Consider the following 576,716-nt stretch of genomic DNA (forward strand, 5'->3'; position numbering starts at 1 on the left):
CACTCCACACGGAAAGAATTGTGTCTTCTTTAGAAGTGTGGTTTCCCATTGCAGAAACACTGGCACCCAACCCAAGAAAAGCACGGACTGTCTGCTGCGCTGGGGGATTCGCCCCAGCCCACTGGTCTTAGCTATCAGGGCAAAACTGCGGACACAGTCCCTCTGGGAAGGACATGGGGAAAGGTCGTTACCTCTCCAGGGAAACAGAGGATGTCCGGACGCAGTCAGACTGTGTGGATGCCGTGGGATCCTGGCAGAGGTCCCCGGTGTCAACGTCTGTCCCACAATCCATGAGGGGCCGATCAGTGCAAATCACATCGGGTTCACCAGATGTCACTGTTGAGTAAGAAAGCAGCACGGACTCTAAGAAGGCTGGTTTGCACAACAGCAGCTTTAATGCGAAAACTCTTTTATAGACAGTTCAGATACATTCCACTTGATTGGCTAATTAACAAAACCACCTTTCTCACAAACAATCCTTGAGAAGAACAGAGAAACAGAGAATAGGAAAAGACCACCTGCAGGTTGTTTATAATAGCAAGTTATTATAATTTCTCAACAACTCCCTAAAAGTCTCACAAGTCTGCTGTGAAAAAACTTGTTTTCACATCCACAGAGGAGTTGGGGGGGGGGCAGCTGGGCCCCCCTCCCTGAAGGGGCTGGCCAGGGCCTCTTGTGGGAACGAGCGGCTGGATCCTGTGTTGGCGTGTCCGCCAGGCCATGTTGTTGGGGGCCATCCTGGCACCGCGTCCACCCATGAGGCCAGGACCAGTGCCAGGAGCCGCCCTGACACCATCTGGTTCAGGAGCAGCCACAGTTGTCTAGGCATGGTGTTGTAGTGCGTTTTTATATTTTGTAATACTTTGAAGTAGTTTTGCTTTGTATCCCCATATTTTTCCCAAATGGTTTATCCCAGACTGTACCCCCCTCCCTTTACCTGTGCTATCCCTCTCCCTGGATGAGATCATCCCCAAACCCCCACCCTGCCTCTCTGTCAATCACTCAGCATCCCATCCCCTACATCTAGAAGTTTCGGTCCAAGTTGTTGAGTGATTAGCCAGAGGCTAGGGGTCAGCCCCCCCAAGCCTTGCCCCACACGCTGTCCTAAATGTCTATCCCCCAGTACCCATCCCTTAGGGTCACTTATTGGTTGGTAAAATGTTATCTACTTTTGGTTTCCACCTCCCTTTAAATGTAACCTTGGCACGTCTCCCGGGGCTCTCGGCAGGAGGCCCCCTGAGGTGCAGGAGCTCCTTTGGGACTCCTAGAATAAAATCTTGGATTAACCCCTGCTAAGAGTCGGCCCTTTATCTTCTACCAATGTCCCTGGTGTCTCTTCTGCTGCAAAGGCAACCAGCCTAGGTGCCCTCAGTACCCTCAGGGCACGGGAGAGTGTCTCCCTGCTGTCAGCCGTGTCGGGCTGCCCCCCTGGTGTCTGCCGACTCGGGACTGGCTGAGGGTTCCTGAGATGCTCACAGAGGGACCAAGACAGCATGGTTCGCAATGGACTTTATTTACTTAGCTGCTTTTAACCAGCCATGCTGGGGACAGAAAGACAGAAGTGGCAGCGGCAGCTTTTCTTTTTTCAGCTTTTTTCACTATTTGCACCTAGCTTGTAGCTGCCAAATGAATCAGACCTTCAGCCTCGTCCAGCCCAGAGGTAAAATAGGTCCTCAGATGAGGCAGGGATAAGTTGGATTTAAATCTATACAGGGACTTCTTCCAGTCACATTCTATTACAGTAGAATCCGTGATGTTTGTATGTCTGAGACGTAACACACAACAGAACTCCCTTGGTCATCAGAAAACAGAGTGCTTTAGTGTTCAGAGCTTACTTTTAAAGGCAATTCAAAACTCCCGGGTTGAGACAGCTCATTGGTCTCTCTCTGTGCCCCCAGACTCTGAACCAATACAATGTCTGCATCTTAGGAGAGCTCCCATTGGTTGTGAGCTTCTGTCAGTCAGCCCAGAGGCTGCTCCATGAAGCTGAGCTGAGCTGCTTATTATAACTTGATTAATACTTATGCAACAATGTTCCATCTTGAGCTGCAGACATCTCACTGGTCAGGAGCTGGGCTGTGTGGGAATCAGACCAATCAGCAGTTGAGACCTGGGAGTTTTGAACTCCCTATAAAAGAAAACTCTCAACAATAAAACATGCTGGTTTTCGCATGAAGCTTTGGTGTGTGCGTGTCATCCCTGTCTCTGACCACCGACTCCATGAAACACGTGGATATTAAATATAATAGGCGTCCCGCATGAAGAAAAGGCACGGAGAAGAGCCGGCAGCTTGCACAGTTCCAGCAGAGACCATGTGACCAATAGAGAGAAAAGCACGGCAAGCAATTTCCCAATTGCATAGCTGAGACAAGATTAACCTTTCAGTGCTGCAGAGCTCTATAAAAACTGTTTCAATTGATAAACTTGAGAACAAATGAACCTACTAACACCAATTCTCTCCCAAGTCAGAGAAAAGGAAAAAGTGAGGACATGTGAGGAGAAAAATATGGCGACACTAAGGTCAGTGCAAGGTAGAGGGGGAGGAGGAGGTGCTCTGAGCATTGGAGCTGAGATTCTTCTGCAAGCCATGGTGAGGACTATAATACAACAGTTTCCCTGTAAGTCAGGAAGTGCATGGGGGGATGCAGCATTCACCGGCAGCTCATAAGAAAAAGGCACTCATGCTGGAGCATGTGGATGCTGAAGAGCTGTGATCTGCTGAGAGGCTTAAACAGAAAGAGAGACAACCCTTGCTTTCAGAAATGGAGGAAGAGGACCCTTGCTTTTATACTAGAACAACTCATCCTTAAAAACTGCACCCCATAAACTAAATGGCCCACAAAAAGCAGTTGTGGGAAGACTGCAGTCCATGGGAGGGACTTCATGTTGCAAGCAGGTTCTGGGTGGACTGTTAGCCATGAAAATTAAAACCACGTTGGAAAAGTTTACAGAGAACTGTTTCCTGTAGGAAAGACCCCATGACATAGCAAAAGAGACTCCTCTCCCTATGCAAACTGAAGAAAGATCTTGAAAAATTGATGCCTATATAACTTTGGTCAAAGATACCAGGTGCTTATATAACTTGAGTTATAAGATATCAATATAACTTGGATCATGACTTTTATGTATCTATATAACCTAATATCAGTATAACCTGAATCATAGCTTTTTATACCTATAGAACCTGATATAAATTTCTGTACAATGTAATGGCTAGTATATGATTAGCTAGTTGCCTAATGTTGAATAGACAAAAAAAAAAAGAAAAAACCTCACCAGGTGGATAGTTTCAGAGATAGATAAGTATAGTGTTAATGAGAAATGGGCAAATGTAAAGCCAATTAGACACAAAATAAAGAATTTAGACAGATTAGGACCAGACAGACCAAGGAACACTGTAACTGCGCATGCTCCAAAGACAAAGTATAAAAGTTCAGATGTGAAGAAGACTCTGGAAGCCTTCATCAAAGACCCCCAATGATCCCCAAATTGGGGAGGTGCAAAAGAACTATTAAATAACCATGAGATCATACTATGTAAATTAGTTCTGGAGAGTATATGATGATGTTATAATGACATAGTAACACTAAGCAATATTTACTGTATAAATATACCACAGCACCTGACAAAGGTGGGTGAGTTAGGAGAAAAAATCCCCCTCACCACCAGTGCTGTAAGAAACAAATACCTGCTCTATGGACACTGGTCTATGGGGTTTTATTTCCAGCCTATCTTTCGGGCCTCAAAATAACAAATGAATAAAAATCCCATATTTTGTCTCCCTGCACTGTTGGTGGGAAGGGAAGAAGGGCTGGGGTGGGGTGGGGGAAAGGTGTTCTAAAGGTTTACTTTAATTCTCATTATCGTCTCTTAATTCTGTTAATAAATCTTTTTTTCTTTATACCTTTTAAAGTTTTGAGCCTGCTTTGCCCTTAAAGTGTTTTCTCCTAATCCTTATCTCACCCCATGAGTTTTCTTTTCCCCCTCTTCTGCTTAACTATAGCCAAAGAGAATGAATAAATTATTTTTGTAGGTGCACTGGCGTTTGGCCAGTTTAAGCCCATCACAACAGGTTGGTAATTACCGGGACTATAGCCTTAAGGAGCCAGGTGATAGAGTCAAAATAGGAAACGTGCTTTAAAGGATGCAAAGGAGTTTTCATGGGAAGCATTTACTGCTCAAAAGGAGCTATTCTGTGAGCAGCAATGCACTATAGAACGGCTGGTGGCATGCATTGCTAACAAAGGCAAAAATATAGGAAAATGTGTGGACTTTCCAAGTTCGTGCTCCTATTAAAAACTCTTTGTGAGATCCTGAGGAACAAAATGGACATATTTGGACAGAATCCTCAGACTCTGAGACTGAGTTGGAGCCAGACTTGGCAGATAAAGAGCTGGTAGAGGCATGACCCTTCATATAAATGGAGGGGCAGCAGGATCTGATGGATGGAGGGGTACAGGTCACATGGACCTATATCCCAAAAGAGTTATGGGAATTTTTAGAGACCTATTGGCAGAAGAGCAGAGACAGCATACTGGCATGGATTTTACGAGCTTGGGATGGTGGTGCTGCATCTAGTCATCTATTAGTGGGTGAAAAGGATCTGTTAACTTCTATAGCCACTGATAATAAAATCCAACAGGAGTAGGCTCAGCTATGGAATATCAGGGGTCCTGATGGGATATTGTTGCACCTACACTGTATCACTGGCTGTGTGCAGCAGCTTTAATGGCACACACAGATACTGATGAGTTAGTGTCATCCCTCAGGAACTGGTGCACAATTGAAGAAGGCATTTCTTTACTGTGGCAGATGAAGATGGCTCATGCCCTAACCAGAGGATCCAATCCTGACAAAGCAGTAGTAATGAAAAGTATTGAAATGCAGTTTCTAAAAGGGGCACCTGATTAATTGAAACCCCTGATTATATTAAGAGTCATGAATGCTACTGGTAACATAAGTGCTTTAACAAACATCTTGAGGGATATTGGAGCTATGGCCTCAGAGCCAGCTGTGTGAGTAGTGAGAGAAAATAAGCCAGCAAAGCTGAAGAGAGTCACTGCACAGGTGACCAGGAAACAAACATGGAACAATCTTGTGCAAGCTAGTGTTCCACAGTCAGAAGTAGATGGAATTACAACATCAGAAACATTTTGCTATTGGCAAAAGCTAGTGCCTATGAAAAAACAATCCTCCCACCACCTCGCCTGCTGCTTCAAAACACTGCAACTCCTGGCAAATGCCAAAAGAGTGGGAGCAGTGGGGTGGTGAGTTGCCCCAAATTGCCCCAGCTAAAGAAAATATCTTGGGCATTGATATGCTGGCAGGGTGAACAGTTGAAACACTGTATGGTCACTTTTATTTTGGGACTCCACAAGCAGGATTTGTCATTCAATCTATGACTGTTTAGTGTAGGTTCTCGAAGTGGGATCCTGTTGTGCTGCCAGCGCCTGCAGAGGTGGTAAATGTAGAGCAGTATCACATTCCAGGGGGTGAAGAAGAAATTACTCAAATGAATCAGGCACTCTAATGACTGGAAATCACTCCATGCACCATAACTGCTTTTAACAACCCTATTTGGCCTGTTTGAAAATTGGATGGCACTTGAAGAGTGACTATTGATTTCAGAGAATTGAATAAAATCAACAATGGTGTGGGCCAGTGTCAAACCAGGACACCCTCCCACTTGCAGTTACAGTACCAAACATGGTTACCCTCATGGGAAAAATCAGCAAAAATTTACAACCTCAGAAGGTGGTAATGGATCTTGCTAATGCTTTGTCTTTACACACAGAATCACTAGGTTGGAAGAGACCTTCAAGATCATGGAGTCCAACCCATGCCTTAACACCTCAACTAAACCATGGCACCAAGTGCCACATCCAGCCTTTTTTTAAACACATCCAAGGGTAGTGACTCCACCACCTCCCTGTGCAGGCCATTCCAGTACTTTATCACTCTTTCCATTAAAAACTTTTTCCTAATATCCAACCTATATTTCCCTTGGTGAAGCTTAAGACTGTGTCCTCTCATTCTGTCAATTGCTGCTTGGAGAAAGAGACCAACCCCCACCTGACTACAACCACCTTTCAGGAAGTTGTAGAGAGCGATAAGGTCACCTCCGAGTCTCCTTCTCTCCAGGCAAAACAACCCCACCTCTCTCAGTCGTTCCTCATAAGGCTTGTGTTCCAAGCCCTTCACCAGCCTTGTTGCCCTCCTCTGGACGCATTCAAGCTCCTTAATGCCCTTCCAAAACTGAGGGGCCCAGAACTGGACACAGTACTCAAGGTGCAGCCTCACCAGTGCCGAGTATAGGGGAAGAATGACATCCCTGTTCTTGATGGCCACACTATTCCTGATACAGGCCAGGATGCCGCTGGCCTTCTTGGCCACCAGGGCACACTGCTGGCTCATGTTCAGTTGGCTGTCAATCAGTACTCCCAGGTCCCTTTCTGCCTGGACACTGTCCAGCCACACTGTCTCCAGCTTATAACGTTGCAGGGGGTTATTGTGGCCAAAATGCAGGACTCAGCACTTGAATTTATTAAATGTCATCCTATTCGACTCTGCCCATCTATCCAATTGTTCCCGGTCTCTCTGCAGAGCCCTCCTACCTTCCAACAGTTTGACACATGCTCCCAGAACAGTGTTGGGTCCTTTTTCGTGGAACTTCCTCTCTGAGTCTTGCTGTCTTTCAATTCAAGCACCTGTTATGTCAGAGCAGCAGTAGATTTTCCATACCATCTCCTCATGTTTTCTCCACAATCATGCAGGAAGAACCACATCTCAGCTCATAGGGTGTACCTTCTCTCCCTATCTGGGGGACATCTGCGTCTTGTACCAGAACTTCCAATCTGTACTGCTGAGATTTGGAGAAAGCGCTCTTTCATCTCCTCTCTAATCTCCTCTCTGAGTTTCTTGTGATTCTCCTCTATATTATCTTCTAATTTCTGCAGACGTGTTTCCACAGCTGTGATTCTTGCATGTGTTGGGCCATGCACAACATCTGCATATGTTCAGAGCTTCTTCACCATATCAAGCATGGTCTCTTCCCTGTCCACCTTCTTCATTATTGTTAAAGCAGAAGCGTATTCTTGTGGACCAAGTAGTACAAGTTTTCGCTACGTCACGGATGTACATGATACTGAGTCTAGATTTATAGTGTTTAGGTCATCTGAGAAGACAATCTCTGCCACTGCCATTTCTCTCAAGCGTTGAATCCCTTGTTCTATGGTCTTCCACTGGGTTTGGTGCATATAGAGATCGTCTGCACACAGATATCTTTGTGCCACACTTCCCAGGACCTATGCCCAGAGACTGTGAGGGTTAGCCCCCCTCATAATTCCTTGGTCAATGACAGGATCATGTGACAGGGATCCCAAATACCTCACTTCAGTACCATCCAGAATTGTAGCCTCACCGGCAGCATCCCAAAGATGGACTAACCAAGTAATTATAGATTCATCAGGTCTTTGAGTGTAATCCTTTCTTAGGCCACAAAGGTCCTTGAGGGAAAAGGGCTCAATAGTGACTTCTGATCTTGTGTCTGTTACTTTGACTTCTGATTTTGAGTCAGTTGCTTTGACTTTGAATTTTGTGTCAGGAATTGGCATTGAGGGTCCTTCCCACAAATCATCAACGTTGATCACTGGCCAATCTGTTTTGCTTGTCTACTTCTTTCCCACAGCGAGTGCCAGTGGCTTAGGCTCACTGTCTGGTTTAGCTACAACCTGAGAGACTGGGGTGTTGGCTGCAGCCTGAGTGACTAGGGTAGATGCTGATTTATCTATCTCCCTGCCCCCCTGCCTCTATCTGCTGCCCTACAGTATCTAGCAGTGTGCAATAAGCATATGCCAGGGCCCAGCATATTGCAATGATCTTTTTCTCCTTAGAGTCATCATAGCAGTTCTCTTCCAGATATTTCCCCACCTCATCTGGGTTCTGAATTTGTTCACATGAAAATTCCCAGGCTGGGGGACCAGAAAATCAAAAAAAGGTGGTAAGCCTGAGTTAGGGGTGAAATCAGTAGCCCAGCTGAGGTGCATGTATACCAATGCATGCAGCATGGGTAACAATCAAGAAGAGCTGGAGGCCATGGTGAAACAGCAAAGCTATGATGTAATTGCCACCACAGAAATGTGGTGGGATGACTCACATAGCTGGAGCACTGCACTGGATGGCTACAAGCTCTTCAGAAGAGATAGGAAAGGAGAAGAGGTGGAGGGGTAGTGTTGAGGAAGATGAAACAGGAAAGACTTATAAATATGATTGCCTGGCAAAAGATTTTGAGAATATAGAAACTATAAGCGAGACTGAAATGAAAGCAAGCTTTGAGATACCTTAGTTACTGAACATCTGGAAAACAATGGTGTGGCCAGCTGAAGGTAATCCCCTTTTGATGAAACAATACCCTCTGCTTGCAGACAGGTCCAAGGGTCAGAGCAGACCCTACTAGCTTGGCAGAAGGGGTCCAAAGAGTAGTTTTTAGGGTTTAAAATGTAACACAGTATGGTAATGTAGTGATTCTTATAGGCTGTATGTAAACGCTATAGGATTTGTATATTGTACTAGATTGGTTAGTGAGAATTAGAATATTCTAACACAGAAGAAGATTTATTGTATTGTAACAGGAACCTTGCTCTCTTACCCCATTTACACTCTCACGCTTCTGCTCTCTTACGCTTTTGCTCTCTTACCCTTTTACGCTCTTTCCCTCTCATCCTCTCTACCCCTCTCTTCTCTCGTGACTGCTTTGAGCTGCGGCTGGCAGCTCCCAGCAGGGCCCTGCACGCACGCCCTTTGCAATAAACTGCAAGTTCCACAACCTGGCTTCAGAGATCTCTCGTCTCTGTCCGTCCCGACCATCCTACCCCCTGTTGCTCCTACAGGGTGGCCCTTAATATTACAGAGGCTTTTGATACCATGGGTATTGAAACTAATGATGATGAAGTTGAATGCCTGTGGGTAAGAATTAAGGGGAAGGCCAACAAGGCTGACATCCTACTGGGAGTCTATTATCTTCCACCCAACCAGGAAGAAGTGGTGGACAACTTATTCTATAAGCAGCTGGAGAATGTTTCAGGTTCATCAGCCCTTATTTTTGTAGGTGACTTCAACTTGAGAGATATCTGCTGAGAACTTAATACAGCAGAAAAAAGGCAGTCCAGGAAATTTTTAGAGTGTGTGGAGAACAACATTTTGTTGTAGCTGGTGGGTAAGCCCCCCAGGGGAGGGACTATATTAGACCTGTTGTTTTCAAATAGAGATGGGCTGGTGGGAGATGTGGTGGTTGAAGGTCACTTGGGGTATAGTGATCATGAAATTATAGAAGTCTCAATATTTGGCGAAATCAGGAGGAACATCAATAAGACTTTTACATTGGACTTCCAGAGGGCAGACTTTGGCCTATTTAGGAGACTTATTCAGAGAGTTCCTTGGGAAGCAGCCCTTAAAAACAAAGGAGTTCAGGAAAGGTGGGCATGCTTCAAAACAGAGATCTTGAGGGCACAGGAACAGACTGTCCCTGTGTGCCAAAAGACGAGTCAACAAGGCAAATGTCCAGCCTGGATGGGCAAGGAGGTTTTGGAGGAACTTAGGAATAAAAAGAGGATGTATCATCTTTGGAAGGAGGGTCAGGTCTCTCAGGAAGTATTTAAGGGGGCTGCTAGATCATGTAGGGAAAAAATTAGGGAGGCCAACGCTCAGTTTGAACTTAAAATGGCGACTTCTGTAATGTCACCATTGAGTCAGAAATGACACAGACTCTAGGTCAGAAGGCTAAGAGGCTAAAAGCCCCACATTTATTGAAACCTCTTCTTTTATACCCTGGTCCACTACAGGTGGACCTGATTGTTCATTTAATCAACACATTTCACATGATTGGCTAATTAAGAAGACACCCTTCCGCAAACATTTTTATGAGAAAAACAACTTATTACAAACACCACTTGCAGATAGCTTACCATTTGTTTATCATTCTTCCTCTCTGCCTCCCTAAAGCTTCCCAGAACAATTAATGGGAAAGCTTATCTAGCTTTCTCTCTCTCTGATCAGACTGTCATATCCACACTGTAAAGGATAATAAAAAATGTTCTTACAAATATATTAATGGTAAAAGGAAGGGTAAGATCAACCTTTGTTCTTTATTAGATGTGGAAGGGAACTTAACTGCAGATGAAGAGAAGGCAGAGGTGCTTAACCCCTTCTTTGCCTCAGTTTTTAGTGAGAAGACAACTTGCCTTCAGGACAACTGTTCTCTTGGGTGGGTTGATGGTATCAAGGGGCAGAATGGTCCCTCCATTATCCAAGAGGAGGCAGTTAGAGAACTTCTGAGATGCTTAGATATTCATAAATCTATGGGACCAGATGGGATTCATCCCAGGGTGATGAGGGAGCTGGCAGATGAGCTTGCAAAACTACTCTCCATCATTTACCAGCAATCCTGGCTCACTGGTGAGGTTCCAGATGACTGGAAGCTGGCCACTGTGACGCCCATTCACAAAAAGGGTGGGAAGGAAGATTCTGGTAATTATACACCAGTCAGCCTGACCTCAGTACCCGGTAAGGTTATGGAACAGTTTATATTGAGTGTCATCACGCAGTACTTACAGGATGGCCAGGGTATCAAACCCAGCCAGCACGGGTTTAGGAGGGGCGGTCATGTTTGACCAACTGTGGGATTCACATTCTCTGAACCTGAGAGAAGCAGTGAGAGAAGCAGAGAAAAGAATGATCAAAACAATTCTTATCTCATTCGCTGCTCCTGTGTTGTGCCAAAATAGAATGTATTATGGAGATTGTTTACCCAGAGTGATGGTGTTTTGTTTCCTTGGCCTATCAGGGCCAAGCGCGTGTGTGTGTGTCGGGACTGTTGGCTGACAGTCACGAGATTCTGTGCAGTTGAGTTAGGTGCTTTGTGCAGATTCAGTTTAGATGTTATGTAATATAGTGTAATATAATATAAAATAATATAGTATAATAAAGTAATTAATTAGCCTTCTGATATCCATGGAGTTCTCCTCATCATTTCTCCCGGACATCAGGCAAAAATATCACAAATAACCAACCTGATCCCCTTTTATGACCAAGTGACCTGCCTCATGGATGCAGGAAAGGCTGTTGATGTTGTGTACCTAGACTTCAGCAAGGGCTTTCACATTGTCTCCCAGAGCATACTCCTGGAAAAGCTGGCAACCCACGGCTTGGACAGGAGCACTCTTTGCTGGGTTCAGAACTGGCTGGATGGCAGGGCCCAGGGAGTGGTGGTGAACAGTGCTGCATCCAGCTGGTGGCCAGTCACCAGTGGTGTCCCTCAGGGGTCTGTGCTGGGACCAGTCCTGTTCAATATTTTTATTGATGACATGTATGAGGGTACAGAGTCTTTCATTAGTAAATTTGCAGACGACACTAAGATGGGAGCGTATGTCGATCTGTTGGAAGGTAGGAGGGCTCTGCAGAGAGACCGGGAACAATTGGATAGATGGGCAGAGTCGAATAGGATGACATTTAATAAATTCAAGTGCTGAGTCCTGCATTTTGGCCACAATAACCCCCTGCAACGTTATAAGCTGGAGACAGTGTGGCTGGACAGTGTCCAGGCAGAAAGGGACCTGGGAGTACTGATTGACAGCCAACTGAACATGAGCCAGCAGTGTGCCCTGGTGGCCAAGAAGGCCAGCGGCATCCTGGCCTGTATCAGGAATAGTGTGGCCATCAAGAACAGGGATGTCATTCTTCCCCTATACTCGGCACTGGTGAGGCTGCACCTTGAGTACTGTGTCCAGTTCTGGGCCCCTCAGTTTTGGAAGGGCATTAAGGAGCTTGAATGCGTCCAGAGGAGGGCAACAAGGCTGGTGAAGGGCTTGGAACACAAGCCTTATGAGGAACGACTGAGAGAGGTGGGGTTGTTTTGCCTGGAGAGAAGGAGACTCGGAGGTGACCTTATCGCTCTCTACAACTTCCTGAAAGGTGGTTGTAGTCAGGTGGGGGTTGGTCTCTTTCTCCAAGCAGCAATTGACAGAATGAGAGGACACAGTCTTAAGCTTCACCAAGGGAAATATAGGTTGGATATTAGGAAAAAGTTTTTAATGGAAAGAGTGATAAAGTACTGGAATGGCCTGCACAGGGAGGTGGTGGAGTCACTACCCTTGGATGTGTTTAAAAAAAGGCTGGATGTGGCACTTGGTGCCATGGTTTAGTTGAGGTGTTAAGGCATGGGTTGGACTCCATGATCTTGAAGGTCTCTTCCAACCTAGTGATTCTGTGTGTGAATTCTGTGAATTCTGTGAAAATTCCTTCAAGGTTCGACCCATTCTCTCCCATTCTTCATGCCACTCAGGATTTTCCACACATCGGTCTACTTCTGGGTCAGGGGACTCATCAGTTCCTCTGGACATCTCAGCCCTCATTCTAGAGAAGTTGCAGTTCATATAGAGGAAGCTTACCTGATTAAATACCAGGATAGTTGTCTCTAACATTCAGGGGAAACTGAACATTTTCAAAGACTGACATAACAGATTCAAAGGAGAAGAAGGAAAGGAAAGGCTGAAAAGCCTCATCCCTTGGTCCTCCTCTAACAAACTGGGTGCAATTATTAACAAACCCCCAAAACATGCTACTGGAACTGGGATGCAGGTTAGGAGGAAGAAACTATAAATCATGCATATATGGAGCAAACTCCAGTACCTTTATAAACTTTCTATAAATCATTATCACCAAGCCCAGCCTAATGGCTATTCTAATCCATGCCCCTCTACTGTAAAAACAGTGTGTTAGGGACAAAACTGTAGCTATCTCCAGATAAGAATATAGGCCTAGGGACCATGAAGTTATTAAAGTCTCAAAAACTACAAGGGACCAGAAACATATGAAGACCTCCACCCTGAGAGACATTATGAATTCAAGCAACATGGCTACTGACTGCTTTATCCCAATACAGAGTAAGTACAACCAAAATGCAATCTGTACAGGTTTTTTCCACTTTCTCGAACCACACGTTGGGCGCCAAAAAATGTATTTGGCCTAGTTTAGGGCAAATTTTGGAGGAAACCTCCGAATTGGGATGCCTCTAGAAAGCAAATTCAAGTGGAAGTGGCCCTTCCCCATCTGGTTCAGGGACAATATTTCCTTGGAGAAAAGTGGAAAAAACTTGTTTATTTAACAGGCAAAGCATTCCCTAGCACAAAAAAATTGGACAATATTCAACAATAAAACCTCTTGCTACTCAAAAGAGATGACAAACTCATAAAGTCCCCTTCATGGTCTGTAGCTCAACTCAGTCTATTATCAGTCCCTCTGGCATTGGAAATGCCATGGCCCAGGCCAGGCCCAGTGGGCCACAGGTGCAAGATGCTGGTGCTCTTCTGAGTTTTCAGTCCAGAGCACGTTTAAACAGTTCCAAGAAGAAAGAAAAAACACAGTCTAGGGAACTTCTCTTCCTCAGCTAGATAAAAACTAACTAAAAAGCAAAGGAGAGCTCTATCCTGCTGTCTGTTTGTGCTGCAGACAACACAGTCCAGGGAGAGAAAGATGCGGGGGAGCAAGTGCAGTTTCTGATAAGAAGCTGCAAGCTTCTTCTCTCCCCCCTTCTCTCATGGAACCAGTCTTAAAGGTGCAAAACTTATTTCTGGGCTAAACAGACTAATGGGGATACAAACATCATAGAGTCACCTCGGGACATGTCATCTGCAAATTTACTAATGTGTGAAAAATGCATATTTTATGATTGGCTTTTTGCAAATATTAAAATGAATATTATATGTGTTATGTTAGAAAGTGAGGCTGTATTAATTTTCTTAAGTAGTGTGTTAAATACAGTTTTAGGTTATAACACAATGTTAAAATAAAAACTATGCTATGTAAGATACTTTTTTAAAGAGAGGACTTGCACCCAGATAGCAGCCACAGGACACAAATCTTTCAGAGAAAGAGAATTTATTGCTCTCTTATCAGAAGGAACTAACTTCTTCCCGCCTCGCTCAGCCATGAAGATGTCGTCAGGATTCAGAGGAAGAGCTGACACTGACCAGACACAATCCTTTGTTTGAATGGAATTTATGCATCATGTCTGAGATGTATGAATATGCAACAGGCTATTGCTTTTAAGGGTTAATCCTCTGTTAACGTGTGTTCTTTTTTGGGCTTATTTTGCCCAGAAAGAGGTACCTGGACATCCGTAACTCTTTGTTTTTATTGTCTCATATTGTCCTAAATCCTACTTGTCCAAATTTTAATTACTCTAATTATATTACTATTTTTATAACCATTTTATTATCATTAAACTGTTAAAATTTTAAAAACAAGTGATTGGCATTTTTCACATAATGGAAGACTCAATACCCTCATCCATGTCATCAATAAAAATATTGAACAGAACTGGTCCCAGCACAGACCCCTGAGGGACACCACTGGTGACTGGCCGCCAGCTAGATGCAGCACTGTTCACCACCATTCTCTGGGCTCAGACATCCAGCTAGTTCTTTACCTGGCAGCAAAATGTGGTAGTCTGTTATTTTACAGTTTGTTCTTCTGTAATATTCCTTGTTATAAGTTTGCAATGGTTCCTTCCATGTACCCCATTTGGCTTCCTTGATGGTTCAATCCTGAGTTGTTTACCCCAAGATTTTCCCGCCAAGTGTATGTCAATCCCCCTGTCAGTCTCCTTGTACCTCCCTTGTTCCCTTGTCTGTCAAAGATTCCACACCCTTTTTGCTCTGGAATGTTGCCTGTCCTTCATGCCTTCCTCGAAGTAAGATTGGATTGTAAGGTTTGCTCCTTCCCCTTGTTGGCTTCTACTGGATAGCCCTTACCCTGTACCCCTGCCCTAATGCCTTCCTATTGGTGAAAAGTTGTGTCATCCCCTTATTCCCTCCCTTCCTTAAAAGCAGTTCTTTTGCCTTTAGTTGAGGTCACTTGTCCCCGACTCCCCTGGGGAAATAAATTTCCTTGGAACTCAAACAAGTGATCACTCCCTATTCCTTTGCCTTGGTTCTTCATACTGTGCTGCTACTGTGCTACCCACACCACAGCCAACAGCTGCAAGGACCTGCGAGCGCCTTGTATGCACCACCACCTGAGAGTCTCCACACTGATCCAGCAGCAGCCCCTCTCAAGACTGTGTTGGTCTCGGGGAGTGAGCAGCCGGACAACATTTCCCTGTGACCGCAGCAATGCAGTGTCAGCAAAAGCTGTATATCTTTCAGGTATTGCCTCAGGGATGTAACCACTGTCCCTCTGTTTGCCACCAAATGGTGGTGTGAAAAACGCCAATCACTTGTTTTTAAAATTTTAACAGTTTAATGATAATAAAGTGGTTATAAAAATAGTAATATAATTAGAGTAATTAAAATTTGGACAAGTAGGATTTAGGACAATATGAGACAATAAAAACAAAGAGTTACGGATGTCCAGGTACCTCTTTCTGGGCAAAATAAGCCCAAAAAAGAACACACGTTAACAGAGGATTAACCCTTAAAAGCAATAGCCTGTTGCATATTCATACATCTCAGACATGATGCATAAATTCCATTCAAACAAAGGATTGTGTCTGGTCAGTGTCAGCTCTTCCTCTGAATCCTGACGACATCTTCATGGCTGAGCGAGGCGGGAAGAAGTTAGTTCCTTCTGATAAGAGAGCAATAAATTCATTTTCTCTGAAAGATTTGTGTCCTGTGGCTGCTATCTGGGTGCAAGTCCTCTCTTTAAAAAAGTATCTTACATAGCATAGTTTTTATTTTAACATTGTGTTATAACCTAAAACTGTATTTAACACACTACTTAAGAAAATTAATACAGCCTCACTTTCTAACATAACACATATAATATTCATTTTAATATTTGCAAAAAGCCAATCATAAAATACGCATTTTTCACAGTGGCATCTGATGTAGCATTGTGGTCAGGTGCTATCATTGTTCACCATTATACTGGTGATGTATTGATTATGGCGGAGTCACAGCTAGAAATTGAGGCAGCTGCAGAATCACTGAAAGCCCACTTACAGGACTGAGGCTAGGCAATTAATCCAGAGAAAATAGGGGGCCCTAGTATTACTGTGAATTGTTGGGGGATAGTTTGGCAAGGGCAGCTTAGAGAAATACTGAACATGGTGCAGCAAACAGTCCAGCAATTCTCTGTATCAACCATGGTGATACAACTGCAAACTATCCTGGGGCTGTCAGGGTGCTGAAGAACTTTCATTCCACAGCTGGTGGTACTAATGCGCTCTGCAGAAAACGACAGAAGAAAGTTGTTTGGCAATGGGCCAAGCAAAAACCAGAAGCCTTTGATAACTGCAAGAATGCTTTGATTGATTATACCCAATTGTACACTCCTAGGCAGATATCCTTTCAAAGTAGAAGAATTCTAGATGAGAGTCTTGTGGGGATTGTGGCAGACAACTGGACCAGAAAATCATAAAGAACCTATAGGATTTTGGTCCAAAGCATTACAAGGTTCTGCTACACATTATACCCAGATGGAAAAGCAAATTCTAGCTGTGGTTTAGGCACTGCAAGAAACTGAATCACAGGTCAAGATAACATGGCTGTCCACACCCCCATCCCCTCTAATGGGTGTGTAACTGATAATTCTATCAGGGCTCAAACTGGGGTGGCCCAGGCAGCCAAATATTGGAAATAGAAACATTATTTACAGCAATGATTTTTACTGAGAAAACCGCATGTAACTACTCCACATGCTACTCTTTTGGGAACTGTGTCCTTTAATCATGAGCCCATGCTGGGGAAAGCTTGTCCTCCCTTCAGATATCTCTGCATCTCCTGTGGAGGAGGCACCCCCTTATGACGAATTAACAGAAGAGCACAGGAAAGATGCCTGTTTTACTGATTGTTATAGATGGATAATAAGATGATTTGCTCTCACAATTAAAAGATAACTATTGTGTGAATATTAATAAAAGCTTTAGTGATGTACAGTTATGTTATTGTAGTTTAGATGTCCTCTGTTCTCCCCATAGTTCCCTTTTCCCCCCTGTATTGTGACCATCATGTAGAGAGCTTTTTAGATAATTGGTTAGCTGAGAAAGGACATTTCGATGTGATACCGATAGATAAAGATAGGAGAAACAAGCTGGGAACTAAGCAACCAGTGTCCAATCACTGACAAAGGTCACAGTGACCTTCTCTGAAACGGGAAGACGGGAGAGAAAATCGCTTGCCAGAAAATGTAGATATCTTAAGTAGAGAAGTTAGAAGAATGCAAACATAGAAGCAAAACAATTACTAGAAGATAGAAGTAGGTGTGGTTGATCCAAGTGTGCTTTAACCAATAATGAGCTCAGCTTTTGCAATATGTATAAGCTTCATTAACACCAATATAAATATGTGTGAGTTTTCAATAAACTTCGAGATTTGCTATTCACGCATATAGTGTGTCGCATTTCTCCCGCCGTTCACGACACCATCAGACAGCCAGGGTTGTCTAGGACAAGTAAAAAGAAGGCGTTGCACATGTGCCCCTTGCATGGGGCAGTTGGGAATGGAAAAGCTTGTTGCTTAGGGGGTGCAGTGTGGCAACACCTGACCTCCAATCAAATGACAAGAAAGCAGTCTCCACCGATAAATGGCAAAGAAGAGCTGACTGATAGACTTTGGGAAGGGCAAGGGCTGGCTGATGCAACCCCCGGGGGTATAAAAGACTGAGCATCCATCTTTAAGATCAACTGGCCACATGGTATGCACGAGGGGCAGTTCCCAGCGCTGCAGCTTTTTCCTTATGTAGTCCTCTGTTGTATTTTTGTTAAGGCTTAATAAACCTTTTTAAATTTTCAAAGTAAGCAGTTGTGTCTCACCCTGATGCCCAGAGGATTCGCTGCCACTACAGAGCTTCTGTCCTCACATTGCTTCTCCTACTGTGGGTGAGCCTTTGCTCGTTAGAGCAGCCATTGAACTGGGACCTGATCTGACTAGAAGGGACCATTACCATCTATTCGGGTGCCTCAGGGGAAAAACTGAGACCCCAACCCCCTTCTCCTTCCCGGAGGACACATCTCAGCTGCATGCGGCAGCTGCTATGGAAAGCCCGGCTGCTGCTGCCAAGCCCCACTGATTTCTGCTGCTGCCTTGGGCTTTTTTGCTACACTCTAACCCAGCACCTCATGTCCACCCAATCCCTGCAGCTCCTGCTACAGCTGTGGAGTTTCTGATTAATTTTGTTTGCTATTCTGGGGTCTGCTTGTCCTTGCTGTCTAAGCTGCCGCTCTGAAGTTCCTGCTGCAGCCCATTTTCGCCATCCAGCCCGCTGGCCACTCCCACTGTAATCGCACCAGAGTGCCCCCTGCAGCCATGAGGGAATCATCGTACTTGCCCTGCATGGCTGGGAGCTACAGTGCCCCTGCTGGCTGTGACCATAACTTCCCCCAAGGGGAAGGTGCCTGACAGAGGAGAGAAGGCTGTTACTGGGTTTCTGGTTTTGGTCATTGTTGCTGCCATTGTTGTTTGTTTGCCTTGTTATACATATACATACTAGTAAAGAACTGTTCTTCCTTTTCCCATATCTTTGTCTGAAAGCCCCTTAACTTCAAAGTTATAATAATTCAGAGGGAAGGTGATCATATTCTTCATTCCAAGGGAGGTTCCTGCCTTCCTTGGCAGACACCTGTTGTCCTGGTTTAGGGCAAATTTGGGAGAAAACCTCCAAAGGGGGCCCCTCCAGAAAGCAAACCCACACGGCCCCTCCCCCCAACCAGTTCAGGAAGGATTCCTCAGAGAGAAGTGGAAAGAACCTGTTTATTTTACAGGCAAAGCACCCCCAGCACACAAAATGAACAATACCAGATGACAACACTCTTTCACCGCTCTGAAAAAGATGACAAATTCAGAAAGTCTCTCCTGGGAGTGGTCGCTCTGTTATCAGTCCCTCCGGAGCTGGGAATAGCTGCTGCAGGCCACAAGGTGCAAACTCTCAGTGTTTTCCAGGTCCCAGTCCAGAGCAGGTTCGAGTGGTTCCAAAAAAAGAGAATGAAAAAAGCAGTTCAGGGAAAAATTCGGACTGCTTAGCTAAACTAACTAACGAGCAGAAGCAAAAAGCAAGAGCAAAGCAGGAGCAAAGCAGAAGCAAGAGCAAGAGCAAAGCAAAAAGCAAAAGCAGCACTATGTACTGCCCCGTCTCTGTGTCCTGCCAGCTGTGGGGGAGCAGGCTGATAACAAAACAAAACAAAACTTCGCTCTTCAGAGCCAGTCTTGAAGGCACAGAACATAATATCCAGCATAAACAAAACAGACGACTGGGGATACAGGCATCATAACGTCACCCTAGGACACCTGTCTTTCAAACCAAGACAATAAGACATTTGCACATAATTGTACTATTTGTACACAGCTGCATTTAATGGCATTATATAGGCCCTGGGGGAAAATAAAGTGGAGACAGTGAGCTTTGACTACCTGAGACAATAACATAACTATACATCAATAAAGCTTCTCTTAATATTTACACAATATTCATCCTTTAATTGCAAGAGCCAATCATCTCATTATCCATCTATAACATTCCTTAACTGAAACCCAAACTATGTTAAACCAGGACACCCCCATACGTGTTGCTAGGAGACAATGACGACTGGATACTTAACAGAGACAAAAGAAGTCAGCTCGGGAGGGGAGGAGAGGAGTGGAGTGGAGTGGAGTGGAGTGCAGTGCAGTGCAGTGCAGTGCAGTGCAGTGCAGCTGGCTACTCTCTCTTTACCTGAGGTATTCCCATGTAGGGCAGAGATACTGTGAGATTTGGGACTGGGAAAATGGGGTTGGGTGCAGATGCTAGCTCTCTTGTGCTCTTGGCATTCGGAAGGGAGAGGCTGCAGCGCTGTGGGGAGAATTCATTACCACTGCGGGGTTCTGTCTCCTGCTGCCTTTCTTCTACTGTGAGTGGAGTTCTGCTCATAAGACCGGCCGTGTCACTGGGACAAACCTACCTTTCCCTGCCTGCTGGCAACCAGGTCGCCACTGTCCCACCCCGCCACTTCTTCAGCACTGCTCCAAGCTTTTGCTACACTGTAGCCCTGTGTCACGATCCGTCCTTACGAATGGGGTTCGTGATAGTTCGTGGATTGATTTCAGGGTGCAAAAAGAACCAACACGGCACAGGGGGTTTGCAGTAATAATCAAAACAAATGCAACTTTATTGAATAATAACCACAGCAAAAATGCGATAGAGGGATTAAGAGGGGGGGGATATAGCTACCAAATGTAGAGACGAAGTCCTTTGGTCCAGTCTAGTCGAGGATCTGCCTGTTACTTCGGGGAGATCTCAGAGGCACAGTTCATCTGGACCCCAATTATACTCTTTTTCGATGAGGGGAAGTGGGATGGATTTTGCAACTGAAAAAAAAGGTATTGTATCTTCAGGGGGGGAAAAATAAGGGTACACACAGTCCAAGTTTGGCAGCAGGTGAGAACCATTGTTTTCATGGTCCACTGCCTACACCTGCAACATCCATCTTGCTTTGGGCGGCTTTCCTTCCCCCCCGTACACCTCTCCCGAGTTGAGGGTTTCAGTCCCAGTCTCTGGAAGAAGGTGAGAGGGGGCCTTCTCACATAGGGATTTTCATGTCTCAGTCTCTTGATGAGGCTTCTTACATCTCTACTTGTCTGTCACAATGGTTAAGGACGGGCGAGAGGGGTCTTCTCTTGGAGGGGGGGGACCACCCTAAAGCTCAGAGGGAGACCAGCCAGGCCAAGAGGTGGGGAGGATTCCAGAGCTATTGTGCAAAAAGGGCAGGGTGCCCTGTGAGCTCAGTGTAGCAAACAACACCTGTAGAAACAGTAGGTTAGCAAAGCTTTCAGGCCTCAGACACATGACTTTCCCCCCCACAGGATCAGCAGACAGGGGTTTTGTTTTTTCGGTGGTCCCTCTCCATGACGATCGTGAGGCAGATGAGGGATATTTTGGACAGACTCTCACACCCTGCACCCCCTGCCTGCCGAGACACCCCTTGGTTCCAGCTACAGCTGTGGAGCTTCTGATACATCTTGTCCACCACCCTGGGATTTTTGCTCATTCCTGCTGTTCCAGCTAACTGCTTCCAAGGGGTCCTGCTGGGGCCCCGGGGGGTTTGTGAAGCAAGCAATTCCTCCATTCCTTCCCATCTCAGCCAAGTCACCATTACCACATGCTCCCCAAGCTCGCACCAGAGCGCCCCTTGCAGCCATGAGGGAATCATCACACCTGCTCTGCCCACTGTGAGCCACCAGCACCCCTGCCAGCTGTGACTATCACTACATCAAAGGTGAAAGCACCTGCGGCTGAGAAGGCTGTTACTGTATTTCTGGTTTTGCTTGTTGTTGCTGCCATAGTTATTGTTGTTTGTTTGCCTTGTTATACATACTAATAAAGAACTGTTATTCCTATTCTCATATCTTTGTCTGAGAGCCCCTTATTTTCAAAATTATAATAATGCGGAGGGAAGGGGGCTACATTTTTCATTCCAAGGGAGGCTTCTGCCTTCCCTAGCAAGCACCTGTCTTTCAAACTAACAGTGGTGCCTTGCTAGCTGAGTGGTTTAATGCCTTGACAAGAAGACTAGGACATTTACCTTAGGGCATTGCATGTTGTGCTGGTTTAAAAGCAAATCAGTGGCGGAAATGAACCCTACACAAATACCTTGAGAGAGGTTTCAGGTCAGAGATAAAATTTAATAGAAAGATTACAATAAATGCAATGATACAGAAAAACTGGTTTAAACCCTCAGAGTCAGAGTACAACCTGGCACCCTGTTGCTCAGGGTGGTGCAGTCTTATCAAGTAGTGATTGCAGTCCTGTTGAAATTATGGTTGCAGTTGAAAGCAGTGGTCCTGTGGAAGGTCTGGTCTTCCTGTGGAAGTTTGGGTCTGACTCTGGATCTGTCCAGTGGTGGTGGTGTCCCAAGTCCCCAAAGCACCCAGATTATATATGGTCAGATTCAGACAGAAATGTTCAATACCTCCCCCAGGGCAGGGAATTTCACAATGGAATGATGTAATCCTATAAGTCATAGTGATGCCTTGAGAGGCTGAACCTGAAACAGAGACTAGACAGAGCTGAGAGAATAAAGTAGGTGTTTATTAAAAGGCCTTAAAAGGATACGTCTTGGGCAATACAAGAGCCTGGCCAGGGCTACACCCAAGATGGTCACAAAATGGTCACAAAATGGATGCCTGGTCATGAGGTTTCACACTTTTATAAGTTTTTGGTCCATTTGCCTATTGGGGCTAATTGTCCAATTATAGCTTCAGATGATGAAGTCCCATCCTTCCTGTTTTCTCCCCTCAGTTCTTTGTTGCTTATACTTTTCGACCTGAAGCTCATAATAGCTGTCCTTGGTCTCAAGCTGGAAAAGGATTGTTTTGTTTAACTACCCTGTGAAGAGCACTTACTGACACTTAATATGAAGCTCAGAGCTACACACCTAGGCAGCACAGAATCTGAGAAATATGAAAGTTAAAACCCAAGGCATCAATAGGATATTTTGGGGAGTCCTTGATGGCCTAGGTCGTTTCAGCTGCCCATTGACAGAGATGATCCCCTTGGACTGGGTATAGTTATCATGGCTGAGTCAATTTGTGAAGACAAAGAAACACTACCCTGCGGTGCAGAGTTTGCCTCTTTCCCTTATCTAACACCCAGTCTAACACCCAGCTTGCAGCCTGGGGGATCAGGTGTGCACTGGGCAACTGTTGCAAATGACCCACCATTAATGGTTCATCAAGAATAATGTAGATGGGAGTAGAAGACATAGTTTGGTTACAACCCACATTGTAACCCAAGATCTATGTTTATTCCTTTTTTTCTATATACTCCATTAAGTGCGTTTGCAAATTCCTGTCCAACACTTCCAGCCCCAGACTGCTTTCCCTCTCCTCATTTAACGGATGCAGCAATCCTTTCACCAAATCTTGCAGAGATCCAATCATCAGAGATCATTTCCCCTTTCATACCTTTTGTTTGCTTAACACCATATTTATCTGTTTAACTGCAGCTGCAGGGCTATACCAATTTCCATTTGCCCATTCCATGCCCAGTGGAGTCAGGTAGGCATTATATTCTCTCAATTTCTCCAAAATGGGGGAGAGTCAAGTACTGACATTTTCCAGACAGTCGTGATTTGCAGCTGCATGGATCCCTCCCAGCTGTTAACAGCCAAAGGATCACTTCCCAGCACTCCCTTCCTGAAACTCATGCGTAAAGTGATGGTATCCTGTACAGACACCTTCAACCATGGCCCCCTATCCATGGCACCAATAAAAAATATGGTGTCCCCTTCTTATGGGTGTGAAAAATGCTTATTATATGATTGGCTTTTTGCAAATATTAAAATGAATATTATATGTGTTATGTTAGAAAGTTATGCTATATTAATTTTCCTAAGTAGTGTGTTAAATACAGTTTTAGGTTTGTGTTAAATATAGTTTTAGGTTATAATATAATGTTAAAATAGAAACTATGCTAGGTAAGATACTTTTTTTAAAAAAAGGACTCACACTGAGATAGCAGCCACAGGACACAAATCTTTCAGAGAAAAAGAATTTATTGCTCCCTTATCAGAAGAAACTAACTTCTTCCTGCCTTGCTCAGCCCTGAAGACGGCATCAGGATTCAGAGGAAGAAGTTGACATTGACTAGACAGAATCCTTTGTTTGAATGGAATTTATGCATCATGTCTGAGATGTATGAATATGCAATGGGCTATTGCTTTTAAGGGTTAATCCTCTGTTAACGTTTGTCCTTTTTCAGGCTTATTTTGCCCAGAAAGAGGTACCTGGACTGTCTGTAACTCTTTGTTTTTATTGTCTCATATTGTCCTAATCCTACTTGTCCAAATTTTAATTACTCTAATTATATTACTATTTTTATAACCATTTTATTACTACTAAACTTTTAAAATTTTAAAAACAAGTGATTGGCGTTTTTCACACCCTGGTACCTTTTTAATAGTTGGTAATGATCTGGGTTTTTATAGTCCCATCTAGGTTTCACCATGGGCACATAGTCATCTACAGTGCCCTGCAAAGTCTGGGCAGCAATCTATGCCTGAACATGTGTTCTGGCTGACTTTAAAACCAATTCTTTTTTGGTATCAGTTAATGCATCCAACATTAAATCAATATCTTCCCAGTCCGGGTCCAATGCTTTTATAAAACCTCTGTTATAAATGCATATTATAATATTGGCTTTTGCAAATATTAAAATGAATTTTATATGTGTAGTATTGTGAGAAACGACAACTCACTTTTAAATTTTTAAAGGTTTATTTAACCTTAACAAAAATTACAACCAAAGAAAGAATAAGGAAAAATCACAGCGCTTGGAGCTCCCTCTTGTGGCTACTAGCAACGTGGCTCACTCACAAAATGGCTGTTCTGCCTTTTATACCCGTGAGGTTTGCATCAGGCAACCCTGGCCCTTTCCAAAGTCTGTCAGTCAACTCTTCTTTGCCATTTACTCGTGGAGACTACTTTCTTGCAACTTGATTGGAGGGCTAGGTGTTGTCATGCTGCGCCCCCCTAGCGACAAGCTTTTCCATTCCGAACTTCCCAATGCAAAAGGTATATGTACATGCCTTCTTTCTACCTGTCCTAGACAACCCAGGCTGTCCGGTAGCAACAATAAGGGGGCGGGGGGGTATTATGGGGAGAACAGAACACATCTGAACAACAAACCACAATAACATAACTATACATCAATAAAGTTTCTCTTAATATACACACAATATTCATCCCTTAATTGCAAGACCCAATCATCTCATTATTTATCTATAGCAGTATTTAAGTAACTTTTTAATAAAGATATAGTTTTTGTTTCTGTTGTTAATTAAGCTTGGACATAGTAGTGAAATAGCTGCTATAAGTATGCTTGTGTTAAAATACCTGCTTGGATGGGATAACATTCAGTGAACATATGATGAGGACTCCTGCTACTGATATGCTAACTATCAACACTTACCATCCATAGAAAGTATGGACCAAAGCTCAGAAACTGGAGGTGATGATAAGAATGGACTAAAACCACAGCTGAGAAATGCACATGCTCTAAAAAGGCGGACTCAAGGAGGAGCCATGCTAAACAGTTCTTGGAACATGTAAACTAGTTTGGGGAAAAGTTTGCATAATTGTTTATGAATATGTAACAGGCTGATGCAATAGAAATGGTATATAAAGGGTGTTTCCGAAATAGCCGGTGTGCTCTTGGCGGAATGCCGTAAATCTTTGCTTTATTGTCTTTGTCTCTTATTGTCCTTTATTAAACTTTTAAATTTTTACTGGAGAGTGTAACTTGTTTTTCATAGTAGCTCCCCCACTTCTTACAATTCCCTTCCCTTTACTAAACACCTTTTCCCCATTTGTCAGAGGGGTCCTGTAAATCTTTCCTAGCTCGAGTCTGGAGATCTGTGTTTTGTGGAGATAAACAAAACTCCACAGCTTTTGTGAAAGTTGTAAAGCCGGTATGATTATTACAGCGCTGGACGCTGGACACATGTGGGAATTGTTCCCCTAAAATGACATGCGCACCTCTGGGAACTCCAGATCTCCTTTTATCTCTCTCTCAAATACATATGCATGCAATTTCACAATAGGTTCATACATATTCATTCTACTGATTTCGTGTGACACTTGCCACTAATTCTTCAGAAGGAACTCCTGGGTCAGGTTGCCCTGCTCTGTCTGCTCTCTTCCTCCCCCCTTATCTCTTGTCCTTTGGCTGAAGCAGTCCTTCCAAGCACAGGCCTTTCAAGAGAACAGGCAGTCAGACTAAACAGCAAGCTACAGAGTTAACTCAAAGATGTACATTTCACTTAAATCAAAATGGATTTCTACCCTGGAAAATTTCCACTCTGCCTTATCTGTTACCTGGATAGAGTCACAAGTCTCCTTTACGGCTCCTTTTTCAGGACCAGCTAAACAGGAGGCTGGCTTCCCAACTCCAAATCCTCCTGTTCCATTTCACACTATAACAGCCTAGTACCGGTCATCCATTTAGAAGCTGGTGCCAGACTTTAACAATCCTGCCATCAGTTATCATCAAAGCCATGGCTACACAATTCTGCAGACAACAGAGCCTCAGCTATTGCCAGAGCAAACAATGGGGCCATCCCCTAGCTTTACAAACATCCCAGCCCCAGAATTCCCCCCCGGCACAGCCCCATATCAGAAGACCGTGCTGCTCACTACAATTCTGGGTACCTTCAGCACAACCCAAAGTTAGTAGAAATAACCCATGCATTCTTTCTGCTCAGCAATTTCTCCCACCATTCCAAGCCTGGGCATGGGATCACCAGAAAAGCAGTATTTCCAAAGAGTATTTCCACATTCATGAATGATTCACACAGGAGAAATTAGTCTTGGCAACCAGTCCACATACACTTCCAATTCCTTTTCTGGGCCTGGGAGAGCTAAAGATGGGGCATTATTCAACCTTTCCCCTAATTTTCTCAAGTTATGCTTTCCTACTGGTGTCTATTTAACAACATTGGGACTATTCTGGGTTTAAAAGCCACAGAATAAAAAGTCCTGAATCCAGGTCTTGTAATACCCTATTGTTATAAATGGGTAATGCGATGGTTGGATCTCACAATTAAGAGATGAATATTAGGTGTATGTTAAGAGAAGTTTTAGTGATGTATAGTTATGTTATTGTGATATGTTCTCTCCATAGCCCTCTTTCCCCTCTCCCTTGTATTGTTGTCACTAGACAGCCTGGCTAGTTGGGGCATTTGGGAGGAGGGCAGGCTTGTTACTAGGAGGTACAGCATGGCAACACCTCACCTCCAACCAAGTTGCAAAAAAGTAGTCTCCACCAATGGATGGCAAAGGAGAGTTGACTGGCAGACTTTGGGAGGGGTTAGGGTTACCTGATGCAACACCAGGGGGTATAAAAGGTGGAGCAGCCATTTTGTGGTTGAGCACATGGCAGTTTAGTCCCATGCTCCCAGTGCTGTAATTTTTCCCTATTCAGTCCTTTGTTGTATTTTGTAAGGTTTAATAAACCTTCTAAAATTTTAAAGTGAGTGTCATTTCTCACATGATTAATCCTAAAAATTGTTACAGCTCCCTTTCAGTCCTGGGCAACAGCACCTCCAAGATTCCCTGGACCGCCTCTGGGCCAACACACCCCTAGCCTTAAGTCAAAATGTGCCCCAAACATTCAACCCTTCTCTCCCCCACCTGCACCTTCCCTTCAGACACTCCAAGCCTCCCCTCCAGCCAGAAAACTGAATAATTTCACAGTGGCTTCCCTTACCACCTCCTCCCATTTTCTCGATAGGAGCAAGTCTTTCACATATTGCAATAACCTCATTCCTAGGGATGGAGTAAATTAACATCTTCTCCCTTTTGTTCCCACTGAAAGGCAAAATACTGTTTACTATGCTCTGTAAGAGGGCATCCCCAGAAAGCATCCCTTAAATCAAGTACTGAATAGCACTAGTGTGAGAAGGGAACCCGGCTCAAGACGGTACAAGGATCTGGGACCATGGAGTGCCTGGATTTAATAGTTTCATCTACTATTTTCAGGTCCCGCACTATAACTGGCAGGATAGGAGTGTTATAGGAGGACATACACGGTTTGAAAGACTTGCCTTTAATTCAGCATCAGGCTGCAACCCCTGCCTTCTGTGAGAAAAGATCACTCACTTTTAAAATTTCAAAGATTTACTAAACCTTTACAAATACAACACAGGACTGAATAAGGAAAAAGAGCAGTGCTGGGAGTGTGACTAACTGCCACAAGCTTGTCCACAAAATGGCTGCTCCTCCTTTTATACCCCTGATGTTGCATCAGCCAACCCTGGCCCCTCCCAAAGTCTGACAGTCAACTCTTCTTCGCCGTCCATTGGTGGAGACTTCCTTGCAACTTGATAGGAGGTGAGGTGTTGTCATGCCACACCCCCCCAGCAACAGGCTTTCCCCATTCCCAGCTGCCCCAATCAAGGTGCATACGTACACACCCTCCCTCCACATGTTCCTGACAACCAAGGCTGTCTGGTGGGAACAATACAGAGTGGGAGAAAGGGGACTATGGTGAGAACAAAGGGTGTCCAAACCACAAACTAAAATAACATAACCATGCATCAATAAAACTTCTCATAACATACACACAGTATTCATCCCTTAATTGCAAGACCCAAGCATCACATTGCCCATTTATAACCCTTCCTTCTGTCCTTGCTTCCTTCCTTCCCTTGAAAGATGGTATTGCTTTTTAAACACCAGTTGTCCAGGTTGCCTCAAAGTAATGCAGAGAGGCTCCATATCCAGTTTTCCATATTCCCCTGGGACTGCCTATGTCTCTGGATTCACTCCAGCATTCACAACAGTGTTAGCCTCCCCATTACTCCCACAACACCAACTTACATTCCCAACTCTAGCCATCAAATCTCCTCCCAGCAAACCACAATCACAACTAGGAATAATCAGAAACTCGCTTTTCAAACCCAACTCACACATTCAGCAATCTCTCATGGGCGTCCCTGTGTTACTTTTATGTGCCAGCAAAACTCAATACACACATCTTTCCTGTTCTGAGTCAGGAATGAATAAATAAGTGAAACATAACTCCAACTCTCTTCAGGAGGCTAATAATAATTTTATTAGGAAATCCATTCTTTTTATACACGGTTCTGATACAGGTGGACCTGATTGGTCATTTAATCAAAACACCATCACCAATGGCTAATTAAGAAACCACCCTTTGGTAAGCATCTAATGAGAAACAACTGTTCAAAACACCAGCTGCAGAGCCTTAATGTGAAAAACGCCAACCACTTGTTTTTAAAATTTTAAAAGTTTAATAGTAATAAAATGGTTATAAAAAATAGTAATATAATTAGAGTAATTAAAATTTGGACAAGTAGGATTTAGGACAATATGAGACAATAAAAACAAAGAGTTACAGACAGTCCGGGTACCTCTTTCTGGGCAAAATAAGCCTGAAGAAGGACAAACGTTAACAGAGGATTAACCCTTAAAAGCAATAGCCCATTGCATATTCATACATCTCAGACATGATGCATAACTTCCATTCAAACAAAGGATTCTGTCTGGTCAGTGTCAACTTCTTCCTCTGAATCCTGATGCTGTCTTCAGGGCTGAGCAAGGCAGGAAGAAGTTAGTTTCTTCTGATAAGGGAGCAATAAATTCTTTTTCTCTGAAAGATTTAGGTGTCCTGTGGCTGCTATCTCGATGCAAGTACCTCATTCCTCTCTTTAAAAAAATATCCCACATACGTAGTTTCTATTTTAACTACAAAAGCTACATTTTAACTACAAAACTACATTTACCATACTATTAAAATGTTAATACGGCACTACTAATCAATACAACATAATACATATAGTAAATAGCTGCATAGAGCCATATAATATGCACTTTTCACACTTAAGATAAGAATTTTTTAAATTATTTTCTTTGAGCTTCTCACAGCTTTTCCCAGAATGATGCCTGGGAAACTATCTGTTTCTCTCTCTCAGCATCCAGGCTGTCTCAACCACACTTTCCCACTTATGAAAAGAATATTTGAACAACTGTTCCCCCTTTAGCATAAAATTCAAATTACGATAGCAGATCCCGAAACCTTGAACAACTAATTTTTAATGTTTCATTCCTTCTCAATTGCTGTCCTGCTGGCCGTCCCCTTCCCTGTGGTCTTGGGGCTCCCTGCACTTTTTCCCTTTGGGAGTTGTAAAAACTGCCATTATTCTTGCCTGTACCTTTACCTTTTCCTCACCCCTTCTTTCATATCTTTCTAGCCCCCCCACTACTGCCTGTGGGTACTCATTCTCCCAAAGCTCAAAATTGCTCGTTTCTCCAGTGACCCAAACAAAATCCCTTTGTGTATCAGGCCATGCTTTGGTGACACATTGTCTCTTATACCGTATATGAAAGCCAGTTGCTGTACCTTACATTGCACTTCAAAGCTGCTCCCCGTCCAGTCGCAGTGTCCAGACACCCCCGAGCACACCTGTCTGGGCCCCTGGGCCACTCTCCCAGCACCACAAGCCCTGTAAAGCACCAGGTGCTGGCACAGCTTGGCGGGTGGGCAGGCACAGCTGACAGTGCTACAGGGACAGGCAGGCGGCTGGGGCATCCTGTAGCCTCATGGGGCCGACAGGCCACTGCAGCCCCTGCCCGCGGGGGTGGCAGTGTTGGGCACCTACCGGAGCTGAGCCTCGGCTGTCCCACAGCCTCAGCTCAGTCCCGCATCTCCCCCACAGGTCCCCAGCTTGTGCTACCTGTCCCACACTCTCCCTCTCAACCTTGGCACTCCTCACTATAGAGGAACCTTCTTACAAAACCCAAATCCTCCACCCTGGTTCCACAATGACCCAGGGAGGAGTGGGGGTGTAGGACCAATACCTCCCTGTTTTCCCTCTCCTAGAAGCCGGGAATACAAAAGACTTGCAGCCAGCCCTGCATTAGACTGCAAATTTTGAAGATAAGGTAGAGAACTTCCCAGTCTTTCCTTATCACATAACCTCCTGCGGCTATTTGCCGTAACCATTTTTTTCCACACTCGCCTTCAACCAATCATTTCCCAAACCAACACCATATTGCATCCTCTGGGTGTAGGTTGCTGAGACCCTTTCTCGGTGCCTTTTATTGCCACCTTTGAGCGTCCACATTCCCCATAATGCCTGCTCTGGGGCCCCATGTCCTTTAACTACTGCTATTGTAGTGCGGTAATGACTCCACAACCAAAGGTTGTTAAGTAAGTATGTATTTTATTCAGCGCTGGATGCAGGGGGAGAGCATCTTCCCAAATCCTATGTACCCCAACATTCACAAATCCTCTATTTATTCACAAAAATCATGCATATTCTATAACACCTATACATATTCAGTATCTATCCCCGCCCATTCTCTGCATGGTATGGAAATTAGCTGCGAATGCACAGTTTATCCTTTTTATTGAGTTGGTGGTCTTTAAATGAGTCTGGGGGCCTGAAAAGATGAAGACTCAAAGTCTTCATAGTTGAACTCTTGAACTCAAGTGCTTTCGCATGTGCAATCTCTCTTTGCTTCGAATTTTCTGGCAAACTCATCAGTTTTTACCAGGGGCCTCTCTTATTTGCGAGCTCAGCAGAATTTTAATAGGTAACAGGTATCCTTCAGAGGGTCGCCTATTGCAGTCCCATACGAGTAGAATAATGAATACCATATGTTCACATATATATTGCCTAAACGATCCTAAATTCCCTATTAACCCTTAAATCCCTTGTTTCACTATAAGAATGTGCAAACAATCTCAAAATTTTTCTAAAGGACCCTTCGAAGGTATTTTGGGATCATCATCCCTATAGTCAAGACCCTTTTTCAATTTTCCTTTGTTGCCCACCCTGGGTGTCCTGCCATGTTTTACTCCCCGAAGCTGTACTCACCAGTGAGATTTGCCAAGACCCTTCCTGACTTTCCCTTAGTGCCCCCTCTAGGCAGCCATGTCCGGTGGTACTTTCCTATGGACTCTTCACAGACCCCCCAGTCTGCCTCTCGCCTGTCTCCTGGACACCCTCAGGTACCCCATCAATTGCCCAGTGCCAGCCAGCGTCAAAGGGAGCTGGTCATCTAAAATCTGGGTGAGGTGTGCCTCCTCCAGCTCCTCTTGCCCTTTGCCAGTCCCAGACAGTGGAAGTATCACGGACAAGAGCCCCATTTTGCATGAAAAATCACACTATGAAAAGACAGTGTCCATAAAGGACACAGAAGCGCCCTGCAACTTTATTCAAATAAAAGGAGAGAGTTAACTGGGGCACATGCCCGCAGGGGTTTTCTCTCTCGAGGTTTTGCAGGATGCAGCCTCCATTTATCCTAAACTCCTGGTCTCATGTTGCCCTCTTCCTTTCCCCATTGGCTGAAGTACTAGGAAGGTACAGCCTTCCTTAACTGCCTACCACATGTCCACCCTTGAACCTACTATTTTACCCCAAAGTTCAGAAGTTCAGGCTTGTGCAGACCCTTGTCTGTTTCAGGAGCCAACCTGTCTGGGCTCTGCAACAAACCTACTGCTTGAAGTTAATAGAGACATTAAGACCCTTTTCAGATATGTAAACACCCATCAAATTGTTTGTAAAGACATTAGTACACATCTTTCCTCTGAAAAGTCTTCATCAAAAGACCACCAGAAGACTGACCACAAAAGGATCACCATAGAAGGAACTGACACATGGGCAAAAGCAACAAACTGTTGTAAAGCCATTGTGGAAGAGGTTTTACAGTGATTTCTGTGAGCCAGAGAGAAGTTTGATGAGAGGATCCATGTTTATCCCTGAAAGAATTTTCTACCAAAGTCATTGACATAGAAACCAAGGAAGAGAGAAGGATAAATAAGAGAAACCTGCAACTGTCTATTCCAATAAGCACTTTGTCTTTCCTGACCAATGAGTAAACTTACGAGTTTTGTAAGAATGTATAAAAAGCATGCATACTATAATAAAACCAGGTTTGAAGCCTTCTGAAAATGGAGTGTGTTGTTTTGTATTGTCTCTGTCTCAGCTACGACAATTGGGCTGTGGGGCGAGGTGCAGCCAGATGACAGGGCCCAGTGTGTCAGAATATAGAAGACAGAACAAGAAATGGGAGTTGATGGGGAACAGCAGAAAGATGGGATTCAGCTTGAGAATGTGTTTTTTCCTGAGGAGTCTGCTGGAGTTGCTTTTGCGGGGATTTCTCCAGGGTCTGTTATTGTGGGACAAAGGCTGGTGGTGCTCTTCGGTGTGTTTCTGAAGGACCGTGTTAAGCCTATGAGGCTTTCTTTGGCACAGCAATTAATCAAACTGAATGCTAAGTTAAAATATGTTACTTCTGCTGAAATGCATTCATGGAAGAGACAAATTGAAGGACAAACCGAGATGTTTGTACCCCCACTCCCCCCCCAGTCATCTGTCCCTCCACTCGCTCCTGAAGTGAACAGACGAATGGATTCATTAACTCTGTATTCTACGTTGCCTGAAAAGCCAGTGATAATGAACCATAGCATTTTGTTAAAGCCTAGAGAATTTGATGTTGGGAAACAAGTTACAGGACTTTTTTTAGAAAGCTTAGAAGCTAAGAGTTAGGAATGTAACCAATAAAGGTAGATAGTTTAGTAGAAGGATTAGAAATTGACCAAGACTGATTGTTTACATTTGGTAACACTCAGAGCCAGCCAAAGCAGTGTGGTGGTAGCTCTCTGGTCACAGAGAGAAACAGATAACTTTTCCAGGCATCATTCTATGGAAGTGTGGGAAAGCTCAGAGAAAGAATCCAAACAATCCTTTATCTCTGCAGCTGTGATCATGTTAACGTGTGCTACATGATGTTTACAGTAAGGTTGTTTACAAAAGGGTGATTTCTTAATTAGCCAATGGTGATGCTGTTTTGATTAAAGGACCAATCAGATCCACATGTAGCAAACTAGAGTATAAAAATGAATGGGTTCTTAATAAAATGGAATTAGCCTTCTGATCCGACTACATGTCATCTCTGACTCAACGGTGACAAAAGCAGGACCAATACACATCTGGTAACATTCAAGTGAAATTGATATACATTGGATAACAGACTCATATGTTATGAATTTTGACACCGAAGCTAATCAAGACCAGAATGAAGAGGCCAGCAGGTCAGGTAGTCCTAGCAACAAGGTGAAGGTGAAAAGTTTAGGGAACAGGACGACTTCCTCCTCCTTCATCCTCCGGGGCATGTCCGCCCAGCACTGAAATAAACATCCCCTTTTAACCAAATCGGTCGAAAGGTATTTTGTCCTTGCCTTTTCATGCATCATTCTGGCGACCACAGCAGGACGTACTCTATCTGCCTGCAGGAACAGACAGGAGTGTGACAGCTCCTGTCGTGCCAATCCGAGTCCCTCTTGGACAGAGACCACCACTCCCACCTGCTTCTGTGCAGGAGATAGACAAGACTGCTGACAACAGACAAAAGGGTATGTTTATAATTTTAAAATCACACCAGGGTTACAAGACTAATTGGTAAGACATAGAAGACGTTCTATGCGCAATGTGGGCCAAAAGGTGCTGCTTGCAAGCAGAGAGGACTGTTTAAATTACTGGAGAAGGGATTCTGCTGTGCCGTGGAGGGGCACTGCTAGCAAGTTCTGGGGGTGAACTTAAGCGAATCCTGGTGTTTAAATTGCTGGTGGAGGGATTTGTTGTGCATTCTCTAGATGGTTTGGGCTTTAACCAGATGAATTTTTTGCTATAGGGGGAGATTGGGCTATTGTCAAACAAGAGGGTGTTTTTAGGAGGATTGTATTTGAATTGAATAAGTAATTATTTGGCTTTTGACTGGGAACTACCCCCGTTGAGAACAACCTCAGAAATCCACAGCGGTGAGGACTAATAGGGGTGACTCCTTGCTTTGTGTGTGGGCTGACGACCTTTTGCTGGGAACCAGGGTGGCATCCAAGTTGGGTCCTTCTCTGCTGTAGAGGATGAAAAGGAGATGGTATTATATATCCTATAGAAGGAGACCCAGGTGCACTGGGTGTACCCCAGAGCTCGCGAGATACTATAATTGGGAAAGTAGCACACAATCAGTGTGAGATAGTGAGTTTAGTCTGTGGAAAAGGTTTGGAGCCAGAGAATTTGGATATTTTTGAAAAAGACTGGTAAAACTAATTAGACAATTCCCCCTTGTGATTTAGCTTTGCTATTTGAGATACGGGGCTGTGTTTATGGAATTTCTGCCTGTAGCAAGAGCAGTGTTGTGTACAGGGAGAGAACAAAAGGCTACTCGTAAAGTTAAAGATCAGTTAAATAGGAGAAGGAAGCAGCCAGTTATTTGAGCTATTGGAAAATGGGGTTTTGAATAACTTAGAGGAGAGGGCAGAGATAATCAGAATTGAGTGTGCCCAGGATATTTTCATACACTGAGACTGCCACGTCAAGTCAAAGAGTTGGGATAAAATAAAGGAGCATTGGGAAAAAAGAGAGGACAATGGGTACTGGCCAGAGCAAGGAGATTTCTAAAGCTAGCTCTTTGGGCTGCACTTTGGCACACTGGAGAGAACTAGTGGGGTACAAGGGTATTGAGAATAAAAGAAATCTTGTGAAATTTTGTGCACAGTGGTGGCTGCTTTATAAATTGGGAGAATGCATCCAGTGGCCACCCACTGGTTCTTTGGACTATGAAACCTTATTGCAGTTGATGTTATTTTTAAGAAGGGAAGAAAAATGGGAGGAGGTGACATACGCTGATCTGTTTTTCTCTCTCCAAAACCATCCTGAATGGCAGAGAAGTTGTGGGATTAAACCTCCCTCTGACCCCTTCGTACTAGCTCTAGAAAAAACAAGGCAAATAGAGGGAAACCCAAGAATTGCTGTGATGCCTGCTCTATAAACCAAAGGTGCACACAGCCTGATTAAACTTTATCATGCAGAAAAACAAGAACAGGAGTTAACAGACTTGCTCAGGCCACCCCCTAAAAGGCAGGGCAGACAAATAGAAGAAACGGGTTTAAGGGAATTGCCACACTTAACCCCTACTTCAGCACCCTTAGAAAAGAAAGAGACTGAGCAGCCTACTCCCTCACCTGCCAAATCACCATACCCATGTAGTAGTGATAGTGATGATGAGTGGTCTTCCCCTGGTAGCCCACCTCCCCAAAGTAGTCCCGTAGCAACCCGAATTAGAAGCCGAACAAAAGAGATAATACAAGCACCCTTACATGAGGCAGTGGGACCAGAGGGAACGAGGATGTTAGTTAAAGTACCCTTGTCTACACTTGATCTAGAGGCATGCAAGAAAGTTGCCAAGAACTATCGAGGTGATCCAATAGGCACCGCCAAGAAATTCAAGTTTATGATTAAACAACGCAATCCAGACTGGGCAGACATCCAGCTAATGATGGAAGCCTTAACTGAAACAGAAAAGCAATTAGTTTTGAAGACAGCAGGGGATTTAGCAGAAGATTTTCTTAAGGAAACAAATCAGGATGTTAAAGAATTTTTCCTTCTCCAGGATCCGAATTGGGATCCAAACAGTCAACTTCATAAAGACATATTAGAGAATTATCAAGAATTTTTATTAAAAGGAATGGAGAGGTGGAGGGGTCTCTCCCCAAGCCCCAGCCCACAGATCAGGCTTAGCCCCTGAGCAAGGCAGTCCTATCCGGATAACTCAGTCCCTCTTGGAGACAGAGTGCCCGAATATCCAGTCAGCTCGTAGCCGCTGGCTACCCTAAGCAAGCTTAGTGGATTTCAGCTCTTTAGTGATTATCAGCTCTCTTATGATTTCAGCTCTTTGCTTGCTTGCTAGGGCGCCGGAGGGCTGGGGGAAAAGCAGATGAGAGAGAGGAGAAGAAGGGTCCTGGCATTCCACAGCGATGGTTTATTGAGGGGTCTGTGAAGAGTTCCAGAGACAGCTCTTCTTCTGCCAAATGGGCTAAAACAGCCCCTTTTTATAGGGTACAGAGGGATCCAAACTTGTCCAATAGTAAGGGTTAGGGGAAAGTGACCTATGGGGTTACAGAGATAAGCTAGGGTCCGAGCGGTGGAAGACAGGAGATTATTTTGCTATCTCATCATGACTCAGCAATTCCTACTGTTAAGTCTCAGCCCTCCACAGGGTATCAGACAATTCAATGGGGTCTGCTACAGAGAGGGTGATACCTAAAACCATAAATTGGTCAGCCCTTTATGCAGTTAAGCAAGGCCCTTCAGAAAGCCCTTCTGAATTTTTAGATAAATTGCAAGACACAATGTGACATCATACGTCCCTACATCCTGCATCTGAAGAAGGGATACAACAATTGGTGAATTTATTTTTAGGACAATCCATGGGGGACATTAGGTGTAAACTCCAGAAGATTAAGGGGCCAATGGGACAGAACTTAGAAAACTTACTAGATGAAGCATGGAGAGTTTGTAGCAATCGAGAAGAAAAATATAAACAAGGGATGAGAAACTTAGTAACAGTAGCAAGAGAAGAAGGAAAAGGGAGACGTGGGCAGGGGCCACCTAAACAAAGTCCACCTCAGCTTGGGAAAGACCAATGTGCTCTGTGCAGGAAATTTGGTCACTGGAAAAAACAATGTCCTGAGCGAAGAGAAGGTGATGAACAAAGAAGAGGGAACCCCAAAAGGGAGGGGGTGGTCACTCACATCAAAGAAGACTGAGGAGGACTGGAGGGTCTCACCCTAGTGGACCCTCTGGTTATAATTAAGCTAGGGAATAAAGGAAGATAAATGGAATTTTTAGTAGACACGGCAGCAACATATTCAGTGTTGAATAGGGGATCTAATGCCTATAACAGATGATTATGTTATGGTAAGAGGGGCAACTGGCCAAACTGAGAAAATGTACTTTTGCAAACCATTAAAATACAAACTTGGGAAGCAATGGAGGATCCATAAATTTTTATATATGCCCAATGCCCCAAAAGCACTTTTGGGCAGAGATTTATTGGAACAGCTACAAGCAAAGACCATATTTAAGAACAGGGATATTCTTTTGGAAGTGAAAGATCAATAGTATGTGGAAATATTAGGCCTAATATTAACAATTAATGAGGCAATTAATGAGATTAAAACTAAAGATGAAGAAAAGATTTACAAGGAAATAATGGATCAGGTATTTCCTGGTGTATGGGCCTCTAATACACTGGGAAGAGCAAAGAATGCATCATCTGTGCAGGTTAAGCTTAAGGAAGGAAAGCAACCAGCTAGGGTCAAACAGTATTACCTAAAAAAGGAAGATAGGAGAGGGATCAGACCGATAATTGAAACATTTTTGCAGATAGGGTTATTAAAAGAATGTCAATCTGATTTTAACACTTCCATTTTACCAGTTAAAAAGCCTGATGGATCATATAGATTAGTACAGGATTTGCGAGCTGTTAACAAAATAACTGAGGATTTATACTCAGTGGTTGCAAACCCTTATATACTATTAACATGTTTGACACCTGAACTAACCTGGTTCACTGTTTTAGATTTGAAGGATGCTTTCTTTTGCCTCACTCTCCACAGAGATAGCCAGAAAATCTTAGCATTTGAATGGGAAAACCCAAAGACAGGTTGTAAGACTCAGCTCACATGGACGGCTTTGCCCCAAGGTTTCAAAAATAGTCCCATGATATTCAAAGAACCACTTGCAAGGGACCTAGAATCCTGGGAAGCTTCATCAGAAGAAGGGAAGCTGTTGCAGTATGTGGACGACCTCTTGATAGCTACTCAAACCCAAGAGGCGTCTATAAACTGGACGGTAAGCTTCCTGAACTTTTTAGGTTTACAAGTGTATCAAGTATCTCAAAAGAAGGCTCACATGGTGAAACAAACAGTTATCTATCTGGGCTATGAGATCAGTGCTGGACAAAGGACTTTAGGGCAAGGTCGTAAAGACACAATATGCCAGACTCCAAAACCCTAATCAGTAAAAGAACTGAGAACCTCTTTGGGGATGACAGGGTGCTGCAGATTGTGGATTTACAATTATGGACTGTTGGTTAAACCCTTGTATGCCCTAATCACAGAAGAAAATAGAGATCTTCAATGGACAGAAGAAGCTACCTGTGCCTTCAACCAATTAAAGAAAGCCGTGAGTAAACAATTTCTCCTGTTTTCTCACAAGAAGCAGGGGATCACCCTAGGAATACTGGCACAGGACCTGGGCCCATATCGGAGGGTAGTTGCTTACTTTTCTAAACAACTAGATGCAGCAGCAAAAGGGTGGCCAAGGTGTCTTAGAGTTGTTGCTGCAGTAGTGCTGAACATCCAGGAAGCATGCAAATTCATCCTGGGCCAGAAGATGACTGTGATAGTGTCCCATAGAGTATCTGCAGTGCTTTAAGTAAAAGGGGGACATTGGGTCTCCCCACAGAGATTCCTGAAGTACCAAACTATAATGGTAGAGCAAGATGATGTTGAAATTAACGTCACTAACCTTGTGAATCCAGCTTCCTTTCTCAGTGGGAAGACAGGAGAACCAGTGATTCATGATTGTCTGGAGACCATTGAGGCCACCTACTGCAGTCTCCTGGATCTGAAAGACACTTCTCTTGAGGACACTGATTACTGGTTCACTGATGGGAGCAGTTATGTCATCAGTGGGAAGAGGCATGCTAGGTATGCAGTCACCACTTGCAGAGAGGTGATAGAGTCTGGACTATTGTCAACAAACACCTCTGCACAAAAGGCTGAAATAATTGCTTTAACCCATGCCTTAAAATTGGCAAAGGGAAAAGAAAGTAACATCTATACAGATTCAAGATATGCATTTGGGGTTGTGCATGCACACGGAGGTATTTGGAAAGAAAGAGGATTGTTAAATTCACAAGGAAAGAGCATTAAACATGCACAGGAAATAATAAGATTGTTAGATGCAGTCCAACTACGTGCAAAGGTAGCTATCATGCATATCAGGGCACACCAGAAAGTGAGCTCTGAATTGGAAGAAGGACATGAACTGGCAGACAGAGGGGTAAAAGAAGCATCCAAAGGTGAGGTATCCATCGAATCACCTTTAATTACAGACAGACAGATTTCCCTAGAAGGTAAGCCAAATTATAACAAAAAAGATAAGAAGCTCATAAAACCAGAAAATGGAAGTTATAACAAATAAGGATAGGCCATTGCCCAAAAAGGGAAAGGAAAGCGCATGGTTCCCTCTTATATGTTATGGTCATTAGTAAAAGAGGAACATCAGAAAACCCACTGAGGGGTAGATGCCCTGTATAATTATTTAAAAGACAGGATTTTTGCCAGAAATTTACAAGGCACAGTTATCCAAGTGACCCGAGAATATAGCCTTTGCCTCCAAACCAATCCCAAAAATACCCCCAAACTAAAACTTGGAAAAATTGGAAGAGGCTATGGGCCTGGCCAACAGTGGCAAATTGATTTTTTGGAACTTCCAAGAAAAGGGGGGTATCCATATTTATTAGTGTTAACAGATACCTTCTTGGGGTGGCCAGAAGCCTTTCCTACCAGAACAGCCAAAGCATGGGAGGTCACCAAAGTACCGTTACAAGAAATAATACCATGCTTTGGAGTTCCAGCCACAATCTCCTCAGACAGAGGACCACATTTTATTTCAAGGGTTGTACAGCACATTAGACGCCTGTTGGGCATAGATTGGGAACTTCACACCCCTTATCACCCCCAGTCAAGTGGCCAAGTAAAGTAAATGAATCATTTGATTAAACAGCAAATTGTGAGATTAGGACAAGAAGCCAAATTACCTTGGACCCAGGCTCTTCCATTAGCATTGTTGTGGATTCAGACTAAACTGAGGACAAAAGAGAAATTGAGTCCTTTTGAGATCCTCTATAGAAGGCCATATGGGGTACAAGAGGGAACACCAGCCCAAGTGGGGGAAGAAACCCTACACAGGTACATGGTGGTCCTGAATAAACAACTCAGAGAAATTGAAAAGCATGTGGCTGGAGCTTGAAGCAGAGAATTAGACAGCCCAGTACATGACATACAACCTGGAGATTAGGTGTATGTTAAGTCTTTTACAGAAAAGACCTTGGAACCTCAGTGGGAAGGACCATTCCAGGTGCTTCTCACCACCAATACTGCAGTCAAGATTAAGGAACAGAATGCTTGGATTCATCACAGACGAGTGAAGAAGGCTCCAGAAGCTCTTTGGAAAGCAACACTGGGTGATAATGAACTGAAATTGAAACTTACTCAGGAAAGATGAATAGATTTTGGGTAGAAATGCTAGCCTGGAAAGTTGTATCTCTCATGACTATAGCCATGGCCGTAACCAAAGTTAATGCAACACCATGTGTATATAATGTGATTGGGAGATATTTTTTGGCAAGGAAAGGCTTATGATGCTTACTTCTGTAAAATGCTGTCTCAGATGATGAAGGTTATAAATGCAACTGTCTGGGAAGGGAGAAATGTTTGGGGCCACAAATATGCGTTCGTTCAGACTGGATTCCATTGGTACCACCAAAAACCTATGGAGCTAATTCAGATTGATTCTGGATGTTGTGACCAATGCTTATTGACCTGTCCTGAATTAAGACTGAAGATAGAGGGGTGTGCAGTTAAGGGTTATAACTTCGATTATAATATTATTCAAGAATGTGTTGATCCGCAACAATTCATCCAATTATTGTTTTATTATTTTTGGTTAGTATAAGTTTGATTATGTCTATTATAATGTTTGTTTGGAAATGGAAAATATTATGACAAGTAGCAATTCTAACTTCATTATCAAAAGCATATAGTATGGCCTTAAGAGATACTTTAACTTGGTATGAAGATGAGGAATCTGGGTATTAGCAAAAAATTTACTAACCTTATAGAAAGCAGGGGAATAAACCATAGATTCTGATAAAGCCTAGAGAATTAGATATTGGGAAACAAGTTATGGGACTTTTTTTAGAAAGCTTAGAAGCTAGGAGCTAGGAATGTAACCAATAGAGGTAGATAGTTTAGTAGAAGGATTAGAAATTGACCAAGATTGATTGTTCACATTTGGTAACATGCAGAGCCAGACAAAGGGGGACCAATACACATCTGGTAACATTCAAGTGAAATTGATATACATTGGATAACACTCAGAGCTAGCCCAGAGAGACCCATATGTTATGAATTTTGACACCGAAGCTAATCAAGACCAGAATGAAGACACCAGCAGGTCAGGTAGCCCTAGCAACAAGGTGAAGGTGAAAAGTTTAGGGGAGAGGGTAGAGAGCTTTTTGGATAATTAGCTAGCTGAGAAAAGCCACTTCGATGTGATACCGTTAGATAAAGATAGGGGAAACAAGCTGGGAATTATGTAACCAGTGTCCAATCACTGACAAAGGTCATAGTGACCTTTGCTGAAACGGGAAGACGGGGGAGAAAATCGCTTGCCAGAAAATGTAGATATCCTAGGTAGAGAAGCTAGAAGAATGCAAACATAGAAACAAAATAATCATTAGAGCATAGAAGTAGGTGTGGTTGATCTAAGTGTGCTTTAACCAATAATGAGCTCAGCTTTTGCAATATGTATAAGCTTCATTAAGACCAATATAAATATGTGTGAGCTTTCAATAAACTTTGGGATTTGCCATTCACGCATATTGTGTGAGGCATTTCTTCCGCCGTTCACAACAGGAGAGGAAGTCTTCCTCCTCCTTCATCTTTTAAGCCCACAGACCCATTTTATGACCCCTGACTCAATAAAGAAAAAGGACTACGCAGCTGCAATGAACATGCAAAGTCATTATAATACCGAGCAGGGAATGGGCAGTGACAGGTAATAAATATGTATAGACATCTTAGAATATGCATGACTTTTGTGAATAGAGGGCTAAAAGCTGTGGAGAGGTGCCCACTCCTTTGGGAGCAATCCCACATGTCCCCCCAGCGTTGAAATAAATATCCCCTTTTAACCAAACTGTTTGAAAGGTATTTTGTCCTTGCCTTTCATGCATCAATAAGATCGCCTGGAGGAGCCTCTGCCCTTCCCCTTCTCCACCCTGCGCCGAACGGCTGCTGGCACCCAGGACAGGGTGCTGCGGGTGTGGGGAAGGGACGCGATTGTTTTGGGCCCCCTCGAACCCCCCGGAAACCTCTCCACCCTTGCTGCCTTTTCTGAAGCTGTGCAAGGAGGGCTCGAGCTGTGCCCACACGATGGGGGCTGTGTCTGCTGCAGTAGGAGGAACTCCGTGGGGGCACGGCTGGAGCTGTCCTGTGCCGTTTCCCTACCTCCCTTCGGCTGATGGCTGCCTTAGGCCCCTCTCAGGACTTTCGAAAATGTTGGGAGCTGCTCAGAGCTCTGTGTTGCCACTCCACCTAGACGAACCTGGACCCCTCCCTCACTGAGGCCCTGATGTGGCCCTATGGCACCCTGGGGCCACAGGTTTGATGGGACATAAATATTTTGACAAATACCAGTCTTAACAATTATGTGTAATTAAGGACCCAGTGTTATGCAGTGCTGAATATCTATGATATAAAGCTGATAAGGATTTAATGTAAATAATAATTTTTATAAATGTTGTTGATTGCTATATCTATAGTTGACATAGTAATTATTTTGACAAGATATATATGTTAAGTGCTTCTTGATGCATATGGTCCCATAGGACAGGGTTTGAATTCTTTTGTGAAAATCACGTTCACTCTCCTGTGAAAATTAAAAAAGTTTAATAAAGGACAATAAGAGACAAAGACAGTAAAGCAAAGATTATGGCCCTGTGCATCTTGGCACTCAGCCAAGAGCATACCATAACCTTTAGGAATATCCCTTAAATACCTTTTCCATTACATCAGCACATTGCATATTCATAGACCCTTATACATATCCATATTTTTTCATAAACTATTTTACATATTCTAGGAACTATTTTACATGGCACCTCCTTGGGTCCACCTTTTTAGAACATGCATGTTTCTTGGCTGTGGTTTTGGTATGTTCTCTTTATCACTTCCAGTTTGGGCCTTGGTCTATACTTTCTTCAGGCAGCAGATGCTGATAGTTGGCATATCAATAGCAGGGTCCTCATTACATGTTCACTGGATGTTATCCTGACCAAACAGACAGTTCACTCATAACTATATCAGCTACCACTACTATTATGTCTAAGTTTTTGTTAATAGTAGAAATAAAAGCAAAGTTATTTTACCATTATACATATAGCATTCATCTTAATATTTGTGAAAAGCCAACAACATAATGTGTTTATAACATGCCTATTATAAATAACAAATATAGTTATTGGATTTTTCATTTATGTATTAGCTTTTGCAAGTTATTATTGATCACAAAGATTCTAATATAGTACAATTTGTAATTCCTTTTAACTGCTTATTGGTATAGTATAAACTATGAACTTCTATATGCACAGTATAACATATAAATAATAGTGAGATAAATATATATCTTAAACCATAACATAATATTAAAATAAAGACTATCTGATGTTAAAATGCTTTTATTCATGTAACTAACTCAGAGAACAGTGACACCTGGAAATTGAGACTCCAGAATCAGCGGGTTTGTGAAGTAGGTATGTTTACTCAGTGCTGGGCACATGGGGGACTAGTTCCACCAAAAATGTGTGCACCAGAACAGAGTAGATGCTCTGTTTATATACTTGAGATCATACATATTTATGTAAGTTTCAACATCGCCTATACATATTCATGACCTATCCCCCCCCTTGACTCTTGCTTCGTATGTTAATCAGCCTTTCAGCGTTCTGCACTTGCCCACTATCTTCTGCTATCTTATGGTGGTCTCAGGCAGAGGTGGCTGGATGAAGTAGTCATCTTCACAATGTCCTCTGGATGAACCTGGTCCTTATGCAGGCTCTCTTGGTGTCTGTTCCTCCTTCAAGGCTTCTGGCCACAGTCCAAACTAAAGATTCAGCTTTTACCAGTTTTTAGAGCACTAGTTCCTACTTTATCAGTCTTAAACTATAGCTGTAATTGTGTTGTTGCATAGCAAAGGATTATCTGTTCTTAACACACTTGATTACACAGCAAATTGTAGTTGCATAAGTTTAGTTATAGGTTCCCTATATCAATCCCTCCTTTTCTATACCATGGGCAAATTCTCTATACCATAGGCAAATTCTTTTGCCTTCTAGGCAATACTGGATTACTTCTTATTGCATTTTCATGTGCTTCAAGCATGGTGATAATTACATTTATATATTTCATTATCCTGAAAATCCAAATAAGCATAAACAAGAATAAAATGAAACTTATGCAAACTAAAATCAAAAGCACTATTATAGGATGACACAACATATTTAAGATTCCAGTGGCAGTAGTGGACCATCCAAAGAGCACATCCCACCAATGGTGAGTCGTGCCATCCCTTACTCGTTTTAAAACTTTCCTTATTTCCTCAGCATCGTGGTGGACTGTGATTCAAGTTTTCTTTCCAGTCTCCTTCACTTCTTTGAGAATCTTCTCTAGGTCGTCATGTCTTAATAATTGTTTTACTAAAGTAAGGTTCATCCTGATGGGTGTGGGTAATATCTCCTGAACCATACTAAAATTAATTTTTATATACTGGTATGGCAAAACTGGTGTCTGATAAGAAAAATCACACCCGTCTAATTTGACAAAATTGCTGATACAAAAATTAGAATGGTTATTGTTCATAGTCGAATTATATACTACTATGGTGGGGCAGACTGTTCTTAGACATATACAGCCTTGGCCTATATACACAAGCATAGTTGTCTGGTTAACCGGATGAACCTCAAAATGATAGCTACTCTGTTCAGTATCCAGACAGATATCTTGTTCATCTATCATGTTACTTTCACAAATGAATCCTAGTTGTTCCCTCGCAATACAAGATTCTATATTTACAGTTTGCCACTTCTCCTCAGTCTTTCGTGCCCAAGTTCTATGTTCAGAAGGATATAACAGCTTTGTCATGGTTCAATCCTAAGGCAATGATGGGGTGGATCATGTGTATTGAAGCATTATATATGGTCAACACGAAAGCAGTCACTGTGCTAGTAACAGGCTTATAAGTGAAATTTACTAAAGTCCACCAGGATTGAAACTCTCTAACTCAGTAGCATTATCCCAAACAACCCTTTGAATCTCAGTGGGGAAGGTGCCCTCCCCTCCTTCTTGTGTAATTGAGGCAGCCACTGATTGCATCCATAATTGTGCCTGTATACAGCTAAGGGCTAAAGAAACGTTGTCTTGAACTGCAGTTAGTGCCGGTATTGTTAATTCATGATCCTGTTCCTCCGTATTTTCCCATCCTGGTAACACTTTAGATAGTTTCCATTGACTAGCGCCTAATGCTAGTAAGAAAGACTGTAGAGGTTTCTGTAATTTAGCTAGATTGCTGCCTGTCACAGCTAATCTGTTCATTAGTACTTCTGAATCTACTGAGTTTAAAACTCCCAGTCCTGTTCCCAGTGCTCCTGTAAGATCTCTCTTCCTTAGAGTTGTGTGGGGCATAAGTTTCTGTAGCAAATTAGTCCATTCCATGAAGGAAGTCTTAGGGAATGGAACACATTCTGACAGGATATTCAAAGCATTCATGTGCATTGCCATTTCTGTTTGCTGCAGGGACCATTCTGGGTTAATCAATAGCTTTTGAATTCCCATATTTTTAATGGCATATGGCCCTTTTTTGATAATTACAGTTTGGAGCTCCTCCTTATGTTGGGGCTTTTCTTTTTTTTGTTATGTTTTTATCAAGATTCTTGCCTTTATTTAAACAAATTTGTGTTATTGTATAGGAACTGCATTGCCCTTTGTTCTCTGCTTTCCATGAGATTTCAGAAACTGTACAGTTAATTAAGCATTTGTTGCCAATCTCTGTCGAACGTATGGGCCCATATTTTGTGGTATTGTATAACACTTTCCCTGACCAGTTTGTTGTGTTCCCAGTAATACCCATATGTATAGACTTGTACAAGTCTGCCCACAACTTATCAACAGTGGCAGTGCCATTGTAGGTGCATGTGGGAATTACATTTTTTGTTTCTCCCATATTCTCGTATCATTTGAATAAAATTAAGAATGTGAAAAGAGTAACTTTCCAGGATGAACTTGCTTGACCTTCCAGGAAGACTGTGGAGCCTTTTTGATTCTGGTGTGATTTATCCATGATGCTTATTCCTTCATCTTGACTGCTGTGAAAGAAGTGAGGAGTACTTGGAATGGTCCCTCCCGCTTTGGCTTCAGAGTTTTTCTGCAAAAGACTTTACATACACATAATCTCCAGGTTGGATATTATGCACAGGCCCATCCAAACCCTTATTTCGAGTCCCAATCACGTTTCTCAATTTTGCTGAGTTCTTTGACTAATGCCACCATGTAGGAGGTCATAATTTCATCCCCAGATTCTGTGGACATCCTTTTTTGTATTCCATAAGGTCTCCCATACAAGATTTCAAAAGGGCTCAGTCCTTCTTTTACCCTTGGCCTAGTTCGTATGCACAAAAGTGCAAGAGGAAGACTGAGACCAGGCCAAGTTAGTTTCTTGTCCTAATTTCACAATCTGCTGTTTGATCAAGTGGTTCATCTTTTCTACCTGTCCACTTGATTGAGGGCAACATGGGGGAAGGTGCTAATCAATACCCAAATGGCAGCTGATTTGCTGCACTATTTTTGAGGTATAATGTGGTCCTCTGTGAAATAGGTTTTATAGTGACTTCTGTGAGCCAGAGAGAAGTTTGATAAGAGGATCCATGTTTACCCCTGAAAGAATTTTCTACCAAGGTCATTGACATAGAAACCAAGAAAGAAAGAAGGATAAATAAGAGAAACCTGTAACTGTCTATTCCAATAAGCACTTTGTCTTTCCTGACCAACGAGGAAAGTGTAAACTTACGAGTTTTGTAAGACTCTATAAAAAGCATGCATGCTATAATAAAACCAGGTTTGAAGCCTTCTAAAAACAGAGTGTGTTGCTTTGTATTGTGACCCTCTCAATTATCACAGTCATCTGTCAGAAGACAGTTGCTGGAACTCCAAAGCGCCGTATTATTTCTTTTATTAGTATTCTAGTTACCTCCCAAGCCTTGGCTGTTCTGGTAGGGAATGCTTCTGGTCAACCTGAAAAGGTATCAGTTAGTACCAGTAAATATCTGTACCCCACTTTTCTTGGGAGTTCTGTAAAATCAATCTGCCACTGGTGCCCAGGCCCATTGCCTTTTCCAATTTGGCCCAATTTTGGTTTTAGGGTATTTTTGGGATTAGTCTGGAGGCAAAGTTCACATTGCCAAGTCACCTGTTGCCCAGTGGCATATAAATTTTTAGCTATAATTTCTCTAAGTAGGTGCTGGTATAGGACTTCTGCCCCCAAGTGCCTTTTCTTGTGTTCTTCCCTAACCAAAGGCCATACTAAATAGGAGGAAATGATCAGTTGCCCTTGTGGGGTGAGAGCCCACCCTTCTTTATTATATGACCCATTGTCCTGGGTTGGCTATATGATGCTTGTATCCCAAATCGTCTCTTCTGTTTATGCTAGTGTGTCAGTTTCAGTTTAAAACTGGGCAGAAACACCAATTTCGTGTAGTGGTTTTGGTTTGCCAATTTAAGATTTTCCCCCAATTTTAAAATTTCCCGGCCAATGTACCAAAGAGTGTGGTGGGTTTCAGTGCTGGCCAATCACCAGTGCACTCACTTCCTGCTGTGAGATAGGATTAGGAGAAAGGCAAAGCAGGCTCAAAACTTTAAAAGGGCATAAAAAAATTTATTAAGAGTAACTAAAAGAAAAAAAGTAGTAAGAATCAAAACAAACGCTTCACAAATCTTCTTCTCCCCCCACAACCTTTTCTTTTCCACTGACAATGTAAAGAAGCAAAACCTAAAATTTCCAGTAAGTTTACCACCTCTAAAATAGTCTTTCTTCAGTTCACTTAAGGAGAGAAGTCCCTCCTATTAAGTTTATGGACACTTCTCCACAAGAGGAAAAAAAACCAGTTCCCTAGTGGCTCTCAATTTCATCACAAATAGCAGCCGCCCAGGGAAATCTGCTATTGTGAAGCCCCTCCCATTTTCCACAAGCTTTCCCACAGTTTGTCTATGGGCCATGTCGACTTATGAGGTATTGTTTCAAAGAAAAATTGTTCAAAGGCAAAAGTGCTCATTATCATCTCTAAAATCATCTTCATCCCTGGGAACAGAGATTTTCTTCTCCTGGGGGCACAGGACTACTCTTCTCTCCTTCTCTGTTCAAACTTCTCATGGGATCACAGCTACTTTAATATCTGCTTACTTTAACATGGAGGCCTTTGCTCGATATCAATTTGAACAGTTTCATCTTCCCATAGTTTCATGCGTTATAGGGAAAAAGAATCTTTTCTCCATAGCTTACTGTAATATATGGTAGGGATAATTCATGCTATTAATGTACGGTATAAAAGATTGTAAAAATCCAAACCTATGTCTCTGACCACCTCGGCCCAAGAGCAGCTGTCTATTCAGATTACAATGAATTCCCGGACACAAGTTAAACTATCGATTGTGGGGAACCACCTAAGAGCGATCATCGATCATCGCCTTGCCGATTGCATCAATCAAGATAGTCAGCGGTGCCAAACTAATACATCTGAATACATGGCTTCCCCGGAGCCCATCAACACTGACTGCACACCTGGAACCAGCCTTTGTCCAGCTCTGCACCTTGAAAAGAGCAGCGATGAATGTGAAGAGTTGCAAAAGAAATTGGGACTCCTTCTCCTCGGGCACAATAAACTGTATAAAACCTCGCCGCAAGAAGCAGCATTCGTGAATAGGGGAGACTCTGACAGTATAGGGGTTGGGTCCAGGTTCACCCAGCTCCAATTCTGGGCTCGACGCTGTCTCTTTGGCTGTGGTGGTTTCGGAGACCGAAATTCAGTCGCGCAGATAGATTATTAAATCTTTCCAAAATTTTTGATAATTTGGCTCACAATTGATCATTTATAACAATCTGGTGACAACCCAACGTAATTTTAATTTTGGGTTTGGGACCCATTCCCAGTCAGAAGGCACCCCGCTGATTTCAGTGGTCTGAACAGGATCTGGACTTCGCGAGACCAATCAAAAATCACCGAACCGAAACCAGAGCCACAGCCAAAGAGGGATAAAAACGGGCCCAGTTCTCAGAATATCGGCAAGATCCAGGGGATCTCCGAGCCCGAGGTGCTTTTTCCACTCGGAAATTGACGTGCATGAAGAATCCACGCGGGAAAGGAACCGTGAGTATCACGTGGTTGAGTGGGGTGTGACTGAGCGTGTCTGTGAGACGTGAATCTGTCATGAAGCGAGTGTGGACCCCACGATCGCATTTCCACCATCCCGTGAGGGACATGGTCGGTCAAGGGGGAAGCAGACGCTTTTTCTTAACATGCGTGGGACCCGGGACTCGTAGGGAGTTCGAGGGGGAATCAGTCATGGTTGGGTCAGAAAGGGGAGAAAAGGCGGTCCTGGAAAATTCTAGGAGCCCGTCTGCCTTCTGATCTGGAGAAAACAGGTAAGAAAACCGGCAATCAGACGAAAAGTCCAAGGAACAGTTCTCCGTGTGACTGAGTAAGACTGGAGGCATTTCGCAAGCTCAAGAAATCGACATTGGACAAGAATTTGGGACTCGCGACAAGCGTCCCAGCCAGAGGAGACAAGGTGAGAAAATTCGCAGGCGGGATTTTTGGAAAAATGGTGTTGGGAAAAAGCAGGTTCCAGGAAAAGCCCCAGGAAAAATCTCCCCAGGGTCCCGAGAAAGTTCTGCCAGAAATCCCAAGGGAGAGTCTGTTGGGGTAGATGCTAGAACATTGGGACAACAGCCCCAGGAGAGCAGGCAGGCCCAAGGAGAAAATGATACATTTATTGCATGGAAAAATGGGGAGGGAAGGAGATCGGAAAATACGTGGTCTGGCTGGTGTTCGGCACGTTTGAGGCATGGACATGCGAGTCCCTGTATGACCATGTATTCGATCGCCACCCGCAGGATTTTGAGGAAATTGAGTATGCCGAAATGTGGAGATACACTTGTACGAGTTTATACCCAGTACGAGCTCTCCGACATGTGGCAAACAGGGGAAAGGAATGGGAACCCTTGAACAATCTTCCACCTCCCTACCTTGTTCCTCCGCCCCAGCCCGGACCAGTCCAGGCACCACCGGTGCCCGCGTGGCCTCTTGAGGTGGCAATCCCGCTGGGCCACGTCTTGGCACCGCCACTCCCACCAGAGCAGGCCATGGCGCCTCCCCTCCCACGTGAACAAGCGGCGGCACCTCCGCTCCCATGTGAGCAGCTACTGCCACCGACCCTTCCCAAAACCGAAGAAAAACAGGTAATTTTCCCCAAAGTCAGCTCTCCCCTGGCCCATCGAACAAGGCGGCGAACGAGGAGGGCAACCACGGGAGACAGTGAGGATGAGGAGGAGAAGCCCAGCATCTTTCCTTTATGGGAGGTGCCAACGGCTCCGGGAGTTGTCGGCTTCGTACACACGCCAATTGATACTGGAGATGTGAGGGCGTTCAAGAAAGAGATGGGAAAATTGATGGATGATCCTTTGGGGGTGGCTGAAAGACTGGATGAATTTCTAGGGACCAGCATCTACACCTACGAGGATCTCAACGCGATCCTGAGATCGCTGTTCAACAATGAGGAGAGGGAGATGATCAGACAAGCCGCAATCAAAGATTGGAACAGAGAAACTCCAATGGGGAAAGCGGAGACCAGAGGTGGCCAAACCAGAAACCATCCTGGAGTGCCCAGATGGAGGAGGGGAGGCAGAAAATGTAAAATCTAAGGAACATGATAATTCAGGGTATCAGAGAAGTGGTACCCAAGGGGCAGAACATGAGTAAGGTACTCAGAGAATGCCAGGGAAAGGATGAAACACCCACGGAGTGGTTGGAGAGGCTCCAAAAGAGCCTGAGAATGTATTTGGGGACGGATCCTGATTCTCAGATTGGGGTGGTTTTGTTGAAAACTCACTTTGTGGCAAAATCTTGGGAGGACATACAGAAAAAGTTTGGATAGACGGATGGCAGGACAAGGGATTGCAGGAATTGCTCCGAGAAGCCCAGAAGGTCTACATGAGAAGAGATGAAGAAAAACAGAAGATTCGAGCTAAGGTATTGGTAGCTGCAGAAAGGGAAGCACAGAAACAGGAACAGGTCAGAGACACGGCGAAAGTGGCGCCGACAAAGAAGCAAAACTCTTCCCAAGGAAAAGGATTGAACAACCAAAAGAAGGACTTTGAGTGCTATTACTGCAAGCAAAAGGGACACATCTGAAGGAATTGTCCCAACAAAGCCAAGGACCAGGCAATGTTTCAGGAAGATTAGGGGTGTCAGGGACTTTTCAGTTTGGGGTCCGGAACACCGAGGGAGCCCTTGATAAAATGAAAAATAGGACCCCACAGGAAAGAGATGTGGTTTTTAGTAGACACTGGGGCGGAACGAACCGCGGTGCAGCAGCTACCACAAGAGTGCTCTCTAAGCGACGATTCCATGATGGTAATCGGGGCAAAAGGGGAACCTTTCAAGGTTCCGATCATAAAATATGTTGAGATAGAGACAGAAAACAAAAGATGTACAGGAAATATATTATTGATAAGGGACGCGGACTTTAATTTACTAGGGCGGGACTTGATGATAGCCCTAGAAATCGGCTTGGCAGTGGAAAATTCCTGGCTCAGGATGAGGCTGTATAAACTCACCGTCCAGGACGAGGAGAAAATAGATACGAAGGTTTGGTATGTCCAAGGGGAGGCCGGGAGGTTGGACATAGAGCCGATTCGTGTTGAAAATGAGAGACCAGAGGACCCCATTTGGGTCAAACAGTACCCCATCTCCATGGAAGGGAAGAAGGGATTGAAACCGGTGATTGATGAATTAATAAAGAAAGAAACGTTGGAGCCGTGCATGTCTTGGCACAACACCCCAATTCTGGCTGTGAAAAAGACGGATGGTAGCTACAGGCTAGTGCAAGATTTAAGGGCTGTGAATCAGAGAACTAAGACTTTGTTCCCCACAGTCTTGCTGAACCCTTACACCTTGCTGAATAACCTTTCTCCTGAGGACACGTGGTACAGCGTGATTGGCTTGAAAGATGCTTTCTGGACCTGTCCTTTAGCAGAGGGCAGCAGAGATTATTTTGTGTTTCAGTGGGAAGACCTGGAGACGAACAGAAAGCAGCAGCTCAGATGGACATCAATGCCTCAGGGCTTCATTGATTCCCCGAACTTATTTGGGCAAGCACTTGAGCAGGTGCGGAGTCACTTTGTACCAACGGAGGGGACAAAATTGCTACAATACGTAGATGATTTGTTGGTTGCAGGTCTGAGGGAGGAGGTTGTGAGGGCGAGCACCATTGAACTTTTTAGGGGAAAAGGGGTTGAAGGTGTCAAAGTCGAAGTTGCAATTCACAGAGCCTGAGGTCAGGTACTTGGGACATTGGTTAACCAAGGGGAAAAAGAAATTGGATCCAGAGAGGGTTGCAGGGATTATTGCCTTACCACCCCCACAAAAAAAGAGGGAAGTCAGACAACTTTTGGGATTGTTGGGATATTGCCGGCAGTGGATTGAAGGGTACAGCGAGAAGGTGAAGTTTCTATACAAGAAACTCACCACGGACAGAGTCAAATGGATGGAAAAAGACAAGGACGAATTCAGGGGAGTCAAGGAAGCACTCACAGCGGCACCAGTGCTGAGCCTCCCTGATGTGAAGCGACCATTCCAGTTGTTCGTGGACATGAGCAATCACACAACGCATGGGGTGCTGACACAGGACTGGGCAGGGGTCAGGAAACCAGTAGGTTACTTGTCTAGGCTTTTGGACCTGGTCAGCAGAGGCTGGCCCACCTGCTTGCAAGCGATGGTTGCTGTAGCATTGTTGGTGGAGGAAGCTAAGAAAGTAACCTTCGGGGCACCTTTGGTAGTATTTGCATTGCACAATGTGTGGGGCATACTACAACAGAAAGCAGATAAATGGCTCACTGATGCTAGATTGCTAAAGTATGAGGCCATTTTGATTCACTCACAGGATTTGGAATTGCGGACAACAACCGTGCAAAACCCTGAGCAGTTTTTGTTTGGGGAAGCTTCAGAGGAACTCGTTCACGATTGCATGGAAGTGGTTGAGTTGCAGACGAAAACCAGTCAGGATTTGGAGGAGGAAGAATTAGATGAAGGGGAAAAATGGTTTGTAAATGGGTCAAGCAGGGTGATTGATGGGAAAAGAAAGTCGGGTATGTTGGGGAAGATGAAACAGGAAAGCCTTATAAATATGATTGTCTGCCAAAAGATTTTGAGAATATAGAAACTGTCGCAGATATCTTTCATGAAAAATCCTTTCTTAGGATTTTTCCTTGTGAGAAGCTGCAGTTTCAGCAACCAAAAGTAAACAATAGTTATCTGCTGCTGTAAAATGCAACAGGTAGACCCGTGATTGGTCTCCTGTAGATGTTTAGATTTACTGACCACTCATGACAGAGCTGGCTCTTGCTCTCTGTCTGAGACACAGATCTTTGTTATTCATTCTTTTCTATTCTTAGCTTAGCTAGCTTCTGAAGAAACCTTTTCCTTTCTATTTCTTTTTAGTATAGTCTTAATGTAACATATATCATAAAATAATAAATCAAGCCTTCTGATCATGGAGTCAACATTCTTGTCTCTTCTTCATCCTGAAAACCCTTGTGACCACAGTCACAATAAACTATAAGCGAGATTGAAATGAAAGCAAGCTTTGAGATCCCTTAGTTACTGAACAATGGGAAAACAACGGTGTGGCTGACTGAAGGTAATCCCGTTTTGATGAAACAAGACCCTCTGCTTGCAGGCGGGTCCAAGGGTCCGAGCAGACCCTGCCAGCTTGGCAGAAGGGGTCCAAAGAGTAGTTTTTAGGGTTTAAAATGTAGCACAGTATGGTAATGTAGTGATTCTTACAGGCTATATGTAAATGCTATAGGATTTGTATATTGTACTAGATTGGTTAGTGAGAATCAGAATATTCAACACAGAAGATGATTTATTGTATTGTAAGGGGAACTTCGCTCTCTTAGCTCTTAGCTCTTGCCCCTCTTGCCTCTTAGCTCTTACCCTGTGTTAAAAATACCAATCACTTGTTTTCAAAATTTTAAAAGTTTAATAGTAATAAAATGGTTATAAAAATAGTAATACAATTAGAGTAATAATAATTTGGACAAACTGAATTAGGACAATATGAGACAATAAAGACAAAGAGTTACGGACATCCGGGTACCTTTTTTCTGGGCAGCACACCCGACAAAAGGACACCTGTTAACAAAGGATTAACCCTTAAAAAAAATAGCCTGTTGCATATTCATACACTTCATACATGATGCATAAATTCTATTCAAATACAGGATTCTGTCTGGTTATCGTCAACTTCTTCCTCTAAATCTTAACAGCGCCTTCAAGGCGGGAAGAAGTTCCTTTCTTCTGATAAGAGGGCCATAAATTCTTCTTCTTTGAAAGATTTAGGTGTCTTGTGGCTGCTATCTTGCTGCGAGTCCTTTCTTTTTAAAAAAGTATCTTACATAGCATCGCTTCTATTTTAACAATTTTTATAACCTAAAACTATACTTAACACAGTACTTAAGAAAACTAATACAGCATTACTTTCTAACACAACACATATAATATTCATTTTAATATTTGCAAAAAGCCAATCATAAAATACATGCATTTTTCACAATCTCCACTCTTATTCTTTGTAAATCATTTGGCTTGAGCAATATTTCTTATCTACTTGCATCTTCTGGACTATGCTGGCAAAATAAAACAGGGGATTACACAAGGAAGATGTATAAAAACAGTTGTAACACATAAAATGAAAGATCTTAATTTCTTCTAATACATTACCCCACCATCTAGGTTTTAACATTGTTTTCTAATTATTTTGGACTGGTACTTGGGTTATTATATTCATATATATATTTTTCTTCTTTGATTTCTTTCGCTTTTGCTAGAATGACTTTTCTGTGGTCATCAATCTTCAACAATCTGACATATTAAACTTTCTACAAACACCCCCTTCTTTTGCCAATAAATAGTCTAAAGCCAACCTATTCTGATACACTACAGGTTTTGTTTGGCTTAGCTGACTTGAGATTAATGCCTGGGCGGCTTTATTTGCTATCATTTCTATAACTGCTTGGAGTCTTGTAATACGACTCAATAGATACTTTGGGGTCAATACAGAGTTAAATTGCTGTGCTGGTTTTACCTTTTCATTTACTATTTGGTTTTTTACTAAATCTTGAACTGTCTCTTCAAGATTAAATGTAAAACAAATCCATCTCTCTCTTTTTGGACATTTAATTCCAAATCTATTACCACTTTTTCTTAGGTTTCTTGTAATCTAATAATTTTCTCTTTTTTGCCTACAGGTTCTTAATTTGGATGGGTTATAACAGTGGTTGTTGACATAGGTGTGTGTAATAAAAGAGGAACTTTGGTTTCTTTCTATGTGATGCTTTCTGTAGCATTTGTGACACAATCTTGCTCGTATCCTGAAAGGGAAAAGACAACAAATGAGTGCCAGAAACAGGAATAACAGAGGTCCAGTATGGCTTATACTCCCACCTCCCATGCCTGTGAGGTTGCAACCCACAGCAGGTGTATTTGATCTTCTCAGTGGCGAAATACAGAGGCCAATCTGGTCTTGCCTTCTATTTCCTTGTCACTTTCTCTTAACTATTTTCTAGGCAAATTGTTTTTGACACTCTTTAACTGTGGTCTCTTACCGTTCCTCAGGTATCTCTCATTCAACAGGCACTAATAATTCCCATCTACAAAACAAAGTTATTACTTTAACACTTTTTGCAATAAGAGCATAAATTTTGTGAACTACAATACTAATTATTCCCACAATTCAAGCATTTACTTATAACCCAGCTAGCATGTCCAGTATTGGAATGAATCAAATAAAGTTTACTAATGGAAATAGTAATTCCCCTTCTCCCCTGTACAATTCACAGGCTAAGGTCAGAATACAAAAACAGTCTTGATCTTTTTATCTGAAGTATTCCTCTCCAAAGGAGATGTTTTATTCAGGCAGTGTTTGAAACTAGTGATATAAGCATTGTCTTACTTCTTACTTCAGTGTTATTCTTTGTACATTTCTTGGATCATTTGGGTTTTTTTAAACTATTACCATTCAGTCCCTATTGGAAAGTCAGTTTGGTATCACTCGGTTTAAATGTGATAGTCTATTTTTCAGGTTTCTTCACAAGTCTTTTGATTCTGTCGGCATTAATTCACCCTCTTTCCATGATTCCGATTGTTGTTTCAGTAGTACCTGGAAAGGACTTCTTAATAGCATAGTAATAAAAGAAAGACAATACTGCATTAACTTCTACTATTCGCTTTTCTTCTAAACTTTCTGGGTTTAGCTAAAAGCTTTCTCTACAGCAGCCTCTTCTTCTTCTATCCAGCTGTGCTAATAGCTGCAGGGGCAAATTTTTCTTTCTGTGAGTTACAGAGTAGTTAAATAAGAAAAGCCTGACCAATTTCAACACGAGATGTATCACATCTATTGCTTTTTACTTTTCGGGCAACATTTAATTGTTTTAGCTTTACAAACCCATTCTTCAGGAAAAAAAACAACATCTTTTTAACAGCAAACAAAACACACAAAAGAAAAGAAAACACTTAAGAAAAACAAACCACTTTGTGAGGTTTGGAGAGTCATCAATTTCTGCTTTGATTTTATCTTTTAGTGCTAGCCCCTCCCCCTCTCTTCACAGCCTTGCTGTCAATGCTGTTCTTCGCCCTTCCCCCGGTGCTGCCACTTCGCTGCAGGGCTGAAGCAGGGGAGAACAGCCACGGGCATGGGGACCCTGGGGGCATGCCTTGGGTCTCTTTCGCCTTCTCTCTCTCTTCTTCTCTCTCTTTCTCTTTCCTTCTCTCTCGCGGCCTACTTACCGGGGCCGACTCTGCCATCTTCGACTCGGGACCCTGGCAGTCTGGGAGCCACCCCGGCAGTTCCGCCACGGAGCCAGCCTGCTCCTGGCCGGCAAACCTGTGTCTTCTGCTCCGAGGGCCGCCGCCGGGTCACCTCCATGGATCGGTCTCTGCCGCAGCCTCCGAGATCCCGCCGCTCATGGGGAGCGATCAGACACCTCCCAACTTTGACAACCCCAAACTTGGCGTCCTCAGGTGCTCCTGACATTCTTTTTCTTTCTCTAGTCAACTTATCCTCTTTTCTCTTCAAGGAGGGCCCGTTCTGCTATACTCTTTCTGGACCCCAGTTCGGCACTGAATAACCTCCTAACAACCATGTGTTAAGACACTTCCCTGCCTTTCATGCAAAAAACCCGCATTCACACTCCTGCTCTCTTCAAGCACCAAGATGTCATCACATTCTAACATCTCAGAGTTTGCGAACTACCTCCCTACTTCAACTTCTCTCTTTCTTTCCTTCTTACCTGTTTTTTGTTGGTTTTTTTTTTTTTTGATTCAACACACCTCAGACGGTACGAGGCGAACTTAACTAATTTACTTCTAAAAGTAAGCTTAGAACTTTCTTTTACTAGGATTGCTGTAGCTGTTATAACTTAAATACATACTGGCTAGCTGTGGCTTACTGGGTCTAACATCTTTTGATATAAGCTACTAGATATTTTTTACTCTTCTTCACTCCTGAATTAAAATTTTATGAGCTACTCCATTTTCTGTATTTATGTATAAATGATAAAGGATTTTTCAAACAAGGGTAAGCTTAAAGCTAGTACTTAGGCTGGTTTTAACCTAACTCTTTTAATTTAACAATATCTTCTTTGGTCTGTTTTATATCATCTCTTTCTGTCAATTTTTTTTCATACACAAATTTTGCTACCTGTGTGTACCCCTCAATCTATAATCTATAATATTTCAATAATCTAGGTAATTTTCTGATCTCCCTCTTTGAAGAGGGAGGGAGAAGGAATAAAATTCTTGCAATTTTCTCGTGGTTGGGTTTCCAGCTACTTTTATTTATTAAGTGTCTAAGATATTTTACCACTGGGTAGAGAGTCCGAGTTCTTTTATTAACCTCCCTTAAATCCTGTACTAGTCTATAACTCCCATCAGACTTTACTGGGGGCATAGGGATATTATGAGGAGACATACAAGGTTCTAATGCCCCATCCTTTATTAGTCCTTCTATTACTGGCTTCAAACTTTCTTGTCCTTCTAAAGATACAGGATACTGACGTACACGTATGGGACAATCTTCTCTCTCAATTGTAACCCTTATGGGGTTGATATTTAATCCTCTCTTATTTCCTTCTCCAGCCCAAACTTCTTTGTTGATTTTTTTTTTCCTTCATCTTCTTGGCCTAATTTTAAAACTCTAGCTGTCATTTTCCCATTTTCTGATATAACTCCTATTCTTAATTGCACTTGTAAGACTTCCTAATTAATTGCTACCTGCCTCTGGGACCAATAAGACATCTCCCATCCAAATTCTAGTTTCTTCTCTCAATTACCACATCTTTAATGACCAGAAATGTAAAACTTTCTCTTTTTGCCTCTGTTACTTTCACTATATGTTTGCTTACACTATAACTTTTGTAACATATAACAGGCAGGTTCTCTCTGCCCCTGTGTCTATTACAAATTCTAATTCTTCTTCTTGGGGACCCACTTTTAAAGTTATCACAGGCTCCAGATGGTATTTGTCCCCCCAAAAAAAATTCGAGCCTATGACCTCCCTATTCCTCCTATGTGCCCATCTCTTTAAAGATTTTCAGATCTTCTGCTTACTTAGGACCATTTTCCTATTTCTCTTAAGTTTGTTTATCTATTTAGTTGGAGTTTCTTCTTTCTCTTCTAAAAGCTGTCTCTCAAAAACCTTTTGTTTTTGCATTTCGCCTTTGATATGTTGTCTCATTTATTCTCTTGGTTATGCAATTACGAGAATTATTCATGTGTTTATTCTCCTCCTCAATATTTTAACTTTATTTAGGAGGTACAATTGACATTTTGTCTTCTCTGGGGGTCCCCGTGGATTATCTTTTTCCTAAGCTTTTATTTCAGTTGCTCTGATTAATTACCTTTCTTCTTGAGAAAAATATTATTTTCATTACAGACCGCATCTCTTCTCAAGTATAAATGTTTGGACCTAAAAATTGGTCTAATTGTTCAGCTATGCCTATGGAATCCTCTAAATATCCCTTTTATTTATTTCTTAAAATTTCAGACCTCAGACGAAGTCAAAGGAGCGTTTACAAACTCTGGTCCGTCCCTTCCTATGAGAACCTCTCTTAATGGAAATAGACTAATCCCTTTATCCCATTCTTTTTGGATTTTTATCTTCTATAGCCTTTCTCCCATATTTCTAGGAAGAATCAGGAGAGGGCTTTCTTTTAACTGAACTTTTAGTGTTTCGATAAGGTGATTCCTTTAGAGAGTTCCCCTGAGCAGCCGGAGCTGTGGTTACTAAGGGAACGGAGCTCAGGACAGGACGGGGGAACTCGGCACAGCTCAGGGTCTGGATCTTCCAAAGGCAGGGTCTGCAGCCGGGATCGCCCGAGGGGCTGTTCTGGTGCAGACCGAGCTGGAGCGTGAATCACCGCCACATGGCTGATCCGGCAGAGACAAAGCAGGGGACTGACCCCGACTGCAGCGGCGGGAGCCGACCAGAGTCAGGGCACCTGGAGATGGGACAGACGGGACAGACGGGACCCCCCCTCGGTGCAGTCAGCGCGGTAACCACGGTCCACACGGCAGGACAGACCCCCATCCCCCGGCACGGCCAGCGGAGCGGCCGCAGGCCAGGCGGCCGGACTGGGACAGACGGACTGGGACAGACGGACTGTGCCGGAGCCGGCACAGGGGCTGGGGGGGCTGGTGCAGCTGCGAACGAGTGGGGGAACAGACGGGAATGGATGAGGTAATATTTTTGTTCTTAACTTTATACTTTCCCTGTTTTTTTTTGTTTTTTTTTTTTTTTTGCTTTTCAAAAATGTTATTTTCTTACAACCTCCCCCCTCCCCAGCACGTGGTGTACTCTTTTTCTTCTGGATTAAACGGTTTTTACAAATAAATCCAGAGCTTAACAAATCCAAACTTCTGCTTGATTACTTTGAAATGGTCGACGAGCTAAGTCACGACCTTCTCATGTTGTTTTTCTCATCACCCTTTTATTTATCTTTTGGCAAATTATACATCTTTCAGTTACTTGCTTTTCTACTCCAAAAATCTCAATGCACCTATAGTTCCTTAATAAAACGATCGCACAAAGCCCGAGTATCCCACAGGGCTTTTTGATACATGTCCTCTGCTATTCCCTAGTAAGCATTTTATTATCTAATTGTCTTTCATCAAGAGGTCTCTATTTCCCCAATTTATCTTGTTCCCCACCTGTCTTGTTTAAATTCCCCTTTTTTGCTTCCTTAAACTTTGGAATTTCCAATTTTTCCTCATTTGGATTTAATATTAACTCTTTCAGCTCCATTTTCTGCTGCATCTTTAGCTTCTTGATCTGCCACATTATTTCCCCTTATTTCTGGGGTCTTTACCTTTTGGTGTCCCTTAATATGCACTATAGCTATCTCTCTTAGGTAATTTTAATGCCTCTAAAACCTCTAAGATAAGTTTCTCATGTACTAATCCTTTTCCTCTTGAATTAAGCAATCTCCCTTTTAAAATTTTTCTTAAGGTATGTGCTACTCTAAAGGCATACCTTGAATCAATATATAACTCCTTTCTTTTGTGTTAAATATTCTAATGCTCTTTTTAGAGTATGTAATTCACAAGTTTGCATGTTTTTTCTCATCAACATCTACATACCCTGTATTTTGCAAGGAGTTGTATTTCTGTTTGCTAACATAACTCCCAAAGGGCTATCTTGGGGTATTTCTGTTGGTATTTTTTTCTCGCTTTTCTTTCTCGTATCCACCTTACTGGATTTCTGCCCCATTTCTCAATATTCTATCTATTCGTCCCCTGCTCCTGTTTTCCACTTTTTACTAACAACTTAAATACCACTTTTCTTTCAACTACTTACACTCAAAAAACCCCAACTTTTTCTAACACTGCTTTTCAATACAATACACCTCCCTCCAAGGAGATATGGTAAGGCTTAAAATGCACAATCCACATTACCTATACTGTCATTCGTCTACATTCACTCACTTCTATTTCTCATTCACTTTTACACATTCCTTCATACCCTCAAGACACAAAGTGGATCCCTGTCGCCAGAAAATCACGGGTCCCTGTGGCACCCCTCGCCCTGGGGTTGGCCTCTAGGTCTCAGTATCTCTGGGCCTCCAGGAAGGGCCCTGACTCTTGCTGCCTCCAGTGCCCGTTCACCTGTGAGTCTGTCTGTGCGTCACTCACACTCTTCAGCTATGGCCCCCTCACACACCCGGGGAAAACTAGCTTGGTTTGCAGGTCACTTACTCTCTTCGGCCTAAAAGTTCCCACCTACCCGGGAACAATAGCCTGGTGTGCAGGTCACTCATACCCTTCGGCCCAAAAGTTCCCACCTACCCGGGAACAATAGCCTGGTGTGCAGGTCACTCACTCCCTTCGGCCCAAAAGTTCCCACCTACCCGGGAACAATAGCCTGGTTTGCGGGTCACTCACTCTTCTTTCCACTGCCTCCCCCTTCCCACCCGCCCAGAAAGTTGAGGCTGACTTTGTGTGTGACTCACTCTCACACACCACAAAACAACAATAAGGTACCTTTTACATACACATCACCTATTACAGGTTTAGGTGTTACTGGCCAGTCCCGGTGCTATTGGATATCCCTCAACCCAGCTGTGTTGTCCCACCCTGAGTGTTCTCGGGCATATCCTCACTCCAACAGAATTCTGCTCAACCCTGCTCTTGGATGCTCTTGGAATATAAATCCCTCAACCCAGCAGGTTTTTAGGGGCCCCTCCTGTCCTGTTTCCTAGTGGATTGGGCTAGGAAACCTTGCTCCCTACCTCCAAGGGGTCCAACCCCTCCCTGAGACCCAGTCCCAGTAACCCCGGGGGATTCTTTCACTCTCTTATCACTCGATTCGTCTCTTTACTGGCCGCTTTTCTCACGATAAGACAGAAACGCAGCATGGGAGACTTCCACACTCACTTGGCAGGTCTGGGACAACCAGCCCACCTCTCATTCATACACATTCATCCCCCCCGTACCTGCCCCCCCGAGAAATACTTACCAATCCTTTTTCCTTCCCGGGTTCTTCGTGCGCACTACTAGTCTTAGGGGGCCAATTACCGCGGTTGTAGGGAGCCTTTTTCCCTTCTCTTTGTTATATTGCCTCCTTTTGTCCACAGATCGTAACCTGCATCTGTCGGTCACTTCAGGGGAGACAGATCGAGGCTGCCAAATAGGGCAGGGCGCGCCTTCCCCACTCTGACTCTCCTAAAGCACCGGCAGCGAGGTGTTAACCATCCTCTGCTACCAAATTGTGAAAAACGCCAATCACTTGTTTTCAAAATTTTAAAAGTTTAATAGTAATAAAATGGTTATAAAAATAGTAATACAATTAGAGTAATAATAATTTGGACAAACTGAATTAGGACAATATGAGACAATAAAGACAAAGAGTTACGGACGTCCGGGTACCTTTTTCTGGGCAGCACGAGCCCAAAAAAGGACCCCCGTTAACAAAGGATTAACCCTTAAAAAAAATAGCCTGTTGCATATTCATACACTTCATACATGATGCATAAATTCCATTCAAATACAGGATTCTGTCTGGTCATCGTCAACTTCTTCCTCCAAATCTTAACAGCGCCTTCGAGGCGGCAAGAAGTTCATTTCTTCTGATAAGAGGGCCATAAATTCTTCTTCTCTGAAAGATTTAGGTGTCCTGTGGCTGCTATCTCGCTGCGAGTCCTTTTTTTAAAAAAAAAAGTATCCTACATAGCATCGTTTCTATTTTAACAATTTTTATAACCTAAAACTATATTTAACACAGTACTTGAGAGAATTAATACAGCATTACTTTCTAACACAACACATATAATATTCATTTTAATATTTGCAAAAAGCCAATCATAAAATACATGCATTTTTCACACCCTGTTTATTCTCTTACCCCCTTTTACTCTCTTATGCTTTTACGCTCTTACCCTCTCATCCTCTCTACCCCTCTCTTCTCTCGGGCCTGCTCCGAGCTGCGGCTGGCAGCTCCCAGCAGGGCCCTGCACCCCTGCCCTTTGCAATAAACCGCAAGTTCCACGACCTGGCTTCAGAGATCTCTCGTCTCCGTCTGTCCCGATTGTGCAACCCCCGACGCACCAACAGACTGGCGCCCAGACGTGTTTAAAGGGCCAGTTCAGCTTTTCCACCTGTGGGAGACTTCTCCATGCACGGTAACTAAAAGACCAGTTATAGCCGCCTTAAAGGTGTCGTGAGCACGGCATACCGTTGCTGCGCAGCGTGAAAGCCGGAGCTCCTTAATTTTGCCAAGGCACACCTCGAGCACAGGGAGTCGTTACTACGTAGCGACTGCCTGGAGCTCTCAGAGGAAATTGCCTGGCGGTGCTCGAGCATGGGTGGCCGCTGCCGTGCAGCAGCTACCTGGAACTCTTTGAGGAAGTTTGCCATGGCATCCCTCGAGCACGGACACGTTGCTGAGCAGCGCTGACCGGAGCTCTAAGGAGGGACTCTGCCACGCGCCCCGAGCACCAGGCGAGCGCTGGAAAGCACCGCCCGCACTGGAGCTCTTGAGTGCAGACCTACCTGCGAGGTCCCGAGCACGGAAAGTCATTGCCAAGCGACGCCTAAAACCGGAGCTCTGAGGAGGGACCTGAACGCAGCTTCCTGAGCCCCAACTGGAGTGTCTGGCCAGCCCCCGCGACGGAGCTCTGATTGAGGACACTGCTTCTGCGACATCGAGGTTGGTAACACACTGGTCTAATAATGGGACAAACTCACTCTGCCCACGACAGATATCTCTATAAGCAACTAAAGCATTTATTAAGTTCTATGCTAAGTCAATTACCGAAACAGGAGTTAAAAAAACTCTTAGAATGGACTTTAATTAAGTTCCCAAATGCTGACCGTTCAGCCGTCTTTACCAGAGACTTTTGGGACCCAGTTGGAATTAGGCTCTTTAATAGTATCTCCCGGAGGGATATGGCTGCCGAAGAGCTGGTCCCAGCTTGCAGGGCGCTGGTTGAGCTGTTTGCTGCAAGGGGGATGCCCGCAGCAGTCGCCCCGCCGAACTCCGCTCCTGCTGGGAGTCCGCCCCTTGCCGCCGCGAGTCTAGAACGGGACACGACCCCCACCTCCCTATCGGACCTCACGACTCCGGTACCCGCAGTCCTGCTCACTCTTGCCGCCCCGACCCCCGCCCTCGCGGTCCCGACACCTGTCCCCTCGGCCCCAGCCACCCCACCGGACCCCACAGCCCCTCCCACTGCTCCCGCCATCCCCGCCTTTGCCATCCCCGCCTTTGCCATCCCGTTGGTCCCTGCTGTCCCGGCTACCGCGGTCCCCGCCTCCGGTTTCGCCATCCTCGCGGCCCCGCCCCTCAATCCCGCCTCTACGAGCCCGCCCACCAGCGTCACCGCGGCCCCGCTCCCCCCCCCCCCCCCGCGCCCACCGCTTCCCCCCCGCTACCCGTGAGGGCGGCCGCTCCTCCCGCCCCCCAAGTCCCCCTCACCCCCGCCGACACAGCGCCGGTGGTGCCTGAAGTCCTGTCCGCATCCGTCGCTGCTGCGTCTTTGCAGTCCCCTGCCGCTTCCGGATCTGCGGTGCCGAGAACGCCTGTCGCGGCCGCGCTGGCGTCCCCAGCCACCGACTAGCCTACCGCTTGCCATGGCCCCCCCGCAGCAGACTCCCGCCGCCTCCACGCCGCTCCTCCTGCCTCCCGCCACCCCGGGATCATCTCCCGCTGACGAGACTGCCCCGCCGCCGCCCGTGGTCGCTTTCCCGCTCCTGCTGTGATAAATGAATTCACTGGATTCAAGGATCATACAATTATAAATTTATTATTATTATTATGCAAGCAAGAATAAGCAAAGTTCAGCGCTGGGCGGCCGGGAGTCTCCACTCCTCTAGGCTCGCACCGTTCCTATCCCCAAAGTCCACCTTTTATTGCCTTTTTCTCCCGGGTCCAGGGATGACGTGGTCTGTCTTTTGCGCTTGCTCGTTCAGTTGCTAGGGGGTCTTTTTCTGCCTTCTGGTGGTCGTGGGATGAAGGCTCCAAGTCTTCCTCTTTTAACCGCTGAGTTAACTTTTCCTTATAAGGCATACCTATACAGTGGAATTTTCAGAACACTATACGATTCCTGCAAGCCTAAGCAATTCTTGTGAGTTTAGGGATTGTTATTACAGCTCTCCTCTGTGACCTCTTAGGTGAACTTTTCTTTACCATGGAATTCCCAAAGCACTATACGATTCCTGCAAGCCAAGCAACCATATGTGAACCATATGTGGCTATACATTTAAAATCAAGCGGTTTTAGCTATTTAGTTATTGCTTTGATATTGTATAATTATTTAGCTATTGATTAAATTAATGAATAAACGTATTGCTACTTATTACACTGCCGCCGCTGCTCGCCACCGCGGCCCCGGGCCGAGCCGTGCCTTCTCCACTGCAGCCTCCCGCTTCCGAGCTGCTGGATGGCGCGGCTCCGCCGCCTCCTGCAACCACGGACGTCCCATTGTTCCCTTCCACGGCCGCAGCCACAGCCCTGTCTCTCATTTCCGCAGCTCCGCCACCTCCCGCACTCCCCGGCCCGCCCGCCATGCAGCCAACCGCCATCATGACGCCCCACGTTGACATAGTGATGCAAGTCACGCATGCGCAATTGCTACAACGCCCCGCACCAGCAATATCACTCCACGCCGACTCATCCAACCACAGCACTGCTTTCGGGATCAGCCACACGCAGCAGTTCTCTCTCCACGACCCCGCCGCCACCCCCCACTGCTTTCGCCGCAGCTTTGGTACAGCCTCCCGATTCCGACCCGCTGCATGCCGCTGTCCAGCCACAGCCGGCATCCCTGTGCCCTGTAACGCCACTTCCGCCGCCACCGGGTCTTCACACGGCACCACAGCAGTCGAATCCTGCAGCGCCTTGGATGTATCCTTCCGCGTCTCTCTCTCTGCCGGACCTTGCGATCCCGGGCATGCCACATCACTGAGAGATCCCTCCGCAACGCGCAACCCTGCACAACCGATACCGAATATGCCTCCGCTGCCACGTCCTGTACCTCCGCCGCCTGCTTCCGTGCCTCCGCCGCCGCATCCCGCAGCCGACCCAAGCAGCACTGGATCACGTTCGCATCTCCTCGAACACCCAACCGCGTTTTCGCCTTCCACACTCCTGGAGCCGAGTGTGACTACTTTGTGTCACGATACGTCCGCACAGCCACATCCATGCACACAAACCGTGCAACGAGGAGGGGGAGGGTGGAATATGACAGCTGCTTTAATAAATACAGGACAGACAGAGAATTATTTTGCCCCTGCAAATGCCAACCCTTTGATCCCAACACAAAAGAATTTAGAAAAAGAACTGTTCCCAAGTAGCTCCAGAGTCCCCCTAGTGTTTGGGACTGACTTCTCAACCCAAAATGAGACACTAAACCCTGAAAATTTGCCAGCATTAATCCAAAAATTAGAAAACCCACAAAAATATTTTTATAATATTCAACTAACTGACTGGCATGAAGTCAGACGCCAGATTTGCAAAGAAGAAAGTCTAAATCCTTTAGCTATGCCTGTGCTATTCAGCCAGCAAGCTGGTGGTCCTAGAACATGGGTGGCTATCCCACCTCATGAGATAAAAGAATTGTGAAAAGCAATAAGGGACAGTGCTATCTGCTCCCCATATTTTAAGCAACTGCTGAAAAGTACCCTGGAAGGACATACACTCACACCAAATGACTGTAAAAATCTTGCTAGTATAATTCTCACAGATTCACAATATATGCTATGTGTGAAAAATGCATGTATTTTATGATTGGCTTTTTGCAAATATTAAAATGAATATTATATGTGTTGTGTTAGAAAGTAATGCTGTATTAATTCTCTCAAGTACTGTGTTAAATATAGTTTTAGGTTATAAAAATTGTTAAAATAGAAACGATGCTATGTAGGATACTTTTTTTTTAAAAAAAGGACTCGCAGCAAGATAGCAGCCACAGGACACCTAAATCTTTCAGAGAAGAAGAATTTATGGCCCTCTTATCAGAAGAAATGAACTTCTTGCCGCCTCGAAGGCGCTGTTAGGATTTGGAGGAAGAAGTTGACGATGACCAGACAGAATCCTGTATTTGAATGGAATTTATGCATCATGTATGAAGTGTATGAATATGTAACAGGCTATTTTTTTTAAGGGTTAATCCTTTGTTAACGGGGGTCCTTTTTTGGGCTCGTGCTGCCCAGAAAAAGGTACCCGGACGTCCCTAACTCTTTGTCTTTATTGTCTCATATTGTCCTAATTCAGTTTGTCCAAATTATTATTACTCTAATTGTATTACTATTTTTATAACCATTTTATTACTATTAAACTTTTAAAATTTTGAAAACAAGTGATTGGCGTTTTTCACACTATGGGAACTCAAATGGAAAAGACTGCTTACAGGGGTACTAGCCATTTATAGACAAAGTACTGATGCAGACCTTCGTACCCTTGCCATATCTAAGCTGACTGGTGATCCTCCTGATGATCAAAATGATAATCAAGTGAATTTACCCAAAACAGCGTTAGATGACATTAAAAAGATGGCTTGCAGAGCCTTTTAGCAAATTCAGCCTGCAGGAAGTTTTGAAAAAGCCTATAATCTGATTAGCCAAGAGTTGTCTGAACCATTTACCACATTTGTGGACCAGGTAATCCAAGCAGCAGAAAGACAATGTGGCGATGATATCGTTCGCCCAATAATGATACGGGACATAATTGAAAATAATGTCAATGCAGAATGTAAAAGAGTTATCAAAGCCCTAGGAAAAGAAAAACCCACAGTGCCTGAAATGATTGATGCCTGTAGCAAAATTGGGAGTCCACAGCAAGTGGCAACTACCCAGGCAAATGAACTTGGAAAAACTCTAGGAGAAAAAATTGAAAGGGCTCTTACAGCTCAAACAGCGCAAGCAGCTGCACAGGCAGCACAAGCAGAAGCTTTACCTGTAAATCAACCAAAGACGAATGTCTGGGTTGCTTTAGCGAAGTCTGCAGGCTCCGATACCATCTGTCTATCTGACACAAGCCCTGACAAACCTTTTTCAACCTGTTTAGTTGGAGTACCTTTTCCAAAAGGTTTTGATAATGTTACTCTTGACAAATACTGGCCTTATGATGATCATCATGTATCTCCAACTCCCAGCCAGAAACACCAAACTTATATTGATAATTCTAAAGCTGATAAATCTGACCTTCGAGAGCTAGTAATCCTAGGCTCGTTAACTATGGATACCTGTTACTTCTTTCATTTCCTAGGAGAAGACAGCCCTCATTTAAACGTTACCCCATATCACCCAGCTTATAGCAATATGACTTTTTGGTTTAATCAAACTAAGTTTCTTACATATGACGAACCTCATGCAGATCGTTTTAACAAACTTCCTATTCGATTCCCTAGAGGAGTTTGGCTCATCTGTGGAGACAGGGCCTGGCGAGGTATACCCTCAAAAATAGATGGTGGCCCTTGTGCCTTGGGACAACTTACAATAATTGCTCTCAGTGTCAAAGAGGTAGTCAAAAAGAAAAGCAGAAAGATTAGATCCTCATGGGGACATCAATATGAAAGCAACTGTGATAGTGAGTTTCACCCTTGGAACTCTGGAAAATCAATTGTTGCAAGCATTTTTCTACCTCAGTGGGGTTCCTCAGCTGCACTGACACAATTAAACAAGTTAGGGTGCTGGCTCAGCAAAGAAGTAAATGCCACCTCTACTGTAATCAGTGATTTGTTGACAGATGAAGAAGCGGTCAGACATGCCACTTTACAAAACAGACCTGCCATTGATTTTCTTTTACTAGTACATGGGCATGGTTGTGAAGATTTTGAAAGATTATGTTGTATGAACTTATCTGATCATTCTGTTTCTATTCATAAACAGCTACAAAACCTAAAGGATTTAGCTAACAAAATTACAGTAGATGACCCATCTTGGCTAGACTGTTTGATGGTTGGAGCTTTGCACCTTGCCTAAAGGAACTCTGTAAAATAGGCTCGATTATTCTAATAGTAATAATTGTAGTTTTAGTAGCACTACCCTGTATACTTCAGTGTGTGCAAAGAATTATGAGTAAGACAGTGTCTAATATCTTAGTTGTTCATCAGAACGGGGGAGATGTTGGGGAAGATGAAACAGGAAAGCCTTATAAATATGATTGTCTGCCAAAAGATTTTGAGAATATAGAAACTATAAGCGAGATTGAAATGAAAGCAAGCTTTGAGATCCCTTAGTTACTGAACAATGGGAAAACAACGGTGTGGCTGACTGAAGGTAATCCCGTTTTGATGAAACAAGACCCTCTGCTTGCAGGCGGGTCCAAGGGTCCGAGCAGACCCTGCCAGCTTGGCAGAAGGGGTCCAAAGAGTAGTTTTTAGGGTTTAAAATGTAGCACAGTATGGTAATGTAGTGATTCTTACAGGCTATATGTAAATGCTATAGGATTTGTATATTGTACTAGATTGGTTAGTGAGAATCAGAATATTCAACACAGAAGATGATTTATTGTATTGTAAGGGGAACTTCGCTCTCTTAGCTCTTAGCTCTTGCCCCTTGTCATGGTTTGACACTGGCACAATGCCAGTGCCTCCATGAAGATACCTTCTCCCTGGTTTCTGCTGTGAGATGTGACCAGGAATAAGCAAAGCAGGCTCCTACTTAGGAAAGAAAAGAAAACAGAACTTTATTAACTACACTACAGCTATAAATAAAAGGAACACACACAGGGAAAATGAAAACCTTACAAATACATTTCCTCCTCCCCCCACCAAATTTCCAACACAATACATCTATTCCTCAAATCACCAACTCTTAGTCCAGCACCACTCTTCAAACAATCAATCCTCAGTTCATCAAGAGGAGAGGAGTCCTTCTTGTACCATGGGCTTCCCCTGGAAACACAGCTGAAGCCTCGTGTGTTTCTGTGTCACTCGTGGCGCTGCCCGGAGTACATCTGCCACTCCATCATCTCTTCCCACTAGGATTCTTCTCTATTCTTCTACTATCTCTCACTCGCCCAGACCTCTCTCACACTTGCACATTTCCTTCCTCATCTTCCACTCTATCTTCTAGGAAAGGTCAATGATCTGTAAAGTTCTCATTCTCCGAAAAGGGGTTAAAAGCTCCTACAAGCGGCCGGCTGCACCCCCCGCTTCTTCTCCGTCCCAGCTGTGCTGCTGGCACAGGCCCATGTTTATCAAGTTTCAAGGTTACACTCTCAGGCAGCGGCTCTCTTTCTCTCTCTCTCTGTGTCTCTCAGGGGGGGCTGCCCGATGGCTCCCAGTCTCTCTCTCTCTCTCTTCCACCCTTCCACCCCTGGGGTCAGGCCTACCTCTCCCGGCCACATGGCTTTTCCCCTCCCCCTGCCCAGCCAGCAGCTGGGTCGGGGGAGAGACCCGAACTCTCTCCCGCCGGAAAACCCAAGAGGACCCTCCCAGGGGAGAGCTCTGCTTTTAACCCCGTGTTCTCAGAGGCGTGTCCAATGTCCCAATGGCCAGGTTAAATGCCAATATTAAAGTCTGAATATCCATTGGCCCAAAACACAGCATCCCAAAAAACACATTTCCTGTCAAACCACCACACCCCTCTTGCCTCTTAGCTCTTACCCTATTTATTCTCTTACCCCCTTTTACTCTCTTATGCTTTTATGCTCTTACCCTCTCATCCTCTCTACCCCTCTCTTCTCTCGGGCCTGCTCCGAGCTGCAGCTGACAGGTCCCAGCAGGGCCCTGCACCCACGCCCTTTGCAATAAACCGCAAGTTCCACGACCTGGCTTCAGAGATCTCTCGTCTCCGTCTGTCCCGACTTTGCAATCCCCCGATGCTCTGACAGGGGTATGCAGTCGTGGACGGACAAATGGGAAAAGTGATTGAAGCAGGTCCCCTGAGCACAGGTTGGTTGGCACAGGCTTGCAAACTGTACGCAGTTCTGAGAGCCTTGAAAGGACTGAAAGGGGAGAAGGGAACAATTTTTACAGACTCTAGGTATGCCTTTGGAGTGGTTCACACCTTTGGGAAAATCTGGGAAGAAAGGGGGTTGATCAACTCCAGGGGAAAGGGACTGATGCATGGGGAATTGATCCAGCAAATCTTGGAAGCTCTAAGGGGGCCGGAGGAAATTGCGGTGGTCCATGTGAAGGGACACCAGGCAGGGATTCAGTTCCGGACCAGGGGAAACAATTTGGCAGACCAGGAAGCCAAGACCGCAGCACTGATGACAGTAAGTACCCTGGAGATTGAAGGGATCGAGTTCCCAGATGACCCTCCTCAACCCTCCCAAAAGGAGATTGAAAGCTATGAGAAGACTGGGGGGAAATTGGAAGAAGGTAAGTGGAAATTGCCGGATGGGAGAGAACTAGTCTCTAAAGGTTTTACCAGGAGGATTTTGAGGAAACTGCACCAGCAAACACACTGGGGGGCACAGGCCCTGGCAGAACAATTTTTGAAATTTTTCAGGTGCAGGGGAATTTACGAATTGGCAAAAGAAGAGGTACAAGGATGCCTGATTTGTCAATAAATTAACAAGACTAAGGCAAGACAAGCCATCCTGGGGACTCGCCCCATTGCGTACCGACCCTTTGAAAAGATTCAAGTCGATTTCACTGAATTGCCCAAAGTGGGGAGGTTCAAATTTGTGCTGGTGATCATGGACAAACTGACCCATTGGGTGGAGGCTTTCCCCAGTCCACGGGTAACGGCTCAGACAGTGTCCAGAAAATTACTGGAGGAAATTGTGCCCCGATATGGGGTGGTGAACTACATTGATTCGGACCAAGGAACTCATTTTACGTCAAAAATTATTAAGCAGATGGCAGAGGCACTAGGCCTTTGGTGGGAATACCACACTCCGTGGCATCCCCAGAGCTCAGGACAGGTGGAAAGGATGAATCAGACTTTGAAAGCACAGTTATCTAAATTAATTTTAGAAACTCGGATGTCTTGGTTGAAATGCCTACCTTTAGCCTTGCTTAATATCAGGACAATGCCTCATTCAGAGATGGGGCTGTCACCATTCGAGATGCTATATGGAATGCCATATAAGCATGGGATGCCAGTGGGACATCCCAGACTTGAGGACAGCCAGATTCAACCATATTTGGTTGCAATCAACAAAAATTTACAGGAACTTAGGAAACAAGGGATAGTATCTCAGAGCTCTCCTCTGGGATTTGCTATCCACAAAATTCAACCGGGTGACAGAGTTCTTGTGAAAGTGTGGAAAGATGTACCCCTCTCCCCTCACTGGGAAGGCCCCTTTTCTTGTGCTCCTGACAACAGACACGGCCATTCGGACAGCAGAGAAAGGCTGGACACACGCGTCTAGGGTGAAGAAAGTTGAACACCAGGAGGAAGCACCCGAGTGGAGGGTCACTTCTTCCCCAGGCGACTTGAAAATCAAAATCCAACGTCCTTGTAAATGACCGACAGCGAACAGATAGGTTGTATACTGTCTGACTGTGTATGCTATCTGTTTGTACATTTAAAGTGTGAATATTATCAGGGTGTTTTTGTTGTGCACTGCAGAAGGGGGCAGAGGCCAAAGGGATTGTGCACTCAGTGTCTGGAAGAGGAGCTTGAGCTGACTGACCATATTCTAACCCTAGCCACAAATTTAGGAATCATTGAATTGGACTCGCAGGAGTGGTTTCACATTTTTCAGAACGGGGTGTGTGGAAAGCTCAGGCCTAAGGCAGAGGTTCTGGATGTGGAGTGCCGGAAATCAATCAAGGTACCGGGCAGCTCAGATGCCGTCAAAGTTTCACGGTGGGGCGCCTTCAAAAGGAGGTATGCGGCAAGGCCAGAAAATGTATCCCCTGAAGAATACTCCTGCTGCCGCCAAGATGGTCTTCCTCACCACTGGTAGCACCCCAGGGGGTGGAGGCAAAGGCAGAGGAGTATGCCTGGTGGGAATCCTGATTGGCCTGAGCCTAGCCAAGTGCAGGATGCAGAGTCTGCACATTGAGGTCCCGATGAGAGGCGGAAATGAGAGCTCCGCAGAAGAGTGCAATAAATGCACTCAGGTGGTCCCGATTGAATGAAGGGACAGGGAAACCTCAGCATACCAAGCCCCGGAGGAGCGCATCAGGGAGCCTGGCAGGTACTGTTGGGTGAATGGCACAAGGGTCATATTATGTAAATTGGACAAAGGGATGTGGTGTATGGATCCAGAGGCAGGGACACAGAAAGGGCAGTCAGGCAAGCACCAACATCAGATACGGAAAAGTAATGCAGAAATAATGTCAATCCCTGTTTGCAATCAATGTAATCGAACAATGTGGGTTGGGGGAAAAACGGAAACGATTTTTGTGGCATATCACCAGGTGAATCCATCGTGTTATGACAATGAGAGGCTGGGGATGCGTGTGATGAATGGGAAAATGTACTGGGTGGGAAGAAATGTCAAATTTGACAGCAAATTTACCCTAAGCAGGGAACCAATCATATTGGATTTGGCACAGGCAAATGATGATAGAGTGTGCCTGCAATATGACAGGGTTGTCTGCTTTGCGAAAAACAAAGATGGTGAGGATCCTGAGGGAAGAATGAGGGAATATACTCAGGAATTGAAAAGAAGGGAGTCAGAATTGAGGAAGAAAAGAATTGAGCAAGAGAGATTGAAAACTTTGGGAGAGCAGTATGAACTGCTTGAAAAACAATATGCTGACGGGGAACTACCTTCCCCGGATCAAAACTTATTTATTGATTTAATGCAAGAAATTGCAACTGAACTGGGATTGTCAAATTGCTGGATTTGCGGGGAGCTGAAGTCAGCAGAAAAGTGGCCATGGAAAGGGGAAGGTTTGGCTCCAGAACAGCTTCTGAAATGGGACAATCTGAGGGTCTCAAAATTGGCACAGAGGCCTGAGGGGTGGATTTTGGACCAAAGGGTGATCGGAACCATTTGCATCAGTCTGGAAGGAAAGAAATATACCGAAATGGTGGGATACACTCCATGGATAACGACCTTGACAGTAAATTCGAACAATAAGGGCAAGGTCTGGCAGCCAGAACCCCCTACGGGGTATTGGAGCCGGAAAAATGAGACAAATTGTGAATGGAACAAAAAGATAGGACTTTGCTGGATCAAAAGTCCTCAAGCCAACCCTTACCAATTCTTGGAGGGCCTGAGAGAATACTGGGGAGACCCAGGGAGAACAAACATTAGATGGAAAGCCCCGGATGGAATCTATTTGATTTGTGGGAAAAAGGCATACAGTGAGTTACCCCCGAGGTGGAAGGGATCATGCACTCTGGGCATGATCTAGATGGTCTTCTTCACTCTCCCTCGAACGAAAAGTAACCTACTAGGGGCTCCTTTGTACGAGACCCTGAGGAGGGAGACAAGAAGTCTGAAAAAGATGATACCTGTCATAAATGGTAGGCAAACTTGGGGGGAGGAAGAGTGGCCAGCTGCGAGAATAATTGATTATTATGGACCGGCCATGTGGGCTCAAGATTGAAGCTACGGATATAGGACTCCGATTTATCTACTGAACCGGCTGATCAGGCTGCAGGCAGTGGTAGAAATTGTATCAAATCACACCTCAGAGGCCCTGGATTTACTAAGTCGGCAGCACACCCAGGTACGGGCATTTGTGTACCAAAATCGGATAGCTTCAGACTATTTGCTGGCCGAAGAAGGGGGAGTGTGTGGAAAGTTCAATGAATCAGAATGTTGTATTGAGATTGATGATTATGGGGAAACCATAAGAGGATTGGTAGCCGAGATCAAGAAAGTGGCCCATGTCCCAGTTCAGAAATGGAATTTGATTTTACAATCATCATGGTAGGACAGATTGTTTGATGGGGCCTGGTGGAACAAAATAATGTTCTTTGTGCTGTGTTCAGTAGCCAGAATCTTATTTCTTCCATGTCTAATTCCTTGTTTTATTAGACTGATTCATTCCGTGGTACAGGGGATGCAGATAGCAATAGTACCCATGGACCTGGAATTGGCTTCCGGAAGCAACGCATCTAAGATCATGAGCCTGGGGGAGAGAATGTATGCGAGCAATGCTTCCGAAGAATTGGCAAAGTTTGAGAAATTAGTCAAAACGAGTGTAAACAATACTGAGTATCAGGGGATTCCACAAGGAGGGCATGGAATGATTTAATAAAGTTTTGTTCTCTTTGTGAAAGACCCTTAAAGGTGGCGGGTAGAAGTAGAAATAAATAGTTTTTAGCAATTTGGGTTATAGAGGGAGCATGAATTAAATTGGTAATATTAAAGGGGAGGGATTGTAATATATGGTAGAAATAATTCATACTACTAAAGAATGTATGTTATAAAGATTGTAAAATCCAAAAACGTGTCTCTGACCACCCCGGCCTGAGAGCAGATGTCTGTTCAGATTCCAACGAATTCCCAGACACAGCTAAGATAACGATATACACGCTTTCAGGGCGATGATCACCGGTATTTCGAGTCATCGAAACGGCCTAAGAGCGATCATCGATCACCGCCTTGCTGATTGCATCAGTCAAGATAGCCAGCACGCCAGAATTATACATCTGAATACATGGCTTCCCCGGAGCCCATCAATGCTGACTACGCACCTGGAGCCGATCTTTCTCCAGCTCTGCACACTGAAAAGAACAGCGATGAATGTGAAGAGTTACAAAAGAAATTGGGACTCCTTCGCCTCGGGAACAATAAACTGTATAAAACCTCGCCGCAAGAAGCAGCATTCGTGAACGAGGGGGATTCTCATGCGGTAGAGGTCAGGTCCAGGTTCACCCAGCGCCGATCCTGGGCTCGATGCTGCCTCTTTGGCTGTGGTGGTTTCAGAGACCATAATTTGGTCGCGCAGAAAGATTAATAAATCTTTTCAGAATTTTTGATAATTTGGCTCATGATTGATCATTTATAACAGTTTTGTGAGAAAAACAGGATTTTTTTATTTTTTTGTGTGTGTGTAGTTAGAAGAAAGTGGTGTGAAAAATGCATGTATTTTATGATTGGCTTTTTGCAAATATTAAAATGAATATTATATGTGTTGTGTTAGAAAGTAATGCTGTATTAGTTTTCTTAAGTACTGTGTTAAATATAGTTTTAGGTTATAAAAATTGTTAAAATAGAAATGATGCTATGTAGGATACTTTTTTTTTAAAAAAAGGACTCGCAGCGAGATAGCAGCCACAGGACACCTAAATCTTTCAGAGAAGAAGAATTTATGGCCCTCTTATCAGAAGAAATGAACTTCTTGCCGCCTCGAAGGCGCTGTTAAGATTTGGAGGAAGAAGTTGACGATGACCAGACAGAATCCTGTATTTGAATAGAATTTATGCATCATGTATGAAGTGTATGAATATGCAACAGGCTTTTTTTTTAAGGGTTAATCCTTTGTTAACGGGTGTCCTTTTTTGGGCTCGTGCTGCCCAGAAAAAGGTACCTGGACATCCGTAACTCTTTGTCTTTATTGTCTCATATTGTCCTAATTCAGTTTGTCCAGATTATTATTACTCTAATTGTATTACTATTTTTATAATCATTTTATTACTATTAAACTTTTAAAATTTTGAAAACAAGTGATTGGCGTTTTTAACAGTGGTATTTTGGTTGTTAGAGAAAGTGAAAAACAGAGGCGGGGGACGAATAGATAAGATCTTGAAAAATGGGACAGAAAACCAGTAAGTTGGATACAGAAAAAAAGGGGAGGGGAACAAAAGAAAAGAAAAAGAAAAAGAGTGGGATCCTTTGCAGGTCTTGCCCCCTCCATTCCCGCTTGCGTCCCTGCTGTTCACGGCCGAGCTGCCTGTCCCGGGTCCCAGCTTGCCACCTTCTTCAGCCCCACCAGTCCCCGTCCCAAGGGCGGGCTCGCTGCTCGTGGCAGCTCCGCCTGCCCCGGTCCCCGTCCCAACTGTGGGCTCACTGCCCGCGGCATCTCTGCTGATCCCCGCCCACACCCCAGCCCCGGCCCCGCCGGTGAATTTGTCTGCCCCGGTCCCGGCCGCCTGGTCCGCAGCCGCCCTATTGGCCATGCCAGGAGTCCCTCTTGCCGCATGGTCTATGACCACCGCCCCGACCGCGTCAAGGGTCCCATCAGTCCCAGCCGTCCCATCTCCGATCGCTTCCCCCACTGCCCAATCCCCGGAAGCCCAGCCCGTACTGGCTGAGCTGGGCGCCGCCGCTACTGCTTTGCCTCTGCTGGGAGCCGCTGACTCAGCCGCCATTAGCCACATGCAGGCTGTCCGCGCTCCCATCTGGTATCTCCTGGAAATACTCCCTCCTCTGGTGGTTCCGGCAGCAGACCCTGCCCACGCTCCGCCCTTGGAGGACCGAGACTCGGCGCTATGCCCTCCCCTCACCTCCCGTCCTGCCCTGAACTCTGTTCCCTTGGTAATCACAGCTCCGGCTCAAAGAAATTCTCTCTCCCTGGAGGAGGCACCTTACCAAAGCACTAGAAGTTCAATTAAAAGACAGCCCTCTCCTGATTCTTCCTCAAAACATGGGAAAAAGGCTATAGAGTATAAAAATCAAAAAGAATGGAATAAAGAGATTGGTCTATTTCCACTAAGAGAGGTCCCAATGGAAGGGGGTGGAACAGGGTTTGTAAATTCCCCTTTGACTTCTTCTGAGGTCAGAAATTTAAAAAAAGAAATCAAGAGGGTTTTGGAGGATCCCATAGGCACAGCTGAACAATTGGACCAATATTTAGGTCTGAACATTTATACTTGGGAAGAGACGCAGTCTATAATGAAAATAATTTTTCTCAGGAAGAGAGGCAATTAATCAGAGCAGCTGCAATAAAAGCTTGGGAAAAAGATAATCCGCAGGACCCCCTCCGGAGAAGACAAAATGCCAACTACACCTCCTGAGTGGGGTCAAAATAATGAGGAGGGGAGGAAACAAATGAATGACTATCGTAATTTAATAACCAAGGGAATAAAAGAGGCAGTGCCCCGAGGGCAAAATGCTAAAAAAGCTTTTGGGGCACGGCAGGGGAAAGAAGAAACTCCAACTGAATGGTTAGACAGACTTAAGAGAAATATTAAACAATGTTCTGGAATAGACCCTGAAACTGATGTGGGAAAAGCTTTGTTAAGGATTAACTTTGTTACTAATGCTAGGCCAGATATCAGAAAAATATTAGAAAAAATTGAGGATTGGCATTATAGATCATTAGATGATTTATTAAAAGAAGCTCCAAAAGTTTATGTCCGGAGAGATGAAGAAAAAGCTAAACTGAAAGCAAAACTTGTGGGAGCCACCATGCAAGAAAACAATTTCCAGAAAAATCAAAACCACCCAGGCACTACTCTTAGATATGAAGGTCGTAGAGACAGGGGAAAGGAAAAGAATAGAACCCCAATACAAACCAGGTCTCAGGAGCATTCCAGGAATGTTTGTTTTTACTGTGGGTGCGAAGGACATTATAGGAGAAATTGTCCTAAGCAGGTAAAAGATCTGAAAATCTTCAAAGAGATGGGCACATAGGAAGAATAGGGAGGTCATAGGCTCTATTTTTAAGGGGAAAAATACCATCTGGAGCCTGTGATAACTTTAAAAGTGAGTCCCCAAGAAGAAGAATTGGAATTTGTAGTAGACACAGGGGCAGAAAGAACCTGCCTGTTAAATATTCCAAAAGGTTATAGTGTGAGCAAAGATACTGTAAAAGTAACAGGGGAAAAAGTAGAAAGTTTTACAGTTCCTGTCATTAAAGATATGGTAATTGAGAGGGAAACTAAAATTTGGATGGGGGATGTCTTATTGGTCCCAGGGGCAGGTAGCAACTTATTGGGAAGAGACATACAAGTGCAATTAGGAATAGGAGTTATACCAGAAAATGGGAAAATGACAGCTAGAGTTTAAAAATTAGGCCAAGAGGATGAAGAAAAAATTAACAAGGACGTTTGGGCTGGGGAACGAAATAGGAGAGGATTAAATATTAACCCCATAAGGGTTACAGTTTAGAGAGAAGATTGTCCCATACGTGTACATCAGTATCCTATATCTTTAGAAGGATGGGAAGATTTGAAGCCAGTAATAGAAGGACTAATAAAGGATGGGACATTAGAACCTTGTATGTCTCCTCATAATACCCCTATTCTCCCAGTAAAGAAGTCCGATTGAAGTTATAGACTAGTACAAGATTTAAGGGAGGTTAATAAAAGAACTTGGACTCTCTACCCAGTGGTACCAAATCCTTATACTCTTCTAAGTAAAGTCCCACCCCAGAATCAGTGGTTTAGTGTGGTGGATCTTAAAGATGCTGTTTGGGCTTGCCCACTAGCCAAGGAAAGCCAAGATATTTTTGCCTTCAAATGGGAGGATCCAAAAACTGGGAGAAAGCAGCAATTAAGATGGAGAAAATTACCACAGGGGTTTACGGAATCTCCAAACTTATTTGGGCAAGTGTTAGAAACAATACTGCAAGCTTTCCTGACTCCTCCTGGAATACAAATTATCCAATATGTGGATGATCTTTCACTATCTGGGGAAGCTGAAGTTGGAGAGGCTACTATACAACTTTTGAATTTTCTCAGGGAAAAAGGATTAAGGGTATCAAAAGGGAAGCTGCAATTTGTGGAACCAGAGGTAAAATATCTTGGACACTTGATTAGTAAGGGTACTCGGAAGCTCAATCCAAAGAGAATTGTAGGAATTTTATCCCTTCCCCCTCCCTCTTGAAAGAGGGAAATCAGAAAACTACTTGGATTATTGGGATATTGCAGATTATGGATTGAGGGGTACATACAGGCAGTAAAATTTGTGTATGTAAAATTAACAGAGGGAGATGATATAAAATGGACCAAGGAAGATGATAAATTAGGAGAACTGAAGTTAAAACTGGCCTCAATACCAGCTTTAAACTTACCCTCACTAGAAAAATCCTTTCATCTGTACGTGAATGTAGAAAAGGCGGTAGCTCATGGAGTTCTGGTTCAGGAGTGGGGAGGACTAAAGAGACCAGTAGCTTATTTATCAAAGATGTTGAACCCAGTGAGCCACGGATGGGGATGGCCAGTATGTATTCAAACTATGGCAGCTACTGCAATCCTGGTAGCAGAAAGTCATAACCTTACTTTTGGAGATAAACTAACTGTGTGCACACCTCATGCAGTTCGAAATGTGGTAAATCACAAGGCTGAAAAATGGTTGACAGTCTCTAGAATGTTAAAATATGAAGCAATCTTAATAGACAGTGACGACCTGACTATAGAAGTAAACAGAGGTTTAAATCCAGCTCAATTCTTATATAGAGAACCAGCAGATAACCTAATACATAATTGTCCAGAAATTATCCAATACCAAACAGAAGTTCAAGAAGATCTTGAAGAACAAGCCCCTTCAGAAGGGGAAATAATCTATGTGGATGGTTCCTCCAGATGTCTACAAGGAAAAAGAATGTCAGGGTATGCAGTAGTTGATGGAAAAAACATGCAAACTATTGAAAAAGGAAAATTACCTTCAAACTGGTCAGCTCAAACTTGTGAATTATATGCTCTAAAAAGAGCACTGGAATATTTAGCACACAAGAAAGGAACTATATATACTGATTCAAGGTATGCCTTTGTAGTAGTACATAGCTTTGGAAAAATTTGGGAAGAAAGAGGACTACTAAATTCAAGAGGAAAAGGATTGGTACACGAGGGGCTCATTTTAGAAGTTTTAGAGGCACTAAAATTACCTGAAAGAGATAGCTATAGTACACATCAAGGGACACCAAAAGGGAGTGACCCCAGAAATAAGAGGAAATAACTTGGCAGATCAGGAAGCTAAGGATGCAGCAGAAAATGGAGCTGAAAGAGTTATGTTAATATTAACTCCTAATGAGGAAAAATTGGAAATTATAAAGTTTAGGGAACCAGATAAAAATAATTAAACAAGATAGGAAGAGAACAAGATGAATCAGGGAAATGGACACTTCCTGATGGAAGACAATTACTTAATAAGATGCTTACTAGGAAAATATTAGAAGATATGCATCAGAAAACCCACTGGGGTACCCAGGCTTTGTGTGATCATTTTTTAAGGAATTATGGGTTCATTGGGATTTTTGGAGTAGCAAAGCAAGTAACTGAAAGATGTATAATTTGCCAAAGGATAAATAAAAAGGTAATGAGAAAAACAACATTAGGAGGTGGTTAGTTAGCTCTTCGACCATTTCAAAGTATCCAAGTAGATTTTACTGAACTTTATCAAGTACAGAGATGGAAGTATTTATTAGTAATGACAGACCATCTAACTCATTGGGTGGAAGCAGTTCCCACTGTCAAGGCCACAGCCAACATGGTAAGTAAAACCCTTTTGGAACAGATCATTCCCAGATATGGAATGGTTAATAGGATAGACTCGGACAGAGGAACACATTTTATGTCAAAAGTGTTACAACAAATAACTCAAGCCTTAGGGATAAAATGGGAGTTACACACCCCATGGCATCCACAGAGTTCGGGCCGGGTAGAGAGGATGAACCAGACTTTAAAGAGAATTAATAGTTGAAACCTGAATGTCATGGGTACAATGCCTACCTTTAGCCTTACTGAGAATCCGAATCCAACCCAGGTCAGACCTGGGGGTGTCACCTTATGAAATGATGTTTGGGTTACCTTTTCTAACCACTCAATATGAAAATGCCACCTTTGAGGTAGGGGTAATGAGTGTCAAAGGATATGTTAACACCATTGCAAAAACTCTTGAAAACTTACGGTTAAAAGGAATAATCCCTCAAACCACACCTTTAGATTTTAAAATCCATAATATTCATCCAGGGGAATGGGTGCTAGTAAAAACATGGAAAGAACAGTCTTTAACTCCACAATGGGAAGGTCCTTTTCATGTATTGCTGACAACCAAGGCTGCGATCTGGACCAGGGAACGAGGGTGGATCCATGCCAGCAGAATCAAAGGACCCGTGGAAGAACCTAAGGAGTGGACGATAACATCAATGCTGGGTGATACCAAATTGACTCTTAAACAGGGAATGGGTGGTAATGAACTGGGAAGACCCAAATAATCCAAGAAACATACACAGGATCACACCTAACTGGGAAATAAGACGGAGCTTATATCAGTGGTTTCAAGTACCATCTATACAAGCTTTGAGACGCCTTCGATACCCTCCTTGGGGAGGAATACTTCCACTCCAAAGAGGAGGATCAGGACTGTTTCAGACAGCAAACTCTTGTATTCAGGCCTTAGCCTGTGACCTATACAAAGAGGAGGAGGAGTTGCAACTTCCGTCAGTGCCATATCAAATACCCTGTTTGATTCACCCAAATAGCAGACATGCTAGCTGGGTTAAATGTAAATGTTTAAATTGTGGGAAGAATTGGTATTGTAGTTCACATAATCGATGCTCTCGTTGCAGGAAGTGTCAAGTGCCAAATCAATCTCCTATCCAGGTAGAACCCAAAGCAACTGAAATAATAACTTTGTTTTGTGGATGGGAATTATTAGTGCCTGTTGAATGGGAAATATCTGAGGAATGGTGGGAAACCACAGTTAAGGAGTGTCAAAAACTATTTGCCTGGAAATTAACTAAGAGAAAGTTTAAAGGAAATAGAGGGTAAGACAAGATTGGCCTCTATATTCACTACCAAGAAGATCAAATACACCTGCTGTGGGTTGCAACCCCATAGGCATGGGAGGTAGGAGTATAAGCCATACTGGACCTCTGTTATTCCTTCTTCTGTCACTGTTGCCGTTATGGCCTAGCGACCTGGTTCGGGAGGTCCGGCACGGTGACTCAAGGCCCAGGGTCACTCAGTCCAATGCTATATACACCAATGTGGTGGACAGCAAAATGGCGTTTATTGAGGGGTCTCAGGGGTATTTATGGCTTGGGCAGTCTGTGTCATTTCCCTCTGCTCATGTCCGGCCGGGTGTGGCCGGGTACAGAGCAAAGGTCAGACTGCAGGGTGAGGGGGAGCTTCTTATTTACCCGTACAGCCCGAGATCTTCCGCACGCAGATCCCTAGCTCTCCACATTTCCCCCCCCTCATGATTAGTAAAAATCTTATAAAATGTAAAGGTTACAAAATTTCATGGGTTAGTAGAATTAGCGTAAAATCCTAAGTGTGTTAGTAAGTGGCACGCCTTAAAGTAATTGTCGGCGCTCGAGAAACAAAATGTTAGCCGTTTCCAAACGCCTTTTAACAAGTAGCACCAGTTTGTTTAATATGCAAGGCCCGAAGATTAGGGTTAGTAAGATTATAATGACTGGGCCTATTAGGGTAGAAATCAGGGTGGTGAGCCATGGAGACCGGTTGAACCACGACTCGAACCAGCCCTGTTGAGCTTCTCTATCTGCTTTCCATAGGTTTAGACGATTTCTCAGTTCGGCCATGGAGTCTCTGACGACTCCGGTGTGGTCTGCATAAAAGCAGCATTCCTCTTTCAAGGCAGCACACAGGCCTCCTTGCTGCATGAACAAGAGGTCCAGTCCTCTCCTGTTTTGGAGGACAACCTCCGAGAGTGAGGAAAGGGATTTTTCCAGGGAAGAGATGGATTTCTCGATCCTTTGCAAGTCCTCATCAACTGTCATCTGCAGTTGTGCCAGTCCCTGATGTTGTGTTGCAAGGGCCGAGATGCCTGTGGCAGCGCCGGTAGCTCCTAAACCGAGGAGCATTGCGATGGTGATGCCTGTTATCACCTCTCGTTTGTAGAGCCGGTTGGGTTCCTCGAACAAGCGGTACACCTCTTCTTCTTGGCGATACAGGACTCTGGGGACAATTAGAACTTGGACACAAATGTCAGTAGAACACGCTTAAGAATGGACTGGAGAGGGTTGGTTTGGTTAAGAGATCGGATGGGGAGGCTAGTTTCGACCTCTGTGTTTCGCGGCTAGAACTACTGTTAGCTGCGATCTCTTCCCTGGGTCTACTTACTACTAGAACCGGGTTGGGTCCGACTGATTGGGATACTGAAGCTGGGAGTCTGATAATTTGTATGTTCGCCCGGATGCTGCGGTTAGGGAGATGAGCATACGCTGTCCACACTTTACCTGTGGCCCAGGCATCATGGGTGGGCTGCAGGATTGTCATTATATAACCTGTGCAAGTGTGCTGTTTCAAGCCTCCGGGCATAAGCGCATACCCATCTCCATCATATTTTGGTTCGATACAGCCGTGTGGAGTGTACTTAATTTGCAGGAACTTATCCGGCTGTTGAGGCATCCATCTATTGCTTATCACAATAGTTTCACACCCCCAATATCCATGCCCTGGGTAATTACAATAACTTTTTCCTGGGTTGGAAGCAGGGCACCAGTACATCCCAAATACTGTTGTCTCCTGAAATCTGGGGTGCCCTGTATGCATGGGAAAAATGTCTTTTAACCTGAACTCGAAAGATGGGATGTCGGCTGTAACAATTTCTTTGATGACCCCCTCACCTGAGAGATGGCGTAGAACCCACCTGAATGGCTGGTGAGGGTAATGTTTTGTGTCTGCTTGTCCTCCGCCTACTAACCCTAGAAACAAGATTACACAGAGATACCGTTGCTGCTTTAACTTTGATGGCGCGAGCTTCTCAGGTGATGTCGGGTTCCTCGATGGCCTCTCTCTCTTTCCCAGTAGTGGGGCATTTGAGTTTCGGGGACGTCCAATGATCCAGTCCTGCAAACAAAGTCTCACAATTCTCATGAGTTTCCCTTTGAAGGTCTGGTTTGATAGATTTGAGTGGACACCATTTAATGTCCCCGTCTTTTTTAACGGCCACATATCCCCGCCCCGTGAGCACCAATTTCCAACCCTGTTCCCACTCCCCTAGTTCATTTTTGATCACCACCCGTGGGCCTTCTTCTAGTGCCCGAGTGGCCCAGTGTCTCTGAGCAGGACTGTTTGTTTCGTCCCCCCAGGGAATTGATTTAACGCTAGCAGCGCAGTTGCCAGCATGCGCGCCTGGTCACCCGGGGGAATGGCATTGGTGAAGCCTTCTGCCTTTGCTAGCACTTCCAGCTTAGTTTTCAGAGTCTGGTTTGCTCTTTCGACGATGGCTTGCCCGGTGCTGTTGTATGGGATGCCATGCACCAAGGCGATGTTCCATTTCGAGGCGAATGCTTGGACTACCTTTGAGATGAAGTTTGGGCCGTTATCTGTTTTGATCTGTTTTGGAACTCCAAGCCATGCCATGGCTGTTAGCCAATGTTGGATGGTCGCTTTGGAATCGGTCTTGAGATGCTGTGTGGCCACAATCATGCTGCTGTATGTATCTACGGTAACCGCGAGCCACGCTCGGGGTTTCAACAGCTGGCATTGTGTAAAGTCTGTTTGCCATATTTCTGAGGCTTTGAGGCCTCTGGGGTTGACGCCACTCGACCACAGTGGCGACTTCTGGCAGTGGGGGCACGTAGCGACGATGTGCTTTGCGTCCGCAGTAGAAATCCCGCACCTTTTCGCAAGCGCTTTAGCTCCGATGTGAAGGGATTCGTGCAACTGATGAGCTTCTTTCAGTGTCCATACGCCCTTTGCGGCGGTGTCAGCCTTGTCGTTGCCTATTTGGTAGAATCCTTTGACCGGGCCGTGGCTGTTGACGTGGATGACTGATATGGTGCCTTTCCGTGAATAGAGTGCTTCCTCCAGCATCGTTGCCACTGTGGACACTGACACACCTGGTCCGGACATGGCTAGGCAGAGCTTGGCCACAAATATGGAATCAGTCACAATGTTAAGGTGTTCTTCTGGGAACAGTCCGCACGCTAGCACTACAGCTGCTGCTTCAAGCTGTTGGACTGAAAGCGTGGGGTCGGTTGCCTTGACACATTGCCACTGTTCTCCTGACTGCCATACTGCCACCGCGGTGGAGGTCTGCGATGATGTGTCCGTGAAGATGGTTGGTCCCGCCCGCGGTCGGTCAAGTACTTTTGGTGGGAGGTCGATATCGATGACCGTGAGCAGCCGAGTCCAAGGGGGTTTTTCCACGTAGCGAATCTCTCCTCCAAAGCCTGTAAGGGCCATGGCTAAATATTCCGATATTGTTGTTGACTGCGCAGAGAGCTGTTTGCGGAGAGGCAAGCTTATCCTGGAAGGTTCGATGCCCAGATGTCTTAGGGCAAGTTTCCTGCCTTTCATGATGAGGCTGCAGAGGCGCTCGACTCCCGGGGAAAAGGCACGCGACGGTTTCCCCAAGACCACCCATAGTATTGGTTGGGCCTTGTCGGGGGGTCCTTGGGCTAAGGCTCCCACTCCCCCCTTTTTTGTGAAGTGGACATACAGATCGACTGGAGCACTTGAGTCCCATCTGGTGAGCATGCTCTCTGACATCTGACGTTCGATGAAGTTGAGCGAGCTTACCGCTTCCAGTGTCAGGGTTTTTTGCTCCCATGGGTTCTTCCCTTTCAAGAGGTCATTCAGAGGGTCCATGACCTCGGGAGGAATCAGGACAATGTTGCGGAGCCACTGTAAGGACCCTACCAGCTGTTGCATGTCGTGGAGCGTCTTGATGTCTCGGCGGATTTTCATCTGGGGAGGAGTTATGTAGGAGCTTGTGATTCCCACTCCTAGGAAGGTCACGCACGGTCCCTTTTTTATTTTTGCACTCGCTACCTCAAAGCCATTTGTCCTTAAGGTCTCGGAGATGGTAGACACCAGCTGGTCCACTTGTCTCGTGGATGGTGCGGCGATCAGGATGTCGTCCATGTACTGCACGATGGTTACAGTTGGATTGCTCTGCCGGACTGGTGCTAGCGCTCGGTCCACGGTGATCTGGCAGATGGTCGGAGAGTTGAGCATTCCTTGTGGAAGCATCCTCCATTGGAAGCGTAGGTTGGGCTGCTGGCTGTTTGGGAAGACGATGGAGAAGGCGAAACGCTCCTTGTCGTCTTCGTGCAGGGGAATAGAAAAGAAGCAGTCTTTGATGTCGAGCACTGCACAGGGTTGTCCTTTTGGTATCACAGAGTTCATGGGCAGCGAAGTATGCACAGGGCCCATAGGCTGGATTCTCTTGTTCACTTCTCGCAAGTCGTGCAGGAGTCGAAAGCCTTCACCAGACCGCTTAGGTATTACGAAGATCGGAGTGTTCCATGGACTCGTGGAGGGTTCTATATGATTCTTGTGTAATTCACGGCTAACTAACTCAATGAGGGCAGTCATTCGAGGCGTTGACAAGGGCCACTGTTCGACCCACACTGGGTCGGCTGATTTCCAAGTCAGCTTGATGGGCAATGGCGGGTACGCGACAGTGGCCCTTAGAATAAATTTGTCACCCTAACATCCAGCAGGGCTAGGGCATCCCTCCCTAGCAAGGGTGGGCAGTCCGACATCACATATACAGTGAGGGTGATAGTTCTTCCCGGTCCTCTCTCGGTGCAGAGGGTTATTGCCACTGGTTGGGTGCTCTTGTGGGCTCGGGACAGCCCTCCAACTCCGCCCACCATGGAGGCTACTTCTAGCTTCCATGGTCGAGGCCAATGTATGTCTGGGATGACGGTGACATCTGACCCTGTGTCCACCCAAAAGGGAAGGCAGATGGCCGAGTCATCGGAGCTGTTGTGGAGACGACACACTGCCCACACGATCAGTGGGTGTTTCCCCACCTTCACGGCGAAGGCCACCCATGGGTCCCGTTCCCATGCTTTCATGGCCAAAGCCACCCAGGGGCCTCGGCCCCAGGGAGCTGTTCTTGGAATTCCTGAGGTGCAGATGGGTTCGATTGAGCCATTGGCTGGGCGACAAAGTTGGTCATTCCCTGAGAGGGTGGTGGTGGTGGGCATGAAAGCCGTGTGCCCCATTGGGGGTTGCTGTAGCTGGGCCGCTGCATGTTCCAGGTGGGAGGAGGCTGGATACGGCCCGGCTGCCCCCTCCCTCTCCCCTCCCGTTTCCCTGATGCCTGGATCTGCATTCCTTAGCTAAATGCCCTTTCCACATGCCCAGCATGGTCCCCTAGGTCTCCCCTGGCGTGGTGGAGCAGCTGCTGGTGGGCGTCCTGACTGGGGGCAGTTTGTTGCCACGTGCCCAGCTTGGCCACACTTAAAGCATGCCATGACACTCGTTATTGCAGTGTGAACTGCTGCTTGAATGGGAGCTAGGTGTTCTTCTTTTGCAACGTGTCTGATCATGGCAGCTATATTAGACCCCTGCGGCAGTGATCTTAAAATGTCCTTGGTGGCTGAGTTGCATTGCTGGCGTAGGCACTCTGCCAGCACAGGACCCTTTGCCTCTGAGGGTAATGTTGAGGAGTCCAAGGCAGCCTGTAAACGATCCACAAACTGAGTGAAGCTTTCACTCTCACTCTGCTTTATTGTGGACCAAGGCGACGGTTTGGCTATTACTTTGGAAGCAACACGGATGGCTTCTCAGGCAGCACGGGTTGTTGTCATAACCTCATGTGCCCGCAAGCCCTCAGCCTGTGCCTGAGGGGTGATCATTGTAGGATCTGTGCCCATTAGCCTCTGTATGCTGGAGCCGTGCAGTGGATGATCTGCCCCTGTTACCAGGGCCAGCTGCTTAATACAGTTATCCTCCCATTCCTGCTTAAAAACGATCATCCCTGCCCCATCAAAAATCATTCTGCAAGTCTGCTTAATATCAAAAGGTAACATGTCATCCCCTCCAAAAACGCTGTCAATGAGTGTGGAAACCATGGCAGAATTAATTCCCCTATCTGCAATTGCTTTAATAATTGCCTGCACGTCTTTCGGGTTTACCGGGGAATAGGTCCTTTGATTCCCGCCGGCTCCCCCCACCAGAACCGGGAACACCAGTTTTGCCGACGGAGTCCATTCAGCACACGCTATTTTTATTTTCCGCCAGTCTGTAAGCGGAGTTCGATCTTTCTCCGATATATCCTTCACCCATGCAGGAGCGCTGTGGCTAGTGACCTTGTATGCCGCTGCTCTCCTTCTGTTAAAACCCGAATCCGAGTCGGAACTCCCCGATCCCCTCTCGAGCTCGGAGCTCGAGTCCGAGTCCAAGCCGGAAGTCGACTGCCCGGACGTTTCCGGGCTGCTCTGCCTTTTTCTCGGGCTCCGACCCCGCCCCTTCTTGCGGGGGTCGGGCCGTTCCCTCCCCCTGGGGTCCCCCCGCCTCCTACTGGGGGAGGTCCTTGCCCTATAAGGACCTAAAGTGAACTGAGCGCTCTGATTGGCCTTACGCTCCTCCGCGGGGGCCGCCCCGTCCCCCCGCTCGCCCGCGCATGCGTTGTTAAGCAGGCTGACTGCATTTCCGCCCGCCGTGTTTCCCTTTCCGCCCTGAACACGCGGTTCGGCGCCATTTTCAAATGCATACAGAGGGGGTGGGCTTTTATCCACCCCTTTGAGGTCCGGCAATTTCACCACCTCCCGCGCTTCCTCCGTTAACCCCCGCCGAAACGTCCGCGCGCGTTCCCCCCCCCTCTGATGGTGAAGCGGTCTGCTCGGGGGAATCCAGCGTTCGCGGTTCCGCGGTGCCGATCTGATCGAAGCCCTCCGCGGTCTGCGTTGCCGCGCCCACCCCCAACTGCGGCGTGGCTAATAACCGAGCCTGCGCGGCTTTCCAGGTCTCCTGCTCTTCTCTAGCTTTCTGCAGAGCCTGCACGACTCTGCCCCATGACTTTAGAGCTTTCCCTGAGCCTGAGGACATAGTCTCCTCAGCTAAAACCTTTGTACAAGTATCCCATATCTCCGGATGGAGAATATCCACTGGGCTGTCTATCGCCCCCAGCTTAATAAGTCTCGGTATAGCAAGACATAAATCTTTTAGCTTACAATCAATCCCCCATTGAGCATGCATCTGAGTTACGACCTTCGCTATGGCTTCCATGGTCCACGCTGGTCCGGGGGCGTCCCCCCCGCTGCACTAGGCCTGCTGTGCAGCCGCCGGTCCCCTGTCCAGGCGAAATCCCGAACTCCGGGCGCTGCGATTCCCGGGTGTCGGCACCAGATGTTGCCGTTACGGCGTGGCGACCTGGTTCGGGAGGTCCGGCACGGTGACCCAAGGCCCAGGGTCACTCGGTCCAATGCTATATACACCAATGTGGTGGACAGCAAAATGGCGTTTATTGAGGGGTCTCAGGGGTATTTATGGTTTGGGCAGTCTGTGTCATTTCCCTCTGCTCATGTCCGGCCGGGTGTGGCCGGGTACGGAGCAAAGGTCAGACTGCAGGGTGAGGGGGAGCTTCTTATCTACCCGTACAGCCCGAGATCTTCCGCACGCAGATCCCTAGCTCTCCACAGTCACTCAATTTTTGTCTTTTCCTTTTTGGGATATCGACAAGGCCATGCCACAGGTGTTACCAAAAGCTGTATATGGGAAGACATTGAGGTTCCTTTTTTATTTCTCACGCTCATGTCAACAGTCACTGTTATAACCCGTCCAAATTAGGTAATTGCATGCACAATGGGAAAAAGTACTGGATTGCAGAGAACTTAGGAACAAGTGGCAACAGGATGGGAAGTCAATGCCCAAAAGGGGAGAGATTGATTTGTTTCACCTACGTTATTGGGAACAAAGCACAAGATTTAGCAATTGATAAACACAAAGACTAAGCCAGTACAACCACCTAAACCTGTGACAATCTCAACTGACAATTTGTAAACGAAACTTGAACAGCAATTAGAAAAAGAAATAGGTATCTCAAGGATGGGTAAAAACCAGTTTTTGGAATGGGGGGAAAGAATAAGTTGAGAACTTAACATAACCAATTGTTGGGTCTGTGGAGGGGCTTTGATGGCAGAAGAATGGCCACGGAAAGGCAGAAGCTTAGGCCCAATTGAGCTCCTTAAGTGGAACCAAACAAGTATAAGTGGAGAAAATTGACCAGAGGGGTGGATTTTGAGTTCAATAGTCATAGGGGAAGAATGTCTCTGGCGCACTGGGAAAAAGTTCATTCATGAAGTAGGAAAAACTCCCTGTAAAAGATGCAAGGTTAGTAACAGAACTTCTGTATGGTGAGTCCCAGAATAACCATGTACTGGACCCAGGAAAAAGTAAAAAAAGGAAATTGTAAGTATGATAATAAAATCAGACTTTTCCAATATAATGATACAGGCAAAAATCCTTACTTTGGCATCCCAGAAATTTCCAAATTTTGGGAGAATATAGATCAGCAAAAGTTTGACTATTGGAAAGCTCCAGATGGCTTATTTTGGATATGTGGAAAAAGAGCATACCCAAAACTCCCCTCTCAGTGGAAAGGGAGCTGCACTCTGGGAATCATACAGCCAGGATTTTTTCTTTTGCCAGGACCTGATGGGGATCAATTAGGGATAGCAGTTTATGAGGATCTAAAGAGAAACAAAAGAGATTTGATTGGAGGATTCCAAAAATGGGGAGATGAGGAATGGTCCCCATAATGCATATTGGAAACATATGGGCCAGTCACCTGGGCACAAGATGGGAGTTGGGGAAATCGGACCCCAATTTAAATGCTAAATCATATTATAAGACTGCAAGCCGCTGTAGAGATAATAACAAACAGAACTGGTCGGGCAATGGAATTAATAACAAGGCAACAAACCCAAATAAGAGTGACCGTGTATCAGAATAGGTTGGCTTTAGACTATCTATTAGATGAAGAAGGGGGTGTTTGTAGAAAATTCAATACATCAGATTGTTGTTTAAAAATAGATGACAATGGGGATGTTGTCCTGGATATAGTCAATGATATCAGAAAAATCACCCATGTACCGGTTCAAAAGTGGGAATCAGTGCTAAATACTAACTGGTGGGATAACATGTTGGGAATAGAATGATGGAAAAAGTTAGTCTTCTTCCTTTTATGCACTACAGCTGGTCTAATATTTCTTGCTTGTTTGATCCCCTGTTTCATTCGGCTCATCACCAGTGTAGTCCAAGGTATGCAATTAGTGACCATGGATCAAAAGTTGGCTACGACAAACACGGTGCAAAGGATTATGGTGTTAAAGAAACAAAATAATATAGAAGACCCCTTCAGAGAAGTGAGATTGATTTGTGAAGAAAATGAGTGACTAATGAAGGCTAGAAAACCATGAATACTGCTCAAGCCAAATTAATTATAAAAGAGGGAGGATTGTGAAAATTGCATATAATATGGCTCTATGCAGATATTTACTATATGTATTATGTTGTATTGATTAGTAGAGCTGTATTAACATTTTAATAGCATGGTAAATGTAGTTTTGTAGTTAAAATCTAACTTTTGTAGTTAAAATATAAACTATGTATGTGGGATTTTTTTTAAAGACAGGAATGAGGTACTCGCACCAGATAGCAGCCACGGGACACCTAAATGTTTCAGAGAAAAAGCATTTTTTGCTCCATTATCAGAAGAAACTTCTTGCCGCCTCACTCAGTCCTGGAGACGGCATCAGGATTCAGAGGAAGAAGTTGACACTTACCAGACAGAATCCTTTGTTTGAATGGAAGTTATGCATCATGTCTGAGATGTATGAATATGCAATGGGCTATTGCTTTTAAGAGTTAATCCTCTGTTAATGTGTGTCCTTTTTCGGGCTTGTTTTGCCCAGAAAAAGGTACCCGGACTGTCCGTAACTCTTTGGTTTTATTGTCTCATGTTGTCCTAATCCTAATTGTCCAAATTTTTATTACTCTAATTATATTACTATTTTTATAACCATTTTATTACTATTAAACTTTTAAAAATTTAAAAACAAGTGATTGGCGTTTTTCACACAGAGCCTAGGCGAGATGCCAGCACTTCTCTACCACATTTTTCTTCTACTGCGCAGCAGCTGCTACATTGAGACGGGCGGTCAGGAGTGCAAGCACTCACAGCTCGCATAAAGGGGTGGAGAGGTCACTGCCCCAACTACCCCCGGCCCGGCCCACCACCACTCTCCGCCTTTTCCGCCCGCCGAGGGACATTTCAAGGGCGCATATATATATATATAAAAGTATGCATCTGTTCCCCCATTGCTCAGAGGCGCGAAAGGCAAAAGACGCCGGGACACTTGAGAAGACCGGCGGGGGAAGCAATTCCCGGCCTCGCCCCGCTCCGCCTCCTGGGCGGGGATCGTCGTAATAAGAGGCGGAGCGAGCTGCCGCCATTTTGGGCTGGTAGTGGTGGCTTGTGTCTTGTCTTCTGTCTGCTTCGGTCTTGCCTGGAGGCGTTGTCGCTGCTATCGTCATGTTCTCCACCAGCGTGGCTGCCTCCCTTGCCCGCTCCCTGCCTCGGCAGGCCGGCCTGGTGAGCGCATTCTCCCCTTCCTGCAGTGAGCGAAGGTGGTGGGTGGGAGGCGGCCGCCGCCGCCATCTTGGAGGCAGCGGTGACTTTGAGAGGCTGCGGCCTCCCGCTCTCGGGAGTTTGGGATGGGGGGGCTCACCTTAGCGCTGGGTGTCAGCGGGGCCAGACCTGCTGAGAGAGCGAGGGTGCCCTTACTTTGGAGGTGGAGGTGGAGGTGGAGGCGGGGGATGGGGGATGGGGGGGGGGGGAGGTGTCTAGGGGACGGCCTGTCCTTCCCCGGTGATGTCGCTTGATGCTGTTGGGGTTCAGATTAATGTCTGAAAGCTGCCCGATCCCAATCAAAGTGAGGGATTTGCACTGCAAAACTTTCCCAGGTAGTGGGTTTCCCCCCCCCATCCCCGTGTTGGTGGGGAAGAGTGAGGGTGTGAAGATCTGTCCCGACCTGTTCCCGCTGGTGTCCCTTGAGAAGGTGAACGGAGGAGACGCCTGCCCAGGCGTTCAGAGAAATAGCATTAACGGTGCCTGGAGCTGCACTGGGAGCTTTACTTAGGACATAAGATTCTAACATTTTATTGCATTTGTTATCACAGATTTATTTTGGTTTTTTGGTCATTATTTTTGCTCTCGTCTATGTTCTAGCCATACCAGCAATTTTGCCGATTATTTTTTTTTTTTTTTAGGAAGGCCAACCCTTAGAAAACACAGTGTTATTTCTCTCTTGTGGAGAACCGTGAGGGTTGTGGTGATTTCTTTCTGCCCCAAGCATTTGGTGTTCAGCACAAAGTTGGCAAGCGAGAAGAGGTGTTGCTTTGGGATCTGCTGTGGTACTGTGGTGGTGACAGCAGTGCAATGCAGAAAAATGCGGCGAATAACTTAGAGCAATCTCTTTTACCAGCTGTCCTTGCTTAGTAGTGCTGGATTTGGTTCCATAATTAAAACTTGTGATTGGAGCGCTGTGGAGCTAAACTCAAAACTGAGAGATGTTAAATTTATAAGCTCATGATCAAAAATGTCATGATCAAAAATGTCTTTCAACCTTTTTTTTTTTAATGAATGAGGAAATTTTACTATTACTGAAGCAATTGCCTGTTTTAGATTTCCAGAAACACCCTGGGTGCAGCGTTTGTTGCTACAAGAAACCTCCATGCCTCCAAAACATGCTTTCAGAAAACTGGTGAGTCTGAGGAAGGTCTTCATATAACAGTGTGGTTTAAGAACTTGGTCTGGCAGACAAAAGGAAATTTGAATATGGTGCGTGTATCAGTTGACAGAATGCTTGAGGACATTTATGTATTGACAGTATTTAACTGAACTTTTGCATAGTCACATGCAGCAGACTTCACTTTAATAACTCTTTAGATTATGCCCAAACCAAGGAGTGGTCACGTCAGTTTACACAGTTTACCTGCTTTGTGAGGATTCCATTCAGAATTATTTTATTCTGATATTCAGAACTCTTGCAGAATTATTTGGGAAAATAAAAAGCCTCAAGTTCTAGTTTTCTGTCTTGTTTGTAAAAGTATGAAGGAACAGATGACTCCCAGACCTGTCAGTGTTTTATCCTTTAGCATAACTTTTTGCTGCTAGCATTTTGGTGTTTAGAGAAAACAGTGGCCTTGCATAGCTGTGTTTTTGATAGTGGTTCATATACAATTTTCAAAGTGGCTTGGGGTTATTAAATGTATTAGGAAATAAAAATTTCACAATTTTATTTACTGTTTCCTGGCTGGGGAAATAAAGAGTTGTTGGAGGTACACTGCCAAACAAGTTTGAGGAATATAGAGAATACATTTTTACAGCTTATATTGAACAATTTGCTTCTTAAATGTATCAAGTTCCTTTAAATATATTTGGATCTTGGATTGCAAATCACAGGGTGTTTGATGCCTCCAGTTTAAGTAGCCTCTCTGCAAGTGGAGTGAGAATGTCTGTTCTTAGCCTATGACTAATTATTTAATTTCTTTTTAGAGCGAGAGATTGTTAATAGTGTAAGACATGAAGGAAACTGGTAACTAAACAGTCATCAATGTTTTAATTGGAGCTGTCATGTAATGATGTGTTGAAGCTGCTTTTCTTAGCTGGGAATACAGAAGCTGTTATTTATCTTATGCATCTAGCATGTTGCTTGCTAGACTTCATGGCATACCAGAGAGAGCACCTTGGCCTGTGAATTCAAGACAAGCTTACTGAATTCATATCTTGCCTTAATGTGCTTAGTCAGGTGTGAAATGTCTCTTTTCAGGTACTGCTGAGGTATCCTCTATTCTTGAGGAACGTATTTTGGGAGCTGACACCTCTGCTGAACTTGAGGAGACTGGCCGTGTGCTCTCAATTGGTGATGGTATTGCCCGCGTGTATGGCCTAAGAAATGTCCAAGCAGAAGAAATGGTTGAATTCTCTTCTGGATTGAAGGTAAGCTTTCACTAAAGCAGTTTGTTTAGCCTAGAAATATATTGTTTTTAAAATAAAGACTTTAAAAGGAGAATGAGACTGTTCTTGGAGGTACCCATATGAACCTCTTGCAAACTTCATTTCAACTTTAATAAGTAGTAACTAATTAATGTAATGCTACAAAAAGCAAATATTCTTTGAATTCATAACACTTTGCTTTCAGTGTCTGGTTCTTGGCTAACACTTAAATTTTGTGTGTCTTCATCTAGGAAGTAGAAGAACTAATCTTCTATTGGATTTTGTTTTCTTTGGTTTCATGCTGGCTTTTTTGTTTACTGTTGAATAACAACCTTGTCTTATATTAGAATAAAAAAGCTGTCTGACTATTCTGAGAGTACTGCAACAGCTCTTATAATTTTTATAACCTAACTCGCCTTGGCCAGAGAAATAAGCTAGCGTTTTTCCCTCACAATTCCTAGGCAAGAGATAAATGTTGTATTTGAATCCTGCTTATCCTTTCTGTTCTTTTTAGAGATAAATGACAATGCTAGACTGCTGCAGTATAATTATGTGGTAAGTTGAAGGCTTAGGCAGGCAGGTTCTCTAACCAATATGGAAATAGATGCATTGTTCATAAAAGCAGCACATCGACTATTGTTACAAATAAGATTGAGGTAGATTATGTGGCATACTCTACACTGTAGAATGATCACATTGATATTAAACTGTGTTTTTGTAGATATTGGTATGGGTTTTCTCAGGATTATGTGACCTTTGTCCTAGGGTATGTCCTTGAATTTGGAGCCCGACAACGTTGGTGTTGTTGTGTTTGGTAATGACAGACTGATCAAGGAGGGGGATGTTGTGAAGAGGACTGGTGCCATTGTGGATGTTCCAGTTGGGGAAGAGCTGCTGGGCCGTGTTGTAGATGCCCTGGGTAATCCAATTGATGGGAAGGTAAGTGTAACTAGGTGTTTATTACCTCTGCTTGTATCTATGTGATACAGACTGCAACAGTTTCTTTCTTCTTTTTAAGGGTTCTGTTGCATCTAAGATGCGTAGGAGAGTTGGGTTAAAGGCCCCTGGGATAATTCCCAGAATCTCTGTGCGTGAACCTATGCAGACTGGGATTAAGGCTGTAGACAGCTTGGTGCCAATTGGTCGTGGCCAGCGTGAACTGATAATTGGTGACAGGCAGACCGGGTAAGTTAAAAGCCCAAGCCAAAAAAGTTTCCTTAAAGAGAGACTTGAGTGCAGTGTGCACCAATGTACAGAACTAAATACAAAACTGTGTAGAGGTTGGGAGAACTGCAGGCAGCTTAACTTACCAGCCTCTGTGTTACCCAGGAAAACTTCAATTGCAATTGACACAATAATCAACCAGAAACGTTTTAATGATGGGACAGATGAGAAGAAGAAGCTGTACTGTATCTATGTTGCAATTGGCCAGAAGAGATCTACTGTTGCTCAGCTGGTGAAGAGGCTCACTGATGCAGGTACAGATTTTTGAAGGTGGTTGAGCCTGGTAACTAGTAACATCCTGTTCTCATTATAATGCTGAATACTGCTGTGACTTCTCCTAGCTGCAAGTATAGACAGAATTACTTTTTTGATTAAATGAATGAACTACTTTTGTGGACAAGAAATCTTTCTCGATATCTGGGGGGAAAACAACCCCTTATTTTTGCTACATCACATTAGAAGACTATTTTGAGGTCCCAAAACTGCTGAGTTTTTTCTGGAAAAGTCAGCCTATTTTTTTTTTTTTCCTAGCAGAGTTGAGAGGTTCCTCTTGGCAGGCCTGGTGACAAGCTATGGCCTACAAGTATTTATATGGACTTGATGTGTTTCATATGTATGTACATGTGAATGGCAGTTAAAAATTTAAGTGGAGAGACTTGACTGCCCAAACATAAGGGATTAAATGGTAGCATCTTTTCAGGAACAGTTGACCAAGGCTGCATATGTAATAGAGCAACAAACATGTTAATTTAGTACAGTGGGCTTTCCTGTAACAATGTAGTGGTGCTGCCTGGGCTTGCTTTAGCAACTTATTATTTCACATGTTTGTTGCATTTGCTGATTACAGGCATGGTGAGGTAATATACTCAGTGGTGTGTTTCTCCAATTCTTTACAGATGCCATGAAGTACACTATTGTGGTGTCTGCCACAGCATCTGATGCAGCACCCCTTCAGTATCTGGCTCCCTATTCAGGCTGCTCCATGGGTGAATACTTCAGAGACAATGGAAAACATGCATTAATCATCTATGATGACTTGTCCAAGCAGGTCAGGAAACATTGTTTATAGGCCTCATAGTCTAACATTGGTGTTTATAGCTGTAACATCACCTCAAGTTTAGAAATCCAAAATGTTAAATGAGCTTCTGAGGTCTGAAAGCTTTCTTTATACCATGCAGGCTGTTGCCTATCGTCAGATGTCTCTGCTGCTGCGTCGTCCACCTGGCCGTGAAGCCTACCCAGGTGATGTGTTCTACCTGCACTCTCGACTGCTGGAAAGAGCAGCCAAAATGAATGACTCCTTTGGAGGTGGCTCTCTGACCGCCTTGCCTGTCATTGAAACTCAGGCTGGTGATGTGTCTGCTTACATTCCAACCAATGTCATCTCCATCACTGATGGACAGGTAGGACTTTTCACCTCCCAGTGCACATCTTTGTTATTTACTGCCAGGTCTCTGAGGAGGCTTCCAGGCTTCTGACCAAGATAATAAAACAATTCTCTCTCTTGCAGATCTTCTTGGAAACTGAGTTGTTCTACAAAGGTATCCGTCCAGCCATCAATGTTGGTCTGTCTGTGTCCCGTGTAGGCTCTGCTGCTCAGACCAGGGCTATGAAGCAGGTAAGCATGAAACTACTGCTTCTCTTGCTAGAGATGAGTAGTGTGTAGGCCTTCCAACCCATTTCACTCCAAAGAGCTGTGACTAGAGAGGGGATAAAGCTTTGGATTCCTTAGTGTTATGAAACTATAAAAGAACAAACTTTGGGGATCTCTTTGATGTTTTCATTACTTCTAAATGAGGTGGGGGAGAAAGGAAAATAGTATCTGCATAAAGATGTAGGATTATGTTTCTGTATGCTGAGCCTGAGCTGGGTACTGATCTAACTAGAAATAGAGAATGCTCTCTTAACCATGTGCTTTTAGTCCATATATGGAATTAGGGGTTTAATATCAATGGTTACTGTTTTAAGGAGGCATGCTTATATTAAAAAGTGGAATATTTAGAAATGCAAATAATCATCTGTCAGAATCTTGAGATTCACTTTTCTGGGATAGAAAGTAAAGCTGTCTTGTGACAACTGTCATCTGAAGATAACCTGCAAACTCCTAGATACTTTTAAAAGGTGATCAAACTCAGTCTCATCTGTATCTTGTGTTGTAGGTGGCAGGTACCATGAAGCTGGAATTGGCTCAGTATCGTGAAGTAGCTGCCTTTGCCCAGTTTGGCTCTGATCTGGATGCTGCTACACAACAGCTGCTGAACCGTGGCGTACGTCTGACAGAGCTTCTCAAACAAGGACAGTATGGTGAGTGTCTTGAACTTAAAAAGTCTGCATTTCACATTAGTCTCTTGTGCTAACAAGATTGGTCTTTGTGGCAGCATTTACCATGTCCATTCTGTGCACATGGTCAATGCAGGCTTGCTTGAACCATGTTGTATATATGCAGTTGATCTTCAAAGGAAGGATTGCATAGTACTGGTGTGTCCTGATGTGAGAGTTACTGGTGGCATGAGTGCTCTCTTTTCTGCAGTTCCCATGGCTATCGAGGAACAGGTTGCAGTCATCTATGCTGGTGTAAGAGGTCACTTGGACAAGCTGGAGCCCAGCAAAATTACTAAATTTGAGAGTGCTTTCCTAGCTCATGTACTGAGCCAGCACCAGGCCCTCCTATCCACAATCAGGTATGATTTATCCTGCTTCATCCCAAGGATATTGATTTGATGGCTGGAGTGCAGATAATGGTCCCTGAACTGTTAATTTAGTGTATCCCAGAACATCAGGCCTTAAGCTGCCTGTACCAGAACTGGAAATTAAATCAGCCTTACAGTTGTCCAGAGCACATCTTCATGACTTTAGTTCTCAGGAAATCCAGTTGATGCTTAAAATGGAGAAATGGTCTTATGTTAGTAGTACAAATTCATGCATCAAACAGAAATGTTTTAATTCATCTAATTTTGTTAGAAACTGGAAGGTTTGCTGTGAAGCCTTTTTTCTTTGTCTTAGGGATTGACCATCTGTCTATTTCTGTGTCAGAAGTTTAACTAAACTCTTTCAACAGGACTGAAGGGAAGATCTCTGACCAGACAGAAGCTAAGTTGAAGGAAATAGTCACAAGTTTCCTGGCTACTTTTGAGGCATAAACATAAAACTGTTCCAAACAGACCAGGCTCTTGTGATCCAGTGCTCCAGTTCAGTCGAAGAAGATTTGAAAGTATGTGCAACTTGAATGTACAGATCTCAATGAGAATAAAAGTTCCTATGTAAAAAGGCTTGTATATTCTGATTGCCTTCTGGTTAGCTGCTTTCACCTTTAAAACTGTGGAGGACTCCCTGTGACATGTGCTTGCTTAAAAGAACTCTGAAAAATTGGGGGCATCTTAACTCCCCAGCTGGATCAAACTCCCCTTACATGAATGAGGAGGTGTAGTGGTTAATTTCTGGAGCTATGACCACAGTTCTCATTGTGACAGCTGAAGATTGCTCTTGCAGTTTTCATACTTTTTGCCAGACAGCTGATCTCTGAGAAAGGCATTCAGCTTGGGAAACAAGTTATGTTTTCTTGTCATAGGTGGTAACTAGTTGGACCTCACAGGAATCTCTAACAACCTGATACTGTTACAGAGTATTTCTTAGAATTGCTGTCAAACCTATCCTGGGGCCTGGCTTTTGCAAGATGGGTTCTCTTGGAACTGAGGTCCTTGTGTCTCAGGACAACTGTAGTTGATTCTAATTCTGTCAGTGAACTGTCAGCAATTATAAGTGGGTGGGAGGGAGGTTATAATACCAGAACATTTCTTTAATTTCCCAACTTCTGCATGCCATGTGAGGTATTAGATTCCAGTGTTAGACCTATCTGGGATGTAGAAAAGTTAAAAGTTGCTCTGTCGCAGACATCTTTCATGAAAAATCCTTTCTTAGGATTTTTCCTTGTGAGAAGCTGCAGTTTCAGCAACCAAAAGTAAACAATGGTTATCTGCTGCTGTGGAATGCAACAGGTAGACCCGTGATTGGTCTCCTGTGGATGTTGGGATTTCCTGACCACTCATGGCAGAGCTGGCTCTTGCTCTGTCTGAGACACAGATCTTTGTTATTCATTCTTTTCTATTCTTAGCTTAGCTAGCTTCTGAAGAAACCTTTTCCTTTCTATTTCTTTTAGTATAGTCTTAATGTAACATATATCATAAAATAATAAATCAAGCCTTCTGATCATGGAGTCAACATTCTCATCTCTTCTTCATCCTGAAAACCCTTGTGACCAGGGTCACAATTGGTGACCCCTCGACTGAGGAGGACAATCATCACTTGGTGAGACCACCAGAGGAGCATTGCTGCACTGGGTAAGCCCCGAATGTGTGGCATTGATGGTTGCTTCACAAGTGACCACAGAAGTGGATTCTAGCCAGGAGCTGAAGAACTGGATCCGAATTTGGACAGAGTTCTCAGCAAGGCTGACCACAAAGAGAACCTTCTGAAAAGCCTCCAGGAAGATGTTCAGAAAGCTCAGCAGCAGCGTGCAGATAGCCAGAGAGTCCTGGACACTGTCACAAGGTACTGTTGGTTTTTGCCCTCCTAAAGATGAGGCCATTCGCAGTTTGTGGCTGCTCATCTGGAGGACTTCTCCCATAGAGGATGAGGTTCCATTCTCCCCTTCAGAGGAGAAACTTATTGCCCTCTGGCAAAAATGGGGTGAAGAGGATGGAATTCTCCTGTTGGAGACAGATTTCTATGAGTTTTTTCGATGGGCAAAGCTCTTTGGGTTCTTTACGAATGTGCTATATGCCCTCGATATGTTTGTCTGGGAGTGTATGGACTCCATTTTCCAATTCTTTTTGGACCATGGGTTCGGATGCCCCTCGATTTATCCAACCTTTTTGTTGCTCTTTCTAGTCTTGAAACGGGAGAGCAGCTGTTTTTCCCTGGATTGCTAACTGCAAGGGGAAAGCCCCGTTCCCCCCAGTTCCGGGGGAAGACCCTTTGGAGGGGGACGCTCTGCTACTTTCCAGCCCCCCTGAACCACAGCGGGGGGGCGAAGTCTCGCCCGCAGCTGAAGTTTTTTTTACTGCGTCTTCGGAGCATGCTCAGACGGAGCCGTTTGTTCCCCCCTCCGGTTGCTCTCAGGGGGGAGGGGAGTGGGCGGCGCCGCCCCGCCCTGCGCCGCGAGCACTGCCCTGGCCAGCGCCGCAAGCACCGCCCCAACCCGCCCCGCGCGTGCGGGCGCTTCCCTGCGCGGCCCGTCCCGCGGCCGGCCCTGCGGGGGAGCCTGTGGGCGCTCCGGCCGCGGTTCCGCTGGCTTCCCCGTCTGCATCTGAGACCTCAGAAACACTGCTTCCCGCGGCTGCGCCGATGTTGCTGGGCAACAGCGATCCACCGCTCCCCCCGGCCGTCCCGCTGCCTCCTGTGCGGACTCCGCCGCCTTCTGCGACTGCGCTTCCGCGGCCCATGTCAGAGGCCAGTGCAGAAGAAGCTGCCGCCCCCGCCGCCTCCCTAGGCGGCCCCGCTGCCCGCCCCGGCAGTTCTGCCGCCTGCGGGGACTCCGTCCTCCGTGTCTGCATCAGAGGCTGCCCTGGAGCTGGCGGCAGCTGCAGCGGCGCCTCCTGCACCCAGCGTGACTTCCTCCCTGAGTCTTTCGGGTTGTCCCGGGGCTGCCCCTACGGGGGGAGCTGGGACAGGGGAAGAGGGCGTCAGCCTGTCCTTCCGAGGAGGAGGCATGGCCCGACAGCTGGCTGTGGGCGCAGCGCGGCTGCCTGTTTTCAAGATCAACATTTTTGGCGGGTTGGGGGGTGTTTGGTCCGGGGTTTCCCCCTGGGGGATGCAAATCTCTCTGCCGCCCCTCGCGCGCCCCAGCGGCGAGGGGGAGGTGGGTCCCGAAAGTTCTGCCTCTAGTCCCCAGCCCAGAGGGGGTGGCGGTGGTGCCGTGAGGCAGATGGGAGGAACACCTGTTGCATTTGCATTGCAGAGGCAGAGGGCACAGCAGGAAGCGAGCATCGCTTGTCTGCTGTGGGGAAAGGACATCCCCAGACCCGAGACGAAATTTCTCGGGACAGCTTCTGTCTTCCCATTGCCGGCATGCCTTGGTGATTTTGGGGAAAGGAAGCGTTTGGTCACCCCTTCTGCCATTGTACTGGCAGCAGGGTGCGGGTCTGTGCCAATGCAGAGCCTGCCTCGGGGGCTGGGCCTGGGCTGTCTGCCTTGGTTGCTTGGGCCAGGGCCACCTCCCGGCCTCCTGTTGGGTTTGGGGGCTTTGCTTCCCCCTTCTGGTCCTGGGCCACCTTTCTGTGGGCCAGGTCTGGGGTTCCTGATCCTTCCACATGGGCCAGGTCCCCCAAGGGCCTCTCTCTGGATCCTCTGCTGCTGCTGCTCTTTCCGACAAGACAAAAAAAAAAAAAAAAAAAAAAAAAAAATTAAAAAAAAAAAATTGAATAAAAAAGGGTGAAAGAGCTGGCAGCAGCTCAGAGGCATTGAGGAGCCAGGGATTGGCTTCAGCCCAAGTTGTTCAATAAAGGGCTGTGGCAAGACATTTCAGAAATTTTCTCGAAATTCTTTGAAGACTGTCAATGGACATTTGATAACTATTGATGGACTTTTCTGTAGCAAGCCTGTTTCAGGACCAAAAGAAACTTTCAGATATGGCAAAGAGGAATAAAATAATAAATCAAGCTGTGACTGTGGTCACAAGGGTTTTCAGGATGAAGAAGAGATGAGAATGTTGACTCCATGATCAGAAGGCTTGATTTATTATTTTATGATATATGTTACATTAAGACTATACTAAAAGAAATAGAAAGGAAAAGGTTTCTTCAGAAGCTAACTAAGCTAAGAATAGAAAAGAATGAATAACAAAGATCTGTGTCTCAGAGCAAGAGCCAGCTCTGCCATGAGTGGTCAGGAAATCCCAACATCCACAGGAGACCAATCACGGGTCTACCTGTTGCATTCCACAGCAGCAGATAACCATTGTTTACTTTTGGTTGCTGAAACTGCAGCTTCTCACAAGGAAAAATCCTAAGAAAGGATTTTTCATGAAAGATGTCTGCGACATCAAGCCTTCTGATCATGGAGTCAACATTCTCATCTCTTCTTCATCCTGAAAACCCTTGTGACCACGGTCACATTGCTCTACTTTGTATGATGTATTCAACTTCACCTGGTACACTGGAGCTTGGTCCTTAATCCTTGGTGAGCTTTTGTACTGCAGTTATCTGTGATCAAGACTGCTCTTGAGGCTGTTCACTCTGTTCCCAGTTAACTTCCTTCATAGGAGCATCTTGCCTCCCAGTTTGAACCTGCTGTGTTATAAGCTGCTAGAAGCATTCTCAGTCAGTTCCAGGCTAACAATCTGCTCTGTTGTACTGGGTCTGACTGAGGTAAAGTTCACAGCCCTCATAGTGCTATGCTTTGCATTAGTAGCTGAAAGGGTGTTGATAACAGGCCAGTGTTTTGGTTACTGCTGAGTAGTGCTGTCCCTCTGACATTCCTTCCCCCATCACAGGGATGGGAGTGGGCAAGATCTTGGGAGGGGACACAATCATGCCAGCTGACCCAAATTAGCCAAAAGGATATTCCATACTGATGCCTTTTGTAACTACCTAAAAACAGAAGCCAGACAAAATTAAGGGACTAAAAAGTGGTTTTATTGGAGGGCCTTCAGGTACATTTCGGGCAGATGAAGCCTCCCCCAGGGGCTACACCCAAAAAAATGGATGACGGGTTGCAGATTTTCATACTTTTATAAGTTTGGTCCATTTACATATAGGGGGTTAATCTTCCAATTACCGCTTCCAGTAATGAAGTAATTTACCCTAAGTTTGCTCTCCCTTCAACTCACTTTTGTTTATGTTTCTTGGGGCCTGAGACAGTAAGGTGTCCTTGATTCTCAGGCCTAGCGAGAAAGTGTTTTGTCTGACCAAAATGGGAAAACGGTAGCTAACTGTATAGGGAGTTTAGAGTTATACACTAAAGAATTGCAGAATTACAAATATATGAAAAATAGAAAAGCTAAAATCCTAAGGCATCAATACCATATGATGTCAGCTCAGATGTATAAAGCTAAAGGGAGAGAAAAGGAAAGAGGGGCATTCATGATCCTTCAGAATTTTCCTTCTAGAGGAATTATTACACGTGCTGAAGCCCTGCTTCCCAGGAAGTGTCTGAACATCACTGCTGATGGGAAGTAGAGATTGACTTTTCTTTCCTTTAGCTTATGTGTGTGCAGACTCTTGCTTATTTCTTTCCTTTCACTGTAATAAAACTGCCTTATCTCACTCACTGGTTGTTCTCCATCTTATTCTCTCCCCTGTCCCATTAAGAAAAGGGAGTGATATAACAGCTTAGTGGGCACCTGGCAGGCAGCCAAGGTCAACCTGCTACATCTGTGTCCTAGGTTGACTATATGATGCTTTTATCCCCAATCATCTTGTTCTGTTTATGCTGAATAATAAGTTTTGCACCTTTAAGACTTGCTCCACAGAGTGAAGGGGGGAGAAAAGAAGCATGCAGTTTGGTTTCAGACACTGCACTCACTCCTCCACATTCCTGCTCCTGGACTGTGTTGTCTGCGGATGAACAGACAACGGGACAGAGCTCTCCTTTGCTTTTAGTTAGTTTTATCTAGCTGAGGTAAAGAAGTTCCCTGGACTGTGGGTTTTTTTTCCCCTTTTCTTTGGACCTGTTTAAACCTGCTCTGGAACGAACACCCAGAAGAGAACCAGCAGCTCGCATCTGTGGCCCACCGGGCCAGGCCTGGGCCATGGCATTTCCAGCACCGGAGTGACAGATAAGAAACTGAGTGAGCCAAGCTGCAACCTGGGGAGGGGACTTTCTGAGTTTGTTGTCTCTTTTGGAGAAGAAAGGGGTTTTACTGTTTAATGTTATTTAGGTTTTATTGTTTAATAAACAGTTTTTTTCCACTTTTCTCCAAGAAGGTATTTTTCTCCCAGACTGGTTGGGGGGAGGGGCCGATTGAATCTGCTTTCCTAGAGGAGCCCCTTTGGGGGTTCTCTCCAAAATTTGCCCTGAACCAGGACAATCTGTTAATGGCCTGAGAGTTTGGAGTGTGAGCTCTTCAGTACAGGAAACAAAAGAACTTATTTTTAGCCCAGGAGTGTCAGACATCTTTCTGGGGAGAGCTGGCGTGGTAGAGTAGGCAGGCCATGGGAAGTCAGCTGTTGTAAGCCCTTTAGGCCATGATGGTGTGGATTTGTATTGATGGCTTGTGCCTTCTTGGGAGTGTGGACAGGGTTAGTCTGGTTTAAATTAGCCTCAGGTTACAATTAAGCAGATTTGTTTCAGTAAGTGGAAAATGCTTTATTTTTTAGATTACTGTACTGTTTTAGCTATCCACATGTTAAAATGGACAGCAAGTGTGACTCAGGCTTTCCAGCACAGTATCCTATCTCAGCTGCTTTCATCTTTTAGCACTGTTTAGAGGTTGTTTACCTGGCCTCTTCTCTTGGTCAGCAGCCCATAATAAGCTATGAGTAAGAGCAGGATCTGTATTGTGAAGGAGGGTTGTGTCTTATGAGAAGTAGCTGAGGGAGCTGGGGGTGTTTAGCCTGGAGCAAAGGAGGCTCAGGGGCACCTTTTTGTGCTCTTCAACCACCTGAAAGGAGGTTGTAGCAAGGTGGGAGTTGGTCCCTTCTCCTAAGTAACAAGTGACAGGACAAGAGGAAATGGCCTCCAGGTGCACCAGGGAAGGTTTAGAGTGGATATTAGATAAATTTCTTCACTGAATAGGTGGTCAGGCATTGGAACAGGCTGCCCAGGGAAGTGGTGGAGTCACCATCCCTGGAGGGATTTAAAAGATGTGTAGATGTGGCACTTGACATGGTTTAGTGGTGGGCTTGGCTGTGCTGGGTTAATGGTTGGACTTAATGATCTTAGAGGTCTTTTCCAACCTAAACAATTCTGCAATTCCATGAAACCTTTCTAAAATAATCTGGCAACCCCATGCCAAGCCAGCTGGGGAAAGCACTGCAGGTTGTATGGGCATGGCCGTGCAGCTGCTGGCTGTGTTGCTCATCCTCTGCTCTGCATTTCCTTTGAGAAACTGTGTTGGTTAATTGAGTTCAGCTATCACTAGTCAGTTTCTCCCATGGCATGCCAATGCTGGTACATTGTGTTCCCCCTGATCTCACCCATCTGCAGCAGTGCACTGACGGCAATTGACGAAAGAGATGTGGACTCCATGGTTTGCACACATGAAGCCATTTATTGATATGCAAAGCTGAGCTGATATACCTTTTCAGCTGTAACTAAAAATAGCACAACTATAACATTTATGTAACTAGGTAACACTGCTTAATTCAAAGCCTCATACAGACTAGCGCAGGTATGTGAAATCTTACATAATTTCTGCTTACTAAGTACATTGTACCAAGCACACCGCTAACTTCTTCACTCCTTCTTCAAAGTTTTGCTTTCTGTTGCCAAGGCTTGCGGCCTACTAATGCTAACATATCCACTTCTGTCATGAGCTGGACAGTGCTCCCAGCTCGACTTTCTAGCTGTATTCCAACATTTCCCCCTTTATTTTCCACCCTTAAAATTTTCTTTGTGGATTGATCAGTCTCTGAACACATTGCAAGACACATGGCAAACAGATCATCATAAGCAATAATATGGCTAAAATATAAATTCCTTTTTTAGCTAAGTGTTTAAACCAGCCAGTAAGCCCCCATCGCCCAAGTATGTGCCCAAGCCAATTGCTATAATCTATTACTTTTAATTTGGTTACACTATCTCAAAGAGCCTGTAAGCATGAATAGACCAAAAGTTGTCAGAAAGGTTCATGCCACATAAGCCTTCAAAATCCTTGCAACCGTGTCCACGCACCTAAAGCAAAAAAATCGATTGCAGCTCTATTCTGCAGTGTAGCATGTCTCACACTATCAACATCTGTTAATAAGCCTGTTAAAGCAGAGCTAGTAGCATTAGGTTGCTTTGCAAGCCAGCAGCCAAAGTTATCTAAGGTTTTTAATGCATGTGCCATGCCTATAGATGGAATAATTGAGGCAAACACTCAGGCTCCAGTGTTCCAGGATTTTATGTTATCGCAACCTGGGCTATATGTGTGTGTGCTACGCTTTCCTCGCACCAATCTGTGTAAAAATGGTAAGTTTTCCCGGAAGGAGTGAAACATGGTCAGTCGCACAAAAGTGCAAGGGCCTCCCATAGCCCTTCCTGGTATTCCTTTCCAGGCTCTATTTCCACATATCAAAAATATATTGTCTATTAATCCAATAGAAGCCACTCCAGGTAAAATTGGCTGAGGCAGGGTATGATTACATCAGGCAGAAGCATTGGCATAAATTCCCATGCCTGAAACATCAAGGCTGAATCTTTTATCAGCAAAGGGTCCACTAGCATGGATTAGAAAGAAACACGCAAAAGACTGTGTTTATCCAAAAATGTCCAATTCTTGAGGTGGTAGGGAAAGAGTAAAAAAGTCAGAAACTTTATTTACCCCTAACCCTCTGTCATTAGCAAAATACCATCTAGCTGGCCTATTAGTCTTTTTGTGATACTTATCATTGCACCACCACACTGGCTCAATTTGACCTGGGGTGGTACAATCCCTGTGCGTTGTCTCGTTGTATAAGGCATCCTGTGGAAGAGGTTTTACAGCGACTTCTGTGAGCCAGAGAGAAGTCTGATAAGAGGATCCATGTTTACCCCTGAAAGAATTTCATACCAAGGTTGTTGACATAGAAACCAAGAAAGAGAGAAGGATAAATAAGAGAAACCTGCAGCTCTCTATTACAATAAGCACTTTGTTTGTCTCTTCTGACCAATGAGTAAAGTGTAAATTTAGCAGTTTTTTAAGAATGTATAAAAAGCATGCATGCTATAATAAAACCAGGTTTGAAGCCTTCTGAAAATGGAATGTGTTGTTTTGTATTGTCTCTGTCTCAGCCATGATCGTCTCAACTATGGCAGCATCCCATTCACTTTTTCCTAAAGGCATGGCTCCTAGGCAAGTCTAGAAAGGATCACCTGGGGAAGTCATAGATAGGCACAACGTAGATTCATTTAAAGCTTAAGAGAGTGTAAGCCACACATTACCTTCTGGAAGGGGTGGCATTGTGACCACCTCTCCTTCATCGAGAAGGAGTCCTACCAGAAGGACCAGTGTGAGAAGGCAGATCCGGCTCCCAAAAATACTGATGTGGAAGCCAGCCATGCTCCTTCTCACAAACCAATTTTAAAATTACACAATCACCAAAAGAATAGCGCAAAGGATCACACTGTGGGCAATCACCATGCTGGTATTCTGATTTGCAATGCCGCTTCTTCTGGCACTTATGACAAAGTCCATGCTTGGTGGGAAGAGTCTCTGCAAATAAAACAAGGAATAGGGTTATTTTCACATGTAAGTCCAAGCCTCCTTTCACTCAGTCTCTGCCGTTTTTCTCAGAGAGAGACTTGTTCTTATGTTAGAGCTTCTACTATCTCTGGAACGAGTTGACCCTGCAGCTTGCGAAGTGGTGAGAAGTCAATGAGTCCCCTTGGGTCAGGTAGAAGCTGGTTAGGGTGGTTGCGGTCTCTCAGTGGATCTGGACTCAGCTGTCTGAGAAGGCAAAGCTGGGGGTGAAGTGGGCAAAACCAGGGGGGAAGTGCCAGGGTGATCAGGATCCTCAGGAGAGGTATGCAAGAATTCTCTGAAAAGTCTCATGTTCTTGGCTGGGATCCACCTCGGGCCATTTTCTGTGGAGACACAAGCAAAACCTCTTCCCCATGTGACAAGGGGATAAGGTCCCATGATTTTACCTGTTTCTGGGTCCTTAATAAGGACTGGGGCTTTCTGTTTGACTTCTAACTGAGAGTTATTGCCAAAATGTCTTACAATTGGAAGGTTAGGATCCATGAGGGAACAATTAAAAAAGTTAAAAACATACAATGCCTTCTGTAATTGCTTTGCCAGGGTAGCATTCGTCATTCCCCCTTTCTTTTGTAACAAAAGACACTTCAGTGAAGCATGGGCCCTTTCAATTATGGCTTGGCCCATTGAAGAATGAGGAATCTCCATTTTGTGTGTCACCCCCAAGAGGGCAAGGAAATTTGCAACCCTCTGGGAAATATATGCTGGGCCATTATCAGTTTTGATTTGTGAGAGGATTCCCAGGACTGCAAAGGCACTCGTAAAGTGATGGCAAATGTCTTTTGCTGATTCCCCTGTATGACAGGATGCAAACAAAGCACCTGAAAAGGTGTCAATAGAGGAATAAATGTACTTAAGTCTGCCAAACTCAGGAAAATGAGTAACATCTGTTTGCCAAATTTGAAGGCTTTTGAGTCCTCTAGGGTTAACACCTCCTGCAATGGAGGGGAAGGGGTGTCTTTGGCACTCTGGGCACACAGCCATGATACCAGCAGCTTGGCATGTGGTTAAGTCAAAGGCACAGGCGAGCACAGCAGCATTCTGGTGAAGAAATGAGTGACTGAGTTTTGCCTGGGAAAAGTGGTCTGGCAGCTGAAAAGGTAAGGCAAGTAAATCTACTTGCCAGTTCCCCTCTGCAATGAAACCAGGTAAAGTTGTGTGAGACCTGACATGCATAACAAAGTAGGGGTGCTCTCTTGTGGCAGCAGCTCTCTGGCCACAGAGAGAAACACACAACTTTCCCAGGCATCGTCCTGGGGAAGGCTGTGAGAAGATCAAGGAAAGAATGAGAAACAATTCTTATCTTAACCTGCTGTACCTGTTGTCGTGAACATGTGGAATGTGTTATGGAGATTTGTTTACCAAAGGGTGGTTTCCTAATTAGCCAATAGTGATGGGTTTTGATTGAAGGACCAATCAAGTCCAGCTGTATCATAACTGTCTATAAAAGTATGGGTTTCCTAATAATGATAGAGATTGATCAGCCTTCTGTGAATCATGGAGTCAATGCTAATTATTACCTGGCCGGGGGCCCACTGCGACAACACTGTCTAGTATCTAAAAGGAAAACAAGTTGTTGTAACCACTGAAACTATTCCTTGTTGAGCACATCCTTTAGTACAGCAGCTTTAGCTCTCTCCACAAGTCCTGCAACGAAAGCAGAATCTGTTATTAAGTTAAAAGGGGTGACAAATCGCTGAAAGGCTCCGATAACAGCTGCCAGTTCAGCAATCTGAGGGGAACCTGAAACAGTAGTGACATCCAAATCCCATCAATTGAGATCGATGTTCCACCAAAGCAGTACTGACTTGTGGGTGCAGCCAGATCCATCTGTTAAGACAGTCAAAGCTTGTAATGGGACCTCACTTCTCTTGGGTTGCATTAAGAGATTAAAGCTGGTTGCCACAAGCTTGTGCTTCAGGGGATGTGTAGAAAGCTGTCCAGAGAAGTCAGTGAGGGCCATTTGAAAAACTTCAGATTGTTGCAACAGCCAGTGTAAATAGACAGTAGTAATAAGCAAACAGATCAAACAAAAATCCACACCTGGAAGTGTGGTAAGTCTGTCTAGCTCTTGCAATAAGCAAAGCAAACATCTCATGTTGTGTGCTTACAGTTTTAGACATCTGGTGTGGCAAAAAAATCTACTCTATGATCAGCAAGGGGTCAGGAACTTTAGGATCCCACTGAAATATCAAAGCAGAATTATTAAAGAAAGGGGAAACTCAGGGGCCCATCGGGCCACTTACCGATTTGAAATAGCATCGGCTACCAGCTACAGTGCCTGGCAGGCTTCTGGTGTGAGCTGTCAAGGTGACAGGAGATCTGGTTCCCCTTTTAGCAGATCAAACAAAGGGCTCAGGTCAGCATTTGAAATTCCTAAAAAGGAACAAACTCAATTAATTGAACCTAAAAGTTTTTGAGCATCATGCAAAGTAAAAATGTCTGTTTGAATCTGCAAAGGCTGAGGAGAAATACTCTGGGTCCTAATGTGCCAGCCAAGGTATTTCCAAGGGGGTTGACGCTGGATTTTTTCAGAAGAAACACAAAGCCCTGCTTGGGTTGCAGCAGCAATGACAAGGGCTAAGGCTTCCTCAATGATTTCCTGTTTTTCTGCTGCAATAAGAATGCCATCCATGTAATGATATAATAAGGCAGCAGGCATTTTTTGGCAAATGGGGCTGAGGACCCTCGCAATAAACCACTGGCAAATAGTGGGACTGCATTTTATGCTTTGAGGAAGGACCACCCAGTGATATCTTTGCAAGGGTGCTTGCATGTTAATGCTTGGAACAGAAAAGGCAAATTTAGGAGCATCAGGATGCAAAGGAATGTCAAAAAAGCAGTATTTTAAGTCAATGACTGTCAAGTGCCAATCTTGAGGGATCATGGTGGGGGATGTGAGACCAAGCTGAAGGGCTCCCATGTCCTCCATGACATCATTAATTTTGCAGAGGTCTTAGACCAAGCTCCACTTGCCAGTTTGTTTTTTAACTACAAACACAGGCGAATTCCAGGGACTGGTAGAGGGGACTATATGTCCCTTTTGAAGTTGTTCATGGACAAGCTCAGTGAGTGTGTGTAATTTAGGTAGTGAGAGGGGCCATTGGTTCACCCAGAGAGGTGTTTCAGTTTCCCAGATTAATTTCAGGGTGTCACATGCCACAATGGCCACTGTTAAAAATCAGACTGAATTTTGAGACCCCATTGAGAAAGTACATCTTGTCCCCATAATACCATGGGCATAGGCAGAACAAACGGCTTTACAGAGGCTATATGACCTTCACGTCCCGTCACCTGAATTAGATGGCGACTTTGGTAACTGTGACTGTGTCCTGGTTCAGGACAAATTTTGGAGAGAACCCCCAAAGGGGCTCCTCTAGGAAAACATATTCAATCGGCCCCTCCCCCCAACCAGTCTGGGAGAAAAATACCTTCTTGGAGAAAAGTGGAAAAAAACTGTTTATTAAACAATAAAACCTAAACAATATTAAACAATAAAACCCCTTTCTTCTCCAAAAGAGATGACAAACTCAGAAAGTCCCCTCCCCAGGTTGCAGCTTGGCTCACTCAGTCTCTTATCAGTCTCTCGGGTACTGGAAATGCCATGGCCCAGGCCTGGCCCGGTGGGCCACAGATGCGAGCTGCTGGTTCTCTTCTGGGTGTTCATTCCAGAGCAGGTTTAAACAGGTCCAAAGAAAAGGGAAAAAAGGAAAAAAAAAACCCCACAGTCCAGGGAACTTCTTTGCCTCAGCTAGCTAAACTAACTAAAAGCAAAGGAGAGCTCTGTCTTGCTGTCTGTCCATCCGCAGACAACACAGTCCAGGAGCAGGAATGTGGAGGAGTGAGTGCAGTGTCTGAAACCAAACTGCATGCTTCTTTTCTCCCCCCTTCACTCTGTGGAGCAAGTCTTAAAGGTGCAAAACTTATTTTTCAGCATAAACAGAACAAGACGATTAGGGATAAAAGTATCATATAGTCAACCTAGGACATTCTGATCCTCCCAATACCAGTAAGAGCTTGGGGTACCTCTGTGAGGGGCCAAGTGGGGGGCCACTTGGCTTGAGAGATAACAGTGACATCTGCTCTGGTATCTAAAATACCAGTGAGTGTTATCTGTTCCCCCTGTGATGACAGGGTACATTTGCAAGTGGGACCTGCATCAGAAATTGTCTGTGCCCATATTTGTGGAGTTCCTGTAGAGACAAATCCTCCCACCCTTGTATTGCATTCTGTTAAAGGGGATCACAAATTGTGTGAAAAAGGAATCAATTGTGTGATATGTGTACCTTGAGGGACAGTACAGGGTGGAAAGGGGGTCCAAGCCATGGTTTTAATTTCTCCAACAGAGTCTTAGTCTATAACTCCCAGGAGGACAAAAAGCCCTAAAAGGGTAGTTGAAGACCTCCCCACCAGCAAAGCACTTTTCTGGGGTCCTGGTGGGCCAAAAATTCCTGTAGGGAGTAAATGAACAGAAGAGTCGAGCAATATTACTGTGATTGAGGTTGCCAGGTCCAGTCCGGTACTGCCTGCAGTTGCTGGGCAAAGACCTGAGCTGATCCTCTGCTGGGTATCCTCGGTGGCTGTGCTTGCGGAGTCGGCATCTGTGTTGGCAGCATCTGCGGCGGCGGCTGAGGTATTTGTGTTGGAGTGCAGTGCTGGCCCGCACTGAGGTTCCAGTTTCCCTGGATCAGGCAACCTTCAGAATCATACTTAGAGTGACATTGGTTAGCAAAATGACGACCTTTATGACACCGTGAACATACATCAAGGGTTTTTAGCTTAGCTCCTTTCTGAGCAAAGCAGTCTTTTTTAAGGTGGTCATGTTTGCCACAGCTGAAACAAACTGCCGGAGTTCCAAAGCCACCTTTGATGGCTGCAAAAGCTGCGGCCATGGCTTCATATTGATGTTCTATTGTCCCAACGTGGTTGCACACTTCAACCATTTCAATAAGAATTGGTTCGTGGTTAGGTAGGGACTTAAAGAGTTTTATACAGTCTGTGTTTGCATTTTCAACAGCAAGCTTTAAAAGCAAAATTTCATGAGCGTCTACATTATCAATTTGGCATTCGAGTGCTTGCTTAAGGCAGTCAATAAACTGCATGTAGGGCTCCTGAAGGCCCTGGACAATGGTTGTGAATGCTTTCTGAGGTGTTTTTGCATTGGGGACCTTAAGAAAGGCTTGGTGAGCTGCATCCTGGACTCCATCAAGGGCTTTCCTTGGGCAGTCTCGCACCTGGGTGACAGGATCTGTCTAAGGTCCCGTTCCCATAAGCTGCCTGATTGTGAGGGCTGCCAGGGTCTGATTAGCATGACTCACATAAGTTATAAGAAGTCTTTGCAGACCCTTCTCCCACTCCTTGTCCCATAAGCTGTATTGAATGGGAGATAGCAGTAGCCAAGCGAGAGCTTTTAAATCGTGCGGGGTCATTATGTGAGCAGCAAACACAGAAACTAGCATGTCTGGAAAATGCAGTGAGCCGATACCGTGCTCTGTAACTGTTCGTGGGAGCTTTTTAATTTCTGGGAAAGACAGCTATTCCCAATGGGCAGTTCACCCAAATATATTACAGGTGCCACAATTATTTCAGCAATGTCAAAATCTCCCTCCCTTAATGCTTGTTGTTTTAAGTGCACCCAGTTGTCATGAGGGTCGGGGGGATATAAATCAGGTTCATTGTCTGGATCAATGTGTCCAGGATCAAAGGGATCCTCCTTGGGACCCTCCTGTTCGTTTTCCTCACTGTTTTCTGGGCAGTAGCTGGCAGCAAAAGCCCTTACAGAGGGTGAAGGGCCCCCCTCCCTTTCACTCACAAGAGATGATACCAAGGCTGTGGGTCATGTTTGCTGTGATATGGGAGACGGACATGCAGTCTCTTCAGAATGTAAGGAATTCTGAGACTCCACCATAAAGGGGGGGGGGCAAACAAATTTAGCAGCAGTATATTCAGATTTTTAAGAGCATTGAGCTTCTGCTGTAGAGGGAGAGCAGGCATTCCCTGCAGCCTGGGAGTTTTCTGGAGCCTTTAAGGCCTCAAAAATCACTTGCCAGGAGGGTAGCATTTCTGCAGCTGCTTTATTTACCTTGGTAGCAGAATCCCATAGCTTAATTCCCTCTTTGTTCCACAGATCTGTTGTAAAGACCGTGGACTCAGTTGCTCCTGGGATTTAGCAGGTGCCCATCATAATAGGACTTTTAAGTCATGCAAGGGTAAAGTTTTGTCATGCTGTCACAACAGCCTAGACACAAGTTCAAAAACGTCTATTTTCTGGGCAGATATTCCCTGACCCATTGTCCCCTGCAGCAGCTAACCTCCTATATCTTGGAGGGGTATCTCACCTCCTTTATCCCGGAGGGGTTCGTCGCTGGCCGGCTTTCCTGCTTCCTCTCAGCAGCACTTAGTTCTGCAGGGCACGTCCTCAGTCACTCAGCTAGGCGATCATCACTTCCTCAACATGAGGGCACCATTTGACAGTGATTGATAAAGAGACGGGGTCTACGTGGTTTGCACACATGAAGCCATTTATTGATTTGCAAAGCTGAGCTGATATACCTTTTCAGCTGTAACTAAAAATAGCACAACTATAACATTTATGTAACTAGGTAACACTGCTTAATTCAAAGCCTCGTACAGACTAGCGCAGGTATGTGAAATCTTACATAATTTCTGCTTACTAAGCACATTGTACCAAGCACACCGCTAACTTCTTCACTCCTTCTTCGAAGTTCTGCTTTCTGTTGCCAAGGCTTGCGGCCTACTAATGCTAACATATCCACTTCTGTCATGAGCTGGACAGTGCTCCCAGCTTGGCTTTCTAGCTGTATTCCTACAGTGCACCTTGTTCCCCCAACCCATGGAGACCCAGGAGCACACAGTGAAGGCCTACATGGCAAGTGGAGTGAATGTAACCATGTGTGAGTGGGGACACTGCCTCAGAGTGGGACCTGCTGGGCAAGCTGGTGGCAGAGTGCAGTGGCAGAATGTGGGAAGCATGGCTCAGGGCCCACTTCTGGGTGAGTGGGTGCACAATGGGATAGGGGCAGTGGGGTCAGAGACAACCAGAGATGGGGGTTACCCCTCTCTGGTCAGAGTTGGCTCCAAAGCTGCCTACAACCGTGGTCCTGGGGTGCCATTGCTGAACTCTCTGAGCATCCTGTGATGGTGAAACCCTGGCAAGTGGCTGCACAGAGAGATGGTGGGTGTTCCATCCCTGGAAACATTCAAGACTGGGTTGACCATGGTGCTGAGCCAGCTGATCTAGTTGAAGATGTCCCAGCTCAGTGCAGGGGAGTTGGACTACATGGTGTTTAAAGGTCTTTTCCAACCCAAATCCTTCTATGATTCTATGATGCCCTGGCAGGCACTCCCCCTCCACACGTCCTGAGAGCTGTGTCTTTGCAACCTGCCCTGTGCAGCCAAAATACATCCTGGCAAGTGGCTGCTGCTGTGCTGAAGAATGTCAGTGCCAGGCTGGAAGTTTAGTAATATTAAGGGACCACTGGTGAACTTTGGAGATACCATGGCCAAAAAGGGTCTTTTGATGTTGTTATGAACTGGTTAAAACACAGAAGAACAAGGAAAATTAAGTCTCTGTGAATAAAATGGATCGAACCCAGAAAGGTTTGAAATATACTCCTGAAAGGAATGAAGGACATGTCTTTACAAACAAACTCTGGGTCTGCTGGTAGATAAAACTAGCACTGAGAGATAAAAGAAACTGAATCTTTAAAACCAAAAATCGTGGACAAAGACTCTAATTAAAGTTAGAAAGTAGTATGTTTATTATGGCAGTGGGCAGCATGGGGGGGGGTCGTCCTCGAAAGGTGTGACCGTGCCGCACGAGGTTCTTTGCCTTCTATTTATTTCCCAAAATAATACATATGCATAACCCCAGCACCTCCCATCGCTGCTTTGGATTAAAATGAGGTTATCCTCATTGTCCTAGAGTGACATTATGATGCTTGTATCCCCATTCATGTGTTCTGTTTATGCTGGATATTATGTTCTGTGCCTTTAAGACTGGCTCTGAAGAGTGAAAGTTTTGTTTGGATTTTGTTATCAGCCTGCTCCCCCATGGCTGGCGGGACACAGAGACGGGGCAGTACATAGTACTGCTTTTGCTTTTTTGCTTTTGCTTTTCGCTTTGCTCTCTTGCTCTTGCTTCTGCTTTGCTTCTGCTTGCCCTTGCTTCTGCTCATTAGCTAGTTTAGCTAAACAGTCCAAATTTCTTCCTGGACTGTTTCTCCTTTTGTTTTTGAACCAACTAGAACCTGCTCTGGGCTGGGACCTGGGTACACCAAGAGTTTGCACCCTGTGGCCTGCAGCAGCTGCCCCAGCTCCGGAGGGACTGATAACAGAGTGACCACCCCCAAGAGAGACTTTCTGAATTTGTCATCTTTTTTCAGAGCGGTGAAAGAGTGGTGTCATCTGGTATTGTTCATTTTGTGTGCTGGGGGGGGGGGGGGGGGAGGGGGGTGCTGTGCCTGTTAAATAAACAGGTTCTTTCCACTGCTCTCCTAGAAATTCTTCCTGAACTGATTGGGGTGAGGGGCCGTGTGGGTTTGCTTTCTGGAGGGGCCCCCCTTTGGAGATTCTCTCCAAAATTTGCCCTAAACCAGGACATAGTCCTTCACGGATGCGCAATTCTTCTCTTGAATTGGATCGGTGGTCTTGAATTGGGTCAGTGGTCCCAGGGATGAAGTCAGGAATTCTTCGTCAGGTCTCTGTGACCCTCTGGCATGATCCAAGGCCCCCTACTTTGTGATGGATTAACATAGAGTCCAGGTGATAGGGATTGTTCTATTGTTCTACTGGTTTCAATATGCTCCTCTAATGGTTCACTTGCTCCACTTCTTTCTACAAATAAGCTCATAATATAACAATTAGCTTTAGCTTAAACATCTAATAATCATTAACTTATTGTTGGTGTATCTAACTTCAATATTAATTGGTTCTAACTCTCAGCTAAAATCTTAACCCTTTAAAATCCTGATTCAAAACAAAGGGAAGGATTCCACTGATTGATGAATGGAATGAGAGAGATTTGTCTTTACATGTGAAAAATGCCAATCACTTGTTTTTAAAATTTTAAAATATTAATAGTAATAAAATGGTTATAAAAATAGTAATATAATTAAAGTAAATAAAATTTAGACAATTAGTATTTAGGACAATACAAGACAATAAAAACAAAGAATTACGGACAGTCCGAGTACCTTTTTCTGGGCAAAATAAGCTTGAAAAAGGACACACGTTAACAGAGAATTAACCCTTAAAAGCAATAGCCCATTGCATATTCATACATCTCATACATGATGCATAAATTCCATTCAAACACAGGAGTCTGTCTGGTCAGTGTCAACTTCTTCCTCTGAATCCTGACGCCGTCTTCAGGGCTGAGTGAGGCGGGAAGAACTCGATAAGAGAGCAATAAATTCTCTTTCTCTGAAAGATCTAGATGTCTTGTGGCTGCTATCTGGTGTGAGTCCTCTCTTTAAAAAAAGTATCTTACATAGCATAGTTTCTATTTTAACATTATATTATAACCTAAAACTATATTTAACACACTACTTAAGAAAATTATTACAGCATAACTTTCTAATATAACACATATAATATTCATTTGAATATTTGCGAAAAACCAATCATAAAATACGCATTTTTTGCATTACAAAACAAACTGTAGGTCTGCTGATAAATAAAATTGGATCCTGAGAAATGAAAGAAAAAATGGCAAGAACCAAAAATTCCATAAGGAATTCCACTGGTTGACACAAGGAAAAGACCAATGGAGGGAGGAGTATACATTAAAAGGGGGTCTTAGGTGTTTTGGGGAGTCTGTACCTCTCAAGTACCTCAGCCAATGGGGAAAGAGAAAGGGACATGCGGTCGGGAAATTAGGATAAAAAGGAGGCTGCATCTACCAAAAATTTGAGACACCCCAGGGGAAATGCCCCATAACCTCTCCCTTTATTCGAATAAAGTAACGGGACTCCTCTGTCTCAATTTTGGACATAAACCTCTGGTGTTTGTGGATTAATTTTCCTGACACCCGAAAACTTGATTAAAACCAAATGAGGTTAGATGTTGAGCCAAAAAAGTTGATATATTTTATTTAATAGTAAGAGAGACAAAAACAAAGAAGGAGGGAAAGAAATAGAAAAAGAGGTCTGCATGGGTGGGGGGACAGGGAGAGAGTGACAGGAGTTAGGTAGAAACATATCACCCGAGGGTCCTACTGACATCTCGTTGCTCCCCTCCATCTAGTTTTCTTGGTGGTGAAGGTACCCCACCACCAAAAACGATAGAATCTAATGGATTAATATATGTTTGGGCCAGGTGGGAACACACACATGCCTCCCCTGGGGAGGGCAAGTTTGATACTGTCCTTGCAACACTGTGGATTTGTTGCATCATGTTGCAGTGCTCTGGTGCAGGGTCTGGGGACCCCTTTTTGGGGGGGGAGACTTTTGTTAGAAACAATGCTCATTCTCTGAAATTTTTAAAAGTTTAATAAGGGATAAAAGGGACAATATGCAGTGCTGGGATGTTTTTGTTGCATCTCTAACTTGCTGTGCTCACAAAGGCCTGCAGAGATGGACAAAATAATGCAAGGCTCTGATAAGAACAGTTTTTCCAAACAAGGTGGAAGGAATGTGAGCTTCCAAGCTGGAGGGAGATAAGAGGGGCCCCTTGGACCTTGCCTTGGACCTTGAAACTAGAAGCAGACAAAAACTGAGTCTGCCAAGATACTGGGGAGACAGATAGATGACCAGAGAGCTCTCTGCTCAGGATCAGAAGGACTGATAAGGACTAATTTTAATGTGAAGCAGGGCTAGTAGATTAATATGCATGGACCTATTGAACTTAATGCATATGCAACAGGTTAGGGGACAAAGGGGGGTCTGGACTCTAGAGGAGTGCGCATGCACTTTGAAGAGAGATCCTGCATGTGTCCGGTGCTGAATAAAGATGCATACTTACTTGTCATGGTTTGACGCTGGCACAATGCCAGTGCACCCATGAAAATATATTTTGTCAAATGGCTGCTGTGAGATGTGACCGGAAACAGAACAAAACAGGCTCAAGCTTAGGAATAAAGGAAGAAAAAACTTTATTAACCTACAACTATAACAAAAGGAACACATACAAAATTCAAAATTAAAACCTTCTGAAACATTCCTCCTCCCCCCACCCAGTTTCCACACAAGCACAGTGAGACAAAACCTTAGATCCTCAGTCAAGTTACCACCCCTCAGATATTCAATTCTCAGTTCATCAAGGGAGAGAGGTGTCCCTCTTGTACCATAGGCTTCCCCAGGAAACACAGTTGAAACCTCTTGTGTTTCCATGTCACACATGGCACCGCCTGGAGAAAATCTGCCATCGTGACATCTTCCTCCCATGTACAGTGCTCTCACCACTGTTCATGGACCAAAACGGCTTATAGGGTTCCCCTTTTAAGGATGCTTTGCCCAGTACCAAGAAAGCAACAGTTTCTCACTTTTGAGGCAAAGGTCCTGCCCATTTTCACTCCCCCTGGGGCCAAGGGTCTTGAGAACAGAGATCTTCTTCCCTGAAGACAAAGGGCACCACCACAGCCTCCCCATCTTTCTCTGTTCTCTTCACTCCTGCACTTGGCATCACTGCAGCAGGTCACTTTCTTGGCTCAAGCTATTGCCTCCCCCTAAATGCAGTCTCTGTGTTACAGGAAATTGGTTCCGTCAATGGCTATGCAAGAAAAATCCATCCAAAGGCCACTCCATCATCTCCTCGCACCTAGGATTCTTCCCCATCTTCTTCTGACATCCTTCACTTGCTCAGACCTTCACCACACTTGCCCATTTCCTTCTATTTCATGTCTGTCTCTCTTCTCAGAGGGTTAATGTTCCACAAAGTTTTCATTGTCCAAGAAAAGAGTTAAAATCTCGAGCTCTGCCTGCCCAGAACTCCCACGAGGCCAGGCACCTTCTCGCTGCACCCCGCCCCCCTTCTTCTTGACCAGCCATGCTGCCAGCACATGGTATCAAATTTCAAGGTGGCGAGCTCTCTTTCTCTCTGGGGCTGCCCCGGACATCTCAGTGGTTCTCCACCCCTCCGTTCTGCAGGGGCCTTCACTCCCCTTCTCTGTCCAAGGCTCCGGCCTACCTCAGCCAAGGCTGGGCAGGGGAGATCCAACCTCTTCAATTGACTGGAACCAAGAGAGAGTTCCCCTGGGAGTTCTCTGCTTTTTAACCCCCTGTCTTCTCAGAGGTGTGTCCATGTCTTCAGTAGCCACACCAGGTGCCAATATTCAAATCTGGCCACTGACTGATTTGACCACAACTTCCCGAAAAACTCACTTCCTTTTCAACCCAGGACATTACTTTACAGCTTTTACTAGTTTTGGAGATTTTCTGCAAATCATTGTGGTGAGCCAGCCAGGAGAAGTCCTCAGTCCACACAGGACCAGCAGGGAGGCAGACCTCCTTGGCACGCCCTGGGGGACTTTCCCTGGAGGAGCTCTGGGTCCTGGCTTGCTCACTGCTGGGACAGACAATGACCTGCTGGTATGCAAATAAAGAGTATGCATCAAGCTTAAAAGGGAGCCTTGGCCAAAAGGGATGCTGGTAAACCACTCAGAGACATCTGGCACACAGATTTGTCCCTGTGCGAGTAAAGGTTTGGGGCTTGCAAGCAGCCACCAGCCGCAAGTGCGGCTGATGGTGGCAGAAGGGTCTGCTAGTTGATAGAGCGACTGGTGGAGGGATTCGTTGATCAATTATGCGACCACTAGTGAATCTAGGAGTGAGTCAAGTGAATCTGGACCTTATCACTGCTATTTTAGTTTTCCTTATTACTGTTATTGTGTGCTTGTGGTGTCCGGACATTGTGGTTGTTAGCGGGTTTTGTATTGTGTGAGTGAGTGGCTTTGTGGGCTCAGTTATGTGAAAGACGGAGTGAGTCAGCATACCCACGGTGCGAGGGGGAAGCTCTACCCGTGACTGAGGCAGCTGAGTGGGGCCCGGGGTGGTGTGTGGGGTGCGCCAACTAGACGGCTGTGGGGGCAGATAACGGCTAGGGAGAAGCTGAGCAAGTGGAGAAGTGTGAGTGAGAACATGTACTGTGTTTGAATGTGGTGACTTGTGCTGATTGTGTGGATTGTGCATGTTTTAACCGTGGCTAGACAGACTGAGGGGATTCCTCTGCCCCAGTGGTTTGGGCTTGATCCCTGGGAGTTTGTGCATCCAGTAAATCACTAGATAGATAGAGGAGATGAACGAGTTTATCTAGAGGAACTTTTTTGGACTTCAGCTAGTTATCTAGTATCTATAGATTAGGAGCAGCCCGTGGTAGAGGGTTTAGAACTTCAAGAAGGGATAAATGGAATAGCTTGCCTTTGCGGGTGGTTCCCAGGAGCCTTTGGCACCTCAAGAGGCTGGCACCCTGCTTGGGTACTATTACAGTGGGGAGTTTGTGAGAGGCATTAGTATTGCTGTTCTAGTGAGCAGCAGGGCATATGCCCCGAGTGTGGATTGAGTTTTCCTGATCAAGCTGATTTTGATCCTAAGATCTTAAAGTTTGTGTGTGGAAAATCACATCTGGTACCCGTAACCTGGGGCTGCATGTGGGAGGAGGATTGGGAAAGGACTGTGAGGCTTTGTGAAGAAATGTGTTGGTGGAAACGAGATAGAACAAGGAAGAGGTCCCCAGCGCTTTGGCGTGTATCTTAGCACACTGGAAAGAAATTACTGGCAGGAGGGGGGCAGAAAATAAGAAAAGTTTATTGAATTATTGACAAATGTAGTGGCCTCTATATAAGTTAGAGGATAGAGCAAAGTGGCCACCTGCTGGAACTTTAGATTATAACACCTTATTACAGCTGATGCTGTTTTTAAGACGGGAAGGCAAGTGAGATGAGGTCTCCTATGCTGCTGTTTTTCTCCCTACGGAAGCATCCTGAATGGCAGAGAGGTTGTGGAATCAGAGCTCCTTGTGACCCACTAGTGTTAGCCCTTGAAAAGGAAAACAAAGCAAAGAGAGGGCAAATTAAGCTATGTTGCTCAGCATGCAGCATAGGACAGTGGTGTACAAAATCAGATAAAGTCTATCATGCTGCAGCTCAAGAACAAGATACAATAGATTTGTTGAAAGCTCCTCCTAGGAGACAGGAGGAGGAGGATGAGGTGAACTTTCCTAAAAAAAAAACAGGGCACAGGCTTGGAAGGCACATCTGCTCAAACACACTCCCCTCCTGGCAGTCTGGTTTCATCCAGAACCAGGAAGCAAGCAGTGTTACAGGCCCCTCTGCAAAAGGCAGTGGGACCAGAAGGGGAGAGATTAATGATAAAGTACCATTCTTCACATTTAATCTAGAGGCATGGGAAAATATTACAAAAAATTATTGCAGTGATCCGATAATTACTGCCAAATGTTTACGATATGTTATCAAACAACACAACCCAGATTGGGGAGATATCCAGTTACTACTGGATGCTTTTACTGCAACAGAAAAGCAGTTGATCTTAAAAACGGCAGGGACTTTGGCAGAGGAGCACTGTAAAAGCCGGCAACTAGATGTAAGAGAATTTTTCCCTCTCCAAGACCCAAAACAGGATTGAAATATATCAGCAGAATCAAAGAAATCAGCAAATTATCAAGATTGGATAACTATGAGAGTGAGATATTCTAAAGATCATAAATTGGTCTGCCCTATATTCTATTAAGCAGGGGCCTTCTGAGACTCTGTCCGAGTTTCTAGAGTGTCTAAGAGATGCTATGCGTCATCATACATCATTAGACCTGGGGTCTGAGAGAGGGATGAATCAGCTAGTTAATTAATTTTTGGGACAGTCTACTGGAGATATCAGGCGTAAACTTCAGAAAATCCAGGGGCCGGAAGGGAGGAACCTTGAGGTCTTGCTAGAAGAGGCATAGAGAGTATTCAGTAATCAGGAAGAAAGATACAAACAAACAATGAAAAAGCTAGTGGCAGTAGTACAGGAGGAAAAACGAGAAACACAGACAGGGACCACCCAGACAAGGCCCACCCTGGTTGGGCAGAAACCAGTGTGCAATTTGCAGGAGGACCTGTAACTGGAAAAACCAATGCCCAGAGTGGAGATGAGGTGACCATCAGGAGAAGGGGTTAGTGGTCGCTCATGTGCAGGATGACTGAAGAAGACCAGGGGACTCCACCCCAGCAGATCCACTAGTTATAACAATGAGACTGAGAGAAGAAGGAAAGAAGGTGACAATTTTGGTTGACACGAGAGCAACATATTCAGTTTTAAACAAAGCTTTAGTGCTAGTGAGGAATGATTATGTTGTGGTGCAGGGTGCAACTGGCCAATCTGAAAAGGCATATTTTTGCAAACCTCTAAAATATAGACTCGAGAAACAGTGGGGCATCCACAAGTTTTTATACATGCCCAATTCGCCAAAGGCACTTTTAGGGAAAGACTTATTGGAACAATTACAAGCAACCATCACATTCAAGAATGGAGAGGTTACTCTAGAGGTAAATGATCAAAAGTACATAGAGGTGTTAAGTTTAATACTGACAGCTATTGAACTCGAGGAAGAAATTAGTGAAGATTTATTGAGCCAAGTGTTTCCTGGAATATGAGCATCCAATGTACCAGGGAGGGTGAAAAATGCCCCTCCCACAGTGATCAAACTTAAAGAAGGGAAACTACCAGTTAAGATCAAACAGCACCCCCTTACAAAAGAAGTCAGGGAAGGGATCAGCCTGATAATTGGGAACTTTTTGCAGTTAGGCTTGCTAAAGGAATGCCAATCTGATTTCAATACTCCCATTTTACCTGTTGGAAAGCCTGATGGGTCATATAGAGTAGTACAGGATTTAAGGGCTGTCAACAAGATAACAGAGGATTTATATCCTGTGGTGGCAAATCCGTATACTTTGCTAACCCATTAAACACCTGAGCTAACTTGGTTTCCTGTTTTAGATCTGAAAGGTTCCTTCTTTTGCCTCCCTATCCATGAAGCCAGCCAGAAAATCTTTGCATTCAAAAGGGAAAGCCCTAAAAGTGGGCGCAAAACTCAGTTCACATGGACCATATTACCTCAAAGTTTTAAAAATTCTCCCACTCTGTTTAGCGAACAACTTGCAAAAGACCTAGAGTCCTAGGAAGCTCCACCAGAAGAAGGAAGGCAATTACAGTATGTAGATGATCTTTTAATATCCACTCAGATGAGGGAAGCGCTTGTGGCCGGGATGGTAAGCCTTTTAAATTTCCTAGGACTCCAAGAATACAGAGTATAAAAGAAAAGGGCCCAGATAGTGAAACAAAATGTAATCTACCTGGGATACAAGGTTAGTGCTCGACAACAGACTTAAGGGCAAGATTGTAAGAAAGCAATATGCCAAACCCTGAAACCTCAGACAGTAAAAAAACTCTGAGTCCTTCTAGGAATGGCAGGACGGTGCTGTCTGTAAGTCTATAACTATGGGCTGCTCATAAAACCCCTATATGCTCTTATTACTAATAAAAATAGAGATCTCCAGTAGACAAAAGAGGCCACACTGGCTTTTCATCAGCTAAAGAGTGCCCTCATGTCAGTTCCGGCTTTGGGACTTCCAGATGTGAGTAAACCATTCTTTGTATTTTCCCATGAGAAACAGGGGATTGTCTTGAGAATATTGGCCCAGGACTTGGATCCATATCAAAGGGCAGTTGCCTACTTTTCCAAGTAACTAGATGCAACAGCCAAAGGATGTCCAGGTTGCCTCAGAGCTGTGGCAGCAGTTGTACTAAATATCCAAGAAGCATGCAAGTTTACCCTGGGACAGAAAATGACTGTGCTAGTGTCTCATACAGTGTCCACAGTACTAGAAGTAAAGGGTGGGCACTGGCTTTTACCACAAAGGTTTTTGAAGTACCAGGCCATCATAGTAGAACAAGATGATGTCAAAATAGTAGTAACTAATATTATCAATCCAGCTTCTTCTCTCAGTGGAAACCAGGGAGAAGCAGTACACCATGACTGCCTAGAGACTATTGAAGCTACTCACTCCAGCCGCCCAGACTTAAAGGACACTCCTTTAGATGATGCAGAGATCTGGTTTACTGATAGAAGCAGCTATGTCGTCAGTAGAAAACAACATGCTAGGTAGGCAGTCACTACCTGCAGAAAGGTAATAGAAACTAGACCGTTGCCAACAGGGACCTCTACACCAAAGGCTGAGATAATTACCCTGACTCATGCCTTAGAAATGGCAGAAAAGAAGAAAAGAAACATATGCACAGACTCAAGATATGCATTTGGGGTTGTGCATGGACATGGAGCCATTTGGAGAGAGGACTGCTGACCTCTCAAGGGAAAAAAACATTAAACATGCACAGGAGATAATCCGACTATTAGAAGCAGATCAGCTGCCTGAGAAGGTAGCAATTATGCACATTAAGGCACACCAGAAAGTGAGCTCTGAATTGAAAGAAGAAAATGAGCTAGCAGACAGAGGCAAAAGAAATAGTAAAAAGTGAGATTCCCACTGAGGGAACACTAATTCTAGATGGACAAATTTCCTTTGAAAATAAGCCAGAATATAATAAGAAAGACAAAGTTAATCCAAGATCAGGAAGGGACATAGGACAAAGAAGGGTGTGTGGAGATTCTCAGTTCAGTCGAAGAGAATTTTCCCAAGCTTCAGGCCTGGGAAACTTAGAGAGGAAGAATGAAAACAATTATTATCTCTCTTTCTGTTCATGTTGTTTATAGATATGTACCTTCAGAGTGTACTATTCATAGTTCACCAATAGTGTGAAAGGTTTTTACTTTGAGACCAATCAGATTTCACCTTAGCGATCCTGGTTATAAAAGGACGCTGCCTCTTAATAAAGGATCTTTCTCTTTTTTGCCCTCTGAACCATGGAGTCATTTTGTCCATCCCTGACTCAACAGCATTAGGGGTGGGCTACTATTAACAAGAATCTAGTTATTCTTTCTCATTAGTTGTAGTCACTGGTGAAGGAGGAACACCAGAAAACTGACTAGGGAATTGATGCCCTGAACACCTATTTAGCTGAAAGAATTGTTGCCAGGAATTTATATACCACCATCACCCAGGTGACCCAGCAGTGTGACCTTTGCCTCAAGACTAATCCTAAAAATATCCCCAAACCAAAACATAGCCAAATTGGGACGGGCCATGGACATGGGCAGCAGTGGCAAATTGACTTTATAGAACTCCCAAGAAAAGGGGGGTATTGATATTTATTAATATTAACAGATACATTTTCAGGGTGGCCAGAAGCCTTTCCCATCAGGACTGCCAAAGCTCAGGAGGTAACCAAGGTGCTATTACAAGAAATAATACCACACTTCAGAGTTCCAGCCGCAATATCTTCAGACAGAGGGTCACATTTTATTTCTAAAATAGTGCAGCAGATTAGCAGCCACCTAGACATAGATTAGGAGCTTCATATTCCATACCACCCCCAATCGAGTGGCCAGGTGGAGAAAATTAATCATTTGATTAAGCAGCAAATTGTAAGGCTGGGGCAGGAAGTTAATTTACCCTGGCCCCAAGCTCTTCCACTGGCATTGTTGCAGATTTGGACTAAACCTAGAGCCAAAGAAAGGTTGAATCCCTTTGAAATGCTTTATGGAAGACCATATGGAGTGCAAAAGACAATGTCTACCCACATTAGAGAGGTGACATTGGCCCCATGAGGCGGCTTTGGCATTTTCAGGGTCTCCCCGACCCCGGCTGCCGTGGATGCCCAAGACATAGAAGTCCAATTCAGCACGACCTGTCCGGGCCCCTCAGGCAGACTCCAGAGCTGCAAGCGGTCTTAGAAAGCTCAGCTCTTAAGTGAGATCAGCTCCTAGTGATTATCAGCTCATTAGTGATTTCAGCTCTTTAGATTGATAAGTGCCCCTGCCGCGCTCAGGGGGAAAGTCGTGGAAACACCGCAGTTCGGACAAAAAGTCGTCACCGAATCAGACTCAAGCCGAGGCGGAGGCTGACCCTAAAAGGCTGGGAAGGCACAAAGAGAGGGCAACCTCTCCCCCTCCCCGCCGCCCGCGCGGGGTGGGGCGGGGTGAGGATGGCCTGCTGAATCCAGAGCCCCCAGAAATCTACGGGGCTTCGCCCCCCAGACCCGGGACCAGCTGGCCAGGAGTCCAATCCACCCTGAGATGAGGGACTACATTTTGTTCGTCACGAAAAAGAGACCAGTGTGTTACAAGAGTTGTCTGCTGACTATTTCTGTACTACTTCATGAGATATGAGCTACAAGGATACCAGGGAAGGGGTTGCAGGAGCCCACACATAGTCCCACCCAGCAAATGGTACAAACAGATAACTCACAGAAATAACGACCAGGGAAAGGCTGGGGAAAGGGCAGGGGCAGATTAACACCCAGCAGGGAAACCTTTCCCGCTGACAAATGGTACAAGCAGATAACTCACAGAGATAACAACCAGGGAAAAGCTGGGGAAGGGGCAGGGGCAAATAAACAGTCTGCAAGGCAGGATATTTGCTTGCTTAAGCTTGATAGGGCACAGTTTGCAAGGCAGGACATTTGCTTGCTTAAGCTTGATAGGGCACATATTGCGTTAATCATAAGATTTTGGTAATTTTCCACGGAGAAGTCACCAAATAAGGACATAGGGTGAAGAAGACGCAGCTGAGGAAGACTCCGCAGCCTTTTATCACCGACCACCAGGAGACAGAAGGATGACCCCCTAGCAACAACCAGCGCAGGCGCAGAGAACTCCGAGATAACATGGACTCCTGAAGGATGGAGAGGATAAAAGGACTGAATCAGAAACTAGTTGGGGCGGCAGTAGGTGGAGCGGAGACTCCCCTGTTGCCCAGCGCTGAGCCTTTGCTTACGTAGTATAACTGCTTCAATAATTAATAAATTCTTTGATTGGAAATTACTCGTTTTGAGTCAATTTTATAACAATTTGGTGCCGTGACTCGGATGAGAGTTTGGATCGGGTAAGATCTACCCAGAGTGGGGGGCGCCTCATCCAGTGCTTTCCGGGTGGCCCCTCTGGGAGAACCTCCGCCACTCTCACCGACGACCCTAAAATATATACTAGTAAGCAAACGGGACAAATTATACCGGCGAACCCCTTAATAATCTGTGCACGAAGTCCGGACGAAGACGCAGGACGCGTAAGTATAAAAGGGAATCCGTTCGGGCGGGGTTGGGATCCCGGAGTGTGGCGGTGGACAAGTGTGAATGAGAGGAGGGCCAGCAGCCGGACTCTCCAAGTGAGTGTGGACCCTTGAGTAGTGCGGTTCCCGCAGACCCGCGAGGGCTCGGGCCATGAAAAAGGGGAAGTGAAAGGAATTTGAGAGTGAAAGAAGGCACTCCGGACGAATGGGGCAGGGGAAAAGCAAGACCCCAACCCAAGTCAAACTCCCCCCCATTCCAAGGGACAGTCCCCTAGGATTTATGCTTAGTAATTGGAAGCATTACCCGGGTACCGAGACTAAGGATAGGGCCAGAATGATATATTATTGCATGGAAGTATGGGGTGGGAAAGAGATTTCCAAAAAAGTTTTTTGGCCCGTGTTTGGATCATCTGAAGACTGGGTTCGACAGGACTTGAACCTATGGGTAAATTCTAAAGAGCCCTTCTCGCAAGAGGAGAGTGATTATGCCAAAATATGGGTAGCAAGACCCGAAGTGTATGTTTTCCAATTGAGAGAAGGGAAAGGGGATCCGGACAAAAAGGGGAAGAGGGACAATCATTTGGGCGACTTAATTATAGCACCGCCCCCATATGTCCCACCGCTAGCACCCAATGCCCCACCACCTCCACAACCACCTGCACCGAACAATGATGAAGAGGGTAACCAAGGGGAGGTTAACCAAACCGGTTACCAAGGCCCGATTACAAGGAGCCGCAGTAGGGTTGAGACGGGGCTATTCCCTCTACGGGAGATGCCCATGGGTGGACCACAGGCGGGTATAGGATTTATTACTGTCCCCTTGAGTTCGGCAGATGTACGAGACTTTAAGAAGGACATGGGACATTTATTAGAGGACCCTTTTGGGGTAGCCGAGAGGGTCGACCAATTCTTAGGACCAAACATCTATACCTGGGAAGAAATGCAGTCCATTTTGGGCATTTTGTTCTCTACTGAAGAACGGAATATGATAAGAAGGGAAGGAATGCGTATTTGGGACACGCAGCATGTCCAAGGCCCGGCTGCGGACACTAAATGGCCCCTACAGAACCCCCATTGGGACCACCAAAATGCGGCACATAGAACACATATGCAGGATTTAAGGACCATAATTATTCAGGGGATTAGGGACTCAGTCCCGAGGGGGCAAAATATAGATCGGGCATTCAACGATAGGCAAAAGAAGGACGAGTCGCCTACGGAATGGCTCGAGAGATTACGGCGGAACTTACGATTGTACTCCGGAATGGACCCCGATAGCCAAACTTTACAGTCAATGCTGAAAGTCCATTTCGTTTTAAAATCGTGGGACGACATAAAGAAGAAAATCCAGAAGTTAGAGGACTGGCAGGACAGGGGGCTGGATGAACTGCTTAGGGAGGCACAGAAAGTATATGTCCGTAGGGACGACGAAAGAGACCGCAGACAAGTAAGGTTGATGGTCGCAGCAACAGGTGGGGGGAGGTACCAAAGAGAAGGGCGAAAGGGAGGTTCGAATGAACAAAAAGAGAAAAGTATAGGGGAGTCAGAAGGGGTGAAGGTGTGTTTTTATTGCGGAAAAAAAGGGCATTTTAAGCGAGAATGTAGAGTCCGAATCAGAGACGAGAAGCAGTTCCAAATGGACTAGGGGGGTCAGGGGCTCTATTTGGTGGGGACCCGGAAAAATCATAAAGAGCCCTTGATAAAAATTAAAGTGGGTCCCCACAACCAAGAAATGGAATTCTTGGTAGATACGGGGGCAGAAAGATCCACGGTACAGAACCTACCAAAAGGATGTACCATCTCTAAAGAAACTGCCACTGTCATAGGGGCGAAAGGGGAACCTTTTGAAGTACACATCATAAAAAATGTGACTATAGAATCAGGATCCAAAATAGGGATGGGAAATCTATTATTGGTACCCGAGTCAGATTATAATCTGCTCGGGCGAGACATGATTATAGAATTAGGGATTAGTATAGGTGTAGATAATAAGGAATTAAAAATTAAATTATGCCCTTTAAGGGTAGAAGATGAAAAGCAAATTAACCCCGAAGTCTGGTACACGCCTGAGAGCGTGGGACAGCTAAAAATCACTCAATTTTCGGTAACTATCAAAAATCCGGATGTCCCCGTCCGAATTAAGCAATACCCATTATCCCCAGAAGGGAGACGAGGATTAAAACCAGAAATAGAAAGGTTGTTGAATAATGGATTGTTAGAACCCTGTATGTCTCCGTTCAATACTCCCATCCTACCAGTTAAAAAGCCAAACGGCACCTATCGATTGGTGCATGATTTAAGGGAAATAAACAAGCGAACTGTAGCCCGGTTCCCGGTGGTGGCAAATCCTTATACCCTCTTGACTAAACTGGGGCCTGAGAATTTATGGTACAGTGTTATAGATCTCAAAGATACCTTTTGGGCATGCCCTTTGGCTAAAGAAAGCCGGGATTATTTTGCATTTGAATGGGAAGACCCGATATGGGAAGGAGACAACAATTAAGATGGACGGTACTCCCTCAGGGATTCACTGAGTCCCCTAATCTCTTCGGGCAGGCTTTAGAGCAAATTTTACAGGATTACCAAGTGGGGCCAGGGGTTACATTAATCCAATACGTAGATGATCTACTCCTGGCGGGGCAGCAGGAAGAGAATGTACGGAAAGAAAGTATTAAGTTATTGAACTTTTTAGGATTAAAGGGATTGAAAGTCTCCAAGGCAAAACTACAATTTGTCGAAGAAGAAGTAAAATACCTAGGCCATTATCTAAAGAAAGGAGAGAAGAGAATAGACCCCGAACGAATACAGGCGATTTTAGCATTACCAATTCCAAGAAATAAGAGACAAATCAGGCAAATACTTGGACTAACTGGTTATTGTCGACAATGGATTGAAAACTACAGTAGTAAGGCGACTTTCTTGTATCAGAAACTTACTCAAGAGGGACTCCTAAAATGGGATCAGGAGGACACTGAAAGGCTGCAAGAGCTTAAAGAAAGCCTAATACATGCCCCAGTATTAAGTTTACCTAATACTAATAGACCCTTCTTTTGTTCATAAACGTAGACAAGGGGGTCACATATGGGGTCCTTACTCAAGAATGGGCAGAGAAAAGGAAACCGGTGGCTTATTTATCAAAGATCTTGGACCCAGTAAGCAGAGGATGGCCTATGTGCTTACAAGCAATTGTAGGATGTGCTCTTTTGGTAGAAGAAGCCCGGAAAATTACATTTAATAGCAGCCTGAAAGTGCTGTCCCCCCATAACATACGGGGAGTCTTACAGCAAAAGGCTGAAAAATGGATCTCAGACGCAAGGCTTCTAAAATATGAAGGAATATTAATTGAGGCTCCAAATTTAACTCTAGAAACTACTAATATCCAAAATCCAGCTTCCTTCTTATATGGAGGACCAGAAGAAGCACTAACACATGATTGTATAGTGACTATAGAAGAACAGACAAAAATCAGACCAGATTTGGAAGAAGAAGAATTGGAAAAAGGAGAAAGACTGTTTGTGGATGGATCCTCCAGAGTAGTTGAGGGAAGGAGAAAATCAGGATATGCTATCATAAGGGGACCCAACCTGGAAGTGATAGAATCGGGACCCCTTAGTGGATCCTGGTCCGCCCAAGCATGTGAACTATATGCTGTACTACGAGCCCTGGAATGGTTAACAGGAAAAGATGGGACTATTTTTACGGACTCGAAATATAGCTATGAGGTAGTCCATACATTTGGCAAAATATGGGAGGAAAGAGGACTAATAAATTCACAAGGGAAAGATTTAGTTCACCGTAAATTAATATTAGATGTGATCAGTGCCCTACGAAAACCCCGAAAAATAGCTATAGTTCACCTGAAAGGTCACCAAAAAGGACTGGATTTGAGAAGTAGGGGAAATAATGCAGCTGACCAGGAGGCTAAACGGGCTGCCCTGAGACTCCTCACTTTGCAGGAAAACATAGAACACTCCCAAACGCCAGAACCTGACCCCGACATCAAGTTTAATAAAGAGGAAGAGAATAAAATACAAAAACTAGGAGCTAAAAGGGATGCACAAGGAGCATGGAAATTAGCAGATGGCAGAGAAATAATACCTAGAGCATTGGCACATAGATTACTGACTAAGATACATCAAAAAACACATTGGGGATCACAGGGACTGGTAGATTATTTTGCTGCAAAGTATGTGAGTGTGGGAATCTGGGACATTGCCAAACAAGTAACCAGAGGATGCCTAATTTGCTTACAAGTAAATAGAAAAAATTTGAGAAAATTACCGGAGGGAGGCCGACCGCTAGCGAAAAGGCCTTTCTCCCACATTCAGATAGATTTCACCGAGCTCCCCAAAGTAGGGAGAACCAAATATTTATTGGTCTTGGTGGACCACCTAACACATTTTGTGGAAGCCTTCCCAACCGTAAGAGAAACAGCCAAAGTAGTTACGAAAATATTGATGGAAGAGATAATCCCGAGATATGGGGTCCCAGAAGTCATTGACTCAGATAGAGGGCCGCATTTAATTTCCCAAGTTACCCAAAACTTAGCAACAGCTCTGGGCATACGGTGGGAACAACATGCCCCCTGGCATCCCCAGAGCTCTGGACGAGTTGAACGAATGAATGGGGAAATAAAAAAGCAATTGACCAAACTGGTAGCAGAAACCAATTTGACCTGGGTTAAATGTATTCCTCTAGCGTTGCTAAATATAAGAACAAGACCTAGAGCTGATTTAGGGGTATCACCCTTTGAAATGATGTATGGGATGCCGTATAACCTAGAAAATCCTAACGAACATCCTGTCATTAATGACACATGTACACAAAAATATTTGGTGGAATTGACAAAGTACAGAAAGGCATTATGGGAAAAAGGTATGTTAGCACAACGGCCTCCTTTAGATTTTATCTTACACCAGGTACAGCCAGGAGATTGGGTGCTTGTGAAAAGCTGGAAAGAAAACCCCTTGACTCCAAGGTGGGAAGGACCGTTCCAAGTACTCCTCACCACAGAAGCAGCCATACGAACCGCTGAAAAAGGATGGACTCATGCTAGTCGCATAAAAGGACCGGTAAAACCCCCTCACAGCTGGGAGGTTTGCAGTCTCCCGGGAGAAACCAAATTAAAGCTGAAATGAATTAATAAATGATTTGGATAGTAATCTGGGTTGGAGATAACCATTATCTCCAAACCCACCTAATAAGGAATCGGGAGGCTCTTGGATATTGCAAACTCTTAGAGGACGAGTTGAGAAAGCCCTACTTTAAGTCCCCGAGATTAGAACATAAAGGGCACCCATGGAAGGGGGAAAAAGCACAAAACAAAGATATAAGGTTAAAGTGTAACTGGTTAGATTGTGACTGTCACCCCCTTGTATGCTTTTCCTGTAAATTGTGTCACGAACCTTGGTGGTCTCATTGTCGGAGTGGTAGAACACCTAGGGGAATTTGCACGCCGTGCTATGAGAAAGAGAGACTAACTTCTATCATTCTTAGTAGCAGAGTTGCTACGGGGGAGGTAAAGCTTGGATCTGACGAGTGGTGGGAAACCTTTTCCAAAGGGGTAAATCCTGATCGGTTCTGCTACCACCCTAACGAACCGATCCCCTTTCTCCTGGACATCCTGGAAGTGGTGTGTCAGAAGAAAGCCCCCAATTTGCGGCGTGACCTCTCATTAATAAAAGCTAATAACTGGGCCGCCAGTGCTAAAAAGTGGAAACGGGAGGTTTATCCGGCTCCTGAAGAATACCCCTGCTGCCGAGAAGATGGTAAACCCCGAGGCTCGCAGCAACCGAGTCGTTGGGCGAGGCAGAGAGGTAATAACCAGTGGAGTCCGTCGGAAGCCTCGACCCCCATATGGGATGTCCAGGAAATGTTGGCCGTCCTGCCCCAGGATTGGTAACCCACCACTGGGGAAACCAAAGGTAAAATTTAACCTGAGCTCCGACAATGACAGCCCCAAATTACAAGCCTTAATTCTTTTCTGGTGCATCGTAACAAGTTCAGGGGCAGAAGGGTATTCACATCAACCCTTCAAATGGTCACTGATTAGATGGGAAGACCAGTATGTTATCCAGACCAAAATCACGTCTGGCGCACCCAGCTTTTTATGTACTTTGTGTGATTTAATACCTGTAAATCCATGTTTAAATCAGTTTGGATATTATTTTTGTCCAAGCTCAAACCCGGGAAAAGGGTATTGTAACTATCCAGGACACTTTTACTGTGCTTATTGGGACTGTGTATCAGTAAGCTCCTTTGGGGGGAACGAGGACGGGTTTATCAGAACTGGATGGGGTCCATACGGGTGTACACAGCCCACTTCCACATATACCCAGAAAGAAGGAGGGTTAGATGGAACATGCAATATGATTTACATTAATGTGACAAAACCACATGACCAAGTCTGGTTATTAGGGAAAATGTGGGGAGCCCGATTATGGGAACCAGGGACAGACAGAGGGGGGCACTTTATAATCCAAAAGACAACCGTGCCACACGACCCCGAACCAATTGGACCAAACCAGGCGATAGCTGGAGAACTAACGCTAGGAGAAAATAATGGAAATGAATCAGAAACAGCCCCAACCACTAGACTTCCAGAAATGTATAAGCAAAACTTTACTAATTCAACCTGAGGACCTGAAAACCCGGGAGAAGGGGACTTGTGGAAAATATTACAGGCCACTTTCCTAGTCCTGAATGAGACCCATCCAAATCTAACTGAGGAATGTTGGCTGTGTTACACCGTAAACCCCCCGTTCTATGAAGCCATAGGGGTAACAGCAAAAAGCAGATGAGTAAATGGGACCAACCCAGCTAGGTGCCTATGGAAAAAAGAAGGAGAAGAATCGAGAGGGATAACCTTGGCAAGGGTAACGGGGAGAGGAAGATGTATAGGACGAGTACCAGTGGAAAAACAACATCTATGTCAGGTTATGGGGAATTTGAGTGACCCTAAGAAACCTGCCAGCTGGATACTGCCAGCAGCAAATACTAAATGGGTCTGTAACACTCTCGGAGTCACCCCATGTATAAATATAGACCGATTTAATGAATCCAGTGACTTTTGTATTCAAGTATTGATAGTACCCAGAGTCCTTTACCACCCTGTAGAGTACGTTTATGAACAATATCAAAATATAGGACCCCACATAGTGAAACGGGAAATATTCACAACCTTCACTGTAGCAATGTTACTAGGAATAGGTGCAGCCGGGACAGGAACAGGAATAGCCTCACTCATACAGCAACACCAAGGATTCCAAGAACTAAGAGCCTCTGTAGATGAAGACCTCAGGAGGATCGAAACCTCCATCAAAGACCTCACAGAATCATTAGATTCCCTAGCAGAGGTAGCCTTACAAAATCGAAGGGGGTTAAATCTATTATTCCTGCAACAAGGAGGACTATGTGCTGCTTTAAGAGAAGAATGCTGCACATATGTAAACAAGAGCGGAATTATACAGGACTCAATGGCAAAACTAAGGGAGGGGCTAGAAAGAAGACAAAGAGAAAGGGAAAAACACCAAAGCTGGTATGAATCTTGGTTTAACTATTCTCCTTGGCTTACAACTTTATTATCAACGATAGCGGGTCCACTACTTCTCTTACTATTGGGACTCACGTTTGGCCCTTGTATTTTTAATAAATTGATTAGCATTGTAAAAGGCAGATTAGAAGCTGCTCACCTTATGCTCATACGAGCAAAATACGAAACCTTGAAGATGGATGATCCAGAAGAATCTCTGGAGCTCAGCAAAAGGGAATTAGAGCGTTTTGACGAACAAAATTGAGTATCAAAACAAAGGGGGGATTGAGATGAGGGACTACATTTTGTTCGTCACGAAAAAGAGACCAGTGTGTTACAAGAGTTGTCTGCTGACTATTTCTGTACTACTTCATGAGATATGAGCTACAAGGATACCAGGGAAGGGGTTGCAGGAGCCCACACATAGTCCCACCCAGCAAATGGTACAAACAGATAACTCACAGAAATAACGACCAGGGAAAGGCTGGGGAAAGGGCAGGGGCAGATTAACACCCAGCAGGGAAACCTTTCCCGCTGACAAATGGTACAAGCAGATAACTCACAGAGATAACAACCAGGGAAAAGCTGGGGAAGGGGCAGGGGCAAATAAACAGTCTGCAAGGCAGGATATTTGCTTGCTTAAGCTTGATAGGGCACAGTTTGCAAGGCAGGACATTTGCTTGCTTAAGCTTGATAGGGCACATATTGCGTTAATCATAAGATTTTGGTAATTTTCCACGGAGAAGTCACCAAATAAGGACATAGGGTGAAGAAGACGCAGCTGAGGAAGACTCCGCAGCCTTTTATCACCGACCACCAGGAGACAGAAGGATGACCCCCTAGCAACAACCAGCGCAGGCGCAGAGAACTCCGAGATAACATGGACTCCTGAAGGATGGAGAGGATAAAAGGACTGAATCAGAAACTAGTTGGGGCGGCAGTAGGTGGAGCGGAGACTCCCCTGTTGCCCAGCGCTGAGCCTTTGCTTACGTAGTATAACTGCTTCAATAATTAATAAATTCTTTGATTGGAAATTACTCGTTTTGAGTCAATTTTATAACACACCCCGAGGGAACAATCGCCACCCCCAGCACACCGTCCTGGGGCGGGGGGGGGGGGGGGGGGGGGAACTCCACATTGCACAGAAACTCAAACTCCCCCTCGTCCACGTCCGAGACAGAAGGGCTCCCCTGGGAACTCCGAGGGGTACAAGAACCAGACCCCTGCCAAAGCTCCTCACACTTTTTCCACTGCACCAGCAGCGATCCCACGTCTACGGTACAATCATCAAAGAGGGCCTCCATGAGGCGGACCCCCACGAGAGACCACGCCTCCCTGGAGAACGCCTTCGCAGGGTCCGAAAAGAACCCCCTTTCTCGGGCCCACAAAAACAATCTCTCAAAATCACTCCAGGAAACAGACACCTGTTTCCACTCCAGGACCCCCCTCCAGAGGTCCAAAACGGGGGAATCCTCCTCGAAACCCGCAGAGGTTTCCATCACCACAAGAACAGCAGGCAAAGCACCAAAGAGAAGGGGACAATACAACCTCACCGGTAATCTGGACTCTGTGTCTCAGCCTAGGCTGCAATACACTTTGGCGTCACCAGATGTCACTATAGGACACAAAAGAACACAAGCTCACACCGCTGTTCTCAAGGTGAAGAAAAAAAGGAAGTTTATTTTCTGACTAAAACATTTATAGTTTTGCAAAAGTGACAGTGGATTGGAGGGTGACAGTGCCACCTCTCCAATGACACTGGTCAAACCAACAGTCCATCAACTCTCTCCTCCTCCATAAAGGAATGCGAAACAATGAATTATTTACAGAAAATGTGTGAGAAAGTTCACTACAAGAATGTCAACATCAGAAGGCTTAGAAAATCTTAAAAAACCAGGGTGACACTCAAACATCAATCTAGGCTTCTTCTAAGGCTACAAATCAAACCCTCTTGTGTCTGTGAAGATTTTTATCTTTCAGATTCCTTCACAGAGTTACAATTTAATAGAAAGATTACAATAAACAATGCAGAAAAACTGGCTTAAAACCACAAAGTCAGAGTACAGTCTGATACCCTGCTGGTGAGGGGAGGTGGTAGCAGTCCAATTAAGCAGTTATTGCAGTGCTGTTGAAGTGATGGTTGCAGTCTTGTCAAAAGCAGTGGATATTCTGGAAGGTCTGGTCCCCCTCCAGATGTCCTGTGGTGGTGGTCTCCCAATTCCCAGGTTATATACAGGCAGGAATATTCTGTACCTCCCTCAGGGTGGGGAGTTTCACAATGGAATGATGTAATCCTATGAGTCATAGGATATTTTTGGGAGTCCTTGATGGCCCATTGGCAGACATGATCCCTCTTAGGCTGGGTGTAGTTATCACATGAAAACAAAAAAAAACTCTACACCCAGCTCATTGGTGGGGTATGCACTGGACAGCTGTTGCATATGACCCACTATTAACAGTTCATCAGGAATAACATAGATGGGTGTGGAATACATAGTTTGGTTACACCCATGTCGGCACTCTTTCTCCTGTAACCGTGACATCCAGGCTAGTGGCATCTCAGCTCCTGGAGGCTTCAGGTTGTTTTTGAAGCTGTAAAAGGCTTAGCAGGCCACAGTGAAGGCCAGAGTTTTTGTCCCTCTTTCTCCCTTCTCCTGATTTCACAGTTTTTGCCCTCCTTTTTATGGATCTCAAGGTGGCTGATCACAGTACATCCCACATGTAGTGGTCAAGTGTTCAAAGAGATTATAATAAGCAGACACAATGACAAAGCAATTTTTGAGGCATTTTTCTTATTTTCAGTTCCTTACAATATGGGCTGACTCGAAATATGCTTTTAGCATTGTTCATGCCCATGGAGTTATTTGGAAAGAGAGAAGTCTATTAACAGGACAGGGATCTCTGATTAAATACAAACAAAAAATACACTCCCTCCTCAATGCTATCCAACTGCCCAAAGAAGTGGCTGTACTACATTGCAAAACACACCACTGTGGAGATTCTCAAATTCATTTAGGAAATAAACTTGCAGATAAAGATGCACAAGAGGTTGCTCAAAAAGGCATCTTACTGTTAATACCTGAGAAAGCGATTTCACTTTCAGAAGTCAGCCCTGCATCTAGTCAAGCAGATTTAAATTTAGCTACTTACCTAAAAGCCCAGAATAAAGAGGGTAGATGGCTAGTAACTCCCAACAATCAGGTCATAGTCCCACCACAGCTGATGTTACAAACTCTGATAGAGAAACACCAGCAAACACACTGTGGAATCAATGCTATGGTGATGAGTCACAGGGGTAGCTTCTGTGAGAAGCTGCTAGAAGCTCCCACCATGTCCAAAAGACCCAATCTCTGATGGCTCTGAAGATGGACATGCTGCTGGCCCAATTAGAGAAGATGGTAACGCCTTTATGATGACATATTTAAGAAGAAAAGCAAAACAGCACATGTGCAGTTTTACCCTGGGGTGGGAAGGTGCAGTGGTGGCTGCTGCAGCCGCCACCATGCCAGAGCAGCTCATGGCAAGGTGTCTCCGTGGCTGCTGCCATCTCGGTGTGGCCCGTGGTGAGCCTTGCCTGCCTGGATGCCCCTAGCCAACTGCACTGCAAGGGCAAGGGGCGGCGGCTTTCCCGGTGCCTCACATGAAGAGAATCATTAAATAGTGCTAGCACCACGGCAGCTGCCGCTGCCTGCACGATGGCAGCAGGACTGCCTGGCCAGCAGCAGAAGCATGATGAGCAATTCCCCAACATGGAACCTAGACAAGATCAACTTCTTGGTGCTGTGGGATCTTGCAAGAATCTTTGAACTAATGGAACTTGTTGATAATGGTACCTACAAGCAGCAGTTTTTCTTCTAGTCAGAGAAGAGGAAGAAGTGAGGATGATGCCTTAAGTTTAGCTTTTATATTTTCCAGATTCTGTACTTCATTAGTATATAACTCTGAACTTCATATAAAATGTTAGTGTCCTGGTTTGAAAAGGAAGTGAGTTTTCTGGGAGTTTGGTGGTCAAACCAATAGGTGATGAGATTTGAATATTGGCACCTGGTGTGGCCACTGAAGACATGGATATGCCTCTGAGAACACAGGGGGTTAAAAGCAGAGAACTCCCAGGGGGCAGCTCTCTTGGGTTCTGTCCCTGAAAGAGGTCAGACCTCCCCCGCCCAGCTGCGGGCTGGGCGGGGGAGGGGAAGCCATGCGGCCGGGTGAGGTAGGCCAGGGCCTTGGACAGGGAAGGGAGGTGAAGGCCACTGCAGGATGGAAGGGTGGAGGAGCACCAAGAGCCACCCCGCCCCCCCCCCCCCCCACCCCCCCCAGGAGAGAGAGAGATAGCGAGCTGGTGTCTGTGCTTGTGCCACCTTGAAATTTGATAGCACAGCCGACCGAGAAGGAGAAGGAGGGGGTGCGGCGAGAAGGTGCCCAGCGGGGCCATCGTGGGACTTCTGGGCAGGCAGAGCCTGAGATTTTAACCCTTTTCTTGGATGATGGAAACCTTACAAATACTGATCCTCCTGGAGCTGAATGAGGAGATAGAGATGAAATAGGAGGAAATGGGCCAGTGAGATGCAAGTTTGTGCAAGTGAAAGATGTCCAAGAGAAGTTGAGAAGAATCCTAGGTGGGAGGAGATGATGGAGTGGCCTTTGGCTGGACTTTTCTTGAATAGCCATGGACAGAACCATTTTTCCTGTGACACAGAGACTGCATTTAGGGGGACGCAATGGCTTGGAGCCAAGAGAGTGCAGTGATGTTATGTGAAGGAGTGGCGTGAACAGAGACGACGGGTGAGGAGGGTGGTGGTGCCCTCCATCTTCAGGGAAGAAGAAGACCTCTGTTCACAAGACCCCTCAGCCCCAGGGGGTGAATTTTGCGGGGGGACGGATGTCCCAAAAGTGAGAGACTGTGGCTTTTTTGGAACTGGGCAAAGCATCCTTAAAAGGGGAGCCCTAGAAGCAGCTCTGGTCCATGCACAGTGGTGAGAGCACTGTACATGGAAGGAAGATGTCACAATGGCAAATGTTCTTTGGGTGGTGCCACGTGTGACATGGAAACAAGAGGTCTCAACTGTGTTTCCAGGGGAAGATTATGGTACAAGAGGGACTCCTCTCTTCTTGATGAACTGAGAATTGATTATCTGAAGGGTGGTGATGGACTGAGAGTTGGTGATCTGAGGGGTGGTAACTGAATTGAGAATCCAAGGTTTTGTACTACTATGATGTATTGGAAATTTGGTAGGGGGAGGAGGAATGTTTTTGGAAGGTTTTCATTCTGAGTTCTGTGTGTGTTTCTTTTTATATATAGTTGTAGGTTAATAAAGTTTTTCTTCTTTGTTCCTAAGTTGGAGCCTGCTTTGCTCTATTCCTGGTCACATCTCACAGCAGATACCAGTGAGAATATATTTTCATGGGGGCACTGGCATTGCGCCAGCGTCAAACCATGACAGTTAGCAAGTTCTCTTCACAGTTGAGTTAGACAAAACAATCCTTTTCTAGCCCGAGAACCAAGGACACCATTGCAGCTTCGGGCCCAAGAAGTCTAAAAAACAGCAAATTGAAGAGAGCAATCTAGGAGGATGGGACTTCATAACCTGAAGCTGTAATTGGACACTGAACCCCAATATGTAAATGGACCAAAACTTATAAAAGTGTGAAAACTCGTGACGAGGAGTCCATCTTGGGTGGAGCCACAGCCAGGCTCTTGTACTGCCCAAGGTGTATCCTCTGAAAGCCTTTTAATAAATACCTACTTTATTCCTTTAACACTGTCTAGCCTCTGTTCCAGGTAGCCTCTCAAGGCATCAAGGACATGTGAGGGAAAACAACATGGCAACAGCCAGGTCAGTGGAAAAGAAAGAGTGGGAGGAGGTGCTTCAAGTGTCGGAGCCAAGATTCCTCTGCAAGCCATGGTGAGGGCTATAGTAAAACATACTGTCTCCTTGTAATGCATGAAGTCCATGGGGGATGCTCACAGCCTGTGGGAAAAGTGCTCACACCAGAGCAAGTGGATGTTAGAGAAAACTGTGGTCTAGTGAGAGACCCGAATAAAGAGAGGAACCCTGCTTCCAGAGAAAGAGAGTGAGAGCCCTTACTTCCAAACTAGAGCAGCTATCCTTATAAAACCATCCCATGCATGAGTGACCCACTCCACAACAGTTTTGGGATGACTGTCCATGGGAAGGGACCTCACGGCATAGGAGAAAAAGAAGATGACTTCTCTCCCTGGGTGAACAGAAAAAGGTCTTGAGTGATAAACTGACCAAAACCTCCACACCCTGTCTCCCTTAGCTCAGTGGGAAGGAGGGAGGGGCTGGGGGGAAAAGGGTGTTTTAAAAGCTTATTTTACTTCTCATTATCCTCCTCTGACTCTGTTAATAATAAATTTACTTTATACCTTTAAATTTGAACCTGTTTTGCCCTTAGAGTGTCTTTTCTCCCAGTCTTTAACTCATGAGCCCTTCATTAATATTTTTCCTTCTCTGCTCAACTGTAGCAGGAGAGAATAAATAAAAGACTTTTGTGGGTGCCTGGCATTTGGCCAATGTCAAAACAGGCTCCAAACCCCAGGGGGTCCAAAGCCCCTATCCTATCTTGGTTATTCCTGGGAGCCAAGGTTGAAAATGAAACCAGCTCTTCAAGACACATTTTCATAAACCAAGTTTAGTTCCTATCTAAGGAAGGGGGGAATTACCTCACCCCTTATGTCTCTTGTTGGGAATTTTTGTCAATTATGCTAATTTGCTAAACATAAAACTGTATTCATCCCATGTGTGGGTGGGTATTTTTCCATATCTGCCCCTGGAGGCCTCAAATAAAGACCAGCCTTTGTATTACCTTCTATAATAATATTGTCTCAAAAGTGTGTTGTTTTATTTCTAGGTCTCTAAGGCATCATCTCCAGGGATCACTAAAAGAGGAAACACTTCTGGAGATTACTGGCAAATTCATTTTTCTGAGCTACCATGCTAACAAGGATATAGTTATTTCCTGGTATTGGTAGATACCTTTTCCAGGTGGCCAGAAGCTTTTCCCTGCTGCACCAACAAGGCTAGGGAAGCCACCAAGGTACTCCTCAAAGAGATCATACCCAGGTTTAGGGGTGCCTATAGGGATGTCATCTGATAGGGGACCCCATTTTATATCTGAAGTGTTAAAGCAACTTAGTAAGCAGCTAGGTATTGGTTGGGATCTACACACTCCTTGGAGACTGCAATCTAGCAGAAGGGTTGAGTAAATGAATCAAACTGTAAAGAGACAAATTAGCAAAATGTGTCAGGAAACTTCCTTGAAATCTCCACAGGTATTAACATTAGCTTTGTTACGAATTAGAGTACAGCCCCAACTAACCTGAAGGTGAGCCTGTATGAGTTGATGATGTTTAGGAGAATATATTCTATTGCAACTTTCCCTGGATTTGAGGAACAAATTGGGAATCAAGAAATAAAACAATATTTAGTTTCATTGGGGAAATCCTTGAATGAATTAAAAAGGTTTTTCATCCTTTCAGAACCTCTTACCCTAGACACTGCAGTTCATTTATTTCAGCGTGAGGATCACATATACATCCAGACCTGACAATCTGAGCCCCTTCAGGAGCAGTGGAAAGGAACTTATCTAGTTCTCTTGACTACAAGAATGGCAGTGAAGGTAAAAGGACTTAACTGCGGGATTCGTTGCACCTGAATTAAGAAGGCTCTTGAGTGAACAGAGAAAAAACCAGACCTTTGCAGCTGAAAATGTCAAAGATATCTGTAGGCAAGTATTGAAATAAACAGACTAATGTTTAGGGGAATCTTTTTATCTTTGGGTGGAGGTGTTGAAGAAAATTTGATATTGACTTTAATCCAAGGGTTTGGTAAGATGTGCAATCTGTCCAGCATTACAGCCTGCCTCCCTATCCCTGGTTCAGCAGGGGAACCTATTCCTTGGGGAATTATCCCTATAGATGTGTAAATGGAGATTCAATACAATAATCTGACTAATGTGATAGCAAAGGTTTCAGAGACTGAAATGGTTCATGCCTTAAACATTGTTATGAAGGAATTTTGCCCATTATAGCAAAAACTAAAAATAAGCTACAACCACAGAAGCCCGCCCCTCCTTGAAGATGCCTGACTGGAACTTTGGACTGTGAGTTAAGCCGCCTAGATAAGATAAAGGGGACACTATTGTTCGATTATCTCAGGTCTAGGGAGAAGTAAACAAGGCTGAGGGAAAGGAATGCGTCCACAAGAAAGCCGAACACAGCAGAGAATCATCCCTGGCTGGGTTTGGGGTGGGGGAGTGATACAAATGATCTCCTCGAGCCAGGTCTTATGAGCTCTTGGAAAAATGTATCACACCTGAGATAGCTCTGCTACCTCACATGGTATAAAATCAGCAAGATGGCTTGTGTGGTAGTGTTGGAAACAGAAAGGTTTTAGTAAAAGGTGAAATAACAAAGTTCTTTACAGAGAAAAGCCGAGCCAGGGGCAAGAGACTCTTGCTCCTGGTAAAACGCCCCACAAAAGCGATTAGTTCCTTTGTTCTCTTCTTTTTCTAGTAAATTGCTTAGGCAGAACTTTTTGACTTCTGTCCAATTGGCTATCCTTAAGTTTGAGGCAAAGTCCCCAAAGTCCTATGAGGTGTCTTTTTACCAAATTGAAGAGAGAAACTTCTGGGCTTTTTTCCTATTTAAGGAGACAAAGGGTAATTTGCTCACTCTGTCAACAGGGGGCACATTCCTACAGGGGAGACCACAGCCCACAGAGGCCAGGTTTACACAGATTCTCCCTGAAACTAGGGGGAGAAGGACAAGGTTTTGGGTGTGTGGCACAACATCTGGTCAGGGGCACTGAAAACTCATTCTCCCTTAACACAAAGTGGCCCAGCTATGGAACCCCCAATCCCAGAAAGGCCACATCCATGGGACATTTATGTGAGAGGCAGCTGAGGGGGTGTCATAATCCACCAACCCCCCCCAGAGAGCTCCCCAGAGGCCTTGCACCACAGGACTGCATGTGATGTGACATGATTCAACCAATCCAGAGTCTGCTGCAAGAGACTGGCTCCTTCCTCAGGGGAGGTACTGGGGCATTCCCACCTTGCATGAGCGTATATTAATCCATCGGATTCTATGCTTTTGGGGGGACCTTCACCACCAAGAAGACCAGCTGGAGAGGATTATCGGAATGCTGGTGGGATCCATGGAGTGGTGATATTTTCTTTATTCTGTCTCTCTTTCTTTTTGTCCCTCTACTTCCTTTCTATTTATTTCTCTTCCTTTCTCTCTCTCTCTCTCTTTCTCTGTGTCTCCCATATTTACTATTAAATAAAACCCATACTATTTGCTTTGGCAAATGGTCTTGTTTTCACTTTAATTTGGGCAGAGGCATTCCTAATAACTTTAAAGATTGGACTGTAACACCTCCAAAGGGAGGTACCTGGGCATTCCCACCTGGCCTGAGTGTATATTAATCCACTGGATTTTATGTTTTTTGGGAAAAAAAAATAACCTTCACCACCAAGAAGACCATCTCAAGAGGATCAACAGGACCCCATCAGGATCCACAGAGTGGAGATAGTTTCTTTAATCTTTCTGTCCCCCCACCTCTTTTCTATTGATTTCTCTTCCTTTTTTTTTTCTCTCTCTCTCATTTACTATCAAATAAAATCCATACTAATGACTTTGGTATATTATATTGTTTGCACCTGAATTTGGGCAGAGGCATTTCTAATAATTTTAATAAGCAGACCATAGCAAAAAGCAAATATCACCCACTATTTGGATGAGAAGGAGAGAGGTAGGTGACGAGGAGATGGTTTTCTTGAGGATACAATACCTTGGAGGCCAGGGGATAATAGAATTATTTTTGGGAAGGAAAAAGGTAAGGAATGTCCAACATGGTCCCATAGTCTCGACCAATATTTTCTGGATTTTGCCTTAGCAGTTTCAGGAGGTGGAGCAGCCAGGTTGTTAGATTTATGTGTTACTAAAAAACACATGTATATATATTTTAAGTAAGAGTCAATGGAAGTGTGGAGAAAAACAAAACAATGAAAGTCAGTCCAGCACCATAAGCTAGATGGACGAATTGGTTCTAAATTTCAGTAACCAACATTTAAATTGTGTTAAATCTCTGGAAGTTCATTCCCCAGTTTACACTATCTGGGCTACTTCAGATATTAGACCACCCAACTCCTGCTCAAACTGATCACCTGGCACATTACTTTAGGGTTATTAACCTTATGGCCATCTTGGAGAAGCAGCCCCATAAAAGCCCAGTATTGGAGTAAAGTAAAATGAGACACTGAGGAGGAAGGGACAGGGCCTTCAGCTTCTACACAGTTTGAATGGGGCCTACAGAATTTTCTTTTACTGGAAGCCATGGCTCTAGAGAACAGAATTTTGTTAGACAATCTAACTTGGCAAGTAAGGAAACTATCCAAAGCTTCAGAAAGGGGATTTCAAATTAGAAATAGACAAATACAGACAAATACCTAAACTGACATTGCAAAATCGACTGGCCTTAGATCTATTGCTGGCCTAAGAACAAGGGCTGTGTGGGTATTTAAAATTGGATAGAGAACACTGTTGCGTGCACATCCCAAATGTAACAGAAGGTCGCCAAAACAATTTGACAATGCAACAAGTTGCTGAAGATAGCAATGCTATCCAAAAAGCCTCTGAAACTAATTGGTTTAATAAAATTCTTCAAGGAATAGGGGAATGGTCCCCGAGAGGATGGTTGGATGAAATACCGGAAACCATCATAATTGTAATTGTAGTAATTATTGTAGTAATTGTCGGTCTTGCTATTGGCTGTTCGCAAAATGATCAATTGCGATCTTACGAGAATGCATGCAACTACAGATAGAAATCAAGTTGAAACTTATCAAATCGCCTTAAAGAATTGGAGAAGTTTAAAGGGGGGAATTAAAACCAAAAAGTTTAATTCAATTTCTACTGTGCCTGTGAACTTTTAGCAGAGAAACAAGGTATTGTATTTGCAGGGTGCCCATACAAAGGAAGGAATGATGAATCTGACTCCATGTTCTCAGAAGGCTAATTTATTATTTTATTATATTATATAAAAGAATACTAAACTAAACTATACTAAAGAATACAGAAAGGATACTTACAGAAGGCTAAAAAGATAATAATGAAAACTCGTGACTCTCTCCAGAGTCTCGACACAGCTTGGCCCCAATTGGCCATTGAGTCAAAACAACTCACAGCAGAAACCAATCAAACAATCACCTGTTGGATAAACAATCTCCAAACACATTCCAAAGGAGCAAAGCAGAGAAGAAGCAAATGAGATAATTATTGTTTTCATTTTTCTCTGAGGCTTCTCAGCTTCCCAGGAGAAAAATCCTGGGTGAAGGGATTTTTCAGAAAATGTGAATGTGACAACAAGGTATGAAAAATCTGCTTTCCCAGCAAGGAGGGTGGGCAGATAAGGGGGGACATCTGGTTCAGGAATACAGGCACAGCCAAAACAAGGACTGAATCTGTGAACCTGGGAGGGTTTTACGGTAACGAGCAAATTGTAATATGCATGTAGTTACTGTTTATAAGCAACACACTCATAATATGATGTGTGCAGGCAAGGTTAGGAGTTATACCCCATGCCACCTCAGGCCTGAATAAATGATGCCTTTCTAAACACTAAATTGGTCTTAAGGAGTCTTATTTGGGTTTTTTGGCGATTTGGTGACAGGATCAAGTCCCTTGCTATGCTGCTGCCAGCTGCCAAGCTGCAGAGAAGAAGCCAGAGTTTGGGGAAAGCCACAATTTATTCTTTTGAATCTGAATTGGGCTTTTGGGAATGAAGACATGCTGAAAAGCCACATATCTGCTGCAGAGCATCGTTGCTGTGGCTGCTCAGTTCCTCTTGGTGTGTGAGCCTTCATTTCAGGTACTGACAACCATTAAATAAATTGTCTTTTGGGGCTGAAAATCCCCATCTGTGAATGTGTAGTAGGCTTGGTTAGCCAATTTAAGATTTCTTAAATTTTGAGATTTCTCTGGCTAACACACCAAAGAATGTGGCGGGTTCAGTGCTGGCTAATCACTAATATACTCACTTCTTGCTGTGAGATAGGATTAGGAGAAAGGCAAAGTAGGCTCAAAACTTTAAAAGGGTATAAAGAAAATTTTATTAAAAGTAACTAGAAGGAAAAAAAGTAGTAAGACTCAAAACAAACCCTCCAGAACACTTCTCCTTCCCCCAGAACCTTTTATTTTCCACTGACAATGAAAAGAAACTACAACTAAGATTTCTAGTTAGTTTACTACCTCTAAAATAGTCTTTCTTCAGTTCACTGAGGGAGACAAGTCTCTCTTGTTAAAGTTATGAAGACTTCTCTACAAGAGGAAAAAACAGTTCTCTCGTGGTTCTCAATTTTGTCACAAGTAGCAGCTGCTTGGGGAACCCTGCTATCGTGAAATCCTTCCCAGTTCTACAAGCTTTCTCACAGCTTGTTGATGGGCTATGTCGACTTATGGGATATTGTTTTAAAGATGAGCTGGTCAAAGGTAAAAGTTCTCATTATCTATTTCTAAAATCATCTCCATCTCTGGGAACAGAGATCTTCTTCTCTTGGAAGCACAGGACTACTCTTCTCTCTTCTTCTGTTCAAACTTCTCATAGGATCACAGCTATTTCAACATCTGATTATCTTAGCATGGAGGCTTTTGCTTGATATCAATTTGAACACTTTCATCTCCCCATAGTTTCATGCATTATAAGTTAGAAAAGTCTTTTCTCCATAGCTTACAAGAGGATTTCAGCTCTAAAAACAAGGCCTCTCCTCTTCCCTCCCATCTGAGACATAACTTCTTCTTCACTGACTTCGATGTCTTCATGCTGTTCCTTTACATGCTTGCATCATGTTCTTTTCTCTCACTCGAGGGAGGATTGAAGCACTGAAAGGGTTAACATCACGCTTGAGGCCTACCTGACCCGCTGGTAACTTGTGGCAGGGAGCTACAGCTGGGCTGTGTCAGTATTGGCCTCATGGTTGGTCTTAGGTTTTCTGCACGGGCTGCTGGGGTCTCTGGTCTCAGCCACACTGGGGGGAGGGGATTTGATGAAAAGATCTTCACAGCCGCAGCCAGTCCTGCTCTGGCCAGGGCTCCACAGCCTCTCCCGCCTTTCTGCCTGGCAGCTGCTGGACCCTGTCCCGGCCAGACCAGAGCCAATAGGTGGTGGTGGGGGGGCAGCAGGCGACCTGGAGAGGGGGAAAGGGGCTCAGCCTGGGGCAGAACTGCCCAGCCTGGTCTGGCTGAGATGGGGACCTGGGGCCAGGGCCTGCCACCTCCTCACCAACCAGAAAGGAAAGAGACAGTTCTCAAGTTTTTTTCGTCTCTAACGTGTGTTTCACAGAAGCGTGTCCAGCTTCTCAGTAGTTCAACAAACTGTCAGTAACACAAAAAACTTTGCATCACTTCCCTGAATTTCCTCTCATTCCAAACCAAGACGGAGTGGCACTTGGGTTTTCCTGGATGATGCCTGGGAAGCAGCTCCTATCTTGCAGGATGAGGGAAAGATGTGTGGGCCCCAGGAAATGCAGGCTTATGGTTTGGGGCTCCTATGTGTTATGGAATGAGCGGGGTAAAGTGCAAAAACAGGGCTCACCCAGCATCATTAGTGTGTTATCTGGCATAGTGCTGTTAAATATAGAAATCCCACATAGGTATCAAACCTGACTTGGAAAATAAAGCCAGCTTTGCATCTGGCAGCTGCTTCTCAGCTATTTGTTGCCAAGAAATGTTCCACAGTGCTCCCTTTGCTTTGCAAATGTGCCTGAGAGGAGGAATGTGAGGATGGTGGTAGCATTCCCCAGACTGGGAGAATAACTATGATGCCAGGAGAGCTGAGTAGACATGATTTACTGTGCTTCAGTGATGCATTGGACTGAAGAGGTCCTTGTCACAGGGCTGGCTTCAGTGAACTCTGTTGGGCTTGTTACTGTCCCGCTACTGTGTGGTGCTTTTTGAAGGAGGATCCTGGAGGAGAGGGCTTCGTGGGTGTCCCGGTTTAAAAGACAGGTGTCTGCCACAGAAGGCGGGAACCTTCTTGGAATGGAAAATATGACCCTGTGAAAAACCGAGTTCACTCCTTAGAATTTTTTAAAGTTTAATAATAATAGGATAAAAGAAGGACAATATTTCCAGTGCTGGGGTGCTTTTGATGAACGGCCAAAGAGCACAGAAAAAAAAAATCATGTGTGGAAGGTGCTGACAGCTGGTTTGTGAGCTAGGAAGAGTTGAAGAAGCAGCTGATAAGAGTTGTGTTTACCCCTGAAAGGAATTCTGCCAAGGTCATCGACATGGAGACCGAAAAGAAGAAAAAGATAAACAAAAGAAACCTGCAGTTGGATGTTAGTTGAAAACAGTGGTGGAGACTGAGCTGTACCAATGAACACTGTGTTGACTTATTGTAACCAATGCATAAGTATAAACTTTGTTTGGAATCTATAAAAGACAGCATGCTGTTATAATAAACATAGAAGCCTTCTGAAATTGTATAGTGTTCTGCGTGTCGTGACCATCTCAACAGTGACATCTGGTGATGCCAAATGTGATTAGGATTGGGCTGTGGGGCGAGGTACAGCCGGAGATGGGGCCCAGTGTAGCATTCAGAGCAGCAGGGGGATGCTGCCAGGTCCAGACCAGACTGATTTTGACACCTGGAGTACAGGTGAGCCGCTGGGGACATTATGGGAATAACTTATCAAGAGAAAAACAGATTGTTTTATCTACTTGGAAGGCTTTGTTGAAAAGATATTAAGACTACTGATTATGCTCTTTGTAGTGTGCTATTGTGGGCCAGGTCTCAAGATTTTGAAACTGATATAAGTACAGCTTTTAGTGTGAGAGTGTGGAAAGAAGTTGGGGAGAGTCTGTGGGATGTGCTGTCGAAGTAGGACAGGACAGATGCTGAGTTGGCTACCACCTAGAGACTGCTTTATGAGACTTTGAAAGAGTGGAGAACGGAGCAGGACGGGAGAGAGCAAGGGGTGGAGAAAGAGAGTGAAAAATCAATGTTAAGCCTGTGTATCCCTCCCCTGCACAGCAGTTAGCTGAAATTACTTTAAAGAACAGCAAACTGAGCTGTCTGCCCCTCCACTCCCCTCCGACCTGCATGAACAAATGATACCATCAATGCTGTATCCTCCCTTACCTGATAGTGATAGTGAGGATGATGAAATGCCAGTGACAAGGAAACCTGAACCGGTGCATGGATCTGTCTGTTGCAAACCCCGTAACAGATCTAAGCCTGCTACCCCCTTTGACTTTACCCCCCTGTCAAGTGACTGTAACTGCCCGACAACCTTTACAATTTTGGGAGCATGTTAAAAAGAAAGCAGCTGAAGTGGGGGATTGGGATTTATTAGAAAAAATAGATCCACCAAAAATGTTGGATATGCAGAGCGTTGATATGAATGTTTCTTGTAATGAGTCTATGGGTTTTCCTATTTTCAAAGTGGTTCCTAATTCAGGAAAAAATTATAATCATCGAGTTTTTCCATGGAAGGTCATGCAAGACCTCCAAGCAAAGGTGGCTAAATATAGTATTAATTCTCCAGAAGTAATCAATTAATTCATGTTATTAATGCTGATGTGCTTGCTTCTTATGATATCATGCATCTTGCTACAATTTTGTTTCAGCCAATACAATATAGTGTATTTCAAAATACCTGAATACAATTAGCCGAACGAACAGCTTTGAATAACATGCAATTAATTCAGGAGGACCCTTGTCATGCTGTAGGAGTTGATGCCTTGTTAGGCAATGGACCTTTTTCTTACCCAGATTTACAGGCAAGGTGGCCCCCTCTAGTTTTGGCACAGGCTTAACAATTAGGTATGAGTGCTTTAATTAAAACAATGGAAATGTCAGCTCCAAACCAAAGATATGTTACTATACAACAAGGGACAAAGGAACCTTTTTTGCAATTTGTGGAAAAGGTTGCTGCAGCTATTGAAAAGCAAGTGGATGATGAAAATGTACAGCAAATTTTATGCAAGCAATTAGCAAAAGATAACACAAACGAAGATTGCAGAAAAATTATTGAAACTTTGCCTGGAGATCCCTCATTAGCTGACATTCTAACTGCTTGTTCCAAGGTCGGGAGAGTTGAACACAAAATGGCTGCTTTGGCAGTGATCCTAAAGCTTCCACCAAAACGCTTCAATTTTGGACAACAAGGGCATTTAAAGGCACAATGCCCACAAAATGATGAACCAAAAGTAAAATCTAAGATAAATCCAGGCAATAAAGTGAATTGCAATCGTTGTGGTAAATTTGGACACTATGCAAAACAATTGTCTTGGTTTGAAAAGAAAGGTGTCTGCTAAGGAAGGCAGGAGCCTCCCCTGAAATGGAAAATGTAAACCCGCTCCCTCTGAATTCTTATAATTTTGAAATTAAGGGGCTCTCAGGAAAAGATATGGGAGCAGGAATATCAGTTATTTATTAGGGAAGAAAATAAAAATAAAATAAACAATGCAGTAATACAAAACAAGACTGACAGTCAGAATACCACCTGACACCCTGTTGGTCAGGGTGTTGGTAGTAGTCCAATTGAAATGGTGGCTGCAGTCCTCCTGGAGTGACAGATGTGGTTCTGTTGAAGCAGTAATCCTGTTGAAGGGTGTAGTCTTCCTCTGAAGGTCCACTGGTGGTGTAGATGGGCCTGGTCTTCCTCTGGGAATCCAGTGGGAAAGGGCTGCTCCTCTGGAAATCCAATGGAGAAGGCTGCCCTGGTGTCACAAATTCTCAGATAATATCCAGGTAGGAATGATTGGCTCCTCCCCCTGGGGGAAGCATCTCACAATGGGATGATGCAATTTTTATCAGTCATGCAGTGGGACTCAATGGCCCATTAACAGAAGATATTTCCCGGAGGGAGGATTGGTTTGTGGAAGAGATAAAGAAAAACTGCCCAGTTAACAGAAGATAACTGCTGCACCTTTAAGAGATGGCAAATAGAATACACACTTATCTTGCAATCCAGGACAACAGTGCAGATCAAATATCATGCAAATGGACAGCAATTGCAGGGAAATGTGAAGAAGAATGCAAAGGGGTGTGTGGGGACACAAACACCTCAATGACAACCACAAGCACTCCTGGCACTGCAAAGCTATGCATTTGTGAACAATACTCAGAGGCCACAAGTGGCTCTGCAGGGATTGATATACCCACAGCTGACACAGTAATTATCTTGACAAGGCAAACATGTAAAGTACCTCTCGTTGTCTATGGTCCCATAGGATGGGCACTGCATGCTTTTTTAGTGGGGAGATCTAGTAATAACTATTAAAGGTATTCATGTACCTTTAGGGATTATTGATGCTGATTATTTGGGGCAAATTCATACTATGGTATCAGTTAGTGAATCCCCTGTTATTATTCAGAAAGCAACTTGCATTGCACAACTTGTTCCCTTTGGGAGTTGTGTTCCAAATGCAGTGAAGTCATGCCACAGGAGGTTTTGGATCTACAGGACCACCTCAAGTATTTTGGACTCAAAAAATGACAGATCAACGCCCGGAAAAGGAATGCACCATTACAGCCAAGGGACATCATCCAGAAACCACATCAACAAAATGTTTGATTGACACAGCAGCAGATGTAACTATAATTTCACAACTTTCTTGGCCTCAGTCATGGCCTCTGACTCAAGCAGGTTTTGGAATCATTGGGTTGGGTGGCTCGACTACAGGTGGTCTGTCTGATATTGTGATAAATGTAAAAAATGCTGTTGGCCAACAAGCTAACATCAGGCCTTATGTTGCCAATGCCCCATATAATTTATGTGGATGAGATTTTTTCTCCCAATGGGGTGTTAAAATTACTACGGATTTTTAATAGGGGCCACTGTGATGTGGGGCCTTAAGCATCCAGTTGTAACCCTGGCATGGCTGACAGATAAACCTGTCTCGATTGACCAGTGGCCCCTTTGTATTGAAAAGCTTACTGCCCTGCAAGCATAAGTAGCAGAACAGCTGCAAGTTGGACATATTGAAGTCATTTAGCCCATGTTTTTGTGATAAAAAAGAAATCAGGAAAATGGAGACTTTTGCATGATCTACAGCAGATAAATGCTGTAATGGCCACCATGGGACCTTTATAACCAGGTCTTTCAACACTTACAATGATTCCACAGTGATGGGAGATAAGTATCATTGAATTAAAATATTGCTTTTTTACCATTCCATTGGATGAACAAGATAAGGAAAAATTTGCTTTTACTGTGCCCTCTTTAAATTATGCTGAGTCCAATGAAAGATATCAATGGAAAGTCCTTCTGAATCATGATTTTAAAGGGTTAAGATTTAGCTGAGGGTTAGAACCAATTCATATAGAAGTTAGGTATACCACTGATAGGTTAATGATTATTTGATGCTTAAGCTAAAGCTAATTGTTATATTATGAGCTCATATGTAGAAAGAAACAGCAAGTGAACCATTATAGGAACATATTGAAACCAGTAGAACAGTGCCCAGCACCTGGACTCTATGTCAATCCATCATGAAGCAGGGGCCTTGGATCATGCCAGAGGGTCACAGAGACCTGACAAAAACATTCCTGACTTCATCCCTGAGACCACTGACCCAATAAAAGACCACCAACCCAATCCAAGAGAAGAATTGCACACGCATAAAAGACTAATAACTTCATTTTAATACAAAGCGGGGATGGTAGGTGCTGGTGTTGTGCATATGTACTATTTTGGGAAATAAATAGAAGGCAAAAATTCTTGTACAGTGCTGTCACACATTTCAGGAACAACCCCCCCATGCCACGTGCCAGTGTAATAAACATACCACTTCCTAACTTTGACTAGTTGGAGAGCCTTTGTCTGTGATTTTTGGTTTTAACAATTCAATTGGCGAGCCAAGCCAGGAGGAGACTCTGCTCAGCTGTGAGACCAGCTCGAGACATGGACCCCCTTGGGGCGCCCCTGGGATATTCCTGGAAGAGTGGGCTCCACTGCCTGGACTGATCAGCCAGCAGCAGACAAGGACCCCTGACTACTAAAACTCTGGACAAAACGGTATGTTTAAAAATTAAAACAGTTTTAAGTAGCGACCTGTAAGGTGTACGCATGGTCAGGAAAGGCCATTTGGTAAGTCGTGGGAGATGTCCCACAGGCAACTTGTGCCTCTGTAGTGTGCTTGCAAGCTGAAGTTGTAGTTGAAATTTGGTTGTCAGCAGAAAGATTTGTTGAACTGTTTTACCGAGCTCAGGCTTTTACTGCTGTCAGAAGGGGATTTTGCCATTTGTTTTGCCGTAGAGGGCTAAGTCTGGTAGCAATTGGGGCTACCAGTCATAAGGGCAAATTCTGGTCTAAAGTTTTTATGCTATTGCGAATGTGTCCTGACTGTGAGAACGATTGTGAGGGCATTTGTTGAGACGTGCTCTTAGCACAACGCAAGTGAGAGTTTGGACCTGCGGTTCCATTTTCAGGAGACTGAAATGGCCGGGGAAAAACAAAGCAAGTGGGGTGCATAATCCTTAATAAAATCCCCTCCTTGCCCTGACTGTGTGTGTGTGTGTGTGTTTTGGTTATGGGGGAACACCCGGTGTTTATGTTAAAAGTGTTCAGACTCTGAAAAATTATAGGAGCAGGGCTTTGCTGTTCAGGTATTTATGTTTGTAGAATTTGAAATATAGCTTGTGTCAAAGTGTAGCACATGTGGAGTGTGAAGTAGTAAAACTGGTTTGTTTGGAGCCTTTGATAAAGGCTCTCTTGCCATTTTAGGTATGGGGATTGTGTTCGTAATTATAATAGGAGTGGTTTTGGTCTGAGAATCCAATGTGGCCAGATGGATAAGCTGAACTCCTTTGCTTCAATAGTTTGGGCTTGACTTGTGGGTGTTTGTGAATAACTGGTGGATAGACAGGGGAAATGAGAAAGTATATTTAGAAGGTTTATATCAGACATCTGCTGGGAGACTAGTGGCTTTGGATTGGGAGCAACCAGCTGTGGAGAATTTAGAGAGTCGAGAAGGGGCAAATGGAATAGCTTGCATTTGTGGGAATTTTCCTGCAGCTTTTGGTACATCTCGAGGTTGGCATTGTGCGTGGGTGTTACTGCAGTGCAAGATTTGTGCAGGATGTTATTACTGTTCTTCTGCTAACTGGTACAGAGAGTGTGCCCAGTGTCAACAGCTCTCTGATAGAGCTGATTTAGAATAAAGGATTTTAAAGCTGGTGTGTGGAAAGTCACATTTAGTACCTGAGTGGTGGGCTGTGTGAGAAGAAGACTGGGAAAGGACTGTACAAATCTGTGAAGCCAGGTTTGGGTGGAAGCAAGACAAGAAGCAAAGGAGGAGGTAATAAGGATTGGAGCAGAGTGCTGGTTTTGTTAAGGACAAGGGGAGCCATAGGAAGCAACCAGAGTAAAGAGATCCCTAAAAGTAGTCCTTTAGGGTGTATTTTAGCACACTGGAAGGAACTAGTAGGGTATGGGGGGATAGAAAATAAAAGGACCCTTGTGAAATTTTCCATACAGTGGTGGCCACTCTATAGGCTTGAAGAGGGGGTCAGGTGGCCCCCAACTGGGACCCTACATTATGAGACTCTGTTTCAGCTTATGTTGTTTTTGAGACAGGAGCAAAAATGGGAAGAGGTGACGTATGCTGACATGTTTTTCTCCCTCCGGAATCACCCTGAGTGGCAGAGGGATTGTGGACTCAGGGCTCTGTCTGACCTCTTTGTGTTTGTCCTGGAAAAAGATAATGAGGCTCGTAAGGGAAGGCTGAAATGGTGTTGTAGTGCATGCTTCATAAACCAACGCTATACACACCCAGACAAGGTATACCCAGATGACTCATTGGAGCAAGAGTTGGGGGATCTGTTTGAACCACCCCCTGGAAGGCAAGGGGGGCAGAGAGGGGCAGCAAATTTGGGAACAACCTCAACTCCAGCTCCAACTCTTATTCTACCTCCCAAGACTTCACCCTCAAGTCCAACCCCAGCTTTTGTTCCACCCCCTGACATCCCTGTCCAAACTCCAGCTTATATTCCATCTCCCACTTCAATTAAATCCACTACTATTTCATCCCCAACTCCAGCTTTAAACAAAGCTATTTCTATTTCAACTCCAGCTCCGGTTTTAAGCTCAGCTGAATTCACTCCAGTTTCTATCTCAAGTTTAACTCCAGCTTCTATTCTATTCCCCACTACAACTACTCCTAAATTTTTCCAACTACCCAGCAGTGACAGCGAACAAGAGGAGCCCCCTCCAGAGGGTCCTATAGCATCCTGGACTCTGAAATGAACTAAGAAAATTATACAAGCACCTTTGAAGGAGGCAGTAAGTCCTGAAGGGAAGACAATGTTAGTTGAAATTCCTTTTTCTACAATGGATTTAGAGGTTTGGGAAAAGATTGCTAAATGTTATTGGAGTGACCTAATAGGTGTTGTAAAGAAATTAAAGTTTATGATTAAGCAGCATCGACCTGATTGGTCAGATCTCCAGTTGTTATTGGATGCCTTAACTGAAACAGAAAAACAATTGGTTTTAAAGGTAACAGGGGGCTTAGCAGAAGATGCTTGTAGAATAACAGAGTGATATAAGAGATGTCTTTCCTCCTCAGGATCCACATTGGAATGCCAGTGATGTTAGTGATAAGGAAAGGCTAGAGGATTATCAGGACTTCATAGTAAGGGGGTGTCATGGTTTAACACTGGCACAATGCCAGTGCCCCCATGAAGATACCTTCTCCCTGGTTTCTGCTGTGAGATGTGACCAGGAATAAGCAAAGCAGGCTCCTACTTAGGGAAAAAAGAACCAGAACTTTATTAACTACTCTACAACTACAGATAAAAAGGAACACACACACACAGGGAAAATGAAAACCTCACAAATGCATTTCCTCCTCCCCCCACCAAATTTCCAACACAATACATTTGTTTCTCAAATCACCAACTCTCGGTCCAGCACCACCCTTCAAACAATCAATCCTCAGTTCATCAAGAGGAGAGGAGTCCTTCTTGTGCCATGGGCTTCCCCTGGAAACACAATCGAAGCCTCATGTGTTCCTGTGTCACTTGTGGCACCGCCCAGAGTACATCTGCCATCGTGACTTCTTCCTTTTCATGTCCAGTGCTCTCACCACTGAACACGGACCAGAACTGCTTCTAGGGTTGTCTTTTAAGGATGCTCTGTCCCGATCCAAAAAAGGCACAGTCTCTCCTTTGGGACACCTGTCCCCCCCATATTTTTTCACCCCCTGGGGCGGAGGGGCATCAACACTGAACCCTCTTGGTTCTGAGGCCATTGCCTCCCCCTAGAATGCAGTCTCTGTGTCACAAGGAACTTGGGTCTGTCCATCTCTCCTTTGGGACACCTGTCCCCACAATCTCTCCTTTGGGACACCTGTCCCCCCCATATTTTTCACCCCCTGGGGCCGAGGGGCATCAACACTGAACCCTCTTGGTTCTGAGGCCGTCATCTCTCTTTTGGGACACCTGTCCCCACAATCTCTCCTTTGGGACACCTGTCCCCCCCATATTTTTCACCCCCTGGGGCCGAGGGGCATCAACACTGAACCCTCTTGGTTCTGAGGCCGTCATCTCTCTTCTGGGACACCTGTCCCCACAATCTCTCCTTTGGGACACCTGTCCCCCCCATATTTTTCACCCCCTGGGGCCGAGGGGCATCAACACTGAACCCTCTTGGTTCTGTCCATGGCTATACAGAAAGAGTCCAGCAAAAGCTACTCCATCATCTCTTCCCACTAGGATTCTTCTCTATTCTTCTACTATCTCTCACTTGCCCAGACCTCTCTCACACTGGCCCATTTCCTTTTTCATCTTCCACTCTATCTTCTAGGAAAGGTCAATGTTCTGTAAAGTTCTCATTCTCCAAAAAGGGGTTAAAAGCTCCTACAAGCGGCCGGCTGAACCCCCCCCTCTTCTCCGTCCCAGCTGTGCTGCCGGCACAGGCCCATGTTTATCAAGCTTCAAGGTTACAGTCTCAGGCAGCGGCTCTTTCTCTCTCTCTCTGTGTCTCTCAGGGGGGGCTGCCCGATGGCTCCCGGTGTCTCTCTCTCTCTCTCTCTGTTCCACCCTTCCACCCCGGGGCTCAGGCCTACCTCTCTTGGCCACATGGCTTTCCCCTCCTCCTGCCCAGCCAGCAGCTGGGCCGGGGGAGAGACCCGAACTCTTTCCCGCCGGAAACCCAAGAGGACCCTCCCAGGGGAGAGCTCTGCTTTTAACCCCGTGTTCTCAGAGGCGTGTCCATGTCCCAATGGCCAGGTTAAATGCCAATATTAAAGTCTGAATATCCATTGGCCAAAAACACAGCATCCCAAAAAACACATTTCCTGTCAAACCACCACAGGGGGTTAGAAAGGGCAATCCCTAAAACAATAAACTGGTCAGCCCTTTAGACAATTAAGCAAGGTCCCTGTGAAGCACCTTCTGAATTTCTAGAACATTTGTGGGATGCAATGCGTCATTATACAACTTTAGATCCTGAATCTGAGGAAGGGATACAACATTTAGTGGGTTTATTCTTAGGACAATCTACAGGGGACATTAGATGCAAACTTCAGAAGATACAGGGTCCGACAGCATGAGATTTAGAGACTTTGCTAGAAGACACATGGAGAGTATTTAGTAACCGGGAAGAAAAGTGCAAAGCAGGGATGAAAAAATTATTAGCAGTAGTAAGGGAAGAAGAATAAGGGAAATGTGGACAAGGGCCACTAAGGCAGGGACCACCTCGGCTAAGGAGAGATCAATGTGCATTCTTCAACAGAGTTGGACACTGGAAGAACCACTGCCCGGGATGAAGAAAAGGCAATGAACAAAGAAGAGGAGATCAAAAAGGAGAGGCAGTGGTTGTCCATGTTAAAGAAGACTGATGTGGACTGGAGGATCTTATCCTAGGACACCTAGTTATAATGAAACTCGGGAACAAGGAAAAGGAAATGGAATTTCTGATAGACACAGGGGCAACATATTCGGTGTTAAATAAAGCTTTAATACCAATAACAGATTATTATGTCATGGTAAAGGAGGCAACTGGCCAATCTGAAAGAGCTTATTTTTGTAAGCCATTGAAATATAAACTTGGGAAACAATGGGGAATTCACAAGTTCTTATATATGCCCAATGCCCCATCAGCACTTTTGGGTAGAGATTTATTGGAACAATTAGAAGCAAAAATAATATTCAAAAATAGAGAGATTACCTTGGAGGTTAAGGACCAACAATATGTGGAATTGTTAAGCCTAATGCTAATAACCAATGAGGCTAAAATTGAAAGTGAAGATGAGATTCACAGGAAAATACTGGATCAAGTCTTTCCTGGGGTGTGGGCTTCTAACATATCAGGGAGAGCAAAGAATGCACCCCCAGTGCAAATTAGGCTTAAAGAAGGAAAACAACCAGTTAGGGTCAAGCAGTACCCTTTGAGAAAGGAAGACATGGAAGGGATTAGCCCAGTAATCAAACACTTTTTACAGATAGGGCTATTAAAAGAGTGTCAGTCTGAGATCAATACTCCTACTTTACCTGTTAAAAAGCCTGATGGATCATACCAAATAGTACAAGATTTAAGAGCTCTTAATAAGATAACTGAGGATTTATACCCATTGGTTGCCAACCCCTACACTCTGTTAACTCGTTTAACATCTGAACTAACATGGTTTACTGTTTTAGATTTGAAGGATGCTTTCTTTCGCCTTCCTCTCCATGAGGCTAGCCAGAAAATTTTTGCATTTGAATGGGAAAACCCCAAAACTGGATGCAAAACCCAGCTCACATGGTTAGTTCTGCCTCAAAGGTTCAAGAACTCCCCCACGATATTTGGAGAACAACTAGCAAAATATGTAGAATCTTGGGAAGCTCCATCAGAAGAAGGATAGCTGTTACAGTATGTGGACAACCTTCTGGTAGCTACCAAAACCCAAGAGGCATGTATGGAGTGGACAGTAAGCCTCTTAAACTTCTTGGGCCTACAGGGGTATCGAGTATCCCAGAAGAAAGCCCAAATGGTGAATCAAACAGTTGTTTATTTGGGCTATGAAGTTAGTGCTGGACAAAGAACTTTAGGATGGAATCGCAAAGAAGCAATATGCCAGACCCCAAAGCCCCAGACAGTAAAAGAACTGACAACCTTTTTAGGTATGACCGGGTAGTGCAGGCTGTGGGTTTATAATTACAGACTGTTAGTCAAACCCCTATATGCCTTGATTAAGGAAGGAAACAGAGACCTCCAATGGACGAAAGAAGCAACACAAGCCTTTGGCCAACTGAAGAAGGCCCTCATGTCAGCTCCAGCTCTGGGACTTCTAGATGTGAGTAAACCATTGTTTCTATTTTCTCACAAAAAACAGGGAATTGCCCTGGGAATACTAGCACAAGATCTGGGCCCGTACCGCAGGGCAGTGGCCTACCTCTCTAAGCAGCTGGATGCAGTGGCTAAGGGATGGCCAGGATGCCTCAGAGCAGTTGCGGCAGTGGCAGTGAACATCCAGGAGGCACCCTAGCCAGAAGATGACTGTGCTGGTGTCCCACACAGTGTCTGCAGTGCTGGAAGTAAAGGGGGGACATTGGCTCTCCCCACAGAGATTCCTGAAATACCAAGCCATAATGGTGGAACAAGATGATGTAGAAATTGTGGTAACTAACATTGTGAACCCAGCTTCTTTCCTCAGTGGTAGTATGGGAGAACCGGTGATCCATGATTGCCTGGAGACTATTGAAGCTACTGACTCCAGTCACCCGGATCTGAAGGACACCCCTCTTGAGAACACTGAGACCTGGTTTACTGATGGAAGCAGCTATGTCATCAGTGAAAAAAGGCATGCTGGGTATGCGGTTACCGCAAGCTGAGAGGTAATAGAGTCTGGATCATTACCAACCAACACCTCGGCACAGAAGGCTCAAATAATTGCCTTCACCCGGGCTTTAGAGCTGGCAAAAGGAAAGAAAATCAATATTTACACAGACTTGAGGTATGCATTTGGGGCAGTCCATGCACATGGAGCCATCAGGAAAGAAAGAGGACTGTTGAACTTACAAGGAAAAAGCATTAAACATGCACAAGAGGTAATAAAACTGTTGGAGGCAGTCCAGCTACCTGAAAAGGTAGCCATCATGCACATCAAGGCACACCAAAAAGTGAGCTCTGAACTGGAGGAAGGAAATAAGCTGGCGGACAGAAAGGCAGAAGAAGCAGCTAAAGGTGAGGTTGTTGAGGCAGTCTTAATCCCAGATGGACAAATTTCTATTGAAGGTAAGCCAAGGTATAGTAAAAAAGAAAAAAGCCTTAATGAGAAAGAAAATGGAAGTGATAATCAAGAAGGATGGGCTGTTACAGATAAAGGGAAAGGAAGGCTTATGATCCCCTCTTACATGCTATGGTCATTAGTGGAGGATGAACATGAGAAAACACAATAAATGCCTTGTATAATTAATTAAAATACAGAATCCTAGCCAGAAACTTGCAAAGTGCAGTGATTCAGGTGACTCATCAATGTACCCTTTGCCTCCAAACTAATCCCAAAAATATTTCCAAACCAAAACTTGGGCAAATTGGAAAAGGATATGGACCTGGGCAGCAATGGCAAATTGATTTTTCAGAACTACCCAAGAAAGGGGGGTACCGATACCTATTGGTGTTAACAGATACCTTTTCAGGGTGGCCAGAAGCTTTCCCTATGAGGACTGCTAAAACATGGGAGGTAACCAAAGCATTGTTGCAAGAAATATTACCGTGTTTTGGAGTCCCAGCCCCAGTGTCTTCAGAAAGAGGGCCACATTTTATTTCAAAAATTGTGCTGCAAAATAGCCACCATTTAGGCATAGACTGGGAACTTCATACTCCATATAATCCTCAGTCAAGGGGTCAAGTGGAGAAAATTAATCACTTGATTAAGCAGCAAATAATAAGACTGGGATAAGAGGTGAAGTTACCCTGGCCTCAGGCTTTTCCATTAGCATTATTATGAATCTGGACCAAACCAAGAGTAAAGGAAAAACTGAGTACCTCTGAGTACCAGAGAATTAGATGGACCAGTGCATGATGTACAGCCTGGCGATTATGTATATGTCAAGTCTTTTGCAGAGAAGAAGCTGGAACTGCAGTGGGAAGGACCATTCCAAGTGCTCCTCACCATCTTTACTGCAATCCTTCCCCAGCTTGACCGCTCCACTCCCCGTATTCAGAACAATTGCAGAAGACATGGTTTATTGATGCATCAGCAAAGCGAGAAGGTAAGGTTTGGAAATATTGTGCTGTAGCCTTACAAATAAATACAGGAAACAAAATTGTAACAGAAGGGGAAAGTAGTGCCCAAGCAGGAGAATTAGTAGCAGTCTGGAGTGTATTTAGCCATGAATCTGAAACCTCTGACTCCGTATATATTTACACTGATTATTTTTCTGTGTTCAAAGGTGTACTGGGTGACATGAGAGTCAAAGGAACCTAGCCTGGAAACTGGTAAAAGGGTTTGAAGAAATATGTCATCATACTGATCAAGGTGTATGTGTAACATTACCCGAGTCTCTTGAACAAGGATTGCGATTTTTTTATAATACCCTTGAATTTATCTTTTGCTCTTAATATGGCTAGTGTGACAGCTCTGTTACCTCTACCTGAACATTGGACAACTAAGACAAATGGAGCCCAAATTCAGTGGAAAGGTACTCTTATAGTGCATAAGGTCTACCAAACTTATGACCCACCTTCCAATGCACCTCATGAAGGGTGGTTACACACTAAATATTCTAGAACTATATGTCTAAAGAGAAATGCAATCATCTTATCTCCAATTGAATCCCCTCATCCAACCATCATATTGAGTAAAGGTAAATTTGGTCCTGAGACAATAACCTTTGAGGAATATAATGCTAAACAACCCTGCCTTGTTTACTAGTGGGATCCACTGTTAGACCCATTATACACACCAGATGTATATGAAGGAAAATATACCACAGTTTTTAGCCCCTCCTGGTGTGTGCAACTTCCTAACATAACAAATATAATTCCAATCAATTGACAAAATTTAATGTGGGCATGGTCTGTACAAACATTTCTTAAAGGCAAATTTAGAAAATCCAAATTTACTGTGCCTCATGTAGAAGATAGCCCTCTCTTCAGCTGCTCAAAGGTTAGAGCATGCAAAGAAGGACCTGGAGATCCTCCAGAAATGTGGCTTTCACCTAGAGTTTGAACATCAGTAAGGGATATGTGTACTTGTTGGGGATACCCCCAAAAGGCTATAGAAATCAAGATGAGTCCTGTAACTCCACCTACAAATACCTTCTCAGCCAATGTGGAGCTCCCATCACCCATTACCCAGTCCACAGTACCACAATGAATACTAAGCCAAAAATCACCATCCTTGACTACGTAGATAAAACTAATTGTAAACTTGCAAAATATATAGGCCCTCTTGGAATGGCTTGGAGATTCTCTGATGGGAAATTTTATTTGCATTTGTCATTAGAACAACATGTTGGACTTAGGTGTGGAATTGGAATTCCCTCCCTTTGCCCCAGACGTGTCTTTACTTTCACTAAAGTGTCTAGAGAACATCAGTGTCACAGTGTTCCCTTTTCAAAGGCAACACAAAGACCAGAATGGGCAGTTGAGGGAATTGACTTTCCAGATTACTATACCACTGGACAAAAAATATCCCTATTCCTGGAAAAAGTCTTTGCTCCCTATGACACCTTAAAAAGAGACCAATTTGTATTAGAAGATATTACCTGGCAATTAAGTGTATTAAGCAATTTGACACAATATGCATGTGGAGAATTAAAAAACCCAAGTCCAGCAAACTACTAAAATGACTTTGCAAAATAGATTAACCATAGGTTAATATTGTTAAAGGAACAAGGAATTTGTGGAATGTTAAATTTGACAGAAACTGAGTATTGTATAACAATTCATAATGCCTTTACCTCCATTGACGAGGCACAGCTGAGAGAAAGAAGTAATCATACTGTCACCACAACTACAGGAAAAACAAAAACCCTCCAACAACATTTTTAGTGTTAGAGAATCAAGGCATTACTTTATTCTGACCAGGATGTTGTTCTGGCCAGTATGCACAACAGAAATCATCTTGTCAGGAAAATCCCACCAGAGGTTTATGTCCAAAAAGGAGACAGAGGAGTCCTGCAACTTTATTCGAATAAAGGGAGAGAGTGCACTGGGGTCACACGCCCATGGGGTTTTCTCTCTCGGGGTTTCTGAGGTCACAGCCTCCTTTAATCCTAAACTCACGGCTGCATGTTGCCCTCTTCCTTTCCCCATTGGATGAGTTACTAAGAAGGTACATCCTTCCTGAACCACCTACCACATATTCTCCCCCCTTGAATCTACTATTTTACACAAAAGTTCAGAAATTCAGGCTTGTGCAGACCCTTGTCAGTTTCAGGAACTCTCTGGGCTCTGTAACGAACCTGCTACCCAAAGTTAGTAGAGATATTAAGACCCATTTCAAAGACGTTAACACCCATACCTTCACCCATCAAATTGTTTGTAAAGACATTAGCTTTCCTCTCAATCCCTCCTCTTCTTATTTCTCAATTTGTCCTCACAAACCCTAGTTATTATTAACCCTTTTTTAACGACCTGGAACATTTGAAACATCCCCTCCTGATTTTTTCATGCCTCATCCCTGCACCAGGTGGGGCAAGTAAATACAGAGAATAAAATAGACAATGACAGTTCATATTAGCCCATTAATCACTAGGGGTCCTTGTCCGTGGCTACAGATAGCCGCAGTCCCCCATCCTTTTCTTCCAGTTGAGAAGTCTAAATCTCCAGGGCTTTTGAGACCTTGACCTGAGTATGATGGGCCCACCCATGTTCAGCTGTCCTGACTGCTGTTCCTGCCATCCTGGTTGGATGTTAGGAAGAGCAAAGTCCAAAGGCAGCGTCTAGGCTGACTGGGCTTCCTGTCTAAGAGATTTAATGAGACACAGTATCTTGGCCAAGTACTGGTTTAAATATACATTTTCACCTCCCTGTCACATTGAAAATTAATTCAAAGGGAAATTATTTCTTCGGGGTTTGGCTATTATTCTTGCCAAAGCAAATTGCAAAAGCCGTACCATGGCGTCTTAGTTTCTGTCACCAGCTTCAAAGGGTGTTTATTTATTCCTACATTCATCCTTTCTACTTGACCTGAATTCTTAGGTTGCCAGGGGGTATTGAGGTTCCACTGAATTTTCAAAGCAGTCATAATCCCTTGAAGGATCTGTTGCCCAAAACTAGGCAAGAAAATAAATATCTATAGTCAGACGGCTACAGAGTAAGTATTTGTTTATTCAGCACTGGGAGTGAGAAGGATCTCTCTACCAAAAACTCACTCAATCTTCTTTTGCCTTCAGTTACATTTTAAAAGTCCTTCCGCGCAACATCACAATTACAACATATCATTAGCATACTCATATTTGCATAAAGCTGTGTCATGGTTTTACAGCAGTTTGTTGGTTTTGCGCATGCATCAGTTCCTTCTGTGGTGGTCATCAACTTTCTGGTGGTCTTTTGATGAAGGCTTCTGTAGTCTTCTTCATGTTTGAACTTTTTACCTCTATCTTCAGTGCATGCCTGGTGCTTCTTTTCAGTCTAACTTGTTCTTAGCTAATTTTGCAGCTTGCAAGTTCTGTTAAAACTTGCTATCTTGCTTTTGATGGCACTTGTCTCACTTGCTCTGCTATCTGGCTTGCTTTACTTGCACATCTTGTTACAATATTACTTGTGGTTAACCTTTTTTTACATACCTCTTAGGATTCAAATCCCCCCTTTTTACTTTTGTGAATTCTTTCACAAATAATTGTGTGTTTATTCTCCATAAATATGCTCCTCTTTCTGCTCTATGTCTCAATTCATATCTCTTCCAATCATCATAAGATATTGTGGTTTGCTGACAGCACCACAAAAAGCACTGGCTAAATATGCATGTACACAAAATGATTATTCCTAACAACAGGATTCCCATGAATAATTGTTTTAACCAATTTAGATTAGGGAGCCAAAATGTGTCTCCCATAAGTGAGTTGACCAAGATGTATCATCCTTTGTTACTGTCCTGGGTTGACAAGGAAGTGAGTTTTTGGGAAGTTGTGGTCAAACCAATCAGTGCTCAGATTTGAATATTGGCACCTGGTGTGGCCACTGAAGACATGGATACGCCTCTGAGAAGACAGGGGGTTAAAAAGCAGAGAACTCCCAGGGGGTCGGTGAAAGAGGTCAGGCCTCCCCTGCCCAGCCACGGGCTGGGTTGGGGGGGGAAGCCATGTGGCCTGGGTTGAGGTAGGCTGGAGCCCCTGCAGGACAGAGGGGTGGAGGAACACTGAGAGGCATCGGGCAGCCCCCCCCCCCCCCCCCCCCCCCCGGGAGAGGGAGAGGGAGAGAGCCTGTGCCTGTGCCACCTTGAAATTTGATATCATGTGCCGGCAGCATGGCTGAGAAGGAGAAGGGGGGGGTGCGGCAAGAAGGTGTCTGGCCACTGTGGGAGTTCTGGGCAGGCAGAGCTCGAGATTTTAACTCTTTTCTTGGACAATGAAAACTTTGTGGAACATTAACCCTCCTTGATTTGAATGAAAAGAAAGACAGACATGAAATAGAAGGAAATGGGCAAGTGTGGTGAAGGTCTGAGCAAGTGAAGGATGTCAGAAGAAGATGGGGAAAAATCCTAGGTGCAAGGAGATGATGGAGTGGCCTTTGGCTGGACTTTTCTTGCATAACCATAGATGGAACCAATTTCCTGTAACAAAGAGCCTGCATTTAGGGGGAGGCAATGGCTTGAGCTAAGAAAGTGACCTGCTGCAGTGATGCCAAGTGCAGGAGTGAAGAGAACAGAGAAAGATGGGGAGGCTGTGGTGGTACCCTCTGTCTTCAGGGAAGAAGAAGAATCTCTGTTCTCAAGACCCTCGGCCCCAGGGGAGTGAAAATGGGGGGGACCTTTGTCCCAAAAATGAGAAACAGTTGCTTTTTTGGAACTGGGCAAAGCATCCTTAAAATGAAACCCTATAAGCAGTTTTGGTCCATGAACGGTGGTGAGAGCACTGTACATGGAAGGAAGGAAGATGTCACGATGGCAGATTTTCTCCAGGCGGTGCCATGTGTGACATGGAAACACAAGAGGTTTCAAATGTGTTTCCTGGGGAAGACTATGGTACAAGAGAGGCTCCTCTCTCCCTTGATAAACTGAGAATTGATTATCTGAGGGGTGGTAACTTGACTGAGGATCTAAGGTTTTGTCTCACTGTGCTTGTGTGGAAACTGGGTGGGGGGAGGAGGAATGTTTCAGAAGGTTTTAATTTTGAATTTTGTATGTGTTCCTTTTGTTATAGTTGTAGGTTAATAAAGTTTTTTTTTTCCTTTATTTCTAAGCTTGAGCCTGCTCTGCTCTGCTTCTGGTCTCATCTCACAGCACTCATTTGAGAAAAATATATTTTCATAGGTGCACTGGCATTGCGCCAGTGTCAAACCATGGCAGTTACTTCATGGAGTATCTTTGTATGTTGCCAGATTGTATAAATATCTGTTGTTATTTGCCCTGATTGGTCTATATAAGTGTGGAATCCTCAGGATCTTTCCCCCTCAGGGAATTTCCCAGAGCCCTCACCTGGAGAGACTTACCAGAGAGTCTCTCTTCACCTGGGCGGATGGAAAAGACTTCCCCAAGGAGTCTTGCATAACACTGATCCATCCTAGTTCCTTTCTCCATGTCTCAACTTCCCCTGGTTTCTCCTTTCCCTGTTTCCTCATTGGTTGTGGTACCCCTGGTGGCTGGCCCCTTCTTCCCTTGGTACTGCCCCTATAGTCCCCCTTATAAAAGCTTTGTGCAGAGCACATGGCCTGATGTTTTGTCTCTGGTTTCCCTCTGGCATGTAACAATAAACCTCACTGGAATCAACCATATAAAAGGCCCTTCTGCCCCTCTTCGCTGAGCTTGCCGTGGTGAGTGTGGTGTGTGTGGACTTGACTGCCTTGCCTGAATGCTTACCCAAGCAGCCTTTCTACAGGAGATGCTTATTGGGAGATGCTTATTGGGAAATAAGATATAGGTAGCAGAAACCACCATCCAAACCCCACGCCCCACACTGCTTCATATAAGTACAACTGGTATTTATCAACATACAGATGCCTTCCATTTGTGGTGTGATCGTATCTAATCCCATACGGTTTTGAAATACTACTTCTCTTATAGAATTCATTTCAGTTTGCAACCGTCCAATGGCACCTGCCATTGAGTTTGCAAATATTTCCATCTCTGCTGAGATGTTCACTATTGCTTTTTCTAATTGTACATTTCCTAAAGTTGGGAATAAATCTCTGACAAAGCTTTGAAAGCCTGCATTATACCTAGTCAGAGGATTAGAAGTTATACTTCGACTAAATCAGTTTCTCCAAATTCCTCTAATGATTCCTGTAATTAAACTGGTGTGATTTATAACTTGTTAAAGGTGGAATGAGATACCCCATAGTGCACTGACCTGTCCAATTTCCAGGCAGTTGCTTAAGGGCTATTCCATTTCCACACAACCAGCAAAAGCCATCTGGCATATCACAGCTAGTTGTGATGCTCATGTTGGAATTGTTAGTATGCCTTGCAAACAGTCATGCCACTGAGAAAATTGAACTTTAAAATCTGGGAGATATGTGGTGAATTTATATCTGACATGTTTTGTAGAATGGTGATAATTCTGGTCCAATTGGTACAGTTATTAAACTGGACAAAGTTTGGTCCTGTAAAGTTTGACTCCACATAAATAATGGATTGATTGATGAGTGATAACTGGAAGAGGGGTTTTCCTAAAGGGGAGCCTATTTTTTTACATTGCGTACTAATATTATACAAGGTATGCTGGCTTAATTCAGTCCAATTACTAGTGATGCCATGATGATTTTTTGCCTTTTCTTTTATATACCTCTTATGTATTGTCAGTACCCTTAGCATGTATACTTATAATTCCTTAAGTGATATCTTAACATAGTCCTGGTATTCTGTTAAGCCAGAAGCCCAAACATCCTAAGGTCCTCGCAGTTGGAGGATGGAAAACCTTACACTATCTTGAGAAACCAAGGCCCCCTCTAGAACACAGCCTGTAATATAGGATTAGACCCATCTAGGGGGAAATACTTTGAGACAGGGAGATGTCATGCCATTCATTCAAGGCTCTCACTGGGGCACCTTTGTTAGATATGCTAATTGCAAGGTCTATAAAATTGTATATGCGATCTACTGTGGGTGTGCATTTCAGCTTATCCACCTTGGTGAATTGTTGCACCATAAGGATCCTTATTAAATACCGAGGTAAAAACCCTTTATCCCTTAACCATGTCTGGCTCCTAATTTTAGGACCAAGGAAAAGGCATCAGTTTCTGGTGACTCAGATGCGACTGGAAGGACCCCGAAACCTGCAGTCCTTGAATTGAGGAACATCCTTGCTTCACCCCCTTTACTAGCATACTATGGAGACTGAGGTGGCAGTCCAGGACTGTGATTGGGGCTCCAGGACTCAAAATGGAAGCATGGATAGGAGGTTAGTTAAAAAGGGAACGGTATTGGGCTAGCATCAGGTAGGGGACATCTCCAGGGAAGTTAAATAAAAGGAGGGGAATTTAACTCCTGTTCCTGCAAAGAAGTTGTGGAGAGTGGTGTATGCCCTCTGTTGAATTCATAGAGCCTGAAGGCTGCAATTGTGCAGCTGTAGAGTGGCTCAGAGGCTTAAAGCGTTGGTTGCGTAGCTGGGAGGTGAGGGTTTTGGATCCTAGCAAAGAAAGATTTTGGGTTAGGGTTAGGGTTCACTTTTTAGAGTCTACTTATGCTGGTAGTTCTGGCTAGGTGCTGTGGCTTGTAGATTAGATAATTTGCCTGGGGAGTGGGAATATCGGTGTCACATCCCAGGCTGAATTCCAGGGCTAATAGCTCTTTTCCAGTGGATTTTTCCTGTTTATAAATAAGGCATGGGTTGCATGGACTCTGCTGAGAATGTACAAATACCCCGTGATTCCCCATCAGATTTAACATTAAGACACTTGTGGTATCTAAGGGGGAAAAGAACCCCCCTTGACACATGAAAGTTGATCAGACTCTTGATGCGGGTCTGGCCGACTTTAAAATTAAGGGAGCAGGGAAAGTGGCCTTGCTTTGGCAGTCTATAAAATGAATTAGTCATAGAATTATTAGTAGAACTTCAGTCCCTGCGCAAATTTGATGAGTTGAGATACACGTAACTCTTTTCTGTATTTCTAAATAGGGAGGAGGCATACAAAGTGGAGAAAGGGTGTTTGGAAATGATTTTATGAGGGAGGAAAAGGGAGAGAGAGAGGGCAAAACAGCCGTTGGCTGATCCAGTTTGAACTGGAGAAATGGACATGACAGACGTGGATATGGTGGCTCCTGCTCTTCCCTGGAGGTGGGGGGGGGGTCACCCCCCTTGCCACATCCAGTGCGGTAACAAGGGTGGAGATGGAGGTGGGCTCACCACTGCCCTCGGCCCTTCCGGGGCTGGGGATGGGGGAGGGCCAAACACGGCTCCCACTCCACTCGGCCATCAGTGCCAGGGCTAAGGACAAAGCGGTCCCTGATTGGCGTTTGGCTGAGACAACCCCTAATACTAATAAAGCAGCCCCGATTAAAAGCGAATGAGATGATTCCAATACAGATGGTTCCTGAGACATGGGAACTAGAAATTAATTTGGGTTACAAAATAATTTTGGATTTAGGATATCTGTTTTAGATGAAGTGTGTTGTTTAACTTGTTTAGCCTGTAACTTGCTGTACTCTCACAGGCCTGCAAAGATGGACAAAGGAATACAAGGCCCTGATAAAGACAGTCTTCTACCCCAAAACAAAGTGAAAGGAATGTGAACTTCCCAGCTGGAGGGAGAGAAGACAGGCTCCTCAGACCTTGAGACCAGCACTGACCAGTATCAAGGTTTGGCTACAGCCAAGAGAGCTAAAGAGCGTGCATAGAAAGGCGGGGTGAGAAGTTTATCCCTGAGGAAGATGCCTTACTTCATCCTGTGCAACCACCAGACGACCACCAGAGAGCTCTGCGCAAGCGCAGAAGGACTGATAAACTAATTTTAATACGAAGCGCGGCTGGGCGGGGCTAGGAAATGAATATGCATGGACCTATTGCAAAACTCAATGTAAATGCAACATTTTAGAGGATAAAAGAGGGTTTGAATTTTCGGGAGGTGCACATGCCTTTGTGGAGTGATCCCGCATGTGCCTGGTGCTGAATAAATACATACCTACTTTTCAACTTTTACGAGTTGTGGATTTTCTCCGCGAATCAGTTCCTCCGAAGGGGGTGGTAGATAAAGGGGAAAAGTAGCCCAAGAGGCCATAAGAGCAGCCAATCCAATCACCAAATGCATGAGATTGAAGAAAGATGAAGTGGGGGGGGGGGGGGGGGGAGGGGGGAAGGGCCTACATTAGAGGCACCTTTGAGACAAGTTGTGGGAAATCAAGAAATGGTTTATATAAAGACACCGTTCTCCCTCTGAGAACTACAACAGTGGAAAAACTCATTTGGGAGGTACAGAGACAACCCAGAGAAGGTAGCTATACATGTAAAAATGTCTATTAGAGCCCAAAACCCAGACTGGGGTGATCTGAATGTTATGCTAGATTAATTATTAGATAGCACAGAAAAGGAAATGGTTAATAAGGCTGCTATATCTGCTATAGAAGCTCAAATTGCAGCTGGGAGTCTCCAAGGGCCAGTTAATGATATTTTCCCTTTAGCAGATCCCAGCTGGGATCCCAATGTACCAGAACAAATAGCAAATTTAAAGCAGTACCAGAAATGGGTGGTCTTTGGGTGGAAATGTGTCATTCCTAAAACAATAAATTGGTCTAAGTTATACAAAGTCAGACAAAATGCAAATGAGACCCCTACAGACTTCCTGAATAGGCTCAAAGAAGCTGCACAAAAATACACTAATCTGGACCTCAACTCACCTGAACAGCAATCTCACCTGGCCTTCCTGTTTTCAGGCCAATCTGCAAAGGGTATAAGGAGAAAGCTGCAAAAGATGGATGAGATGTATGACATAAGTAAGTTGTTGAAAGCAGCCTGGAAAGTATACCAAAATAGAGATTCAACAAATAGGGATAGACATGATAAACCCCACTGTCTTGGTTTGAAAAGACAGATGTCTGCTAAGGAAGGCAGGAGCCTCCCCTGAAATGGAAAATGTAAATGCCCTCCCTCCAAATTGTTATAATTTTGAAATTAAGGGGCTCTCAGGCAAAGATATGGGAGCAGGAATATCAGTTATTTATTAGGGAAGAAAATAAAAATAAAATAAACAATGCAGTAATACAAAACAAGACTGACAGTCAGAATACCACCTGACACCCTGTTGGTCAGGGTGTTGGTAGTAGTCCAATTGAAATGGTGGCTGCAGTCCTCCTGGAGTGACAGATGTGGTTCTGTTGAAGCAGTAATCCTGTTGAAGGGTGTAGTCTTCCTCTGAAGGTCCACTGGTGGTGTAGATGGGCCTGGTCTTCCTCTGGGAATCCAGTGGAAAGTCTGTTCTGGTGTCCCAAAATCTCATACTATACGAAGTTAGGAATGCATGGTTCCTCCCTCTGGGCAGAGCATCTCACAATGGGGTGATGTATTTTTATCAGTCATGCAGTGACACTCAATAGCCCATTAACAGCAGACATCTCCAGGAGGGAGGATTGGTTTGTGGAGGAGATAAAGAAAACTGCCCAATTAACAGAAGATAACAGCCACACCTCTAACAGATGGCAAACAGAATGCATATTGCCTTGCAATCTAGGACACTCACCACAATAAAAGGTATCATAAGGGAAAGTCATCTAACACACAAAAAAGGAGCGCCCCTTCCCCTCCTCTGCCTGATGATCAGCATGCTATCTGCAAGAAAAGGGGACCCTGGAAGAAAAAGTGTCCAACATGGGCGAAAAAGATGCCCCCAGTCCCAGAACTAACTGTGAAGAAGGACTGGCAAGGACTGAAGGCATCACCCCCAGAACTTTGGTGTTCCTATGTATGAGACTTAACATAAGACAAACCTCTCATGGGTCCTCAGACAAACAGCCTCGTTTTTTGTCTGGAGCTTCCTTTCATAGCGAGACAGATTGGAAATTTTCCAGAGTAGAAATCTATTTTGATTTAGGTGAAATGTACATCTTTGAATTAAGTCTGTAGCTTGCAAACATAGCTGTTTGGTCTGACTGCCTGTTTTCTCAAAAAGCCTATGCTCAAAGAAACTGCTTCAGCCGAAGGACAGAGATAAGGGGGGGGGCCTTGAACTCTGAAACAGACAGAGAGGCTGCTATGGAGAGCAGGGCAAAATGACCCAGGAATTTTTTCTGATAAAGAAAAATTAGTGGCAAATGTTACACAAAATCAGTAGAATGAATATGCATGAACCTATTGTGAAATTGCATGCATATGTATTTGAGAGGGAGATAAAAATGGATCTGGCCTTCCCAGAGGTACACATGTCATTAAAGGGGAACGATTCCCACATGCGTCCAGCTTTGTAATAAGCATCCTGGCTTTACAACTTTCACAAAAATTGTGGAGTTTTTTTGCTCCGGAAATCATTTTGGCGACGCCAGCCAGGAGACCGTCTCTGTCCTCGCAGGGGCAGAGGGGAAGACGAACCTCCTGAAGTGCGCCCCAGTATTTTCCCGGAGGAGCTCCGCTCGTCTCAGCTTGCCTCCTGTGGAGACAGACAAGGACCTGCTGGTGTGCAGAGGATACAGTATGTATATCAAAAGAGGGCCCTGGGGGGAGAGAGAGATAGGACTGCTGGGTAAGTCACTCAGAGACATCTGAGTGTGCAGCCTCGTTCCTGTACCTGCAGGCAGACTGGCCGATGGAGTGGCTGGACTAGAAACAGGGGTTCATTGTTTGATAGAGCGACCACTAGGGACCCTGGGGGTGGGTCGAGTGAACCCATGTGTGTTTGTGGTGTCCGGAAATGTGTTTGCATGAGTGCGTGGTGTATGAAAGAGAGAGCAAACAAGTGAGCATACCCATGGCACGGGGGGAGTTCTACCTGCGTCTGATGCAGCTGAGTGACGCCGGAGGCGCCAGCTGGGGCAGGCTGTGGGGGCAGGGAGTACCTTGCAAAGAAGTGGAACAAGTAGAGAAACGTGGGTGAGGACATTTATTGTGTTTAAAGGTGGTGATTTGTGTAGATTGTGCACATTTTAACTGTGACTAGACGAACTCAGGAGGTTCCTCTGCCCTAGTAGTTTGGACTTGATCCCTGGAATTTTAGTGTGTGCTGTTATTTTGATTGTGTCCAGAGTGTGTGAGGACCAGAGAAAGCTGATGTGGGTAAATACTGCAGTATTGTATGCTGTGTTGTGTTGAGAAAAGTGGGCACTTTGAGAGATACCCCTCTCCCAGTGAGTTTGTGTGGTTCCTCCCTCACATTGTGGTAATTTGATTCTTGGGATTGTATGCTTGTGTTTGTAGAGACTTTAGGATTTTGTTTGCAACAAGTGTAGCATTTTACACAGAAGAACTACAGTATGGTGATTTATGTTTAACTGTAGTAAAACAAATTAAAGGAATTCCAGGAATTCCCCTCCCACAGCAATTCAAGCCCTGACTCTCGTAGATTTGAGATATGAGGAGGGGTGGAGGGGGGGTCTGTGTTTGTGGGCATATCAGAGTTTTTGCTGTAACAGGCACAGCCTTTTGCAAGGCAGTAAAGTGAGTGCCAGTAGAAAGAATCCTTTAATTAGATTGTGCGGGAAGAGAACTGGAAAAGACTGATATTTTGTAAAACAGAGTTTAGATAGAAGAGACGAATTAGTTCATTTAGAGGAGCTTTATCAGACTTCAGCTGGTAATATAGTAAGTCTGGACTGAAAACAGCCCGCTGTAGAGGTTAAGTAATAAATGCCGAAGTGATAAACGGAATAGCCTGCAGGCAACTCCTGGGAGTTTTGGTGCATTGAGAGGCTGGGACCTTGTGTGCAATGCAGAGTTTGTGAGAGGCGCTGGTATTGCTTTTCTATGCCCCAAGTGTAAATTGAAGGGTCCTGATCAAGCCGATTCAGAACCTGAGATCTTGAAGCTTATGTGTGGAGGATCACATCTGATACCTGCCACCTGGAGGTCTGTGTGTGAGGGAAAACTGAGAAAAGACACTGTGAGGCTTGGGTGGAAACAAGATAGTATAAGGAGAAGGAGATAAAGAAAACAAACCAGAGCAAAGAGGTTCCTGAACTAGCCCCTTTGGGAGGGGCTCACGGGGAGAAAGCCGCCAGTAGGGGCGGCTCAGAAAATAAAAATATTTATAATCCCTTATTGCAGTTAATGCTGTTTTAAGACTGGAAAGCAAATAAGATGAGGTCTCGTATGCTGATATGTTTTTCACCTTAAAGAATCACCCAGAATGGCAGAGTAACTGTGGGTTCAGAGCTCCCTCTGACCCACTGGTGTTACCTCTTGATAAAGAAAACAAAGCAAAGAGAAGCCAAATCAAACGTGTTGTTCAGCATGCAGTGTAAGATAGCAATGTATGAAATCAGACAAAGTTTATCATGCTGAAACGCAAAACAATTGCAACTCACAAAATGAGTACATATGATTTATTAAAGGCTCCTCCTAAGGTAAGGGAGGATCAGGAGGATATCCTCAAAAGGGAAGAGGACTCAGGCTCCAAAGGTATACCCAATCGCACCCATCTCCCTCCTGGCAGTCCAATTTCATCCAGAACTAGGAGGTAACAGACCGCTCTGCAAGAGGCAGTGAGACCAGAAGAAAAGAAAAGGGTGGAATTTTGGTTGATACTGGGGCCATATATTCAGTTTTAAATAAAGCTTTAGTACCTGTGGAGAATAATTATGCTGTAGTGTAGAGAACAACTGGCCAGTCTGAGAAGGCATACTTTTGCAAACCTTTAAAGTAACATGTTTACAAGTTTTTGTATATGCCTAATTCGCTAAACATTCTCAAATACAGAGGTTACTCTGGAGGTAAATGATCAAAAGAATATAAAGGTGTTAGGCTTAACATTAACAGCCATTGAAATTAAGAAGGAAATTAGTAAAGAGATATTAGGACAAGTATTTTTGGGGGTATGGGCCTCTGATGTACTAGGGAGGATGAAGAATGCCCCCCATAGTAATCAAGCTTAAGGAAGGGTCATAACCAGTGAGAATTAAGCAGTACCCCCTGAAAAAGAAGATAGGGAAGAAATCAGCCCAATAATTGATAGTACAGGATTGAGGGTTGTCAATAAGATAACAAAAAAATTATATCCTGTGGTAGCCAATCCATATACTTTACTAACTTGTTTAACACCTGAGCTAACCTGGTTTACTGTTTTAGACCTGAAAGATGCCTTCTTTTGCCTCCCTATCCACAAAGCCAGCCAGAAAATTTTTGCATTCGAATGGGAAAGCCCTAAAAGTGGGCACAAAACCCAGCTCACATGGTCCATGCTTCCTCAAGGCTTCAAAAATTCCCCCACTCTGTTTGAAGAACAACTTGCAAAAGATCTGGAGTCCTGGGAAGCTCCACAGGAAGAAAGAAGGCTATTGCAGTATGTGGATGGTCTTCTAGTAACCACTCAGACAAGAGAAGCATGTGTGGCCTGGATGGTAAGCCTTTCAAATTTCCTAGGACTCCAAGGATACAGAGTATCAAAGAAAAAGGCACAGGTAGTGAAACAGAAAGTAATCTACCTGGGGTACAAGGTCAGTGCTGGGCAACAGACTTGGGCAGGCTCGCAAGGAAGCCATATGCCAAACCCCAAAACCCCAGACAACAAAGGATCTCCAAACTTTCTTTGGCATGGCAGGGTAGTGCTGGCTGTGGGTTTATAATTATGGACTGTTCATCAGATAGAGATCTCCAGTAGACAAAGGAAGCTACACGGGCCTTTCAACAGCTAAAGCGTGTCCTCATGTCAGTTCCAGCTTTGAGACTTCCAGATGTAAGTAAACCATTCCTTCTATTTTCCCATGAAAAACAGGGAATTTCCCTGCGAATATTGGCTCAGGACTTCAGTCCATACCGGAGGGCAGTTGCTTACTTCTCCAAGCAACTAGATGCAACAGCCAAAGGATGGCCAGGTTGCCTCAGACCTGCAGCAGCAGTCGCGCTGAATATTCAGGAGGCATGCAAGTTTAGCTGGGGACAGAAAATGACTGTGCTGGTGTCCCACACAGTGTCCACAGTACTGGAAGCAAAGGGCGGCCACTGGCTTTCACCACAGAGGTTCCTGAAATACCAGTCCATCATAGTACAGCAAGATGGTGTAGAGATAGTGGTAACTAATATTGTAAACCCAGCTTCTTTTCTCAGTGGAAATCAAAGAGAAGCAGTACACTACAATTGCCTGGAGACCATTGAAGCTACCTACTCCAGCCACCCAGACTTAAAGGACACTCCTTTGGACGATACAGAGACCTGGTTCACTGATGGGAGAAGCTATGTTGCCAGTGGAAAGCAACATGCTGGATATGCAGTGACTACCTGCAGAGAGGTAATAGAGTCTGGACCCTTACCAACAGGCACCTCTACACAGAAGGCCAAGATAATTGCCTTGACCTGTGCCTTGGAAATGGCAAAAGGAAAGAGAATAAACATCTACACAGACTCAAAGTATGCATTCGGAGTCGTGCATGCACATGGAGCCATCTGGACAGAGAGGGGACTGCTGACCTCACAGGGAAAGAACATCAAACATGCACAAGAGATAATTCGGCTACTGGAAGCAGTTCAGCTGCCAGAAAAGGTAGCAATTATGCTTATTAAGGCACACTAGAGAGTGTGTGGAAGAATGGCTACGTGACAGGGGCCACGTTCTGGACCAAGAATCGGGAGGATGCAGCTAATCTGGGTCCCTGCACCTGCAAAACACTGTGTCCTTGAGCATAGCTGTGGTACAATAACAAGTAGTGAGAGAGACATGAGAAAAGAAAGATGTAACCCCTAAGGTATGAGGAAGAGCTGATATTGTAGTATAGCCAATAGATTGCTTAGCTTGCAGAATATGTATGAGCTTATTACTTGTTGTGCATAAAAGTCTGATGCTCTCTTCAATAAACGAAACTTGCTAAACACTCATATTGAGTGTCCAAGTTTCCCTCACCACAACAAGAGTGAGCTCAGAATTGGAAGAAGGAAATGAGCTGGCAGATAGAGAGGCAAAGGAAGCAGCAAAAGGTGAGGTAACTATTGAAGGAGCCCTAATTCCAGATGGACAAATTTCCCTTGAAGGTAAGCCAGAATATAAGATAGAAAACTAATTGAAGATCAAAAAGGGACATACAACCAAGAAGGGTGGGCTACCATTGAAGGGAAGCTGGTAATCCCTTCCCATTTGTTGCGGTCACTAGTAAGGGAAGAACAGCAGAAAACACACTGGGGAATAGATGCCCTATACACCTACTTGATTGAGACAATCGTTGCCAGGAATTTATATGCCACTATTACTCAAGTGACCCGACAGTGTGATCTTTGCCTCCAGACTAACCCCAAAAATACCCCCAGACCAAAACTCAGTCAGACTGGGAGGGGCCATAAGCCTAGACAGCAGTGGCAAATTGACTTTTCAGAACTCCCACGGAAAGGGAGGTACCAGTATTTATTAGTACTGACAGATACATTTTCAGGGTAGCCAGAAGCCTTCCCCACCAGAACTGTCAAGCCTCGAGAGGTGACCAGGGTATTATTACAAGAAATAATACCACGCTTCAGAGTTCCAGCCACAATATCCTCAGATAGAGGATCACATTTCATTTCCAAAATAGTGCAACAGATTAGTAGCCACCTGAGCATAGATTGGGAACTTCACACTCCATACCGCCCCCAATTGAGTGACCAGGTGGAGAAAATGAATCATTTGATTAAGCATCAGATTGTAAGACTGGGGCAGGAAGTTAATCTACCCTGGTCCCAAGCTCTTCCACTGGCACTGTTGTGAATTTGAACTAAACCTCGGGCTAAAGAAAAGCTGAGTCCCTTTGAAATGCTTTATGGAAAACCATATGAAATACAAAAGGGAACGTCCACCCACACTGGGGAGGTAACAGTGGCCACCTACATGGTGGCTTTAAGCAAACAGCTCAGAGAAATTGAGAAACATGTGGCTGGAGCTTGGAGCAGGGAGCTAGATGGACCAGTACATAACATACAGCCTGGGGATTATGTATATGTTAAGTCTCCTACAGAAAAGACTTTAGAACCACAGTGGGAAGGATCATTCTAGGTGCTTCTCACCACCTTCACCGCAATCAAGATCAAGGTGCAGAATGCCTAGATCCACCACTCTCAGGTGAAGAAGGCCCCAGAAGCCCCTTGGAGAGTGACACCAGGAGACAATAAACTGAGACTAAAACTTACTGAAGCAAAATGAATATATTGTGGCCGAGGGTAGTTTGTAATTTTATTTATAGAATTGTTTTGTGTATAATTATAATTGAAGTCCTGGAGTACTTCTATGCAAAACAATGCTGAATCGCCTTAGTACCAGGTTTTAATCGGTATACTAGATCTATGAGAGAGCTGGCCACTGCAGCAAGTGGCCTAGCAAAATTGAAATAGCCTTTACAGTCATCTCTATTGGCATTAGGAACTAGCCAGTGGCAGATTTCAAAAGTACTGCCAAAGCAGAAAAGACCAGGGACCAAGACCAGAAGCTAAAAGTAGAAGGGCTTAGTACAGTTCAAGATAATGTGTCTTTAGCTTTCAGTTGTATACAAGCACTGTTATGGATGCAGGCAACAGCAGCTTTGACCATACAGGAAGGTAGTGAATGTAATTTTCCAGCTGAAATTCGGAATGTTGTCTGGGATAATGCAATTGATTTTGAAAGGAAGTTTCAATCCTGGTGGACTGTGGTAAATTTCATTTATGATCCTGTTTCTAATGTGACCACTACCTTTGTGCTTACTATAAGTTATGCCACTGTTTACGTTATCCACCCCATCATTGCACTAGAATTAAATAATGAAAAAACGGTGCTCTACCCTTCAGAACATAGAGTGTAGGCACAAAAAGTAAATTAGAAGTGGCAAACAGTAAACTTAAAATCTTGTGTTACTAGGAAACAACTAGGAAGCAATACTAATAATGCTCAAGATGTGTGTCTTGGCACTGAAAAAAGTATTTGCCACTTGGAAATTCATCCAGGCACTAATCAGAAAACTGTGCTTGTATATACTGGTAAAGGTTGTGTATGCTTGAGAAACATCCTTATCAAATGTACAGGGTAGAGCATTAAGGCACGCTTATTGTCATAGGAATTTGCATTAAGTAAAAAAATTTACTTATTCCTTTTAGGAAAGGGGGGAATGAGACAGAGTGGAAATTTTCCAGAGTAGAAATCTATTTTGATTTAGGTGAAATGTACATCTTTGAATTAAGTCTGTAGCTTGCAAACATAGCTGTTTAGTCTGACTGACTGTTCTTGCAAAAAGCCTATGCTCAAAGAAACTAAGAAATTGCTTCAGCCAAAGGACAGAGATAGGGGGGGAGGGGGGGGGCCCTTGAACTCTGAAACAGACAGAGAGGCTGCTATGGAGAGCAGGGCAAAATGACCCAGGAATTTTTTCTGATAAAGAAAAATTAGTGGCAAATGTTACGCAAAATCAGTAGAATGATTATGCATGAACCTATTGTGAAATTGCATGCATATGTATTTGAAAGGAGATAAAAAAGGATCTGGCTTTCCCAGAGGTACGCATGTCAATTTAAGGGGAACGATTCCCACATGCGTCCAGTGTTGAAATAGACATACCGGCTTTACAACTTTCACAAAAGTTGTGGAGTTTGTTTGCTTATGCAAATCAATGGTCAGTTCAAAACTCGCAGGTCAAGACAGCTCATTGGTCTATCTGTATGCTCCCAGACCCCGAACCAATACAATGTCTGCATCCTAGGAGAGCTCCCATTGGTTGTGAGCTTCTGTCAGTCAGCCCAGAGGCTAGTTCATGGGGCTGAGCTGGACTTCCTATTTCTGACAGGATTAATGTTTAGTACAAATCAGCTTGCAATGCAACAGTTAAGCTGGGGAACGATGATGTTGAATTTCTGGTGGATACAGGGGCAACATAGTCTATGTTAAATACTTTAAAAAGTAAACTGAGCCAGGATACTATGGATGTGGTCAGAGCCACCAGGGTAAGTGAAACAAGGCCTTTCTTCCAACCTTTAAAATTTAAATTGGGAAAACACTGAGTGACTCACCAATTCCTGAATATGCCAAATTCCCCAAAGCCATTACTAGGTAATGATTTATTAGAGAAATTAGAAGTGGAAATTAAATTTTAAAAAAAAGGGAGAGTGAAAGTCATAATTCCAGAATCTAAATTTGTCAAAGCAGCTGCTATTCTCATACAGGAATACTATGGGAAAGTTCCCAAAGAAATTGAAGATGCTGTCATTCTGATAGTGTGAGCCAATGATTCTCCTAGGAGATCAAAAATAGCTGAACCCGTGAGTATTGCACTCAAAGTAGGGGCTACACTGGTAATGCAGAAACAATACCCTTCGAAATATAAAGGCCATAAGGGATTAGCACCTGTAGTTGAAAAGTTTCTCAAATTTGGGTTATTAGTGGAATGCGAGTCCAGATACAACACACCCATCCTGCCAGTAAAGAAGGCTGATGATAAGAGTTATCGATTAGTGAAGGATTTAAGGGAAATTAACAAAATAACAGAGGGCATACACCCAGTGGTGGCAAATCCCTACACTCTTTTTGTACCAATGGGGAAAAAAGACACACAGACTTTGCTTGCTTCGAAGAAAATTGTTTATTGTAACAAACTGATCCCTTTTATGTTCTAAACTTAACCCAAACAAGCACGCATTGGCTGCCTGCCACTGCAGGGTCGCTGTTCACGTGTTCCTTAACCCAATCAGCTCTCTGATCATGTGGTGTCCATGTGTCTCCCCAACCAATCACTGCCTCATACACAAGGCAAGTGCATGCCAGCTATACAGCCCAATCTCTAGCTACAGGATCTGTTTTTTACCTAGCTGTTAGCTAAACCTTTCCCAGAGTGCTTTCTGTTGAGCTAGAGTGAATAGGATTTCTTGTCTCCCACATCTTTTGACCACATTGACAAATGAATTAGGGTAGTTCGCTGTTTTAGATCTCAAGGATGCCTTTTTCTGCATTCCTGTGCACAAGAATAGCCAAGAACTCTGCTTTTGTGTGGGAAAATCCTGAGATGGGGAAGACTCAGCTCACCTGGACAGTTTTACTGCAGGGATTCAAGAACAGCCCAACAATATTCAGAAACCAACTGGCAAAGGAACTGGAAGACTGGAGGAGACAGAAACCAGGAGGAGTTATTCTTCAGTATGCTGATAACATCTTAATTTCAGCCAAAACACCGGATGACTGTGATGCCTAAAGTTTTAGCTTTCATATTTTTCAGATTCTGTACTGCCTTAGTGTGTAGCTCTGAGCTTCATATTAAGAGTGTGCAAGTTCTCTTCACAGGGTAGGTAGACAAAACAATCCTTTTCCAGCTTGACCAAGGACAACCGTTACAAGCTCCAGGCCCAAAAACAATGGCGAATTGAAGAGAGAAAAACAAGGAGGATGGAACTTCATAATTTAAAGCTATAATTGGACAATTAACCCCAATGCAAATGGACCAAAACTTATAAAAGTGTGAGACCTCATGACCTGTCGTCCATTTTGTGACCATCTTGGATTCCACCTGGGTGTAGCCCTGGCCAGGCTCTTGTACTGCCCAAAGTGTATCCATTAAGGCCTTTTAATAAATATCTACTTTATTCTTTAACTCTGTCTAGCCTCTGTTCTAGGTCAACCTTCTCAAGGCACCAATTGCATCCAGCTCACTGTAAGTCTGTTGAACTTTCTGGGCCAAAGTGGGTATTGAGTCTTGATAGGGAAGGCACAGGTTGCCAGGGAAACAGTAATTTACCTGAGGCTGGAAATTTTCCATGGACATGGACAACTCAGCAGAGAACAGAAAGAAGGCATCTGCCATCTTCCAGAGCCCCACACTGTGAGAGATATATAGGCCTTTCTGCGAATGGTAGGTCAGTGTCACCTATGGATATCGAACTATGGACTATTAGTAAAACCTCTGTATGAGGCCCTTAAAGCAGACAGAAAAGGAACAGTCATGTAGACAGAAAGTGCAAGGGCTGCATTTAAACAGCTGAAACATTCCTTGATGTCAGCCCCAACTATGGGGCTGCCAGACTTAACTAAGCCTTTTGAACTTTTTACATATGAGCAACTGAATGTTGCTCTGGGGATACTGGCACAGCATCTTGGGGACCAGTGGAGAACTGTGGCCGACTTTTCAAAACAGCTAGAGAATGTTAGCCAAGGGTAGCCTGGGTGTTTAAATCTGTGGCAGCAACTGTCCTCCTAATACAGGAGGCCGGTAAGTTCACCCTTGGGCAGCACATTGTTGTGTATGCACCCCATGCAGTGATATCTGTGCTGGAACAAAAGGGGGGACACTGGCTATCCCCTAGCAGAATGCTTGAATATCAGTCTGTATTGGTGGAACAGAATTATGTTACTCTAAAAACAACTTCTGTGGTAAACCTTGTGTGAGAAACAACACTCACTTTTAAAAAATTCAAAGGTTTATTAAATACTTAAACAAAATACAACAAAGGACTGAATAAAGAGAAAGACCAGCACTGAGAGTCCCCACAACTAGCAGCCACCTGATCAACTACAAAATGGATGCTCTGCCTTTTATTACCCTAACCCCTCCCAAATTCTTGTCAGTCAACTCCTTCTTTGCCATCCATTGGTAGAGATCACTTTCTTACATCTTGATTGAAGGTTAAGTGCTGCCATAGTAATGAGCCTGCCCTCTCCCAAATGCCCTGGCTATCAAGGCTGTCCAGTGACAACAATACGAGGGGGAGGGGAAAGAGGGTTATGGGAAGAACATATCACAATAACATATCTAAACATCAATAAAACTTCTCTTAACATGCACATAATATTCATCCCTTAATTGTGAGAGCCAAGCATTGCATTGCTCATCTATAACACCTTGCAATGTTTTTATCATCCACATTACTTGACAGCGTGCCTGAACATGATTGCTTACAGACAATAGAGGAGACCTATTGCAGCAGGCCAGACCTGAAGGATGTTCCTTTGGAGAGACCAGACTGGGAATTGTATACTGATGGTGGCAGCTTCATGAGAAATGGTAAGAGAATGACAGGCTACTTGATAGCCACCACAGATAAAGTAATTGAGGCAAAAAACATGCCTTCAGATGTATCATCACAGAAAGCTGAACTCATTGTGCTGACTAGAGCTCTAGAACTGAGCAAGGAAAAGAAGGTGAACGTATGGACTGATTCCAAATATGCCTTCAGTGTTGTTCATGCCCATGGAGCTATTTAAAGGAACGTGGCCTGCTAACTGCTCAGGGTAATGACGTTTAGCATGCTAAACAGATGCTTGCACTCCTGCAGAGTATTTAGAAGCCTTCAGAGGTAGTTATTATGCATTGCAGAGGTCACCAAAAAACATCCCCCAAACTGTGAAATTGCTTTGCTGACCAAACAGCAAGAGGAGTTGGAAAAAAGGGCATTCCTACAGTGGTGCCAAAGAAAGAAATAGATTTGTCAGTTTACCCTAAAATATGATCAGAGGGACCACCAATTAATTTTCTTAAAGACGATCAAAGAAGATGGATGAGCTGTTGTTGTATTGCACTAAATAGTTTATTTAGTAGTTGTTCTGCACTGGGTAACAGGAATTCTGTACTGAGTGTGGTATGTCATGTAGATTATTCCCCCTTCCTCATCACATGGTTTCTCCCCATGAACTCCCTTCTACACACCTGATGGTCTGCCCCATGGATACCCCTCCCCAATGGCATCCCATTGGCCACGGTCCTCTTTCCCCACCCCCTTTCCCCTGGGGGATAAAACCCCACTGCTGGTAAAGGTTCAGCCTCTTTAGTCACCTGGGTGGTTGCTGCGGCCAGCAGTGTCCCATCACGAGCCAATAAACAGGATACTCGTCCCCACGTGGTGGAAGAGCGCACCTGTCTTCTATCTTCAGTCCATGTAGGTCCGTGTGGGCTTGGGTTCCAGCTAGCCAGATTGGACCCATACAAAGCCCAGAGAACCACGGATTACTGCAGGTGGCACCCACATGTTCGTCTCCCACGACGGTCACGAAGTAGCTGATATATCTACGCGTGGATTACGTTAGCTTTTGGATTTCCACCTTCCTCTGACTTCTTCATCGCGTTTTTGTCGGCAAGAAGACTAGAGGGTGGGATTGGGACCCCGCTGAGCCGAAGGCGGGCCGATCCCGGATGAGGACTTCTTTACAGTTGTCCCAGCCAACCAAGTCCCCAAGCGGGGTGAGTATTCCCTACGTTTCTTAGGGGAACCCCGGGGGGGGCCCTCAGAGGGTGGGGTTAGCTCCCGGTGCAGGAAAAAACTCTGGTCCTGAAAATGGTTTGCGTTTCCCGCGCGGTAGCGCGGGCGGAGCGGCTCCAGCGCTCTGGCAGTGCCTGTGCGCTGTTTCCGGGGGTGCGGGGTCCCAGCGGCGTGTTCCCACGGCACGCGGCCCTCGGGGAACGGCGGCCAAGTTGCGGGCAGCGCGATTTTGCAGCGCAGGCGGGTTTCGCGCTAAACCCGGTGCTGCGCGCGAGTTCCAGCGCTGCGGCAGCGCGGGCGGTGGCAGAGTGTCTGCGGCTTGTGTTTTTGCCGAGAGCGGAAGTCCCTGGGCAGCGGCAGGACCTGGCAGGCGGCGCGGACCCACTCCAGCCGCCCACGCGGCATCCACGTGGTGGGGGGGCCCGGCAGCTGTTGTTCGCCATTTTAAAAGCTGCGCGGCCTTAAGCAAGCAGCTTGTCTCTCCTCCGGGGAGAAGGGGGGGGGGGAGAGGCTGCCCTGATTTTCCCGGATTGGCTGTGGACTCAGTGCTTTCAGTTTTGTTTGTGCTCACTGTAAAGAAGGTAGATTGACGTGCTGCAGGAAGCAGATACGGGTGTTAGCGTTCAAAAACACATAATCACAGAAGCGATTATATGCGGGTGCTTTTTATTGAAGAGCTCTGGGAATCGGGGTGATTTCCACCCAAATCTGATTCCGACCATACATTCAAGGTGAACGTGTTTTATACTCTATTGTTATATAACTTTCATGATAATTATCAAATTTATATTGTTCTATTGTATACACAGATTTCAGCTAAACATAGCCCCCTTTAAATTTCCAACATAGTTTCTCACGATTCTTCTTATGGTTATATAATAATTACATTTAACTACTAAACAATCATCACATCTAACAATTATATCATTTATCATACTGCTTACGCAGGTGCAGTGATCTGAGAAAACACAAGGCCTAATATTTTCAAAGACTATTTTTAACGTTTTCCAGGGCTCCACTATCATTCCCCCCTTTGAAAGCATTTTCACTTCACTATAGGTGTAAATGTTTTCACTTGATACAGTCCTTTATTCCTCAATTTATGCTTGATGTTCTTCAAACCCAGGGTTGATGTGGGTGCTCTCACGAACTGGAGAACCAGTAGATGGTGGGCATGGATCTCGAGTCAGTGCCTTTATTATTTTCTGGTTCCAGGATGTCTTCTTCTGTATCTCTCCCTTTAAGATGCTGTAAACTAACCAAATTGCTAAGAATACAATTAGTAGGATTATCGCACTCTCAATGATAGATTTAACCCATGAACTCACATTCCATCCTAACCCTTTAAAGATTTTTCCTAGCCAGCTTGTAGTCAAGTCCTTTTGCTCTTCTTGTGCTTCATGCTCTATTTGTTTCAACTGATTGATGTCATATTCTACATCTGCAGTTACATTTGGGATGTGAACGCAGCAATGATCAACTTGTCCCTTTAAAAATCCACATACTCCATGCTCTTTCAGGAGTAACAAATCTAAGGCTAATCGATTTTGTAAAGTCATTTTTGTGGTGGCTTGTAATTGTATGTTTAATTCTTTAAATCCTTCCCGGGTGACTCTTGCCAGTCTATCTACCTGACCTGTAAGTTTGTACAGCATCTCCCTACTCTGATAGTTTGCTATAGGACCAAGTAATGACTCTAGGGCCCACCCAAATTTCACTCCACTAGAGGGTTCTTGCCAAGTGTCATCTGGATTTTCATTGTCTAGAATTTCTAGTCTTGCTCTTATCTGCAGAAGTTCATGTTTTCCGTTAAATGGGGACTTTTTCCAAATTGGACATAAGGTTGGAAGGCCCAAAGTAATTTCCTTTACTTTCCCATCTACAGGCAGATGTGTTGTCCAGGTACCATCGCTTGCTGCCCATACAAATTGTCCTGGACCTCGGATTGTAATTCTGGTACATCCTACAACTGCTTTATAATTCACTCTGCCTTGTTTATGTTTGATCCCTCTGCAAGCACAACCAATTTGTAGGGCTATTGCCAGGGGTGGCATCTGTTTTATCTCTATATCATCAGAAGTGCAGTCATAAGTTTTTTTACATGCCCACCAACTTACTTTGTCTGCCCTCGTTCTGCTACTAGTGGCAGTGTTCGTTATTGCTGGATCTGTTTCATTCTCGGGGCCTTCCCACTTAATACACCAAGGGGTGTTTGCTATATATTGGAATCTTTGAAGAATACTCACAGACCATGCACTGTCCCAAGGCTCTATCTGATCTTTCTGATCCTTGGCCTCACACTTCCATACCAGAGTGGTTTCTGTAACATTTTCTATAATCTTTTTATAGTGTGGTAAATAGCATTGCCATTGTGTGATGCCTCCTGATTCTCCCACAGGGGTCCCTAATATGCCATCACTTAGAATACAGTCTTTCTGGTCCATGGGTCTCATCCATATTCCTATTTTCTCCCAAGTTTCCTTGATTACTTGCCTCGATTCGGGTACCTGTTTACATGTAATTGTTTTGTTCTTTTGTATTTCGGGTAATTTTGATGTTATGATTCCCCAATTTACCGGATCTCCTGCTGCCTTTGGTATTGGCAGACAGGCAGTTATTCTACTGGTGTTTTGCATTTTGGCAAAATCTTTGACTAATCCGATCATTACATTCTCAGCCCAAACTGCATTAGAAATCTTTATCACCTGTGTTTCTGCTTGTACCTCTCTCATCATTCTAGAATGAAGAGTAGTTAGTTGATCATTTTGCATTCCACATCCCAAAGACATTAATGACCATAACGTTAGCACAATTACTGATAGCGTTCTCAAAGTAATTAAACACATCTTATCTGCAGCCTTGTTGGTTCCACAGTTTACACAGTCCGTGATTCAGGATGGATTTTCTTCACTCAGGTGTAATGAATCCAGGGGTCCACGCCGGCTACTTTGACTGCCGTAAAGGTGGTCAGTAGTACCTCATGGGGTCCACTCCACTTTTCTTTCAGCGGTTCTTCGTTCCAGTTCTTGATGTACACCTCGTCTCCTGGATGTATGTTATGAACTGGGTTCTCAAGAGTCAGCGGTCTATTCCACACGAGGATGCTCCGGAGCCGAGCTAAAGTTTTTCCAAGAGACAGAACATAATTATATACTTCCTGCTTTCCTGTGACGTGTACATTAGGGTTAGGCTCAGGAAATTCATATGGTTTCCCATACAATATCTCATAAGGACTGACTGACATCCCACTCCTAGGCTTTATCCGAATCCTCAACAGTGCTATTGGCAAAGCCTGGGGCCACTGCAATTTGGCTTCTTGGCATATTTTACTGATTTGCCTTTTTAGTGTCTGGTTCATCCTCTCTATCTGTCCACTCGACTGGGGTCTCCATGGTGTGTGGAGGTCCCAGGTTATCCCCAGCCATCTACTTACCTCTCTTACTACTGTAGCTATGAAATGGGGCCCCCTATCTGATTATACCCCTAGGGGTACCCCGAACCTGGGAATAATCTCCTGTAGTAACCACTTAACTGTTTCCTTTGCTTGGTTTGTGCGACAGGGAAGGGCTTCTGGCCACCCAGAGAATGTGTCAACCCCCACTAACAGGTATTTGTATCCTCGAGTTCTTGGCAGTTCTACGAAATCTACCTGCCAATAGTCTCCTGGCTCTATTCCTATCTGAATTCTTCCTAGCTGTGCTTGTCGCCTAGCCACTGGGTTGTTTTTCAAGCAGGTATCACATTTTGACAACACTGATTTTGCCATTGTTAACATCCGTACTGAAATTAAACTTTGCTTTAGCAATTTTACCAATGCCTCTGCTCCCCAGTGACATTCATTATGTTTAATTTGTAGAACTTCTCTCATTACCAAGGGGGGTACCACTATTTGTCCTTGTGCTGTCACATACCATCCCTCTGAATTCTTTTGTGCATTTAGCAAACATGCTAGTCTCTCATCTTCTACTGAATATTTAGGTTTTGGAGGCAAATTGAATTGGCATACGTTAAGCTTTAAAGGTATCAATGCCATTGTTGTTTGCACCTCTCGAGCAACTTGTCGGGCTGCCCAGTCTGCCTTTCGATTTCCCTCACAGATTTTGGAGTTTCCTGATTGGTGTGCTTTGCAGTGTATAATTGCCACTTGTTCAGGTTTCTGTACTGCTTTTATCAATTGCAGGACTGCATCCTGATGTTTAATGTGCATACCTCGAGAAGATAATAATCCTCTTTCTTTCCACAGTGCTCCGTGTACATGCACCACTCCAAAGGCATATTTTGAGTCAGTCCAGATATTTACCTTTTTTGCTTCACTTAATTCTAGTGCCCTGGTTAAAGCAACAAGTTCTGCCTTCTGGGCAGATGTATTTGGTGGTAATGCTTTTGCCTCCGCTACTGTACTGACTGTTGTTACCGCATATCCAGCATATCTGGTTCCGTTTTCCACGAAGCTGCTCCCATCTGTAAACAGCTCCCACTCTGGCTGTTCTAGCAGGACATCTTTCAGGTCTTCTCTTGCTGAATAGGTGTATTCTATTACCTCCACACAGTCATGCTCTAATGGGCTTTCTTCAGTTGTGGTACCTAGGAACAAAGCTGGATTCAAAAGGTTAGTTGTTTTTAATGTGACATCATCCTGCTCAGTCAGGACTACTTGGAATTTCATCATCCTGCTTGGGGATAGCCAATGGCCCCCCTTCTGCTCTAAGACGGTGGTTACCATGTGTGGTACATAGACATCTATGTGTCTTCCCATAGTAAGCTTCCTGGCTTCTTGTATCAGCTTCACAGTGGCTGCAACTGCCCGCAGACATGGAGGCCATCTGGCACTTATGTTGTCAAGTTGTTTGGAAAAGTAGCCCACCGGCCTTTTCCAGCTTTCCAGACGTTGGGTCAGGACTCCGAGTGCTAGGCGCAGCCTTTCATGTACATATAGCTGAAAATCTTTAGACAGATCGGGTAACCCTAATGCTGGAGCAGTTGTCAGTGCTTCCTTTAATTTTAGGGAGGCTTCTTTCTGTGGTTTGCCCCAGGTGAATGGCTGCGTCTCCTGAGCTTCATACAGGGGCTTCGCAATCAGTCCATAGTCCATGATCCACAGGCGACACCATCCTGCCATCCCGAGGAAGACTCGCAGCTCATGTAAATTCTGGGGCTCTGGAATAGCACAAATAGCTTGGATACGGTTAGTACCTAGTTTTCGTTGCCCTTGTGAAATTTCACATTCCAGGTAAATCACAGTCTGTTGGGCAATTTGTGCCTTTCCTCTGGATACTTTGTAACCTCCCATTCCCAATGAATTTAAAATCTCAATGGTTACCTTTATACAGGTTGCTTTTTCTTCTGTAGCTATTAGTATATCATAAACATACTGCAACAACAGGTATTGGTCTCTTGGTACTTGCCCATTCTCGGTCCAAATCTCCAGCTCCTTTGCCAGTTGGTTTCCGAATAGGGTAGGGGAATTCTTGTAGCCTTGTGGGAGTCGTGTCCAGGTGAGCTGGGTTTTTCTTCCGTTCCCTGGGTTTTCCCACTCAAAAGCAAACAGTTTCCTACTTTCTTTGTCAAGGGGAATGCAGAAAAAGGCATCTTTTAAATCAATTACAGTAAACCACTTGTATTTCTCTTTTACGGATGTTGTCAATGTGTAAGGATTTGTTACCACTGGATAAATGTCCTTTGTTATCTTATTTATTGCTCTCAAATCCTGCACTAATCTGTATTCACCATTTGGCTTCTTTACTGGAAATATTGGTGTATTAAATTCTGATTCACATTCTTCTAAAATTCAGTATTTCAAGAATTTTTCAATTATCTTTACTATTCCTTGCCGTGCTTCTGGTTTTATGGGATACTGTTTGACTTGTACAGCCCTTGCCTCTTCCTTTAATTCTACATGCACTGGTTGTGCCAATTTAGATTTCCCTGGTATATCTGTCTCCCATACAGAGGGAATCACTGCATCTTCTACCTCCCTAGGGATAGAGGGAAGAGGTTTTTCTTTGATCATTAATATCTGTCCCGTCTTTGATTCAGGTATTTTCATTATAAGCTCTCCATTTTCAAAGGTTATTACCACATCAAGTTTTGCTAGCAAATCTCTCCCTAAAAGCGGAATTGGACACTCAGGTACATATAGGAATTCATGTGTTATAACTTTGTTCCCAAAACACAAATCTAGGGGTTGCAAGAATGGCCCTTTTTCCTCTTTCCCTGTAGCGCCGACTACTGTTGTTTCCTTGTCCCCAATTTGCCCTTGCAAATCATTCAATACCGAGTAAGTAGCTCCTGTATCTATTAGAAATTTGACATCTTTATGCCCTAATTGTATATTTATAACGGGTTCCTTAACTTGTTCTACCGGTTCTATGTCTAGTCAGCTGGTATACTCCCCCAGGACCATCTCCTTGGTTACCTGCTGGAACTGATTGTCCTGGTGAAACTGGTTATTCAAGCTTGGACAATCTCACTTCCAGTGCCCCTCCCGCTTGCAATATGCACATTGATTTAGGCTTAACCTTTGCGTGACTGGTCTCCTATTTTGATTATTCCTGTTACGACCCCTGAAATTTGGGTTCCCTTTTCCTTGTATTACTGCCAACAGATTCTGCTGTTGCCTTTTACTAGTTTCTCTTTCACGATTGTTGTATACCTTCCAAGCAACTTCAAGTAGCTTATCCAAATTCCTTAGTTCTTCCCCTTCTAATTTTTGCAATTTTCTACGAATGTCGTCCTGTGATTGGCCCAAAAATATGAGAGCAAGCTGAACCTTTGCTTGTTCTGTGTCCATTTTGAGATCTGTATATTTTCTTGCTACCTCCTTAAGCCTTTCCAAAAACGCAGTGGGAGATTCCTTCTTTTCCTGCCGAACTTCATATAGTTTAGACCAATTTATAGTTTTGGGCACAGCATTCTGAACTCCTATTTGGATCCACTCTCGATATTTCAGTAGTCTCCTTATATCAGTTAATAAATTAGGGTCCCAATTTGGATCCTCAGTTGGGAAATTCACATCTGAATTCCCTGTTACTAGCCCATTTCTGATGTCTTCTCTTGCCCTCTCTTTGGCTGCCTTAAGTACCATCTCTTTCTCAGTAGAATCCATCAAAGTATCTAATATTACTTGTATGTCATCCCAGTCAGGATTTTGAGTTTTTATAACCATTTTTACTACTCGTGCCATTTTATCAGGATTTTCTCTATACGTTCCAGCTGTTTGTTTCCAAATAACTAAATCTGCAGGAGTAAAAGGCACTTTTACAAATACTGGCCCTTCCACTCCTACACCTTGCCGTAAGGGGGCGATTACAGTCCATTTTTGCCTGCCTATGTCTTTTCTATCCATAACCGGGGCAAGGTTAGACCGACTCCTGGTTCTGTGGGCTACTGGGGTCGTTGATTCTCTCTCTCTCCTTCCTGCCACAGTTAGGTTTTGCTCATCTTCCGAAGAAGAGAGATCAAGTGACGATGGGAGAGGAGAATAAAGAGGGAAGGGTGTACTAGACGAGACAGGTTCAGGATTAGGTGGGTTAGGAGCAGGCAGTGGGATAGGGACAGATGAAACAGGTGGGATCGGGTTAGGTTCTCTTGTTCCTGTTGGAGCTACCTGTAAATCAATATCTGTATAATTTTCCCTACTCAGGCTTTCTTTCAACGCCAAGTGTTCTAAACAATGTTCCTCACAAACCCCACACTTATTGCTTGCAGACGTTTTAACCATCATTAATTCACACTCATTCTGCCATTCTGGCTTTCCCCGTAAATAGAAAAACAAATCAACATACGGAACCTCATCCCATTTTCCTTCTTGTTTACAAAACGACATTAACTGCGAAATAGTGTTATAGTGCAGAGTACCGTATTTTGGCCATTTTTCACCATTTTCCAAGGCATATTCTGGCCACCATGTATTACAATAATCAATCAACTTAGCTTTACGTAGTTCCTCCCCAAAATTACCCTGTTTCCAATGTGCTAATAAGCACCCCAAAGGAGAACTTTGGGGGATAGAGGTATTTCCGCCCAAAATCCCTTTAAGTTTCTCCATTCCAAATATACCACAAATTGCCGAACCTGCAACGCTTTCGCGATTGTCTTATAGAACGGCGCCTAGGCTTGTACCAACAGGAATTCCTTTAGCCCAACCAAGTGTAGCTTTCGCTGCGTCTTATTGGCAGGCACCCAAACCAAAGTAAAAAGCACCTTACCTTTCTCCCGGGGACGTTGCGAGCGGCAGAAGCGGTCGCGGCCGATCGAGCTCCCCGAGAATCCCTCGGTGCCGGCTGGAGCGTGGTCAAGTCGCGAAACTCGCTTCAGCAGCACCCACAGGGTCCCATCTGGGTGGCCAAAATGTTAGCGTTCAAAAACACATAATCACAGAAGCGATTATATGCGGGTGCTTTTTATTGAAGAGCTCTGGGAATCGGGGTGATTTCCACCCAAATCTGATTCCGACCATACATTCAAGGTGAATGTGTTTTATACTCTATCGTTATATAACTTTCATGATAATTATCAAACTTATATTGTTCTATTGTATACACAGATTTCAGCTAAACATAGCCCCCTTTAAATTTCCAACATAGTTTCTCACGATTCTTCTTATGGTTATATAATAATTACATTTAACTACTAAACAATCATCACATCTAACAATTATATCATTTATCATACTGCTTACACAGGTGCAGTGATCTGAGAAAACACAAGGCCTAATATTTTCAAAGACTATTTTTAACATTTTCCAGGGCTCCACTATCATGGGTGCTAAGTTTTCTGCGGCACATAGGAGCGTTTATACCCTAATTTTAGAAACCCTAAGTAGTGGAAACATTACGGTTTCCAAAGCAGTTTTGAAATGGTTTGTTCGCTGGATATCTTTTCATTTCCGTCAGTTTACCCAGCAGAATGTTAATTCTGTCTCTGCCTGGGATAAAATTCGAGCCTTGTTTGTGACTGTGGTCACAAGGGTTTTCAGGATGAAGAAGAGACGAGAATGTTGACTCCATGATCAGAAGGCTTGATTTATTATTTTATGATATATGTTACATTAGACTATACTAAAAAGCAATAGAAAGGAAAAGGTTTCTTGAGAAGCTAGCTAAGCTAAGAATAGAAAAAAATGAATAACAAAGATCTGTGTCTCAGACAGAGCAAGAGCCAGCTCTGCCATGAGTGGTCAAGAAATCCAAACACCCACAGGAGACCAATCACGGGTTTACCTGTTGCATTCCACAGCAGCAGATAACCATTGTTTACTTTGGTTCCTGAAACTGCAGCTTCTCACAAGGAAAAATCCTAAGAAAGGATTTTTCATGAAAGATGTCTGCGACACCTTGTTAACACCTAAAGCGGAACAGGGAGATGGGACGGTGTCTCAATTTTTTCCTGTGTTCCTAGTGATTCGGAAAGAAGTGCTAAAGAGGGATTTGAAAGGACAGCCAGAACAAATCTCCCCTCCTGCGGCTTCCCCTACCCCTCCCCCCAAACCCTCTGCCCCTGAACTGAGAGAAAGGAGCAAGGCACCCCGGCAATTTCAGGGTACCTGGCACTGCCAATGCTCCCCTGGCTTCCCACCTCTCTCCCAGTACCCTGGCCCTGGCAGTTGTGCGCAGGCTGACCGAGAAACTTCCCTGCACCCCTCTAACCTAGTCCCTGTTACCTCGTTTTCATGTTCTGACCCGCTCCCATTCCCAAAATGGCTGCGACCACATGGTTGGCATTCAGAATACTGCTGACTGCATGGCCAGAGCCCAAAATGGCGGCATCCACGTATTTCAGCCCTCCACCTACCCTTCTTCTCCCCACAATCCCTTTCACCCACCTGTCCCCTCCCCCAACCCCTTCCGGTCCCACAACCCCTTCCTTCCCTTGGATGCTCCTCCCCCTTCCTTCATGTCCCCGCCCCCTGTTATGTCATCCTGTAACCCTGCAACCCTGTCCCTGGTTCCCATGGTTGCCCCGCCCCCTGCCTGTTCCCCACGCCCCCTTTCCCAGGTCCCAAGAGGGTGGGGCCGAGGGCTGGGGGGTAGGCCCCTGCCCGGGTCCCACGGCGGTGGGGCAGTGGGAGGGGATGTCCCTCCTCCAAGTTACCAAGGTGCCGGGGTGGGAGGGGCAGAGGCAGGGGGTGTACCCCCTCCCAGTCTCCATGGGGGTGGGGTGAAGGGTGTTTCCCCATCTGCTTCCCAATGCAGTGGGGCTGGGGGAGGGGGTGGTCCCCTTCCCGGTTCACAATGCAGTGGGACTGGGGGAGGGGGTGGTCCCCCCGTCGGGTCCCACGGGGTTGGGGCTGAAGGGAGAAATTCTAACATCCAAAACAGGGAGGAAAAAGTCATCCCCTTGGCAGCCCCTGTTAAATACACGGGTGGTAGGGCTGGTTCTAGATCCTACCAGCCCTTCTCGTATCACTCAAAGCGTGAGTTAAGTAAAAGTAAATTAGAATTTGGGAGAAATAGTGAAATTTATAGAAGCATAATGAGAGCTACATTAACATCCCTTGAATTTGTTCTTGCTGACATTGTTGACCTTTTCCGGTGCCTGCTTACCCAGTCAGAGTTCGATCTATGGGAAAGCTCCTGGAAGAGATCTCTCAGGGATCTCGTGGAAGAACTTAAGAAAACCCCTCAGGGTGCCAAAGATTTAGAGAATAATAACATTACTTATAAACATCTGTGCGGCGAGGGGGAGTGGGCTAAGCTTAGGACCAAGCTCGGGTGTTGTCAAAATTCATTCTAGATAAGATTTCAAACACTGCAGATAAGGCTTTTAACCAGCTACCAACTGCTGAAGCTAGTGGTAGTTTCCTTGACATTAAACAGTCTCCTTCAGAAAGTTTCTTGCAGTTTGTCGATTGGCTCCGTGCACAGGTTGAGAGACAAGTACGGGACCCCAAGACACAGATGGAGATAGTGAAAGAGATGGCACAGAGGAATGCCAATGAAGTCTGCAGCAGGGTGCTCCTGGGACTGCCTCTCAACCCCCCACCTGCACTGGCAGAGATGATGGAAGCCTGTGCTAGGAAGGCAGAACTATTTGCTGCATGGGAGGCGTGGTCAAGGCCGACAAACCCAGAGATGGTGGCAGCTGTATCTCCAGGAGTGAGGAGGCAACAAATGTCACCAGAACAACTTCAACATGTCATATGCTTCATATGCAAAAAACCAGGTCACTTTGCCCAGGACTGCCCCCAAAGCCAGCAACAAAAGACACCCTTCACACCAAAAAACCCCAATGCCAGCACCCACCCGCCCAGTGCCACGACATAAATGCAGTGGCCTTCCCTGAAGGGGAAACCTCCCTCAGAACAGAAAAGGGGGTGGAAGGGAAGCGGGGTGCAGGAAAACAAAATAACCATTTACAGGATAAAATCTGGTGGTCTCACAAGCGTTTCAAGCTTGTGATCACTAGGTCTACCCAGTGGATGGTCATTGGAGTGGACCTGCCAGAGGACTTGCAGAACTTGACAAAAGATTGCACAAGATTGGACAGTGAGTACTTTGTTATTGGGGACACTGCACACACACCCATGAAGATTGAGGTGGCTCCCATGACCATCAAGGGGAACATACCTAACCTCATTCTCCTGGCGCGCTGTCCACAGCCACCCTTCTATTTGGCCAAGGGGCAAATCATCGCCCAGGCCATTCCTGTTCCAGCAGAAATTTCAGTAGATGACAAGGCACCAGGTGTATACTGGGCAGAAGTGGTTGGCGTGGACAAACCCATTATGGGATGCAACCTAATGTGTGGAACAGAACATCTCCACGTGGAAGGGTTGCTTGACACAGGAGCAGATGTGACAATCATACCTGAAAGGTTGTGGCCGTCACATTGGGATTTGTAGCCCGTGGCTGGTCAAATCCAAGGTGTAGGAGGATTCACCTTGGCAAAGATATCAAAGAGCATTGTGCAAATTAAGGGACTAGATGGAAAATTGGCCAGTGTCTGTCCATTTGTTACTAATTTCAAAGCTCCCTTGTGGGGTAGAGACACCATGTCCCAGTGGGGGGTCAAATTGGTCATCCCTAAGACACCCCAGGATTTTTTTGAATGAGCCACTGTCGAGTGCCCTGCTCACAAGTTAACATGGCTGAATAATGACCCAGTCTGGGTAAAACAGTGGCCACTCAGTAATGAAAAGATAGAGGCGCTCGAGGAGCTTGTGGAAGAACAATTGGCTAAAGGACACATTGAAGAGACATCTAGCTGCTGGAATTCCCCAGTCTTTGTAATAAAAAAGTCAGGGAAGGATAAGTGGCGGCTCCTCCATGATTTAAGAGAAATGAACAAAAGAATTGTGGACATGGGGTCTCTCCAACCAGGGATGCCCTCCCCATCAATGCTCCCCCAAAATTGGCAATTGGCTGTCTTAGACATCAAGGACTGTTTATTCCATATTCCCCTACACCCGGAGGATGCACCACGGTTTGCTTTCTCGCTTCCCACCACCAACCGAAAAGCCCCAATCAAGCGCTACCACTGGAAAGTATTGCCTCAGGGGCTGAAATGCAGTCCATCCATCTGCCAGTGGTACGTGGCTTCATTGCTGTCCCCAGTGCACGCCCAGACAAAAGAGGTAATCATCCTACACTACATGGATGATGTGTTTGTGTGTGCCCCCAATGACATAATACTCCAAGACACACTTGACCTAGTGGTTAAAGTTTTAACTTCTGCTGGATTCCAGCTGCAGGAAAACAAGGTTCAGAAGATGCCACCTTGGAATTACCTGGGCTTGCAAATCACTGCGTGGACCATTGTTCTGCAGAAATTGGAAATTAAGAGTGATCCCAAAACCCTAGCAGATCTCCATTCCTTGTGTGGGTCTTTTAACTGGGTCAGGCCTTGGCCGGGTCCCACCAACAAGGACCTAGCTCCCCTTCTCAATTTACTGAAGGGAGAGAGAGAGCTAGCCTCTCCCAGGGAACTGACCCCAGAGGCAAAAACCGCCCTCCAAAAAGTGCAGAAGGCTTTGGCTGAGAGGCAGGCTCATCGTTATAAGCCCAAGCTGCCTTTTGAATTCATTGTTTTAGGGAAGTTACCACACATACATGGGTTGATATTTCAGTGGTTTGAAGTACCAAATATCCACTTCTATTCATAGAGTGGGTTTTCCTCTCCCATCAGCAATCTAAAACCATCACACAGCCACAGGAGCTAATAGCTCAGCTGATCGGGAAGGCCAGGTTCAGATTGCGTGAGCTGGCCGGTTGTGACTTTCAGTGTATTCACCTTCCAGTCCACCTTGCTAAGGAGGGAAAGAGCTCTCCCGAGAGGTTGACCAAAAAGAGGTTCAACAACCTGCTCCAGAGCAATGCCAGTCTCCAGCTATCCCTGGACAGCTACAGTGGACAGGTATCAGTCCAGGCCCCGTCACACAAGCTGTTCAACGAGGAATTCCACCTCATTGCTCCTGAGAAAAGAAGTCATAGGCCACTCAAGGCGCTTACAGTGTACACTGATGCATCCGGAGCATCCCACAAGTCGGTGATGACTTGGAGAAATCCCCAGACCCAGCATTGGGAAGCTGATGTTGAGTTTGTGGAGGGGTCTCCCCAGATTGCTGAACTAGCCACAGTCGTGAGAGCCTTTGAGAAGTTTTCGGAGCCAATTAATTTGGTTACTGATTCAGCCTATGTGGTGGGGGTAGTGTCCAGGGCAGAGCAGGCAGTTCTCAAAGACATCGAGGATGGGCATCTCCACAGGTTACTCTGAAAACTAATTCATTTGGTTTCACAGCACGAGCACCCTTTCTATGTGATGCACGTGAGGTCACACACCGATTTGCCTGGCGAGGTTGCAGAAGGTAATCGCAAAGCAGATTCCCTTGCCGCTCCAGCAGAAATGGCACGTCCAGACATCTTTCAACAGGCAAAGCTAAGTCACCAACAATACCATCAAAATGTTCCAGGTCTAATCCGTCAGTTCCAGTTAACACGCAGTCAGGCTCAAGCAATTGTGGCCATCTGTCCCAATTGCCAGCTTCAGGCAGTGCCATCCCTGGGTGTTGGGGTTAACCCCCGAGGCCTTGGGAGCTGTGAAGTGTGGCAGACAGACATCACACACATTCCCAGTTTTGGTCGTATGAAATACGTACATGTCAGCATAGACACATACTCAGGTGCGGTTTATGCCTCTGCCCATGCAGGAGAAAGGGCTGCGCATGCCAAACAACACTTGCTGCAAGCCTTTTCAGTATTGGGGGTCCCTAGGGAAATTAAAACTGACAATGGCCCAGCGTATGCCTCCAAGGAGTTCCTAGAGTTTGTCCAGCAGTGGGGAGTGGAGCATAAGACAGGCACACAGACAGGTCAAGCTGTGATTGAGCGTGCCCACCACACGCTCAAAGAGGTCCTGGCTAGGCAGGGCAATACTGCAGCGTGGATGACTGCACAACCAAAGCTCTGCAAGGCCTTGTTTACCACCAATTTTCTGAATTCTTCATTTGAAAACATATACCCTCTGGTAATACGTCATTTCAATAATAACAATCGGTTTAAGTTCTCACAGCGTCCACCAGTTCTCATTAAGGACCCAGAAACCTGGGAAACCAAGGGTCCTTATGAGCTCGTCACCTGGGGTGTGGTTACGCATGTGTATCCACCCCCTCAGGCCCTCAATGGATACCCCAAAAGTGGGTAAAACCTTTCGTCCCCAAAAATCCGGCTCCAGCAGATGGGGATAAGAAGCCAGCAGCTGTCGCTTCCAAGAGAAGACGCCGCCGGAAAAAGAAGGAAGAATCTTCCTGAGAGAGTTAGCTGCATTCTGGCAGACCCATGAACTTGTATGTGTTTTTTACAAAAATGTTTGTTTTCCTTTGTAGAACAGAAAATCTACTTCCTACCTAACTTCATGATGAGCCCTGTCCGAGTTGTCATCCTGTTCACGCTGAGCAGTCTCACAGCTGCGTGGATCGTTCCTCAGCCACGACAAAACATCTGGGTGACCCTGGCACAGACGCTCCAACAGGAAAATATATGCTTGTCCACAGCAGCAGCGAAAGACCCAATGTCTACCTGCCTGGTAGGGAGTCCATTGCAAGCTGGAGAGTTCACAGACAAGTTAGATACACCTATACCTCACCCAAGTCCCAAACCAAATCACACACAACCTCACAATATCCGTCACCAGCGAGCTGTAATGATTAAAAACCCTATAGAGGAGTGGCTGCCAAAGCTACCCAGAGCTGCTCAGGAGCCTCAAGAGTTAGAGCTGTTGGGCTCCTCTCCTGCACCATACACTTCTTCTTTATCCCACGTCCCAACACCAAACCTTTTAACAACATAAAACAGTATTGAGAGGAATTCACTGCCAAAAGGTGGTGTAAGGTTTTAAGCCATGTTGCAGCAGACAATCCAGACCATTCACATCCCAAGAGCCTCCCCAAAGGTTTGTTTTTAATTTGTGGGGATCAGGCATGGGCAGGAATCCCTTCTCGGCTTTTGGGAGGGCCATGTACCATCGGGAAGTTGTCCCTGTTGGCACCCAACCAAACCATGATTGGCGAGTGGACTCATAAGAACAATTCGGTCAGCAAAATTCATAAGAGAAGCATAGACAATTTGGACCCAAATTGTGATGCAGACATCTTTCATTGGGCCAAGTTAAAGCAAATCGCTGTATCCCTGTTCCTTCCATGGGTTGCAGCAGCAAAAGCTCTAGGTGAATTGGGCCACCTAGAGTGCTGGGTAGTCAAACAGGCAAACTTGACATCCACGGCCATCAGCTCCCTCCTAGAAGACGAGGAGATTACAAGGCAGGCCGCACTCCAAAATCGTGCAGCCATAGATTTCCTCCTGCTGCTGTATGGACACTAGTGACAGGAATTTGAAGGATTGTGCTGCATGAACCTAACATCAAAAGCACCCAACGTCCACGCAACTCTCCGAAAAATGAAAAGTCTGATCGGACGAGTCAAGCAGGAATCCAAGGACTGGTTCAGTGGATTGTTCAAGGACTGGGGACTCTTGGGGTGGTGGACCTCTATAATTAGGACAATTTTATTGTTTTTTGTTGTTCTTTTCCTAGTCATGTTAGCATTTGGTATTCTACGTCGCATGCTTTTAAAGGCTATCAACGGTTTGGTCTCCAGTACCGCAGAAGTCAACCGCACAGAGTTTGTGGAACTAAAGCAAATGGGAAGGCCCGCAAACCATGAGTAGTGGACAAATTCATAATCAGCAGCAGAAATAGTCCGACACATTTCCTTTTAATTTTAGTTAACAGAAAAGGTGGAGGTGTTGTATTGCACTAAATAGTTTATTTAGTAGTTGTTCTGCACTGGGTAATGGGAATTCTGTACTGAGTGTGGTAGGTCATGTAGATTATTCTCCCTTCCTCATCACATGGTTTCTCCCCATGCACTCCTTTCTACACACCTGGTGGTCTGCCCCGTGGATGCCCCTCCCCAATGGCATCCCATTGGCCATGGTCCTCTTTCTCCGCCCCCTTTCCCCTGGGGGACAAAACCCCACTGCTGGTAAAGGTTTGGCCTCTTTTGCTACCTGGGTGGTTGCTGCGGCCAGCAGTGTCCCATCACGAGCCAATAAACAGGATACTTGTCCCCACATGGTGGAAGAGCGCTCCTCGTCTTTTATCTTCAGTCCCTGCAGGTCCGTGTGGGCTTGGGTTCCAGCTAGCCGGATTGGACCCATACAAAGCCCAGAGAACCACGGATTATTGCAAGCTGTTACCCTAGCAGGACAAGTTGTAGTTCGACCCCTGCACCTTTGAGAAATGGCTCAGTGAGAGCATGAGAGTACCCACTGGGGAACAGAAAAAATTTTAAAACATCTCAAGAAGGTAGTGATAGGGAGAGGGATGACTGATATCATACAATCTATAATGAGCAAGTGTGAAACCTGTTGTAAGAACAACCCTGACACAAGCAAGAGAGTTATATTAGAGATGATAAAAAGAAGAGATCTCCTGGGAGATAACTGGCAAATAGATTTTGCTGAGATGCCACACAAGAAGGAATACAGGTTGCCCTAGGGTGACGTTATGATGCTTGTATCCCCATTCATGTGTTCTGTTAATGTTGGATATTATGTTCTGTACCTTTAAGACAGGCTCTGAAGAGGGAAAGTTTGGTTTTGGTTTTCTTATCAGCCTGGCGGGACACAGAGACTGCAGCTTTTGCTTTTTCTGCTTTCGCTTTTTGCTCTCTCTTGCTCTTGCTTGCTTCGCTTCTGCTTGCTTCGCTTCTGCTTGCTTTTGCTCATTAGCTAGTTTAGCTAAACTGTCCAAATTTCTTCCTGGACTGTTTCTCCTTTCCTTTTTCTGACCATTTCGAACCTGCTCCGGACTGGGACCTGGGAAACACCAAGAGTCTGCACCTTGTGGCCTGCAGCAGCTGCCCCAGCGCTGGAGGGACTGAGAACAGAGTGACCACCCCCAAGAGAGACTTTCTGAATTTGTCATCTCTTTTCAGAGTGTTGCCATCCGGTATTGTTCATTTTGTGTGCTGGGGGGTGCTGTGCCTATTAAATAAACAGGTTCTTTCCACTTCTCTCTGAGGAATCCTTCCCGAACCAGTTGGGGGGAGGGGCCGTGTGGGTTTGCTTACTGGAGGGGCCCTAATTTGGAAATTCTCCAAATTTGCCCTAAACCAGGACACAGGTATATACTGGTATTGGTTGATACCTTCAGTAGATGGCCTGAAACTTATCCCTGTCATACCTGTCTTGGTTTGAAAAGACAGGTGTCTGCTAAGGAAGGCAAGAAGCTCCCCTGAAATGGAAAATGTAAACCCTCCCTCCCTCCAAATTGCTATAAATTAGAAATTAAGGGGGGCTCTCAGGCAAAAGTATGGGAGCAGGAATAACAGTTCTCTATTTGTGGTCACCAATTGTTGCAGTGTTTTGAGGGTCCCCAGGACAAGGTGAGAGATGAGAATTGACTCCAAGTTCTCAGAAGGCTGATTTATTATTTTATGATATTATATTATATTAAAAGAAAATTATATACTAAAACTATACTAAAGAAAAAGAAAGGAGACATCAGAAAGCTAGACAAGAATGATAATAAAAACTCGTGACTGACCAGAGAGTCCGACACAGCTGGGCTGGGATTGGTCATTAAGTAAAAACAATTCACATGGAACCAATCAAAGATGCACCTGTTGGTATGCAACCTCCAAACCACATTCCAAGCAATCAGATAATTATTGTTTACATTTCTTTTCTGAGGCTTCTCAGGAGAAAAATCCTGGAGAATGGATTTTTCATAAAATATCATGGTGACATTTATTAGGGAAGAAAATAAAAAAAAACCAAACAATGCAGTAAATCAAAACAACACTGACAGAGTCAGAATACAACCTGACAACCTGTGGGTCAGGGTGTCGGTAGCAGTCCAATTGGGATTGTGGCTGCAGTCCTCCTGGAGTAGTAGGTGTGGTTCTATTGGAGCAGTGATCCTGTGGAAGGGTGTAGTCTTCCTCTGAAGATCCAGTGGAAGAGGCATCTGCTCCTCTGGGAATCCAGCGGAAAGGCTGTTCTGCTGTCCCAGAATTTCAGATTATATCTGGATAGGAATGCTTGGCTCCTCCCTCTGGGCGGAGCATCTCACAGTGGGATGCTATAGTTCTTATCAGTCATGCAGTGACATTTGATAGCCCGTTAACAGATGATATCTCCCTGAAGGGAGGATGGGTTGTGGAAGAGATAAGGAAAACTGCCTAATTAACAGAAGATAACTGCCACACCTCTAACAGATGGCAAATAGAATACACATTGCTTGGCAATCCAGGACACACCAATACAGCAAAAGAAACGGTGAAAGCCTTGCTCAATCTCATAATTCCAAGGTTTGGGGTTCATTTGGGAATGTCACCAGGTAAGAGACCACATTTTGTTGCGATGGTGATCAGGGAAGTTAGCAGGATTCTGGGACTTACCTGGAACTTGCATATGCTGCCTTTTTCCTAACCTGGAAATGAAACTTGAGATAATTTTAGTAAGGACATAATACAAAAGTGAATCTTTATTTGAAGGCCTTCAGGGGCAGTTATGGAAAAATGTCCACAAAAGCCCGCCCCCCCCAGGGGTGAGAACATTTTTATAGGTTTTAGGAAATCAGCATAATTGATAAAAAGCAGCAGTTAGGAGGACAAGTGGTGATGCAATTTCCCCCCAGGTCAAGCCCCTTCTCTGTAGCCCCCCCCTTGGCACTAGCTGTACTTTGTCCATAAAAAGTGTCTCAAAAAGTTGTTCTCAGCCTTGGCTCCCAGGAAGAACCAAGATAGCATAGGGGCCTTATACCCCCTGGGGCTTGGAGCTCTGGAATTTGTTTTGTCTTTCCATCTAGGGAAAGGCCATGAAAAATTACTGGGAAAAGTAGCCACTAATACAATAGGCTGCAAAGCTACAAATATATCTGCGAAGAATACAGGGAACATATAAAAGAAAAAAAGGCAAAAACCAAACAGCATCACATATACCATACAGGCCCCAGGCAAGTGGCTAAGTTGAACGTATGAACGGAACCCTTAAAATGCAGATTAGTAGGATTTGTCAAGAGACATGGTCCCAGGGTGACTTTATGATGCTTGCATCCCCAATCATCTTGTTCTGTTTATGCTGAATATTAAGTTCTGCACCTTAAAGACTGGTTCTGAGAGTGAAGGGGGGAAAAGAAGCACGCAGTTTGTTTTCAGAAACTGCACTTGCTCCCCCGCATTCCTTCTCACAGACTGCGTTGTCTGCAGCACAGACAGCAGGAGAGAGCTCTCCTTTGCTTTTAGTTAATTTTTTTGCTAGCTGAAGCAGCTAAGTTCCCCAGACTGTGGCTTTTCTTTTTCTTGAAACTGTTCAACCCTGCTTTGGACCAATAACCCAGAAAACCACCGTGAGCTTACACCTGTGGCCCACCGGGGCCAAGGACAAGTCATTTTCCAGCGCAGAAAGGACTGATAAGAGACTGAATGAGCTGAGCTACACCCCACAAAAAAGACTCTCTCTGTGAATTTGCCATCTCTTCAGAACAATGAGACGTTCCATTGTTTGGGATTATTAATTGTTCCATTTTTGTGAATATTTGCTTGTTAAATAAACAGTTTTTTTCCACTTTTCTCGAAAGGGATTTTTTTCTCCCAAACCAGGTGGGGGAGGGGCTGCTTGAATTTTCTTTCTAGAGGGACCCCTTCAGAGATTTTCTCCCTAAATTTGCCCTAAACCAGGACAAATACATTTTTGGCACCCAATGTGGGGCTCAAGAAAGTGGAAAAAACCTGTACAGATTGCATTTGGGTTGTACTTACTCTGTATTGGGATAAAGCAGTCAGTAACCATGTTGCTTGAATTCATAATGTCTCTCAGGGTAGAGGCCTTGATGTATTTCTGGTCCCTAGGCTTTTTGAGGTTTTGACATTGGTTCAAGCCATACTTATTGCCTTACTGAGAGTCCCCATACAACCAAGGCAGAGGGACAACATAAGTCCCTATGAAATATTATATGGCAGGCCATATCAGATTACACATATCCCAGGGAAAATTAATATAAAAAGTAGAAATGATTTGCAGAAGTACTTAATGACTTTAAGTTTCACTTTGAAAAAGCTCCAGAGATTCATTGTGTTATCCAAACCAATAAGATTGGACACACCTGCAAGCCAAGTGGAAGGGACCATTCCAAGTTTTGCTGACCACCCTCACTGCGGTCAAAGTTGCTGGCAAGGAACTCTGGATCCACTACTCCAGAGGGAAGAAAGCTTCTGCTCCCAAACCATTAAGAAAACAGAGACATACAAATCAGGAGGGTGTAGTTTAAACTGTTCTTTACATGTCTGTCGTCTGCCCAACTGGCAACCATGATTCAAGATTTGCCCCATGATTTGCATAGGACTGTAGCCAAAAATGTGTCCAAAGTTCTTAATAATAACAATTGCAAAATCTGTTCCCAGTTACCACCTCTAGATGGGGGTGGTCACTGGCCATTGATTGATATTTTAATGGAATAGAACTGTACTGAAAGGTGGAAACCAATCAGTAGTTCCCTTCTCCCTCCAATACCCCGAGCGGCCTGATAGAACAGGAAAATTATGCAGTTGCCTGCACGCTTGTAAGCACCACAGAAAAGGCCATTCTTCCTTCATATTTCCATAAGACCAACTTCAGGGAAATGATAAGCCCAGAAGTTGCAGTGAAGATGAAATTGACAGGATGGAGACTAGCTCTACCATTTGGGACAGTGTTGTATTGGATATATGATGATAAAGCCTGGAAAGTCCTGCCTGTGAATAAAGATCAGGCTTGTGCCCTTGGGGCTGTGGTTCTGAACATAACAATATTTGATCATCTTGGAAAACCAAATGGGAGGACGAAAATATCTCTTCATGCCCTCATAAAATGTCCCACACTTTTCCATGGTATAGTCAGAGCTCTCCTTCCCTCTTACGGAGGGGTTGAACTGGAGACAGCAATTGTAAACATCTCAGTTGTCATTGAACATACTCAACAGAATACTACAGATACAATTTCAGCCTTACAGGAGGAAGTCAACAGTAAGAGCCTGAATGAGAGATGCAGGACTTCAGGCAGCTCTTCAAAATGCAGTTTATTGTATCCAAGACTTTACAGCAGTCCAGGGTCGTGGATGACAGAGCCTGTGCCTACAGCTGTCAGCTGTGGGTAATGCAGAGTAGAGACTAGAAAAGGTAAAGTCTTGTTAGTCTCTAAAAGGAGGGAAATGATGCCATGATGATTTTTTGCTTTTTCTTTTATATACCTCTTATGTATTCTCAGTACCCTTAGCATGAAAACTTGTAATTCCTTAAGTCTGATATCTTAACATAGTCCTGGTATTCTGTTAGGCCAGAAGCCCAAACATCCTAAAGTCCTCGCAGCTGGAGGCCAAAAAACCTTATGCTACCTTGAGAAACCAAGGCCCCCTCTACAACACATCCTGTAAAATAGGATTAGTCCCATCTAGGGGGGAATACTTTGAGATAGGGAGATGTCACGCTGTAGTGGGTTAACCCTGGCTGAGTGATAGGTGCCCACTTAGTTGCTCTATCACTCCCTTTCCCACTGGGACAGGGGAGAGAATAAGATGGAGAACAACCAGCAGGGTGAGATAAAGCAGTTATATTACAGCAAAAAAGAAAGAAACAAGCAGAGATCTGTGCACACAAGAGCTAAAGAGGAAAAAGAGATCAGTCTCTACTTCCCATCAGCAGTGATGTTCAGACACTTCCTGGGAAGTAGGGCTTCAGCATGCATAACGGGTCCTCTGGAAGGCAAACACTGAAAACTCACGAACGCCCTCCCTTCCTCCTCTCTCCCTTAGCTTATATATCTGAACTGTTGTCATATGGTTTGAAATATCCCTTTGGCTAATTTGGGTCAGCTGGGCTGGTTGTGTCCCCTTGTTGCGGTTCATGTTTATTTCATTAGGTTATTGTTAAATGGTTCATTCTGTTATACCCCCATGTTTTCCCCAAGTTGGTTTTCCCCTAAGTTGTAACCTCCCTTAAAGCTGTCTCTCAAGCTATTCCCCTCCCTTTATTCTAGTCCCTTCCCTGCCTGTCAAGGCAACCCTGCCCCTCTTTCCTGAATGTTCCCTGCCACTCACCCCCTGGGCCAATGTCTGATTGAAACACCCACTTAAAAATCCCATAATCCATGACACCCTATTGGCCCATGTGACCTTTGCCTCTCCTCCCCCTATCCTGATTGGTCCCACAGTGTTGATGTGATCCCCCTCACTCCTCCCCTGAGGATTCCCTATTGGTTAGCTGTTTGTATCCACCCCCTGACTTGTATCTGGACAAAACCCTTTGCATATGAGAACAAAGGGCTTTTTGTCCTGCTCCTTTCAGCTGGAATAAACTTTCCCCGTGGAACCTCAAGACAAAGAGCCTCCTCCTTTCTCCTTTGCCTGGTCCCTGCTGTGGCTGTAACAGCATGCACTGTAGAGCTTGCAGCTCTTCAGGTTCAGCTGTGGGCAAACCCCAGTCCCCAGCTGTTCCCCACTCCTGTTGTAGTTACCAGAGTGTACAGAGCTAGTCTGGGTTCCAGTGGGCTTCGGCATCCCCTCCCTGGATCTTGCCCACTTCCATCCCCTTTGGTGGGAGAAGGAATGTCAGAGGGACAGCTCTGCTCGGCAGTAGCCAAAACACTGGTCTGTTATCAACACCCATTTAGTTACCAATGCAAAGCACAGCACTGTAAGGGCTATGAACTTTACCTCAGTCAGACCTAATACACATGCTATTCATTCAAGCCTCTCATTGGGGCATCTTTGTTAGATATGCTAATTGCAAAGTCTCTAAAATTGTATACACGATCTACCATGGGTGTGCATTTCGGCTTATCTACCTTGGAGAATTGTTGCACCATAAGGATCATTTATTAAATACTGAGGTAAAAACCCTTTATCCCTTAACTGTGTCTGGCTCTTAGTTTTAAGACCAAGGAAAAGGCATCACTAGAGGGTACCCCTAACAACAGTAAGTGTAATTGTTGTACCTCTCCATACAGCCAACAATCTCTTATTCCAGTATGATTAGCTATTGCCTCAAGCAAAGCTACATACTTATTGACATCAAAAGTTTCTACAGTCTGTCAAAAAGCAACAAAGCATAACAAAGTATTCAGGAATTACGGCTGAGTTTCAGCTTCAGTCTGTCGTTATCAATGGTTGTTACTGTCCAAGGTGCAACAAGAGGTTTCTTCACTGTAATATAGTGAATCCAGGTAGGTTTTCTCTCATGCAAATTGCAGTGAAGGTTTTCAGGAGGACTTGCAATGGTCCCTCCCACTTCTCCTGTAGAGGATTACCTGAAAAATTCTTAACATACACCCAGTCACCAGGATCAATTGTGTGCAATTTATGATGTGGTTGCTTAGGTTGGTTTTCAAATACAGTGTTATACTTCTGATGAACTGAGTGTTAATGGTTTTGAAGTATTCAGAAATATATTCATTACCAACCTGGGTCAGGTTTTCATCATGAGTGGCATTTAACCCATAAGGTCTACCATACCAAATTTCAAATAGGCCAATCTTTTCTTTTGACCTTGGCATTACCCTGATTCTGATGAGGGCAAAGGGTAATGCCTGGTACCAGTACAAATTTGTCTCCTGATAGATCTTAGCTATTTGTTGTTTAAGGATGTGTTTAATTTTCTCTACTTGACTATTGGCGATGAAGAGAGACAGGGACTCAGTGAGATGGTCAAAGAATCCAAATTTATTGTGAAGTACAACTGCTTATATACTTATTCTAGGAAGACTAGTAATGTTTTACTACAATGATTGGGTTAATCATCACATAAACAAACTTATACATTTTACAATCTCTTGCTTGCAGAGTTTGATGCAATTTTCTTTTTCCGGTAAGTCAGTCTGATTTAATCTTCTTGCAATCTTAAAAGCTGTTTCTTCTTGCCAAGGCATCCTGTTATCAAATCTCTTATGCTAACCAGGTCCAAGGTCCATCACCTGTCTTGTGTATCCCAATACTTGACCACTAGCTTGTGGCTTGTAAGGAATATGGAGTTGTCACTCAATTCCCAAGGCCTTGCTGACAGCTTGTACAATTTGTGCACAAAAATGTGATCCTCTATGAGAGGATATTTCCCTAGGTACACCAAATCTAGGTATGATCTCATTGAACAGTACTTTTATTACTTCTCTAGATTTATTTGTCCTACAAGGGAATGCTTCTGGCCACTCAGAGAAAGTATCAGTAAGTACCAGTAAATATCGAAAACTCCCCTTTCTTGGGAGTTCAGAAAAGTCTATCTGCCACAAGTCTCCAGGAAAAGCTCCTCTGCTAATAACTCCTTGTTCTAGCCTAACTGTTGTATTTGGATTATTTTTTAAACAAATCACATATTGTGATGTTACTTCTTTAACAATGTCTTGCAAGCCTTGGCCTGCAATTCATTCCCTTAGGTATTGGTGTAAGGGTTCTGTCCCCCAGTAGGTCTTAACATGTTCAGATTTTACATAATGTCTCATCAACTTTTCTGATATTATTAGTTTACTTGTTTCTAATTGTCCTCAACCATTCTCTAAAAGTTTTCCTTTCGTTTCATTAATCCATCTATAATCAGAGGGTTGGTATTTTACAGGCTGCTTAGTTGATACTACAGTAGGTATTAAAGCTGCCACAACTGGTTAATTTCTTTCAGCAGTGATTTTAGCTTCATAATCTGCAAATTTGTTACCTGCTTCCAGGAGGATGTTACCTTTAGAGTGCCCTCGGCAATGTATAATTGCCACTTGCAATGGGAGCTTCACCGCCTCAAGGAGCCTAAGGATTTTGGTTGCATATTTGACAATCTTCTTTTGTGCAGTTAGGAGTTCTCTTTTCTTCCATATAGCTTCCATATAGCATGAACAATTCCATAAGCATATTTGGAATCAGTCCAAATATTAGCTTTTTTTCTTTTTGCCAGTTCTAATGCTTGAGTGAGTGCTATCAGCTTAGCCTTTTGTGCTGAGGTTCCTGCTGTTAATGGGTTTGACTTGACTACCTCCGAGTGTAGTCACAGCATACCTCGCCCTTCGCACTCCCTGTCTCATAAAACTGCAGCCATCAGTGAACCAGTTTATGGCATCTGGGAGTGGCTCCTCCTTTAGGTCTGGACAGCTAGAGTACACAGCTTCCATGGTCTCTAGGCAGTCGTGTACTACAAGTTCAGCTTCAGACTTTTCTTGCAGGAAAGAGGCAGGGTTAACAATATTGGTCATTTGAATTTCAATATCATTAGATTTGGCCAGGACTGCTTGGAATTTTAAGAACCTTGAAGGAGACAGCCAATGGCTCCCTTTCTGTTCTAAAACAGCTGCGACCATGTGCAACACTGTCATCTTTTGTCCTAGTGTAAACTTCTGTGCCTCTTCAATGTTCACAATCACTGATGCTACTGCCTTAAGGCAGGTGGGCCAGCCCTTGCTCACAGTATCGAGTTGTTTAGAAAAATGGGCTACTGCCCTTTTGTAAGGATCCATGTGTTGTGCCAGAGCCCCTAAGGCTATTTCTTTTCTCTCATGTGAGAATAACCAAAATGGTTTACTCATGTCAGGAAGTCCCAAGGCCAGGGCCCTCATGAGCTCGTGTTTTAACTCTCCAAAGGCGTGATTTGTTTCAGGGGTCCACACCACAATATTTTTAGAAATTTTCACTATCTCATATAAAGGTTTCACAATCAGTCTATAGTTGTATATCCAATACTGGCATTAGCCTGTCATCCCAAGAAAAGTGAAGAGTTCTCTTACAGTGTGTGACTTAGGTGTTTGGCAGATTGCCTCTTTTTGTGCAGTTCCCAGGGATCGTTGTCCTCCAGAGACTTAATATCTAAGATAGGTCACTAGTTGTAGCACCAGCTGAGCTTTCTGTTGAGACACTTGATAACCATTTAGTCCAAGAAAATTCAACAGACTTATTTCCCATACAAGGCACTCTTTGATAGCTTTTGTAGCAATTAGTAGATCATCTACATATTGTAGGAGTGTCCCCTCCCCAGGCGTAGACTGCCATTGTTCTAATTCTTTAGCCAATTGATTCCCAGAAATTGTGGGGCTTTTTTTAAATCCCTGAGGTAACACCATCCAGGCAAGTTGTGTTTTTTTTGCCTGTGCTAGGGTTGTCCCATTCAAAAGCAAATATAATTTTGTCCTGGTTTAGGGCAAATTCGGGAGAAAACCTCCAAAAGGGGGCCCCTCCAGAAAGCAAACCCACACGGCCCCTCCCCCCAACCAGCTCAGGAAGGATTCCTAGGAGAGAAGTGGAAAGAACCTGCTTATTTAACAGGCACAGCACCCCCTGAGCATTTTTGGTGCCCAATGTGCAGTGAGATAAAGGCAGTTATATATATTGCATGCTGTTGTAAGGTGTCATAGGTTGATGCTGGCCAGATGCCAGGCACCCACAAAAGCCACTCACTCACTCCCCTCTGCAGCTGGACAGAGGGGAGAAAATTTAATGAAGGTTTCATGAGTTGAGATAAGGACCATGAAAGATCACTCACTAAAGACCATCAAGGGCAAAACAGGCTAAAGTTAGAGATATAAGGTGAGTTTATTGCTAACAAAATCAGAGCAGGATAATGAGAAGTAAAATAAGCCTTTAAAAACACCTTTCCTCCACCCCACCCCTCCCCCCTTCCCAGCTCTACCGCCTATCCCAGTGGTACAAGGAAACAGGGAATGGGAGTTATGGTCCATTCATCACCCATGACTTCTGCTGCTGCTCAGGGAGAATAGTCATTTCCCTGCTGCAATTTGGGGTGCCTCCCACAAGAGACAGTTCTCTGCTAACTTCTCTGACATGGCTCCACCTCACAAGTAGCAGCTTCCTGAGAACTGCTGCAACATGAGTCCATCCCAGGGGCAAACAGCTCTCCCAAAACTGCTGCAGTATGGGTCACTTCCACGGGGTCCAGTCCTTCAAGGACAGGCTGCTCCAGCCTGGGAGCAGGGTCCCTCAATCCACAGGTCTCCCACAGGATCAAAGCCTCCTCCAAGGCATCCAACCACTCTGGCATGGGCTCCTCTATGGTCTGCAGGGGAACAGCCTGCTTCACCATGGTCTTCACCATGGGTCACAGAGGAATCTCGGCTCTGGTACCTGGAGGACCTCCTCTGTAGAGAGCTTTTTGGATTATTGGTTAGCTGAGAAAGGACATTCCGATGTGATACCAATGGATAAGGGTAAGAGAAACAAGCTGGGAACTGAGCAACCGATGCCCAATTACTGATGAAGGTCACAGTGACCTTCTCTAAAACGGGAAGACGGGGGAGAAAATTGCTTGCCAGAAAATGTAGTTATCCCAAGGTAGAGAAATTAGAAGAATGTACACATAGAAGCAAAATAATTGTTAAGAGATAGAAGTAGGTGTGTTTGATTATAGTGTGCTTTAACCAATAATGAGCTCAGATTTTGCAATATGCATAAGCTTCATTAACACTATTATAAAAATGTGTAAGCTTTCAATAAACTTCGAGATTTGCTATTCATCGCATATGGTGTGTCGCATCTCTCCCGCCGTTACGACAAATGGTGACCCCGGACGTGTACCTTCGGGACTAGCCACGGTCGGAGGCGTAAAAGTCAAGTGCAGGTCCTTTCGCGGCTGGGGACGGCAATAAGCACCGCTGAAAAAGGGAAGGTGCCGGCCCCGGGTGACCTCAGAGGAGAGCCCGGCTGCTACGTGCTGCCGGACCTGAATAGAGCCGCAAGAAGCGCGCAATCGTCGTTGAAATGGATAAAGACAGGCAAGCAGCATATGATTTATTTACTGACTTTTTACGAGGGCGTCAGATTAGAGGGATAGATTTACAGAAAGAACTTCCTGGGTTGTTAGTTTATGGGTGTGCACAGGAGTTTTTTCGTAATCCGCATACAGTGCATGAGTTGTCGGAATGGTGTATATTCGGAGATAAGTTGTGGCGTGCAATCATAGATGAGGATAAGACCGCGAAAGAGTTGGGAAATTTATGGCGAGTCGTGCATGCTGCATTCTTGGAATACCAGGCAGAGGAAAGAGCTGCCCAGCAGACTAGTGCAGCCCGTGAAAGCAACAGGCGTTGCAGAGACTGGTTTGGGTCCCCGCCGATACAAGCTCCTGCTCTAAAAAGCAGCTCCCTGCAGCTATCGGCTTCTGCCGCGGGCAGTAGCCCCCCCGCGCGTATTCCAGCCGTGCCGTCCGCGCCGCCTGCCCCGGTGTTAAACCCTGCACCGCCTCCGCCTCCTCCCGCTCCGGACCCGCACCCTCAGCCTCCGTGCCGCAGCGCACAGCCCGCAGCCGCCCCGCCGGAGAGGCTCGTGCCGGCCCCGGCCCTGGGCGACTCAGCAGCTGCAGCGCGGCCACCTCCCGCTCCGCAGCCGCCAGCACCGCTCCGCAGCCGCCCCGCCCCCGAGCCGAAGGGGGGACGGCAGGACGGGCCTTCCACCCCCCGTGGAGCAGCGGGCTCCGGTGAGTCCGCCCGCCCCGCGGCTGCCCGCAGCTATCACCACTTCGGCTAAACCTGCCTTCAGCCCGCAACCGCCGGGAGCCTCGGGGTAGACCTAGCAACAGCAGCAGACAGTGATTTTGGTGACTGTTCACCCACAAAAGTCCCAACGAGAGTAAAGAGACCACTCATTATTGATGGATTATCTGTGAGAGTTTTGCTTTTAAGACATTTCTCGGCTACAGTGTTGGGATTGTTTGTTTTATCTAGAATAATGGACGCTGGCTATGTAGGGGAGAGCTCTATTATGCTGTATATTCTTTTTCCACCTATGCGAATCGAGCAATGAACTGTTAGATGCACTTTGACCTTTGTTAAAGGGAACTAATCCAGCACAGCCTGTTCGTATAACCCCTGAACGGGCTGAAACACTGCAGCAGATATTAGACCGTGTTACATAAGGCAGTGTTCAGAGACGTGATTTTGATCTCCCTGTACAGCTGACAGTTTGGTGAGAAAAAAAAAAAAAAAAAAAAATTTACTGAGTGCACTTCCTTAGCATAACAGAAAAACGGGGGAGATATGGGCCTTAGAATGGATATCTCCTCCACTTCAACAACATAAAACTCTTTTTCAGAAAATTGACATTTTAACTGATTTACTCAAAAAGGGTCGTGATAGGACAGTGGAGTTAGATTTAATGCCCAAAAAAGATCACTAAAGTCCTTATCGGATGCTATAACTGCTTACACAGATGCAAGAGGAAAATCCAAACAACTGTTACTCATTATATGTTTAGAAAACTGGACTGGATGTCATGTAACATTTAGAATTATAATTTAACCTGAATGTTAGTTTGCACAAAAAAAAAACAACTCCCTCCAAACAACAAAAACAACAAAACTTCCACTCAAAACAGATACTAAAATATATAATAGACTTCCAACCATAATGTTAATATTATTATTATTATTGTGGACAATTTTGATAAATAATTACCAAAAAGAATATATTCATCCTTACTGTTTAAGCATCAATTGACTTTTAAAACATAAAGCATAAACACTGATGTTTGAGGCCTAGAAAACATTCATTCTATTGTTTGAATAATGATTTCAGTTTACAAGAAAACTGTTGCTTAACTTTTCCTGTAACATCGAACAAAGAGTATTTTGTACTTAGTTGTTATCCTTTTTCTTTGTCCAAGTGAGAACACAATATGTCATTTAAAATATTCTCTCATTTAATTTACATTTTAATCTGAAAGAGAATATGAGTTTAAAAAATCATACCACTGCATTAACGTCCCTTTGTACTTAGAAACATATTTCTTGTACCTGTTCAATTTAAAGCAAACCTGCAATACTCTAAGCACCTGACTCAACTTGTAACTTCTCCATCACTTCTTATATTTTTTTTTCCTCTGAAAATAACCAGTGTGAGCTGTAGCTTGTCTCACATGTGTTAAGTTCTTCACTGGCTTTGCATAAAGAGATTCACAAGCACATGAGTTATTCTACACTGCTTATTTGTCTTAAATATCCGATCTAAAACACATCATCTGATTTGTATTTCTTAATATTTTATAGGTGAGTTAGTTCTGAGTTATTTTTCTCTGTTTCCTGTGTTTAACCAAGATGCTGAAAGACTTTGTTGATACGTTAGACTTCACTGAAACAAAGGCTTCACACAGATCAGGCCTTGGTATTGATGGATGGCTCAAATCTTTAAACTTAGGATCATGGTTACGTTCACTTATTAAGGTTAGCATTGTAGTAGCTATTGTAGTTTTGCTGTTAGTATTAGTTTTGCCTTGTTTTTGTATATGCTTGCAGAATATAGTGCGAAAGATGATAACTACTGCATTTAATCAAACTATGCTTGTTCAACAGAAAAACAGGGGAGATGTAGAGAGCTTTTTGGATTATTGGTTAGCTGAGAAAGGACATTCCGATGTGATACCAATGGATAAGGGTAAGAGAAACAAGCTGGGAACTGAGCAACCGATGCCCAATTACTGATGAAGGTCACAGTGACCTTCTCTAAAACGGGAAGACGGGGGAGAAAATTGCTTGCCAGAAAATGTAGTTATCCCAAGGTAGAGAAATTAGAAGAATGTACACATAGAAGCAAAATAATTGTTAAGAGATAGAAGTAGGTGTGTTTGATTATAGTGTGCTTTAACCAATAATGAGCTCAGATTTTGCAATATGCATAAGCTTCATTAACACTATTATAAAAATGTGTAAGCTTTCAATAAACTTCGAGATTTGCTATTCATCGCATATGGTGTGTCGCATCTCTCCCGCTGTTACGACACTCCTCCTCCTCCTTCTTCACTGACCTTGGTGTCTGCATAATCCTTTGTCTCACATGTTCTCAATCTGCTCTTCTCTGGCTGGAATTCAGACTGCCCACAACTTTGTTTGGATTTCTTCTTAAATATGTTATCACAGAGGCGTTACCACCATTTCTTATTGGCCCAGCCTTGGCCAGTAGCACATTCATCTTTGGAGCCACCAGGGATTGGCTCTGCCAGATATGGTGGAAGCTTCTAGCAGGTTCTCATGGGAGCCACCCCTGTAGCCACTCAGCTGCCAAAACCAGGCCATGCAAACTCAATACATAAGGACAGAAGATATATGTGACAGACACTGTCACATATATTGGTTAAATTTAACAGGATAAGATCTCCAGCAGATGCTAATCTGTGATTTCTGAGTGTTGCTATGACAAATTATACTTGCTGATGTTTACAGGTTTAGTCATTGACTATTTCTGGATATTGGTCATAGCACATCACCATCCTTCATCTGGAGGACACTTATTCAACTGTAGAAATCAGTAATAGTCTGTAGGATGTCTTAGGGCTTCTATGAAATGCCAAATGGATTAATAACTATGTCATGAAAACACTATTTTAACAAGTGTAATTTAGTAGGCTCTGCATAACATGGGCATAGCAGCTCAACCACTTAGCATCCCTCTAAACACCAGTTGTGGGTTAGGTTTCTCAAGTGAATTTCTTCCCATAGTTTTTGGGAGAGACACTGTAAAGGGATGAGAGGGCGACTTTCTAGGTGAATAGACAGCGATTAAGAAACAAAAGCCGTAGCCAAGCAGTCTGACATACCACTGAAATGGTTTGGGAGGGGAGGGGAACGGGGTTTGGCAGTTCTTAGCTGGGTGTGATAAACAGCTATTATAGCATTGGCTTTCACAGGTAGTAAAATGTAGGAAATATAATGTACCAGAATATATTAGGAAATATCATATGCAAATATTCTAACACTAACTTTGCTATGCATATATTAATTGTGTAATAGCTACCATTGCTGTATCAATGTATTTGTGGCTTGCCAAAATGGAGATAACCAAACTGCTTGTTATTATTAAGAAACAAGCATAATAAAGATTCCTTTTTGTTGAAACTCCACTCACCAACTGTTGAAACCTTGCCCACCATCCATAAAAATCACAAGTCAAAAGTTTACTGTGATGAAGAGTTCTGACTTCATCCCTGAGGCCACCCTTGAAGACCCTCACAATTACACCACCCATGCTCTAAAAAGGCAGATGGGGAGGAACATAATCCCTTCTAAGAAAATGTAAATTAGTTCTTGGAAAAACTATGCATATGAATTGTGGTTTTTTAATATACATAATGTTGAAGCATAAAGATGGGAAGTTTGTGTAAGTTTGTGTGCCTCTGGCCATGGCCACGCACCCAGTGCTGCTGCTTTTGCTTTATTGAAAAAAAAGGAGTGGACTTCATTTCTCACGTTTTGGTGGCCTGTATGGGAATGAACACCTCGTGTCTGTGATCCTGGGGGGTTGTGAGTGAGGGTTTCCGTGACTTGCTCAGCTTTTCCTAGAGCTATCTGTGATTGCAGGTTAACACCCTGAAGACAAGAAGGGACTCTTAAAGTAAAAGCGGAGATTGAAAGGTCCCCCCTTTTTAAAGGATCCTCAAAGGCTCCCTAACAACCATGGTAAAATCAACCCACAATTCTTGTGCACAAAGACCCTGACAGGAAAGAGGACTGTAAGAACTGTACAGGGGGGCAGATGGCGGATTGATTGGTGTGTGTATGAGACTTGGACTGGACAGTCCAGATCTGCGAAGCGAGAGTGGAGTCCTTCTAGCTGTGGATCTGGCGAACGAATGAAGCGAAAGATAAAAGAGTAAGAGATCCCCTGGGGTAATTGGGACAAGGTTAAGGGTCCTCAGGGGTATTGAATAGGATCCCTAATAGAGACAAGAGTAGTCTTGGACAACAATAATAAGGGAGCAAAAGATTTCCTAGACAGTCTGTAGATGCAACAGTTTAGTCAGAGAGAGAAACAGATAACTTTCCCAGGCATTGTCCTAGGGAAGTTGTGAAAAAGCTCAGAGAAAGAATGAAAATAATTCTTATCTTAATCTCTGCACCTGGTGTTTGTGTACATGTGGAATGTTTGTGAGTGATGTTTATGGAAAGATATTTACAAAAGGTGTTGTTCCTAATTAACCAATGGTGTGAGGGGTGTTGTTTAAGAACCAATCAAGTTCTGGGTGAACGATCCTGTCTATAAAATATGTGGAGTTCCTAATAAACCTCGCTTTATGCCTTCTGAGCATGGAGTCATTGTCACCTTCCTTCAGCTGTTTCTAACTCAACAGCGACAACAGTCCACTAGGAAATATGGGACAAGGTTAAGGGTCCTCAAGTTCCAAATTATCCTAGAGATCCTGTACCCAAAATATCTGGAGTTGGCCAACGGCATTTGGGATTTTTTTATTAATGAGATTTGCTGTTCGACTGCCACGTCCAGGGAGGCCAAACCCCTAGGTCACGACCCTGAATTTTCAGGAGGAGTTCTGCTGTCCCTTGGCCCTCAGTTAGAACAGAAAAGGATCATATGCCCCAGAAAAAAGTACCTTTGTCTGATAAGTAGAAAAGCCCGAAGGTAAATGTTAACAAGTGGTTGGAACCAAGAAACTGCTATTTACAAAAGTGGAAGTTACATCTAAAAAAGGATTGTTGTTTTGATGTGAAATGAAATTATGCGGGGGGGGGGGGTGTAAAACAAGAAGTTGTTTAGGTGTAGTATATAAGAGGAGTTTAATAGAGTTATTGTAGTAGTAAACTATTACGTGGGGGGCCATGTGTTTCGTGTGGTCGGTGGTCAGAGATGGGGACGACACACACCTCAGAACTTCATGCAACAGCAGAACAGCAGTGAACTTTATTGTTCAAGGTTAGTTTATACAAAGGGTCTAAAACACTGATTGGTCTAATACCCACACAGCCCAGCTTCCTGACCAGTGAGATGTCTGCAGCTTAGGATGGAACGTGATTGGTGAAGTCTTTGTGTAGATTTGAATCCAACCTATCCCTGCCTCATTTGAGAACCTGTTATTTGACAGCTACAAGCCAGCTTCAACCGTGACAGCAAATGAGAAAGTTATTTTGGTGAGTAGAAGAGACTCAGTTATCTAAATTTTATCCCAGGTGCTGCTATTGGGGGACTGTCTTACTGTGGTGAAATAACTGGGAGTAAAAGAAGTGAGTACCCAGTAGAGAAAGAGTATAAAATTGTATTGGGGTTTTTGTAATAAAGGGAGGAGGGAGAGAGGGGATAGTCCTAGTGTACAGAAGGTGCAGAGCAAGTGTGTGAAAGGTGTAGAGACAAGAATAAGTAAGGAAATAAAGAGTTAAAGTTGTAAGAGTTAAATTTTGATAAAGATGTAAATACAGAAGTCAGAAAGCCCCTCAAGAAATACCACGGGACAAAAGACTAGTAAGTTAAGTCCCAAGGAAGACATAGCCCAAAGAAGGGCTCTACCTCCTGGGGGATAAATATCATTGAGAGCCCTTGATAACATTAAAAGTAAGTTCCCAGGAAGAGACATTAGAATTTATAGTTATCACTGGGGCAGAAAGAACTTGTGTGTTTACTGTTCCAAAGGGGTGTAATGTAAGTAATGACACTATAAAAGTAACGGGAGCAAAAGGAGAAAGGTTTAAGGCTCCTGTAATCAAAAACATAGTAATTGAAGGGGAAAATAGAATAGGGATGGGAGATATTATATTAGTCCCTGGAGCAGGTTGTAACTTATAAGGAAGAGACATGCAGATACAATTAGGAATAGGGATAATAACTGAAGAAGGAAAAATGACAGGCAAAGTACTACAACTCTGCCAAGAAAATGAGGAAAGAATTAACAAAGAAGTCTAGGCTGGAGAGGGGAATAGGGGAGGATTGGACATTGACTGCATAAAAATAACAATTGAAAAGGAAGAATGTCCTATATGTGCACATCAGTACCCCATATCAATAGAAGGACAAGACTGCTTAAAGCCAGTAAGAAAGGAATTGATAAAGGATGGGACATTGGAATCTTGTATGTCTCCTCATAATACCCTTATACTCCCAGTAAAGAAGCCAGATGGGACTTATGGATTAGTTCAGGATTTAAGGGAGGTTAACAAAAGAACTAGGACTTGAGACCCAATGGTACCTAATCCCTATACCCTTTTAAATAAAGTCCTGTCGGGTCCGGCTGTCTGTCTCTGCCCCGACACGGGTAGAGTGGTTCTTTGGTGGGCGCGATGCAAAGGACGAGTCTGGACTCTTCAGCTTTCGGTCTTCAGGTTGTTTATTATTTCTTATCTACAAAATTTTTCTGTCTGCCCAACAGAGGTCTGATCTGCAGGCAGTCACAGGCACTCTCTGACCACCCACGGGGTGGTCATGTCTTTTTATACTAAAACCTACGTATACAATATTTACCTTTATTTCCCAATGCTTTTCGCCCATGTTAGCAAGTGCACCTTCACCATAAACCAATCTCTAAGTGCCAACATCATCACAGGAGATGGAGGACAAGAAGAAGAAAGAAGAAGGACAAGACACGCCCCAATCCCTCCATCTTGTCTCCATAACCCCCCTGTACCAAAAACCTTAAAGTCTATATCTCACCCTCTAAATGTGTCTCTTTTACACCTTTTACTCTAAAGCGATTCTCTTGTCCTCAGACTCTTGTTACTTCTGTGGATGGATCAAAATCAAGCCACCAAACACTCTTGGCAACATTCCAGGGTTTTCGAGACCCCCAAGGGTTCTCCTGGCATCTCTGGACATCGGGAACGATGTGCTGAGATCCCACAAAGTCCCACCTCAACATCAGTGGTTTAGTGTTGTGGATCTGAAAGATGCATTTTGGGCTTGTCTGCTAGCTGGGGATAGTTGAAATATTTTTGCTTTTGAATGGGAAGATCCAGGCACTGGATGAAAACAACAATTAAGTTTTAGTCTCAGTTCATTGTCTCTTGATGTAACTCTCTAAGGGGCTTCTGGGGCCTTCTTCACTCAAGAGTGGTGGATCTAGGCATTTTGATCTTGATTGCAGTGAAGGTGGTGAGAAGCATTAATACTCATAAATACTGACACCCCCCTTTCCATGGGAGTTCTGAAAAGTCAATTTGCTACTGCTGTCTGGATATATGACTCTTCCCAATCTGACTTAGTTTTGGTCTGGGGGTATTCTTGGGGTTAGTCTGGAGGCAAGGATCACACTGTCAGTTTACCTGAGTAATAGTGGCATATAAATCTTTGGCAACGATTCTTTCTATTAGATATGTGTTCTAGAAAGCTTGTGGAAACTACTACTTAAAAGTCAACACTTCATTTCGAGGCATTCTGTAACACTGGAAGTTTTGGTCATTCTGGGAAAGGAGCCACACTTTATAAAAGCTTTTAACTAGTTAGGCTTCAGTGTGTTTTCTGGTGCTCGACTTTCACTAGTGATCACAAAAATGGGAAGGGATTACTAGCTCCCTTTCAATGGTAGCCCACCCCTTGTGGTTGTATGTCTCTTTTGATTAGAATTATTATTATATTCTGGCTTACCTTCAAGGGAAATCTCTCTATAATTACTTCACTCTTTGCTGCTTTTTTGCCTCTCCATCTGCTAGCTCATTTCTTTCTTCTAATTCTGAGCTCACTTTTTGGTGTGCCTTAATATGCCTTTTCAGGCAGCTGAACTGCTTCTAGCAGCTGGATTATCTCTTCTTTCCTTGTGAGGTCAGCAGTCCTCTCTCTAGATGTCTCTATGTGCATGCACGACTCCGAATGCATACCTAGAGTCTCTCTGCATCTAATCACTGTGTACTTAGCATGTCGCTACTCTTGTTAGTGAACTAGGTGTCTGCAGCATCTAAAGGAGTATCCTTTAGGTCTGGGAGGCTGGAGTAGGTAGCTTCAATGGTCTCTAGGCAATCGTGGTGTACTGCTTCTCCTTGATTTCTACTAAGAAAAGAAACTGGGTTGACAATATTAGTCACTACTATCTCTACATCATCTTGCTCTACTATGATGGCTTTGTATTTCAGGAACTTCTGTGGTGAAAGCTAGTGGCTGCTCTTTACTGCCAGTACTGCGGACACTGTGTGGGACACTAGCAGAGTCATTTTGTCCTAGGGTAAACTTGCATGCTTCTTAAATATTCAGCATGACTGCTGCTACAGCTCTGAGGCAACCTGGCCATCTTTTGCCTGTTGCATCTAGTTGCTTAGAGAAGTAAGCAACTGCCCTCTTGTATGGACTCAAGTCCTGAGCTAGTATTTTCAGGGCAATTCTTTGTCTTTCATGGGAAGATAGAAAGAATGGTTTACTTACATCTGGAAGTCTCAAAGCTGGAGCTGACATGAGGGCACTTTTTAGCTGGTGAAAGGCTTGTGTGGCTTCTTTTGTCTACTGGAGATCTCTGTTTCTATTGGCAATAAGAGCATAGAGGTGTCTTATGAGCAGTCCATAATTATAAACCTACAGCTGGGACTACCCTGCCATGCTTAAGAAGGTTCAGAGTTTCTTTGTTGTTTGGGGTTTTGGGGTTTGGCATATGGCTTCTTTGCAAGCCTGCCTTAAAGTCTGTTGCTCAGCACTCACTTCATACTTTAGGTAGATTATTTTCTGTTTCACTACTTGTGCTTTTTTCTTTGATACTCTGTATCTTTGGAGTTTTAGGAAATTAGAAAGGCTTACTGTCTAGGCTACACATGCTTCCCTCGTCCGAGGGGTTACTAGAAGATTATCTACGTACTGCAATAGCTTTCTTTCTTCTTGTGGAGCATCTCAGGACTCTGGGTCTTTGCAAGTTGTTCTTCAAACAGAATGGGGGAACTTTTTGAAGCCTTGAGGCACATGGACCATGTGAGCTGTGTTTTGCACTGCTTTTAGGGCTTTCCCATTCGAATGCAAAAATTTTCTGGCTGGCTTAGTGGATAGGGAGGCAAAAGAAGGCATCTTTCAGGTCTAAAACAGTAAACCAGGTTAGTTCAGGTGTTAAACAAGTTAGTAAAGTGTATGGATTTGCTACCACAGGGTATGAATTCTTTGTTATCTTATTGACAGCTTTCAATCCAGTACTATAAATTATTGGGCTGATTTCTTCCCTATCTTCTTTTTAGGAGGTACTGCTTAATTCTTACTGGTTGTGTTCTTCCTTAAGATTGATTGCTATGGGGGTGGGCATTCTTCACTTTCCCTGGTACAGCAGAGGCCCATACCTCTGAAAATACTTGTTCTAATATCTCTTTACTAATTTCTTTCTTAATTTCAATGGCTGTTAATGTTAAGCTTAACATCTTTATATCATTTGCCTTCAGAGTAACCTCTGTATTTGAGAATGCTTAGCGAATTGGGCATATACAAAAGCTTCTAAGTACACATGTTACTTTAAAGGTTTGCAAAAGTATGCTTTCTCAGACTGGCCAGTTGTTCTCTACACTACAGCATAATTATTCTCCACAGGTACTAAAGCTTTATTTAAAACTGAATATATGGCCCCTGTATCAACTAAAATTCCACCCTTTTCTTTTCTTCTGGTCTCACTGCCTCTCGCAGAGCGGTCTGTTACCTCTTAGTTCTGGATGAAATTGAACTGCCAGGAGGGGGATGGGTGCAAATGGGTATACTTTTGCAGCCTGAGTCTTCTTCTTTTTTTATCTTCCTTATCTTCCCTTACTTCCCTTACTTTAGGAGGAGCTTTTAACAAATCATATGTACTCATTTTGCGAGTTGTAATCACTTTGCGTTTCAGCATGATAAACTTTGTCTGATTTCATACATTGCTATCTTATGCTGCATGCTGAACAACACGTTTGATTTGCTTTCTCTTTGCTTTTTCTTTTTCAAGAGGTAACACTAGTAGGTCAGAGAGAGCTCTGAACTCACAGTTACTCTGCCATTCTGGGTGATTTCTTAAAGCAAAAAAAACAAATCAGCATACGGTACCTAATCCCATTTACTTTTTTGTTTTAAAACAGCATTAACTGCAATAAGGGATTATAAATATTTTTATTTTCTGAGCCGCTCGTACGGGCAGCTTTCTCCTAGTGAGCCCCTCCCAAAGGGGCTAGTTCAGGAACCTCTTTGCTCTGGTTAGTTCTCATTATCTCCTTCTTCTTATACTATCTTGTTTCCACCCAAGCCTCACAGTGTCTTTTCTCAGTTTTCCCTCACACACAGACCTCCAGGTGGCAGGTATCAGATGTGATCTTCCACACATAAGCTTTAAGATCTCAGGTTCTGAATTGGCTTGATCGGGAACTTTCAATTTACACTTAAGACACAGAACAGCAATACTAGCGCTTCTCACAAACTCTGCATTGCACATAACATGCCAGCTTCTCAATGCACTAGGCTATTTCGTTTATCGCTTCGGTGTTTATCACTTCGGCATTTATCATTTAACCTCTACGGCGGGTTGTTTTCAGTCTAAACTTACTATATTACCAGCTGAAGTCTCATAAGCTCATTCCTCTCTTCTATCTAAACCCTATTTTACAAAATCTCAGTCTTTTCCAGTTCTCTTCTTGCACAATCTAATTAAAGCATTGTTTCTACTGACACTCACTTTACTGCCTTGCAAAAGGCTGCGCTTGTTACAGCAAAAACTCTGATACGCCTACAAACAAAGACACACACACACACACACACCCCCTCCCCCCACCCCCCACCCCCCCTTATCTCAAATTCACGAGAGTCAGGGCTTGAATTGCTGGGGGGGGGGGGGGGAATTCTTGGAATTCTTTTAATTTGTTTTACTACAGTTAAACATAAATCACCATACTGTAGTTCTTCTGTGTAAAATGCTACACTTGTTGCAAACAAAATCTTAAACTCTCTACAAACGCTACCATACAATCTGAGAATCACATTACCACAATGTGGGGGAAGAACTACACAAACTCACCAGGAAAGGGCATATCTCTCAAAGTGCCTACTTTTCTCAACGCAACACAGCATACAATAATTCAGCATTTACCCACATCAGCTTTTTCTGGTCTTCACACACTCTGGACACAATCAAAATAACAGCACACAGTAAATTTCCAGAGATCAAGGCCAAACTACCAGGGCAAAGGAACTCCTTGAGCTCGTACTCACGGTTAAAATGTGCAAAATCTACACAAATCACCACCTTTAAACACAATAAATATCTTCACCGACATTTCTCCACTTGTTCTACTTCTCCGCAGGGCACTCCCTGCCCCCACAGCCTGCCTCAGCCGGCGCCTCAAGCCTCACCCAGCTGCTTCAAACTCGGGTAGGACTTACCCCCTGCACCATGGGTGAACTCACTTGTTCGCTCTCTCTTTCATACGCTACACACTCGCACGATTACAAACACATTAACATTAACTACACAATGCATAAACTATGCAATGATACAGTGTCTGGACACCACACACACACACACAGGTTCACTCGACCCACCCCCAGGGTCGCTAGCGATCGCTCTATCAAACAGTGAACCCCCATCTCTAGTCCAGCCAGTCTATTGGCCAGTCTGCTTGCAGGTACAAGAACGTCTCACTCAGACGTCTCTGAGTGACTTGCTCAGACTTACTCAGCAGTCCTATCTCTCTCTCCTGGGGCCCTTTGATATACATACCGTATCTTCTGCACACCAGCAGGTCTTTGTCTGCCTCCGCAGGAGACAAGCTGAGACGAGCGGAGCTCCTCCGGGAAAATCCCGGGGCGCGCCTCGGAGTCCGTCTATCCCTTCTGCCCCTGCAGGGACAGAGACGGTCCCTTTGTGGTCGCCAGAATGTTTTGTGGAGATAAAAAAAACTCTACAACTTTTGTGAAAGTTGTAAAGACGGTATGTTTATTACAGTACTGGACGCATGTGGGAATCGTTCTTCTAAAATGACATGCGTACCTCTGGGAACTCTAGATCTTCTTTTATCTCTCTTTCAAATATATATGCATGCAATTTCACAATAGGTTCATACATATTCGTTCTACTGATTTTGCGTGACACTTGCTACTAATTCTTCAGAAGGAACTCTTGGGTCAGGTTGCTTTGTTCTGTCTGCTCTCCTCTTCCTCCCTTATCTCTTGTCTTTCAGCTGCTAAGCACAGGCTCTTCGAGAGAACAGGCAGTCAGACTAAACAGCAAGCTACATACTTAACTCAAAGATGTACATTCCACCTAAATTAAAATAGATTTCTACCCTGGAGAATTTCCATTCTGCCTCACTCCCCACATTCAAAGCACTTAATAGCTCCCCTGGCCACTTGCAGTTGTTGGGCAATCACAGTAGCAATTAGTTCTGCTTTAAATTGTTCCAAGCCGATATTAGCACATGCCTTGATATAATCAGAAAGTTCAATGTCAGCACAGTTATGAATTGGGTCCAGGGCTTTTTTACAGTCATTTTTAGCATTTTCATAAGTAAAACATTTTAAGATAGCATTAGATGTTTCCTGCATATCAATTTGCCGCCTAACAGAGGATTGTAATAGATCAATAAAGGTAATATATGGTTCCTGATGCCCCTGCCTCACAGCAGCAACACCAGACTCTTTTTTGCATCAGATACCTTTTGTAGTGCCTGCATGGTAATAACAGTAGACTGATCCCATGCTTGGGAGGGAGTCTTAACTGTGCCTGAACAGTAAGCGTACATTTCTGTGCATTGCTTGAAAAAATTCAATATCACCGTCCTCCAATGCTTGTCTCTGGCATTTCTGTATAAACCTTTCTGGCTCAGGTCCTATAGGTGGTATTGTTTCCTCATCATAGTCACTAGAAGAAGAAGATGTGGTATAAGCTGGTGGTGGAATATGTGAAATATTTGCTGCATCTTTTTTGCGTGTTATTTGTAGTATTTCTTCTGTGTTAGAAGCAGCTGTTGCCATAGCATGTGCTGGGGCTAGAGGATGATATAAATCTGGTTCTTGTCTGTCGAGCTTGTCTTGGGTCTCAGGTCTTCAAAGAGGCAAGAGCAGTTGTTAGTTGCTATAAAGTTGTTTATTGCATGAATACATCAGTCTCAAAGGCGAAGAGTTCAAAGTATTAAAGTCTGTGCTAAAGTATTAAAGTCCATGCTAAAAACTTTCTGGTATAGAGTCCCAAACAAAAGCTGCAGCTGCAACAGCTGCTCTCTGGCATAGAGTCCCAGGTTCCGTGCAGGAACAGCAGCAGCAGAAGCAGCAACAGTTGTTCCCTGGCATAGAGTCCGATGTTCTGAGCAGCAGCAGCAGGGACCACAGACTTTTCTTCTTCTTTCTTCTTTTCCTCATCTTGTTCTTCCTCCGTCAATTGCTTGCACCCCATTACAGGGGCATTTTATTAATAAAACATCCAGTCAGCTAAAAGCACGATTCTAAAACATTCTTTCTAAACTAATCTAAACTTAATTCTAATGTGCAAAAGTAGTATGAAAGTAGTGTCAGTTCTTACCTAAAAAACGACATATATAATATCATCAATTTGCACAAATATACTCTCTGTTTTCTTACTTAAAATTTATGTATATAAGTTTATCTATTTACATGAATAGTTCTATCTATTTATGCATATAGTTGTATATGTTCTAGAGATGCAAGCAAAGTTCTACTATGTTTTTGTTATGTCTGGAGCTAAGTTATGAACTTTAAACTAGGGCTTTGGGCCTTTACTAGCTAACACAGTTTCTCAAGGCACTTAAAATATATTTTTACTTACTTAAAACTGTAACTTACACTTCCTTAAAACTTAAACCTACACTTCTACTTCATATCTATGTGGCTTAATATATCTTAATTTCTCTAAAGGCTTTAATTCAACCCCTGAATTCATCTCTCTCTCTGAGGAACTCAGAGAGGCTTGCATTCCAACACTTGTCCAGAGTCAATTGGACCAGGGTCAAACGGATCCTTTTTCTCAGGATCATTCTCCTCAGGCGATGTTTCATTAACAAAAACAACAGTATCTGACAGCAATGCAGGTAGAGCATCCACAAAGAAACGGTCTGCATTCTTAAATTGTCGCAATGCCGAATATACCACACGCCAAGTAATAATGTCATCAGGATGGACTGAGACGTGGGGTTAGGAATTAGAGGGGTATTGATTAGAAATAGATATTTAGCTTATATATTGCTTAATATTTGCTGCATTTTACTGTGCTAACTTCCTGTAAAAGGAAGACAGGTTGTACATGGGAGATAGGGTGTACATGCGAGAGCAGTATGAAAGAATGCAAGGATGTGTGATAAGGGAAGGATAATGGTCACCAAAACAGGACAAAGTTACAAGGCTACCAAGACAACAAGGCTCCTCGGACCCCTTGTGGTGGTTTGACAGGAAATGTGTTTTTTGGGATGCTGTGTTTGGGCCAATGGATGTTCAGACTTTAATATTGGCATCTAACCTGGCCATTAGGACATTGGACACGCCTCTGAGAACACGGGGTTAAAAGCAGGGCTCTCCCCTGGGAGGCTCTCTTGGGTTCCGGTGAGGAAAGAGTTCGGATCTCTCCCCCGTCCAGCTGCTGCTGCTGGGCGGGGGAGGGGAGCCATGCGGCCGGGTGAGGTAGGCCGAGGCTTGGACCGAGAGGGGAGGTAAAGAGGCCCCCGAGGTTGGAAGGGCGGGAGAAGTACCAGGAGGCATCGGGCAGCCCCCCCCCAAGAGAGAGAGAGAGAGCCGGTGCCTGAGACTGTAACCTTGAAACTTGATAAACATGGGCCTGTGCCGGCAGCACGGCTGAGAAGGAGATGAAGAGGGGGGTGCAGCTGGCCGCTTGTAGGAGCTTTTAACCCCTTTTCGGAGAATGAGAACTTTGCTGAACATTGACCTTTCCTAGTAGAGAGATAGAGATGAAATGGAAGAAGGAAATGTGCAAGTGTGAGAGAGGTCTGGGCAAGCGAGAGATAGTAGAAGAATAGAGAAGAATCCTAGTGGGAAGAGATGATGGAGTGGCTTTTTCTGGACTCTTTGTACAGCCATGGACAGAACCATGTTCCTTGTGATATAGAGACTGCATCTAGGGGGAGGCAATGCCTCAGAACCAAGAGGGTTCAGTGTTGGTGCCCCTCAGCCCCAGGGGGTGAAAAAATATGGGGGGGACAGGTGTCCCAAAGGAGAGATTGTGGGGAAAGGTGTCCCAAAGGAGAGACTGTGCCTTTTTTGGATCGGGACAAAGCATCCTTAAAAAGACAACCCTAGAAGCAGCTCTGGTCCGTGTTCAGTGGTGAGAGCACTGGACATGAAAGGAAGAGGTCACAACGGCAGATGTACTCCGGGCAGTGCCACGAGTGACACAGAAACACACGAGGCTTCGACTGTGTTTCCAGAGGAAGCCCATGGTACAAGAAGGACTCCTCTCCTCTTGATGAACTGAGGATTGATTGTCTAAAGGGTGGTGCTGGACCAAGAGTTGGTGATTTGGGGAATAGATGCATTGTATTGGAAATTTGGTGGGGGGAGGAGGAAATGTATTTGTAAGGTTTTCATTTTTCCTGTGTGTGTGTTCCTTTTTATATATAGTTGTAGTGTAGTTAATAAAGTTTTGTTTTCTTTCTTCCCTAAGTAGGAGCCTGCTTTGCTTATTCCTGGTCACATCTCACAGCAGAAACCAGGGAGAAGGTATCCTCATGGGGGCACTGGCATTGTGCCAGTGTCAAACCATGACACCCCTGAACCAGATTAGACCAATCTCATGGTTTGGACTGTGACCAAAGGATCAGTAAGCATGTGCAAGAAGATGGAGTGCGAAGGTCAACTTTGATGAAGACCATTTACTTCATCCCATGCAACCCCCAATACAACCACCAGAGACAAGTACACAGGCGCAAGGTACTGATAAGTTAATTAGCATATGAAGTGGGACAAGGTGGAGCCAGGAAATGAATTTGCATAAATGTATTGCAAAACCTAATGTATATGTGTAGCAGGCACAGGGCCTGCAAGGCCTCCGTGGCAGTCAGCAGCCTAAGCTAAGAAATGCCTAGTCATGATGACTGGACCTAAGAAGCCCCTCTTCCGCCCTCAGACCCTTGCTTATCACTCTGTAAGCCTATAGGTCATATTCGCCTTGGCCCTCACCATTGGATAATTTCCAAAACCCCTATACCCTATAAAAAGCCCTACTTCTGCCCAGTTCAGCAGAAGAAGCTGTCACTGGGAACCTTCGCAGAAGCTGCCAATAAAGGACATCTCTGTGGAACCTCACACAGTACTTCTCCTCTCTCTCCCTGCATCTGCTCCTGCTGCGGCCTTAGCAAAGCAAAAGAGCTGAGATCAGTAAAGAGCTAGAAATCACCTAAGAGCTGAAATCGGTAAGAGCTGAACTGTTTGCTAAGGTTGCCTGCGGCTGAGAGCTGCCTGGGAGCCTGGACAGGCTGTGCTGAACAGGACTGCGCTATCCGGACCTGCGGCAGACAGCCGGGGATACCCCAAACCCTGGCCGAGGCCCACATTATATATGTAACATTTTAGAGGATAAAACAGAACGCTGAAAGCAGGTAGATGTGCATGCCTCTGCAGAAGTATCCCGCATGCGCCTAGCCAAAAAAATACATACCTACTTTATAACTCACTTTGTCTTTGAGTTTTAGAGTCTTTCCGCATATAAAGACATCGTGATGAGTAATTTTGTAAACATTCATGGATCTTTTGCCAGTGAGTAATATTATAGGAACCATCTGATGGGTACCAGGGACAAAAATTGTCTGACCCATATAAGTAATTGGATGAAAAGCTCCCGCTGGTCCTCAGATTATGCTTATCCCCGAGCAAGGCAGACCGGTCCGGATAACTCAGCCCCTCTTGGAGACAGAGTGCCCGACTACCCACGCCGCTTGAAGCCGTGGCTACCTTTGGCAAGCTAAGTGGATTTCAGCTAGTGATTATCAGCTGTCTTAGGATTTCAGCTCGTGCTTGCCAAGGAGCCAGAGGGCTAGGGGTAGAAGCAGACGCGAGAGAGAGGAGAAGGAGAGGTCCTGGCGGTTCCACAGCGATGGTTTATTGGGGGGTCTGTGAAGGGTTCCAGCAACAGCTCTTCTTCTACCGAATGGGCTAAAACAGCCCCTTTTTATAGGGTATAGGGGGATCCAAACTTGTCCAATAGTAAGGGTTAGGGAAAAAGTGACCTATGGGGTTACAGAGATAAGCTATGGTTCGAGAGGCAGAAGACAGGAGCTTATTTTGCTGTCTCATCATGACTCAGCAGTTCCTACTGTTAAGTCTCAGCACGCCACCGGGCCATAGCAAACTCGGAGCCTGCTACAACTCCACTTTCTGTGTTTAGAAAAAAGGCCTTCGCTATAGTTCTTTTGAAACAGTGTACAAGGCACGAGAACATAGATAATACAATAACAGCTACAAGGAGAATCAGCAACATTCCCTTAACTAAAGATGCAACCCATCCTGTTAATCCCCATTGACCAAAAAGTTCATTGACCCAGTCTGGGATTTTTTCTATTTCAAGTCCTTCACGAGTTCTTTCAGTTTATGGATGTTTGCGTGGATGGATTCCAAGCGTGAAGAGAGATTGAAGCAGCACATCCCTTTGAAGTCTTCACAGCCGTGTCCGTGGGCAAACAGCAGGAAGTCGATCGCTGCTTGAGTTTGGAGCAAAGCATGTCTTGTGGTTTCTTCTTCCTTTAAGAGATCGCTCAGGGCAGCAGATGTAGCGTTAGCTTGTTTACTGAGCCAGCACCCGAGGTGATTTATTTCACCAAGGACTTCAGCTACAGCTACCCAGGGTAAGAACAGGGAGACAGCAATCTTTTTTGGTTTGTTCCAATCGTATAATTTGGGATCGCAATTTTCATCAAATTCCATGTAGGACCTTTTTTGGCGTTTTGATTCACTTTCTTTTTTCCAATTATGTAACAGGGTGATGTTTGGAGTAAGGGTAGAAAGTTTTCCAAGGATACAGGGACCTCCCTGGAGTCGGGAGGGGATCCCAGCCCATACTCTGTCACCACAGATGAGAAACATTCCCTTGGGTAATACTTTGGGGTGGAGAGAGGACACAGAGATCACACGAGCCGTGTAATTGCACCAATCAGGGTAGTTATAGGCTTTGTTAATTGGTGATATGTCTTTTTGATATGTGTTTTTGGTCTGGTCAATTTCTGGCCAATTGTTTTTTGGACATCTAAAGTAAAATTTGACACAATATGTGGCCTTGGAGGACCCCAACAGGTCCATTTCTTGGGGTTCCTCTAGAGCACTGGGCAGCATTTTTGTCCACTCATCCCAAGTATCAGCCATGTTGGGTCTCTTACCTGCGGTGCGGAGGAACTCTGAGTTATAAATGGGCCAATCATCTGCTACAAAGGGAATTCCTACTAGACATGTGGAAAGTGGGTTATCAATGCTTCCCATGCACAAGCACATGTTATCCTGTTTTAATGTCTTTGCTAAGGTTACCCAAACATTATGGCTAGGCTGTGGGCTAGTCCAGACAAAGGCATGCGGTATGGTGATGAACATCCAGGCAGCAGTAAGGACAGCACTGTGACCGTGTTCACAGGGGTTTTCAGGAGAAGGAAGAGACAAGAATGTTGACTCCATGATCAGAAGGCTTGATTTATTATTTTTTGATATATATATATATTACATTATAACTATACTAAAAAGAAAAGAAAGGAAAAGGTTTTCTCAGAAGCTAACTAAGCTAAGAATAGAAAAGAAAGAATGATAACAAAGGCAGGTCTCTCGGACTCTGTCCGAGATAGCTGGGTCCTTGATTGGCCATTAATTATAAACATCCAAGATGGGCCAATCACAGGTGGACCTGTTGCATTCCACAGCAGCAGATAACCATTGTTTACATTCTGTCTCTGAGGCCTCTTAGCTTCTCAGAAGGAAAAATCCTAATGAAAGGATTTTTAGTGAAAAGATGTCTGCGACACAGCACCAACGGAGATATTTTTCATCTTTGGACAGGAATAGGGCTTCTGATAGGGAATATAAGCAAAATTTATTATCTTTATGATGGGAGGGTTTTCTCCCTTGTTCTTTGCTCTGTTCCCCTCCTCCCCCTCCTTTTTTTCTTTTAATTTCTAAGCTAAGCTAAGGGAGGGGGAGTGGGTATAAGGTTAAAGGGTTTTTAAAAGGTTAGGAAAAGGGAATAATAGGGTTTTTTGAGGTCGAAAAAGGGGTAACAACACATGATTCAGAGAACACTTTTGTGTTAAGGCTATCTATAGTTTGATGCAGCAGAATGTTATTTAGCTTTCTATTTTGTCTGCTGTCGTGTGATGGGGCGGTCTGTTCTTGTGTTTGTGGGTATTCAGCGACGTCTTCGTCTCCAGGAAGAACTGGTTTGGTTTTGAGGAGGTCTTGTGTTTGACTCAGGAGAGTTCTTGTCCCCATTTGCAGGAGTAGTGTTTGCAGTGCCTAGGTATGGTTTTATGTTTTTTCCTGGGTACCATCTTGGACCAGATGGTAGTAGTACGCACACATATCCTCTACCCCAGGTAATCAACTGGAAAGGCCCAGAAATTGGGTGTGTTTCGGGGTCCTTCACTAGCACAGGTGGTTTGTCAGTGAGCTTTGCTTGGGTGGTATTTGCAAAGTGGCGAAATATTGGTGGGTCAGGCTCTGATGCTGTACAGTTCAGGAAGTTGATGACGTAGAGAGCCTTGCAAAGTCTTTCCACTGGAGATGTGATTCTCATGTCTCTGTTTTGTTGATCGAGGACTCTTTTGAGGGTTTGATGTGTCCTTTCCACGATGGATTGTCCTGTGGGGTTTACAGGTATGCCGGTCTTGTGTGCTATTCCCCATTCATTGAAGAACTCCTTTAACTTGCGGGAGGCATAGGCAGGTCCATTATCTGTTTTAATCTCCTTTGGTATTCCCAGGGTGGCAAAGGCGAGGTGAAGTGTTTTATTGTGTGCTGTGTAGCTTCTCCTGGATGTGATGATGCAAATACTGCTCCTGAAAACGTATCAATCGATACGTGCACGTATTTTGACCTCTCAAAAGGTGGGAAGTGAGTCACATCTGTCTGCCACAGCTGGCAGCTGTTCAGACCTTGGGGATTGACTCCGATCCCCATAGATGGTATCTGATAGCTTTGACAGTTCGGACACGTAGCAACAATAGCCTTTGCCTGATCTTTTGAGAGCTTGAACATTCTGATAAGTGCAGGTACATTTTGATGAAAAAATGTGTGTGACAACTTTGCCTGGGCAAAGATGCTAGGAACATTAGCAGTTTCTACTGCCATGGCTAATGCATCCGCTTTCCTGTTACCTTCTGCAACAAAACCTGGGAGGTCAGTGGGTGACTGCACATGCATTATATGGTAGGGTTGCTTTCTGTGGGAGATTAGGAGTATTAATTTGGAGATCAATTGGTACAACTTTGGATTGGAAACCTCTTTGAGAAAAGCATGTTCTGCTCTCATAGCTATACCAGCAACATAAGCTGAATCTGTGACCAGATTGAAAGGTTCATTTTTTGAACTTTTCAAAGGCTCTGACAACAGCTGCTAATTCTGAAATCTGTGGAGATCCCTCCACTATTTGTATGTCAGATTCCCAATTTTGTGTTTGGGGGTCTTTCCATGTCATTACTGACTTGTGGGAAGACCCTGAGCCATCTGTAAAGATGGTTAGAGTTTTGAGAGGTTTTCTACTTTGGATTAATTTTGGGGTCAAATGAAAGGTTACATCAGGGTTAAAAAGTTTGTGTTTTAGGATCTGAACTGAAATTTGGCCTGTATAGCTATCTAGGGCAAACTGGAGGTTTTCATCGGTCTGCAGCAAATCCTCCATGTCCGCAAGGGTTATTGGCAAATATATGTATGTGAACTCACACCCTGCAAGAGAGCGGAGGTGAGTTCTAGCCTTTTTTATTAAATGTGCCATGATCTCCTGGTAGGTGGTAAGTGTAGGTTGGCTGTTTGTAAAAATCCATTCCAGTATCAGCAAAGGGTCTCAAAGCTGAAAGTCCCATTGGAAAATCAGTCCATAGAATCTAGGTGCTTTTCCCAGGATGACGAACTGGAAAGGCAGGCTGGGCTCGAAGCGATGGGCTTTGCATGAAGACAGGGCTTCCTGGACCTTGTTGATGGCACCTCGGGCTTCTTTTGTGAGAGCGCATGGAGAGTCCAGGTTTTTGGGGCCACAAAGAAGATTGAACAGGGGAGAAAGGTCCTCTGTTGTAATTCCTAGTAGTGGACGTACCCAGTTGATAGATCTGCACAGGCTGTGTAAGTCTCTCAGGTTTTTTGGGTCGTCATTTATGGTGAGCTGCTGGGGTACGATGGTCCTTTCCCGGATCTTGACTCCAAGGTAAGTCCATGGGTTGGTGTACTGTATTTTATCCTCACGAATCTCCAATCCTGCCTTTTCTATGGTTTCAATAGTCCTTTAAACTGTTTTGTCCAAGTAAGCTTTATCTGAAGCACAAACCAGGATATCATCCATATAGTGGTGGATGATAGCATTTGGAAATAATTTCCAAATGGGGGACAGGATGTGAGACACGTACCACTGGCAAATAGTGGGACTATTTTTCATTCTTTGAGGAAGATAACACCAATGATATCTTTTGAGTGGAGCCTGTTTGTTAAGAGAGGGAACGGAGAAAGCAAACTGTGGAGCATCCTCAGGGTGCAGTGGAATGCTGAAGAAACAGTCCTTAATATCTATGATAGCAATTGTCCAGTCTCTAGGCAGCATTGATGGTGAGGGCAGGCCAGGCTGGAGGGGGCCCATGTCCTCGATGACCTCGTTGATTCTGCGAAGGTCGTGGAGGAGCCTTCACCTGTTTGTCCCAGGCTTTGGTAGTATGAAGACTGGAGAGTTCCAAGGGCTGGAGGACTCTACAATGTGGCCTTTGGCGAGCTGTTCTTCCACCAGGGTATGTAGTACGCGCAGCTTGGCTTTAGAGAGGGGCCACTGTTCAATCCAGATCGGCTTGTGGCGTTTCCAGGTGAGACGAGGTGTATCTGGCAGTGCTCGTGCCTCAGTGGCCCCGATTAGAAATCCCGAGTGGGAATACATAGGGAAGCCCTCCATTGGGATAGAACATCCCTGCCCCAAAGGGTGATGGGGGCCCTTACCATGAATGGGCGGATGGTTGCCAGCTTGCCTTCAGGCCCTTCCACAAGGATGTTGTTCTTGCTTCTCATGGACACTGTGGCTCCACCAATCCCTGAAATCATGCCTGCAACAGGTTGTAGATCCCAGTGTGCTGGCCATTCTGAGCGGGCGATGATGGTCACATCAGCACCGGTGTCCAGCATCCCTGGTAGGTGGGTCTTCTCGCCTTTGCAGGTGAGGCCGCACTCGATGGTAGGCTTGGATGGTCCCATGACTTGTGCCCACATAGCTGTAGGGTTGAGAGGAATCTGTTCCCTGTGATCCTTTGGGAGTAAAAAGGCTTGTGCTATTGGGGTTCCCTTTGAAAGAAAAAATGGTGAGTCTATGCAGCATACCTGGATGAGAATCTCTTGTCCTGGCTGCACTGTCAGCACTTCTGGAACAACGAAGATCTCCTTTGGGCTATTAAGAGAGTCACCTATAATTAAAATGTGCGAAGGACCACCTTTTGGCCCATATTTGCCTGTGGGAACACGGTGAACATTCTCATTATTAAAGTCAATGGACAGAGCAGTTACCTGTGGGAACTCAGCACATCACTCCGGATGTCCAGAGTTACCGAGAGAACCCTTGGGGGTCTCGGAAATCCTGGAATGTTGCCAGGAGTGTTTGGTGGCTTGATTTTGATCCATCCACGAAAGTGACAGCAGTTTGAGGACGTGAGAATCACTTGGGAGTGAAGGGTGTAAAAAAGACACATTTATAGGGTGAAATATAGGTTTTAGGGTTTTTGGTACAGGGGGGTTATGGAGACAAGATGGAGGGATCAGGGCGTGTCTCGTCCTTCTTCTTTCTTCTTCTTGTCATCCATTTTCTGTGGTGATGCTGGCACTTGGGGATTGGTTCATGGTGAAGGTGCACTTGCTAATATGGGTGAAAGGTACTGGGAAATAAAGGTAAATATCATGTACGTAGATTTTAGTATAAAAAGACACGACCGCCCCGTGGGTGGTCAGAGTGCCTTTGGCTGCCTTGCAGGTCAGACCTCTGTTGGGCAGACAGAAAATTTTGTAGATAAGAAACAATAAACAATCTGAAGATCGAAAAACTGAAGAGTCCAGACTCGTCCTTTGAAACGCGGGCCACCCAAGAACCACCCTACCCGTGTCCGGGCCGAGACAGACAGCCGAACCCGACATTTGGCGTCCCCTGGTGGGCACCCGGTGGGCAACCCGGGGGGCTACCCGGCGGCGACCGGCGACCCAGCAGCATCCGGCGGGCACCCGTTGAGCCATGGTGAGCTCTGGTGTGCACCTCTCGCAGAGGGGCAGCCTTGAAGCACCGAGTGGGCAGCTCCCGAGCTGGACTCGTTCCCAGGAGAGCGCTGATAACTCCTTGGGAAAACAGCCAGAAAGCAGCCAGGAGAGTCTGAAGACGCAGCAGCCACAGAGAACATCGCACTCCACTTCGGCCGAAGAAAGTTCGTAGCAGAACAGCCCGGATCGGAATCGGAAAGGCGCCTCTGAATCCATCTCCTGTGATCTGCGGGCCAGTGACCAGGAGCCTTCGGACTGCTCTGACGACAAATTCGGTGAGAAGGTCAAAAATTAAGTACATGGGGGGTACACTCTCCCAGGAACAAATAGAGATTCTGTCCGACCTACAGGGCGTGGCAGACACACACACTAGGGGGATCCCAAAGAAAAAGCTTAGAGAGCTGTTGTTGTGGGTGTGGTGTAATTACCCGTACTCAGAGACACGTTTGTTATTTGAAGTGGGTTTTTGGCAAGCAGTTAATATTAATAGACACCTATATTTTTTAGCCACGAATGATGATAAGACGGCCTTGAGATTGCTGCCGTCTGCAAGAATTATGTTAGAAGCCACCTCGACTCAATCTAGGGGGTCGGCCAGGCAACAACTTGTTACAAATCCCACAGGGACGGAGGGACGAGAGCAAGGCCCGAAACGGAGATTGGCTCTGATCCCGATTGGCCCGGGGGAAAAAGTGCCCAAGGAAGGGAGACAAGGAAAAATGTCATTGCCTTCAGTCCCACCATCCCAAAGACCCAAGGGACCTCCAAAACGTCCTGAGACCCCAGAGAGTGCAGGGGCTTCAGGCTCCGACTCAGGCACAGACAACACCATTCCACTCCCAGATGAAATGAGGTTTTCTCCCAGCGACATCGAGGAGACAGGTCGCTCTTTAAGAGCGCACGGTCCCGATTCGCAGGAGTCAGAGGGAGATGGGGTGGCAAAGGTGGCGGAGTCAGGGAAGGGGATTGAAGGGGAACAAGAGGGAAGGGGGGATGCGCTCTCTCGCGGCGGGCGCGGCGGCACGGCGGCAACGCTAGCTGGCGGGAGGGGCACGGAGGCAAAGGGGGACATGGGTTGTGGTGTGGCTTTTGCGAGCGCTGCGTCGAAAGCGGCGGCAGTCTCGACTGGCGCGGTGCCAAAAGTGCGCACGAGGGGCAAGGCTCGCGGGACAGCCGGGGAGGGCTCTCAAACCGATGCGGCAGTGTCAGACATGGGCAGTGAGGGTGGAGCAGCTGCAGGGCTCCAGCAAGCTACCGTGGGGAGACGCAAGGGACGCGCGGTGATAGTGTCAGACCCGGAGGTCGGGACGCGGAGATCGGCTCGGATCGCGGTGCGAAAGGGGGTACTGCCAGGGGGAGGGCCGCGCGCTTCAGCGGGGGGCGTGGATACAGCGTCAGAGGAGGAGGAGAGAGGGACAGGAACAGACACTAGGGAGGAGATTTCGGAGGTGGAGCGGGACGGAGACAGTGACGTCAGTTCAGGGGAGACAGGGGGCGTTCCCGAAGGCGCGCGTGCGCGGGAGGTGCGGACGGACCGCGGTCGGAGGCGGGTCCGATCCCCTGTGACGTCTCGGGTAAGGAGGAGGAGCCATGCTCGGGGTTCGACATCCCGGGGCTCCACCCCCTCTCTGGTCCCGATGCCTTCAGCCTCAATCCCTGTGGTTCAAACCTCTTCCCCTCAAAAGAAACGTTCAAGTATTCAGCCTCCAATGTCAGCTCAGTCAACAGCCATGCAAACTCGGTCTCAAACACGATTGCAAACGTTGCAGTCTGCTGAGCAGGAACCGATCGAGTTCGTGTCGTCATCACGGTCGTCCAGGCAGACGACAGCGCCACCTCGTGGAGGGATGACCGCAATGCAGGACATGCCAGACCTGTTCGACAGCGCCACCACATCACCTGTTGGCCAAACTGCAACAATGCAGCAATTTTTTCCAACAACGTACAAAAAGAAAACCACATTAAAGAAAACAACAACAACAACACAACAAAAGGATAATTCTCCATCAACTTCAGGATCTCATGAAGTTGAGGACAATTCAGATGAAGCACAACCCCAAGGAGAAGAAACGATACAAATTACAGCATCAGAGGGAATTCCGGCATGGATGTTTTCGGCAGCGGAAGCAGCAAGAAATCTTCTGCAGTCTTTTGATGCAGCAAGAAGAACGCGTTCACGAGAACCTCAAGTTTCTTTTTCAGATTTAGGAGCAAGACCGAAAACTTCAAAACAAAAAACATGGAGCAAAGAATCACCAAGGGCCTTCCACGATTCCATTGTGCAGGCAATGGCCAATGGAGTTTTCAGAGGAGGAAGAAGAACAGCCAATGGAACCAATAGACTGGAAGGAAATTAGAAATGTGTTATCAAAAGAAAAGGGTTTGATCAGAGGATCAGGAGACATGATAATGCCAGTGACATATGATGCACAAGGTCAAAATCCAAGGTGGGAAATGTTGGGTCATGAAGTAGTCAAAGACTTAGCAAAGGCCATTCAGAACAATGGTCTGAATTCACAATTCTTCAAACAACTCCTGAGGGGGACATTCAATATGTACGATCTCACACCATATGACATCCGATGTCTTGTGTCAATGATTCTCACTGACACACAAAGTCTCATCTGGGAAAGAACATGGCGAAGGTATCTCACAGAGTTGAGAACCAGTTATCAAGGTGGGCCAAACGCAAATCTCACAGAGGCACAGTTGGCAGGAGATCCTCCAGATGACAATCCAGTAGAGCAAGCAGCACGGCTTCCACGACGGGTGTTGAATGACATCAAAGAAGCAGCACGCAAAGCGATCTTGCAGATTGCTCTGGCGGGAGTTCCGGATGTTCCATTCTCATGCGTCAGGCAAGGTCCCACAGAACCATTCTCATCATTCATAGCTCGACTCACGCAAGCTGTGGATCGACAAGTGGCAATTGACGAGGCGAAGTGACCTCTCATGGAAAGTCTAGCCTTTGGCAATGCCAACCCGGATTGTCAACGGGTCATCAGCGCAATGCCAGGACGGCCATCCTTGGCAGAGATGGTGGAGGCATGCAGCAGGGTGGGAACACCTCAGCACGTCGCGTCGATCGTGACAGATGAGCTGAGAGGAGAATGGGAAGAACAGATGAAAAGACACTCGGAAAGACAGTCGGAAGACAAGGACAACGTATTGGAAAAGATGCTGGAAAAGGTACTCCAACAACAGAATGAAAACACGAATAAAGTTCTTGCAACCATCCAGAAAAAGAACAATCCATCGGGAGGACAATGCTACAAATGTGGAGCGTTTGGACACTTGAAGAAGAACTGTCCACAAACGCACGCACAAGTGCAGACACAAAAACCTGAAAAGCCACTCTGTGCACGATGTGGAAGACACTCTGCGAAAGAATGTTATTCCCAGAAAGACGTGGAAGGGAATCCTTTACCTCTTCCGGGAAACGGGAGAAGGAGCGCGCCCACAAACCGTCAGTGCGTGTCGACACAAGTGATGGCGGTGACACAACAGCAAACAGAACAGTCATCGGGGAACGTCAAGCAGACACCCTCAGCAAACTCCTCAGTCGATTCCCAAGCGACCCAGACCTCCTTCCACCAGGAGCACAGTGCACACTGGCAGCTTCAAAGTTAATATGCTTTCTGGATGAAAGTCATGCAGAGATTCCAACAGGGATCCGTGGAGATTCATATAAGAGACAAGATTTCTTAATAGTAGGACAAGATAGAAGTAGCATCCTTGGACTCATTGTTTATCCTTCAGTTGTTTCTGCAGACAAGAATACAGAGCTGACAGTTTTGGCAAAAGCCCTTCGTCCACCATTGACCGTGGCAGAAAACACTCAGATCGCAAGAGCTTTCGCCTTGCCACCACACGCCATTGAAGAAGTCATGTCAATCTTCGATGAGGAAGGGCTTCCTTTGAAGGAGCATGTTGAAATACACACTACATGGATAAAGCACATAGGTCGAGATCGACCCACACTCACGTGTCAGTTGACTTGTGGAGACAGAAAAATAGCGGTCAGAGGCATGCTCGACACAGGGGCAGATGTCACAGTAATATCCTACATCTTTTGGCCCCGCAATTGGAGCTTGATTGCGCCCTTGGGATCTCTCTCAAGCATAGGGGTAGATTCTCTGTGTCTGCAGAGTGAGAATTCCATCGTTGTCACGGGACCAGGAAACAAGACGGCGATCATTCGTCCTTTTGTTGTGCAAAAACCAATCACAGTTTGGGGATGAGATCTTTTGGCACAATGGGGCACGAAGATCGAGGTGGATTTTTAGTCGGGGTCACTGCGGCACTCGCCACATTGAAGTTGACTTGGAGAACGGATGATCCAGTCTGGGTGGATCAGTGGCCCCTGGAGTGAAAGAAGTTGAGTGCATTGAAAACCCTGGTCCAAGAACAGTTGCAGAAGGGACACATCAAGCCAACAAACAGCCCTTGGAACTCTCCAGTGTTCGTCATCAAAAAGAAGCTATCAGGCAAATGGAGGCTGTTGCACGATCTCAGGAAGACCAATGAAGTTCTCGAAGACATGGGACCGCTTCAGCTGGGCCTTCCATCTGTTTCGATGATTCCCAGAGATTGGCCGCCTGTGGTCATTGACCTCAAGGACTGTTTCTTCAGCATTCCGCTTCATCCAGATGATGCTCCAAGGCTTGCCTTTTCAGTTCCAAGTATCAACAAGGAAACGCCTCTGCAGCGGTACCATTGGGTGGTCCTTCCTCAAGGCCTCAAGAACTCGCCAACAATCTGCCAATGGTACCTGGCACGAGCTTTGTCACCAGCGCGGAAGAAATTCCCGAGGGTGAAAATCATTCATTATATGGATGATTTGCTCATTGCGGCATCAACACAACAAGAGCTGCAAAAGGCTCGTGACTGTGTGATTGCAGAAGTGCAAAAGGCAGGTCTGGAAATCAGTGTTTCAAAGATTCAGGAGGTCGCACCTTGGAAATATCTACGGTGGAAGATCTCAGAGAAAACGATAAGGCCTCAAAAGATGGAGATCAGCACAAAAGTCAACAATCTGCATGATTTACAGCAACTTCTAGGAGAAATCAACTGGATGAGGTCGATTTTGGGAATCACGAACAATGACATTCCAGCGTTGCTTGATCTCTTGAGAGGAGACACAGACATTCGATCTCCCAGAACACTCACATGGGAAGCGAAGAAAGAGTTGGAGAAAGTTACAGATGCTATTCAGAAGAGACAAGCACATCGATTCGTTGAGTCATTGCCTTTTCAGCTGGCAGTGTTGGGAAAGAAAGCACAATTCCATGGTTTGATCTTCCAATGGGATTCATCCCAGAGAGATCCTTTGATAATCATAGAGTGGATTTTCTTACCGTATAGGCCTTCAAAGACAATCCTGACAGATTTGGAGATGGCAGCACAAATCATCATAAAGGGGAGAACAAGATTGCTGACAATGGCGGGACGAGAATTTTCAAAGATTTATTTACCTTTGAAGAAAGATTATTTCGATTGGGCGATGCAGAAATCAAAAGATTTGTTAATTGCGTTGTTAGCTTTTCCAGGAGCTTGCACAATCAACTTTCCACAACACAAAATGTTGCAGTCACAGATATGTTACAGAGCAAAGCCAAAAATAAGCGAAGAACCTCTGGATGGGATCGCAGTGTTCACTGATGGCTCAGGGAAGACACACAAGTCAGTGATCACGTGGATGAACTCAACAACAGGGGAATGGGACTCAAACGTGAAGACGGTTCAAGGCTCTCCACAAATTGTGGAATTGGCAGCAGCTGTTGTCCGAGCATTTCAGTTGTTCCAACAACCGCTCAATTTGGTCACGGACTCTGCATATGTTGCAGGTGTGGTCAAACGATTGGAAGGTTCGCTCTTGAAAGAAGTCAGCAGCGAAGTTTTATATTCCTATCTGGCAAGCATGAAGACAGTGCTAGAAAGCTTCCAGGATTTCTAGTGGAAGGGAATGCTCAGGCAGACAGATTGACAATGCCCATTTCACAAACACTTCTGGACATTTTTGAGCAGGCACGACTGAGTCATGCATTTTTTCATCAGAATGCGCAGGCGCTGATGGAATCCTTTCGTCTCACAAAAACTCAGGCGAGGGAAATCATTAGTGCTTGTCCAGATTGTCAGCTCGTGCAACCACCTGCTTCAACAGGAGCAGTCAACCCACGAGGACTGCAGAGTCTTCAGCTGTGGCAAACAGATGTCACAAAATAGCCATCATTTGGGAGACTCAAAAATGTTCATGTTTCAGTAGATACATTCTCAGGGGCAGTCTTTGCTTCAGCACATGCAGGGGAAACAGCAGAACACGCTTGTCGACATTTCCTGCAAGCATTTGCATCATTAGGTGTACCTCAAGAAATAAAAACAGATAATGGTCCAACATATACAGGCAGGGTGCTTGACAGATTCCTGAAAAGATGGGGTGTCAGACACACATTTGGTATTCCACATTCACCCACAGGTCAAGCAATCATTGAAAGAACACATCATACCCTGAAATCCCTTTTGGACAGGCAAAAAAGGGGGGAGCCAGAGGTGACACCTCACATGAAATTAAACAAAGCATTGTATGTGTTGAATTTTCTTAACAGTTCGTCTTCAGAACCCAATCCACCAATCGTGAGGCATTTTTCAAATAGCTCTCAGGCAAAACTAAGGGAGAATCCTTTAGTTTTGATCAGAAACCCAGAGACAGGACAAATAGAGGGTCCTTTCAAACTAATCACTTGGGGCAAGGGTTTCGCTTGTGTTTCCACAGGGCGAGGTCTGAAGTGGGTGTCAGCGCGACACGTGAAGCCATTTCGGACAAGAGAGCAAGAGAGCACTGATCCCAAAAGCAGAGAAACGAGCACACAGACGGAGGAAGAAACTCAAGCTGTGAACAACGACTCAGAAGAGAAACAAAAAGAATAAAGACTTTGGGGGTTTTTCCTTTGGGGCTTTGAGTGAGAACATGACAATGATTTTTCAAAGGGATGAAGTCATGAGCTTCATGATGCTCATTCCTTCATCTGTTGCTTTAAGCAATGGAGCAAATCTACCCATCAGTCAACCAAAACAAAATGTTTGGGAAACTTTAGCCCAGGCAGCGAATTTAGAAAGTATCTGCCTGACACATTTGAAACCAGGAAAACCATTCACAGCATGCATGGTTGGATTGCCAGTGGACGAATGGCCAATTCCAGGGCACTCTCCAATGGAGATTTCGCAGGTCATCAAAGATCCTGTGAATGAATGGTGTGCTTGGACACATCTTTTACCTGTGGCTTCTACTGAACCGCAGGAATTGGAAATTTTCGGGTCCACGACAATGGAACTATGCATGAAATTCGAAATTTCAAATGTGTCAAAGACAAACAAAAGCATTGATGTCACTCCAAATCATGAATTTTATAGAAACGCATCAGCTTGGTGCAATCACACCGAGACAACAGCCAAAGGATCAATCCAGGTCCCAGTGCAATTGCCACGTGGATTGTTTTTAATTTGTGGGGACAGAATTTGACACGGCATTCCTGCAAATGACAAGGGAGGTCCATGCAGCATTGGAAGGATTTCAATGTTGTCACCAGATTTGAAAGTATTGAGAGAGCAAAAACATAAAGAGAAAAGGTCCTTGCAACGTTACAGTGCAGATTGCGATGATGAAGTATACACCTGGGACAAGGCAAGGAGAATTGCGGCAGCAATTTTCTCACCTCAGACAGCATCGGGGGTGGCCTTGACTCAACTGGACCACATGGGTTGTTGGTTGAGCAAGCACGCTCAATCAGTCTCTCTCGCATTGAGTGATATGTTAAAAGACATAAGTAGTGTGAGACAGGCAACTCTTCAAAATAGAGCAGCGATCGATTATCTATTGCTTGCTCATGGACATGGGTGTGAAGAGTTTGAGGGAATGTGCTGCATGAATCTCTCAGATCATTCAAGATCAATTCATGAAAGTATTCAAAAAATGAAAGACAGTATAAAGAAACTTGGCGAAATCACTGGGTCATGGATTGATGACGTGGCGGGGTTTTTTGATCTTTCTCCTTTGAGGAGAGGGTTTTTAAAAATGGGATTTTATATTCTAATAATACTCTTAGTCCTCATGCTCATTGTCCCATGCATCTTTTTATGCGTGCGACGTGTCATGAGTCAGGTTGCCAAAGAAGTACTCTTGGTGCAAACAGAAGGGGGAGATGTGAGAACTCAGCACATCACTCCGGATGTCCAGAGTTACCGAGAGAACCCTTGGGGGTCTCGGAAATCCTGGAATGTTGCCAGGAGTGTTTGGTGGCTTGATTTTGATCCATCCACGAAAGTGACAGCAGTTTGAGGACGTGAGAATCACTTGGGAGTGAAGGGTGTAAAAAAGACACATTTATAGGGTGAAATATAGGTTTTAGGGTTTTTGGTACAGGGGGGTTATGGAGACAAGATGGAGGGATCAGGGCGTGTCTCGTCCTTCTTCTTTCTTCTTCTTGTCATCCATTTTCTGTGGTGATGCTGGCACTTGGGGATTGGTTCATGGTGAAGGTGCACTTGCTAATATGGGTGAAAGGTACTGGGAAATAAAGGTAAATATCATGTACGTAGATTTTAGTATAAAAAGACACGACCGCCCCGTGGGTGGTCAGAGTGCCTTTGGCTGCCTTGCAGGTCAGACCTCTGTTGGGCAGACAGAAAATTTTGTAGATAAGAAACAATAAACAATCTGAAGATCGAAAAACTGAAGAGTCCAGACTCGTCCTTTGAAACGCGGGCCACCCAAGAACCACCCTACCCGTGTCCGGGCCGAGACAGACAGCCGAACCGAAAAGTTACCAATTGGCGGCGGGTTCCCATCTGTATTGCCCCGTGTGTTGGATCCTCTTTTTGTGGTCCAGAACCTCCTGGGATGGTGCGTGGTTGGGTCTGGGTGGCCTTTGATTTGTTGTCGTAGCCCCGGGCTCCACCGGGCTGCGCGAGGCATTTCCCGGACGCTGCTGGTAACGCTGCTGATTCTGGGGTCTTTGATAGGTATTGCGCGGGTATCGGGTAGGTCACCTGTCTGGACAGTCTTTTATATAATGTCCATGATCCCCACAGTGATAACAGCAGGTCTGTTCCTTAGAAGCTATTACTGCATATGTACCAGAAACTCCTTCAGCAATACCCTTAGCAACTGCTTGGGCCACTGTATTTTCAGTGGACATGTGACGTGTACAGCATTCCAGCATTTGCTCTATGGTAGGGTCTGTATCCACGGGTAGAGACCTCAGAATTGCTTTGCATTGTTCGTTTGAGTTACTCAAGGCAAGCTTACACAAGAGTTCCTTCCTTGCCTCTGAGCTCTCTATCTGTTTTTCTAGAGCATCTCTAAGTCTGTCCACAAATTTGATAAAGCTTTCATCTATACCTTGTTTAATAGTAGAAAAATGCATTGTTGGCACTGAATCATCATGCATGAGATGTAAGGAGGTTTTTGCTGCAAGTGCCACATCTTGCAGTGCCTCTTTATTCACATTTTCCATTTGGTCCCTAGGTTTCTGTAAATCCCCTTCCCCAGCCAGCTGTTCTACTGTAAAATTTGCCTTATCAGCATCTGCAGAATACAAGTCTGATAATGTTTTTATTTGTTTTTTCCAATGCCTTTCCCATAACATATATTCTGCTGGGGACAGGAGGCAATGTGAAATATTTTTAATATTGTGGGGAAGTAAGACATGTGCTGAGAACATAGCTTCTAAGAAATTCCTAAAAATCTGTGAGCCTCTGCCATGTTCTTTGGCTATATTTCTTAATTGTACGAGTTCCTTATTTGAGTTTGGTTTCCATGTCTATATAGCAGATTCCCCACCATTCCTTCCCTGTCTATACTCTACAGGGAAAGCATTAATTTTCTGTGCCAGCTGCCAATCACCCACCTTAGTCGCTTTTATCTTAATTAGAGCCCATGGATCAATGTCCACTGTATCAGAATCAGAGTCACTGGAACTGCTGTCATCCTCCGAGGAGGACTGAGGGGGAGCAGCTCGTGATATATGCTTTTTGCGGCGTGTAGAAGTGGCATTTTTCAAGGGTTTTAGGGGCTGTGGGGGGGCACATGGCATAGTTTGACCAGAGGGAGGCACCATTGGAACTGGGATGGCAGCACAGCATGCACAGGACTGGGGGAGAGGGGTGGTACTGTGGGGGTTGTCTGGGATTCCGTTCGGGTGACATTGGGCGTGGGTGGGGGGCTGGGAGGACTGGGGGTGGGGGCAGGGGGGGAGCAGAGGTGAGGGGGCAGTGAGACCGGTCTGGGATGCCGCGGGTACAGGGTGATGTGCTGGGGTTGGGACGTGAGGGCATGCAGGGAGAGCTCCTGCTATGGCAGGCAGGCTTCAAGGGGTGGGGGCGGGGGTACACGTGGGCACGAGAGGGGCAGTGGCAGGGCTCGGGGCTGGGATCGGGGAACCGGCAGCGGAGGTGGGGAGGACCGGAGCGGGGACGGGGGAGGTGGGAGGGGTGGTGAGGGAGGCTGCGGCGGAGGGAGGCATAGCCACCGCGGGGGGGGCTCCTGCGGGTGCGGGGGAAACAGCAATAGGGTTGGGGGGGGGGCGGGACCAGAGTGGTGTGGTGTGTGTGAACCCGAGCCAGCAGGAAAGGGCATGGCTGCACTCTCAGATAAGAGGGAGGCAGCGTTCGGATGGTTGGGCGGGGGAGGAAAGGACAGCGCAGCCTCCGCAGGCAAGGCGGGGGGGGATGGCGCAGCCTTTGCCTTGAGAGAGGCAGAGGCAGCTGCGGCTTTAGGACCCAGGGAAGGCGACACATGTGAGCTAGATTCCTGGGCCTCATTATCAGTGTAATTAGCATTTGAAAAGGGAGTGTCTGTTGTGAAAGATAGCTTTTTATCTCTGTTAAGCTTCTCTATGGTTTTAGTTACTATGTGAAACAAAGGCATATACTGAGTTATAGAGAAGTCTTGGTTAGCTTGCAAGTTATATATCCTGGTTCCAATTTTATACCAAAATGAATTTTCAGTGAAAGTTTCTTTATCAGTTTTGAGAGATTGCGAAAGAATCTATTTTATAAATTTTTTAGGTTAGTCTTAGAGAGTTTGCCATTAGAGAAAGAAAAGTTGTTAGAAGATAAGATTTTTAGGGTTAGTAAGTATAAATCTCTCTCATTCTGGGATCATTTTGAAGTACTAAGTTTTGATCCCATATTATGGTATCCCTTCCAGCAGATAAAAACAAGAAAAAAAAAAAAAAAGGAAAAAAAAGCAAAAAGGGGATTAGGACCCAGAGAAAAAGGCACGCAATAGTGGCTGATTTGAAACTTACACTTCTTCAGCCGAGTGGGGTCCGGGAGTCTGCTGGAGGGGCTGTCTGCTTACGTCAGGTCTCCTCGGAACTGTCATTCAGATGTAAATTTCTGAGTGTCGAACTGACACGTCCTGCTGAGAACGTTTTCTACAACGAAAAGCCCTCTTCGCAAGAGGAGCGGCATCTCGAGGGCAGTTACTGTTTCCCAAGGGGAACGCTCCTCTCGTGAGGATTTTCTCCTCCTGTTCGATGAGCCACTTGAAAAGCTCCCGCTGGTCCTCAGATTATGCTTATCCCCGAGCAAGGCAGACCGGTGCGGATAACTCAGCCCCTCTTGGAGACAGAGTGCCCGACTACCCACGCCGCTTGAAGCCGTGGCTACCTTTGGCAAGCTAAGTGGATTTCAGCTAGTGATTATCAGCTGTCTTAGGATTTCAGCTCGTGCTTGCCAAGGAGCCAGAGGGCTAGGGGTAGAAGCAGACGCGAGAGAGAGGAGAAGGAGAGGTCCTGGCGGTTCCACAGCGATGGTTTATTGGGGGGTCTGTGAAGGGTTCCAGCAACAGCTCTTCTTCTACCGAATGGGCTAAAACAGCCCCTTTTTATAGGGTATAGGGGGATCCAAACTTGTCCAATAGTAAGGGTTAGGGAAAAAGTGACCTATGGGGTTACAGAGATAAGCTATGGTTCGAGAGGCAGAAGACAGGAGCTTATTTTGCTGTCTCATCATGACTCAGCAGTTCCTACTGTTAAGTCTCAGCACGCCACCGGGCCATAGCAAACTCGGAGCCTGCTACAATTGGATGAGGCTTGGGATTGGAATTTTGTCCTGAATTGACTATATGATGCTTGCATCCCCAATCGTCTGTTCTGTTTATGCTGAATAATAAGTTTTGCACCTTTGAGACTTGTTCCAAGAGTGAAGGGGGGAGAGAAGAAGCTTAAACCTCCTCTGGGCTGAACACCAGCAGAACACCGGCAGCTTGCACATGTGGCCCACCGGGCTGGGCCTGGGCCGTGGCATTTCCAGCGCCGGAGGGACTGATAAGAGACTGAGTGAGCCAAGCTACAGCCCATGAAGGGGACTTTCTGAGTTTGTCTCTCTTTTGTTTAATACTGTTCAGGTTTTATTGTTTAATAAACAGGATTTTCCACTTTTCTTCAAGGAGGTATTTTTCCTGAACCAATTGGGGGAGAGGCCGATTGAATCTGCTTTCTAGAGGAACCCCTTTGGGGGTTCTCTCCCAAATTTGCCCTCAACCAGGACAAGTTTATATCCTTGTTCCCCAGTGATGTGCAACAGACAGTCTTTATGCAGTTTTTGGGATTTTGTTGCACTTTGCCCAATTATAAGAAATGTTCCCCTACCATTTGCAAAGGCTAACCTGTTCTATAGCCAGCGATGAAAGGCGCTCCTTGGTTATCAGCTGAACACACGCACACTTGATTCAGTTAGAGTACACCACTGAACTGGATCACATCAGAAGTAATGAAGTCCCTGTTAATAGTGAGCCATTTGTGGCGTATGAATGCGAGACTCACAAGCTGAGAGCAAATTAATCTGTTTATTGCAGAGTTAAGACGGTACTTTTAGTGTGAGAATCTCTGTTCAGTTCTTTGCACGCAACCTGGAAAACAAATGAGGACTCATGGTAGGTAGACAGCCATGAGGGATTCATCCAAATCTTTGCTTATCTGAAAGATAGGTGAGTTATCCAAACCTTTTCAGAGACTATGGCCGAGAATTCAAGGCCTAAAGAAAGGAACTTGGAACTGAGGGGCTGCTGTTGGGTCCAGCAGGGATTTCCAAAGGCTGTCCCTGTCTCCCCAGGAAGGGGAGGGGATGTGTCTGCTGCACTCCTACCCCTAAGTCAACAGAAATAACCACTCCTCTGCATTTTGGAGAAATAAGCACCTTCTCTCAGCTCTCTGACTGCAACACAGACCTGTCTTAGGGAATCTCAGATCTTGCTCCATTGTCACAACATGGTTTTGAGGCAGTTGGTGCCATCAGCAGCTTAAGTGACCACCCCAGCTGAGGAAATTCTGTTTATCCAGAAGAACTGATGCTCCTGCCACAATGCTGCTCCCAATAACTTGCCTGTCCCCAGCTGGGTGTGGTTGTCAGCTCTATAATTAGCCAGGGAGATGCAACAAATGGTGGATGAGCAGGGAGAAAGGCAGGATACAATGCTGTGTTGCTTCATGCCTCTGGAAGTGGCTGAACACTCCAAGCAGGCAGGTTCACCCCGATGTGTGGGTGAACTTTTTCCCCACCAGCTCTCAGTCACAAGCTCAGTGGCTATAGCTGTTTGCCATGTGAGAGTAGTATTTCCAGTCAGGGTTGGTTGGGATGGGAGCTTATTTTGGGGCTCAGAGCTTGGTTTCATATTCCTTCAGGGAAGCTTTCCAGGCAGCGATAAAAGCAGTGATGGTAGTAGCACGTTGCCTGTCCTGAGAGAACTGATCTTGGCTTCAAGGGACATGGGGCTTCCCACAACATACGGCATTCCCAGGGGATGTGCTAGTGGAGGGTGTTTGTTTTACTGTCTGACCTCACTTATTTAGAAAGTGTTACAAAAAACAGTGAACAAACCTTCCCTGCTCCACTGCCAGCTATTTGGCCTCTGGGTCATCTAGCTCCTGTTGAATCTTTGGTGATTATTTTGACTAATTACATGCATGTTTGCACAATCAGTAGCACAAGAGTAGGAAGCACAACTGATTGCTGAGCAACTGAGCTCTGTGTGTTTTGGTAAACAGCTCCCTCCCTCTGCTCCACGGCGGGCAGGGATCCATATGGACTGGGCATTCTTGGGAATCCCTGCTGGCTTTGGGCCATCCTGCTCCCACTGGTTCTGGTGAGGCTGCTCCCAATTTGCACAAGATGGAGAGAGCAGAGCATCTGTAGGGTTCAGCTGAGCTATGTCTTGATACATAACGGTCAAGGTTTTAGAACTGCATGTGCTGCATGGAGAGGAGGTTTCCTGCCAGCTCTGTCTTTCCACGACCTTTGGAGCGGTGCCCTAGGTGTGAACCCACATACCAGCAGCCAGAGTTAAAAGGGGGCTCACTCTTGCTCCGTTATCTCAAATTGGTGACCTCAATGCCAAAAACCACTGGGAAGACCCTCACAAGATGCATTTTTGTCCCACTGATGCCTTGTGAGGGCTGACCTAGAACAGAGACTGGACGGAGCTAAAGAATAAAGAAGGTATTTATTAAAAGGTCTCAAATATATCCACCTTGGGCAGCACAACCCAAAATGGCCACAAAATGGACGACGGGTCACGGGGTCTCACACTTTTATAAGTTTTGGTCCATTAGCATATTGGAACTAATTGTCCAATTACAGCTTTAGCCTATGAAGTCCCATCTTTCTTGTTTTCTCTCTTCAGTCCACCGTTGTTTATGCTCTTGGGCCTGAGAACTGGATCAGTTGTTCTTGGGTCCCCAGCTAGAGAAGGAATTGTTTTGTTTACCTGTTCTGTGGAGAGAGCTTACTATCCCCTAATATGAAGCCTAGATTTACACACTAAAGCAGAATAGAATCTGAAAAATATAAAAGCTAAAACTTGAGGCATCACCACAAGGGCCTTGTCAGGGAACAGAATACTCCCTGGTGTTTGAGCTGGGAGGCTCTGGGGAGGTAAAAGGCTGTGACAGTCAGCATGGGCTACCACATTTATGTTCCAGGCCACACAGCCCACCAAGGCTCTGCCTGCAGCAGGGCTTCCACAGCCCCACTGAGGCCTGTCTAGGAGATTCTGCAAACAGTTCAGGGTTGAAATCTAACAACAGCCCTTTTCCCAACACTTTGCAGCCTTCCTCCCCTGCTTCCCCTGCCAGGCCTGATCCTGCCTGCCCTAGTGCTGCTGTGAGCCAACCTCTGGCTCAGGCAAAAGGCACAGCCAGGTCAGCCTGATACCAGACTCCATAAGGGACAAGCTCACAGTCTTTGCAGAGCTGTTTTCCATCCCTCCCTGTACCCATCTGGGATTTTTCCTGTCAACATTCCCACCAGTCCCCTTTAGACTGGACTTTCTCAGCAGGGACCTGCCTTGAGATGTCACCAGCCTCTTCAGACAGGTGCATATAACAAGGACTTATGACCTCACTCATTCCATGACCTTCATCCTAGTTCTGCACTGCTCTGTTGCACCGTTGCCTGTTCCCACATTTGGGACCATGGCATTCGGGACAAATCTAGCCCTGTTTCTAAGAGGCAGCTTGAATTTTATCCTAAGTCTCATCAGGTCTCATCACTTGGTGTGGGAGAGGATGCTTAGGGTTTCCATGCCTTGGTGGAGAGTAGTCTGGGTTCGTGCACTGGGCACAGATGGTGGTGAGTTGGTTGAGGTGTTTTGGATCACCTGTGAGTTACAGTTGGGTGCCTGTGCCAGACTCCTGCCTAGCCCGTGAGCCCACACCTGCTGCCCTTGCTTCTCTAGGTTCAGAGCAGGATGTCTGGGGTCCTGCACACTCCAAGTGATAGGAATGATGGAGGTTGTGTCTCTTTTCTCTTGATGATGGATAGTCTGTGATCCATTGTGGTTCTGCTATGACTCATGTTCCCCTGAGCGCTGTCGATCCAGAGCCATGACTGTTCTGGATCATCTCCAAGAGTTGTGTGTGTAGGTGTGGGGAGCTGTGTTCTTCATTTATGCCTTTTTCAACATATTTAAGTTGATCTGAGGATACAGTATCGTGCATTATTTCATCAAATGTCCAAGACGGGCCCCAAGCTTAATTTTTAGCTTTTTCTTCTCACCCTCATAGAGACTTTCCAGGTTTTCTACATGGGGAAATGGATATATGTGAAATGAAAGGCTTGGGGGGTTGAGGAAAAAGAAGCAGACACCTTATTACTGGACCTACAATGGGTCTATCTGGAAATTTCAATGCAGGTCGTGTATTCTGGAAGAGTTGGGCTTTCATAGACCTATTTAAAAAGAAAAGAGGTAGTTAATCTTGGAGTATGTGTATCTGGGCTCCACACCAAAATGGGCTTCAAATGATATAAGAAGAAAGCTGCAGAAGACAGAGGGAGTTCGAGACATAGATAAATTGCTAGAGGTTGCCTGGAAAGTGTTTCAAGATAAGGGCTCAACTGAAAGAGTTAAATCCCAACCTAGTAAGAAGGCTACTCAGGAAAAGTCATCCAAGAAAGTTTCCCCTACAGAGAAAGACCAGTGTACATACACTACAAGAATTGGGGACACTGGAGGAATGACTGTCTAGTGCTGAAAGAAAAATCCTCAATTCCCCAACTCCCAGTAGTACAAACCTCAAGTGGTTCAGGTTCTGAGTGATGGGGACCGAAGGCTACCCCCCCAGTGGAGCCTTTGGTTACAGCTAAGCTGAGGAAAAATAACACTGAGTTTTTAGTAGATACTGGAGCAGCATATTCTGTGTTCAAGACCTTAAAAGGGAAACTGAGTCAAGATACTGTACATTTCTCAATAGTGCCTGATAATTGTATAATGTCATCTGATGGATTTCTTATAGTTGTTAGTAACTTTCTTTAGCAGTTCTCTGTTTCAGGATTCAGCAGTTGTCTGTTTCAAGACCAAGAAGGACATTCAGGGATGTCAAAGATCAACATCTCCAGTCAATGAACCTTCTCCTTAAACTCAGCTGTTTGGACTTGAAACAATCAATGAGCATTCTTTGCATGGTTGTTTGGGTTTCTTATATTGTAAACCTTGTTTTAGTGATATAATAGAAGTAGATATTCTACAGGTAAAGAATCTCCCTGATCATTCTATGTCAGCATCTGCTTGAGGTTTGATTGGCAATGGATAAACCTCTTGAGATGTGTTTTTTCTCTCTTCTGCAAGGGCCTAGTAGAAGAATTGCAAACGCAGCTCCTTTTTCTTTTTTTATTATAGTAAAAAGGGTGAATTGTGGCGGCAGCTCTCTTCAAAGAGAGCAGCAGGCACAACTTTCCCAAGGATTTCTCCCAGGGAAAGGCAGTGAGAAAGCTCAGAGAAAGAAGATGAAAACAATTCTTATCTCTACTTGCTGCGCCTGTTGTTTGGCACATGTGGAATGTGTTATGGAGATTGTTTACCGAGAGTGATTTGTTAATTGGACTCCCGTGATGGTTGTTTGGATTGATTGGCCAAATAGGTCAAAGCTGTGTTGTGACTGTTGGAGACAGTCACGGGTTTTTCTTTAGTATCGATAATATAGTATTAGTGTAATATAGTATAGCTTAATAAAGCAATTGTTCAGCATTCTGGAATCATTGGAGTCACTGCATGTTATTCCCCAGATGGGGGTCACTCATCTACGATACTTCTTCTAAGGGGTTTTACAGTTTCTCTAAGCTGGGTTCTTCAGACAGTCCCAGCAGATTCTGTGTGTGGGTTAGATTCCCTAAATACCTATGGAAATCATGTCCTCAGGGAACTCAAATGTGTACTTGTTGTAAATGTTGTTTAAAGTGGAAAACCCTGTACAACTGCTAAGTTTGTGGAGAATTTTGTCATGTCTAATATGACTGTGGCTGTGCTAATTACCCATAGAAATCTCTGCCTTCTCACATAATAGAAAACTGATCTCTGGAGCTCACTGCCATAAGACAAAACAATTCATCTTTCTGAACAATAGCACTATAAAAATCAAATTGCATAAAAAGCCTCCATAAGGAACATAAAGTGAATAAGACTGGTCTGATCAGGAAGAAACCCTCCTCCATCAGGCTACCCACTGCTGGGAACTACCACTGAGCCACAAAGCTGTCTGCTCTGGGTGCCACAGCTCAGAGGAAGTTTCTGTTCTTCTGTCCATGACCACTATTGGGAGACCAGGGGGTTTTTAGAGACACACAGCCAGACATTTCTTCTCTAGTGGCTCCATGTGCCCAGGAATTGGCTGTAATGCAGCAGCAATCCAGTCTCTCATGTGCACCTTTTCAGGTCGCTCCAGGGCTGAGCACAGGCTTAGAGTAAGCTGTGAGAAAGCAAAGAGGAAAACACTGAACTCACAAGAAGAAATGGGGGAAGGAATGAAGGAAGTGGAGCGCTTAAGGCAACATCAAAATTATGCCAGTTTGGGTGTCTAAGGCTGCTGTTTCAGCACAGAGTAGGTGAAGGGAATGTGAGCTGGTGGTTTGGAAACAGAGCCATGCAGGGCTTTCTCTCCTGTCTCTGATGTTTCCACAGGTGAAATGGGAGCATGTTTGGGATCTCCGTGCCTGCAGCACGTCCCACTTCAGCCTGGACAGCAGCGGAGATGAAGTGCAGTAGGCTGTCACCACTAATTTCGGCCACTTTACTGAAATGCCTGAATTGGGTGTGTGGTTGACCTGTGTTCAATGCAAAGTGTGGATCCATCTTCCCTGTCTCTCCTCTGAATGAAGGGTCCACTTAATCTCCTTCATCAGGTTGTTACAGGCAAACACAGGGAATCCAGGCCAGGGAGAAGAACAAGCTTGATCAAGACAAATGAAAGAATCAGGTTCCCAGACCTCGCCTCCAAACAGTAGCTTCATTGTACAACAGGGCGGATTTTTAAAGTCGAAATCATTCCCAACTCTAGACAGAACTGAATGATTCAAGATAAAAAAAAAAAAAAAGGAAAAACTCCAGGTGTAGCAGCCACAGGGCCTGCAAGGCCTCCCTGGCAGTCTGTTACCTAAGATAAGAAATGCCTAGTCATGATGACTGGACCAAAAGACCCCTCTTCCGCCTCGGACCCTCGTTATCTCTCTGTGTAAGACCATTGGTCACATACACCTCAACCCTTACTATTGGACTGTTTCCCAAAACCCACATACCCTATATAAACCCCTGCCTCTGCCCAGTTCGGCAGAAGAACTGTCCCTGACACCCTTCGCAGAGACTGACAATAAAGACACATCTGTGGAACCTCACACAGCTCTTCTCCTCTCTCATCCCTGCGTCTGCCGAGGCACTTAGCGAGCAAAAAGCTGAAATCGCTAAAGAGCTGAATTCACCAAAGAGCTGATCTCACTTAAAGAGCTGAGCTGCTTGCTAAGGTTGCCTGCAGCTGGGAGCCTGCCTGGGGCACCTGGACAGGTTGTGCTTAGCGGGACTTGGCCATCTGGGACACCTACGGCAGCCGGGGTCAGACAGACCTGGAGAACCCAGACCGTAATACGTGGCACTCCGAACTGCGTGCTTGCACCCTAGCTCAGCAGAGAGCAGAATTCTTTTTAAATTGTCACTGCCTCGGTTTGCTACAACCCACTGAAGTTCTCCGTTATAGAAGAAGCTATCTGAAGAGGTGTCTGATGACCCTCCATATCGACATCTGGGACCAGGTCCTGAGGACTCGTGAAATGGAGATTTTTGGAGTTCACTTGAGTTAGCAAAATGAATTAAGCATCTAAATTTTAGCTTGTAGAATTATGTGTTGAATTTTAACCTTTTTACTTAAGAAACCTCTGCCATGGTACAAAGGGCATAGGAAAGTGCAAATTCTGGAAATTTCTTGCATAAAGAACAATACCGGGAGAAGACCAAGGGATGCAAGGAACCCAGATAAAGAGGCTCCTCTGTCTCCAAGCTCATCAAGACCTACAGACGTACTCGGATAAGCACCAAGGGACCAAAAGCACATGCACAAAGGAGAAAAGTTCAAAAGTTCATTCATGAGGAAGACCACAATCTTCGGCCTCAGAGACCACCAAAGACCCCCGTGCGACCACCACGGCAAAAAACACATGCCCAGAAGGGCGTGGATCTAATTACCATGCGAAGCGAGGACAGGTGTGGCCAGGGGTTGAATATGCATGGAAAGGTTGAGCAATGTATTGCATATGGAACACCTTTGGGAATAAAGATGTGGGTCAGACCAAGGCTCGGTGAACAAGTTTTCATGAGAGCTATCTCACTTGTGCCGGGCGCTGACATACATACCCACTTCCTAACTACATCAGGTTGTGGCGTCTATTTATTCAGTATATCGCTTCATTTGGCGACCATGAAGGGACAACTCTGCTCCCCTGCTGGTCCAGTTGGGGGCAGATGGCCTCAGGTGCCATGGGGTTCTTCCCTGGGAGGGACTCTGCACCTCGGCTGTACACTGCGGAGAGCAGACCACAGCCCATTGCGACTGCGGACGGAAGCGGTATGTATTAATTTATTTTTTTTAAGGTTGGCATCTGGTAAGTTGCATCGAGATGTTTTTGCGCGCAGTTTTGCCCAGGGTGCTTGCAAGCAAACTGCCTGCTGGGGGTGAGACTGGTGGCGGGGGGTCCCCAACTGATAGAGCAGCTGGGGCAGGGAGAAATCCCGACTTTGGTTTGGTGTGTTTTTTACGTCCGGATGTGCATGCTTGTGTGTGGGTGGGTGGGTGTGAGTGAAACGGTGAAGCGCGCTGATCACTGCTCAGAGATCTCTGCTTTAAGGGGAAAGGCAGCAGAGGTGGGGTGCAAGTCCCTGCTAACAAACAGGGGCTCGCAGAGCGGGGCAGCGTTGTTGGGAAGCGCAGACGCGATGTGACGTTGCTAGGAAGTGCAGACACGTTACAGTGTTGCTAGGAAGTGCAGGCACAGTGCAGTGTTGCTGAGAGGCACAGGTGCGGTGCGGCATTGCTGGGAGGCGCAGATGCAGTGCAGCGTTGCTGGAAAGCGCAGACACGACAGTGGCGCTAGCAAGCAGACGCGCGCGGCCCTGGGCACCCCTGGGCCTTAGCGCAGTGCGGGGGGGCATAAGCTGAGGCTTGAGGTGGCTAGTGGGAGCGGGCACAAGCCATGGTTTTGTGAGGTTGCTTTGAACACCACTAGCTGAATAGCGCAGCTAGCAGGAGCATAGTACAAGTTAGGATCTGCAAGCGCCGCATTGCTGGTTGTTAAGGGGCAGGAACCAGCTAAAGGTAGCCAGCAAGCCCGGCTGGGCTAAGTGTTTGTTGTGCGATAACGCTGCCCTTCAGTGTCAAAAGCTCTTACTGGAAGATCCTTTGTGTGAAAAATGCGTATTTTATGATTGGCTTTTTGCAAATATTCAAATGAATATTATATGTGTTGTGTTAGAAAGTAATGCTGCATTAATTCTCTTAAGTAGCGTGTTAAATATAGTTTTAGGTAATAAAAATTGCTAAAATAGAAATTATGCTATGTAGGATACTTTTTTAAAGAAAGGACTCGCAGAGAGATAGCAGCCCCAGAACACCTAAATCTTTCAGAGAATAAGAATTTATTGCCCTCTTATCAGAAGAAACGAACTTCTTCCTGCCTTGAAGGTGCCATTAAGATTCAGAGGAAGAAGTTGACGATGACCAGACAGAATCCTGTATTTGAATGGAATTTATGCATCATGTATGAAGTGTATGAATATGCAACAGGCTATTGTTTTTAGGAGTTAATCTTTTGTTAACAGGTGTCCTTTTTCGGGCTTGTGCTGCCCAGAAAAAGGTACCAGACGTCCGTAAGTCTTTGTTTCTATTGTCTCATATTGTCCAAATTATTATTACTCTAATTGCATTACTATTTTTATAACCATTTTATTACTATTAAACTTTTAAAATTTTAAAAACCAGTGATTGGTGTTTTTCACTCCTTTCATTACGGGGTTTGCTGCTTGGTTTTTGCTACAAGCGAGAGGTGATTTGCCCACGGTGGCTGCGGAACTTCAAGCCCAGGCCAAGAGAGCCCGGCCTCCCAGACAGGCTCTGCACAGGTGGTTTCAGCTTGAACCAAGTCAGTCTCTCCACCCAGCAGGGGACTGGGTAGTCATAGAACAAGAGGACGGAGGGATAGACAGAGTGTTCTTGAGAAGGATATACCAAAGTTCAACAAGTTGCTATCTAGCCTTTGACTGGGAACAACCACCAGTTGAACGGGCACTTAGAAACCCCTTGAGGTGGGGTCTGAAAAGGGTGATTCCCTGTTTCGTGTGCAGATTGACAGCTTTTTGCTGGGAGCCAGACTGGCACAACTTAGGTTCTCCTCTGATGTTTAAAGTGTCAGAGGAGGCGGTATTGTATTTCATATAGACGGAGATCCATGTGTCGTGCATGCACCCTTAAATTACCGAGATACTATAACCCAGGGGTTTAACAAGCAAGGTGTGAAATAGTGAATTCAATCTGTGGAAAAAGCCACTTAGTCCCTGAAACCTGGGACATTTTTGGAGAAGATTGGGAAAGGATAAAGGAGTGGCACAGCCTTAGTATCAGAAAGAAGAACTAAGGAATTTTTTTCTTCTTTTCTGTCACAAACCGTCCTTACAAATGGTTTTCGTGATGGTTCCTGGGGTGATCTCAGAGTGCAAAAAACCAACAAGGTACAAGGGAGTTTGCAATGATAATCAAAACAAATGCATCTTTATTGAATAACCACAGCAAAATGCGTTGGGGAGGAATTGGGGGAAAAGGGAAAAATAAGGAAAAGAGGGAGGAGAAAAAGAAAGGTATACAGCTACCAAACGTAGAACGGTGAAGTCCTTCGATGTCCAGCTGATGGAGTTCACCAGGTCACGTCCGGGGAGATATCAGGGGTGCAGTTCATCTGGACTCTAATTATACTCTTTTTTGATGGGGGAAGGGGAATGAATTTTGAAACCGAATCCAAGGTAGTCTACTGTATCTTCGGGTGAAAGAATGGTGTTTAGAAAAGGGTACACACAGCCTATATTCTCAGCAGCGGGCAAGAGCCATTGTCTTCTTGGTCTACTGCCTGCACCTGCAACATCCATCTTGCTGTGGTCAGCTTGTCTCCCCCCACACACCTCCCCCGGGTTGGGAGTTTCAGTCCCAGTCCTTGGAAAGAGTGGGGAGGGGGCCTTTTCACATAAGGGTTTAATGTCTCGGTTTTTTGATGAAGGGGCTTCTTATATCTCAGTTTGTCTGTCACGGTGGTTGCAAACGAGTGAGAGGGGTCTTCTTTGGGGAGCCACCCAGAACTCAGGAGAAGTCCGGCCAGGCCAGGAGGTGGGGAAAAATTCCAGAGCTATTGTTGCAAAAAGGGCAGAATGTCCTTCTCTTCTTTTCATTGAGCTCAGTGTAGCATACAGTAAACACACCTGTGAAACAATAGCTTAGCAATGCTCTCAGGTCTCGGGGCTCTTGGCATGTGACTTTCTCCTACAGGGCCAGAGATTTAAGACAGGGGGGTCTTTTCTTTAGTGGTCCCCAATGACGATCGTGAGGCAGATGAGGGAAATTTTGGACAGAGTCTCACATTTTCTCCCCAGTGGTTTGGATTGAACCCTTAGGAGTTTGTAAATTTGTGTGGGACTGGGCAAACAACAAACGAATAGAAGTTAATGGTTGATTATGATCTATAAACTAATAAATTAATAGTTTAATATTAAAGGTAATTAATTAAAGTATTATAGATTATTAATTTGGCTATTAATATTTTAATTTGGTTATTTGATTAACTAATAAATCTTTATTAATATTTTTTGGGTTTATAACTATAACTTTAATATTTTTAATTTGTATATTAGCTTAATTATTAAATTTTTTTATCACAACTAGAAGAAAAAAAAAAGAAAGTTTTTAATTTGTGACTCATATTTGAACAATCAGAACTGAATAAGCTAAGCTTGCTCTAAAAAAGACATAATGGGAGCAAGGCAGAGTAAGGAAGTACCAAAGGCCAGCCCATTAGGGTGTGTCTTAGCACATTGGAGAGAAATAGAAGGCAAAGGGGGCACGGAAAATAAAAAAAGCCTAATTAAATATTGCTCCCATTGGCGACCATTATATTGCCTAGAGGAGGGGGCAAGATGGCCTCCTACAGGTACATCGGAATATAATACCCTGTTACAGCTAATGTTGTTTCTACGGAGGGAAGGGAAATGGGAGGAAGTTTCTTATTGTGATATGTTCTTATCCCTCCGAAATAACCCTGATTGGCAAAGGGACTGTGGCATCAGGGCCCCCTCTGACCCCCTCGTTCTGGCTCTTGAAAGAGAAAACAGAAGCAAAATGGGAGAACTTAAACGGTGCTGCTCGGCCTGTAGCATAAGACAGAGATGCACCAGGACAGATAAAGTTTATGAGGCAGCAATAGAGGAACAAGAACAAGATGTAGACAACCTATTTAGCCCTCACTTGGGAGGGCAGGGGGGAAGGGGTGGAGACTTGGGAGGGGCATCAGCACCACCTACTCTACCTACACCACCTACATCACCTACTCCACCTATTCCACCTATTCTTCCTACTACTCCCACTCCTACTCCTTCTCCTCCTTTGGAGGAGACACCAGGTCCAACCCCTCCAAGCAGCCCAATTGCATGACAAACCAGAGGACAAACACTACAGGCCCCTTTACAGGAGACTGTAATACCAGGTGTAGAAAAGATATTGGTTAAGGTGCCCTTCTCCACCCTTGATTTGGAAGCATGGGAAAGGGTTGCGGGAAATTACCAAAATGACCCAGTAAACACTGCTAAACGTCTACGATACATTATGAAGCAGTACAATCCAGACTGGGGTGATATTCAATTGCTATTAGACGCATTCACTGAAACAGAAAAACAGTTGGTTTTAACAACAGCAGGGGACCTGGTAGCAGACCACTTTAGACAACAAGTGTATCTAAAGGAATATTTTCCACATCAGGACCCAGGCTGGAACCCGAACCAACCAGCAGAAAGACAGAGGCTAAAGAATTATCAGGATTGGATTATATTGGGAGTGGAAAGAGCAATGCCTAAAACTATAAATTGTTCAGCTTTATATGCTATTAAACAGGGACCCTTGGAATCCCCCACAGAGTTCCTAGACCTCCTGAGAAACGTAATGTGACACTATACACCACTGGACCCTGCATCTGATGTGGGGATACAACAACTAATTAACCTATTTTTGGGACAGTCCATGGGGGATATTAGGCGCTAAATCCAAAAAATCTGAGAAGAAGATGCACAGAATTTAGAAACTTTATTGGAGGAGGCTTGGAGAGTCTTTAGCAACAGAGAAGAGGGGTATGAACGAGGGATGAAAAACTTAATAGCAACAGTGCAGGAGGAACAGAAAGAAAAACATGAAAGCGGGCAAGGACCACCCAGGCAGGGCCCTCCTCGATTAGGCAGAAATCAATGTGCAAACTGTAAGAAACAGGGCCATTGGAAGAAGGACTATCCAGGACAGAAACAGAATGGTCAAGGGAAGCAAAGGAGAGGGGTGGTTGCCCATGTGCAAGAAGATTAGGGGGGACCGGAGGAGACTACCCCAGCAGCCCCTCTGGTTGTAAATCTGAAGCTGGGAGAAATGGAAAAAGAAGTAAAATTTCTAGTCGACACTGGGGCAACGTACTCAGTTCTAAATACAGACTTGATGCCCATAGAGGATGATTATGCTATAGTTACGGGAGCGGCTGGTCAAACTGAAAAGACATTTTTCTTTAGGCCGCTAAAATACAAACTGGGAAAGCAGTGGGGGATCCACAAATTTCTATATATGCCCAACTTCCCTGAGCCACTTTTGAGCAGAGATTTGCTGGGACAATTACAGGCAACTATTGCATTTAAAAATGGGGAGATGACTCTGGAGGTAAATGATCAAAAGTATGTAGAAATATTGAGTTTGATATTAACCACCAGCGAAGTCATGAGCGAAACTGAAATTGATGAAGAGATAATGAATCAGGTATTCCCTGAGGTATGGGCCTCTGATGTACCAGAGAGAGCAAAAAATGCTCCCCCTATACAGATCAGGCTAAAAGAGGGAAAGCAACCTGTCAGGGTTAAAGAGTATCCCTTAAAGAGGGAGGATAAGGAAGGAATTAACCCAGTAATTGAGAACTTTTTGTGTCTAGGATTATTAAAAGAATGTCAATCTGATTTGAATACCCCTATCCTACCAGTCCGCAAACCTGATTGGTCATACCGGTTAGTACAGGATCTGTGAGCTGTGAAAAAGGTAACTGAGGATCTGTATCCTGTGGTGGCAAATCCCCACACATTATTAACTTGCTTAACACCCAAACTAACTTGGTTTACCATTTTAGATTTAAAAGATGCCTTCTTTTGCCTTCCTATCCACAAAGCCAGCCAGAAAATTTTTGCATTTGAATTGGAAAGTCCTAAAAGTGGGCGAAGAACTCAACTTACATGGACAAGACTCCCATAATGATTTAAAAACTCACCCACTTTGTTTGGAGAACAACTTGCAAAGGAATTAGAGACCTGGGAAGCCCCTCCAGAGGAAGGGAAGCTGCTACAGTACGTAGATGACATCCTAATAGCCACATGGACAAGACAAGCATGCGTGGCCTGGACAGTAAGCCTCTTAAACTTTCTGGGACTCCAAGGGTAACGGGTATCAAAGAAAAAGGCCCACGTAGTAAAACAGAAAGTAACTTATCTGGGTTACGAAGTCAGTGTTGGACAATGTACCCTGGGCCAAATCTGGAAGGAGGCAATATGCCAGACCCCAAAACCTCGGACTGCAAAAGAACTATGAACTTTCCTGGGGATGATGGGGTGGTGCAGGTTATGGATCTATAACTATGGACTGTTTGTTAAGCCCTCATATGAACTTATTGCAACTGAAAGCAGGGACATCCAATGGACAAAGGAAGCTACGCAGGCTTTCAACCAACTGAAAAAAGCTCTCATGTCAGCTCCAGCCCTGGGATTGCCAGACGTGAGTAAGCCTTTCCTTTTGTTCTCCCATGAGAAGCAAGGAATCGCCTTGGGAATATTAGCACAGGACCTTGGCCCATACTGTAGAGCAGCTGCTTACTTCTCTAAGCAATTGGATGCAGCAGCTAAAGGGTGGCCCGGATGCCTCAGAGCTGTTGCAGCAGTCATACTGAACATCCAAGAGGCATGTAAATTCACCCTGGGCCAGAAAATGACTGTGCTAGTGTCTCACACGGTGTCTGCAGTGCTAGAGGTGAAAGGTGGGCATTGGCTTTCCCCACAACAATTCCTGAGATACCAAGCTATTATGGTGGAGCAAGATGATGTGGAGATAGTGGTGACTAACATTGTGAATCCAGCCTCCTTCCTCAGTGGAAACCAAGGGGAGCCAGTGGAACATGACTGCCTGGAGACTATCGAGGCCACCTATTCCAGCCGGCCTGACTTGAAGGACACCCCTCTCGAGAATGCAGAAATCTGGTTCACTGATGGAAGCAGTTATGTCATCAGTGGAAAACGACACGTTGGGTACGCAATTACTACCTGCAAGGAGGTAATAGAATCTGGGTCCCTGCCAACAAATACCTCTGCACAAAAGGCTGAGATAGTTGCTCTAACTCGGCCCTTGGAATTGGCAAAAGGGAAAGAAATAAACATATATATGGACTCAAAGTATGCATTTGGAGTAGTGCATGATTATGGAGCCATTTGGAAAGAGAGAGGACTGCTGAACTCTCAAGGAAAAAACATTAAACATGCATCAGAAATACTGTGACTTCTAGAAGCAGTCCAGTTGCCAGAGAAAGTAGCAATCATGGACATTAAGGCACATCAGAAGATAAACTCAGAATTGGAAGAAGGGAACGAGAGGGCAGATAGGGAAGCAAAAGAAGCGGCAAAAATTGCAGTAATAACTGAAACAGCCCTGATTCCAGATGGGCAAATTTCCCTCGAAGGTAAGCCAAAATGCAACAAATTAGACAAAAAATTGATCCATGAGCAGAAAGGAGACTATAACCAAGAGGGATGGGTCACCATAGAAGGAAAATTAGTTATACCCTCCTATTTATTATGGTCCTTAATAAGGGAGGAACACCAGAAAACTCATTGGGGAATTGATGCTCTATATAAATATCTAAACGAAAGGATCATAGCTAGACATTTATGAGCCACTATCACCCAAGTGACTCGACAATGTGACCTGTGCCTCCAGACCAACCCCAAGAATATTCCCAAACCAAAACTTGGCCAGATTGGGAAGGGTCATGGGCCTGGGCAGCAATGGCAGATCGATTTCACGGAATTGCCAAAAAAAGGGGGTATAAGTTTTTACTGGTGCTAACAGATACCTTTTCAGGATGGCCAGAAGCATTCCCCACCAGGACTTCTAAAGCTTGGGAAGTAACTAAGGTATTGATACAGGAAATCATATCACGCTTTGGAGTCACGGCCACAATCTGCTCAGACAGAGGACCACATTTTATCGCAAAATTAGTGCAACAAGTTAGCCAATACTTGGGTATAGACTGGGAACTTCACACCCCATATAACCCACAATCAAGTGGTCAGGTAGAGAAAATTAATCACTTGATCAAACAACAAATTGTACGATTGGGACAAGAGGCTAATTTGCCATGGCCTCAATCCCTCCCATTAGCGCTGCTGCAGATTTGAACCAAACCCAGGACTAAGGAAAAGCTGAGTCCCTTTGAATTGCTTTATGGGAGACCATATAGGGTGCAGAAGGGAATGTCTGCCCAGGACATATTGCTAACCTCCTATATGATCGCTCTAAATAAACAACTTAAAGCAAATGAAAAATATGTGGCTGGAACTAGGGGTACAGGGCTCAATGCACCAGTGCATGACGTACAACCTAGAGACTATGTATATGTTAAGTCTCTTACAGAGAAGGCCCTGGAACCACAATGGGAGGGACTGTACTAAGTGCTCCTTACTACCTTCACTGCAATCAAGATTGAGGAACAAAGTGCTTGGATCCACCACAGCCAGGTTAAGAAAGCTCCAGAAGCCACTTGGAGAATAACACCAAGTGATGGTGAACTGAAACTGAAACTTACCCAGACAAAATGAATGCATCATGGTGGGTGGGGATTTTTGCTGAAGTGTTGTTTACAATCATAGTTGTAATCCAAGAATTAGAAAGTACTCCTAGCCAGAGCAATGCTGAATGGCCTTAGTCCCAAGCCTTTACTCAATACACTGGATCCATGGGAAAACCTTCAGATTTAAAAGGTTTAAACCTAACAACTGTGGTCATGCACAGTAACCAAATATATAAAAGGCAGGAGTGGCAGAAAACAGAGGTTGTGGTCACTTCAAGGGACCATAGGGGAGGTAATTAAGATAGGGTGTCCAATGATTAATGAGACTACCTATAGTAAAGCAACCCAAATCAGTGTGAATAAGCGCCGGAAGATTTGCAATTGTCCAAATGAATTAGACTATTGGTACAACTTCACATTAAAACAAACTCTCAACGTGGTTTGCCTCTGGACCCGCAACACTATTGGGCTGTCTTTCAAATTTAAAATAAATGCTATAGCTAAGCCTGTTACAACCCACCCCAGCACTCAAGCACAAACCCAAAATACGCCATTTAAGCTTGAACCTAAGGTTTATGAAATCGGCCCATATGTAATAAGGAATACGGGTCAACAACAACTGTTATTTAACCCAGAATGGTCCCTTAAACGTGTTGAACTGTTAATGAAAACTAATATCTCAACAGTTCAGCCAGCTTGCTCCCCCTTCCTAAGGTCATCCTTCGAGGGATGGACAAAATAGCTACAAAAACAAGTACACTTCAGAGACAGAATGCGAAGGGATTTAACCAGGATGTTAGGAACTGAGTTAAGGGTTTTGAATGGGATTGACTCAGAAATATTAATGAACAAATTAGCTGTAGCAACTAACGATCTGACAAAATTAAAACAGCCTTTACAGTCATCTCTATTGGCATTGGGAAATAGTCAGTGGCAAGTCTCAAGGGTGCTGCCAAGATGGAGAGAAATTGAAGATCAAGATCATAGCTTACTAGTAGATGCATTAAAGGGGGAGCAGGATAACATATCTTTAGCCCTTAGCTGTATACAAACACAATTATGGATACAGTCAACAGCTGCTTTAATCATAAGAGAAGGAAGTGAAGGGGTGTTTCCAACTGAAGTGCAAAAGGTTGTCTGAGACAGTGCTATAGACTTCGAGAGAGATTTCCAATCTTGGTGGACCATGGTAAATTTTACATATAATCCCACCACTAACACAGCTACAGCCTTTGTGCTCACTATATGTAATGCCACAGTTCACGCTATTCACCCCATTGTTGCCTTAGGGTTAAGTCATGAGAAGTTGGTATTATACCCCTCAGAACATAGGGTAATGGGCTTGGAAAATCCAAAGGAAATGGCAAACTGTAAACTTAGGGCCTTGCATTGCTCGGGAACAACAGGGATTCATCTGTGAGAGTAATTTGATTAGTGCTCAAGACATATGCCTTGACACTGACGAAGGCATTTGCCACTTTGAGATTCACCCAAATACCAACCAACAAACTGTACTAGTGTATGTAAGTGATGGCTGTGTGTGTTTAAGGACTGTGTGATGCCATAGAAATTGATAAAAACAAAGTCCCCTTATCCATTAAGAATCACTCCAATTTTTGTATTTGCAGCTTTATTAAGGTTACTGGGTGTGACTTTGTATATTCAGCACCAGTCGTATCCCACCAGTTAATAAAATCAAACTACACAACATACAACGAGTTACCACCCACACCCATTGGAATGAATTTAACCCTAGTAAAACAATTAATGAAACATCAGGATCTAATCAAAATTGTAGAAGAGATTCAAAAGAATGGGCAGAGAACTCTGGTTACTGTCCATCACGACATAACCAAAATAAACAGAGTCCTGCAAAGAATAAAACAATGTGGGAACCCAGGAAATTCCTCTAGCTGGAGGGCTCAAGACCCTGCCCAGGGGGCTCAGAGACCTTGGCACAGAGCCCAAGACCCCTGTGCCTTTGATTTAGCCCTTGGAAAAAAACAATTACCAACCTTTATATGAAGGATTACAAGGCACGATAGTTTAAGTAGAATGATAGTGAATTTATCATGGGGTGAAAAAGTAGATTTTGGGATTTTTTGAATGGGGATTCAGGGGGCAAGATGGAGGAATCTGGATGTGTCCAGCCTTTCTCCTTCTTCTTCTTCTTGGCCTCCATCTTCTGCTGTGATGTTGGCACTTTTAGATTGGTTTAGAGTAGAAGCTCACTGTCTAACATAGATGATAGGTATTGGAAAGTAATTGTAAAATATCTTTTTAGTATAAAAAGATAACACTGCCCCGGGGGCAGGCAGAGTGCCTCGGACTGTCTTGCTGAGCAGACCTCAGCAGGACAGGAGAAAGAATTTTATAGATAAGATACAATAAACAACCTTGAGACTGAGAAATTAAGAGCTCTGACTCCTTCTTGGACTGCCAGGCTGGGAAAAGAGACTTTCTAACATTTCTCGGGGTCACTCTGACCGGCTAGAGACTCTGAGACATTGGCGTTCCCTGGCTGGGCTCCAAGAGGGCACCCAGGTAGGCAGTTGGCAAGCAGCTATGCCACCAGCCATCAGCTTCTGAAACCCAGCCCGAGAAGAGGCACACTCAGAGAAGAGGTATCATCTCAAGGAAAAATCCAGAGAGAACATCTCGACCTTTGCCGAGAAGACTCGTTTCAAGCTCGACCCGGAAGGACGAAGACCAGAAGCCGACCTGGAAATCCTCACCTGTGAGCTGCTGGACAGTGACCAGGGAAACCTCCAGACCGACCTTGCAGATGATTCAGCTTTTGGTAAGAAAGGTCAAAATTGAGAACATGGGAGGAACAACTCAGCATCTTGTCAGCCCTACAGGGCGTGGGAGCCACACACCCTGTGAAAATCTCTGAAAAAAAATAAAACAGCCTTGAAGCTTTTATCCCCAGCAAGGGTAATGCTAGAGGCAATTTAGCAGAATTCCGCGAGGTCTGCCAGCTATCAGCAGGCAACAAGTATTCCCGCAAGGATGGGGGGAATCGCCCTGCCATCAGCAGGCGGCAGTTGCTCTTACCAATCAAGGAGGGGCAGAAACAATCCCTACCAAACAGGTGTGGGGGGAATTGGCATCATCTCCAGAGTCCCTGGGGTCCCCAGTGTCTCCTGGATCCCCAGAATCACCCTCACCGGTCCTGGGAAAGCTTAAGCTAGAGATTTTCCCAAGCGAGTTGGAGGACTTGGATTTTGCCTTCTTTGAGGCGTGTTCTCCCGATTCGCAGAAACTAGTGCAGAGCCTCACCACGGAGGCAGCGGTGGAGTCGTGCGGGAGGGGGGCGGAGAAGGTTGCGGGACCCGGGGGAGAGCCACTTCTTGGCAACTGGCAAACCCGTGCCACGGTGGTGCCAGCCAGTCAGCAGCCTGGGGGGGCGCAGAGGTGACCATGGGGGTCACAGGAGCAGCAGGGGGAGTCGCAGACACAGCAGCAGTGGAGGCGATAGCGTGCACGGCGATGGCGGTGGCAGTGCACACGATCGCAGCAGCAGGCGGTCAGCAGCCATCCAGGGCATGCTCGGCAACTGCGATGGCAGGGCAGAGTGGGACCGGGCCAGGTGGAGCGGGAGGCACAGAAGCTGCGGCGGCGAGCACATGCACGATGTCGGCAGCAGTGGCGGTTTCATGCGGGGCAGTGTCAAAGATGCGCGCGAAGGGGACAACTTGCGTGACTGCAATGGCACGTGATCTGCGACCACCTGAGGAACGCTCACGAGTCGTGGCACCTGTGCCGGGCAGGACTCTGGTAACTGTCCATCACGACATAACCGAAATAAACAGAGTCCTGAAAAGAGTAACACAAGACACAAGTCATAACTGGTGGGATGCAATATTTGGATGGTCACCAACAGCAACTGGGATCATGAACACTTTAAGTCACCCCATTAAAGTTTGATTAATTTTAGTTACTATAAGTTTAAAGATGTCTATTTTAGCACTCGTGGAATTGGAGGATGTTGAGACATGTGGCCATTTTGACTTCATTCTCTATAAATCATGGAATCCTGCTGAAGGAGAACTGTCATGATAGTAGGTCAGAATTTAGATCAGGACCCCTGTAGTAAAAGAATTTACTAAATTTTAAGAAAAGGGGGGACTGAAATAGAGATTTTTGGCGTTCACTTGAGTTAGCAAAATGAATTAAGCATCTAAATTTTAGCTTGTAGAATTATGTGTTGAATTTTAACCTTTTTACTTAAGAAACCTCTGCCATGGTACAAAGGGCATAGGAAAATGCAAAATTCGGAAATTTCTTGCATAAAGAACAATACCGGGAGAAGACCAAGGGATGCAAGGAACCCAGATAAAGAGGCTCCTCTGTCTCCAAGCTCATCAAGACGTACAGACGTACCCAGATAAGCACCAAGGGACCAAAAGCACATGCGCAAAGGAGAAAAGTTCAAAAGTTCAGTCATGAGGAAGACCACAATCTTCAGCCTTGGAGACCACCAAAGACCCCCATGCAACCATCACGGCAAACAACACATGCCCAGAAGGGCGTGGATCTAATTACCATGCGAAGCGAGGACAGGTGTGGCCAGGGGTTGAATATGCATGGAAAGGTTGAGCAATGTATTGCATATGGAACACCTTTGGGAATAAAGATGTGGGTCAGACCAAGGCTCAGGGCACAAGTTTTCACGAGAGCTATCTCGCTTGGTCCTGGCACTGACATACATACCCACTTCCTAACTACATCAGGTTGTGGTGTCTATTTATTCCGTATATCGCTTCACTCGGACAACGGCAGACCACCCCCAGCAGTTTTTATTTGACCCCCATTCGCTTGAAGAAGTGTAAGTTTTAAGACAGCCTTTTTTGTGTGTGCTTTTGCTTTGGGTCTTTTTGGGTCTTTTTTTTCTTTTTTTTCTCTTTTTACTGCTGGGAGTGAAATAAATAGGGCAGGAGATCTTTCTCCTTTTAATGCCTTTATTAAAAATCAGCTTGGGTAGGAAGAATTGACGGGTCACACTCACACCGCCGCTGCTTCCAGGAGTGGCACAGAGGAGGAGGAAAAGTGCAGCTGTGTCCGCTGGTCTGCAGGCAGAGCTGGGGTTTCTGTCCTCACAAGAGCACCAGGAGATTCCTCAGTTTTTCGGTTTGACATTCGAGGTCCTCTTTCCAGCCGACATCTTTTTAGGTTAGGGTGAGGGGTAAAAAGGATCTTAGCGGACACTGGATTCTGTTCCACACATCTAGACATCACTTCGATCCCTCAGTTGAGTGTTGGTTCGTTGTTTTTAGGGGTTTTTGCAATGTTTGGTGATGGGCTTCTTCATTTGCATGCCAACCCCGATGTCCCCTCCTCTTCACCGTGCCGGGTGTCATCCTCCAGGCAGCAGCAGGGTGCCACTCCAAAAAAGGGGAATTCCCAACCATCAACAACAGGTAGTTAACGAAAAACTATTAAGAACAGGTGATTACAACAACAAACAGTTAGAACTCCACCCTGGCAGCAACTGGCTCAACCTGTGAACTCTGCAACCTTTAAAAAAATGGCCAAATTTTCTATTCATAACAGTCCCCCCTCTTTTTCTTTGATCAGGCTTAAACTTAGGCTCGCATCAACTTGCAATTTCTGACTCATGAGCATAGAATTTCTTCAATTTTTTGTATTGATTATAAATTTCTTGAGCACTCTGGTAATCATAGTTACTTAAGTTTATTACTTTTTCTGGTTTCTTCAGGTTAATTTCTTTAGAGATCTCTAGGTTGGTCTGCAGGGCAGATGTTACCATTTTAATTAAGCAGGGGAAAAAAGCATGGTCAAAAGAGCAAGCCAGCAAGTATAAACACGGTTAGGAAGCTACCTTTTTACACCAATCTCCTCTGAAAGTCTATAGGTTATCCCACCAACTGGAATCAAATGTAGGAGTCTGTTCTTGGTTACTTACATATGCTAGTTTTCTTATGTTGTTTGAGATGTTTCTAATGATTGCACTCTTCATCTCTAATACTGCCTGAAGCCTGATGATTCTGTTTAACATGGATATTGGGGTCCGATAACCCCAGGACCCATCTTGAGCCCAGGTGGCTGGGCCATAAGTCTCGATAATTTTTCTTGGGGTCCAAACTTGGCTCTTACAATTTTGGATTCTTCAAATTTCTATTGCACTTCGCCTCCTCCGTTTGGTTTTTCTTAAATCATCGTATATAGGAACTCCTAAACTTGATCCAGATTCTTTGGGTAACAAAAAGAAAGCTGGTTTTATCATTCTAATGGTGCAACTGCCAGACCAGTCTCCTGGCAATTTAGTGTATGCTGTAGTACCACAGATCCAAAACAGGTGTTTAGGGGCCCCCCAAAATGTGTTCTTAGTTTCTGTTGGGCATTCCCAATATTTAGAAATTTCTTGCATTCCCCAAAAGGGGTTTATCCCTTTTTCAGCACACTCAGAAAGTTCATAATGCTTCATGGTGGATGCACTTGTTCCCTTCTTTTTTTTCAACAGACCAAAATTTATTTGGATCTCTTGGGATCCACTGGGTAGCAGAGTTTTTTACTGCTAAATACCTTTTACAAACCATTCTTCTTACTGGTGTACTGTACCCCTTCCCTTTCCTTAAAATACCTTTTTCTCTTATTATTCTTGCTTTCAGATCCCATGGTTTTTTTCCCTTCACCTCTGTAACACTAAATTCTGGGTTATTCTGTATCCAATTTAAGATTTCCAATAGCCCTAGACTAAACCCTTCCCATGGGCAAATTTCGGTCATCTGGGTACTTCCACAAACCCAACAATTAGTTAGATTCAGTTCGTGGCTGATTTTTTTTTACTGAATCTATGAATAGGTTCTAACTCGGGGTATCTCTAAATGGTCTTGCTCTCTTATTGCTTTTACTATCTCTTTCTCTTTGACCAGATCTACCAGGCTTGCTTCAGTAGCATCACGTTCAAAGCACAGCCAGGCTTCTCCTACAGGGCACTCTCCCAGGAGTCGCTGCTGGCAGTATTCCGGGCCATCCAATTCATTTTCTCATCCTCTTGACAAAGGACCAATTGGGAGAAGTTAACACAATTAGGGTTAAAATTGGTGTGGACTCTCGACAAGGAACTTAGTTCTTCTTTCTCATAGAGGGGTTGGTAGCACTTACTGCATGGCTCTCTTGGGCTCCCCAGAGCACCACCAACAATGAAAGCTATCATTACTACCCTTCCCAAGAGTCCGGTATGGGTCATGTTGCACGACCTGCCCACCTGGCCTTGCCTCTTGGGGACTTTATTAAGAAAAAGCCTTCGAGCTCCTTAGAGGTCCTTCTATCTGCTTCTCTGGTTAAACCTCACTTGGTCTGTCTTTCCTAATTTAGTTTCTCCTAGGGGAGTACTCTGTAGAAGATTAACTTGGAGTCTTTGGTACTAAGTTGGGAGAACTTAACCAGAATTACTTATTAACAGTCTTTAACCTTTTTACAAACCTCTTTTAAACACACAACTGTCTTAAAACCCTTGAAGATATGGTATGGTTCTGATACCAAACTCTTTTCCTATTCAGTTCATCAGTCTTTTTGGCTCTTCCTTTTTAGAGTCAACTTTAAGTCTTTCGGTCCTTTTATAATGGTATACTCAGGTGAATTAACTCGTGATGTGGTTGAATCTTGTCCTGAGTTAAGGGGTGAGAGTGGTGTGGAATCTGGTCCAATGCCAGAGGGAGAAACTGACGTTGTATCCTGTCTGGTGCCCGGGGGTGAGACTGGTCCTTTGATTCTTGTGATGTGGGTCCAACCCTTTTCTCTGGTCCACACAGCTGAATTAGCGATGAGGAGTACCTGAAAGGGGCCTTCAAATTTAGGCATTAATGGTCCACTATTCCAGGATTTTTTTCAAAACCCAATCTCCTGGGTTAATGTTATGTACTTGCGTGTCAAGAGGGGAGGTTTGGGGGAGGTATCCTCTTTTTCTAAGTCCTTCCAGGGTTCTTCCAATGACTTCTAAATATTTTCTGGTAGCTTCTTCTCCTTCCAAATAGTCTCCTGTGCTATAGGGTGTTAACAAGAATGGCAGTCCAAACATCATTTCATAGGGTGAAATCCCTATATCAGACCGGGGTCTTGTTCTGATGCGCAAAAGTGCTAGGGGCAAACACTTTAGCCAATTCATTTTTGTTTCTTCTATCAATTTAGTCAATACATTTTTGAGAGTTTTGTTCATCCGCTCTACCCTCCCAGAACTCTGGGGGTGCCACGGAGTATGTAATTTCCATTCCATTCCTAAAGCTTAGATTATATTTTGCAATGTTCGGGCCACAAAATGTGGACCTCGGTGTGAGTCTATGGTGTTCACCATTCTGTATCTGGGGATAATACTCTCCAAGATTACTCTTGCCACAACCTGGGCTGTTTCCCTTTTAGTCGGGAAGGCTTCCACCCAATGGGTGAGATGATCTACTATAACCAGTAAATATTTTTATCCCTGTACTGGGGGCATCTCAGTGAAATCTATCTGTATGCCCTGGAAAGGTCTTAGAGCTAATTCCCTCCCTGTGGGTGCTACCTTTCTCATAACCTTCTGGTTTACTTTTTGACAAATTAAACACCCTTTTGTAATTGCTTTTGCCAGGCCATATACACCTATGCACAGGTTATTTCTTAAGAAATGATCACATAATCCTTGGACTCCCCAGTGGGTCAATTTATGTAGTTCTGTTAGCACTGTCCGAGCAAGTGCTTTGTTTAAAAACACCTGTCCATCCGAGGTTAACCACTCCCCTCATTGCCCTTGGTGTAACTTTAAATCTTTTATAACTTCCAATTCTTTTTCACTAAATATGGGTTCCTCTCTTCTTTCTCCCCCCTCAGGTGTGGTTTCTGCTTTAAAAACTTTCACTGGATCCCCTGGTTCTAAAGCTGCTTCTTTTGCTATCTGATCAGCCAGTCGGTTTCCTCTAACTTCAAGATTGTCACCTTTTTGGTGCCCTTTTATATGGACCACCGCTATTTCTGTTGGTTTCTGTAGAGATTCTAATATGGACCTGACCAGGTTCTCATGGGATAAGCTTTTTCCTTTTAAGCTTAGATATCCATGCTCCTCCCATATTTTCCCAAATGTGTGAACTATCCCAAATGCATATTGGGAATCTGTAAAAATAGTTCCCCAGTCTCCCTCCAGTAAGTCTAATCATCTTTTCAAGGCATATATTTCACAACTTTGGGCTGACCAGTTTGGTGGTAATTTCCCTTTTTCATCAATTTGTAAAGTTTCTCCATCTATGATGGCATCACCTGAAGCTCTTTTGCCATCTACTACCCTCAAAGAGCCATCTATGAACAAGATTCTTCCAGTTGCTAGAGGCTGATCTTCTAAATCCTCCCTTACTTTTGTTTGAAGGTTAATCAATTCAAGACAATCATGTTCTAAATTTTCTATAGGCTCTCCCATAAGGAATTGTGCTGGATTGAGGGCATTTGATGTGGTGAATTCTAAATCATCTGTGTTCATTAGTGTTATTTCATATTTTAATATTCTTGCATCAGTTAGCCACTGCTGAGCTCTCTGGTTCAGCACTGTTTTAAGATCGTGAGGAGTGTGTACTTTAATTCTTCCTTGTAAGGTCAATTTTTGGGTCTCCTCTATCAGGATAGCAGTAGCTGCTACTGCTTGTATACAAACTGGCCAGCCTTTAGCCACTGGATCTAACAATTTGGAGATGTAAGCCATGGGTTTCCTGCAGCCTCCCCACTCTTGAGTTAGTACACTGTAGGCTATACCCCCTTCAGTACTCACAAAAAAAATCAAAGCCCTTCCTGAGGTCTGGTAAGCTTAGGACTGGGACAGAAGACAACTTGTCTTTTAAGCTCTCCAGTTGTTGATCATCTTCTGCCGTCCAAATTATGGGATCTGGAGCTACTAACTTATTGTATAAAAATTTTACACTTTGCGTGTATTGATCCAACCATAACTTGGAATATCCGAACAGGCCCAGGAGTTTTCTCACATCTCTTTTTGGTTTTGGAGCTGGGAGAGATAAAATACCTGAAATTCTGTCAGGGCTTAACTTCTTATATTCCTGTCCTATTATGCACCCAAGGTATGTTACTTCTGATTGTACAAACTGTAACTTCTCTTGGGAAACCTTTAGTCCTTTTTCCTCCAGAAAATTCAAAAGCTTAATACTAGTTGTTCTGACCTGATCTTTTCCCTTCCCTGACACCATCAGGTCATCGACATACTGCAGGATCTGTACTTCCTCTTCAGGAACAAACTGTTCTAACAAACCCTCCAGGGCTTGTCCAAAGAGGTTGGGGGATTCAGTGAACCCTTGTGGTAATCGGGTCCATCTTAGCTGTTGTCTCCTTTTTGTACTTGGGTCCTCCCATTCAAAGGCAAACCTATCTCTACATTCCGTTGCCAGAGGACACGCCCAGAAAGCGTCCTTCAAATCTATAACAGTGAACCAAGCATGTTGTCTTGGAATTCGGCTTAGAAGACTATACAGGTTGGGCACAACTGGATGTCTAGCAATGGTCCTTTTGTTGACCTCCCTCATGTCTTGTACCAGCCTATATTTCCCTTCAACTATCTTAACTGCCAGTATAGGGGTATTGTGCGGTGACATACAGGGTTCCAAAATTCCTTCTTGCAACAGTTGTTCAATAACTATGGCAAGCCCCTTCTTTCCTTCTAGGGAAATCGGATACTGTTTAACCTGTATGGGTGATGTACCATCTTGCATTTTTATTGTTATTGGCGGAATGTCTAATAGGCCCCGCTTTCCCCCTTCAGCCCATACCTCGGGGTTTATCTCTGCAACATCCCCTTGGGATAACTTCATTATTTGTACCACCATCCTCCCTTCTCTTGGGACAATCCCAACCCCCAAATGAACCTGTAGATCTCTTCCTAACAAACTTTTTTCTAGTCTAGGCAGGTAAATAAAATTAGCTTTACACTGTCTTGAGTTTCCAATTATTTTTACATCTTCAATCACTGAGGCTCTAAATGGTTTCCCCTCAGCCCCTAATACTTCACATAATTTTCTACTAATTACTATACCTTCTGGCACTTTGTTGAGACAGGACTTGTCTGCTCCTGTATCAACCAAGAATTCAAATTCTTCATTTAGGGGGTCCCACCTTGTACTACTCTCTCTAACTCCAGCATCCCCTCCTTCATTCCCCTCTTTCTTCCTCTGCACCTTACAAATTTGCACACCTTCATCCCCAATAGCATTCTTTTACCAGCAAGCTACATATAATAATTGCTCGGGATCGGTATCCTCTCGAGCTGTCAGATAGTGACTCGGTTGTTGACACATCTGCTTGTCTTTTGTCCCACACCACAGCCATCCTCCTTGCACATCTAACTCTGGCCAGACTTCTACACAGTAGTGAATCATCTTAACCTTATCTAATCCCTTCGTGGCCTCTATAGAATCCCATCTCTCTAGCACTTCACCTAAGGGACTATGGGGGGGTATATTCCTCAGTCTCTTGCCTCTCTTCTTACTATTACACCCTCCCGTTTTCTGGGTCTCAACAGAAAAAAAATCACACAGGTGCCTCTACTCGAAAAGAAATGCACCGACAGGTAACTCAAGAAAAATCCTGTTTGAGGAGTCTCAGCCTCCTCCACTGAAACTCAGATTTGCCTGACCCCTTTCTTCAGGACTTTAAAAAAAACAACTGCCTGATGTCTAGTTTGCCTAACTTCCCTCGTTAATGCTAGGACTTATGTTATCAGGACTTCAAAAACTCGAGATCCCGGCAGGGCCTCCTCTGCCGAGACTCGTGCCTGACCTCCTTTGTCAGGACTTAATTTGCCTGCAGGACTTTTGGGCTTGCCCTGAATCCTTCTCGGGACTTGCGATTTTCCTGACTTCCCCCTGTCAGGACTTTTGGGTCGCATGCCACTCACACACTATTTCCTCTGCATGCCCCTCTGCATGCCCGGAGGGGGGCCCTCTCTACCCCTTAGGAGGCGCCTCAACCACCACTCCCACTCGCTTCTCCCCGTTCACAGCTGGCCCCTCACGGGGGTCTGAAACCGCGGTACTAGGGGCTCCCCACTAGCTCCAAGGGTCCGAGCTGCTGGCCCTTGTCTCACTCACACTCCACTCGCTCATGCCTACCCCCGCCACCAGATACCCTCACCAGTCCGGCGCCCCTCCGTGTCACTGGTCCCAAGCTGATCTTCTTTGGTCCTGATAGCCAATTGTCCTGGAGGTCCAGTGTGGGCGGCCATCCCAGTCCCGGTGTCATCTTCAGGTGTGGCTATCCCGGACAAGCGCCCAGATGAAATAAATCGGGCAGGAGATCTTTCTCCTTTTAATGCCTTTATTAAAAATCAGCTTGGGTGGGAAAAATCGACAGGTCACACTCACACCGCTGCTGCTTCCAGGAGTGGCACAGAGGAGGAGGAAAAGTGCAGCTGTGTCCGCTGGTCTGCAGGCAGAGCTGGGGTTTCTGTCCTCACAAGAGCACCAGGAGATTCCTCAGTTTTTCAATTTTGACATTCGAGGTCCTCTTTCCAGCCGACATCTTTTTAGGTTAGGGTGAGGGGTAAAAAGGGTCTTAGCAGACACTGGATTCTGTTCCTCATGTCTAGACATCACTTTGATCCCTCAGTTCTGTGTTGGCTCATTGTTTTTAGGGGTTTTTTGCAATGTTTGGTGAGGGGCTTCTTCATTTGCATGCCAACCCCGATGTCCCCTCCCCTTCACTGTCCCGGGTATCATCCTCCAGGCAGCAGCAGAGTGCCACTCGACAAAAAGGGGAATTCCCAACCATCAACAACAGGTAGTTAACGAAAAACTATTAACAACGGGTGATTACAACAACAAACAGAACTCCACCCTGGCAGCAACTGGCTCAACCTGTGAACTCTGCAACCTTTAAAAAAATGGCCAACTTTTCTACTCATAACAGAAGGGGAAAGGGAACGACACGGGAATGGGATCGAAACCTAGAAAATTAAAATGATCACAGAACGAGAGAGACTTATATTTACAAATCCAAGAAATCCTATCCGCTAACAGCTTTTCTTTCTCTATAGGCAATCTCTCAAAAACTAACTCGAAAAAATTAATAAAATGGATTACTTCCCAGTTTCCAGAAGTTAACACACACACTAACTCTCTAGATGCTTTTTGGGACATAGTAGGGACACGAATATATACTTTCCAAACTAATGAAGATTTTTCTGTTACTCGCTTTTTACCTCTTTTTCATTCTATAACCAAAGTGGTGGAAAAAACAAATATTAGGAGCTCATTTTCTTTGCAACCTTCCCCTGCTGAGTGCATTCCGACCTTATCTCTTCCACCAGAGAGCCTCTCTTCAAATGCTAATAAGGCAGATAACTGCACCTCTCTCAGAAAAACCAGTCTCTCAGCCCTACACCTGGCTCTCTCCAGGTCCTAGTGCTAGCTCGCCTACCTTGTCTTCCCTGCTAAATGCCGGCTCTGTGGGAGCCACTCCGCCCTCGGATCCCCTTCCCGGGATGGGGAACACGGAATTCGCGCCGCGCCCACCCACCCTCTCCACCCCCGCGGGGTCGACGGGGCCCACCTATCCTTCAGCTCCTACCCCCCCCGGCGCGGCGGGCACAGGGTCCGCTCTGCCAATTACACAATCCACGGCATGCTGCCTGCACCCTATCCCCATGCTACCTTCAGGCGTAACTGCGCCGGTTTCTATCGGGTTCTCCCCCCCTTCACTCCAACCTCGCCGCGCAGCCTGCCGCGGCCCCCCCCCCCCGCCGCTGCCGAGCCTCTCACCCCCGCCGCGGGTCCCCCCTTCCCCCGCAATCATTCCTGCCGCAGCAGGCGGTTTTCTCCCTGCCTGCCGCAGCTCCAGGAAACCTCGCTGCACACCCCCTCGTGCCCGCTGTGGCAGCGGCAGCCCCTGCCAATCCTACCGCCTCCTCTCCCCCACTTCTCCCTTGCCCCCATCCCCCGGCTTTGCAGCCACCCGCCCGCCCTCAGGGCCCCCCGAATGGCACCTCCGAGACCCCCCACGGTGACACCCCACTTCTCCACACGCCTCAGTCCTGCACAGGCTGCGCCACCCATTATGCCGCCTTTCTTCCAACCTTTAAAATTCAAACTGGGGAAGCATTGGGTAACCCATCAATTCCTCTATATGCCTAACTCCCCTAAACCATTGCTGGGGAGGAATTTATTAGAAAAAATTGGAAGCAGAAATTAAATTCAAAAAAGGGAAGGGTGTACGAAGTGTAATTCCTGAATCTAAATTTGTCCGAGTTGCTGCACTTTTTATACAGGAAAAATGTGGTGAAATCCCTACTGAAGTTGAAAATGTGGTCAATCCAATAGTGTGGGCCAGTGATATCCCGGGAAGATCCAAAGGAGCAGAACCAGTGAGTATTGCACTCAAACCAGGAGCTACACCAGTAACGCAAAACCAATACCCTCTGAAATTAGAGAACTGTAAGGGGTTAGTGTCTATTGTTGCAGTGGTTTCCTGTCTCACGTATCCCAACCCCCTCAGGTGCGCCAACCTTTCCTCCTCCCCCTTTTGCCCTCCTGCCTAAGAGCTGTCCATCAATCTTAACATTCCAGCAGGGCATCGTGTGGTTGGCAGATGCTCCTCAGGTCTGGACTCATGGGCTTGTCCAAGTGTCTGTATCCCAGGACCCTTCCCCTCCTCCCACCTTGTTAGCGTTCAAAAACACATAATCACAGAAGCGATTGTATGCGGGCGCTTTTTATTGAAGAGCTCTGGGAATCGGGGTGATTTCCACCCAAATCTGATTCCGACCATACATTCAAGGTGAACGTGTTTTATACTCTATTGTTATATAACTTTCATGATAATTATCAAATTTATATTGTTCTATTGTATACACAGATTTCAGCTAAACATAGCCCCCTTTAAATTTCCAACATAGTTTCTCATGATTCTTCTTATGGTTATATAATAATTACATTTAACTACTAAACAATCATCACATCTAACAATTATATCATTTATCATACTGCTTACGCAGGTGCAGTGATCTGAGAAAACACAAGGCCTAATATTTTCAAAGACTATTTTTAACGTTTTCCAGGGCTCCACTATCATTCCCCCCTTTGAAAGCATTTTCACTTCACTATAGGTGTAAATGTTTTCACTTGATACAGTCCTTTATTCCTCAATTTATGCTTGATGTTCTTCAAACCCAGGGTTGATGTGGGTGCTCTCACGAACTGGAGAACCAGTAGATGGTGGGCATGGATCTCGAGTCAGTGCCTTTATTATTTTCTGGTTCCAGGATGTCTTCTTCTGTATCTCTCCCTTTAAGATGCTGTAAACTAACCAAATTGCTAAGAATACAATTAGTAGGATTATCGCACTCTCAATGATAGATTTAACCCATGAACTCACATTCCATCCTAACCCTTTAAAGATTTTTCCTAGCCAGCTTGTAGTCAAGTCCTTTTGCTCTTCTTGTGCTTCATGCTCTATTTGTTTCAACTGATTGATGTCATATTCTACATCTGCAGTTACATTTGGGATGTGAACGCAGCAATGATCAACTTGTCCCTTTAAAAATCCACATACTCCATGCTCTTTCAGGAGTAACAAATCTAAGGCTAATCGATTTTGTAAAGTCATTTTTGTGGTGGCTTGTAATTGTATGTTTAATTCTTTAAATCCTTCCCGGGTGACTCTTGCCAGTCTATCTACCTGACCTGTAAGTTTGTACAGCATCTCCCTACTCTGATAGTTTGCTATAGGACCAAGTAATGACTCTAGGGCCCACCCAAATTTCACTCCACTAGAGGGTTCTTGCCAAGTGTCATCTGGATTTTCATTGTCTAGAATTTCTAGTCTTGCTCTTATCTGCAGAAGTTCATGTTTTCCGTTAAATGGGGACTTTTTCCAAATTGGACATAAGGTTGGAAGGCCCAAAGTAATTACTTTCCCATCTACAGGCAGATGTGTTGTCCAGGTACCATCGCTTGCTGCCCATACAAATTGTCCTGGACCTCGGATTGTAATTCTGGTACATCCTACAACTGCTTTATAATTCACTCTGCCTTGTTTATGTTTGATCCCTCTGCAAGCACAACCAATTTGTAGGGCTATTGCCAGGGGTGGCATCTGTTTTATCTCTATATCATCAGAAGTGCAGTCATAAGTTTTTTTACATGCCCACCAACTTACTTTGTCTGCCCTCGTTCTGCTACTAGTGGCAGTGTTTGTTATTGCTGGATCTGTTTCATTCTCGGGGCCTTCCCACTTAATACACCAAGGGGTGTTTGCTATATATTGGAATCTTTGAAGAATACTCACAGACCATGCACTGTCCCAAGGCTCTATCTGATCTTTCTGATCCTTGGCCTCACACTTCCATACCAGAGTGGTTTCTGTAACATTTTCTATAATCTTTTTATAGTGTGGTAAATAGCATTGCCATTGTGTGATGCCTCCTGATTCTCCCACAGGGGTCCCTAATATGCCATCACTTAGAATACAGTCTTTCTGGTCCATGGGTCTCATCCATATTCCTATTTTCTCCCAAGTTTCCTTGATTACTTGCCTCGATTCGGGTACCTGTTTACATGTAATTGTTTTGTTCTTTTGTATTTCGGGTAATTTTGATGTTATGATTCCCCAATTTACCGGATCTCCTGCTGCCTTTGGTATTGGCAGACAGGCAGTTATTCTACTGGTGTTTTGCATTTTGGCAAAATCTTTGACTAATCCGATCATTACATTCTCAGCCCAAACTGCATTAGAAATCTTTATCACCTGTGTTTCTGCTTGTACCTCTCTCATCATTCTAGAATGAAGAGTAGTTAGTTGATCATTTTGCATTCCACATCCCAAAGACATTAATGATCAAAACATTAGCACAATTACTGATAGCGTTCTCAAAGTGATTAAACACATCTTATCTGCAGCCTTGTTGGTTCCACAGTTTACACAGTCCGTGATTCAGGATGGATTTTCTTCACTCGGGTGTAATGAATCCAGGGGTCCACGCCGGCTACTTTGACTGCTATAAAGGTGGTCAGTTGTACCTGATGGGATCCACTCCACTTTTCTTTCAGCGGTTCTTCGTTCCAGTTCTTGATGTACACCTCGTCTCCTGGATGTATGTTATGAACTGGGTTCTCAAGAGTCAGCGGTCTATTCCACACGAGGATGCTCCGGAGCCGAGCTAAAGTTTTTCCAAGAGACAGAACATAATTATATACTTCCTGCTTTCCTGTGACGTGTACATTAGGGTTAGGCTCAGGAAATTCATATGGTTTCCCATACAATATCTCATAAGGACTGACTGACATCCCACTCCTAGGCTTTATCCGAATCCTCAACAGTGCTATTGGCAAAGCCTGGGGCCACTGCAATTTGGCTTCTTGGCATATTTTACTGATTTGCCTTCTTAGTGTCTGATTCATCCTCTCTATCTGTCCACTCGACTGGGGTCTCCATGGTGTGTGGAGGTCCCAGGTTATCCCTAGCCATCTACTTACCTCTCTTACTACTGTAGCTATGAAATGGGGCCCCCTATCTGATGATACCCCTAGGGGTACCCCGAACCTGAGAATAATCTCCTGTAGTAACCACTTAAATGTTTCCTTTGCTTGGTTTGTGCAACAGGGAAGGGCTTCTGGCCACCCAGAGAATGTTTCAACCCCCGCTAACAGGTATTTGTATCCTCGAGTTCTTGGCAGTTCTACAAAATCTACCTGCCAATAGTCTCCTGGCTCTATTCCTATCCGAATTCTTCCTAGCTGTGCCTGTCGCCTAGCCACTGGATTGTTTTTCAAGCAGATATCACATTTTGACAACACTGATTTTGCCATTGTTAACATCCGTACTGAAATTAAACTTTGCTTTAGCAATTTTACCAATGCCTCTGCTCCCCAGTGACATTCATTATGTTTAATTTGTAGAACTTCTCTCATTATCAAGGGGGGTACCACTATTTGTCCTTGTGCAGTCACATACCATCCCTCTGAATTCTTTTGTGCATTTAGCAAACGTGCCAGTCTCTCATCTTCTACTGAATATTTTGGTTCTGGAGGCAAATTGAATTGGGATACATTAAGATTTAAAGGTATCAATGCCATTGTTGTTTGCACCTCTCGAGCAACCTGTCGGCCTGCCCAGTCTGCCTTTCGATTTCCCTCACAGATTTTGGAGTTTCCTGATTGGTGTGCTTTGAAGTGTATAATTGCCACTTGTTCAGGTTTCTGTACTGCTTTTATCAATTGCAGGACTGCATCCTGATGTTTAATGTGCATACCTCGAGAAGATAATAATCCTCTTTCTTTCCACAGTGCTCCGTGTACATGCACCACTCCAAAGGCATATTTTGAGTCAGTCCAGATATTTACCTTTTTTGCTTCACTTAATTCTAGTGCCCTGGTTAAAGCAACAAGTTCTGCCTTCTGGGCAGATGTATTTGGTGGTAATGCTTTTGCCTCCACTACTGTACTGACTGTTGTTACCGCATATCCAGCATATCTGGTTCCGTTTTCCACGAAGCTGCTCCCATCTGTAAACAGCTCCCACTCTGGCTGTTCTAGCGGGACATCTTTCAGGTCTTCTCTTGCTGAATAGGTGTACTCTATTACCTCCACACAGTCATGCTCTAATGGGCCTTCTTCAGTTGTGGTACCTAGGAATAGAGCTGGATTCAAAAGGTTAGTTGTTTTTAATGTGACATCATCCTGCTCAGTCAGGACTACCTGGAATTTCATCATCCTGCTTGGGGATAGCCAATGGCCCCCCTTCTGCTCTAAGACGGTGGTTACCATGTATGGTACATAGACATCTATGTGTCTTCCCATAGTAAGCTTCCTGGCTTCTTGTATCAGAATCACAGTGGCTGCAACTGCCCGCAGACATGGAGGCCATCTGGCACTTATGTTGTCAAGTTGTTTGGAAAAGTAGCCCACCGGCCTTTTCCAGCTTCCCAGATGTTGGGTCAGGACTCCGAGTGCTAGGCGCAGCCTTTCATGTACAAATAGCTGAAAATCTTTAGACAGATCAGGTAACCCTAAGGCTGGAGCAGTTGTCAGTGCTTCCTTTAATTTTAGGAAGGCTTCTTTCTGTGGTTTGCCCCAGGTGAATGGCTGCGTCTTCTGAGCTTCATACAGGGGCTTCGCAATCAGTCCATAGTCCATGATCCACAGGCGACACCATCCTGCCATCCCGAGGAAGACTCGCAGCTCATGTAAATTCTGGGGCTCTGGAATAGCACAAATAGCTTCGATACGGTTAGTACCTAGTTTTCGTTGCCCTTGTGAAATCTCACATCCCAGGTAGATCACAGTCTGTTGGGCAATTTGTGCCTTTCCTCTGGATACTTTATAACCTCCCATTCCCAGTGAATTTAAAATCTCAATGGTTACCTTTATACAGGTTGCTTTTCTTCTGTAGCTATTAGTATATCATAAACATACTGCAACAACAGGTATTGGTCTCTTGGTACTTGCCCATTCTCAGTCCAAATCTCCAGCTCCTTTGCCAGTTGGTTTCCAAATAGGGTCGGCGAGTTCTTATATCGTGTCTAGGTGAGCTGGGCCTTTCTCCCATTCCTGGGTTTTCCACTCACAGGCAAACAGTTTCCTACTTTCGTTGTCAAGCGGGATGCAGAAAAAGGCATCTTTTAAATCAATTACAGAAAACCATTTATATATCTCCTTTACGGATGTTAGCAATGTGTAAGGCTTTGTTACCACTGGATAAATGTCCTTTGTTATTTAAAACCAGAATTGGACACTCAGGTGCATATAGGAATTAGTGTGTTATAACTTTGTTCCCAAAACACAAATCTAGGGGTTGTAAGAATGGCCGTTTTTCCTATTTCCCTGTAGTGCCGACTATTGTTGTTTCCTTGTCCCCAATTTGTCCTTGCAAATCATTCAATACCGAGTAAGTAGCTCTTGTATCTATTAGAAATTTGACATCTTTATGTCTTAATTGTATATTTATAACAGGTTCCTTAACTTGTTCTACCGGTTCTATGTCTAGTCAGCTGGTATACTCCCCAAAACCATCCCCTTGGTAACCTGCTGGAACTGATTGCCCTGGTGAAACTGGTTGTTCAAGTCTGGACATTGTCTTTTCCTGCTGAACTTCATATAGTTTAGACCAATTTATAGTTTTGGGCACAGCATTCTGAACTCCTATTTGGATCCACTCTTGATATTTCCATAGTCTCCCCATATCGCAAAATAAATTAGGGTCCCAATTTGGATACCCAATTGGGAAATTCTCATCTAAATTCCCTGTTACGAGTCCGTTTCTGATGTCCTCTCTTACCCTTTCTTTGACTGCCTTAAGTACCATCTCTTTCTCAATAGAATCCATCAAAGCATCTAATATTAATATATTAGATATATCAATATACTATATATAGATATATATTATACATATTAATATATATATATAATATATAATATACATACATATTATTGTATGTCATCAAAACTCAGGATTTTGAGTTTTTATAACCATTTTTAATACTCATGCCATTTTATCAGGATTTTCTCTATAAGTTCCGGCTGATTGTTTCCAAATAACTAAATCTGCAGGAGTAAAAGGCACTTTTACAAATACTGGCCCTTCCACTCCTACACCTTGTCGCGAGGGGGCAATTACAGTCCGTTTTGTCTGCCTATGTCTTTTCTATCCATAACTGGGGCAAGGTTAGACCAACTCCTGGTTCTGTGGGTTACCAGGGTCATTGATTCTCTCTCTCTCCTTTCTACCACAGTTAGGTTTTGCTCATCTTCCAAGGAAGAGGGATCAGGTGACGATGGGAGAGGGGGATAAAGAGGGAAAGGTGTACTAGATGAGACAGGTTCAGGACTAGGTGGGGTAGGAGTAGGCAGTGGGATAGGGACAGATGGAACAGGTGGGATAGGGTTAGATTCTCTTGTTCCTATTGGAGCTACCTGTAAATCAATATCTGTATAATTTTCCCTACTCAGGCTTTCTTTCAACGCCAAGTGTTCTAAACAATGTTCCTCACAAACCCCACACTTATTGCTTGCAGATGTTTTAACCATAATTAATCCACATTCATCCTGCCATTCTGGCTTTCCCCGTAAATAGAAAAACAAATCAACATACAGAACCTCATCCCATTTTCCTTCTTGTTTACAAAACGACATTAACTGCGAAATAGTGTTATATTGCAGAGTACCGTATTTTGGCCATTTTTCACCATTCTCCAAGGCATATTCTGGCCACCATGTATTACAATAATCAATCAACTTAGCTTTACGTAGTTCTTCCCCAAAATTACCCTGTTTCCAATGTGCTAATAAGCACCCCAAAGGAGAATTTTGAGGGATAGAGGTGTTTCCACCCAAAATCCCTTTAAGTTTCTCCATTCCAAATATACCACAAATTGCCAAACCCTCAATGCTTTCGCGATTGTCTTATGGAACGGCGCCTAGGCTTGTACCAACAGGAATTCCTTTAGCCCAACCAAGCGTAGCTTTCGCTGCGTCTTATTGGCAGGCACCCAAACCAAAGTAAAAAGCACCTTACCTTTCTCCCGGGGACGTTGCGAGCGGCAGAAGCGGTCGCGGCCGATCGAGCTCCCCGAGAATCCCTCGGTGCCAGCTGGAGCGCGGTCGAGTCGCAAAACTTGCTTCAGCAGCATCCGCAGGGTCCCATCTGGGGTTGCCAAAATGTTAGCGTTCAAAAACACATAATCACAGAAGCGATTATATGCGGGTGCTTTTTATTGAAGAGCTCTGGGAATCGGGGTGATTTCCACCCAAATCTGATTCCGACCATACATTCAAGGTGAACGTGTTTTATACTCTATCGTTATATAACTTTCATGATAATTATCAAACTTATATTGTTCTATTGTATACACAGATTTCAGCTAAACATAGCCCCCTTTAAATTTCCAACATAGTTTCTCACGATTCTTCTTATGGTTATATAATAATTACATTTAACTACTAAACAATCATCACATCTAACAATTATATCATTTATCATACTGCTTACACAGGTGCAGTGATCTGAGAAAACACAAGGCCTAATATTTTCAAAGACTATTTTTAACATTTTCCAGGGCTCCACTATCAACCTGGTTGGCCCTCACCTGTCCCTCCCCTCCTCCTGTCCCCGGGGCTTAAAAGGACACAAGACCATGCGGCCGGGTCGCCTGTCTGGGAGCTGTTACCACATTCAGAGGTCTACCATGCTGAAATAAAACTCTGGATTTAAGACTCTATGACAGAACCCGCTCCTTTTCTCTTCACTGCTGCTTGAACCTTTTCCACCAAAGGTAAACTGAGTTCCTACTTTGCCTGGATTTGTTCTGAGTGCCTAGCTGCAGCATCCAGCCTGCCAAAGGTATCTCTGCGGTGAAAACACCACAGCTGCAGCCTTTGGTCCAGCAGCGAGGCCAGACGAAGCCAGGCAGGACACACCCGGAAACATTCGGGGTCTAATATTTAATATAGTCTATAATTAAAAGATTCCTACAACATGGTTTATTAGTACATTGTGAATCTAAATTCAACACCCCCATTTTAGCTGTTAAAAAGCAGATGGCAAGAGTTATCGATTAGTACAGGATTTGAGAGCAATTAACAAAATTACAGAGGATAAACACCCAGTAGTAGCCAATCCCTACACCCTTCTGACCGCACTGAGAGACGAATTAGGGTGGTTTACTGTTGTAGACCTGAAGGAAGCCTTTTCCTGCATTCCTGTGCACAAAAACAACCAAGAGTTTTTTGCTTTTGAGTGGGAAAATCCTGAGACAGGAAGAAAGAGTCAACTTGTATGGGCAGTTTTACCACAAGGATTCAAAAACAGCCCTTCAATATTTGGAAACCAGCTAGCAAAGGGAATTAGAGCATTGGAAAAGAGCCAGAAGGAGCTATTCTTCAATATGTGGATGACATCCTGATTGCAGCCAGAACCAGAGATGACTGTATACGATGCACTGTAAGTCTATTAAACTTTTTGGGACTGAGTAGGTACAGAGTTTCTAGAGAAAAATCACAGATTGCTAAGGAAGCAGTAGTTTACTTGGGGCTTGAGATCTTCCCTGGACACTGACAGCTCAGCAAAAAACGGAAAGAAGCCATCTACCATCTTCCAGAGCCCCATACTGTGAGAGAGATGCAAGCTTTCCTGGGGATGGTAGGTTGGTGTCTTTTGTGGATAGCAAATTATGGACTGCTGGTAAAACCCCTATATAGAGCATTAAAAGCAGCTAAAAAGGGAATTATCATATGGACTGAAAACACCAGTGCAGCTTTTAAACAGCTGAAACACTCTCTGATATCAGCTCCAGCACTAGGACTGCCAGACTTAACTAAACTTTTTGAACTTTTCACACATGAGAGACTGAATGTAACTCTGAGGGTACTAGCACAGCACCTTGGGAACCAACAGAGGGCTGTGGCATACTTTTCTAAACATCTAGACAATGTTGCCCAAGGCTGGCCAGGGTGCCTCAAGGCTGTGGCAGCCACTATCATCTTGATCTAGGAGGCCTGAAAACTCACCCTTGGGCGACACTCTGTAGTGTATGTACCCCATGGAGTAGTGGCCATACTCGAACAAAAGGGGGGACATTGGCTGTCTAGCAACCGGATGCTTAAATATCAATTGCTATTATTAGAACAAGATAATGTTACCCTGAAAACAACTGTTGTTAACCCTGCCATGTTTTTATCCTCCACCTTAATTGACAATGAGCCTGAACATGATTGTTTGCAGACTATCAAAGAGGTCTATTCCAGCCGACCAGACCTGAAAGACATACCCCTAGAAAATCCAGGTTAGGAACATTTTACAGATGGAAGCAGCTTTATGAAAAATGGAAAAAGGATGATAGACTATGCAGTGATCACGCAGGATAACATGATTGAGGCTAAGGCCCTGCCAGCAGATGTGTCATCACAGAAAGCTGAACCAATTGCACTGATGAGAGCCCTAGAACTGAGCGAAGGGAAAAAGGTAAATATATGGACTGACTCTAAATATGCCTTTAGTGTTATCCACACCCATGGAGCCATCTAGAAGGAGAGAGGACTTCTGAACGCTCAAGGTAATCAAATCAAACATGCTGAACGAATACTTGCCCACTTAGAGAGCATTAGAAAACCCACAGAAGTAACTATCATGCATTGTAGAGGTCATCAAAAAGGGAAAACCACTCCAGAATTAGGAAATTGCTTTGCTAACAAAACAACAAGAGGGATTGCAGAAAAAGGGATTTTTGCAGTAATTCCACAAAAAGAGGTTGATTTGTCAGGGTTCACCCCAAAATATGACCAAGCAGACCACAAACTAAGTTCCTTAAAGCTGAGGTAACAGAGAGTGGATGGGCTGTTGCCCCAGCAAAACAGGTGGTAGCCCCACCCCGATCCTTCAGGAGCTGGCTCAGAGACAACATGAAAACACACATTTCAGAGTTGAAAATCTTCTGAAACATTTGAAAAAGATAGTAATAGGAAAGGGAATGACCGGTATTATACAATCAATAGTGAGCAAATGTAAGATCTGCTGTAAAAACAACCCTGACACGAAAAAAGAGTTGTGTTAGGAGTTACAAAAGCAGGGGATCTTCCTGGAGATTACTGGCAAGTAGATTTTGCGGAGTTACCCCACAAAGAGGGATACCAGTACATACTGGTATAAGTTGACACCTTCAGTGGATGGCCAGAAGCTTACCCCTGTCGCACTAACACAGCCAAGGAAGTGGTGAAAGTTTTGCTCAATCATATAATTCCAAGGTTCGGGGTTCATTTGGGGATGTCGTCAGATAGGGGACCACAATTTGTTGCAACAGTGGTTAAGGAAATTAGCTGGATTTTGGGAATTTCTTGAGATCTGCATACACCTTATAAACCCCAAGCGAGTGGTAAAGTTGAACGTATGAATGAGACTCTCAAAACACAAATTATAAAAATTTGTCAGGAAACATCCATGACATAGGTTCAGGCCTTGCTGTCGTGGTTTAGGGCAAATTTGGAGGAGAATTTCCAAATTAGGGCCCCTCCAGTAAGCAAACCCACACAGCCCCTCCCCCCAACTGGTTCGGGAAGGATTCCTTGGAGAGGAGTGGAAAGAACCTGTTTATTTAACAAGCACAGCACCCCGCAGCACACAAAATGAACAATACCGGATGACACTGCTCTGAAAAAAGATGACAAATTCAGAAAGTCTCTCTTGGGGGTGGTCACTCTGTTATCAGTCCCTCCAGCGCTGGGGCAGCTGCTGCAGGCCACAAGGTGCAGACTCTTGGTGTTTCCCAGGTCCCAGTCCGGAGCAGGTTCGAAATGGTCAGAAAAAGGAAAGGAGAAACAGTCCAGGAAGAAATTTGGACAGTTTAGCTAAACTAGCTAATGAGCAAAAGCAAGCAGAAGCGAAGCAAGCAAGAGCAAGAGAGAGCAAAAAGCGAAAAGCAAAAGCAGAAAAAGCAAAAGCTGCAGTCTCTGTGTCCCGCCAGGCTGATAAGAAAACCAAAACAAAACTTTCCCTCTTCAGAGCCGGTCTTAAAGGTACAGAACATAATATACAACATTAACAGAACACATGAATGGGGATACAAGCATCATAACGTCACCCTAGGACACTTGCCTATAGCTTTACTGACAATCCGCATACAACCAAAGCAAAGGGATAACATCAGTCCCTATGAAATACTGTATGGTAGGCCATATCAGATTCCACGTATTCCAGGTGAAATTCACATAAAGGGGAAACTTAATTTGCAGAAATATCTAATGACTTTAAGTTCCACTTTGCAGAAGCTCCAGAATTACATTGTACTATCCAGACCCATAGGACTGGACACACCTGCACATCCGTTCCAGCCTGGAGACTCGGTCTATGTTAAGTGGTGGGACAGTGATCCTCTACAAGCCAAGTGGAGAGGACCATTCCAAGTTTGACTGACCACCCTCACCGCAGTCAAAGTCGCTGGCAAAGGACCCTGGATTCACTACTCCAGAGTTAAGAAAACTTCTGTTCCTGAAACAACTGTAAAAACAGAGACTAATGCAGATGAAAGCCTGTTTTAAATGATTCCTCTTCTGTGCCCAAAGAACTGTTCACAATAATCATTATTCTTCTTCGCACGATACCCAACTGTGCAAGACATTACTGTTGTTAAACATGTACTGTTAGATATTTATCTGTTATTAGATGTCTATTATTAGATGTTTGTGTTAATAGTTGTTTATTATTGTTCAATACTCCTCTGTTATTAAATACCTATTATTAGTTAATGTTTAGAGTAGAGACTCGACAAGATAAAGGCCTTCTCGAGCCTCTAAAGGGGGGAAATGATGCCTCAGGTTTTAGCTTTTATATTTTTCAGATTCTATTCTGCTTTAGTGTGTAAATCTAGGCTTCATATTAGGGGATAGTAAGCTCTCTCCACAGAACAGGTAAACAAAACAATTCCTTCTCTAGCTGGGGACCCAAGAACAACTGATCCAGTTCTCAGGCCCAAGAGCATAAACAACGGTGGACTGAAGAGAGAAAACAAGAAAGATGGGACTTCATAGGCTAAAGCTGTAATTGGACAATTAGTTCCAATATGCTAATGGACCAAAACTTATAAAAGTGTGAGACCCCGTGACCCGTCGTCCATTTTGTGGCCATTTTGGGTTGTGCTGCCCAAGGTGGATATATTTGAGACCTTTTAATAAATACCTTCTTTATTCTTTAGCTCCGTCCAGTCTCTGTTCTAGGTCAGCCCTCACAAGGCATCAGTGGGACAAAAATGCATCTTGTGAGGGTCTTCCCAGTGGTTTTTGGCATTGAGGTCACCAATTTGAGATAACGGAGCAAGAGTGAGCCCCCTTTTAACTCTGGCTGCTGGTATGTGGGTTCACACCTAGGGCACCGCTCCAAAGGTCGTGGAAAGACAGAGCTGGCAGGAAACCTCCTCTCCATGCAGCACATGCAGTTCTAAAACCTTGACCGTTATGTATCAAGACATAGCTCAGCTGAACCCTACAGATGCTCTGCTCTCTCCATCTTGTGCAAATTGGGAGCAGCCTCACCAGAACCAGTGGGAGCAGGATGGCCCAAAGCCAGCAGGGATTCCCAAGAATGCCCAGTCCATATGGATCCCTGCCCGCCGTGGAGCAGAGGGAGGGAGCTGTTTACCAAAACACACAGAGCTCAGTTGCTCAGCAATCAGTTGTGCTTCCTACTCTTGTGCTACTGATTGTGCAAACATGCATGTAATTAGTCAAAATAATCACCAAAGATTCAACAGGAGCTAGATGACCCAGAGGCCAAATAGCTGGCAGTGGAGCAGGGAAGGTTTGTTCACTGTTTTTTGTAACACTTTCTAAATAAGTGAGGTCAGACAGTAAAACAAACACCCTCCACTAGCACATCCCCTGGGAATGCCGTATGTTGTGGGAAGCCCCATGTCCCTTGAAGCCAAGATCAGTTCTCTCAGGACAGGCAACGTGCTACTACCATCACTGCTTTTATCGCTGCCTGGAAAGCTTCCCTGAAGGAATATGAAACCAAGCTCTGAGCCCCAAAATAAGCTCCCATCCCAACCAACCCTGACTGGAAATACTACTCTCACATGGCAAACAGCTATAGCCACTGAGCTTGTGACTGAGAGCTGGTGGGGAAAAAGTTCACCCACACATCGGGGTGAACCTGCCTGCTTGGAGTGTTCAGCCACTTCCAGAGGCATGAAGCAACACAGCATTGTATCCTGCCTTTCTCCCTGCTCATCCACCATTTGTTGCATCTCCCTGGCTAATTATAGAGCTGACAACCACACCCAGCTGGGGACAGGCAAGTTATTGGGAGCAGCATTGTGGCAGGAGCATCAGTTCTTCTGGATAAACAGAATTTCCTCAGCTGGGGTGGTCACTTAAGCTGCTGATGGCACCAACTGCCTCAAAACCATGTTGTGACAATGGAGCAAGATCTGAGATTCCCTAAGACAGGTCTGTGTTGCAGTCAGAGAGCTGAGAGAAGGTGCTTATTTCTCCAAAATGCAGAGGAGTGGTTATTTCTGTTGACTTAGGGGTAGGAGTGCAGCAGACACATCCCCTCCCCTTCCTGGGGAGACAGGGACAGCCTTTGGAAATCCCTGCTGGACCCAACAGCAGCCCCTCAGTTCCAAGTTCCTTTCTTTAGGCCTTGAATTCTCGGCCATAGTCTCTGAAAAGGTTTGGATAACTCACCTATCTTTCAGATAAGCAAAGATTTGGATGAATCCCTCATGGCTGTCTACCTACCACGAGTCCTCATTTGTTTTCCAGGTTGCGTGCAAAGAACTGAACAGAGATTCTCACACTAAAAGTACCGTCTTAACTCTGCAATAAACAGATTAATTTGCTCTCAGCTTGTGAGTCTCGCATTCATACGCCACAAATGGCTCACTATTAACAGGGACTTCATTACTTCTGATGTGATCCAGTTCAGTGGTGTACTCTAACTGAATCAAGTGTGCGTGTGTTCAGCTGATAACCAAGGAGCGCCTTTCATCGCTGGCTATAGAACAGGTTAGCCTTTGCAAATGGTAGGGGAACATTTCTTATAATTGGGCAAAGTGCAACAAAATCCCAAAAACTGCATAAAGACTGTCTGTTGCACATCACTGGGGAACAAGGATATAAACTTGTCCTGGTTGAGGGCAAATTTGGGAGAGAACCCCCAAAGGGGTTCCTCTAGAAAGCAGATTCAATCGGCCTCTCCCCCAATTGGTTCAGGAAAAATACCTCCTTGAAGAAAAGTGGAAAATCCTGTTTATTAAACAATAAAACCTGAACAGTATTAAACAAAAGAGAGACAAACTCAGAAAGTCCCCTTCATGGGCTGTAGCTTGGCTCACTCAGTCTCTTATCAGTCCCTCCGGCGCTGGAAATGCCACGGCCCAGGCCCAGCCCGGTGGGCCACATGTGCAAGCTGCCGGTGTTCTGCTGGTGTTCAGCCCAGAGGAGGTTTAAGCTTCTTCTCTCCCCCCTTCACTCTTGGAACAAGTCTCAAAGGTGCAAAACTTATTATTCAGCATAAACAGAACAGACGATTGGGGATGCAAGCATCATATAGTCAATTCAGGACAAAATTCCAATCCCAAGCCTCATCCAATTGTAGCAGGCTCCGAGTTTGCTATGGCCCGGTGGCGTGCTGAGACTTAACAGTAGGAACTGCTGAGTCATGATGAGACAGCAAAATAAGCTCCTGTCTTCTGCCTCTCGAACCATAGCTTATCTCTGTAACCCCATAGGTCACTTTTTCCCTAACCCTTACTATTGGACAAGTTTGGATCCCCCTATACCCTATAAAAAGGGGCTGTTTTAGCCCATTCGGTAGAAGAAGAGCTGTTGCTGGAACCCTTCACAGACCCCCCAATAAACCATCGCTGTGGAACCGCCAGGACCTCTCCTTCTCCTCTCTCTCGCGTCTGCTTCTACCCCTAGCCCTCTGGCTCCTTGGCAAGCACGAGCTGAAATCCTAAGACAGCTGATAATCACTAGCTGAAATCCACTTAGCTTGCCAAAGGTAGCCACGGCTTCAAGCGGCGTGGGTAGTCGGGCACTCTGTCTCCAAGAGGGGCTGAGTTATCCGCACCGGTCTGCCTTGCTCGGGGATAAGCATAATCTGAGGACCAGCGGGAGCTTTTCAAGTGGCTCATCGAACAGGAGGAGAAAATCCTCACGAGAGGAGCGTTCCCCTTGGGAAACAGTAACTGCCCTCGAGATGCCGCTCCTCTTGCGAAGAGGGCTTTTCGTTGTAGAAAACGTTCTCAGCAGGACGTGTCAGTTCGACACTCAGAAATTTACATCTGAATGACAGTTCCGAGGAGACCTGACGTAAGCAGACAGCCCCTCCAGCAGACTCCCGGACCCCACTCGGCTGAAGAAGTGTAAGTTTCAAATCAGCCACTATTGCGTGCCTTTTTCTCTGGGTCCTAATCCCCTTTTTGCTTTTTTTTCCTTTTTTTTTTTTTTTCTTGTTTTTATCTGCTGGAAGGGATACCATAATATGGGATCAAAACTTAGTACTTCAAAATGATCCCAGAATGAGAGAGATTTATACTTACTAACCCTAAAAATCTTATCTTCTAACAACTTTTCTTTCTCTAATGGCAAACTCTCTAAGACTAACCTAAAAAATTTATAAAATAGATTCTTTCGCAATCTCTCAAAACTGATAAAGAAACTTTCACTGAAAATTCATTTTGGTATAAAATTGGAACCAGGATATATAACTTGCAAGCTAACCAAGACTTCTCTATAACTCAGTATATGCCTTTGTTTCACATAGTAACTAAAACCATAGAGAAGCTTAACAGAGATAAAAAGCTATCTTTCACAACAGACACTCCCTTTTCAAATGCTAATTACACTGATAATGAGGCCCAGGAATCTAGCTCACATGTGTCGCCTTCCCTGGGTCCTAAAGCCGCAGCTGCCTCTGCCTCTCTCAAGGCAAAGGCTGCGCCATCCCCCCCCGCCTTGCCTGCGGAGGCTGCGCTGTCCTTTCCTCCCCCGCCCAACCATCCGAACGCTGCCTCCCTCTTATCTGAGAGTGCAGCCATGCCCTTTCCTGCTGGCTCGGGTTCACACACACCACACCACTCTGGTCCCGCCCCCCCCCCAACCCTATTGCTGTTTCCCCCGCACCCGCAGGAGCCCCCCCCGCGGTGGCTATGCCTCCCTCCGCCGCAGCCTCCCTCACCACCCCTCCCACCTCCCCCGTCCCCGCTCCGGTCCTCCCCACCTCCGCTGCCGGTTCCCCGATCCCAGCCCCGAGCCCTGCCACTGCCCCTCTCGTGCCCACGTGTACCCCCGCCCCCACCCCTTGAAGCCTGCCTGCCATAGCAGGAGCTCTCCCTGCATGCCCTCACGTCCCAACCCCAGCACATCACCCTGTACCCGCGGCATCCCAGACCGGTCTCACTGCCCCCTCACCTCTGCTCCCCCCCTGCCCCCACCCCCAGTCCTCCCAGCCCCCCACCCACGCCCAATGTCACCCGAACGGAATCCCAGACAACCCCCACAGTACCACCCCTCTCCCCCAGTCCTGTGCATGCTGTGCTGCCATCCCAGTTCCAATGGTGCCTCCCTCTGGTCAAACTATGCCATGTGCCCCCCCACAGCCCCTAAAACCCTTGAAAAATGCCACTTCTACACGCCGCAAAAAGCATATATCACGAGCTGCTCCCCCTCAGTCCTCCTCGGAGGATGACAGCAGTTCCAGTGACTCTGATTCTGATACAGTGGACATTGATCCATGGGCTCTAATTAAGATAAAAGCGACTAAGGTGGGTGATTGGCAGCTGGCACAGAAAATTAATGCTTTCCCTGTAGAGTATAGACAGGGAAGGAATGGTGGGGAATCTGCTATATAGACATGGAAACCAAACTCAAATAAGGAACTCGTACAATTAAGAAATATAGCCAAAGAACATGGCAGAGGCTCACAGATTTTTAGGAATTTCTTAGAAGCTATGTTCTCAGCACATGTCTTACTTCCCCACAATATTAAAAATATTTCACATTGCCTCCTGTCCCCAGCAGAATATATGTTATGGGAAAGGCATTGGAAAAAACAAATAAAAACATTATCAGACTTGTATTCTGCAGATGCTGATAAGGCAAATTTTACAGTAGAACAGCTGGCTGGGGAAGGGGATTTACAGAAACCTAGGGACCAAATGGAAAATGTGAATAAAGAGGCACTGCAAGATGTGGCACTTGCAGCAAAAACCTCCTTACATCTCATGCATGATGATTCAGTGCCAACAATGCATTTTTCTACTATTAAACAAGGTATAGATGAAAGCTTTATCAAATTTGTGGACAGACTTAGAGATGCTCTAGAAAAACAGATAGAGAGCTCAGAGGCAAGGAAGGAACTCTTGTGTAAGCTTGCCTTGAGTAACTCAAACGAACAATGCAAAGCAATTCTGAGGTCTCTACCCGTGGATACAGACCCTACCATAGAGCAAATGCTGGAATGCTGTACACGTCACATGTCCACTGAAAATACAGTGGCCCAAGCAGTTGCTAAGGGTATTGCTGAAGGAGTTTCTGGTACATATGCAGTAATAGCTTCTAAGGAACAGACCTGCTGTTATCACTGTGGGGATCATGGACATTATATAAAAGACTGTCCAGACAGGTGACCTACCCGATACCCGCGCAATACCTATCAAAGACCCCAGAATCAGCAGCGTTACCAGCAGCGTCCGGGAAATGCCTCGCGCAGCCCGGTGGAGCCCGGGGCTACGACAACAAATCAAAGGCCACCCAGACCCAACCACGCACCATCCCAGGAGGTTCTGGACCACAAAAAGAGGATCCAACACACGGGGCAATACAGATGGGAACCCGCCGCCAATTGGTAACTTTGATGTGCTGAGTTCCCACAGGTAACTGCTCTGTCCATTGACTTTAATAATGAGAATGTTCACCGTGTTCCCACAGGCAAATATGGGCCAAAAGGTGGTCCTTCGCACATTTTAATTATAGGTGACTCTCTTAATAGCCCAAAGGAGATCTTCGTTGTTCCAGAAGTGCTGACAGTGCAGCCAGGACAAGAGATTCTCATCCAGGTATGCTGCATAGACTCACCATTTTTTCTTTCAAAGGGAACCCCAATAGCACAAGCCTTTTTACTCCCAAAGGATCACAGGGAACAGATTCCTCTCAACCCTACAGCTATGTGGGCACAAGTCATGGGACCATCCAAGCCTACCATCGAGTGCGGCCTCACCTGCAAAGGCGAGAAGACCCACCTACCAGGGATGCTGGACACCGGTGCTGATGTGACCATCATCGCCCGCTCAGAATGGCCAGCACACTGGGATCTACAACCTGTTGCAGGCATGATTTCAGGGATTGGTGGAGCCACAGTGTCCATGAGAAGCAAGAACAACATCCTTGTGGAAGGGCCTGAAGGCAAGCTGGCAACCATCCGCCCATTCATGGTAAGGGCCCCCATCACCCTTTGGGGCAGGGATGTTCTATCCCAATGGAGGGCTTCCCTATGTATTCCCACTCGGGATTTCTAATCGGGGCCACTGAGGCACGAGCACTGCCAGATACACCTCGTCTCACCTGGAAACGCCACAAGCCGATCTGGATTGAACAGTGGCCCCTCTCTAAAGCCAAGCTGCGCGTACTACATACCCTGGTGGAAGAACAGCTCGCCAAAGGCCACATTGTAGAGTCCTCCAGCCCTTGGAACTCTCCAGTCTTCATACTACCAAAGCCTGGGACAAACAGGTGAAGGCTCCTCCACGACCTTCGCAGAATCAACGAGGTCATCGAGGACATGGGCCCCCTCCAGCCTGGCCTGCCCTCACCATCAATGCTGCCTAGAGACTGGACAATTGCTATCATAGATATTAAGGACTGTTTCTTCAGCATTCCACTGCACCCTGAGGATGCTCCACAGTTTGCTTTCTCCGTTCCCTCTCTTAACAAACAGGCTCCACTCAAAAGATATCATTGGTGTTATCTTCCTCAAAGAATGAAAAATAGTCCCACTATTTGCCAGTGGTACGTGTCTCACATCCTGTCCCCCATTTGGAAATTATTTCCAAATGCTATCATCCACCACTATATGGATGATATCCTGGTTTGTGCTTCAGATAAAGCTTACTTGGACAAAACAGTTTAAAGGACTATTGAAACCATAGAAAAGGCAGGATTGGAGATTCGTGAGGATAAAATACAGTACACCAACCCATGGACTTACCTTGGAGTCAAGATCCGGGAAAGGACCATCGTACCCCAGCAGCTCACCATAAATGACGACCCAAAAAACCTGAGAGACTTACACAGCCTGTGCAGATCTATCAACTGGGTACGTCCACTACTAGGAATTACAACAGAGGACCTTTCTCCCCTGTTCAATCTTCTTTGTGGCCCCAAAAACCTGGACTCTCCATGCGCTCTCACAAAAGAAGCCCGAGGTGCCATCAACAAGGTCCAGGAAGCCCTGTCTTCATGCAAAGCCCATCGCTTCGAGCCCAGCCTGCCTTTCCAGTTCGTCATCCTGGGAAAAGCACCTAGATTCTATGGACTGATTTTCCAATGGGACTTTCAGCTTTGAGACCCTTTGCTGATACTGGAATGGATTTTTACAAACAGCCAACCTACACTTACCACCTACCAGGAGATCATGGCACATTTAATAAAAAAGGCTAGAACTCACCTCCGCTCTCTTGCAGGGTGTGAGTTCACATACATATATTTGCCAATAACCCTTGCGGACATGGAGGATTTGCTGCAGACCGATGAAAACCTCCAGTTTGCCCTAGATAGCTATACAGGCCAAATTTCAGTTCAGATCCTAAAACACAAACTTTTTAACCCTGATGTAACCTTTCATTTGACCCCAAAATTAATCCAAAGTAGAAAACCTCTCAAAACTCTAACCATCTTTACAGATGGCTCAGGGTCTTCCCACAAGTCAGTAATGACATGGAAAGACCCCCAAACACAAAATTGGGAATCTGACATACAAATAGTGGAGGGATCTCCACAGATTTCAGAATTAGCAGCTGTTGTCAGAGCCTTTGAAAAGTTCAAAAAATGAACCTTTCAATCTGGTCACAGATTCAGCTTATGTTGCTGGTATAGCTATGAGAGCAGAACATGCTTTTCTCAAAGAGGTTTCCAATCCAAAGTTGTACCAATTGATCTCCAAATTAATACTCCTAATCTCCCACAGAAAGCAACCCTACCATATAATGCATGTGCAGTCACCCACTGACCTCCCAGGTTTTGTTGCAGAAGGTAACAGGAAAGCGGATGCATTAGCCATGGCAGTAGAAACTGCTAATGTTCCTAGCATCTTTGCCCAGGCAAAGTTGTCACACACATTTTTTCATCAAAATGTACCTGCACTTATCAGAATGTTCAAGCTCTCAAAAGATCAGGCAAAGGCTATTGTTGCTACGTGTCCGAACTGTCAAAGCTATCAGATACCATCTATGGGGATCGGAGTCAATCCCCAAGGTCTGAACAGCTGCCAGCTGTGGCAGACAGATGTGACTCACTTCCCACCTTTTGAGAGGTCAAAATACGTGCACGTATCGATTGATACGTTTTCAGGAGCAGTATTTGCATCATCACATCCAGGAGAAGCTACACAGCACACAATAAAACACTTCACCTCGCCTTTGCCACCCTGGGAATACCAAAGGAGATTAAAACAGATAATGGACCTGCCTATGCCTCCCGCAAGTTAAAGGAGTTCTTCAATGAATGGGGAATAGCACACAAGACCGGCATACCTGTAAACCCCACAGGACAATCCATCGTGGAAAGGACACATCAAACCCTCAAAAGAGTCCTCGATCAACAAAACAGAGACATGAGAATCACATCTCCAGTGGAAAGACTTTGCAAGGCTCTCTACGTCATCAACTTCCTGAACTGTACAGCATCAGAGCCTGACCCACCAATATTTCGCCACTTTGCAAATACCACCCAAGCAAAGCTCACTGACAAACCACCTGTGCTAGTGAAGGACCCCGAAACACACCCAATTTCTGGGCCTTTCCAGTTGATTACCTGGGGTAGAGGATATGTGTGCGTACTACTACCATCTGGTCCAAGATGGTACCCAGGAAAAAACATAAAACCATACCTAGGCACTGCAAACACTACTCCTGCAAATGGGGACAAGAACTCTCCTGAGTCAAACACAAGACCTCCTCAAAACCAAACCAGTTCTTCCTGGAGACGAAGACGTCGCTGAATACCCACAAACACAAGAACAGACCGCCCCATCACGCGACAGCAGACAAAATAGAAAGCTAAATAACATTCTGCTGCATCAAACTATAGATAGCCTTAACACAAAAGTGTTCTCTGAATCATGTGTTGTTACCCCTTTTTCGACCTCAAAAAACCCTATTATTCCCTTTTCCTAACCTTTTAAAAACCCTTTAACCTTATACCCACTCCCCCTCCCTTAGCTTAGCTTAGAAATTAAAAGAAAAAAAGGAGGGGGAGGAGGGGAACAGAGCAAAGAACAAGGGAGAAAACCCTCCCATCATAAAGATAATAAATTTTGCTTATATTCCCTATCAGAAGCCCTATTCCTGTCCAAAGATGAAAAATATCTCCGTTGGTGCTGTGTCGCAGACATCTTTTCACTAAAAATCCTTTCATTAGGATTTTTCCTTCTGAGAAGCTAAGAGGCCTCAGAGACAGAATGTAAACAATGGTTATCTGCTGCTGTGGAATGCAACAGGTCCACCTGTGATTGGCCCATCTTGGATGTTTATAATTAATGGCCAATCAAGGACCCAGCTATCTCGGACAGAGTCCGAGAGACCTGCCTTTGTTATCATTCTTTCTTTTCTATTCTTAGCTTAGTTAGCTTCTGAGAAAACCTTTTCCTTTCTTTTCTTTTTAGTATAGTTATAATGTAATATATATATATATCAAAAAATAATAAATCAAGCCTTCTGATCATGGAGTCAACATTCTTGTCTCTTCCTTCTCCTGAAAACCCCTGTGAACACGGTCACAGTGCTGTCCTTACTGCTGCCTGGATGTTCATCACCATACCGCATGCCTTTGTCTGGACTAGCCCACAGCCTAGCCATAATGTTTGGGTAACCTTAGCAAAGACATTAAAACAGGATAACATGTGCTTGTGCATGGGAAGCATTGATAACCCACTTTCCACATGTCTAGTAGGAATTCCCTTTGTAGCAGATGATTGGCCCATTTATAACTCAGAGTTCCTCCGCACCGCAGGTAAGAGACCCAACATGGCTGATACTTGGGATGAGTGGACAAAAATGCTGCCCAGTGCTCTAGAGGAACCCCAAGAAATGGACCTGTTGGGGTCCTCCAAGGCCACATATTGTGTCAAATTTTACTTTAGATGTCCAAAAAACAATTGGCCAGAAATTGACCAGACCAAAAACACATATCAAAAAGACATATCACCAATTAACAAAGCCTATAACTACCCTGATTGGTGCAATTACACGGCTCGTGTGATCTCTGTGTCCTCTCTCCACCCCAAAGTATTACCCAAGGGAATGTTTCTCATCTGTGGTGACAGAGTATGGGCTGGGATCCCCTCCCGACTCCAGGGAGGTCCCTGTATCCTTGGAAAACTTTCTACCCTTACTCCAAACATCACCCTGTTACATAATTGGAAAAAAGAAAGTGAATCAAAACGCCAAAAAAGGTCCTACATGGAATTTGATGAAAATTGCGATCCCAAATTATACGATTGGAACAAACCAAAAAAGATTGCTGTCTCCCTGTTCTTACCCTGGGTAGCTGTAGCTGAAGTCCTTGGTGAAATAAATCACCTCGGGTGCTGGCTCAGTAAACAAGCTAACGCTACATCTGCTGCCCTGAGCGATCTCTTAAAGGAAGAAGAAACCACAAGACATGCTTTGCTCCAAACTCAAGCAGCGATCGACTTCCTGCTGTTTGCCCACGGACACGGCTGTGAAGACTTCAAAGGGATGTGCTGCTTCAATCTCTCTTCACGCTTGGAATCCATCCACGCAAACATCCATAAACTGAAAGAACTCGTGAAGGACTTGAAATAGAAAAAATCCCAGACTGGGTCAATGAACTTTTTGGTCAATGGGGATTAACAGGATGGGTTGCATCTTTAGTTAAGGGAATGTTGCTGATTCTCCTTGTAGCTGTTATTGTATTATCTATGTTCTCGTGCCTTGTACACTGTTTCAAAAGAACTATAGCGAAGGCCTTTTTTCTAAACACAGAAAGTGGAGTTGTAGCAGGCTCCGAGTTTGCTATGGCCCGGTGGCGTGCTGAGACTTAACAGTAGGAACTGCTGAGTCATGATGAGACAGCAAAATAAGCTCCTGTCTTCTGCCTCTCGAACCATAGCTTATCTCTGTAACCCCATAGGTCACTTTTTCCCTAACCCTTACTATTGGACAAGTTTGGATCCCCCTATACCCTATAAAAAGGGGCTGTTTTAGCCCATTCGGTAGAAGAAGAGCTGTTGCTGGAACCCTTCACAGACCCCCCAATAAACCATCGCTGTGGAACCGCCAGGACCTCTCCTTCTCCTCTCTCTCGCGTCTGCTTCTACCCCTAGCCCTCTGGCTCCTTGGCAAGCACGAGCTGAAATCCTAAGACAGCTGATAATCACTAGCTGAAATCCACTTAGCTTGCCAAAGGTAGCCACGGCTTCAAGCGGCGTGGGTAGTCGGGCACTCTGTCTCCAAGAGGGGCTGAGTTATCCGGACCGGTCTGCCTTGCTCGGGGATAAGCATAATCTGAGGACCAGCGGGAGCTTTTCATCCAATTACTTATATGGGTCAGACAATTTTTGTCCCTGGTACCCATCAGATGGTTCCTATAATATTACTCACTGGCAAAAGATCCATGAATGTTTACAAAATTACTCATCACGATGTCTTTATATGCGGAAAGACTCTAAAACTCAAAGACAAAGTGAGTTATAAAGTAGGTATGTATTTTTTTGGCTAGGCGCATGCGGGATACTTCTGCAGAGGCATGCACATCTACCTGCTTTCAGCGTTCTGTTTTATCCTCTAAAATGTTACATATATAATGTGGGCCTCGGCCAGGGTTTGGGGTATCCCCGGCTGTCTGCCGCAGGTCCGGATAGCGCAGTCCTGTTCAGCACAGCCTGTCCAGGCTCCCAGGCAGCTCTCAGCCGCAGGCAACCTTAGCAAACAGTTCAGCTCTTACCGATTTCAGCTCTTAGGTGATTTCTAGCTCTTTACTGATCTCAGCTCTTTTGCTTTGCTAAGGCCGCAGCAGGAGCAGATGCAGGGAGAGAGAGGAGAAGTACTGTGTGAGGTTCCACAGAGATGTCCTTTATTGGCAGCTTCTGCGAAGGTTCCCAGTGACAGCTTCTTCTGCTGAACTGGGCAGAAGTAGGGCTTTTTATAGGGTATAGGGGTTTTGGAAATTATCCAATGGTGAGGGCCAAGGCGAATATGACCTATAGGCTTACAGAGTGATAAGCAAGGGTCTGAGGGCGGAAGAGGGGCTTCTTAGGTCCAGTCATCATGACTAGGCATTTCTTAGCTTAGGCTGCTGACTGCCACGGAGGCCTTGCAGGCCCTGTGCCTGCTACACATATACATTAGGTTTTGCAATACATTTATGCAAATTCATTTCCTGGCTCCACCTTGTCCCACTTCATATGCTAATTAACTTATCAGTACCTTGCGCCTGTGTACTTGTCTCTGGTGGTTGTATTGGGGGTTGCATGGGATGAAGTAAATGGTCTTCATCAAAGTTGACCTTCGCACTCCATCTTCTTGCACATGCTTACTGATCCTTTGGTCACAGTCCAAACCATGAGATTGGTCTAATCTGGTTCAGGGGTGTCATGGTTTGACACTGGCACAATGCTAGTGCCCCCATGAGGATACCTTCTCCCTGGTTTCTGCTGTGAGATGTGACCAGGAATAAGCAAAGCAGGCTCCTACTTAGGGAAGAAAGAAAACAAAACTTTATTAACTACACTACAACTATATATAAAAAGGAACACACACAGGAAAAATGAAAACCTTACAAATACATTTCCTCCTCCCCCCACCAAATTTCCAATACAATGCATCTATTCCCCAAATCACCAACTCTTGGTCCAGCACCACCCTTTAGACAATCAATCCTCAGTTCATCAAGAGGAGAGGAGTCCTTCTTGTACCATGGGCTTCCTCTGGAAACACAGTCGAAGCCTCGTGTGTTTCTGTGTCACTCGTGGCACTGCCCGGAGTACATCTGCCGTTGTGACCTCTTCCTTTCATGTCCAGTGCTCTCACCACTGAACACGGACCAGAGCTGCTTCTAGGGTTGTCTTTTTAAGGATGCTTTGTCCCGATCCAAAAAAGGCACAGTCTCTCCTTTGGGACACCTTTCCCCACAATCTCTCCTTTGGGACACCTGTCCCCCCCATATTTTTTCACCCCCTGGGGCTGAGGGGCACCAACACTGAACCCTCTTGGTTCTGAGGCATTGCCTCCCCCTAGATGCAGTCTCTATATCACAAGGAACATGGTTCTGTCCATGGCTGTACAAAGAGTCCAGAAAAAGCCACTCCATCATCTCTTCCCACTAGGATTCTTCTCTATTCTTCTACTATCTCTCGCTTGCCCAGACCTCTCTCACACTTGCACATTTCCTTCTTCCATTTCATCTCTATCTCTCTACTAGGAAAGGTCAATGTTCAGCAAAGTTCTCATTCTCCGAAAAGGGGTTAAAAGCTCCTACAAGCGGCCGGCTGCACCCCCCTCTTCATCTCCTTCTCAGCCGTGCTGCCGGCACAGGCCCATGTTTATCAAGTTTCAAGGTTACAGTCTCAGGCACCGGCTCTCTCTCTCTCTCTTGGGGGGGGGCTGCCCGATGCCTCCTGGTACTTCTCCCGCCCTTCCAACCTCGGGGGCCTCTTTACCTCCCCTCTCGGTCCAAGCCTCGGCCTACCTCACCCGGCCGCATGGCTCCCCTCCCCCGCCCAGCAGCAGCAGCTGGACGGGGGAGAGATCCGAACTCTTTCCTCACCGGAACCCAAGAGAGCCTCCCAGGGGAGAGCCCTGCTTTTAACCCCGTGTTCTCAGAGGCGTGTCCAATGTCCTAATGGCCAGGTTAGATGCCAATATTAAAGTCTGAACATCCATTGGCCCAAACACAGCATCCCAAAAAACACATTTCCTGTCAAACCACCACAAGGGGTCCGAGGAGCCTTGTTGTCTTGGTAGCCTTGTAACTTTGTCCTGTTTTGGTGACCATTATCCTTCCCTTATCACACATCCTTGCATTCTTTCATACTGCTCTCGCATGTACACCCTATCTCCCATGTACAACCTGTCTTCCTTTTACAGGAAGTTAGCACAGTAAAATGCAGCAAATATTAAGCAATATATAAGCTAAATATCTATTTCTAATCAATACCCCTCTAATTCCTAACCCCACGTCTCAGTCCATCCTGATGACATTATTACTTGGCGTGTGGTATATTCGGCATTGCGACAATTTAAGAATGCAGACCGTTTCTTTGTGGATGCTCTACCTGCATTGCTGTCAGATACTGTTGTTTTTGTTAATGAAACATCGCCTGAGGAGAATGATCCTGAGAAAAAGGATCCGTTTGACCCTGGTCCAATTGACTCTGGACAAGTGTTGGAATGCAAGCCTCTCTGAGTTCCTCAGAGAGAGAGATGAATTCAGGGGTTGAATTAAAGCCTTTAGAGAAATTAAGATATATTAAGCCACATAGATATGAAGTAGAAGTGTAGGTTTAAGTTTTAAGGAAGTGTAAGTTACAGTTTTAAGTAAGTAAAAATATATTTTAAGTGCCTTGAGAAACTGTGTTAGCTAGTAAAGGCCCAAAGCCCTAGTTTAAAGTTCATAACTTAGCTCCAGACATAACAAAAACATAGTAGAACTTTGCTTGCATCTCTAGAACATATACAACTATATGCATAAATAGATAGAACTATTCATGTAAATAGATAAACTTATATACATAAATTTTAAGTAAGAAAACAGAGAGTATATTTGTGCAAATTGATGATATTATATATGTCGTTTTTTAGGTAAGAACTGACACTACTTTCATACTACTTTTGCACATTAGAATTAAGTTTAGATTAGTTTAGAAAGAATGTTTTAGAATCGTGCTTTTAGCTGACTGGATGTTTTATTAATAAAATGCCCCTGTAATGGGGTGCAAGCAATTGACGGAGGAAGAACAAGATGAGGAAAAGAAGAAAGAAGAAGAAAAGTCTGTGGTCCCTGCTGCTGCTGCTCAGAACATCGGACTCTATGCCAGGGAACAACTGTTGCTGCTTCTGCTGCTGCTGTTCCTGCACGGAACCTGGGACTCTATGCCAGAGAGCAGCTGTTGCAGCTGCAGCTTTTGTTTGGGACTCTATACCAGAAAGTTTTTAGCATGGACTTTAATACTTTAGCACAGACTTTAATACTTTGAACTCTTCGCCTTTGAGACTGATGTATTCATGCAATAAACAACTTTATAGCAACTAACAACTGCTCTTGCCTCTTTGAAGACCTGAGACCCAAGACAAGCTCGACAGACAAGAACCAGATTTATATCATCCTCTAGCCCCAGCACATGCTATGGCAACAGCTGCTTCTAACACAGAAGAAATACTACAAATAACACGCAAAAAAGATGCAGCAAATATTTCACATATTCCACCACCAGCTTATACCACATCTTCTTCTTCTAGTGACTATGATGAGGAAACAATACCACCTATAGGACCTGAGCCAGAAAGGTTTATACAGAAATGCCAGAGACAAGCATTGGAGGACGGTGATATTGAATTTTTTCAAGCAATGCACAGAAATGTACGCTTACTGTTCAGGCACAGTTAAGACTCCCTCCCAAGCATGGGATCAGTCTACTGTTATTACCATGCAGGCACTACAAAAGGTATCTGATGCAAAAAAGAGTCTGGTGTTGCTGCTGTGAGGCAGGGGCATCAGGAACCATATATTACCTTTATTGATCTATTACAATCCTCTGTTAGGCGGCAAATTGATATGCAGGAAACATCTAATGCTATCTTAAAATGTTTTACTTATGAAAATGCTAAAAATGACTGTAAAAAAGCCCTGGACCCAATTCATAACTGTGCTGACATTGAACTTTCTGATTATATCAAGGCATGTGCTAATATCGGCTTGGAACAATTTAAAGCAGAACTAATTGCTACTGTGATTGCCCAACAACTGCAAGTGGCCAGGGGAGCTATTAAGTGCTTTGAATGTGGGGAGTGAGGCAGAATGGAAATTCTCCAGGGTAGAAATCTATTTTAATTTAGGTGGAATGTACATCTTTGAGTTAAGTATGTAGCTTGCTGTTTAGTCTGACTGCCTGTTCTCTCGAAGAGCCTGTGCTTAGCAGCTGAAAGACAAGAGATAAGGGAGGAAGAGGAGAGCAGACAGAACAAAGCAACCTGACCCAAGAGTTCCTTCTGAAGAATTAGTAGCAAGTGTCACGCAAAATCAGTAGAACGAATATGTATGAACCTATTGTGAAATTGCATGCATATATATTTGAAAGAGAGATAAAAGAAGATCTAGAGTTCCCAGAGGTACGCATGTCATTTTAGAAGAACGATTCCCACATGCGTCCAGTACTGTAATAAACATACCGTCTTTACAACTTTCACAAAAGTTGTAGAGTTTTTTTTATCTCCACAAAACATTCTGGCGACCACAAAGGGACCGTCTCTGTCCCTGCAGGGGCAGAAGGGATAGACGGACTCCGAGGCGCGCCCCGGGATTTTCCCGGAGGAGCTCCGCTCGTCTCAGCTTGTCTCCTGCGGAGGCAGACAAAGACCTGCTGGTGTGCAGAAGATACGGTATGTATATCAAAGGGCCCCAGGAGAGAGAGATAGGACTGCTGAGTAAGTCTGAGCAAGTCACTCAGAGACGTCTGAGTGAGACGTTCTTGTACCTGCAAGCAGACTGGCCAATAGACTGGCTGGACTAGAGATGGGGGTTCACTGTTTGATAGAGCGATCGCTAGCGACCCTGGGGGTGGGTCGAGTGAACCTGTGTGTGTGTGTGTGGTGTCCAGACACTGTATCATTGCATAGTTTATGCATTGTGTAGTTAATGTTAATGTGTTTGTAATCGTGCGAGTGTGTAGCGTATGAAAGAGAGAGCGAACAAGTGAGTTCACCCATGGTGCAGGGGGTAAGTCCTACCCGAGTTTGAAGCAGCTGGGTGAGGCTTGAGGCGCCGGCTGAGGCAGGCTGTGGGGGCAGGGAGTGCCCTGCGGAGAAGTAGAACAAGTGGAGAAATGTCGGTGAAGATATTTATTGTGTTTAAAGGTGGTGATTTGTGTAGATTTTGCACATTTTAACCGTGAGTACGAGCTCAAGGAGTTCCTTTGCCCTGGTAGTTTGGCCTTGATCTCTGGAAATTTACTGTGTGCTGTTATTTTGATTGTGTCCAGAGTGTGTGAAGACCAGAAAAAGCTGATGTGGGTAAATGCTGAATTATTGTATGCTGTGTTGCGTTGAGAAAAGTAGGCACTTTGAGAGATATGCCCTTTCCTGGTGAGTTTGTGTAGTTCTTCCCCCACATTGTGGTAATGTGATTCTCAGATTGTATGGTAGCGTTTGTAGAGAGTTTAAGATTTTGTTTGCAACAAGTGTAGCATTTTACACAGAAGAACTACAGTATGGTGATTTATGTTTAACTGTAGTAAAACAAATTAAAAGAATTCCAAGAATTCCCCCCCCCCCCCCCCAGCAATTCAAGCCCTGACTCTCGTGAATTTGAGATAAGGGGGGGTGGGGGGTGGGGGGAGGGGGTGTGTGTGTGTGTGTGTGTCTTTGTTTGTAGGCGTATCAGAGTTTTTGCTGTAACAAGCGCAGCCTTTTGCAAGGCAGTAAAGTGAGTGTCAGTAGAAACAATGCTTTAATTAGATTGTGCAAGAAGAGAACTGGAAAAGACTGAGATTTTGTAAAATAGGGTTTAGATAGAAGAGAGGAATGAGCTTATGAGACTTCAGCTGGTAATATAGTAAGTTTAGACTGAAAACAACCCGCCGTAGAGGTTAAATGATAAATGCCGAAGTGATAAACACCGAAGCGATAAACGAAATAGCCTAGTGCATTGAGAAGCTGGCATGTTATGTGCAATGCAGAGTTTGTGAGAAGCGCTAGTATTGCTGTTCTGTGTCTTAAGTGTAAATTGAAAGTTCCCGATCAAGCCAATTCAGAACCTGAGATCTTAAAGCTTATGTGTGGAAGATCACATCTGATACCTGCCACCTGGAGGTCTGTGTGTGAGGGAAAACTGAGAAAAGACACTGTGAGGCTTGGGTGGAAACAAGATAGTATAAGAAGAAGGAGATAATGAGAACTAACCAGAGCAAAGAGGTTCCTGAACTAGCCCCTTTGGGAGGGGCTCACTAGGAGAAAGCTGCCCGTACGAGCGGCTCAGAAAATAAAAATATTTATAATCCCTTATTGCAGTTAATGCTGTTTTAAAACAAAAAAGTAAATGGGATTAGGTACCGTATGCTGATTTGTTTTTTTTGCTTTAAGAAATCACCCAGAATGGCAGAGTAACTGTGAGTTCAGAGCTCTCTCTGACCTACTAGTGTTACCTCTTGAAAAAGAAAAAGCAAAGAGAAAGCAAATCAAACGTGTTGTTCAGCATGCAGCATAAGATAGCAATGTATGAAATCAGACAAAGTTTATCATGCTGAAACGCAAAGTGATTACAACTCGCAAAATGAGTACATATGATTTGTTAAAAGCTCCTCCTAAAGTAAGGGAAGTAAGGGAAGATAAGGAAGATAAAAAAAGAAGAAGACTCAGGCTGCAAAAGTATACCCATTTGCACCCATCCCCCTCCTGGCAGTTCAATTTCATCCAGAACTAAGAGGTAACAGACCGCTCTGCGAGAGGCAGTGAGACCAGAAGAAAAGAAAAGGGTGGAATTTTAGTTGATACAGGGGCCATATATTCAGTTTTAAATAAAGCTTTAGTACCTGTGGAGAATAATTATGCTGTAGTGTAGAGAACAACTGGCCAGTCTGAGAAAGCATACTTTTGCAAACCTTTAAAGTAACATGTGTACTTAGAAGCTTTTGTATATGCCCAATTCGCTAAGCATTCTCAAATACAGAGGTTACTCTGAAGGCAAATGATATAAAGATGTTAAGCTTAACATTAACAGCCATTGAAATTAAGAAAGAAATTAGTAAAGAGATATTAGAACAAGTATTTTCAGAGGTATGGGCCTCTGCTGTACCAGGGAAAGTGAAGAATGCCCACCCCCATAGCAATCAATCTTAAGGAAGAACACAACCAGTAAGAATTAAGCAGTACCTCCTAAAAAGAAGATAGGGAAGAAATCAGCCCAATAATTTATAGTACTGGATTGAAAGCTGTCAATAAGATAACAAAGAATTCATACCCTGTGGTAGCAAATCCATACACTTTACTAACTTGTTTAACACCTGAACTAACCTGGTTTACTGTTTTAGACCTGAAAGATGCCTTCTTTTGCCTCCCTATCCACTAAGCCAGCCAGAAAATTTTTGCATTCGAATGGGAAAGCCCTAAAAGCAGTGCAAAACACAGCTCACATGGTCCATGTGCCTCAAGGCTTCAAAAAGTTCCCCCATTCTGTTTGAAGAACAACTTGCAAAGACCCAGAGTCCTGAGATGCTCCACAAGAAGAAAGAAAGCTATTGCAGTACGTAGATAATCTTCTAGTAACCCCTCGGACGAGGGAAGCATGTGTAGCCTAGACAGTAAGCCTTTCTAATTTCCTAAAACTCCAAAGATACAGAGTATCAAAGAAAAAAGCACAAGTAGTGAAACAGAAAATAATCTACCTAAAGTATGAAGTGAGTGCTGAGCAACAGACTTTAAGGCAGGCTTGCAAAGAAGCCATATGCCAAACCCCAAAACCCCAAACAACAAAGAAACTCTGAACCTTCTTAAGCATGGCAGGGTAGTCCCAGCTGTAGGTTTATAATTATGGACTGCTCATAAGACACCTCTATGCTCTTATTGCCAATAGAAACAGAGATCTCCAGTAGACAAAAGAAGCCACACAAGCCTTTCACCAGCTAAAAAGTGCCCTCATGTCAGCTCCAGCTTTGAGACTTCCAGATGTAAGTAAACCATTCTTTCTATCTTCCCATGAAAGACAAAGAATTGCCCTGAAAATACTAGCTCAGGACTTGAGTCCATACAAGAGGGCAGTTGCTTACTTCTCTAAGCAACTAGATGCAACAGGCAAAAGATGGCCAGGTTGCCTCAGAGCTGTAGCAGCAGTCATGCTGAATATTTAAGAAGCATGCAAGTTTACCCTAGGACAAAATGACTCTGCTAGTGTCCCACACAGTGTCCGCAGTACTGGCAGTAAAGAGCAGCCACTAGCTTTCACCACAGAAGTTCCTGAAATACAAAGCCATCATAGTAGAGCAAGATGATGTAGAGATAGTAGTGACTAATATTGTCAACCCAGTTTCTTTTCTTAGTAGAAATCAAGGAGAAGCAGTACACCACGATTGCCTAGAGACCATTGAAGCTACCTACTCCAGCCTCCCAGACCTAAAGGATACTCCTTTAGATGCTGCAGACACCTAGTTCACTAACAAGAGTAGCGACATGCTAAGTACACAGTGATTAGATGCAGAGAGACTCTAGGTATGCATTCGGAGTCGTGCATGCACATAGAGACATCTAGAGAGAGGACTGCTGACCTCACAAGGAAAGAAGAGATAATCCAGCTGCTAGAAGCAGTTCAGCTGCCTGAAAAGGCATATTAAGGCACACCAAAAAGTGAGCTCAGAATTAGAAGAAAGAAATGAGCTAGCAGATGGAGAGGCAAAAAAGCAGCAAAGAGTGAAGTAATTATAGAGAGATTTCCCTTGAAGGTATGTCGCGGTGAGGGAAACTTGGACGCTCAAATGAGTGTTTAGCAAGTTTCGTTTATTGAAGGGAGCATCAGACTTTTATGCACAACAAGTAATAAGCTCATACATATTCTACAAGCTAAGCAATCTATTGGCTATACTACAATATCAGCTCTTCCTCATACCTTAGGGGTTACATCTTTCTTTTCTCATGTCTCTCTCACTACTTGTTATTGTACCACAGCTATGCTCAAGGACACAGTGTTTTGCAGGTGCAGGGACCCAGATTACCTGCATCCTCCTGATTCTTGGTCCAGAACGTGGCCCCTGTCACGTAGCCATTCCTCCACAATTCCCTTGTTTTCTTTTTGCACAAGCAATGTTTGATTAAATGCAGCAGATATCATCCTTTGCACCATATTTTGTAAGCATATGCAAAAGCAAGGCAAAACTAATACTACCAACAAAGCTATAATGCCTACTATAATGCCAGCCTTAACAATAGAGCATAGCCCTGATCCCAGGCCTAAAGATTTGAGCCATCCATCAATACCAAAGCCCGATTCTACCTGTAGGTTTCCGGTTAACCTCCGCAACTCAGAGATCTGGGAGTGGATGGACTGCAAATGGTCAGAAAGGTTCATGCAACACATCCCTTCAAATTCTTCACAACCATGGCCTTGTGCAAGCAAAAGAAAATCAATTTCAGCTCTATTTTGAAGCGTTGCGTGGCAAATAGCATCAACATCAAGCAAAAGGCTAGAAAGCACCATAGAAGTGGCATTAGTTTGCTTTGCAAGCCAGCATCCCAACTTATTTAGGGTGGCATAGGTGCCTCCTGCTGCCACCCCTGGAGCCAGAAAGCTACCGACTGAGCTATCCGGGCTGCAGGGCTCCCATACTATGCATCTGATCATTGACGGCACGTAGATCATGCAGGAGACGACACCTGCCAGATCTCCTCTTGATCACAAAAACAGGAGCATTCCAAGGACCAACAGATAGCCGGAGATGTCCCCGGCCAAACTGCTCCTGCACCAGTCCATGCGCCTGAACGAGACCGCCCATCCCCTCCAAAGGCCACTGCTCAACCCACACCGGCCCTCCGCCCTCCATCAGAGCGGGACCGGGAAAGTCCATGCAATGGCCGCCCCCACAAAGGGAGATCTGTGGCAAGGACCACCCCTAACTGCGCCAACACGCCACTGCCCAGCAAGGCGCGGACACCTTCAGGGAGCAGTATTACAGAAACTGTACAGGTGACAGTCTTTCCCTCTATAATAATTTTCAGCAGAGGGGACTTGTGTGCAAGTGTGAGTCCTCCTACTCCAGTGACTGTGGCATTTGCCACCTGGGTGGGCCACTGGGGTGGCCATTTCTGTGTCCCTATGATGCTGACGTCTGCACCGGTGTCTAGGAGCGCAACCAGGGTGATGGTTTGACCCTGATACTGGACGTCAATATGTTTTTTAGTGTGGGAACTCAGCACATCGTTCCCGATGTCCAGAGATGCCAGGAGAACCCTTGGGGGGGGCTCGGAAATCCTGGAATGTTGCCAAGAGTGCTTGGTGGCTTGATTTTGATCCATCCACAGAAGTGACAGCAGTTTGAAGACGTGAGAATCACTTTAGAGTGAAGGGTGTAAAAGGGACACATTTATAGGGTGAAATATAAACTTTAAGGTTTTTGGTACTGGGGGGTTATGGAGACAAGATGGAGGGATCGGGGCGTGTCTCGTCCTTCTTCTTTCTTCTTCTTGTCTTCCATCTCCTGTGGTGATGTTGGCACTTGGGGATTGGTTTATGGTGAAGGTGCACTTGCCAACATGGGTGAAAAGTATTGGAAAATAAAGGTAAATATCATGTACGTAGATTTTAGTATAAAAAGACATGACCGCCTCGTGGGTGGTCACGAGTGCCCTTGGCTGCCTTGCAGATCAGACCTCTGTTGGGCAGACAGAAAATTTTGTAGATAAGAAACAATAAACAATCTGAAGATCGAAAAGCTGAAGAGTCCAGACTCGTCCTTTGAAACGCGTGCCACCCAAGAACCACCCTCCCCGTGTTGGGGCAGAGACAGACAGCCGAACCCGACATTTTAGGACTATGCTTTAAGTCCACTGTTAACAATGCAATTGTTCCTGTGGAACCAAAACTACCTTCACCATGTCACTGCTTTCCAAGTGGTACAGTCCCTCTGGTTAATTGAGACAAGGGGATTAATTGAGCAATTCGTGATATGGCCGTAATAAACAATGGTGGGAATAGTGTTTGTGCCATTATTTGTATTTCACCTGTATAATCAGCATCAATTAGTCCAACAAGAATAGTAAGTCCCAACATGGTGGCCGACGAGTGTCCAATCAAGAAAGCTCTCACGGTTTGTCTGCTGGCTGTAACAGGGCCCTTAATCCCCGTTGGGATATGCTGCGGTTTGCAGTCTATTAAGGTGCAGTCTATTGAGGTTGCCAGGTCCAACCCGAGACTTCCGCTGGTTGCAGGACCAAGGGAGGAGGCGCTTGTGCTGGGAAGGTGCTTGGGCTCTGGGCCGCCACTTGTGTTGGAGCAGGGCGACCCCTCCCGCTGGGCTTCCCATTTCTCGAGACATGCCGGCAGGCTGACTCATTGTGTGTGTCGGACTTGCAGCACTGGCACCACACAGCTCCTATTGTACAATCCCGGCGCATATGGCCAGCAGTTGCACAGCGGAAGCACCGGGATCGTGATGGTCCTTTTCTTTGAAACCGATTTATCGACGCTTGAAGGGGGCAAGGGCAGCCAACACCTGACTCTGCATCGCCTGCGCCTGCTCCCTGAAACTACTTCCCAATTCTCTTACTGCTTCCACTAACATAGCCTGCGGCCCCACTGGCACCTGAGCCATTCCTTCTAAAGCTTCCTCAACAGTCCAGGTACCAGGGAGTGTGACAAGTATACCCCTAGTGGTGGGATTGCAATTCTGTAGGGCACATTGCTTTAGTAGTGCTCCGTGCATATATTCAGGGACCCCTGCTGTCTGAATAGCATTCGCCACTCTGTCAATAAACAACCCAAATGGCTCTTCTCTTCCTTGTTTAATTCCCATGTATGAGGGAATACCCCCTGGGGATTTCACCCTATCGAGCCCCACCCGGGTTAATCTCATAGCCTCCTTCAGCTTCTTGGGCCCGATTAGTGCTTGCGCCTCCGTCCTTAGGTATGCCTCTATCCCCATAAGTTCCTCTAAAGTAACTCCATATAGCGGATCTTTTGGCTGTCTCGGGGTAGCCACAGACTCTTGGCACGCAGCCTGCCAGTGAGCATTAAACAACAACTGTTGATGCTGGGTAAGCACTAGCCTCATGAGGCTTTTAATATCCAATGGCAACAGTATGTTTCCTCCCCACAAATAATTGAGCATCTGACGAGTTGGCTCTCCGTGGATACCACACTCACAGTGGCATGGGGCTGTGCCAGCCATTTCCAATCTAAGGTAGTGATAGTTGCTTGCAAGCCTCCGGCAGGATTTGGTGCGTAAACCACCGGACAAGCCACCTCAAGCAAGGCATCAGCAGCCGCTTGGTCGCCTGCAACTATCGCCTCTCCTGTAATCTCTCGCCATGCCTTACGCCTTTCATTAGCAATTCGCACTGCCTCGGGGTCAAGCATTCCCTTTGTTCTTTCCCCGCCGTCCTCTCCAGCTGGAGGGAGGGGCAATCCCTCGCTGCCAGCGGAGGCGCAGAAGGAGGGGCTCGGACGGCTGGCGCGAAGGCCGTCCCCGCCGGCAGATACACCGTGGTAGTTGCTGGAGGCAGAGGATAAGAGGACGTAGACGCCAAGGCCCCGCTATTCTCACTAGAAACAGGCATTCCCAATCAGGCAGAGGCTGCCTGAGCAGCCTTCTGCTCTGCCTGGTACTGTTTTAGTGCATTAGCAACTATCCGCCAAGTTTTAGACAACTTTTTTGCAGTTTTATACTCATCTAACACAGCTTCCCACAACTTTTCCCCAAACCTATGCCACTCTAACTCCTCAAAGACCTGATTGGAATCTGCAAAGCACCCTTTTGCGACTCCATATGCAAGCAATCCCGGGAGTTCTTTTCCCAGGTCGATACCCTGTAATCCCCGCTTTTGTAAAAAGCATTTAAAATGGTCATACGCTGCTTGTCTCTCCATTACCTTCTAATTTAGTCGTCAGCGCTGTTGCAGCCCTTGCAAGACGTCGGCGGCACTTAGTCGGCCGAGACCCTTCTCTAAGGTCACTCGGGGACGCGGAGCCTGCTCTTTTGCCTCCCATGCTGCATCAGGACCGACACGGAATACTACACTGGACCGTGGCGCGCAGGTTCAAGCCCTCTGTAGGGTCCCTGTTCGGGGGCCATTTGTCGCGGTGAGGGAAACTTGGACGCTCAAATGAGTGTTTAGCAAGTTTCGTTTATTGAAGGGAGCATCAGACTTTTATGCACAACAAGTAATAAGCTCATACATATTCTACAAGCTAAGCAATCTATTGGCTATACTAAATATCAGCTCTTCCTCATACCTTAGGGGTTACATCTTTCTTTTCTCATGTCTCTCTCACTACTTGTTATTGTACCACAGCTATGCTCAAGGACACAGTGTTTTGCAGGTGCAGGGACCCAGATTAGCTGCATCCTCCTGATTCTTGGTCCAGAACGTGGCCCCTGTCACGTAGCCATTCCTCCACAAAGGTAAGCCAGAATATAATAATAATACTGATCAAAAGAGACATACAACCACAAGGGGTGGGCTACCATTGAAAGGGAGCTAGTAATCTCTTCCCATTTTTGTGATCACTAGTGAAAGACGAGCACCAGAAAACACACTGAAGCCTAACTAGTTAAAAGCTTTTATAAAGTGTGGCTCCTTTCCCAGAATGACCAAAGCTTCCAGTGTTACAGAATGCATCGAAATGAAGTGTTGACTTTTAAGTAGTAGTTTCCACAAGCTTTCTAGAACACATATCTAATAGAAAGAATCGGTGCCAAAGATTTATATGCCACTATTACTCAGGTAAACTGACAGTGTGATCCTTGCCTCCAGACTAACCCCAAGAATACCCCCAGACCAAAACTAAGTCAGATTGGGAAGAGTCATATATCCAGACAGCAGTAGCATATTGACTTTTCAGAACTCCCATGGAAAGGGGGGTGTCAGTATTTATGAGTATTAATGCTTCTCACCACCTTCACCGCAATCAAGAACAAAATGCCTAGATCCACCACTCTCGAGTGAAGAATTCCCCAGAAGCCCCTTAGAGAGTTACATCAAGAGACAATGAACTGAGACTAAAACTTACTCAGGCAAAATGAGTATATTGCAACCAAAGGTAGTTTGTAATTTCATTTACAGAATATAATTATAACTGGAGGCTTAGAATTAGATAGTACCTCTATTCAAAGCAATGCTGAATAGCCTTGGTCCCAGGCTTTTAATCAGTATACTAGATCCATAAGAGAACTTTCTGAGATAAAAGATTTAAACCTATCCACTGTAGTAATTCACAGAGATCAAGTATATAAAGAGCAAGAGTAGCAAGAACGAGAACTGTAGACACTTCAAGAAATCAGAAGAGAAGAAATCAAGGTACAGTACTAAGTAGTCAATAAGACAGCTTATGAGAGACCAGATGCAAATAATGTCTCAACGTCTCCCATATACAAGCACCAAGAAGTTTGTGAGAGCCTAAGTGAATCAGGCTGTTACTGTAATTTCACCTTGATACAGCCTGTAGAAGTGACTTGCCTTTGAGCTCGTGATGCTATCGAGCTCTCATTTAAATTTAAAATAGATACTGCCCTTTTTACAACAGCAAGACCTTATACAACTCACACTAGTACTCAAATAGTTCAGACCCAACCCAAACTTGAACCTAAAGTGTATAGAATAGGCCCCTACTTGGTGAAGAATGTAGGTGAACAACAACTGTTGTTCAATCCAAAATAGTCTCTCAAAAGTGTTGAGTGTCTAATGCAAATTAACATCTCAAAAATCCAACCAGCCTGCTCCTCTTTCCTAAGAACATCCTTTGAGGGCTAGACAAAGATAAGTATACCTCAAGAGCAAAATAAAAAAAAAGATGTAACTAAGATATTAAAGACAATATTAGGAATTTTAAATGGAATTGATTCAAAAATACTGATGAATAAGCTAGTCACTGCAGCACGTAGCCTAGCAAAATTGAAGCAGCCTTTACAGTCATCTCTATTGGCATTAGGAACTACCCAGTGGCAGATTTCAGAAGTACTGCCAAAGTGGGAAAAAAAGCCAGAGACCAAGACCACAAGTTAATAGTAGAAGCACTTAGTACAGTTCAAGATAATGTGTCTTTATATTTCAGTTGTATACAAGCACAGTTATGGATGCAAGCAACAGCAGCTCTGATCATATGGGAAAGGGGTGAAAGTAATTTTCCAGCTGAAATTCAGAAAGTTGTCTAAGATAATGCAATTGATCTTGAAAAGTAGTTTCAATCCTAGTAGACTATGGTAAATTTCACCTATGATCCTCCTTCTAATGTGGCCACTGCCTTTGTGCTTACCATATGTAATGCCACTGTTTACGTTATCCACCCCATCATTGCACTAAGATTAAATCATGAAAAAACAGCGTTCAACCCTTCAAAACATAAAGTGTGAGCATGAAAGGTGAATGAAAACTAGCAAACAGTAAACTTAGAATCCTGCATTACTAAAGAACAACTAAGATTCATTTGTGAAAGCAATACTATTAATGCCTAAGATGTCTGTCTAGACACTGAACAGAGTATTTGCCACTTCGAAATTCATCCAGTCACTGATCAGAAAACTGTGCTTGTATATACTAGAAAAGGTTGTGTGTGCCTGAGAACTGCTTGTGCTGCTGTAAAAATTGATAACAACAATGTTATTATGTCTAGCAGAAATCATTCTAATTTTTGTATTTGTAATTTTGTTAAGATTATAGAGTGTGATTTTTCGTACGTGGCCCCAGTGACATCCCACCAGTTGATTAAAACCAATTACATAATGTATCACAGACTGTCACCTGCTCCTATTAGAATAGACCTCACATTAGTAAAACAATTAATTAAACACCAAAAACCTACCAGAGATCTTGAAGAAAAACCCAAGAAAGCAGAGAGAAAACCCTAAATACTGTCCAACATGATACAAAAAAATAACCAGGATTCTGCAAAGAATAAAACAAAATGCAGATCATCACTAATAAAATGTGATCTTTAAGTAGTCACCAACTGCAAATAGAATCTTTAATAAGTTGTGTCATCCCATTGTAGTTTTGTTAATATTAGTTAGAATAAGTTTAAGATTATCCATTATATTGCTAATTTAGAATTAGAGAATACTACAGCGAGTAGCTGTGTTAACCTCCTTATCAAACATACATAGTAAAGCACCAAAGTATGCTTATTGTCATAAGAATTTACATGACGTAAAAGAATTTACTTCTTCCTTTTAGGAAAGGAGGGAATGAGGCAGAGAGGAAATTTTCCAGGGTAGAAATCCATTTTAGTTTAGGTGGAATGTACATCTTTGAGTTTTGTAGCTTGCTGTTTAGTCTGACTGCCTGTTCTCTCGAAGAGCCTGTGCTTAGCAGCTGAGAGACAAGAGATAAGAGGAGAGCAAACAGAACAAAGCAACCTGACCCAAGAGTTCCTTCTGAAGAATTAGTAGCAAGTGTCATGCAAAATCAGTAGAATGAATATGTATGAACCTATTGTGAAATTGCATGCATATATATTTGAAAGAGAGATAAAAGAAGATCTAGAGTTCCCAGAAGTATGCATGTCATTTTTAAGAAAACGATTCCCACATGCATCCAGCTCTGTAATAAACATACCAGCTTTACAAACTTCACAAAAGTTGTAGAGTTTTGTTTATCTCCACAAAACAGGAGCTAGGACACATTAGGAAGCAATGTCCAAAGGGACAAAGAAGCAATAAAAAGCCCAGTAAACCTTGTCCTCCCTGCCAAAAAGGGTTTCATTGGAGCAATCAATACCAGTCTAAATATGACAAACATGGCAACCTTCTCCCACAGCAGGGACACTCAAAGGGGGGTGCAGGGTCCAGTGCCCCCAATCCAACGGGACCCCACTCAATCAGACACCAATACAAGCACAAGGCTTGCAAGGGGCACCCCTGGGAGTGCCGGCCTGGACGTTGCCATCAGTGCTACCACAACCCTGAATGATGCATCAGTTCACCTGCTGCCCATTTCTCTGCGCGGGCCACTGTTTTTTCAAACACATGCTTTACTTCTGGGATATTCCTCTACTACCTGCACAAGACTATTTATATTACCAAGAATTATTGATGCTGACTATAAAGGAGAAATTATAATCATGGCTTGGACACCTAATCCTCCCTGTATTGTGGCACAGGGAGGCTGACTGACTCAATACCGCTGCCAGCAATTCCCTGTTTAACACCGATCTTACAGCAACAATGAAATGCAAGAGGATTTGGGAGCGCAGGCATCCCACAAATATTTTGGTCAAAAGTCATAGGGGTCCAACAACCATTACTCACTTGTCAAATAGCATCTAAGTCTTTTCCAGTCTTGGTCAACACTGGAGCAGATGTTTTCATCATATCCCAAAAGGACTGGCCCCCCAGTGGCCTCTGGTACCCTCAGCTGTGATCGTAGCAGGTGTCAAGGTCAGCAGATTCCCAGGCAGTCCACGAGGAAGATGAAAATCATCAGACCAGAGGGCAAGACTCCTGATCCCACCCACTCTGTGGCTTCAGCAAGCCCGGATCCTTGTTCAAGAACAATTATGTTTGGGTCTCACAGTCCCTTCCACCAGCCCCTGGAATACACCTATTTTCATTATCCCTACAAAATCGGGAAAGTGGAGACTTTTACAGGATCTCAGGGCCGTCAATGCAGCCATTTCACCTATGGAGGCACTGCAGCCGGGAATACCTAACCCCGCAATGATTCCAGAACACTGCAAATTAGTGATAGATTAAAGTGTCTGTTTTTTTCCAATTCCTTTGCATCCTGATGACACACCTAAATTTGCCATTTCTTTACCTTCTGTCAATCATAAGACCCCCATGGAATGATACCACTGGATTGGGCTACCTCAAGGTATGAAAAAACAGTCCTACTATCGGTCAATTTGTCGTTCACTCAGCGATACAACCAGTATGGCAAAACTATCCATTTTTTTGGATGTATCACTATATGAACAATATTTTAATTGCCTCTGACATGAGGACTCCTGTTGTAGAGATGGACATGACACACAAAGCAACGTATCAAAGACTTCTTTTTATTGCTGCATGTTCTCTTTTTTATACATTTCTTAACAAAGCATGCAATTAAATCATCAGTCACAATAAAACTGCTCATTATGTTCATTGGTACAAAGCAATTTGCGTGAACATATTTGGCAAGCATTTACAAAAATCTTTAAGGCGCATATTTGTTCTGTTTCTCTAGCTGCAAATATCCCTTGCTTATCTTTGTTCTCTCAGTTCCCATGCAAACGACCTTGTCTTCTTCCTTTCAGGGATAAACACGAATTTTATAAACTTCTTCTTCTGCTAACTCAGTCTTTTGGCTCACAGACCAGCTGTCAGGCCCACAACAGTTCCCCCTTTTTGTATTTGAGCCACAAACACAACTGCCAAGGATTTTTGCAGGTCCCTTTGCAAAAATCCGAGCAGAGAGGGGAGACACTGAGCAATAATTACAACATTCAGTTAAATTACCCGTCTAGTTTTCAATAATGCTTTAGGCCACCTAGTGATACCCCAACTGTAGGAGACACAGGGCCTGCAAGGCCTCCCTGGCAGTCTGTTGCCTAAGATAAGAATTTCCTAGTCATGATGACTGGACCAAAAGAACTCTCTTCTGCCTCAGACCCTCTTTATCTCTGTGTGTAAGACCATTGGTCATATACACCTCAACCCTTACTATTGGACTGTTTCCCAAAACCCACATACCCTATATAAACCCCTGCCTCTGCCCATTTCGGCAGAAGAACTATCCCTGACACCCTTTGCAGAGACTGCCAATAAAGACACATCTGTGGAACCTCATACAGCCATCTCTCTCCCTGCGTCTGCCGAGGCACTTAGCAAGCAAAGAGTTGAAATTGCTAAAGAGCTGAATTCACCAAAGAGTTGATCTCACTTAAGAGCTGAGCTGCTTGCTAAGGTTGCCTGCGGCTGGGAGCCTGCCTGGGGCACCTGGACAGGTTGCGCTTAGCGGGACTTGGCTATCTTGACACATACGGCAGCCGGGGTTGGACAGACCCGGAAAACCCCAAGCTGTAATAGATTTGGAGCCCCAAACTGGGTGCTGGCATCTGGGCACTCTAGAGAGCAGCGTTCTTCTTGAATTGTTATTGCCTCAGTTTGCTACGACCTCCTGAAGATAAGTTCTCTGTTATAGAAGAAACTGTCTGAAGACGTGTCCGACGACCCTCCATATCGACATCTGGGATGAGATCCTGAGGAGTCAGACACAGCAGACCAACCACCAGCAGTTTTTGACCCACATTTGGCAGGAGAAGTGTAAGTTTTAAGACAGCCTTTTTTGCACACTTTTACCTTGGGTCCTTTTTTTGGTTTTTTTCTTTTTTTTTTTTTCTCTTTCTACTGCTGGAGGGGAAAAGGGAATTATACCGGACTGGGATTGAAACCCAGTAAATTAAAATTATCCCAGAACGAGAGAGACTTATATTTACAAATCCTAGAAATTCTATCCGCTAACAGCTTTACTTTCTCTATAGGCAATCTCTCAAAAACTAACTTGAAAAAATTCATAAAATGGATTATTTCCCAATTTCCAGAAGTTAACACACACACTATCGCTCTAGATGCTTTTTGGGACACAGTAGGGACAAGAATATACACTCTCTAAACTAATGAAGATTTTTCTGTAACTCGGTTTTCACCTCTTTTTCATTCTATAACCAAAGCGGTCAAAAAAAAACACATAGAAAGAGCTCAATTTCTTTGCAACCTTCCCCTGCTGAGGGCATTCTGACATTATCTCTCCCACCAGAGACTCTCTCTTCAAATGCTAATAACGCAGATAACATTCCTCTTCTCTCAGTCTCTGAATCCTATCCTCCCCTTTCTCCAGGTCCAAACCCTGTCTCTGGGGCCACTCCATCCTCTGGCGTCCTACCTGGGACGAGGAACATGGAATTTGCACCGCGACCACACACCCTCTCCTCCCCTGTAGGGTTCGCGGAGCCCGCCTATCCTTCGGCTCTCCCCCCGAACGTGGCTAGCGCAGATTCCACTCCACCTATTGCACAATCCACGACGTGCTGCTTGCAGCTTGCACCCTACCCCTGCGCTATCTTCGGGTGTAACTCCGCTGGTTTCTAGCAGGTTCGCCCCCTCCCCAACATCTCCACGCAGCCCACCGCAACCCCCCCTACCCCTGCCGCCGTGCCTCTCACCCACTTCCCGGGTCTCCCTACCCCCGCTACCATTCCTGCCACAGCAAGTGGTTTTCTCCCTGCCTGCCGGCTGCAGCTCAGGCAAACCATGCCTCATGCCCCGTCATGCCCGCTGTGGCAGTGGCAGCCCCTGCCAATCCCACTGCTTCCTCTGCCCTGCTTCTCCCTTGCCTGCATCCCCAGGCTTTGCAGCCGCCCACCCATCCTCAGAGTCCCCCAAATGGCACCTCCGAGACCCCCCACGGTGGCACCTCACTTCTCCACACGCCTCAGTCCTGCACAGGCTGCGCCACCCATAACGCCGCCATTGCTGCTCTGCTATTATCTCCCTGTGGCCAGGTTCTGCCAAGTGCCTCTTCAAACTTTCTTCAGTCCCCTACACCCCTGCAAACTCACTCCAACATGCCCAAAAATGCATATTGCACCTCCTGCTCACTCTCACTCCTCGACTAAGGACAGTAGTGACAGCAAGCCCAATTCTGATACAGAGGACATTGATCCATGGGCTCTAATGAAAATGGAAGTGACTCAGGCAGGGGATTGGGAACTGGCTCAGAGAATTTCTGCCTTCCCAGCAATTTATATAAAGGGTAAAAGAGGTGGTGCCACCACTAAAACAAGGTGGGAACTTAACACAAATAAAGAACTTGTACAACTACGAAATATAGACAAAGAACACTATAGAAGTTCACATATTTTTAGAAATTTCCTAGAAGCTATCTTCTCGGCACATGTTTTAGTACCTCATGATATTAAAACCATGGCCCACTGCTTTCTTTCCCCAGCAGAATATATGCTATGGGAAAGGCATTGGAAAAGACAATTAAAAACATTATCAGACACCTATGCTAAAGATGCAAATAGGCCAGATTTTACAGACGAACAGCTGGCTGGGGAAGGGGATTTACAGAAACCCTCTGACCAAGCTAACACCTTACCTAAGGCAGCACTACAAGACTTGGCTATTGCAGCAAAAACCTCCTTCTTACCCCAGATGACTCTATCCCTACCCAACATTTTTCTAATATTAAACAAGATGAAAGCTTTATCAAGTTTGTGGACAGAATTAAGGATGCTCTGGAAAAGCAGATAGAGAGCACAAAGACAAGAAAAGAACTGTTGTGTAAACTTGCCATGAGCAATGATAATGAACAGTGTAAAACAATTCTGAGGGGCCTACCCTTGGATACAGAACCTACCATAGAGCAAATACTGGAAAGCTGTACACGTCATTTGTCCACTGAAAATACAGTGGCCCAAGCAGTTGCTAAGGGTATTGCTGAAGGAGTTTCTGGTGCATGTGCAGTAGTGGCTTCCAAAGACCAGGCCCGCTGCTTTCACTGTGGAGACTTTGGACATTTTATAAAGGACTGCCCAGACAGGTCACCTACCCAAAACCCCCATAACACCTATCAAAGACCCCAGAATCAGCAGCACTTCCAGCAGCATTCGGGAAACGGTGCAGTGTAGCGTGATCAGGCCCTGCGCAAAGACAACAAATCAAAAGCTGTCCAGTCGCAACCACGTATCATCCCAGGAGATTCCAGAGCACATGAAGAGGATCCAACATATGGAGTGATACAGATGGGAAGCTGGTGCCAGCTGGTAACTGCTCTGTCCATTGACTTTAATAATAAGGATGTTTATCGTGTTCCCACAGGCAAGCATGAGCCAAAAGGTGGTCGTTTTGACATCTTAATTGTAGGTGACACTTTCCATGGCCTGGAGGAAGTCTTTGTTGTTCCAGAAGTACAAACAGTGCACCCAGGACAAGAAATCTGTCCAGCTGTGCTGCATGGACTTACCATTTTACCTTTCACGTGGAACTCCAATCGCACAAACATTTCTAATCCCAAAGAATCACAGGGAAAAGCTTCCTCTCAACTCTACAGCAATGTGGGCACGAGTTGTGGGACCAAGCAAGCCTACCATCGAGTGTGGTCTTTCCTGCAGAGGAGAGAAGATCTACGGAGCAGGGATGCTGGACGCCGGTGCTGACGTGCCCATCATCACTCGGTCAGAATGGCCAGCACACTGGGAATTACAACTGGTAGCAGGCATGATTTCTGGGATTCGTGGAGCTACAGTATCCATGCAAAGCAAGAACAACATCCTCCTCAAAGGGCCTGAAGGCAAGTTGGCAACCATCTGCCCATTTGTGGTAAGGGCCCCCATCACTGTTCAGGGCAGGGATGTTCTATCCCAATGGGGAGCTTCCCTACGTATTTCCAGTCAGGATTTCTAATTGGGGCCACTGAGGACCGTGCACTACCAGATACCCCTTGGCTCACCTGGAAATGCCAAGACCCAATCTGGATCAAACAGTGGCCCTTCTCTAAAGTAAAGCTGCATGCACTACAAGCTCTTGTGGAAGAACAGCTTTCCAAAGGCCACATTGTCTAGACCACCAGCCCTTGGAACTCCCCAGTCTTCATACTGCAAAAGCCTGGAATGGGAAGGTGGAGGCTCCTCCATGACCTTCGCAAAATCAATGAGGTCATTGAGGACATGGGCCCCCTCCAGCCTGGCCTGCCCTGACCATCGATGCTGCCTCGAGACTGGACACTTGCCATCATAGATATTAAAGACTGTTTCTTCAGCATTCCTCTGCACCTTCAGGATGCTCCACAGTTTGCTTTCTCCGTTCCCTCTCTTAACAAAGAGGCTCCACTCAAAAGGTGTAATTGGTGTTATCTTCCTCAAGGCATGAAAAACTCGCCTACTATATGCCAGTGGTACGTTGCTCACATTCTGTCTCCTTTTCAGAACCTATTTCCAGATGCAATCATCTACCACTATATGGATGATATCCTGATCTGTGCTTTAGAAAAAACTTACTTAGACAAAGCAGTTAAAAAGACCATTGAAACCATAGAAAAAGCAGGATTCAAAATCCGTGAGGACAAAATACAATACACCAACCCATGGACTTATCTTGGATTCCAGATCCATGAAAGGACCATCATATCCCAGCAGCTCGCCATCCGAGATGACCCAAAACCCCTGAGAGACTTACACAGTCCCTGCAGATCCATCAACTGGATACGTCCACTACTAGGAATTACAACAGAGGACCTCACTCCCCTGTTCAACTTTCTCTATGGCACCAGAGACCTGGACTCTCCATGCACTCTCACAACAGAAGCCTGAGATGCCATCACCAAGGTCCAAGAAGCCCTGTCTTCATGCCAAGACCATCGCTTCGAGCCCAGCCTGCCTTTCCAGTTTGTCATTCTGGGAAAAGCACCCCAGTTCTACAGACTGATTTTCCAATGGGATACTCAACTTTGAGACCCTTTATTGATACTGGAATGGATCTTTACAAACAGCCAACCTTCAAAGACGATTCCCCCCTTACAAGAATTCATGGCGCATCTATTATAAAAGGCTAAAACTTGCCTCCACTCTCTTGCAGGGTGTGAGTTCACATGCGGGTTCACATGCATATACTTGCCACTGACCACTAGGAACCTGGAGCATTTGCTCCAGACCAATGAAAATCTCCAGTTTGCCCTAGGTAGCTATACAGGCCAAATTTCCATCCATATCCCAAAACATAAACTTTTTAATGCAGCCTTTCATCTGACCCCAAAATTAGACGAAAGTAAAACACCTCTCAAAGCTCAAACCATTTTTACAGACAGCTCAGGGTCATCCCACAAATCTGTAATGACCTGGAAGGATCCTAGGACCCAAAAATGGAATCTGACATACAAATAGTGGAGGGATCTCCACAGATTGCAGAGTTAGCAGCTGTTGTCAGAGCCTTTGAGAAATTAAAATACGAATGCTTTAATCTGGTCACAGATTCAGCTTATGTTACTGGTACAGCTATGAGAGCAGAACATGCTCTTCTCAAAGAAGTTTCCAATGCAAAGTTACACCAATTGATTACTGCATTGACACACTTAATCTCCCACAGAAAGCAACCTTACCATATAATGCATGTGAGGTCACACACAGACCTCCCAGGTATCATCACAGAAGGGAACAGGAAAGCGGATGCATTGGCCATGTCAATAGAGACTGCTAATGTCCCTGACATCTTTGCCCAGGCAAAGTTGTCACACGCAATTTATCATCAAAATGTGCCTGCCCTTTTCAGAATGTTCAAGCTTTCAAAAGATCAAGCAAAAGCTATTGTTGCCACATGTTTGAACTGCCAAAACTACCAGATACTGTCTATGGGGATTGGAGTTAATCCCCCAGGCCTGAACAGCTGCCAGCTGTGGCAGACAGATGTAACTCACTTCCCACCTTTTGGGAGGTCAAAATATGTGCACTTATGGGTCAATATGTTTTCTGGAGCAATATTTGCATCAGCTGATCCAGGAGAAACTACACAGCACACCATTAAGCACTTCCTCCTTGCCTTCACTACCCTGGGTGTCCCTAAACAAATCAAAACAGATAATGGACCTGCCTATACCTCTTGTAAGTTAAAAGAGTTCTTCAGTGAGTGGGGAATAGAACACAAGAAAGGCATACCTGCAAATCCCACAGGACAATCAATCATAGAGAGGACACATCAAACCCTCAAAAGAGTCCTCAATCAGCAGCAAAGAGAAACAAAATCATATCTCCAGTGGAAAGACTTTGCAAGGCTCTCTATGTCATCAACTTCCTAAATTGTACAACATTGGAGCCTGACCCTCCAATACTTCACCACTTCGCAAATACCACCCAAGCAAATCTCACTGAGAAACTACCTGTGCTCGTGAAGGACCCTGAAACACATCAAATTTTTTGGCCTTCCCAGTTGATTACTTGGGGAAGAGGGTATGCATGTGTTCTACTGCCATCTGGTCCAAGATGGTACCCAGGAAAAAACATAAAACCATACCTAGGCACTGCAAACACTACTCCTGCAAATGGGGACAAGAACTCTCCTGAGTCAAACACAAGACCTCCTCAAAACCAAACCAGTTCTGCCTAGTGACAAGGGCATTGCTGAATGTCCACATACCGAAGAAAAGACCACCCCATCATGCGACAGCAGACAAAACAGAAAGCTGAACAACATTCGGCTACATCAGTCAAGCCATAAGCCAGAAACAACCTGAACACAAATTGTTCTCTCACTTACATGTTATTAGCCCTTTTTACCCTAAAAAACCTTATTATTCCCCTTTCTCAGCTCTTACCAAAAAACCCTAACTTTATACCAACTCCCCCTCCCTTAGCTTATAGAAGAAAAAAAAAAAGGGGGGGGTGGGGAAGGAAAGGAGGAAAGGAACAAGGAAGAAAACCCTAACCCTCCCCTCCCACCATAAAGATAACAAATTTTGCTTCTATTCCCTAACAGAAGCCCCATCCCTGTCCAAAGATGAAAATTATCTCCGTTGGTGTTGTCCTCACTGCTGCCTGGATGTTCTTCACCGTACCGTATGCCTTCGGCTGTATTAGCCTGCAGCTTAGCCATAATGTTTGGGTAACCTTAGGAAAAATATTAAAACAAGATAACATGTGCCTATCCATGGGAAGCCTTAATAACCCACTTTCCACACGTCTGGTAGGGATTCCCTTCGTAGCAGATGACTGGCCTGTCTATAATTCAGAGCTCCTCCGCACCACAGGTAAGAGACCCAACACGGCTGATACTTGGGATGAGTGGACAAAAATTCTGCCCAATACTCTAGAGGAACCCCAAGAATTGGACCTGTTGGGGTCCTTCAAAGCAACATACTGTGTCAAATTTTACTTTAGACATCCAAAGAATAATTGAATAGAATTTAACCAGAAAAAACACATACCAAAAAGACATATCACCAATTAACCAAGCCTATAACTATCCAGAATGGTGTTATTACACCACTCATGTGATCTCTGTATCCTCTCTCCACCCCAAAGTATTACCCAGGGGAACATTTCTCATCTGTGGTATCCAAGTATGGGCTGGGATCCCCTCACGGCTCCAGAGTGGTCCCTTTAGCCTTGGAAAATTTTCTACCCTCACCCCAAATATCACCTTGTTGCATAATTGGAAAAAAAAAAGCTAATTAAAACGCCACAAAAGATCCTACATGGAATTTGAAGAAAATTGTGATCCCAAATTATACAATTGGAACAAACCAAAAAGGGTTGCTGTCTCCCTATTCTTACCATGGGTAGCTGCAGCCGAAGTCCTTGGTGAAATAAATCACCTAGGGTGCTGGCTCAGTAAGCAAGCCAAAGCTACATCTCCTGCCCTGAGTGATCTTTTAAAGGATGAGGAAACCACAAGACATGCTTCACTCCAAAAATGAGCATCAGTTGACTTCCTGCTGCTTGCCCACGGACATGGCTGTCAAGATTTCGAAGGGATGTGCTGCTTCAATCTCTCTTCACGCTCACACTGAAGGAACTTGTGAAGGACTTAAAAGTAGAAAACAACCCAGACTGGGTCAATGACCTTTTCAGTCAGTAGGGATTAACAGAATGGGTTGCATCTTTGGTTACGGGAATTTAGTGCGTTTTCATTGTAATTGTCATTGTATTAGTTATGTTCTCATGCCTTTTCCATTGCTTTAAAAGAACTACTGACAACCCCATTTTACTAAATACAGAAAGTGGAGTGGTAGCAGCCGTAGGGCCTGCAAGGCCTCCCTGGCAGTCTGTTCCCTAAGATAAGAAACACCTAGCCATGATGACTGGACCAAAAGACCCCTCTTCCGCCTCAGACCCTCTTTATCCCTCTGTGTAAGACCATTGGTCATGTACACCTCGACCCTTACTATTGGACTGTTTCCCAAAACCCACATACTAATAACCTCTCTGATTTGGCCTTATCATAAAGCAGAGCACTAGGGCTCAGGAGCTCAGTCCCTGGGTAGGGACCGGGTGCCCGAAGCTAGCTCGCTCATGCCAATGCCGCGGGGCTACCATCTAGCAAGCATGGTGATTATCAGCTCTATAGTGATTAGCAAGCTCTCGGGATTTCAGCTTTGCTTGCTAGGTAGTGGTGCCCCGGGCTTGAGGCTGTAGCAGACAGAGAGGAGAAGGAGAAGGCGCAGGCTGTTCCACGGAGATGGCTTTATTTGGGGAGGTCCGTGAAGGGTCTCTGCTCTTCTTCTTTCTCCCCTAATGGGGTACAGTATGCTTCTTTTATAGGGTTGGAAAGGATCCAAGCTTGACCAATGGTAAGGGTTTAACATGACATTGCCTTATAGGGTTACAGAGACAGGTTAAGGGCGGAGGACAGGGAAACAGAAATTTTCTTTTGCTGTTTCAGCATTCCTATTGTTCATATTCTCCATGGTGCTTTTCCTAAATCTATGGGGTTTACTACAACATACCCTATATAAACCCCTGCCTCTGCCCATTTTGGCAGAAGAACTATCCCTGACACCCTTTGCAGAGTCTGCTGATAGACATCTGTGGAACCTCACACAGCTCTTCTCCTCTCTCATCCCTGCATCTGCTGAGGCACTTAGCAAGCAAAGAGTTGAAATTACTAAAGAACTGAATTCACCAAAGAGCTGATCTCACTTAAAGAGCTGAGCTGCTTGCTAAGGTTGCCTGCGGCTGGGAGCCTGCTTGGGGCACCCTGACAGGTTGTGCTTGGGAGACTTTGCTATCCGGGACACGTACGTCAACCAGGGTTGGACAGACCCCGAGAACCCAGACTGTAATATCCAGGCATAGTTAAATGGGTTTTTTTGAGCATTTTCTAAGTGAAACATGTCGTTATAGAACACGACACAGTACAAAAATACACGACTCCATCAAAAGGGGGCAAGAGAGAGATTTATTACAGCAACGTTGCTTTTATACTTCTTCAAGATATTTACACCCATCCAACATACACATACAGTGCCCATTGGTCATAGGTGAGAACAAAGTTCCCAGTAGGTGACCAGGGAGCCATGTCACTCTGCAGGCCAGCCAGAGTCCATATCTCTTAACTTTCTCTCCTTCCTCCTGTCTCCATGGTAACAACCTTGGTCTTCCTTCAGGAGAGATATGGGGCTTCTCCTTATCTTCAGGAGGCCTTGCTAGCTCACAAGGACAGCACAGAATGTCTTTCCTACAGAAGCAAGTTTTTATTTAAAGACATACCTTGAATGTGTCTGTGAAACAGTCTTTTTTATTTGTTTGTTTTGAAGGGAAAGGTCAATCCTGAAATCTAGCAGATAATCTAAACCAAAGTGCTTCCTTCTACACTGAACAGAAAACCTCAATTTTTATTTTGCATGTATCTTTTCTTTTTCCTTTTCAGTATTTAATTCAGTCATTAAACAATCCCTCCTCAGCCTCCTCCCCAAACCCCATTGTTTGCAGACTTCTCTGTTTTCCTATCTAAGAATATTCATAATACTGTGATACAAGACAGTCCTGCTTGGGCTGGCTTCTGTTGGATCAAGTGATCCTTAAGCTCTTATTGTTTTCTGCAGTTTATAAACTTATTTAGTTGCCAGTTATTTGCTTTTAATTTTTTGGACTTTTTGTTCTCTTTGCAATCTCCATATTTGCACAATTGTAGATTCAGATTATTCACTGGTTATTTAGTTCATAAGTCACCAAGGCCATGGCTTGATGAAGAGTCATCACCCTATTCCATCTGAAGGGTTGGGTCTTCTGTGAATGGAGTCAAAAGCAAGGGGAGGAGACTCTCTAAGCCCTGATTTGGTGATGAGTGTTGGCTATTTAGTGTCTTTGTCAGCATGTCCCTGTCTTACACTCCCTAGTCGTGAAATAAATCTCTACATCCCTCCATCCCGGAGAGGGACAGGCAGGGACTCCTGTGGAATGTCTAGGTAGAGATGACAGCACAATGCTGGGTCCATATTTCTAGATGTGCTGTGCATGATGAATAGGGAACAGGCAGACTCAGGCATTGTAGCCTGGCGAAAAGTGTTTGTGAAAGGGAGAGTGAACATGTGGCAGCAGAACGAGGGGGAGCAGATGGAGCACACATGCAGCCCTTGCTGGGAACACTGGGAACACTGGAACAGGTTGTGGCACTATCTTGGAAGGAGTGTAAAGGAGGGAAATGAGGTCAGTTGTTCAGTCTGTGCAGATGGCATAAATTCTTGGGAATTCACTTCTGGGCAAATGAGACACTTGTCCCACTTGCCACCTCCTTTTCTGATGGTAAATATTGTGATGCAATAGGCCCAAATCAACTTTCAGTGGCCAGGCATTGCAGGCTATTGATTCAGCTTCTTCCCACACTTTTCCAGAGGGGTCATGAACAGATGACAGATGGTCCATGCAGAAGTCTATCACTGCATTCCTTTGCTGTGCCTCAGTGCCCGTTAGCTGCATCTCCTGACCTCAAACACAAGAGGTGTTCAGAGAAGTCTCTGCTGGACTCCAGCTTCACTGATCTGTGAGACAGTGTTTGGTTTTCTTCCTGAGGAATTGAACTCAAGAACATTCATAGTTAAATGCACAAATGAACTTAAGTATGGCAGCAGCACCCAAACCATAGGGCCCTTAGGAATCTCAGTGCAGTACCAGCTCAGCACCAACACTGTAAAAAATAACAAAGTTGAAGATTGCAGCTGATAATTGAAGATTTCACCCCAGAGGTCTTGTTTGTTCTCCTGGCTGCTGTAGGTGTTCCCTCCTTGATGCCTTTTGGTTTTGGCTTCCTTCCCCGGGTTACGCCATTTCCTATGTCCTATGACTTACAAGGAGAGTGTGCTTGCTGGGACCCCAATGCCCAAGAGCACAACCAGAAAGACCTCTGTGGCTTCCATCTTGGGTAATGTCAAGCAATGGGGAAAGGAGGACCACACTGCTCAAGACAGGCTAGGAGAGACACCACATCCCTTCTGGTATTGTTTTTAACATTTAGCTGCTCAACTGGATGTCATTTCTGCACCAGGGACCCTTAGAATTCAACCAGTCTGCCTTCAATTTTTGTCCAAGGAGAATTCAAAGTAGGTGTTTTTTGTATTAATTATATCTTAAATAGTGTTCTGGTCTAGGGCAAATTTGGGAAGAAACTTCCATAGGGGTCTCTCTAGAAAGCAGATTCAAGCAGTCCCTCCCCTTACTGGTTTGGGAAAATATTTCCTTGGAGAAAAGTAGAAAAAATCTGTTTATTTAACAAGCAAAGTATTCACATGTATAAAAAATGAATCATATTAAACAATAAAACCTGTTGCTGTTCTGAAGAGATGGCAAATTCAGAAAGTCCTTGCCGTGGGGTGTAGCTTGATTTGCTCAGTCTCTTATCAGTCACCCCTGCACTGAAAAATGCTGCGTCCTGGGCCCCAGTGGGACACAGGTGTGAGTTCCCGGTGTTTTTCTGGGTTTTCAGGCCACAGCAGGTTTGAACAGTTCCAAGAAAAAGAAAAGCCACAGTCCGGGGAACTTATCTGCCTCAGCTAGCTAAAAAAACTAACTAAAAAGCAAAGGAGAGCTCTCTCCTGCTGTCAGTGCTGCAGATAACAGTCTGTGAGAAGGAAAGCTGAAGCTCTTATCACTATGTTTTTGAATACAGCCGCCTCAGACATTCTACCGCTTTTCCTTCTCCCCCTCTTCACTCTCAGATCTAGTTTTAAAGGTGCAAAACTTATTTCTGTGCTAAACAGGCAAATGGGGTACAATTCAGCATCATAAAGTCACCCCAGGACAGCATGGCAGGGGAGACTCCTCTCCCTAAGTGGACTGAAAAAAGATTATTTTAAAAGTGGTAAACTGACTGAAAATACCAAATTTGTCTCTACATTGTCAGTGGGAAAAAGAAAGAAAAGTTGGGGGGAGGAGAAGTGTTCTAAAGGTTTAGTCTGATTTCTTATTAGTTTTCTTTTAGTTCTGTTAATAAAATTTTCTTTATACCCTTTAAAGTTTTGAGCCTGCTTTGCTCTCCTCCCAATCCTTATCTCACAGCAGAAAATGAGTAAATCATTCTAGTGGGTGCACTGGCATTTGGCCAGCACTAGACCCTCTACATTAATTGGTGTGTTGGCCGGGAAACTTGGATTGGCAAACCAAAACCACTACACAGGTCATGGAGACTTTTCCCCAAGAAACAGTTCTCTTGTGGTTTTAATTTTCGTGAATAGCAGCTGCCCGTAAATCTGCAATCTTGAAGTCCCTCCCATGGTTTGGTAGTTTTCCCACAACTACCATCATGGGTCATTTCAGCTTATTGGGGTACAATTTTAAGGATGAGTTGTTCTAGCATAGAAACAAAAGTTCTCTTCTTTTATCTCTGGAAACAGAGGTTTTCTTCTTTCATCCTTGGGGCAAGGTTTCTCATCTCTCTCATCTCTCTCTGTTCAAGCTTCTAATTGGATCACAGCTAATTCAACATCTGCTTGCTTCAACACAGGTGCCTCTGCTCATGGCTGAGGTTAGAACGCTACATCCCCCCAATGCATTCCACGGGTTACAGGGGAAAAAAAAGAGTCTGACGTATCAATTATATCTTCACCATAGCCTTACAAGAGAATTTCAGCCCAATACTAAGGCATCTCCTCAATCTCCTCCCATCAGGGATTTGACTCTTTGTTCACTAATCTTGGTGTCTCCATGTTGTTTTCTCTATGAGTCTTCATCCTTTCCTTTTCTCTCACTCGAGAGAGGATTGATGTCTGCAAGTTTAATCTGTGCAATGAAGGAGTTAATATCTCACCCAGGCCTGTGGATTGTCATGTGATCTCTTCTGGGCTGTTGTGGCAGACCGAAACCTCTACACAGGCGATGGCCGCTCTGGCTGCATGGCTGTTTTCTGGCCCATACCGTGTTCAATTCTAGCTGCAGGGCTGCTTTCTGTGCAGGGCTCCAGGGCCGTCTCTGTTCTTAGCCGCATGATTTTTATGCAGTGCCAGCAGGATGGCTTGACAGCTCCCAGCCAGAGCAGAGCCTGGCTTGGCTCCACCTGAAGCTGAGCAGAGCCAGCCTGGCCTGCTGGCCATGGTTGGAACTTGGCAGCTGCAGAATCTCAGCCGAGCTTAGCTGTGCAGCAGGCTGGAAGCAAGAGAGTTTTTCCCGAGGCCTGTTCATCTTTAAATGTGATTTCACAGAGGCGTTTTCAGCTCTCTTAAGTGGTTTAACAGGGTGCCAATATTCAAAACTAGCCAGCTGATTGGTTCTTTCAGGTCTGAAGGAAGCTGCCAAGGTCCATACAGGGAATCACTTCCATAGCTGGTGGATTTTTTCCTTAACTAAAAACCAAACTATGTTAAGCCATGACAAATAGTGATGATGAGAAGCAAACAACCAAGAGTCAAATTGAGATGACTTTCATGTATCTGTGGTAGCAGCTCTCTGGTTAAAGAGAGAAACAGATAACTTTCCCAGGCATTGTTCTGGGAAAGGCTGTGAGAAGATCAGAGAAAAGAATTATAAACAATTCTTATCTTAACTTGCTGCACCTGTTGTTGTGAACATGTGGAATGTGTTATGGAGATATGTTTACCAAAAGGGTGGTTTCTTAATTAGCCAATGGTGATGGTGTTTTAATTAGAGGACCAATCAGGTCCACCTGTAGCAAACTTGGGTATAAAAAGCAATGGGTTTCTTAATAAAATGAATTAGCCTTCTGTGAATGCCTTGAGAGTCTATGTCATTTATTATCTGGTCCATACCCCTACTGGGACATGTATCAAAGCAGCATGTTATGCCCACCTAATTTGAACAGTTTATATCTAGATTCAAGGTGAGAAACAAACTATTTATGCACACATATATATAGAAATAAGTAGAGAAAGAGAGAGAGAGGGATTATGATCAATGCAAAGACACTTTCCCCTCCTGTACTAGTGTGAAAGCAAACCAGTGGGAGATTCCAAGTCAGAACTACAATTTAAAAGGAAAAATAAAACAAAGGCAATAATAAAGAAACACTGGCTTAAACTGAAGAAGTCAGAACACGACCTGAAACCCTGTTGGTCAGGGTGGTGGTAGCAGTCTGATTAAATGGTGGCTACAGTCCTGTTGGAATGATGGATGTGGTTCTGTCTAACCGGCGATCCTGTAGAAAGATCTGGTCCTTCTCTGGAAGTCCAGTGGTGATTATGGAGCTCTTGGCCTCTGGGAATCCAGTGGTAGTGCCCCTGTGGTGTTTCAAGCCTCAGATTATATATGGGTAGGAGTGTTTGGTTCCTCCCCCTGGGCAAATCATCTCACAATGGTATGATGCAAATTATGAGTCATGCTGTGAGACCTTGATGGCCCATTAGCACAGATAGCCCCCTGGAGGGAGTTAGCAGGGCTGAGTCACAGAGAAGATAAAGAACACTGCCCCACCTATCTTAACAGTTTATGGAGATGGTAATAGAATACATACTTTTGGTTGCACCTTACATTGTAACCTAAGATACCTCCCCAGCACACAACTCAGACTGTTAGTGGAAGAGGCTGAGCTCTTGGAGGACTCCAAGCTGAGACTTTTCTGATGCTGAATGCCATGGTATCACATGCTCAGAGCATTGTGGTTGGGGTGGGATCTCCACAGGGCTGGGTCTCTTGGCAAGTGACTTGCCAGGTGCCCAGCCAGCTCAAGATGTGAGATACATCTGCTCCTCAGAGGAATGCTACTTCCAGTCAGGGACCTCAGCAAATAAAGGCATGAGGAATGACAGAAGAATTGAATGCAAAAGCTGATAGCCTTCATACAACCATCCTGTCTGAAAACGGCATTTATTAATGACTTGGCCACCAGAAGACCATTATAAGGTAGATACAAGGTTTCATGCACTGCTGGATACCAGGGAGCAGCTGGATGGGGGAGGAGACCAAGCCAGGAGTTTTCCAGATTTGCCCTTCTGCTCTAGTTCTGCACTGTTGTAGCCAATACAGCTTTTGCCAGTTATTTCATCAGGGAAAAGCATAGATCTTCTGTTAGCTGACATTTCTGGCAGAAGTTACAAACTGTCTTCTGAAATATCTGCAGAGGTGTAAGGTCTCATATCAGCCATTTAATACTATTCCTTCAACTCAGACCCAGGACCTGCCCTTGGGAGTGCTCCCAGGCTGCTCAAGCACTGCGGAAGTGGGTTTACTCCAACTCCCACCTCAAGTGTCAGCTTTGCCCGATCTAAAAGTAGTTTCAAATTCTCCACTACCTCCAAGAGATTGAGGGGCACTTAATAATTAATACTCTGAATGCTTTAAAATCTTCTGACAAAAGAGCCAACACAAAATCAAACTCTTACAGTCATCTTAACTGCTTGGATTTTAAAGGATATATCCTGCCTGATTGCAGGTGTTAAAAATGATAATATTGGCTTTTGCATTCATATACTAGCTTTTGCATGTTGTTATAAATCACAAGTATTTTTTTATATGGTTCAATTTATGCTTACTTTTTGACTGCTTTTGGGTATAGTATAATCTGTTAGTTTATGAATGCAATATATAATTTATATAAAGAGTAGTATGATAATGATACATTGGGTATTAGCTTTTTATTTTTTTCTTTTTTTTTGATTTTGTGCTACTTCGGTGTGTGGGTCTGGGTTTCATAAAAGGGGATAGTAAGGTGTGCGTCTGTGTTTCATATAAGGGGATAGTAAGCTCTCTTCACAGAGTAGGTAGACACAACAATTCCTTCTCTAGCCAGGGACCCAAGGACAGCCAATCCAGATCTCGGGCCCAAGAGTATAAACAACATGGACTGAAGAGAAAAAAACAAGAAGGATGGGACTTAATGGGCTGGGGCTATAATTGGACAATTAGCTCCAACATGCTAATGGACCAAAACGTATAAAAATGTGAGATCTTGTGACCAAGCCCTCTTTTACTTCCATCTTGGAGTCATCCAGGCTGAGCCACGGCTGTGGCTCTGGTACTGCCAGGGTATGGCCTTTGAAGGCTCTTCAATAAATATCCTCTTGTGATAGATGAGTAATGCGATGACTGACTCTCACAATTACCAGAAAAATATCATGTATATAGGTTAAGAAAAGTTTTATAGATTCATAGTTATGTTTTACCCCCTTACGTTGTTATCAAGGGACAGCCAGGGTTTGGGACATTTGGGAGTGTCAGCTTGTCACTATGGCAACATCTGACCTCCAATCAGTATTTGAGGAAGTAAGCTCCATCACTGGACCGCAAGGAAGGAGTCAATGGACAGAACTTTGGGAGGGGCAAAAGGGTTAAAAGGCAAAACCTCCATTGTGTGGGTGAGCACATGGTGGGGAAAATCCTTTGCTCCCAGTGCCGTATCATTTTCTCTATTCAGTCTTCTGTTGTATTTTTGATAAGGTTTAATAAACCTTTCTAATTTATGAAAAGTGAGTAGCTATTTCTCACAATTTTTGGGGCCTCTCCCGGGATAAACACCTCACCCCAGTGGTGCTAGTTTTCGTAAAGAGGTGCGCCCATGCTACAAATTTGGCGGAGTCTATCGGACACTCCCAGGGCCACCCGTGGTTGCAGGCTGAAGCCTGGAGACAACAGGAGGCTGGATAAAGAAAAGAGGAGGGGTGAGTCATAACTATTTTTCCCCAGATAATTACTCCGTAATTCCGGTATGGAAAGTGAACTCCACATCAGTACTATACCAGACCTGTCCTGGTCCACTGGAGTTTGAGGATATTGGGTGGTTGGAAGGAATGGAGGGACACGTGGTGAAGAGGAAAGCAGGGATTTTCCCCCATGGCAGGTGGGACATGTGAGATTGAAGGGTTTGTGAATGGTTTTGCAGCACAGAGCCGGTGCACACAAAGGGGGTGGAGGGGGGCCCATGTGGGGCAGCACCAGGCTCTGGTGAGTGACCGGTGCTGTGGTATTCAGGGCCGGCCGAGCGACAGCAAGCCAGTGGCGGAAGCCCCCTGGATCTTAGGGGTTTTTTTTCAGAAGAGAGGTAAAGTTTTTTTTTTTGTTGTTGTTTTTTTTGTCTCTCTTCCCCCCTTTTTTTTTTTCCTTCGTTTTCCCTCTCTCTCTTCCCTTTCCTTCTCCTTCCTCCTTTCCTGGTTTCTTTCTATTCCCCCTTTCCCTTGCCCTTCTTAGGGAGGCAGGCCTTGCTGAGAGTGTGTAGTTGGCTGACTGGGGGAGGCAGGCTCTGTCGGGAGAGCCTGTAGTTGGAAAGGCAGGGTCTGTCGGGGGAAAACCTGTGGTCTGCTGGTCAGGATGGGATCATGGGCGAGTAGGGAATCCCCAAAGGAAGAAGCAGATATTGAAGAGGAACCAATGGACATACCCCCAGATAGTCCACTGGGAAGGAAACTAGCCCGGTGGAAATATGAACCCAACTACAGAGATAAGGATGAGAGCAAATGGTTCAGTACTGCGTATTGGAATGGACCAGAAGGGAAATTAGGAGTGATCATGTATACTGGCCGAGATATGGGTCAGACGAGGGATGGATATGCCAAGCATTAAGCATGTATGTAAGAGCTAAGAAACCATTCAATCAGGAAGAGAGTGAATATGCTGCTTGCTGGGAAGGGGAAACCTCACCCTCAAAGGTGAGCGTGTTTAAGGTAGCAGAACATAAAGAATGGGACCCGTTAGACCACTTACCCCCACCACCTCCAGTAGCTTCAGCTGCACCTCCCTTACCCCCTGATGGGCCTAGCCAGAACACCAGAAGCAGAGTAGCACAACAAGAGGAAAGCAGATCAGAGGATGGGAGCCAAGCATTGGGACTGTACCCCCTGAGGGAAATACCCCTGGAGGGGGGGGTACAGGGAGGAATTGGACTCGTAACCGTACCTCTCAGTTCCTCTGACATAAGAACGTTTAAAAAAGAATTAAAAGGACTATTAGAGGACCCCCTTGGGTTAGCAGAGCAGTTAGACCAGTTTCTGAGACCCAAGATTCTTACATGGGAAGAAATGCAATCAGTAATGACTATGTTGTTCACACCAGAAGAAAGACAGATGATCCGGGTGGCTGGGATATGGATATGGGAAAGGTAGCATGTGCAAGGACCCCCTGGGGATCTGAAAATGCCCGTAGCGTGTCCCGCCTGGGACCACAACAACGCTGGGGGGAGGAAAGTCATGGGGCAATATAGAACACTGATTATAAGAGGTATCAAAGAGGCAGCTCCACATAATCAAAATGCCTGTAAGGCTTTCAATGATCAGCAAAAGAGGGAAGAAACCCCAAGAAAGTGGTTAGAAATGTTGATGAAAAATATGAGGTAATATTCAGGAGTTGACCCTGACATGGTGGCCGGACAGATCTTACTAAATATAAATTTCATCACTCACACCTGGCCAGATATACAGAGAAAGTTAGAAAAGGTAGATGGTTGCCAAGAAAGGAGGTTAGATGATCTTTTAAGGGAAGCACAGAAGGTATATGTAAAGAGGGACAAAGAGAAGAAGGCCAAGGCAAAAGCCAAGGTAATGGTAACTGCCATTAGGGAAGGAAATTAGCACGTAAAGAACTACCCAGGTAAGGGAGGGGTGTGACAGTGTTCACAGGGGTTTTCAGGATGAGGGAAGAGACGAGGATTTGACTCCATATTTCAGAAGGCTTGATTTATTATTTTATGATATATATTAGATTAAAACTATACTAAAAAGAATAGAAGGAAAAGGTTCATCTCAGAAGGCTAGCTAAGCTAAGAATAGAAAGGAATGAATAACAAAGGTTTGTGTCTCGGACAGAGAGTCCAAGCTAACTGGGCTGGGATTGGCCATTAATTGTAAACATCTAAGATGGGCCAATCACAGACGCACCTGTTGCATTCCACAGCAGCAGATAACTATTGTTTACATTTTGTTGCTGAAGCTTCTCAGCTTCTCAGCAGGAAAAATCCTAATGAAAGGATTTTCATGAAAAGATGTCTGCGACAGAGGGGGGCTCCAAATGTGGGAAGATAGACAGAAGGGGGATGCAGCTCCTTGGGACTGGGCACAAAAAGGAGAGTTTGGGAAACAGGGGAACCTAGGACCAGTTTGCTTTTACTGTAAAGACAGAGGACATATCAGAAAGAATTGCCCCTAGAGGGAAAAGGACCTGAGGGTCTATGAGACTGAGCAAAAAGGAGAAGTGGAAGATTAGGGGCGTCAGGGGCTCTGCCTCCTGGAATAGAATACCATCTGGAGCCCTTTATAACTTTAAAAATAGGCCCCCAGGAGGAAGAATTTGAATTCCTAATAGACACAGGGACTGAAAGAACTTGTGTTTGTAGAATCCCAAAGGGGTACAAAAAGGGTCAAGATACCATGGAAGTAGTAGGTGCAAAAGGGGAGTGTGGTAATCACATATCCTCTGAACAGAAAGAAACATAATTCTCTCCCAGGATTTTCCTGAGAAGCTGTGAGAAAGCTCAGAGAAAATAATTCTTTTCTCAATTTGCTGCACCTGTTGTTGTGCACATGTGGAATGTGTTATGGAGATTGTTTACCAAAGGGTGGTTTCCTAATTGGACACTGGTGATGGTGTTTGGATTTATTGACCACTTGGATCCACGTGTGTATTGGACTGTCTGGCAAGGGCGATGGGTTTTTCGTAGTAGTATAGTATAGTATAATAAAGCAATTGATCAACCTTCTGCAATCATGGAGTCAATACTCATCATTCCCTGTTCAGGGGGCTCACAGCTACTATAGGGGAGGGGTTCAAGGTCTCAGTTATAAAGGAAGTAAAGTTTGAAGGGGCAAATAAAGTAGGAATCATGAATGTTCTATTAGTTCCAGAAGCAGGGTGCAATCTATTAGGGCGGGCTTTACAGGTGCAGTTAGACACTGGAGTACTCCCAAAGGAAGGAAAAATGGTGGTTAAGCTTCTTCAATTAAGGGAAGAGGATGAGGGCAAAATTCATGAGATGGTGTGGGCAAAACAGAAAAATTGAAGTAAATTGAACGTGAAACCTATAGTAATAAAAATAGTTGACCATCCAGTCCAGGTAGGACAATATCTACTCTCCCTGGAGGGCAGACAAGGATTATGGCTGGTGATCCAGGACCTGTTTGAGGATGGGACCTTAGAACCATATCTGTCCCTCCATAATACACCCATATTACCAGTAAAGAAGTTAGATGGGACTTACAGGCTTGTTCAAGATTTAGGGGAAGTAAACAAAAGAACAGTGAATCAGTACCCAGTAGTGCCTAACCCCTATACACTACTAAGTAACATCCTCCCATCACACCAGTGGTTTAGTGTGATAGACCTAAAATATGCTTTTTGGGCATGTCCACTGACAGAGAAAAGTAGGGATATATTTGCCTTTGAATGGGAGGATCCCGATTCCGGGAGGAAGCAACAGCTTCAGTGGACTAAGTTACCCCAAGGGTTTTCTGAATCCCCAAACCTATTTGGTCAAGCCCTGGGAGAAGTACTACAACTCTTCTCCATCAAACCTGAGATAAAGCTCATCCAGTATGTAGATGATTTGCTTCTCTCAGGACGGGAAGAAAACGAAGTTTGGGAATCCACCATAACATTGTTAAATTTTCTGGGGAACCAAGGACTTCAAGTATCAAAAAGGAAATTCCAATTTGTACAGAGGGAAGTAAAATACCTAGGACATGTGATATGTCAAGGGAGCCGGTGGCTGAACCCTGAGAGAATTGCAGGGATAGCCTCACTCCCACAGCCAAAAACTAAGTTAGAAGGTTTCTAGGCTAGTTGGGATATTATAGGCTATGGATTGAAGGATACACGCAGGCCATCAGGTTCTTGTATGAAAAGTTAGTCAAAGGAGAGATTAAGGGGGAAGAAGACAATGAACAAAAGTTTGAAGCTTTAAAGCAAAAATTAGTCAGTGCAGCAGCACTGCGTCTTCCTGCCTTAGACAAACCCTTCTATCTGTTTGTAGATATAGAAAGAAGGGTAGCTCATGGAGTATTAGCCAAGGACTGGGGAGGATCCAGGATACCAGTGGCCTATTTATCAAAATTACTAGACCCTGTCAGCAGGCGGTGGCAGCAACTGCTGTGCTCGTAGAGGAAAGCAAAAAATTAACCTTTGGGGGAAAATTGAAAGTATATACCCCTCACTCGGTTAGAAGTATCCTAAGCCAAAAGGCTGAGAAATGTCTCACTGATTCCCAAGTGCTGAAGTACAAAGCCATCTTAATAAATAGTGATTTAGAGTTAATCATGAGTAACCAACTCAACCCTGCCCAGTTTTTATATGGAGAACCAGGTGAGGAATTAATACATAATTGTCTAGAAGTTATAAAGTATCAAACTAGAGTAAGAGAGGACCTAACAGATCAACCACTCCAAGGAGGGAAACGATTGTACATTGATGGATCTTCACGGGTAATAAAGGGGCACAGGGTATTGGGGTACGCTATAGTGGATGAAAGGTTGGTAGCCATAGAAAAGGGAAAGTTACCTTCCAACTGGTCAGCCCAAGTGTGTGAGCTATATGCCCTAAAACGAGCTCTGGAAATATTAGCACAGAAAAGGGGAACAATATATACAGACTCAAAATATGCTTTTGGCATAGTGCATACCTTTGGAAAAATTTGGGAAGAGAGGGGGCTATTAAATTCAAAGGGAAAGGGACTGATTCACAAAAACACGTTTTAGAAGTGTTAGAAACCTTACAACTACCAGAAGAAGTAGCAGTGGTATATGTTAAAAGACATCAAAAAGGGGTGACTCAAGAGGCGTGAGGGAACAATTTAGTGGATTTGGAAGCTAAAAATGCAGCTGAATCAGGGACAGAAAACTAATGATGGTGTTAACCCCCATGGGAGAAATACGAGAAGTCCCGGTGTTTAGTGGGGCAGAAGAGGAAGAACTCCTCAAAATAGGAGCCAGGAAAGATAAAGAAGGGAAGTGGAAATTAGCAGATGGGAGGCAAATGTTGAATAAACCCCTTGCCAGGAAAATGCTGGAAGGCATACATGGGACAACACAATGGGTTACACAAGCACTAAGTGATCAATTTCTGAAGGATGGGGGATGCATAGGAATTTTCAGGATAGCTAAGCAAGTGACTGAACGGTGTGTGATATGTCAACAAGTAAATAAGAAGTCCATGAGGAAAACACCCAGAGGAGGGCAAGAACTAGCCTTAAGGCCCTACCAAAACATCCAAGTAGACTTTACTGAACTTCCCCTGGTACAACAGTAGAAGTTTTTGCTAGTGATAGTAGATCACTTGACTCATTAGGTAGAGGCAGTACCCACTGTGAAAGCCATTGCCAATGTTGTGAGTAAAACGCTCCTAGAATCAATCATTCCCCGATATGTCATGGATAAAATGTCTCCCTTTGGCCTTATTAAGAATTAGAACCCAACCCCAGTTAGATCTGGGGGTGTCACCCTATGAAATGATGTTTGGGTTACCCTTCCTGACCTCACCCCAGAAGGTTGCCACCTATGAGGAAGGGGAAACCAATGCCAAGAAATATGTTATGTCTATAGCACAAACCTTAGAAGGGCTAAGACATAAAGGGGCAATTCCTCAAACTATCACCCTGGATTTCAGAATCCATAATATTAATCTCAGGAATTGGGTGATGATTAAGTCATGGAGAGATCAGCCTCTAATTCCTCAGTGGGAAGGTCCCTTTCAGGTACTGCTCATCACTGAATCGGCCATGTGAACTGCAGAGCGGGGATGGACTCATGCCAACAGAGTTAAAGGCCTTGTAGAACCCAAAGAATGGACTGCAACATCCAGGCCGGGGAAAACGAGATTGACTCTCAAGCAGAGACTGAGAGACAACCAGAAAAACACCAAAAAGCCCAAAAAGTAGAGTCAAGCTTCCACCAGCCAGACCAAGAACTGTTGGTTTTTTTCATGTTTTAATGAAAAAATTAGGGTTGAGGGGAAGTACACAAGGGACCATAAAAGGTGATGGGGCAGCTTCCTTAAGAAAATAAGACAAAGGAAGGAGGGCAAGACCAGGTTGGCCCCTTTGTTTGCTACCAAGAAGACTCCATAGCCCTACTGTGGGTAGCAACCCCATAGGCATGGTAAGGTAGTGACAAAAGGCCATACTGGACCTCTGTAATTCCCCAACTGTCTTTGAATACAAAAGGGACTGGAGGGCAAGACCAAGTTGGCCTCTGTACTCACCACTAAGAGACACCTCCTATGGGTAGGATCCCCATAGGCAAGGTAGATGGGGGTAAAAGCCATACCGGACCTCTGTAATGTCCTTTTGTTCATTCCAGATGAGGGTCACTAGGGAAATTTTATTTTCTTTTCCCTTTGCTTCCCTCTGTCCTTGCCCACATCAAGAGATGCTAGTATGACTCATTGAGTTAAATTGTTCGAGCCAAATAATCTGTGGAAAAGGAAAAGAGGGGATTGTGATAGATGAGTAGTGCGATGATTGACTCTCACAATTAACAGACAAATATCATGTATATAGGTTAAGAAAAGTTTTATAGATTTATATTTATGTTTTACCCCCTTGTGTTGTTATCAAGGGACAGCCAGGGTTGGGACATTTGGGAGGGTCGGCTTGTCACTATGGCGACATCTGACCTCCAGTCAGGATTTGAGGAAGTAAACTCCACCACTGGACAGCAAAGAAGGAGTCAATGGACAGAACTTTGGGAGGGGCAAAAGGGTTAAAAGGCAAAACCTCCATTGTGTGGGTGAGCACATGGTGGGGAAAATCCTTTGCTCCTGGTGCTGTATCATTTTCTCTATTCAGTCTTCTGTTGTATTTTTGATAAGGTTTAACAAACCTTTCTAATTTATGAAAAGTGAGTAGCTATTTTTCACACTCTTTATTCCCCTTAACTCTGTCTAACCTCTGTTCCAGCTGCTTAAGGCATCAATGAAATACTATATTACAGACTTTAGCAAAATGATTAAAATAGGAGCCATGTAATGTTAAAAATGCCCTTATGTAACTAACTCAGAATGGTGTAAAACAATTATGCTGTTTCTCACATCCGAAGACTGGCCTCTCCAAGAGATAAGAGTGAGAGAAACCAGAACCCTAGAGAAGATTTATTAACTACCTGTTATCAGGGAGTGTGAAACAACAGGACAGAACTTCAGGAAGGAATAAAATACATTAACCTAATCTGCAGAATGTTATGCAGGCAAGTCAGAGGTTGAAAACAAACAAAAGAGTTTCTGGAACATCAAAAACTCAAAGGAATGTTTAAATAATGTATAAGCTAACGAATATGCATGTAACCCCAGCAATGTAACTGTATATAGAGAACATGATTTTAAACTACCCTCGTGCTGTTTGGCCATTCGCCAAAAGCACCCCAGTGTTGGATTACTTATTTGTCCTTCTTTTATCCTTAATTAAACTTTTAAAAATTATAAAGAGTGAACTCTGTTTTTCACAAGTTTGGAGGTTCCACCAAGATTCAGGACCTTGAGTCACTGTGGTTCCGGGAGTCCTGAGTGGGAGACACCCCACTTAATTACAGTGGCCCACCCAGGCTTTCCCTGCTACAAGAGGCCGCAGGTTTAACCCTCGGTTGGTAGGATAAAAAGGGACAAAAAGAGAAAGGGAAGTAAAACTCCCTAAGAAACCATGGCAGCTCCTAAATCTTTGCACAAAAAAACTAGATGGGTGAGTACATAAGGAAAAAAAAGGGGGTTACAAGAAATCCAGGTGTGTGTGTGTGAGATGCGGATGGGACAGTCCCTGATCTGCAAAGTGATTGCAGTGTCCTCCTGATCGAGGTTCTGTCTCCCCTCGAGGGGCCCGGCTAGTGAAGGGACAAAACAAATGCTGGAGACTGAGAGCCTGGAATGGGGGAAGATTAGCTGCTTTGGGGTTAAAACAGGGATAAAGAAAACAAAGAGGAGAGGAATTGCCTGTAATTTTGAATGCAGGAATCCTGATTTCAAGGTATTACTGCACTCTACCCATGTCTGACTGCCTATAGGAATCTTGGCTATATTGAGTGTTGGGACAGTTAAAAGTTGGTGCAGAGTCTGCAAAAGGTGAGATGCAGAGGATATGAAGCCCCAATATACCCTTCAGGCATGAATGGTTAGGCCGATGGAAGTGTTAAGCTGCTGAGCTGAAAACACTGACTGAGAGATCTGGTTACATGGCTGGGGTTTTATAAGTATTTGGGTGGCAAAAGAAAGATTTTAAATTTTGCAAAATCTTAGAGGGGTTTAAGACTATTTTGGGGAGGTAGGTCACTGTGTAACTAATAAGCATCTGTAAAGGAATATTAGTACCTAAGTCAACAACAAGGGTACCTTATTATTGTGTAAATGTGTGTGAGATATATGTGTACATCCCTCATCTCCTGTGACTAAGAAGTGTAACTGCTGAATGAATGAGACATACTATTAGTACGAGGTGAGTGAGGAGCTTGGCTCTGGGGTTTTGTTCTCCAGGCAACCGGGATGGCCGGACAAAGGCGAAGTGTTTGATGCTTTTTATAATAAAGATTTTGTGTTGTTTGTATGAGTGCAATTATGTGTTTGAGATGTGGACCCGGGTGTGAGCCTTGGATCTTGTGTGATTGTAAAACCTGTCATAAGAAGTGGTATTGCACCACTACTCACAAGAGTGCCTGGTGCCAGGAGTATTGTAGAGCAAAACTGACAACCAGATTTTGGGCAATAAATTTCTTAATTTCTGTAAGACATGAAGAAGTAGATAGCCCAAGGATAGGAAAAGCCTGGAGGGAAGCAGAAGCTGTCATGACAGACAGAAATAATTAGTGTGTGGAAGACAGTATCTGTTTCCCAGGATTTGGACTATATCTGAGGAGAATTGGGAAAATACCTGCAAAGAGCATGTAGTTAGATTCGCGTAGAAGCTAACAACGAAGAAAGGCCACAGGGGTTGTGCAGGAGGTGTTGGGATAAACTGATAAAAATGGGACGCAAAGCAAGCAAAGAGAAAGCTCCCAGGGGAAGGGGAAGCCAGAAATCATAGATGGATATACCTCCCGATAGCCCCCTTGGAATAAAATTGGCCCAGTGGGAACATAACCCTGACACAAAGAATAAAAATAAGATCAAAAAGATACGTTATTGTATGATAGAATAGACTAAAGAGGAGATAAGATCAGATCATTCATTCTGGCCTATGCATGGTTCCTTTGAGAGGGAGATGTGCCAAGCTTTGAACATTTATGTGAATGCTAAATGTTATAGATACATATTATAATATTGGCTTCTTGCAAATATTAAAATGGATTTTATATGTGCAGTGTTAAAGTAACTGTGTTATAAAGATATAGTTTTTATTTCTGTTGTTAATTAAGCTTAGACATAGTAGTGAAATAGCTGATATGGTTGTGTTAAAATGCTTGCTTGGATAGGATAATATCCAATGAACATATGATGAGGACACCTGCTGCAGATATGCCAACTATCAGCACTCACCATCTGACGACAATATGGACCAAGGCCCAAAACCTGAAGGTCATGATAAGAATAGACTAAAACCACAACCAAGGAATACGCATGCTCAAAAAAGGCAGACTCAAGGAGGAGCCATGTTAAACAGTTCTTGGAACATGTAAATTAGTTTGGTGAAAAGATTACTATGCATAATTTTTTATCAATATGTAGTAGGCTGATGAAATAGAAATGGTATATAAAGAATGTTTCCAAAATAGCAGGTGTGCTCTTGGCTGAATGCCAAGCACTCGACCATTTTTAACCCATTGCTTTATTTCTGTCTCCTACTGTCTTTTTGTTAAACTTTTTAAATTTTACCAGGAAAGTGAACCTCATTTTTCACAATTGGGCACTTCGTCTGGGATTAACACGTCACCTCCGAGACCCCAGGGGATGCAGAGTGGGGGGCGGGCCCTGCCTGAGTTTGGAGGCCTCGCTTGGCTTCTGGCGTGGATTGGAGGTTGCAGGTGGAATATCCCGTGGACAAGGAGACTAATATAGCAAAGGAAGAGGGAAAAGGCTCCCTAAGAAACCGCGGTGGTTAGCCCTGAGACAGAGTGGAAATTTTCCAGAGTAAAAAACCATTTTGATTTAGGTGAAATGTACATCTTTGAATTAAGTCTGTAGTTTGCAAACATAGCTGTTTGGTCTGACTGCCTGTTCTTGCCAAAAAACCTATGCATTAAGAAACTGCTTCAGCTGAAGAACAGAGGTAAGGAAGGGCCCCTTGAACTCTGAAACAGACAGAGAGGCTGCAGGTGACAGGGTGGGATGACCCAAGAGTTCTTTCTGTACTTTCTGATTAAAAAGAAAAACTAGCTGCAAGGTAACACAAAATCAGTAAAATGAATATATGAATATGTATGAACCTGTTGTGAAATTCCACGCATATGGATTAGTAAAGAAAATAAAAAGAGATCTGGAGTTCCCAGAGGTACGCATGTCATTTTGAGGGGAATGATCCCCACATGCATCCAGTGCTGTAATAAACATACTGGCTTTACAACTTTCACAAAAGTTGTGGAATTTGTTTCTTTTTCTGCAATTCAGCCCCACAATTCTTGTACACGAAGACCCAAAAATTAAAAGAAGGATTGTAAGTATTTCTTGGCGGGGGGGGGGGGGGGGGGGGGTGTATAGGGGGTTGCGAGATGTGTGTTTGAGATGCGGGCTGGCTATGCCCAGACCTGTGAAGAGGGAGTGGAGTCTCCCAAGCTGCAGTTCTGTTCTTTCATGAGAAAAATGGCTAGAAAAGAGACAAAGCTAAAATAAAAGGAGTGAGAGAGACACCCCCCCCCAGGGTAACTGGGCCTGGGTCCCAGGGAGGGGTTTGGACCCCTTGGAGGAAGGGAGCCAAGGGTTTTCCTGGCACAATCCACTGGGAAAGTGAGATAAAAAGTGGGGGGGGGCTAAAATTTTGCCAGGTTGAGGGTCAGAAACACACAAGAGAGGAAGTGTAGAACTTGAGAGCACCTGGGCTTAAAAGCTGCCAGGTTGAAAGTAGAAAACACTAGAGGCTTGGAAGTGTGGGATCCAAGAGCACCTGGGAAGTGGCCAATAACATTTGAGATTTTACAATACCCATGGGTGGATATTAACAAGTGACTTCAGGATAAAGGTACCTTATTTTTGTGTTTTCTTGTTGTGAGTGGGAGTGAGACAGACATAATAAAGAAATAAAAGCGAGCGAGTGAAAATGAATAAAAGTATATTTAATGCAGATTGTTGATTTAAAGTTTAACATTATTTTCTGGAGGGAGGTGTCTTGCGTTGTTGAGAGAAAGGGTTTTCTGTGTTGTGGGGAATGGGTGGTATTCAAGTTGTTGGGGAAGTGGGAAACAGAGACCAGGGACTAATAGATAAAATCCTGAGAAATGGGACAAAAACCAGTAAGTCGGGCTCAGGGGAAGAAGGAAGTAAAAGGGTGCCAGCAGATATACCCCAAGATAGTCCCCTGGGAGTGATGTTAGCTAGCTGGGATATTGATCCTTGTACAAGAAAAAAGGATCAAGTAAAAATGATTCAGTATTGTATGACAGAATGGACAAAAAAGGAAACAAGACCCAACCTATTGGCCTAGATATGGTTCTTTTTTATTTAGTTTGGATTTGTCAGGCCTTAAACATATTTGTAAAATCCAAAGAACTGTTTAATCCGGAAGAAGGAGAATATGCTGCATGCTGGACAGGAGACACAGAACCCCTGGGTGTCATTCTTCTATTTCTCTAGAGTCCCATACTGTTGTTATCGGATTTCTAAAGCCCATATCTCTTTGGTGTGTTCTTATAGCTGCAGATCTTCACAGCACAAACTCCTTCTTCTGCACATTGCTCTCTCTCAGTCCAGGGCTCCTCCAAGGCTCTCCCTGACTGGGTAACCCACTCCCTTTTATCCCAGTTATCTTCATTGGTCACAGCTGCAGCCCAATTAAGGACAACCGGGACCTCCCAGGGCAAAGCCTCTATACAGATATTCAAATACAATACATTTCCTCTACTATACCTGGGGACAAAAGCTTTTAAAATATCAGAAACCCCAGAAACAGAGAAAGAAAAAAAAAAGAAAGAAAAGGGCTGGGACCCCCTGGAATTGTTGCCTCCTCCACTCCCGCTTGTTCCCCCGCCAGCTCTGGCTTCTCCACCCACCCCAGCCCCAGTCACACCAGGATTCCCACCTGCATCGGCTCCTGCTGCTCTGCTTGCAACAGCTTCGCCTACCCCAGCCACCCAGGCTGCCCCGGTTCCTGTGTGTGGTGTGGTAGATCTTAAAGATGCTTTTTGGACTTGCCCATTAGCAGGGGAAAGTCGAAATATTTTTGCCTTTGAATGGGAGGATCCGAATACAAGAAAACAGCAACTAAGATGGACAAAGTTACCATAGGGATTCCCGGAATCTCCTAACACATTTGGACAAGCTTTAGAAGAAATGTTACAAATTTCCCCACTCCTCCTGGAATACAAGTTACCCAATATGTGGATAATCTTTACTATCAGGAGAAGTTGAAGTTGAAGTAAGGGAGGCTACTATAAAGCTTTTGAATTTTCTTGGGGAAAAAGGATTAAGAGTATCAAAAGGGAAGCTACAATTTGTGGAGCCAGAAGTAAAATATCTCAGCCACTTAATAAGCAAGGGTAGCCGAAAGCTAAATCCTGAGAGGATTGCAGGGATTCTATCTCTTCCCCCTCCCTCTACAAAGAAGGAAGTTAGACGGCTGCTCGGATTATTGGGATATTGTAGATTATGGATAGAAGGGTATACACAGGCAGTAAAATTTTTATATGAAAAATTGACAGAGGGAGATGATATAAATTGGACTAGGGAAGATGACAATAAATTAGAAAAACTGAAGTTGAAGCTGGCTTCGGTACCAGCTTTGTGTTTACCTTCATTAGAAAAGCCCTTTCTTCTGTATGTGAATGTGGAAGGTGGAGTAGATCATGGAGTTTTAGTCCAAGAATGGAGGGGAATAAAAAGACCGATAGCTTATTTATCAAAATTGTTGGATACAATGAGCCATGGCTGGCCAGTTTGTATTCAGGCTATAGCAGCTACTGCTATTTTGGTGGAAGAAAGCTGTAAGCTTACTTTTGGAAGTAAACTAATTGTGTATACACCTCATGCAGTCCAAAATGTGTTAAATCAAAAAGCTGAAAAATGGTTAACAGATTCTAGGATATTAAAATATGATGCTATTTTGATAGACAGTGATGACTTTACACTAGAAGTAAACAAAAGTTTGAATCCAGCACAATTTTTATACGGGGAACCAAAAAGTAATTTAACACTTAATTGTTTAGAAATTATACAATACAAAACAAAAGTTTGGGAAGATCTAGCAGAGCAAGCCCACCCAGAAGGGGAAAGAATATATGTTGATGGTTCATCCAGTTGCATACAAGGAAAAAGAATGCCAGGATATGCCTTGGTTGATGGGCAAAAGATGCAGACCATCATAAAAGGAAAATTACCTTCAAATTGGTCTGCTCAATCTTGTGAATTATATGCTCTAAAAAGAGCACTGGAATATTTGGCACACAAGAAAGGAACTATACATACTGACTCAAAGTATGCTTTTGGGGTAGTACATACCTTTGGACAAATTTGGGAAGAAAGGGGGTTACTAAACTCAAAAGGAAAGCGCCTGATACATGAGGGACTCATTTTGGAAGTTTTAGAGGCATTAAAATTGCCTGAAGAAATAGATGTAGTACATGTTAAAGGACATCAAATGGGAATGACTTTAGAAATAAAGAGGAAATAATTTGGTGGATCAAGAGGCTAGAGATGCAGCAGAAAATGGGACCAAATGGGTTATGTTAATTTTGACCCCAGATAAGGAAGAATTGGAAGTTACAAAGTTTAGTGAGGCGGAAGAGAGGGAACTAAGTAGAATAGAGGGAGAAAAAGATCAGTTAAGGAAATGGAAACTTCCTGATGGGAGACAATTACTTAATAAGCCACTTACTAGGAAAATATTAGAAGACAAGCATCAAAAAACTCATTGGGATACTCAAGCTCTGTGTGATGACTTTCTAAGGAATTATGGGTGTATTGGGATTTTTGGATTGGCAAAACAAGTAACTGAAAGGTGTAAAATTTGTCAAAAGGTAAATAAAAAGGTAATGAGGAAAACAACATTTGGAAGCCATGAGTTAGCTCTTCAACCATTTCAAAGTATTCAAGTGGACTTTACTGAACTTTCAGAAGTACAGGGATGAAAATTTTTATTAGTAATAATAGCCCATCCAACTCATTGGGTGGAAGCTATTCCCACTGTCAGAGCCACAGCCAATGTATTATGTAAAACCCTTTTGGAACAAATTATTCCCAGATATGGAATGGTTAATAGGATAGACTCAGATAGAGGAGCACATTTTATGTCAAAAGTCTGACGGCAAGTAACTCAAGTCTTGGGAATAAAATGAGAATTACATACTCCATGGCATCCACAGAGTTCAGGCCAGGTAGAGAGGATGAACCAGACTTTGAAGAGAACTTGAACAAAATTAATGACTGAAACCCAAATGTCATGGGTAAAATGCCTACCTTTGGCTCTATTGAGGGTCCAAACACAACCCAGGTCAGACCTGGGAGTGTCACCTTATGAGATGATGTTCAGATTACCCTTTCTGACCACCCAACATGAAACTGCTACTTATGAAGTAGGGGAAATGAGTGTTAGAAAATATGTCACCACAATTGCAAAAACTCTTGAAAATTTGTGGTTGAAAGGGATAATTCCTCAAACCACACCTTTAGAATTTAAAATTAATAATATCCATCCAGGGGAATGGATACTAGTGAAAATGTGGAAAGAACAATCTTTGACTCCACAATGGGAAGGTCCTTTTCAGGTACTACTGACAACTGAGGCAGCAATCTGGACCAGGGAAAGAGGGTAGATCCACACCAGCAGAATCAAAGGACCTGTGGAAGAACCTAAGGAATGGACTATAACATCTAAACCAGGTGATACCAAATTGACTCTTAAGCAGGGACCAGGTGGTAATGAACTGGGAGGACCCAAATGATCCAAGGAATGTACAAATAACTACACCTAACTGGGAAATAAGACCAAGCTTATATCAGTGGTTTCAAGTACTGCCTGGACAAGTCCTGAGACACCTCTAATACCCCCCTTGGGAAGGAATACTTCCACTTCAAACAGGAGGATCAGAACTGTTTCGGTCAGAGAGTTCTTATATTCTGACCTTAGCCTGTGACTTATACAAAGAAGAGGAGGAATTACAATTTCCATCAGTGCCATATTGTGTACCCTGTTTGATTCATCCAAATACTGGACATGCTAGCTGGGTTAAATGTTAATGTTAAAATTGTGGGAAAAATTGGTATTGTAGTTTAAAAAATCAGCGCTCTCGTTGCAGGAAGTGTCGAGTACCAAATCTATCATCTATCCAGATAGAACTCAAAACAACTGAAATAGTAACTTTGTTTTGTGGATGGGAATTATTAGCACCTGTTGAATGGGAAATACCTGAGGAATGGTGGGAAACTACAGTTAAGGAGTGTCAAAAATTATTTCCCTGGAAATTAGCAAAAAAGAAGTGACAAGGGAAAAGGGGGCAAGACTGGATTGCCTGCTGTACTCGCCACCAAGAAGATCATATGCACCTGCTATGGGTAGCAACCCCATAGGCATGGGAGGTGGGGGTATAAGCCATACCAAACCTCTGTTATTCCTTTTTCTGTCACTCATCTTTTGTCTTTTCCCTTTTGGGATACCAGCAAAGTCATGTCAGAGGTGTTACCGAAAGCTGTATATGGAAAGACACCGAGATTCCTTTTTTATTGCACACACCCATATCAACAGTCACTGTTATAACCCATCCAAATTAGGCAGTTGTATACAAAATGGGAAAAAGTACTGGATTGCGGAAAATTTAGGAACAAGTGTCAACCGGTTGGGAAGTAAATGTCCTAAAGGAGAGAGATGGGTTTGTTTCACTTTTGCTACTGGGAATAAAGTCCAAGATTTGGTTAAAGAACAACTGGTAAGCAGAAAGACGAAGCCAGTACAGCAATAAAAATCTGTGCCAATTTCACTTCAAGATTTATATACAAAACTTGAACAGCAATTAGAAAAGGAAATAGCTATCTCGAGGCTGGGTAAAAATCAGTTTGTGAAATTAGAGGAAAGAATAAGTAAGGAACTTAATCAATTGTTGGGTCTGTGGGGGAGCTTTGATGTCAGAGGAATGGCCATGGAAAGGCAGTAGCTTAGGCCCAGTTGAACTCCTTAAGTGGAATGAGGCAAATACAAGGCGGGGAGAAACCAACCAGAAGGGTGGATTTTAAGCTCAACAGTGATAGGAGAAGAATGTCTCTGGCACACTGGGAAAAAATTTCATAATGAAGTAGGAAATACTCCCTGTAAGAGATAGAAAGTTAGCAGTGGAACTTTCACATGGTGGATCCCAGAGGAACCAACTCGTTGGACTCGAGGAGAAATGAAAAAGAGAAACTGTAAATATAATAATGAAATTGGACTTTTTCAATATACTAATACAGCCAAAAATCCTTATCCTGGCAACCCAGAAATATCCAAATTTTGGAAAAATATAAATCGACAGAAAAATAATTATTGGAAAGCACCAGATGGCTTATTTTGGATCTGTGGAAAGAGAGCATACCCAAGACCCCTCTAGTTGGAGAGGGAGTTGCACTTTGGGAATTATACAACCAGGATTGTTTTTTTCTGCAAGGACCAAATGGAGATGAATTAGGAATACCAGTTTATGAGGACCTAAAAAGAAATAAAAGGGACTTGACTGGGGGATCCCAAAAATGGGGAGATGAGGAGTGGCCCCCAGAACACATATTGGAAACATATGGGCCAGCCACCTGGGCCCAAGATGGGAGTTGGAGATATCAAACCCCAATTTATATGCTGAATTGTATTATAAGACTCCAAGCAGTGGTAGAGATAATAACAAACAGAACTGGTCGGGCAATAGAATTAATATCAAAGCAACAAACCCAAACAAGCGGCAGTGTATCAATATAGGTTGGCCTTAGACTATTTATTAGCTGAAGAAGGGGGTGTTTGTGGAAAATTTAATACATCAGATTGTTGTTTGAAAATCGATGACAATGGAGACGCCGTCCAAGATATAGTCAATGATATCAGAAAAGTAGCCCATGTACCAGTCAAAAAGTGGGAATCAATGCTAAAAACTAGCTGGTGGGATAATGTATTGGGAATAGAATGGTGGAAGAAAATAGACTTCTTCCTTTTATGTGCTACAGCTGGTTCGATATTTCTTCCTTGCTTGATCTGCTGCTATATTCAGCTAATCACCATCATAGTCCAGGGCATGCAAGTGGTAACAATGCCTATAGACCCAAAATTGACTACATCTGGGACTGCACAAAAGATTATGGTGTTAAAGAAACAAAATAATATGGAAGATCCCTTGGAGGAAGCAAAAATGATTTATGAAAAAAAATAAGCAAATAATGGAGGATGGAAAACAAGAAATACTGCCCAAGCCAAATGATTTGTAAAAAGGGAAGAGGAGGGATTGTTATAAATTAATATTATGTTGTTGGCTTTTCGAAAATATCAATATGAATCTTATATGTATAATGTTAAAGAAACTTTGCTTTTATTTCTGCTATTAACAAAAAAAACTTAGACATGGTAGTAGTGGTAGCTGATATAGTTATGAGTGAACTGTCTCTTTGGTTGGGATAACATCCAGCGAATATGTAATGAGGACCCTGCTATTGATATGGCAACTATCAGCATCTGCAGTCTGAAGAAAGTATGGACCAAGGCCCAAACTGGAAGTGGTAAGGATAAGGAGCCAAAACCACAGCCAAGAAACATGCATGCCCTAAAAAGGCAGACCCAAGGAGGGGCCAGGTAAAATAGCTCTGGGAATATGTAAATTAGTTTATGAATATGCATAAGAGTATATGAATATGCAACAGGCTGATGTAATGGAAAAGGTATTTAGGAGTATCCCCAAAGGTGTGACATGTTGAGTCAGGGACAGGAACAAAGACTCCAGTCTTCAGAAGGTGAACAGAAGGCGTTTAATAGAAAGTAGCACATTTTTTATAACCTGACTCGCTAGGCTGAGACTTGATTGGTCTTAAAGTAAAAACCACTCGCACTATTGGTGAACTATGACTAGCACACTCTGGAAAATCATATCTATAAACAACATTTGCAGAAAGAGAGATAATAATTGTTTTAATTCTTTTCTCTAAGTTTCCCAGGCTCGGACTGGGAGAAATTATCTCTGTTCTTTCTTCGACTGAACTGAGAATATCCAAAAAAGTGTGCTCTTGGCTGAGTACCAAGACGCACCTGGCTGTAATCTTCACTTTACTGTCTTTGTCTCATATTGTCCTTTATTGTACTGTTTAAATTTTCACAGGAGAGTGAATGTGTTTTTCACAAGGCACTTTCTCCTTTGGTCCAGTTACTGTCACAGCTGGTCAGAATGAGCAAAAATCCTGGGGTGGTGGACAAGATGTATGAGAAGTTCTGTGGTGGTAGCTGGAACTCCAGGACAGTGCCGGCTACAGCGTGGAGAAAACCCAGAACAGTACCAAAGAAACAGCGGGGGCGAGGCAGCAGTGGCCCTGCTCTCAGCAGGGCAGGGAGAGGCGAAGTTCAGGATTTCCTGGGGCACACGAGCAAGTGGTGATAGGTCTCTCAGGGCTGAGCTCCAGAGGTGCCGGTGAATTCTCCCCACAGTAAGTGACAGCCTGGCCGTCTTCCTCCAATGCCAAAGAGCGAGAAAGCAGCTGTCCCCAACTTCGTCTTTCTACCTGTCCCCCATTCTCGAGGTATCTCTGTCCCTTGGAGACAAACTCCCCGAGGAAAAAAAAAAAAGTGTAGCCAGATGCTCCATTACTCTCCCCACTTCACACACAGTCTTTTGTCTTTCTTAAGTATCCATAAGTACCCGATAGTTTCCTAGCAACTTATGGGGAAAAAATTCTGTAAGCAAAAGAGAAAAAAAAGAAACCCAACTCCCAACATCTGCTAAAAGAAGCCCAAAAAGTATATGTATGGAGGGAGGAGGAGAAAGAAAAGGCAAAAGCTAAAGTAATGGCAGCTGCTATTGTCGAAGGAAACCATCAGGCAAAGACTCACTCCTTTAAGGAGGTGAGGCTCCAGTCAGGCCACAACAAGGGGGACTAGGAGGATGTTAAGGGGAACGGAGCTCCCTGGGGAGCTCTAAAAAGGAAAAAGGGGAATTTAATAACTGGGTCCCAATCTGCCATTATTGCAAGAAAATTGGACACTTAAGGCAAAGCTGCCCAGAGAGAAAAAGACCTGAAAGTTTTCAAGGAAGTTCAAGAAATAGATGAAAACAGGGGCCTGGGGTTCTATCTCCTGGGGGCAAAATATCAGCAGGAGCCCTTGATAACTTTAAAAGTAGGTCCCCAGAGGGAGGAATTTATATTTTTAGTAGACACAGGGGCGGAGTCGACATGTGTTTGTTAAATTCCAACAGGATGCAAGAAAAGCCAAAATACAATTCAAGTAGTAGGGGCAAAAGGGGAAGGATTTAGAGGGCCAGTCATAAAACGCGGTATTTGAAGGAACCTGTTGGTTCCTATCTTTTTAGATAGGAATGGGGATGTTTTATTTGTACCAGGGGCAGGATGTAATTTGCTGGGGAGGGATTTACAAGTGCAGTTAGGCATCGGGGTCCTTCCAGAAGGGGATAAAATGGTCGTTAAACTCCTCTGGTTAAAAGAGGAGGATGAAAAGCAAATTGAAGAAGTAGTCTGGGCCAAACCTGGAAATAGGGGCAAGTTAAACATTGTCGTCACAGGCCCCCAGCTGGCTAATAATTAGCATTGACTCCATGATTCTCAGAAGGCTGATCAATCACTTTATTATACTATACTTATTAAAAAACCCATCGCCCTTACAGACAGTCATGATACAGGTGGACCCAATTGGTCCTTCAATCTAAACACCATCACAATTGGCCAATTAAGAAATGACCCTTTGGTAAACAAATCTCCATAACACATTCCACATGTTCACAACAACAGATGTAGCAAGTGAAGAGAAGAATTGTTTATCATTCTTTTCTCTGATCTCCTCAAAGCCTTCCCCAGGACAATGCCTGGGAAAGTTATGTGTTGCTCTCTGTGGCCAGAGACCTGCTGCCACAAAACATAACCCCTATAGTTATCAAAATAACCAACAAAGACTGCCCAATTCGGGTACGGCAATATCCACTCTCTCTCAAAGGGATAAAAGGGTTGAAAACTGTAATTCAAGAACTAATTAAAGATGAAACCTTAGAGCCATACAAGTCTCCACACAATACCCTGTGGGAACTCAGCACATCACTCCGGATGTCCAGAGTTACCGAGAGAACCCTTGGGGGGCTCGGAAATACTGGAATGTTGCCAGGAGTGCCTGGTGGCTTGACTTTGATCCCTCTAGGGATGTGCCACCTGTTTGAGGACATGAGAGTCACTTGGTAATAAATGGTGCAGGAATGATATATTTACAGGGTGAAATATAGATTTTAGACTTTTGGTACAGGGGGGTTATGGAGACAAGACGGAGGGATCAGGGTGTGTCTTGTCCTTCTTTCTTCTTCTTGTCATCCATTTTCTGTGGTGATGTTGGCACTTGGGGATTGGTCCATGGTGGAGGTGCACTTGCTAATATGGGTGAAAGGTATTGGGAAATAAAGGTAAATATGATGTATGTAGTTTTTAGTATAAAAAGACACGACCGCCTCGTGGGTGATCAGAGTGCCCTTGGCTGCCTTGCAGGTCAGACCTCTGCTGGGCAGACAGAAAGTATCTTATCTGTAGATAAGAAATAATAAACAATCTGAAGACTGAAAAACTGAAGAGTCCAGACTCATCCTTTGAAGCGCGGGCTGCCCCAGAACCATCCTACGCGTGTCTGGGCAGAGACAGACAGCCGACTGGACACCTGGCGTCCCTGGGTGAGCACCTCCCACAGGGGGGCAACCCCGAAGCGCCGAGTGGGCAGATCCCGAGCTGGACTTGTTCCCAGAAGAGCATTGATAACTCCTTGGGAAAGCAGCCAGAAGAGTCTGAAGAAGCAGCAGCCACTGAGAACATCGCACTTCACTTCTGCCGAAGAAGGTTCGTAGCAGAACAGCCCGGACCGGAATCAGAAAGGCGCCTCCGAATCCATCTCCTGTGACCTGCTGGATGGCGATCGGGAGCCTTCGGACTGCTCTGAAGACACAAATTCAGTGAGAAGGTCAAAAATTAAGAACATGGGGGGTGTACTCTCCCAGGAACAATTAGGGATTTTGTCCGCCTTACAAGGCATGGCAGAAACACATACTATAGGGATCCCAAAGAAAAAGCTTAAAGATCTGTTGATATGGGTGCAGTGTAATTACCCGTACTCAGAGAGGCGTCTGTTGTTTGAAGTGGGTTTTTGGCAGGAAATTAATAGGCACCTCTATCTCTTAGCTATTAAAAATGATAAGACGGCCTTGAAACTGCTGTCTCCTGCACGAGTTATGTTAGAAGCGACCTCAGCACAGTCTAGGAGGTTGGCCAGGCAACAACTTGTTATAAATCCCACAGGGGCGGAGGGAGGAGAGCAAGGCTCGAAACGGAGATTGGCTCTGGTCCCAGTTGGCCCGGGGGAAAGAGCTCCTGAGGAAGGGGAGCAGGGAGGAATGTCACTGCCCCCAGTCCCACCACCCCGAAAACCCAAGGGACCTCCAAAACGTCCTGAAACCCCAGAGAGTGCAGGGGCTTCAGGCTCCGACTCAGGCACAGATGACACCATTCCAACACCAGATGAGTTAAGGTTTTCTCCCAGCGAGATCGAGGAAATGGGTTGCTTCTTAGGAGCACACCCTCCCAATTCGCAGGAGCCAGAGGGAGACAGGACAGAGACAAGCGGCGGAGTCGGAAAGGGGGGTGGAAGGGGGACCAGAGGGAAGGGGGGATGCGCTTTCTTGCGGCGGGCGCGGCTGCGCGACGGCGGCGGCGGCGCTAGCCGGTGGGAGGGGCACGGAGGCAATGGGGGACACGGGTTCTGGTGCGGCTCTTGCGGGCGCAGCGCCGAGGGTGGTGGCAATCTCAGCTGGCGCGGTGCCAAAAGTGCGCGCGAAGGGCAAGGCTCACGGGACATCCGGGGAGGGCTCTCAAACCGACGTGGCAGCGTCAGACATGGGCAGTGAGCGTGGGGCAGTTGCAGGGCTCCAGCCAGCAACTGGGAGACGCAGCAGACGCGTGGTGATGACATCGAACCCAGAAGTCGGGACGCGGAGATCGGCCCGGATCACGGCGCAAACGGGGGTACCGGCGGGGGAAGGGCTGCACGCACCGGCAGGGGGCGTGGATACAGCGTCAGAGGAGGAGGAGAGAGGGTCAGGAACGGATGCTAGGGAGGAGACTTCGGAGGCGGAGCGGGACGGAGACAGTGACGTCAGTTCAGGGGAGGCAGGAGGCGTTCCCGAAGGCGCGCGTGTGCGAAAAGTAGGGGCAGAGCTCGGTCGGAGGCGGGTCTAATCCCCTGTGACATCTCAGGCGAGGATGAGGGGCCATGCGCGGGGTTCAACATCCTGGGGCTCCACCCCCTCTCCGATCCCGGTGCCTTCAGTTTCAATCCCTGTGGTCCAAACCTCTTCCATCCAGGGGAGACGTTCACGTATTCAACTTTCACTGTTAGCTCAGTCAAAAGCCATGCAGACTAGGTCTCAAACACGATCGCAAACGTTGCAGTCTGCTGAGCAGGAACCGATCGAGTTCGTGTCATCATCACGGTCGTCCAGGCAGATGACAGTGCCACCTTATGGGGGATGACCGCAATGCAGGACATGCCAGGCCTGTTCGACAGAGCCACATCGCCACCTGCTGGCAAGACTGCAACAATGCAGCGATTTTTTCCAACAACATATTAAAAGAAAACTACATCGAAGAAAACAACAACAACAACACAACACAATGGACTATCCCTCAACTTCAGGATTTCGTGAAGTTGAAGACAGCTCAGATGAAGCGCAACCACAAGGAGAAGACATGATACGAATCACAGCATCAGAAGGAATTCTGGCATGGATATTTTCAGCAGCAGAAGCAGCAAAGAGCTTTCTGCATTCTTTTGATATACCCAGAAGAACACGACCGCGAGAACCTCAAGTTTCTTTTTTGGATTTGGGAGCGAGGCCAAAAACCTCAAGACAAAGAATGTGGACCAAAGAATCACCAATGATCTCCACGACTCCACTGTTCATGCAAATACCAATGGAGTTTCCAGAGGAGGAAGAAGAACAGCCAGTGAAAACAATGGATTGGAAAAGAATCAGAAAAGCATTGGCAAAAGAAAAGGATTTGTTGCAAGCATCAGGAGACCTGACAATGCCAGTAACATACGGTGCACAGGGTCAGAATCCAAGGTGGGAAAGGCTGGGTCATGAAGTAATCAAAGACTTAGCAAAGGTCATTCAGAATAATGGGCTGAATTCACAATTCTTCAAACAACTCCTGAGGGGGACATTCAATATGTACGACCTCACACCATATGATATCCGAAGCTTTGTGTCAATGATTCTCACAGACGCACAAAGTCTCATCTGGGAAAGAACATGGCGAAGGTATCTCACAGAGTTGAGAAACAGTTATCAAGGTGGGCCAAACGCAAATCTCACAGAGGCACAGTTGGCAGGGGATCCTCCAGATGACAATCCAGCAGAGCAAGCAGCACGACTTCCACAATGAGTGTTGAATGACATCAAGGAAGCAGCGCACAGAGCGATCCTGCAGATTGCTCCAGAGGGAGTTCCGGACGTTCCATTCTCATGCATCAGGCAAGGTCCCACGGAACCATATTCATCATTCATAGATCGACTCTTGCAAGCTGTGGATCGACAAGTGACAATTGAGGAGGCGAAGCAACCTCTTTTGGAGAGTCTGGCTTTCAGCAATGCCAACCCGGATTGTCAACGGCTCATCAGCGCAATGCCAGGACAGCCATCCTTGGTGGAGCTGGTGGAGGCATGCAGCAAGGTGGGAACACCTCAGCATGTCGTGTCAATCGTGAGGGACGAGCTGAGAGGAGAATGGGAAGAACAGATAAAAGGACACTCAGAAAAACAGTCGGAAGACAAGGTGTTGGAAAAAATGCTGGAAAAAATACTTCAACAATAGAATGAAAACATGAGTAAAGTTCTTGCAACCATCCAGAAAATGAACAATCCATCGGGAGGACAATGCTACAAGTGTGGGGCGTTTGGACACATGAAGAAGAATTGTCCACAGGCACACGCACAAGTGCAGACACCAAAACCAGAAAAGCCATTTTGTGCACAGTGCGGAAGAGGAAGGCACTCTGTGAGAGGATGTTATTCTCAGACGGATGTGGAAGGAAATCCTTTACCATATCTGGAAAATGGGAGAAGGAGCGCGCCCACAAACCGTCAGCTCGTTGACACAAGTGATGGCGGTGACACAACAGCAAACAGAACAGTCATCGGAGAACGTCAAGCAGACACCCTCAGCAAAGCCCTCAGCCAATTCCCCAGCGACCCAGACCTCCTCCCACCAGGAGCACAGTGCACATTGGCAGCTTCTAAATTAGTATGCTTTCTGGATGAAAGTCATGCAGAGATTCCAACAGGGATCCGTGGAGATTCATATAAGAGACAAGATTTCTTAATAGTAGGACAAGATAGAAGTAGCATCCTTGGACTCATTGTTTATCCTTCAGTTGTTTCTGCAGACAAGAATACAGAGCTGACAGTTTTGGCAAAAGCCCTTCGTCCACCATTGACCGTGGCAGAAAACACTCAGATCGCAAGAGCTTTCGCCTTGCCACCACACGCCATTGAAGAAGTCATGTCAATCTTCGATGAGGAAGGGCTTCCTTTGAAGGAGCATGTTGAAATACACACTACATGGATAAAGCACATAGGTCGAGATCGACCCACACTCACGTGTCAGTTGACTTGTGGAGACAGAAAAATAGCGGTCAGAGGCATGCTCGACACAGGGGCAGATGTCACAGTAATATCCTACATCTTTTGGCCCCGCAATTGGAGCTTGATTGCGCCCTTGGGATCTCTCTCAAGCATAGGGGTAGATTCTCTGTGTCTGCAGAGTGAGAATTCCATCGTTGTCACGGGACCAGGAAACAAGACGGCGATCATTCGTCCTTTTGTTGTGCAAAAACCAATCACAGTTTGGGGATGAGATCTTTTGGCACAATGGGGCACGAAGATCGAGGTGGATTTTTAGTCGGGGTCACTGCGGCACTCGCCACATTGAAGTTGACTTGGAGAACGGATGATCCAGTCTGGGTGGATCAGTGGCCCCTTGAGTGAACAAAAGTTGAGTGCGCTGAAAAGCCTGGTCCAAGAACAGTTGCAGAAGGGACACATCAAGCCAACAGACAGCCCTTGGAACTCTCCAGTGTTCGTCATCAAAAAGAAGCTATCAGGCAAATGGAGGCTGTTGCACGATCTCAGGAAGACCAATGAAGTTCTTGAAGACATGGGTCCGCTTCAGCTGGGCCTTCCATCTGTTTCGATGATTCCCAGAGATTGGCCGCTTGTGGTCATTGACCTCAAGGATTGTTTTTTTCAGTATTCCGCTTCATCCAGATGATGCTCCAAGGCTTGCCTTTTCAGTTCCAAGTATTAACAAGGAAACGCCTCTGCAGCGGTACCATTGGGTGGTTCTTCCTCAGGGTCTCAAGAACTTGCCGACAATCTGCCAGTGGTATGTGGCACGAGCTTTGTCACCAGCGCGGAAGAAATTCCCGAAGGTGAAAATCATTCATTATATGGATGATTTGCTCATTGCGGCATCAACACAACAAGAGCTGCAAAAGGCTCGTGACTGTGTGATTGCAGAAGTGCAAAAGGCAGGTCTGGAAATCAGTGTTTCAAAGATTCAGGAGGTCGCACCTTGGAAATATCTACGGTGGAAGATCTCAGAGAAAGCGATAAGACCTCAGAAGATGGAGATCAGCACAAAAGTCAACAATCTGCATGATTTACAGCAACTTCTAGGAGAGATCAAGTGGATGAGATCGATTTTGGGAGTCACGAACAGCAACATTCCAGCGTTGCTCGATCTCTTGAGAGGAGACACAGACATTCAATCTCCCAGGACACTCACATGGGAAGCGAAGAAAGAATTGGAGAAAGTTACAGATGCTATACAAAAAAGGCAGGCACATAGCATTGTATGTTTTGAATTTTCTTAATAGCTCATCTTCGGAACCCAATCCACCAATCGTGAGACATTTTTCAAACAGCTCTCAGGCAAAACTAAGGGAGAATCCTTTGGTTTTGATCAGAAACCCAGAAACAGGACAAATAGAGGGTCCCTTCAAACTAATTACTTGGGGCAAGGGTTTCGCTTGTGTTTCCACAGGGCGAGGTCTGAAGTGGGTGTCAGCGTGACACGTGAAGCCATTTCGGACAAGAGAGCAAGAGAGCACTGATCCCAGAAACAGAGAAACGAGCACACAGACAGAAGAAGAGGCTCAAGCTGCAGACAACAACTCAGAAGAGAAATAAAAAGAACAAAGACTTTGGGGGTTTTCCTTTGGAGTTTTGAGTGAAAACATGGCAGTGCTTTTTCACAAGGGTGAAGTCATGAGCTTCATAATGCTCATGTGCCTCATTCTTTCATCTGTTGCTTTAAGCAACAGGACAAATCTACCTATTGACCAGCCAAAACAAAATGTTTGGGAGACTTTAGCCCAAGCAGCGAATCTAGAAAGTATCTGCCTGACACATTCAAGACCAGGGAGACCATTCTCAGCATGCATGGTTGCATTGCCAGTAGACGAATGGCCAATTCCAGGACACTCTTCAGTTGAGATTTCGCCGGTCGTTAAAGATCCTGTGAATGAATGGTGTGCTTGGATGCATCTCCTTCCTGTGGCTTTTACTGAACCTCAGGAAGTGGAAATTTTCGGGTCCACGACAATGGAACTATGCATGAAATTTGAAATCCCGGATGTGACAGAAACAAATAAGACCATTGATGTCACTCCGAATCATGAATTTTATAGAAATGCATCAGCTTGGTGCAAACATAACAAGACGACAGCCAGAGGATCAATCCAGGTTCCAGTGCAATTGCCACATGGATTGTTTTTGATTTGTGGGGACAGAATTTGGCACGGCATTCCTGCAAATGACAAGGGAGGTCCATGCAGCATTGGGAAGATTTCAGTGTTGTCACCAGATTTGAAATTGCCGAGAGAGCAAAAACATAAAGAGAAAAGATCCTTGCAACATTATAGTGCAGATTGTGACGATGAAGTGTACACTTGGGACAAGGCAAGGAGAATTGCAGCAGCAATTTTCTCACCTCAGACAGCGTCGGGGGTGGCCTTGACTCAACTGGACCACATGGGTTGTTGGTTGAGCAAACATGCTCAATCGGTCTCTCTTGCATTGAGCGACATGTTAAAAGACATAAACAGTGTAAGACAGGCACCTCTTCAAAATAGAGCGGTGGTCGATTATCTGTTGCTTGCTCATGGACATGGGTGTGAAGAGTTCGAGGGAATGTGCTGCATGAATCTCTCTGACCATTCAAGGTCAATTCACGAAAGTCTTCAAAAGATAAAAGATAGGATAAAGAAACTCAGTGAAATCACTGGGTCTTGGGTTGATGATGTGGCAGGATTTTTTGATCTTTCTCCTTTGAGGAAAGGGTTTTTAAGGATAGGGTTTTATATTTTAATAGTGCTCTTAGTCCTCATGCTCATTGTTCCGTGCATCTTTTTATGTGTACAGCGTGTCATGAGTCAAGTTGCCAAAGAGGTATTCTTGGTGCAAACAGAAAGGGGAGATGTGGGAACTCAGCACATCACTCCGGATGTCCAGAGTTACTGAAAGAACCCTTGGGGGGGGGGGGCTCGGAAATCCTGGAATGTTGCCAGGAGTGCCTGGTGGCTTGACTTTGATCTTTCTAGGGATGTGCCACCTGTTTGAGGACATGAGAGTCACTTGGGAATGAATGGTGCAGGAATGATGTATTTACAGGGTGAAATATAGATTTTAGGGTTTTGGTACAGGGGGGTTATGGAGACAAGATGGAGGGATCGGGGTGTGTCTTGTCCTTCTTTCTTCTTGTCATCCATTTTCTGTGGTGATGTTGGCACTTGGGGATTGGTCCATGGTGGAGGTGCACTTGCTAATATGGATGAAAGGTATTGGGAAATAAAGGTAAATATGATGTACGTAGTTTTTAGTATAAAAAGACACGACCGCCTCGTGGGTGATCAGAGTGCCCTTGGCTGCCTTGCAGGTCAGACCTCTGCTGGGCAGAAAGAAAGTTCTGTAGATAAGAAATAATAAACAATCTGAAGACTGAAAAACTGAAGAGTCCAGACTCGTCCTTTGAAGCGCGGGCTGCCCCAGAACCATCCTACGCGTGTCTGGGCAGAGACAGACAGCCAACCGGACAATACGCCTATAATACCAGTTAAAAAATCAAATGGGACATACAGGCTTGTCCAAGACCTGAGAGAGGTAAACAAAAGAACTATAGATTGATATCCAGTGGTACCAAATTCCTATACACTATTAAGTAAAATTCCTCCATCACACTGGTGGTTCAGTGAGATAGATTTTAAAAATGCTTTTTGGGTGAGACAGAGTAGAAATTTTCTAGAGTAGAAATCCATTTTGATTTAGGTGAAATGTACATCTTTGAGTTAAGTCTGTAGTTTGAAAACATAGCTGTTTAGTCTGACTGCCTGTTCTCGTAAAAAGCCTAGGCTCAGAGAAACTGCTTCAGTGAAGGACAGAGATAAGGCGGGGGAGACAGAGAGACAGAGAAACTGCTATGGAGCAGGTCAACGTGACCTAGGAATTCTTTCTGATAATGAAGAACTAGCAGCAAATGTCCAGCAAAATTTGTAAAAATGAATATGTATGAACGTATTGTGAAATTGCATACATATGTATTTGAGAGGGGGATAAAAAGGGATCTGGAGTTCTCAGAGGTACGCATGTCTTGTAAGGAGAGTAATCTCCACATGCATCCAGCGCTGTAATAAACATACCGGCTTTACAACTTTCACAAAGGTGTGGAGTTTTGTTTATCTCCACAAAACATGGGCGTGTCCCCTAGCAGTGGAAAGCAGAGATATGTTTGCTTTCGAATGGGAAGATCTTGATACAGGAAGAAAGCAACAATTCAAATGGACCAAATTACCCCAAAGATTTACTGAATCCCCTAACTTATTTGGACATGCCTTAGAAGAGGTACTGCAACATTTCCCCATAATACCAGAGGTAAAACTTATTCAATACGTTGATGACTTACTTGTCTCAGGGGAGGATGAGGAAAAGTCAGAGAATCCACCATATCATTACTAAATTTTTGGGAAACCAGGGGCTTCAGGTACCAAAAAAAAAGCTCCAATTTGTAGAGAATTGTGAAAAACACGTTCACTCTCCTGTGAAAATTAAAACAGTTTAATAAAGGACAATACAAATCAAAGACAGTAAAGCAAAGATTATGGCTGGGTGCATCTTGGCACTCAGCCAAGACCACACTGTTACCTTCAGGGATACCCCTTAAATACTTTTTCCATTACATCAGCCTGTTGCATATCCATATACTCTTATGCATATCCATATTTTTCCATAAACTAGTTGACATATTCCAGGAACTATTTTACATGGCCCCTCCTTGGGTCTGCCTTTTTAGAGCATGCATGCTTCTTGGCTGTGGTTTTGGCTCCTTCTCGTTATCACTTCCAGTTTGGGCCTTGGTCCATATTTTCTTCAGATGGCAGATACTGATCTTTGGCATATCAATAGCGGGGTCCTCATTACATGTTCACTGGCTGTTATCCTGACCAGACAGACAGTTCACTTATATCAGCTACCACTACTACTATGTCTAAGGTTTTTGTTAATAGCAGAAATAAAAGCAAAGTTATTTTAACATTATACATATAAGATTCATATTGATATTTGCAAAAAGCCAACAATATAATATGTATTTATAACAGAATGATGTACAATACTTAGGGCATATAATAAGCCACGGGAGCTGGCAATAAAATCCTGAAAGGATCACAGGAATAACTTCCCCCCCCCCCCCAGCCAAAAACTAAAATGGAAATTAGAAAATTTTGGGGTTGTTGGGATATTGTAGAACATAGATAGGAGGGTACACCCAAGCTGTTAACCCCTGTATGAAAAATTTGTTAAAGAAGAAATTACATGGGGAAAAAGAAGATGAGCAGAGATTTGAATGTTTAAAATAAAAATTGATTAGGGCTTTAAGTCTTCCTGCTTTAGATAAACCTTTTTACCTATTTGTAGATGTGGAATATAGGGTAGCCCATGAAGTCCTAGCCCAGGAATAGGGGGAATCCAAGAAACCAGTGTCTTTTCTGTCAAAATTGTTAGACCCTGTTAGTAGGGGGTGGCCAACTTGTATCCAGGCGGTAGCCTCCACTGCTCTATTTATAGAAGAAAGCAGAAAATTAACTTTTGGGGGGAAATTAAAAGTGCACACCCCACATGCAGTTAGAAATATTCAGAACCAGAAAGCTGAGAAGTGTCTCACTGATTTTCGAGTGCTAAAATATGAAGCAATTTTAATAGACAAATATAATCTAGAATCAATTACAGATCAGCACCTCAATCCTGCCCAGTATTTGTATGGAGAACCAGTAGAAGAACTAGTGCATGATTGCTTAGAAATCATAAACTACCAGACCAAAGTGAGAGAGGATCTGACGGACCAACCCCTGCAGGGGGTAAAACAATTATACATCGTTAATTCCTCAAGGGTGACTCAGGGGAAGTGATTGTCAGGATATGCTATAGTAGATGAAAAGTTAGTAACCATAAAAAAGAGAAGGTTACTCCCCAGTTGGTCAGCTCAAGCATGTGTATTGTACGCTTTGAAACGAGCCCTCGAAATATTAACAAGAGAGGGGGACTGTGTATACCAACTCTAAGTATGCCTTTGGGGTGGTGCATACATTTGGGAAAATCTGGGAGGAAAGAAGAATGCTAAATTCAAAAGGGAAAGGATTAATTAATGAAAGGCTTATCTCAGAAATTTTAGAAGCCTTACAGTTGCCAGAGGAAATTGCTGTTATGCATATTTGGGAGCATCAGAAAGGGACCACCTTAGAAATAAGAGGGAACAACTTAGCAGTCTTAAAGGCTAAAAATGCAGCTGAGTCTGGTGAAGAGAAAGCGATGATGATCCTGACCCCTACAGGAAAATTCAGGACCTACCACTATTCAGTAAAACAGAGGAAAATAAACTCCTTGTGTTGCAGTCAGGTAGAAAAATTATAAAAAAAAGGCCTCATAAAATTAGGCCAACTCTGTTAGATATATAGCTGGCCTGTCATTTCTTCTAAGCAAAGCTAGAACTTTGCAAGTTCCCATGTGAAAACAATCCTGGTATGAATAGTTCATTAACATAACAATCTATTCCTGGGTGAAAAACAACTAACACCTACATAAACATTAGCTCTATCCCATGAGAATCAGTAAAGAAAATATGTAAACAATTTAAGAATAGAGAGATTTGATGGACAAGTAAAATATCTTTTACTAACCAATAAAGTAATTGGCAGGAAAGCTACTAACCAATTGGAGTCACACATGAGGTCTGTAAAACTGTATAAAAATGAGTTATGTGAATAAAGAATGGGCTTTTCCTGCATGAAGAGAATGGAGTCTCATATGATTCATTCCAATACTCCTTGAAATAGGAGCAAAAAAAGACAATGAAGGGAAGTGGGTGTTATCTGATGGGAGACAGTTATTAAATAAACCATTGGCCAGGAAAATATTAGAAAGCATGCATAGTATACTCACTGAGGTATCCAAGTGCTGAGTGATCAGTTCCTGAGAAATTGGGGTTGTGTAAGAATTTTTGGAATTGCTAAGCAAATAACTGAAAAGTGTGCCATATGCCAAAAAGTGAACAGAAAAGTCATGCGGGGAGCCCACTGAGGAGGGCAAGAATTAGCCTTATGACCCTTTCAGAGTATCCAAGTAGATTTCACTGAACTCCCACAAGTGCAATGGTGGAAATTTTTGTTAGTAATAGTAGATCATTTAACCCATTGGGTAGAGGCAGTACCAGTAGTTAAAGCTACTGCCCATGTAGTATGCAAAACTCTCTTAGAACTAATCATTCCCTGGTGTGGGATAGTAAATAATATCGACTTAGACTGAGGATCCCATTTCACCTCAGAAATACTATAGCAAGTAGTCCAAGCTTTAGGTTTAAAGTGGGAATTACACACTCCATGGCATCCACAGAGTTCAGGGTGGGTTGAAAGGGTGAATCAAACTCTCAAGAGAACCCTAACTAAACTGATGATTGAAACCCAAGTGTCATGGGTCAAGTGCCTACACCTAGCCTTGCTGAGAATCAGAACACAGCCCAGATCAGACTTAGGGGTTTCACCTTATGAAATGATGTTTGGTTTACCTTTTCTGATTTTGCCAAATAGTATGGCCACTTATGAAGAAGGGGAGGGCAGTGCCAAGAAATATGTCCTATCTATAGCACAAACTCTAGAGGAACTATGGAAAAAGAGAAGAATCACTCAGACTGCTACCCTAGATTTTAAAATTCATAATGTCAATCCTGGGAATTGGGTAATGGTTAAATCATGCATTGTTGGCGATGGAGGGAGATGGGGAGACTGACTCTGTGATCAGAATCTGATTTTATTGTGGGATACAAACGCTTATATGCTCTTTTAGGGAGACTATTAATGTGTACTACAATTATTAGATTAAAATCACATTCACAAACTTATGTAAATAACAACATCTCTTGCTTGCAGAGTTTAATTGGATTTTCTTTTTCCGGTAAACCTGTCTGATTAAATCTTCTTGCAATCTAGATCTCATTTTCAAAGTTCTGATTGTTTTTGCCAGGACATCCTGTTATCAAATCTCTTATGTTAACCAGGTCCAAAGTCCATCATCTGTCTTGTGTCCCCCACCATATCCAACATCTCCCCCTTTCCTTTCAACCAAAACCACTCCTTTAATGGCCTTATTAATTAATCTCTGGACACATTGAAAGGTACCATGATTAATACAATTATTATCAAAATCATCACATACATACCTATCCTAAAGAGTCTTTTAGTTAAAAAACTCCAGTCACTAAAAGGCGCATGCATGATCTTTATAAACGAAAAACATTCCTGATGGCAGCCGCATTACTGGATTTAGAAAGACTGCCAGAAGTGCAATTTTACCAAAAAAGTTTGATTCTTTTACACAGGGAGATAGAGAGAAGAATTTTAGACTGATTCCTTCCCATACATTTAAAATGAACACAAAAATCCAATTTCACAGAACCCAGGAACTCTAATTATTGGGGTTCCAAGGGTGTTTAAGGAGGGCAAGGGATCAAATTTGATGTGATTTGATTTACTTTCAAAAAAACTTTTTTAGTGTAAAGTTCTGGAGGAGCTATATTCCCCCCTAAAATTTTGTTTTAATAACATGTGTGTTTCTTGGTATGAACATGAAGGCAATATAAAAGCATAACAATATGTAACAAAACAATAAACTTATACTAAGTAAAAATAAATCAGATAATAGATACAATTAGTAGCACATGAAAAATAGAATGCTGATTTAAAAAAATGCATTATCGATTTTCTAAATATTGTCCTATTACTGAGAGTCTGTAGTTATTGGGAAGCTTAATTTTAAAGTGAGATGTTAGAAAATCATTCCTAGGTAAGATTTCCAAGTTCATCTTAAAAGGAGGTTTAGCTATTATAGCTTTAAATCTGGCAAGTGAAAGTTACTTGGATATAATTTTGGTGCAGAAAAATTTCTCTTCTAGTTAAGGCTAGGACTTGGCCAGGGTCCAGGTGAAACTTGGGTCAGAAACTAGAGCATATATATTATTCACAGAAATTAGGAGGTATTGATTAAGAATAGGCACATAAATGATGGACATTGCTTAATATTTGCTGCATCCTTGGTTGTGTGAGAAAGGTAAAGGACTACGTGCAAAACAGCAAGAAAGAACGCAAGGATGCCTGATAAGGGGAAGCGTGTTTATCAAGAACAGGATACAGTATGCAAGGATACTGAGATAACGAGGCTACTTGGGCCCCTGAAACCAGATGAATCTGGACTCTTGGCTTGGACAGTGGCCAAAAGATCAGTAAGCATGCGCAAGGCAGTAGGGTCAGAAAGTCAGCCCTGAAGAAGACAACTTTACTTCATCCCCTATGACCCCCAAGACCCCTGAGATGACCACCAGAGACAACTGCACAGGCACAAAGGACCGATAAGATGATTAGCATACGAAGTGAAGAGGGAGTGGAGCCAGGGAATGATCTATTGTGAAACTTGATGCATATGTAACATTCTAGGGGATAAAAGGAAATGTGAGTGTACAGGGGGTACACATGTCTTTGAGGAGATATCCCCATGAGTCCAGTCAAATAAAAACGTACCTATTTTAAAATTCATTTTGTCTTTGTCTCTCTCCACGTGTCACAGGCTTCTAACTGGAAGTCTCTTTAATATATTTTAAAAACCTCTTAGTAATAGAAGTTATAAATATGCAACAATATGTGAAGGTTTGTAAAGTAGTTGGTTTTGTAATTTATCTTTAGTTAAATAGTCAATGGTACCATAGACTAATAGCAAATAAATAAAGTAATGCTTGTTGTAAAATCAGTGAATTCACATCATAAGATTACCAACATAATCAGGGTTTTTAATATATTAGTAGAAATTGTCTCTAAGAAATTGAGGTTATATTTTCCTAGACATTTATGCATATATGACATTAAAGTTGAGAGGAATGACGGATTTGTCTTTACAAACAAGCTGTGGGTCTGCTGGTAGATAAAACTAGCACTGAGAGATAAAAGAAACAATGGGAAGGATTCCACTGATTGATGAATGGAAAAAGATATTTGCTTTTACAAATAAGCTTTAGGTTTGCTGATAAATGAAATTAGACATTGAAAGATGAAACAATGGGGGAAAACCCTAAATTCTGTAAGAATTAAAAATTAAAAGGGAGGGTTCTACATTAGAGGGTAATTTTTGGTATCAGGCATATTGGGAAGTCTGTACCTCTCAAGTACCTCAGCTAATGGGGAAAGAGAGAAGAGAAATGTGGCTGGGAAATTAGGATAAAAAGGAGGCTGCATCCACCAAAAATTTGAGAGACCCCAGAGGAATGCCCCATGGCCTCTCCCTTTATTCAAATAAAGTAAAAGGACTCCTCTGTCTCCTTTTTGGACATAAACATCTGATGTTTGTGAATTAATTTTCCTGACAAAGCAAAAAATTAAAAAAGCATTAAATAACCCGTAACAGTCATAATATGGAGACTCATTCTTCAGTACTACTTATAAAAAATAAAATAGCAAAAAATGTTCTTTTTTCTATAGCAAAATAGTTGTATCTTGTAATTTAAATGAGCAAATTTTGTCAAAAAATCATTCAGACTTTATGTCATTCACTTGTATAGCAAAGGAATTATATCTTATAATTTAAACATATATACTTCAACAAAATTTAACTTCACTAAAACTTAACTTTAATAAATATCTCTAAAAGAACTTAACATCACTGAGACTAAATGAAAATCAATCTTAACAAGAATTAACTTATTTAAACTCTATTATTACAGAAAGGTTTCTGAAAATTTGTCATATAACAGTTAAACATCAAGATAATTATGCAAGTAAACAATTGTACTGAAATATTTGCAATAAAATTACCTTGTTGGAACTATGGAGTAAAAAGCAAGCACTTAATAAAGCTGACAGTGGAGTTTATATATTAATTATAGTTATGTGTAAAATAACTACTGCAGATAAAGTTCAAGGTTTGTCTTGAATGTGAGTTAAACAATCTTGAATTTACAACTTATTTAATTACTCTCAGTTTTTAGGAAAATTAATCCACAAACACCAGAGGTTTATGTCCAAAAAGGAAACAGCAGAGTCCTTTTACTTTATTTGAATAAAGGGAGAGGCCATGAGGCATTGCCCTGTGTCCTGGTTTGAAAAGGAAGTGAGTTTTTTGGGATGCTGTGGTCAAACCAATAGGTGCTCTGATTTGAATATTGGCACCTGGTGTGGCCACTGAGGACATGGATACACCTCTGAGAACCTAGGGGGTTAAAAGCAAGGAACTCTCAGGGGAACTTTCTTTTGGTTCTGGTCCGTGAAAGAGGTCAGACTTCTCCTGCCCAGCTTCGGGCTGGGTGAGGGAGGGGAAGCCATGCGGCCAGGGTGAGATAGGCCAGAGCCTTGGACAGAGAAGGGAGGTTGTCCTGGTTCAGGGCAAATTTGGGAGAGAACCCCCAAAGGGGCTCCTCTAGGAAAGCAGATTCAATCGGCCCCTCCCCTCCAACCGGTCCAGGAGAAAAATACCTCCTTGGAGAAAAGTGGAAAAAATCTGTTTATTAAACAATAAAACCTAAGCAATATTAATCGATAAAACCCCTTGCTGCTTCAAAAGAGATGACAAACTCAGAAAGTCCCCTCCCCAGGTTGCAGCTCAGCTCACTCAGTCTCTTATCAGTCCCTCCAGTGCTGGAAATGCCGCGGCCCAGGTGCGGCCTGGTGGGCCTCAGGCGTGAGCTGCCGGTGCTCTTCTGGGTGTTCAGTCCAGAGCAGGTTTAAACAGGTCCAAAGAAAAGGGAAAAAGGAAAAAAACCACAGTCCAGGGAACTTTGCCTCAACTAGCTAAACTAACTAAAAGCAAAGGAGAGCTCTGTCCCGCTGTCTGTCCATCTGATAGTGGAGCCCTGGAAAATGTTAAAAATAGTCTTTGAAAATGTTAGGCTTTGTGTTTTCTCAGATCCCTGCACCTGCGTAAGCAGTATGATAAAAGATATAATTGTTAGATGTGATGATTGTTTAGTAATTAAATGTAATATTATATAACCATAAGAAGAATCGTGAGAAACTATGTTGGAAATTTAAAGGGGGCTATGTTTAGCTGAAATCTGTGTATACAATAGAACGATATAAGTTTAATAATTAACATGAAAGTTATGTAATGATAGAGTATAAAACACGTTCACCTCGAATGTATGGTCGGAATCAGATTTGGGTGGAAACTACCCCGATTCCCAGAGCTCTTAAATAAAAAGCACCTCATATAATCGCTTATGTGATTATGTGTTTTTGAACGCTAACACATCCGCAGACAACACTGTCCAGGAGCAGGAATGTGGAGGAGTGAGTGCAGTGTCTGAAAACCAACTGCACGCTTCTTCAAGAAATTCTTCGCACAGAGATAACAGCAACAGACACCAAGATTCCAAGAGAAGAATTATTGCCTCCTTATTGGGAAGAAGCCGACTTCGAGGAGCCAAAACATTGATTTTCAAGATGAGGGGGGAAGATAACAATAACCAGGAAACACCCTTTGTTTTAAAAGAATTTTTGAATCATGTATGAGATATATGAATATGCAACGGGTTATTGCTTTTAAAGGTTTATCCCTTGTTAGCGAGGTGTGCTTTTGTGTGGCAGAAAGAGCAGAACGTACCCAGACGTCTGGAATTCTTTGCTTTTTATTATCTTTCAGTGTCCTAACTCTGATTGTCCAAATTCTTATTGCTCTAATTTTTATTACTATTTTTATAACTGTTCAATTACTATTAAACCTTTAAAAATTTAAAACAAGTGATTGGCATTTTTCACATATACAAACACCTTTGAATTTTTCTAGTAACAATCCTGTTAAAGATCAAAAATCACAGGTTACTAAAATTAGAAGGTAAATCTCAACACTGGCTGGTGCCAGGCAGGGGTGGCTGCACCCCCTAGCAACAGCTTTAATGATTGATTGTAGGATAGATTTAAGTTTGGCTTAATAAGAGTAATGGCATATAAACATTGAAGGCGAAAACAAAAGAGATTTACCTATAAAGTACTAAATAGCTGTACTGAAAAATTCACAACAAAATTCAATGTTAAAAAAAAGGCAAGTTACTGGAAACTATAACCAGTTTGACCAGGGCTGTGTCCCTCAGGGCTTTAGATCTGTATTAAGTTCTGCTTTGGTAGCCGGGCTGCTCCTTCCAATGCTTGCAAGTGCCTGGGGGACTTCAGCCAGGGACCATTGTGGGGGTGTCCTCAGTGACTCCTGTACAAAATTTGAATGCATAAAAATTCCCCACTGTGTTAACACATCCCTCCCTCAAAAAACCACGGGGACAGGCAGCACAAAATGTTTAACTGGGGTGATCAGCCCATCAGGCCCTGTTTGCACCAAGTATTGGCTTTGCAGGCTTTCGCTATTTCCACCCACACCGGAGAGTCCCTGAGGCACAGTCGTTAATGGCCAGTTGGCCTTTTGAGATAACAGTCACATTGGCTCCTGTGTCAATAAGTCATGTTAGGAGTGTCTTTGCTTTTCATTGTCACTTTGCATTGGCATGTTGGATGCTGAGACCTGTGGAAGCAAAAAATCTGTGGAACCCCTGTAGAAGCAAAAATTCCCCCTCCCTCTGTTCAGTTATCAGGGGTGCAGATAGGTGTGCCGCTGGGAAAAATATAAGTTGGGCTATACGGCTCCCGACCGGGACTATACAGGGCAGCTGGGGGGTCCATGCCATGAGTCAGTCAATAGCTCCAGGGAGACCAAACAAACAATGTATGCATACGCTGTCCAGGTGGTCCGAAAACTCCTGTGGGAATCAAATGAACAGATGAATCAGACAACGTTACTGTGTTGGAGGTTGGCAGGTCCATTCCTGTGCTGCCTGGGGTGGCTACACATAGGTCAGTGACAGTCCGGCCAGGGCTTCTTGTGGCCCAGTGAAGGCTGCTTGGGGTGGCGGCTGGGCTGAGGCTTGGCCCACTCTGAGACATCAGCTGGGGCATCTGTGTCTTTGTGTGCTGCCGCTCCATGCTTTGGCTCTGGTTTCCCAATATCGGATGACCTTCAAAATCATACTTGGAGTGACATTGATTAGCCTTCCCTTATGGCACCGAAGGCAAATACCAGGAGTTTTGCATCTATTGGAATATGATCCCAATATTACCGGATTGAACGTGCCTGGGCTCGTCTGGCCCTTGCTGCTTGACCAGAGGTGGCAACTGAGATGGTTTTCACCTCAGAGACACCTTTGGCTACCTGTATGTTGCAGCTGGCATTTGGAACAAGTCCAGGCAAGCAGGAACTCAGTTTTACCTCTGGTGGAAAGGCTTCAGGCGATGGTGAAGAGAAAAAGGAGACGGATTCTGCTGGAGGGTTTAATCCAGAGTTTTATTCCAGGGTCACAGATCTCTGAATCTTGTAACAGCTCCAACAGAATGCCGACCGCATGGTCCCAGTGTCCTTTTAAGCTCAGGGAGAGGGGGAGGGAAGGGGCACGTATGCCACCAACCAGGTGGGAGGGGGGGAGTCTCAGGGGACAATGACACCTAGACAGGCCAATGACCGCAGGGCTGAGAAGTATCTCTTGAACTTTTGCCAATCACACGACGCCCTTGCTGGCCTACCAAGATTGACCGACAGCTCTCAGCAGGAGGCAAGGGGAGGGGAAGGGAGAAGGTATTGGCACACCTGGGAGGGACTGGGATAGCTAAAACAGGATATTGCATCACATTGCAACATGGATCTAGCCTCCCCCTTTTCAAAACAGTCCTTTTTTAAATGCCGAGATTTCCGTCAAGTTTGGGGGTCCCCCTCCTTAAGGGTCTTTTTTTTAGTTGCATCCATTTATCATGAGGGCCATGAGGGAAGGGATCAGTCTCATAATCTGAATCTATCAGTCCTGGGTCGAAGGGCTCCCCCTCCTCCTCACTGCTTGGGCTAAGGTCAGCGATATAAACTGCTAACGACCGACCAGGGAGAAAGGTTGCTTTCCCCTCCTTTGTCAGGTCAGGGGCGAGGCTAATGGCTGTGGGCTACTCTTCAGTATCAGAGGTGCCAGTTTCAGGTGGACAGGGAGAGTCAGAGTGAGGAGAGACAGAGAGGGGTAAGGGGCCGGCAGCATCTGGCTGCTCTCGCTTTTTCAATATCTTAAAAAGTATTCACCAGGATAGGTAAAAGTGACTTAAGGTCTGCCTTTAGGATGGAGGAGTCATGCCTGCCCAGAAGGACAAGCATGGTTTCATAGATGTCTCTCTCTTTGGACATATCCTTTCCCATATTTTTAGTTTCCCTGGCTCACCTGTCAGTTGCAGCAGACAGGTGATTGTGGGCCCAAACGCTGCTCTCCCACTGTCAGGATCAGTTCCAGGGGCTCGCTGACTGCCACCAGTCAGGCCGGTTTATATCCTCACACATGGCACCAATTGTTGGTGATGGAGAGAGAAGGGGAGACTGACTCGGAGATCAGAATCCAATTTTATTGTGGGATACAAATGCTTATATACTATTTCAGGGAGACTAGTAATGTGTACTACAATGATTAGGTTAAAATCACATACACAAACATATGCATACAGCAACATGTCTTGCTTGCAGAGTTTACTGGGATTTTCTTTTTCTGGTAAACCGGTCTGATTAAATCTTCTTGCAAACTAGATTAATTTTCAAAGTTCCATTTGCTTTTGCCAAGGCATCCTGTTATAAAATCTCATATGTTAACCAGGTCCAAAGTCCATCATCTGTCTTGTGTCCCCCAATATACCTAACAATGTGTCTCGGTTTGAAATAACAGGTGTCTGCTAAGGAAGGCAGGAGCCTCCCCTGAAATGGAAAATGCAAACCGCCTCCCTCCAAATTGTTAAAATTTGGAAATTAAGGGCACTTGTCAAAAATTTTCTTGTGATTCGTGTCAATTGGCAATAAAATAGAGGAAGTTGTGGTAAAGCTAAGGGATATTGCAACAAAGCAACTAAATGCTTATATATAATAAAAAGCTTGATGCACTTGACAAAATAATGTAGCAGACACCAGTGTAAGGCCTCTCTCCAGACAACCACAAGAAGGACAGGAAGCCAACAACCACCTAGAAAGATTATGAAATTGCTGGTCCCAGCTTATTGATATTTGCTGATTTGGACTAACCAAGCACATTGGAAAATGCTTTGTAGGCTTAAAAACAGTATATATACTTTGCTGAACTTGTAAGTGGTGTGTGCTGTAGGTGGAGCAGTGACTCTCTGGCCACCCAGTGCTGCTTGCTTGCTTTCTTTAAAATAAAAGATATAGCAATAAAATTTGGTTTGGCTATTGAAATTTTATATCATTAGCAGACATTATTAATGCTAAAAATGCTTTTTCATCATAATCTATGTCCCATTCCTCAAGAAGAAGTTTCCATACTGGGAAACTGTACTGGGTGGTCCTGCATGGAAATAAAGTTTCGCATATGTTCGGTGGGGTTTTTCTTCTATTTTCGGTTTTTCCGTTTTTTTGTTTCACACAGGCCTTTGGTTGTTATTCTTGTAGCCTTTCCTATAGTATTGGCTCTCCTTGCCTTTTTCTTTCAAGTTTTTGCTTCACACAGCCATTTAGCTGTGACTTTTGCAGCCTTTGCTGCAAGGTAGGCTCTCCTCGCCTCTGTTTCTTTCCAGCTTTTCGCTGTGGGGACAGGCTTTGTAGGCACTGCCCTGTGTCTCTTTCTGCTGTATTCGTGGGTCAATCCTTGGACTGTTCGTCCTCATAAATGAAGGCATCGTGATACATAGAGGTCAAGCGTGTGAGACGGCACACTTGGCAAACCTCGATTGGTCATCAGCAAAACAGTGTGATTTATTGTTCACAGCTTACTTTTATAGGAAATTCAAACCTCCAAGGTATAAACAGTCATTGGTCTGATCTTTATGCCCCTTAGACTCTGAACCCATCAAATGCTTGTACTTTAGGAGAGATGCTATTGGTTGAAACCTCTGTCAGTCAGCCCAGAGGCTGGTTTATGGAACTGAGCTGGGTTTCTTATTTATAACCGGATTAATGCTCAGTACAAATCAGCTTGTACTGTAACAATATTAATTGAATTTATTGCTAATAAAATCAGAGCAGGATAATGAGAAATAAAACAAGCCCTTGAAAACACCTTCCTCCTACTCATCCCTCCTTCCCAGCACTACCTCCTACACCAGCTGTGCAAGGAGGCAGGGAATGGGTATTATGGTGAGTTCATCACCCTTAGCCCCTCCGTCTGGCTGCTCAGGGAGAGGAGTCATTCCCCTGCTGCACCATGGGGTCCCTCCCATGAGAGACAGTTCTCTGTGAATGCCTCTGACATGGCTCCATGTCATGAGCAACAGCTCTCTGAAAACTGCTGCAACTTGAGTCCATCCCATAGGTCTACACCCCTCAAACAGCTGCAGTGTGGGTCACTCTTCCACAGGGTGAAGTCCTTCAAGGACAGGCTGCTCCAGCATGGGAGCAGGGCCCCTCTTTCCACAGGCCTCCCACAGAATTACAGCCTCCTCCAGACATCCACCTGTTCTGGCATGGGTTCCTGAGGGTGGATCTCTGCTTCCCCTGTGGACCTCTATGGGATGCAGGGGGACAGCCTGCTTCACCATGGTCCTCACCACAACCTGCAGAGGAATCTCAGCTCCAGCACCTGGAGCACCTCCTCTCCCTTCTTCTCCACTGACCTTGGTGTCTACATAGTTGTTTCTCTTGACATGCGAAGGCACTCTAAAACTCAAAGATAAAATGAGTTTTAAAGTATGTACATGCTTTTCTTTTCTGCCCTAGAATGTTACATATCCATCAAGTTTCACAATAGATCATTCCCTGGCTCCACTCCCTCTTCACTTCGTATGCTAATCATCTTATCGGTCCTTTGCGCCTGTGCAGTTGTCTCTGGTGGTCATCTCAGGGGTCTTGGGGGTCATAGGGGATGAAGTAAAGTTGTCTTCTTCAGGGCTGACTTTCTGACCCTGCTGCCTTGTGCATGCTTACTGATCTTTTGGCCACTGTCCAAGCCAAGAGTCCAGATTCATCTGGTTTCAGGGGCCCAAGTAGCCTCGTTATCTCAGTATCCTTGCATACTGTATCCTGTTCTTGATAAACACTCTTCCCCTTATCAGGCATCCTTGCGTTCTTTCTTGCTGTTTTGCACGTAGTCCTTTACCTTTCTCACACAACCAAGGATGCAGCAAATATTAAGCAATGTCCATCATTTATGTGCCTATTGTTAAAAATAGGTTAAAAACTGTTGTAAAATAGTTGATAGATCATTAAGCATGTACTGTTAGTTTGGTTATTATATTGAAAAAGGGGTTAAAAGGGTAGTTATAAGAAATACGGTACTCAACGTACCATAATACACCTAAGTAAAGTCCACCACCCCCCAAGTGAAACGAGCCAGCCTGGACAGAACTGTAACGGGCCAATCAAGCACCTTAAACCTTCATGCAAATGAAGGATCCAAAAAGAAAACAATCTAAAGGGACAAAAAACAGGATAAAAAGGGGCTTCTGATCCACTGAATCTGTGCCACTCCATCTGGGACATCGGGGACATCGCTACATTGCTGCTGAAGAAGACCCAGTGCTGGCATTGCAGCATCCTCAATGGGAACACTCCTACTCGGCCCGCGGGCCCCCATGTTTTAGGCCTTTTTTTTTCTTATAATAAATGCTGAAATCACCTTAGTACCAGGAGCCTGCTCTTGCTTTTAACACCTATTCTTAATCAATACCTTCTAATTTCTGTGATTAATATATCCTCTAGTTTCTGACCCCGTGTCATGGTTTGAGAGGAAGTGAGTTTTTTGGGATGCTGTGGTCAAACCAATAGGTGCTCTGATTTGAATATTGGCACCTGGTGTGGCCACTGGGGACGTGGATACGCCTCTGAGAATACGGGGGGTTAAAAGCAGAGCACTCCTAGGAAAATATCCTCTTGGGTTCCGGTGGTGAAAGAGTTCAGACCTCTCCCCTGCCCAGCTGATGCGGTTGGGAGGGAGAGGGGAAGCCATGCGGCTGGGTGAGGTAGGCCTGGGCCTTGGACAGAGGGGAGGTGAAGAGGCCCTTGCAGGATGGAAGGGTGGAGGAACACAGGAGAGTCATCGGGCAACTCCCCCCCCCCACCCCCCCAGGAGAGAGAGAGAGCTGGTGCCTGCATCTGTGCTTGTGCCACCTTGAAATTTGATAGCAGGCCGGCTGAGAAGGAGAAGGGGGGGGGTGCGGCGAGAAGGTGCCCGGCAGGGCAGCCGTGGGAGTTCTGGACAGGCAGAGACTGAGATTTTTAACCCTTTTCTTGGATAATGGAAACCTTACAAATGGTAATCCTCCTGGAGCTGAATGAGAAGAGAGATAGAGATGAGATAAGAGGAAATGGGCTGCAAGAGAAGTTGAGAAGAATCTTAGGTGGGAGGAGATGATGGAGTGGCCTTTGGCTGGACTTTTCTTGTATAGCCATGGACAGAACCGTTTTTTCCTGTGACACAGAGACTGCATTTAGGGGGAGGCAATGGCTTGGAAACAAGGGAGTGCAGCGATGTTATGTGAAAGAGTGCATGAACAGAGACAACGGATGAGGAGGGTGGTTGGTGTCCTCAATCTTCAGTGGAGGAGAAGATCTCTGTTCTTGAGACCCCTCGACCCCAGGGGGTGAATTTGGGGGGGACAGTTGTCCCGAAAGTGAGAGACTGTGGCTTTTTTTTTTTTTTTTTTTTGGAACTGGACAAAGCACCCTTAAAAGGAAAACCCTAGAAGCAGCTCTGGTCCATGTGCAGTGGTGAGAGCACTGAGCATGGAAGGAAGATGTCACAATGGCAAATGATCTCCGGGCGGTGCCACGTGTGACAGGAAACACAGGAGGTCTCAACTGTGTTTCCAGGGGAAGCCTATGGCACAAGAGGGACTCCTTACTCCTTGATGAACTGAGAATTGATTATCTAAAGGGTGGTGATAGACTAAGAGTTGGTGATCTGAGGGATGGATGTATTGGAAATTTGGTGGGGGGAGGAGAAATGTTTTTGGAAAGTTTTCATTCTTTCTGTGTGTTTCTTTTTACATATAGATGTAGGTTAATAAAGTTTTCTCTATTTCTAAGTGGGAGCCTGTTTTGCTCTATTCCTGGTCACATCTCACAGCAGAAACCAGGGAGAATGTATTTTCATGGGGGCACTGGCATTGTGCCAGCCTCAAACCATAACACCCCATGTTTCAATCTCACATATTCACAGCCCGCTCTTCTCTGACTGCAAGTACATCTGTCAATAACTTTTTTTTCTTCTTAAATCTGTTATCACAGAGGCATTACCACCATTTCTAATCGGCCCAGCCTTGACATCTGTCTTTGGAGCCACCAGGGATTGGCTCTGCCAGACATGGCAGAAGCTTTTAGCAGCTTCTCACAGAAGCCACCTCTGTGCCCCCCCCTCCAACTTACCAAATTAAGGCCATGCAAAATCAATACATAAATCATTAAATCATCCAGGAAAAATACCCACCAAAAATATCCCCAACCACAAAATATTCCATGCAGTTGATAGGTAAGTCTGTGCTTTAGAAAGGCACTGAGGGATGTCTTTGATAAATCCCTGACATACGTGCATTTCTCAAATCACATGGGGGGTTCATTTTTTCAGAGCACAATTTTATTATACTAGCAATTACCCTTTTCATATAGAAACTGAGATGCCTTAATGTGGATTTTATGTATAAAAAAGAGATCTTTAGTCTCAGCTGGTTCTGATATCAATTTGCAAGTGAAATGTGTATTTCAATAAAGACATGTCTGTAATATATATGTCTTATACGAAATAGAACAACATTCAGATTCAGTTCAGATTGTAAACACCTCTTGGAAATGATCTGTAAGAGAACAACATAAGTTGTGTGTGTATCTATTAATAATAGAGGGTCCCTGACATCATTTTACTAACTACTGGTTTTAGTGCCCTCCTGGTTTAAAGGGCAGGTGTCTGCCAAGGAAGGTGGGAATCTCCCTTGGAATGAAAAATGTGATCCCCTTCCCTCCAAATTATTATAACTGTGAAATTATGTGGTTTTCAGGCAAGATATGAGAAAAGGAATGACAGTTCTTTACTAGTATATATATATATATGTATAACAAAACAAACAAACAGCAACCACAAACAAAACCAGAAACCCAATAACAGCTTTCTCTTGGCTATCAAGCACTTTCCCCTGTGGTTATGACCACATCCGGCAGGGCTGCTGTTGGCCAGACAGGGCAGACATAATGATTTCCCACGGCTGCAGGGGGCGCTGTGGCAGGAGCTCAGCCACCTCTCCAAGTGGTTAATTGTGGGTCAGCCAGCGGAGTAGATAGAAAAAGGGGCTTCCTTTACAAACCCATGGGGGGCAGGCAGTCTTAATGCCACTCGGGAAGCTGAATGGACTGCAGTAAGAAACCTCGGAGCAGCAGGCAGGGACAGCAGACACAAACACACCCAGGGTGACAAAGTGTAGCAAAGACTCCGGGGCCATGCCAGAAACAGCGGAGTATCTGGGTGTTGAGTTAAAGAATGGCAAGAAGCCCTGAAGCAGCAGCAGAAAACAGCAGGGCTGGGTGGGGAATTGCTCCCCTGGATAGCTCACCGGCGATGGCTGGTGCAGGGTTCAGACCAAGTGTAGCAAAGACTCCGGATCTGTGTCAGGAGCTGTGGGGTGTCTGGGCAGGCACGGGGTGTCGGGTTAAAGTGTAGCGCAAAAGCCCAAAGCTGCGGAAGAAAACAGCAGGGCTAGGCAGTGGCAGGTGGGCTTCCACAAGCAGCCAGTGAGGTCAGCCGTTGGAAAGGTCCCAGTTCAACAGCTGCTCTTGCAAGCAGAAGGTCACACACCGTAAGGAGAAAGCAGTGCAGGACAAAAACTCCACAGTGGCAGCAAATCTTCTGGGCCGCAACATCCGAAACTACACCAGTCCACTCCAATATGAAAGGAATAGAGGATTTGTCTTTACAAACAAGCTGTGGGTCTGCTGGTAGATAAAACTAGCTCTGGAAGATAAAAGAAACAATGGGAAGGATTCCACTGATTGATGAATGGAAAAAGATATTTGCTTTTAGGAAATAAACTTTAGGTTTGCTGATAAACGAAATTAGACATTGAGACACGAAAGAAACAATGGGGAAGAAAAACCCCTAAATTCTGTAAGAATTAAAAATTAAAAGGGAGAGTTATACATTAGAGGGAAATCTTTGGGAAATCTTCAGGATCGGGTGTATTGGGGAGTCTACCTCTCAAGTACCTCAGCCAATGGGGAAAGAGAGAAGGGAAATGTGGCCAAGAAATTAGGATAAAAAGGAGGCTGCATCCTCCAAAAATTTGAGAAATCCGAGGACAATGCCCCATGGCCTCTCCCTTTATTTGAATAAAGCCAGAAAGGATGACTCTGTCTCCTTTTTGGACATAAACCTCTGGTGTTTGTGGATTAATTTTCCTAACAGATCCTTAGAGCAAGTGTGAGCGAGAGCTGAGTCCAGCCCCTCTCACCCAGCCAAAATCACGTGATCTGCACTTCCCAAGAGAAAGCCCCCCAGCTCAGAGAGTGTTGCAAACTGCCTACTTCCCTCTCCTCCTCCTAGCAGCACATCTTTTGTCTCTTAAGTATCGTCCGTTACAATCTCTTAGGCAACAAATGGGAGAAAATTCCCTGAGAAAAAGAAAAGAAAAGAAAAGAAAAGAAAAGAAAAGAAAAGAAAAGAAAAGAAAAGAAAAGAAAAGAAAAGAAAAGAAAAGAAGAAAAATCCTAACCTCAAACAAGTGCACTCTGTGTAATGGCATTTGTTTTACTTTTTAAAATGTAGTCACTTTTCTCTGAAAAATTGTTCTGGGCTTTACTCTTGTGATGCTTAAAGAGAAGTGAAATGAAAGTGTGTCAATAAAGCGATCATTACATTCATGCATATAACTATTAACTTCTTATCTAGGGAATGTGATAGATGAGTAATGTGATGATTGACTCTCACAATTAATAGACAAATATAATGTATATAGGTTAAGAAAAATTTCATAGATTTATAGTTATGTTTTACCCCCTTGCGTGGTTATCAAGTGACAGCTGGGTTTGGGACATTTGGGAGGGCCAGCTTGTCACTATGACGACATCTGACCTCCACCCAGGATTTGAGGAAGAGATCTCCACCACTGGACAGCGAAGAAGAGGTTAATGGGGAAACGTCCGTTGTGTGAGAGAGAGAACATGGTGGGGAAAATCTTTTGCGCCCAGCGCCGTAACCTTTTTTCTCTATTCAGTCTTCTGTTGCATTTTTGATAAGGTTTAATAAACCTTCCGTAACTATGAAAAGTGAGTAGCTATTTCTCACAGGAATAAAGCAGCTGAGTGGCATTGGAGGGGCTTGGGATCAATCATGTATGTAAAAACCTATTTGTAAAGTAATTTTTGCAAACACAGGTTCATATTACTCAGTTGCGTTGCACATCTGCCTCCCCGGCGTTACTGGGATAGCTGGTCCAAAGTCATTTTGAAGCGATATATGGAATAAATAGACTCCACAATCTGATGTAGTTATGAAGTGGGTATGTATGTCAGTGCCCAGCAAAAGCGAGATAGCTCTCGTGAAAACTTGTGCCCCGAGCCTAGGTCTGACCCACATCTTTATTCACAAAGGTGTTCCATATGCAATACATTGCTCAACCTTTCCATGCATATTCAACCCCTGGCCACACCTGTCCTTGCTTCGCATGGTAATTAGATCCACGCCCTTCTGGGCATGCATTGTTTGCTGTGGTGGTCACACGGGGGTCTTTGGTGGTCTCTGAGGCCGAAGATTGTGGTCTTCCTCATGATTGAACTTTTGAACATTTATCCTTTGTGTGTGCGCTTTTGGTCCCTTGGTGCTTATCTGAGTACGTCTGTCAGTCTTGATTTGATGAGCTTGGAGACAGACGAGCCCCTTTATCTGGGTTCCTTGCATCCCTTGGTCTTCTCCCAGTATTGTTCTTTATGCAAGAAGCTTCAGAAATTTGCATTTTCCTATGCCCTTTGTACCATGGCAGAGGTTTCTTAAGTAAAAGGTTAAAATTCAACACATAATTCTACAAGCTAAAATTTAGATGCTTAATTCATATTGCTAACTCAAGTGAACTCCAAAAATCTCTATTTCACTTTGGCTTGGAAACACACAGAAGTCCTTGTCTGTATTTGGCAGAAAGCAGACTAGAAGATCACCATAGTGGGGTAGGCTTTTCATCCTGAATTTGTAGCACCCCCAGAATCCCATGAGCCCTTGAGAAAACCCAAATCACCTTTCAGAAATGCCCATTTCCACCAAATAAGAAATTACAATAACCTGCTACCTTTTCTGGACCAAAATGTTTTGCATGGTGGTACTGCAATAACTATTATTTCTTCATTCATTTTGTAATTGTGAGTGTACTGATAAATGGATCAGAGAGTTACATAATCTCACATTGGGGCCCATATATATCCTTCCCAGTAATGTTATTTGGCAGCTTTGGCAGCAATATTCAGTCACTGTCAACAGGTGCCTCAAGCCCCTTGTCTGTGTGTCAGAAAGCCCCTGATGCACTAGATGCTCACACTTGAGCAAGATCAACCAGGGAACTCAACTGAGATTTTCTAACTGAAGAGACCTCTTTGCCCATGGAAAATTCAAGCACATCTCCATTATAGTTTGATCAAAACCCCTGTGGGTGTACTTGCTTGTTGCAGTGTGATGCCATTTCCTGTTTCACCTATCCCAACCCCCCAGGTGTGCCAACCTCTCCTTTCCCCTCCCCCTGTCCCCGGGGCTTAAAAGGAGACGAGACCATGCAGTCGGGATTCTGTTGGGAGCTGTTACAAGATTCAGAGGTCTATCATCCTGGAATAAAACTCTGGATTAAAACTCTACGATAGAATCCCCTCCTTTTTCTCTTCACCATCGCCTGAACCTTTTCCACCAGAGGTAAACTGAGTTCCTACTTTGCCTGGATTTGTTCTGAGTGCCTAGCTGCAGCATCCAGCCGGCCAAAGGTATCTCTGAGGTGAAACACCACAGCTGCCGCCTTTGGCCCAGCAGCAAGGGTCAGAAGAGGCCAGGCACGTCCCACCCAGAAATATTTGGATTAATATTCCATATTTGCTGTCACCAAAGAGGATTACATGGAGCAGAACTGGAGGGTTTTTTGCCTTAGCAAGAGAGAAGGTGCACCTGCATGAGACTGACTCACAGCCTTCTTTGGCCGTTTTCTGGTGGTGAGGTTCATTATTGCCATGCTGTAACTTCAGGAGCAAGAGACACCTGAGCAGTTACCATAAATTACCTTTAGTCAAGGGAAGGACAGAGCTTTAGAAGTATGATTCACTCCCTGAAGATGTCCAAGATAAGTCAATCATGCCCTGAGGTGCTCTTTCCACTGACTAAAACGTTGCCTGCCAGCCCAGGGTAGAGAAATTCAGGTGAAGTGAGTCCCAGAAATGAGCCCTTTGAGCCCTGTGATTAATGCTGACAGGTCCAGCCCATTCCTCATTTCAAGATGGGTCCCTTCCTGCACTAGCTGCTCAGGGCTGGGGACATGGTGTAAATTAGACCTCAACTTTGACTTGTGGAGATCCACTACAGTACTAAATTCTGAAGCTATCCAGTGGAAGACCTCTGTCCTTACCATATGGTCACTGAAAATCTTAATGTGGAGGGCTCAAGTGCATTCTCAGCATGCCAGAAAAGGGCAGTGTTAAGCAGATAAGGGCCCATTTCCAGCCAAGTACACATCCTCAGGCATTCCTGAACCTCCACCAATGCTTTTTCATCTTCTCTCAGAGAATGATCACATTTTATGGCTGGAGAAGACCATGTCATTGCCTGCTCTAGCTCCTTGCTTAATGAAAGCCCAATTTTGGTGCACGTAATCCCTTAGTGATTCTCCCCCAGGGGTAACTTGTTAAATTGGGTTCAGCCCATCTGTATAATTTTCCAGTCAAACCCTATTTCTAGTAATTTAGAGTAGCTGGTTAAATTGGGTTCAGCCCATCTGTATAATTTTCCAGTCAAACCCTATTTCTAGTAATTTAGAGTAGCTGCTATCACATTTGTAAACTGACAGTAGATGCAGGAAAGTGGAGTTGATGTGTTTGTTTTTTGACCAGTATGAGCTCCCCCTTTTTTACTGCTTTTTTTTTCCAGAAAACCAACCTAATTAAATAAGCCATCACTTAGATTAGTGTTTGCTCTTCTGCTTTTACCTAGGATGCCAGGTTTGATTTTCCATGGTGCTACAAGTACAAAAATTAATTGCAATATCAGTTTGTTTTTTTCTTTTTTTTTTCTTTTACCATGACTCTTGTTGCAAAGAAAGAAGAGTCAGAATTTCTATTCTTTGAAAAAAAGAGCTGAGATAAAGAGTTAAGTCCCCACAACTCAGTTGTGGGGTGAACATTCCTTAATAACAATTCTGGCCAGCAACTGGTGACAAACAGTTATTTATTCACCAAGAATGACCAATGAAAGAAAGACTCAAAGGTTTATATGCACTATAAAACTTTAGCACCCCTCTTCTGAGTTTGGCCCATGTTTCATCTCAGGCAGGTTTTCCTGGGTTGGCTATATGGTGGTTGTATCCCCAGTCATCAGTTCTGTTTATGCTGGATAATAACTTTTGCACCTTTTAAGACTTGTTCCGACAGTGAACGGGGGGATATTGGTGAAATTTTTGCCCGACATCTGGGAAGAATGATGCATCTGACTCCATGATATCACAAGGCTAATTAATTACTTTATTATACTATATTATTCTATATTATATAACACTATATTACAGCACATCTAAACTGAAACTGCACAAGCACTTGACTGAACAAATCTTGTGACTGTCTGCTGACTGACAGTCTGGACACGCGCTTGGCCCTGATAGGCCAAGGAAACAAAACACCATCACTTTGGGTAAACAATCTCCATATTGCATTCTACTTTGGCACAACACAGGAGCAGCAAATGAGATAAGAATTGCTTTGATTATTCTTTTATCTGCTTCTCTCACTGCTTCTCTCAGGTTCAGAGAATGTGAATCCCACAGGGGAAGAGAAGAAGCACGGAGTTTGTTATCAGACACTGCACTTGCTCCCCCACATTCTGCTCCTGGACTGTGTTGTCTGCGGACAGACAGACAGCAGGACAGAGCTCTTAACCCGGGTGGGGCTCGATAGGGTGAAATCCCCAGGGGGTATTCTCTCATACATGGGAATTAAACAAGGAAGAGAAGAGCCATTTGGGTTGTTTATTGACAGAGTGGCGAATGCTATTCAGACAGCAGGGGTCCCTGAATATATGCACGGAGCACTACTAAAGCAATGTGCCCTACAGAATTGCAATCCCACCACTAGGGGTATACTTGTCACACTCCCTGGTACCTGGACTGTTGAGGAAGCTTTAGAACGAATGGCTCAGGTGCCGGTGGGGCCGCAGGCTATGTTAGTGGAAGCAGTAAGAGATTTGGGAAGTAGTTTCAGGGAGCAGGCGCAGGCGACACAGAGTCAGGTGTTGGCTGCCCTTGCCCCCTTGCAAGCGTCAGTAAACAAGTGGCGGCCCAGAGTCCAAGCGCCTTCCCAGCACAAGCGCCTCCTCCCTCCGCCCCACAACCAGCGGAAGCCTCGGGTTGGACCTGGCAACCTCAATAGACTGCACCTTAATAGACTGCAAACCGCAGCATATCCCAACGGGGATTAAGGGCCCTGTTACAGCCAGCAGACAAACCGTGAGAGCTTTCTTGATTGGGCACTCGTCGGCCACCATGTTGGGACTTACTATTCTTGTTGGACTAATTGATGCTGATTATACAGGTGAAATACAAATAATGGCACAAACACTATTCCCACCATTGTTTATTACGGCCGTATCACGAATTGCTCAATTAATCCCCTTGTCTCAATTAACCAGAAGGACTGTACCACTTGGAAAGCAGTGACATGGTGAAGGTAGTTTTGGTTCCACAGGAACAATTGCATTGTTAACAGTGGACTTAAAGCATAGTCCTAAAATGTCGGGTTCGGCTGTCTGTCTCTGCCCCAACACGGGGAGGGTGGTTATTGGGTGGCACGCGTTTCAAAGGACGAGTCTGGACTCTTCAGCTTTTCGATCTTCAGATTGTTTATTGTTTCTTATCTACAAAATTTTCTGTCTGCCCAACAGAGGTCTGATCTGCATGATAGCTACTTCTGTGGGTTTTTTAATGCTCTCTAAGAGGGCGGGCATTTGTTCAGCATGTTTTATTTGACTACCTTCAGCATTCAGAAATCCTCCTTCCAGATGGCTCCATGGGCATGGACAATACTAAATGCATATTTAGAGTCAGTCCATATATTTACATTCTTTCCTTTGCTCTGGTCTAGGGCTCTCATCAGTGCAATTGGTTCAGCTTTCTGCATTGACACATCTGCTGGCAGGGCCTTTGCCACGATCACCTTGTCCTGCGTGATCACTGCATAGCCCATCATCCTTTTGCCATTTTTCATAAAGCTGCTTCCATCTGTAAAAAGCTCCCAATCTGGATTTTCCAGGGGCACATCTTTCAGGTCTGGTCGGCTGGAATAGACCTCTCTGATTGTCTGTAAACAATCATGTTCAGGCTCACCGTCAATTAAGGTGGAGGACAGAAACATGGTAGGGTTAACAACAGAAGTTTTTTTCATGGTAACCATCCTGTTCTAATAGCAGTGATTGATATTTAAGCATTCAGTTTCTGGACAGCCAATGTCCTCCCTTTTGTTCGAGTACAGCTGCTACAGCATGGGGTACATACACTACAGAGTGTCGCCCAAGGGTGAGTTTTTGGGCTTCCTGGATCAAGATGACAGTGGCTCGCACAGCCCTCAGGCACCCTGACCAGCCTTGAGCAATATTGTCTAGCTGTTTGGAAAAGTAGGCCACAGCCCTCTGTTGGTTCCCTAGGCACTGTGGCTAGCACCCCTAAAGCCACATTCAGTCTCTCATATGTAAAGAGTTCAAAAGGTTTAGTTAAGTCTGGCAGTCCCAGTGCTGTAGCTGACATTAGAAAGTGTTTCAGCTGTTTAGAAGTAGCTTTTGTGTTTTCAGTCCATATGATAATCTCTTTTTCAGCTGCTTTTAGTGATCTATATTGGGGTTTTACCAGCAGTCCATAATTTGCTATCCACAAACAACACCAACCTACCATTCCCAGGCAAGCTTGCATCTCTCTTACAGTATGGGGCTCTGGGAGTCGAGAGATGGCTTCTTTCCATTATTTGCTGAGCTGTCAGTGTCCATGAAAGATCTCAATCCTCAAATAAACTGCTTCTTCTTTAGCAATGTGTGCTTTGTCTTTAGAAACTCTGCACCCACTCAGTCCCAAAAAGTTTAATAAACTTATGGTGAGCTGTATGCAGTCATCTCTGGTTCTAGCCGCAATCAGGATGTCATCCCCATATTGAAGAATAACTCCGTCTGTCTCCTGTCTTTTCCAGTCTTCTAATTCCTTTGCTAGCTGGTTTCCAAATATTGTTGGGCTATTATTGAAACGTTGGGGTAAAACTGTCCAAGTAAGTTGACTCTTCCTCCCTGTCTCGGGATTTTCCCACTCAAAAGAAAAAAGCTCTTGGCTGTTTTTGTGCACAGGAATGCAGAAAAAGGCATCTCTCAGGTCAACTGAGTCAAGGAGTTACATTAGAAATGTAGTTAGCAAAGATCATATACTGTAATTACAGCTTAACAAGGAAATCAATCGATACCAGGTGGGGATAACTGAAACAGGGTTGGGAATGACAGGTGATATATGGAGCATTGTAAGAGTGCAGGAGCCATAAATACCACTGACTTCTAAGAATGAGAGGAGGTTTGGACTGTGACCAGCAAGTCAAGAACCCTGTCAACTTGACATGGGTGAAGAGTTTACCATAAGGAAGACGTCTTACTTCCTCCCCAGAAACCCACCAACCCAATTAAAGAGGACAATTGCACAGACGTTATGGATATTCAGCAAATTATAATACTAGGCAAGAGCCAATGTTTATGTAATAAGCATCATAGAAATCATCCTGGAAACCCTTTGAATATGTAAAATCCTTTTGGATAAATAAAGAGCAGAAATTTGTGACTTTTTTGCACATGTCTTTGGAAATTCTTCCACATGTGTCCAGTGCTGTAATAAATACCCTTCTTTTCAACTTCAATTAGTTGAAGAGTCGTTTGTCTGTGCTTCACAACAACAGTCAACCACCCTAATTCATCTGTCTGTGTGGTCAAAAGTGTATAAGGATTGGCTACTACTGCGTGTATGTCCTCTGTAATTTTGTTAATTGCTCTTAAATCTTGCACTAATTGGTAACTCTTACCATCAACTTTTTAAACTGCAAGTATTGGAGTGTTGTATTTGGACCCACATTGCACTAATAAACCATGTCGGAAGAATTTTCCAGTTACAGATGCCAATCCCTTACGACTTGCTAATTTTAAAAGGGTATATTTTTTTTTTGTCTTACCGGTGTGGCTCCTGGTTTGAGCATAATACTGACTAGTTCTGTTTGTTTGGATATTCCTGGGATGTCACTGGCCCACACTATTGGGTTCACAGCATTTTCAACTTCAATGAGGATTTCACCACATTTGTCCTGTATAAAAAGTGCAGTGACTTTGACAAATTTAGATTCAGGAATTACAATTTGTACACTCTTTTTCTCTTTTTACATTTAATTTTTTCTTCCAATTTTTCTAGCAAATCCCTACCTAGCAATGGTTTGTGGGAGTCAGGCATATAGAGGAATTGATGAGTTATCCAGTGCTTCCCTAGTGTAAATTTTAAAGGTTGGAAGAAAGGCCGTGCTTCACTTACTCTGGTGGCCCCAACAACATGTACAGTATCGTGATTCAGTTTGCCTTCTAAGGTATTTAACACAGGATATGCCGCTCCAGTATCTACCAAAAATTTGACGTCATCTTTCCCCAGCTTAGCTACAACTGAAGTTTCCGCTGTGGGGGGTAGTGTTCAGTCCCCACCACTTGGAACTTGAGCTGCTTGAGCTTTGTACTACTGTGAGTTGGGGAACTGGGGATTATTCTTTCAACATGGGACAGTCATTTTTCCAATGTCCCCACTTTTTACAATATGCACATTGATCTTTCTCCGTAGGGGAAGTTTTCTTGGGTGACTTTTCCTTAGTACACTTCTTACTAGGTTGGGATTTAACTCTTTCAGTTGGGTCCCTGTCTTGCAAAACCTTGCAGGCAACTTCTAGCAGTTTATCTTTGTCTCAAACCCCCTCTATCTTTTGCTGCTTTCTTCTTATATAGTTTGTAGCTTGATCCATAAACAAGAGAACCAGATGTGGTTTACCAACACATGATTCAGGATCTAGATCTGTATATTTGATGGCAGTTTCTCTTAACCTATGTAAAAAAACAGCTTTAGGGACACGATGTTTTAACTCATGTACCACAAGGCTTTGATATAGTTTTAACCTTGCCATATGTTCTGGTACATTTGGATCCCACCCCGGGTTTTCAAGGGGAAATATCTGTGTAACTATGCCTTTAGTCAACCCATTTGCTATGCTAGCCTCTACTGACATGATGGCTTTTTTAACCATTCGTCTCTCAGTGGGATGAAGTAATGTGTCTAACATAGAGTTCAAATCAGCCCAGTCAGGGTTTTGTGAATTAATTGCCCTTTCTACTAATTTTGCCACCTTATCTGGATCCTCTTTATATTTCCCCACAGTAGTTTTCCACTGTTCCAGCTCAATAAGGGAGTATGGAACCTTTACATATATTGGCCCCTGGTTGCCAACTGCTTGTTGTAACAGGGCTTGCAAAACCAGTTCTTAGCCTTTTTCCTTTTTTGACCTAGTACGTTTGGCAATTGGGCTGAATTCTTTGATGGCTTTTTTCACTATCTTTCCCCTCCTTCACCTGTTTAGGGCAGCAACCATCACATCCTCCTCCTCAGAGATACTTGAGCAAGACCTGTCTGACTTTGTTGAGTCTGTTGTAGTACATCTACTTTGATTAGTCTCGATTCTAGAAATCGTCAAGCATGACTTACAATGCTGCTTGACCTGGGCTGGGTGCCTTTGCACTCTGATGACGTCATCTCCTGAGGCAGCTCCCCAGTGCTCAGCGTTGCTATGGAAACTCACAGGCCTGAGAGCAGAATAGGCACCACTTCCTCCATGGGTGGGCCTCTCTCCGCCCTCTCGGCAGAAGGCTCTGCCCCCCGGTTCCTCCTCTAGGGGCGGTGCCGTGGATTGCACACACTGGCTGTTCCCTCTCCCCGCCTTCATTCCTTGCTGTGATGACAGTGGGGGTGGCAGCGGGGGTGGCAGCCCGACCGGCGTGTGTTGAGGAGCCGGCGTGAGCACCACTGGCCCTGCGGTCAAAGCGGGAGTGACTAGATCTAACTCCGCCTCCTCCTTGTTTTAACATTTGCTATTCAATATAGGGTCTTCTTTTTTGCTTTTCCCCTCTTTTGTCTTTAAAACCAATATGTGCTGTTCCTTTTGTTTGCTGATGGGCTTTGCTGACATGCTAAAACCAAAAACCATAAAAAATCTAGCATATTCTAATTCGTCGAAATATTTGCCCTTGCATATGCAGGATATCAAGCTTTATATTAACCTCTTATCGAAGCGACTGAATTTAGCCCATGTCTCATTGTTATCAAGTTCATATGTTGGCCACATTTTTCCTGAAAGCCTGATAATTTTGGATTTAAAAAACAATGACTCTCCACTCATCAGGTCCCCCCAGTTTTTCAATACGAACCTGTGGCAGTGGGGTTTTGAAGTTTATTTTTTTAAGAATTTGTTTAAAATGTTGTAATGGTTTGTTCCTATTCAACCCTGTTCAGCTTTCCTAATAGTCTCTCCCTAAAGTTGTTTACCACCTGTCTTCCCACCTTTCTCCATGTAAGTTATGATATTTCCAGATCCTTCCCTGTCCATCCTCCAAAACCCTGCCCCTGAAGCTTGTCTGTCATAATTTTCTACACCCATTTATCTAGAAACTTCATTGTCAGTTATGATATTTCCCTTCACTCATTGGTATGCACCCTTCCCTTCCTCTTCTCTATTGGTTTTATGTTTACATATATCCCCCCATACCCCTCCTATCTTGCCCTTGATTCATTGTTAGGCAGTCTCCTCCTGGGAGACAGCTCCCCCCTTAAAAGCTGCCGTTTTTCTTTGTTTTGCGCCCTTTTGCCTCTGCCCCCACTTCGAGTTGCAACGCTGTAGCACCTGCGCCGCTCCCTGCACAGGGAGGAATAACAACAGTTCGGAGACGCAAGCAAGGGGTCCTTCCTTCTTTCCTTTACCCTGATCCTTCAACACGGGTCCACATTTATCAGCCGCTTCTGTCGGTGCGGGACCCCAGCCAGTGGCCAAACCGCTATCTCCTGCCTGCTGGTGGCTGAGGCAGGGAGCGGCCACTCCTGATGCACGCTGAGGGAAAGGAGATCAGAGCACGCCAGCGACGGGCACCACCCCCTCCTCCCATGATCGGGGCACAGCGTCACTAACCCTAGGGGACTATCTCTCAGGATTTTGCTCTTACACTCACAGGAAAATACACACCCCATCTTAACACTTATGAGTAAGAAAGCCCATAGAAATCAAAAGGACTGGGGAGAGAGAGCGAGAGAGCAAGCAAGAACAAGTAAGAAACAGAATTAGAACTCATGACCTTTGGAGCCACAGCACGGGACCTAACCCACTTTGCCACTGCTGGCCTCAGAAGAACTCTCTCCTCTGCAATGTTTAAGTTCTGCTTTTTCAGAGGGCGTCCCCTCCTAGCAGACGAGATGGAGAGTCAATGTAAAGCAACTTCACCTTGATTTGCGGAAAAAAACTCGTCGTGAAGTAGGTATGTATCTTTATTCAGCGCTGGGCACATGCAGGATAGCTCCTCAAAGAACATGCTCACCCACTGAGAGTCCAGACCCCACCTTTGTCCCCTAACTTGTTGCATATGTGTTAAGTGTCGCAATAGGTCCATGCATATTCACTTATTAGCCCTGTTTCACATTACAATTACTTCTTATCGGTCCCTGTGCAGAGGGCTGCCCATCTGTCTCCCCGGTATCTTGGCAGCCTCAGTTTTGGTTTGCTTCTTGTTTCAAGGTTCAAGGGGCCCCACTTATCTCCCTCTAGCTTGGAAGTTCCCAGTCCTTTCACCTTGTTTGAGGCAGTTTTGCGAACTACAGGCTTTTTGCAAGCACAGCAAATTAACAGACTAAACAAGTTAAAACAACACACTTTACTATTACGAGCCAGCTACAGACTAAACAATTCAAAACAGTAGACTTCATCTAAATCCAAAATGGATTTCTACCCCAAGTTAATTCCTAACCCCATGTCCCCATGTCTCAGCCTGGACCCCCTAGCATCCGTCCACACTAAACAAAACTATAAGTGGTTTCTTAACATCTAACTCAGCTGCTAAAACTGCTAAAACAAACAGGATACCACCTTTATTCAGTTACTCACATGCCTCTGTGCCAGGTCCAAGGATCATTCAGCTGATACCTTCCGTGAAAAATGTTTTTGTGATTCCTGTCAATTGGCAATGGAATCAGCAAATGCTTGTATCTGCTGTGTCAAAAGCGGACGCATTCCCTGGGATAACTACAAAGTTTTGAAACTTTTTGACCAAATAGACAAATAAAGCATTGAACAAGAAAATAGAAGAAGTAAAGAGATGAGGTGGAAAAAACGACTGATGCTTAGAATAAAATAGAGGAAGCTGTTGTAGAGCTAAGGGATATTGCAACAAAGCGACTAAATGCTTATGTATAATAAAAAGCTTGATGCACTTGTATGAGACTAAAATTATTTAGCAGACACTGGTGAAGGGCCTCCCTCCAGATGACCACGAGCAGGACAGGAAACCAACAACCACCTGGAAAGATGATGAAATTGCTGATCCCAGCTTATTGATATTTGCTGATTCAGACTAACAAAAGCACACTGGAAAATGCTTTGTAGGCTTAAAAGCAGTATATATACTCTGGTGAACTTGTAAGTGGTGTGTGCTGTTAGTAGAGTGGTGACTCCCCAGCCACCCAGCGCTGCTTGCTTGCTTTTATTAAAATAAAAGATGTAAAAATAAATTCAGTTTGGCTATCAAAATTTTATATCACTTCTGGACCGCAGCTGGGGCCCCCTTCAGAGTGCTGACAAGGGGAGGGGGGGCAGGAGTTGTGTGTTCCTCTGGCCCAGGGTGTTTTCCAGATGCCTTGCTGTCCCTTCACAGGGTGCCAGAACTGATACCTAGAGAGGCTGACCCAGAACAGAGACTAGACAGAGTTAAAGGAATAAAGTAAGTATTTATTAAAAAGCCTTCAAAGGATACACCTTCAGCAGTACAAGAGCCTGGCTGGGGCTCTGCCTAAGATGGACCCAAGATGGATGCAAGATGGACAACCAGTCATGAGTTTTCACACTTTTATAAGTTTTGGTCCATTTACATATTTGGGTTAATTGTCCAATTATAGCTTCAGATTATGAAGTCCCATCCTCCTGTTTTGCTTTCTTCAATTTGCCATTGTTTATGCTTTTTGGGCCTGAGGCTGTAATGGTTGTCCTTGGTTCTCAGGCTGGAAAAGGATTGTTTTGTCTAACTAAGCTATGACGTGGTGTAGGGAGACACAGTATGGGTAAATGAAGGTAATGTAGAATGTAATCTTATCCCCCAATGAGTTGCAGCTGGACCCTATTACTAAAGATTAGGAGCAGGCCTAATGTTAACAGGCCACACTGGTACCCAATAAGAACTAGTGGTACAAAAGAGAAGTCAGATGGCTGCTGCAAGGACCAGGAACAGTCAATGCTCGGAGGAGCTGCCTACAAGAAACATTGAGGAGGTATGAAACTCTGAGGATATGGAACCCTTGAACCATAATGATAAAAGAACTCTTGATATATAAGACAACAGAACTCTTAATATATAAGACAACAACATAGCACGGCAGTTTGTGTGGCAGTTCACGCAGGCAGGGCAAGCAGGCAGGGTTGCAGTTTCCCCGTTTGAAAGATTTGCTGTGTGTTGTCTTTGGTGTTTTTGTTGATTGGTTTTAGGGTTTCTGTTAGTAATGGTCTTCACATGATCAAAAACCCTAGTTAGTGGAAATCTGTGTAACCAAATGGAACCCTTCAAAAAGGATGTGTCTGTACAGATTCATTCTTGTGTGGAGTGTTTCAGCTTATCAGTGGTTTCAGGGGGCGTTGCAGAGGGAACTTGCCTTTGGTGTGAATGGGTGAATGATCTCCTCACACTGGTGGCTGAATTTAGAGAGGAAGTTGAAAGACTAAGGAGTATCAGGGAAAGTGAAAAGGAGCTAGATTGGTGGAGCTCAGCCCTTCTGTTGTTGAGGGAGGCTCACCAAGAGATAGAGGACTCCTATACCTCCCACTGTCAGGCAATAGAAGAACGCTTGGTAGATGAAGGGGAGTGGAAATGGGTCCCTGATCAGGGAGGTAATAATAAAAACACCTCCTGACCCCCATCCCCTAATCAGGTGCCACTTCAGAACAGGCATGAGCTCCTGGATCTAGAGAGTCAGGAAGATTTAGAAGAAAATTATCTGCCTCCCAATTATGATTCATCTGTTAGACAGATCACCACTTCTAAGATCAAAAAGAAAAGTAATCATAGTGGGTAACTTCTTTCTGAGGGGGACAGAGGGCCCCATATGTAGACCAGACCCAACCCACAGAGAGATCTGCTGCCTCCCTGGGGCCCCAGTACGGGATATTACTGAGAGACTGCCTGGGCTGATTCAGTGCTCTGATACTCCAGGATGGCAGTGATGGGATTGACAAGAGGACTATCAGGGCAATTAAAATGGACTTTAGGGCATTGGGTCAGGTGGTTAATAGGACAGGGGCACAGGTAGTCGTTTTCTCAGTTCCTTTGGTGGCTAAGAAGAACAGTGAAAGGAATAGGAGAGCTCAAATTATTAACAAGTGGCTTAAGGGTTCGTGTTACCAGCAGAATTTGGGATTCTTTAATGATGGGGCAACTTTTACAGCACCTGGCCTGCTTGGACCAGACAGGCTCCATCTTTCTGTTAAGGGCAGAAGAATTTTAGCTAATGAACTGGCAGAACTTGTAGAGAGGGCTTTAAACTAGGTCTGAAGGGGGAGGGAGATGGAGCTGGGTTGTCTGAAAGCAGGCCCAAGGGTGGTAAGCCTGAGTTAGGGGTGAAATCAGTAGTCCAGCTGAGGTGCATGCATACTAATGCACACAGCATGGGTAATAAACAGGAAGAGCTGGAAGCCATGGTGCAACAGCAGAGCTATGATGTAGTCACCATCACAGAAACATGGTGGGATGACTCACATAGCTGGAGCACTGCATTAGATGGCTACAAACTCTTCAGAAGAGATAGGAAAGGGAGAAGAGGTGGAGGGGTGGCTCTTTATATTAGGGAGGGTTTTGATGCTATGAGTTTTGAAACTAATGATGATGAAATTGCATGTCAATGGGTAAGACTTAAGGGGAAGGCTAACAAGGCTGATATCCTCCTGGGAGTCTGTTATCATCCACCCAACCATGAAGAAGAGGTAGACAACTTATTCTATAAGCTGTTAGAGAATGTTTCAGGATCATCAGTCCTTGTTCTTGTTGGCAATTTCAACCTGATGGACATCTGCTGAGAACTTAATACAGCAGAAAAAGGCAGTCCAGGAAATCTTTAGAGTGTGTGGAGGACAATTTTTTGTTGCAGCTGGTGGGTGAGCCCACCAAGGGAGGGACTGTGTTAGATCTGTTGTTTGCAAGTAGAGATGGACTGGTGGGAGATGTGGTGGTTGGAGGTCACTTGAGGCATAGTGATCATGAAGTTATAGAATTCTCGATATTTGGTGAAGTCAGGAGGAACATTAATGAGACTTTTACACTGGACTTTCAGAGGGCAGACTTTGGCCTATTTAGGAAGCTTATTCAAAGAGTTCCTTGGGAAGCAGTCCTTAAAAGCAAAGGAGTTCAGAAAAAGTGGATGTGCTTCAAAACAGAGATCTTGAGGGCACAGGAACAGACTGTCCCTGTGTGCCGAAAGATGAGGCGACGAGGCAAACATCCACCCTGGATGGGCAAGGAGGTTTTGGAGGAACTTAAGAACAAAAAGAAGATGTATCATCTTTGGAAGGAGAGTCAGGTCTCACAGGAAATATTTAAGGGGGCTATTAGAGCATGTAGAAGATAAATTAGGGAAGCCAAAGCTCAGTTTGAACTTAGAATGGTGACTTTGGTTAAGGATAATAAAAAATGTTTTTAGGAATATATTTACCATTAAAGGAAGGGTAAAATCAGTCTTTGTTCTTTAATAGATGCAGGAGGGAACTTAGTAACTGCAGATGAGGAGAAGGCGGAGGTGCTTAATGCCTTTTCTCCTTCAGTTTTTAGTGAGAAGACGACTTGCCTTCAGGAAAACTGCCCTTTTGGGTTGGTCGATGGTATCAAGGAGCAGAGTGGTCCCCCTGTTATCCAGGAGGAGGCAGTCAGAGAACTGTTGAGCGATGTGAATGTTCATAAATCTATGGGACCAGATGGGATCCATCCTAGGGTGATGAGGGAGCTGGCAGATGAGCTTGCATAGCTGCTCTCCATCACTTACCAACAGTCCTGGCTCACTGGTGAGATTCCAGATGACTGGAAGCTGGCCAATGCGACACCCATTCACAAAAAGGGTAGAAAGGAGGATCCTAGTAATTATAGACCAGTCAGCCTGACCGCAGTACCAGGTAAGACAATGGAGCAATATATATAAAGTGCCATCACGCAGCACTTAGAGGATGGCCAGGGTATCAGACCCAGGCAGCAGGGGTTTAGGAGGGGTAGGTCGTGTTTGACCAACTTGGTCTCTTTTTATGACCAAGTGACCCGCCTGTTGGATGCAGGAAAGGCTGTGGATATTGTCTATTTGGACTTCAGCAAGGCCTTTGACATTGTCTCCCACAGCATACTCCTGGAAAAGCCGACAGTCCATGGCTTGGACAGGAGCACTCTGATGGGTTAAGAAGTGTCTGGATGGCCAGGCCCAGAGAGTGGTGGCATACAGTGCTGCGTCCAGCTGGTGACCAGTCACCAGTGGTGTCCCTCAGGGGTCTGTGCTGGGGCCTGTTTTGTTCAATATCTTCATTGATGACATGGATGAGGGTATTGAGTTCTTCATTAGTAAGTTTGCAGATGACACCAAGTTGGGGGTTGTCCCAGTCTCTCTGAGTACCACTGAGTCCCTCTGAGTGCCACTGAGGGAATCCCGGCCAGCCCTGACATGGCAGACGGGGCGGGGGGGCACTCTCCCGTGCCCTGTGGGTATGGAAGGCAGCTAGGCTGATCGCCTGCAGCAGAGGAGATGCTGGAACAACGGCAGAAGATGAAGAGGCCAACTCTTAGCAGAGGTTAATCCAAGGTTTATTTCAGGAGCTCCGGGGAGCCCTTACAACCTCAGGGGGCCTCCTGCTGAAAGCCCCGGGAGAGGTGCCAAGGTTACATTTAAAGGGAGGTAGAAACCTAAAGTAGATAACATTTTACTAACCAATAAGAAAACTCAAGGTATGGATACTGGGGGAATGGACATTTAGGACAGCATATGGGGTAACACTTGGGGGGTTGACCCCTAGCCTCTGGCTGATCACTCGATGTCCTGGACCAAAAGTTCTAGATGGAGGGGATGGGATGCCGAGTGACTGACAGAGAGCCAGGGTGGGGATTTGGGGATGATCTCAGCAAAGGAGAGGGATTACACAGGTAGAGGGAGGGGATACAATCTGGGGTAAACCATTTGGGGAAAATAAGGGGATACAAAGACAAAACCATTATAAAACATCAACACACACTACAACAGGGGGCATGTGTTGTTCTGTTGGAAGGGAGAAGGGCTCTGCAGAGAGACCTAGAACAGTTGGATGGATGGGCAGAGTCCAATGGGATGGAGTTTAATAAGTCCAAATGCCAAGTCCTGCATTTTGGCCACAATAACCCCCTGCAATGTTATAGGCTGGGGACAGTGTGGCTGGACAGTGCCCAGGCAGAAAAGGACCTGGAGGTACTGGTCAGCAACAGACTGAATATGAGCCAGCAGTGTGCCCTGGTGGCCAAGAAGGCCAATGGCATCCTGGCCTGTATTAGGAACAGTGTGACCAGCAGGAGCACGGAGGTCATTCTTCCCCCGTACTCGGCACACACGAGGCCACACCTTGAGTGCTATGTCCAGTTCTGGGCCCCTCAGTTTAGGAAGGACGTTGAGACCCTTGAGCGCGTCCAGAGAAAAACGACAAGGCTGGTGAGGGGCTTGGAACACAAGCCTTATGAGGAATGACTGAGGGAGCTGGGGTTTTTTAGCCTGGAGAAAAGGAGACTCAAAGGTGACCTTATCGCTCTCTACAACTTCCTGAAAGGTGGTTGTAGTCAGGTGGGGGTTGGTCTCTTTCTCTAGGCAACAACTGTCAGAATGAGAGGACACAGTCTCAAGCTGTGACAGGGGAAATATGGGTTGGATATTAGGAAGAAGTTTTTCACAGAAAGAGTGATAAAATATTGGAATGGCCTGCCTGGGGAGGTGGTGGAGTCACCATCCCTGGATGTGTTCAAAAAAAGACTGGTTATGGCACTTGGTGCCATGGTTTAGTTAAGGTGTTTAGGGCATGGATTGGACTTGATGATCTTGAAGGTCTCTTCCAACCTAGTAATTCTGTGATAACACTCCTATTTTACCCATTAAGAAATCAGATGGTACTTATAGATTGGTACAGGATTTGAGAGAAGTAAATAAAAAGACTACTGACCGATAGTTCCTAATCCATACACCTTTTTAAGTAAGAGGCCACCTGCACATCAGTGGTTCAGCGTAATAGATATTAAGGATGCCTTTTGGGCTTGTGCCTTAGCTGAGGAGAGTCAAGACATCTTTGCCTTTGAGTGGGAGGATCCTAATACGGGAAGAAAACAATAGTTTAGGTGGACGAGATTACCCCAAGGGTTCATGGAATCCCCAAATTTGTTTGAGCAGGCTTTGGAGGAGACCTTACAATCTTTTACACTAAGTCCCAAAATAAAACTCATACAATATGTAGATGATTTGTTACTTTGGGACAGAAGAAAGAGAAGTTAAGAAGGCCACAATAGACCTCCTAATTTTTCTAGGATCCCAGGGATTGAGAGTACCAAAGAAAAAAATCCAGTTTGCAGGACAGAAAGTCCAATATTTGGGTCACATAATTAGTAGAGGCAGCCGATGCTTACACACAGAAAGACTTACAGGAATTGTCTCGATAACTAAACCAAAGACAAAGAAAGAAATCAGAAAAATTTTAGGATTATTAGGATATTGCCGGTTGTAGATCGAGGGATACACCCAAGCTTTAAAGTTTTTGTATGAAAAATTAACTGAAGAAGAGATAATCTGGACTAAGGAAGATAAAGGCAGGTTTGAGAAATTGAAATAAAAATTGATAACTGCCCCCACCCTCAGCCTCCCCACTCTAGAAAAACCGTTTTACCTATTTTCAAATGTGGACAACAGGGTGGCCCATGGGATCCTAACCCACGATTGGGGAGGATCTAAAAAACCTGTGGCGTACATATCTAAATTGTTAGATCCTGTTAATAGGGGATGGCCCATATGCATTCAAGCCGTAGCTGCTACATCACTGTTAGTGAAGGAGAGCAGGAAATTAACCTTTGGGGGAAAGTTAAAAGTGTATACTCCTCACTCAGTAAGAAGTATTTTAAATCAAAAAGCTGAAAAATGGCCCACAGACTCTCAGATACTCAAGTATGAGGCTATCTTAATAGACCGGAATGATCTGGAATTGGTCACAGACAAGCATTTAAACCCAGCTCAATTCTTATATGGGGAGCCAGTCGAAGAATTAGAATGTAACTGCCTAGACATAATTGATTACCAAACCAAAGTAAGGGAGGACTTAACTGACCAACCTCTCCAAGGAGGGAAGACTCTGTGTATAGATGGCTCCTTGAGGTGCATCCAAGGGCGATGGAAATCCGAGTATGCCATCATAAATGGACAAAAGATGATAGAAGCTGAAAAAGGGAAATTGCCCTCAAATTGGTCAGCCCAGGCTTGTGAATTGTATGCTTTAGTCCAGGTTTTAAAGCTGCTAGGGCACGAAAGAGGAACAACCTACACTGAGTCAAAATATGCCTTTGGAGTAGTGCATACCCTTGGAAAAATATGGGAAGAGAGAGAGTTACTTAACTCAAAAGGGAAGGGACTGATTCATGAAGGACTGATCCTGGAGGTCTTGGGTGCCCTGAGATTACCAGAGGAGAGTGCCGTAGTTCATATTAAAGGTCATCAAAAGAGAATGGCCCCAGAGATCAGAGGAAATAATCTGGCTGACAGAGAAGCAAAGGATGCTGCAGAGAATGGGGAAGAGAAAGTGATGATAGTCCCAGCCTCAAAAGATAAAGAATCAGGAGTTCAGTGGTTTAGTAAACAAGAAGAGGAGAGGTTAAAGGAAATAGGGACAGAGATAGATGATGCAGGTAATTGGAAACTCCCAGATGGAAAGCTGTGGCACTGTGATTTCCTGTTTCACCTATCCCAACCTCTCAGGTGTACCAACCTTCCCCCTCCCCCTTTTGCCCTCCTGCCTAAGAGCTGTCCATCAGTCTTAACATTCCAGCAAGGGCGTCATGTGGTTGGCAGAAGTTCAAAAGATGCCCCTCAGGTCCAGGTTCATTGGCCTGTCCAAGCGTCTATATCCCTTGAGCTTTCCCCTCCTCACACCTGGTTGGCCCTTACCTGTCCCTTCCCCTGTCCCTGTCCCTGGGGCTTAAAAGGACACGAGACCATGCGGCCCGGGGTTCTACTGCGAGCTGTTACCACATTCAGAGGTCTACCACCCTAAAATAAAACTCTGGATTAAGACTCTATGATAGAGCCCGCTCCTTTCTCTTCACTGTCGCCTGAACCTTTTCCACCAGAGGTAAACTGAGTTCCTACTTTGCCTGGATTTTTCCAAGTGCCTAGCTGCAGCATCCAGCCGGCCAAAGGTATCTCTGGGGTGAAAATGCCACAGCTGCAGCCTTTGGTCCAGCAGCGAGGGCTAGACGAAGCCAGGCACGACACACCCAGAAACATCGGGATTAATATTCTATATATTGGCGCCCAAACGTGTGGCTGCATGGACCTGCCGCCCCAGAAGGAATCTCAGAACCTTGGAAAAGTGTTAAGGCAGCTTAAGCTTCCACTGGAAGAGCTGTGGTTGCATAGCTCTCCAGAGAGACTTTGGGACTGATCCCACAAGAAGCCTTGAGGAACGCTCAGCGCCTTTGGAAAGTGCAGCTCCTTTCTGGTGAGCGAATTTTCCAGGGGAGAATAGGGGAGCCCCTCCTGCCCAAGGGGTCCTATTCAGTGAAGAGACCAGCCTGCCTGACCTGGCCAGCAGCAGCTTCGATTTTGGTGAGTATTTCTGCTCCTTGGGTGGGTAGAAGCTCAAATTCCGTCTCTGCCGTGAGACTTGTTCTTTTTTTTGCTCTTGCATTTAGGCTGCACAGCCCTGCGGAGTGAAGGCGGTACCCTGTGTAAAGCTTTAACTCTGCGGCGTGTTTTCGCGGCTTTTAGAATTCGTGCTGTCGGTCGTAGGAGCGGGACAGCTCTGCCTGCCCCTTCCCCCGGCTCGGCAGCGCAGCGTGCCCGGCTCCTGGTGCGGGGGGGGGGAGCTCTCTCTGTGCGGGGGCGGGGGGTGCTCCCTACACGCGGTGCGGGGCGGCCCTGGTTTCGGCTTGCCACGTGGCATGGGGGGGCTGCATTCTCGGGCGGGGGAGGCTTTGTCTGTCTCCACGCGGCGGGGCGGGTCCTGATTCCCTGCTGCTGCTGCCGCGGCAGTTTTAAAAGCAGTGTATACAGCTGCATTGTAAAAGCTTTAGGATCGTTATCGCTTTCTAATAGTGGTCTTTTTAGAAATCGGTAGCTGATTTTGGCTTTGCATTCGGTCGGCAGGACTTTGTTCTGTGCCATTTACATCTAAGATGGGCTCGAAGTTAAGCACAGCACAAAAAGGGGTGTATTGTCATATTATTGGAATTTTAGTTAGTGCAAATGTAAAGTTCTCTAAAGGAAAATTGAAACAGTTTATAAGGTGGCTTTTTCTACACTTCCCACAAACTTCTGAAGAAGTCCAAAATATTCAATTTTGGGATAAAGTAGGGCATGAATTGATAACCTTGGGACAGTCTGGGAATACATCCTCAGCTAAATTTGTGTTCTGGAGCTTACAAATTCGAACGGCCTTACTCAAACAAAGGGAATTGGAGAAAAAGCCAAATATCAAGCCATGTACCTCTGCTCTCCCTGTGTCCCCCCCTTCCAGCCCTAAACCTCTTAGCCCAAAACTTGGTATTTTAAAGAGAACAAATCCTGCTCATATGCTGGGAAGTCGACTCCCAGAGAATGTTAAAATGCCTGAGTTCCCTTGTCCACAAGGCCCTGGCGAGGTTGTGTGGAACCCTTCCCAAAACCCTCTTTCCCCTGCTCTGAATCCCAGAGCACCTGTTAATTTTTCGGAGAGCAGTGATCCCCAAAATGGTCCCCAGTCCCTAGGGGCTACCCAAGATGGAGGATGCCACGTGGCACCTTCCCAAACCTGGTCATCTTCTTCCCAAGATCTCCCTAAGTATCCCAAAATTCCTTCCCCATCCCCCTCTCCTCCTGTTCCTCGTGACACCTTCCCTCCCCCTCCCTTACCTGCTGTACCCTCAGCTCCGCCCCTCTACTCCTCCCAGGGGGCATCTGCCGATGTGACGTCACCAGGTGTCCCCGCCCCCTCCCTGGGTTCCCATGGTTGGGGCACACCCACTGCATGTCCCCAAACCTGTATTTGTTATCTCAATTCCAATGCAAGGGATACAGGGCAGGAAGCTGTAGACCCAATACAGGGTCCCACTTTGTCATTTGCTCCTGTTTCGTATCAGCCTACAGCACAAGGAGGAGCAGCCCCAACTGCTAATTGGAGCTCTTTTGGATGAAAATTGATTAAAGAGGTCTGTAAAGCTCACTGGGAGTATGGCCCACACAGTCCATATTTCTGTGGCCTTTTAAATTCTGAATTGAGTAGGACTGTAGTAGTCCCGCATGATTTAAAACAGCTTTTCTCATGTCTCATGACCTCTACAGAATTCAAATTATGGGAATTAGCATGGAAACAACTGTTAAAAGAGGCTCTCCCAGGCTTGCATGCTGATCCAAACACAGCGAAAGATGCTAATGGCATGCCAATTACCATTGAGCATCTCTTCAGTGAAGGCCAGTGGTCTTCACCCTCAATCCAAGCTACTGTAATTCCTGTAGAAACACTCGAGAAAGTAAAGGAAGCAGCTGAAAAAGCATTCTTTTCCCTCCAACCTGAGGGGCCTTTTGAGCCCTACAGTAAGATTAAGCAGCTACCATCAGAGCCTTTTCTGAAATTTGTAGAAAGGTTAACTAGAGCCATTGAAATCCAAGTTAAAAAAGAGAATGCAAGGGAAGAGGTTTTAGAAGAAATGGCATTTACAAATGCAAATGAACAGTGTCAAGCGGCAATTTTGAGTCTCCCTCTAGAATCTCCCCCTACACTAAAAGATATGCTTCTAGTCTGTAACAGGAAAGTGCCTCTGCTGAGTGTTGCTGAAGACACCAGACCAAGGCTGCTGCCATGACCACCACAGCGTGTCGCCGTTGCCAGCCCTGCGCCCATTCCCTCAGCACAGCAGTACCCTGGGCAGCAGCAACAACCACCAATGGTTGACCCCACAAAGCCATGCCTGCTTTGCAATAACCTTGGGCACTGGAGTAGCCAGTGCCCCCTGAAAAAGCAATTTCATGAATTTAGAAATGGCACGGGAGGAAAATTACAAGCACTCCCAGGGGGTCAACAACAACAAAAAAACTGAAAGGGGAGCGCCGGCCTGCCAGGCATGCAGACATAAAAAGAGCAGGCCAAGGGAATAAGGGAAGCAAAACAAACCAAGCGTGTGGTAATGTTACTATTTCTGTAAGTGAAGCAGATGCTTCAAAGACCACGTCTGCTGGTCCACTGTTGAAAGTGAAACAAAATAACCTTTGCTATGATTTAAGTGAACCTATGTTAACCACGTCTTCTGTCAATGACCCTTACAGGTTGCAGCTCACAGAATCACTCCACCTGAAAGACACGGACTGGCATTTTGTCTCTGTCAATCCAGATCAGAAGGGTACTTGGCACTGTATTCGCTGTAAGTACATCGTCATTGGGGCCACCAAACACACACCACATGAGATTGAAATTGCTCCAGGAATGACAGCATCAGATCCTGAGAAATTCGTTCTCAGCCTGCACTGTTTCCACCTACCCCTGTTTCTTCCCAAAGGACAAATTGTTGCACAAGCTATCCCTGTGCCGTTTTTGCCTGAAGGCACTGAAAAACAAGGGCCCACAGTCGCCCAGGTCCAAGTTATTGGGAAAGACAAACCCAAATTATGGTGTAATGTCAGTGGGGGTGGGGAGTCAAAACGCATTGAGATGCTTGTAGACACGGGTGCAGACTGCACAGTGATCCCAGTACAAGACTGGCCAGCACATTGGCCTTTGCAAAACGTTGCTGGTCACGTTCAAGGCGTAGGAGGCCTGCAATTGGCGAGACAATCCAAAAGCATCATCCAAATCGAGGGTCCAAACAGACAATTGGCAAATATCCGTCCATTTGTGTTAGAATATTCAGAACCTTTGTTAGGGAGAGATTTGATGGCCAAGTGGGGTGTCACAATTGATATTCCTGACACTCCACAGGATTTTTGTACAGCGGCCATTGAACAACAGCGCCTCACCCAAAAATTGAAGTGGAAAACAGACAAACCAGTTGAGGTGAAACAGTGGCCGCTCAGTAAACAAAAAATAAAGGTGCTTGAGGAGCTAGTGGAAGAGCAACTGAAAAAGGGTCACACTGTGGAGACCACGTCCTCGTGGAACTCTCCAGTGTTTGTCATTCAGAAAGCTGACAAAAAGACATGGCGGCTCCTCCACGACCTCTGACAAATTAATAATGTCATTGAAGATATGGGCTCTCTCCAACCTGGTATGCCATCCCCAACAATGCTTCCCCAGGATTGGAAATTAGCTGTTATTGATATAAAAAATTGTTTTTTCAATATTCCCCTCCACCCTGATGATGCACCACGTTTCACATTCTCGGTCCCCACCATCAACATGGAAGCCCCTATGAAAAGGTAACATTGGACAGTTCTTCCTCAGGGCCTGAAGGTCTTGCCAGCGATCTGCCAGTGTTATGTCTCTTCCCTGCTTTCCCCAGTGCGTGCAGCCGCAGAAAAGGCCATCATCTATCATTATATGGATGATATCCTTGTGTGTGCCCCCAATGATGTTTTACTCACACATGTGCTTGACCTAACGATCGATGCATTGATTGTTGCAGGGTTCGAGCTCCAGGAAAAGAAAATTCAAAAGATGCCACCTTGGAAATATTTGGGCTTAAAAATTGGAAATAGGACCATTGTTCCTCAAAAATTAGAAATCAATCCAAGGATCAAGACCCTTGTGGATGTCCACAAGTTGTGTGGGTCTTTGAATTGGGTAAGGCCATGGCTTGGTCTGACTAACGAAGACCTTGCCCCACTTTTCAATTTATTGAAAGGGGGAGAGGACCCAGGTGCTCCTAGGTCTATTACCCCAGAGGCACAGAAAGCTCTAGAAAAGGTTCAGATTGCAATGTCCACAAAACAGGCCAACCGATGCTGGCCTGACCTGCCATTCAAATTTATCATCTTAGGTAAGTTGCCACACCTCCATGGAATCATTTTCCAATGGGAGGAAAAACAAACACCTAAGGTTAAGGGCACACCTAAAAAGGGCCAGGACAAGAGGGACTCTCTCTTGATCATAGAATGGGTTTTCCTCAGTCACAAAAGGTCCAAGAGAATGACAAAGCCTCAGGAGCTGGTAGCAGAACTGATCCGGAAGCAAGGACCCGGATCAGGGAGTTAGCAGGATGTGACTTTAAGTGCATTCACATTCCAATTGAGTTAAAATCGGGTCAAAATACTATGCAAATATTGGAACAATTGTTTCGAGAAAATGAAGTGTTGCAGTTTGCTCTGGATTCCTACTCAGGACAAATTTCTGTCCACCGGCCTGCCCACAAAATGTTCAAACAAGATGTTCAATTTATTCTGAAATTAAGAAGTGCTCAGAGTAGGAGACCTTTGAAAAAGGCTCTGACTGTCTTTACAGATGTGTCCGGGAGGTCCCACAAGTCCGTTATGACTTGGAAGGATCCTCAAACCCAGCAGTAGGAGACAGACATTGCTGAGGTGGAAGGTTCACCTCAGGTTGCTGAATTGGCTGCAGTTGTTAGGGCTTTTGAAAGGTTCTCAGAACCATTCAATCAGATTACGGATTCTGCATATGTGGCAGGAGTAGTATCCAGGGCAGATCAAGCAATACTGCAAGAAGTGTCTAACATCGCACTTTTCGAATTGCTCTCAAAACTTGTAAAGTTAGTCACTCGCCGGGAGCAACCATTTTATGTGATGCACATCACGTCACACACCGACTTGCCAGGGTTTATCGCTGAAGGCAACAGAAGGGCAGATGCTCTTGCTGCACCTGCAGTGATGGCCACTCTTCCAAAAGTTTTTGAACAGGCAAAAATCAGCCACCAGCTTTTCCACCAAAATTCACCTGGCCTGGTTTGTCAGTTTCACATCACTCGAGAACAGGCCAAAGCGATTGTGGCCACATGCCCAAATTGCCAACAACATGCACTCCCAACAGTGAGTACGGGAGCAAACCCTAGGGCGTTGAACAGTTGTGAACTGTGGCAAACAGATGTTACACACATACAGTCATTTGGACGGCAGAAATACGTTCATGTTAGTGTAGATACCTTTTCTGGAGCCGTCTATGCCTCTGCCCACACAGGAGAGTCATCTAATGATGCCATTAAGCACCTCTAACAGGCTTTTTCTTTCATGGGCATCCCCAAGGAGTTGAAAACAGATAATGGGCCTGCCTATTAAATCCAAGGAATTTGGGAGCTTCCTGCAGCAATGGGGAGTAGAGCACAAAACTGGCATCCCCTACTCCCCTACAGGTCAATCCATAGTAGAAAGGACTCACTGCAATATTAAAAGAGTCCTGGACCAGCAACAACAGGTTCTGAAGGTGGAACCCCCCCTACATCCGGTTGTCCAGGGCACTGTTTACAATAAATTTTCTGAATTGTTCCTTTGACAGCCTGAACCCCCCCATCCTATGCCACTTTGGGGGGAGCAGTCGTATGTTGATGAAAGAAAAGCCTCCAGTTTTAGTAAAGGACCCTGAGACTTGGAAGCCAGTGGGACCTTACAAATTGGTTACTTGGGGACGTGGCTACGCCTGTGTGTCCACTCCCTCTGGGTTAAAGTGGGTTCCTTCCAAATGGGTAAGGCCCTATGTTCCCAAGGTCTCGGAGAAATCGACAGAAGCACCCCAGGTTGCCAATGCTGCCTGGAGAAGGGAACGCCACACGCGTTCTCTGGAGGAAATTCCATTTAAGCCTCCGATCTGGAATAGCTTGTAATATGTTTGTCTTAAGTTCCTTGTACCAGTTTAGATCCCACGGTTCGTGTGTAGTCTCAAGACGCCATGAGACCAAGCCTGCTCCTCGTCCTACTCATGATCATCCCACCAGCGATCTCCTGGATAGTCCCTCAGCCCAAAGCACGTATGGACTACCTTGGCAAAAGACCTCGGACATCAAGAGAGAAACTGATTACTGGCTGAGTGGACTGTTCAAAGGCTGGGGACTCTCGGGCTAGTTGGGATCTATTCTGAAAACTGTAATTTTAGTATTGTTTCATTTAGTTATTGTTATTGTAGTTGTTAGCATTGTTTTTGGACTAGTCAAACACATGGTTCTCAAGTTGATTTCAAGCTCATCTCCCCCTCCTGAAGTTTACCATTTGGGAGCCGTTAGTGCTCCAGTGGATGACATGGAACCCTCAGTGGAAAGCACTGAACCTCCTGTAGAGGAGGAACCGATTTACCAACCATGGTTTGGTAAGCATTCTGCACCACGAACCCAGTCCTCTTCTCTTTAAACAAAACTAGGGGGAGATGTTGCAGTGTGATTTCCTGTTTCACCTATCCCAACCTCTCAGGTGTGCCAACCTTCCCCCTCCCCCTTTTGCCCTCCTGCCTAAGAGCTTTCCATCAATCTTAACATTCCAGCAAGGGCGTCATGTGGTTGGCAGAAGTTCAAAAGATGCCCCTCAGGTCCGGGTTCATTGGCCTGTCCAAGCATCTATATCCCTTGAGCCTTCCCCTCCTCACACCTGGTTGGCCCTTACCTGTCCCTTCCCCTCCCCCTGTCCCCGGGGCTTAAAAGGACATGAGACCATGTGGCCCGGGGTTCTATTGCGAGCTGTTACCACATTCAGAGGTCTACCACCCTAAAATAAAACTCTGGATTAAGACTCTATGATAGAGCCCGCTCCTTTCTCTTCACTGTCGCCTGAACCTTTTCCACCAGAGGTAAACTGAGTTCCTACTTTGCCTGGATTTTTCCAAGTGCCTAGCTGCAGCATCCAGCCGGCCAAAGGTATCTCTGGGGTGAAAATGCCACAGCTGCAGCCTTTGGTCCAGCAGCGAGGGCTAGACGAAGCCAGGCACGACACACCCAGAAACATCGGGATTAATATTCAATAGAAAGCAAATGTTAAACAAACCCCTCTCCATAGAAATACTAGAAAGAATACACCATAAGACCCATTGGGGTACCTGAGCCCTCTGTGATGATTTTTTTAAAAATTATGGGCGTATGGGAGTTTTTGGAATAGCAAAACAAGTAACTGAAAAATGTGGTTTTTTCAGAAGGTGAACAAAGAGGTAATGAGAAGAGTAACCTTAGGAGGCTGGGACCTAACCTTAAGACCCTTTCAAAGTATACAAGTGGATTTTATTGAACTTCCCCAGATCCAGCAATGGAAATATTTACTGGTGATAGTAGACCATTTAACCCACTGGGTAGAAGCTGTACCTGCTGTGAGGGCCACAGCCAGTGCTGTCTCCAAAATGCTGTTAGAACAAATTATTCCATGGTATGGGAGTGTTAACTGGATTGATTCAAATAGGGGAACACACTTCACTTCCAAAGTTTTACAACAAATACTCCAAGCTCTAGGAATAGAATGAAAGTTACATACCCCATGGCACCCACAAAGTTACGGACAGGTTGAAAGGATGAATCAGACCCTTAAAAGAGCCTTGACTAAATTAATGATTGAGACTCAGACATCTTGGATAAGATGTTTATCCCTTGCATTACTAAGGGTTAGAACACAACCTCAGACCGACCTAAGTGTATCCCCTTATGAAATGATGTTTGAGTTACCCCTTTTAGCCTCGGCCCACAAAGTCATGACCTATGAGGAAGGGGAGATAAACATTATGAAATATGTTAAGATCATAGCCCAAAATCTAGAAGATTTATGAAAATGAGGGATGATTCCAAAAATTGCACTTCTATATTTCAAAATACATTACATAGAGCCCAGGAATCGGGTGTTAATTAAATCCTGGAATGAGCAAGCATTAATATCCCAATGGGAAGGTCCCTTTCAAGTACTGATAACAACCAAGACAGCCATCACAACCACTGAACGAGGGTGGACCCATGTCAACAGAGTCAAAGGACCTGTGGAAGAGCCTAAGAAATGAACCATAACATCTAGACCAGGTGATCCACAACTGAGTCTTAAACAAGGACTGGGAGGTAATGAACTGAGATGACCCAAATGATCCAAGGAGTGTTTCAAGGATCACAGACAACTGGGAATAAGGCCAAGTTCGTATCAGCGGTTTCAAGTAGTCTGGATGAGTTCTGAGAAACCTCTAATATTCCTCTGGGGAGGGACATTTCCCCTCCAAGAAGGAGGACCATGACTGTATTGGTCAGGGGATCCTAATGCACTGGCATTAGCATGTGATTTATACTATAATAATTATCTTTGTGGATGAGAACTACTAGTGCCTGTTGAATGAGAAGGACCTGAGGGACAGTGAAAAGGCCATAAGAGAAGTACCAAAAGGAATTAAATTGGGAAGCAGCAAAAGGGAAAGTGACAAAGAAGGGGAAGGCAAGACCCGGTTGGCCTCTCTACTTACCACCAAGAAGATCATATACACCTGCTATGGGTAGCAACTCCATAGCAACTCCATAGGCATGGTAGGTGAGTGAAACATGGGGTCAGAAACTAGAGAATATATATATATATATATATATATATATATATATATATCTCACAGAAATTAAAAGGTATTGATTAAGAATAGGCACATAAATGATGGATATTGCTTAATATTTGCTGCATCCTTGGTCTGTGAGAAAGGAAAGGACTACGTGCAAAACAGCAAGAAAGAATGCAAGGATGCTTGATAAGGGGAAGGATGTTTATCAAGAACATAATTCAGTATGCAAGGATACTGAGATAACAAGGCTCCTTGGGCCCCTGAAGCCAGATGAATCTGGACTCTTGGCTTGGACAGTAGCCAAAAGATTAGTAAGCATGCACAAGGCAGCGATGTCAGAAAGTCAACCCTGAGGAAGACAACTTTACTTCATCCCCTATGACCCCCAAGACCCCGCCCCCGACCGACCACCAGAGACAAATGAGACAAATGAGCAGGCACAAAAGGACTGATAAGATGATTAGCATATGAAGCGGAGAGAGAGAGGAGTCAGGAAATGATCTATTGTGAAACTTGATGCATATGTAACATTTTAGGGGATAAAAGAAAACCTGAGTGTACCGGGGGTCATGAATGTCTTTGTGGAGATATCCCCACACAATCCGGCCGAATAAAAACATACCTACTTTAAAGCTCATTTTGTCTTTGAATTTTAGAGTCTCTCTCCACGTGTCATTTTGGTGACCGCGGCAGGACGGTTCTCCACCAGCCATTCTCCCTAGAAGGAACTCCGCTTCTCGAATCGCTTACTGCGGGGCAGACAACTATCTCCTAATCAGCAGAGAAATGGTACGTATTTCTTTTAAAAGGGGGCCCCTGTAGAGACCACTGATAAGCCGCTCAGACGTCTGAATGCACAGAACATGGTCCTGGTAGGTTTGGGCTTGCAAGCAGCCATTGGCCGAATGTGTGGCCAGCGGTAAGGACCACTGACCGAGGGAAAGGCAGCGGGGAAGGGTTCACTGACTGTGGACCGGCAACTAGCAATTTCGGGGTAAATAGAGTGAATCCCTGTTGCTATTTGGTTGTGTGTGGGTGCTTGAGAGCTTGTGCTGTCTGTGATTTTGGGAACTGTGGTGCATTTATGAGGCAATACTGCCATCTTGTGTCAAAAGTCATAATTGCGGCCATCTTCCCTTTTTACCGTGTGCACCAGGAACTCTGTGGTTTTTTACTTTGCAAATTCTCTTTCACCGCATGTTGTTTTTAGGGCTTGTCCAGTGTTACTTTCCAGGAGTACTGCTTTAAGAGTCATTGCATTTTGCTTTGCTGAAGTGCTATCCATAGGGATAGTTTGGTGTGTGTATTGTTTTTAGGGTTTGATAAGGGTTGTTTTTTGTTAGTGCTGTTTTTTTAATGCCTTTGCTGTGACTATTTGGTTTGTTTGATAAGTGCTGTTTTCGATTACTGCTGTTTGCTTTGATGTTTTGGCTGTGAGTATTGCTTTTAGGGTTTGTTTAGTGTGCCTTGCCGTGGGTAGTGCATTGGTAACAGTTGTTCTAGCCATGACGAGATAGTTGGAAGGTGTCCCTCTCCCCAGCAGCTTGGACTTGAACCTTGCGAGTCTGTGACTCCTGAAAGTAATTGGGTAATAAGGGGACATCAGCAGGTTTATTTAGAGGGAATATATAGGATGCCTATGGGAGATCTGGCCCCGTTAGACTGACAGCAGCCTGCACCAAAAAATCTGATAAACAGAAGGAGTGGGACCATCAGTTTCTGCAGGCAAGAGCAGCATCTAGCATAGGTGTTGATTAAATGCGGGATCTGTGGGGAATGGTGGTATTGTTCTTCAGAGAGGAGACAGAGTGCCTGGGCTCAGTGCAGGCTGCAGAGTCAGGAGGACCCAGAACCAGAAATTTTAGAGTATTTCTGCAGAAGATCCATCTAGACCCAGAGATTTGGAGTGTAAAGGAAAAAGGATTGGGAAAAGACTGCGCGAAAGTGTAAAAAGGAATTTGGGTGGAAGCAATACAGAAGGAAATAATGGGATCAGGAGAGAGGAAAGAAATCCCTAAGGCAAGCCCTCTGGGCTGTATTTTAGCTAATTGGAAGAAGATTGCAGGCTCAGGAAGTACCGAGTCCAAACGTACCCTTGTGAGGTACCGCACCCAGTGGTGGCCATTATATCGGTTGGAAAGTGGAGCCAGATGGCCCCCTACTTGAAGCTTAGAATCTGACATCTTATTGCAGCTAATGTTATTTCTCAGATGGGAGGATAAATGGCCTGAAGTCTTGTATGCAGAAATGTTTTTCTCCCTCTGAAATCACCCTGAATGGTAAAGGGACTGTGGGATCAGGGCCCCCTCTAGTATTAGCCCTCGAAAAGGAAAGCAAAGCTAATAGAAAGCAGCTTGAATGATGTTGTAGTACCTGCTCAATAAACCAGTGTTGCACACATTGTGACAAGGTTTATCAAGCAGAGATACAAAAGCAAGAGTTGCTAGATTTATTTGAGCCACCCCCTGAGAAGCAAAGGGGTCTAAGGGGAGGAGCAGATTCAGCTCCCTTGGAAGACAGGCAAGCTGGACCATCTGCTCCTCCACCCACTTCTGAATTACAAACAACATTGTATCCTCCATTGCCTGATAGTGATAGTGACGATGAGGAACCTTCCACAAGATGGAGTGGTCCCATAGCATCTCGGACTAGAAAACAAACAAAGGAAGTAATACAAGCCCCTTTAAGGGAGGCAGTAGGACCCAGGAGGAGAAGAGTGTTAATTAAAGACCCTTTTTCTACAATTGACTTAGAAGACTGGGAAAGAGTTGCCAAGAACTATAGGACTGACCTGATAGGAACAGCTAAAAGGTTAAGATATATGATTAAGCAGCAGAACCCAGACTGGTTAGACCTTCAGGTATTGTTGGAGGCATTAACAGAGACGGAAAAAGAGCTAGTTTTAAAAACAGCAGAGGATTTAGCAAAAAACTTTTGTAAAACAACAGAAGAGGATGTTAAGGATGTTTTTCCCCTCCAGGATCCAAGCTGGAATCCAAATAATGAGGAGCAATTAATAAAAATACACAATTATCAAGAATGGGTAGCAAAGGGGATGGAACAAGCCATCCCAAAGACTATAAATTGGTCAGCTTTGTACGCAATTAAGCAAATTCCCTCTGACACTCCTTCTGAGCTTTTAGATCACCTGAGAGACGCAATGTGTCGCCATATACCATTAGATCTTGGATCCGAGATAGGGATACAGCAGCTAATAAATTTATTCTTAAGGCAATCTACGGGAGATAGCAGGAGGAAACTTCAGAAGCTCCAGGGACCAGAGGGAAGGAATTTAGAGGCCTTGCTAGATGAGGCATGGAGGGTTTTCAGCAATCGAGAAGAAGGATATAAGCAAGGGATGAGAAAGTTAATGGCAGTAGTAAAAGAGGAAGGCAAAGGAAGGCAGAGACAAGGACCACCTAGGCAAAGACCACCCCAGCTGGACAAAGATCAGTATGGAAATGGCAGAAAATTTGGACCCTGGAAAAATGAGTGCCCTGAACAAAAAGAAATGGGAAAGGGAACTGGGGAATGGAGGTGGTGGTTGCTCATACAAAAAGAGACTGAAGGGGACCGGGGGACCTTACCCCAGGGGATCCACTGGTTATAAAAATGAAACTGGGGAAGGAGGGAAAAGAGGTGGAACTTATGGTAGACACAGGGGTAAGATTTTCAGTTTTAAATAAAGCTTTGGTGCCAGTAGGGAATTAATATGTTAGGGTAAGGTGAGCAACTGTCCAATCTGAAATAGCATATTTTTGCAAGCCACTCAAATGCAAATATGGAAAACAGTGGGTCATCCACAAATTCTTATACATGCCCAATTCCCCAGATTCGCTCCTAGGGAGAGATTTGTTGGAGAAGTTGGAGGCAACTATTTAGTTTAAAAATGGGGAGGTTACTCTGGAATTGAATAAGCAAAAATATGCAGAAGTGCTGAGTTTAATATTGACAGCCATTAAAGCTAAAGAGGAAATTAGCGAGGTGTGGATGCCATGGGACAGAGAGAGAGAAACGGCAAGCGTTTCTCACAGCGGCTTGTGAGAAGTTTTAGGGAGCTGGAAAGATGTGATAACTTGTTGACTATAAACAATTTGCAGGTGCTGTTTTTCTACTTTATTTTTCTGTTCCTCTCAAGGACAGTGCGTGAGAAAGATGTTTTTGTTAGTTAGCCAATAGAATAGAATCTATCGTACCACTCTATAAAAACCACGCGGTTCTTTTGAATAAAGCCTTCTTTGCCTTTTCTATGATCCTGCCTCTCGCCTGTCCTTGTCCTGACCCTGGCGCACGAGTGACATCTGGTGACCCAACATGTGTCCTGTATCGATTGGCCTTCACAGAGCACGGCAGACGCCCGGGACCCCTGCCGGACCCCTCAGGGGCACTTTGCGCCCGCACGGCTTGGCTGCGTTTGGACACACTTTGTTTCCCCAGAGAGGTAACTGCCTTTCCCCCGTGCCCTTCTCATTGGGCTTTGTCTGTGGGGCTGCCCTGATTGTTGGGACTCGCGGGTGGGGACTGACTCCCCAGGACTTGCACACTTGGCGGATTGCTGGGGTTGGATGCCAGTGTTTTCGAGATGAGGAATCGAGAAGAGGAGGAGAACTGGGTTTTCTCCATCTGGAGGCACCTCCTTTCCTATGGGGGGTTTTTGGTGCCTGATGCCTTGCTGATTGACCTTCTTGTGTGGGCCAGGATTCATGAGATCCCGATGGGCATGGCTGATGCTTTTGACCTGGGCCGGTGTCAGGAACTGTGTAGTCGGCTTGCGGAAGAGTTTTACAGCGGGCATGATGCTATACCCTCGCTCCTGGCCGTGTGCGACTTCCTGTGCATGGCCCTCTGGGACTGGGCCAGAGGAGCGGAGATGGGCAGTTCGAGGGGCAGGGGTGGTGCCGGCGCTTCGGACGCACGATTGTTGGGTCGCGGCTCGCCGTCGGTGCATGGTTCAGCCCCCCTGTCCCCAGTGGCTCGGCCCCATCCCCCTTCAGAGGGACTTGGCTGCGACAGAAGATCCACCTCAGGATTCTCCCATCCGACTGATGTCCTGCCTCTCTCCACCCCTGACGCTGAAGTCGTGGGATTCGCCGGGCCACTGCCAGCCCTGCCTCTCCCCCCCGTGCCTTTTGGGGGTTGGCATTCTTCCGAGCCACGGGGGCCACAGTTTCCAGCCCAACAGCCCCCCCCCCTCCCGAGCGGCCTGAGGGAGCGGGGTCCGCTCCTACCTCGGTGGTTGCCAAGACACCACGGGTCGCTCTGCTGGCTTCTTCGTCGTCAGCCATGGAGCCTGTGCAGCTGTACCAGCTGCGCCCATTGTCGATGCTGGTGGACGGCACCCCGCCCCAGCCGGTGTCGTGTTCCTGGCTGGTGTTCCCCTCCTTCCCCATGGCGCCTGTGCAGATGGCAGCGACAACTGTCCCTGCGGCTTCGGCGCCATCTCTCCAAATGGTAATTCATCCAGAGGGGGCAGTGCTTCTTTCTTCTTCTGGTGCAGCGACCGCTTCGGGTGACTTGATGTCTTTTATGCCTCTGCCGGGGCAGCCTGCGGTGGCGGTGGGGCCGTCGGCTCTGGCTGCGTTGCCTGCTGCCCTGTCTCTGGCCACGGCGGTGCTGGTGGCTGGTTCACCAGTGTCCCAGCCTGGGACTGTTTCTTCGGGTTCGCAGCCCACAGGTGGTTTCTCGGATCCGGACCCCTTTGCTAGTGTGCCACCCCTGGTCCCCCGCTGGGGGCCCTTTTCGTTCTGGGGGGGGGCTCGGACAGCGATGATGACCGGCGGCCGGTCCCCCGGCAGGGACATGTCGCGATGGGGGAGGGCCAGCAGTGGTGGGCGGAGTCAGCATCTACTCGTCACCTTTGGACGCTGCCTCCCTGTAGGGTGACTGTCCACCCCAACAATCCTGCCAGCTTTTGGGACGCAGTTAAAGTACGGGTCTCCGAGGCTGAGGATGAGGATCTGTTGGGGGGGGGGCGGGACGGTCACGGTCGGCGGCCGGTAACAGCATGCCCACCTCGGGGGGGAGACTCCGGGGGTTTGGGGGGGCCAAGTTTCACCCCCTGGTGCCATGGAGGCTCATCCTGTGTTCAAGGTTCTCCCAAATTTGGGGCAGGCCGACAAGCACGGAGTGATTGCCTGGCGGGTGATTCAGGAGCTGCGGGGTGAGGTTTCAAGGCATGGCCTTGGTTTGGAGGAAGTCATGCAGTCTCTCTGGATCATAGCCACTGACCTGCTCTGTCCCTTTGATATTAGGCATCTTGCTCAGGTGCTTTTTCGACCTCTGCAGTTTGTGATGTTTTTGACATTCTGGGTAGAGGGGGCTGCAAAGGTTGCAGTGAGCAACAGGCTTCTGCCCCCAGAGGATCCTAGGCATGGCATGGGGGTTGATGCTCTGCTTGGAGAGGACACCTAATCCCATCCTGATTTCTAGGCTACCTGGGATACTGCTGTTCTCCAGCAGTGTAAGTCTCTGGGGTTTGCTGCATTGGTGAAAACCATCAAGGTGGCCTCCCCAAGGCCCGACTTTACTGACATATGGCAGAAGCTGGGTGAGCCTTTTGTGCCGTTTGTCAAGAGGCTGACTGCTGCTTTGGAGAGGCAGGTTGAGGAGCCTGGCCTCAGAGAGCCCCTTCTGAAACACTTGGCCAGGAACCATTCGAACCCTGAATGCCGGAAGATGATAAATTCTCTTCAGGGGGATCCTTCAGTGGTAGAAATGGCCAAGGCTTGTACAATGGTGAGCGGTGGCAGTCCTGAAGTGTCTGCTCTGGCAGTTGTTCTGCAGTCAGGCCAGGTGCCCTTAGGGGGTGGACGCAAGAAGAATAAGAATAAGGGCAGGAAGCAGCAGGGCGTGCCAAAAGCGGCAGGTGTGGGTGCCAAGTTTTTGTGCGCCAGGTGCCATAAGGCAGGTCACCTTGCCAGCCAGTGCAGGTTGACCTTCGGGGTGGATGGCCGGCCTTTGGCGGGTCCAGGAAACGGGAAGAAGAACACAAAGAGGAATTGCACCTCAACAAAAGTGATTCCTCAGAGCTCGGCGCCAGTTAAGGTCTGCCCAGCCAGCTCACAGGCAGCGCCCACGGCTCTGCCGGAGTGGATGTATGTACCACCAGCACAGTCATCTTAGACTCTGATGGTGAGCATAGGGTTCCCTTGGACATCCTTGGTCCTCTAGAACGCGGTCTGGGTGCACTGTTAGTGGGGACATCTAATGTCACCCACCAAGGGATCTTTGTTCACCCTGGAGTTGTTGACTCTGCTTTGACGGGTCTGATCTTTACTACTGTTTTCACGCCCTCTCCCCCGTCACCATCCCGGCGGGGACTCAAATTGCTCACCTTGTGTTTTTTCAGTCATTTGTCCCCAGGACTGCCTCGCAGACTCATGGGACTGGTAGCTGCGGATCTGACTGGACCGCCACGAGCCCTCTGGTCTGTGACCATTTCCGCACAGCGACCCCAGATGATGTGTACCTTGACACTCCTGGGTGCCCGCCCGTGGATGATCAGGCTGCAAGGTTTGACTGACACGGGGGCAGACGTGACTGTCATCTCCCACTCTGTGTGGCCATCTACGTGGCCTTTGGACCCCATAGGGACACCCATGGTAGGGGTGGGGGGTCCAACGCGTACCATGGTGAGTCCCAGCCCAGTTCTCTTTAGGAACGCGAGTGGGCAGGTGGCTGCTGTTCGACCCTATTTCGTTTCAACCCCACTCACTCTGTGGGGTGCGGATCCGGGCAGATTTTTGGTAGGGGCCACTGCATTGGAGGGCGACAGGTACCCAGTGCTGCCTTTACAGCGGCTAGTGGACAAACCCATTTGGGTTCATCAGTGGCCCCTGGCAGAGGAGAAGTTGTTTGTCCTTTGTCAACTGGTACAAGAACAATTGCAGCAGGGACACATTGAGCCTTCAATGAGTTCCTGGAATATTCCCGTCTTCGTGATAAAAAAGAAGTCTGGGAAGTGGAGGCTGTTACAAGACCTCTGGAGAGTCAATGAGATGATGGAAGGCATGGGGGCACTGCAGCCTGGTATGCCCTCACCCACCATGATCCCTGCGGGGTGGGAGATCTTGGTCATTGATTTGAAAGATTGTTTCTTTACCATCCCTTTGCATCCAGATGACAAGCCAAAGTTTGCTTTCACAGTGCCTTCAGTCAACAATGCCGAGCCTGCTCAGGGGTATCAATGGAAGGTTTTGCCACAGGGCTATCGCAACAGCCCATTTATTTGCCAATGGTATGTGGCTCAGGCCTTGTACGAGGTGCGCGATCAGTTTCCTGACGCGTGTTGTTACCATTATATGGATGACATCCTGGTGGCGGCACCCAACCAGGATGAGTTGCTGAGGATACGGCCTCGCCTGTTTGCTGCCCTGCATGCTTACGGGCTGCCGGTGGCCCTGGAGAAGGTCCAACAGCACCCTCCTTGGAAATACTTGGGGGTCAAGATTCTTGACCGTACCATTCAGCATCAGGAGGTGCAGTTTTCGGATTCTATTCGGACTTTGAATGATGCCCAGAAGTTGATGGGTGTCATCAGCTGGTTGTGTCCTTACTTAGGACTGACCAGAGAACAGTTGTCCCCATTGTATGATACTCTGATAGGGGACCCTGACCTGAGATTGCCTCGAGAGTTGACCCCTGCAGCGCGACAGGCGCTGGAGGAGGTCCAGAGGGCTGTTTCTGCTTGTCAGGTTCACCTAATAGATCCATCCATTGATATCACTGTTTTTGTCACCAATCCTGGTCTTCATCCTATGGGCATCATTGGCCAGTGGAGTGATAGGTGGTCTGATCCCCTGCATGTTCTGGAATGGGTCTTTTTGCCCCACCAGCCAAAGAAGACAGCGCCCTCATTGTACGAGCTGCTTGATCGTTTGATAATCAAATGCCGTCAGCGGTGTTTGCAATTGATGGCTGCCGATCCAGCAACGATCATTCTTCCTGTGGAGCGGGAGGATTTTGAATGGAGTCTTGCTGTTAGTGCTCCTTTGCAAAGCACGCTGGAGAACTTCTCTGGGCAGATCGCTTATCATATGCCCAGTCATAAATTGCTGAAGCTGGCAAAGAAAACGAGTTTTTCGTTGCGGCCAAAGAGCAGCTGGGTGCCAGTCGAAGGGCCCACTGTCTTCACTGACAGTTCGGGGAAAACAGGCAAGGCCATTGTTACCTGGAAGGACGGGTCCGGGTGGCAGATACTGGAGGCCCGTGTGTCGGGTTAGGCTCAACTGGTCGAGTTGAAAGCTGTTTCCATGGCATTCCAGGAATTTTCCCAGGTGCCTCTGAATGTGGCGACTGATTCCGCCTATGTGGCGGACATGGCCAGGCGTTTGGACTGTTCACTCCTAAAGGAAGTCGACAACACAGCTTTGTTTCGGTTGTTGAAAGCCTTGTGGAGTGCAATTCAGGCCTGGGTCCATCCCTATTATGTCTTACACATTCGGAGTCACACCAGCTTGCCAGGTTTCATAGCGGAGGGTAATGCCAGGGCTGACAGGTTGGCTAACCCTGCGTGGGTAGCACCTCAGCCTGATGTGATTGCGCAAGCCAGAGTGTCACATGACTTTTTCCACCAAAGTGTGCATACGCTGCAAAAACAGTTTCATCTGACACCGACTGAAGCTCGTGACATTGTCAGCTCTTGTGCTGACTGCCATGGCTTTGCTGCACCTTTGCCGGTGGGGGTGAACCCCAGGGGCTTGAAGGCTTTGCAGCTTTGGCAGACAGATGTCACTCACATTGCTGAATTTGGCCGACTTAAGTATGTACATGTGTCTATTGACACATTTTCCTCTGCCATGGGGGCCTCTGCTCACACTGGGGAAAAGAGTTGTGACGTGATTGCCCATTGGAAGACGGCTTTTGCAGTCTTGGGGATACCTTCCTCCATGAAAACAGACAATGGCCCTGCCTATGTCTCACAGAAGATGAGGCAATTCTTACGCCAGTGGGGAGTGTCACATAAGTTTGGTATTGCACACTCCCCAATGGGCCAGGCCATTGTTGAATGTGCTCATGGTACCTTGAAGCGTGTACTGGGCAGGCAGAAGAGGGGAATGCCTGGATAAACACCCCACAGTAGGTTGGAAAAGGCATTGTACACAATCAACCATTTGACAGTGCCTCAGAATTCAGAAAATCCTGTTATTCTGAATCACTTTCTTTCAGTGCGGTCATTGGATGAGGCGCACTTGCCTCGAGTGAAGGTCCAGATACGGGATCTTCCCACCAATAGGTGGTAGGGCCCGTATGATCTTATCACTTGGGGTCGTGGGTATGCATGTATCTCCACAGATACTGGAGTGCGATGGGTACCTGCGAAGTGTGTCCGCCCTGACTTGGGACATCAGAACCAAAATGTGGCCAACAGGCAACCTTTGAATGATGACCAAGATGGCAACCAAGATGATGACCAAGATGGAAGCCAAGATGACGACCATCCATCAGATGGCCCTTCCACGAGCAGGGACTGAATTCCATCCTGCTTTTTGAAAAGGACTGTTCTGAGGACTGGTTTTGGACTGATGGTGTGTTTTATAAGAGACGATCACAAGACCCAATCTCTCTGGCCATTTTAATCAGCATCCGATGAAGGGACCTCTGGAGCTGTGTTTGTTCCCCTTTCTGCAAGGGGCCCCACAGAGGACTACAAACATCGCCTCCATTTTTTTTTTAAAAAACAAAAAAGGGGGACCTGTGGATGCCATGGGACAGAGAGAGAGAAACGGCAAGTGTTTCTCACAGTGGCTTGTGAGAAGTTTTAGGGAGCTGGAAAGATGTGAAAACCTGTTGACTATAAACAATTTGCAGGTGCTGTTTTTCTACTTTATTTTTCTGTTCCTCTCAAGGACAGTGCATGAGAAAGATATTTCTGTTAATTAGCCAATAGAATAGAATCTATCGTATCACTCTATAAAAACTGTGCGGTTGTTTTGAATAAAGCTTTCTTTGCCTTTTCTACGATCCTGCCTCTCGCCTGTTTCTGCCCCAACCCTGGTGCACGAGTGACACCCCTAAATCTGGTAACTCTCAACCTGGTGTCCCCACGTGCTCTTGAGTCTCCCTAAGTCCTGTAACTCCCAATCTGAAGTCCCCAGATGATCCTGAGTCCCCCTAAATCCTGTAACTCTCAACCTGAAGTCCCCAGGTGCTCTTAAGTCCTCCTAAAACCAGTAACTCTCAACCTGGCATCCCCAGGTGCTCGAGTTGCCTTTAATCTGGCAACTCTTTCAAGTCTCACACACACTCCAAGCACACTCGGACTCTTACCATACACATGCAAATACTCACAGTCTTCCAGATCGTCTGCAGATTTTCCCCTAGGGGGCTTTTTCTCTTCCCCCTTGTCCTGATTTGAAAAGGAAGTGAGTTTTTTGGGAGGCTGTGGTCAAACCAATGGGTGCTCAGATTTGAATATTGGCACCTGATGTGGCCACTGAGGACATGGATATGCCTCTGAGAACATGGGGTTAAAAGCAGAGAACTCCCAGGGGAACTCTCTCTTGGTTCCAGTGGATGAAAGAGGCCAGATCTACCCCGCCCAGCCACAAGCTGGGTGGGGGAGGGGAAGCCATGTGGCCGGGGTGAGGTAGGCTGGAGCCTTGGACAGAGAAGGGCGGTGAAGGGCCCTGCAGGATGGAAGGGTGGAGGACCACTGAGAGGCATCAGGCAGCCCCCCCCCCCCCCATCCTCCCATCCCCCAGGAGAGAGAGAGAGCGAGCCTGTGCCTGTCCTTGTGCCACCTTGAAATTTGATATCATGTGCTGGTAATATGCCTGAAGGAGAAGGGAGCGGGGGGGGGGGGGGGGGGGTTCGGCGAGAAGGTGCCCAGCAGGACAGCCGTGGGAGTTCTAGGCAGGCAGAGCCCGAGATTTTAACCCTTTTCTTGGATGATGGAAACCTTACAAATATTGATCCTCCTGGATCTGAATGAGAAGAGAGATTGAGATGAAATAGGAGGAAATGGGCAAGTGTGATGAAAGTCCATGCAAATGAAAGATGTCAGAAGAAGTTGAGAAGAATCCTAGGTGGGAGGAGATGATGGAGTGGCCTTTGGCTGGACTTTTCTTATAGAGCCATGGACAGAACCAATTTTTTTTCCTGTGACACAAAGACTGCATTTTGGGGGAGTCAATGGCTTGGAGCCAAGAGAGTGCAGTGATGTTATGTGAAGGAGTGGCGTGAACAGAGACGACGGGTGAGGAGAGTGGTGCCCCCTGTCTTCAGTGAAGAAGAAGATCACTGTTCTCAAGACCCCTTGGCCCCAGGGGGTGAATTTGGGGCGGACTGGTGTCCTGAAAGTGAGAGACTGTTGCTTTTTTGGAACTGGGCAAAGCATCCTTAAAAGGGGAACCCTAGAAGCAGCTCTGGTCCATGCGCAGTGGTGAGAGCATGGACATGGAAGGAAGAGGTCACGATGGCAAATGTTCTTTGGGCGGTGCCACGTGTGACATGGAAACACAAGAGGTTTCAACTGTGTTTCCTGGGGAAGCCTATGGTACAAGAAGGACTCCTCTCTTCTTGATGGACTGAGAATTGATTATCTGAAGGGTGGTGATGAACTGAGAGTCGATTATCTGCGGGGTGGTAACTGGATTGAGAATACAAGGTTTTTTCACACTGTGTTGTGTTGGAAATTGGGGAGAGGAGGAGGAATGTTTTTGGAAGGTTTTCATTCTGAGTTCTGTGTGTGTTCCTTTTTACATATTATAAGTTAATAAAGTTCCTTCCTTTATTCCTAACCTGGAGCCTGCTTTTCTCTATTTCTGATCACATCTCACAGCAGACATTAAGGAGAATATATTTTCACGGGGGCACTGGCATTGCGCCAGCATCAAACCATGACAACCCTGTTCTTTTTCCTGATTCAGTCTTCCGCTGTCCCCAGGGTTCGACCTGCAATCACCAGTGGTCCCAGGAGAAGTGAATTGAGCCACCAAACCCATGGCAGGGCGCACCTCCCTTTCAAAATCTCCTAGGGCCAGGGAGACCAGGTTTTTATCCCGGACGGAGACCTCATTTGTAGGAAATGATGCTTACTTTTAACAATTTCAAAGGCTTATTGAAAACCTTAACAAAATACAACAAAGGGCTGAATAAGGAGAAAGAGCAGCACTGGGAGTCCCCACGACTAACAGCCACGTGCTTGACTACAAAATGGATGCTCTGCCTTTTATATCCCTATCCCCTCCCAAAGTCTTGTCAGTCAACTCCTTCTTTTCTGTCCATTGGTGGAGATCACCTTCTTACATTTTGATTAGATGTCAAGTGTTGCCATAGTAATGAGCCTGCCCTCTCCCAAATGCCCCTGCTATTAAGGCTGTCCAGTGGCAACAATACGAGGGGGAGGGGAAAGAGGACTATGGGAAGAACATGTCACAATAACATAACTTTAGATCAATAAAACTTCTCTTAACATACACATAATATTAATCCTTTAATTATGAGAGCCAACCATCGCATTGCTCATCTATAACACTATCACTATGTAAATGATGCAAAGTACATCTAAAGTGAAGGCAGTCTAGACCCTTTAAAATTATGGGAGGTAGAAAAAAAGGCAAATTTAATGCACAGGACTTCATATGGAATATGCCCTACTCCATGCAGTTCCTCTGAAACTGAGGTGCTAATTTCCATCTATTTTGGGATCTCCAAAATCTCAATTAGCTTGGTTTTGGTACCAGGTGTAGAAATTCTACTCTTTCTGTTTGTTTGGAAAAAAAAAATAAAGCTTACCTTTGTCATTAGCATCCAATATTTCAATCTGAAAATGAGGGACAGGGAATAGGAATGTTATAGATAACTATGTAGTTGTTGGCTTTCAAAAACTATTTTTAATCACAACTATTTTGATTTAATACACTTTTGTCCTGGGGTGACTTTATGATGCTCATTTCCCCATTCATCTGTTTAGCCCATAAATAAGTTTTGCACCTTTAAGACTGGTTTTAAGAGTGAAAGGGGGAGGAGAGAAGAAGAAGCGCACAGTTTGTTTTCAGAAACTGCACTCAGTCCTACACGTTCCTGCTCCTGTGTTGTCTGTGGATGGACAGGCGGCAGGAGAGAGCTCTCCTTTGCTTTTAGTTAGTTTCTAGCTAGCTGAGGCAGAGAAGTTCCCTGGACTGTGTTTTTTCTTTTTCTTTGGACCTGTTTAAACCTGCTCTGGACTGAAAACTCAGAAGAGCACAGGAAGCTCACACCTGTGGCCCACTGGGTTGGGCCTGGGCCGCAGCATTTCCAGCGCAGGAGGGACTGATAAGAGACTGAGTGAGCCGAGCTACAGCCCACGAAGGAAACTTTCTGAGTTTGTAATCTCTTTTGGAGCAGCAAGAGGTTTTATTGTTTAATATTGTTCATTTTTTTTTGTGCTGATGAATGCTTTGCCTGTTAAATTAGCAGGTTTTTTCCACTTTTCTCCAAGGAAATCTTTTTCCTGAACCAGTTAGGGGAGGGGTGGCTTGAATTTGCTTTCTAGAAGAAACCCCTTTAGAGGTTTTTCTCCCAAAATTGCCCCAAACCAGGACAGTTTGTAATCACTTTTGACTGCTTTAATATAGTATAATTTTTCAGCTTTTGTGGCAAATGCCCTGGCCCTGTGTAGCTTATATATTAGTGTGATAAACATACATTATAGTTTAGACTTTTGCAAAATAATAAAATAAACACTGTATGTTGTGCATTGTAATGATAACTTTTGCAAAAGTAGCTAATGCCTTTATTTGTGTAACTAACTGATAATGTTGATAATACCTCAGATTTTTTTTTAATGGCTCATGTTGATTTAATGTACTTGTGGGGTATCTTATCTGTATGATAGGATAACATTGAAAAGGAGCAGGTAAATAAACATTGAAAGAAAGAATGCAAGGAGGAATTTACTACTGATCCTTCAGTTATCAAGAACTGTCAAAACACAGAACAGGGGGCCTTGTGGGGAAAGAAAATATATACATTTCATCTGCAGTATGGCATGTACTTTAAGAACAAGGGACAATGGTCAAACCAAGCAAAAGAATTCCTGGAAAATGTAAACTCAAAGGAATTTTTGAATATGTATAATCTTCATGAATATGCATTTGACCAATGTAATAAAAAAGTATATAAGAAAATTGTTTTAAGGTAACTGCCATGCCTCTAGCTATGGCTGTGCACCCAGCACTGTAAAAGTGCCTTTTATCCCTTATTAAACTTTTAAAAATTTTAAAGACTAAGCCTTGTTTCTCACAGGAATGAATAATTTTTTAATCCATTTTATAAAATTATAAGTTATAATTTATAACTAGCCTTAAGATAGATATCTGTAGAAAGCTTTGAAACAGCCCCTCTGCATGATAAATACTTTTTCCCCCTTAATAACAGGCTATAAGGAATGGAAATAAAGGAGTTTTAAAGAAAGTGTTGCGAAAAATAAATAATACCCTTGCAGATTATTTCCATGCACGATCTAACTCATCTTTTTAAATTCCTAAAATACTCTGTTCCTTTCTCCACTGACTGAAATACTTGGTGGCTGATGGAGTGCAGGATCAGGCTCAAAATCATGGGTAAGTGGACTCCATGTGTAATTGAACTCCACTTTTTCTGTGTGTTTGAACTGGAAACCAATGCCTTATATTGTTGACAGAATGATTTTTGCCTTTATATAATCTCTATATTCTTTACACATATTTGTAGGTCTGTAGCTTACTATTATATTCATAAGCTAGTCCCAGTACTTTTCCCTACCTTCTCCCTAGGCAGAAAGACAAAACACATTCCAGAGCTCCAAGTCCCAGGGGGTACAAAGCTCCTATCTTATCTTGGTTCTTCCTACAAACCAAGGTTGAAAACAGCTCTTCAAGACACATTTTTATAAACAATGTTTAGTCCCTATCAAAAGGGGAAGGGGGGGGGGGGGGGGGGCAGAATTCAGAGAGGGTTGAACTGGAGGGGGATTGCTTCATCACTCGTGCTCCTAATTGGGGTTTTTTGTCAAATATGCTAATTTGCTAAATTTATGAAACTGTATTCACTGCACATGGGGGAAGGCATTTTGGATATTTTCCATATTTGCCCTTTGCAGGTCTCAAATAAAGACCAGCCTTTATATTACCTCCTATACTAATACTATGTTGAAAGTGTGTTGTTTCAATTCTAGGTTCTTTAAGGCATCAGTATCAACCTCATTTTTAGCAAACTGCTGCCTCTTTAGGACATTAGTGTATTTTATTTTTTTCACTTTTGCACAGGGTTTATTATCTCAATTTTTAATTCAAAACCGAAACTTTGAATTTGTTCAGGGATTCATTAATTTCTGCCTAGTTAACTTTTTACAGAGGGTTTCATATCCATATGACAGACAGGTATAGACTTCATTTTGCTTGGTGATCTAAGCAGATATTTAATATGCCAATACTAAACAACATAAAGATATTTTATTTCCAGCTCCTATAACTGGAAGAGATTCAGAATAAAATTCTGTTCTTCAGGTTTTCCAATGAATGGCCTTATCCCTCAAAACTGTTATAAATTGAATAAGATCTTATGAGATTGGTAAGAGTACAAAAGGGTGATGATAAATTAATTATTAATTATTATAAAAGTATTTCAAAAGACTTTTCAAGGAATTCTCCTATAAGGGAATTTCCCAGCCACTGGAGGCATATTGCTGAAGAGACCTGCAAGATAAAACCCCAGCACAAAGACTTTGCAGGCTTTGGAGAAATTTTGACTAATGCTTATGTTTATCCTTGATCCTACAAGTCAAAATCTTCACTAGTCCAGGAGCAGTTGGCTATTACGTGGGTCTTTGGTTGAAGACAGAGACGACATAGACTCACCGAGGGTCATCAACAAACAGCAAAGATTTATTATGGCCACCTCCTTTTATAGGGGGTTCAAATCTCCTGGGCTTGAACAGCTGTTTGATTGGGATCTCTGCACCCCCCAGATCTCTGGCCATTGATGTGTCTGTATCAAGCATTTAACAGGGTTGGCTAAGATCTCTGTTTGGGTTTGAATCCAATCTATCCTTGCCTTATCTGGGGACTTGTTTTACTTCTAAGCTGGTCAAGTTTGGGTGTCTAATATGGCCAAATTTATCTGGCAGCTACAGACCAGCTGTGCTGTGAAAGTTGGCAAGTGGAGAGGGACTACATCTCCCCTCCATGTGGTATCACTGAAGGGATATGGGGGACAGCTAAATGTGATACAGAGACTCCATAATCGGAAGGCATGAAAAGGCACTTTATTATTAGAAATCTACAGTTCTTATAGCAACAATGGTGGACCTAAGACCTGATTGGCCTTTAGGAATCTTGTCTCACACTATTGGTGAACTATGTATAGCACACTGGAGAACCATATCTATAAACAATGGTTACAGAAAGAGAGATAATTGTTTGAATTCTTTCCTCTGAGTTTCCCACAGCTTCTAAACAGCTTCCCAGGATTTTCCTGGGAGAACCATTGTAGTAAACCCCATAGATTTAGGAAAAGCACCATGGAGAATATGAACAAGAGGAATGCTGAAACAGCAAAAGAAAATTGCTGTTTCCCTGTCCTCCACCCTTAACCTATCTGTGTAACCCTATAAGGCAATGTTATGTTAACCCCTTACCATTGGTCAAGCTTGGATCCTTTCCAACCCTATAAAAGAAGCATACTGTACCCCATTAGTTGAGAAAGAAGAAGAGCAGAGACCCTTCACAGACCTCCCCAAATAAAGCCATCTCCGTGGAACAGCCTGCGCCTTCTCCTTCTCCTCTCTCTCTGTCTGCTGCAGCCTCAAGCCCGGGGCACCACTACCTAGCAAGCAAAGCTGAAATCCTGAGAGCTTGCAAATCACTATAGAGCTGATAATCACCATGCTTGCTAGATGGTAGCCCCGCGGCATTGGCATGAGTGAGCTAGCTTCGGGCACCCAGTCCCTACTCAGGGACTGAGCTCCTGAGCCCTATTGCTCTGCTTTATGATAAGGTCGATCAGAGGCTTTATTAAAGTGGCGGCCCAATGACTACGGACCCCCCCAGAGGCGATATCCGTCGGTTGAGCAATGAAGCCCCTCCAGGGTTTTCTGTGATTGCCTGTTCGTGAAGCCGCTCCTTCTGTGAAGGGACTTTTTGTTTCAGAAAATCCTATCCCCAGGAGGGTCAGTTCGACACTCAAAACTTACATCTGAACTGAGAGAAAGTTCCGAGGAGAACTGACGTCAGCAGACCCCTTCCACAGATCTTGGACCGCAGGAACTGTAAGTATTAGCTAATATTGTGCGCATAACTTCGGGGCTCTAAAACTTATTTTTGTTTTTTTTTCCTTTTTTTTTCGCGTTTTTTCTGATGGAAGGGCTAACCATTAACATGGGTACAATTTTTAGTACGTTAAAACTAAGTAAAACCGAGAGAGAGATATATTCAACTATTTTAGAAATCTTATCTGCTAACAACTTCTCCTTTTCTAAAGGCAAGCTCTCAAAAACTAACCTTAAAAAATTTGTAACTTGGATTATTTCGCAATACCCTGATACTGATAAGAAAGCAGTCATTGAAAATTCATTTTGGGATATGATCGGGAACACAATATATATCTCCCAAACAAACCAGGATTTCTCTGTAACTAATTATTTGCCTTTATTCCATATAATAACTAAAACCATTGAAAGATTTAACAGAGAAAAAATCTTGCAGGTAACAGACACTTCCTCTTCAAATACTAACGAGATTGATAAGGACTCAGAGGAAGGTCACTTGCATACCTCACATCACCCCTTAGGTCCTAAAGTCCGTCTCGCCTCCGTTACTCCTAAAGCAGAGGTTACGCTGCCCACCATGGTTCCCCCCCCCACATCCTCCACCCCTGCGGGACCTGCGCTGCCCAACTCCACGGATCCTGTCTTATCTGTAACTCCACACATCCCCCCTACCCCTGGCTCGGCTTCCTCCTTGCTTCCGGTCCCGGGGGTCCCTTTTCCTGCCTCTGCCGCCCCCTCCACCCCTGCATCGGCTCTTCCCCCCTCCGCTGCATATCCCCCCACCCCCACGCTGGTGTCCCCCATGACTCCTCCCGTCGCCGCGCCCGCCGCCTCCGCTCCCCTCGCCCCGGCTCCGACCGGTCCGGCCCCTCCCGACAGCTCCCCGAGCCTCACCCCCGCCGCTCCCGAGCCTGTGTCCATCCCGGCCAGCTCCCCCTGCTCCCTGCCTGCCACAGCAGGGAGACCTCACACAAGTGTAGTCCCATCACACCACCCCGTAACCACGGCACCCCAGACCGGTACCACGGCCTGCTCACCCCCACTCCCCCCACGCTCGCACCCCCACCCCGCCCAACCCCCCTGCCCCCACCGCGCATTCCCCCAACCTCCCACCCACCCTCAATGCCACCCGAATGGAATCCCAGAGCCCCCCCAAAGTGCTACCCCCCCCACCCAGTCCTGTGCGTGCTGTGCTGCGATCCCAGCTCCATTGGCGCCTCCCCCTAGCCAGGTCATGCCATGTCTCCCCCCCCAGCCATTGAAACCTTTGAAAAACGCTTCTAAACGAAAAAAGCATAAGTCACGGATAGCAACCCCCCCCCCAGTCCTCCTCAGAGGACCAGAGCTCTTGCAGTGAATCTGATTCTGATACGATCCACATGGATCCATGGGCTCTTATTAAGATAGAGGTGACCAAGGCTGGGGATTGGGAGCTGGCACAGAAAATTAATGCTTTCCCGGTAGAATATAAGCAAGGACGGAATGGTGGCGAGTCCACTATAAAGACGTGGAAGGCTAACTCAAATAAGGAACTAGTGCAATTAAGAAATATAGCCAAAGAACATGGGCGAAGCTCACATATTTTTAGAAATTTCTTAGAAGCCATGTTCTCAGCACATCTTACTTCCCCACGATATAAAACATATTTCACATTGTCTCCTGTCCCCAGCAGAATATATGTTATGGGACAGGCATTGGAAAAGACATTTAAAAACATTATCAGATTCATATTCTGCAGATGCTAATAAGACGAATTTTACGGTAGTCCAACTAGCTGGTGAAGGTGACTTACAGAAACCAGCAGACCAATTAGAAACCTTGAATAAAGAGGCACTGCAGGACGTCGCTCTCGCAGCAAAAACCTCTCTACTTCTCGTGCATGATGAGTCAATGCCAACAATGCATTTTTCTACTATTAAACAAGGGATAGATGAAAGTTTTATCAAATTTGTGGACAGACTTAGAGATGCTCTGGAGAAACAGATAGAGAGCACAGAGGCAAGGAAGGAACTCTTATGTAAACTTGCCTTGAGTAAATCAAATGAAAAATGCAAAACCATTTTGAGGTCTCTACCCATGGACACAGACCCCACCATAGAGCAAATGCTGGAATGCTGTACACGTCACATGTGCACTGAAAATACAGTGGCCCAAGCAGTTGCTAAGGGTATTGCTGAAGGAGTTTCTGGTGCATATGCAGTAATAGCTTCTAAAGATGAAGCTAAATGCTATCATTGTGGGGATCTTGGACATTACATAAAGGATTGCCCAGAGAGATCACCCCCCCCGATACCACCATAACAATAACCAAAACCCCAGAATCAGCAGCGTTACCAGCAGCGTCCGTTAAACTCCTTGCGCTGCCCGGTCGAGCCCCGGGTGCTGACAACAAATCAAAGGCCACCCAGACCCAACCCCGCACCATCCCAGGAGGTTCCGGACAACAAGAAGAGAATCCAACCCATGGGGCAACCTAGATGGGAACCCGCCGGCAATTGGTAACTGCTTTGTCCATTGACTTTAATAATGAGAATATTCACCATGTTCCCACAGGCAAATATGGGCCAAAAGGTGGTCCTTTGCACATTTTAATTATAGGTGACTCTCTTAATAGCCCAAAGGAGATCTTCGTTGTTCCAGAAGTGCTGACAGTGCAGCCAGGACAAGAGATTCTCGTCCAGGTATACTGCATAGATTCACCATTTTTTCTTTCAAAGGGAACTCCAATAGCACAAGCCTTTTTACTCCCAAAGGATCACAGGGAACAGATTCCTCTCAACCCTACAGCTATGTGGGCACAAGTCATGGGACCATCCAAGCCTACCATCGAGTGCGGCCTCACCTGCAAAGGCAAGAAGACCCACCTACCAGGGATGCTGGACACCGGTGCTGATGTGACCATCATCGCCCGCTCAGAATGGCCAGCACACTGGGATCTACAACCTGTTGCAGGCATGATTTCAGGGATTGGTGGACCTACAGTGTCCATGAGAAGCAAGAACAACATCCTCGTGGAAGGGCCTGAAGGCAAGCTGGCAACCATTCGTCCATTCGTGGTAAGGGCCCCCATCACCCTTTGGGGCAGAGACGTGCTATCCCAGTGGGGAGCTTCCCTATGTATTCCCACTCAGGATTTCTAATCGGGGCCACTGAGCTAAGCACGCTGCCAGAAACACCTGGTCTCACCTGGAAAAGTCACAAGCCAATCTGGATTGAACAGTGGCCCCTCAATAAAGCCAAACTGCGCGCCCTAAACACCCTCGTGGAAGAACAGCTCGCAAAAGGCCACATAGAGTCCGACAGCCCTTGGAACTCTCCAGTCTTTGTTCTACCAAAGCCTGGGACAAACAGGTGGAGGCTTCTCCACGACCTTCGCAGAATCAACGAGGTCATCGAGGACATGGGCCCCCTCCAGCCTGGCCTGCCGTCCCCATCGATGCTGCCTAGAGACTGGACACTTGCTATCATAGATATTAAGGACTGTTTCTTCAGCATTCCTCTGCACCCTGAGGATGCTCCATGGTTTGCTTTTTCCGTTCCCTCTCTTAACAAGGAGGCCCCGCTCAAAAGATATCATTGGCATTATCTTCCTCAAGGCCTGAAAAACTCGCCCACTATTTGCCAGTGGTACATGGCTCACATCCTGTCTCCCGTTCGGAAATCATTCCCCAATGCTATCATCCACCATTATATGGATGACATCCTGGTGTGTGCTTCAGATAAAGCTTACTTGGACAATACAGTTAAAAAGACTATTGAAACCATAGAAAAGGCAGGAATGGAGATTCGTGAGGACAAAATCCAGTACACCAAGCCATGGACTTACCTTGGAGTCCAGATCCGGGAAAGGACCATCGTACCCCAGCAGATCACCATAAATGACGACCCAAAAACCCTCAGGGACTCACACAGCCTTTGCGGATCCATCAACTGGGTACGTCCACTGCTAGGAATTACAACAAAGGACCTCGCTCCCCTGTTCAACCTTCTTCGTGGACCTAAGGACCTGGACTCTCCCTGCACTCTCACAGAAGAAGCCAGAGGTGCCATCACCAAAGTCCAGGAAGCCCTGTCTTCACGCAAAGCCCATCGCTTCGAGCCCAGCCGGCCTTTCCAGTTCATCATCCTGGGAAAAGCACCTCGATTCCATTGACTGATTTTCCAATGGGACTCCCCGCTTTGAGACCCTTTGTTGATACTGGAATGGGTCTTTACAAATAGCCAGCCCACAAAGACACTTACCACCTACCAGGAGGTCATAGCACATTTAATAAAAAAGGCTAGGACTCGCCTTCGATCTCTTTCAGGTTGTGAGTTCGAATGCATATACTTACCAATAACTCTTACAGACTTTGAGGATTTGATCCAGACCAATGAAAGCCTCCAGTTTGCCCTGGATAGCTACACGGGCCAAACTTCAGTTAAGATCCCAAAACATAAACTTTTTAACCCTGATGTAACCTTCCATTTGATTCCAAAATGAATCCAAAGTAGAAAACCTCTCAAGGCTCTAACCCTCTTTACAGATGGCTCAGGGTCTATCCCACAATTCGGTGGTTACATGGAGAGACCCCCAAACACAAGATTGGCATTCTGACATACAAATAGTGGAGGGATCTCCACAGATCGCAGAATTAGCAGCTGTTGTCAGAGCCTTTGAAAAATTTAAAAATGAGCCTTTCAATCTGGTTACAGATTCAGCTTATGTCGCTGGAATAGGGATGAGAGCAGAACATGTGTGGGATCTCAGCACATCGTTCCCGATGTCCAGAGATGCCAGGAGAACCCTTGGAGGGTCTCGAAAATCCTGGAATGTTGCCAGGAGTGTTTGGTGGCTTGATTTTGATCCATCCACAGAAGTAACAGGAGTTTGAGGACATGAGAATCACTTTAGAGTTAAGGGTGTAAAAGGGACACATTTAGAGGGTGAAATATAAACTTTAAGGTTTTTGGTACAGGGGGGTGATGGAGACAAGATGGAGGGATCAGGGCGTGTCTCGTCCTTCTTCTTTCTTCTTCTTGTCCTCCATCTCCTGTGGTGATGTTGGCACTTGGGGATTGGTTTATGGTGAAGGTGCACTTGCTAACATGGGTGAAAAGTATTGGAAAATAAAGGTAAATATCATGTACGTAGATTTTAGTATGAAAAGATATGACCGCCCCGTGGGTGGTCAGAGTGCCTGTGGCTGCCTTGCAGATCAGACGTCTGTTGGGCAGACAGAAAATTTTGTAGATAAGAAACAATAAACAATCTGAAGATCGAAAAGCTGAAGAGTCCAGACTTGTCCTTTGAAACGCGTGCCACCCAAGAACCACTCTACCCGTGTCGGGGCAGAGACAGACAGCCGAACCCGACATTTGGCGTCCCTGGGTGGGCACCCGGTGGGCGACCTGGGGGGCTACCTGGCAGCGATCGGCGATCCAGCAGCATCCGGAAGCACTCGCTGAGCCATGGTGAGCTCTGGTGTGCACCTCTTGCACAGGGTCAGCCTTGAAGCACCGAGTGGGCAGCTCCCGAGCTGGACTCATTCCCAGGAGAGCACTGATAACTCCTTGGGAAAGCAGCCAGAAAGCAGCCAGGAGAGTTTGGAGACGCAGCAGCCACAGAGAACATCGCACTCCACTTCGGCCGAAGAAAGTTCGTAGCAGGACAGCCCGGATCGGAATCGGAAAGGCGCCTCCGAATCCATCTCCTGTGACCTGCAGGCAGAGACCAGGAGCCTTCGGACTGCTCTGACGACAGAAATTCGGTGAGAAGGTCAAGAATTAAGAACATGGGGGGTACACTCTCCCAGGAACAAATAGAGATTCTGTCCGACCTACAGGGCGTGGCAGACACACACACTAAGGGGATCCCAAAGAAAAAACTTAGAGAATTATTGTTGTGGGTGCGGTGTAATTACCCGTACTCAGAGACACGGTTGTTATTTGAAGTAGGCTTTTGGCAAGAAGTTAATAGACACCTATATTTTCTAGCCATCACTGAGGATAAGACAGCCTTGAAATTGCTGTCTTCAGCAAGAATTATGTTAGAGGCGACCTTGACTGAATTTAGAGGGTCAGCCAGGCAACAACTTGTTGCGAGTCCCACAGGGGCAGAGGGAGCAGAGCAAGGCTCAAAGCAGAGATTGGCTCTGATCTTGATTGGCCCGGGGGAAAAGGTGCCCGAGAAAAGGGGACAAGGAAAAATGTCATTGCCTTCAGTCCCACCATCCCGAAGACCCAAGGGAACCCTAAAGCACCCTGAGAGCCCAGAGAGTGCAGGGGCTTCAGACTCCGACTCAGACACAGATGATACTATTCCACTCCCTGATGAAATGAGGTTTTCTCCCAGCGATATCGAAGAGGCAGGTCACTCTTTAAGAGCATACCGTCCCGATTCGCAGGAGTCAGAGGGAGAGGAGGTGGAAAAAGTGGCGGAGTCGGGGAGGGGGGTTCAAAGGGAACAAGAGGGAAGGGGGGATGCGCTCTCTCGCGGCAGGCGCGGCGACGCGGCAGCGGTGGCGGCTGGCGGGGGGCGCGGAGGTGATGGGAGACACGGGTTCTGGTGCGGCTTTTGTGAGCGCAACGCCGAAAGCGGCGGCAGCCTCATCTGGCGCGGTGCCAAAAGTGCGCGTGACGGGCAAGGCTTGCAGGACAGCCGGGGAGGGCTCTCAAACCAACGCGGCAGCGTCAGACATGGGCAGCAAGGGCGGAGCAGCTGCAGGGCTCCGGCAGGCTACTGTGGGGGGACTCAGGAGACGCCCGGTGGTGACGTCAGACCCGGAAATCTGGACCCAGAGATCGGCTCGAATCGCGGCGTGAAAGGGGACACCCGTGGGGGGAGGGCTGCGCGCTTCAGCGGGGGGTGTGGATACAGAGTCAGAGGAGGAGGAGAGAGGGACAGGAACAGACAATAGGGAGGAGACTTCGGAGGTGGAGCGGGACGGAGACAGTGACGTCAGTACAGGGGAGGCAGGGGGCATCCCCGAAGGCACGCATGCGCGGGAAGTGCCGGCGGAGCGAGAACGGGGGCAGGTCCGATACCCTGTGACGTCTCGGGCGAAGAGGAGGGGCCACGCTCGGGGTTCGACATCCCGGGGCTCCACCCCCTCTCCGGTCTCGATGCCTTCAGCCTCAATCCCTATGGTTCAAACCTCTTCCACTCAAAAGAAACATTCAAGTATTCAACCCTCAATGCCAGCTCAGTTAACAGCCATGCAAACTCGGTCTCAAACACGATTGCGAGCGTTGCAGTCTGCTGAGCAGGAACCGATCGAGTTTGTGTCGTCATCACGGTCGTCCAGGCAGGCGACAGCGCCACCTCGTGGAGGGACGACCACATTGCAGGACATGTCGGACCTGCTCGACAGCGCCACCACATCACCTGCTGGCCAAACTGCAACAATGCAACAGTTTTTTCCAACGATTTATAAAAAGAAAGCTACATTAAAGAAAATAAAAACAACAACAACAACACAACAACAGGATAATTTTCCATCAACTACAGGATTATATGAAGTTGAAGACAGCTCAGATGAAACACAGCCTCAAGGAGAAGAAATGATACACATTACAGCAAGAGAGGGAATTCCAGCATGGATGCTTTCAGCAGCGGAAGCAGCAAGAAATCTTCTGCAGTCTTTTGATGCAGCAAAAAGAATGCGTTCAAGAGAGCCTCAAGTTTCTTTTTCAGATTTAGGAGCAAGACCGAAGACCTCAAGTTCAAAGAACATGGAGCGAAGGATCACCAAGAGCCTCCACGATTCCATTGTGCAGGCAATGGCAAATGGAGTTTCCAGAGGAGGAAGAAGAACAACCAATAGAACCAATAGACTGGAAGGAAATTAGAAATGAATTATCAAAAGAAAAGGGTTTGATCAGAGGATCAGGAGACATAATAATGACAGTGACATATGATGCACAAGGTCAAAATCCAAGGTGGGAAAGATTGGGTCACGAAGTGATCAAAGACTTATCAAAGGCCATTCAGAACAGTGGTCTGAATTCACAGTTCTTCAAACAGCTCCTGAAGGGGACATTCAATACATATGATTTCACGCCATTTGACATTTGATGTCTTGTGTCGATGATTCTCACTGACACACAAAGTCTTATCTGGGACAGAAGATGGTGAAGATATCTCACAGAGTTGAGAGCCAGCTATCAAGGTGGGCCAAACGCAAACCTCACAGAAGCACAGTTGGCAGGAGATCCGCCAGATGACAATCCAGTGGAGCAAGCAGCACGGCTTCCACGACGGGTGTTGAATGACATCAAAGAAGCAGCACGCAAAGCGATCTTGCAGATTGCTCCAGCGGGAGTTCCAGACGTCCCATTCTCATGCGTCAGGCAAGGTCCCACAGAACCATTCTCATCTTTCATAGATCGACTCTCGCAAGCTGTGGATCGACAGGTGACAATTGACGAGGCGAAGCAACCTCTCTTGGAAAGTCTAGCTTTCGGCAATGCCAACCCGGATTGTCAACGGGTCATCAGCGCAATGTCAGGACGGCCATCCTTGGCAGAGATGGTGGAGGCATGCAGCAGAGTGGGAACACCTCAGCACGTCGCGTCGATCGTGAGGGATGAGCTGAGAGGAGAATGGGGAGAACAGATAAGAATAAACCCGGAGAGGCAGTCAGAAGATCAGGACAAGGTTGAAAAGATGCTGGAAAAGGTACTCCAACAACAGAATGAAAACATAAATAAAGTTCTTGCAACCATCCAGAAGAAGAACAATCCATCAGGAGGACAATGCTACAAATGTGGAGCGTTTGGACACTTGAAGAAGAATTGTCCACATGCACACGCACAAGTGCAGACACAAAAACCTGCAAAGCCACTCTGTGTGCGGTGCGGAAGAGGAAGACACTCTGTGAAGGAATGTTATTCCCAGTCAGACGTGGAAGGGAATCCTTTACCACTTCTGGGAAACAGAAGAAGGAGCGCGCCCACAAACCATCAGCGCGCGTCGACACAAGTGATGGCGGTGACACAACAACCAACAGGACAATCATCGGGGATCGTCAAGCAGACGCCCTCAGCAAACTCCTCAGTCGATTCTCAAGCGACCCAGAGCTCCTTCCACCAGGAGCACAGTGCACACTGGCAACTTCCAAATTAATTTGCTTTCTGGATGAAAGTCATGCGGAGGTTCCAACAGGGATCCACGGAGATTCATACAAAAAACAAGATTTCTTAATAATAGGACAGGACAGAAGCAGAATCCTTGGACTTATTGTTTATCCATCAGGTGTTTCCGCAGACAAAAATACGGAACTGACAGTTCTAGCAAAAGCACTTCGTCCACCATTGACTGTGGCGGAAAACAGATCGCGAGAGCTTTTGCTCTGCCACTGCACGCCATTGAAGTCATGTCAATCTTCGATGAAGAAGGGCTTCCTTTGAGGGAACATGTCGAAATACATACCACATGGATAAAACACATAGGTCGAGATCGACCCACGCTCACATGCCAATTAACTTGTGGAGACAGAACAATAGAGGTCAGAGGCATGCTCGACACAGGGGCAGATGTCACAGTAATATCCTACATCTTTTGGCCTCGCAACTGGAGCTTGATTGCGCCCTTGGGATCTCTCTCAGGCATAGGGGGAGTTTCTCTGTGTCTGCAGAGTGAGAATGCCATCGTTGTCACGGGACCAGGAAACAAGACGGCGATCATTTGTCCTTTCGTTGTGCAGAAGCCAATCACAGTTTGGGGACGAGATCTCTTGGCACAAGGGGGCACGAAGATCGAGGTGGATTTTTAGTCGGGGTCACTGCGGCACTCGCCACATTGAAGTTGACTTGGAGAACGGATGATCCAGTCTGGGTGGATCAGTGGCCCCTGGAGCGAAAAAAGTTGAGTGCTTTGAAAACCCTGGTCCAAGAACAGTTGCAGAAGGGACACATCAAGCCAACAAACAGCCCTTGGAACTCTCCAGTGTTCGTCATCAAAAAGAAGCTGTCAGGCAAATGGAGGCTGTTGCATGATCTCAGGAAGATCAATGAAGTCCTCGAAGACATGGGACCGCTTCAGCTGGGCCTTCCATCTGTTTCGATGATTCCCAGAGATTGGCCGCTTGTGGTCATTGACCTCAAGGACTTTCTTCAGCATTCAACTTCATCCGGATGATGCTCCGAGGCTTGCCTTTTCAGTTCCAAATATCAACAAGGAAACGCCTCTGCAGCGGTTCCATTGGGTTGTCCTTCCTCAGGGCCATAAAAACTCGCCGACAATCTGCCAATGGTACGTGGCACGAGCTTTGTCACCAGCGCAGAAGAAATTCCCAAAGGTGAGAATCATTCATTATATGGATGATTTGCTCATTGCGGCATCGACACAACAAGAGCTGCAAAAGGCTCGTGACTGTGTGATTGCAGAAGTGCAAAAGGCAGGTCTGGAAATCAGTGTTTCAAAGATTCAGGAGGTCGCGCCTTGGAAATATCTAGGGTGGAAAATCTCGGAGAAAACAACAAGGCCTCAAAAGATGGAAATCAGCACAAAAGTCAACAATCTGCATGATTTACAACAACTTCTAGGGGAAATCAATTGGATGAGGTCGATTTTGGGAATCACAAACAGTGACATTCCAGCGTTGCTTGATCTCTTGAGAGGAGATGCAGACATTCGATCTCCCAGGACGCTCACAAAGGAAGCAAAGAAGGAGTTGGAAAAAGTTACAGATGCCATTCAGAAGAGACAGGCACATCGATTTGTTGAGTCATTGCCTTTTCAGCTGGCAGTGTTGGGAAAGAAAGCACAATTCCATGGTTTAATCTTCCAATGGGATGCGTCTCAGAGAGATCCTTTGATAATCATAGAGTGGATTTTCTTACCGTATAGGCCTTCAAAGACAATTCTGACAGATTTGGAGATGGCAGCACAGATCATCATAAAGGGGAGAACAAGATTGCTTACAATGGCGGGACGAGAATTTTCAAAGATTTATCTGCCTTTGAAGAAAGATTATTTCGATTGGGCGATGCAGAAATCAAAAGATTTGTTAATTGCGTTGTTAGCTTTTCCAGGAGCTTGCACCATCAACTTTCCACAACATAGAATGTTGCAGTCGCAAATATGCTACAGAGCAAAGCCAAAAATAAGCGAAGAACCTCTGGACGGGATCACAGTGCTCACTGATGGCTCAGGAAAGACACACAAGTCAGTGATCACATGGATGAACTCAAGGACAGGGGAATGGGAATCAAACGTGAAGACGGTTGAAGGCTCTCCACAAATTGTGGAATTGGCAGCTGTTGTCCGAGCATTTCAGTTGTTCCAACAACCGCTCAATTTGGTCACAGACTCTGCATATGTTGCAGGTGTGGTCAAATGATTGGAAGGTGCGCTCTTGAAAGAAGTCAGCAACGAAGTTTTATATTCCTATCTAGTGAGCATGAAAACAGTGCTAGAAAGCAGGGAAGAAGAATATTTCATCACTCACATCAGAGCGCACACAACACTTCCAGGATTTCTAGCGGAAGGGAATGCTCAGGCAGACAGATTGACAATGCCCATTTCACAAACACTTCCGGACATTTTTGAGCAAGCACGACTGAGTCATGCATTTTTCATCAGAATGCGCAGGCACTGATGGAATCCTTTCGTCTCACAAAAACTCAGGCATTAGTGCTTGTCCAGATTGTCAACTCGTGCAACCACCTGCTTTGACAGGAGCAGTCAATCCACGAGGACTGCAAAGTCTTCAGCTGTGGCAAACAGATGTCACAAAATAGCCATCATTTGGGAGACTCAAAAATGTTCATGTTTCAGTAGATACATTCTCAGGGGCAGTCTTTGCTTCAGCACATGCAGGGGAAACAGCAGAACACGCTTGTCGACATTTTTTACAAGCGTTTGCATCATTAGGTGTACCTCAAGAAATAAAAACAGATAATGGTCCAACATATACAGGCAGGGTGCTTGACAGATTCCTGTAAAGATGGGGTGTCAGACACACATTTGGCATTCCACATTCACCCACAGGTCAGGCAATCATTGAAAGAACACATCACACCCTGAAATCCCTTTTGGACAGGGAGAAAAGGGGGGAGCCAGAGGCGACACCACACATGAAGTTAAACAAAGCATTGTATGTGTTGAATTTTCTTAACAGTTCGTCTTCTGAACCTAATCCACCAATCGTGAGGCATTTTTCAAACAGCTCTCAGGCAAAACTAAGGGAGAATCCTTTGGTTTTGATCAGAAACCCAGAGACAGGACAAATAGAGGGTCCTTTCAAACTAATCACTTGGGGCAAGGGTTTCGCTTGTGTTTCCACAGGGCGAGGGCTGAAGTGGGTGTCAGCGCGGCACGTGAAGCCATTTCGGACAAGAGAGCAAGAGAGCACAGATCCCAGAAGCAGAGAAACGAGCACGCAGACGGAGGAAGAAACTCAAGTTGTGAGCAACGACTCAGAAGAAGGACAAAAAGAATAAAAACTTTGTGGCTTCCTTTGTGGCTTTGAGTGGGAGCATGACAATGATTTTTTATAAGGGTGAAGTCATGAGCTTCATGATGCTCATGCTTTCATCTGTTGCTTTAAGCAATGGAGCAAATCGACCCATCAGTCAACCAAAACAAAATGTTTGGGAAACGTTAGCCCAAGCAGCAAATTTAGAAAGTATCTGCCTGACACATTGGAAACCAGGGAAACCATTCACAGCATGCATGGTTGGGTTGCCAGTGGACGAATGGCCAATTCCAGGGCATTCTCCAATGGAGATTTCGCAGGTCATCAAAGATCCTGTGAATGAATGGTGTGCTTGGACACATCTTTTACCTGTGGCTTCTACCGAACCGCAGGAATTGGAAATTTTCGGGTCCACAACAATGGAACTATGCATGAAATTCGAAATTTCGAATGTGTCAAGGACAAACAACAGCGTTGATGTCACACCAAATCACAAATATTATAGAAACGCGTCAGCTTGGTGTAATCACACTGAGACGACAGCCAAAGGATCAATCCAGGTCCCAGTGCAATTGCCACGTGGGTTGTTTTTAATTTGTGGGGACAGAATTTGGCACGGCATTCCTGCAAATGACAAGGGAGGTCCATGCAGCATTGGGAGGATTTCGATGTTATCACCAGATTTGAAGGTATTGAGAGAGCAAAAACACAAAGAGAAAAGGTCCTTGAAACATTACAGTGCAGACTGTGATGATGAAGTGTACACCTGGGACAAGGCAAGGAGAATTGCGGCAGCAATTTTCTCACCTCAGACAGCGTCGGGGGTGGCCTTGACTCAACTGGACCACATGGGTTGTTGGTTGAGCAAGCATGCTCAATCAGTCTCTCTCGCTTTGAGTGATATGTTAAAAGACATAAGTAGTGTGAGAGAGGCAACTCTTCAAAATAGGGCAGCAATCGATTATCTATTGCTTGCTCATGGACATGGATGTGAAGAGTTTGAGGGAATGTGCTGCATGAATCTCTCAGATCATTCAAGATCAATTCATGAAAGTATTCAAAATATAGAAGACAGTATAAATAAACTAGGCGAGATCACTGGGTCATGGATTGATGATGTGGCGGGATTTTTTGATCTTTCTCCCTTATGGAGAGGGTTTTTAAAAATGGGATTTTATATTTTAATAATACTCTTAGTCCTCATGCTCATCGTCCCATGCATCTTTTTATGTGTGCGACGTGTCATGAGTCAAGTTGCCAAAGAAGTCTTCTTGGTGCAAACAGAAGGGGGAGATGTGGGATCTCAGCACATCGTTCCCGATGTCCAGAGATGCCAGGAGAACCCTTGGAGGGTCTCGAAAATCCTGGAATGTTGCCAGGAGTGTTTGGTGGCTTGATTTTGATCCATCCACAGAAGTAACAGGAGTTTGAGGACATGAGAATCACTTTAGAGTGAAGGGTGTAAAAGGGACACATTTAGAGGGTGAAATATAAACTTTAAGGTTTTTGGTACAGGGGGGTGATGGAGACAAGATGGAGGGATCAGGGCGTGTCTCGTCCTTCTTCTTGTCCTCCATCTCCTGTGGTGATGTTGGCACTTGGGGATTGGTTTATGGTGAAGGTGCACTTGCTAACATGGGTGAAAAGTATTGGAAAATAAAGGTAAATATCATGTACGTAGATTTTAGTATAAAAAGATATGACCGCCCCGTGGGTGGTCAGAGTGCCTGTGGCTGCCTTGCAGATCAGACGTCTGTTGGGCAGACAGAAAATTTTGTAGATAAGAAACAATAAACAATCTGAAGATCGAAAAGCTGAAGAGTCCAGACTCATCCTTTGAAACGCGTGCCACCCAAGAACCACTCTACCCGTGTCGAGGCAGAGACAGACAGCCGAACCCGACAAACATGCTCTTCTCAAAGAGGTTTCCAATCCAAAGTTGTACCAACTGCTCTCTAAATTAATATACCTAATCTCCCTCAGAAAGCAACCTTACCATATAATGCATGTGAGGTCACACACTGACCTCCCAGGTTTTGTTGCAGAAGGCAACAGGAAAGCGGATGCATTAGCAATGGCAGCAGAAACTGCTAATGTTCCTAACATCTTTGCCCAGGCAAAGTTGTCACATGCATTTTTTCATCAAAATATACCTGCCCTTATGAGAATGTTTAAGCTCTCAAAGGATCAGGCAAAGGCTATTGTGGCTATGTGTCCGAACTGTGAGAACTATCAGATACCATCCATGGGGATGGGAGTCAATCCCCAAGGTCTGAATAGCTGCCAGCTGTGGCAGACAGATGTAACTCACTTCGCACCTTTTGGAAGGTCAAAATACGTGCATGTATCAGTCGACACGTTTTCAGGAGCAGTATTTGCATCATCACATGCAGGAGAAAATACCATGCACACAATAAAACACTTTCTCCTCGCTTTTGCCGCCCTGGGTGTACCAAAAATAGATTAAAACAGATAATGGACCAGTCTACACTTCCCGCAAGTTAAAGGAGTTCTTCAATGAATAGGGAATAGAACACAAGACCGGCATACCCGTAAACCCCACAGGACAATCCATCGTGGAAAGGACACATCAAACCCTCAAAAGAGTCCTCGATCAACAGAACAGAGACACGAGAATCACATCTCCAGTGGAAAGACTTTGCAAGGCTCTCTACGTCATCAACTTCCTGAACTGTACAGCATCAGAGCCTGACCCACCAATACTTCGCCACTTTGCAAATACCACCCAAGCAAAGCTCACTGAGAAACCACCTGTGCTCGTGAAGGACCCTGAAACACACCAAATTTCTGGGCCTCACCAGTTGATTACCTGGGGTAGAGGATATGCGTGCGTGCTACTACCATCCAGTCCGAGGTGGTACCCAGGAAAAAACATAAAGCCATACTTAGGCACTGCGAACACTACTCCTGCAAACGGGGACAAGAACTCTCCTGAGGCAAACACAAGACCACCTCAAAACCAAACCAGCTCTGCCTGGAGACGAAGACATCGCCGAATACCCATTACAAGACAGCAGACAAAACTGAAAGCTAAACAACAGTCTGCTGCATCAGGCCATAGATAGCCTTAACACAAAAGTGTTCTCTGAACTATATGTTGTTACACTGTTTTTTTGTATTTAAAGAAAAAAAAACCAAAAAAAAACCCAAAAAACCACCCTGTTATTCCCTCTCCCTAACCTTTTAAAACCCCTTAACCTTCTACCCACTCCTCCTCCCTTAGTGTAGCTTAGAAATTAAAAGAAAAAGGGGGGGGAGGAGGGGAACACGAAAAGAACAAGGCTGAAAACCCTCTCATCATAAAGATAACAAATTCTGCTTATATTCCTTATCAGAAGCCCTATTCCTGCCCAAAGATGAAAAATATCTCCGTTGCTGCTGTCCTCACTGCTGCCTGGATGTTCTTCACCGTACCGTGTGCTTTCGGCTGTATTAGCCCACAGCCTAGCCATAATGTTTGGGTAACCTTAGCAAAAACATTAAAACAAGACAACATGTGTTTGTCCATGGGAAGCATTGATAATCCACTTTCCAGATGTCTAGTAGGAATTCCCTTTGTAGCAGATGACTGGCCTGTCTATAACTCAGAGATCCTCCGCACCACAGGTAAGTGACCCAATGTGGCTGATACTTGGGACGAGTGGACAAAAATTCTGCCAGATGCTCGAGAGGAACCCCAAGAATTAGATCTGTTGGGGTCCTCTAAGGCCACATACTGTGTCAAATTTTACTTTAGACGTCCAAGAAACAATTGGCCAGAAATTGACCAGAACAAAAACACATACCGAAAAGAGATATCACCAATTAACAAAGCCTATAACTACCCTGATTGGTGCAATTACACGGCTCGCGTGATTTCTGTGTCCTCTCTCCATCCCAAAGTATTACCCAAGGGAATGTTTCTCATCTGTGGTGACAGAGTATGGGCTGGGATCCCCTCCCAACTCCAGGGAGGTCCCTGTACCCTTGGAAAACTTTCTACCCTTACTCCAAACATCACCCTGTTACATAATTGGAAAAAAGAAAGCGAATCTAAACAACAAAAAAGGTCCTACACTGAATTTGATGAAAATTGTGATCCTAAATTATACGATTGGAACAAACCAAAAAAGATTGCTGTCTCCCTGTTCTTACCCTGGGTAGCTGCAGCTAAAGCCCTCGGTGAAATCAATCAACTTGGGTGCTGGCTCAGTAAACAAGCTAACGCTACATCTGCAGCCTTGAGTGATCTCTTAAAGGAAGAAGAAACCACAAGACAGGCTTCGCTCCAAAATCGAGCAGCAATCGACTTCCTGCTGCTTGCCCATGGACACGGCTGTGAAGACTTTGAAGGGATGTGCTGCTTCAACCTCTCTTCACGCTCGGAATCCATCCATGCTAACATCCATAAACTGAAAGAACTCGTGAAGGACTGGAAAGTAGAAAGAATCCCAGACTGGGTCAATGAACTTTGCGGGCAATGGGGATTAACAGGATGGGCTGCATCTTTGGTTAAGGGAATGTTGTTGATTCTCCTTGTAGTTGTTATTGTATTAGCTATATTCTCATGCCTTGTTCACTGTTTCAAAAGAACTATAGTGAACGCCTTTTCTGTAAAAACAGAAAATGGAGTTGTAGTAAACCCTATAGATTTAGGAAAAGATCCATGGAGAATATGAACAATAGGAATGCTGAAACAGCAAAAGAAAATTGCTGTTTCCCTGTCCTTCGCCCTTAACCTATCTCTGTAACACTATAAGGCAATGTCATGTTAACCCCTTACCATTGGTCAAGCTTGGATCCTTTCCAACCCTATAAAAGAAGCATACTGTACCCCATTAGTTGAGAAAGAAGAAGAGCAGAGACCCTTCACAGACCTCCCCAAATAAAGCCATCTCCGTGGAACAGCCTGCGCCTTCTCCTCTCTCTCTGTCTGCTGCAGCCTCAAGCCCGGGGCACCACTACCTAGCAAGCAAAGCTGAAATCCTGAGAGCTTGCAAATCACTATAGAGCTGATAATCACCATGCTTGCTAGATGGTAGCCCCGCGGCATTGGCATGAGCGAGCTAGCTTCGGGCACCCGGTCCCTACTCAGGGACTGAGCTCCTGAGCCCTATTGCTCTGCTTTATAAGGCCGATCAGAGGCTTTATTGAACCATGTCTCTGTCTGTTCAGAGGATACGCAATTACTACAGTGTGGAACTTGGGTAGCGCAGGACTATGTGTGTGCCTGAAGCAATATGCAGTGTCCATTCTGTTATAGATGAGTAATTTAATAGAATTAAGAGATAGATATTATGTAGATGTATAGTAATGTTATTGTATTACGTCATTCCATAGTCCTCTTTCCCCTCCCCCCCTGTAATAGCCTTAGTAGTCTAGACATTTAGAGGAGGCTGGCTTGTTACCAGGAAGCACAGCATAACAACACCTGACCTCCAATCAAGATGTAAGAAAATAATCTCCTCCAACAGACGGCAGGGAAAGACTTGACTGACAAAACTTTGGGAGGGGCTAAGGATATAAAAGGCAGAGCATCCATTTTTGTAGATGAGCACATGGCTGGTAGTCACGGAGACTCCCAGCGCTGAAAACTTTTTTCCTTATTAGGTACTTTGTTGTAATTTTTATTAAGGTTTAATAAACTTTTAAAATTTTAAAAGTGAGCAGTCGTTTCTCACACATCCCACAAGCTCCTGACTGCTGTCTTGTCCCTTGGTTTGCCAGTTTTCATGGTGGGTCTTTACTTGAGCTTTGCTATAGACACATGGCTTTCATACCCCTTCTTTCTCAGGCTAAATCCTAAATGTAGTGTCCATCCAATGCCTACTGCACACAGCAGGAGTTGGGGTTTGACTTACCTTGGGATTCTGCCCCTAAAAGCTTAAAGTTCTTAGATTTCAGTAGAAATCAAAAAACTCCAGTTTTTACATGATTAAAAACAGAACTCACTGCACAGATGCCACAGATTTTGGACAGGACACAAATGTGAACCTCTGTGCCAAACTCCAAAGCAAATCCTAGTTTCAGTAAATGTGCATTTTAATCACAGCAGTGTTATCAGGTCAGGTTGACCATAACTCCATAACTTTGATATGTTTTTTCCTCTTCATGCCCAGGGAAGTGTGCTGAGCTCAATGCGACCCAAGCACCACCCTGCCCTATCCCCATGCACATGTGTGCTCCTGCTTGACATTGTTTGGTTACTAATGTGATTAGCTAAGGGATCGGAACAAAGCAATTATTTATTTAGAGATAAGCTTATTTATTACATGGATGATATGCAAATAACAGACATAAGGTACATGGATAATAAGCAGATAATAGAAATAAGCATAGAAAGGCAATGCATCAAATCATTATTACAGATTGCAGCTCATGATTAAGAAAAGATTAATCTCCAATTACCCTAATATGTTACTGTGTCTTGGTTTGAAAGACAGGTGTCTGCCAAGGAAGGCAGAAACCTCCCTTGGAATGAAAAATGTGACTCCCTTCCCTCCAAATTATTATAACTTTGAAATTACATGGCTTTCAGACAAAGATATGGGAAAAGGAATAACAGTTCTTTATTAGTATATATATGCATAACATGGCAAACAAGCAACAATGATGGCAGCAACAACAAACAAAACCAGAAACCCAACAACAACCTTCTCTCAGCTGTCAAGCACCTTCCCCTTTGGTGTAGTTATGGTCACAGCCAGCAGGGGCATTGTTGGCTCCTGGCCAGGTAGGGCAGGTGCAATATTTCCCCCGTGGTTGCAGGGGGCACTGTGGCACGAGCTCAGCCACCCCTCTCCACACGGTAATGATGGGTGCACTGGTTGGAGACTTTCCTTTGGAAATGTGTGGGAAGTACCTGATTTCAGTGCCACTCAGAAAACTGAATGGACTGTAGCAGGAAACCTTGGAGCAGCAGCTGGAACAGCAGAGGTGGGCACACCCCAGGGTGGCAAACAAAATGTCACAGAAAACTCTGCAGACATATCAGGAGCCATGGGGTTCGGGCAGACACGGGGTGTTGAGTTATAGTGTAGCGAGAAACCTGAGGCAGCAGCAGAAAACAACTAGGCTGGGCAGCAGCAGCCGGGCTTCTCCACAGCAGTTGCCACATGCAGCTGGGGAGATGTACCCTCCAGGAAGGGAGAGGGGTTTGGGGTCCCAGGTTTTTCCCCTGAGGCACCTAAGTAGATGGCGAGGGTCCTTCCCAGTCAGATTGGGTGTTACTAAGGTCCCAGTGATGCCATGATGATTTTTTGCCTTTTTATATACCTTTTATGTATTCTCAGTATTCTTAGCATACATAATTGAAATTTTTTAGCCTGATTAGCTTAGCTTAGTCACAGTATTCTGCTAGGCAAGAAGACCAAATATCCTAAAGGCCTCACAGATTGCTATCTTGAGAAATCAAGGCTATCTTGAGAAACTAAGGCTCTCTCTGGAACATATTTCGTAAACTAAGTTCAAGCCCCATCTGGGGGGGAATACTTTAGAATAGGGAGATGTCACACAATTGTTTTAAGCTTCTCATTAGGGAATCTTTGTCAGATATGCTAATTTGCAAGGTCTATAAAATTGTATGCAATGTCATCCTGGGTATGTGCATTTCAGTGTATTCCACCTTGATGAATTGTTGCACCGTAAGGATCCTTATTAATAATAACAAGGTAAAAACCCTTTTATCACTTAACTCAGTCTGGGTCTTAATTCTAGGACCAGGAAAAAGGCATCACTTGTTCACTGGAAGCTCTTATGAGCAGAGGCTCATCCACGGTAAAGAAGAAGCAGTGCTGGGCTGGACTCCATGGTGACAGCAAATTCTCCCCTGGTAGTAGCAGCTCGACCATTCCCTTCCGATCCCAAGAGGGAAAGAGAGAGGACCTGAGCCCAGGCCCTCACACCTGTACCCCCCCCCCCCTTCTCTGATTTGGCCACTTCTTTTCTCTTAAGTACTGCTTCTTATTGTCTCTTAACAACAAATGGGACAAAATTCCCTGAGAAAAAGAAAAAAAAAAAAGGAAAAATCCTAATCTCTAACATACTGTCATCCTGGGCCTGTGCTTCATCTGGGGAGCCCCGTTGCAGAGAAGGCCTGGAGAAACCCTGTTGGTAACTGGAAAATTCTATACAGCATGTCCACTCATAGGTGAGGTCCTCGACCTTGCTGTAATTTGGTGTCACTTTTATATTGTTACTTGTATAGGGGTACATGACTGGATGTTTCTTTTGGAACTTTGTGGTCTGGCACCCCTGTCTGCTGGCCAGGCGCTTGGGTATGTCTGAACATGTAGCCCTTGTTTTCCTAAAATTGCATATGTTGTTTTGAAAAGATACATATGTTTGATAGTTCAGACAGTGGTCAACTTTGGTTCAGGCTGAACATAGGGCCTACCCTGTCAGCCATGGTCCTTCCTCTCCTTGTGCCAAAGGGTGGTCTTCATGTCCACTTTGGAGGTCCTGCAAACAAACAGATCTTGACTGGGGTTTGAGTTCAATCCTGGATGCCACCAAGGAGGAAACTGTTGCACAGGGATAGGACATGGGGTAATGGTTTTAAATGGAAGGAGGATTAATTTGGATTAGATAAAAAGAATAAGATTTTTACAATGAGCATGGTAAAACCCTGGCACAGGTTGCCCAGAGAGGTGGTGGATGCCTGTACTGGGTTTGCATGGCCTGCTTTTTGATAGCAGGGGGGCTACAGGGATGGCTTATGTGAGAAGCTGCTGGAAGCTTTTTTCACATCCAGCAGAGCCAATCCCTGGTGGCTACTAAGATGGATGTGCCACTGGCCAAGGCTGGGCCAATTAGAAATGGTAGTAACACCTCTGTGATAACTGATTTAAGAAGAAAGAAAAAAAAAGTTGTGCAGTTGTAATTGCAGACAGAGAAGAGGGGGGTGAGATCATGTGCGAAGAACAACTATGCAAGATACCAAGGTCAGGGAAGGAGGGGGAGGAGCTGCTCCAAGCACAGGAGCCGAGATTCCTCTGCAGCCCATGGTGAAGACCATGGTGAAGCAGGCTGTGATAGATGAATAATGTGATGATTGACTCTCACAATTAACAGACAAATATAATGTATATAGGTTAATGCGGTAACCGTGACTTTAAAGTTCCCGCCTGCGCCGCCGTCCCCGCCTGCCAGCAGACGGAGCGGGAGGAATTCGCGGTTTCTCGGTTCGGCGCGCGGGAGCCGCTCTGCTGACAGTGGCGCGCTGGATCGGCTGTCAGCTCTGCCAGAGGCGGACAAAAAGGCACGGGACCACAGACAGGGAATGGGAGAGCGTCCCTCCGACCGGGGCAAGTCCAGGTTTTATTCCAGAACGCGGAGTAACACCCAGGGGAAGCCGCCGGACCGAAGGGCCCGCGGGGGGAGGGAATACACGTGTTATATAGGAGAAACGGGAGGGGGAGAGCTCAGACAGGCAGCGAATGGGGGCCCACGGTGAGCGCGGGCTTTATCAGAGTGACAGAACGGGTAGCCAACCGAGAGAGCTCAAAGGTGGGACCCCGGTCCCCGGCCCAATAATTCCATGTATAACACCGAAGTTTCTGGATAAAAGGGGGGCATTTGGGGATGACAGAAAGGGTGTGGGTTTCCAGGGTAACTGGTGATTGACAGATAACTGGGAAAGAGGGGGAATTCCAGACAGAACTATTATACAGAAAAAGGGGGTAACAGAACATTCCAGCTTAAACCGGGGGAGCATAATAACACAACACAACAGGTTAAGAAAAGTTTTATAGATTTATAGTTATGTTTTACCCCCTACGTTGTTATCAAGGGACAGCTGGGGTTGGGATATTTGGGAGGGTTGGCTTGTCACTATGTGACATCTGACCTCCAAACAAGATTTGAGGAAGTAAACGCCACCACTGTACAGTGAAGAAGGAGTCAATGGACAGAATTTTGGGAGGGGCTAAAGGGCTAAAAGGCAAAACCTCAGTTGTGTGGGTGAGCACATGGTGGGGAAAATCCTTTGCTCCTGGTCCTGTGACATTTTCTCTATTCAGTCTTCTGTTGTATTTTTGATAAGGTTTAATAAACCTTTCTAAATTTATGAAAATTGAGTGGCTATTTTTCAGAAGGCTGTCCACCTGCAGCCCAAGGAGATCCACAAGGGGTGCAGAGATCCAACTGCAGCTGATGGAGGAGCCCCATGCCAGAGCAGGTAGATGCCTAGAATAGGCTGCGAGTCTGGGGAGACCCATGAAGAGAGAGGCCCTGTTCCCATGCTGGAGCAGTCTGTCCTTGAAGGACTGCAACCTGTGGGAGAGTGACCCACACTGCAGCAGCTGGATGGGTACTATTGCCTGTGGGATGGATTGATGGACTCATGTTGAAGCAGTTTGCAGAGAGCTGTTGCTCATGAGATAGACTCATATCGGTGATGGTGAGATGGGGACATCCGAGCTTGGATCAGAAGCCAATTTTATTGAGAATACAAGGCGTTTATATATGATTTTACTGCTATGGCACTTATATAGGTTTCTATTTTTGGTAACAATTTCCTATTGGTTATACATTCTTCATGATGTCATGTCACCTGGTAATATTACCTTACCACAAAAGTTTCACAACATGTCTCTTGGTCACTTCTTGCCCAGGGAGAGTTTATCTTTGTTTGTCTCTCCCAAGGTTTCTGCTGGATCAGGCCTAAGATATTAGGCTCCTTTATCAGTTCCATTGTACTCTCTGTTTTATTGCCACACTCTTAAGTGACTTGGCTATTAATTTTTGCACACATTGTAAAATACAAGGAATAACTATAACAATACCTATTAAAATGCCTAATACATATAAGCCTATTTTAACTAAATTTCTTATCTGTGAAAAATGTGTATTTTATGATTGGATTTTTGCAAATATTAAAATGAATATTATATGTGTTATGTTAGAAAGTGATGCTGTAATAATTTTCTTAAGTAGTGTGTTAGATATAGTTTTAGGTTATAACATAATGTTACAATGGAAACTATGCTATGTAAGATACTTTTTTAAAGAGAGGAATGAGGTACTCACACCAAGATAGCAGCCACAGGACACCTAAATCTTTCAGAGAAAAATAATTTATGGCTCCATTATCAGAAGAAACTAACTTCTTCCCTCCTCGCTCAGCCCTGAAGATGCCGTCAGGATCAAGAGGAAGAAGTTGATACTGACCAGACAGACTCCTGTGTTTGAATGGAATTTATACATCATGTATGAGATGTATGAATATGCAACAGGCTATTGCTTTTAAGGGTTAATCCTCTGTTAATGTGTGTCCTTTTTAGGGCTTATTTTGCCCAGAAAGATGTACCTGGACCTTCTGTAACTCTTTGTTTTTATTGTCTCGTATTGTCCTAATCCTAATTGTCCAATTTTTTATTACTCTAATTATATTACTATTTTTATAACCATTTTATTACTATTAAACTTTTAAAAATTTTAAAAACAAGTGATTGGCATTTTTCACATTATCCATCCACTAAGTCCCCACTCCCCCAGAAGTTGACCTAGCCAATCAAATTCATCATCTACTTGCAGTTTGTTTACACCCTCTTTCAGGGCTTGAATGCTTGCATGGATTGATTGGGAGTAATCAGACAGGTTCATACAACACATTCCATCAAATTCTTCACATCCACAGCCTTGTGCTAAAAGCAAGAAATGTATTGCTGCCCTATTTTGCAAAGTAGCGTGTCTAATAGAATCAACATCAGTTAAAAGTCCTGTGTCATGGTTTGACACTGGCACAATGCCAGTGCCCCCATGAAGATACCTTCTCCCTGGTTTCTGCTGTGAGATGTGACCAGGAATAAGCAAAGCAGGCTCCTACTTAGGAAAGAAAGAAAACAAAACTTTATTAACTACACTACAACTATATATAAAAAGGAACACACACAGGAAAAATGAAAACCTTACAAATACATTTCCTCCTCCCCCCACCAAATTTCCAATACAATGCATCTATTCCCCAAATCACCAACTCTTGGTCCAGCACCACCCTTTAGACAATCAATCCTCAGTTCATCAAGAGGAGAGGAGTCCTTCTTGTACCATGGGCTTCCCCTGGAAACACAGTCGAAGCCTCGTGTGTTTCCATGTCACTCGTGGCACTGCCCGGAGTACATCTGCCGTCGTGACCTCTTCCTTTCATGTCCAGTGCTCTCACCACTGAACACGGACCAGAGCTGCTTCTAGGGTTGTCTTTTTAAGGATGCTTTGTCCCGATCCAAAAAAGGCACAGTCTCTCCTTTGGGACACCTGTCCCCACTATCTCTCCTTTGGGACACCTGTCCCCCCCATATTTTTTCACCCCCTGGGGCCGAGGGGCACCAACACTGAACCCTCTTGGTTCTGTGGCCATTGCCTCCCCCTAGAATGCAGTCTCTGTATCACAAGGAACATGGTTCTGTCCATGGCTGTACAAAAAGAGTCCAGCAAAAGCCACTCCATCATCTCTTCCCACTAGGATTCTTCTCTACTCTTCCACTATTTCTCACTCACCCAGACCTCTCTCACACTTGCACATTTCCTTCCTCATCTTCCACTCTATCTTCTAGGAGAGGTCAATGATCTGTAAAGTTCTCATTCTCCGAAAAGGGGTTAAAAGCTCCTACAAGCGGCTGGCTGCACCTGCCCCCCCCCCCCCCCCCCCCCCTTCATCTCCTTCCCAGCCGTGCTGCCAGCACAGGCCCATGTTTATCAAATTTCAAGGTTACAGTCTCAGGCAGCGGCTTTCTTTCTCTCTCTCTCTGTGTCTCTCAGGGGGGGCTGCCCGATGGCTCCCGGTGTCTCTCTCTCTCTTCCACCCTTCCACCCCTGGGGTCAGGCCTACCTCTCCCGGCCACATGGCTTTTCCCCTCCCCCTGCCCAGCCAGCAGCTGGGCCGGGGGAGAGACCCGAACTCTTTCCCGCCGGAAACCCAAAAGGACCCTCCCAGGGGAGAGCTCTGCTTTTAACCCCGTGTTCTCAGAGGCGGATCCATGTCCTAATGGCCAGGTTAAATGCCAATATTAAAGTCTGAATATCCATTGGCCCAAAACACAGCATCCCAAAAAACACATTTCTTGTCAAACCACCACATCCTGTTAATCCTGGAGATGTAACATTAGTTTGTTTAGGTAGCCAACAACCCAATCTGTTAAGTAATCCTAAAGCTTTTCCTGCTGCTACACCAGGGGTAAAAAACAATGCTGCCCATCGCTGTCCTTTATACCAAAAATCATACTGGTCATCACAATCTTTGTCAAAAGCATGTAAAGTTCATTTAATTCTAGAGGGATATTTCTGTTGAAAAATCATGGACGTGTTTGGGGTTAAAAAGGATAATCGCCTAAGGCTACATGGTCCTTCTTTAATATGCGATGGAATTGAAACATGGGGTCAGAAATTAGAGGATATATATATTAATCACAGAAAATAGAAGGTATTGATTAAGAATAGGCACATAAATGATGGACATTGCTTAATATTTTCTGCGTCCTTAGTTGCGTGAGAAAGGACTACGTGCAAAACAGCACGAAAAAAATGCAAGGATGCCTGATAAGGGGATGGATGTTTATCGAGAACAGGATACAGTATGCAAGGATACTGAGATAACAAGGGTCCTTGGGCCCCTGAAACCAGATGAATCTGGACTCTTGGCTTGGACAGTGGCCAAAAGATCAGTAAGCATGCCAAGGCAGCAGGGTCAGAAAGTCAACCCTGAGGAAGACTACTTCATCCCCTACAAGGCCTGAGACCACCAGAGACAACTGCACAGGCACAAAGGACTGATAAGATGATTAGCTGTCTCAGTTTGGAAAGACAGGAGTCTACTAAGGAAGGCAGGAGCCTCCCCTGAAATAGAGAATGTAAACCCTCCCCACCCCTCCCAATTACTATAAATTTTAAATTAAGGGGCTCTCAGGCAAAAAATATGGGAGCAGGAAATAACAGTTCTTTAATAGGGAAGAAAATAAAAAGATAAAAATAAACAATGCAGTACACTAGAACAACACTGACAGAGTCAGAACTCAACCTGACACCCTGTTGGTCAGGGTGTTGGTAGCAGTCCAATTGGAAATGTGGCTGTAGTCCTCCTGAAGTGTCAGGTGTAGTTCTGCTGAAGCAGTGATGCTGTAGAAAAAGGGTGTAGTCTTGCTCTGAAGATCCAGTGGAAGAAGAGGCAGCTGCTGCTCCTCTGGGAAATCCAGTGGAGAAGCTGTGCTGGTATTACAGAATCTCCAGATTATATCTGGGTAGCAATGTTTAGCTCCTCCTTCTGGGCAGAGCATCTCACAGTGGGCTGCTATAGTTCTTATCAGTCATGCAGTGACATTCAATAGCCTGTTATCAGCAGATGTCCCCTCCTGTGGGAGGAGTGATTGTGGAAGAGATAAGGAAAACTGCCCACTTGATAAAAGACAACTGCCATACAGATGGTAATAGAATACATCTTGCCTTGCAATCTGGAACATTAGTATAAGAAGAGGAGAGAGATGGGAGCCAGGAAATGATCTATTGTGAAACTTGATTCATATGTAACATTCTAGGGGTTAAAAGAAAACCTGAGTGTACAGGGGGTTGTCACGATCCATCCTTACGAATGGGTTTTGTGATGGTTCGTGGATTGATCTCAGGGTGCAAAAGAACCGAGACGGTACAAGGGGGTTTGCAGTGATAATCAAAACAAACGCACCTTTATTGAAATAACTACAGCAAAAATGTGTTGGGGAAGAATCGAGGAAACAGGGAGAAAATAAGGGAAAAGAGGGAGGAAAAAAGAATGGCTATATAGCTACCAAACGTAGAATGGCGGAGTCCTTTGGTATCCAGCCAATGGAGTTCGCCAGGTCACATCCGGGGAGATCTCAGAGGTGCAGTTCATCTGGACTTCAATTATCCTCTTTTTCGATGGGGGAAGGGGGGGATGGATTTTGCAACCAAATCAAAGGTAGTTTATTGTATCTTCGGGGGGAAAGAATGGTGTTTGGAAAAGGGGTACACACAGTCCATGTTCAGCAGTGGATGAGAGCCATTGTTTTCGTGGTCCACTGCCTGCACCTGCAACATCCATCTTGCTTTGGGCAGCTTTCCTTTCCCCCCTGAACACCTCCCCCGGGTTGGGGGTTTCAGTCCCAGTCCCTGGAAGAAGATGAGAGGGGGCCTTCTCACATAGGGATTTCATGTTTCGGTCTCTTGATGAAGAGGCTTCTTACATCTCAGTTGTCTGTCATGGTGGTTACAGGGTCTTCTTTGCGGGGGACCACCCTAAAGCCTAGGAGAAGTTCAGCCAGGCCGAGAGGTGGGGAGAATTCCAGAGCTATTGTGCAAAAGGGCAAAATGCCCTTTGAGCTCAGTATAGCATATAGCAAATGCATCTAGGAAAACAATAACTTAGCAATGCTCTCAGGTCTCAGGCATATGACTTTCCCCTACAGGATCAGAAACCTCAGACAGGAGGGGTCTGTTTTTCAGCAGCCCCCCCAATGACAATCTTGAGGCAGATGAGGGATATTTCGGACAGAATCTCACAGGGGTACGCATGTCTTTGTGGAGATATCCCCTTGCATCCAGCCAAATAAAAACATACCTACTTTAGAAGTCATTTTGTCTTTGAGTTTTAGAGTCTGTCTCTGTGTGTCAGGATGACAGGCCAAGCCCTATCCTCACAAAATAAAAATACCTGAGGAGGTAAAAGTAATGGAGCATTGGTTGAGCAAGAAATAATCACGGATGTATAATTACACCAAGGGCTCACATTTTTATACACAGGGTGATGAGGGGAAACATCCCAAGCCTTAGACTGATTTTTCCCAGAATAATTAAACTTTACACAGATATCCATTTTCAACAAGCCCAGTAGTTCTAACTCCTGAGGCTCAAGGGACAGCAGGGAAAGATAAGGGGTCCATTGATCCTAGGTGTCAGCATTGTGGAAGGGGCTCACAGCTGGTCTGTGAGTCAGAAAGGATTAGTGAAAGAGAAGGAGCTGATAAGAGTCGCCTTTGCTCCTGAAAGGAGCTTTACCAAGGTTGTCAGTATATAAATGAAGGAGAAAGAGAGAGATAAACGAGGGGCAGGCTGCCTTGCTCCAATGAATACTGTGTTGATTTATTCTGACCAATGTATAAGTATAAACTTTGTGAAAAAGTATAAAAAGACAGCATGGTGTAAAATAAATAGAGAGACGCCTTCTTAAATACAGTGTGTTCTCCAGTTTTTTATGACCATCTCGACAACAACATGCATGATTGCTGTTTTGTAACATTGTATTCGCCTGAGTCAGGCAAGGCCAATTGTCTAAAGGCAGAGCAATAAGGAACATTGAAAAAGGATTATCAGGGGATGCAGTGGCCAAACACAACGTATCCTGTCCTGTAACATTCACTAAGGTTACCCAAGCATTTGTTTTTGGTTGGTTAACAGGCCATGTCTGAGCACTAGAAACAATTCCCAGTAAATACCATAGTATTCAGGAAGTCATAATTTATCTTTATTCTCTGTAGCAGCAAGCCACTGCTCTGGAGTAATTTTCAACTGTTCAGATAGACCAAACTTATACCCACACACTAATTTTTGCATTTGTGCATTATTTCTGCTGCATCTCGTTGGATGACATTGACAGCAAGCAACTCGTCTTTTATGAGATGTACAGTACCACAGTATCCCACATTCAACACATTTGCATTCAAACAGGTGTTGATGTGGTGAGGAGGTCCTGTTAACAAGGGTTCTTCTCCAATGTTGGTGTTAAAGGTGAATCTTCAGGTGATGCAGTCAAAGGTTCTCAAAATGGCATCACATATTTTGCGGAAATCCATTCTCTGTGGAGACACAAGCAAAACCTCTACCCCAGGTGACCAAAGGATAAGGCCCCAATATCTTACCAGATTTTGGATCCTTTACTAAAACAGGGTTTTTTCCTTTCGTTGCAATTGTGAATTGCAATTAAAATGACGAACAATCGGTGGGTTGGGATCCATGAAAGAACAATTCAAAAAGTTGAAAACATAAAGGGCTTTCTGCAGTCTCTCAGGAGTGCCATGTCTGGCTCTCCCTTTCTGTTGAACTAAGAGACGCGTGATGGAGCCATGAGCCCGTTCAATGATTGATTGTCTTGTTGGGGAATGAGAAATACCAGTTTTGTGTGTAATTCCCCATAAGGCAAAAAAGGTAGCAACTCAACAGGAAGTATAAGCTGGGCCATTGTCTGTCTTTACTTCAGATGGTATACCAAGAGTTACAAAAGCAGCAGTGAAGTGTCTACAGACATCTTTAGCTGTTTCCCCTGAATGGGCTGATGCAAAAAGAGCACCAGAAAAGATATCAATAGATAAATGAATGTATTTTAAACGGCCAAATTCAGAAAAATGGGTGATGTCTTGTCACCCTGGGTTTTTAAGATTTTCTAAGCCTTCTGATGTTGACATTCTTGTAGTGAATTTTCTCACACACTTTCTGTAAATAACTCATTGTTTTGCATTCCTTTATGGAGGAGGAGAGAGTTGATGGACTGTTGGTTTAACCAGTGTCATTGGAGAGGTGTCACTGTCACCCTCCAATCCACTGTCGCTTTTGGAAAACTATAAATGTTGGAGTCAGAAAATAAACGGCCCTTTTTTTCTCTTTCACCTTGAGAACGGTGTGAGCGTGTGTTCTTTTGTGTCCTGTAGCGACAATGTCTGACTGCCAGACTTGAAGGCTCTGAAGCCCTCCAGGATTAACACTTCCTGCAACAGAGGAAAAAGAACACTTCCTGCAACAGAGGAAAAAGAACACTTTGGGCAATCAGGACAAACAGCAATAATTCCTGAAGCTTGGGCTTTAGTAATGCCAAAGTGTCAAATCAAAGTGGCAGCATTTTGGTGAAAAAAAGAATGGCTCAATGTAGCCTGTTCTATCTTATTAGGTAGAACAGGTTGCTGTACAGGCAACATACCACTGGCAAATAGTAGGGGAGTTTTTTATATCTTGAGGTAAAACAACCCAGTGATATCGCTGTAAGGGCACCTGCATGTTTGTGATTGGAACTGAAAAAGTAAATTTAGGAGCATCATCAGGATGTAAAGGACTGTAAAAAAAAACTATCTCTTAAATCAATAACAGTCAAGTGCCAATTTTGGGGGATCGTGGTAGGAGATGGGAGATCAAGTTGTAAGGGTCCCATGTCCTCCATAGCTGTGTTAATTTTTTGAAGATCATGGAGTAAACACCACTTGCCAGTTTGTTTTTTGATAACAAACCACAGGAGAATTCCAAGGACTGGTAAAAGGGACAACATGCCCTTTCTGGTGTTGTTGTTGGACTAACTCAATTAATGTGCACAGTTTTTCCAATGGTAGGGGCCAGTGACCCACCCAAACTGGATTTTTTCTTTTCAGGTTAGTTTTAAAGTGCTGCGTGCTTCAGTGGCCCTCATTAAAAATCTGATTGAATTCTAAAGCCCCATTGGGAGAGAACATCCCTCCCCCATAGTACCATTGGCACTGGTAATACAAACAGTTTGATGGGGGCGAGGTGTCCCTCAGGGCCTTTGATCTGTATAAAGTGGCGGCTTTGATAGCTGCAGCTGCCCCCTCCAATGCCTCAAAGTGCCTGAGGCACTTCAGCAAGGGACCATGGTGAGGGCCATTTAGCTTGAGAGATAATGTAACATCAGCCCCTGTGTCTATGAGACTGACAAGTGTTATCTTTTGTCCTTTTAATGTCAGGGTGCATTGGCATGTTGGGCATTGTTCTAATATAGGTTGTACCCAGCATACTTGGGGTGTTCCAGTAGACCCAAATTCCCCTTTCCGCGTTACGTCTGTGAAAGATACGCTCTTGGTTGGGGAAGTAAAATCAATTGACCTATTCAAGCTCCTTGGGGAACGGTGCAAGGTGGTTGAGGTGTCCAGGCCATTATCATAATTTCATTGTCAGAGTCATAGTCTATAATTCCAGGGAGAACAAACAGCCCCATCCAAGAGGTGGATGACCAACCTAAAATCAATGCATGGTTACGCTGCCCTGGTGGTCCGAAAACTCCTGTGGGAAGCAAATGAACAAATGAATCAAGTAATGTTACTGTGATGGAAGTTGCCAGGTCCAGTCCAGTGCTTCCTGGTGTGGCAGGTTGTAAATCAGCAATGGTCCGGCAAAGGCTGCTTGCAGCAGCTGGGCTGCGGCCTGTTGTGTTCTGCTCTGAGGCATCGGCTGGGGCATTTGTGTCTGTGCGCAGTACCATGCCACGCTCTGGCTCTGGTTTTCTGATATCAGATGCCCTTCAAAATCATACTTGGACCAACATGGATTAGCATAATTCCTTCCCTTACGGCACTGAGGGCAAATAGCGGGAGCTTTGGATCTGGCTTCCCCCTTTCCCAAACAGTCGTTTTATAAATGCCCAGATTTCCCGCACCCAAAGCACATTCAGGGGACCCCTGGCGTAATCTCCAAAGCTGCAAAGGCATTAGCTATATCAGCCCCCATAGCCTCATAAGCAACTGTTGCCATATGCTGAAGTGTACTGAGGCAATTACATGCTTCAGTCATTTCAAGCAAGGTAGGTTCCTCCTTAGGCAAAGACTTAAGCAGTTTCTTACAGTCCTCATTAGCATTTTCAACAGCTAATTTTAAAAGCAACACCTCTCTGTCAATGTATATAATATTAGTCCCGATGTTTCCGGGAGTGTCCTGCCTGGCTTTGTCTAGCCCTCGCTGCTGGACCAAAGGCTGCAGCTGTGGTGTTTTCACTGCAGAGATACCTTTGGCCGGCTGGGTGCTGTAGCTGGGCACTTGGAACAAATCCAGGCAGAGTAGGAACTCAGTTTACCTTTGGTGGAAAAGGTTCAGGCGACGGTGAAGAGAAAAGGAGCGGGTTCTATCGTAGAGTCTTAATCCAGAGTTTTATTTCAGCATGGTAGACCTCTGAATGTGGTAACAGCTCACCAATAGACGACCCGGCCGCATGGTCTCGTGTCCTTTTAAGCCCCGGGGACAGGGGGAGGGGAGGGACAGGTGAGGGCCAACCAGGTGTGAGGAGGGGAAGGCTCAAGGGAGATAGACACTAGGACAGGCCAATGAACCCAGACCAGAGGAGCATCTGCCAACCACACGATGCCCTGCTGGAATGTTAAGATTGATGGACAGCTCTTAGGCAGGAGGGCAAAAGGGGGAGGGGGAAGGTTGGCACACCTGAGAGGTTGGGATAGGTGAAACAGGAAATCACACTATCACACTGCAACATCAATGTCATTCTCAATTTGTCTTTTAAGACCTTGTTTTAAGCAGTCAATAAATTGCATATAAGTTTCAGATGGTCCTTGTTTTACATTAGTAAATACTTTTTGGGGGGTTGCAGCGTCGGGAACCTTTAAAAATGCAGTATGCGCAGCTTCAGTAATGCCCTCAAGGGCCTCTCTAGGAATGCAGGCTTGCCCAATAGGATCTGAGTGGACACCTTCTCCAGCTAGGTGGCCAGTCATGAGGGCTGCAATATTCTGGTTTGCATGCCCTACAAATCTTACAAGCAAAGCTTCTAACCCCTTTTTCCACTGAGCATCAAAAATGGCATAATGAGTTGGGGTTAATAATAAGTTCGCCAGCCCCTTTAAATCATGAGAGGTCATAGGATGAGTTGACAACGTAGACCGTAAAAGATAAGAAAAATAAGGAGACCCCAGCCCATATTCTGTAGGCGTGAAGCGTAGTTCCTTAATTTCCAAATAACCGAGGGGTTCCCACTGTGGGTTTTTTCCCCTGGTGCTGCGAAGCCTGACTGGCACAACTATTTTCACTGTGATATCAAAATCCCCTTCCCTGAGGGCCTTTTTCTTTAATCTCATCCAGTTATCATGAGGGTCAGGAGGGAATAGATCAGTCTCATGATCTGAATCTATAGGTCCTGGATCAAAGGGGTTGTCCTCCTCCTCACTGCTAGAGCTGCAGTCAGCGATATAAGCTGCCAATGACTGTGAGACAGGATGCCTTCCCCTCCTTTCTCTGGGCAGGGGCGAGGTTGATGTCTGTGGCCGCTCTTCAGTATCAGAGGCACCAGTTTCAGGTGGGCAGGGAGAGGCAGAGTGGGATGGGGGCCCGGCGGTATCTGCAGACGATACAGCTTAAGACTGCTCTTGCTTTTTCAATGTCTCAAAAATTATTCTTCAGGACGGGAGCATATGCATTACCCGCTCATGTACCGTAGTAGCTAAATCATAGAGCTTAACCACCACATCATCCCAAACAGCAGTTGTAAAAGTAGAGGAGGCAGTGGCATCTCGACATTTAACAGTCACTCATTTTAAAATGAGCTTCATATCCAGCTTTGGCAAGGTTTTGACATGTTTTGCAAGCAAAGCAAGCATTAGTTCACAAATGCCTCTCTCTTCTCTAGACATATTTTGTCCCATGTTCCCCTGGCTTACCTCCTTCTCGTGGAGAGATTATTTCAGGCCCACTCCTGGTTCTTGCATCAGCACTTCCAGTTCCAGGGGGCTTTGCCAATTGCAGCCAGATAGGCTGTTCCTTGCTCCTCACACGAGGTAACAATTATCGGCGATGGAAAGATAGGGACAACTGGGCTGGATCAGAAGCCAATTTTTATTGAGAATACAAAGGGTTTATATAGGATATACTAGGGTATACTTGTACAATTCTTATCTATAGAATTCTATTTTTGGTAACAATTTCCCATTGGTTATACATTCTTCATTACATCAGTTACTTGGTAATCATTACAAAATTTCACAACATGTTTCTTGGTCACTTCTACCCCAGAGATCAGTTATCTGTGTGTGTGTCTCCCATGGTTTCTGCTCAATCAGGTCTAAGATATCAGGCTGCTTTATCAGTTCCGTTGTACTCCCTGTCTTATCTCCCATAGACAGCTTATTCTATAAGCAGCTGGAGAATGTTTCAGGATCACCAGTCCTGGTTCTTGTAAGTGACTTTAACCTACCAGACATCTGCTGGGAACTTAATACAGCAGAAAAGAGGCAGTCCAGGAAATTTTTTGTCCCAGCTGATGAGTGAGCCCACCAGGGGAGGGACTGTGTTAGATCTGTTGTTTGCAAGTAGAGTTGGGCTGGTGGGAGATGTAGTGGTTGGAGGCTGCTTGGGGCACGGTGATCAGGAAATTATAGAGTTCGGAATATTTGGTGAAATCAAGAGGAACTTGATTTTGTAAGATGTTTACTGTCTAGTTGGCTGTCTGTCTCTGCCCAGACACGTGTAGGGTGGTTCTGGGGCAGCCCACGCTTCAAAGGACGAGTCTGGACTCTTCAGTTTTTCAGTCTTCAGATTGTTTATTATTTCTTATCTACAGAACTTTCTTTCTGCCCAGCAGAGGTCTGACCTGCAAGGCAGCCAAGGGCACTCTGACCACCCACAGGGCGGTCGTGTCTTTTTATACTAAAAATTACGTACATCATATTTACCTTTATTTCCCAATACCTTTCACCCATATTAGCAAGTGCACTTTCACCATGAACCAATCCCCAAGTGCCAACATCACCACAGAAAATGGATGACAAGAAGAAGAAAGAAGAAGGACGAGACACGCCCTGATCCCTCCATCTTGTCTCCATAACCCCCCTGTACCAAAAACCCTAAAATCTATATTTGACCCTGTAAATATATCCTTCTGGCACCATTCACTCCCAAGTGACTCTCATGTCCTCAAACAGGTGTCACATCCCTAGAGGGATCGAAATCAAGCCACCAGGCACTCCTGGACACATTCCAGGATTTCTGAGCCCCCCAAGGGTTCTCTCAGTAACTCTGGACATCTGGAGTGATGTGCTGAGTTCCTACATTTTACATTAGATATCTGGAGGGCAGACTTTGGCCTATTTAGGACACTTATTCAGAGAGTTCCTTGAGAAGCAGTCCTTAAAAAAAAAGGAGTGCAGGAAAGGTGGGCATGCTTCAAAACAGAGATCTTGAGGGCACAGGAACAGACTGTCCCTGTGTACTGAAAGATGAGTCAATGAGGCAAACGTCCAGCCTGGATGGGCAAGGAGGTTTTGTAAGAACTTAGGAATAAAAAGAGGATGTATCACCTTTGGAAGGAGGGTCAGGTTCCTCAGGAAGTATTAAGGGGGTTGTTAGGGCATGTAGGAAGAAAAATTGGGAGGCCAGAGCTCAGTTCAAGCTTTATTTGGCAACTTTTGTAAAGGATAATAAAGAATTTTTTTACAGATATATTAATGGTAAAAGGAAGGGTAAGAACAACCTTTGTTCTCTATTGGATATGGGAGGGAACTTAGTAACTGCTGATGAGAAGGCGGAAGTGCTCAACGCCTCCTTTGCCTCAGTCTTTAGTGGGAAGATGGCTTATCCTCAGGACAACTGTCCTCCTGGGTTGGTAGATGGTGTCAGGGAGCAGAATGGTCCCCCCTTTATTCAGGAGGAGGAAGTCAGAGAACTGTTGAGCCACTTGAATGTTCATAAATCTATGGGACCAGATGGGATCCATCCCAGGGTGATGAGGGAGCTGGCAGATGAGCTTGCATAGCTGCTCTCCATCATTTATCAACAGTCCTGGCTCACTGGTGAGGTTCCAGATGAATGGAAGCTGGCCAATGTGACACTCATTCACAAAAAGTGTGGGAAGGAGGATCCTGGTAATTATAGGCCAGTTAGCCTGACCTCCGTACCTGGTAAGGTTATGGAGCAGTTTATACTGAGTGTTATCATGCAGCACTTACCAGATGGCCAGGGTATCAGACTCAGCCAGCATGTGTTTAGGAGGGGTAGGTCGTGTTTGACCAACCTGGTCTCCTTTTATGACCAGGTGACCCACCTGGTGGATGCAGGAAAGGCTGTGGATGTTGTCTATTTGGACTTCAGCAAAGCCTTTGACACTGTGTCCCACAGCATACTCCTGGAAAAGCTGGCAGCCCATGGCTTCGACAGGAGCACTCTGATGGGTTAAGAAGTGTCTGGATGGCCGGGCCCAGAGAGTGGTGGCATACAGTGCTGCATCCAGCTGGTGACCAGTCACCAGTGGTGTCCCTCAGGGGTCTGTGATGGGGCCAGTTCTCTTCAATATTTTTATTGTCAACATGGATGAGGGTACTGAGTCTTCCACTAGTAAATCTGCAGACGACACTAAGCTGGGAGCCTGTGTCGATATGTTGGAAGGTAGGAAGGCTCTGCAAAGAGACCTAGTGTCGCAGACATCTTTCATGAAAAATCCTTTCTTAGGATTTTTCCTTGTGAGAAGCTGCAGTTTCAACAACCAAAAGTAAACAATGGAGTAAACAATGGTTATCTGCTGCTGTGGAATGCAACAGGTAGACCCGTGATTGGTCTCCTGTGGATGTTTGGATTTCCTGACCACTCATGGCAGAGCTGGCTCTTGCTCTCTGTCTGAGACACAGATCTTTGTTATTCATTCTTGTCTATTCTTAGCTTAGCTAGCTTCTGAAGAAACCTTTTCCTTTCTATTTCTTTTTAGTATAGTCTTAATGTAACATATATCATAAAATAATAAATCAAGCCTTCTGATCATGGAGTCAACATTCTTGTCTCTTCTTCATCCTGAAAACCCTTGTGACCACGGTCACAACCTAGAACAGTTTGTTATAGATAGATAATGAGATGATTGGCTCTCACAATTAAGGGATGAATATTGTGTGAAAATTATGTTCTGGTTTGAAAGCAAAACCAGAGAGAGAATCCAAATCAGAAATACAATTTATTAGGAAAAGGGGAAAAAAATACATGCAATAATACAAAATAAATACCACTGACAAAGTCAGAATACAACCTGACACCCTGCTAGTTAGTGTGGTGGTAGCAGTACAGATGAAATGGTCTTGTTGAAGTGATGATCCCCTAAAAAATTCTGGTAGCTCTTGTCCTCTGGAAATCAATGGGTAAGGGCAGCTTACTCTGTCCCAAACCCCAGATTGTATCCACATGGGGATGCTTAGCTCCTCCCCCCTGGGCGAAGCACCTCACAATGGGCTGATATCCTTCTATGAGTCCTGTGGTGGGTCCTTGATTGCCCATTAAATAGAAATGGCTCCCAGAGGGAGTTATCTCTGCATCATGCAGCAAGGCATTGATGGGTCCATTAACAGGAGGTAAGGAAAAACAATGCCCGTCCTGGTTTCAACAGCTCTTGAAGATGGGAATAGAATACATCTTTACATTGTAACCTAGGACATAATCTACCCCTTATTCTATTACCATCTACATCATACCCAAACCAATACCCTCTTTCAGATATATATATAAAAAACAGAATGAAACTTTACACACAGTTCTCACTTAAAATTAGGTCTCCTTGTGGTACACAACAGGTTTCCCTGTCCTTCTGCATTATCCACCAAGTGTAACAAGGTCCTTGAGCAAAAACAATGCCAATGTCTTTGCCTGAGGTGGGATTAATCCAAACAGTCTTTCCTAAAATACCTTTCATGTGTATCACAGGAACTTTGTCTCCATCCACTGTGTGCAAGGGTTCAGACTGGGCAGGACCAGCTCCATTTATGGACACTCGGGTGTTGACCATCCAGGTGGCTTTTGCTAAGTTCAATTCCCAATTTCTGAAGGTTCCCCTGCCAAGTGCCTTCAGGGTAGTCTTAAGTAGTCCGTTGCATCGTTCAACTTTCCCAGCAGCTGGTGCATGATAGGGGATATGATATATCCATTCAATACCATGTTCTCTGGCCCAGGTGTTTATAAGGCCGGTTTTGAAATGGGTTCCGTTGTCCAACTCAATTCTCTCAGGGGTGCCATGTCTCCACAGGACTTGCTTTTCTAGGCCCAAGATGGTATTCCAGGCAGTAGCATGAGGCATGGGGTAGGTTTCCAACCATCCCGTCGTTGCTTCCACCATGGTCAGCACCTAGTGCTTGCCCTTGTGGGTTTGGGGCAGTGTGATGTAATCAATTTTCCAGGCTTCCCCATACCTGTACTTCAACCATCGCCCACCGTACCACAGAGGCTTCACCCGCTTGGCCTGTTTGATTGCAGCATGGGTCTGGCAGTTGAGGATGACCTGTGAGATGTTGTCCATAGTAAGGTCCACCCCATTGGTATGTTGCATCTCTTCCCTGATGACCAGAGGCATCATGGGCCCAACAAGCTAGGAATGATTCTCCCTTGTGCTGCCAGTCTAGACCCACCTGCGATACTTTCACCTTGGAAGCTCTGTCCACCTGCTTGTTGTTGTGATGCTCTTCATTAGCCCAACTCTTGGGTACGTGCACATCCATGTGTCGAATCTTCACGGTCAGCTTCTTTACTCGGATGGCAATGTCCTGCCAAATCTTGGCGGCCCAGATGGGTTTCCCTTTGCACTGCCAGTTGGCCTTTTTCCAGCGATCCAGCCATCCCCACAGAGCATTAGCTACCATCCATGAGTCGGTATAGAGATAGAGCCTCCGCCACTTCTTTCGTTTGGCAATATCCAAAGCCAGCTGGATGGCTTTAAGCTCTGCAACCTGACTCGATCCACCTTGTCCCTAGGTCGCTGGTGCAACTCGTCGTGTGGGGCTCCAGACTATAGCTTTCCATTTCCAGTTAGTGCGTACAATTCGGCAGGAACCATCAGTGAAGAGGGCATATCGTCTTTCAGTCTCCAGTAGCTCATTTTATGGTGGGGCTTCCTCGGCACGTGCCACTTGCTCCTCTTCTTCTTCAGAAGATAATCCAAAAGTCTCCCCTTCAGGCCAGTTTGTTATAATTTCTAGAATCCCTGGGCAATTTGGATTTCCAATACAGGCGCGCTGGGGATGAAGGCAATCCATTTGCCCCATGTGGTGTTGGTGGTGTCATATGTGGAAGGAACCTTTCCTCTAAACATCCACCCCAGCACTGGTAGCTGGGGTGCCAGAGGCAGATGCATTTCAGTGCAAATTACTTCTGAGGCAGCTTGAACTCCTTCATAGGCGGCCAAGATTTTCTTCTCTGTGGGAGTGTAGTTTGCTTCAGAGCCTTTGTAGCTCCGGCTCCAGAATCCCAGTGGTTGATCCTGAGTCTCCCCAGATACCATCTGCAAAAGGCTCTAGGACAGGCTATGGTTCCTGGCTGCAGAGTAGACCATATTCTTCACCTCTGGTCCTGTCCTGACTGGGCCAAGGGCTACTGCATGAGCGATTTCCTTCTTGATCTGGTTGTAGGCTTGTTGCTGTTCAGGGCTCCAGTGGAAATCATTCTTCTTGCGGGTGACCAGGTAAAGAGGGCTCACAATTTGGCTGTACTCGGGAATGTGCATTCTCCAAAAGCCTATGGCACCTCGGAAAGCTTGTGTCTCCTTCTTGTTGGTTGGTGGAGACATTGCTGTGATCTTGTTGATTACCTCTGTCGGGATCTGACGACGTCTATCTTGCCACTTGACTCCTAGGAACTGAATTTCGTGAGCTGCTCCCTTAACCTTAATTTGCTTAATGGCAAAACCAGCTTTCAGCAAAATTTGGATAATCTTCTCTCCTTTTTCGAAGACTTCCCCTGCTGTGCTCCCCCATACAATGATGTCATTGATATACTGTAGATGTTCAGGAGCCTCACCCTTTTCCAGTGTGGTCTGAATCAGTCCATGGCAGATGGTAGGACTGTGCTTCCACCCCTGGGGCAGTCGGTTACAGGTGTACTGCACTCCCCTCCAGGTGAAGGCAAACTGAGGCCTAAATTCTGCTGCCAAAGGAATGGAAAAGAAGGTGTTGGCAATATTGTTGGTCACATACCACTCTGCTGCCTTGGACTCCAGCTTGTTCTGAAGTTCCAACATGTCTGGCACAGCAGTGCTCAGTGGTGGTGTGACCTCATTCAGGCCATGGTAATCCACCGTCAGTCTCCATTCTCCACTGGAATTACGCACTGGCCATATAGGGCTGTTGAAAGGTGAACAAGCCTTTCTGAGCACCCCTTGGCTTTCCAGTTTACAAATCATCTCATGGATGGGAATCACAGAGTCTCTGTTGGTATGATATTGCCGACGGTGTACCGTTGCTGTGGGGATTGGTACCTGCTGTTCTTCAACTCTCAGCTGTCCCACAGCAGAGGGGTCGTCTGAGAGACCAGGCAAGGGATTCAGTCTTCTGATGTCTTCTGTCTCTACAGCAGCTATACTGAAAGCCCAACAATGTCCTTTTGGGTCTTTGAAATATCCATTTCTGAGATAGTCTATGCCAAGGATGCATGGGGCCTCTGGGCCAGTCTCGATGGGGTGTTTCTGCCACCCGTTCCCGGTTAAACTCCCTTCGGTCTCCAATACAGTCAGCTGCTGGGATCCTCCTGTTACCCCAGAAATAGAAATCGATTCTGCTCCTATGTACCTTTGTTAGCGTTCAGGAACACATAATCACAGAATGATTATATGCAGGTGCTTTTATTGAAGAGCTCTGGGTGTCAGGGGTACAGACCCAGATCTGACTCCAACATGGTTTTGAGTTGAACATGCTTTTATATTCTATCATTATATAACTTACATATTAATTATTAAACTTACATTGTTCTATTGTATACATTGATTTCATCCAAGCATGGATTTCTCGTGATTCCCCTCAAACCCTTGAACATGGTTTCTCATGATTCTTCTTGCGATTAAACAATAATTATATCTTATGATTGAACAATAATTATATCTAATTACTAAGCAATCATCACATCTAACAATTATATCATTTATCATATACTGATTGCACAGGTGCAGTTTCACATGATCTTGCAAATACAAGGCCTAACATTTCCCAGGGCCTACTAAGCCTAACTTTCTTTCTAACTCCCCGAATTTTCTATGGTTTTAAAAACATTTTATCCCTATACTATCACCTTGATGGCATCAGGGTACATTGGGCACCAGCGTCAACCAAAGCCGTATATTTTTGTGGGTCAGATGTGCCAGGCCATCGCATCCACACAGTCAAATATATCCAATTGTCCCTGTCCTCTACCGGGCTAGAGGCAGGCCCCCTCTATTCCTGGTCATGGCACATGTTGCTCTCTTCCTGTAAATAGGTTCCTGAGGTTCCTTCAAGAGGATAAGTCATATCATCATTCCTAGATTGTCTGGAATTCTATGTGGGAGAGACTGGAGCAGCATTGACTCTAGATGAGCTCCTTGTGTTAGGTGTTCCTCTTTTCAGTTCATGTACCCTGGCTGCTAAGAAGGAGGTGGGTTTTCCATCCCACTTCCTCATGTCTTCTCCATGCTCCTGAAGAAAAAAACAGAGGTTACCTCGTGGAGTGTATCCTCTCTCCTTGGCTGGGGGACACCAGTTCCTAATGGCAGAGACTCTTGTTGGTTCTGGTGAGATGTGGTAGACTTCTTCCTTAAGTTCCTTTTTTAGTTTCTGATGGCCCTCTTCAATCAAGCTCTGGACTTGCTCAGCCAGCCTTGTTTCCACAGACAAGACATGGGTACAAAATGGGGCAGTAACAGGGTCCTCATAAATTCTTAGTTTATTGACCAAGACACCCACCCGGTCCTCGCCTTCCCTCCATTGTAGTGTTGCCAGGTAACTAGAGTACATGTCTGGTCCAAAGCAGTGCAAATCTCAACCACATTTGCAATGTGCACTGGACACAATCTGGGCTTTTAGGAAATCTCTTGTTTTCTGAGAAAATTATCTCCAGCACAGACAATTCCCTCTGGCATCGGATACCTTGTTCCATTGTGCTCCATTTTCCTTGGTGCACCTGGAGGTTTTCTTTACAAAGGTATCTGTCCCTCACACTTGTCAGCAGTTGCCACCAGAGGCTGAGAGTTTCTTGGGTTCTCCCCATCCCCTGGTCAATGACCACATCCTGGGACAGCGATCCCAGTTGTCTAGCCTCACTTCCATCCAGAATGGTGTCATTGGCTGCAGCATCCCAGATGCGGAGCAGCCAGGTCAGGACGGACTCGTTCATTTGGCGGGTGAATGCATCTTTATATTGTAACCTAGGACAATATTAAGAGACGCTTTAGTGATGTATAGTTATGTTATTGTAGTTTAAATGTCCTCTGTTCTCCCCATAGTTCCCTTTTCCACCCCCCTCTGTATTGTTGCTATCAGACAGCCTGGGTTGTCTAGGATAGGTAGAAAGAAGGCATGCACATGTGCCCCTTACATGGGGCACTTGGGAATGGAAAAACTTGTTGCTAAGGGGGGCATGGCATGGCAAACCTGACCCTCCAATCAAGTTACAATAAAGCAGTCTCCACCAATAAACAGCAAAGAAGAGCTGACTGACAGACTTTGGGAGGGGCCAGGGTTGGCTGATGCAACCCCCAAGAGTATAAAAGACTGAGCATCCATCCTGAAGACGAACCGGCCATGTGGTAGGCACAGCTACGAAGGCAGTTCCCAGAGCTGTAACTTTTTCCTTATTTAGTCCTTTTGTTATATTTTTGTTAAGGTGTAATAAAACTCTAAAAGATTTTAAAGTGAGCATTGTTTCTCACATGTTGGATGGATGGGCGGAATCCAATAAGATGATGTTTAATAAGTCCAAGTGACGAGTTCTACATTTTGGCTATAATCACCCCCTGCAGTGCTAAAGGCTGGGAACGGTGTGGCTGGACAGTGCCCAGGCAGAAAGGGATCTGGGGGTGTGGAGACAGATAGGCATGCCAACCCTCTCCCTTGGAGAGATGTCCCTTGAATGGGCTAGGATAAGACATTCCCAAAACCTCCTGGACTGAGAAACCCTCCTTGGTCATGGTGAGTTACCAGCATGCTTTGGAGTCCCATGTAGATTTGTTGTGATGGATTGTTTTTTCCCCCTTTGTTCCACCCCCGCTTTTCCCCATAAAAAAAACAGTTTCTGCCCTGTTCAGCAGGGAGCTGTCGTCCCTGGCGTCCTTTGCAGGGTGCTGGAATAAGGGCTACCTCTGTGGAATAGCTATACAGCGCTCCTGTCGCTTTGTCCCTGTGTCAAGCTGGGCATACCTTGCAAGGCAGAGCTGAAATCACTGCTAAGAGCTGAGCTGTCTGCCCCTTGCTGAGGTTACTCGGTGCCTGAAGGACTGCCTGAGATCCCTAGAAAGTTGTCTTTTGCAGAACCTCTCTCTGGGAAGGTTGCAGCATCCAGGTTGAGCCATCAGACCCCCGATCGACTGTCCAACATGGGGATACTGGTCAACAGATGGTTGAACATGAGCCAGCAGTGTGCCCTGGTGGCCAAGAAGGCCAATGGCATCCTGGCCTGTATCAGGAATAGGGTGGCCAGCAGGACCAGGGAGGTCATTCTTCCCTTGGACTTGGCACTGATGAGGCTGCACCTTGAGTACTGTGTCTAGTTCTGGGCCCCTCAGTTTAGGAAGGATGTTGAGACACTTGAGTGCATCCAGAGGAGGGCAACAAGGCTGGTGAGGGGTTTGGAACACATGCCCTATGAAGAACGACTGAGGGAGGAGAGGTTGTTTAACCTGGAGAAAAGGAGACTCAGAGGTGACCTTTTCACTCTCTACAACTACCTGAAAGATGGTTGTAGTCAGGTGGCGGTTGGTCACTTTTTCCAGGCAGCAACTGACAGAACGAGAGGACACAGTCCTAAGCTGGGTCAAAGGAAATATAGGTTGGATATTAGGAAAAAGTTTTTTACAGAATGGGTGATAAAGTTCTGGAATGGTCTGCCCGGGGAGGTGGTGGAGTCACCATCCCTGGATGCGTTTAAAGAAAGACTGGATGTGGCCCTTGGTGCCATGGTTTAGTTGAGGTGTTAGGACTGGCTTGGATTCAATATTCTTGAATGTCTCTTCCAAATTAGTGATTCTGTGTGATACTTATACAGTACAGAATCTGGAAAATATGAAAGCTAAAACTTAAGACATCACTGCTACTTCCACTTCTGCTTCAATGTTGACACCAACTGCTCTGTACTTCCATTTGCCATCAATGTGTTTAGCTGAGGCATCAGTGAACCAGTGTCCTGGATTGAAAGATAACGTGTGTATTCTATTTGCCATCTGTCAGAGGTAGGGCAGTTATCTTTTGTTAATCGAGCAGTTTTCTTTATCTCTTCCACAAATCAATCCTCCCCCCAGGGAGACATCTCCTGTTAATGGGCCATTGAGTGTCACTGCATGACTGATAAAATTACATCATTCCATTGAGAGATGCTCCACCCAGGGGGAGGAGCTAAGCATTCCTTCCTGGATATAATCTGAGATTCTGCAATACCAGAGCAGCCTTTTCCCCCTGGATTCCCAGAGAAGCAGCTGTCTTTTCCACTGGATTCTCAGAGGAAGACCAGGCCCATCTACACCACTACCAGACCTTCAGAGGAAAACTACACCCTTCTACAGGATTACTGCTCCATCAGAACCACATCTATCACTCCAGGAGGACTGCAGCCACCATTCAGTCAGACTGCTACCAACATCCTGACCCACAGGGTGTCAGGTCATATTCTGACTCTGCCAGTTGTTTGGGGTTTTTTTTGTTTGTACTATTACATTTATGGTTTTAGTTTTCCTAGTAAAGAACTGCTATTCCTATTCCCAAATCTTTGCCTGAGAGCCTTTTAATTTCAAAATTATAATAATTCAGAGGGAGGGGATTTACATTTTCCATTTCAGGGGAGGCTTCTGCCTTCCTTAGCAGACACCTGTCTTTTCAAACCAAGATAACCAGACATCTCTAACTTCAGAGTCCGAAGTGAATAAAGGACCATCCGGTATAGGATTAGGTTTAAATGGCTGTTGTAGAGCTAACACGTCTGGAGTCACTGTTATCTGTAGCTTTGTAGGTTTTGTTGGTCCTTCAGTAACATTCATCTGATCTGTGACCCCTGAGATATATGCATACCATTGTGCACTCTTGGTCTTTGTGCAATTCCCTCTGGCAGAGCACTGCCTTTCATAATGCTGGCTAGGAGATTGAAAGGTCCTTGGATTTTTACAGGCTGCTGCTGTTGGAGTTTTTCTACTTGTTTAAGAGCTGGGGCCAGATATAATCCCTTTTCCCAATGAGTGTATCTCTTTTCAGTATCTTTTAATGCTCTGGAACTGAATTTTAATGGTTGTTTTTGTCCATGTGGCCCTTTCTGAAACATATTACAATAAGTTCCATGTTCAGCAAAACCCCATTCAGCTATTGTAAGATCACTGGGGTGAACTGGCCCAAGTGATTAATATGTTTTCAGTTCTTCTATCAGCATTTGCAAAGCCAGTTTGTGACTGTCAAGCCATTCCAAATTTTGGTTTTTTTCTCATTAGTGTGTACAAGGGTCTTGCTGTTATAGAAAATCCAAGAACGTGACTTCTCCAGTATCTCAAAGTACCCATGATCTTTTGAAGTTCTGCCATGATCCAGTTATTAAAGTTCTTAGAAATGCCTCTGCCCAAATTAAGGTGCAAATGAAACGGTATGCCAGTGATAATAGTATGGGTTTTATTTGATAGTGAATATGAGAGCGCGAGAAAGAAAGAAATAGAAAATAGGTGGGGGGGACAGAAAGAGAGTGACAGGGGCTGAATAAGGAAAATATCACCACTCTGTGGATCCCAACAATGTTCTGTTTATCTTCTCCATCTGATCTTCTTGGTGGTGAAGGTTCCCTGAAAAGCATAGAATCCACTGGGTTAATATATGCTCAGACTAGGTAGGAAAACCCAGGCACATCCCTGGGAGGGGAGGCGGGGAGAGTTTGCCATTGTTTCTTACAACAGACTCCAGGTCACATGCAGTCTTGTGGTGCAAGGCTTCAGGAATGACTGATGGGGGAAAGGCACTTCAGGGGGTCTTTGATAGATTGCGACACCCCCTCAGCTGCCTCTCACGTGAATGTTCCGTGGATGTGGCCTATGGAGTTGGAGGTTCCACAGTGTCTTGGTTTGAGACAAATTGGGAGGAAATGTCATGAAATTAACATGTCCTCTAATAGGAGGCAGGTTTCAGCAACCCCTCCCCAACATGTTCAAAAGGAATTTTCCTCGGAGGAAAATGGAAAAAGACTTTATTTAACAAGCAGGGTGCTCATAGGCATGAAAAAAAAAGAATAATGTTAAATAATAAAACCTCTCACTGCGGAGAAGAGCTGGTCAGTTCAGTCCTTTATGTAGGCGGGGCTTGGCTTCCTCTGAAATCTGGAGCTGGCCTCCAGGCCTCAGTGTGGGGGAGGACCTGGCAATGTTCTGGTGTTTCGGATGAGAGAAAATCTGAACAGCTCCAGAAGAAGAAGAAGAAGCCACAGTCCCAGGAAAAACTTCTTGCCTCAGCTAACTAAAAAAAAAACCTAAAAAGCAAAGAAAAACTCTTTCTCTCTCTCCAGAGAAAAGAGCCGAGAGCTCAAAAAAAAAAAAAAAAAAAAAAAAAAAAAGAGCAAGTTATCTGTGTTTTTGAACACAGCCATTGAAAGAATTTCACTGCTTCACCCCTTTGAGCTTAAAGCTACAGGACTCATGTCTGGGCATAGAACAGACGATAGGGGATACAGGACCATACAGTCACCCCAGGAAACACAGCATGTTCAGTTTGTGTAAGGGAGGATGGGTTTTCACTGCCTCTAACCAGAGGTTACACCTGAAACCTCCTCCCCCCTGCCTCATTTCCGCTGGAGGGGAGTCTGTGTAAACTTGTCTTCTCTGGGCTGTGGTCTCCCCCACCCCAAACTCAGCCAGGGAACAATCTCTGCTGTGTTTGGCTTTCTTGTGGATACATTCCTCTCCTTCAGCCTTGTTTGATTTTCCTAGGCCTGAGATGATTAAAGAATGGGTTTTCCGTTTATCTAATCTCAGCGGTTTAATTTACAGTCCAAAATCCCAATCAGGTATCTTCAGGGAGGCTTCTTTGGTTGTACCTTCTTTATACAGCTTTTGTTAAAATGAGCAAAACTTTATACCAGTGTTTGAGGAATGAACTATTTCAGTCTCTGACAAGTTCCTTTTTAGAGTGGGGGTAGATATAGCATCTAATTTTGTAATGGTTTCATCTGGAAATTCAGCTTGGCCTGCTACCCACCATGTTCCCAGGAATTTTACCTCTGAAACATGGGGTCAGAAACTCGAGGATATATATATTAATCACAGAAAATAGAAGGTATTGATTAAGAATAGGCACACAAATGAAGGATATTGCTTAATATTTGCTGCATCCTTGGTCCGTGAGAAAGGAAAGGACTATGTGCAAAACAGCAAGAAAGAATGCAAGGATGCTTGATAAGGGGAAGGATGTTTATTAAGAACAGGATACAGTATGCAAGGATACTGAGATAACGAGGGTCCTTGGGCCCCTGAAACCAGATGAATCTGGACTCCTGGCTTGGACAGTGGCCAAAAGTTCAGTAAGCATGCCAAGGCAGCAGTGTCAAAAAGTCAACCCTGAGGAAGACAACTTTACTTCATCCCCTAGGACCCCCAAGACCACCAGAGACAATTGAGCAGGCACAAAAGGACTGATAAGATGATTAGCATATGAAGCCGAGGGGAGCCAAGAAATGATCTATTGTGAAACTAGATGCATATGTAACATTCTAGGGGATAAAAGAAAACCTGAGTGTACAGGGGGTACACGTCTTTGTGGAGACATTCCCATGCGTCCAGCTGAATAAAAACATATCTAATTAAAAACTCATTTTGTCTTTTAGTTTTACAGTCTCTCTCCGTGTGTCACTTCCTTAGAGGAACCTTGGCACTGAGCTGAAGGCACTTCTATCCCCTCTTAATTTTATCTATTCCATATGTCTCGTACTGTTGTTCTTACTGCAGTTTCCTCCTCATGTCTTACCACACATCATCAATGTATTGATAAATCTGTACTCTTTCTTGGACTTTTATTTGCTGAAAGAGTTCAGCTAAAGCATTATGTGCTATCGTGGATGCAGGAGGTTGTTTGGGTTTTGGAGATAAATTTCAGGAGAAAATATTTTGGAATGAGCATTTTTTCTAAAAGGGAAAGGGCTTCAAAAACTCCTTTTTCTCCTACCAATGAGAGAAATTGATATTAGCATGTGAAAGTGAAAAAAAGAGAACGGTTTATTAACAAAAAAAAAGGGGGGGGGTGCCTGCAAGGCACAGAAAATGTGAAAAACGTCAATCACTTGTTTATAAAATTTTAAAAGTTTAATAGCAATAAAATGGTTATAAAAATAGTAAAATAATTAGAGTAATAAAAATTTGGACAATTAGGATTTAGGACAATACAAGACAATAAAAACAAAGAATTATGGACGGTCTGGGTACATTTTTCTGGGCAAAATAAGCCCGAAAAAGGACACACATTAACAGAGGATTAACCCTTAAAAGCAATAGCCCGTTGTATATTCATATATCTCACACATGATGCGTAAATTCCATTCAAACAAAGGAGTCTGTCTGGTCAGTGTCAACTTCTTCCTCTTAATCCTGACGGTGTCTTCAGGGCTGAGCAAGGCAGGAAGAAGTTAGTTTCTTCTGATAAGGGAGCCATAAATTATTTTTTTCTGAAAGATTTAGGTGTCCTGCGGCTGCTATCTCAGTGTGAGTCCTTTCTTTAAAAAAAGTATCTTACATAGAATAGTTTATATTTTAACATTATGTTATAACCTAAAACTATATTTAACACACTACTTAAGGAAATTCATGCAGCATAACTTTCTAACGTAACACATATAATATTCATTTTAATATTTGCAAAAAGCCAATCATAAAATTTGCATTTTTGACAATCCCCCCCTCTTATTCTCTGTAAATCATTTGGCTTGAGCAATATTTCATGTTTACTTGCATCTTCTGGGCTATGCTGGCAAAATAAAACAGGGGATTACACAGGGATGAAATATCAAAACAGTTGTAACACATAAAAGGAAAAATCTTAATTTCTTCTATCATCTTATCTCTAATACATTACCCCACCATCTAGGTTTTAACATTGCTTTCTAATTTTTGGACTGGTACCTGGGTTATTTTTTTTTTTTTTCTCTGATACTTTTTGCTTTTTCTAGAATGACTTCTCCGTGGTCATCAATTTTCTACAATCTGATATATTAAACTTTCCACAAACACCTCCTTCTTTAGCCAATAAATAGTCCAAAGGTAACCTATTCTGATACACTACAGTTTTTGTTTGGCTTTGCTGACTCAATATCAATTCTAATGACTGAGCAGCTTTATTTGTTATCATTTCTATAACTGCTTGGAGTCTTATACTATGATTCAGCATATAATTTGGGGTCAATACAGAGTTAGATTGCTGTGCTGGTTTTACCTTTTCGTTTACTATTTGTTTTTTTACCAAATCTTGAACCGTATCTTCAAGATTAAATGTAAAACAAATCCATCTCTCTCCTTTTGGACATTCAATTCCAAATCTATTACCACTTTTTCCTAAGTTTCTTGTAATCCAATAATTTACTCTGTTTTGCCTACAGGTTCTTAATTTGGATGGGTTATAACAGTGGCTGTTGACACAGGTGTGTGTAATAAAAGAGGAACTTTGGTTTCTTTTCATGTGATGCTTTCTGTAGCATTTGTGACACAATCTTGCTGGTATCCCGAAAGGGAAAAGACAACAAATGAGTGACAGGAACAGAAATAACAGAGGTCCAGTATGGCTTATACTCCCACCTCCCATGCCTGTGAGGTTGCAACCCACAGCAGGTGTATTTGATCTTCTTGGTGGTGAATATAGAGGCCAATATGGTCTTGCCCTCTATTTCCTTGTCACTTTCTCTTAGCTAATTTCTAGGTTAATAGTTTTTGGGGTTTTTTTAACACCCATTAACTGTGGTTTCCTACCGTTCTTCAGGTATCTCTCATTCAACAGGCACTAATAATTCCCATCCACAAAACAAAGTTATTACTTTAACACTTCTTGCAACAAGAGCATAAATTTTGTGAAATACAATACTAATTATTCCCACAATTCAAGCATTTACTTATAACCCAGATAGCATGTCCAGTAACAGGATGAATTAAATAAAGTTTACAGTATGGTACTGATAGAAATGGTAATTCCTCTTCTTCCCTGTACAATTCACAGGCTAATGTCGGAATATAAGAACTCTTTGACCAAAACAGTCTTGATTCTTCTGTCTGAAGTATTCCTCCCTAAGGAGGTGTTTTATTCAGGCAGTGCTTGAAAACAGTGATGTAACCTTTGCCTTATTTCTTAATTAGGTATCATTCTTTGTACATTTCTTGGATCATTTGGGTTTTCCCAAACCATTACCACCCAGTCCCTGTTTGAAAGTCAATTTGGTATCACCTGGTTTAGATGTGATAGTCCACTCCTCATGTTCTTTCACAAGTCCTTGGATTTTGCTGGCATGAATTCACTCTTTCCGTGGTTCAGATTGCTGTTCCAGTAGTACCTGGAAAGGACTTCTTAATAGCACAGTGATAAAACAAAGAAAATACTGCATTAACTTTTACTATTAGCTTTCTTCAGAACTTTCTGGGTTTAACTAAAAGCTTTCTCTAGAGCTGCCTCTTCTTGTATCCAGGTGTGCTAATAGATGCAGAGGCAAATTTTTCTTTCTGTGAGCTACAATTAGTTACACAAGAAAGTCCAGGCCAATTTTAACATGAGATGAATCATATCTATTGCTTTTTACTTTTTGGGCAACATTTAACTGTTTTAGTCTTACAGACCCATTCTGCAGAACAAAAGCCTCCTCTTTCATTTTGTCACTGCATTTCTTTCAATGTTGTTCCTCGCCCTTCCTCTGTTGTTGCCACTTTACTGCAGGGCCCTGGCTAAGGCAGATCCTGCCCTAGCGGGAGTGGGGGAGAACTTGCAGACAGCCACGGGCATGGGGACCCTGGGTGCATGCCTTGAGTCCCTTTCGCCCCCTCCCCCTCCCTCTCTCTCTCTCTTTCTCTCTCTCACGACCCACTTACCAGGGCTGACACTGCTATCCTGGACTCGGGACCCCAATAGTCTGGGAGCCACCCTGGCAGTCCTGCCACTGAGTCAGCCCACTCCTGGCCGGCAAACCCGTGTAATCTGCTCCCAGCACCGTCACTGGGTCACGTCTATGAACTGATCCTTGCTGCAGCCCCTGAGACACCACTGCTCATATGGGAGCAGTCAACTACCTCCCAAACTTGAGAACCCCAAACTTGGCATCCCCAGTGCTCCTGACGTTTGTTTTTGTTCTTAGTCAACATATCCCTTTTCCCTGTAAGGAGGGCCTGTTCTGCTAAACCTTTTCCAGGCCCCAGTTCGGCATTGAATAACGTCTTAACAACCATGTGTTAAGACACTTCTCTGCTCTTCATGCAGAAACTGCACTTACACTTTTGTTTTCTTCTAGCATCAAGACATCATGACTCCACATTCCAACATCCCAAAGTCAGCTAACTACCCCTCCCCTGCCACAGACACGTTTTATGAAAAATCCTTTCCTTAGGATTTTTTCTCCTGAGAAGCTGAGAGGCCTCAGGAACAAAATGTAAACAATAATTATCTGCTGCTGTGGAATGCAACAGGTGCATCTTTGATTGGTCTCATGTGGTTTTTTCTAATTAATGGCCAATCACAGTCCAGCTGTTTCGGACTCGCTGGTCAGTCACAAGATTTTATTTGATTCCTTTTCTTTTCCTTTGCTTGCTAGCCTTCTGATGAAATCTTTTCTTCTATTCTTTTAGTATAGTTTTAATATATCTTTTAATGTAATACATATCATAAAATAATAAATCAGCCTTCAGAAACATGGAGTCATATTCTCGTCTCTTCTCTCGTCCTGGGACCCCTGCGAACACCACCACACTCCCCCTTCAACTTCTCTCTTTCTTCTCTTCCTACTTTCTTTTCTTTTCCCTATCTTTTTCTCTTTTCTTTGATCCAACACACCCCGGACTGTACGGGGTGTACACACAACTAGTTTACTTCCAAAAGTAAGCTTACAACTTTTTTATTACTAGGATTGAAGTAGCTGTTATAGCTTGAATACATACTGGCCAGCTGTGGCTTACTGGGTCTAACATCTTTGATAAATAAGCTACTAGTCTCTTTACTCTTCCCTACTCCTGAATTAAAATTTTATGAGCTACTCCATTTTCTACATTTATGTACAAATGAAAAGGATTTTTCTAATGAGGGTAAGCTTAAAGCTGGTACTTAGGCTAGTTTTAACTTCAATTCTTCTAATTTAACATCATTTTCCTTTGTTAATTTTCTATATAAAAATTTTATTGCTTGTGTGTACCTGTCAATCTATAATTTGCAATATCCCAATAATCTGAGTAGTTCTCCGATTTCCTTCTTTGACACCTTTAATCCTTTTTCTTTTGCCAAGAAAATTTAAAAGTTATATAGTAGCCTTTTTTAACCTTAACTTCAGTTTCTCCAGATAATAAAAGATAGTTTCTATTGGGCTTCTTTACTGGGAGAATAGGGGAATTATGAGGAGACATACAAGGTTCTAATGTTCTATTATTTTAAAGTTCTTCTATTACTGGCTTTAAACCTTCCTGTCCTTTTAAAAATATGAGGTACTGACGTACACGTATGGGACAATTATTTTTCAATTGTGACACTTATGGGGTCAATATTTAATCCTCCTCTATTTCTTTCCCAGCCTAAACTTCCTTTTTAATTCTTCTTTATTTTCTTGGCTAAGTTTTAAAACTCTAGTTGTCATTTTTCCTTCTTGTGGTATAACTTCTATTTTTTTCTCGTAAGTCTTTTCTTAATAAGTTATAATCTGCCCCAGGCACTAATAAAACATCCTCCATCTAAATTTTAGTTTTTCCTTCAATTACTACATCTTTAATGTCAGGAACTGTGAAACTCTTTCCTTTTGCTTTTGTTACTTTTACAGTGTCTTTGCTTACACTATAACCTTTTGGAGTATTTAACAGGCATGTTGTTTCTGTCCTTGTCTGCCACAAATTCTAATTTTTTTTCTTGGGGACTCTAAAGTTATTACAGGCTCCAAATAGTATTTGTTCCTAAAAAATAGAGCTTATAACCTCTCTATTTCCTTTCTGTGCCCATCTCTCGGAAGATTTTAAAATCTTTTATCTGATTAGTGCAATTTCTTTTATCATGTCCCAAGTCTGTCTAACCATTCAGTTGGAGTTTCTTCTTTCTCTCATAAAAGCTGTCCCTTAAAAACTCTTTTTTTTTATTTTGTCTTCGATATGCTGCCTTATTTATTCCCTTGATTATGAAATTACGATAATTATTCATGTGTTTCCTCCCCTCCTCACCATTTGGACCCCAATCAGTAGGTGCCATTGGCATTTCCTAATCTCTGCGGAGACCTGCTGGTTTTCCTTTAGTGTCGGAGGAAGGGAGGTGAGGGGAGGGATCCGCGTCGAGTCTTAGCCCTCCAAGGATCAGGCGGGGTCCGCTCCCGGAACCGCCAGAGGGGGATCTCCCGGTGGAGACTAAGCCGGAGCGAGGGTAGCCCCCACATGGCTCCTGGTGGCTGAGCCAGCAGCTTCCGGCAGAGACAAAGCAGGTGGGAGACCCCAGCAGCAGCGGTGGCGCCCAGCGCCGCCAGCACGGGCAGGGCAGCCAGGGATTGGGCAGTGGGGGAAGTGGTCGGGGATGGGATGGCTGGGACCGATGGGACCCCTGGCGCGGTCGGGGCGGTGGTCATAGACCATGCAGCAGGAGGGACCCCAGGCATGGCCATTAGGGCTGCCACAGACCAGGCGGCCGGGACCAGGGCAGTCAAATTCAATGGCGGGGCCGGGGCTGGGGTGTGGGCGGGGACCGGTGGAGCTGCCAGGGGCAGCGAGCCTGCACTTGGGACGGGAACCCGGGCAGGTGGAGCTGAAGCAGGCAGCGAGCCGAGACCCGAGACAGGCGCCTCAGCCGCAAAAAGAGGGGGCAAGACCTGCAAAGGATCCCACTCTTTTTCTGTTTTTTTCTCTTGTTCCCCTCCCTTTTCTTTCACCCATTTTTTCTTTTATTGCTTTGTCTTGGGGTTTTTGATATTTTAAAGATGTGATTTTCTTACGATCTCCCCCTTAGCATGCGGCATTTCTTCTGGATTAAATGGGTCTTTTGAATTTATAAATAAATCCAGAGCCTGACAAATCTAAACTTCTACTTGAATACTTTGAAATGGTCGATAAGCTAAGTCACGATGTCCTAATCCTGTTTTTCTCATCACCTTTTTATTTATCTTTTGGCAAATTGTACATCTTTCAGTTACTTGCTTTGCTACTCCAAAAATCCCAATGCATCCATAGTTCCTTAAAAAACTGATCACACAAAGCCTGAGTACCCCAGTGGGTTTTCTGATGCATGTCTTCTAATAGTTTCCTAGTAAGCATTTTATTTAATTGTCTTCCATCAGGAAGTTTCTATTTCCCTGATTCATCTTGTTCACCTCCTATCTTATTTATTTCTTTTTTCTTTGCTTCCCTAAACTTTGGAATTTCCAATTTTTCCTCATTTGGAGCTAACATTAACATAACTCTTTCAGCTCAATTTTTTGCTGCACTTTTAGCTTCTTGATTTGCAAAATTGTTTCGTCTTCTTTCTGGGGTCTTTCTTTTTTGGTGTTTCTTAATATGTACTGTAGCTATTTCTTTTAGGTAATTTTAATGTCTCTAAAACTTTTAAAATAAGTTTTTCATGTACTAATTCTTTTCTTCTCAAATTAAGTAATCTTCTTCCTTTCCAAAATTTTTAAAGGTATGTACTATTTTAAAGGTATACTTTGAATTAGTATATATAGTTTTTTTATTTTGTGCTAAATATTTTAGTGCTCTTTTTAAAGTATATAATTTATAAGTTTGAGTTTACTAGTATAAGGTTAATTTTTTTCTATAGTTTGCATGTTTTTTTCATTAACTATTGCATACTTTGTATTTTCTCCTTTTGCAAGGAGTTGTATCTTTGTTATCTAACATAACTCCCAAAGGGCTATTTTGGGGTATCTCTGCTAGTATGTTTTTATTCCTCTTTTTTTTTTTTTTTTTTTTCTTGTTTCTAACTGTCCTGGTTTGAAAAGGAAGTGAGTTTTTGGGAGTCTGGTGGTGAAACCAATAGGTGCTCAGATTTGAATATTGGCACCTGGTGTGGCCACTGAGGACATAGATATGCCTCTGAGAACACAGGGGGTTAAAAGCAGAGAACTCCCAGGGGGAAGTTCTCCTGGTTCTGGTGGGTGAAAGAGATCAGACCTCCTCTGCTCCCCTGCCCAGCTGTGGGCTGGGAGGGGGAGGGAAAGCCATGGAGCCAGGTGAGGTAGTCCGGGCCTTGGACAGAGAAGGGAGATGAAGGCCTCAGCAGGATGGAAGGGTGGAGGAACACTAAGAAGCATCGGGCACCCCCCCCCCCCCCCCCCCCCTCCCCGCCCGGGAGAGAGAGTGAGAGAGAGCCTGTGCCTGTGCTTGTGCCACCTTGAAATTTGATATCATGGCCTGGCCAAGGAGAAGGAGGGGGGTGCAGCGAGGGCGTGGCGAGGAGAAGATGCCCGGCAGGGCCATTGTGGGAGTGGGAGTTCTGGGCAGGCAGAGCCTGAGATTTTAACCCTTTTCTTGGATGATGGAAACCTTACAAATGCTGATCCTCCTAGATCTGAATGAGAAGAGAAGAGATAGAGACGGACTAGCAGGAAATGGGCAAGTGTGATGAAAGTCCGTGCAAGTGAAAGATGTCAGAAGTGTTGAGAAGAATCCTAGGTGGGAGGAGATGATGGAGTGGCCTTTGGCTGGACTTTTCTTATAGAGCCATGGACAGAACCAATTTTTTTCCTGTGACACAGAGACTGCATTTAGGGGGAGGCAATGGCTTGGAGCCAAGACAGTGCATTGATGTTATGTGAAGGAGTGGTGTGAACAGAGATGACGGGTGAGGAGGGTGGTGGTGCCCTCAATCTTCAGTGAAGAAGGTCTCTGTTCTCAAGACCCCTTGGCCCCAGGGGGTAAATGTGGGGGGGACTGGTGTCCCGAAAGTGAGAGACTGTTGCTTTTTTTGGAACTGGGCAAAGCATCCTTAAAAGGGGAACCCTAGAAGCAGCTCTGGTCCATGTGGAGTGGTGAGAGCACTGGACATGAAAGGAAGATGTCGCGATGGCAAATGTTCTCCAGGCGGTGCCATGTGTGACATGGAAACACAAGAGGTTTCAACTGTGTTTCCTGGGGAAGCCCATGGTACAAGAGGGACTCCTCTCTCCTTGATGAACTGAGAATTGATTATCTGAAGGGTGGTGATGAACTGAGAGTTGGTGATCTGAGGGGTGGTAACTGGATTGAGAATCCAAGGTTTTGTCCTACTGTGATGTATTGGAAATTTGGTGGGGGGAGGAGGAATGTTTTGGAAGGTTTTCATTCTATGTGTTTCTTTTATACAGTGTAAGTTAATAAAGGGCTTTTTCCCTTTATTCCTAAGATGGATCCTGCTTTTCTCTATTTCTGATCACATCTCACAGTAAACACCAGGGAGAATATATTTTCATGGGGGCACTGGCATTGTGCCAGCGTCAAACCGTGGCACTAACTTATTGGTTTTCTGTTCCATTTTTCAAGATCATTTCTATTTATCGCTTGCTTTTGTTGTTCACTTTCACTAACAACTTAAATACTCTTTTTCTTTCAACTAGACACACAAAAATAAAAAAAAAACTTTTTATCTCACTACTTTTCAGTACAATACACTTCTCTCCAAGGAGATAAAGCTTAAAATATACAATCTACATTACATAAACTTTCATTCATTTACATTTATTCACTTTTATTTCTCATTCACTTCCACACATTCTTTCACACCCTCAGGACTCAAAGTGGATCCCTGTCGCCAGAGAATCGTGGGTCCCTTTGGCCCCCCCCTCGCCTTGGGGTTGGCCTCCGGGTTTCAGTATCACCGAGCCTCCTGGAAGGGCCCTGACTCTGGTCTCCTCTGGTGCCAGTTCACCTGTGAGGCTGTCTTCGTGTCACTCACACTCTTTAGCCACGGCCAGCTCTACATGCTTGGGAGAACAATGGCCTGTTTGCAGGTCACATACACCTCTTTCCACAGCTCCCCCCTTCCTACATGCCAGGGAAGCTGAGGCTGATTTTGTGTTTGACTCACTCTCACACAAACAACAAGACAACAATAAGGTACCTTTTACTTTCAAATCACCTATTACAATTTTAGGTGTTACCGGCCAGTCCTGGTGCTCTTGGATATCCCTCAACCCAGCTGTGTTGTCCAACCCCGGATGCTCTTGGGTGTATCCTCAATCTGGCAGAATTTTGCTCAACCCTGGATGTTCTTGGAGTGTTAATCTCTCAACCCAGCAGGTTTTAATTCTGGATGCTCTTGGGCACTTATCCCTCAATCCAGCAGAATTTTTAAGGGCCCCTTCCTTTTGTCCCGTTTCCTAGTGGATTGTTCTAGGAAACTCCTCTGCTCCCTTCCTCCGAGGGGTCCAACCCCTTCCCTGAGACCCAGTCCCAGTTACCCCGGGGAATTTTCTCACTCCTTTTATCTCTCACTTAGTCTCTTTACTGGCTGTTTTTCTCACGAAAAGACAGAAACGCATCACAGGAGACTCCTCACACATGTAGAAGGTCTGGGATAACCAGCCCACCTCTCGTTCACACACACATTCATCCCCCCGTACCTGCCCCCCCCCAAAAAAGTACTTATCAATCCTTTTTTCCTTTCTGGGTTCTTTGTGTGCACTACTAGTCGTAGGGGGCCAATTACTGCGGTTGTAGGGAGCCTTTTTCCCTTTTCTTTGTTTTATTGCTTCCTTTTGTCCACCGATCATAACCTGCGTCTGTCGGTCACACTAGGGGAAACAGAGCAGGGCTGTCAAATAGGGCAGGGGGCACCTTCCTCACTCTGAGTCTCCTAAAGCACTGGCAGTGAGGTGTTAGGAACCATCCTCTGCTACCATAATTGTGAAAAACGCCAATCACTTGGTTTTAAAATTTTAAAAGTTAAAAAATGTAATAAAATGGTTATAAAAATAGTAATATAATTAGAGTAATAAAAATTTGGACAATTAGGATTTAGGACAATACGAGACAATAAAAACAAAGAGTTACGGACAGTCCGGGTACCTCATTAACAGGACACACATTAACAGAGGATTAACCCTTAAAAGCAATAGCCCATTGCATATTCATACACCTCATACATGATGCATAAATTCCATTCAAACAAAGGATTCTGTCTGGTCAGTGTCAACTTCTTCCTCTTAATCCTGATGGCGTCTTCAGGACTGAGCGAGGAGGGAAGAAGTTTGTTTCTTCTGATAATGGAGCCATAAATTATTTTTCTCTGAAAGATTTAGGTGTCCTGTGGCTGCTATCTCGGTGTGAGTCCTTTCTTTAAAAAAAGTATCTTACATAGAATAGTTTATATTTTAACATTATGTTATAACCTAAAACTATATTTAATACACTACCTAAGAAAATTAATACCGCATAATTTTCTAACATAACACATGTAATATTCATTTTAATATTTACGAAAAACCAATCATAAAATACGCATTTTTCACAGAAAAGGGTTGAATAAATGCTAGATATGAACTCCCAGAAACTTACCTTCCACCCAGACACACACCCCCACACACCTACCCAGAGCAGAACAAAAAGAAACTCAAAAAATGCCCAGGGAAGAAAAAAAAAATACCGACTGACTGCATGGCCTGGAAAACAAAATGTCAGCTGGTCCCTTTTGTCTCCAGGAAGGGGAAGAGGAGTTCCCACACAGCAGCCCGGAGCAAAGCAGATGGGAAGCCTGTTGATCTTCTGGCATTGGCTTTCCTCCTCACAACAGGCGAAACTGGTGGATTTTGATGTTCCTTCTTTCGCTGGCTTGGTCTTTCCTGGGGTTCGGACCAACTACGGCCACCCCGCAGGCTCCCCAAGCTGGAGAGAAAAAAACCCTAAAATCTGCTGAAAAGTATTAGCCAGTGAAAAAAGCATCTAGGCCAGGGGGAGGGGAAAAAACATCTAGAAGCTTCTTGTCTAAGTTGGCGATAATTAATCCAGCAAAAGGCAATGAAGATGCAATCCATGTAGCCGCGGACCACACCAAAGAGAGAGCAATTGAACAGAGCCTGCGCCTGGGGCTCCCAGGCTCTGGCCCCACCCCCGGTTCATCTTAAAGATATCGCAGACATTTCTGGACATAAAGCAGATGATCAGGGAATAAAGTACCATCATAAAATCACCCCAAGACAGGGCATAAGGTATTGTTTGAAATAAATTACAATAGAAGCAGGCGGTAACAGAGACATTTTTAAGAGATTGTTTTTCTTATCCTTCCCAAAAAGATTACTGTGGGGGCTTTTTTGTGGGTCCAAAGGACCAAATATCCCCATTTGGTAATTGCCAAATTTTCCCTTGAAGGATGTCATATACTAAAATATTTTCTTCATGAACTGCAATTGCAAATATATGTGAAGTCATTCACCTTTCCACAGGTAACCATAAACAGACTTCGGCAGCGTAACTGACAATATTTTTCCCATTAAAGCTGGTTAAACAAACCTTTTTACTTTTAAAATTTAAATTCAGTTTATTGGCTTCTGTGGGAGTAATTAAAGAGATTTGGGCTCCAGTATCAATTAAAAATTTCAAAGGTTGTCTCCTTGTTCCTACAGCCAAATAAACATATGGGCCGTTCTTATCAGAAATTCATTTGACATTCAGGAATGCTCTGAGGGAGCTGGCCCAAAGGTCGGTCAGAGCTTAAGGGTTTCTTTCCTGCTGTGTTGCAAAAGGATTGGGAACTATCCTTTTTCCCTGTGTGATGCTTGGGTTTAAATTCATCACTTTTCCCCTCCTACTCTCCATAGCTTGGATTAACTCTACTATTACAGTGTTAGGTTGTTTTCTTAGGGAAGCTTTGGGCATTCCCAAGGCCAAAGCAGTTCTCCATAATTCATTTCTCTTGATTCGCCAAAAGACTCCACAACTCATAAAAGTTCTAAAGTAGGTATGTATTTATTCAGAGCCGGGTACATGCGGGATCTTTACACAAAGGCATGTGTGCCTCCTGAGAAGCCTCTTTTTATCCTCTAAAATGTTACACATGCATCAAATTTTGCAATAGATCCATGCATATTCATTTCCTAGCCCCTCCCAGCCCCACTTCATCAATCCTTCTACACTTGCACAGTGCTCTCTGGTGGTCATTCAGTGATCGCATGGGAGGAAGTAAATGAGCTTACTAAGGTCTTCATCAAGACAAACATTTCACCTTTTGATCCCTGCACATGCGCTTTAGTCTCTTGACTGCAGTTCAAACCATAGTGCTGGTTTGAGCTAGCTTCAGGGTCTGAGGAGCCTCTCTTATCTCCCACAGTCTGACAGGCCTCGCATTCCTTCCACCTTGTTTGGGGTAATAAGCTCCTCTTATCATGATTCCTGCATTTTTTTGTCCATCTTTGCAGGCCTTTGCAAGCAAAGCAAGTTACAAGCTAAGCAGGTTAAACAACATGCATCATCTAAAACAGCTATCCTAACTCTGAAATTAATTTCTACCCTAAATTAATTTCTAACCCCCATGTCTCACTCTGCTCTCAGAGAGGGTTAAGTTGGCTAAGTTCTTCTTTTCTCTCAGATGGGGTATGTTTAAAAGTTCTCACACGTCTCTCAGGGGGTTTTCTCATTTCAGTACTTGGGTTCTTTTCCTGGGTTTCCCAGCCTATTTGTCTCTCGTGGTTTACTGTATCATGCAAGAGATCTACCTATGTAGGAATCAGTTTCCTCTGGACTTGTGGGTCATGTAAAGCTTTATTATGCATTCCCTCTTGTCCCAGACATCTTTTTATGAAAAATCCTTTCTTAGGATTTTTCCTTCTGAGAAGCTAAGAGGCCTCAGAAACAAAATGTAAACAATGGTTATCTGCTGCTGTGGAATGCAACAGGTGGATCCGTGATTGGTCTCGGGTAGATGTTTGGAATTAGTGACCAGTCACAGCAGAGCTGGCTCTCTCTCTTTGTCCGAGCCAGCTGCCTTTGTTTTCATTCTTTTCTATTCTATTCTTAGCTTAGCTAGCCTTCTGAGATGAAACTTTTTCTTCTATTCTTTTTACTATATTTATAATGTAATATATATATCATAAAATAATAAATAAAGCCTTCTGAACATGGAGTCAACATTTTCGTCTCTTCCTTCACCTGAAAACCCCTGCGAACACCATCACAGCCTCTCTTTTGATTTAGTGTCATCTCCCCACCAAATAACCTTTTAGTATAGTTGGAACTGAGACACGGGGTTAGGAATTAGAGGGGTATTGATTAGAAATAGATATTTAAATTTTATATATATATATATATATATATATATATATATTTGCTGCATTTTACTGTGCTACCTGTAAAGGGAAGACAGGGTGTACATGGGAGATAGGGTGTACATGTGAGAGCAATATGAAAGAATGCAAGGATGTGTGATAAGGGAAAGATGATGTTCATCAAAACAGGACAAAGTTACAAGGCTACCAAGATAACAAGGCTCTTCAGACCCCCAACCAGATTATACTAGCCTCATGGTTTGGACTGTGACCAAAGGATCAGTAAGCATGCGCAAGAAGATGGGGTGAGAAGGTCAACTTTGATGAAGACCATTTGCTTCATCCCATGCAACCCCCAAGATGACCACTAGAGACAAGTATGCAGGTGCTAGGAACTGATAAGCTAATTAGCATACAAAGTGGGACAAGGTGGAGCCAGGAAATGAATATACATAAATGTATTGCAAAACCTAATGTATATGTAGCATTTTAGAGGATAAAAAAGAATGCTGAGAGCAAGTAGATGTGCATGCCTTTGCAGAGGTATCCCGCATGTGTCCGGCCAAAAAAAATACATACCTACTTTATAACTCACTTTGAGTTTTAGAGACTTTCTGTGTATTAGAGCTACTCTTATCAGAGGTCTTAGCTTATCAGGATCCACCTCTGCAGAGATTGGAATATGTCTGTCTGCACATCTGTGCATTGCCTGCAGACAGGCAGCTTTTGTAACAGCAGCAGAGATGTCATTAACTGACCGCATAGGGATTGAGGCTGGTTGCCCTCTTTCCATAATATTTATTCCTCCTACCCAATATGCAATTCTGACGGTTATTTAATGGGGTTCATCTGGAGGGTCTGGTCCAAGGTGCAAAAGAACACCTGTACCTCAGAACCCAAAATTGTCCATCCCATCCAATAATATTCAATCTCCCCCAGTGAGACAATCTCTGCACAGACATTCAGTCTCTGCCCCCTGCTTTTCGTCCATATTTTTCTTGAAGGTTTGCCAATTACAGGGGATCCCAAGGAGTAGCTTTGACTGTATTCCTCCTCTGACCTCCTTGAGGTCCTTTTGAAAGTTTTGTCTTCATTATGGGTTTCATTTTAAATTCTGGAATGTCTTCCCCTTTAAAAGGTGGAAGTTCTGAGCTTTCATCACATCCCATTCAACACTTTCATCACCAATTTATTCAGAGCTTTCCCAAATATCACCATCCCAATCCTTGGGTGAAGTTATTAATTTTTGAATTTTTCTAACATCCAAATATTTGGGGTTTTTTAATAATGCAAATTCTAATTTTTCTTTCAAGGTTTTTGTTTTTTCCTTGGATTCTTTTATCTCATTTCAATTTGTCATTTTAATATTGTAGAGAAAATTCTTCAAGTTTTCTCTCCTTTATTTCATTTCTCAAATTATCATTTTCTTTAATCATTTGTTCCCTCCATTGCCAAGCAGATTTTAAACATAATGCAAGTGCATGACAATTAATACCTTTTCCTTTTTTATCTTTTGGAGATCCCCAATTTTCGTTTATTTTCTCTTTTATTTCTCCCCTCTCAAACCAGTTAGCTACTGGTCAAGGGTCATTGGTTTCTGTATGAACACTGTGCCTCCATAGGCAATTGGCTAAGCCTTTGGTCTGCCATCCTGCCTTTCGACTATGACAATAATCTTAAGGATAGAGTGGGAGCTTCAGACAAGCCCTGCCTTAGGCTAAGATTTTTGGCAACACCTTGAATTAGGTGGCCTGCACCTAAACTGCTCTGGCTCGCAAGTTCTAAGAATGGCAGATCAGGTCTATTATAAAATGAGTTGTTTATTGAGTAAACAGAAGGTAACAGATAAAAGGTCTTAAACAGAGTTACTTACTACACAGTATAAACCAGAAAGAAATACTAGTAGATAACAGAAAAACAGTGCATGACATTAAGATACCTATATAAAGCTAGAAAAGAAATAGTATAGATTAGGAGTCACTGTAACTTGCCACTGAACTGATGGTAGTGTACACAGAGTCCTTTCACTCAAGCCTCAAGAGAGTAATCACAAAGTCTGGCATCCCAAAACAGTGGGGAGAAAGCTCCACATGTTTCCAGGGAATGTGCAGAAGATTTCTGATATATGAAAGTTTCGTGTAGCTTTTACAGTTTGTAAAGTGGAGTGTCTGTCATTGAGAAATTCCAGCCTATCTTTCCACATCTCACTTTCACAGCAAGATGTTTATTGTCAGCTAGAAGTGTCACTTCCATGGTGCCTGAGTAACTCACTATGAGACAAGCAGTCATTAGTGAGTTATTTCACCAAGTAGCAAGCTCTTGTGAAAGGTGAGATGCTCTGAATTATTTCTCCAGCTAACAAGCAACAGATAAGCTCTCCTGTGGTGGGGGAGATACCCTGCTACATTGTGGTGATGCCTTTTTCTCTGGTCATAAAAATACGAGCCAGACACAGTTAGGGTGATAAAAAGGGGTACCTTTATACAGAGTTCCTCAGGTGCTGTTTGTTAGGTGGAAAACGCCAAAGATGCTCACCCTGCATGATGCATGTACAATTTTTATAGATTCTTCAAATTAGCATATCTGAAAAGAGCCCTCCAGTTAGCAGCATGCCCAGTGAAGTAATCACCCCAGTTCTAGTACCTTCTAAATTCTCCCCCCCTCAGGGGGGACCAGGGCCTGTTTGCAAAAATATGTCTCAAAAAGCTGGTTTCAACCTTGGTTTCTAATGAGAACCAAGATAGCACAGGGGTCCTGAAATTCATTTTGTCTTTCTGCCTAGGAAAATACTGAAGCTAAGCTACAATAATAAGCTACAAAGCTACAAATATGTGTAAAGAATACAGAGAATATCTAAAAGAAAAAAGGTAAAAACTAAAACAGCATCAGTGGTAAAATCAGTACCTGTGTTTCTTTGATCCTCAGCAGTCCCACAGCAGAAGGGTCCTCTGAGAGACCAAGAAAGGTATTTAGCTGTCTAATTTCCTCTGTCTCCAAAACAGCTATCCAAAAAGGCCAGTAATGCCTTTTCGGGTCCTTGACATACCCTCTCCTGAGGTAATCTATGCCAAGGATGCACAGGGTCTATGGGCAAGTCAAAATGAGGTGGTTTTGCCATTTGTTCCCAGTCAGGCTCACTTCAGCTTCCAGTACAGTCAGCTGTTAGGATTGCCCTGTCACCCCAGAAATAGAGATGGATTCAGTCCCTACATATCTCGATGGCATCGGGGTACATTGTGCACCAGTGTCAACTAATGCCTTGTACTCTTGTGGGTCTGATGTACCAGGCCATTGGATCCACACAGTCCAATAGATACAGTTGTCCGTTTCCTCCACCTGGCCAGAGGTCTTTAGTCCTGGTCATAGTATTTGTTGCTCATTTTTTGTACATATGACCTGGATGTCCCTTCCAGAGAATTGGAAGCAACATCAGCCCTGCTATTCTGTCTGAGGACTTGCGCACTGGAAACTGGAGTGGCATTTATCCTTGAAGAATTTTCTGTGGTGGTTGTTGTGATAAACGAATTCACTAGATTTAAGGATCATACAATTATTTTTTTTATTATTATTATTATGCAAGCAAGAATAAGCAAAGTTCAGCGCTGGGCAGCCGGGAGTCTCCGCTCCTCTAGGCTCGCGCCGTTCCTATCCCCAAAGTTCACCTTTTATTGCCTTCTTCTCCCGGGTCCAGGGATGACGTGGTCTGTCTTTTGCGCTTGCTCGTTCAGTTGCTAGGGGGTCTTTTTCTGCCTTCTGGTGGTCGTGGGATGAAGGCTCCAAGTCTTCCTCTTTAACCGCTGAGTGAACTTTTCCTTATAAGGCATACCTATACAGTGGAATTTTCAGAACACTATACGGTTCCTGCAAGCCTAAGCAATTCTTGCGAGTTTAGGGATTGTTGTTACAGCCTTCCTCTGTGACCTCTGGGTGAACTTTTCCTTATAAGGTATATCTTTACCATGGAATTCCCAAAGCACTATACGATTCCTGCAAGCCAAGCAACCATATGTGGCTGCACATTTAAGAATCAAGCGGTTTTAGCTATTTAGTTATTGCTTTTATATTGTATAATTATTTAGCTATTGATTTAACTAATGAACAAACTTATTGCTACTTATTAAAATCCCCCATTTTTTTTTACCAATTTTGTTCATTAAATCTTTTTAGTTCCTTCCTAGCAAGCGTTAACTGAGTTTCCTCATCAGTTAAGCTATGTGCACTAATTATAGATGCTAATTTCCTTAGCTTTTTCATCATATTCCAATTCATAATGAATAGAACTGCTGACAAAATAAAACCAAGCACAATCAGCATCAAAAGAACAACAATGGGATGGCATATACTGTTTAGGACACCTGTGGTAGTAGGAGACCACCCGAACAGGGTATCCCACCACCTATGCTCGCCATCTTGCTTTACCCTCTCTATAAGCCGGTGTATTTTTCCTACGTCATGATGAACAGTTACTAGGGTTTTCTGTCCACTTTCCTTGATTTTCTCGAGGATTTGGATCAGGTCTTGATGGAACATCAGTTGTCTCACTAGAGTGAAGTTCATCCCAATCGGGGTGGGCATTAGCTTGTGAAGCAGTGTGTAGTTGGATTGTAATAGGTGGTGAGAGGTGACTTTAGCTTCATAAGTGATATCACACCCTGTAATCTTAGTGAAGTTACAAGCACAGAAGTTTGAGTGATTCTTTGTATCCACCACAATATCATCTACAAGCACAGAATCACAAATAGTTCTAAAACACGCACATCCATTGCCTATGTATATAAGAACTGTTTTAGAAGTCTCGTTAGGACGAATCTCAAAATGACAAATGTTTTGCTCCATGTCTAAACAGATATCTTGAGCTATAATTACATTGCCTTCACAGATGAACCCCAGTTGTTCTCGGATAATACAAGATTCCAAATCAACAGTTTGCCATTTGTCATCAAACTGACAGGCCCATCCCCTATGTTCTATAGGATAGAGAACAGCTCCGTCATGGTTTATTCCTAATGCAATAACAGGAAAAACTAGATGTACAGAGGCATTGCGTATGGTCAAGACAAAAGCAGTAGCTGTATTTGAAATAGCATTATAGGTAAAATTTACCAGTTTCTACCAGGATTGGAATTCTCTTTCAAAATCGTTGGCATTGTCCCAGATTATTTCCCGAATTTCTGTGGGGAAAGTGCCTTCCTCGCCTTCTCTTATAATCGAGGCAGAAACTGACTGCATCCACAATTGTGCTTGGATACAGCTGAGGGCTAAGGAAACATTATTTTGTGCAGCACTGAGTGCATCAATCACCAATTTGTGATCGTTCACATTTACTCTTTCCCAATTTGGCAAAATGTTTGACAGCATCCACTGGTGTGTCCCCAAGGCTAACAGAGATGACTTCAGTGGTTGCTGTAATTTGGACAGATCTCTAGTCGTAGCAGCCAATTTGTTCATTAGTACTTCCAAATCAATGCTATTCAGAATTCCCAATCCTGTACCTAGAACACCGGTCACATCTCTAAGTTTCCTTGTTTTAAAAGAGCTGCGTTTCCGGACCCAAATGGTCCAGCCTTCAAAGGATGTTTGCAAAAACGGAGAACAAGCTGGCTGGATGTCTGAAACATTGGTCTGCATCAGCAGTTCGACCTGTTTGAGAGACCATGCTGGATTGAATAATATTTGTTGTTGACCAGTTTTCCTGATTATATAAGGTCCAATTTTGAAAATTTTTGGGGTGAGTATAACTGGTGGTGCTGGTGGAGTGGTGATATTGTGAGGTTCAGCAGTGGTAGAGTGCGTTTTAGTATCTATTATAAATTTAAAAGAAAGGCCCTGTGTATCTTTCGACCAGCGACAGACTACCTCTGCAGTGTGAGTTAATGTGAAGTTTTGCCAGCAGTCTTGTGTTATTGGGTATGCACAATCTGCTATTTGTTTATCCTCCTGACCCATGGAAACACTGATTGCAATTGCGTTAGTATAGTCAGACCCATTAACCATTCGACATCCAATATTAATTTGTTCTCCCACTACTCCTTGAAGCTGCCAGGTTTTCTGCTTCTTCCATTCGTGTCTAGCGTATGGCAGCCTGTCATGCAGTACCAATGTTAGTAAACTTAAACCTGTGGTATTACCCATAGATCCGGTAGATTGCAAAAAGGCCTGAGACCAGTCAGGGGTCAGGGTCCATTTATTTAGGGGGATCATGTTCTCTTTATAAGGCTGATGAGGGTTTCCCCAGGCAGCCGGGAGGCTCAGTGTTATAATAATTAAGGTAGCTTGCCAAGCAGGGCAGGGTCCTAGCAACAAATTTCTTTCTCCTTTCGTACTCATATCTCTTTTACCTGGGGCTTTCCTGTGCTCCGTTCCTGTTCCTGTGGTCCGTTGCTCTCCCCCACTACTCCTTATCTCTCTGCCTCGCCTGCCAGCCCGGGTGCGTCGGTCTGCAGGGATCATTATCTTCTCGGCAGCAGGGGTAGTCTTCAGGGGGTGCATTATTTGGGCTATCTCCTTAACTCCTGCCCCCACTCCTAAGGGCAGGCTGTCAGGCCTCCAGGCAAAGGGTCTCTTGCAAAGGATTTCTTTGATTTTACAATGGACTCTCTGCTGTCCCTAGCGAGCTTTACAGGGCCTGAGTCCCACACCTACTTAGGGTCCACCCTCTGCCTTTTATTCCCTTTCTCCTGTCTTCCTAGAGTTACGTCGTTCTTCCCTACGTTCTCTGTTTTTGTTGTTTATAGACTCGGGAGTAGCGGCGAATTGTGCTATTCCACTCATCAGGCCTCACTTGCCACCCCAGAGGAACGTGGATTCCCTTCTTACACAAGGTAGTTAATATGACTGTCTGGTTTTGGCATGTGATCCTATGCAATTGGTGTTGGAATTCCCATGCCAGGGCCCAATCTCTTCTCTGTTCTAGATTTTCAACTAGTGACGCTGCTTCTCTGTCAGGGATCTCCCGCTCTCCAGGGATCCTTATAAATTCTCTTAAGGCTCTTAATGGATTTGCTCTTCTCCAATCCCAATCACAAGTAAGACACCATGCACTTCCCACCAAATGTGGCTGGAGAATCCACCATTTGTCTTTACAGCCCCCACAAAAGATTTTTACCCACGCCCAACAAGAAGATTCCCGACATTTAAGACACTCAGTGTAATTAAATAATTCTCGCTTCACTTCAGCCACTACTGAAAGAGCAAGCGTCAGTTCATTCCAGGTTTTCCATGGCAGAGGGCACTTTAACTCCTGTTCCAGTTCCTGTAGGGGTTTTCTTACCAAGAGTCTCAATCAGTATAGTTCTCTGTCCCTTAATTCAGTCATTCACGTTACCAGCTGGCGCAGGTTCCTGTGCCTTCCGCAGGGTTGGCCGTAGATCTCCAGGGCGACTGGTCACCTCCCAAGGGGTGTCTGCAGTGATGGGTCCTTTCACTCGACTGGCATGTGTCCAGCCTTTTTCAGCAGTTCGGATGGCTGTTTCTGTGGTAAACAGGACAACATAGGGACCTTCCCATTGGGGTGTTAGGGATGTCTCTTTCCAAGTCTTAATTAGGACCCTATCTCCGGGTTTAAGCTTATGCATTATTATATCCAAAGGGGGTCTTTCTACCAATAGCCCTTTTCATTTTAATTCCTCCCTCCGTTTCATTACTGTTGTATGTAACCCTGAATTTGACTATCTTGGATGCAAGGATGGTTCCCCGGAAGTTCTAAGTCGTAAGGCATTCTATAAAGCATTTCAAAGGGAGAGATTCCCACATCCATCCTAGGTTGGGTTCTAATGTTTAGCAATGCCATGGGTAAACATCTGACCCAAGACATTTTAGTTTCTACCATGAGCTTGGTGAGTTGCTTCTTGATTTCTCCATTTGCCCTTTCCACTCTCCCTGAGCTTTGAGGGTGCCAAGGGGTGTGATATTGCCATTTAGTGCCTAAGGCCCTGGTTACCTCTCTCAGTACTTTGTTTGAAAAATGGGGACCTCTATCAGAGTCTAATATTTCTACTAGTCCATACCTAGGGATTATTTCTTCCAGCAGGGTTTTAATCACCACATTTGCAGTAGCCCGTGATGTAGGATATGCTTCTACAAAGTGGGTTAGATGATCTACCAGTACCACTAAGTACTTATATCTCCCTACTTTCGGTAGCTCGGTGAAATCTATTTGTACATGTGAAAAAGGTCGGTGTGGTAATTCTCTTCCTCCTGGAATCCTTTCTCGAGCCTGATGTCTGTTAACTCTTTGGCTTGTTATACATCCCCTAACTACTTGTTTTGCTATATCGTAAATTCCTATACACATATGCTTAATAGTAAACTGATCTACTAAGGCTTGGGTTCCCCAATGAGTCTGGTCATGCAGCTGCTGCACTATTCTTCGGGCCATAGATTTTGGCAGTATCTCCCTATCATCTGGCAATTTTCGAATACCCCCATTCTCTTTTATTCCCATTTTGTCTAATTTCTCCTTTTCCTGGGCTGTAAAGCTCAGGACTCGAACTTTCTCATCATCTCGCATTCTCCTTATCCCCTGATCCTGGAATTTTCTGAGAGCAGCTTCCTTTGCCTCTCTGTCTGCTGTGTTGTTTCCTCTGATCAAATGGGAGAGACACTTTTGATGTCCTTTAACATGTACTATTGCTGTTTTCTTTGGGCCTCTTAAAGCTTGTAGTACCTGAGTAATTAGTTCCTGATGTATGAATTCTCTTCCTCAGGAGTTTATTAACCCTCTTTCTTCCCAAATTTTCCCAAAAGTATGTACCACTCCAAAGGCGTATTTTGAGTCCGTGTAGATGGTCCCAACCTTAGCTTCCAAGAATTTTAGAGCCCGCAATACTGCATACAGCTCACAGGCCTGGGCTGACCAACTAGGACTCAAAGGTCCAGATTCTATTATTTCCAGATTTTCACCTCCTACAATCGCATATCCAGAAATTCTCTTTCCCTCAACAACTCTAGAGGACCCATCCACAAATAACATTTCTCCCTCTTCCAGTTCTTCCTCTTTGAGGTCTGGCCTAATATTTCTTTGTTTTTCTATGCTATGCAGGCAGTCATGAGTTAAATTCTCCTGTGGATCTCCAAACAAGAATTCAGCGAAGTTTTGCAGAGAGGTGGTTTCAAGTATCAACCGAGGGGATGACAGTAAAATGCCCTCATATTTCAAAAGTCTTGAGTCTGTTATCCATTTTTCTGCCTTTTGTTGCAATACTGCCCATATGTTATGGGGGGTAAAGACTTTCAGTTCTCCTCCATAGGTAATTTTGAGAGCTTCTTCCACTAAGAGGGCTGTTGCCACTATAATCTGCAAACATGTTGGCCATCCTCTACTTACGGGATCTAGTATTTTAGAAATAAATGCTACTGGTTTTCGACTGCCGGCCCAGTCCTGAGCCAGTACCCCAAATGCTACTCCTGCCTCAGTGTTAACGAACAAATAAAAGGGTCTCCTAACATCCAGGAGGCTTAGCACCAGGGCATTAGCCAATTCCTCTTTTAATTGTTTTAATGATTCATCATCCTTCTCAGTCCATTTCATCAAACCTTCAGCAGTTAGTTTTTCATACAAAAATTTTACTTTACCACTAAAGTTTTCAATCCATTGTCTACAGTATCCTACAAGACCCAATAGCTGCCTGATTTGTCTCTAATTTCTTGGGGGAAGGAAGGGAGAGGATTCCCTTAACTCTCCCTGGGTCTAGTGTTTTAGTTCCTTTACTAAGTCGGTGTCCTAGGTACTTCACTTCTTCTTCTACGAATTGCAATTTACTTTTGGACACCTTCAGCCCCTGGATGCTTAAAAAGTTCAGAAGCTTAATGCTTTCTTCTCTAACTGATTCCTCACTTTTTCCAGCAATTAAAAGGTCATCTACATATTGAACAATGGTTATTCCTTGGTTTGGGGTATAGGATTTCATTATTTGCTCTAGTGCCTGCCCAAACAAATTTAGGGATTCTGTGAATCCCTGTGGGAGCACTGTCCACCTTAGTTGATGCTTTTGGTGGGTATCGGGATCTTCCCATTCAAATGCAAAATAATCTCTACATTCTTCTTTCAAGGGGCACGCCCAAAAGGCGTCTTTCAAATCTATAACACTATACCAGTGACCATCTGGTTTCAATTGACTGAGCAATGTATGGGGGTTTGCTACTACAGGGAACCGGGCAATGGTTCTCTTATTTATTTCCCTTAGATCATGTACTAATCGGTATTTTCCGTCTGGTTTCTTTACAGGTAAGATGGGGGTGTTGAAGGGAGACATGCAAGGTTCCAAGAGCCCTTGTTGTATTAACTGTTCTACCTCTGGTTTTAGTCCCCTTCGCCCCTCATCTGACATAGGATATTGTTTTATCCTTACTGGGATTTCTGGGTTTTGAATGTTGACTGTGAAGGGCTCTATATTCAATCTTCCTGCTGTATCAGGGGTATACCAGACTTCTGGGTTGATTTTCTCTTCGTCAGTGACCCGTAAGGGGCACAACCTGACTTTCAGCTGTTTTTCTTCAATATTTATATTTATCCCTAATTCCACCATTAAATCTCTTCCTAATAAATTGTAATCAGCTTCAGGGACCAGTAGCAGTGATCCTACCCCTATTTTCTTCTCTGATTCTATTAAAACATCTTTAATTACAGGAACCTTGAAGGGTTCTCCTTTTGCCCCAATAACCTGTACTGTGGAAGGTGAAATCTTACATCCCGGGGGCAAAGATTGAACTGTTGATCTCTCAGCCCCTGTATCTACAAGGAAGGTTATGGGGGTTTGCTGGGGACCCACCTTAAGTTTTACCAAGGGCTCCAATAACATTTGGGTCCCCAATAGATAGAGCCCTTGACCCCCCTAATCCTCTTTGAACATTTTCTCATCCCTAAGCCTCTTTCGGCATTCCCTCTTCATGTGTCCTTTTCCACCACAATAGTAGCACACTGTTCCTTCTCTCCCTCCAGTTGGAGGTCCTCCTAAATCCTGGGGACCTCTCCTCATGCCATTTCTTTCTCATGGTGGAGGGTTGTTTTGCTATCCCTCCCTGACTGCCGCCACCATCATCCGAACTTGTCTTTTGTGTGCCTCATCCTCCTGTCTAACATATACCTTCTGAGCCTCCCTGAGCAATTCATCAAGTCCTCTGTCCTGCCAATCCTCTAACTTTTCTAATTTCTTTCGAACATCCTCCCATGATTTGGCTACAAACTGTGTTTTAAGGAGTGCTTGCCCCATTGGCGTCTCTGGGTCCACCCCTGAGTATAACTGAAAACTCTTCCTTAATCTTTCCAACCATTCAGTGGGGGTGTCATCTTTTCCTTGGCACTCTTTGAATGCCTTGCTTATATTTTGTCCCTGGGGCACAGCCTCTCGTATGCCCTGGATTATGATGGTTCTTAAATCCTGCATATGACCATGATGGTTGGGGTCCTGATTGTTCCAGTTGGGATTTTGCAAGGGCCATTTCACATCAGCCGCGGGACCTTGAACATGTTGGGTGTCCCAAATCCTCATTCCTGCCCTTCTAATCATCCGTCTCTCCTCTGTTGTAAATAGGATGCCTAGAATGGATTGCATCTCTACCCAAGTATATATGTTTGGCCCTAGGAACTGATCCACTCTTTCTGCTACTCCTATAGGGTCTTCTAATAATTTTCCCATCTCTTTCTTAAACTTGCGGGCATCTCCCAAGTTCAAGGGGACAGTGACAAACCCCATCCCAGCTTGAGGTCCTCCTAATGCTATTTCCCTGAGAGGGAACAACCCACTGCTCTCTCCTTCCTCAATTACTGTCCTCATCTGACTCCGAGTATGCCTCCTGCAATCTGGGGAGTCCGTGACCTGCTGTCTATTAGGGGCCAATGCCGGGAATGCATTTGGGGGGGTTCAGGGGGAGCTGGTGGTATATATGGGGGAGGATAAATAAGAACATATTCCTCCGGTCGAGACTTTTTTTCCTCCTCCCCTTGACTTCCCTTAAGGGGGAACAGCCTAGCTGTTTGCTCATTACTTTCTACCAACCATAATTTAGCATATGCACTCTCCTTCAGGTTCACCGGCTCTTTAGAATTCACATAAATGTTCAGGGCTTGACAGACCCAATCCTCGAAGGATCCGAAAACGGGCCAGTATATACTTCCTGAATCCAGATTCTTACCTCCCCACACTACCATGCAATAATTTATCATTTTTGCCTTATCCTTCCCCTTTCTGGAGGGAAAGTCATCCCAATACTTGATCATTAATCCTAACGGACTGTCCTTAGGTATTGGGGGTAACTGGGGACCCTCCCCCATGGGATCAGAAGGCTTGCTTTTCTTCTGCCCCATCTTCCAAGGCACCTCCACACACACACACACACACAAAACCCCTCGGTCGTGGCTCGCTCCCTTGCGGGCTACAAGAACCTCACTACTAGAGGGTCCCTCTCACGTCGTCCGCAGGTGGACGTCTCATTCACCGTGCCCTGGGATCCCAACCCCAACCGAGCGGTTCACCTCGTATACTCACGCGTCCTGTGTCGTCGCTCGGATGTTCGTGCACAAAGTTTACAGGGTTACTGGTGTTTTCCTTGCTTATTCCCGAATTTAGGTTCATCAGTCCAGATGAGGGGTCGGGTGAGAAGGCCAGGGCCACCAGGTGGTGGGGTGCCCTTCCAGGATTCTCGAACCAACCCCGTTTTCTGGATCCGAGTCACGGCACCAAATTGTGATAAACGAATTCACTAGATTTAAGGATCATACAATTATTTTTTTATTATTATTATTATGCAAGCAAGAATAAGCAAAGTTCAGCGCTGGGCAGCCGGGAGTCTCCGCTCCTCTAGGCTCGCGCCGTTCCTATCCCCAAAGTTCACCTTTTATTGCCTTCTTCTCCCGGGTCCAGGGATGACGTGGTCTGTCTTTTGCGCTTGCTCATTCAGTTGCTAGGGGGTCTTTTTCTGCCTTCTGGTGGTCGTGGGATGAAGGCTCCAAGTCTTCCTCTTTAACCGCTGAGTGAACTTTTCCTTATAAGGCATACCTATACAGTGGAATTTTCAGAACACTATATGGTTCCTGCAAGCCTAAGCAATTCTTGCGAGTTTAGGGATTAATAGCCATTATTTGTGAATTCATAATGGCCCTTGGGGTGAAGGCTTGCATGCATTTCTGGTCCCTAGGTCTTTTTGAGATCTTAATACCTCTATGGTCCCTAGGTTTATTTTCTTATCCAGAAATAGCTCTAGTATTGTCCCTAATATGTAGTTTTTACAGCAGTAGAGGGGCAGTGGCCAGAATAGCTATCCTGCTGGGCTTGGTGGTAGTGATTTTCAAGAAGTTTATAAACATCCTGGGGTCTGTTCCAGGTATGAATGGTTCATGGCTATGTTTATGCACCCAGTTTGTTAGAGGAGGAGCAGGGGATGAGGCTTTTCAGCCTTTGCTTTCCTTCTTCTCCTCTGAATCTGTTATATCATTATTGGAGAATGTTCAGTTTCCCCTGAATGTTAAAGAGACCATCTTTCTGGTATTCAGTCTGGTAAGCTTCCTCTATATAGTCTGCAGCTTCTCTAGAATGAGGGCTGAAATTTCTAGATGGGCTGATGAGACCCCTGACCCAGGAGTAGACCAAGGTGTGGAAAATCCTGAGTGGTGTGGGAAATGGGAGGATATGGGCCAAATCCTGAAGGAATTCTCTGACCCTATAGTCTAGGACTTTCCCCATGAACAAATTCAGAACCCAGCTGAGGTGGGGAAATACCTGAAAGAGAAGTACCAGGATGACCCCAAGGAGAAAAAGATCATTGCAGTGAGCTGGGCCTTGGCATATGCTTATCGCACTCTGTTGGAGACCGTAGGATAGCAGACAGAGGCAGGGGGGCAGGGAGATAAATCAGCAGCTATCCCAGTCACTCAGGCTACAGCCAACACCCCAGGCTCAAAGCCAGCAGCCAAACTAGATAGTGAGCCTATGCCAGAAGCTAAACCAGACAATAAGCCTCAACCAATGGCTGTTGCTACCAGCACTTGAAGTGGGAAGTGCACAGGTGACACCGATCAACCAGTGGATGATGATGATGATGATGATGATGATACAGGAGAAGGACCCTCAATGCTTCCTGACATAAAATCAGGAGTCAAAGCAGCAGGCACAAGATCAGAAGCCAATATTGAGTCCTTTTCCCTGAAGGACCTTTGTGGCCTAAGGAAGGATTACACTCAATGACCTGATGAATCCATAATTAGTTGGTTAGTCCATCTTTGGGATGCTGCAGGCAAGGCTACAATTCTGGACGGCACTGAAACGAGGCATTTGGGATCCCTGTCACATGATCCTGTCATCGACCAAGGAATGATGAGGGGGGCTAACCCTCACAGCCTCTGGGCACAGGTCTTGGAAAGTGTAGCACAAAGATACCTGTGTGCAGATGATCTTTATATGCAGCAAACCCAGTGGAAGACCATAGAACAAGGGATCCAACATCTGAGAGAAATGGCAGTGGCAGAGATTAACTTCTCAGATGACGTAACAACTAGGAACCCAGACTTGGTACCATGCATGTCTGTGATATGGCGAAAACTTGTACAACTTGGGCCACACTAATATGCTTCTGCTTTAGCCATAATGAAGAGGGATGAGAGGGATGAGACTGTGCTTGATATCGCAAAGAAGCTCCGAGCATATGCAGATGCTGTACATGGCCCAACACATGCCAGAATCACAGCGGAGTAAACACATCTGCAGAAATTAGAGGACTATTGGAATATGATCCCAATATTACCGGGTGGAACGTGCCTGGGCTCTTCTGGCCCTTGATGCTTGACCAGAGGCGGCAACTGTGGTGTTTCACCTCAGAGACACCTTTGGCTGGCTGTATGTTGCAGCTGGCACTTGGAACAAGTCCAGGCAGGCAGGAACTCAGGTTTACCTCTGGTGGAAAGGCTTTAGGCAAGGTGAAGAGGAAAAGGAGACGGATTCTGCCAGAGGGTTAATTCATAGTTTTATTCCATGGTCACAGATCTCCGAATCTTGGTAACAGCTCCAACAGAATACCGACCGCATGGTCTCGTGTCTTTTTAAGCCCGGGGAAAGGGGGAGGGGAAGGGGTAGGTGTGCCACCAACCAGGTGGGAGGGGGGCAGTCTCAGAGGACAATGACACCTAGACTGGCCAATGATCCCAGGGCTGAGAAGCATCTTTTGAACTTCACCAACCAGACGACGCCCTTGCTGGAATGTTAAGATTGACGGACAGCACTTAGCAAGGGGGCAAGGGGGAGGGGAAGGGAGAGGTTGGCACACCTGAGGGACTGAGAAAGGTGAAACAGGATATTGCTTCACACCGCAACAGAGGACCAGATAGAGGACAATCATAAGAAGTTCAGAGAGGAGATTAAAGAAAATCTCCAAATCTCAGTACAGATCAGAGGTTCTGGTATCCAACGCAGATGTTCCCCAGATGGAGAGAGAAGGTACACCCCATGAGCGGAGCTGTGGTTCTTCCTGCGTGATTGTGGAGAAAACATGAGGAGATGGGATGGAAAATCTACTGCTGCTCTGGCACAACGGGTGCGTGAACTGAAGGAAGACAGGGCTGAGAGAGGAAGTTCCACCAAAAGGAAAGCAACTCCAGTTGCCCGCAGCCAAACTGCCAGGTATGATGATGATGATGACGTGGCCGATCCCCTTGAAGGAACATCCAAGACATATGTCCAGGGGAAGAAGGACAACCAGGCTTAGAGGGGCCCTGCCTCTAGCCAGGTAGAGGCTAGGGAAAACAGTGTTTTTTGGACTGTGTGGATTCGTTGGCCTGGCACATCGGAACCACAAGAGTATAAAGCTTTGGTAGATACTGGTGTGCAATTCACATTAATCCCATCAAGACATGTGGGGACAGAGTCTGTTTATATTGCTGGTGTGACAGGGGTATAACAGGATTTCACTTTGGTGGAAGCTGATGTGAGCCTGACTGGAAATGAGTGGAAGAAACACCCTATTGTGACTGGCCCAGAAGCCCCATGTATTTTGGGCATAGATTACCTCTGAAGTGGGTATTTCAAAGACCCAAAAGGACTCAGGTGAGCATTTGGGATAGCGGCTGTAGTGACAGAGGGCGTTCAGCAACTGAACACCTTGCCTGGACTGTCTGAGAATCCATCTACAGTAGGACTTCTGAAGGGAGAAGAGCAACAGGTACCAATTGCGACTTGCACAGTGCATCGTCGACAGTATAGAACCACTCGAGATGCTGTGATTCCCATCCATAAGATGATCCAAGAGCCGGAGAGCCAAGGGGTGGTCAGCAAAACCCACTCACCCTTCAACAGCCCCATTTGGCCTGTGCGTAAATCTGAAGGAGAATGGAGATTGACTGTGGACTACTATGCATTGAATGAAGTGACTTCACCACTGAGCACTGCTGTGCCAGACATATTAGAGCTCCAGTATGAGCTGGAGTCCAAGGCAGCAAAGTGGTATGCCACTATTGATATTGCCAATGCATTTTTTCTCCATTCCTCTGGCAGCAGAATGCAGGCCTCAGATTGCCTTCACGTGGAGGGGCATGCAGTATACCTGGAACCGACTGCCCCAGGGGTGGAACCACAGTCCTACCATCTGCCATGGACTGATCCAGACTGCACTGGAAAAGGGTGAGGCTCCAGAACACCTGCGATATATTGATGACATCATTGTGTGGGAGAACACAGCTGCGGAAGTGTTTGAGAAAGGAGAGAAAATTATCCAAATCCTCCTGGGAGCTGGTTTCGCCATTAAAAGGAGCAAAGTAAAGGTACCAGCTCATGAGATTCAGTTCCTAGGAGTAAAGTGGCAAGATGGACGGCGTCGTATTGCTACAGATGTCATCAACAAGATCACAGCTATGTCTCCACCAACCAATAAGGAGACACAAGCTTTCTAAAGTGCCAAAGGCTTTTGGAGGATGCACATTCCTGAGTACAGTCAGATCGTGAGCCCTCTTTACCTGATCACCCTCAAGAAAAACACTTTCCACTGGGGCCCTGAGCAGCAACAAGCCTTTGTCCAGATCAAGCAGGAGATCGCTCATGCAGTACCCCTTGGCCCTGTCAGGACGGGACCAGATGTACAGAACATACTCTACTCTGCAGCCGAGAGCCATGGTTTGTCCTGCAGCCTTTGGCAGAAGGTGCCTGGGGAGACTCGAGGCCGACAATTAGGATTTTGGAGTCAAAGCTACAGACGCGCTGAAGCCAACTACACTCCAACAGAGAAAGAAATCTTGGCTGCCTATGAAGGAGTCCAAACCGCCCTAGAGGTGATTGGTACAGAAGCACAACTACTCCTGGCACCCCGATTACTGGTGCTGGGGTGGATGTTCAAAGGCAAGGTTCCTTCCACTCACCATGCCACTCGTGCTACATGGAGCAAGTGGATTGCTCTTATCACACAGAAAGCCCATATAGGTAAACTGAATTGCCCTGGGATTTTGGAGGTAATTACAAATTGGCTGGAAGGGAAGAATTTTGGTGTCACAGATGAAGAACAAGAACCACTGACACAGGCTGAAAAGGCTCCTCCATATAAACAATGGCCACCAGAGGAAACACGCTATGCTCTTTTCACTGACGGTTCCTGTCGCATCGTAGGGATGAACCGGAAGTGGAAAGCAGCTGTATGGAGCCCCACATGACAGGTCACAGAGGCCACTGAAGGAGAAGGTGGATCAAGCCAACTTGTAGAATTCAAAGTCGTTCAACTGGCCCTGGACATTGCAGAAAGAGAGAAGTGGCCAAAGCTCTACCTCTACACTGATTCATGGATGGTAGCCAATGCTCTGTGGGGATGGCTGGAGAGGTGGAAAGAGGCTAACTGGCAGCGTAGACAAAAACCAATTTGGGCTGCTGATGAGTGGAAAGACATCGCTACCAGGGTAGGGAGGCTACTTGTGAAGGTCCGCCATGTAGATGCCCATGTCCCCAAGAGTAGAGCTAACGAGAAGCACCAAAACAATGAGCAGGTAGACCAGGCTTCAAAGATAGGGGTGTCCAAGATAGACCTAGGTTGGGAACACAAGGGAGAGTAATTCCTAGCTCGATGGGCCCATGATGCCTCAGGCTATCAGGGCAGACATGCCACCTATAAGTGGGCACGAGACCGAGGGGTGGATTTAACCATGGACAGTATTTCACAGGTTATCCATGACTGTGAGACGTGTGCTGCCATCAAGCAGGCCAAGCGAGTGAAGCCCCTCGGTGTGGTGGGCGGTGGTCCAAGAACAAGTATGGGGAGGCCTGGCAGATTGACTACATCACACTGCCCCAGACACACCAAGGCAAGCACTACGTGCTCACAATGGTAGAAGCCACCACAGGATGGTTGGAAACCTACCCTGTGTCTCATGCTACTGCCCAGAACACCATCCTGGGCCTTGAAAAGCCGGTCCTTTGGAGGCATGGTACCCCTGAGAGGATTGAGTCAGACAATGGGACTCATTTCAAGAACAGCCTTATCAACACCTGGGCTAGGGAACATGGCATTGAGTGGGTGTACCATATTCCCTACCATGCACCAGCTGCAGGAAAAGTAGAGAGGTACAATGGACTACTAAAAACCCAGTTGAAAGCCTTGGGTGGAGGATCTTTCAAAAATTTGGAGCAGCATTTAGCAAAGGCCACCTGGTTAGTTAACATCTGAGGTTCCACCAACCGAACAGGTCCTGCCCAGTCTGAGTCCCTGAATATAATAGATGGAGATGAAGTCCCAGTGGTAAATGTCAGAGGTTTGTTAGGGAAGACTGTGTGGATCAATTCTGCCTCAAGTACAGACAAACCCATTCGTGGGGTTGTTTTTGCTCAGGGACCAGGTTGCACGTGGTGGATAATGTAAAGAGATGGAACAACACGATGTGTACCTCAGGGAGATCTGATTGTAGGGTGACAACGATATGCAAATACCACTGTTGCTTGGATGTTACTGCCATTGTCTGTACATTAAACCATACAAACATGAGATAGAATGAAATGTCTAAGTGTCGAAGGTCTGAGCAAGTGAAAGATGGAGTTTTGAGTGAGTAAAATGAAAGTGGGGAATCCTGCAGCTCTGTAGTATGGGGCCTGGATTCAGTGGTCTGGTATGGGGATGTGATGAGGGCATGATGGGTATTGCTTGCAATTTTTGGGGGAACAGATGGAAGTTTAATGTGAATAAAATGCATGATGTGTGATAGTATGTTGCCGATATGGGGATAAGGGTTGGAATGTCCTAGGGTGACGTTATGATTCTTGTATCCCCGTGTGTTCTGTTTATGCTGGATATTATGTTCTGTGCCTTCAAGACTGGCTCTGAAGAGTGAATGTTTTGTTTTGGTTTTGTAATCAGCCGCTCCCCCACAGCTGGCGGGACACAGAGACGGGGCAGTACATAGTGCTGCTTTTACTTTTTGCTTTGCTTTTCACTTTGCTCTTGCTTCTGCTTTGCTCTTGCTTTTTTGCTTCTGCTGATTAGTTAGTTTAGCTAAGCAGTCCAAATTTTTCCTGGACTGTTTCTCCTTTCCATTTTTTGGACCTACTCAAACCTGCTCCCAACTGGGACCTGGAAACACCAAAAGTTTGCACCCTGTGTCCTGCAGCAGCTACCCCAGCACCAGAGGGACTGATAACAGAGAGACCACCCCTAAGAGAGACTTTCTGAGTTTGTCATCTTTTTCAGAGCAGTGAAAGAGTGGTGTCATACGGTGTTGTTCATTTTGTGTGCTGGGGGTGCTTTGCCTGTTAAATAAGCAGGTTCTTTCCACTTCTCTCTGAGGAATCCTTCCCTAACTGGTTGGGGGGAGGGGCTCTGTGGGTTTGCTTTCTGGGGGGGCCCCCTTTTGGAGGTTTTCTCCCAAATTTGCCTTAAACCAGGAGATGCTGCCCTAGTAGTTTGGACTTGATCCCTGGAATTTTACTGTGTGCTGTTGTTTTGTTTGTGTTCAGAGTGTGTGAGGACCAGAGAAAGCTGATGTGGATAAATGCTGAAGTATTGTATGCTGTGTTGTGTTGAGAAAAGTGGGCACTTTGAGAGATACCCCGTTTCCTTGTGAGTTTTTGTGATTCCTCCCCTGCATTGTAGTAATTTGATTCTCAGGATTGTAGGGTTGTGTTTGCGGAGATTTTAGGATTTTGTTTGCAACAAGTGTAGCATTTTATGCAGAAGAACTACAATATGGTGATTTAGGTTTAACTGTGGTAAAATGAATTAAAGGAATTCCAGGAATTCCCCTCCCACAGCAATTTAAGCCCTGGTTCTTGTGAATTTGAGATGGGGGGGGGGTGTCTATGTTTGTGGGCATATCAGAGTTTTTGCTGTAACAGGCACAGCCTTTTGCAAGGCAGTAAAGTGAGTGCCAGTAGAAAGAATGCTTTAATTATATTGTGCAGGAAGAGAACTGGAAAAGACTGAGATTTTGTAAAACAGAGTTTAGATAGAAGAGACTAATGGGTTTATATGAAGGGGCTTTATTGGACTTCAGCCACTAATTAGTAAGTCTGGACTGAAAACAACCCACCATGGAGGTTAAGTGATAAACGCCAAAGTGATAAACAGAATAGCCTGCAGGCAATTCCCAGGAGTTTTTGGTGCATTGAGAGGCTGGCACCTTGCATGCAATGCAGAGTTTGTGAGAGGCGCTGGTATTGCTGTTCTATGCCCCAAGTGTATATTGAAGGTTCCTGATCAAGCCAATTCAGAACCTGAGATCTTGAAGCTTATGTGTGGAGGATCACATCTGATACCTGCCACCTGGAGGTCTGTGTGTGAGGAAAAACTGAGAAAAGACACTGTGAGGCTTGGGTGGAAACAAGATAGTTTAAAAAGAAGGAGATAATGAGAACTAACCAGAGTAAAGAGGTTCCTGAACTAGCCCCTTTGGGAGGGGCTCACTGAGAGAAAGCTGCCAGTAGGGGCAGCTCAGAAAATAAAAAGATTTATAATACCTTATTGCAGTTAATGCTGTTTTAAAATGGGAAAGTAAATAGGATAAAGTCCCATATGCTGATGTGTTTTTTTGCTTTAAGAAATCACCCAGAATGGCAGAGAAACTGTGGGTTCAGAGCTCCCTCTGACCTACTAGTGTTAGCTCTTAAAAAAGAAAACAAAGCAAAGAGAAGGCAAATCAAACGTGTTGTTCAGCATACAGTGTAAGACAGCAACATATGAAATCAGACAAAGTTTATCATGCTGAAACGCAAAACAAAGTACATATGATTTGTTAAAGGCTCCTCCTAAGGTAAGGGAGGATGACCTCCCCAAAAGGGAAGAAGACTCAGGCTCCAAAGGTATACCCACTCGAACCCATCTCCCTCCTGGCAGTCCAATTTCATCCAGAACTAGGAGGTAACAGACCCCTCTGCAAGAGGCAGTGAGACCAGAAGAAAGGAAAGGAGTGGAATTTTAGTTGATACAGGAGCCATATATTCAGCTTTAAATAAAGGTTTAGTACCTGTGGAGAATGTTTATGTTGTAGTGTGGGGAACAACTGGCCAGTCTGAGAAGGCATACTTTTGCAAACCTTTAAAGTAACGATGGGGTATTTAAAGTTTTTGTATATGCCCAATTCGCTAAACATTCTAAAATGGGGAGGTTACTCTGGAGGTAAATGATCAAAAGTATATAAAGGTGTTAGGCTTAACATTAACAGCCATTGAAATTAGGAAGGACATTAGTAAAGAGATATTAGAATAAGTAAATAAGTCTTTTCGGGGGCATGGGCCTCTGGTGTACCAGGGAGAGCGAAGAATGCCCCCCCATAGTAATCAAGCTTAAGGAAGGGACACAACCAGTGAGAATTAAGCAGTACCCTCTGAAAAAGAAGATAGGGAAGAAATCAGCCCAATAATTGATAGTACAGGATTGAGGGCTGTCAATAAGATAACAAAGAATTTATATCCTGTGGTAGCAAATCCATATACTTTACTAACTTGTTTAACACCTGAACTAACCTGGTTTACTGTTTTAGATCTGAAAGATGCCTTCTTTTGCCTCCCTATCCATGAAGCCAGCAGGAAAATTTTTGCATTCAAATGGGAAAGCCCTAAAAGCAGGCGCAAAACCCAGCTCACATGGTCCATGTGCCTCAAGGCTTCTAAAATTCCCCCACTCTGTTTGGGGAGCAACTTGCAAAGACCCAGAGTCCTGAGAAACTCCACAGGAAAAAGGAAGAAGCCTTTCAAATTTCCTAGGACTCCAAGGACACAGAGTATTAAAGAAGAAGGCACAGGTAGGGAAACAGAAGGTAATCTACCTGGGATACAAGGTTTCTGCTGGGCAACAGACTTTAGGGCAGGCTCACAAGGAAACAATATAAAGGAACTCCGAACCTTCTTAGGCATGGCAGGGTGGTGCCGGCTGTGGGTTTATAATTACGGACTGTTCGTCAGATAGAGATCTCCAGTGGACAAAGAAAGCCACATGGGCCTTTCTCCAGCTAAAGAGTGCCCTCATGTCAGCTCCAGCTTTGGGACTTCCAGATGTAAGTAAACCATTCTTTCTATCGTCCCATGAAAGACAGAGAATTGCCCTGGAAATATTGGCTCAGGACTTGGGTCCATACCAGAGGGCAGTCGCTTACTTCTCCAAGCAACTAGATGCAACAGCCAAGGGATGGCCAGGTTGCCTCAGAGCTGTAGCAGCAATCGTGCTGAATATACAAGAAGCACGCAAGTTTACCGTGGGACGAAAATAACTGTGCTAGTGTCCCACACAGTGTCCACAGTACTGGCAGTAAGGGGTGGCCACTGGGTCTCACCACAGAGGTTCCTGAAATACCAGGCCATCATGGTAGAGCAAGATGTTATAGAGATAGTGGTGACTAATATTGTCAACCCAGCTTCTTTTCTCAGTGGAAATCAAGGAGAAGCAGTATACCATGATTGCCTGGAGACCATGGAAGCTACCTACTCCAGCCGCCCAGACTTAAAGGACACTCCTTTGGATGATGCAGAGACCTGGTTCACTGACGGGAGTAGCTATGTTGCCAATGGAAAGCGACATGCTGGGTACACAGTGACTACATACAGAGAGGTAACAGAATCCGGAGCCTTACCAACATGCACCTCTGCGCAGAAGGCCGAGATAATTGCACTGACCCGTGCCTTGTAAATGGCAAAAGGAAAGAGAATAAACATCTATACAGACTCCAGGTATGCATTTGGAGTTGTGCATGCACATGGAGCTATCTGGAGAGAGAGGGGACTGCTGACCTCACAAGGAAAGAACATCAAACATGCACGAGAGATAATCCAGCTGCTGGAAAGAGTTCAGCTGCCTGAAAAGGTAGCAATTATGCATATTAAGGCATACCAGAGAGTGAGCTCAGAATTGGAAGAAGGAAATAAGCTGGCGGATGGAGAGGCAAAGAAAGCAGCAAAAGGTGAGGTAATTATGGACAGATTTCCCTTGAAGGTAAGCCAAAATACAATAATAATACTAATCAAAAGGGACATACAACCAAGAGGGGTGGGCTACCATTGAAAGGGAGCTGGTAATCCCTACCCATTTGTGTGGTCACTAGTAAGGGAGGAGCACCAGAAAACACACTGGGGCCTAACTACTTAAAAGCTTTTATAAAGTGTGGCTCCTTTCCCAGAATGACCAAGGCTGCCAGTGATACAGAGTGCATCGAAATGAAGTGTTGACTTTTAAGTAGTAGTTTCCACAGGCTTTCTAGAACACATATCTGATGGAAAGAATCGTTGCCAGGAATTTATATGCCACTATTACTCAGGTAAACCGACAGTGTGATCCTTTCCTCCAGACTAACCCCAAGAATATCCCCAGACCAAAACTAGGTCAGACTGGGAAGGGTCATGGACCTGGACAGCAGTGGTAAATTGACTTTTCAGAACTCCCATGGAAAGGGGGGTGTCAGTATTTATGAGTATTGACAAACACATTTTCAGGGTAGCCAGAAGCGTTCCCCACCAGAACTGTCAAGACTTGAGAGGTGACCAGAGTAAACAATACTGCTTTCAGAGTTCCAGCCATAATACCTATATGGTGGCTTTAAGTAGACAGCTCAGAGAAAATGAAAAACATGTGGCTGGAACTCAGAGCAGGGAGCTAAGTGAACCAGTACATAACATACAGACTGGGAATTATGTATACGTTAAGTCTCTTAAAGAAAAGACTTTGAAAACAGTGGGAGGGACCATTCCAGGTGCTTCTCACCACCTTCACCGCAATCAAGATCAAGGAGCAGAATGCCTGGATCCACCACTCTCAAATGAAGCAGGCCCCAGAACCCCCTTGGAAACTGACACCAAGAGACAATGAACTGAGTTTAAAATTGTTGGGGCAAAATGACTGTATTGGGGGGGGTTGGGGGGGGTAGTTTGTAATTTTATTTATAGAATTGTTTTGTGTATAATTGTAATTGAAGTCCTGGACTACCTCTATCCAAAACAATGCTGAATGGCCTTGGTCCCAGGCTTTTAATCAGTAGACTGGATCTATGAGAGAGCTGGCCACTGCAGCAGGTGGCCCAGCAAAATTGAAACAGCCTTTACAGTCATATCTATTGGCATTAGGAACTAGCCAGTGGCAGATTTCAAAAGTACTGCCAAAGTGGGAAAAGGCCAGGGACCAAGACCACAAGTTAATAGTAGAAGCGCTTAGTACGGTTCAAGATTATGTGTCTTTAGCTTTCAGTTGTATACAAGCACAGTTATGGATGCAGGCAACAGCAGCTTTGATCATACAGGAAGGGGGTGAAGGCAATTTTCCAGCTGAAATTCAGAAGATTGTCTGGCATAATGGGATTGATTTTGAAAGGAAGTTTCAGTCCTGGTGGACTATGGTAAATTTCACCTATGATCCTGCTTCTAATGTGGCCACTGCCTTTGTGCTTACTATACATAATGCCACTGTTTACGTTATCCACCCCATCATTGCACTAGGATTAAATAATGAAAAAATGGTGCTCTACCCTTCAGAACATAGGGTGTGGCACAAAAAGTAAATGAAAAGCGGCAAACAGTAAACTTAGAATCCTGTGTTACTAGGAAACAACTAGGAAGCAATGTTTGTCTTGACACTGAACAAAATATTTGCCACTTCATGATTCATCCAGGCACTAATCAGAAAACTGTGCTTGTATATAGTGGTAAAGGTTGTGTATGCTTGAGAAACATCCTTATCAAATGTACAGGGTAAAGCATTAAAGCACGCTTATTGTCGTAGGGATTTGCATTAAGTAAAAGAATCTACTTGTTCCTTTTCGGAACGGGGGGAATGAGACAGTGGAAATTATCCAGAGTAGAGATCTGTGACTGTTTTCACAGGGGTCCTTGGATGAGGGAAGAGACGAGAATGTTGACTCTATGTTCAGAAGGTTTGATTTATTATTTTATGATATATATATATTACATTATAACTATACTAAAAAGTAAAAGAAGCACAGGGTTTTCTCAGATGCTAACTAAGCTAAGAATAGAAAAGAAGACAATCATAACAAAGGCAGCTCTCTCGGACTCTGTCCGAGATAGCCTGGTCTTTGGCCATTAATTATACACATCCAAAATGGGCCAATCACAGGTGGACCTATTGCATTCCACAGCAGCAGATAACTATTGTTTACATTCTGTCTCTGAGGCCTCTTAGCTTCTCAGAAGGAAAAATCCTAAAGAAAGGATTTTTAGTGAAAAGATGTCTGCAACAGAAATCCATTCCGATTTAGCTAAAAGGTACATCTTGGAATTAAATTTGTAGCTTGTGAACATAGCTGTTTAGTCTGACTGCCTAAAAACCCCTATGTTCGAAGAAAGTGCTTCAGCTGAAAGACAGAGATAAGGGGAGACAGACAGAGAGGCTGCAGGAGGCAGGGCAGGGTGACCCGGTGTGGGGGCTGAGGAATCAGCCAGCAAAGGAGTGGTTGCTCTCCCCTGGAGAGCCAACCCTTGAACGAGACACACTTCACTTTGGGTGAGGAGACCCTCCCGCCCATGATCCTTTGCAGTTCTATGTTAATGTGTTGTACCCCATTGGTTTTTCCCTTGTCACTCTTCCAAGTTACATGTATCCTATTCGTTACTTGTTTCTCCCCACCCTTCTAGTTTCCTATATAAACCCCTGTTTTTCCCTGTGAAACACAAGCTGCTGTCCCTGGCTCCCTGTCACTATAGGTCACAAAAGAACACAAGTGCACACTGCTGCTCTCAAGGTGAAGAAGAAAAAGGAAGTTTATTTTCTGACTCCAACATTTATAGTTTTCCAAAAGTGACAGTGGATTGGAGGGTGACAGTGCCACCTCTCCAATGACACTGGACAAACCAACAGTCCATCAAATTTCTCCTCCTCCATAAAAGAATGCAAAACAATGAGTTATTTACAGAAAGTGCGTGAGAAAGTTTGCTACAAGAATGTCAATATCAGAAGGCTTAGAAAATCTTAAAAAATCAGGGTGACAGCTCCCTTCACAGAGGGTCCTGCTCTAATAAAGGCCTCCACTCTGTGGAACCTGCCACACAGTGCTCGAGTCTCTTTTCTCCATGTCGCTGGCACTGCCACCGAGCCAAGAGCTGAGAATCACTCTGCTGCCAGGATTGTGCCTGTGTGCCTGGGATGTCCTTATAAAGGCGCTTCTTCAGGGAGGTTGCAGCACTCCTGCCATCAACACCACCGTGGCAACCCGGGAGTTCTTTCTGTATTTTCTGATAAAAAACTAGCTTCAAGCATACGTGAAATCAGTGAATGGATATGTATGAACCTGTTGTGAAATTCCATGCATATGGATTAGTAAGGAAGATTAAAAGAGATCTGGAGTTCCCAGAGGATCACATGTCCTTTTAAAGGGAGCAATCCTCACATGCATCCAGCACTGTAATAAATATACCAGCTTTACAATTTTCACAAAAGTTGTGGAGTTTGTTTCCTTTTCTGCAATTCAACTGCAACAATCAAAATTCACCCTTGGCTACCTTGCACTATGTAAACCTTTAGGAGACCAGCTTTGCTCACTATGTGTGTACATGGATTAGCCTGTTTATTTTTCAGTTCTACTTATCCCCAGGAATTTACACTAAAAGCTGGATTTTTCGAGACCCCTACATTTGATGCATCTTCACAGTGTTGTTGTTCTATTTCTCTAGAGTCCCATAATGATATTCTCAGACTTCTAAAGTCCATACCTCTTTGGTGTATTCTCATGGCTGCAGATCTTCACTGACTCCTTCTTCTGCATGCTGTTCTCTCTCAGGTCAGGGCTCCTGCAAGGCTCTCCCCGACTGGCTAACCCGCCCCCTTTTATCCCAGTTATCTTCATTGGTCACAGCTGCAGCCCAATTAAGGACATCACAGCTGCAGCCCATCAAGGGCAACTGGGACTTCTGGGGCAAAGCCTCTATACAGATATTCAAATACAATACATTTCCTCTACTATATTTCCCCCTTTTCTTTTACTTGAGTTAACAGTTGTACAGATGTTCAAGTACAATACATACATTTCCCTATGACTCACAGGCCATGTACAACACACATAGCTCCTTGCTCAAAGGCCATACTCTTTCACAGCTCCTTGACCCAAAGGCTATGTTCTGTCACAGCTCTTGGCTGTCTTATCTTCTGCTAACTATCACCACAGCTCTTGGCTGTTCTGTCGCAGCTCTTGGCTGCCTTATCGTCTGTTAACTATCACATCGGGGTCACCAATTGTTGTTGTTCTATTATTTCTAGAGCCTCATATTGTTGTTGTTATCAGATTTCTAAAGTCCATACCTCTTTGGTGTATTCTCACAGCTGCAGATCTTCACAGCACAGACTCTTTCTTCCACATGCTGTTCTCTCTCAGGTCAGGGCTCCTCCAAGACTCTCCCTGACTGGCTAACCTGCCCCCTTTTATCCCAGTTATCTTCATTGGTCACAGCTGCAGCCCAATTAAGGACATCACAGCTGCAGCCCATCAAGGGCAACTGGGACTTCTGGGGCAAAGCCTCTATACAGATATTTAAATACATTTCCTCTACTATAACAGAGTGCATGGCTACACTTTGCAATTCAGCGATGCTGGCTGCCACATGGCACCAAGGAACAGCCAACTGGCAGTGAGTGTCTGCTCACCTTAGTGCTTAGGAAAGAAAGAAACTTTCTGGGAATACAGGATGCAGACTAAGGCAGGTGTTTTGGTTTTTAGGCTTCAGTCTAAACCAGAAGCCTTTATTTGAATTTGTAACTTTGAGAAATTTTTGTTAGATATGCAAAATCTAGTTGATTCCACATATTTATTTTCCTTTAATAAATATTTTAATTGTTTAAAGTTTAACCCATACACACACTTTTTAATGGATGAAATGGAGCTGCAGGGTTCTTGATTTTTTCCGGCTGAACGTAATTTTTCTGTCCCCTTTTCTCCCCACAGAACCCTCTTTGGACTTGCAGCAAGATAAAATCAGAGAATCCTAAGATGGTTTGGATTGGAAGGAACCTTCAAGATCATCTGGTTCCAACCCCTCTTCCATGGGCAGGGACACTTTCCACTAGACCAGGTTGCTCAAAGCCCCATCCAACTTGGCCTTGAACACTTCCAGGGATGGAGTATCTACAACTTCTCTAGTCAACCTGTACCAGTGCCTCACTACTTCCAAATTAAATAATTTCTTCCCAGTATCTAATCCAAACCTGCCCTCTGTCAGTTTGAAGCCATTCCCCCTTGTCCTATCACTTTATTCCCTTGTAAAAAGCCCCTCTCTGTTTTTCTTGTAGGATGAGATAAAAGACTTCAGTGAAATAAAAATCAATGGGAAAACCACTAAATTCAAAGCCTTGAATCTGTGGGTGGCTCTACAAGCTGCCAGGGGCAAAGCAGGGTGGACAGCACTGCAGGCTGTCGCACAGGTGGCTCCCTTGGGCCAAGTAGAACCCGGTCCTCATATATGCAACAGCAGCGGAAAAGCTGAAGCCATTTGCATGACAAAGTGCCCAGAATTACTTTTCAAATTGTTATTCACCTAACTGAATGCAAACCATTAAAAAAAATCTTTATTAAAAATGGCAATGACTGTCTTTTCACAGAATGACAAACTCATCCCCAAATGAAGTTTGTGTTTTCCCCTATCCAAAAAAAAACTCTGAAAAGACCTAAATAACATTGAGAAGAGAGAGAAAATTGACAACTAGCTTTCCACAGTCAAAACCACTCCAGTTTTAAATAAAAATCTCATTGTTTCAGGGAACCTCAGCTACCTATTTTTTAAATGCCAAACCTGGAGGAATCCTCCAAGTATGATGTAACCCAGCTTGTACACCAGAAAAATCCATATTTAAACCAAGACAGAGAACAACAGGGCAGTAAAACACCTTTTCCACAGATGCTGGTGCAGAGCAGAGCCATCCCAGTGCCCATCATTCCCAGAGCACCCAACATCCTTCCCACCAACCATCTCCTGTCCCATAGATTGAGTTGAAAAGTTCTCCCTTATTTTCTATCCCCTACAAAATTCGAAAGAAAAACAGCTTGTTCAAGCCATAAGCAAAGGGTTTTTTAGAAATTTTTCTCTTAAAATTAAAAATATTTATTCTAGATTAAAGGAATGTTTAGTTTAACCTTAATTGTTCTACTTAAATTCATTCTTTTCTAAGACAGCAGTGGGGGCAAGGGCTTCACATTTTCAAATTAATTTTAGGTAGTTTCAAAATACTATTTATTCTGTTAATACTAATGTATAATTTCCAGGCTGAAGGCAATGATGGTATGACAAAGACCTTGGCAGGTCAGCTGAAACAGTCACTAAGTTCTCCTTTGGAGCTTGAATCTACAGATGTCAGACACACAAGGACAACTCCAAAATGTTCTCCAAAACTGGCCCTAAGTGGTGTGATATCTTAATTCACTTCACTTCCCGCAATTCCCATGGCTATAGAAAGATGGTGGAGTTTTTTATTTTCCTAATTAAATTTCATTGCTCTTGATGGAACCATTAGTGAGGAAATTATTCCAGTAACAAAGTAAAAATGTCAGTCTGTCCCCAAATTTTCTTTTTAAGCAGGAAAGAAATGCAGAAACCTAAAGCAGTGCCTTGGAGAATCAAACCCCTCTTAAGCTCAGTTTAATCCCCTCACTTCAATGATGCTAGTTATGCTGCACTGCAGCCTCAGAAAGCAGTCATACTCCATGTTTCCCTGTGTAATTACATTTAAATCTTCATTGTTTCCATGCATGCTTCAGTGTTATTTATATTGATTTAATCATCTATTGGACAAATAGATGTTCAGCTGATCACCAAGGAGCTCCTTTCATTGCTGGCTATAGAACAGGTCAACCTTTGCGAACAGTTGGGAAGCATTTCTTGTAACGGGACAAAGCACAACAAAATCCCAAAAACTGCATAAAGTCTATCTGTTGTGTATTACGAGGGAACAAGGATATAAACTCCAACCCCAAAACCTCTGTCCTAGATTGCAAGGCAATGTGTATTCTATTTGCCATCTTTTAGAGGTGTGGCAGTTATCTTCTGTTAATTGGGCAGTTTTCTTTATCTTTTCCACAAACCAATCCTCCCTCCAGGGAGACATCTGCTGTTAATGGGCCATTGAATGTCACTGCATGACTGATAAAAATTGCAGCATCCCATTGAGACATGCTCCGCCCAGAGGGAGGAGCCAAGCAGTCCTAACTGGATATAATCTGAGATTTTTGGGACACCAGCACAGCCTTTCCATTGGATTCCCAGAGGAGCAGATGCCTCTTCCACTGGGTTCACAGAGGAAGACTACACCCTTCTACAGGATCACTGCTTCAACAGAACCACATCTGTCACTCCAGGAGGACTGCAGCCACCATTCCAATTGGACTGCTACCAACACCCTGACCCACAGGGTGTCAGGTCATATTCTGACTCAGTGTTGTTTTGTTTGTTTTACTACATTGTTTAGTCTATCTTTTTATTTTCTTCCCTAATGAAGACCTGTTATTCCTGCTCCCATATCTTTGCCTGAGAGCCCCTCTTAATGTCAAATTTATAACAATTCAGAGGGAGGGGGTTTACATTTTTCATTTTAGGGGAGGCTCCTTGTGGGAACCCACAACATTCCTCTGTCCAGGATGACCAAGACCCCTGCCAGGGGGCTCAGAGACCCTGGCACAGAGCCCCAAACACCTGTGGTTTTGATTATGACCGTGGAGCAAATTACCAACCTTAGATGAAGATCAGCAAGCCACAACAGTTTAAGTAGAATATTAGTGAAGTTATCATGGGGTGGAAAAGTAGATTTTAGGGTTTTTGGTATGGGGGTTGAGGAGGCAAGTTGGAGGGAACTGGACTTGTCCAGCCTTTCTCCTTCTTCTTCTTGGCCTCCATCTTCTGCTGTGATGTTGGCACTTACAGATTGGTTTAGAGTAGAAGCTCACTGTCTAACATAGGTGATAGGTATTGAAAAGTAATTGTAAACATTGTATACATAGTTTTTAGTATAAAGACATAACACCGCCCCGGGGGCAGGCAGAGTGCCTGGAACTGTCTTGCTGAGCTGACCTCAGCAGGGCAGGAGAAAGAATTTTATAGATAAGATACAATAAACAACCTTGAGACCAAGAAATGAAGAGCTCTGACTCCTTCTTCAAGCGCCGGGCTGGGAAAAGAGACTTTCTAACTCTTCTCGGGGTCACTCTGACCAGCTAGAGATCCTGACAGCTCCTGCCTTCCTTAGCACACACCTGTCTTTTCAAACCAAGACAGCCTCATACAGCTACTTTTATCAGTCAGAAAATTTTGTCTCTGGCAAAAGGTCGGTGAATGTTTACAGACCTGCCAAATTTCTCATCACGATGTCCACCCTGATGATGTTATTTCTTGGTGTGTGATATATTCGGCTTTGCAAAAATTTAGGGCCTCAGATGGCATCCTTGTGGATGCTCCACCTGCATCGCTGTCAGATATTGTTGTTTTTGTTAATGAAACATCACCTGAGGAAAATGATCCAGAGAAAAAGGAGCTGTTTGGTCCCAGTCCAATTGACTCTGGACAAGGACCAGATTTATATTCTCCTCTAGCCCCAGTATGTGCTATGGCAGCAGCTGCTCATAGTGTGGAAGAAATACTACAAGCAGTATGCAAAAAGGCTTCAGCAAATATTTCACATATTCCCCCACCAGCTTATACCACATCCTATTCTTCTAGTGACTATGATGAAGAAACAATACCACCTATAGGACCTGAGCCAGAAAGGTTTATACAGAAATGCCAGAGACAAGCACTGGAGGAGGGTGATATTAAATTTTTTCAAGCAATGCCTGTTGTATATTATAATCAAAACCCACATTACAAACAATTGTCATATGAGATAATAATGGAACCGAGGAGATCGGTGAAAGAAAATGGTTTATATTTCTTCTTTACTATGAATTTATTGGATGCAATTGCAGAAGCACATACACTGTTACCAGTGGATTGGAAATCTCTTTTTAAGACAATTTTGACAGGAGGGCAATGCTCTGGTGGACAGAATTTGTAGATTTGGCTCAAACTCAGGCATTGAATAATGATAACCAACAACCACCCATTAATATAACTGCATCACAGCTTTCTGGCACAGAAATGCACACTACTGTTAAGGCACAGTTAAGACTCCCACCACAAGCGTGGGATCAATCTACTGTTATGGCTATGTATGCACTATGAAAAGTACCTGATACAAAAAAAAATAGAGTCTGGTTTTGCTGCTGTGACGCAGGGGCCTCAGAAACCACATATTACCTTTATTGATCAGTTACAATCCATTGTTTGGCGGCAAATTGATATGCTGTCTTAAAATCTCTTGCTTATGAAAATGCTAACAGTGACTGTAAATAAGCCCTGAACCTGATTTGTAACCATGCTGATGCTGAACTTTCTGATTATATCAAGGCATGCCCTAATATCAACTCAGAACAATTTAAAGCAGAGCAAATTGCTACTGCGATAGCCCACAAGTGGCCAGAGCACCTATTAAGTGCTTTGAATGCAGGGAGCTTGGACATATTAGAAAGCAATGTCCAATGGGACAAAGAGGCAATAAAAAGCCCAGTAAACCTTGTCCTCACTGCCAAAAAGGGTTTCATTGGAGCAATCAATGTCAGTCTAAATATGACAAACATGGCAACCTTCTCCCAAGGCAGGGAAACTCGAAGGCAAGTGTGGAGTCCAGTGCCCCCCCAATCCAACGGGACCACACTCAATCAGACACCAATACAAGCACAATCCTTGCAAGGGGCGCCCCTGGGAGTGCTGGCCTGGACCTGGCCATCAGCGTTACCACAACCCTGAATGATACCTCACTTCACCTGCTGCCCACCTCTGTGCATGGACCACTGTCTTTTCAAACACATGCTTTACTCCTGGGACACTCCTCTACTACCCACACAGGACTATTTATATTACCAGGAATCACTGATGCCGACACTATAAAGGGAAAATTTAAATCATTGCTTGGACACCTAATCTTCCCTGTACTGTGGCACAGGGGAGCTGACTGGCACAATTAATACTGCTGTCAGCAATTCCCTGTTCAGCACCAATCTTACAGCAACAACAAGATGCAGGAGGATTTGGGACCACAGGAACCCCACAAATATTTTGGTCAATAGGGGTCCAACAACCATTGCTCACTTGTCAAATAGAATCCAAGTCTTTTACAGGTTTAGTCAACACTGGTGCAGATGTTTCCATCATATCTTGAAAGGAGTGGCCTCCTGAGTGGCCTCTGGCACCCTCAACTGCCATCGTAGCAGGCATCGGAGGTCAGCAGATTCCCTAGTACTGTACAAAAGAACTGCAAATCATTGGACCAGAAGGCAAGACTGCCACCTTGCAGCCATATGTACTCCCTATCCCATGCAGTTGGTGGGGGCGAGACCTGATGATGCAATGGGGTTTGATCGTTTCAGCATGTTTTTGATAGGGGCCATTGATGAAAAGCTGCTTCTTAAGTTGACTTGGCTTTCAAACAGGCCAATCTGGATAAACCAGATCACTGCCATTTAAAATTGCCCTTGTAGACTATAATGGACAATTTTTTCACACAATGCCTTGACATGCCCTGCTACAATCCTTCAAAGAACTTCACTTCCAACCACGACGATTACAGTCAAACATGCCTATCCCTGATGCAAATATGGTTTTCACTGATGGATCAGGAAAGACACACAAAGCTGTCACCCTGTGGAAAAATGATAAGGGACAGTGGGAAAAATTATACAGGATAATGGGAACACTCAATAACTAGCAGCTGTGGTAGAAGCATTTCTCCATTTTTCACAGGAATCTTGCAAAAACAAATCATGGTTACCTTAGCTTTATCTATGACCCCCAATAAGAACAAAAAAGGGGGAGATGTGGAATTACAGGAAGTCACCACTGCAGAAGGCTGCAGGAGCAAGCATGCTCAGAAATGGAAACAAAGCTGATCACATGCAATCCAAAACCAGGAAAGGCATCCTGTTTTGTAAAACCTGTAAACCTAAAGAGAAAAAAAAAATGCCAGGGTGATGGATTTATTACAGGTCTGCAACCAGTTTCGAGTGAACTGCTGAACATAGTTTCTCACTGCCAAGTGTGTAAGTACTGTCTTAACTCTGCAATAAACAGATTCACTTGCTTTCAGCTTGTGTCTCTCACATTCATATGCCACATGGATCTGCCAGAAATGTGTTCTGGCTCTCTCATGTGCTCAGTCAGCCTTTACTTCTTTCCAAAGTGGTCTCTTGTGTCATAAGACCTATCTTTTTGTGCTTAGTTTGGCAGAGTGGAAAATTTAATCTTAACCTAATTAGTTTCTAAGTTGCCAAATATCCTCAAACTACCAGTCATCAACTTTCCCAAAGTGAGAGAACGATATAACTCTCCTGTATCCAACAGCTGACACTAGTGGAGTCAAGAGCAGGGAAACAAAGGATCACACATTGCTTATTGTCTTGGTTCAAGGGTCAAGATTCAATTATGACAAGACTCTAATTAGTAGTTTATTATCTGTAACTGACCATAGTCTCTTTTGTTGTAATTTAATACTATTAGCTAAAGGTTTTGAATGCAGAATGTGGTTATCTTTGAAATCAACTTGTTCAGCTTTCCTTGGTTTTCAAACAAGGCTGCCCTCTAGCCTGTCACTGCTGTGTTCCCTGAGCATAGGCTTGATGGTGTCGGTGGCTTTTCACTTGACATCAAATCACTGCCATGCTGTTGCTCTGATTACTTGTTCACTGAAAGGTTATATGGATATAAATAAATACTATTTTCCAATTCTCATAAATGGGTCATTAATAATGTAAAGATCAGCAAGCTCTTTAAAGCTAGCAATTACCATCCAAATTTACTTTTTCAAGTTTATACATCGGTGTTACTCTGCCAGCATAGAATCATAGAACCATTTAGGTTGGGAAAACCATCTAAGACTGAGTTAACCCAACACTGCCAAGGCCACCACTAAACCATGTGCTCAAGTGCCACTTCTACACATCTTTTAAATACCTCTGTTTTGGTTTGAAAGACAGGTGTCTGCCAAGGAAGGCAGGAACCTCCCTTGGAATGGAAAGTATGTGGGTTGGCTGTTCCCCCTCTGCTCTCCTGTGGGTTGGCTGCCCCCACCTGCTCTCCTGTGGATCGGCTGCTCCTCCCCCGCCCTCCCGTGGTTCGGTTGTTCCCCCCCCTGCTTTTTCTTGAGCTGTCCCCCTCCTCTCCACTTTCCCTTGAGCCATCTGCCTCTCCTTTGCCCCCCTTCGAGTAGTCTGCCTCCACTCCACCCCCTGCTGAGCCGTCTGCCCCCCCCCTCCCTTCTAAACTGGCTAAAAAAAAATGCAGTCTTTAACATTGTGTCCTTCTTTGACTAGCGATAGTTTCAACAATTAACTGCCGGTGATAAGTACATCTAAAATGACACAGGGATATGTTTCTGTTAGACCTCGTAGCAGATCCAGGCCTGCTGTTTCTTGGACTTTACCTCCCTGCCAGGTGGCTGTTACTCCTTGCCGCCCTTTGCAATTTTGGGAGCATGTGAGAATGAAAGCAGCTGAAGTGGGGGATTTGAATTTATTAGAGAAAATAGGTCCACCTAAAAGGATGGAGATGGCTGCTGCTGGTTCTGGGAGGCCTGTGTCTTTTCCTGTTTTCAAAGCTGCTCCTAATTCGGGACAACAAGATAGACATCAGGTTTTTGCATGGAGGGTTGTACAGGATCTCCAGGCAAAAGCAGATCAGTATGGTGTTAATTCTTCGCAGGTCATGCAACTGATTAGCGTTCTTAATGCTGATGTGCTTGCTCCTTATGATATTGTTCACCTTGCTACAATTCTGTTTCATCCAGTGCAGTATGGTGTATTTCAAGCTACCTGGAAATAATTGGTTGAAAGAACAGCATTGGACAATATGCAGTTACCTCAGCACAATCCACATCATGCTGTGGGAGTTGATGCCTTGCTAGACAATGGACCTTTCTTTAACCCGGACTTACAGGCGAGATGAGACCCCCTGGTTCTGGCACAGGCCCAGTAGCTGGGTACGAGTGCTTTACTCAAAACAATGGAAATGGCAGCTCCTAAACTGAGGTCTATTACCATCCAGCAAGAGGTGAAGGAACCTTTTTTGCAGTTTGTGGAAAGGGTTGCTGCAGCCCTAGAGAAGTAAGTAGAGGATGACAAGTTGAGGCAAATTTTATGCCGACAGTTAGTCCGGGACAATGCAAATTAAGATTGCAGGCGAATTATTGATTCTTTACTGGGAGATTCCTTGCTGTCTGATACTGTAGTTGCTTGCTCAAAGGTTGGTTTAGTTGAGCATAAAATGGCTGCTCTGGCAACAGTCATGAAGTCTTCGCCCAGATGTTCTGCTTGTGGAGAATCAGGGCATGTGAAGCCACAATGCCCTCAAACTGCTGGATGACTTGCATACTCTAGGGTAATTTGGACCAATAAAGTGCCTTGTTATCATTGTGGTGACTTTGGCCATATTGCTAAAGTTTGTAAGTCATTATCTTTTTCAGGTGCTATGCTATGGTGTCTGTTAGTTAACCTCCTGTTGTTATTCAAAAAGGCACTTGTATTGCTCAACTTGTTCCTTTTATGACTTCTGTTCCAACTGTAGTGGACTGGAGTTGTGGCACTGGAGGTTTTGGATTTACAGGACCACCTCAGGTTTTTTGGACTCAAAAGGTGACAGACGGGCAGTGTATGTGCTTGTTAAGTAAATGTAAACATCTTGTAAAACTATAAAAGCAACATGCTGCTTTAATAAATAAGTCTAAACAGCCTTCTGACTGAGCCCTGGTGCTTTGCACAGTGTGGGGCTCTATAGCAACAGAGATGCTGATAGTTGCCATATCAATAGCAGGGTCCACATTACACGTTTGCTGGATGTTATCCCGACCAAAGAGACAGTTCACTCATAACTATATCAGCTACCACTACTACTATGTCTAAGTTTTTGTTAATAAAAGCAGAGTTATTTTAACATTATGCATATAACATTCATCCTAATATTTGCAAAAAGCCAACAACATAATATGTATTTATAACAATACCTCTTCTTCCCTTTTTACATATCATTTGGCTTGAGCAGTATTTCTTGTTTTCCATCCGCCATTATTTGCTTATTTTTTTCATAAATCATTTTTGCTTCCTCCAAGGGGTCTTGCATATTATTTTGTTTCTTTAACACCATAATCTTTTGTGCAGTCCCAGATGTAGTCAATTTTGGGTCTGTAGGCATTGTTACCACTTGCATGCCCTGGACTACGCTGGTGATTAGCCGAATAAAGCAGCGGATCAAGCAGAGAAAAAATATCAAACCAGCTGTAGCACATAAAAGGAAGAAGACTAGTTTCTTCCACCATTCTATTCCCAATGCGTTATCCCATCAGCTAGTTTTTAGCATTGATTCCCACTTTTGGATGAGTACAAGAGCTATCTTTCTGATATCATTGACTATATCTAGGACAGCATCTCCATTGTCATCTATTTTCAAACAACAATCTGATGTATTAAATTTTCCACAAACACCCCATTCTTCAGCTAATATATAGTCTAAGGCCAACCTATATTGATACAGTGCAGCTCTTGTTTGGGTTTGTTGACTTGATATTAATTCTATTGCTCAACCAGTTCTGTTTGTTATTATCTCTACAACTGCTTTGAGCATTATAATACGATTCAGCATATAAATTGGGATCCGATATCTCCAACTCACATCTTGTGCCCAGGTGGCTGGCCCATATGTTTCTAATATGTGTTCAGGGAGCCACTCCTCATCTCCCCATTTTTGGGATCCCCCAATCAAGTCCCTTTTATATTTTTTTTAGGTCATCATAAACTGGTACTCCTGATTGATCTCTATTTGGTCCTGGTAGAAGAAAGAATCCTGGTTGTATAATTCCCAAAGTGCAATTCCCTCTTCAACTAGAGGGGAGTCTTGGGTATGCTCTCTTTCCACATATCCAAAATAAGCCATCTGGTGCTTTCCAATAATAATTTTTCTGTTGATTTATATTTTCCCAAAATGTGGATACTTCTGGGATCTCAGAATAAGGATTTTTACCTGTATAATTACATTGAAAAAGTCCAATTTCATTATTATATTTACAGTTTATCTTTTTCATTTCTCCTCGAGTCCAACAATGAGTTGGTTCCTCTGGGATCCACCATGTAAAAGTTCCACTGCTAACTTTCTATCTCTTACAGAGAGTATTTCCTACTTTGTTATGAAATTTTTTTCCCAGTGCGCCAGAGACATTCTTCTTCTATCACTGTTGAGCTTAAAATCCATCCTTCTGGTCGGTTCCCCCCCCCTTGTATTTTTCTGGTTCCACTTAAGGAGTTCAACCAGGCCTAGGCTACTGCCATGGCCATTCTTCCGACATCAAAGCTCCCCCCCCCAGACCCAACAGTTGGTTATGTTAAGTTCCTTACTTATTCTTTCCCCTAATTCCACAAACGGATTTTTCCCCAGTCTTGAGATATCTATTTGCTTTTCTAACTGCTGTTCAAGTTTTGTATATAAATCTTGGAGTGGAATTGGCACAGATTTTGATTGCTGTACTGGCTTTGCTTTTCTGCTTACCAGTTGTTCTTTAACCAAATCTTGGACTTTACTCCCAGTAGCAAAAGTGAAATAAACCCGTCTCTCTCCTTTAAGACATTTACTTCCCAGCCTGTTACCACTTGTTCCTAAATTTTCCGCAATCCAGTACTTTTTCCCATTTTGCATACAATTGCCTAATTTGGATGGGTTATAACAGTGACTGTTGATATGGGTGTGAGTAATAAAAAAGGAACCTTGGTGTCTTTCCATATACAGCTTTCGGTAACACCTGTGACATGACTTTGCTGGTATCCCAAAAGGGAAAAGACAAAAGATGAGTGACAGAAAAAGGAATAACAGAGGTCCAGTATGGCTTACACTGCCACCTCCCATGCCTATGGGGTTGCTACCCATAGCAGGTGTATATGATCTTCTCGGTGGCAAGTACAGAGGCGAATGTAGTCTTGTCCTCTTTTTCCTTGTCACTTCCTTTTTGCTAAATTCCAGGCAAATAGTTTTTTACACTCCTTAACTGTAGTTTCCCACGGTTCCTCAGGTATTTCCCATTCAACAGGCACTAATAATTCCCATCCATAAAACAGTTATTTCAGTTGTTTTGAGTTCTATCTGGATAGAGGATAGATTTGGCACTCAACACTTCCTGCAATGAGGGTGTCAATTGTATGAACTACAATACCAATTTTCCCCACAATTTAAACATTTACATTTAACCCAGCTAGCATGCCCGGTATTTGGGTGAATCAAACAGGATATACTATATGGCACTGATGGAAGTTGTAACTCTGTTGCCGTTACGGCGTGGCGACCTGGTTCGGGAGGTCCGGCACGGTGACCCAAAGCCCAGGGTCACTCGGTCCAATGCTACATACACCAATGTGGTGGACAGCAAATAGCGTTTATTGAGGGGTCTCAGGGGTATTTATGGCTTGGGCAGTCTGTGTCACTTTCCTCTGCTCACGTCCAGCTGGGTGTGGCGGGGTACGGAGCAACGGTCAGACTGCAGGGTGGGGGGGGGGCTTCTTATCTACCCGTACAGCCCGAGATCTTCCGCACGCAGATCCCTAGCTCTCCACATTTCCCCCCCCTCATGATTAGTAAAAATCTTATAAAGTTATAAAATGTAAAGGTTACAAAATTTCATGGGTTAGTAGAATTAGTGTAAAATTGTAAGTGTGTTAGTAAGTGGCACACCTTAAAGTAATTGTCGGTGCTCGAGAAACAAAATGTTAGCCGTTTCCAAACGCCTTTTAACAAATAGCACCAGTTTGTTTAATATGCAAGGCCCGAAGATTAGGGTTAGTAAGATTATAGTGACTGGGCCTATTAGGGTAGAAATTAGGGAGGTGAGCCATGGAGACCGGTTGAACCACGACTCAAACCAGCCCTGTTGAGCTTCTCTATCTGCTTTCCTTAGGTTTAGCCAATTTCTCAGTTCGGCCATGGAGTCTCTGACGACTCCGGTGTGGTCTGCATAAAAGCAGCATTCCTCTTTCAAGGCAGCACACAGGCCCCCTTGCTGCATGAACAAGAGGTCCAGTCCTCTCCTGTTTTGGAGGACAACCTCTGAGAGTGAGGAAAGGGATTTTTCCAGGGAAGAGATGGATTTCTCGATCCTTTGCAAGTCTTCGTCGACTGTCATCTGCAGTTGTGCCAGTCCTTGATGTTGTGTTGCAAGGGCCGAGATGCCTGTGGCAGCGCCAGTAGCTCTTAAACCGAGGAGCATTGCGATGGTGACGCCTGTTATCACTTCTCGTTTGTAGAGCCGGTTGGGTTCCTCGAACAAGTGGTACATCTCTTCTTCCTGGCGATACAGGACTCTGGGGACAATTAGAACTTGGACACAAAAGTCAGTAGAATGGTCGAATTTGTCAAGGAGTACACATGGGCTTACCCCGGATCCGTGACAGACCCACATTCCCGATGCAGCTGGGATCACCCACTGGAACTTCCCTCCCTTAAGTTTGACGAATTCCTTGCAGACGTTGCCCATCTGCTTTGCCAAGGTTGCATTGCCAAAGCATTTGCCTTGGCCCGTAACCTGACTTAGGGTGATACCTCTCCGGGGGGTGTCCCATCTGCATTGGTGTGGATTGTTTGACTTTGAGAAGATGAATGGGAGATCGAAGGCAACACCGTCATAAAAAGGGGGTTGTGCATCATAGCATAACCAGCATGATTCTGTGAAGTTTGGGTTGGATTGGTTTAACGATAAGAAGGTAGCATTTAACACACTTAAGAATGGATTGGAGAGGGTTGGTTCGGTTAAGAGATCGGATGGGGAGGCTAGTTTCGACCTCTGTGTTTCGCAGCTAGAACTACCATTAGCTGCAATCCCCTCCCTGGGTCTACTCATTACTAGAACCGGATTGGGTCCGACTGATTGGGATATTGAAGCTGGGAGTCTGATAATTTGTATGTTCGCCCAGATGCCGCGGCCAGAGAGATGAGCATACGCTGTCCACACTTTACTTGTGGCTCAGGCATCATGGGTCGGCTGCAGGATTGTCATTTTATAACCTGTGCAAGTGTGCTGTCTCAAGCCTCCGGGCATAAGCGCATACCCATCTCCGTCATATTTTGGTTCAATACAGCCATGTGGAGTGCACTTAATTTGCAGGAACTTATCCGGCTGTTGAGGTGTCCATCTATTGCCTATCACAATAGTTTCACACCCCCAATATCCACAATATCCATACCCGGGGTAATTACAATAACTTTTTCCTGGGTTGGAAGCAGGGCACCAGTACATCCCAAATACTGTTGTCTCCTGAAATCTGGGGCGCCCTGTATGCATGGGAAAAATGTCTTTTAACCTGAACTCGAAAGATGGGGTGTCGGCTGTAACAATTTCTTTGATGACCCCCTCACCTGAGAGATGGCGTAGAACCCACCTGAATGGCTGGTGAGGGTAATGTTTTGTGTCTGCTTGTCCTCCGCCTACTAACCCTAGAAACAAGATTACACAGAGATACCATTGCTGCTTTAATTTTGATGGCGCGAGCTTCTCAGGTGATGTTGGGTTGCTCGATGGCCTCTCTCTCTTTCTTGGTAGTGGGGCATATGAGTTTCGGGGACGTCCAATGATCTAGTCCTGCAAACAAAGTCTCACAATTCTCATGAGTTTCCCTTTGAAGGTCTGGTTTAATAGATTTGAGTGGACACCATTTAATGTCCCCGTCTTTTTTAACGGCCACATATCCCCGCCCCGTGAGCACTAATCTCCAACCCTGTTCCCACTCCCCTAGTTCATTTTTGATCACCACCCGTGGGCCTTCTTCTAGTGCCCGAGTGGCCCAGTGTCTCCGAGCAGGACTGTTTGTTTTGTCCCCCCTAGGGAATTGATTTAACGCTAGCAGTGCAGTTGCCAGCATGCGCGCCTGGTCACCTGGGGGAATGGCATTGGTGAAGCCTTCTGCCTTTGCTAGCACTTCCAGCTTAGTTTTCAGAGTCTGGTTTGCTCTTTCAACGATGGCTTGCCCGGTGCTGTTGTATGGGATGCCATGCACCAAGGCGATGTTCCATTTCGAGGCGAATGCTTGGACTACCTTTGAGATGAAGTTTGGGCCGTTATCTGTTTTGATCTGTTTTGGAACTCCAAGCCATGCCATGGCTGTTAGCCAATGTTGGATGGTCGCTTTGGAATCGGTCTTGAGATGCTGTGTGGCCACAATCATGCCGCTGTACGTATCTACGGTAACCGCGAGCCACGCTCGGGGTTTCAACAGCTGGCATTGTGTAAAGTCTGTTTGCCATATTTCTGAGGCTTTGAGGCCTCTGGGGTTGACGCCACTCGACCACAGTGGCGACTTCTGGCAGTGGGGGCACGTAGCGACGACGTGCTTTGCGTCCACGGTAGAAATCCCGCACCTTTTCGCAAGCGCTTTAGCTCCGATGTGAAGGGATTCGTGCAACTGACGAGCTTCTTTCAGTGTCCATACCGCCCTTTGCGGCGGCGTCAGCCTTGTCGTTGCCTATTTGGTAGAATCCTTTGATCGGGTCATGGCTGTTGACGTGGATGACTGATATGGTGCCTCTCCGTGAATAGAGTGATTCCTCCAGCATCGTTGCCACTGTGGAGACTGAAACACCTGGTCCGGACATGGCTAGGCAGAGCTTGGCCACAAATATGGAATCAGTCACAATGTTAAGGTGTTCTTCTGGGAACAGTCTGCACGCTAGCACTACAGCTGCTGCTTCAAGCTGTTGGACTGAAAGTGTGGGGTCGGTTGCCTTGACACATTGCCACTGTTCTCCTGACTGCCATACTGCCGCCGCAGTGGAGGTCTGCGATGATGCATCCGTGAAGATGGTTGGTCCTGCCCGCGGTCGGTCAAGTACTTTTGGTGGGAGGTCGATATCGATGACCGTGAGCAGCCGAGTCCAAGGGGGTTTTTCCGTGTAGCGAATCTCTCCTCCAAAGCCTGTAAGGGCCATGGCTAGATATTCCGATATTGTTGTTGACTGCGCAGAGAGCTGTTTGCAGAGAGGCAAGCTTATCTTGGAAGGTTCGATGCCCAGATGTCTTAGGGCGAGTTTCCTGCCTTTCATGATGAGGCTGCAGAAGCACTCGACTCCCGGGCAAAAGGCACGCGACGGGACGGTTTCCCCAAGACCACCCATAGTATCGGTTGGGCCTTGTCAGGGGGTCCTTGGGCTAAGGCTCCCACTCCCCCCTTTTTTGTAAAGTGGACATACAGATCGACTGGAGCACTTGAGTCCCATCTGGTGAGCATGCTCTCTGACATCTGACGTTCGATGAAGTTGAGCGAGCTTACCGCTTCCGGTGTCACAGTTTTTTGCTCCCATGGGTTCTTCCCTTTCAAGAGGTCATTTAGAGGGTCCATGACCTCAGGAGGAATCAGGACGATGTTGCGGAGCCACTGTAAGGACCCTACTAGCTGTTGCACGTCGTGGAGCGACTTGATGTCTCGGCAGATTTTATTGCCACTGGTTGGGTGCTCTTGTGGGCTCGGGACAGCCCTCCAACTCCGCCCACCATGGGGGCTACTTCTAGCTTCCATGGTCGTAGGCCAATGTATGTCTGGGATGACGGTGACATCTGACCCTGTGTCCACCCAAAAGGGAAGGCAGATGGCCGAGTTGTCGGAGCTGTTGTGGAGACGACACACTGCCCACACTATCAGTGGGTGTTTCCCCACCTTCACGGCGAAGGCCACCCATGGGTCCCGTTCCCATGCTTTCATGGCCAAAGCCACCCAGGGTCCTCAACCCCAGGGAGCTGTTCTTGGTATTCCTGAGGTGCAGATGGGTTCGATTGAGCCATTGGCTGGGCGACAAAGTTGGTCATTCCCTGAGGGGGTGGTGGTGGTGGGCATGAGAGCCCTGTGCCCCATTGGAGGTTGCTGTAGCTGGGCCGCTGCATGTTCCAGGTGGGAGGGGGCTGGATACAGCCCGGCTGCCCCCTCCCTCTCCCGTTTCCCTGATGCCTGGATCTGCATTCCTTAGCTAAATGCCCCTTCCTTCCACATGCCCAGCATGGTCCCCTAGGTCTCCCCTGGCGTGGTGGAGCAGCTGCTGGTGGGCGTCCTGACTGGGGGCAGTTTATTGCCACGTGCCCAGCCTGGCCACACTTAAAGCATGCCATGACACTCGTTATTGCAGTGTGAACTGCTGCTTGAATGGGAGCTAGGTGTTCTTCTTTTGCAACGTGTCTGATCATGGCAGCTATATTAGACCCCTGCAGCAGTGATCTTAAAATGTCCTTGGTGGCTGAGTTGCATTGCTGGCGTAGGCACTCTGCCAGCACAGGACCCTTTGCCTCTGAAGGTAATGTTGAGGAGTCCAAGGCAGCCTGTAAACGATCCACAAACTGAGTGAAGCTTTCACTCTCACTCTGCTTTATTGTGGACCAAGGCGACGGTTTGGCTATTACTTTGGAAGCAACACGGATGGCTTCTCAGGCAGCACGGGTTGTTGTCATAACCTCATGTGCCCGCAAGCCCTCAGCCTGTGCCTGAGGGGTGATCATTGTAGGGTCTGTGCCCATTAGCCTCTGTATGCTGGAGCCGTGCAGTGGATGGTCTGCCCCTGTTACCAGGGCCAGCTGCTTAATACAGTTATCCTCCCATTCCTGTTTAAAAACGATCATCCCTGCCCCATCAAAAATCATTCTGCAAGTCTGCTTAATATCAAAACGTAACATGTCATCCCCTCCAAAAACGCTGTCAATGAGTGTGCAAACCATGGCAGAATTAATTCCCCTATCTGCAATTGCTTTAATAATTGCCTGCACGTCTTTCGGGTTTACCGGGGAATAGGTCCTTTGATTCCCGCCGGCTCTCCCCACCCGAACCGGAAACACCAGTTTCGCCGACGGAGTCTATTCAGCACATGCTATTTTTATTTTCCGCCAGTCTGTAAGCGGAGTTCGATCTTTCTCCGATATCCCCTTCACCCATGCAGGAGCGCTGTGGCTAGTGACCTTGTATGCCGCTGCTCTCCTTCTGTTAAAACCCGAATCCGAGTCGGAACTCCCCGATCCCCTCTCGAGCTCGGAGCTCGGAGCTCGAGTCCGAGTCCGAGTCCGAGCCGGAAGTCGACTGGTCGGACATTTCCGGGCTGCTCTGCCTTTTTCTCAGGCTCCGACCCCGCCCCTTCCTGCGGGAGTTGGACCGTTCCCTCCCCCTGGGGTCCCCCCGCCTCCTGCTGGGGGAGGTCCTTGCCCTATAAGGACCTAATGTGAACTGAGCGCTCTGATTGGTCTTACGCTCCTCCCCGGGGGCCACCCTGTCCCCCCGCTTGCCCGCGCATGAGTTGTTAAGCAGGCTGACTGCATTTCCGCCCCCCGTGTTTTCCTTTCCGCCCTGAACACGCGGTTCGGCGCCATTTTCAAACGCATATGGAGGGGGTGCGCTTTTATCCACCCCTTTGAGGTCCGGCAATTTCGCCGCCTCCCGCGCTTCCTCCGTTAACCCCCGCCAAAATGCCCACGCGTGTTCCCCCCCCTCTGATAGTAAAGCGGTCTGCTCGGGGGAATCCAGCATTCGCGGTTCCGCTGTGCAGATCTGATCGAAGCCCTCCGCAGTCTGCGTTGCCGCGCCCACCCCCAACTGCGGCGTGGCTAATAACCAAGCCTGTGCGGCTTTCCAGGTCTCCTGCTCTTCTCTAGCTTTCTGCAGAGCCTGCACGACTCTGCCCCATGACTTTAGAGCTTTCCCTGAGCCTGAGGACATAGTCTCCTCAGCTAAAACCTTTGTACAAGTATCCCATATCTCCGAATGGAGAATATCCACTGGGCTGTCTATCGCCCCCAGCTTAATAAGTCTCGGTATAGCAAGACATAAATCTTTTAGCTTACAATCAATCCCCCATTGAGCATGCATCTGAGTTACGACCTTCGCTATGGCTTCCATGGTCCACGCTGGTCCGGGGGCGTCCCCCGCGCTGCACTAGGCCTGCTGTGCAGCCGCCGGTCCCCTGTCCAGGCGAAATCCCGAACTCCGGGCGCTGCAATTTCCCGGGTTTCGGCACCAGATGTTGCCGTTATGGCGTAGCGACCTGGTTCGGGAGGTCTGGCACGGTGACCCAAAGCCCAGGGTCACTCGGTCCAATGCTACATACACCAATATGGTGGACAGCAAATGGCATTTACTGAGGGGTCTCCGGGGTATTTATGGCTTGGGCAGTCTGTGTCACTTCCCTCTGCTCACGTCCGGCTGGGCGTGGCCGGGTACGGAGCAATGGTCAGACTGCAGGGTGGGGGGGGGGCTTCTTATCTACCCGTACAGCCCGAGATCTTCCGCACGCAGATCCCTAGCTCTCCACATAACTCCTCCTCCTCTTTGTATAAGTCACAGGCTAAGGCCAGAATACAAGAGCTCTCTGTCCGAAACAGTCCTGATCCTCCTGTTTGAAGTGGGGTATTGGAGGTGTCTCAGGACTTTCCAAGCGATACTTGAAACCACTGATATTAGCTTGGTCTTATTTCCCAGTTAGGTGTAATTCTTTGTACATTCCTTGGATCATTTCGGTCCTCCCAGTCCATTACCACCTGGTCCCTGCTTAAGAGTCAAATTGGTATCACCCGATTTAGATGTTATACTCCACTCCTTAGGTTCTTCCACAGCTCCTTTGATTCTGTTCGCATGGATTCACCCTTGTTCCCCGGTCAGGATCGCTGCCTCAGTCATCAGTAGTACCTGAAAAGGACCTTCCCATTGTGGACTTAAAGATTGTTCTTTCCACGTTTTCACTAGTATCCATTCCCCTGGATGAACATTATGGATTTTAAATTCTAAAGGTGTGGTTTGAGGAATTATCCCTTTCAACTGCAAATTTTCAAGAGTTTTTGCTATTGTAGTGACATATTTTCTAACACTCATTTCCCCTACTTCATAAGTAGCATTTTCATGTTGGGTGGTCAGAAAGGGTAATCTGAACATCATCTCATAAGGTGACACTCCCAGGTCTGACCTGGGTTGTGTTCAGATCCTCAGTAAGGCTAAAGGTAGGCATTTTACCCATGACATTTGGGTTTCGGTCATTAATTTTGTTCAAGTTCTCTTTAAAGTCTGGTCCATCCTCTCTACCCGGCCTGAACTCTGTAGATGCCATGGGGTATGTAATTCCCATTTTATTCCCAAGACTTGAGTTATTTGCTGTAAGACTTTTGACATAAAATGTGTTCCTCTATCCAAGTCTATCCTATTAACCATTCCATACCTGTGAATAATTTGTTCCAAAAGTGTTTTACATACTACATTGGCTGTGGCTCTGACTGTGGGAATAGCTTCCACCCAATGAGTTGGATGGTCTATTATTACTACTGCAAATTTCCATCTCTGTACTTGGGGAATTTAAGTAAAGTCCACTTGAATACTTTGAAATGGTCAAAGAGCTAATTCAAGGCCTCCAAATGTTGTTTTCCTCATTTCATTTTTATTTAATTTTTGACAAATTATACACCTTTCAGTTACTTGTTTTGCCAATCCAAAAATCCCAATACACCCATAATTCCTTAGAAAGTCATCACACAGAGCTTGAGTACCCCAATGAGTTTTTTGATGCATGTCTTCTAATATTTTCCTAGTAGGTGGCTTATTAAGTGTCTCCCATCAGAAAGTTTCTATTTTCCTAACTGATCTTTCTCTCCCTCTATCCTACTTAGTTCCTTCTCTTCCATGTCACTAAACTTTGGAACTTCCAATTCTTCCTTATCTGGGGTCAAAATTAACATAACCCTTTTTGTCTCATTTTCTGCTGCATCTCCAGCCTCTTGATCTGCCAAATTATTCCCTCTTATTTCTGAAGTCATTCCCATTTGATGTCCTTTAACATGTACTACAGCTATTTCTTATGGCAATTTTAATGCCTCTAAAACCTCCAAAATGAGTCCCTCATGTATCAGTCCCTTTCCTTTTGAATTTAGTAACCCCCTTTCTTCCCAAATTTGTCCAAAGGTATGTACTACCCCAAAAGCATACTTTGAGTCAGTATGTATAGTTCCTTTCTTGTGTGCCAAATATTCCAGTGCTCTTTTTAGAGCATATAATTCACAAGATTGAGCAGACCAATTTGAAGGTAATTTTCCTTTTTTGATGGTCTGCATCTTTTGCCCATCAACCAAGGCATATCCTGGCATTCTTTTTCCTTGTATGCATCTGGATGAACCATCAACATATATTCTTTCCCCTTCTGGGTGGGCTTGCTCTGCTAGACCATCCCAAACTTTAGTTCGGTATTGCATAATTTCTAAACAATTAAGTGTTAAATTACTTTTTGATTCCCCATATAAAAATTGTGCTGGATTCAAACTTTTGTTTACTTCTAGTGTAAAGTCATCACTGTCTATCAAAATAGCTTCATATTTTAATATCCTAGAATGTAGCAGGCTCCAAGCTGGCTAGGGCCCCATGGAGGGCCGAAGCTTAACGATAGGAATTGCTAAGTCATGATGAAATAGCAAAAGAAGCTCCTGTCTTCTGCTTTTCGGACCCCAGCTTATCTCTGTAACCCCATAGGTCACTTTCCCTTAACCCCTACTATTGGACAAGTTTGGATCCACTTATACCCTATAAAAAGGAGCTGGAAGAGCCGTCGCTGGAACCCTTCACAGACCCCTCAATAAAACCATCACTGTGGAACGCCAGGACGTTTTTCTTCTCCTCTCTCGCGTCTGCTTCCCTACTAGCCTGCAAGGCGCCTTAGCAAGCAAAGAGCTGGAATCCTAAGAGAGCTGATAATCACTAAAGAGCTGATATCCACTAAGCTTGCTAAGGTTAGCCATTGGCTGAGAGCTGCCTGGGTACTCGGACACTCTGTCCCCATGAAGGACTGAGCTATCTGGCCAGTACTGCCTGCTCAGGGGCAAATTAGCCCAGCAGGGAGTAGGGATTACTAGAATCTGTTAACCATTTTTCATTTGTTTGATTTAACACATTTTGGACTGCAAGAGGTGTATACACAATTAGTTTACTTCCAAAAGTAAGTTTACGGCTTTCCTGCACCATAATAGCAGTAGCTGCTATAGCCTGAATACAAACTGGCCAGCCATGGCTCACTGGATCCAACAATTTTGATAAATAAGCTATTGATCTTTTTATTCCCTGCCATTCTTGGACTAAAATTCCATGAGCTACTCCACCTTCCACATTCACATACAGAAGAAAATGCTTTTCTAATGAAGGTAAACTCAAAGCTAGTACCGAAGCCAGCTTCAACTGCAATTCTTCTAATTTATTGTCATCTTCCTTAGTCCAATTTATATCATCTCCCTCTGTCAATTTTTCATATAAAAATTTTACTGCCTGTGTATACCTTTCTATCCATAATCTACAATATCCCAATAATCCGAGCAGCCTTCTAACTTCCTTCTTTGTAGAGGGAGGGGGAAGAGATAAAATCCCTGCAATCCTCTAAGGATTTAGCTTTTGGCTACCCTTGCTTATTAAGTGGCTGAGATATTTTACTTCTGATTCCACGAATTGTAGCTTCCCTTTTGATACTCTTAATCGTTTTTCCCAAAAAAAATTCAAAAGTTTTATAGTAGCCTCCCTTACTTCAACTTCTCCTGATAGTAAAGATCATCCACATATTGGGTAACTTGTATTCCAGGAGGAGTGAAGAAAGTCTGTAATATTTCTTTTAAAAGTTCTCCAAATAAGTTTGGAGAGTCTGTGAATCCCTGTGGTAACTTTGTCCATCTTAGTTGCTGTTTTCTCCCAGTATTTGGATCCTCCCATTCAAAGGCAAAAATATTTCGACTTTCCCCTGCTAATGGGTAAGTCCAAAAAGCATCTTTAAGATCCACCACACTAAACCACTGATGCTGGGGTGGGATTTTACTTAAAAGAGTACAGGGATTGGGTACCACTGGGTAATGGGTCTGAGTTCTCTTGTTAACATCTCTTAGGTCTTGTACTAATCTATAGCTCCCATCAGATTTTTTTACTGGGAGAATAGGAGTATTATGAGGAGACATACAAGGTTCCAATGTCCCATCCTTTATTGCCAGCTTTAAGCCTTCTCTTCCTTCTAAGAATTTAGGGTACTGACGAACATGCATAGGACATTCTTCTCTCTCAGTTGTGACCCTTATGGGGGCAATATTCAGGCCCTCCCCCCATTTTCTTCCCCAGCCCAAACCTCTTTGTTTATATTTTCCTCATCTTCTTGGCCCAGCTTTAGTACTTTAACTGTCATCTTCCCCTCTTCTGGTATGACCCCTATTCCTAGTTTCACCTGTCTCTCCCCAGTAAGTCGCTACCTGCTCCAGGAACTAATAAGACATCTCCCATCCCTATTCTGGTTTCCCCTTCAATTACTACATTTTTAATAACAGGGACTTAAAACCCCTCTCCTTTTGCTCCTGTTACCTTCACAGTGTCATTACTGACATCACATCCCTTAGGGATATTTACCACACAAGTTCTCTCTGCCCCAGTATCAACTATCAATTCTAATTCCTCCTCTTGAGGGACTACTTTTAAAGTTATCAAAGGCCCTAGATGGTATTTGTCCCCCAGAAAATAGAGCCCATGACCTCCCTATTCCTCTTCTGGGTGTATGTCTTGGAAAAATTTCAGATCCTTTTTTAAGTGAGGGCATTCCCTCCTGTAGTGCCCTTCTTCCCCACAGTAATAGCAGGCAGTTTTAGATTGTTCCTGGAATTTTGATTGGGCCAGGATTCTCTATCTTCCCTTTTCCCTTTCTCTAAATATTGGTTTCTGGGTCTCACCCTGAGCCCCTCCCTGGGGGTTCCCTCTGTCAAGGGAAACTCTCTTGTAGTGGTTTTGTGTTAGGAAAAGGACACCCACAGGACTTTTTTGGTCTTCAGTTTCTTCTTTATTATTATCTTATCTAAAGTTTTGCACGCTGTCTGTATTAGACTCTGCACATTGGAAAAGCACTGCAAAAATGGCACCCCAAAATCTCTTGTTATGAGGTCTTTTAAGACTAAATGATGTAATTAAGAAATGATGCCTAGATTATTTTCCCATTTAACCCAATAACTGATCCCTCGAAGCCCACAATGTGGACTTTTCTGTCCAATTATAAAACATCACCTAAACCTATGAAGAAGAAGAAGGAAGAAGAAGGAGCTCAGGACAACACTCAATGTCCTCCATTTTGTTCCCATCTACAACATACTAAAAATCCTAAAACTTAAATTTCTCACCCAAGTGACATACTACACTACTCTCTATAATCTATTTCACACTTTTGTGGACTCTAGTCTATCTTCAAGTCTTGGAAGTTTTCTCCATGAATGAGGGTCAAAGTCAGTGTTTCTCTGGGGGTCAGGACCCCCTCAGAGCAGACAGAGAAATATTCCCTGTGCCCTGGGTTCCCACATCTAAAACCTGAATGTTTGGGAGTGGTACTTGGGGGATTTAGATTCCTCTGGAAATTACTTTGTCACATTGTGGCTATCATAATCTTTGCATCCACTTTGGCTTTTTCTTAATCTCTCTGTACATAAACCCTTTGCGCTTCTTTTAATAGATCATTTAAGGATTTATCATGCCAGTCCTCCATCTTTTCCATCTTTTTTCTAATATCCTGCCAGGCATGAATGAAAAAATTAACTCGCAATGGGGCTTGCCCTGCTATGGTTTCAGGGTCTATTTCAGAGTATTGTTTCATATTCTTTCAGGTCCTCTCTAACCACTCAGTTGGGGTCTATTCTTTTCCCTGTTGTCCCTCAAAGGCCCTTTTAACATTTAACCCCATTTAACCTTGGGCTGCTGCTTCTTTTATTCCTCTGATTATCAAATTACGATAATCATTCATATGTCCTCGCCCAGCCTCTTCATTTTGGTTCCAATTAGGACACACTATTGGCATTTTCTGGTCCCCTGGTAGACCTTGTTGATTCTCCCTTTCCCAAATTCTCATTCCAGCAGCTCTAATCATCTGCCTCTCTTCATGGTAAAATAATATTTTCGTTATTGACTGCATTTCTTCCCAAGTAAAAATATTGGGACCTAAGAATTGATCTAATTGTTCAGCTGTACCTATGGGATTTCAAATAATCCCATAATCTCTTTAAAATTTCTGACTATCTTAGGTTGGAAATGGGTGTGTGTATTCTATTCCTATCTGTGGAGCAGTTTTCTTCTCTTAATTGGGCAGTTTTCTTTATCTCTTCCACAAACAATCCTCCCTCAGGGAGATATCTTCTGTTAATGGGCCATTGAGTCTCACTGCATGACTGATAAAATTACATCATCCCATTGTGAGAAGCTCCGCCCAGAGGGAGGAGCCAAGCATTCCTTCCTGGATATAATCTGAGATTTGGAACATGACAGCCAGCCTTTTCCACTGGATTCCCAGAGGAAGACCAGGCCCATCTACATCACCACCAGACCTTCAGAGGAAACCTACAGCCTTCTACAGGATCACTGCTCCATCAGAACCACATCTGCTACTCCAGGAGGACTGCAGCCACCATTCCATTTTAGTATGGTGGCCCTTCTTTAAGGAGAAAGTTCCCTTGAACATCAGGAGCCATCGTTACCAAGGGAACAGCGGCCTGGGCGGGGATTGATGGGGATGCCAAAGAAAGGGGCTTGGGGGCAGGGGTCAGCACCCAGGCTGAGTCCTCCAAAAGGAGGGGGGAGGGGGGGGTGGAGGTGGAGACCATCACCAGAACTACTAAAGAGGTGGAGCCTTCCAGCAGAAACCAAACCAGGGTGTGGACAGTTTATACGAGGTCCATGGTGGCCAGAGCGGTGGTGCCCAGCGTGGCTGGTGTCAGCACAGATGGAGCGGCCGGGGTTGGGATGGCCAAAGCAGCCAGGGCTGGCGCAGGCAGGAATGCTAGACAGGCATGGGGGGCTGGAAAAACCGGGTCAACCTGAGCTGCTGGAAAAAGCGGCATGGCTGGCACATGCGTGAGTCCTGGCGCAGCCAGAGGGGCTGGAGGAACCGGAGCAGTCTGGGTGACCGAGGCAGCCGGGGCTGGGGCAGACAGAGCTGCCACAAGTGAGGCGGCAAGAGCTGGCATGGGCAGGAACCCTGGCGCAGCGGGGGCAGAAAATCCTGAGCTGGCGGGGAAACTAGTGGGAGCGGGAGAGGCAACATTTCGAGGGGATCCCAGCCCTTTTCTTCCTTTTTTTTCTCCTTGCTCTGTTTTTGGGGTTTCTGCTATTTTAAAAACTTTTATCCCCAGGGGTTCCATGTCTCCTGTCCAGCACACAGCATATTATCCCTCTTCTGGATTAAATGGTTCTTTAGAATTTACAAACGTGTTAAGGGCTTGGCAAATCCAACACTCAAAAGAACCATATCTAGGCCAATAAAAATGGTTGGGTGTTATTTCCTTTTTTGTACATTCTATCATACAATACTGAATCATTTTTACTTGATCCTTTTTTCTTGTACAAGGATCAATATCCCAGTTAGCTAACATCATTCCCAGGGGACTATCTTGGGGTATATTTGCTGGCACCCTTTTACTCCCTCCTTTCCCGGAACCTAACTTACTGGTTCTTTGTCCCATTTTTCAGGATTTTATCTATTTGTCCCTGGCCCATGTTTCCTACTTTCCAACCACTCAAATTTCACCTTCTCCCCACAACACAGAAAATCACCCATGCCCCACAACACAGAAAACCACCTACTCCCCGTAACACAGAAAATCCCTTCTCTCAACAACACAATATAGAACACCTCCTTCCATAAAATAAAGTTAAACCCAAAATCAACAATATACATCGCATATACTTTGCTCCATTCACACTCACTCACTTTTATTTCTCACTTTCTTCTCACAACAGGACAACACAAAAATAGGGTACCTTTGTTCTCAAGTCACTTGTTCCACCCATGGGTATTATAAATTCAAATATGGATGCTCTTGGGCATCTTATCCCTCAATCCAGCAGAATTTTTTAGAGGCCCCCTCTACTTTTTATCCTGATTTCCCAGTGGATTGTGCCAGGAAAACCCTTGGCTCCCTCTCTCCAAGGGGTCCTACTCCTTCCCTGAGACCCAGTCCCAGTTACCCCAGGGGATTCTCTCACTCCTTTTATCTTTCACTTCATCTCTTTACTGGCCATTTTTCTTGCGAAAAGATGGAACCATAGTGTGAGAGATTCCTCACTCACTTAGCAGGTCCAGCCCACCTCTCATCACACACATTCATCCCCTGTATTTTCCCCCCCTAAAGAATACTTAGTAATCCTCTTTTCTTCTTCATGTCTTCGTGCACAAGAATTTGTGGAGCTACCACGGTTTAGGGAGCCTTTTCACTTTTCTTTGCTTTATGTGTTTCCTTTTGTCCACCAGGTGGCGACCTGCAACTGCCAAGCCACACCAGAAGAAGCAAGTGAGGCCACCAAACTTGGGCGGGGCGCGCCCCCCGCTCTGCGTCCCCTGGGGTCTTGGAGGTGGTGTTAATCCTGGGCAAGATCCACAAATTGTGAAAAACAAGTTCACTCTCCTGTGGAAATTTAAACAGTTTAATAAAGGACAATAAGAGACAAAGACAGTAAAGCAAAGATTATGGCTGGGTGCGTCTTGGCACTCAGCCGAGACCATACTGTCACCTTCGGGGATACCCCTTAAATACCTTTTCCATTACATCAGACTGTTGCATATTCATAGACCCTTGTGCATATCCATAAACTAGTTTACATATTCCAGGAACTATTTTACATGGCCCCTCCTTGGGTCCGCCTTTTTAGAGCATGCGTGTTTCTTGGCTGTGGTTTTGGCTCCTTCTCCTTATCACTTCCAGTTTGGGCCTTGGTCCATACTTTCTTCAGACGGCAGATGCTGATATTTGGCATATCAATAGCAGGGTCCACAGTACACATTTGCTGGATGTTATCCCAAAGTCCTAGGGTGATGTTATGATGCTTGTATCCCCTATCGGGTGTTCTGTTTATGCTGGATATTATATTCTGTGCCTTCAAGACTGGCTGAGAGTGAAGGCGGGGAGAAGAAGGAGCACAGAGTTTTGTTATCAAGAACTAGACTCACTCCTCCACAGTCTGCTGGAACACTGTTGTTGACTGGGCATGGACGGGGCAGAACACCACGCTCCTTTTGCTTTTTAGTTAGTTAGTTTAGCTAGCTGAGGCAGTCCAAGCTTTCCCTGGACTGTTTTTCTTTCCCTTTTCTTGGAGCCATTCAAACCTGCTCCAGACCGGGACCCAGAGAAACGCCAAGAGCTTGCACTTTGTAGCCTGTCAGGGCCTACTCTGCAGCCTTTCCCAGCACCGGAGGAACTGATAACAGAGCAACCACCCACCAGAGAGTCTTTCTGAATTTGTCATCTTTTCAGAGCAGCGAATGAGTTTTGTCATCTGCTATTGTTCATTTTTTGTGCTGGGGAGTGCTTTGCTAGTGAAATAAACAGGTTCTTTCCACTTCTCTATGAGGAAATTTTTTCCAGAACCACTTGGGGGGAGGAGCCATGCAGGTTTGCTTTCTGGAGGGGCCCCTTTTGGAGGTTTTCTCCCATATTTGTCCTAAACCAGGCCACCCGACCAAACAGTTCGTTCATAACTATATCAGCTACCACTACTACGTCTCAGTTTTTGTTAATAAAAGCAAAGTTATTTTAACATTATACATATAACATTCATTCTAATATTTGCGAAAAGCCAACAACATAATATGTATTTATAACACAACCCTTCTGCTATTGAGTACTACTCTCCCTTGTAAAACAGCTCCCTCAGTTTTGCCTCAGGAGCTCTCACACTTGAGCATCCTATGGTTATCTCCAATAATGTTCATTGCATCCATTGATGTCCCATTCTCATGCTCCTGATATCTCCAGCCACCACCAGAAGTAGTACCCAAGGCTGAAGGGACCACAGCCAGATCCAGCATCCCTTGCAAGGGCAGCCATGGACGCCCAGCCTGCATCCTCACCATCTCAGTCCTCACCAGCTGGTTTTCAGAGATGCTGATGCTTTGCAAAAGCCACCCTCCAAGCACACTGGGCACTTCATGCTGCTCATTGCATTGTGGCATCCTCAAAAGTAATACCTGAACCCTGTGCAGACTTTTCCTCTACAGAAGGGCACAGAGATACTGTTGGTGAGCTCTCCCCAGGTCATCGGCTCTCACTGTGGGAAGGCCCCATCACCAAATCCCACTCCATGTGTCAGAAATTCATGGTGTATGTTCAGCAGGCCACTGCTCACCTGGCCTGGGCTTTCCCTCTTCCCCATTCTCTGCTGCCATCAGGTGGATGATCTTATTCAGCTTAAAGCTGCAAAATCCTAGTGTGTTTTCCCTAGGTTTAACCATCTTGGCCATGGGCAGTTGATTACTTTGGTCACACAGGCAAAGCCATGGGAGCCTGAAGACATGGAAAGATCCCAGATATCTTCCCCCTTCTCAGGAACAAGCAGAGTTTAGACACCACAGAGAGCTGGTGAGACCCAACAGGCAGCACTGTTGGGTCTTGGTCTTGTCACCAAGTCAGTGCTCTGGATTCAACTCCATATGGGAGACTGGCATTATTCATTGCTCCCAGTAGTCAGCATCTCCCTTGCAATCCCACCCCAAGAGGGGCAAGGTTTTAAGCAGTGGCAGTATTTAGCACTAGCATCCACCTTGGCATGACCCCAGGTCCAGATTTCCTGCACACCATTGCTCAGAAGCCAGCAGTCTTTAGCATGGATGCCAAAGACAACACAGAGAAAAGGTTTATGTTGAGCAGGGCACCACAGCATTTTGGAGACCTTCTGGTGCTGAATGCACTGGAAGTGAAGTTTCTGGCGGAGAAAAGCAATGTACATCTTAATTTCCCAGACAGCAGCCAAAAACTTCCCCAGACAAGGACCACTCAACATAATGCCACAAATGCATCTTCTTCACAACATGCTACATGACTTAGAGTCATAGAACAAAATCACAAAATAGTTTGGGATGGAAGGAACCTTTAAAGGTCATCTAGTTCCAACTCCCCTGCCATGGGCAGGGACATCTTCCACTAGACCAGGTTGCTCATAGCCCCATCCAACCTGACCTTGAATGTTTCTAGGGATGGAGCATCCACCACCTTTCTGGGCAACCTGTGCCAGTGCTTCACCACCCTCAGTGCAAGAAACTTCTTCCTTATATCTAATCTAAATTGACCCTCCTTCAGTTTAAAGCCACCCCTTCACCAATCACTATGTGCCCATGTAAAAAGTTTGGCCCCGTGTTTCTTCTAAGCCCCCTTTAAGTACTGAAAGGCTGCAAGAAGGCCTTCCTAGAACCTCTTCTCCAGGATGAACAACTCCAACTCTCTCAGCCTGTCTCTATAGCAGAGGTGCTCCAGTCCTCTGAGCATCTTCACAGCCTCCTCTGGACTCACTCCAACAGGTAGATGTCCTTCCTGTGCCAAGGATTCCAGAGCTGGATACTGTGCTCCAGGTGGGGTATCACCAAAGCAGAGTAGAATTCCAAAAACTGCTTAAATCTGCAGCATTTGCAAAGTTTTTCCACATTGTTTTGCACTTCCTGTGGAAAGCAGTACCTAATTTAAAAGGTGTAAATCACTGTTTTTCATGCCACAGCAGCAACAACAAATGCCCAGAGTATGATCGCAGTACTGAAATTTGGACAGATAGCATTCTTGTGCAGAAAAACTTTGGTAGTTTGGTAGTTTGATAGAAAAGTCAACCAACCTGACCCTGCTGAGACCCAGGATGCTGCCAAGATTTTTCATACTGACACAGTATCATGTGAATTGTCACCTATAACCTGGGCTGATGTGTTATTATACCTCTGAGTCTCCACCTCTGGTGCTTTATTCCCAGATCTTGCATTGCATTTCAACCCCTTTCATTGCTGAGGAAGTCACCAAAGGAGAGTTTTCCTACTGATAGCATCTCCTCTTGCCAGGCTGCACCCTGGCTCCCTAGCTGGCCAGTTGATGCCGGTTCACCAATGGTGGACCAAACAAAAGAGAAATATCAAGCTAATGTTGCATCAGGGTAGTAGTGCAGATCTTCTTTCAGGTGGCCCTAGAGGATCTGACAAAACTAAGCATCCGGTTAAACATGGGAGGGAAGAACCTGGACTGACAACAGTGTGGGCACAATTGTGCCAACTGAAAAAACAGAGGATACAGTCTCAAGTTAGACAGAAAATGCACAAAGCAACAAATGAGTATATTGAAGAAAGCATCTTAATTTTTTCCAGTAGATCTTGATCATCTATGAGTTGCCAAGCTGTCGCAGACATCTTTTTATGAAAAATCCTTTCCTTAGGATTTTTTCCTCCTGAGAAGCTAAGAGGCCTCAGGAACAAAATGTAAACAATGGTTATCTGCTGCTGTGGAATGCAACGGGTGGATCTTTGATTGGCCCATCTTGGATGTTTATAATTAATGGCCAATCACAGCCCAGCTGGCTTGGAGAGAGTCCGAGAGAGCTGCTTTTGTTATCATTCTTTCTCTTTCTATTCTTAGCCTAGCCTTCTGATGAAACTTTTTCTTCTATTCTTTTAGTATAGTTATAATGTAATATATCTCATAAGATTATAAATCAAGCCTTCTGAAATGTGGAGTCAGATGCTCGTCTCTTCCCTCATTCTAAGAACCCCTGTGAACACCGTCACATCAAGAACTTCCCATCTTGGTGGAAAGAGGAGCTGGCACACATTTCCCAGAGAAGCTGTGGCTGCCTCATCCCTGGAAATGTTCAAGGCCAGACTGGATAGGGCTTGGAGCAACCTGTCTAGTGGAAGATGTCCCTGCCCATGGCAGGGGAGTTGGAACTAGATGACCTTTAAAGGTCCCTTCCAACCCAAACCATTCTATGATTCTGTGATTCTATGAAAGCAAGGCAACCATGGTACAGGAGCCAGAACCACTTCTCGAAGCACCATCAGCACTTCTGCTGAGCCACAAGCAGAGTGTGACAAAGGCAACAGGAGACAAAGAACTAGACACAGAAACTGACTCCTGTTTTCCAGGTACACAAAGAGCTCATGGACTGAAAGTCCTCTGGCAGCTCCTATTTTTCCTCTGCCCCTAAAGTAAATAGGGTGCTTAGGCATTGACAAAAGACTATCAGCAGAAAGCAAGGTTAAAAAAGCAATAACTCGGCCAACTAACTACCATTTCTGTTCTTTCCTATCTCTGCATTCTTGATAAACAAATTCATAACAAGATTTTATTGCTCCTTTCCCTGGAGCAGTCTATTAGTCTGTTGTTCAACATGTATTACCAGTCAAAGCCAAGCTCCCACAATACAATATCCCTTAAGATGATCTCCTTTGCATTCACTATGATGTAATTAATTTAATTATCCAGCCAACTTTAATATCCTCATATTTTCCCTGCCATCAGAGCCAGGGAGTTCTGATGCACTCTGCTACACATACATTTCTCTGTGGGCTGTTACGGCTCGTCAAGGCCAAAGGGAACTTGGACATAACTTTTCCCCAGCTGAAAAGAATTCAAAAAATAACTTATCCTAACCAGCAATTAGCCAATGTTTGATGGCTTTTCCCATTTATAACATTACACCAATAATGCCTGTGAATTTCAAGGTTTCATCTTTTTTTTTAATCTTGCAGTGTAGTAAATTTACTGGAAACCCTTCACATATTTACCCTTTCCCTTGAAAGCCCTTCCTAATGAGCCTACTCTAATGAGTAACATTTATCTGTTCCAAAAAAACCCCAAAACCTAGAAATTTTGGAGACTGGATCCTTACATCTAGTGTAAAAACAATGCATATTATAAAACTGATGTGACAACTAAGAAGCTGGCCTTTTGATGTTTGGAATTAATTGCTTTAAGTAATACATATGAAAAATATGATTTGACATACAAATCTCATTATCTTCCTGACTGCCTGAAATATAGCAAGGTTCAACCCCTACCAGAGTCAATGCTAGATAGTCCTCATTCAAGCATTAGCTTACTTAATATCTTCTTTCATGTTTATAAAGTTTCAGTGCAAGTACTCATCAGGATATGTATCGGAATATGATCCCAATATTACCGGGTGGAACGTGCCTGGGCTCTTCTAGCCCTTGCTGCTTGACCAGAGGTGGCAACTGTGGTGTTTTCACCTCAGAGACACCCCTGGCTGGCCACATGTTGCAGCTAGGCACTTGGAACAAGTCCAGGCAGACAGGAACTCAGGTTTACCTCTGGTGGAAAGGCTTTAGGCAAGGTGAAGGAAAAGGAGACGGATTCTGCCAGAGGGTTAATCCATAGTTTTATTCCATGGTCACAGATCTCCGAATCTTGGTAACAGCTCCAACAGAATCCCAACCGCATGGTCCCGTGTCTTTTTAAGCCCGGGGAAAGGGGGAGGGGAAGGGGTAGGTGTGCCACCAACCAGGTGGGAGGGGGACAGTCTCAGGGGACAATGACACCTAGACTGGCCAATGACCCCAGGGCTGAGAAGCATCTTTTGAACTTCACCAACCAGATGACGCCCTTGCTGGAATGTTAAGATTGATGGACAGCACTTAGCAAGGGGGCAAGGGGGAGGGGAAGGGAGAGGTTGGCACACCTGAGGGACTGGGAAAGGTGAAACAGGATATTGCTTCACACTGCAACAGATATGGGCTTCATTAGCTTTTTCATTTCAAGCTTTGCTGTGTGCTTTATTAAAAAACCCCCAACAAAATAAAATGTTTCATGTCTCTGGGCTACCACAAATTGTTCTCCCCATAAAATGTGGTTTGAATAGTAAGAACAGTTGGCTGTAATCATAATTAAATAACCAAACATGACCCAGATCAACTTTCCAGAGGGCTTTTGGTGTGCATCATTTCCATAAATTTCTGGTGTGTGTGGTAGCCTTTAGTACTTTGTAATTTGAAAGTGTTTTCACAAACTATTTCCTGTTTTTTTTCCCTTCCATTACTCTTTAGCTGAACTGCCTCATAAAATCATAGAATGTTTTGGGTTGGAAGAGACCTTTAAAGCTCATCTAGTTCCAGTCCCCCCTGCCATGAGCAGGGACACCTTCCACTAGACCAGGTTGCTCAGACCCCCATCCAGTCTGGCCTTGAACACTTCCAGGGAATTTATGCAGAGGGTTTGTGTCATAAGCTTTGTGTGTCCCTGCAACAACCTCGGAGGAGCCCTGGAAACGATGCAGTAACTTCGACAGAGCCTGGAACAGCAGCAGTTACCCACAACTCAGTGCATGGATGGATGGAGGTCCATCACATTTCTTAATTTTCCTCTCAGATACAGAAATACAGCTCCAACAGACTCCACTCATGCAGGTGGGAACAGGCTAATCAGCATATTTCCTGTGTACAGTTGCTTTTCATGCATGCTAGATCTTATCCCCACTTAATCCCAGCTATTTCCCTACATTACTAATTCAAAGGGCAGAGAGTCCATCCTCCATTCCAAAATGCAACCATGAAGCTGCTCAGCTCAACAGTGCAGCTGCCCTCAGGGCTTCAGAGACGGAACACTGCTTGGAGATGATTTGGAAGATGACCCAATGACCCATAATCCAGATGAGAGAAGGAAGCTCCTCCATTCCTTCAACTTGAACAAGAGGACCTGGCAGCTGAGTCTGGTGGTGGAGGCACCTCAGCAATACAACACCAAGTCTCAATGCACTCTTCTTGCCTTTGTTTGGAATTGCCAAATTATGACCTTATAGCAACAGTTGCCAATGACCCACCAGAGAGTCTTTCAAATGGAAGAACTTTCCTGACACGACTGGTATGAAAGACAGAGCCTTAGAGGTGTGAATCTTGGGGAAGGAAGCAAGGTCAATCTCTTGGCTAAATTAGACACAGGCTTAGAGGGTAGACTGAAGGTACACTCTTTGAGACCTAAGCAGTACCAGCCATGAGGAGTCAGGTTTCCTCCATTCTCACACCATAGGCTAAGAAAGCAGATGCCCAACCCACAACCAGGCATGGGGACAAAATGGATTTTTAAAGAGCCTGTCTTCTTCACAGCTTCACAGAGAAATAGTGAAGCTCAAAAGATGAACTTCAGGCGAGTTCAAGCCATGCAACCTGAAATATTTCAGAAAGACCTTGGGCACTAACCTACTCAAAAATAGAAGCATCAATGTTTTCTGGTCACATGGGAAATATGCTGGTGATGCCAAACTGATTTTTGCTTTTATATATTTTTCACATATACTTATAGCTCTTTAGCCTGTTATTGGATAACTACATAGATTCATAGCTAGCATTTTACCTACTGCTAGACAGAAAGACAAAATACATTCCTAAAGGTCCCTATCCTATCTTGCTTCTTCTGGGAACCAAGGACAAACTACCCTCCCCAGACACTTTCCCATAAACAACTAGCATAAGGGGAGCTCCAGAAGAGGTTGAACCAGAAGGGGGAATTGCCTTATTAACTGTGCTTCTAATTGGGGATTCTTGTCAATTATGCTAATTTTCTAAACTTATAAAACTGTATTTGCCCTATGTCACATGGGCATTTTCCATACTTGCCCCTGGAGGCCTCCAATTGAAGACCAGCTTTTCTATTACTTCCTATATTAATACTGTCTCAAAAGTGAATTGTTTTATTTCTAGATCTTTAAGGTCTCACTGCATGTATTTAGATTGGTCTAATCCCACATCACATGCCTTTGAAATAATTTCAAAATAGATCTCCTACCTGGGGGGAGGGGTAGCAAAACTCCACTCAATTCATCTCCTAGAGAGCTCAAGAACAAGCAGAAGGGGAGCTGAGACAAAGAAATCCTGTTGTTTTTACACCAAACCCACTGGGAAATCAGGACTGCCTGACAGAGGAAAAGGTAATCTTTTTAATATAGCAAACTGTGGTTGACATACCAGAAAGCTTTTCATTAATGCCTTTTAAAGCAGCCCAGAGCTTTAGGGCATCAATGCGCAATTTCTGTATCTACCAGGACTATACCAAGGCTACTAAAAATTGCCTGTATGTGCTACTCCACTCAGAAAAGATGGTGTTTGCTTACACTAATCTGTGGAGAAATAGGCTTTTGTTCCCAATCACTGAATGAGTCCTGCCACAGCATGAGTGGTTACCAGGTTGTGGGAAAGTTTGGCAGGAAAGGAGAGTGCAGGTCCAGCTGGGTATTGCTGAAGCAAAACTTATAGATGAAACCTCAAGTGAAATACAAAGACCATGTACCCAAGAGTGGTCTTCACATACCCATCTTACCATGGTTGTTGGCTGGGACTGCAGAATCAAGTTTAGCAGAGTGAAAACCTTGCCCATAGGAAGTCAAGGTTGTCTTGCTAGGGAGTCACAATATGCTCTAACAAACTCCATACTCACAATAATACCGGATTCCAATGAAGCCATACCATCTTACTCCTGCAACCACTGTAGGATGTCTTCAAAATGTGTTTTTGTGGCTTTTTTTCCCAGATTCTAGCTGTCCTAGGCTTGTTAAGGCCTAGGGTTATACACAAACCAACTTGAGAGAGAAAATTACATCCCTCAATGAAACAGACCAAGAGATTGTTTCCCCAAGTTGTAAGACAATGACACTGGAGAGTTAAATAACAGAACAGCACAGACAACTTTTGGAAGACAAGATAGTCCTAACTTGAGGTAGACACAAGGGTAAAAATCATGAAGGGGTTTAGAAGTGGCCTGAATTCATACAGCAGTTTTGAGAAATACTCACATGCAAACAGAAGTTATTATGCCATATATAATGACAGCTGGATGAATTTAAGAACTGCCATCCCTGCATTGAGATAGTCAGATAATTTTCATGCTATATGGAAAAAGAAAATTCAAAGTAAGTAATATTCAGTAGAAGGCTTGTCAGAAAAAATGAAAATTTTAAATAGCTAGAGACACATGAGGTGATATCAGCTGAAGGAGGTCACCTGGCTGGAAAGATGACCAAGGGACCAAATTGGCTGCTTCGCTTTTATTCAATAGTCTTATGTAATCAACACTTTTCCATGTAACATTTCAAGTCTGTCAAGTGCCTGGCTTTTTGAAAATTTTTTCCCTTTTTTAATCCAAAGCTAATGCAATTTGGTTGCTTCTCTTGTGTAGATTGAAGACTATCACCTAGCACTGCTCAGCAAAGGCTTTCTTGATATTTTTAGTTCCTTGAAACATTTTAATCAACAAAGATACCCCTCATTATGCTTTTTTGAGGAATAGCAATTTTTGAAGGATTGAGTTATTTTCAATGCAACACTAAAGCCAAGGTGCTAATCCGCTTTTTTACTTTCAATTTCTTCACTCTTACAAGCACCAGGTTATATTTAAGAAACCCTGCTAGCAGTGAAATAGCATGTGTCACTGGTCATTCTCACACACCTTTTCTGTGTGGTGAAAAATGCATAGATTGTTTTATCAGGTTGCTTTAGAAACATGCATTGGGTTGATGCCCAAGGTCAAATGATCTTCTCCTACATAAGGGATCCAGATCAGCGAGGGTCCTCAGGCCTTATGCAAAGTAGCTTTACCCTTACAATGACCAAGGGCATCTTGTAGTAGGGTCACATCTGCAAATTCCAAGACTACTAAGAACAAAAATAGTTGTTCAACTGATGTACAATTAGTTTCATAAATATCAACATCTGTTTCTCATTATTTTGCCTCTTTGAAGATTATACTTTCCCATTTAATCTGATCAGAATGCCAACCCCATCTTGAATTACAGTCTGGTCACAGCACCTTCACCACTATCTCCTTAACCAGGGACAAGAGAGCCACCCTCATGGGTCTCATTGCGCTGAAACCAGACTGATTCAACAAGCCAAATGAAGGTGGACACAAAGCAGAATATGCCTCTGTCACCATATACAAGTAATTTCAAAGTTTCCAGGAATCAGAGCTATGGGCTGCCATCAGTGGTTGCCTGTCTAGAACATATTGTGGCTTAGTGAAATCAGTCTGAGGCTGAAAGGCAGGAATATGTGGGTTTAAATTCTGGTTCTGCAGACATGTCTTCGGGTAACAGAAGCCAGGAAATTCCCCAGTTTAAATTTATTTGAAAGTATGTAGGGTCGACACACATGAGAAGTACCTGAAGACTCCAGCAAAACAAGGGCATAAAATACTACCCATTGACTGCACTTATCTGCTTTCCATCTGCATATATATACCATTAATCATACTCTGTCTCCCTTGGCACTCCTCCACAGAAACTTTTAACAGGTCATTTTCCCTCCCATAGCTGTGGAAGTTTGATACCTGCATTGAGACAATCAGATGCCTCTGCTGTATAAAGCAACCTATTAAGGAATGAAGATGAGATATTTTTTTTTAACTTTTGAAATTCTTATCATGTTGCCTCTGTCATAGTCAATATCAGCATTTCATCCCTTTTTAATTTGAGCACCTAATTAGTTCTTTTCTGTGGAAAAGAGGCTCTAAAGCACTTGGCATGTCATAGACTTGACATTTTTTTGACCACATGGATAAAAAGAACACAAAATACAAAAAAGATCCCACACTGCTCAGCGAAAGGCCAGATTTCATCAATGCCAGCTGGAACATAGGACATTAAAGAATATCAAGAGGAGGAATAGCTCCTGTACACCTCAAAAGCCACATCTTTGCAATCAGTAGTTTTGGAATTAGCTCAGTCACGGTTAGGGAAAAGTCTTATAGCCAAAGTTCTATGGCTGCAGACACACCAATATTAGGATACAATACATGAATTTTGGGTTGAATGGAACTGCCACTTAAACATCCCATGCCATGGGAAGACATCACAGAATCACACAGAATCACTAGATTGGAAGAGACATTAAAGATCATCGAGTCTAACCCATGCCCTAACATCTCAACTAGACCATGGCACCAAGTGCCACATCCAGTCTTTGTTTAAACACATCCAGGGATGGTGACTCCACCACCTCCCCAGGCAGGCCATTCCAGTACTTTATCACTCTTTACATAAAAAACTTTTTCTTAACCTCCAACCTAAATTTCCCTTGGCTCAGCTTAAGACTGTGACCTCTTATTCTGTCAGTTGCTGCCTGGAAAAAGTGACCAACCCCCATCTTACTACAACCATCTTTCAGGAAGTTGTAGAGAGTGATAAGGTCACCTCCGAGTCTCCTTTTCTCCAGGCTAAACAACCCCTCCTCCCTCAGCCACTCTTCATAGGGCCTGTGTTCCAAGCCCCTCACCAGCCTTGTTGCCCTCCTCTGGATGCACTCAAGTGTCTCAACATCCTTCCTAAACTGAGGGGCCCAGAACTAGACACAGTACTCAAGGTGCAGCCTCATCAGTGCCAAGTCCAAGGGAAGAATGACCTCCCTGGTCCTGCTGGCCACCCTATTCCTGATACAGGCCAGGATGCCATTGGCCTTCTTGGCCACCAGGGCACACTGCTGGCTCATGTTCAACCATCTGTTGACCAGTACCGCCAGGTCCCTTTCCACCTGGGCACTGTCCAGCCACACCATCCCCAGCCTATAACATTGCAGGGGGTTATTGTGGCCAAAATGCAGGATTTGGCACTTGGACTTATTAAACTTCATCTTATTGGACTCTACCCATCTATCCAACCATTCCACGTCTCTCTGCAGAGCCCTCTTACCTTTCAACAGATCAACACATGCTCCCAGCTTAGTGTCATCTGCAAATTTACTAATGATGGACTCAGAACCCTCATTCATGTCATCAATAAACATATTGAACAGAACTGGTCCAAGCACAGACCCCTGAGGGACACCAGTGACTGTCTGCCAGCTGGATGCAGCACCGTTCACCACCAGTCTCTGGGACTGGCCATCCAGCCAGTTCTTAACCCAGCAAAGAGTGCTCCTGTTCAGGCCATGGGCTGCCAGCTTTTTCAGGAGTTTACTGTAGGAAACAGTGTCAAAGGCCTTGCTGAAGTCCAAATAGACAACATCCACAGCCTTTCCCGCATCCACCTGGCAGGTCACCTGGTCGTAAAAGGCGATCAGGTTGGTCAAACACAACCTACCCCTCCTAATCCCATGCTGGCTAGGTCTGATACCCTGGCTATCCTGTAAGTACTGCATGATGACACTAAGTCCCTCAATTCCTCCCTGCTCCTCTATTGTTTCACTTCAGCTACATGTTTCCTTAACTAGATTTCTTTCAATGATTTGGTCTAATATTAAAGAAATACAAATGCATTTCAGTATCTGGCTAACTCATTGAACTGGCTTTTGACAGAGTCCTAGCAAATTTAGCCTACTAGCAGCCTCTGCAAGAATACTGGAGCTCCTCAAGTCAGCATCTGAACCACTGTCAAAAAAGTCAGTTAATCCCTTGCCATCTGTCTTTATTGTTTTAGCCAGCCAGCTGGACACAGCAGTCCCAAATATAGTAATTAGTCTGGCCAGCGCTGCCTCTTGCAATGCTAATTAACAGGATATTAGTTCTTTTAAATGTACCAAGATCTTGTGACATGGGGTGTAGCAAGGCTTCCCTGGCAGCCAGAAGCCTAAGATAGGAAATGCCGAGTCATGATGACTGGACCTTAGAAGCCCCTCTCTTCCACCTTCGGACCCTTGCTTATCTCTCTGTAAGACTATAGGTCACTTTCCTTTGACCCTTACTATTGGACAGTTTCCAAAACCCCTGTACCCTATATAAAGAGCTACTTTTGCCCAGCTCAGCAGAAGAGCTGTCCCTGGGAACCTTCGCAGAAGATTCAATAAAGACACTCCTGTGGAACCCCACACAGCGCTTCTCTCTCTCCCTGCATCTGCCTGCCTGTGGCCCCTACCAGCTAAGAGCTGAAATCACGATGAGCTGATAATCACTAAAAGAGCTGATATCACTTAAGCTTGCTAAGGTTGCCTGCTGTTGTGTTGTGTTATTATGCTCCCCCGGTTTAAGCTGGAATGTTCTGTTACCCCCTTTTTCTGTATAATAGTTCTGTCTGGAATTCCCCCTCTTTCCCAGTTATCTGTCAATCACCAGTTACCCTGGAAACTCGCGCCCTTTCTGTCACCCCCAAATACCCCCCTTTTATCCAGAATCTTCGGTGCTATACATGGAATTATTGGGCCGGGGACCGGGGTCCCACCTTTGAGCTCTCTCGGTTGGCTACCCGTTCTGTCACTCTGATAAAGCCCGCGCTCACCGTGGGCCCCCATTCGCTGCCTGTCTGAGCTCTCCCCCTCCCGTTTCTCCTATATAACACGTGTATTCCCTCCCCCCGCGGGCCCTTCGGTCCGGCGGCTTCCCCTGGGTGTTACTCCGCGTTCTGGAATAAAACCTGGACTTGCCCCTGTCGGGGGACGCTCTCCCATTCCCTGTTGTGGTCCCGTGCCTTTTTGTCCGCCTCTGGCAAAGCTGACCGCCGAGCCGGCGCACCCCTGTCAGTGGAGTGGCTCTCGCGCGCCGCGCCGAGAAACCGCGCACTCCTCCCACTCCGTCTGCTGGCTGGCGGGGACGACGGCGGCTCAAGCGGACCTTTAAAGTCACGGCTGCCACAGCCTGCAGCTAAGAACTGCTTGGGAACTTGGACAGGCGGACGGGCCTGTGCCGAGCAGGACTTTGCTATCCGTACCCCATTGCAGCCTGCTGGGGATACCCTGAAACCCAGCGGAGGCCACATTAATGGGGGATTGGGGAAAGGCAGGGAGAGAAGCATTTTTGCTTATCCTAGGCCAGGGACTCAACTTCCTAAAATTCTGTTCATCCTCTCAATGTCAGAATAAATCATTCTTTGTGCTCATTCAAGTGTCTCAGCCCTCAGAGCATGCCTGGGAGAAGCACTGGGTACAAACAGCTCAACAAACTTTACAGTCACCTTTTGGCTCCCTAACAAAAACAACGCTGAAGGGTTTTGACCCCAAAGTGTCTGCTCATGTGTAAACTGACCACATCAGATAAAGCTCAGAGAGAACAAATTATGGTCATTATAATGTAATTGTGATATTATACAGCAGCAAAGCCTCCCATTAGTCCCCCTTGATTTCAATCAGATGATCAGAAATAAGGTCCGAGTGGGTACGTGTGAATGCGCAAATCAGAACAGGGAGTACTGAGCTTTAGCTTGTGCCCATGAAATGGTACTGAGATCAGAACTACCTTCCCAGATGCACCAAGTTCATTTCTTATACCACACAAAATCAATAATTCAACTGATGGCTGACCTGTTTTCAAGTGTCTTCTTCACTAGAGACAGAACACCTTTGGCATGCTGTTTGTCAGGCCCAACAAATCTACACAAAACATCGATGCCTGTTGACACAGCAACTAAAATATAATACACATTTGTGACCAAGTGTCCTACACTTGAAATTGAGCCTCTTTGAGCTTCACTTCAACTAGGCTTCAGTTCATCATGCAGGCAATTTTCAACCCAGTATTCTCAATCCAAACACAACTGAAATATTTAGACTGTTACTTGGACACTAATTCTTTTCCTGCCTCCCCCTCTTTTTTAAATAGATAAGTTTGAAGGTGGTTTTCCTCCCTCTTTCTAATAGGAGTTCCTGCTATTGGCAAATAAGTATTTTGGAATAAAATCCTCTTTAATATTCTTTGTCAGGGCTTCAGAAGAGCATAGTGTTTTCCCCACATTTAACAAACACAGCTGCTATTTCTTGTCACCATTGAGTCAGGAATGGGAATGAAGGCAACACACTACATGCATTTTCAGAAGGCACAAAAAGTTCTCTTTATTACAAAACTTTGCATTTTTATAAGCAACATCATTCACCCAGAACCTGGTTTGTTCTTAATAACACCTGTCACCCCATTGGTTAATTAGGAACAACACCTCTTAGTAAATATATTTCCATAACATCACGTACAAACATTCCACATGTTCACAAACACCAGCTGCAGTGACTTAAGATCAGAATTGTTTTAATTCCTTTTCTGAGTGTTCCCACTGCTTTCCCCAGGATGATGCCTGGGAAAGCTATCTGTTTCTCTCTCTCTGACTAAACTGTCGCATCCACAATTTCTCATGCAAAACTCCACTAACTTTGGATTTAAGCATTTTTAGAACAAAATCAGGAGATGAAGAAGTCTTGCAGAGTTTCACTAAGTCAAACTCTGCTAAGTCCCTAAAAATTACCTCCATCCTCCCAAAAACCCAAAACAAAACATCTTCACAGGAACATTCACAAGGATTGTCTGAAAAATTGAAGAAAAAGCAAAATTGTCTTCTTCAGAATCAAATTTCCTGTAGATATTACAGTAAACCTCTTCCCACAGAGGTTATGTTTTTTCATTACTATTACTATTTATTTAAGACTCTTTGTCCTTGTGGTCACGTAACAGTCTCTTCTACCCAGTGCGAGACTGAAGGACAAATTTTGTCAGTTCTTCAGTCTTGAACTCAAGTTAGTTCCAAAAGGACTACGCTGAGCCTTAGTTCTGACAAGATTCGTGCTCCGCTCAGCCCAATTTCCATTAAGCCTGCTCCTGTGCTCCAACAACTCTTTCAGTGCTGGAACAAAAGGAAAACTAATTTTATCGTCTTTAACTAGCAGACATCTGGTAAAGGTGCTTTTGTGACTGCATATCACTGCTGCAGTTAAGCAGCAGTCACTCATTTTTTTCAGCTCCACCACTTTTCCTGTTCCATTAAACCTCAGTACTTCTCAGACCTGTCTCTTTGCCCATTTTAATTTCATACGCTGCACAAACCTCTGAGTACATTATGAAGACATGTTCCCTCACATCATCATTGCTAATAGCTGTGGTTTTTCCTCCCACTGGAGTCTCAGATTTCTGAAGCTGTAAAAGAAAAAATAGCGTACTGCCGAGTTTTATCTTCTTTTTCTGCCTCGGTCAGGGTCAGGATTAAATGTCCTTGAGATAGTATTTCGTGTTCGGACTCAGATGTTTATTAATTCTTATCTATATCACAGTCTTACAAGCCGTGAGTTCTACAGCATTTCACTAACAAGCTACAAAATGGTCCCGTATCTATTTCCACAAGGTCTTTTAAGGAAAAACTATCCAATTAAGAAATTATACCTATCGGTTTCTCAAGGTTCGGATTGAAGGCACTTGAGACAGTATTTCATGTTCAGACTCAGGTGTTTATTATTTATCAGTGAAACAGCCTCACAACCATGAGTTCTGCAGCCTTTCATTAGCAAGGCACAAAATGGCTAACTATCTCTTTTTACAAGGTCTTTTAAAGACTAAACTATCCAATTAAGAAAAGACACCTAGATTATTTTCCCTTTTAACCCAATAACTGATCCCTCGAAGCCCGCAGTGCAGACTTTTCTGTCCAATTACAAAACATCACCCAAACCCATGAAGAAGAAGGAAGAAGAAGGTAAAGAAGAACAAACTGTCTCCGCCCGAAAGCCTCCATTTTGCTTCATATTTATTTCTATATTCTAAAACCCCAAACTCAAAGTTTTCCACCCTGTGATATTATACACTTCTAGCCAACTACATACCCATAATCCCAGTGCTATTAATTAATTTTGGAAGCCTTCTCCACAACCTCAGGTCAAATGCAGTGTTCTCTTGTGAGTCTGTGCCTTTCAGCACAGAAAGTTTAAAATTCTCAGCATCCAGGGTTCCAACAACTCCCCCTCTTGTCTGGATCATGAACACTGCATTGACAACTTTGTCAACCATCTGTCAGAAACACATTCAACCAAACCCCATGTTTTGCTTAAGCTATCATCTAACAAAAATTCTACAACACCACTGATTCCCACACCCATGAAGAAACCCAAAGTCCACAATTTCTGTGGGCAAAAAACAAGGGTTGGAATGTCTGTGCAGTCCACATCTGTGTGTCTTCTTCTCTGCTTGTGGAGAAGTCAGCATTTTCTTGCATTTGGTAGAATTTCACATTCTTCACTGAAATCCACCTGGACTTTGCACCTGCTAAAACACAAACAAATCCACACCCTCGCAGGGACTGGAGCATTTTCTCAAAATCCTGGAGGTGAAGAATGGGCCCTGATGTGAAAAATAAAACATTGATAAGTTCTGTTTTGCAAAATTGCATAGAGAAATGTAAGATGACGACATAAGTTGCAATTACTAACATTCTTTGGTTATGAGTACGAGAAAACATCAAGAGGAAAACAATGCATGGAGTAAAGAAGAAACTAACAGCAATTAGGAATCAATCAGATAATACACATAATCAATAACACATGCAAAATCATACAATTATCAAGCACTACAACACTGAACTGTCATCCCAGAATCTGCAGCAGCTGATAAACCTCAAAACAGCAGAGAATTAGAGAAATCATGTCCAGATTCATGTTTCTCCAAACTCCCTTTGAAAGTAGGCTCAGCTGTCATGTATGGTCAAATTGCCAAGCCAAAATGACTTGAATACTTTTTGATGCAAAGAACATCTGGGTTGGTTGTCAATCACCCCATCCGAGTAGAGCTAGAGCTTGGCCAGAGCCCGAACTCTAATTGGTGGGTGTCACTTAACACATTTTAAAACAAGACTCTTAAAAATAACAGTTATAACTAAAAAACCTTATGATTCAAAACCAATCAAACCATCAAGTAATTGAATCCCTCCAAACTTTCCTTCAGGATAGAGATTCTTCAAACACAGCAAACCTCTTCTTCAAAGGTCTGAAAGTGGTCACAGTCAGGATTGTGAGCCTGGATCTGGACACTGAGAATGTGAAGGTGGAGGAAGTGCAGCTGAATGAGACTGATTACCTAGTACAAAACTGAAATCCAAAAAAAGAAGTTAATGTTACAGCTGGACTCTCTGCTGGAGTACTTCTGTAATAATAACTGAAGAAAACCATGAGACTAGCAGTCTGGACAAAGAAAACATATGAGTAGTTAAGAAACAAAAAGCAGGATCCTGAAGAGACTCGTGTCTTGTAGGTGGTCACACAAAGAGATAGTAAAACACATGAAAGCCAGATGTAAATACTACAACAATACCTTAATAATAATTCTTATCACAAAAATCAGAGAATTCACATTATATAATCAACTTATCAACAGGAAGTGTTTGAGGAAGTTAAGACAACCCCTTTTTAAGCATTCATATAACATTAACAACAATCACTATTTATCAGTATTACCTATAAAAACGGAAATAACAAAGGTTACAGACTCAATACCAACAATCCCCAAAACTCTGAATCATGGGTAAATCAGCTGATGACCCTGCAGATAGGATCTGATTGACATTTCCCAAATGCTCTGTCTTCAGAGACATTTTGGGTAGTTGAATCATTACTAATACTTGTATCTTTACACAGTGGTTTCCCTCACTGGGAAGCATTTTTCATGGTAAAAGATTTCCATCTATGTCATATTTCGAATAACACGGATTTGCATAGTGTTCCTCTGTCAGGACCCAGGACATCCCTCTGGCTGTCCTGAGCAGCCAAGACCCCTGCCAGGGGTCTCAGAGACCCTGGCACAGAGCCCCAAACACCTGTGGTTTTGATTATGACCATGGAGCAAATTACCAACCTTGTATGAAGATCAGCAAGCCACAACAGTTTAAGTAGAATATTAGTGAAGTTATCATGGGGTGGAAAAGTAGATTTTAGGGTTTTTGGTATGGGGGTTCAGGAGGCAAGTTGGAGGGAACTGAACTTGTCCAGCCTTTCTCCTTCTTCTTCTTCTTGGCCTCCATCTTCTGCTGTGATGTTGGCACTTACAGATTGGTTTAGAGTAGTGTTGTAGTGCGTTCTTATATTTTGTAATACTTTGAAGTAGTTTGTTTTGTATTCCCATATTTTTCCCAAATGGTTTATCCCAGACAGTACCCCCCCCCCCCTTTTTCTTTTACTTGTGTTATCCCTTTCCTGGGATGAGATCTCCAAAACCCCCACCCTGGCTCTCTGTCAGTCACTTAACATCCCAGCCCCCTATCCAGAAGTTTCGGTCCAAGTTGTCGAGTGATTAGCCAGAGGCTAGGGGTCAGCCCCCCAAGTCCTGCCCCATACGCTGTTTTGTATGTCTGTCCCCCCAGCACCCATCCCCCAGAGATACCTATTGGTCAGTAGGATGTTATCTATGTTGGTTTCCTCCCCCCTTTAAATGTGAACTCCAGACATCCCCCGGGGCTCTCGGCAGGAAGCTCCCTGAGGTACAGGAGCTCCCTCGGGACTCCTTAATAAAAACCTTGGAATATCCCCTGCTGGGAGTCGGCCCCTTTCTCTTCCACCGATGTCTCTGTCGTCTCTGCTGCAGCAAAGGCGACCAGCCTGAGTGCCCTCAGCACCCTCGGGGCACAGAGAGTGTCTCCCCGCAGTCGGCCGTGTTGGGGCTACACCCCCCATTCTCTGCCGACCCGGGTAAGGCCCAGGGACATTGAGAGGCCTGCAGAGAGACTTGTCTCAGTCTCTCCCACAGCTTGGCGCCCAGCCGTGGGGCTCTGTGACCACTCCCGGAGCCCATGGAAAGGGGCTCGGACATTCTTCCAGGCTGTTCGTTAAGCCCTTGGCCGGCAAGCTACCTCAGAAGAACACACTCCGTTTTAGTGAGTTGCTCTCCTGTGGACGAAACTGGGAGCTTTGACGTACCCTCAGAAGTCAGTTTCAGGTGGAACGCACCATCCCAGGATTTTCCGTTTCCCTGTCCTGCAGCTGGATTGGTAAGTTTTACCTTTCTCTTGTTTCTCCCCTCTTTGGGAGGGGGGTGTTTCCCTGCCTTTTGTTCTCAGGCCCGCCGCGGAGGGCCGAAGTTTTTTTTTCTCTCTATTTTTGGCAGGCTGCCAGCCGCAGGCTTTTTTTCCTCCCCCCCCCCCCCCCCCCCCCACCTGGGTTGGTGAAATTTGAGATACAAAATTTAAAATCATAGCCAAAATGGGTGCTAGGCTTTCTGTATCTCACAAGGGTGTCTATTATTATCTTTTGAACATTCTTAAGAGTGAAAACATCCGATTTTCAAAAACAGATGGTAAACAATTTGTTAGATGGCTTTTTCTTCATTTTCCCGATGTATCAACTGAAAATATTAGTGATTTGGCTTTTTGGGACAAAATTGGTAGTGAGTTATTGAAGGCAGGGAAATCAGGAGACACCTCTCCGACAAAATTTGCTTTTTTAGCCCTGCAGATAAGAAATGTTGTAAAATTTAATTTAAAGATGCAGGAAAAGCCATCCGGGAACAGTTTCAACACCTCTGTTTCCCAAAAACCCGATCTACCCCCCTCCAAGTTCTGTTCTCCCTCTCCGAACCCCTTTTCCCCACCCCCAGCTCCGGCACAAGACATTCTGACGAAAGCTACACTCCCCACCCCCCCCCCCCCAGAAGCTCCCTGTCTCCAACCCGGACACTTCTGGCCTGACTTTCCGGGACCCTACCCCTTCCCCTGCTTCCCCAAGTTGTAATACCGTGTCCCACTACCCCCACAACCTCAGTGCCCGCCTTTGTACCCCCGATACGCGTCAGGTAATTTCTCCGGACCATAATGGTGGACACCACGTGGCCATGTCGGTTCTTTCTTCTTCCCATAACCCTTTTCGCTCTCCCAACAACCCATTCTGCTCGGAACACCCCACCCCCGAAACCCGCCCTCCCTGCGCCCTTCCCCCGGCCCCTCCTCCGGTCCCTCCCGCCCCGGCCCCGGCCGCCCCTCCTGCTCCGGCCCCGGCCCCCCCCGCCCCCTCAGAGCTCTGCCCGCCCGCCGCGGGCTCCCTCCGCCCCTCCCACGGCCCGCCCTCCGGCTCCCAGGGCAGTGTAACCAGAGATGCTGCGCTCGGGAGACAGAACCTGGAAACAGCACAGCTCCTTTCTGTAGCACCTGTCTCATATATCCCTGATTTAAACGGGGCGTTCCAGCCAAATTATAGCCCCCCTTCTGTTGATTCTGTTAAAGAACTGGCCAAAGCCCAAAAAGATTTTGGGAGATCAAGTGAATATTTTAGAGGACTCCTTAAAGCTACATTATTCGCTCATATTTTAACCCCTGCTGATATCAAACACCTTTTTTCCTGCCTGTTATCCTCTTCTGAATATCTCTTGTGGGATGCAGCATGGAAAAAAGGATTGAGAGCAATTTTACCAGCTCTGTGGGCTGATGAAGCTACTGCTCGTGATGTTTATGGTAACATGCTATCTCTCGACCATCTCTGTGGACAGGGAGGTTGGGAGGATGGAGCGAGTCAGGCAGAGGGCATTCCCACAAGGGCTTTCAGAGAATGTGCTAGAGCAGCTGAGAAAGCTTTCTTTGCGCTCCGTCCTGCTATTCCAATTGAGAATTATTTGAAAATAACACAATCTCCATCTGAGTCCTTTTTG

At 44.8% G+C, this 576,716-nt stretch overlaps 1 protein-coding gene across 1 annotated transcript; it reads left to right on the forward strand.

The window, feature by feature from the left end:
- Nucleotides 1-93,433: 93,433 nt before the first annotated feature.
- LOC129132419 (ATP synthase F(1) complex subunit alpha, mitochondrial-like) lies at nucleotides 93,434-100,453 on the forward strand. The gene is made up of 12 exons (XM_054651490.2): nucleotides 93,434-93,555; nucleotides 94,648-94,726; nucleotides 95,795-95,964; nucleotides 96,727-96,900; nucleotides 96,980-97,146; nucleotides 97,291-97,439; nucleotides 98,082-98,233; nucleotides 98,364-98,588; nucleotides 98,696-98,803; nucleotides 99,345-99,489; nucleotides 99,716-99,866; nucleotides 100,244-100,453. Exons 1-12 carry the CDS (start codon nucleotides 93,496-93,498, stop codon nucleotides 100,323-100,325), a joined length of 1,662 nt encoding a protein of 553 aa, XP_054507465.1. The 5' UTR covers nucleotides 93,434-93,495; the 3' UTR covers nucleotides 100,326-100,453.
- Nucleotides 100,454-576,716: the final 476,263 nt, after the last annotated feature.

This window comes from Agelaius phoeniceus, chromosome W (assembly GCF_051311805.1).
Source record: "Agelaius phoeniceus isolate bAgePho1 chromosome W, bAgePho1.hap1, whole genome shotgun sequence".
Classification (NCBI taxonomy): domain Eukaryota; kingdom Metazoa; phylum Chordata; class Aves; order Passeriformes; family Icteridae; genus Agelaius; species Agelaius phoeniceus.

What these genes read in the sequence shown, in the direction of transcription:
- LOC129132419 (XM_054651490.2), top strand. Translation starts at nt 93,496, where the DNA reads ATGTTCTCCACCAGCGTGGCTGCCTCCCTTGCCCGCTCCCTGCCTCGG. An exon ending in ATTGGTGACAGGCAGACCGG is followed by an intron (nt 97,147 to 97,290) that starts GTAAGTTAAAAG and finishes TGTGTTACCCAG; the next exon opens with GAAAACTTCAATTGCAATTG. An exon ending in TCTCCATCACTGATGGACAG is followed by an intron (nt 98,589 to 98,695) that starts GTAGGACTTTTC and finishes TCTCTCTTGCAG; the next exon opens with ATCTTCTTGGAAACTGAGTT.